This window comes from Asterias amurensis, chromosome 4 (assembly GCF_032118995.1).
Source record: "Asterias amurensis chromosome 4, ASM3211899v1".
Lineage (NCBI taxonomy): Eukaryota > Metazoa > Echinodermata > Asteroidea > Forcipulatida > Asteriidae > Asterias > Asterias amurensis.
This window is the reverse complement of record NC_092651.1, coordinates 11,259,915-11,836,630: the sequence shown is the minus strand read 5'-3', so window position 1 is coordinate 11,836,630 and position 576,716 is coordinate 11,259,915. Positions and strand designations below refer to the sequence as shown.

General features: G+C 36.5%; 5 protein-coding genes, 1 long non-coding RNA gene and 2 pseudogenes across 15 annotated transcripts; 1 reads left to right on the top strand and 7 right to left on the bottom strand.

Moving 5' to 3' along the window:
- Positions 1–84,561: 84,561 nt before the first annotated feature.
- On the bottom strand, positions 84,562–183,977 carry LOC139935892 (uncharacterized). Of its 2 annotated transcripts, none has more exons than XM_071930510.1 (21): positions 183,826–183,977; positions 177,053–179,075; positions 175,458–175,620; positions 173,469–173,589; positions 171,212–171,879; positions 169,866–170,036; positions 168,708–168,792; positions 167,679–167,864; positions 165,953–166,132; positions 156,491–156,763; positions 154,448–154,606; positions 150,675–150,838; positions 146,578–149,941; positions 145,189–145,510; positions 143,516–143,670; positions 139,200–139,287; positions 137,684–137,996; positions 136,545–136,629; positions 135,600–135,680; positions 86,104–86,193; positions 84,562–85,694 (listed from the first exon to the last, which is right to left on the bottom strand). In XM_071930510.1, exons 2-21 carry the CDS (start codon positions 178,014–178,016, stop codon positions 85,575–85,577), a joined length of 7,752 nt encoding a protein of 2,583 aa, XP_071786611.1. In that variant the 5' UTR covers positions 178,017–179,075; positions 183,826–183,977; the 3' UTR covers positions 84,562–85,574. The 2 variants fall into 2 exon arrangements, with proteins under 2 accessions (XP_071786611.1, XP_071786610.1); XM_071930509.1 differs by lacking the exons at positions 84,562–85,694; positions 86,104–86,193 and adding exons at positions 131,936–134,127; positions 134,767–134,856.
- Positions 160,290–161,261, top strand: LOC139935831 (adenosine receptor A2b-like). The gene has a single exon (XM_071930427.1). The coding sequence runs from the start codon at positions 160,290–160,292 to the stop codon at positions 161,259–161,261; it is 972 nt and encodes a 323-aa protein (XP_071786528.1).
- Positions 183,978–189,584: 5,607 nt separating the features above from the next.
- Positions 189,585–199,589, bottom strand: LOC139936623 (uncharacterized). Its single transcript, XM_071931470.1, has 2 exons — positions 199,153–199,589; positions 189,585–193,054 (listed from the first exon to the last, which is right to left on the bottom strand). The coding sequence occupies exon 2, from the start codon at positions 193,039–193,041 to the stop codon at positions 190,393–190,395; it is 2,649 nt and encodes an 882-aa protein (XP_071787571.1). The 5' UTR covers positions 193,042–193,054; positions 199,153–199,589; the 3' UTR covers positions 189,585–190,392.
- Positions 199,590–201,525: 1,936 nt separating this feature from the next.
- On the bottom strand, positions 201,526–444,111 carry LOC139936624 (E3 ubiquitin-protein ligase MYCBP2-like). Of its 7 annotated transcripts, XM_071931476.1 has the most exons (13): positions 443,978–444,111; positions 432,106–432,260; positions 429,661–429,783; positions 429,117–429,224; positions 308,682–308,834; positions 306,236–306,358; positions 305,692–305,799; positions 304,939–305,106; positions 293,487–293,584; positions 292,910–293,055; positions 290,895–291,155; positions 290,307–290,465; positions 201,526–202,619 (listed from the first exon to the last, which is right to left on the bottom strand). In XM_071931476.1, the coding sequence occupies exons 6-10, from the start codon at positions 306,290–306,292 to the stop codon at positions 293,004–293,006; spliced, it is 483 nt and encodes a 160-aa protein (XP_071787577.1). In that variant the 5' UTR covers positions 306,293–306,358; positions 308,682–308,834; positions 429,117–429,224; positions 429,661–429,783; positions 432,106–432,260; positions 443,978–444,111; the 3' UTR covers positions 201,526–202,619; positions 290,307–290,465; positions 290,895–291,155; positions 292,910–293,003. The 7 variants fall into 7 exon arrangements, with proteins under 7 accessions (XP_071787577.1, XP_071787573.1, XP_071787574.1 ...); XM_071931472.1 differs by lacking the exons at positions 429,117–429,224; positions 429,661–429,783; positions 432,106–432,260; positions 443,978–444,111 and adding exons at positions 313,224–313,340; positions 320,432–320,511 and having other exon boundaries at positions 292,910–293,075; XM_071931473.1 differs by lacking the exons at positions 429,117–429,224; positions 429,661–429,783; positions 432,106–432,260; positions 443,978–444,111 and adding exons at positions 313,224–313,340; positions 316,057–316,074 and having other exon boundaries at positions 292,910–293,075.
- On the bottom strand, positions 363,862–488,442 carry LOC139936626 (uncharacterized). 3 transcript variants are annotated; one of them, XM_071931478.1, is made up of 6 exons: positions 488,260–488,442; positions 487,689–487,861; positions 486,487–486,631; positions 366,863–367,059; positions 366,291–366,463; positions 363,862–365,240 (listed from the first exon to the last, which is right to left on the bottom strand). In XM_071931478.1, exons 2-5 carry the CDS (start codon positions 487,810–487,812, stop codon positions 366,432–366,434), a joined length of 498 nt encoding a protein of 165 aa, XP_071787579.1. In that variant the 5' UTR covers positions 487,813–487,861; positions 488,260–488,442; the 3' UTR covers positions 363,862–365,240; positions 366,291–366,431. The 3 variants fall into 3 exon arrangements, with proteins under 3 accessions (XP_071787579.1, XP_071787582.1, XP_071787581.1); XM_071931481.1 differs by having other exon boundaries at positions 366,936–367,059; XM_071931480.1 differs by having other exon boundaries at positions 488,333–488,430.
- Positions 365,765–365,927, bottom strand: LOC139936776 (small nucleolar RNA SNORA53; annotated as a pseudogene).
- LOC139936778 (small nucleolar RNA SNORA53) lies at positions 487,156–487,324 on the bottom strand (annotated as a pseudogene).
- An 84,075-nt stretch (positions 488,443–572,517) lies between the features above and the next one.
- Positions 572,518–574,861, bottom strand: LOC139936557 (uncharacterized). The gene is made up of 3 exons (XR_011785974.1): positions 574,743–574,861; positions 574,136–574,283; positions 572,518–573,869 (listed from the first exon to the last, which is right to left on the bottom strand). It is a non-coding gene; the product is annotated as an uncharacterized lncRNA (long non-coding RNA).
- Positions 574,862–576,716: the final 1,855 nt, after the last annotated feature.

Here is a 576,716-nt window from a genome sequence, read left to right as displayed (position 1 = left end):
AAATTTTCAGTGATTTTATGGTTTCAAATGATACAGGAAGGACTACTGAACACAATTCATCAGTGTGGGATGGGTAAACAAACAAAAGTTTGAGATTTATTGAGAATTTTGTGAGTTTGGGTTTTTGGTCAAAAATGTAAAAAATCTGTGATGCCGGCATCACAAAATTTTCAGATTTTGGGTCAACAAATTTTCGGTGATTTTATGGTTTCAAATGATACAGGAAGGACTACTGAACACATTTCATCAGTGTAGGATGGGTGAACGAGCAAAAGTTTGAGATTTATTTAGAATTTTGTGAGTTGGGGTTTTTGGTCAAAAATTAAAAAAATCTGTGATGCCGGCATCACAAAATTTTCAGATTTCAGGTCAACAAATTTTCGGTGATTTTATGGTTTGAAATGATACAGGAAGGACTACTGAACACAATTCATCAGTGTGGGATGGGTAAACGAGCAAAAGTTTGAGATTTATTGAGAATTTTGTGAGTTTGGGTTTTTGGTCAAAAATGTAAAAAATCTGTGATGCCGGCATCACAAAATTTTCAGATTTTGGGTCAACAAATTGTTGGTGATTTTATGGTTTCAAATGATACAGGAAGGACTACTGAACACATTTCATCACTGTGGGATGGGTAAACGAGCAAAAGTTTGAGATTTATTTAGAATTTTGTGAGTTTGGGTTTTTGGTCAAAAATGTAAAAAATCTGTGATGCCGGCATCACAAAATTTTCAGATTTCGGGTCAACAAATTTTCAGTGATTTTATGGTTTCAAATGATACAGGAAGGACTACTGAACACATTTCATCAGTGTGGGATGGGTGAACGAGCAAAAGTTTGAGATTTATTTAGAATTTTGTGAGTTTGGGTTTTTTGGTCAAAAATGTAAAAAATCTGTGATGCCGGCATCACAAAATTTTCAGATTTCGGGTCAACAAATTTTGGGTGATTTTATGGTTTCAAATGATATAGGAAGGACTACTGAACACATTTCATCAGTGTAGGATGGGTGAACGAGCAAAAGTTTGAGATTTATTGAGAATTTTGTGAGTTGGGGTTTTTGGTCAAAAATTAAAAAAATCTGTGATGCCGGCATCACAAAATTTTCAGATTTCGGGTCAACAAATTTTCGGTGATTTTATGGTTTCAAATGATACAGGAAGGACTACTGAACACAATTTATCAGTGTGGGATGGGTAAACGAGCAAAAGTTTGAGATTTATTGAGAATTTTGTGAGTTTGGGTTTTTGGCCAAAAATGTAAAAAATCTGTGATGCCAGCATCACAAAATTTTCAGATTTTGGGTCAACAAATTTTCGGTGATTTTATGGTTTCAAATGATACAGGAAGGACTACTGAACACAATTCATCAGTGTGGGATGGGTAAACAAACAAAAGTTTGAGATTTATTGAGAATTTTGTGAGTTTGGGTTTTTGGTCAAAAATTTAAAAAATGTGTGATGCCGGCATCACAAAATTTTCAGATTTCGGGTCAACAAATTTTCAGTGATTTTATGGTTTCAAATGATACAGGAAGGACTACTGAACACATTTCATCAGTGTGGGATGGGTCAACGAGTAAAAGTTTGAGATTTATTTAGAATTTTGTGAGTTTGGGTTTTTTGGTCAAAAATGTAAAAAATCTGTGATGCCGGCATCACAAAATTTTCAGATTTCGGGTCAACAAATTTTCGGTGATTTTATGGTTTCAAATGATACAGGAAGGACTACTGAACACATTTCATCAGTGTAGGATGGGTGAACGAGCAAAAGTTTGAGATTTATTTAGAATTTTGTGAGTTGGGGTTTTTGGTCAAAAATTAAAAAAATCTGTGATGCCGGCATCACAAAATTTTCAGATTTCAGGTCAACAAATTTTGGGTGATTTTATGGTTTGAAATGATACAGGAAGGACTACTGAACACAATTTATCAGTGTGGGATGGGTAAACGAGCAAAAGTTTGAGATTTATTGAGAATTTTGTGAGTTTGGGTTTTTGGTCAAAAATTTAAAAAATCTGTGATGCCGGCATCACAAAATTTTCAGATTTTGGGTCAACAAATTTTCAGTGATTTTATGGTTTCAAATGATACAAGAAGGACTACTGAACACAATTCATCAGTGTGAGATGGGTAAACAAACAAAAGTTTGAGATTTATTGAGAATTTTGTGAGTTTGGGTTTTTGGCCAAAAATGTAAAAAATCTGTGATGCCGGCATCACAAAATTTTCAGATTTCGGGTCAACAAATTTTCAGTGATTTTATGGTTTCAAATGATACAGGAAGGACTACTGAACACAATTCATCAGTGTGGGATGGGTAAACAAACAAAAGTTTGAGATTTATTGAGAATTTTGTGAGTTTGGGTTTTTGGTCAAAAATGTAAAAAATCTGTGATGCCGGCATCACAAAATTTTCAGATTTCGGGTCAACAAATTTTCAGTGATTTTATGGTTTCAAATGATACAGGAAGGACTACTGAACACATTTCATCAGTGTGGGATGGGTGAACGAGCAAAAGTTTGAGATTTATTTAGAATTTTGTGAGTTTGGGTTTTTTGGTCAAAAATGTAAAATATCTGTGATGCCGGCATCACAAAATTTTCAGATTTCGGGTCAACAAATTTTCGGTGATTTTATGGTTTCAAATGATACAGGAAGGACTACTGAACACATTTCATCAGTGTAGGATGGGTGAACGAGCAAAAGTTTGAGATTTATTTAGAATTTTGTGAGTTTGGGTTTTTGGTCTAAAATTTAAAAAATCTGTGATGCCGGCATCACAAAATTTTCAGATTTCGGGTCAACAAATTTTCGGTGATTTTATGGTTTCAAATGATACAGGAAGGACTACTGAACACATTTCATCAGTGTGGGATGGGTAAACGAGCAAAAGTTTGAGATTTATTTAGAATTTTGTGAGTTGGGGTTTTTGGCCAAAAATATAAAAAATCTGTGATGTCGGCATCACAAAATTTTCAGATTTCGGGTCAACAAATTTTCGGTGATTTTATGGTTTCAAATGATACAGGAAGGACTACTGAACACAATTTATCAGTGTGGGATGGGTAAACGAGCAAAAGTTTGAGATTTATTTAGAATTTTGTGAGTTTGGGTTTTTGGTCAAAAATGTAAATAATCTGTGATGCCGGCATCACAAAATTTTCAGATTTTGGGTCAACAAATTTTGGGTGATTTAATGGTTTCAAATAATACAGGAAGGACTACTGAACACATTTTATCAGTGTGGGATGGGTAAACGAGCTAAGTTTGAGATTTATTTAGAATTTTGTGAGTTTGGGTTTTTGGTCAAAAATTAAAAAAATCTGTGATGGCGGCATCACAAAATTTTCAGATTTCAGGTCAATAAATTTTGGGTGATTTTATGGTTTGAAATGATACAGGAAGGACTACTGAACACAATTTATCAGTGTGGGATGGGTAAACGGGCAAAAGTTTGAGATTTATTGAGAATTTTGTGAGATGGGTTTTTGGCCAAAAATGTAAAAAATCTGTGATGCCGGCATCACAATATTTTCAGATTTTGGGTCAACAAATTTTGGGTGATTTTATGGTTTCAAATTATACAGGAAGGACTACTGAACACAATTCATCAGTGTGGGATGGGTAAACAAGCAAAAGTTTGAGATTTATTTAGAATTTTGTGAGTTTGGGTTTTTGGTCAAAAATGTAAAAAATCTGTGATGCCGGCATCACAAAATTTTCAGATTTAGGGTCAACAAATTTTCGGTGATTTTATGGTTTCAAATGATACAGGAAGGACTACCGAACACATTTCATCAGTGTGGGGTGGGTGAACGAGCAAAAGTTTGAGATTTATTTAGAATTTTGTGAGTTGGGGTTTTTGGTCAAAAATTAAAAAAAAAAAAATCTGTGATGCAGGCATCACAAAATTTTCAGATTTCAGGTCAACAAATTTTGGGTGATTTTATGGTTTCAAATGATACAGGAAGGACTACCGAACACATTTCATCAGTGTGGGGTGGGTGAACGAGCAAAAGTTTGAGATTTATTGAGAATTTTGTGAGTTTGGGTTTTTGGCCAAAAATATAAAAAATCTGTGATGCCGGCATCACAAAATTTTCAGATTTCAGGTCAACAAATTTTGGGTGATTTTATGGTTTGAAATGATACAGGAAGGACTACTGAACACAATTTATTAGTGTGTGATATGTAAACGAGCAACAGTTTCAGATTTATTGAGAATTTTGTGAGTTTAGGTTTTGGGCCAAAAATGTAAAAAACTTTCAGATTTCGGGTCAACAAATTTTCGGTGATTTTATGGTTTCAAATGATACAGGAAGGACTACTGAACAAATTTCATCAGTGTAGGATGGGTGAACGAGCAAAAGTTTGAGATTTATTTAGAATTTTGTGAGTTGGGGTTTTTGGTCAAAAATAAAAAAAATCTGTGATGCCGGCATCACAAAATTTTCAGATTTCAGGTCAACAAATTTTGGGTGATTTTATGGTTTGAAATGATACAGGAAGGACTACTGAACACAATTTATCAGTGTGGGATGGGTAAACGAGCAAAAGTTTGAGATTTTATGAGAATTTTGTGAGTTTGGGTTTTTGGTCAAAAATTTAAAAAAATCTGTGATGCCGGCATCACAAAATTTTCAGATTTTGGGTCAACAAATTTTCAGTGATTTTATGGTTTCAAATGATACGGGAAGGACTACTGAACACAATTCATCAGTGTGGGATGGGTAAAAGAGCAAAAGTTTGAGATTTATTTAGAATTTTGTGAGTTTGGGTTTGGGGTCAAAAATTAAAAAAATCTGTGATGCCAGCATCACAAAATTTTCAGATTTTGGGTCAACAAATTTTTGGTGATTTTATGGTTTCAAATGATACAGGAAGGACTACTGAACACATTTCATCAGTGTAGGATGGGTGAACGAGCAAAAGTTTGAGATTTATTTAGAATTTTGTGAGTTGGGGTTTTTGGTCAAAAATTTAAAAAATCTGTGATGCCGGCATCACAAAATTTTCAGATTTCAGGTCAACAAATTTTGGGTGATTTTATGGTTTGAAATGATACAGGAAGGACTACTGAACACAATTCATCAGTGTGGGATGGGTAAACGAGCAAAAGTTTGAGATTTATTGAGAACTTGTGAGTTTGGGTTTTTGGTCAAAAATTTAAAAAATTTGTGATGCCGGCATCACAAAATTTTCAGATTTTGGGTCAACAAATTTTTGGTGATTTTATGGTTTCAAATGATACAGGAAGGACTACTGAACACATTTCATCAGTGTGGGATGGGTAAACGAGCAAAAGTTTGAGATTTATTTAGAATTTTGTGAGTTTGGGTTTTTGGTCAAAAATTAAAAAAAACTGTGATGCCGGCATCACAAAATTTTCAGATTTCGGGTTAACAAATTTTCGGTGATTTTATGGTTTCAAATGATACAGCAAGGACTACTGAACACAATTTATCAGTGTGGGATGGGTAAACGAGCAAAAGTTTGAGATTTATTGAGAATTTTGTGAGTTTGGGTTTTTGGCCAAAAATGTAAAAAATCTGTGATGCCGGCATCACAAAATTTTCAGATTTCAGGTCAACAAATTTTCGGTGATTTTATGGTTTCAAATGATACAGGAAGGACTACTGAACACATTTCATCAGTGTAGGATGGGTGAACGAGCAAAAGTTTGAGATTTATTTAGAATTTTGTGAGTTGGGGTTTTGGTCAAAAATTTAAAAAATCTGTGATGCCGGCATCACAAAATTTTCAGATTTCGGGTGCACAAATTTTCGGTGATTTTATGGTTTCAAATGATACAGGAAGGACTACTGAACACAATTCATCAGTGTGGGATGGGTAAATGAGCAAAAGTTTGAGATTTATTGAGAATTTTGTGAGTTTGGGTTTTTGGTCAAAAATGTAAAAAATCTGTGATGCCGGCATCACAAAACTTTCAGATTTCGGGTCAACAAATTTTCGGTGATTTTATGGTTTCAAATGATACAGGAAGGACTACTGAACACATTTCATCAGTGTAGGATGGGTGAACGAGCAAAAGTTTGAGATTTATTTAGAATTTTGTGAGTTGGGGTTTTTGGTCAAAAATTAAAAAAATCTGTGATGCCGGCATCACAAAATTTTCAGATTTCGGGTGTACAAATTTTCGGTGATTTTATGGTTTCAAATGATACAGCAAGGACTACTGAACACAATTTATCAGTGTGGGATGGGTAAACGAGCAAAAGTTTGAGATTTATTGAGAATTTTGTGAGTTTGGGTTTTTGGCCAAAAATGTAAAAAATCTTTGATGCCGGCATCACAAAATTTTCAGATTTCGGGTCAACAAATTTTTCGGTGATTTTACGGTTTTAAATGATACAGGAAGGACTACTAAACACAATTCATCAGTGTTGGATGGGTAAACGAACAAAAGTTTGAGATTTATTGAGAATTTTGTGAGTTTGGGTTTTTGGTCAAAAATGTAAAAAATCTGTGATGCCGGCATCACAAAACTTTCAGATTTCGGGTCAACAAACTTTCGGTGATTTTATGGTTTCAAATGATACAGGAAGGACTACTGAACACATTTTATCAGTGTAGGATGGGTGAACGAGCAAAAGTTTGAGATTTATTTAGAATTTTGTGAGTTTGGGTTTTTGGTCAAAAATGTAAAAAATCTGTGATGCCGGCATCACAAAATTTTCAGATTTTGGGTCAACAAATTTTTGGTGATTTTATGGTTTCAAATGATACAGGAAGGACTTCTGAACACAATTCATCAGGGTGGGATGGGTAAACGAGCAAAAGTTTGAGATTTATTGAGAATTTTGTGAGTTTGGGTTTTTGGTCAAAAATTTAAAAATCTGTGATGCCGGCATCACAAAACTTTCAGATTTCGGGTCAACAAATTTTCGGTGATTTTATGGTTTCAAATGATACAGGAAGGACTACTGAACACATTTCATCAGTGTAGGATGGGTGAACGAGCAAAAGTTTGAGATTTATTTAGAATTTTGTGAGTTGGGGTTTTTGGTCAAAAATTAAAAAAATCTGTGATGCCGGCATCACAAAATTTTCAGATTTCGGGTTAACAAATTTTCGGTGATTTTATGGTTTCAAATGATACAGCAAGGACTACTGAACACAATTCATCAGTGTGGGATGGGTAAACGAGCAAAAGTTTGAGATTTATTTAGAATTTTGTGAGTTTGGGTTTTTGGTCAAAAATGTAAAAAATCTGTGATGCCGGCATCACAAAATTTTCAGATTTTGGGTCAACAAATTTTCGGTGATTTTATGGTTTCAAATGATACAGGAAGGACTACTGAACACAATTCATCAGTGTGGGATGGGTAAACGAGCAAAAGTTTGAGATTTATTTAGAATTTTGTGAGTTTGGGTTTTTGGTCAAAAATTAAAAAAATCTGTGATGCCGGCATCACAAAATTTTCAGATTTTGGGTCAACAAATTTTCGGTGATTTTATGGTTTCAAATGATACAGGAAGGACTACTGAACACAATTCATCAGTGTGGGATGGGTAAACGAGCAAAAGTTTGAGATTTATTGAGAATTTTGTGAGTTTGGGTTTTTGGTCAAAAATGTAAAAAATCTGTGATGCCGGCATCACAAAACTTTCAGATTTCGGGTCAACAAATTTTGGGTGATTTTATGGTTTCAAATGATACAGGAAGGACTACTGAACACATTTCATCAGTGTAGGATGGGTGAACGAGCAAAAGTTTGAGATTGATTTAGAATTTTGTGAGTTGGGGTTTTTGGTCAAAAATTAAAAAAATCTGTGATGCCGGCATCACAAAATTTTCAGATTTCGGGTGTACAAATTTTCGGTGATTTTATGGTTTCAAATGATACAGGAAGGACTACTGAACACAATTCATCAGTGTGGGATGGGTAAACGAGCAAAAGTTTAAGATTTATTTAGAATTTTGTGAGTTTGGGTTTTTGGTCAAAAAATGTAAAAAATCTGTGATGCCAGCATCACAAAATTTTCAGATTTCGGGTCAACAAATTTTTCGGTGATTTTATGGTTTTAAATGATACAGGAAGGACTACTAAACACAATTGTTCAGTGTTGGATGGGTAAACGAGCAAAATTTTGAGATTTATTTAGAATTTTGTGAGTTTGGGTTTTTGGTCAAAAATGTAAAAAATCTGTGATGCCGGCATCACAAAATTTTCAGATTTTGGGTCAACAAATTTTCGGTGAATTTATGATTTCAAATGATACAGGAAGGACTACTGAACACAATTCATCAGTGTGGGATGGGTAAACGAGCAAAAGTTTGAGATTTATTTAGAATTTTGTGAGTTTGGGTTTTTGGTCAAAAATGTAAAAAATCTGTGATGCCGGCATCACAAAATTTTCAGATTTTGGGTCAACAAATTTTCGGTGATTTTATGGTTTCAAATGATACAGGAAGGACTACTGAACACAATTCATCAGTGTGGGATGGGTAAACGAGCAAAAGTTTGAGATTTATTTAGAATTTTGTGAATTTGGGTTTTTGGTCAAAAATGTAAAAAATCTGTGATGCCGGCATCACAAAATTTTCAGATTTTGGGTCAACAAATTTTTGGTGATTTTATGGTTTCAAATGATACAGGAAGGACTACTGAACACAATTTATCAGTGTGGGATGGGTAAACGAGCAAAAGTTTGAGATTTTATGAGAATTTTGTGAGTTTGGGTTTTTGGTCAAAAATTTAAAAAAATCTGTGATGCCGGCATCACAAAATTTTCAGATTTTGGGTCAACAAATTTTCAGTGATTTTATGGTTTCAAATGATACGGGAAGGACTACTGAACACAATTCATCAGTGTGGGATGGGTAAAAGAGCAAAAGTTTGAGATTTATTTAGAATTTTGTGAGTTTGGGTTTGGGGTCAAAAATTAAAAAAATCTGTGATGCCAGCATCACAAAATTTTCAGATTTTGGGTCAACAAATTTTTGGTGATTTTATGGTTTCAAATGATACAGGAAGGACTACTGAACACATTTCATCAGTGTAGGATGGGTGAACGAGCAAAAGTTTGAGATTTATTTAGAATTTTGTGAGTTGGGGTTTTTGGTCAAAAATTTAAAAAATCTGTGATGCCGGCATCACAAAATTTTCAGATTTCAGGTCAACAAATTTTGGGTGATTTTATGGTTTGAAATGATACAGGAAGGACTACTGAACACAATTCATCAGTGTGGGATGGGTAAACGAGCAAAAGTTTGAGATTTATTGAGAACTTGTGAGTTTGGGTTTTTGGTCAAAAATTTAAAAAATTTGTGATGCCGGCATCACAAAATTTTCAGATTTTGGGTCAACAAATTTTTGGTGATTTTATGGTTTCAAATGATACAGGAAGGACTACTGAACACATTTCATCAGTGTGGGATGGGTAAACGAGCAAAAGTTTGAGATTTATTTAGAATTTTGTGAGTTTGGGTTTTTGGTCAAAAATTAAAAAAAACTGTGATGCCGGCATCACAAAATTTTCAGATTTCGGGTTAACAAATTTTCGGTGATTTTATGGTTTCAAATGATACAGCAAGGACTACTGAACACAATTTATCAGTGTGGGATGGGTAAACGAGCAAAAGTTTGAGATTTATTGAGAATTTTGTGAGTTTGGGTTTTTGGCCAAAAATGTAAAAAATCTGTGATGCCGGCATCACAAAATTTTCAGATTTCAGGTCAACAAATTTTCGGTGATTTTATGGTTTCAAATGATACAGGAAGGACTACTGAACACATTTCATCAGTGTAGGATGGGTGAACGAGCAAAAGTTTGAGATTTATTTAGAATTTTGTGAGTTGGGGTTTTGGTCAAAAATTTAAAAAATCTGTGATGCCGGCATCACAAAATTTTCAGATTTCGGGTGCACAAATTTTCGGTGATTTTATGGTTTCAAATGATACAGGAAGGACTACTGAACACAATTCATCAGTGTGGGATGGGTAAATGAGCAAAAGTTTGAGATTTATTGAGAATTTTGTGAGTTTGGGTTTTTGGTCAAAAATGTAAAAAATCTGTGATGCCGGCATCACAAAACTTTCAGATTTCGGGTCAACAAATTTTCGGTGATTTTATGGTTTCAAATGATACAGGAAGGACTACTGAACACATTTCATCAGTGTAGGATGGGTGAACGAGCAAAAGTTTGAGATTTATTTAGAATTTTGTGAGTTGGGGTTTTTGGTCAAAAATTAAAAAAATCTGTGATGCCGGCATCACAAAATTTTCAGATTTCGGGTGTACAAATTTTCGGTGATTTTATGGTTTCAAATGATACAGCAAGGACTACTGAACACAATTTATCAGTGTGGGATGGGTAAACGAGCAAAAGTTTGAGATTTATTGAGAATTTTGTGAGTTTGGGTTTTTGGCCAAAAATGTAAAAAATCTTTGATGCCGGCATCACAAAATTTTCAGATTTCGGGTCAACAAATTTTTCGGTGATTTTACGGTTTTAAATGATACAGGAAGGACTACTAAACACAATTCATCAGTGTTGGATGGGTAAACGAACAAAAGTTTGAGATTTATTGAGAATTTTGTGAGTTTGGGTTTTTGGTCAAAAATGTAAAAAATCTGTGATGCCGGCATCACAAAACTTTCAGATTTCGGGTCAACAAACTTTCGGTGATTTTATGGTTTCAAATGATACAGGAAGGACTACTGAACACATTTTATCAGTGTAGGATGGGTGAACGAGCAAAAGTTTGAGATTTATTTAGAATTTTGTGAGTTTGGGTTTTTGGTCAAAAATGTAAAAAATCTGTGATGCCGGCATCACAAAATTTTCAGATTTTGGGTCAACAAATTTTTGGTGATTTTATGGTTTCAAATGATACAGGAAGGACTTCTGAACACAATTCATCAGGGTGGGATGGGTAAACGAGCAAAAGTTTGAGATTTATTGAGAATTTTGTGAGTTTGGGTTTTTGGTCAAAAATTTAAAAATCTGTGATGCCGGCATCACAAAACTTTCAGATTTCGGGTCAACAAATTTTCGGTGATTTTATGGTTTCAAATGATACAGGAAGGACTACTGAACACATTTCATCAGTGTAGGATGGGTGAACGAGCAAAAGTTTGAGATTTATTTAGAATTTTGTGAGTTGGGGTTTTTGGTCAAAAATTAAAAAAATCTGTGATGCCGGCATCACAAAATTTTCAGATTTCGGGTTAACAAATTTTCGGTGATTTTATGGTTTCAAATGATACAGCAAGGACTACTGAACACAATTCATCAGTGTGGGATGGGTAAACGAGCAAAAGTTTGAGATTTATTTAGAATTTTGTGAGTTTGGGTTTTTGGTCAAAAATGTAAAAAATCTGTGATGCCGGCATCACAAAATTTTCAGATTTTGGGTCAACAAATTTTCGGTGATTTTATGGTTTCAAATGATACAGGAAGGACTACTGAACACAATTCATCAGTGTGGGATGGGTAAACGAGCAAAAGTTTGAGATTTATTTAGAATTTTGTGAGTTTGGGTTTTTGGTCAAAAATTAAAAAAATCTGTGATGCCGGCATCACAAAATTTTCAGATTTTGGGTCAACAAATTTTCGGTGATTTTATGGTTTCAAATGATACAGGAAGGACTACTGAACACAATTCATCAGTGTGGGATGGGTAAACGAGCAAAAGTTTGAGATTTATTGAGAATTTTGTGAGTTTGGGTTTTTGGTCAAAAATGTAAAAAATCTGTGATGCCGGCATCACAAAACTTTCAGATTTCGGGTCAACAAATTTTGGGTGATTTTATGGTTTCAAATGATACAGGAAGGACTACTGAACACATTTCATCAGTGTAGGATGGGTGAACGAGCAAAAGTTTGAGATTGATTTAGAATTTTGTGAGTTGGGGTTTTTGGTCAAAAATTAAAAAAATCTGTGATGCCGGCATCACAAAATTTTCAGATTTCGGGTGTACAAATTTTCGGTGATTTTATGGTTTCAAATGATACAGGAAGGACTACTGAACACAATTCATCAGTGTGGGATGGGTAAACGAGCAAAAGTTTAAGATTTATTTAGAATTTTGTGAGTTTGGGTTTTTGGTCAAAAAATGTAAAAAATCTGTGATGCCAGCATCACAAAATTTTCAGATTTCGGGTCAACAAATTTTTCGGTGATTTTATGGTTTTAAATGATACAGGAAGGACTACTAAACACAATTGTTCAGTGTTGGATGGGTAAACGAGCAAAATTTTGAGATTTATTTAGAATTTTGTGAGTTTGGGTTTTTGGTCAAAAATGTAAAAAATCTGTGATGCCGGCATCACAAAATTTTCAGATTTTGGGTCAACAAATTTTCGGTGAATTTATGATTTCAAATGATACAGGAAGGACTACTGAACACAATTCATCAGTGTGGGATGGGTAAACGAGCAAAAGTTTGAGATTTATTTAGAATTTTGTGAGTTTGGGTTTTTGGTCAAAAATGTAAAAAATCTGTGATGCCGGCATCACAAAATTTTCAGATTTTGGGTCAACAAATTTTCGGTGATTTTATGGTTTCAAATGATACAGGAAGGACTACTGAACACAATTCATCAGTGTGGGATGGGTAAACGAGCAAAAGTTTGAGATTTATTTAGAATTTTGTGAATTTGGGTTTTTGGTCAAAAATGTAAAAAATCTGTGATGCCGGCATCACAAAATTTTCAGATTTTGGGTCAACAAATTTTTGGTGATTTTATGGTTTCAAATGATACAGGAAGGACTACTGAACTCATTTCATCAGTGTGGGATGGGTAAACGAGCAAAAGTTTGAGATTTATTTAGAATTTTGTGAGTTTGGGTTTTTGGTCAAAAATTAAAAAATCTGTGATGCCGGCATCACAAAATTTTCAGATTTTGGGTCAACAAATTTTCGGTGATTTTATGGTTTCAAATGATACAGGAAGGACTACTGAACACATTTCATCAGTGTAGGATGGGTGAACGAGCAAAAGTTTGAGATTTATTTAGAATTTTGTGAGTTGGGTTTTTGGTCAAAAATTTAAAAAATCTGTGATGGCGGCATCACAAAATTTTCAGATTTCAGGTCAACAAATTTTGGGTGATTTTATGGTTTGAAATGATACAGGAAGGACTACTGAACACAATTTATCAGTGTGGGATGGGTAAACCAGCAAAAGTTTGAGATTTATTGAGAATTTTGAGAGTTTGGGTTTTTGGTCAAAAATGTAAAAAATCTGTGATGCCGGCATCACAAAATTTTCAGATTTTGGGTCAACAAATTTTGGGTGATTTTATGGTTTCAAATGATACAAGAAGGACTACTGAACACAATTCATCAGTGTGGGATGGGTAAACGAGCAAAAGTTTGAGATTTATTGAGAATTTTGTGAGTTTGGGTTTTTGGCCAAAAATTAAAAAAATCTGTGATGCCGGCATCACAAAATTTTCAGATTTTGGGTCAACAAATTTTTGGTGATTTTATGGTTTCAAATGATACAGGGAGGACTACTGAACACATTTCATCAGTGTGGGATGGGTAAACGAGCAAAAGTTTGAGATTTATTTAGAATTTTGTGAGTTTGGGTTTTTGGTCAAAAATTAAAAAAAACTGTGATGCCGGCATCACAAAATTTTCAGATTTCGGGTTAACAAATTTTCGGTGATTTTATGGTTTCAAATGATACAGCAAGGACTACTGAACACAATTTATCAGTGTGGGATGGGTAAACGAGCAAAAGTTTGAGATTTATTGAGAACTTTGTGAGTTTGGGTTTTTGGCCAAAATGTAAAAAATCTGTGATGCCGGCATCACAAAATTTTCAGATTTCAGGTCAACAAATTTTCGGTGATTTTATGGTTTCAAATGATACAGGAAGGACTACTGAACACAATTCATCAGTGTAGGATGGGTGAACGAGCAAAAGTTTGAGATTTATTTAGAATTTTGTGAGTTGGGGTTTTGGTCAAAAATTTAAAAAATCTGTGATGCCGGCATCACAAAATTTTCAGATTTCGGGTGCACAAATTTTCGGTGATTTTATGGTTTCAAATGATACAGGAAGGACTACTGAACACATTTCATCAGTGTAGGATGGGTGAACGAGCAAAAGTTTGAGATTTATTTAGAATTTTGTGAGTTGGGGTTTTTGGTCAAAAATTAAAAAAATCTGTGATGCCGGCATCACAAAATTTTCAGATTTCGGGTGTACAAATTTTGGGTGATTTTATGGTTTCAAATGATACAGGAAGGACTACTGAACACAATTTATCAGTGTGGGATGGGTAAACGAGCAAAAGTTTGAGATTTATTGAGAATTTTGTGAGTTTGGGTTTTTGGCCAAAAATTTAAAAAATCTGTGATGCCGGCATCACAAAATTTTCAGATTTTGGGTCAACAAATTTTGGGTGATTTTATGGTTTCAAATGATACAAGAAGGACTACTGAACACAATTCATCAGTGTGGGATGGGTAAACGAGCAAAAGTTTGAGATTTATTGAGAATTTTGTGAGTTTGGGTTTTTGGCCAAAAATTAAAAAAATCTGTGATGCCGGCATCACAAAATTTTCAGATTTTGGGTCAACAAATTTTTGGTGATTTTATGGTTTCAAATGATACAGGGAGGACTACTGAACACATTTCATCAGTGTGGGATGGGTAAACGAGCAAAAGTTTGAGATTTATTTAGAATTTTGTGAGTTTGGGTTTTTGGTCAAAAATTAAAAAAAACTGTGATGCCGGCATCACAAAATTTTCAGATTTCGGGTTAACAAATTTTCGGTGATTTTATGGTTTCAAATGATACAGCAAGGACTACTGAACACAATTTATCAGTGTGGGATGGGTAAACGAGCAAAAGTTTGAGATTTATTGAGAACTTTGTGAGTTTGGGTTTTTGGCCAAAATGTAAAAAATCTGTGATGCCGGCATCACAAAATTTTCAGATTTCAGGTCAACAAATTTTCGGTGATTTTATGGTTTCAAATGATACAGGAAGGACTACTGAACACAATTCATCAGTGTAGGATGGGTGAACGAGCAAAAGTTTGAGATTTATTTAGAATTTTGTGAGTTGGGGTTTTGGTCAAAAATTTAAAAAATCTGTGATGCCGGCATCACAAAATTTTCAGATTTCGGGTGCACAAATTTTCGGTGATTTTATGGTTTCAAATGATACAGGAAGGACTACTGAACACATTTCATCAGTGTAGGATGGGTGAACGAGCAAAAGTTTGAGATTTATTTAGAATTTTGTGAGTTGGGGTTTTTGGTCAAAAATTAAAAAAATCTGTGATGCCGGCATCACAAAATTTTCAGATTTCGGGTGTACAAATTTTGGGTGATTTTATGGTTTCAAATGATACAGGAAGGACTACTGAACACATTTCATCAGTGTAGGATGGGTGAACGAGCAAAAGTTTGAGATTTATTTAGAATTTTGTGAGTTGGGGTTTTTGGTCAAAAATTAAAAAAATCTGTGATGCCGGCATCACAAAATTTTCAGATTTTGGGTCAACAATTTTTTGGTGATTTTATGGTTTCAAATGATACAGGAAGGACTACTGAACACATTTCATCAGTGTAGGATGGGTGAACGAGCAAAAGTTTGAGATTTATTTAGAATTTTGTGAGTTGGGGTTTTTGGTCAAAAATTAAAAAAATCTGTGATGCCGGCATCACAAAATTTTCAGATTTCAGGTCAACAAATTTTCGGTGATTTTATGGTTTGAAATGATGCAGGAAGGACTACTGAACACAATTCATCAGTGTGGGATGGGTAAACGAGCAAAAGTTTGAGATTTATTGAGAATTTTGTGAGTTTGGGTTTTTGGTCAAAAATTTAAAAAATCTGTGATGCCGGCATCACAAAATTTTCAGATTTTGGGTCAACAAATTTTTGGTGATTTTATGGTTTCAAATGATACAGGAAGGACTACTGAACACATTTCATCAGTGTGGGATGGGTAAACGAGCTAAGTTTGAGATTTATTTAGAATTTTGTGAGTTTGGGTTTTTGGTCAAAAATTAAAAAAATCTGTGATGCCGGCATCACAAAATTTTCAGATTTCAGGTGTACAAATTTTCGGTGATTTTATGGTTTCAAATGATACAGGAAGGACTACTGAACACAATTTATCAGTGTGGGATGGGTAAACGAGCAAAAGTTTGAGATTTATTGAGAATATTGTGAGTTGTGGTTTTTGGCTAAAACGTTAAAAAATCTGTGATGCCGGCATCACAAAATTTTCAGATTTTGGGTCAACAAATTTTTGGTGATTTTATGGTTTCAAATGATACAGGAAGGACTACTGAACACATTTCATCAGTGTAGGATGGGTGAACGAGCAAAAGTTTGAGATTTATTTAGAATTTTGTGAGTTGGGGTTTTTGGTCAAAAATTTAAAAAATCTGTGATGCCGGCATCACAAAATTTTCAGATTTCAGGTCAACAAATTTTGGGTGATTTTATGGTTTGAAATGATACAGGAAGGACTACTGAACACAATTCATCAGTGTGGGATGGGTAAACGAGCAAAAGTTTGAGATTTATTGAGAATTTTGTGAGTTTGGGTTTTTGGTCAAAAATTAAAAAAATCTGTGATGCCGGCATCACAAAATTTTCAGATTTTGGGTCAACAAATTTTTGGTGATTTTATGGTTTCAAATGATACAGGAAGGACTACTGAACACATTTCATCAGTGTGGGATGAGTAAACGAGCTAAGTTTGAGATTTATTTAGAATTTTGTGAGTTTGGGTTTTTGGTCAAAAATTAAAAAAATCTGTGATGCCGGCATCACAAAATTTTCAGATTTCAGGTCAACAAATTTTGGGTGATTTTATGGTTTGAAATGATACAAGAAGGACTACTGAACACAATTTATCAGTGTGGGATGGGTAAACGGGCAAAAGTTTGAGATTTATTGAGAATTTTCTGAGTTTGGGTTTTTGGCCAAAAATGTAAAAAATCTGTGATGCCGGCATCACAAAATTTTCAGATTTTGGGTCAACAAATTTTTGGTGATTTTATGGTTTCAAATGATACAGGAAGGACTACTGAACACATTTCATCAGTGTGGGATGGGTAAACGAGCTAAGTTTGAGATTTATTTAGAATTTTGTGAGTTGGGGTTTTTGGTCAAAAATTAAAAAAATCTGTGATGCCGGCATCACAAAATTTTCAGATTTCGGGTGTACAAATTTTCGGTGATTTTATGGTTTCAAATGATACAGGAAGGACTACTGAACACAATTTATCAGTGTGGGATGGGTAAACGAGCAAAAGTTTGAGATTTATTGAGAATTTTGTGAGTTTGGGTTTTTGGCCAAAAATGTAAAAAATCTGTGATGCCGGCATCACAAAATTTTCAGATTTCAGGTCAACAAATTTTCGGTGATTTTATGGTTTCAAATGATACAGGAAGGACTACTGAACACATTTCATCGGTGTAGGATGGGTGAACGAGCAAAAGTTTGAGATTTATTTAGAATTTTGTGAGTTGGGGTTTTGGTCAAAAATTTAAAAAATCTGTGATGCCGGCATCACAAAATTTTCAGATTTCGGGTGCACAAATTTTCGGTGATTTTATGGTTTCAAATGATACAGGAAGGACTACTGAACACAATTCATCAGTGTGGGATGGGTAAATGAGCAAAAGTTTGAGATTTATTGAGAATTTTGTGAGTTTGGGTTTTTGGTCAAAAATGTAAAAAATCTGTGATGCCGGCATCACAAAACTTTCAGATTTCGGGTCAACAAATTTTCGGTGATTTTATGGTTTCAAATGATACAGGAAGGACTACTGAACACATTTCATCAGTGTAGGATGGGTGAACGAGCAAAAGTTTGAGATTTATTTAGAATTTTGTGAGTTGGGGTTTTTGGTCAAAAATTAAAAAAATCTGTGATGCCGGCATCACAAAATTTTCAGATTTCGGGTGTACAAATTTTCGGTGATTTTATGGTTTCAAATGATACAGGAAGGACTACTGAACACAATTTATCAGTGTGGGATGGGTAAACGAGCAAAAGTTTGAGATTTATTGAGAATTTTGTGAGTTTGGGTTTTTGGCCAAAAATTTAAAAAATCTGTGATGCCGGCATCACAAAATTTTCAGATTTTGGGTCAACAATTTTTTGGTGATTTTATGGTTTCAAATGATACAGGAAGGACTACTGAACACATTTCATCAGTGTAGGATGGGTGAACGAGCAAAAGTTTGAGATTTATTTAGAATTTTGTGAGTTTGGGTTTTTGGTCAAAAATTAAAATAATCTGTGATGCCGGCATCACAAAATTTTCAGATTTCAGGTCAACAAATTTTGGGTGATTTTATGGTTTGAAATGATACAGGAAGGACTACTGAACACAATTTATCAGTGTGGGATGGGTAAACGGGCAAAAGTTTGAGATTTATTGAGAATTTTCTGAGTTTGGGTTTTTGGCCAAAAATGTAAAAAATCTGTGATGCCGGCATCACAAAATTTTCAGATTTTGGGTCAACAAATTTTTGGTGATTTTATGGTTTCAAATGATACAGGAAGGACTACTGAACACATTTCATCAGTGTGGGATGGGTAAACGAGCTAAGTTTGAGATTTATTTAGAATTTTGTGAGTTGGGGTTTTTGGTCAAAAATTAAAAAAATCTGTGATGCCGGCATCACAAAATTTTCAGATTTCGGGTGTACAAATTTTCGGTGATTTTATGGTTTCAAATGATACAGGAAGGACTACTGAACACAATTTATCAGTGTGGGATGGGTAAACGAGCAAAAGTTTGAGATTTATTGAGAATTTTGTGAGTTTGGCTTTTTGGCCAAAAATTTAAAAAATCTGTGATGCCGGCATCACAAAATTTTCAGATTTTGGGTCAACAAATTTTTGGTGATTTTATGGTTTCAAATGATACAGGAAGGACTACTGAACACATTTCATCAGTGTAGGATGGGTGAACGAGCAAAAGTTTGAGATTTATTTAGAATTTTGTGAGTTGGGGTTTTTGGTCAAAAATTTAAAAAATCTGTGATGCCGGCATCACAAAATTTTCAGATTTCAGGTCAACAAATTTTGGGTGATTTTATGGTTTGAAATGATACAGGAAGGACTACTGAACACAATTCATCAGTGTGGGATGGGTAAACGAGCAAAAGTTTGAGATTTATTGAGAACTTGTGAGTTTGGGTTTTTGGTCAAAAATTTAAAAAATCTGTGATGCCGGCATCACAAAATTTTCAGATTTTGGGTCAACAAATTTTTGGTGATTTTATGGTTTCAAATGATACAGGAAGGACTACTGAACACATTTCATCAGTGTGGGATGGGTAAACGAGCAAAAGTTTGAGATTTATTTAGAATTTTGTGAGTTTGGGTTTTTGGTCAAAAATTAAAAAAAACTGTGATGCCGGCATCACAAAATTTTCAGATTTCGGGTCAACAAATTTTTCGGTGATTTTACGGTTTTAAATGATACAGGAAGGACTACCTAACACAATTCATCAGTGTTGGATGGGTAAACGAACAAAAGTTTGAGATTTATTGAGAATTTTGTGAGTTTGGGTTTTTGGTCAAAAATGTAAAAAATCTGTGATGCCGGCATCACAAAATTTTCAGATTTCGGGTTAACAAATTTTCGGTGATTTTATGGTTTCAAATGATACAGCAAGGACTACTGAACACAATTTATCAGTGTGGGATGGGTAAACGAGCAAAAGTTTGAGATTTATTGAGAATTTTGTGAGTTTGGGTTTTTGGCCAAAAATGTAAAAAATCTGTGATGCCGGCATCACAAAATTTTCAGATTTCGGGTCAACAAATTTTTCGGTGATTTTACGGTTTTAAATGATACAGGAAGGACTACCTAACACAATTCATCAGTGTTGGATGGGTAAACGAACAAAAGTTTGAGATTTATTGAGAATTTTGTGAGTTGGGGTTTTTGGTCAAAAATGTAAAAAATCTGTGATGCCGGCATCACAAAACTTTCAGATTTCGGGTCAACAAACTTTCGGTGATTTTATGGTTTCAAATGATACAGGAAGGACTACTGAACACATTTTATCAGTGTAGGATGGGTGAACGAGCAAAAGTTTGAGATTTATTTAGAATTTTGTGAGTTTGGGTTTTTGGTCAAAAATGTAAAAAATCTGTGATGCCGGCATCACAAAATTTTCAGATTTTGGGTCAACAAATTTTCGGTGATTTTATGGTTTCAAATGATACAGGAAGGACTACTGAACACAATTCATCAGTGTGGGATGGGTAAACGAGCAAAAGTTTGAGATTTATTGAGAATTTTGTGAGTTTGGGTTTTTGGTCAAAAATTTAAAAAATCTGTGATGCCGGCATCACAAAATTTTCAGATTTCGGGTCAACAAATTTTCAGTGATTTTATGGTTTCAAATGATACAGGAAGGACTACTGAACACAATGTATCAGTGTGGGATGGGTAAACGAGCAAAAGTTTGAGATTTATTTAGAATTTTGTGAGTTTGGGTTTTTGGTCAAAAATGTAAAAAATCTGTGATGCCGGCATCACAAAATTTTCAGATTTTGGGTCAACAAATTTTTGGTGATTTTATGGTTTCAAATGATACAGGAAGGACTACTGAACACATTTCATCAGTGTGGGATGGGTAATTGAGCAAAAGTTTGAGATTTATTGAGAATTTTGTGAGTTTGGGTTTTTGGTCAAAAATTAAAAAAAACTGTGATGCCGGCATCACAAAATTTTCAGATTTCGGGTTAACAAATTTTCGGTGATTTTATGGTTTCAAATATTACAGGAAGGACTACTGAACACAATTTATCAGTGTGGGATGGGTAAACGAGTAAAAGTTTGAGATTTATTGAGAATTTTGTGAGTTTGGGTTTTTGGCCAAAAATGTAAAAAATCTGTGATGCCGGCATCACAAAATTTTCAGATTTCGGGTGTACAAATTTTCGGTGATTTTATGGTTTCAAATGATACAGGAAGGACTACTGAACACAATTTATCAGTGTGGGATGGGTAAACGAGCAAAAGTTTGAGATTTATTGAGAATTTTGTGAGTTTGGGTTTTTGGCCAAAAATGTAAAAAATCTGTGATGCCGGCATCACAAAATTTTCAGATTTCGGGTGTACAAATTTTCGGTGATTTTATGGTTTCAAATGATACAGGAAGGACTACTGAACACAATTTATCAGTGTGGGATGGGTAAACGAGCAAAAGTTTGAGATTTATTGAGAATTTTGTGAGTTTGGCTTTTTGGCCAAAAATTTAAAAAATCTGTGATGCCGGCATCACAAAATTTTCAGATTTTGGGTCAACAAATTTTTGGTGATTTTATGGTTTCAAATGATACAGGAAGGACTACTGAACACATTTCATCAGTGTAGGATGGGTGAACGAGCAAAAGTTTGAGATTTATTTAGAATTTTGTGAGTTGGGGTTTTTGGTCAAAAATTTAAAAAATCTGTGATGCCGGCATCACAAAATTTTCAGATTTCAGGTCAACAAATTTTGGGTGATTTTATGGTTTGAAATGATACAGGAAGGACTACTGAACACAATTCATCAGTGTGGGATGGGTAAACGAGCAAAAGTTTGAGATTTATTGAGAACTTGTGAGTTTGGGTTTTTGGTCAAAAATTTAAAAAATCTGTGATGCCGGCATCACAAAATTTTCAGATTTTGGGTCAACAAATTTTTGGTGATTTTATGGTTTCAAATGATACAGGAAGGACTACTGAACACATTTCATCAGTGTGGGATGGGTAAACGAGCAAAAGTTTGAGATTTATTTAGAATTTTGTGAGTTTGGGTTTTTGGTCAAAAATTAAAAAAAACTGTGATGCCGGCATCACAAAATTTTCAGATTTCGGGTCAACAAATTTTTCGGTGATTTTACGGTTTTAAATGATACAGGAAGGACTACCTAACACAATTCATCAGTGTTGGATGGGTAAACGAACAAAAGTTTGAGATTTATTGAGAATTTTGTGAGTTTGGGTTTTTGGTCAAAAATGTAAAAAATCTGTGATGCCGGCATCACAAAATTTTCAGATTTCGGGTTAACAAATTTTCGGTGATTTTATGGTTTCAAATGATACAGCAAGGACTACTGAACACAATTTATCAGTGTGGGATGGGTAAACGAGCAAAAGTTTGAGATTTATTGAGAATTTTGTGAGTTTGGGTTTTTGGCCAAAAATGTAAAAAATCTGTGAAGCCGGCATCACAAAATTTTCAGATTTCGGGTCAACAAATTTTTCGGTGATTTTACGGTTTTAAATGATACAGGAAGGACTACCTAACACAATTCATCAGTGTTGGATGGGTAAACGAACAAAAGTTTGAGATTTATTGAGAATTTTGTGAGTTTGGGTTTTTGGTCAAAAATGTAAAAAATCTGTGATGCCGGCATCACAAAACTTTCAGATTTCGGGTCAACAAACTTTCGGTGATTTTATGGTTTCAAATGATACAGGAAGGACTACTGAACACATTTTATCAGTGTAGGATGGGTGAACGAGCAAAAGTTTGAGATTTATTTAGAATTTTGTGAGTTTGGGTTTTTGGTCAAAAATGTAAAAAATCTGTGATGCCGGCATCACAAAATTTTCAGATTTTGGGTCAACAAATTTTCGGTGATTTTATGGTTTCAAATGATACAGGAAGGACTACTGAACACAATTCATCAGTGTGGGATGGGTAAACGAGCAAAAGTTTGAGATTTATTGAGAATTTTGTGAGTTTGGGTTTTTGGTCAAAAATTTAAAAAATCTGTGATGCCGGCATCACAAAACTTTCAGATTTCGGGTCAACAAATTTTTGGTGATTTTATGGTTTCAAATGATACAGGAAGGACTACTGAACACAATGTATCAGTGTGGGATGGGTAAACGAGCAAAAGTTTGAGATTTATTTAGAATTTTGTGAGTTTGGGTTTTTGGTCAAAAATGTAAACAATCTGTGATGCCGGCATCACAAAATTTTCAGATTTTGGGTCAACAAATTTTTGGTGATTTTAAGGTTTCAAATGATACAGGAAGGACTACTGAACACATTTCATCAGTGTGGGATGGGTAATTGAGCAAAAGTTTGAGATTTATTGAGAATTTTGTGAGTTTGGGTTTTTGGTCAAAAATTAAAAAAAACTGTGATGCCGGCATCACAAAATTTTCAGATTTCGGGTTAACAAATTTTCGGTGATTTTATGGTTTCAAATATTACAGGAAGGACTACTGAACACAATTTATCAGTGTGGGATGGGTAAACGAGTAAAAGTTTGAGATTTATTGAGAATTTTGTGAGTTTGGGTTTTTGGCCAAAAATGTAAAAAATCTGTGATGCCGGCATCACAAAATTTTCAGATTTCGGGTGTACAAATTTTCGGTGATTTTATGGTTTCAAATGATACAGCAAGGACTACTGAACACAATTTATCAGTGTGGGATGGGTAAACGAGCAAAAGTTTGAGATTTATTGAGAATTTTGTGAGTTTGGGTTTTTGGCCAAAAATGTAAAAAATCTGTGATGCCGGCATCACAAAATTTTCAGATTTCAGGTCAACAAATTTTCGGTGATTTTATGGTTTCAAATGATACAGGAAGGACTACTGAACACATTTCATCAGTGTAGGATGGGTGAACGAGCAAAAGTTTGAGATTTATTTAGAATTTTGTGAGTTGGGGTTTTGGTCAAAAATTTAAAAAATCTGTGATGCCGGCATCACAAAATTTTCAGATTTCGGGTGCACAAATTTTCGGTGATTTTATGGTTTCAAATGATACAGGAAGGACTACTGAACACAATTCATCAGTGTGGGATGGGTAAATGAGCAAAAGTTTGAGATTTATTGAGAATTTTGTGAGTTTGGGTTTTTGGTCAAAAATGTAAAAAATCTGTGATGCCGGCATCACAAAACTTTCAGATTTCGGGTCAACAAATTTTCGGTGATTTTATGGTTTCAAATGATACAGGAAGGACTACTGAACACATTTCATCAGTGTAGGATGGGTGAACGAGCAAAAGTTTGAGATTTATTTAGAATTTTGTGAGTTGGGGTTTTTGGTCAAAAATTAAAAAAATCTGTGATGCCGGCATCACAAAATTTTCAGATTTCGGGTGTACAAATTTTCGGTGATTTTATGGTTTCAAATGATACAGGAAGGACTACTGAACACAATTTATCAGTGTGGGATGGGTAAACGAGCAAAAGTTTGAGATTTATTGAGAATTTTGTGAGTTTGGGTTTTTGGCCAAAAATTTAAAAAATCTGTGATGCCGACATCACAAAATTTTCAGATTTTGGGTCAACAATTTTTTGGTGATTTTATGGTTTCAAATGATACAGGAAGGACTACTGAACACATTTCATCAGTGTAGGATGGGTGAACGAGCAAAAGTTTGAGATTTATTTAGAATTTTGTGAGTTGGGGTTTTTGGTCAATAATTAAACATATCTGTGATGCCGGCATCACAAAATTTTCAGATTTCAGGTCAACAAATTTTGGGTGATTTTATGGTTTGAAATGATACAGGAAGGACTACTGAACACAATTCATCAGTGTGGGATGGGTAAACGAGCAAAAGTTTGAGATTTATTGAGAATTTTGTGAGTTTGGGTTTTTGGTCAAAAATTTAAAAAATCTGTGATGCCGGCATCACAAAATTTTCAGATTTTGGGTCAACAAATTTTTGGTGATTTTATGGTTTCAAATGATACAGGAAGGACTACTGAACACATTTCATCAGTGTGGGATGAGTAAACGAGCTAAGTTTGAGATTTATTTAGAATTTTGTGAGTTTGGGTTTTTGGTCAAAAATTAAAAAAATCTGTGATGCCGGCATCACAAAATTTTCAGATTTCAGGTCAACAAATTTTGGGTGATTTTATGGTTTGAAATGATACAGGAAGGACTACTGAACACAATTTATCAGTGTGGGATGGGTAAACGGGCAAAAGTTTGAGATTTATTGAGAATTTTCTGAGTTTGGCTTTTTGGCCAAAAATTTAAAAAATCTGTGATGCCGGCATCACAAAATTTTCAGATTTTGGGTCAACAAATTTTTGGTGATTTTATGGTTTCAAATGATACAGGAAGGACTACTGAACACATTTCATCAGTGTAGGATGGGTGAACGAGCAAAAGTTTGAGATTTATTTAGAATTTTGTGAGTTGGGGTTTTTGGTCAAAAATTTAAAAAATCTGTGATGCCGGCATCACAAAATTTTCAGATTTCAGGTCAACAAATTTTGGGTGATTTTATGGTTTGAAATGATACAGGAAGGACTACTGAACACAATTCATCAGTGTGGGATGGGTAAACGAGCAAAAGTTTGAGATTTATTGAGAACTTGTGAGTTTGGGTTTTTGGTCAAAAATTTAAAAAATCTGTGATGCCGGCATCACAAAATTTTCAGATTTTGGGTCAACAAATTTTTGGTGATTTTATGGTTTCAAATGATACAGGAAGGACTACTGAACACATTTCATCAGTGTGGGATGGGTAATTGAGCAAAAGTTTGAGATTTATTGAGAATTTTGTGAGTTTGGGTTTTTGGTCAAAAATTAAAAAAAACTGTGATGCCGGCATCACAAAATTTTCAGATTTCGGGTTAACAAATTTTCGGTGATTTTATGGTTTCAAATATTACAGGAAGGACTACTGAACACAATTTATCAGTGTGGGATGGGTAAACGAGTAAAAGTTTGAGATTTATTGAGAATTTTGTGAGTTTGGGTTTTTGGCCAAAAATGTAAAAAATCTGTGATGCCGGCATCACAAAATTTTCAGATTTCGGGTGTACAAATTTTCGGTGATTTTATGGTTTCAAATGATACAGGAAGGACTACTGAACACAATTTATCAGTGTGGGATGGGTAAACGAGCAAAAGTTTGAGATTTATTGAGAATTTTGTGAGTTTGGGTTTTTGGCCAAAAATGTAAAAAATCTGTGATGCCGGCATCACAAAATTTTCAGATTTCGGGTGTACAAATTTTCGGTGATTTTATGGTTTCAAATGATACAGGAAGGACTACTGAACACAATTTATCAGTGTGGGATGGGTAAACGAGCAAAAGTTTGAGATTTATTGAGAATTTTGTGAGTTTGGCTTTTTGGCCAAAAATTTAAAAAATCTGTGATGCCGGCATCACAAAATTTTCAGATTTTGGGTCAACAAATTTTTGGTGATTTTATGGTTTCAAATGATACAGGAAGGACTACTGAACACATTTCATCAGTGTAGGATGGGTGAACGAGCAAAAGTTTGAGATTTATTTAGAATTTTGTGAGTTGGGGTTTTTGGTCAAAAATTTAAAAAATCTGTGATGCCGGCATCACAAAATTTTCAGATTTCAGGTCAACAAATTTTGGGTGATTTTATGGTTTGAAATGATACAGGAAGGACTACTGAACACAATTCATCAGTGTGGGATGGGTAAACGAGCAAAAGTTTGAGATTTATTGAGAACTTGTGAGTTTGGGTTTTTGGTCAAAAATTTAAAAAATCTGTGATGCCGGCATCACAAAATTTTCAGATTTTGGGTCAACAAATTTTTGGTGATTTTATGGTTTCAAATGATACAGGAAGGACTACTGAACACATTTCATCAGTGTGGGATGGGTAAACGAGCAAAAGTTTGAGATTTATTTAGAATTTTGTGAGTTTGGGTTTATGGTCAAAAATTAAAAAAAACTGTGATGCCGGCATCACAAAATTTTCAGATTTCGGGTCAACAAATTTTTCGGTGATTTTACGGTTTTAAATGATACAGGAAGGACTACCTAACACAATTCATCAGTGTTGGATGGGTAAACGAACAAAAGTTTGAGATTTATTGAGAATTTTGTGAGTTTGGGTTTTTGGTCAAAAATGTAAAAAATCTGTGATGCCGGCATCACAAAATTTTCAGATTTCGGGTTAACAAATTTTCGGTGATTTTATGGTTTCAAATGATACAGCAAGGACTACTGAACACAATTTATCAGTGTGGGATGGGTAAACGAGCAAAAGTTTGAGATTTATTGAGAATTTTGTGAGTTTGGGTTTTTGGCCAAAAATGTAAAAAATCTGTGATGCCGGCATCACAAAATTTTCAGATTTCGGGTCAACAAATTTTTCGGTGATTTTACGGTTTTAAATGATACAGGAAGGACTACCTAACACAATTCATCAGTGTTGGATGGGTAAACGAACAAAAGTTTGAGATTTATTGAGAATTTTGTGAGTTTGGGTTTTTGGTCAAAAATGTAAAAAATCTGTGATGCCGGCATCACAAAACTTTCAGATTTCGGGTCAACAAACTTTCGGTGATTTTATGGTTTCAAATGATACAGGAAGGACTACTGAACACATTTTATCAGTGTAGGATGGGTGAACGAGCAAAAGTTTGAGATTTATTTAGAATTTTGTGAGTTTGGGTTTTTGGTCAAAAATGTAAAAAATCTGTGATGCCGGCATCACAAAATTTTCAGATTTTGGGTCAACAAATTTTTGGTGATTTTATGGTTTCAAATATTACAGGAAGGACTACTGAACACATTTCATCAGTGTGGGATGGGTAATTGAGCAAAAGTTTGAGATTTATTGAGAATTTTGTGAGTTTGGGTTTTTGGTCAAAAATTAAAAAAAACTGTGATGCCGGCATCACAAAATTTTCAGATTTCGGGTTACGAATTTTCGGTGATTTTATGGTTTCAAATATTACAGGAAGGACTACTGAACACAATTTATCAGTGTGGGATGGGTAAACGAGTAAAAGTTTGAGATTTATTGAGAATTTTGTGAGTTTGGGTTTTTGGCCAAAAATGTAAAAAATCTGTGATGCCGGCATCACAAAATTTTCAGATTTCGGGTGTACAAATTTTCGGTGATTTTATGGTTTCAAATGATACAGGAAGGACTACTGAACACAATTTATCAGTGTGGGATGGGTAAACGAGCAAAAGTTTGAGATTTATTGAGAATTTTGTGAGTTTGGGTTTTTGGCCAAAAATGTAAAAAATCTGTGATGCCGGCATCACAAAATTTTCAGATTTCAGGTCAACAAATTTTCGGTGATTTTATGGTTTCAAATGATACAGGAAGGACTACTGAACACATTTCATCAGTGTAGGATGGGTGAACGAGCAAAAGTTTGAGATTTATTTAGAATTTTGTGAGTTGGGGTTTTGGTCAAAAATTTAAAAAATCTGTGATGCCGGCATCACAAAATTTTCAGATTTCGGGTGCACAAATTTTCGGTGATTTTATGGTTTCAAATGATACAGGAAGGACTACTGAACACAATTCATCAGTGTGGGATGGGTAAATGAGCAAAAGTTTGAGATTTATTGAGAATTTTGTGAGTTTGGGTTTTTGGTCAAAAATGTAAAAAATCTGTGATGCCGGCATCACAAAACTTTCAGATTTCGGGTCAACAAATTTTCGGTGATTTTATGGTTTCAAATGATACAGGAAGGACTACTGAACACATTTCATCAGTGTAGGATGGGTGAACGAGCAAAAGTTTGAGATTTATTTAGAATTTTGTGAGTTGGGGTTTTTGGTCAAAAATTAAAAAAATCTGTGATGCCGGCATCACAAAATTTTCAGATTTCGGGTGTACAAATTTTCGGTGATTTTATGGTTTCAAATGATACAGGAAGGACTACTGAACACAATTTATCAGTGTGGGATGGGTAAACGAGCAAAAGTTTGAGATTTATTGAGAATTTTGTGAGTTTGGGTTTTTGGCCAAAAATTTAAAAAATCTGTGATGCCGGCATCACAAAATTTTCAGATTTTGGGTCAACAATTTTTTGGTGATTTTATGGTTTCAAATGATACAGGAAGGACTACTGAACACATTTCATCAGTGTAGGATGGGTGAACGAGCAAAAGTTTGAGATTTATTTAGAATTTTGTGAGTTGGGGTTTTTGGTCAATAATTAAACATATCTGTGATGCCGGCATCACAAAATTTTCAGATTTCAGGTCAACAAATTTTGGGTGATTTTATGGTTTGAAATGATACAGGAAGGACTACTGAACACAATTCATCAGTGTGGGATGGGTAAACGAGCAAAAGTTTGAGATTTATTGAGAATTTTGTGAGTTTGGGTTTTTGGTCAAAAATTTAAAAAATCTGTGATGCCGGCATCACAAAATTTTCAGATTTTGGGTCAACAAATTTTTGGTGATTTTATGGTTTCAAATGATACAGGAAGGACTACTGAACACATTTCATCAGTGTGGGATGAGTAAACGAGCTAAGTTTGAGATTTATTTAGAATTTTGTGAGTTTGGGTTTTTGGTCAAAAATTAAAAAAATCTGTGATGCCGGCATCACAAAATTTTCAGATTTCAGGTCAACAAATTTTGGGTGATTTTATGGTTTGAAATGATACAGGAAGGACTACTGAACACAATTTATCAGTGTGGGATGGGTAAACGGGCAAAAGTTTGAGATTTATTGAGAATTTTCTGAGTTTGGCTTTTTGGCCAAAAATTTAAAAAATCTGTGATGCCGGCATCACAAAATTTTCAGATTTTGGGTCAACAAATTTTTGGTGATTTTATGGTTTCAAATGATACAGGAAGGACTACTGAACACATTTCATCAGTGTAGGATGGGTGAACGAGCAAAAGTTTGAGATTTATTTAGAATTTTGTGAGTTGGGGTTTTTGGTCAAAAATTTAAAAAATCTGTGATGCCGGCATCACAAAATTTTCAGATTTCAGGTCAACAAATTTTGGGTGATTTTATGGTTTGAAATGATACAGGAAGGACTACTGAACACAATTCATCAGTGTGGGATGGGTAAACGAGCAAAAGTTTGAGATTTATTGAGAACTTGTGAGTTTGGGTTTTTGGTCAAAAATTTAAAAAATCTGTGATGCCGGCATCACAAAATTTTCAGATTTTGGGTCAACAAATTTTTGGTGATTTTATGGTTTCAAATGATACAGGAAGGACTACTGAACACATTTCATCAGTGTGGGATGGGTAAACGAGCAAAAGTTTGAGATTTATTTAGAATTTTGTGAGTTTGGGTTTTAGGTCAAAAATTAAAAAAAACTGTGATGCCGGCATCACAAAATTTTCAGATTTCGGGTCAACAAATTTTTCGGTGATTTTACGGTTTTAAATGATACAGGAAGGACTACCTAACACAATTCATCAGTGTTGGATGGGTAAACGAACAAAAGTTTGAGATTTATTGAGAATTTTGTGAGTTTGGGTTTTTGGTCAAAAATGTAAAAAATCTGTGATGCCGGCATCACAAAATTTTCAGATTTCGGGTTAACAAATTTTCGGTGATTTTATGGTTTCAAATGATACAGCAAGGACTACTGAACACAATTTATCAGTGTGGGATGGGTAAACGAGCAAAAGTTTGAGATTTATTGAGAATTTTGTGAGTTTGGGTTTTTGGCCAAAAATGTAAAAAATCTGTGATGCCGGCATCACAAAATTTTCAGATTTCGGGTCAACAAATTTTTCGGTGATTTTACGGTTTTAAATGATACAGGAAGGACTACCTAACACAATTCATCAGTGTTGGATGGGTAAACGAACAAAAGTTTGAGATTTATTGAGAATTTTGTGAGTTTGGGTTTTTGGTCAAAAATGTAAAAAATCTGTGATGCCGGCATCACAAAACTTTCAGATTTCGGGTCAACAAACTTTCGGTGATTTTATGGTTTCAAATGATACAGGAAGGACTACTGAACACATTTTATCAGTGTAGGATGGGTGAACGAGCAAAAGTTTGAGATTTATTTAGAATTTTGTGAGTTTGGGTTTTTGGTCAAAAATGTAAAAAATCTGTGATGCCGGCATCACAAAATTTTCAGATTTTGGGTCAACAAATTTTCGGTGATTTTATGGTTTCAAATGATACAGGAAGGACTACTGAACACAATTCATCAGTGTGGGATGGGTAAACGAGCAAAAGTTTGAGATTTATTGAGAATTTTGTGAGTTTGGGTTTTTGGTCAAAAATTTAAAAAATCTGTGATGCCGGCATCACAAAACTTTCAGATTTCGGGTCAACAAATTTTTGGTGATTTTATGGTTTCAAATGATACAGGAAGGACTACTGAACACAATGTATCAGTGTGGGATGGGTAAACGAGCAAAAGTTTGAGATTTATTTAGAATTTTGTGAGTTTGGGTTTTTGGTCAAAAATGTAAACAATCTGTGATGCCGGCATCACAAAATTTTCAGATTTTGGGTCAACAAATTTTTGGTGATTTTATGGTTTCAAATGATACAGGAAGGACTACTGAACACATTTCATCAGTGTGGGATGGGTAATTGAGCAAAAGTTTGAGATTTATTGAGAATTTTGTGAGTTTGGGTTTTTGGTCAAAAATTAAAAAAAACTGTGATGCCGGCATCACAAAATTTTCAGATTTCGGGTTAACAAATTTTCGGTGATTTTATGGTTTCAAATATTACAGGAAGGACTACTGAACACAATTCATCAGTGTGGGATGGGTAAACGAGTAAAAGTTTGAGATTTATTGAGAATTTTGTGAGTTTGGGTTTTTGGCCAAAAATGTAAAAAATCTGTGATGCCGGCATCACAAAATTTTCAGATTTCGGGTGTACAAATTTTCGGTGATTTTATGGTTTCAAATGATACAGCAAGGACTACTGAACACAATTTATCAGTGTGGGATGGGTAAACGAGCAAAAGTTTGAGATTTATTGAGAATTTTGTGAGTTTGGGTTTTTGGCCAAAAATGTAAAAAATCTGTGATGCCGGCATCACAAAATTTTCAGATTTCAGGTCAACAAATTTTCGGTGATTTTATGGTTTCAAATGATACAGGAAGGACTACTGAACACATTTCATCAGTGTAGGATGGGTGAACGAGCAAAAGTTTGAGATTTATTTAGAATTTTGTGAGTTGGGGTTTTGGTCAAAAATTTAAAAAATCTGTGATGCCGGCATCACAAAATTTTCAGATTTCGGGTGCACAAATTTTCGGTGATTTTATGGTTTCAAATGATACAGGAAGGACTACTGAACACAATTCATCAGTGTGGGATGGGTAAATGAGCAAAAGTTTGAGATTTATTGAGAATTTTGTGAGTTTGGGTTTTTGGTCAAAAATGTAAAAAATCTGTGATGCCGGCATCACAAAACTTTCAGATTTCGGGTCAACAAATTTTCGGTGATTTTATGGTTTCAAATGATACAGGAAGGACTACTGAACACATTTCATCAGTGTAGGATGGGTGAACGAGCAAAAGTTTGAGATTTATTTAGAATTTTGTGAGTTGGGGTTTTTGGTCAAAAATTAAAAAAATCTGTGATGCCGGCATCACAAAATTTTCAGATTTCGGGTGTACAAATTTTCGGTGATTTTATGGTTTCAAATGATACAGGAAGGACTACTGAACACAATTTATCAGTGTGGGATGGGTAAACGAGCAAAAGTTTGAGATTTATTGAGAATTTTGTGAGTTTGGGTTTTTGGCCAAAAATTTAAAAAATCTGTGATGCCGGCATCACAAAATTTTCAGATTTTGGGTCAACAATTTTTTGGTGATTTTATGGTTTCAAATGATACAGGAAGGACTACTGAACACATTTCATCAGTGTAGGATGGGTGAACGAGCAAAAGTTTGAGATTTATTTAGAATTTTGTGAGTTGGGGTTTTTGGTCAATAATTAAACATATCTGTGATGCCGGCATCACAAAATTTTCAGATTTCAGGTCAACAAATTTTGGGTGATTTTATGGTTTGAAATGATACAGGAAGGACTACTGAACACAATTCATCAGTGTGGGATGGGTAAACGAGCAAAAGTTTGAGATTTATTGAGAATTTTGTGAGTTTGGGTTTTTGGTCAAAAATTTAAAAAATCTGTGATGCCGGCATCACAAAATTTTCAGATTTTGGGTCAACAAATTTTTGGTGATTTTATGGTTTCAAATGATACAGGAAGGACTACTGAACACATTTCATCAGTGTGGGATGAGTAAACGAGCTAAGTTTGAGATTTATTTAGAATTTTGTGAGTTTGGGTTTTTGGTCAAAAATTAAAAAAATCTGTGATGCCGGCATCACAAAATTTTCAGATTTCAGGTCAACAAATTTTGGGTGATTTTATGGTTTGAAATGATACAGGAAGGACTACTGAACACAATTTATCAGTGTGGGATGGGTAAACGGGCAAAAGTTTGAGATTTATTGAGAATTTTCTGAGTTTGGCTTTTTGGCCAAAAATTTAAAAAATCTGTGATGCCGGCATCACAAAATTTTCAGATTTTGGGTCAACAAATTTTTGGTGATTTTATGGTTTCAAATGATACAGGAAGGACTACTGAACACATTTCATCAGTGTAGGATGGGTGAACGAGCAAAAGTTTGAGATTTATTTAGAATTTTGTGAGTTGGGGTTTTTGGTCAAAAATTTAAAAAATCTGTGATGCCGGCATCACAAAATTTTCAGATTTCAGGTCAACAAATTTTGGGTGATTTTATGGTTTGAAATGATACAGGAAGGACTACTGAACACAATTCATCAGTGTGGGATGGGTAAACGAGCAAAAGTTTGAGATTTATTGAGAACTTGTGAGTTTGGGTTTTTGGTCAAAAATTTAAAAAATCTGTGATGCCGGCATCACAAAATTTTCAGATTTTGGGTCAACAAATTTTTGGTGATTTTATGGTTTCAAATGATACAGGAAGGACTACTGAACACATTTCATCAGTGTGGGATGGGTAATTGAGCAAAAGTTTGAGATTTATTGAGAATTTTGTGAGTTTGGGTTTTTGGTCAAAAATTAAAAAAAACTGTGATGCCGGCATCACAAAATTTTCAGATTTCGGGTTAACAAATTTTCGGTGATTTTATGGTTTCAAATATTACAGGAAGGACTACTGAACACAATTTATCAGTGTGGGATGGGTAAACGAGTAAAAGTTTGAGATTTATTGAGAATTTTGTGAGTTTGGGTTTTTGGCCAAAAATGTAAAAAATCTGTGATGCCGGCATCACAAAATTTTCAGATTTCGGGTGTACAAATTTTCGGTGATTTTATGGTTTCAAATGATACAGGAAGGACTACTGAACACAATTTATCAGTGTGGGATGGGTAAACGAGCAAAAGTTTGAGATTTATTGAGAATTTTGTGAGTTTGGGTTTTTGGCCAAAAATGTAAAAAATCTGTGATGCCGGCATCACAAAATTTTCAGATTTCGGGTGTACAAATTTTCGGTGATTTTATGGTTTCAAATGATACAGGAAGGACTACTGAACACAATTTATCAGTGTGGGATGGGTAAACGAGCAAAAGTTTGAGATTTATTGAGAATTTTGTGAGTTTGGCTTTTTGGCCAAAAATTTAAAAAATCTGTGATGCCGGCATCACAAAATTTTCAGATTTTGGGTCAACAAATTTTTGGTGATTTTATGGTTTCAAATGATACAGGAAGGACTACTGAACACATTTCATCAGTGTAGGATGGGTGAACGAGCAAAAGTTTGAGATTTATTTAGAATTTTGTGAGTTGGGGTTTTTGGTCAAAAATTTAAAAAATCTGTGATGCCGGCATCACAAAATTTTCAGATTTCAGGTCAACAAATTTTGGGTGATTTTATGGTTTGAAATGATACAGGAAGGACTACTGAACACAATTCATCAGTGTGGGATGGGTAAACGAGCAAAAGTTTGAGATTTATTGAGAACTTGTGAGTTTGGGTTTTTGGTCAAAAATTTAAAAAATCTGTGATGCCGGCATCACAAAATTTTCAGATTTTGGGTCAACAAATTTTTGGTGATTTTATGGTTTCAAATGATACAGGAAGGACTACTGAACACATTTCATCAGTGTGGGATGGGTAAACGAGCAAAAGTTTGAGATTTATTTAGAATTTTGTGAGTTTGGGTTTTTGGTCAAAAATTAAAAAAAACTGTGATGCCGGCATCACAAAATTTTCAGATTTCGGGTCAACAAATTTTTCGGTGATTTTACGGTTTTAAATGATACAGGAAGGACTACCTAACACAATTCATCAGTGTTGGATGGGTAAACGAACAAAAGTTTGAGATTTATTGAGAATTTTGTGAGTTTGGGTTTTTGGTCAAAAATGTAAAAAATCTGTGATGCCGGCATCACAAAATTTTCAGATTTCGGGTTAACAAATTTTCGGTGATTTTATGGTTTCAAATGATACAGCAAGGACTACTGAACACAATTTATCAGTGTGGGATGGGTAAACGAGCAAAAGTTTGAGATTTATTGAGAATTTTGTGAGTTTGGGTTTTTGGCCAAAAATGTAAAAAATCTGTGATGCCGGCATCACAAAATTTTCAGATTTCGGGTCAACAAATTTTTCGGTGATTTTACGGTTTTAAATGATACAGGAAGGACTACCTAACACAATTCATCAGTGTTGGATGGGTAAACGAACAAAAGTTTGAGATTTATTGAGAATTTTGTGAGTTTGGGTTTTTGGTCAAAAATGTAAAAAATCTGTGATGCCGGCATCACAAAACTTTCAGATTTCGGGTCAACAAACTTTCGGTGATTTTATGGTTTCAAATGATACAGGAAGGACTACTGAACACATTTTATCAGTGTAGGATGGGTGAACGAGCAAAAGTTTGAGATTTATTTAGAATTTTGTGAGTTTGGGTTTTTGGTCAAAAATGTAAAAAATCTGTGATGCCGGCATCACAAAATTTTCAGATTTTGGGTCAACAAATTTTCGGTGATTTTATGGTTTCAAATGATACAGGAAGGACTACTGAACACAATTCATCAGTGTGGGATGGGTAAACGAGCAAAAGTTTGAGATTTATTGAGAATTTTGTGAGTTTGGGTTTTTGGTCAAAAATTTAAAAAATCTGTGATGCCGGCATCACAAAACTTTCAGATTTCGGGTCAACAAATTTTTGGTGATTTTATGGTTTCAAATGATACAGGAAGGACTACTGAACACAATGTATCAGTGTGGGATGGGTAAACGAGCAAAAGTTTGAGATTTATTTAGAATTTTGTGAGTTTGGGTTTTTGGTCAAAAATGTAAAAAATCTGTGATGCCGGCATCACAAAATTTTCAGATTTTGGGTCAACAAATTTTTGGTGATTTTATGGTTTCAAATGATACAGGAAGGACTACTGAACACATTTCATCAGTGTGGGATGGGTAATTGAGCAAAAGTTTGAGATTTATTGAGAATTTTGTGAGTTTGGGTTTTTGGTCAAAAATTAAAAAAAACTGTGATGCCGGCATCACAAAATTTTCAGATTTCGGGTTAACAAATTTTCGGTGATTTTATGGTTTCAAATATTACAGGAAGGACTACTGAACACAATTTATCAGTGTGGGATGGGTAAACGAGTAAAAGTTTGAGATTTATTGAGAATTTTGTGAGTTTGGGTTTTTGGCCAAAAATGTAAAAAATCTGTGATGCCGGCATCACAAAATTTTCAGATTTCGGGTGTACAAATTTTCGGTGATTTTATGGTTTCAAATGATACAGGAAGGACTACTGAACACAATTTATCAGTGTGGGATGGGTAAACGAGCAAAAGTTTGAGATTTATTGAGAATTTTGTGAGTTTGGGTTTTTGGCCAAAAATGTAAAAAATCTGTGATGCCGGCATCACAAAATTTTCAGATTTCAGGTCAACAAATTTTCGGTGATTTTATGGTTTCAAATGATACAGGAAGGACTACTGAACACATTTCATCAGTGTAGGATGGGTGAACGAGCAAAAGTTTGAGATTTATTTAGAATTTTGTGAGTTGGGGTTTTGGTCAACAATTTAAAAAATCTGTGATGCCGGCATCACAAAATTTTCAGATTTCGGGTGCACAAATTTTCGGTGATTTTATGGTTTCAAATGATACAGGAAGGACTACTGAACACAATTCATCAGTGTGGGATGGGTAAATGAGCAAAAGTTTGAGATTTATTGAGAATTTTGTGAGTTTGGGTTTTTGGTCAAAAATGTAAAAAATCTGTGATGCCGGCATCACAAAACTTTCAGATTTCGGGTCAACAAATTTTCGGTGATTTTATGGTTTCAAATGATACAGGAAGGACTACTGAACACATTTCATCAGTGTAGGATGGGTGAACGAGCAAAAGTTTGAGATTTATTTAGAATTTTGTGAGTTGGGGTTTTTGGTCAAAAATTAAAAAAATCTGTGATGCCGGCATCACAAAATTTTCAGATTTCGGGTGTACAAATTTTCGGTGATTTTATGGTTTCAAATGATACAGGAAGGACTACTGAACACAATTTATCAGTGTGGGATGGGTAAACGAGCAAAAGTTTGAGATTTATTGAGAATTTTGTGAGTTTGGGTTTTTGGCCAAAAATTTAAAAAATCTGTGATGCCGGCATCACAAAATTTTCAGATTTTGGGTCAACAATTTTTTGGTGATTTTATGGTTTCAAATGATACAGGAAGGACTACTGAACACATTTCATCAGTGTAGGATGGGTGAACGAGCAAAAGTTTGAGATTTATTTAGAATTTTGTGAGTTGGGGTTTTTGGTCAATAATTAAACATATCTGTGATGCCGGCATCACAAAATTTTCAGATTTCAGGTCAACAAATTTTGGGTGATTTTATGGTTTGAAATGATACAGGAAGGACTACTGAACACAATTCATCAGTGTGGGATGGGTAAACGAGCAAAAGTTTGAGATTTATTGAGAATTTTGTGAGTTTGGGTTTTTGGTCAAAAATTTAAAAAATCTGTGATGCCGGCATCACAAAATTTTCAGATTTTGGGTCAACAAATTTTTGGTGATTTTATGGTTTCAAATGATACAGGAAGGACTACTGAACACATTTCATCAGTGTGGGATGAGTAAACGAGCTAAGTTTGAGATTTATTTAGAATTTTGTGAGTTTGGGTTTTTGGTCAAAAATTAAAAAAATCTGTGATGCCGGCATCACAAAATTTTCAGATTTCAGGTCAACAAATTTTGGGTGATTTTATGGTTTGAAATGATACAGGAAGGACTACTGAACACAATTTATCAGTGTGGGATGGGTAAACGGGCAAAAGTTTGAGATTTATTGAGAATTTTCTGAGTTTGGCTTTTTGGCCAAAAATTTAAAAAATCTGTGATGCCGGCATCACAAAATTTTCAGATTTTGGGTCAACAAATTTTTGGTGATTTTATGGTTTCAAATGATACAGGAAGGACTACTGAACACATTTCATCAGTGTAGGATGGGTGAACGAGCAAAAGTTTGAGATTTATTTAGAATTTTGTGAGTTGGGGTTTTTGGTCAAAAATTTAAAAAATCTGTGATGCCGGCATCACAAAATTTTCAGATTTCAGGTCAACAAATTTTGGGTGATTTTATGGTTTGAAATGATACAGGAAGGACTACTGAACACAATTCATCAGTGTGGGATGGGTAAACGAGCAAAAGTTTGAGATTTATTGAGAACTTGTGAGTTTGGGTTTTTGGTCAAAAATTTAAAAAATCTGTGATGCCGGCATCACAAAATTTTCAGATTTTGGGTCAACAAATTTTTGGTGATTTTATGGTTTCAAATGATACAGGAAGGACTACTGAACACATTTCATCAGTGTGGGATGGGTAAACGAGCAAAAGTTTGAGATTTATTTAGAATTTTGTGAGTTTGGGTTTTAGGTCAAAAATTAAAAAAAACTGTGATGCCGGCATCACAAAATTTTCAGATTTCGGGTCAACAAATTTTTCGGTGATTTTACGGTTTTAAATGATACAGGAAGGACTACCTAACACAATTCATCAGTGTTGGATGGGTAAACGAACAAAAGTTTGAGATTTATTGAGAATTTTGTGAGTTTGGGTTTTTGGTCAAAAATGTAAAAAATCTGTGATGCCGGCATCACAAAATTTTCAGATTTCGGGTTAACAAATTTTCGGTGATTTTATGGTTTCAAATGATACAGCAAGGACTACTGAACACAATTTATCAGTGTGGGATGGGTAAACGAGCAAAAGTTTGAGATTTATTGAGAATTTTGTGAGTTTGGGTTTTTGGCCAAAAATGTAAAAAATCTGTGATGCCGGCATCACAAAATTTTCAGATTTCGGGTCAACAAATTTTTCGGTGATTTTACGGTTTTAAATGATACAGGAAGGACTACCTAACACAATTCATCAGTGTTGGATGGGTAAACGAACAAAAGTTTGAGATTTATTGAGAATTTTGTGAGTTTGGGTTTTTGGTCAAAAATGTAAAAAATCTGTGATGCCGGCATCACAAAACTTTCAGATTTCGGGTCAACAAACTTTCGGTGATTTTATGGTTTCAAATGATACAGGAAGGACTACTGAACACATTTTATCAGTGTAGGATGGGTGAACGAGCAAAAGTTTGAGATTTATTTAGAATTTTGTGAGTTTGGGTTTTTGGTCAAAAATGTAAAAAATCTGTGATGCCGGCATCACAAAATTTTCAGATTTTGGGTCAACAAATTTTCGGTGATTTTATGGTTTCAAATGATACAGGAAGGACTACTGAACACAATTCATCAGTGTGGGATGGGTAAACGAGCAAAAGTTTGAGATTTATTGAGAATTTTGTGAGTTTGGGTTTTTGGTCAAAAATTTAAAAAATCTGTGATGCCGGCATCACAAAACTTTCAGATTTCGGGTCAACAAATTTTGGGTGATTTTATGGTTTCAAATGATACAGGAAGGACTACTGAACACAATGTATCAGTGTGGGATGGGTAAACGAGCAAAAGTTTGAGATTTATTTAGAATTTTGTGAGTTTGGGTTTTTGGTCAAAAATGTAAAAAATCTGTGATGCCGGCATCACAAAATTTTCAGATTTTGGGTCAACAAATTTTTGGTGATTTTATGGTTTCAAATGATACAGGAAGGACTACTGAACACATTTCATCAGTGTAGGATGGGTGAACGAGCAAAAGTTTGAGATTTATTTAGAATTTTGTGAGTTGGGGTTTTTGGTCAAAAATTTAAAAAATCTGTGATGCCGGCATCACAAAATTTTCAGATTTCAGGTCAACAAATTTTGGGTGATTTTATGGTTTGAAATGATACAGGAAGGACTACTGAACACAATTCATCAGTGTGGGATGGGTAAACGAGCAAAAGTTTGAGATTTATTGAGAACTTGTGAGTTTGGGTTTTTGGTCAAAAATTTAAAAAATCTGTGATGCCGGCATCACAAAATTTTCAGATTTTGGGTCAACAAATTTTTGGTGATTTTATGGTTTCAAATGATACAGGAAGGACTACTGAACACATTTCATCAGTGTGGGATGGGTAAACGAGCAAAAGTTTGAGATTTATTTAGAATTTTGTGAGTTTGGGTTTTAGGTCAAAAATTAAAAAAAACTGTGATGCCGGCATCACAAAATTTTCAGATTTCGGGTCAACAAATTTTTCGGTGATTTTACGGTTTTAAATGATACAGGAAGGACTACCTAACACAATTCATCAGTGTTGGATGGGTAAACGAACAAAAGTTTGAGATTTATTGAGAATTTTGTGAGTTTGGGTTTTTGGTCAAAAATGTAAAAAATCTGTGATGCCGGCATCACAAAATTTTCAGATTTCGGGTTAACAAATTTTCGGTGATTTTATGGTTTCAAATGATACAGCAAGGACTACTGAACACAATTTATCAGTGTGGGATGGGTAAACGAGCAAAAGTTTGAGATTTATTGAGAATTTTGTGAGTTTGGGTTTTTGGCCAAAAATGTAAAAAATCTGTGATGCCGGCATCACAAAATTTTCAGATTTCGGGTCAACAAATTTTTCGGTGATTTTACGGTTTTAAATGATACAGGAAGGACTACCTAACACAATTCATCAGTGTTGGATGGGTAAACGAACAAAAGTTTGAGATTTATTGAGAATTTTGTGAGTTTGGGTTTTTGGTCAAAAATGTAAAAAATCTGTGATGCCGGCATCACAAAACTTTCAGATTTCGGGTCAACAAACTTTCGGTGATTTTATGGTTTCAAATGATACAGGAAGGACTACTGAACACATTTTATCAGTGTAGGATGGGTGAACGAGCAAAAGTTTGAGATTTATTTAGAATTTTGTGAGTTTGGGTTTTTGGTCAAAAATGTAAAAAATCTGTGATGCCGGCATCACAAAATTTTCAGATTTTGGGTCAACAAATTTTCGGTGATTTTATGGTTTCAAATGATACAGGAAGGACTACTGAACACAATTCATCAGTGTGGGATGGGTAAACGAGCAAAAGTTTGAGATTTATTGAGAATTTTGTGAGTTTGGGTTTTTGGTCAAAAATTTAAAAAATCTGTGATGCCGGCATCACAAAACTTTCAGATTTCGGGTCAACAAATTTTGGGTGATTTTATGGTTTCAAATGATACAGGAAGGACTACTGAACACAATGTATCAGTGTGGGATGGGTAAACGAGCAAAAGTTTGAGATTTATTTAGAATTTTGTGAGTTTGGGTTTTTGGTCAAAAATGTAAAAAATCTGTGATGCCGGCATCACAAAATTTTCAGATTTTGGGTCAACAAATTTTTGGTGATTTTATGGTTTCAAATGATACAGGAAGGACTACTGAACACATTTCATCAGTGTGGGATGGGTAATTGAGCAAAAGTTTGAGATTTATTGAGAATTTTGTGAGTTTGGGTTTTTGGTCAAAAATTAAAAAAAACTGTGATGCCGGCATCACAAAATTTTCAGATTTCGGGTTAACAAATTTTCGGTGATTTTATGGTTTCAAATGATACAGGAAGGACTACTGAACACAATTTATCAGTGTGGGATGGGTAAACGAGTAAAAGTTTGAGATTTATTGAGAATTTTGTGAGTTTGGGTTTTTGGCCAAAAATGTAAAAAATCTGTGATGCCAGCATCACAAAATTTTCAGATTTCGGGTCAACAAATTTTTGGTGATTTTATGGTTTTAAATGATACAGGAAGGACTACTGAACACAATTCATCAGTGTTGGATGGGTAAACGAGCAAAAGTTTGAGATTTATTTAGAATTTTGTGAGTTGGGGTTTTTGGTCAAAAATTAAAAAAATCTGTGATGCCGGCATCACAAAATTTTCAGATTTCGGGTTAACAAATTTTCGGTGATTTTATGGTTTCAAATGATACAGCAAGGACTACTGAACACAATTCATCAGTGTGGGATGGGTAAAAGAGCAAAAGTTTGAGATTTATTTAGAATTTTGTGAGTTTGGGTTTTTGGTCAAAAATGTAAAAAATCTGTGATGCCGGCATCACAAAATTTTCAGATTTTGGGTCAACAAATTTTCGGTGATTTTATGGTTTCAAATGATACAGGAAGGACTACTGAACACAATTCATCAGTGTGGGATGGGTAAACGAGCAAAAGTTTGAGATTTATTTAGAATTTTGTGAGTTTGGGTTTTTGGTCAAAAATTTAAAAAATCTGTGATGCCGGCATCACAAAATTTTCAGATTTTGGGTCAACAAATTTTCGGTGATTTTATGGTTTCAAATGATACAGGAAGGACTACTGAACACAATTCATCAGTGTGAGATGGGTAAACGAGCAAAAGTTTAAGATTTATTGAGAATTTTGTGAGTTTGGGTTTTTGGTCAAAAATGTAAAAAATCTGTGATGCCGGCATCACAAAACTTTCAGATTTCGGGTCAACAAATTTTTGGTGATTTTATGGTTTCAAATGATACAGGAAGGACTACTGAACACATTTCATCAGTGTGGGATGGGTAAACGAGCAAAAGTTTGAGATTTATTTAGAATTTTGTGAGTTTGGGGTTTTTGGTCAAAAATTAAAAAATCTGTGATGCCGGCATCACAAAATTTTCAGATTTTGGGTCAACAATCTTTGGTGATTTTATGGTTTCAAATGATACAGGAAGGACTACTGAACACATTTCATCAGTGTAGGATGGGTGAACGAGCAAAAGTTTGAGATTTATTTAGAATTTTGTGAGTTGGGGTTTTTGGTCAAAAATTTAAAAAATCTGTGTTGGCGGCATCACAAAATTTTCAGATTTCAGGTCAACAAATTTTGAGTGATTTTATGGTTTGAAATGATACAGGAAGGACTACTGAACACAATTTATCAGTGTGGGATGGGTAAACCAGCAAAAGTTTGAGATTTATTGAGAATTTTGTGAGTTTGGGTTTTTGGTCAAAAATGTAAAAAATCTGTGATGCCAGCATCACAAAATTTTCAGATTTTGGGTCAACAAATTTTCGGTGATTTTATGGTTTCAAATGATACAGGAAGGACTACTGAACACAATTCATCAGTGTGGGATGGGTAAACGAGCAAAAGTTTGAGATTTATTGAGAATTTTGTGAGTTTGGGTTTTTGGTCAAAAATGTAAAAAATCTGTGATGCCGGCATCACAAAATTTTCAGATTTTGGGTCAACAAATTTTCGGTGATTTTATGGTTTCAAATGATACAGGAAGGACTACTGAACACAATTCATCAGTGTGGGATGGGTAAACGAGCAAAAGTTTGAGATTTATTGAGAATTTTGTGAGTTTGGGTTTTTGGTCAAAAATGTAAAAAATCTGTGATGCCGGCATCACAAAACTTTCAGATTTCGGGTCAACAAATTTTGGGTGATTTTATGGTTTCAAATGATACAGGAAGGACTACTGAACACATTTCATCAGTGTAGGATGGGTGAACGAGCAAAAGTTTGAGATTTATTTAGAATTTTGTGAGTTGGGGTTTTTGGTCAAAAATTAAAAAAATCTGTGATGCCGGCATCACAAAATTTTCAGATTTCGGGTGTACAAATTTTCGGTGATTTTATGGTTTCAAATGATACAGGAAGGACTACTGAACACAATTCATCAGTGTGGGATGGGTAAACGAGCAAAAGTTTGAGATTTATTTAGAATTTTGTGAGTTTGGGTTTTTGGTCAAAAATGTAAAAAATCTGTGATGCCAGCATCACAAAATTTTCAGATTTCGGGTCAACAAATTTTTCGGTGATTTTATGGTTTTAAATGATACAGGAAGGACTACTGAACACAATTCATCAGTGTGAGATGGGTAAACGAGCAAAAGTTTGAGATTTATTTAGAATTTTGTGAGTTTGGGTTTTTGGTCAAAAATTAAAAAAAAACTGTGATGCCGGCATCACAAAATTTTCAGATTTTGGGTCAACAAATTTATCGGTGATTTTATGGTTTCAAATGATACAGGAAGGACTACTGAACACAATTGATCAGTGTGGGATGGGTAAACGAGCAAAAGTTTGAGATTTATTGAGAATTTTGTGAGTTTGGGTTTTTGGTCAAAAATTAAAAAAATCTGTGATGCCGGCATCACAAAATTTTCAGATTTCAGGTCAACAAATTTTGGGTGATTTTATGGTTTTAAATGACACAGGAAGGACTACTGAACACAATTTATCAGTGTGAGATGGGTAAACGAGCAAAAGTTTGAGATTTATTTAGAATTTTGTGAGTTTGGGTTTTTGGTCAAAAATTTAAAAAATCTGTGATGCCGGCATCACAAAATTTTCAGATTTCAGGTCAACAAATTATGGGTGATTTTATGGTTTCAAATGATACAGGAAGGACTACTGAACACAATTTATCAGTGTGGGATGGGTAAATGAGCAAAAGTTTAAGATTTATTGAGAATTTTGTGAGTTTGGGTTTTTGGCCGAAAATTTAAAAAATCTGTCATGCCGGCATCACAACATTTTCAGATTTTGGGTCAACAAATTTTCGGTGATTTTATGGTTTCAAATGATACAGGAAAGACTACTGAACACAATTGATCAGTGTGGGATGGGTAAACGAGCAAAAGTTTGAGATTTTCTGAGAATTTTATGAGTTTGGGTTTTTGGTCAAAAATGTAAAAAATCTGTGATGCCGGCATCACAAAATTTTCAGATTTCAGGTCAACAAATTTTGGGTGATTTTATGGTTTCAAATGATACAGGAAGGATTACTGAACACAATTTATCAGTGTGGGATGGGTAAATGAGCAAAGGTTTAAGATTTATTGAGAATTTTGTGAGTTTGGGTTTTTGGCCGAAAATTTAAAAAATCTGTCATGCCGGCATCATAAAATTTTCAGATTTCAGGTCAACAAATTTTGGTCGATTTTATGCTTTCAAATGATACAGGAAGGATTACTGAACACAATTCATCAGTGTGGGATCGGTAAACGAGCAAAAGTTTGAGATTTATTTAGAATTTTGTGAGTTTGAATTTTTGGTCCAAAATTTTAAAAATCTGTGATGCCGGCATCACAAAATTTTCAGATTTTGGGTCAACAAACTTTGGGTGATTTTATGGTTTCAAATGATACAGGAAGGACTACTGAACACAATTCATCAGTGTGGGATGGGTGAACGAGCAAAGGTTTGAGATTTATTTACAATTTTGTGAGTTGGGGTTTTTGGCAAAAAATTAAAAAAATCTGTGATGCCGGCATCACAAAATTTTCAGATTTTGGGTCAACAAATTTTTGGTGATTTTATGGTTTCAAATGATACAGGAAGGACTACTGAACACAATTTATCAGTGTGGGATGGGTAAACGAGCAAAAGTTTGAGATTTATTGAGAATTTTGTGAGTTTGGGTTTTTGGCCGAAAATGTAAAAAAATCTGTGATGCCCGCATCACAAAATTTTCAGATTATGGGTCAACAAATTTTGGGTGATTTTTATGGTTTCAAATGATACAGGAAGGACTACTGAACACAATTTATCAGTGTGGGATGGGTAAACGAGCAAAAGTTTCAGATTTATTTAGAATTTTGTGAGTTTGAATTTTTGGCCAAAAATGTAAAAAATCTGTGATGCCGGCATCACAAAATTTTCAAATTTCAGGTCAACAAATTTTGGGTGATTTTATGCTTTCAAATGATACAGGAAGGACTACTGAACACAATTTATCAGTGTGGGATGGGTAATCGAGCAAAAGTTTGAGATTTATTGAGAATTTTGTGAGTTTGGGTTTTGGGCCAAAAATGTAAAAAATCTCTGATGCCGGCATCACAAAATTTTCAGATTTTGGGTCAACAAATTTTCGGTGATTTTATGCTTTCAAATGATACAGGAAGGACTACTGAACACAATTTATCAGTGTGGGATGGGTAAACGAGCAAAAGTATGAGATTTATTAAGAATTTTGTGAGTTTGGGTTTTTGGTCAAAAATTTAAAAAATCTGTGATGCCGGCATCACAAAATTTTCAGATTTCAGGTCAACAAATTTTGGGTGATTTTATGCTTTCAAATGATACAGGAAGGACTACTGAACACAATTTATCAGTGTGGGATGGGTAATCGAGCAAAAGTTTGAGATTTATTGAGAATTTTGTGAGTTTGGGTTTTTGGCCAAAAATGTAAAAAGTCTGTGATGCCGGCATCACAAAATTTTCAGATTTTGGGTCAACAAATTTTCGGTGATTTTATGGTTTCAAATGATACAGGAAGGACTACTGAACACAATTTATCAGTGTGAGATGGGTAAACGAGCAAAAGTTTGAGATTTATTTAGAATTTTGTGAGTTTGGGTTTTTGGTCAAAAATGTAAAAAATCTGTGATGCCGGCATCACAAAATTTTCAGATTTCGGGTCAACAAATTTTGGGTGATTTTATGGTTTCAAATGATACAAGAAGGACTACTGAAAACAATTCATCAGTGTGGGATGGGTAAATGAGCAAAAGTTTGAGATTTATTTAGAATTTTGTGAGTTTGGGTTTTTGGTCAAAAATTAAAAAAATCTGTGATGCCGGCATCACAAAATTTTCAGAATTCGGGTCAACAAATTTTGGGTGATTTTATGGTTTCAAATGATACAAGAAGGACGACTGAAAACAATTCATCAGTGTGGGATGGGTAAACGAGCAAAAGTTTGAGATTTATTGAGAATTTTGTGAGTTTGGGTTTTTGGCCAAAAATGTAAAACATCTGTGATGCCGGCATCACAAAATTTTCAGATTTTGGGTCAACAAATTTTCGATGATTTTATGGTTTCAAATGATACAAGAAGGACTACTGAACACAATTCATCAGTGTGGGATGGGTAAACGAGAAAAAGTTTGAGATTTATTGAGAATTTTGTGAGTTTGGGTTTTTGGTCAAAAATTTAAAAAATCTGTGATGCCGGCATCACAAAATTTTCAGATTTCAGGTCAACAAATTTTGGGTGATTTTATGGTTTGAAATGATACAGGAAGGACTACTGAACACAATTTATCAGTGTGGGATGGGTAATCGAGCAAAAGTTTGAGATTTATTGAGAATTTTGTGAGTTTGGGTTTTTGGCCAAAAATGTAAAAAGTCTGTGATGCCGGCATCACAAAATTTTCAGATTTTGGGTCAACAAATTTTCGGTGATTTTATGGTTTCAAATGATACAGGAAGGACTACTGAACACAATTTATCAGTGTGAGATGGGTAAACGAGCAAAAGTTTGAGATTTATTTAGAATTTTGTGAGTTTGGGTTTTTGGTCAAAAATGTAAAAAATCTGTGATGCCGGCATCACAAAATTTTCAGATTTCGGGTCAACAAATTTTGGGTGATTTTATGGTTTCAAATGATACAAGAAGGACTACTGAAAACAATTCATCAGTGTGGGATGGGTAAATGAGCAAAAGTTTGAGATTTATTTAGAATTTTGTGAGTTTGGGTTTTTGGTCAAAAATTAAAAAAATCTGTGATGCCGGCATCACAAAATTTTCAGAATTCGGGTCAACAAATTTTGGGTGATTTTATGGTTTCAAATGATACAAGAAGGACGACTGAAAACAATTCATCAGTGTGGGATGGGTAAACGAGCAAAAGTTTGAGATTTATTGAGAATTTTGTGAGTTTGGGTTTTTGGCCAAAAATGTAAAACATCTGTGATGCCGGCATCACAAAATTTTCAGATTTTGGGTCAACAAATTTTCGATGATTTTATGGTTTCAAATGATACAAGAAGGACTACTGAACACAATTCATCAGTGTGGGATGGGTAAACGAGAAAAAGTTTGAGATTTATTGAGAATTTTGTGAGTTTGGGTTTTTGGTCAAAAATTTAAAAAATCTGTGATGCCGGCATCACAAAATTTTCAGATTTCAGGTCAACAAATTTTGGGTGATTTTATGGTTTGAAATGATACAGGAAGGACTACAGAACACATTTTATCAGTGTGGGATGGGTAAACGAGCAGAAGTTTCAGATTTATTGAGAATTTTGTGAGTTTGGGTTTTTGGCCAAAAATGTAAAAAATCTGTGATGCCGGCATCACAAAATTTTCAGATTTTGGGTCAACAAATTTTCGATGATTTTATGGTTTCAAATGATACAAGAAGGACTACTGAACACAATTCATCAGTGTGGGATGGGTAAACGAGCAAAAGTTTGAGATTTATTGAGAATTTTGTGAGTTTGGGTTTTTGGCCAAAAATGTAAAAAATCTGTGATGCCGGCATCACAAAATTTTCAGATTTCAGGTCAACAAATTTTGGGTGATTTTATGGTTTGAAATGATACAGGAAGGACTACTGAACACAATTCATCAGTGTGGGATGGGTAAACGAGCAAAAGTTTGAGATTTATTTAGAATTTTGTGAGTTTGGGTTTTTGGCCAAAAATGAAAAAAATCTGTGATGCCGGCATCACAAAATTTTCAGATTTTGGGTCAACAAATTTTGGGTGATTTTATGGTTTCAAATGATACAGGAAGGACTACTGAACACAATTTATCAGTGTGGGATGGGTAAACGAGCAAAAGTTTAAGATTTATTGAGAATTTTGTGAGTGTGGGTTTTTGGCCAAAAATGTAAAAAATCTGTGATGCCGGCATCACAACATTTTCAAATTTCAGGTCAACAAATTTTGGGTGATTTTATGCTTTCAAATGATACAGGAAGGACTACTGAACACAATTTATCAGTGTGGGATGGGTAAACGAGCAAAAGTATGAGATTTATTAAGAATTTTGTGAGTTTGGGTTTTTGGTCAAAAATTTAAAAAATCTGTGATGCCGGCATCACAAAATTTTCAGATTTCAGGTCAACAAATTTTGGGTGATTTTATGCTTTCAAATGATACAGGAAGGACTACTGAACACAATTTATCAGTGTGGGATGGGTAATCGAGCAAAAGTTTGAGATTTATTGAGAATTTTGTGAGTTTGGGTTTTTGGCCAAAAATGTAAAAAGTCTGTGATGCCGGCATCACAAAATTTTCAGATTTTGGGTCAACAAATTTTCGGTGATTTTATGGTTTCAAATGATACAGGAAGGACTACTGAACACAATTTATCAGTGTGAGATGGGTAAACGAGCAAAAGTTTGAGATTTATTTAGAATTTTGTGAGTTTGGGTTTTTGGTCAAAAATGTAAAAAATCTGTGATGCCGGCATCACAAAATTTTCAGATTTCGGGTCAACAAATTTTGGGTGATTTTATGGTTTCAAATGATACAAGAAGGACTACTGAAAACAATTCATCAGTGTGGGATGGGTAAATGAGCAAAAGTTTGAGATTTATTTAGAATTTTGTGAGTTTCGGTTTTTGGTCAAAAATTAAAAAAATCTGTGATGCCGGCATCACAAAATTTTCAGAATTCGGGTCAACAAATTTTGGGTGATTTTATGGTTTCAAATGATACAAGAAGGACTACTGAAAACAATTCATCAGTGTGGGATGGGTAAACGAGCAAAAGTTTGAGATTTATTGAGAATTTTGTGAGTTTGGGTTTTTGGCCAAAAATGTAAAACATCTGTGATGCCGGCATCACAAAATTTTCAGATTTTGGGTCAACAAATTTTCGATGATTTTATGGTTTCAAATGATACAAGAAGGACTACTGAACACAATTGATCAGTGTGGGATGGGTAAACGAGAAAAAGTTTGAGATTTATTGAGAATTTTGTGAGTTTGGGTTTTTGGTCAAAAATTTTAAAAATCTGTGATGCCGGCATCACAAAATTTTCAGATTTCAGGTCAACAAATTTTGGGTGATTTTATGGTTTGAAATGATACAGGAAGGACTACAGAACACATTTTATCAGTGTGGGATGGGTAAACGAGCAGAAGTTTCAGATTTATTGAGAATTTTGTGAGTTTGGGTTTTTGGCCAAAAATGTAAAAAATCTGTGATGCCGGCATCACAAAATTTTCAGATTTTGGGTCAACAAATTTTCGATGATTTTATGGTTTCAAATGATACAAGAAGGACTACTGAACACAATTCATCAGTGTGGGATGGGTAAACGAGCAAAAGTTTGAGATTTATTGAGAATTTTGTGAGTTTGGGTTTTTGGCCAAAAATGTAAAAAATCTGTGATGCCGGCATCACAAAATTTTCAGATTTCGGGTCAACAAATTTTGGGTGATTTTATGGTTTCAAATGATACAGGAAGGACTACTGAACACAATTCATCAGTGTGGGATGGGTAAACGAGCAAAAGTTTGAGATTTATTGAGAATTTTGTGAGTTTGGGTTTTTGGTCAAAAATGTAAAAAAATCTGTGATGCCAGCATCACAAAATTTTCAGATTTCAGGTCAACAAATTTTGGGTGATTTTATGGTTTGAAATGATACAGGAAGGACTACTGAACACAATTCATCAGTGTGGGATGGGTAAACGAGCAAAAGTTTGAGATTTATTTAGAATTTTGTGAGTTTGGGTTTTTGGCCAAAAATGAAAAAAATCTGTGATGCCGGCATCACAAAATTTTCAGATTTTGGGTCAACAAATTTTGGGTGATTTTATGGTTTCAAATGATACAGGAAGGACTACTGAACACAATTTATCAGTGTGGGATGGGTAAACGAGCAAAAGTTTAAGATTTATTGAGAATTTTGTGAGTGTGGGTTTTTGGCCAAAAATGTAAAAAATCTGTGATGCCGGCATCACAAAATTTTCAAATTTCAGGTCAACAAATTTTGGGTGATTTTATGCTTTCAAATGATACAGGAAGGACTACTGAACACAATTTATCAGTGTGGGATGGGTAATCGAGCAAAAGTTTTAGATTTATTGAGAATTTTGTGAGTTTGGGTTTTGGGCCAAAAATGTAAAAAATCTGTGATGCCCGCATCACAAAATTTTCAGATTTTGGGTCAACAAATTTTCGGTGATTTTATGGTTTCAAATGATACAGGAAGGACTACTGAACACAATTCATCAGTGTGGGATGGGTAAACGAGCAAAAGTTTGAGATTTATTGAGAATTTTGTGAGTTTGGGTTTTTGGCCAAAAATGTAAAAAATCTGTGATGCCGGCATCACAAAATTTTCAAATTTCAGGTCAACAAATTTTGGGTGATTTTATGCTTTCAAATGATACAGGAAGGACTACTGAACACAATTTATCAGTGTGGGATGGGTAATCGAGCAAAAGTTTTAGATTTATTGAGAATTTTGTGAGTTTGGGTTTTGGGCCAAAAATGTAAAAAATCTGTGATGCCGGCATCACAAAATTTTCAGATTTCAGGTCAACAAATTTTGGGTGATTTTATGCTTTCAAATGATACAGGAAGGACTACTGAACACAATTTATCAGTGTGGGATGGGTAATCGAGCAAAAGTTTGAGAATTATTGAGAATTTTGTGAGTTTGGGTTTTTGGCCAAAAATGTAAAAAGTCTGTGATGCCGGCATCACAAAATTTTCAGATTTTGGGTCAACAAATTTTCGGTGATTTTATGGTTTCAAATGATACAGGAAGGACTACTGAACACAATTTATCAGTGTGAGATGGGTAAACGAGCAAAAGTTTGAGATTTATTTAGAATTTTGTGAGTTTGGGTTTTTGGTCAAAAATGTAAAAAATCTGTGATGCCGGCATCACAAAATTTTCAGATTTCGGGTCAACAAATTTTGGGTGATTTTATGGTTTCAAATGATACAAGAAGGACTACTGAAAACAATTCATCAGTGTGGGATGGGTAAATGAGCAAAAGTTTGAGATTTATTTAGAATTTTGTGAGTTTGGGTTTTTGGTCAAAAATTAAAAAAATCTGTGATGCCGGCATCACAAAATTTTCAGAATTCGGGTCAACAAATTTTGGGTGATTTTATGGTTTCAAATGATACAAGAAGGACTACTGAAAACAATTCATCAGTGTGGGATGGGTAAACGAGCAAAAGTTTGAGATTTATTGAGAATTTTGTGAGTTTGGGTTTTTGGCCAAAAATGTAAAACATCTGTGATGCCGGCATCACAAAATTTTCAGATTTTGGGTCAACAAATTTTCGATGATTTTATGGTTTCAAATGATACAAGAAGGACTACTGAACACAATTCATCAGTGTGGGATGGGTAAACGAGCAAAAGTTTGAGATTTATTGAGAATTTTGTGAGTTTGGGTTTTTGGCCAAAAATGTAAAAAATCTGTGATGCCGGCATCACAAAATTTTCAGATTTCGGGTCAACAAATTTTGGGTGATTTTATGGTTTCAAATGATACAGGAAGGACTACTGAACACAATTCATCAGTGTGGGATGGGTAAACGAGCAAAAGTTTGAGATTTATAGAGTATTTTGTGAGTTTGGGTTTTTGGCTAAAAATGTAAAAAATCTGTGATGCCGGCATCACAAAATTTTCAGATTTCGGGTCAACAAATTTTGGGTGATTTTATGGTTTCAAATGATACAGGAAGGACTACTGAACACAATTCATCAGTGTGGGATGGGTAAACGAGCAAAAGTTTGAGATTTATTGAGAATTTTGTGAGTTTGGGTTTTTGGTCAAAAATGTAAAAAAATCTGTGATGCCAGCATCACAAAATTTTCAGATTTCAGGTCAACAAATTTTGGGTGATTTTATGGTTTGAAATGATACAGGAAGGACTACTGAACACAATTCATCAGTGTGGGATGGGTAAACGAGCAAAAGTTTGAGATTTATTTAGAATTTTGTGAGTTTGGGTTTTTGGCCAAAAATGAAAAAAATCTGTGATGCCGGCATCACAAAATTTTCAGATTTTGGGTCAACAAATTTTGGGTGATTTTATGGTTTCAAATGATACAGGAAGGACTACTGAACACAATTTATCAGTGTGGGATGGGTAAACGAGCAAAAGTTTAAGATTTATTGAGAATTTTGTGAGTGTGGGTTTTTGGCCAAAAATGTAAAAAATCTGTGATGCCGGCATCACAAAATTTTCAAATTTCAGGTCAACAAATTTTGGGTGATTTTATGCTTTCAAATGATACAGGAAGGACTACTGAACACAATTTATCAGTGTGGGATGGGTAATCGAGCAAAAGTTTTAGATTTATTGAGAATTTTGTGAGTTTGGGTTTTGGGCCAAAAATGTAAAAAATCTCTGATGCCGGCATCACAAAATTTTCAGATTTCAGGTCAACAAATTTTGGGTGATTTTATGCTTTCAAATGATACAGGAAGGACTACTGAACACAATTTATCAGTGTGGGATGGGTAATCGAGCAAAAGTTTGAGATTTATTGAGAATTTTGTGAGTTTGGGTTTTTGGCCAAAAATGTAAAAAGTCTGTGATGCCGGCATCACAAAATTTTCAGATTTTGGGTCAACAAATTTTGGGTGATTTTATGGTTTCAAATGATACAGGAAGGACTACTGAACACAATTTATCAGTGTGGGATGGGTAAACGAGCAAAAGTTTAAGATTTATTGAGAATTTTGTGAGTGTGGGTTTTTGGCCAAAAATGTAAAAAATCTGTGATGCCGGCATCACAAAATTTTCAAATTTCAGGTCAACAAATTTTGGGTGATTTTATGCTTTCAAATGATACAGGAAGGACTACTGAAAACAATTTATCAGTGTGGGATGGGTAATCGAGCAAAAGTTTTAGATTTATTGAGAATTTTGTGAGTTTGGGTTTTGGGCCAAAAATGTAAAAAATCTGTGATGCCCGCATCACAAAATTTTCAGATTTTGGGTCAACAAATTTTCGGTGATTTTATGGTTTCAAATGATACAGGAAGGACTACTGAACACAATTCATCAGTGTGGGATGGGTAAACGAGCAAAAGTTTGAGATTTATTGAGAATTTTGTGAGTTTGGGTTTTTGGCCAAAAATGTAAAAAATCTGTGATGCCGGCATCACAAAATTTTCAAATTTCAGGTCAACAAATTTTGGGTGATTTTATGCTTTCAAATGATACAGGAAGGACTACTGAACACAATTTATCAGTGTGGGATGGGTAATCGAGCAAAAGTTTTAGATTTATTGAGAATTTTGTGAGTTTGGGTTTTGGGCCAAAAATGTAAAAAATCTGTGATGCCGGCATCACAAAATTTTCAGATTTCAGGTCAACAAATTTTGGGTGATTTTATGCTTTCAAATGATACAGGAAGGACTACTGAACACAATTTATCAGTGTGGGATGGGTAATCGAGCAAAAGTTTGAGAATTATTGAGAATTTTGTGAGTTTGGGTTTTTGGCCAAAAATGTAAAAAGTCTGTGATGCCGGCATCACAAAATTTTCAGATTTTGGGTCAACAAATTTTCGGTGATTTTATGGTTTCAAATGATACAGGAAGGACTACTGAACACAATTTATCAGTGTGAGATGGGTAAACGAGCAAAAGTTTGAGATTTATTTAGAATTTTGTGAGTTTGGGTTTTTGGTCAAAAATGTAAAAAATCTGTGATGCCGGCATCACAAAATTTTCAGATTTCGGGTCAACAAATTTTGGGTGATTTTATGGTTTCAAATGATACAAGAAGGACTACTGAAAACAATTCATCAGTGTGGGATGGGTAAATGAGCAAAAGTTTGAGATTTATTTAGAATTTTGTGAGTTTGGGTTTTTGGTCAAAAATTAAAAAAATCTGTGATGCCGGCATCACAAAATTTTCAGAATTCGGGTCAACAAATTTTGGGTGATTTTATGGTTTCAAATGATACAAGAAGGACTACTGAAAACAATTCATCAGTGTGGGATGGGTAAACGAGCAAAAGTTTGAGATTTATTGAGAATTTTGTGAGTTTGGGTTTTTGGCCAAAAATGTAAAACATCTGTGATGCCGGCATCACAAAATTTTCAGATTTTGGGTCAACAAATTTTCGATGATTTTATGGTTTCAAATGATACAAGAAGGACTACTGAACACAATTCATCAGTGTGGGATGGGTAAACGAGCAAAAGTTTGAGATTTATTGAGAATTTTGTGAGTTTGGGTTTTTGGCCAAAAATGTAAAAAATCTGTGATGCCGGCATCACAAAATTTTCAGATTTCGGGTCAACAAATTTTGGGTGATTTTATGGTTTCAAATGATACAGGAAGGACTACTGAACACAATTCATCAGTGTGGGATGGGTAAACGAGCAAAAGTTTGAGATTTATAGAGTATTTTGTGAGTTTGGGTTTTTGGCTAAAAATGTAAAAAATCTGTGATGCCGGCATCACAAAATTTTCAGATTTCGGGTCAACAAATTTTGGGTGATTTTATGGTTTCAAATGATACAGGAAGGACTACTGAACACAATTCATCAGTGTGGGATGGGTAAACGAGCAAAAGTTTGAGATTTATTGAGAATTTTGTGAGTTTGGGTTTTTGGTCAAAAATGTAAAAAAATCTGTGATGCCAGCATCACAAAATTTTCAGATTTCAGGTCAACAAATTTTGGGTGATTTTATGGTTTGAAATGATACAGGAAGGACTACTGAACACAATTCATCAGTGTGGGATGGGTAAACGAGCAAAAGTTTGAGATTTATTTAGAATTTTGTGAGTTTGGGTTTTTGGCCAAAAATGAAAAAAATCTGTAATGCCGGCATCACAAAATTTTCAGATTTTGGGTCAACAAATTTTGGGTGATTTTATGGTTTCAAATGATACAGGAAGGACTACTGAACACAATTTATCAGTGTGGGATGGGTAAACGAGCAAAAGTTTAAGATTTATTGAGAATTTTGTGAGTGTGGGTTTTTGGCCAAAAATGTAAAAAATCTGTGATGCCGGCATCACAAAATTTTCAAATTTCAGGTCAACAAATTTTGGGTGATTTTATGCTTTCAAATGATACAGGAAGGACTACTGAACACAATTTATCAGTGTGGGATGGGTAATCGAGCAAAAGTTTTAGATTTATTGAGAATTTTGTGAGTTTGGGTTTTGGGCCAAAAATGTAAAAAATCTCTGATGCCGGCATCACAAAATTTTCAGATTTCAGGTCAACAAATTTTGGGTGATTTTATGCTTTCAAATGATACAGGAAGGACTACTGAACACAATTTATCAGTGTGGGATGGGTAATCGAGCAAAAGTTTGAGATTTATTGAGAATTTTGTGAGTTTGGGTTTTTGGCCAAAAATGTAAAAAGTCTGTGATGCCGGCATCACAAAATTTTCAGATTTTGGGTCAACAAATTTTCGGTGATTTTATGGTTTCAAATGATACAGGAAGGACTACTGAACACAATTTATCAGTGTGAGATGGGTAAACGAGCAAAAGTTTGAGATTTATTTAGAATTTTGTGAGTTTGGGTTTTTGGTCAAAAATGTAAAAAATCTGTGATGCCGGCATCACAAAATTTTCAGATTTCGGGTCAACAAATTTTGGGTGATTTTATGGTTTCAAATGATACAAGAAGGACTACTGAAAACAATTCATCAGTGTGGGATGGGTAAATGAGCAAAAGTTTGAGATTTATTTAGAATTTTGTGAGTTTGGGTTTTTGGTCAAAAATTAAAAAAATCTGTGATGCCGGCATCACAAAATTTTCAGAATTCGGGTCAACAAATTTTGGGTGATTTTATGGTTTCAAATGATACAAGAAGGACTACTGAAAACAATTCATCAGTGTGGGATGGGTAAACGAGCAAAAGTTTGAGATTTATTGAGAATTTTGTGAGTTTGGGTTTTTGGCCAAAAATGTAAAACATCTGTGATGCCGGCATCACAAAATTTTCAGATTTTGGGTCAACAAATTTTCGATGATTTTATGGTTTCAAATGATACAAGAAGGACTACTGAACACAATTCATCAGTGTGGGATGGGTAAACGAGCAAAAGTTTGAGATTTATTGAGAATTTTGTGAGTTTGGGTTTTTGGCCAAAAATGTAAAAAATCTGTGATGCCGGCATCACAAAATTTTCAGATTTCGGGTCAACAAATTTTGGGTGATTTTATGGTTTCAAATGATACAGGAAGGACTACTGAACACAATTCATCAGTGTGGGATGGGTAAACGAGCAAAAGTTTGAGATTTATAGAGTATTTTGTGAGTTTGGGTTTTTGGCTAAAAATGTAAAAAATCTGTGATGCCGGCATCACAAAATTTTCAGATTTTGGGTCAACAAATTTTGGGTGATTTTATGGTTTCAAATGATACAGGAAGGACTACTGAACACTATTCATCAGTGTGGGATGGGTAAACGAGCAAAAGTTTGAGATTTATTGAGAATTTTGTGAGATTGGGTTTTTGGTCAAAAACTAAACAAATCTGTGATGCCGGAATCACAAAATTTTCAGATTTTGGGTCAACAAATTTTCGGTGATTTTATGGTTTCAAATGATACAGGAAGGACTACTGAACACAATTCATCAGTGTGAGATGGGTAAACGAGCAAAAGTTTGAGATTTATTTAGAATTTTGTGAGTTTGGGTTTTTGGTCAAAAATTTAACAAATCTGTGATGCCGGCATCACAAAATTTTCAGATTTTGGGTCAACAAATTTTGGGTGATTTTATGGTTTCAAATGATACAGGAAGGACTACTGAACACAATTCATCAGTGTGGGATGGGTAAACGAGCAAAAGTTTGAGATTTATTTAGAATTTTGTGAGTTGGGGTTTTTGGTCAAAAATTAAAAAAATCTGTGATGCCGGCATCACAAAATTTTCAGATTTCAGGTCAACAAATTTTGGGTGATTTTATGCTTTCAAATGATACAGGAAGGACTACTGAACACAATTCATCAGTGTGGGATGGGTAAACGAGCAAAAGTTTGAGATTTATTTAGAATTTTGTGAGTTTGGGTTTTTGGTCAAAAATGTAAAAAATCTGTGATGCCAGCATCACAAAATTTTCAGATTTCGGGTCAACAAACTTTGGGTGATTTTATGGTTTCAAATGATACAGGAAAAACTACTGAACACAATTTATCAGTGTGGGATGGGTAAACGAGCAAAAGTTTGAGATTTATTTAGAATTTTGTGAGTTTGGGTTTTTGGTCAAAAATTAAAAAAATCTGTGATGCCGGCATCACAAAATTTTCAGATTTTGGGTCAACAAATTTTTGGTGATTTTATGGTTTCAAATGATATAGGAAGGACTACTGAACACAATTTATCAGTGTGAGATGGGTAAACGAGCAAAAGTTTGAGATTTATTGAGAATTTTGTGAGTTTGGGTTTTTGGCCAAAAATTTAAAAAATCTGTGATGCCGGCATCACAAAATTTTCAGATTTTGGGTCAACAAATTTTCGGTGATTTTATGGTTTCAAATGATACAAGAAGGACTACTGAAAACAATTGATCAGTGTGGGATGGGTAAACGAGCAAAAGTTTGAGATTTATTTAGAATTTTGTGAGTTTGGGTTTTTGGTCAAAAATGTAAAAAATCTGTGATGCCGGCATCACAAAATTTTCAGATTTCGGGTCAACAAACTTTGGGTGATTTTATGGTTTCAAATGATACAGGAAAAACTACTGAACACAATTTATCAGTGTGGGATGGGTAAACGAGCAAAAGTTTGAGATTTATTTAGAATTTTGTGAGTTTGGGTTTTTGGTCAAAAATTTAAAAAATCTGTGATGCCAGCATCACAAAATTTTCAGATTTTGGGTCAACAAATTTTTGGTGATTTTATGGTTTCAAATGATACAGCAAGGACTACTGAACACAATTTATCAGTGTGGGATGGGTAAACGAGCAAAAGTTTGAGATTTATTGAGAATTTTGTGAGTTTGGGTTTTTGGCCAAAAATTTAAAAAATCTGTGATGCCGGCATCACAAAATTTTCAGATTTTGGGTCAACAAATTTTCGGTGATTTTATGGTTTCAAATGATACAAGAAGGACTACTGAAAACAATTCATCAGTGTGGGATGGGTAAATGAGCAAAAGTTTGAGATTTATTTAGAATTTTGCGAGTTTGGGTTTTTGGTCAAAAATTAAAAAAATCTGTGATGCCGGCATCACAAAATTTTCAGATTTCGAGTCAACAAATTTTCTGTGATTTTATGGTTTCAAATGATACAGGAAGTACTACTGAACACAATTCATCAGTGTGGGATGGGTAAACGAGCAAAAGTTTGAGATTTATTTAGAATTTTGTGAGTTTGGGTTTTTGGTCAAAAATTTAACAAATCTGTGATGCTGGCATCACAAAATTTTCAGATTTCGGGTCAACAAATTTTGGGTGATTTTATGGTTTCAAATGATACAGGAAGGACTACTGAACACAATTTATCAGTGTGGGATGGGTAAACGAGCAAAAGTTTGAGATTTATTGAGAATTTTGTGAGTTTGGGTTTTTGGTCAAAAATGTAAAAAATCTGTGATGCCAGCATCACAAAATTTTCAGATTTCGGGTCAACAAACTTTGGGTGATTTTATGGTTTCAAATGATACAGGAAAAACTACTGAACACAATTTATCAGTGTGGGATGGGTAAACGAGCAAAAGTTTGAGATTTATTGAGAATTTTGTGAGTTTGGGTTTTTGGTCAAAAATTAAAAAAATCTGTGATGCCGGCATCACAAAATTTTCAGATTTCGGGTCAACAAATTTTGGGTGATTTTATGGTTTCAAATGATACAAGAAGGACTACTGAAAACAATTCATCAGTGTGGGATGGGTAAATGAGCAAAAGTTTGAGATTTATTTAGAATTTTGTGAGTTTGGGTTTTTGGTCAAAAATTAAAAAAATCTGTGATGCCGGCATCACAAAATTTTCAGAATTCGGGTCAACAAATTTTGGGTGATTTTATGGTTTCAAATGATACAAGAAGGACTACTGAAAACAATTCATCAGTGTGGGATGGGTAAACGAGCAAAAGTTTGAGATTTATTGAGAATTTTGTGAGTTTGGGTTTTTGGCCAAAAATGTAAAACATCTGTGATGCCGGCATCACAAAATTTTCAGATTTTGGGTCAACAAATTTTCGATGATTTTATGGTTTCAAATGATACAAGAAGGACTACTGAACACAATTTATCAGTGTGGGATGGGTAAACGAGCAAAAGTTTGAGATTTATTGAGAATTTTGTGAGTTTGGGTTTTTGGCCAAAAATGTAAAAAATCTGTGATGCCGGCATCACAAAATTTTCAGATTTCGGGTCAACAAATTTTGGGTGATTTTATGGTTTCAAATGATACAGGAAGGACTACTGAACACAATTCATCAGTGTGGGATGGGTAAACGAGCAAAAGTTTGAGATTTATAGAGTATTTTGTGAGTTTGGGTTTTTGGCTAAAAATGTAAAAAATCTGTGATGCCGGCATCACAAAATTTTCAGATTTTGGGTCAACAAATTTTGGGTGATTTTATGGTTTCAAATGATACAGGAAGGACTACTGAACACTATTCATCAGTGTGGGATGGGTAAACGAGCAAAAGTTTGAGATTTATTGAGAATTTTGTGAGATTGGGTTTTTGGTCAAAAACTAAACAAATCTGTGATGCCGGAATCACAAAATTTTCAGATTTTGGGTCAACAAATTTTCGGTGATTTTATGGTTTCAAATGATACAGGAAGGACTACTGAACACAATTCATCAGTGTGAGATGGGTAAACGAGCAAAAGTTTGAGATTTATTTAGAATTTTGTGAGTTTGGGTTTTTGGTCAAAAATTTAACAAATCTGTGATGCCGGCATCACAAAATTTTCAGATTTTGGGTCAACAAATTTTGGGTGATTTTATGGTTTCAAATGATACAGGAAGGACTACTGAACACAATTCATCAGTGTGGGATGGGTAAACGAGCAAAAGTTTGAGATTTATTTAGAATTTTGTGAGTTGGGGTTTTTGGTCAAAAATTAAAAAAATCTGTGATGCCGGCATCACAAAATTTTCAGATTTCAGGTCAACAAATTTTGGGTGATTTTATGCTTTCAAATGATACAGGAAGGACTACTGAACACAATTCATCAGTGTGGGATGGGTAAACGAGCAAAAGTTTGAGATTTATTTAGAATTTTGTGAGTTTGGGTTTTTGGTCAAAAATGTAAAAAATCTGTGATGCCAGCATCACAAAATTTTCAGATTTCGGGTCAACAAACTTTGGGTGATTTTATGGTTTCAAATGATACAGGAAAAACAACTGAACACAATTTATCAGTGTGGGATGGGTAAACGAGCAAAAGTTTGAGATTTATTTAGAATTTTGTGAGTTTGGGTTTTTGGTCAAAAATTAAAAAAATCTGTGATGCCGGCATCACAAAATTTTCAGATTTTGGGTCAACAAATTTTTGGTGATTTTATGGTTTCAAATGATATAGGAAGGACTACTGAACACAATTTATCAGTGTGAGATGGGTAAACGAGCAAAAGTTTGAGATTTATTGAGAATTTTGTGAGTTTGGGTTTTTGGCCAAAAATTTAAAAAATCTGTGATGCCGGCATCACAAAATTTTCAGATTTTGGGTCAACAAATTTTCGGTGATTTTATGGTTTCAAATGATACAAGAAGGACTACTGAAAACAATTGATCAGTGTGGGATGGGTAAACGAGCAAAAGTTTGAGATTTATTTAGAATTTTGTGAGTTTGGGTTTTTGGTCAAAAATGTAAAAAATCTGTGATGCCAGCATCACAAAATTTTCAGATTTCGGGTCAACAAACTTTGGGTGATTTTATGGTTTCAAATGATACAGGAAAAACTACTGAACACAATTTATCAGTGTGGGATGGGTAAACGAGCAAAAGTTTGAGATTTATTTAGAATTTTGTGAGTTTGGGTTTTTGGTCAAAAATTTAAAAAATCTGTGATGCCAGCATCACAAAATTTTCAGATTTTGGGTCAACAAATTTTTGGTGATTTTATGGTTTCAAATGATACAGGAAGGACTACTGAACACAATTTATCAGTGTGGGATGGGTAAACGAGCAAAAGTTTGAGATTTATTGAGAATTTTGTGAGTTTGGGTTTTTGGCCAAAAATTTAAAAAATCTGTGATGCCGGCATCACAAAATTTTCAGATTTTGGGTCAACAAATTTTCGGTGATTTTATGGTTTCAAATGATACAAGAAGGACTACTGAAAACAATTCATCAGTGTGGGATGGGTAAATGAGCAAAAGTTTGAGATTTATTTAGAATTTTGCGAGTTTGGGTTTTTGGTCAAAAATTAAAAAAATCTGTGATGCCGGCATCACAAAATTTTCAGATTTCGAGTCAACAAATTTTCTGTGATTTTATGGTTTCAAATGATACAGGAAGTACTACTGAACACAATTCATCAGTGTGGGATGGGTAAACGAGCAAAAGTTTGAGATTTATTTAGAATTTTGTGAGTTTGGGTTTTTGGTCAAAAATTTAACAAATCTGTGATGCTGGCATCACAAAATTTTCAGATTTCGGGTCAACAAATTTTGGGTGATTTTATGGTTTCAAATGATACAGGAAGGACTACTGAACACAATTTATCAGTGTGGGATGGGTAAACGAGCAAAAGTTTGAGATTTATTGAGAATTTTGTGAGTTTGGGTTTTTGGCCAAAAATTTAAAAAATCTGTGATGCCGGCATCACAAAATTTTCAGATTTCAGGTCAACAAATTTTGGGTGATTTTATGGTTTGAAATGATACAGGAAGGACAACTGAACAAAATTTATCAGTGTGGGATGGGTAAACGAGCAAAAGTTTGAGATTTATTGAGAATTTTGTGAGTTTGGGTTTTTGGTCAAAAATTAAAAAAATCTGTGATGCCGGCATCACAAAATTTTCAGATTTTGGGTCAACAAATTTTTGGTGATTTTATGGTTTCAAATGATATAGGAAGGACTACTGAACACAATTTATCAGTGTGAGATGGGTAAACGAGCAAAAGTTTGAGATTTATTGAGAATTTTGTGAGTTTGGGTTTTTGGCCAAAAATTTAAAAAATTTGTGATGCCAGCATCACAAAATTTTCAGATTTTGGGTCAACAAATTTTCGGTGATTTTATGGTTTCAAATGATACAAGAAGGACTACTGAAAACAATTGATCAGTGTGGGATGGGTAAACGAGCAAAAGTTTGAGATTTATTTAGAATTTTGTGAGTTTGGGTTTTTGGTCAAAAATGTAAAAAATCTGTGATGCCGGCATCACAAAATTTTCAGATTTTGGGTCAACAAATTTTTGGTGATTTTATGGTTTCAAATGATACAGGAAGGACTACTGAACACAATTTATCAGTGTGGGATGGGTAAACGAGCAAAAGTTTGAGATTTATTGAGAATTTTGTGAGTTTGGGTTTTTGGCCAAAAATTTAAAAAATCTGTGATGCCGGCATCACAAAATTTTCAGATTTTGGGTCAACAAATTTTCGGTGATTTTATGGTTTCAAATGATACAAGAAGGACTACTGAAAACAATTCATCAGTGTGGGATGGGTAAATGAGCAAAAGTTTGAGATTTATTTAGAATTTTGCGAGTTTGGGTTTTTGGTCAAAAATTAAAAAAATCTGTGATGCCGGCATCACAAAATTTTCAGATTTCGAGTCAACAAATTTTCTGTGATTTTATGGTTTCAAATGATACAGGAAGTACTACTGAACACAATTCATCAGTGTGGGATGGGTAAACGAGCAAAAGTTTGAGATTTATTTAGAATTTTGTGAGTTTGGGTTTTTGGTCAAAAATTTAACAAATCTGTGATGCTGGCATCACAAAATTTTCAGATTTCGGGTCAACAAATTTTGGGTGATTTTATGGTTTCAAATGATACAGGAAGGACTACTGAACACAATTTATCAGTGTGGGATGGGTAAACGAGCAAAAGTTTGAGATTTATTGAGAATTTTGTGAGTTTGGGTTTTTGGCCAAAAATTTAAAAAATCTGTGATGCCGGCATCACAAAATTTTCAGATTTCAGGTCAACAAATTTTGGGTGATTTTATGGTTTCAAATGATACAGCAAGGACTACTGAATACATTTCATCAGTGTTGGGATGTATACGAGCAAAAGATTGAGATTTATTTAGAATTTTGTGAGTTTGGGTTTTTGGTCAAAAATGTAAAAAATCTGTGATGCCGGCATCACAAAATTTTCAGATTTCGGGTCAACAAATTTTCGGTGATTTTATGGTTTCAAATGATACAGGAAGGACTACTGAACACAATTTATCAGTGTGGGATGGGTAAAAGAGCAAAAGTTTGAGATTCATTTAGAATTTTGTGAGTTTGGGTTTTTGGTCAAAAATTTAAAAAATCTGTGATGCCGGCATCACAAAATTTTCAGATTTCAGGTCAACAAATTTTGGGTGATTTAATGGTTTGAAATGATACAGGATGGACTACTGGACACAATTAATCAGTGTGGGATGGGTAAACGAGCAAAAGTTTGAGATTTATTGAGAATTTTGTGAGTTTGGGTTTTTGGCCAAAAACTTTAAAAATCTGTGATGCCGGCATCACAAAATTTTCAGATTTCAGGTCAACAAATTTTGGGTGATTTTATGGTTTCAAATGATACAGGAAGGACTACTGAACACATTTTATCAGTGTGGGATGGGTAAACGAGCAAAAGTTTCAGATTTATTGAGAATTTTGTGAGTTTGGGTTTTTGGCCAAAAATGTAAAAAATCTGTGATGCCGGCATCACAAAATTTTCAGATTTTGGGTCAACAAATTTTCGGTGATTTTATGGTTTCAATCGATACAGGAAGGACTACTGAACACAATTCATCAGTGTGGGATGGGTAAACGAGCAAAAGTTTGAGATTTATTGAGAATTTTGTGAGTTTGGGTTTTTGGTCAAAAATGTAAAAAATCTGTGATGCCGGCATCACAAAATTTTCAGATTTCGGGTCAACAAATTTTCGGTGATTTTATGGTTTCAAATGATACAGGAAGGACTACTGAACACATTTCATCAGTGTGGGATGGGTGAACGAGCAAAAGTTTGAGATTTATTTAGAATTTTGTGAGTTGGGGTTTTTGGTCAAAAATGTAAAAAATCTGTGATGCCGGCATCACAAAATGTTCAGATTTCAGGTCAACAAATTTTGGGTGATTTTATGGTTTCAAATGATACAGCAAGGACTACTGAATACATTTCATCAGTGTGGGGATGTATACGAGCAAAAGTTTGAGATTTATTTAGAATTTTGTGAGTTGGGGTTTTTGGTCAAAAATATAAAAAATCTGTGATGCCGGCATCACAAAATTTTCAGATTTCGGGTCAACAAATTTTCGGTGATTTTATGGTTTCAAATGATACAGGAAGGACTACTGAACACAATTTATCAGTGTGGGATGGGTAAAAGAGCAAAAGTTTGAGATTCATTTAGAATTTTGTGAGTTTGGGTTTTCGGTCAAAAATTTAAAAAATCTGTGATGCCGGCATCACAAAATTTTCAGATTTCAGGTCAACAAATTTTGGGTGATTTAATGGTTTGAAATGATACAGGATGGACTACTGGACACAATTTATCAGTGTGGGATGGGTAAACGAGCAAAAGTTTGAGATTTATTGAGAATTTTGTGAGTTTGGGTTTTTGGCCAAAAACTTTAAAAATCTGTGATGCCGGCATCACAAAATTTTCGGATTTCGGGTCAACAAATTTTGGGTGATTTTATGGTTTCAAATGATACAAGAAGGACTACTGAAAACAATTCATCAGTGTGGGATGGGTAAATGAGCAAAAGTTTGAGATTTATTTAGAATTTTGTGAGTTTGGGTTTTTGGTCAAAAACTAAAAAAATCTGTGATGCCGGCATCACAAAATTTTCAGAATTCGGGTCAACAAATTTTGGGTGATTTTATGGTTTCAAATGATACAAGAAGGACTACTGAAAACAATTCATCAGTGTGGGATGGGTAAACGAGCAAAAGTTTGAGATTTATTGAGAATTTTGTGAGTTTGGGTTTTTGGCCAAAAATGTAAAACATCTGTGATGCCGGCATCACAAAATTTTCAGATTTTGGGTCAACAAATTTTCGATGATTTTATGGTTTCAAATTATACAAGCTGGACTACTAAACACAAGTTATCAGTGTGGGATGGGTAAACCAGCAAAAGTTTGAGATTTATTGAGAATTTTGTGAGTTTGGGTTTTTGTTTAAAAATTAAAAAAATCTGTGATGCCGGCATCACAAAATTTTCAGATTTTGGGTCAACAAATTTTTGATGATTTTATTGTTTCAAATGATACAGGAAGGACTACTGAACACATTTCATCAGTGAGGGATGGGTAAACGAGCAAAAGTTTGCGATTTATTGAGAGTTTTGTGAGTTTGGGTTTTTGGTCCAAAATTAAAAAATCTGTGAAGCCGGCATCACAAAATGTTCAGATTTTGGGTCAACAAATTTTCGGTAATTTTATGGTTTCAAATGATACAGGAAGGACTACCGAGTAAATCTCTCAGAGTTAGAGATTTATTGAGAATTTTTGAAAATGAGAATTATTGAAAATGAATTTTTAGTCAAAAATCTGAAAAATGTGACATGCCGGCATGGCCAAAATTTCAGATTTCGGGTCAAACAACTCTCGATGATTTTAAGGTTTCAAATGATACATAATACACTACTGAACACATTTCATCAGTACAGACCGAGTAAATCACCCAGAGTTAGAGATTTAATGAGACTTTTGTGAACTTTAATTTTCAGTCAAAAATCTGGAAAATGCACCATGCCGGCAAGGCCAAATTTTCAGGTTTGGGGACATGCAATTTTTGGGTTATTTTATGGTTTCAAATGATACAGAGTACACTACATTTCATCAGTGCAGACTAAGTAACTCAACCAGAGTTTGAGGTGTAATTAGAAATTTGTTAAGTTGAGTTTTTAGTCAAAAATCTAAATTTAAAAAAGCTGTTTCAAATGACACAGAATGAACTACTAGTTCAAGATATATTAGAATTTTTTTGAAGTTCTTAATTAAACTCTAGAAGGTCCAGTTACATATTGAAAGACAAAATCAACCAGTTGTTGTTCCAATGGTTGCCATTGTTTACTGTATTTGTGAAGATTTCTGCTTTTTATTGGGAGAGAGAGTTATTACATGTGCATAAAAAAAATTATGATACTAGCAGAGCAAGCAAACAGTAAACATGGATTACCTTTTGCATCATCTGAGGCGCAGTGACTCTTGGACTATGGCGAGCAGCAAGTAGTACAAGTAGAATGGTGCAGGTAAGATTGCAAGGCGAGAAGAAGAGGCGTAGGGTGTCTCAGCTTTCACCTGCAGTTTGGAGGGAAAATGACCTAACACAGTGTTATTAAACAGTTCCGGATAAATTCTTACTCTGATTTCCAGCCTTTCTAATTCCGAACCAAGCTTTGTTTAAAAACCAATGATTTTTTTAAGAAAGATCAAAGTTTTTTTTAAGGATGAATTATCTCCTGTACAATTCAATAATGCAATCAGAAAGAAGGTACAACAATCTCAAAAGTGAGTTCACTGTGTGCAAATTTTGAGAATACAGATTGTCTTATAAATGTTGGTAAAATTAAATTGCAAGTGTAATAGTTTAAAGTTTATTGGGCTAGTATTTCAACCCTGTATCTAGTTTACAATACTTCTTGTACCAATTTAAATTTCTTATTTCAGTTCGTACAGTTTCACGAGTCATCTAAATGTTTTTGTTGTGAATCATTTTAATGGGTGAGAGGGTGGGCTAACACTTTTTAACAAAATCTCTAACAACAAAATGCTGAAATTTGCCAACTTTTACCGAAATCTCCAACAACAAATCTTTCACAAATCTCTGACTTTACCACACAACAAAATGCTGAAAATTGCCTGCTATTGAGTTGGCTGACCAAATTATCCACTGCTGAAAATGTTTCATATGAAACAGAGAGTGCTTGTCTCTTAAAAGTCGACTCGCTGATGAGATTAGGGGAAGTCGTAAGGCATAAAGACCGAAGAACTTATGAGCAGCACCTGATGAAATTCAGTCACCCATCAGTGGTGCGGGGGTGGTTTTCAAATGTTACAGAACGGACGTCTGATGACATTTTTGCTGTATGGAATGGGTATTGGAGAAAAAGTTTAAGATGTATTGAGAATTTTGTGAAGTTAAATTTTTAATAAATCTAATAAATCTGTGATGCCGACATCACAAAATGTTCAGATTTCAGGTCAAAAGGGTTTCATTAATTTGATTGTTCCAAATGATACAGAACAGACTACTGAAGACATTTTTTTATCAATCAGGTTGACCCAGGACCTCCTCCTTATAACTGACATCATTCTAGCTGCAGGTCATCAAAGCATCTTGTGATGAAATGCTACTAAATTAGAAAATATCAAAAGTATTTTCCGGGTGAAACAAAACAAAAATTAACACAAACAAACATGTAAACAAGAAGAGTAGTGTTTGGAAAACACAAACTATCAAATGGCCAGCAAGTCAGTCCGTTTTTAGACAATTAACCTAGTTGGGCAACAGATAATAGGCTTTTGGAGAAATCCCAAGGTTTGGAAATAAATGCCAAACCTTTTGAGTTATATTTTGTTTTATTTTTAGGCTTAATGGCGTTGACTTGAGACCTAAGGGGCCCAAAAACAACTGTCTTCAGGAGAATCAAGTTTGTTGATAATTATGCAAAGTCTTTCATAATCCAGATAATGTCTGGACAATTTTCTTTTGTTTTAACCATAAATGACCCTTAACCTTGTGTTAAGTCCACATAGTGTTTCAAACTCCTTTGTTCTCGAATTTGCAAAAGAATAAAAAAACACCCCTTGTTGCATAACTTTGTGTGTTTTCAGACTCATAATAAAAGGCTTCCCGGCCTGAAGTCTTTTATTACGAGAGTGAGAAATTAAGTTATCTCTTTTGATCCCAAACTACACTACTTCAGAGGGAGACATTTCCGACAATATTTTATATTATAATAATAATACACGATTTTTATATAGTGCTTTTTCACGGGGTGTCTCAAAGCGCTTCTGACACTATTACCCCTGGTCACTGGGACTTAAATCATTCCTTAAACCATCTCAGCTCCCTGGGGAGTATACAGACCTCTTGCTTTTTTCTGTATTCTGGTTGGCTGAAACACGGTCACGTGGGATGAACGAATATAGTCTAGTGATTGCACGCGCGTGTTTAGCAGGAACTAGTTCCCGAGTGGGCATCAGTCTTTGAAAATAGTCCCCGGTTACAGCGCCCTCTCTTGACTTGAACCCTGAACACTACTACAAAACTTCCTTCCTTTTCCAGATTTCTGTTCTCATTTCCAATTTAAGACCGAGCTATGTTATAAAACACATATTGACTGGCATAATTCGGTAACTAGTGTACATCTATTCTCCCTCGGGCCTGTGAGTGACCAGAAGAGGGACCTAATTCCCTCAGCCTTCGGCCTCGGGAAATAGGTCCCTCTTCTGGTCATTCAAACTCCCTCGGGGGAATAGACGTACACTAGTTACCAAACTATGCCAATCAATGTGTATACTAAACTGCGCCAATAAAGTATCTAAACACTTACAAATAGTCAGATTTATCGGAACCTGAATTAGTATGCCAAAGAATAATTATTCATTTCTATTCACCGTTAATTTCTGCACATTTTGACACATCTTGTGTTGCGCTACGATGTTGTTTGGTGGATTTATGGACACTTGAGTGGCTTAAGGTCGAATTTCAAAAGTTGCAAAAGCCCCTATTATTCACCCCAATTCCAGAAGGGAACTCACACAAGCATCACACACAGACAAAATCAAGACAAAAGACACAAACTCGTTTCGTTTACCTGACCATTAAATTTATGGCCGTATCTTTAACTCTAAAACTGCTGATATCCTGTCCTCAATACTTGGTGTGTCCTCCATCACTGTCCTGAACGGCAAGGAGTCGTCTTCTCATACTCCCAACGAGACATCTGATCTGTCCCTGGTCAATCCCCTGCCATTTCCTGATCAGGATGCGTCGCAATCCCTCGAGAGTGGTGTCAGGCTTGATGGACTTGTTCACTTTCTTCTGCTGCAGAAGTCACACTCGGGAGGCCACTCCTTGGCAGGTCGTCCACATTAATTTTCCCTGAGCTTGGTAGCCATTCCACCATTTTACTGACCGTCGCTGGTGACGTTCCAACTTGATGAGCTGCAGCTCGAATCGACATACCGGCTTCTATCAAACCAACGATCCGTCCTCTTTCCTGTTTGGTCAGTTGAGCCATCTTTCCTGTTATCTTGAAACACCTTTCCCTGTCTTACCATAATCAGGGATTCTGGCTCTTAACCCATGTTGTTGTATGCCTCCCATCTTTGACCCCTTTGCTTGGTTACTGACAATTATTGCTGATGTTCATCGCAACCGATTTATCCAAAACGCGACAAACAAATCATTTATAAAGGGCGGGCAAAAGAAACGCTGATCTTACTCGTCACAATACAACGATTTAGCTTGAATAGGGGCTTTTGCAACTTTTGAAATTCGACCTTAAGCCACTCAAGTGCCCATAAATCCACCAAACAACATCGTAGCGCAACATAAGATGTGTCAAAATGTGCAGAAATTAACGGTGAATAGAAATGAATAATTATTTTTTGGCATACTATTTCAGGTTCCGATATATCTGACCATTTGTAAGTGTTTAGATACTTTATTGGCGCAGTTTATTTTATACTATAGTATGCATAGTGTTTCAACACACACACCTGCAATCGAGAAGGTCCGCTTGTCCCTGTTTTCGCTTGTACTCTAATCCAAGCTACAGGTTCCCAGAGCGTATTGTGCTAAAGCAGCCCTATCAAAGTAATTGATGGTCCTTGTCGTCCAATGAAAGAGAGACAGTCACCTTCAACGTGTCAAGCTTTGAAAGAGAAACAATAGTTAACCTGATTAATTTAGAGATCAAAATATCAGGATTGCGCATTACAGTCTTCGGCTATTTACTCTCAGCAAAGGAAAAACACTGACAGGGGATTGATGGCTTTTCATCTGGAACAATTAAAAGCTTTCCAATTTAGCACTAATCTATAAAGCTTTTGATGAAAAAGTTAGTATAGCTTTGCTACATCATTACCATTTAAAACACTAAAACACCAAAATGGTCAAAAACATTCTTCCAACGAGGCACAATAGGAGTACAAGAACTGACATATAGTTAATAAGTGAATCAATGTGTGGTGAAGAGGTTTTCAACAAGTGGTTTAATCCCAATGAGGCCTGGCTCTTGAAAATTTTACTGCGACGAAGTCGAGGTAAATTATCAAGAACCAGGCCTCAGCGGGTTGAAACCACTAGTTGAAAACCGATTCAACACACTTTGATTCCCACTCATAAATACCTTTTCGGTCAAAAATATCATCACTTTTTGGTCAACAAGTAAAAAAAAAAAAAAAAATTATATTGTTAAATGATTTCTTTCAACACAACACCCCTCCAGCTATGAAATGGTAAAGCCCTCCACGGCCCTCAGGTTAACAACTCCTTATAAAGGGAATGCTGTGCGCATCGCGCGTATCGTGTGATGTGACACAACTGTTTCAGTTGTTGCTCTCAACCAATAGGAATGAAGAAACTGTCTTATAAGAACAGGTGCAAGGTCACGTGTCACGCCCATGAATTAACACTTTTTACCGGTCATAAACAAAGGTTTATAAACCCTACACCAATAGGAATAGCAAAACTGTCTGAGGTATTTATGAATGACTGTTTATCCACCTGTACAGTCACACTATGTTCTTATTTGTATTTTCACATTTGGCTTACAATTTTACAAAACACAGGATGTGTGTTGGCTCTTTCAAATCAATGCATGTGCAGGGCAATTTTTTTTCTCCTGATGGTGGAGAATTATTTTTTTACTTGCCTAAGCTGAACTCAAGGAGTTCTACAGGCTTATAGTCCATCTCGCTTGGCCTTGCCATTCTTAACACCATCTTTGTTTGGAGAACTGGTCGTTCATGCCCTAATAGAAATACAAATATAGATAACAAAGAGAAACAACACAAACACAATATAACAACAAATCTCTCAATGCATTTCGGGAAACCTCAAGCCTTGGACCAATTTGGCCGGCAGGCTGGAAATACGATATGGATGTAAAGTTTAAAATAGCCCCTCTTTCAGACTAAAGTAAAACCAGACGAGCAAAATGTCATTGATAGGGACCCCTCTACGGAAGGCCAATAATGTGGTCATGACTCTAGCTTTATGAGCACATATTGAAATTCCTGGTTAGGATGGCCAGTCTTCCCTGGATGATGCCCAAATTACTTCCACGAGTCAGCGTGTATCTTTTAATAATAATAATAATAATAATAATAATAATAACCCGTTTTTATAAAGCGCTTTTCACACCCGGAAGACGTCCCAAAGCGCTTCACATTATTAACCCTGGTCACTGGGCCTTAAATCACTCCTTAAACCATCTCAGCTCCCTGGTGGGGAGTATACAGCCTTGTGCAACATTAATATGCGCTACTCGGCTAAATCAATCACAAGAACCATCTTTTAAAGCTTGTCGATGTGTGGAGGGGGGGGGGAGGTGACGAACAACTGCTTACAGTCCCCCTTTCAGGGGCTTTGTATTGCTAAATATCATTACATGCATGCCAGAGTCTGCCCTCAGAAATCGATAAAATTGACTTTAGTTCCAGCACAAATATTCCTGGTGGTTTGAAAGATGGGATTGGTTCTTAATAAGGAAACCCCATTAAAGGGACCCACCTTACTCCACTCTGTTCCCACCGTAAGTGACTGGGCTCAATTGACGGTAGATGGAACTCACTCCGACATCTTGTGGTAGTTGCCACCTTGGTCCATATACATTCTTTGCCACAGCTTGAAGAGAAGCTTACGATCCTAGGCAGCACAGGTCCGAGTCAATCCTCTGCAAATAGAAGAAAAATAGATTGATCCTTACCAACTGGTATCCTTTACAATCAAGCTAATAATGGTTGTACTTGAATCTCATTTGGTTCAAAACATCTTTGCCTGAGGCTAGACACACCAGAGTCTGACAATATCGGACAGTTCATGGCGAACACAATGTGTTTGTGACAAAGATCAGAGCATTTAGCATAGTCGGTTTTGTATAGCGCTTTACCACAGCCCAAAAGGGCGTCTTAAAGTGCTCCAAACATTATTACCCCTGGTCACTGGGCCTTAAATCATTCCTTAAACCATCTCAGCTCCCTAGGGAGTATACAGCTGATGCAGCAAGCTACTGCACTCAAAGCGAATAATTTACGTACCCATTTTACCCCTGGGTAGAGAGAGGCATAGGTTATATAAGTGCCTTGCTCAAGAACACAAGTGTCACGACTGGGATTCAAACCCACATCCCGATAAACCACTAGAACTTGAATATGATGGTCCTATCCGCTCGGCCAAGACACAAAAATACAGGGTTTTTTTTTGTTTTTTTTAGTCTTAGCAGGGAATTTATCAAGAATGAAACGCTGGCTGAGCTATTGTGTGTTGGTGTCTAACAGGTGACGATGCAGGTGTTAGAGTGAAAGTTGTGCTCTCATGTGGTGATACAGGGGAGTCTACCCAGATTCAGTTATAGATGGTCTGTCTATGGGTCTTGTCACACGAGGCAACTTTTGCAGGCAACTTGCAGGCAACCAACTGCAGTGCATAAAACAGGACCACTTTGGTCGAGCATGGGGCCATTATTGCTGAAGTGCAAGCTTCATGTAGGCATAATGCTAGGTTTCCAAACTGTTCATGTTCAAGGGCCATGTGATGTAAAGTTGAGTGGCATTCTGACCTTGTTCTTTCTCTGATATTTGAAACTCCTTATCATTTAGCTGTGTCTCAGATCAATGCACAGTGAACAATATCTTGAATTAATAACACTGGGGAAATCTGTGCTGGGCGGCACAATGTATTTTGCTCAGAGTGCTGGGCAAAAAGTGTGAGTTCCTAGCAAGAATGCCAAGCATCGCCCACCGTGGCTACAACACTGCTGGTGATACTTTACCAAATAGCTCGTGTTTATGTGCCCCCGAGATACATTGGCTGCACAATGTGGCATCAGCGAAACTGAAGAAAATCTAGTAGCTGTAACAAAGAAAACAAAACTGACCAAACAAGGGTAAATTCTTAACATCTTATGGAGATTATTTCGAACCTAATTATAACAATATATTATTAAACTTTACTCCAGTTCCAGACCTAAACTGTGTAAGATGAGGATGTAAACTGCAAACAATGAAAAAAGACAATGGCTGATAAATCCAAGGTTAACATTTGCAATGTTTTTTAAAGTAATTTCTCACACAAATAATAAAAGACTTCACGCCTGAAACCTTTTATTATGCATTTAAAAATCACACAAATTTGTGCAACAAGGGTATTTTTCCTTTCATTATTCTCTCGAATTTTTGATGACCAAATGAAAAAAATTCACAGATTAGTGGGGTTTTTTGCATGTTGGGATACACCAAGTGAGAATACTGGTCAATTTACAAAAGTGTCCAGTGCTCGGTTAACATTGACACTGGTTTTGTTTATACCTCATACATGTCATACTTAACCTAACTCAATATCCAGAGTGACCAACCATGCTGTATCGAGCTCAAGAATACATCACCTGCAAGAAAAAGAAAAGAAAAAGCTTTAGGTTATGGGAGAACATAATGAATAAATCCAGGTTAGCAGCCACAAATATTTGTCCACCAAAAACTTCACCAATCTCCATGTCCAGACTAACATTGATGAGGTTACGATGACACTTCCACTGTATCTGAAAACAAAAAATAGGTTATGGCTGTGGATGAAACAAATAAGTCAAAATTAAGGCTGCAAAGAAAAAGAATGGTTAACCTGTGGAGGAAGGGGTTAAGACATGAAGAAACACTTCTATATATAACCTGATACTTAACCATTTCAGCTACACTAGGGTGGCTCATTCCAAACCCTGCCAATCTCAGGTCATGCATCTTTCCATGTCTTGGTGACAGTGTAGTTGTACTTTGTCTTGGTTCAAATTTTACTGATTTTGAATTGGTTTACTTTGTGAAACCCTTTGGTCAGATAAGGACAGTATTAGAATCGAGCCTAAGTAGAACCAAAGACTTCCCTGGATTTGAACCTGGGGGAAGCAGACTTATTTTTAATCCTAAGACTTACTACTAGGCCTTTCAAGTAATTGTTGCTATTGTTACAAACCCATTACCACGGCATCACTGTCTGGTTCCTCCATGGCTGATTATTGTGTCCAGGCTTCAACAGCTGGGTACCAGACTTGGCTTATGCCTGGTACCCTCTGGAGTAAGAGCTGCTTCTCAGGATTCTTCATGCACCTTCTCGTCCTTCTGTTCTGGAAATCTTTTTTTTATGCGGCGCCGCGATCGCACATTTAAAATGTTGCAGCACTTAATATTTGTTTTGTTCGAGAACTAATTGAAAGTTATTCACTAAGGAATAGATTAAGTGAAGATTCAAATATCTTACTGTCATTTATGTGGGATAAACTGCAAATACTGCAGGTTTCTATCACTTTTATACTTTCTTTTAGCCTTTACATAAACACAGATGCCGAAGCATACGACGTATGCCCTAATAGAAGCACAATTTTAAAGTTCATGGCAGAGGGCATGACTAAAAATTCAACTTCACAAAATTCTCAATAAACTTCTAACTCTGGTTGATTTACTCAGTCCACACTGATGACATGTCTTCAGTAGTGTACTCTGTATCATTTGAAACCATAAAATCATCGAAAATTGTTTGACACGAAATCTGGAAATTTGGCCATGCCGGCATGGCACTTTTTTCAGATTTTTGACTAAAAATTCAACTTCACAAGATTTGGCATGCTCATGCCCATTTCCACGTCTCATTACAAAATATGGTGGTGTCTATTTGACTAAACTAGACTAAATTAATTGGATAATAATACTCTTGTTTAATAGTAGTTTGAGAGATACAAGCTACATGTAGTTTTTGCACACATTGACTCACAAGAGTACACAAAATACGCCTTAGAAGTAAATTTCATAATTTAATTTTAATGGCCTTACATTATTTGTTTGTCTTTCTGACAATAGAGGGCGTGGTCATCTATATGATACATCCCACTACTGTTTACGAACCTAATGGTGTCTGTTAGTCTAATTTTAGAGTAATAATAATCTTGATGAAATTGTTATCAAAGATAAAATAATGTTAGTCTTTACATAAACACAGGTGGACAAGCACACATGACACAGGCCCAAGAAGTAAACTTTAAAAAATAATTTTATGGCAGAACTTTTCTATTAATTTGTCATTCTCACAAAAGAGGGGGCGCTTAAGTTTGATGTTAACTTTTTACCAAACTACGGTGGAGTCTATATTAGACTAAGCAAGACTAAACAACCAAAGACGCACACGCATACATGATTATGCCCTGAAGTAAATTTTATCAGGTTTATGTTTATGTTTATGGCAGAACTTACTTATTAATCATTTATTTGCCTGTCTGACAATACTTCTCGCTACTCATTACAAACTTTTAGCTGGTGTCTAATTTCGACAAATTTTTATAGTAAATTAATCAGATAGTTTATGTCAGAGCATTCTCAACTGGTTGTTCTACTTGATGTGGTATGTCAGCTATCAGTTTTCCAAAGGTGCACAAATATAGATTTTTCATATATTTGTCTGAAGATAAAACCAATTAGCTTTACAAACAAAGACCTAATTTAAGAGAATGTTTATTGATGTCATTCAACTAAAGTTTCATTTACCAAAGGTGGTAAAAGAAATACAGTAGTTACAAAGATGATGTGGGGAGTTCGTGTTCAACAATTACAAAAGCAAATACAAAATTCAATTCTCTTTATGCCAGTAGGCCTATTGAAGTTATATTACATTGTAGAAGCTTAACATGTCAAACACTGGTCCTTCACAGCCCAAGAAAACTTCTTCCCAGAAATAATGCTAAGATGTTTGCATCACTGGCTACGACCATATGCAATACAAGACAGACCCATGGAACCTAGCTAAGGTGGTGTCATCATCACCAAGGAAGGAAAACATAACGGTGACAACATTAACAAGTACCTACAATCCCAGCCAACATGCTTCGGCCACTGCGTTCCTTACAATACAAAAACCATTCCCTGTCCACTTCCCTGACAACACATCCCCCACCCCGCCCAATGTTGACTGGAATGCAGAAGATCCTGCAACAATGAGAACCAACATTGGAAAGGGGGCAGGGGGCCCAAGGAGATTGTGGCAGGGCTTGTCTGAAATTTGTCACCACAAATTTTTCTTTCAAACATTACAAAATAAGGCTTTTAAAATACAATAAAATTTGGCCAGAAAGTCAACAAATTCCTCAGTAGAAGGCCTAAGTCCAGCATTTTTATCCAATCTGAACCCATAATTGAAAAAGACACAAGTCAGAGGTAAAAGTCCAGCATAACATCAAATATGGGCCAAATTTTAGATAAAGACAAGGTAGCTAGTAGTCCAACAATTTTATCCATGTTGGGCAAAATTTTTACTAAATCAGAAAGGGGCTAGCCTTAGTCCAGCATTTTTATCAAATTTGGACCAACAATTAAGAAAAACACAAGGGGTAACATCTACCATTTATATCAAATTTAGGTTGAATACTAAGAAAAACACAATAAGTCCAACATTTTTATCCAATTTGAACCCAACATTGGAAGAAAAAATCACTAGTGATAAGTCAAGCATTTGATACAGTTTGAGCCGAAATTAAAAAATCACAAGGGAAGGGAGAAGACCCTGCAGAAATGAAAGCCAAAATTTAAGGGGCACAGGGGGGGGGGGGGCCATAACGAGATATGGTTGGGATGTAGATGTAAACAAATCACCTGAAATCGAAATGAGGTGAAAATTATGAAGAAAATGTTAGTTCTTAGCTTACCTCCATCCATTGAATCTTGAAATAAAATGAGCTAACCCACTAATGATGTTTTTATCTCTTCCATAGATTGGTAGATGCTGGCGAAGCACACACCACATATCCATAGACAAAACACACACACACACAGTCAATCCATAGACAATACCAGACACACAGCATGCAAGTAGATGTTGGGATTTGTTCATTAAAGAAAGTCTCTTGGTGATAATAGTCAGCACATGTTTCGGATTAGAGTTTGTATATTCATAATATATGTTGTGCATTGAATGCATTTGTTCAGGCACAAGTTCAGACACCAAGGTTTTAAGAGTTTGGTAACAAAAAAAAATGAAGTTCAGTTTACATTTCCTTGGTTAGGCACAGAGTTCATAATTATAGGCCTACCAAGGTTTTTAAGAGTTTATGGTAAAAAAAAGTTTAGTCCACAGTTCCTTGGTTTCTACCTCCATGCTTAGAGTTCATAAAACAAGTTGCCAGAGTTTGGTGATTTTTTTTTTTTTTTTTAAATGGTTGACATTATTAGGGTTAAGCACTAGAGTTCATATACCAAGATTTGAAGAGTTCGGTAAAAAAAAAAACGAATTTGAAAACGTTCACATACCAATGCTCTAAAAGATTAAAAATCCATTCCATGGTTGGGCACTAGAGCTCGTATAACAACAAGGTTTTAAGAGTTTAACCCAGGAATTGAGTTTATATTTCCTTGGTCGGGCAAATTACTGCCGCGTTAACAGCCTAATATAGGTATACCATAGGCCTAGTGCAATTCAGTCCACATCATAGTCAGGCACTAAAGTTCATAATTATTATACCAAGGTTTGAAGAGTTCAGTTAAAAAAAAATTGTTTAAAGTGCAGTTCAGTCCACACTCTAGAGATCTTAAGTGTTCAGTAAAAAGAAAATTGAAGTTCAGTTCATAATACTGGTTTATAGGCACAAAAATTCATAAATCAAGGCTTCAATTTAAGCAATGATTAAAAAAAAAAAAAAAAAAAAAAAATTATAAATAAAATGAAGTTCAGTTCAGTTCAAATATCCTTGGTTCATATACCAAGATTTGAAGGCTTTAGTTTAGAGTTCAGAAATAAGTTCAATTCACATTACTAGAGTACATAGGTTTTAATAGTTCAGCTGGTCAGGCACTACAGTTCATAACAGGCTTAAATTATACCAAAATGTCCTCCCCCCCCCCCTTCGCTTTGGGTAGGACAACAAAATAAAAAGGGAAAATAAAACAAATAGAACAATGAAGATTTCTTGTTGAAACACTTGTGAATCTTGACAAATCGCTCTTTGGAAAAAATACCTTGTACTTGAAGATTCTTTGCTTGTTGAACACTTCTTTCCAAATCGCTCATAGGACAAAAACAGCAACACATTGATGACTTTCTTGCTTAGACACTTGTATCTTGACAAATCGCTCATTGGACTTGAAGATTTCTTGCTTGAAGTTTTGACATATCGCTCATAAGACAAAATATCACACACTAAACAATTCTTCCAAGTCTTTGCAATTAATGTTCATTTCTAATGTTCATGGTCCATGATCTTTGGAAGAAAATCTGCTTGATTTGAAGGACCACTACTTGGCCTTGCTGAAACACTCGCATACGACTGAAGTCTTGTTGAAAACGCACGCGGTCTCGGCCTCCAGAGGCCCTGTGTGTGGCTGAATGCATGCCGTGTGTTTGGCTTCTCTCTCCCCGTCATGCTCGTGACTCCAACCCGGTCATGTCGTCCGTCTCCGTGCTCCCCTGGCCAGTGTTCGAATGGCTCAAGCTATCAGGCTAAACTCCGTGGAATTCGCACAGCCAAGAGTTCCACAACGACGTTGTAGTACTCTCAACGCCGGTTGCAAACTCAACACAGGAATTTTCGCCCAAATTTGAGCAATAAATTTATTCCAAAGAGTTTAAATAGATGGCTCCATCCTGCGGTTCTCGTCCTATTATGGACCAGTAAAGTTAGTCCAACTATTGGCTACAGTCTTCAGGCTAAACTCAGTGGAATTCGCACAGCCAAGAGTTCCACAATGAAGTTGGTCGACAGTTAGTTTTGTAAAGTTCAAGTTGCAGACGTATAGTTGTTCTCGTTGAAGGTCACTGGCCAACCTCGTGTAGAACTCTCAAAGCCGGTTGCAAACTCAGCACAGAATTTTGCCCAAATATGAACCACAGTTTAGTTCCAAAGAGTATGAATATGTCCTTCGGCCGGTGGAAGGGTAGTACAAGAGTCCAAGTCACATTAAATTCAGTTTTCTCCAAAACAAACCCACGACATTCCACGTGCGTTTAAAGAACTAGCTGCAGCACACACTCTCTTCGTGCTGACACTTATATAGAAATGGCATCTCTTCTCCAAAAAGTGAGCAATTCGACAAACCGCATTATTTGCATAACAAAGTAAATCTGTTTCATTACACGCTGGTATGCCACTCTTTAGCCAATCGAATGCTTAGAATGGCACGTGGAAAATAAGCCCCGCCCAGCCTCTCACTTTTGCTATCACATCTTATACATTTTTGTGGGTGAACTTTGGCTTGGTTTCAAGTTTTTCTAATTTGCATACTAGACAAACAATTATGTAATGGAATGTCCAGGTGTGCAAAATGTCGTCGTTAGCTTTTTGGATGTTGAATAGGGATTGAGTATTGAATGCATGTTGAGCAATATGGTGGACAACTTGGTAAATTTGCTGAATATATTCAAGCCAGTATCCACCCACCCTAGGCCCTATATCAAAAAGGACAAGTGTTGGGTTTAGCAAAGCAAGTGTATACCTACTTTTCTTTACCTACAAATATTTTTTTCGTTATGAGGTAACAAGTTTCATTTGCCAGTTTCGAGTAATTTTGAAATCTACTAATAAACCTCAGAGAGGTGGGTTTACAATCGTACCCATTACATGCTTGGTGTTTTAATTAAACTAACCAATGGTAACAACAAATAGTATTATGCCCACAAAAACAATAATTGGAGCATAATAAATTTATCTGATTTATAAAATCAGGTGGGTTTACAATCGTACCCATTACATGCTTGGTGTTTTAATTAAACTAACCAATGGTAACAACAAATAGTATTATGCCCACAAAAACAGTAATTGGAGTATAATAAATTTATCTGATTTATAAAATAAACAATGTTGTATGAACGCCCTTAAAAGCGTACGGCATTTCTTAAAGACAGTGGACACTACTGGTAATTGTCAAAGACCAGTCTTCTCACTTGGTGTATCTCCACATATGCACAAAATAACAAACCTGTGAAAATTTGAACTCAATTGGTCGTCGAAGTTGCGAGATAATAATGAAAGAAAAAACACCCTTGTCACACGAAGTTGTGTGCTTTCAGATGCTTGATTTCGAGACCTCAAATTCTAAATCTGAGGTCTCGAAATCAAATTCGTGGAAAATTACTTCTTTCTCGAAAACTATGTTACTTCAGAGGGAGCCGTTTCTCACAATGTTTTATACTATCAACCTCTCCCCATTACTCGTTTCCAAGTAAGGTTTGATGCTAATAATTATTTTGAGTAATTACCAATAGTGTCCACTGCCTTTAACAGAAAAATCTGGGTACGTAACGAAATATATGTACTCTAGTAGTAATACTTGTATACAATTAATTCTAAGACGCCAACGAATGTCTGGTAATGAAACTTTTGTGGTTCATAATGCATCTCACTAAATTCTGCCTTCTTTAATTTATGGGGTACTAATTGCTGTTAAGCATACAGTACGTAACAACTAAACATACTGGTAAAATAGGCTTATGGTTTTGCTAATTATTGGGTTTTTTCTTCCACTAATGCTCGTGTATTTTCGACTAGCCCGAAATTAAAAAAAATGCCAAGACTCCAACGTCTATTTATAACAATCCATCAACAGAGGGCGCTATTTACAATTAACGGTCTCCAAATTCTTGGCAATTATCACCCGCAAAATGTACACCTACTATTTTTGGTCACAAATCTAACCTTCTATACATTTGGTCGTTCAGATAAAACATGTTTTTATGGGAAAAGACTGGAATGTATAGGGCCTAATTTCATCTTGCCTGTATAAGCACAAAGAAACACCTTGCTAAGCACAGAAAAGTATAGCTTAGCAGAAACTGGTCACCAGACAGAAGACCACAACTATTTCCACAACCCTTAAAGGCAGTGGACACTATTGGTATTACTCAAAATAATAATCATCACAAAAACTTTCTTTATTACCAGTAATGGGAAGAGGTTGATAGTATAAAACATTGTGAGAAACAGCTCCCTCTGAAGTGAAGTAGTTTTTGAGAAAGATTAATTTTCCACGAATTTGATTTCGAGAGCTCAAGTTTAGAACTTGAGGTCTCGAAATCAAGCATCAGAAAACACACAACTACGTGTGACAAGGGTGTTTTTTTCTTTCATTATTATCTCGCAACTTCTACAACCGATTGAGCTCAAATTTTCACAGGTTTGTTATTTCATGCATATGTTGAGATACACCAAGTGAGAAGACTGGTCTTTGACAATTACCAATAGTGTCCAGTGTCTTTAAAGAAATTACCCTTAAATTCATGAATAAGTTACAAAACTTTTCAGGGACTAGAGACTTGCATGTTATTTTTCATGTAAACGTGTGCCCCCCCCCCCTTTTTCTAGGGGGGGAGGGGGCACTGATTGATTTCTTCAATCGGTGACAAACAAAATGAGCTTCTTTCCCATCAATTACATCAACCTTTCCTTTCTATACCGACTCCCCCCCCCACCCCAACCCCTTGCGGATGACAAGGCCAGCAGCCAGTGTGGTGGAATGTTGGTGTGTGTGTGTGTGTGTGGTGGTGGTGGGGGGCGGGGGGCTTCTTTCCACCCTTACACTGCCTTCTTCCTCCCCCCCCCCACAATTCACCAGCTGTGTGTAAATATTGTAAGTTAGCCAACTACACAACAAAAAATAAACAAGGTGAAACTCTTCTAAAACTTGATTTCAAATTAGTATACTTTAATATCACTTCAATACCAATTTCTTTGATAAATAAAAATCAATCACAAATTATGATGGTGCTTTTACAAGGCCTTTTTAACCCAAGATTTTTTTTTACAAATAAAATACAAATTATTCTGTATAAATTACTTCACAATTTTTTGGGGGTAATTCTTAGATATACATATTTTTGAAAGAACAGAACAGAAGAAAACTGCATTAAAGGTAACTTTTTTACATGTGTATTCATACAAATAACACGAGTCAATTCAAGTAAATATTTGACATAACTATGTGCTCTCAATCAAAAATGATTTTTTTTTATACTCTGCGGGTAGAAAGGCTTTTGGGTGCAAGTTAACAAAACAAAAATGCATGATCATTAAAAAAAAAAAAAAAAACATGTTGCCATGGTTACAGCCCTTTTTTGGGGGGGGGGAGGGGGTGGGGGAACCAAGAACCAGGCCTCGGCGGATTTAAACCACTAGATTCACCACACATTGATTCCCTTATTAAACATCACAATATCATGACAAATTAGAAATTACATTATGTGCTGCTATCTTTTAAGAGTTGTTAAATAAGAAAAGTATTATCGACCCCTCCCACCAACATTGCACATTACTACTGTGTGTCTTGCTCAACATTTTAAGAGTCAAATTATGGTAGGCCTAGAGACACCACATCGCGTAAACTGTGCCCTACAATAGTCCAATTTGCAGGGCTCGCCTGGCGTACATTGTCTAGTTAAAACTGCTATGGGCTAGTAAACACCACCTCTCAACTTGCCCTGTGGGCTACTAAAAACTGGGCAACCTACTTGTTTAAAAAGCTCACATTTCTTCCATTCCGATGTAAACAAAACATGTTTTAAGTGTGTTAATTTATTTTTCAATGTTTTGAGTACAACTTTTTTTGCCTACTATACTGGTTGTTATAGGGTGCGTTTGATGAGCTTCCCCGGGTCCAACCCAGTCGGCTCCGGTACGTTCGAATAGCTTTGGCGTCATTCCAGGGGCTCACCCGGGTCAGCCCCAAGTGCCCTGTTTGTGGAACCGGTCACTTGGGATTGGCCCCAGGTGCATATTGGCCGCTGGTGCATGACGTCACTACAAGAGGGCAAGTGATTGTTCGATTAGCTCTTGTCAGGGGCTCAGCTCGATCGAATGAGCACCGCAGAGTCGACACAGGGAAGCTAATCGAACGCACCCATTTCAACCCTATTAACAAAAAGCCTGTAAATTTGAGATATGGTGGACACAAGACAATGACATTCAAGGCACTGGACATTATTGGTAATTGTCAAAGATCAGTCTTCTAACTTGGTGTACATATATCTCAACATATGCATAAAATAACAAGCCTGTGAAAATTTGAACTCAGTTGGCTGTCGAAGTTGGGAGCTGTTTCTCACAATGTTTTATACCACCAACCTCTCCCCATTACTCAATACCAAGAGAGGTTTTGTGCTAATAATTATTTTGAGTAATTACCAATAGTGTCCACTGCCTTTAATGTATAAACATAATATCGACTCCCAAAGAGGTGCAACCAAGATTAATGTGATGATGATGCCAGGGCCCAATTTCATAGAGCTGCTTAAGCACAAAATGTTGCTTAAGCAAAAAAAATCATTGCTTAGTAAAATCAGATTACCGGCCAAGACTCCACTCAGTTGGTATGCTAAGTAAACAACAGCTAAATACCAGTCACAAGCAAAGTATGTTGCATGAAATTTTGGCCAGTAACATGTGTAAAATAAGCGAGCTATTTTCGTGCTTAAGCAATTTGTTTGCTTAAGCAGCTCTATGAAATTGGCCCCAGGATACCAGTCACAAAATGTACACTTGGCTTAGTATTTTGGCTAGTAACCATAATCTGGTAAGCATAAGGTTACTTTGCTTACCTACTTTTTGTGCTTAAGCGGGTCTATGAAATCGGAGTCTGGTTAATTGCGTCAATAAAACAATCAGAGAGGATCTATTTTCATAGTAGAACTCCGCACTAATGCTAAAAACAGAAGCTCAGTACCTTGGACTCAATTTCATAGAGCTGCTTAAGCAAAATGTAGATATCCATGTAACCAGAACAAAATAATGCTTACCAGACTAGGGTGACTGGACACAATACCATTCCACATGTCTCATCTGTGACTGGTACACTGCTAAGAAAATGTGTATGGGTTAATTGCTGCTTATTGACCAGTTCTATTAAACTTGGGGCAGGGCCAAAGTTCATTAAGTACAAAAACTTGCTGAGTAGAGAAAAGTAGTGCTTAACAGGAACAGGTTATCAGCCAAAATAACATTTAGGTGCCCCACTCAATTTTAGCTTAGCAAAGAAAGTTGTCAAGCAGTATTTTCTGCACACTGGGCCCAGATCTGGAACCAACGGTTACCACCTAACTGGTGGACTGTTTGTATGACAGTTGGTATTTTGTGCAAAAAACCTTAGTCTTCCAAGTAAAAAAAGAAAATCATCATTATAATATGAGATAAATGCAACCTTTAAATCAAAGTGCAATTCCAATCTTTGAAGCATTTAAGAGTCATTTAACAAGAGCAGTCGCAGTTAAGCTTTTTCGTTTTTAAAGAAGCAAAGAAATATTCGATATTCAGGCAACCACAAATTGCAAGATAAGGCCAATGTACATGAAGTAAAAAGGATTTGTGCACTTCAATACTGCATGGCTTTAAGGAGTAAACTTTATAATAGAAGTCTGAGAACCATACGATGAAGACACGCTGTTGAAACTTCAGCTGGTTGGATGGACAGCTTGTTGGGAGCTTCTGCCTTTGAAGTTGACCCTCTTTGGTTTTCTTGGTTTTCTGACGTGTCTGTTGGTCGTTTTCTTGAAACTTCGGTACGTTATACTCTGTAATGAGAAAGACAATTCCAGGTTTTATGACAGAAAGAAACAAACGCGATATTGAGAGATATATAGTGAGTATTCATAAAAGGGGATTTTTTAATAGCAATATAGTGTGAGGGATCATCTTTAATGCATGGTAATGACCTTGCTTGGACGCTGTTAAAGGACCTTGCCTTCGAGGAGTTAGATTAGATGCAAAATACGCAGGGTGTGATATGGGTCATGGTATCTAAGTTTACATCACACTCCTGGTTGTTTATGAATTGCACAATCACAATCGGATGTTTTAAGGCCATCTGAAGATAGTATTAAGAAGTTCCCTTGCATTGATATTGTGTTAGGTTTTCTTATCCACAAATTCATTTTTTTTATCAGAGTCAAGGACCTCGTATGGAGACATTAAATTACTCACTTGATTATCCAGAAACTCTTTGAGATTATTCATGGAGTAGCGTACACCGGAGCTTTTAAGGGCTGCTTGGAAAGCATCTATGTCCAAAGGCTGCAAGACAACAAAACATTATTAATACTGTAAATACATTGGTGTTTGAAGCTTTGCATGGTGTGAAGAATAAGATTAACTATAATATAAATATAAATAATAGACTTGCGGGTACAACCATGTGTAATATCTCTTCTGAGGGAGTGTTGGCTCTGACAAGAGCTGGTGAAGTCTCGATGTTTCGAATAGTATACTCTGCTCGTCTCCATTCCCTGAAGACGAGCAGAGTATACTATTTGAAACGTCAAGACCACAATGGCTCTTTTCAGAGCAAACACTCCCACAAAAGAGATATTACACATGGTTGTACCCGCAAGTCTACTATTTATATTTATAGTTCATCTTATTAATATTGTAGCCAAGCGGATAAGAGCATTGTACTCAAGCTTTGGTGTTTCTGTTCAGCAGAGTGGTTACGAGAGTCCTGACATTTGTATTCCATTAAAACACTTAAAGATGCTATGTCAGATTTTTGGCCGACTTGACCCCAAAATTTTGATTTAAAATTCAATAGGTATTTTGATGGGGGTCGAGAAAGCAACAAGCTTTCATTTGAGCCATTGCTCGAAATAGTCCGCCAATTATTAGTAGCAGTGAAATAAAGTGCTCAAATCTATTTTTTATGTTTGGGGCCAAAAATCTGACATAGCATCTTTAACTATGATGACTCATCCTTCGGATGGGAAGGTTCCGGGAAGTCATCCTCATCTTCATCAGTGTCATCTTCACCATCCCAATCGTTATCATTCTGACTTGATCCACTGCAGAAATATAAACAACATTTAAACAATCAAATTGAGGTGGTGCTTTCTGCTCTACTGGCCAGGCCTTCTAATTTATGCTACCCAAGCCTAATGTACATCCGTATGGACTGTAAACTGGTAAAGGGTGGTAGGTGGCAACGGCCTCTGGTAAAAAATAATTATAGCCCACACCTTGAAGTGGCCTTCAGGCCTTGTGTGTCTGGTGACTTGCATGAAGAAGAAAAAATTCCAAACAGTGGGCCAGGGCAACTAGTGTCAAAGTCCTGACTATTGATTGCTTAGTCAAGTCGCCCCTCATCCTTTTTTAGTCATTTGTGTCATCAAACTGAGTAAGTCCAACCAAATATTACTACACCGGAATCACAAACTTTTCAGATTTCGAATCAACAAATTTTGGGTGATTTTATGGTTTCAAATGATACAAGAAGGACTACTGAACACAATTCATCAGTGTGGGATGGGTAAAGGAGCAAAAGTTTGAGATTTATTAAGAATTTTTTGAGTTTAGGTTTTTGGCCAAAAATGTAAAAAATCTGTGATGCCGGCATCACAAAATTTTCAGATTTCGGGTCAACAAATTTTGGGTGATTTTATGGTTTGAAATGACACAGGAAGGACTACTGAACACAATTTATCAGTGTGGGATGGGTAAACAAGCAAAAGTTTGAGATTTATTGAGAATTTTGTGAGTTTGGGTTTTTGGCCAAAAATGTAAAAAATCTGCGTTGCCGGCATCACAAAATTTTCAGATTTTGGTTCAACAAATTTTGGGTGATTTTATGGTTTCAAATGATACAAGAAGGACTACTGAACACAATTCATCAGTGTGGGATGGGTAAACGAGCAAAAGTTTGAGATTTATTGAGAATTTTGTGAGTTTGGGTTTTTGGTCAAAAATTTAACAAATCTGTGATGCCGGCATCACAAAATTTTCAGATTTGGGTCAACAAATTTTCGGTGATTTTATGGTTTCAAATGATACAAGAAGGACTACTGAACACAATTCATCAGTGTGGGATGGGTAAACGAGCAAAAGTTTGAGATTTATTGAGAATTTTGTGAGTTTGGGTTTTTGGCCAAAAATGTAAAAAATCTGTGATGCCGGCATCACAAAATTTTCAGATTTTGGGTCAACAAATTTTCGGTGATTTTATGGTTTCAAATGCTACAAGAAGGACTACTGCACCCAATTCATCAGTGTGGGATGGGTAAACGAGCAAAAGTTTGAGATGTATTGAGAATTTTGTGAGTTTGGGTTTTTGGCCAAAAATTTTAAAAATCTGTGATGCCGGCATCACAAAATTTTCAGATTTTGGGTCAACAAATTTTTGGTGATTTTATGGTTTCAAATGATACAGGAAGGACTACTGAACACATTTCATCAGTGTGGGATGGGTAAACGAGCAAAAGTTTGAGATTTATTGAGAATTTTGTGAGTTTGGGTTTTTGGTCAAAAATTAGAAAAATTCTGTGATGCCGGCATCACAAAATTTTCAGATTTCGGGTTAACAAATTTTCGGTGATTTTATGGTTTCAAATGATACAGGAAGGACTACTGAACACAATTTATCAGTGTGGGATGGGTAAACGAGCAAAAGTTTGAGATTTATTGAGAATTTTGTGAGTTTGGGTTTTTGGTCAAAAATGTAAAAAATCTGTGATGCCGGCATCACAAAATTTTCAGATTTCGGGTCAACAAATTTTCGGTGATTTTATGGTTTCAAATGATACAGGAAGGACTACTGAACACATTTCATCAGTGTGGGATGGGTAAACGAGCAAAAGTTTGAGATTTATTTAGAATTTTGTGAGTTTGGGTTTTTGGTCAAAAATTAAAAAAATCTGTGATGCCGGCATCACAAAATTTTCAGATTTTGGGTCAACAAATTTTTGGTGATTTTATGGTTTCAAATGATACAGGAAGGACTACTGAACACAATTCATTAGTGTGGGATGGGTAATTGAGCAAAAGTTTGAGATTTATTGAGAATTTTGTGAGTTTGGGTTTTTGGTCAAAAATGTAAAAAATCTGTGATGCCGGCATCACAAAATTTTCAGATTTCGGGTCAACAAATTTTCGGTGATTTTATGGTTTCAAATGATACAGGAAGGACTACTGAACACATTTCATCAGTGTAGGATGGGTGAACGAGCAAAAGTTTGAGATTTATTTAGAATTTTTTGAGTTGGGGTTTTTGGTCAAAAATTTAAAAAATCTGTGATGCCGGCATCACAAAATTTTCAGATTTCGGGTCAACAAATTTTCAGTGATTTTATGGTTTGAAATGATACAGGAAAGACTACTGAACACAATTTATCAGTGTGGGATGGGTAAACAAGCAAAAGTTTGAGATTTATTGAGAATTTTGTGAGTTTGGGTTTTTGGCCAAAAATGTAAAAAATCTGTGTTGCCGGCATCACAAAATTTTCAGATTTTGGTTCAACAAATTTTGGGTGATTTTATGGTTTCAAATGATACAAGAAGGACTACTGAACACAATTCATCAGTGTGGGATGGGTAAACGAGCAAAAGTTTGAGATTTATTGAGAATTTTGTGAGTTTGGGTTTTTGGTCAAAAATTTAACAAATCTGTGATGCCGGCATCACAAAATTTTCAGATTTGGGTCAACAAATTTTCGGTGATTTTATGGTTTCAAATGATACAAGAAGGACTACTGAACACAATTCATCAGTGTGGGATGGGTAAACGAGCAAAAGTTTGAGATTTATTGAGAATTTTGTGAGTTTGGGTTTTTGGCCAAAAATGTAAAAAATCTGTGATGCCGGCATCACAAAATTTTCAGATTTTGGGTCAACAAATTTTCGGTGATTTTATGGTTTCAAATGCTACAAGAAGGACTACTGCACCCAATTCATCAGTGTGGGATGGGTAAACGAGCAAAAGTTTGAGATGTATTGAGAATTTTGTGAGTTTGGGTTTTTGGCCAAAAATTTTAAAAATCTGTGATGCCGGCATCACAAAATTTTCAGATTTTGGGTCAACAAATTTTTGGTGATTTTATGGTTTCAAATGATACAGGAAGGACTACTGAACACATTTCATCAGTGTGGGATGGGTAAACGAGCAAAAGTTTGAGATTTATTGAGAATTTTGTGAGTTTGGGTTTTTGGTCAAAAATTAGAAAAATTCTGTGATGCCGGCATCACAAAATTTTCAGATTTCGGGTTAACAAATTTTCGGTGATTTTATGGTTTCAAATGATACAGGAAGGACTACTGAACACAATTTATCAGTGTGGGATGGGTAAACGAGCAAAAGTTTGAGATTTATTGAGAATTTTGTGAGTTTGGGTTTTTGGTCAAAAATGTAAAAAATCTGTGATGCCGGCATCACAAAATTTTCAGATTTCGGGTCAACAAATTTTCGGTGATTTTATGGTTTCAAATGATACAGGAAGGACTACTGAACACATTTCATCAGTGTGGGATGGGTAAACGAGCAAAAGTTTGAGATTTATTTAGAATTTTGTGAGTTTGGGTTTTTGGTCAAAAATTAAAAAAATCTGTGATGCCGGCATCACAAAATTTTCAGATTTTGGGTCAACAAATTTTTGGTGATTTTATGGTTTCAAATGATACAGGAAGGACTACTGAACACAATTCATTAGTGTGGGATGGGTAATTGAGCAAAAGTTTGAGATTTATTGAGAATTTTGTGAGTTTGGGTTTTTGGTCAAAAATGTAAAAAATCTGTGATGCCGGCATCACAAAATTTTCAGATTTCGGGTCAACAAATTTTCGGTGATTTTATGGTTTCAAATGATACAGGAAGGACTACTGAACACATTTCATCAGTGTAGGATGGGTGAACGAGCAAAAGTTTGAGATTTATTTAGAATTTTTTGAGTTGGGGTTTTTGGTCAAAAATTTAAAAAATCTGTGATGCCGGCATCACAAAATTTTCAGATTTCGGGTCAACAAATTTTCAGTGATTTTATGGTTTGAAATGATACAGGAAAGACTACTGAACACAATTTATCAGTGTGGGATGGGTAAACAAGCAAAAGTTTGAGATTTATTGAGAATTTTGTGAGTTTGGGTTTTTGGCCAAAAATGTAAAAAATCTGTGTTGCCGGCATCACAAAATTTTCAGATTTTGGTTCAACAAATTTTGGGTGATTTTATGGTTTCAAATGATACAAGAAGGACTACTGAACACAATTCATCAGTGTGGGATGGGTAAACGAGCAAAAGTTTGAGATTTATTGAGAATTTTGTGAGTTTGGGTTTTTGGTCAAAAATTTAACAAATCTGTGATGCCGGCATCACAAAATTTTCAGATTTGGGTCAACAAATTTTCGGTGATTTTATGGTTTCAAATGATACAAGAAGGACTACTGAACACAATTCATCAGTGTGGGATGGGTAAACGAGCAAAAGTTTGAGATTTATTGAGAATTTTTTGAGTTTGGGTTTTTGGCCAAAAATGTAAAAAATCTGTGATGCCGGCATCACAAAATTTTCAGATTTTGGGTCAACAAATTTTCGGTGATTTTATGGTTTGAAATGATACAAGAAGGACTACTGCACACAATTCATCAGTGTGGGATGGGTAAACGAGCAAAAGTTTGAGATTTATTGAGAATTTTGTGAGTTTGGGTTTTTGGCCAAAGATTTTAAAAATCTGTGATGTCGGCATCACAAAATTTTCAGATTTTGGGTCAACAAATTTTTGGTGATTTTATGGTTTCAAATGATACAGGAAGGACTACTGAACACATTTCATCAGTGTGGGATGGGTAAACGAGCAAAAGTTTGAGATTTATTGAGAATTTTGTGAGTTTGGGTTTTTGGTCAAAAATTAAAAAAATTCTGTGATGCCGGCATCACAAAATTTTCAGATTTCGGGTCAACAAATTTTGGGTGATTTTATGGTTTCAAATGATACAGGAAGGACTACTGAACACAATTTATCAGTGTGGGATGGGTAAACGAGCAAAAGTTTGAGATTTATTTAGAATTTTGTGAGTTTGGGTTTTTGGTCAAAAATTTAACAAATCTGTGATGCCGGCATCACAAAATTTTCAGATTTCGGGTAAACAAATTTTGGGTGATTTTATGGTTTCAAATGATACAGGAAGGACTACTGAACACAAATCATCATTGTGGGATGGGTAAACGAGCAAAAGATTGAGATTTATTTAGAATTTTGTGAGTTTGGGTTTTTGGTCAAAAATGTAAAAAAACTGTGATGCCGGCATCACAAAATTTTCAGATTTTGGGTCAACAAATTTTCGGTGATTTTATGGTTTCAAATGATACAAGAAGGACTACTGAACACAATTCATCAGTGTGGGATGGGTAAACGAGCAAAAGTTTGAGATTTATTGAGAATTTTGTGAGTTTGGGTTTTTGGTCAAAAATGTAAAAAATCTGTGATGCCGGCATCACAAAATTTTCAGATTTCGGGTCAACAAATTTTGGGTGATTTTATGGTTTCAAATGATACAGGAAGGACTACTGAACACATTTCATCAGTGTGGGATGGGTAAACGAGCAAAAGTGTGAGATTTATTTAGAATTTTGTGAGTTTGGGTTTTTGGTCAAAAATTTAAAATATCTGTGATGCCGGCATCAGAAAATTTTCAGATTTTGGGTCAACAAATTTTCGGTGATTTTATGGTTTCAAATGATACAGGAAGGACTACTGAACACAATTCATTAGTGTGGGATGGGTAAACGAGCAAAAGTTTGAGATTTATTGAGAATTTTGTGAGTTTGGGTTTTTGGTCAAAAATGTAAAAAATCTGTGATGCCGGCATCACAAAATTTTCAGATTTCGGGTCAACAAATTTTCGGTGATTTTATGGTTTCAAATGATACAAGAAGGACTACTGAACACATTTCATCAGTGTAGGATGGGTGAACGAGCAAAAGTTTGAGATTTATTGAGAATTTTGTGAGTTTGGGTTTTTGGCCAAAAATGTAAAAAATCTGTGATGCCGGCATCACAAAATTTTCAGATTTTGGTTCAACAAATTTTCGGTGATTTTATGGTTTCAAATGATACAGGAAGGACTACTGAACACAATTCATTAGTGTGGGATGGGTAAACAAGCAAAAGTTTGAGATTTATTGAGAATTTTGTGAGTTTGGGTTTTTGGCCAAAAATGAAAAAAATCTGTGATGCCGGCATCACAAAATTTTCAGATTTTTGTTCAACAAATTTTCGGTGATTTTATGGTTTCAAATGATACAAGAAGGACTACTGAACACAATTCATCAGTGTGGGATGGGTAAACGAGCAAAAGTTTGAGATTTATTGAGAATTTTGTGAGTTTGGGTTTTTGGTCAAAAATTTAACAAATCTGTGATGCCGGCATCACAAAATTTTCAGATTTTGGGTCAACAAATTTTCGGTGATTTTATGGTTTCAAATGATACAAGAAGGACTACTGAACACAATTCATCAGTGTGGGATGGGTAAACAAGCAAAAGTTTGAGATTTATTGAGAATTTTTTGAGTTTGGGTTTTTGGCCAAAAATGTAAAAAATCTGTGTAGCCGGCATCACAAAATTTTCAGATTTCAGGTCAACAAATTTTGGGTGATTTTATGGTTTCAAATGATACAGGAAGGACTACTGAATACAATTCATCAGTGTGGGATGGGTAAACGAGCAAAAGTTTGAGATTTATTGAGAATTTTGTGAGTTTGGGTTTTTGGCCAAAAATGTAAAAAATCTGTGATGCCGGCATCACAAAATTTTCAGATTTTGGTTCAACAAATTTTCGGTGATTTTATGGTTTGAAATGATACAAGAAGGACTACTGAACACAATTCATCAGTGTGGGATGGGTAAACGAGCAAAAGTTTGAGATTTATTGAGAATTTTGTGAGTTTGGGTTTTTGGTCATAAATTTTTAAAAATCTGTGATGCCGGCATCACAAAATTTTAAGATTTTGGGTCAACAAATTTTCGGTAATTTTATGGTTTCAAATGATACAAGAAGGACTACTGAACACAATTCATCAGTGTGGGATGGGTAAACGAGCAAAAGTTTGATATTTATTTAGAATTTTGTGAGTTTGTTTTTTTGGTCAAAAATGTAAAAAATCTGTGATGCCGGCATCACAAAATTTTCAGATTTTGGGTCAACAAATTGTCGGTGATTTTATGGTTTCAAATGATACAGGAAGGACTACTGAACACAATTTATCAGTGTGAGATGGGTAAACGAGCAAAAGATTGAGATTTATTTAGAATTTTGTGTGTTTGGGTTTTTGGTCAAAATGTAAAAAATCTGTGATGCCGGCATCACAAAATTTTCAGATTTTGGGTCAACAAATTTTCGGTGATTTTATGGTTTCAAATGATACAAGAAGGACTACTGAACACAATTCATCAGTGTGGGATGGGTAAACGAGCAAAAGTTTGAGATTTATTGAGAATTTTGTGAGTTTGGGTTTTTGGTCAAAAATGTAAAAAATCTGTGATGCCGGCATCACAAAATTTTCAGATTTTGGGTCAACAAATTTTCGGTGATTTTATGGTTTGAAATGATACAAAAAGGACTACTGAACACAATTCATCAGTGTGGGATGGGTAAACGAGCAAAAGTTTGAGATTTATTGAGAATTTTGTGAGTTTGGGTTTTTGGCCAAAAATTTTAAAAATCTGTGATGCCGGCATCACAAAATTTTCAGATTTTTGGTCAACAAATTTTTGGTGATTTTATGGTTTCAAATGATACAGGAAGGACTACTGAACACATTTCATCAGTGTGGGATGGGTAAACGAGCAAAAGTTTGAGATTTATTTAGAATTTTGTGAGTTTGGGTTTTTGGTCAAAAATTAGAAAAATTCTGTGATGCCGGCATCACAAAATTTTCAGATTTCGGGTTAACAAATTTTCGGTGATTTTATGGTTTCAAATGATACAGGAAAGACTACTGAACACAATTTATCAGTGTGGGATGGGTAAACGAGCAAAAGTTTGAGATTTATTGAGAATTTTGTGAGTTTGGGTTTTTGGTCAAAAATGTAAAAAATCTGTGATGCCGGCATCACAAAATTTTAAGATTTCGGGTCAACAAATTTTGGGTGATTTTATGGTTTCAAATGATACAGGAAGGACTACTGAACACATTTCATCAGTGTGGGATGGGTAAACGAGCAAAAGTTTGAGATTTATTTAGAATTTTGTGAGTTTGGGTTTTTGGTCAAAAATTTAAAATATCTGTGATGCCGGCATCACAAAATTTTCAGATTTTGGGTCAACAAATTTTCGGTGATTTTATGGTTTCAAATGATACAGGAAGGACTACTGAACACAATTCATTAGTGTGGGATGGGTAAACGAGCAAAAGTTTGAGATTTATTGAGAATTTTGTGAGTTTGGGTTTTTGGTCAAAAATGTAAAAAATCTGTGATGCCGGCATCACAAAATTTTCAGATTTCGGGTCAACAAATTTTCGGTGATTTTATGGTTTCAAATGATACAGGAAGGACTACTGAACACATTTCATCAGTGTAGGATGGGTGAACGAGCAAAAGTTTGAGATTTATTGAGAATTTTGTGAGTTTGGGTTTTTGGCCAAAAATGTAAAAAATCTGTGTTGCCGGCATCACAAAATTTTCAGATTTTGGTTCAACAAATTTTCGGTGATTTTATGGTTTCAAATGATACAAGAAGGACTACTGAACACAATTCATCAGTGTGGGATGGGTAAACAAGCAAAAGTTTGAGATTTATTGAGAATTTTGTGAGTTTGGGTTTTTGGTCAAAAATTTAACAAATCTGTGATGCCGGCATCACAAAATTTTCAGATTTGGGTCAACAAATTTTCGGTGATTTTATGGTTTCAAATGATACAAGAAGGACTACTGAACACAATTCATCAGTGTGGGATGGGTAAACGAGCAAAAGTTTGAGATTTATTGAGAATTTTTTGAGTTTGGGTTTTTGGCCAAAGATTTTAAAAATCTGTGATGTCGGCATCACAAAATTTTCAGATTTTGGGTCAACAAATTTTCGGTGATTTTATGGTTTCAAATGATACAAGAAGGACTACTGAACACAATTCATCAGTGTGGGATGGGTAAACGAGCAAAAGTTTGAGATTTATTGAGAATTTTGTGAGTTTGGGTTTTTGGTCAAAAATTTAAAAAATCTGTGATGCCGGCATCACAAAATTTTCAGATTTTGGGTCAACAAATTTTCGGTGATTTTATGGTTTCAAATGATACAGGAAGGACTACTGAACACAATTTATCAGTGTGGGATGGGTAAACGAGCAAAAGTTTGAGATTTATTGAGAATTTTGTGAGTTTGGGTTTTTGGTCAAAAATGTAAAAAATCTGTGATGCCGGCATCACAAAATTTTCAGATTTCGGGTCAACAAATTTTGGGTGATTTTATGGTTTCAAATGATACAGGAAGGACTACTGAACACATTTCATCAGTGTGGGATGGGTAAACGAGCAAAAGTGTGAGATTTATTTAGAATTTTGTGAGTTTGGGTTTTTGGTCAAAAATTTAAAATATCTGTGATGCCGGCATCAGAAAATTTTCAGATTTTGGGTCAACAAATTTTCGGTGATTTTATGGTTTCAAATGATACAGGAAGGACTACTGAACACAATTCATTAGTGTGGGATGGGTAAACGAGCAAAAGTTTGAGATTTATTGAGAATTTTGTGAGTTTGGGTTTTTGGTCAAAAATGTAAAAAATCTGTGATGCCGGCATCACAAAATTTTCAGATTTCGGGTCAACAAATTTTCGGTGATTTTATGGTTTCAAATGATACAGGAAGGACTACTGAACACATTTCATCAGTGTAGGATGGGTGAACGAGCAAAAGTTTGAGATTTATTGAGAATTTTGTGAGTTTGGGTTTTTGGCCAAAAATGTAAAAAATCTGTGTTGCCGGCATCACAAAATTTTCAGATTTTGGTTCAACAAATTTTCGGTGATTTTATGGTTTCAAATGATACAAGAAGGACTACTGAACACAATTCATCAGTGTGGGATGGGTAAACGAGCAAAAGTTTGAGATTTATTGAGAATTTTGTGAGTTTGGGTTTTTGGTCAAAAATTTAACAAATCTGTGATGCCGGCATCACAAAATTTTCAGATTTGGGTCAACAAATTGTCGGTGATTTTATGGTTTCAAATGATACAGGAAGGACTACTGAACACAATTTATCAGTGTGAGATGGGTAAACGAGCAAAAGATTGAGATTTATTTAGAATTTTGTGAGTTTGGGTTTTTGGTCAAAAATGTAAAAAATCTGTGATGCCGGCATCACAAAATTTTCAGATTTTGGGTCAACAAATTTTCGGTGATTTTATGGTTTCAAATGATACAGGAAGGACTACTGAACACAATTCATTAGTGTGGGATGGGTAAACAAGCAAAAGTTTGAGATTTATTGAGAATTTTGTGAGTTTGGGTTTTTGGCCAAAAATGTAAAAAATCTGTGATGCCGGCATCACAAAATTTTCAGATTTTTGTTCAACAAATTTTCGGTGATTTTATGGTTTCAAATGATACAAGAAGGACTACTGAACACAATTCATCAGTGTGGGATGGGTAAACGAGCAAAAGTTTGAGATTTATTGAGAATTTTGTGAGTTTGGGTTTTTGGTCAAAAATTTAACAAATCTGTGATGCCGGCATCAAAAAATTTTCAGATTTTGGGTCAACAAATTTTCGGTGATTTTATGGTTTCAAATGATACAAGAAGGACTACTGAACACAATTCATCAGTGTGGGATGGGTAAACAAGCAAAAGTTTGAGATTTATTGAGAATTTTTTGAGTTTGGGTTTTTGGCCAAAAATGTAAAAAATCTGTGATGCCGGCATCACAAAATTTTCAGATTTCAGGTCAACAAATTTTGGGTGATTTTATGGTTTGAAATGATACAGGAAGGACTACTGAATACAATTCATCAGTGTGGGATGGGTAAACGAGCAAAAGTTTGAGATTTATTGAGAATTTTGTGAGTTTGGGTTTTTGGCCAAAAATGTAAAAAATCTGTGATGCCGGCATCACAAAATTTTCAGATTTTGGTTCAACAAATTTTCGGTGATTTTATGGTTTGAAATGATACAAGAAGGACTACTGAACACAATTCATCAGTGTGGGATGGGTAAACGAGCAAAAGTTTGAGATTTATTGAGAATTTTGTGAGTTTGGGTTTTTGGTCATAAATTTTTAAAAATCTGTGATGCCGGCATCACAAAATTTTCAGATTTTGGGTCAACAAATTTTCGGTAATTTTATGGTTTCAAATGATACAAGAAGGACTACTGAACACAATTCATCAGTGTGGGATGGGTAAACGAGCAAAAGTTTGATATTTATTTAGAATTTTGTGAGTTTGTTTTTTTGGTCAAAAATGTAAAAAATCTGTGATGCCGGCATCACAAAATTTTCAGATTTTGGGTCAACAAATTGTCGGTGATTTTATGGTTTCAAATGATACAGGAAGGACTACTGAACACAATTTATCAGTGTGAGATGGGTAAACGAGCAAAAGATTGAGATTTATTTAGAATTTTGTGAGTTTGGGTTTTTGGTCAAAATGTAAAAAATCTGTGATGCCGGCATCACAAAATTTTCAGATTTTGGGTCAACAAATTTTCGGTGATTTTATGGTTTCAAATGATACAAGAAGGACTACTGAACACATTTCATCAGTGTGGGATGGGTAAACGAGCAAAAGTTTGAGATTTATTGAGAATTTTGTGAGTTTGGGTTTTTGGTCAAAAATGTAAAAAATCTGTGATGCCGGCATCACAAAATTTTCAGATTTTGGGTCAACAAATTTTCGGTGATTTTATGGTTTGAAATGATACAAAAAGGACTACTGAACACAATTCATCAGTGTGGGATGGGTAAACGAGCAAAAGTTTGAGATTTATTGAGAATTTTGTGAGTTTGGGTTTTTGGCCAAAAATTTTAAAAATCTGTGATGCCGGCATCACAAAATTTTCAGATTTTTGGTCAACAAATTTTTGGTGATTTTATGGTTTCAAATGATACAGGAAGGACTACTGAACACATTTCATCAGTGTGGGATGGGTAAACGAGCAAAAGTTTGAGATTTATTTAGAATTTTGTGAGTTTGGGTTTTTGGTCAAAAATTAGAAAAATTCTGTGATGCCAGCATCACAAAATTTTCAGATTTCGGGTTAACAAATTTTCGGTGATTTTATGGTTTCAAATGATACAGGAAGGACTACTGAACACAATTTATCAGTGTGGGATGGGTAAACGAGCAAAAGTTTGAGATTTATTGAGAATTTTGTGAGTTTGGGTTTTTGGTCAAAAATGTAAAAAATCTGTGATGCCGGCATCACAAAATTTTCAGATTTCGGGTCAACAAATTTTGGGTGATTTTATGGTTTCAAATGATACAGGAAGGACTACTGAACACATTTCATCAGTGTGGGATGGGTAAACGAGCAAAAGTTTGAGATTTATTTAGAATTTTGTGAGTTTGGGTTTTTGGTCAAAAATTTAAAATATCTGTGATGCCGGCATCAGAAAATTTTCAGATTTTGGGTCAACAAATTTTCGGTGATTTTATGGTTTCAAATGATACAGGAAGGACTACTGAACACAATTCATTAGTGTGGGATGGGTAAACGAGCAAAAGTTTGAGATTTATTGAGAATTTTGTGAGTTTGGGTTTTTGGTCAAAAATGTAAAAAATCTGTGATGCCGGCATCACAAAATTTTCAGATTTCGGGTCAACAAATTTTCGGTGATTTTATGGTTTCAAATGATACAGGAAGGACTACTGAACACATTTCATCAGTGTAGGATGGGTGAACGAGCAAAAGTTTGAGATTTATTGAGAATTTTGTGAGTTTGGGTTTTTGGCCAAAAATGTAAAAAATCTGTGTTGCCGGCATCACAAAATTTTCAGATTTTGGTTCAACAAATTTTCGGTGATTTTATGGTTTCAAATGATACAAGAAGGACTACTGAACACAATTCATCAGTGTGGGATGGGTAAACGAGCAAAAGTTTGAGATTTATTGAGAATTTTGTGAGTTTGGGTTTTTGGTCAAAAATTTAACAAATCTGTGATGCCGGCATCACAAAATTTTCAGATTTGGGTCAACAAATTTTCGGTGATTTTATGGTTTCAAATGATACAAGAAGGACTACTGAACACAATTCATCAGTGTGGGATGGGTAAACGAGCAAAAGTTTGAGATTTATTGAGAATTTTTTGAGTTTGGGTTTTTGGCCAAAGATTTTAAAAATCTGTGATGTCGGCATCACAAAATTTTCAGATTTTGGGTCAACAAATTTTTGGTGATTTTATGGTTTCAAATGATACAGGAAGGACTACTGAACACATTTTATCAGTGTGGGATGGGTAAACGAGCAAAAGTTTGAGATTTATTGAGAATTTTGTGAGTTTGGGTTTTTGGTCAAAAATTAAAAAAATTCTGTGATGCCGGCATCACAAAATTTTCAGATTTTGGGTTAACAAATTTTCGGTGATTTTATGGTTTCAAATGATACAGGAAGGACTACTGAACACAATTTATCAGTGTTGGATGGGTAAACGAGCAAAAGTTTGAGATTTATTTAGAATTTTGTGAGTTTGGGTTTTTGGTCAAAAATTTAACAAATCTGTGATGCCGGCATCACAAAATTTTCAGATTTCGGGTAAACAAATTTTGGGTGATTTTATGGTTTCAAATGATACAGGAAGGACTACTGAACACAATTCATCATTGTGGGATGGGTAAACGAGCAAAAGTTTGAGATTTATTGAGAATTTTGTGAGTTTGGGTTTTTGGTCATAAATTTTAAAAATCTGTGATGCCGGCATCACAAAATTTTAAGATTTTGGGTCAAAAAATTTTCGGTAATTTTATGGTTTCAAATGATACAAGAAGGACTACTGAACACAATTCATCAGTGTGGGATGGGTAAACGAGCAAAAGTTTGATATTTATTTAGAATTTTGTGAGTTTGTTTTTTTGGTCAAAAATGTAAAAAATCTGTGATGCCGGCATCACAAAATTTTCAGATTTTGGGTCAACAAATTTTCGGTGATTTTATGGTTTCAAATGATACAAGAAGGACTACTGAACACAATTCATCAGTGTGGGATGGGTAAACGAGCAAAAGTTTGAGATTTATTGAGAATTTTGTGAGTTTGGGTTTTTGGCCAAAAATGTAAAAAATCTGTGATGCCGGCATCACAAAATTTTCAGATTTTGGGTCAACAAATTTTCGGTGATTTTATGGTTTCAAATGCTACAAGAAGGACTACTGCACCCAATTCATCAGTGTGGGATGGGTAAACGAGCAAAAGTTTGAGATGTATTGAGAATTTTGTGAGTTTGGGTTTTTGGCCAAAAATTTTAAAAATCTGTGATGCCGGCATCACAAAATTTTCAGATTTTGGGTCAACAAATTTTTGGTGATTTTATGGTTTCAAATGATACAGGAAGGACTACTGAACACATTTCATCAGTGTGGGATGGGTAAACGAGCAAAAGTTTGAGATTTATTGAGAATTTTGTGAGTTTGGGTTTTTGGTCAAAAATTAGAAAAATTCTGTGATGCCGGCATCACAAAATTTTCAGATTTCGGGTTAACAAATTTTCGGTGATTTTATGGTTTCAAATGATACAGGAAGGACTACTGAACACAATTTATCAGTGTGGGATGGGTAAACGAGCAAAAGTTTGAGATTTATTGAGAATTTTGTGAGTTTGGGTTTTTGGTCAAAAATGTAAAAAATCTGTGATGCCGGCATCACAAAATTTTCAGATTTCGGGTCAACAAATTTTCGGTGATTTTATGGTTTCAAATGATACAGGAAGGACTACTGAACACATTTCATCAGTGTGGGATGGGTAAACGAGCAAAAGTTTGAGATTTATTTAGAATTTTGTGAGTTTGGGTTTTTGGTCAAAAATTAAAAAAATCTGTGATGCCGGCTTTACAAAATTTTCAGATTTTGGGTCAACAAATTTTTGGTGATTTTATGGTTTCAAATGATACAGGAAGGACTACTGAACACAATTCATTAGTGTGGGATGGGTAATTGAGCAAAAGTTTGAGATTTATTGAGAATTTTGTGAGTTTGGGTTTTTGGTCAAAAATGTAAAAACTCTGTGATGCCGGCATCACAAAATTTTCAGATTTCGGGTCAACAAATTTTCGGTGATTTTATGGTTTCAAATGATACAGGAAGGACTACTGAACACATTTCATCAGTGTAGGATGGGTGAACGAGCAAAAGTTTGAGATTTATTTAGAATTTTTTGAGTTGGGGTTTTTGGTCAAAAATTTAAAAAATCTGTGATGCCGGCATCATAAAATTTTCAGATTTCGGGTCAACAAATTTTCAGTGATTTTATGGTTTGAAATGATACAGGAAAGACTACTGAACACAATTTATCAGTGTGGGATGGGTAAACAAGCAAAAGTTTGAGATTTATTGAGAATTTTGTGAGTTTGGGTTTTTGGCCAAAAATGTAAAAAATCTGTGTTGCCGGCATCACAAAATTTTCAGATTTTGGTTCAACAAATTTTGGGTGATTTTATGGTTTCAAATGATACAAGAAGGACTACTGAACACAATTCATCAGTGTGGGATGGGTAAACGAGCAAAAGTTTGAGATTTATTGAGAATTTTGTGAGTTTGGGTTTTTGGCCAAAAATTTTAAAAATCTGTGATGCCGGCATCACAAAATTTTCAGATTTTTGGTCAACAAATTTTTGGTGATTTTATGGTTTCAAATGATACAGGAAGGACTACTGAACACATTTCATCAGGGTGGGATGGGTAAACGAGCAAAAGTTTGAGATTTATTTAGAATTTTGTGAGTTTGGGTTTTTGGTCAAAAATTAGAAAAATTCTGTGATGCCGGCATCACAAAATTTTCAGATTTCGGGTTAACAAATTTTCGGTGATTTTATGGTTTCAAATGATACAGGAAGGACTACTGAACACAATTTATCAGTGTGGGATGGGTAAACGAGCAAAAGTTTGAGATTTATTGAGAATTTTGTGAGTTTGGGTTTTTGGTCAAAAATGTAAAAAATCTGTGATGCCGGCATCACAAAATTTTCAGATTTCGGGTCAACAAATTTTGGGTGATTTTATGGTTTCAAATGATACAGGAAGGACTACTGAACACATTTCATCAGTGTGGGATGGGTAAACGAGCAAAAGTTTGAGATTTATTTAGAATTTTGTGAGTTTGGGTTTTTGGTCAAAAATTTAAAATATCTGTGATGCCGGCATCAGAAAATTTTCAGATTTTGGGTCAACAAATTTTCGGTGATTTTATGGTTTCAAATGATACAGGAAGGACTACTGAACACAATTCATTAGTGTGGGATGGGTAAACGAGCAAAAGTTTGAGATTTATTGAGAATTTTGTGAGTTTGGGTTTTTGGTCAAAAATGTAAAAAATCTGTGATGCCGGCATCACAAAATTTTCAGATTTCGGGTCAACAAATTTTCGGTGATTTTATGGTTTCAAATGATACAGGAAGGACTACTGAACACATTTCATCAGTGTAGGATGGGTGAACGAGCAAAAGTTTGAGATTTATTGAGAATTTTGTGAGTTTGGGTTTTTGGCCAAAAATGTAAAAAATCTGTGTTGCCGGCATCACAAAATTTTCAGATTTTGGTTCAACAAATTTTCGGTGATTTTATGGTTTCAAATGATACAAGAAGGACTACTGAACACAATTCATCAGTGTGGGATGGGTAAACGAGCAAAAGTTTGAGATTTATTGAGAATTTTGTGAGTTTGGGTTTTTGGTCAAAAATTTAACAAATCTGTGATGCCGGCATCACAAAATTTTCAGATTTGGGTCAACAAATTTTCGGTGATTTTATGGTTTCAAATGATACAAGAAGGACTACTGAACACAATTCATCAGTGTGGGATGGGTAAACGAGCAAAAGTTTGAGATTTATTGAGAATTTTTTGAGTTTGAGTTTTGGCCAAAGATTTTAAAAATCTGTGATGTCGGCATCACAAAATTTTCAGATTTTGGGTCAACAAATTTTTGGTGATTTTATGGTTTCAAATGATACAGGAAGGACTACTGAACACATTTTATCAGTGTGGGATGGGTAAACGAGCAAAAGTTTGAGATTTATTGAGAATTTTGTGAGTTTGGGTTTTTGGTCAAAAATTAAAAAAATTCTGTGATGCCGGCATCACAAAATTTTCAGATTTCGGGTTAACAAATTTTCGGTGATTTTATGGTTTCAAATGATACAGGAAGGACTACTGAACACAATTGATCAGTGTTGGATGGGTAAACGAGCAAAAGTTTGAGATTTATTTAGAATTTTGTGAGTTTGGGTTTTTGGTCAAAAATTTAACAAATCTGTGATGCCGGCATCACAAAATTTTCAGATTTCGGGTAAACAAATTTTGGGTGATTTTATGGTTTCAAATGATACAGGAAGGACTACTGAACACAATTCATCATTGTGGGATGGGTAAACGAGCAAAAGTTTGAGATTTATTGAGAATTTTGTGAGTTTGGGTTTTTGGTCATAAATTTTAAAAATCTGTGATGCCGGCATCACAAAATTTGAAGATTTTGGGTCAAAAAATTTTCGGTAATTTTATGGTTTCAAATGATACAAGAAGGACTACTGAACACAATTCATCAGTGTGGGATGGGTAAACGAGCAAAAGTTTGATATTTATTTAGAATTTTGTGAGTTTGTTTTTTTGGTCAAAAATGTAAAAAATCTGTGATGCCGGCATCACAAAATTTTCAGATTTTGGGTCAACAAATTTTCGGTGATTTTATGGTTTCAAATGATACAAGAAGGACTACTGAACACAATTCATCAGTGTGGGATGGGTAAACGAGCAAAAGTTTGAGATTTATTGAGAATTTTGTGAGTTTGGGTTTTTGGCCAAAAATGTAAAAAATCTGTGATGCCGGCATCACAAAATTTTCAGATTTTGGGTCAACAAATTTTCGGTGATTTTATGGTTTCAAATGCTACAAGAAGGACTACTGCACCCAATTCATCAGTGTGGGATGGGTAAACGAGCAAAAGTTTGAGATGTATTGAGAATTTTGTGAGTTTGGGTTTTTGGCCAAAAATTTTAAAAATCTGTGATGCCGGCATCACAAAATTTTCAGATTTTGGGTCAACAAATTTTTGGTGATTTTATGGTTTCAAATGATACAGGAAGGACTACTGAACACATTTCATCAGTGTGGGATGGGTAAACGAGCAAAAGTTTGAGATTTATTGAGAATTTTGTGAGTTTGGGTTTTTGGTCAAAAATTAGAAAAATTCTGTGATGCCGGCATCACAAAATTTTCAGATTTCGGGTTAACAAATTTTCGGTGATTTTATGGTTTCAAATGATACAGGAAGGACTACTGAACACAATTTATCAGTGTGGGATGGGTAAACAAGCAAAAGTTTGAGATTTATTGAGAATTTTGTGAGTTTGGGTTTTTGGTCAAAAATGTAAAAAATCTGTGATGCCGGCATCACAAAATTTTCAGATTTCGGGTCAACAAATTTTCGGTGATTTTATGGTTTCAAATGATACAGGAAGGACTACTGAACACATTTCATCAGTGTGGGATGGGTAAACGAGCAAAAGTTTGAGATTTATTTAGAATTTTGTGAGTTTGGGTTTTTGGTCAAAAATTAAAAAAATCTGTGATGCCGGCTTTACAAAATTTTCAGATTTCGGGTCAACAAATTTTCAGTGATTTTATGGTTTGAAATGATACAGGAAAGACTACTGAACACAATTTATCAGTGTGGGATGGGTAAACAAGCAAAAGTTTGAGATTTATTGAGAATTTTGTGAGTTTGGGTTTTTGGCCAAAAATGTAAAAAATCTGTGTTGCCGGCATCACAAAATTTTCAGATTTTGGTTCAACAAATTTTGGGTGATTTTATGGTTTCAAATGATACAAGAAGGACTACTGAACACAATTCATCAGTGTGGGATGGGTAAACGAGCAAAAGTTTGAGATTTATTGAGAATTTTGTGAGTTTGGGTTTTTGGTCAAAAATTTAACAAATCTGTGATGCCGGCTTCACAAAATTTTCAGATTTGGGTCAACAAATTTTCGGTGATTTTATGGTTTCAAATGATACAAGAAGGACTACTGAACACAATTCATCAGTGTGGGATGGGTAAACAAGCAAAAGTTTGAGATTTATTGAGAATTTTGTGAGTTTGGGTTTTTGGCCAAAAATGTAAAAAATCTGTGATGCCGGCATCACAAAATTTTCAGATTTTGGGTCAACAAATTTTCGGTGATTTTATGGTTTGAAATGATACAAGAAGGACTACTGCACACAATTCATCAGTGTGGGATGGGTAAACGAGCAAAAGTTTGAGATTTATTGAGAATTTTGTGAGTTTGGGTTTTTGGCCAAAGATTTTAAAAATCTGTGATGTCGGCATCACAAAATTTTCAGATTTTGGGTCAACAAATTTTTGGTGATTTTATGGTTTCAAATGATACAGGAAGGACTACTGAACACATTTTATCAGTGTGGGATGGGTAAACGAGCAAAAGTTTGAGATTTATTGAGAATTTTGTGAGTTTGGGTTTTTGGTCAAAAATTAAAAAAATTCTGTGATGCCGGCATCACAAAATTTTCAGATTTCGGGTCAACAAATTTTGGGTGATTTTATGGTTTCAAATGATACAGGAAGGACTACTGAACACAATTTATCAGTGTGGGATGGGTAAACGAGCAAAAGTTTGAGATTTATTTAGAATTTTGTGAGTTTGGGTTTTTGGTCAAAAATTTAACAAATCTGTGATGCCGGCATCACAAAATTTTCAGATTTCGGGTAAACAAATTTTGGGTGATTTTATGGTTTCAAATGATACAGGAAGGACTACTGAACACAATTCATCATTGTGGGATGGGTAAACGAGCAAAAGATTGAGATTTATTTAGAATTTTGTGAGTTTGGGTTTTTGGTCAAAAATGTAAAAAAACTGTGATGCCGGCATCACAAAATTTTCAGATTTTGGGTCAACAAATTTTCGGTGATTTTATGGTTTCAAATGATACAAGAAGGACTACTGAACACAATTCATCAGTGTGGGATGGGTAAACGAGCAAAAGTTTGAGATTTATTGAGAATTTTGTGAGTTTGGGTTTTTGGTCAAAAATTAAAAAAATCTGTGATGCCGGCATCACAAAATTTTCAGATTTTGGGTCAACAAATTTTCGGTGATTTTATGGTTTCAAATGATACAGGAAGGACTACTGAACACAATTTATCAGTGTGGGATGGGTAAACGAGCAAAAGTTTGAGATTTATTGAGAATTTTGTGAGTTTGGGTTTTTGGTCAAAAATGTAAAAAATCTGTGATGCCGGCATCACAAAATTTTCAGATTTCGGGTCAACAAATTTTGGGTGATTTTATGGTTTCAAATGATACAGGAAGGACTACTGAACACATTTCATCAGTGTGGGATGGGTAAACGAGCAAAAGTGTGAGATTTATTTAGAATTTTGTGAGTTTGGGTTTTTGGTCAAAAATTTAAAATATCTGTGATGCCGGCATCAGAAAATTTTCAGATTTTGGGTCAACAAATTTTCGGTGATTTTATGGTTTCAAATGATACAGGAAGGACTACTGAACACAATTCATTAGTGTGGGATGGGTAAACGAGCAAAAGTTTGAGATTTATTGAGAATTTTGTGAGTTTGGGTTTTTGGTCAAAAATGTAAAAAATCTGTGATGCCGGCATCACAAAATTTTCAGATTTCGGGTCAACAAATTTTCGGTGATTTTATGGTTTCAAATGATACAGGAAGGACTACTGAACACATTTCATCAGTGTAGGATGGGTGAACGAGCAAAAGTTTGAGATTTATTGAGAATTTTGTGAGTTTGGGTTTTTGGCCAAAAATGTAAAAAATCTGTGTTGCCGGCATCACAAAATTTTCAGATTTTGGTTCAACAAATTTTCGGTGATTTTATGGTTTCAAATGATACAAGAAGGACTACTGAACACAATTCATCAGTGTGGGATGGGTAAACGAGCAAAAGTTTGAGATTTATTGAGAATTTTGTGAGTTTGGGTTTTTGGTCAAAAATTTAACAAATCTGTGATGCCGGCATCACAAAATTTTCAGATTTTGGGTCAACAAATTTTCGGTGATTTTATGGTTTCAAATGATACAGGAAGGACTACTGAACACAATTCATTAGTGTGGGATGGGTAAACAAGCAAAAGTTTGAGATTTATTGAGAATTTTGTGAGTTTGGGTTTTTGGCCAAAAATGTAAAAAATCTGTGATGCCGGCATCACAAAATTTTCAGATTTTTGTTCAACAAATTTTCGGTGATTTTATGGTTTCAAATGATACAAGAAGGACTACTGAACACAATTCATCAGTGTGGGATGGGTAAACGAGCAAAAGTTTGAGATTTATTGAGAATTTTGTGAGTTTGGGTTTTTGGTCAAAAATTAAAAAAATTCTGTGATGCCGGCATCACAAAATTTTCAGATTTTGGGTTAACAAATTTTCGGTGATTTTATGGTTTCAAATGATACAGGAAGGACTACTGAACACAATTCATCATTGTGGGATGGGTAAACGAGCAAAAGTTTGAGATTTATTGAGAATTTTGTGAGTTTGGGTTTTTGGTCATAAATTTTAAAAATCTGTGATGCCGGCATCACAAAATTTTAAGATTTTGGGTCAAAAAATTTTCGGTAATTTTATGGTTTCAAATGATACAAGAAGGACTACTGAACACAATTCATCAGTGTGGGATGGGTAAACGAGCAAAAGTTTGATATTTATTTAGAATTTTGTGAGTTTGTTTTTTTGGTCAAAAATGTAAAAAATCTGTGATGCCGGCATCACAAAATTTTCAGATTTTGGGTCAACAAATTGTCGGTGATTTTATGGTTTCAAATGATACAGGAAGGACTACTGAACACAATTTATCAGTGTGAGATGGGTAAACGAGCAAAAGATTGAGATTTATTTAGAATTTTGTGAGTTTGGGTTTTTGGTCAAAAATGTAAAAAATCTGTGATGCCGGCATCACAAAATTTTCAGATTTTGGGTCAACAAATTTTTGGTGATTTTATGGTTTCAAATGATACAAGAAGGACTACTGAACACAATTCATCAGTGTGGGATGGGTAAACGAGCAAAAGTTTGAGATTTATTGAGAATTTTGTGAGTTTGGGTTTTTGGTCAAAAATGTAAAAAATCTGTGATGCCGGCATCACAAAATTTTCAGATTTTGGGTCAACAAATTTTCGGTGATTTTATGGTTTGAAATGATACAAAAAGGACTACTGAACACAATTCATCAGTGTGGGATGGGTAAACGAGCAAAAGTTTGAGATTTATTGAGAATTTTGTGAGTTTGGGTTTTTGGCAAAAAATTTTTAAAATCTGTGATGCCGGCATCACAAAATTTTCAGATTTTGGGTCAACAAATTTTTGGTGATTTTATGGTTTCAAATGATACAGGAAGGACTACTGAACACATTTCATCAGTGTGGGATGGGTAAACGAGCAAAAGTTTGAGATTTATTTAGAATTTTGTGAGTTTGGGTTTTTGGTCAAAAATTAGAAAAATTCTGTGATGCCGGCATCACAAAATTTTCAGATTTCGGGTTAACAAATTTTCGGTGATTTTATGGTTTCAAATGATACAGGAAGGACTACTGAACACAATTTATCAGTGTGGGATGGGTAAACGAGCAAAAGTTTGAGATTTATTGAGAATTTTGTGAGTTTGGGTTTTTGGTCAAAAATGTAAAAAATCTGTGATGCCGGCATCACAAAATTTTCAGATTTCGGGTCAACAAATTTTGGGTGATTTTATGGTTTCAAATGATACAGGAAGGACTACTGAACACATTTCATCAGTGTGGGATGGGTAAACGAGCAAAAGTTTGAGATTTATTGAGAATTTTGTGAGTTTGGGTTTTTGGTCAAAAATGTAAAAAATCTGTGATGCCGGCATCACAAAATTTTCAGATTTCGGGTCAACAAATTTTCGGTGATTTTATGGTTTCAAATGATACAAGAAGGACTACTGAACACAATTCATCAGTGTGGGATGGGTAAACGAGCAAAAGTTTGAGATTTATTGAGAATTTTGTGAGTTTGGGTTTTTGGTCAAAAATTTAACAAATCTGTGATGCCGGCATCACAAAATTTTCAGATTTGGGTCAACAAATTTTCGGTGATTTTATGGTTTCAAATGATACAGGAAGGACTACTGAACACAATTCATCATTGTGGGATGGGTAAACGAGCAAAAGTTTGAGATTTATTGAGAATTTTGTGAGTTTGGGTTTTTGGTCAAAAATTTAAAAAAAATGTGATGCCGGCATCACAAAATTTTCAGATTTCGGGTCAACAAATTTTCGGTGATTTTATGGTTTCAAATGATACAGGAAGGACTACTGAACACAATTCATCCGTGTGGGATGGGTAAACGAGCAAAAGTTTGAGATTTATTTAGAATTTTGTGAGTTTGGGTTTTTGGTCAAAAATTTAACAAATCTGTGATGCCGGCATCACAAAATTTTCAGATTTCGGGTCAACAAATTTTCGGTGATTTTATGGTTTCAAATGATACAAGAAGGACTACTGAACACAATTCATCAGTGTGGGATGGGTAAACGAGCAAAAGTTTGAGATTTATTGAGAATTTTGTGAGTTTGGGTTTTTGGTCAAAAATGTAAAAAATCTGTGATGTCGGCATCACAAAATTTTCAGATTTTGAGTCAACAAATTTTCGGTGATTTTATGGTTTGAAATGATACAAGAAGGACTACTGAACACAATTCATCAGTGTGGGATGGGTAAACGAGCAAAAGTTTGAGATTTATTGAGAATTTTGTGAGTTTGGGTTTTTGGCCAAAAATGTAAAAAATCTGTGATGCCGGCATCACAAAATTTTCAGATTTTGGGTCAACACATTTTCGGTGATTTTATGGTTTCAAATGATACAGGAAGGACTACTGAACACATTTCATCAGTGTGGGATGGGTAAACGAGCAAAAGTTTGAGATTTATTGAGAATTTTGTGAGTTTGGGTTTTTGGTCAAAAATTAGAAAAATTCTGTGATGCCGGCATCACAAAATTTTCAGATTTCGGGTTAACAAATTTTCGGTGATTTTATGGTTTCAAATGATACAGGAAGGACTACTGAACACAATTTATCAGTGTGGGATGGGTAAACGAGCAAAAGTTTGAGATTTATTGAGAATTTTGTGAGTTTGGGTTTTTGGTCAAAAATTTAACAAATCTGTGATGCCGGCATCACAAAATTTTCAGATTTCGGGTAAACAAATTTTGGGTGATTTTATGGTTTCAAATGATACAGGAAGGACTACTGAACACAATTCATCATTGTGGGATGGGTAAACGAGCAAAAGATTGAGATTTATTTAGAATTTTGTGAGTTTGGGTTTTTGGTCAAAAATGTAAAAAATCTGTGATGCCGGCATCACAAAATTTTCAGATTTTGGGTCAATAAATTTTCGGTGATTTTATGGTTTCAAATGATACAAGAAGGACTACTGAACACAATTCATCAGTGTGGGATGGGTAAACGAGCAAAAGTTTGAGATTTATTGAGAATTTTGTGAGTTTGGGTTTTTGGTCAAAAATTAAAAAAATCTGTGATGCCGGCATCACAAAATTTTCAGATTTTGGGTCAACAAATTTTTGGTGATTTTATGGTTTCAAATGATACAGGAAGGACTACTGAACACATTTCATTAGTGTGGGATGGGTAAACAAGCAAAAGTTTGAGATTTATTGAGAATTTTGTGAGTTTGGGTTTTTGGCCAAAAATGTAAAAAATCTGTGATGCCGGCATCACAAAATTTTCAGATTTTGGTTCAACAAATTTTCGGTGATTTTATGGTTTCAAATGATACAGGAAGGACTACTGAATACAATTCATTAGTGTGGGATGGGTAAACGAGCAAAAGTTTGAGATTTATTGAGAATTTTGTGAGTTTGGGTTTTTGGTCAAAAATGTAAAAAATCTGTGATGCCGGCATCACAAAATTTTCAGATTTCGGGTTAACAAATTTACGGTGATTTTATGGTTTCAAATGATACAGGAAGGACTACTGAACACATTTCATCAGTGTAGGATGGGTGAACGAGCAAAAGTTTGAGATTTATTTAGAATTTTTTGAGTTGGGGTTTTTGGTCAAAAATTTAACAAATCTGTGATGCCGGCATCACAAAATTTTCAGATTTGGGTCAACAAATTTTTTGGTGATTTTATGGTTTCAAATGATACAAGAAGGACTACTGAACACAATTCATCAGTGTGGGATGGGTAAACGAGCAAAAGTTTGAGATTTATTGAGAATTTTGTGAGTTTGGGTTTTTGGCCAAAAATTTTAAAAATCTGTGATGCCGGCATCACAAAATTTTCAGATTTTGGGTCAACAAATTTTTGGTGATTTTATGGTTTCAAACGATACAGGAAGGACTACTGAACACATTTCATCAGTGTGGGATGGGTAAACGAGCAAAAGTTTAGATTTATTGAGAATTTTGTGAGTTTGGGTTTTTGGTCAAAAATTAGAAAAATTCTGTGATGCCGGCATCACAAAATTTTCAGATTTCGGGTTAACAAATTTTCGGTGATTTTATGGTTTCAAATGATACAGGAAGGACTACTGAACACAATTTATCAGTGTGGGATGGGTAAACGAGCAAAAGTTTGAGATTTATTGAGAATTTTGTGAGTTTGGGTTTTTGGTCAAAAATGTAAAAAATCTGTGATGCCGGCATCACAAAATTTTCAGATTTCGGGTCAACAAATTTTCGGTGATTTTATGGTTTCAAATGATACAGGAAGGACTACTGAACACATTTCATCAGTGTGGGATGGGTAAACGAGCAAAAGTTTGAGATTTATTTAGAATTTTGTGAGTTTGGGTTTTTGGTCAAAAATGTAAAAAATCTGTGTTGCCGGCATCAAAAAATTTTCAGATTTTGGTTCAACAAATTTTCGGTGATTTTATGGTTTCAAATGATACAAGAAGGACTACTGAACACAATTCATCAGTGTGGGATGGATAAACGAGCAAAAGTTTGAGATTTATTGAGAATTTTGTGAGTTTGGGTTTTTGGTCAAAAATTTAACAAATCTGTGATGCCGGCATCACAAAATTTTCAGATTTGGGTCAACAAATTTTCAGTGATTTTATGGTTTCAAATGATACAAGACGGACTACTGAACACATATCATCAGTGTGGGATGGGTAAACGAGCAAAAGTTTGAGATTTATTGAGAATTTTTTGAGTTTGGGTTTTTGGCCAAAAATGTAAAAAATCTGTGATGCCGGCATCACAAAATTTTCAGATTTTGGGTCAACAAATTTTCGGTGATTTTATGGTTTGAAATGATACAAGAAGGACTACTGCACACAATTCATCAGTGTGGGATGGGTAAACGAGCAAAAGTTTGAGATTTATTGAGAATTTTGTGAGTTTGGGTTTTTGGCCAAAGATTTTAAAAATCTGTGATGTCGGCATCACAAAATTTTCAGATTTTGGGTCAACAAATTTTTGGTGATTTTATGGTTTCAAATTTTACAGGAAGGACTACTGAACACATTTTATCAGTGTGGGATGGGTAAACGAGCAAAAGTTTGAGATTTATTGAGAATTTTGTGAGTTTGGGTTTTTGGTCAAAAATTAAAAAAATTCTGTGATGCCGGCATCACAAAATTTTCAGATTTCGGGTCAACAAATTTTGGGTGATTTTATGGTTTCAAATGATACAGGAAGGACTACTGAACACAATTTATCAGTGTGGGATGGGTAAACGAGCAAAAGTTTGAGATTTATTTAGAATTTTGTGAGTTTGGGTTTTTGGTCAAAAATTTAACAAATCTGTGATGCCGGCATCACAAAATTTTCAGATTTCGAATAAACAAATTTTGGGTGATTTTATGGTTTCAAATGATACAGGAAGGACTACTGAACACAATTCATCATTGTGGGATGGGTAAACGAGCAAAAGTTTGAGATTTATTGAGAATTTTGTGAGTTTGGGTTTTTGGTCAAAAATGTAAAAAATCTGTGATGCCGGCATCACAAAATTTTCAGATTTTGGGTCAACAAATTTTCGGTGATTTTATGGTTTCAAATGATACAAGAAGGACTACTGAACACAATTCATCAGTGTGGGATGGGTAAACGAGCAAAAGTTTGAGATTTATTGAGAATTTTGTGAGTTTGGGTTTTTGGTCAAAAATTAAAAAAATCTGTGATGCCGGCATCACAAAATTTTCAGATTTCAGGTCAACAAATTTTGGGTGATTTTATGCTTTCAAATGATACAAGAAGGACTACTGAACACAATTTATAAGTGTGGGATGGGTAATCGAGCAAAAGTTTGAGATTTATTGAAAATTTTGTGAGTTTGGCTTTTTGGCCAAAAATGTAAAGAATCTGTGATGCCGGCATCACAAAATTTTCAGATTTCGGGTCAACAAATTTTCGGTGATTTTATGGTTTCAAATGATACAGGAAGGACTACTGAACACAATTCATCAGTGTGGGATGGGTAAACGAGCAAAAGTTTGAGATTTATTGAGAATTTTGTGAGTTTGGGTTTTTGGCCAAAAATGTAAAAAATCTGTGATGCCAGCATCACAAAATTTTCAGATTTTGGGTCAACAAATTTTCGGTGATTTTATGGTTTCAAATGATACAAGAAGGACTACTGAACACATTTCATCAGTGTGGGATGGGTAAACGAGCAAAAGTTTGAGATTTTTTTTTAGAATTTTGTGAGTTTGGGTTTTTGGTCAAAAATTAAAAAAATCTGTGATGCCGGCATCACAGATTTTTTTAATTTTTGCCGGCATCACAAAATTTTCAGATTTCAGGTCAACAAATTTTGGGTGATTTTATGCTTTCAAATGATACAGGAAGGACTACTGAACACAATTTATAAGTGTGGGATGGGTAATCGAGCAAAAGTTTGAGATTTATTGAGAATTTTGTGAGTTTGGGTTTTTGGCCAAAAACTTAAAAAATCTGTGATGCCGGCATCACAAAATTTTCAGATTTTGGGTTAACAAATGTTGGGTGATTTTATGGTTTCAAATGATATAGGAAAGACTACTGAACACAATTCATCAGTGTGGAATGGGTAAATGAGCAATAGTTTGAGATTTATTGAGAATTTTGTGAGTTTGGGTTTTTGGCCAAAAACTTAAAAAATCTGTGATGCCGGCATCACAAAATTTTCAGATTTTGGGTTAACAAATGTTGGGTGATTTTATGGTTTCAAATGATACAGGAAGGACTACTGAACACAATTCATCAGTGTGGAATGGGTAAATGAGCAATAGTTTGAGATTTATTGAGAATTTTGTGAGTTTGGGTTTTTGGCCAAAAACTTAAAAAATCTGTGATGCCGGCATCACAAAATTTTCAGATTTTGGGTTAACAAATTTTGGGTGATTTTATGGTTTCAAATGATACAGGAAAGACTACCGAGTAAATCTCTCAGAGTTAGAGATTTATTGAAAATTTTTGAAAATGAGAATTATTGAAAATGAATTTTTAGTCAAAAATCTGAAAAATGTGACATGCCGGCATGGCCAAAATTTCAGATTTCGGGTCAAACAACTCTCGATGATTTTAAGGTTTCAAATGATACATAATACACTACTGAACACATTTCATCAGTACAGACCGAGTAAATCACCCAGAGTTAGAGATTTAATGAGACTTTTGTGAACTTTAATTTTCAGTCAAAAATCTGGAAAATGCACCATGCCGGCAAGGCCAAATTTTCAGGTTTGGGGACATGCAATTTTTCGGTTATTTTATGGTTTCAAATGATACAGAGTACACTAAATTTCATCAGTGCAGACTAAGTAACTCAACCAGAGTTTGAGGTGTAATTAGAAATTTGTTAAGTTGAGTCTTTAGTCAAAAATCTGAAAAAGGTGCCATGCCGGCATGGCCCAATTTTCAGGTTTGGGGACAAACAATTTTTCGGTTATTTTATGGTTTCAAATGATACAGAGTACACTACATTTCATCAGTGCAGACTAAGTAACTCAACCAGAGTTTGAGGTGTAATTAGAAATTTGTTAAATTGAGTTTTTAGTCAAAAATCTAAATTTAAAAAAGTTGTTTCAAATGACACAGAATGAACTACTGCAGTAATTTTACTAGTGGTGATTGGGGGTAAGCGTAAAAGTTCAAGATATATTAGAATTTTTTTGAAGTTCTTAATTAAACTCTAGAAGGTCCAGTTACATATTGAAAGACAAAATCAACCAGTTGTTGTTCCAATGGTTGCCATTGTTTAACGTATTTGTGAAGATTTATGCTTTTTATTGGGAGAGAGAGTTATTACATGTGCATAAAAAAAACTTATGATACTAGCAGAGCAAGCAAACAGTAAACATGGATTACCTTTTGCATCATCTGAGGCGCATCGACTCTTGGACTATGGAGAGCAGCAAGTAGTACAAGTAGAATGGTGCAGGTAAGATTGCAAGGCGAGAAGAAGAGGCGTAGGGTGTCTCAGCTTTCACCTGCAGTTTGGAGGGAAAATGACCTAACACAGTGTTATTAAACAGTTCCGGATAAATTCTTACTCTGATTTCCAGCCTTTCTAATTGCGAACCAAGCTTTGTTTAAAAACCAATGATTTTTTTAAGAAAGATCAAAGTTTTTTTAAGGATGAATTTATCTCCTATACATTTCAATAATGCAATCAGAAAGAAGGTACAACAATCTCAAAAGTGAGTTCACTGTGTGCAAATTTTGAGAATGTCTTATAAATGTTGGTAAAATTAAATTGCAAGTGTAATAGTTTAAAGTTTATGGGGCTAGTATTTCAACCCTGTATCTAGTTTACAATACTTCTTGTACCAAATTTAAATTTCTTATTTCAGTTTGTACAGTTTCACGAGTCATCTAAATGTTTTTGTTGTGAATCATTTTAATGGGTGAGAGGGTGGGCTAACACTTTTTAACAAAATCTCTAACAACAAAATGCTGAAACTTGCCAACTTTTACCGAAATCTCCAACAACAAATCTTTAACAAATCTCTGACTTTACCACACAACAAAATGCTGAAAATTGCCTGCTATTGAGTTGGCTGACCAAATTATCCACTGCTGAAAATGTTTCCAATGAAACAGAGAGTGCTTGTCTCTTAAAGGTCGACTCGCTGATGAGATTAGGGGAAGTCGTAAGGCATAAAGACCGAAGAACTTATGAGCAGCACCTGATGAAATTCAGTCACCCATCAGTGGTGCGGGGGTGGTTTTCAAATGTTACAGAACGGACGTCTGATGACATTTTTGCTGTATGGAATGGGTATTTGAGAGAAAGTTTAAGATGTATTGAGAATTTTGTGAAGTTGAATTTTTAATAAATCTAATAAATCTGTGATGCCGGCATCACAAAATGTTCAGATTTCAGGTCAAAAGGGTTTCATTAATTTGATTGTTCCAAATGATACAGAAAAGACTACTGAAGACATTTTTTTATCAATCAGGTTGACCCAGGACCTCCTCCTTATAACTGACATCATTCTAGCTGCAGGTCATCAAAGCATCTTGTGATGAAATGCTACTAAATTAGAAAATATCAAAAGTATTTTCCGGGTGAAACAAAACAAAAATTAACACAAACAAACATGTAAACAAGAAGAGTAGTGTTTGGAAAACACAAACTATCAAATGCCCAGCAAGTCAGTCCGTTTTTAGACACTTAACCTAGTTGGGCAACAGATAATAGGCTTTTGGAGAAATCTCAAGGTTTGGAAATAAATGCCAAACCTTTTGAGTTATATTTTGTTTTACTTTTAGGCTTAATGGCGTTGACTTGAGACCTAAGGGGCCCAAAAACAACTGTCTTCAGGAGAATCAAGTTTGTTGATAATTATGCAAAGTCTTTCATAATCCAGATAATGTCTGGACAATTTTCTTTTGTTTTAACCATAAATGACCCTTAACCTTGTGTTAAGTCCACATAGTGTTTCAAACTCCTTTGTTCTCGAATTTGCAAAAGAATAAAAAAACACCCCTTGTTGCATAACTTTGTGTGTTTTCAGACTCATAATAAAAGGCTTCCCGGCCTGAAGTCTTTTATTACGAGAGTGAGAAATTAAGTTATCTCTTTTGATCTCAAACTACACTACTTCAGAGGGAGACATTTCCGACAATATTTTATATTATAATAATAATACACGGTTTTTATATAGTGCTTTTTCACGGGGTGTCTCAAAGCGCTTCCGACACTATTACCCCTGGTCACTGGGACTTAAATCATTCCTTAAACCATCTCAGCTCCCTGGGGAGTATACAGACCTCTTGCTTTTTTCTGTATTCTGGTTGGCTGAAACACGGTCACGTGGGATGAACGAATATAGTCTAGTGATTGCACGCGCATGTTTAGCGGGAACAAGTTCCCGAGTGGGCATCAGTCTTTGAAAATAGTCCCCGGTTACAGCGCCCTCTCTTGACTTGAACCCTGAACACTACTACAAAACTTCCTTCCTTTTCCAGATTTCTGTTCTCATTTCCAATTTAAGACCGAGCTATGTTATAAAACACATATTGACTGGCATAATTCGGTAACTAGTGTACATCTATTCTCCCTCGGGCCTGTGAGTGACCAGAAGAGGGACCTAATTCCCTCAGCCTTCGGCCTCGGGAAATAGGTCCCTCTTCTGGTCATTCAAACTCCCTCGGGGGAATAGACGTACACTAGTTACCAAACTATGCCAATCAATGTGTGTATACTATTTTATACTATAGTATGCATAGTGTTTCAACACACACACCTGCAATCGAGAAGGTCCGCTTGTCCCTGTTTTTGCTTGTACTCTAATCCAAGCTACAGGTTCCCAGAGCGTATTGTGCTAAAGCAGCCCTATCAAAGTAATTGATGGTCCTTGTCGTCCAATGAAAGAGAGACAGTCACCTTCAACGTGTCAAGCTTTGAAAGAGAAACAATAGTTAACCTGATTAATTTAGAGATCAAAATATCAGGATTGCGCATTACAGTCTTCGGCTATTTACTCTCAGCAAAGGAAAAACACTAACAGGGGATTGATGGCTTTTCATCTGGAACAATTAAAAGCTTTCCAATTTAGCACTAATCTATAAAGCTTTTGATGAAAAAGTTAGTATAGCTTTGCTACATCATTACCATTTAAAAACTAAAACACCAAAATGGTCAAAACATTCTTCCAACGAGGCACAATAGGAGTACAAGAACTGACATATAGTTAATAAGTGAATCAATGTGTGGTGAAGAGGTTTTCAACAAGTGGTTTAATCCCAATGAGGCCTGGCTCTTGAAAATTTTACCGCGACGAAGTCAAGGTAAATTATCAAGAACCAGGCCTCGGCGGGTTGAAACCACTAGTTGAAAACCGATTCAACACATTTTGATTCCCACTCATAAATACCTTTTCGGTCAAAAATATCATCACTTTTTGGTCAACAAGTAAAAAAAAAAAATTATATTGTTAAATGATTTCTTTCAACACAACACCCCTCCAGCTATGAAATGGTAAAGCCCTCCACGGCCCTCAGGTTAACAACTCCTTATAAAGGGAATGCTGTGCGCATCGCGCGTATCGCGTGATGTGGCACAACTGTTTCAGTTGTTGCTCTCAACCAATAGGAATGAAGAAACTGTCTTATAAGAACAGGTGCAAGGTCACGTGTCACGCCCATGAATTAACACTTTTTACCGGTCATAAACAAAGGTTTATAAACCCTCTACCAATAGGAATAGCAAAACTGTCTGAGGTATTTATGAATGACTGTTTATCCACCTGTACAGTCACACTATGTTCTTATTTGTGTTTTCACATTTGGCTTACAATTTTACAAAACACAGAATGTGTGATGGCTCTTTCAAATCAATGCATGTGCAGGGCAGTTCTTTTTCTCCTGATGATGGAGAATTATTTTTTTACTTACCTCAGCTGAACACAAGGAGTTCTACAGGCTTATAGTCCATCTCGCTTGGCCTTGCCATTCTTAACACCATCTTTGTTTGGAGAACTGGTCGTTCATGCGCTAATAGAAATACAAATATAGATAACAAAGAGAAACAACACAAACACAATATAACAACAAATCTCTCAATGCATTTCGGGAAACCTCAAGCCTTGGACCAATTTGGCCGGCAGGCTGGAAATGCGATATGGATGTACAGTTTAAAATAGCCCCTCTTTCAGACTAAAGTAAAACCAGACGAGCAAGATGTCATTGATAGGGACCCCTCTACGGAAGGCCAATAATGTGGTCATGACTCTAGCTTTATGAGCACATATTGAAATTCCTGGTTAGGATGGCCAGTCTTCCCTGGATGATGCCCAAATTACTTCCACGAGTCAGCGTGTATCTTTTAATAATAATAATAATAATAATAATAATAATAATAACCCGTTTTTATAAAGCGCTTTTCACACCCGGAGGACGTCCCAAAGCGCTTCACATTATTAACCCTGGTCACTGGGCCTTAAATCACTCCTTAAACCATCTCAGCTCCCTGGTGGGGAGTATACAGCCTTGTGCAACATTAATATGCGCTACTCGGCTAAATCAATCACAAGAACCATCTTTTAAAGCTTGTCGATGTGTGGAGGGGGGGGGGGGAGGTGACGAACAACTGCTTACAGTCCCCCTTTCAGGGGCTTTGTATTGCTAAATATCATTACATGCATGCCAGAGTCTGCCCTCAGAAATCGATAAAATTGACTTTAGTTCCAGCACAAATATTCCTGGTGGTTTGAAAGATGGGATTGGTTCTTAATAAGGAAACCCCATTAAAGGGACCCACCTTACTCCACTCTGTTCCCACCGTAAGTGACTGGGCTCAATTGACGGTAGATGGAACTCACTCCGACATCTTGTGGTAGTTGCCACCTTGGTCCATATACATTCTTTGCCACAGCTTGAAGAGAAGCTTACGATCCTAGGCAGCACAGGTCCGAGTCAATCCTCTGCAAATAGAAGAAAAATAGATTGATCCTTACCAACTGGTATCCTTTACAATCAAGCTAATAATGGTTGTACTTGAATCTCATTTGGTTCAAAACATCTTTGCCTGAGGCTAGACACACCAGAGTCTGACAATATCGGACAGTTCATGGCGAACACAATGTGTTTGTGACAAAGATCAGAGCATTTAGCATAGTCGGTTTTGTATAGCGCTTTACCACAGCCCAAAAGGGCGTCTTAAAGTGCTCCAAACATTATTACCCCTGGTCACTGGGCCTTAAATCATTCCTTAAACCATCTCAGCTCCCTAGGGAGTATACAGCTGATGCAGCAAGCTACTGCACTCAAAGCGAATAATTTACGTACCCATTTTACCCCTGGGTAGAGAGAGGCATAGGTTATATAAGTGCCTTGCTCAAGAACACAAGTGTCACGACTGGGATTCAAACCCACATCCCGATAAACCACTAGAACTTGAACATGATGGTCCTATCCGCTCGGCCAAGACACAAAAATACAGTTTTTTTTTTGTTTTTTTTAGTCTTAGCAGGGAATTTATCAGGAATGAAACGCTGGCTGAGCTATTGTGTGTTGGTGTCTAACAGGTGACGATGCAGGTGTTAGAGTGAAAGTTGTGCTCTCATGTGGTGATACAGGGGAGTCTACCCAGATGCAGTTATAGATGGTCTGTCTATGGGTCTTGTCACACAAGGCAACTTTTGCAGGCAACTTGCAGGCAACCAACTGCAGTGCATAAAACAGGACCACTTTGGTCGAGCATGGGGGCCATTATTGCTGAAGTGCAAGCTTCATGTAGGCATAATGCTAGGTTTCCAAACTGTTCATGTTCAAGGGCCATGTGATGTAAAGTTGAGTGGCATTCTGACCTTGTTCTTTCTCTGATATTTGAAACTCCTTATCATTTAGCTGTGTCTCAGATCAATGCACAGTGAACAATATCTTGAATTAATAACACTGGGGAAATCTGTGCTGGGCGGCACAATGTATTTTGCTCAGAGTGCTGGGCAAAAAGTGTGAGTTCCTAGCAAGAATGCCAAGCATCGCCCACCGTGGCTACAACACTGCTGGTGATACTTTACCAAATAGCTCGTGTTTATGTGCCCCCGAGATACAATGGCTGCACAATGTGGCATCAGCGAAACTTAAGAAAATCTAGTAGCTGTAACAAAGAAAACAAAACTGACCAAACAAGGGTAAATTCTTAACATCTTATGGAGATTATTTCGAACCTAATTATAACAATATATTATTAAACTTTACTCCAGTTCCAGACCTAAACTGTGTAAGATGAGGATGTAAACTGCAAACAATGAAAAAAGACAGTGGCTGATAAATCCAAGGTTAACATTTGCAATGTTTTTTAAAGTAATTTCTCACACAAATAATAAAAGACTTCACGCCTGAAACCTTTTATTATGCATTTAAAAATCACACAAATTTGTGCAACAAGGGTATTTTTCCTTTCATTATTCTCTCGAATTTTTGATGACCAAATGAAAAAGATTCACAGATTAGTGGGGTTTTTTGCATGTTGGGATACACCAAGTGAGAATACTGGTCAATTTACAAAAGTGTCCAGTGCTCGGTTAACATTGACACTGGTTTTGTTTATACATGTCATACTTAACCTAACTCAATATCCAGAGTGACCAACCATGCTGTATCGAGCTCAAGAATACATCACCTGCAAGAAAAAGAAAAGAAAAAGCTTTAGGTTATGGGAGAATACAATGAATAAATCCAGGTTAGCGTCCACAAATATTTGTCCACCAAATACTTCACCTATCTCCATGTCCAGACTAACATTGATGAGGTTACGATTACACTTCCACTGTATCTGAAAACAAAAAATAGGTTATGGCTGTGGATGAAACAAATAAGTCAAAATTAAGGCTGCAAAGAAAAAGAATGGTTAACCTGTGGAGGAAGGGGTTAAGACATGAAGAAACACTTCTATATATAACCTGATACTTAACCATTTCAGCTACACTAGGGTGGCTCATTCCAAACCCTGCCAATCTCAGGTCATGCATCTTTCCATGTCTTGGTGACAGTGTAGTTGTACTTTGTCTTGGTTCAAATTTTACTGATTTTGAATTGGTTTACTTTGTGAAACCCTTTGGTCAGATAAGGACAGTATTAGAATCGAGCCTAAGTAGAACCAAAGACTTCCCTGGATTTGAACCTGGGGGAAGCAGACTTATTTTTAATCCTAAGACTTACTACTAGGCCTTTCAAGTAATTGTTGCTATTGTTACAAACCCATTACCACGGCATCACTGTCTGGTTCCTCCATGGCTGATTATTGTGTCCAGGCTTCAACAGCTGGGTACCAGACTTGGCTTATGCCTGGTACCCTCTGGAGTAAGAGCTGCTTCTCAGGATTCTTCATGCACCTTCTCGTCCTTCTGTTTTGGAAATATTTTTTTTTTGCGGCGCCGCGATCGCACATTTAAAATGTTGCAGCGCTTGATATTTGTTTTGTCCGAGAACTAATTGAAAATTATTCACTTAGGAATAGACTAAGTGAAGATTCAAATATCTTACTGTCACGTATGTGGGATAAACTGCAAATACTGAAGCATACGTTTTATATGCCCTAATAGAAGCACAATTTTAAAGTTCATGGCAGAGGGCATGACTAAAAATTCAACTTCACACATAATTCTCAATAAATTTCTAACTCTGGTTGATTTACTCAGTCCGCACTGATGAGATGTCTTCAGTAGTGTACCCTGTATCATTTGAAACCATAAAATCACTGAAAATTGTTTGACACGAAATCTGGAAATTTTGCCATGCCGGCATGGCACATTTTTCAGATTTTTGACTAAAAATTCAACTTCACAAGATTTGGCATGCTCATGCCCATTCCCACGTCTCATTACAAAATATGGTGGTGTCTATTAGACTAAACTAGACTAAATTAATTGGATAATAATATTCTTGTTTAATAGTAGTTTGAGAGATACAAGCTACATGTAGTTTTTGCACACAAACATTGACTCACAAGGGTACACAAAGTACGCCTTAGAAATAAATTTCATAATTTAATTTTAATGGCCTTACATTATTTGTTTGTCTTTCTGACAAAAGAAGGAGTGATAATCTATATGATACATCCCACTACTGTTTACGAAGCTATTGGTGTTTGTTAGTCTAATTTTACAGTAATAATAATCTTGATGAAGTTTTTATCAAAGATAAATGTTAGTCTTTACATAAACACAGGTGGACAAGCATACATGATATAGGCCCTGGAAGTAATCTTTATACAAAATTTCTTTCTTATGGCAGAACTTTCATCATTCTGACAATAGAGGGGGTGCTCATTGGATAATCCCAGTACTCATTACAAACTTTTTGAGGTACTTATCAAAGAAAAATACATAAACACAGACGCAAAAGCATAATAAAGCAATTTTTATGAGCTCATGGCAGAACATTACTATTTCTTTATCATTCTGACAATAGAGGGGGTGCTATGTTTGATGCTAATGTTAATTCCCACGACTCATGGTTAGTTGTGGGAGTTTATATGTTTTAAAACAGCCCTTCGATGTTGCACCACCGTCTCAATTAGGGAAGTCATCGACATCGGACACGTTATCAACACGGCGATAATTCGATAACAAAAAATCAAGACGATATCGTAATCATTCAATAAGCGGTATCATAATTGTTGACACGTCATACCGCCCAAGCTTACTCATTACAAACTGATGGTGGTGCCTATTTAACTTATTTAGATGAAATTAACCCGGGTTTGAGGGTAATAACAGTCTTGTTGCGGTATTTATAAAAGAGAAATTCTAGCCTTTACAAAAACACAGGCGCATAAGCAATGATGATATAGGCCCTAGGAGCAAAAACAAATTAAAAATAATTTTATTTTTGTTTTCATGGCATAACTTTAATAATAACTACTTGTTATTCTGACAATAGGGGGCTTGCTTTGTTGTTTAAGCCAACGACCACAACTCATAACAGACATAATAATTTGAGCTACACTTCAATTAAATAATTGGGTAAACATTATTTTTAATAAATATGTCTGAAAGATACAAACTGGTCTTTACACAAACATTGAAGCCCAAGAGTACACAATAGGCCCTTGTGAGTAAATAAAATATTTTATGGCAGAATTTTGTTACTTGTTTGACTAATATTTTGTAAATTATATTTGAAAGATAAAGCTATAGTCTTTACACAAACCTCGCCATGCAGGAGTACATGAAAGGCTCTTTAAGAGTACATTTTATAAAGTTCATTTCTATGGCAGAACTTTTTATTTATTTGTCATTCTGACAATAGAGGGGGTGCTTATAGTTGATGATCATGCCAACAACTCATTACTCCTTAATTCATGTAATAATATTCTTCTTGAAGTATTTAGCAGCGATCAAAGCTAGCCTTTACATAGATACGCACAAGCATACATGATATAAGAGGGGGTGCTTAAGTTTGATGTTAATTCCCATTCCCACAACTTTTTTTACAACTACGGTGGTGTCTATATTATTAGACTAGGCTAGACTTAACAACCACAGACGGGCAGACATACATGATATTATGCCCTGAAGTAAATTTTATCAAGTTTATTTTTAAGGCAGAACTTACTTATTAATCATTTATCTGCCTGTCTGACATTAGATGGCACGCTAACTTCTTATGCAACTTTTCGCTACTCATTACAAACTTAACCTGGTGTCTACTTTTGACTAATTGTTTTTAGTAAATTTATCAGATAGTTTATGTCAGAGCATTCTGAGTTGGTTGTTCTACTAGATGTGGTATGTCAGCTATCAGTTTTCCCAAGGTCCACGAGTATAGATTTTTCATATATTTGTCTGAAGATAATTTAACCAATTAGCTTTAACAAACAAAGACCTAATTAAGAGAATGTTTATTGATGTCATTCAACTAAAGTTTCATTTACCAAAGGTGGTAAAAGAAATACAGTAGTTACAAAGATGATGTGGGGAGTTCGTGTTTCAACAATTACAAAAGCAAGTATAAAATTCAATTCTCTTTATGCCAGTAGACCTATATTACATTGTAGAAGCTAAAACATGTCAAACACTGGTCCTTTACAGCCTAAGAAAACCTCTTCCCAGAAATAAAGCTAAGATGTTTGCATCACTGGCTACGACCATATGCAATACAAGACAGACCCATGGAACTAGCTGCCGTAGTGGCATCATCACCAAGGAAGGTAAATATAACGGTGACAACATTCTACAATCCCAGCCAAAATGCGGCCACCTGTTAATTACAACACAAAAACCATTCCCTGTCCACTTCCCCCTGACAATAAACATCTCCTCCTCAATGTTGACTGGAATGCAGAAGATCAAGCAACAATGAGAACCAACATTGAAAGGAAACAGTGGGCCCAAGAGGATATGGCGTGGATAGTCTGAAATTTTTAGGCAAAAATTTTTCTTTTAAATACTACAGTATGTTAAGGCTTTCAAAAGACTATAAAATTGGGCCAAAAAGTCAACAAATTCCTCTATAGAAGGCCCAAGTGCAGCAATTTTATCCAATCTGAACCCATGATTGAAAAAGCACAAGTCGGTGGTAAAAGTCCAGCAGAATATCAAATATGGGCCGAATTTTAGATAAACACAAGGTAGCTAGTAGTCCATCAATTTTATCCATGTTGGGCAAAAATTTTACTAAATCAGAAAGGGGTAGCCTAAGTCCAGCATTTTTATCAAATTTGGACCAACAATTAAGTAAAACACAAGGGGTACATGTCCGTCTACTGTTTATATCTAATTTAGGTCAAAACTAAGTCCAAAATTTTTATCCAATTTGAACCCAAAATGGGAAGAAAAAAAAATCACTAGGGATAAGTCAAGCACTTTATACAGTTTGGGCCGAAATTAAAAAATCACAAGGGAAGGGAGAAGACCCTGCAGAAATGAGAACCAACATTTTAAGGCGCCCGGGGGGGGGGGGGGGGGGGGCATAACGAGATGTGGTTGGGGAATGTAGATGTAAACAATTCACCTGAATATCGAAATGAGGAAAAAATTATGAGGACAAGTTTTAGTTCTTCGCTTACCTCCATCCATTGAATCTTGAAATAAAATGTGCTTACCCACTGATGATGTTTTTATCTCTTCCATAGATTGGCAGACACTGGCTGAAGCACACACCACATATCCATAGACAAAACACACACACAGAGTCAATCCATAGACAACACAGCTGACAGACAGCATGCAAGTAGATGTTGGCCTTTTTTCATTGAAGAAAGTCTCTAGGTGATAATAGTCAGCACATGTTTCGGATTAGAGTTTGTATATTCATAATATATGTTGTGCATTGAAGAAAGCATTTGTTCAGGAACGAGTTCAGACACCAATATTTTAAGAGTTTTGTAAAAAAATAACCAGTTTGGTTTACATTTCCTTGGTTAGGCACAGAGTTCATAATTATAGGCCTACCAAGGTTTTAAGAGTTATGGTACAAAAAAAGTTTAGTCCACAGGTCCTTGGTTTCTACCTCCATGGTTAGTGTTCACAAAACAAGTTGGAAGAGTTCAGTGAACAAAAAACAAAAAAATTCAGTTGACAGGTTAAGCACTAGAGTTCATAATACCAAGATTTGAAGAGTTCGGTTAAAAAAACGAAGGCGAAAACGTTCATATACCAAGGTTTAAAAAAAATACTAAAAACCAAGTCCAGGCACTATAAACACAGTTCATACACCAATGCTCTAAAAGTTTAAAAATCCATTCCGTGGTTGGGCACTAGAGTTCGTATAACAACAAGGTTTTAAGAGTTTAACCCAGGAATTGAGTTCATATTTCCTTGGTCAGGCAAATTACTGGCCCCGTTTATAGCATAGGCATACCATAGACCTAGTGCAATTCAGTCCACATCATGGTCAGGCACTAAAGTTCATATTATTATACCAAGGTTTGAAGAGTTCAGTTAAAAAAAAATTAATTCAGTCCGCATCTCCTTGCTCATGTACTAGAGTTCACTGTATAGAGTTCAGTTTAAAAAAAATTTTAAAGTGCAGTTCAGTCCACACTATAGAGATCTTAAGTGTTCAGTTAAAAAAAATTGAAGTTCAGTTCATAATACTGGTTTATAGGCACAAAAATTCATAAATCAAGGCTTCAATTTAAGCAATGATTAAAAAAAAAAAAAAATTATAAATAAAATGAAGTTCAGTTCAGTTCAAATATCCTTGGTTCATATACCAAGATTTGAAGGCTTTAGTTTAGAGTTCAGAAATAAGTTCAATTCACATTACTAGAGTACATAGGTTTTAATAGTTTAGCTGGTCAGGCACTACAGTTCATAACAGGCTTAAATTATACCAAAATGTCCCCCCCCCCCCCCCCCCTTTCGCTTTGGGTAGGACAACAAAATAAAAAGGGAAAATAAAACAAATAGAACAATGAAGATTTCTTGTTGAAACACTTGTGAATCTTGACAAATCGCTCTTTGGAAAAAATACCTTGTACTTGAAGATTCTTTGCTTGTTGAACACTTCTTTCCAAATCGCTCATAGGACAAAAACAGCAACACATTGATGACTTTCTTGCTTAGACACTTGTATCTTGACAAATCGCTCATTGGACTTGAAGATTTCTTGCTTGAAGTTTTGACATATCGCTCATAAGACAAAATATCACACACTAAACAATTCTTCCAAGTCTTTGCAATTAATGTTCATTTCTAATGTTCATGGTCCATGATCTTTGGAAGAAAATCTGCTTGATTTGAAGGACCACTGCTTGCCCTTGCTGAAACACTCGCATACGACTGAAGTCTTGTTGAAAACGCACGCGGTCTCGGCCTCCAGAGGCCCTGTGTGTGGCTGAATGCATGCCGTGTGTTTGGCTTCTCTCTCCCCGTCATGCTCGTGACTCCAACCCGGTCATGTCGTCCGTCTCCGTGCTCCCCTGGCCAGTGTTCGAATGGCTCAAGCTATCAGGCTAAACTCCGTGGAATTCGCACAGCCAAGAGTTCCACAACGACGTTGTAGTACTCTCAAAGCCGGTTGCAAACTCAACACAGGAATTTTCGCCCAAATTTGAGCAATAAATTTATTCCAAAGAGTTGAAATAGATGGCTCCATCCTGCGGTTCTCGTCCTATTATGGACCAGTGAAGTTAGTCCAACTATTGGCTACAGTCTTCAGGCTAAACTCCGTGGAATTCGCACAGCCAAGAGTTCCACAATGAAGTTGGTCGACAGTTAGTTTTGTAAAGTTCAAGTTGCAGACGTATAGTTGTGCTCGTTGAAGGTCACTGGCCAACCTCGTGTAGAACTCTCAAAGCCGGTTGCAAACTCAGCACAGAATTTTGCCCAAATATGAACCACAGTTTAGTTCCAAAGAGTATGAATAATTATGTCCTTCGGCCGGTGGAAGGGTAGTACAAGAGTCCAAGTCACATTAAATTCAGTTTTCTCCAAAACAAACCCACGACATTCCACTTGCGTTTAAAGAACTAGCTGCAGCACACACTCTCTTCCTGCTGACACTTATATATAGAAATGGCATCTCTTCTCCAAAAAGTGAGCAATTCGACAAACCGCATTATTTGCATAACAAAGTAAATCTGTTTCATTACACGCTGGTATGCCACTCTTTAGCCAATCGAATGCTTAGAATGGCAAGTGGAAAATAAGCCCCGCCCAGCCTCTCACTTTTGCTATCACATCTTATACATTTTTGTGGGTGAACTTTGGCTTGGTTTCAAGTTTTTCTAATTTGCATACTAGACAAACAATTATGTAATGGAATGTCCAGGTGTGCAAAATGTCGTCGTTAGCTTTTTGGATGTTGAATAGGGATTGGGTATTGAATGTTGAGCAATATGGTGAACAACTTGGTAAATTTGCTGTACATATTCAAGCCAAATGAGTGAACTCCTATCAGTATCCAGCCACCCTAGGCCCTATATCAAAAAGGACAAGTGTTGGGTTTAGCAAAGCAAGTGTATACCTACTTTTCTTTACCTACAAATATTTATTTCGTTATGAGGTAACAAGTTTCATTTGCCAGTTTTGAGTAATTTTGAAATCGACTAATAAACCTCAGAAAGGTGGGTTTACAATCGTACCCATTACATGCTTGGTGTTTTAATTAAACTAACCAATGGTAACAACAAATAGTATTATGCCCACAAAACAATAATTGGAGCATAATAAATTTATCTGATTTACAAAATAACAAACCTGTGAAAATTTGAACTCAATTGGTCGTCGAAGTTGCGAGATAATAATGAAAGAAAAAAACACCCTTGTCACACGAAGTTGTGTGTGCTTTCAGATGCTTGATTTCGAGACCTCAAATTCTAAATCTGAGGTCTCGAAATCAAATTCGTGGAAAATAACTTCTTTCTCGAAAACTATGTTACTTCAGAGGGAGCCGTTTCTCACAATGTTTTATACCATCAACCTCTCCCCATTACTCGTTTCCAAGTAAGGTTTCATGCTAATAATCATTTTGAGTAATTACCAATAGTGTCCACTGCCTTTAACAGAAATATCTGGGTACGTAACGAAATATATATATTCTAGTAGTAATGCTTGTATACAATTAATTCCCAGACGCCAACGAATGCTGGTAATGAAACTTTTGTGGTTCATAATGCATCTCACTAAATTCTGCCTTCTTTAATTTCTGGGGAACTAATTGCTGTTAAGCATACAGTACGTAACAACTAAACATACTGGTAAAATAGTCTTATGGTTTTGCGAATTATTTTGTTTTTCTCTTTTACTAATGCTCGTGTATTTTCGGCTGGCCCGAAAGTAACAAAAACTGCCAAGACTCCAACGTCTGTTTATAACAATCCATCAACAGAGGGCGCTATTTACAATTAACGGTCTCCAAGTTCTTGGCAATTATCACCCACAAAATGTATACACCTACTGTTTTTGTTCACAGTATCTAACCTTCTATCCATTTGGTCGTTCTGATGCAACATGTTTTTATGGGAAAAGACTGGAATGTGTAGGGCCTAATTTCATCTTGCCTGTATAAGCACAAAGAAACATCTTGCTAAGCACAGAAAAGTATAGCTGAGCAGAAACTGGTCACCAGACAGAAGACCACAATTGTTTCCACAACCCTTAGGCAGTGGACACTATTGGTATTGCTCAAAATAATAATCATCACAAAAACTTTCTTTATTACCAGTAATGGGGAGAGGTTGATAGTATAAAACATTGTGAGAAACAGCTCCCTCTGAAGTGAAGTAGTTTTTGAGAAAGATTAATTTTCCACAAATTTGATTTCGAGACCTCAAGTTTAGAACTTGAGGTCTCGAAATCAAGCATCAGAAAGCACACAACTTCGTGTGACAAGGGTATTTTTTTCTTCTTTCATTATTATCTCGCAACTTCTACAACCGATTGAGCTTAAATTTTCACAGGTTTGTTATTTTATGCATATGCTGAGATACACCAAGTGAGAAGACTGGTCTTTGACAATTAGCAATAGTGTCCAGTGTCTTTAAAGAAATTACCCTTAAATTCATGAATAAGTTACAAAACTTTTCACTGATTGATTTCTTCAATCGGTGACAAACAAAATGAGCTTCTTTCCCATCAATTACATCAACCTTTCCTTTCTATACCGACTCCCCCCCCCCAACCCCTTGCGGATGACAAGGCCAGCAGCCAGTGTGGTGGAATGTTGGTGTGTGTGTGTCCCCCACAATTCACCAGCTGTGTGTAAATATTGTAAGTTAGCCAACCACACAACAAAAATAAACAAGGTGAACTCTTCTAAAACTTGATTTCAAATTAGTATACTTTAATATCACTTTAATACCAATTTCTTTGATAAGTAAAAATCAATCACAAATTATGATGGTGCTCTACCAAGGCCTTTTTTCACCCAAGATTTTTTTTTTACAAATAAAATACAAATTCTTCTGTATAAATTACTTCACAATATTTTGAGGTAATTCTTAGATATAAATATTTTTCAAAGAACAGAACAAAAGAAAACTGCATTAAAAGGTAACCTTTTTACATGTGTATTCAAACAAATAACACTTACGAGTCAATTCAGGTAAATATTTGACATAATTATGTGCTCTCAATCAAAAATGATTTTTTTAAAATAATCTGCGAGTGGAAAGGCTTTTGGGTGCAAGTTAACAAAACAAAAATGCATGATCATTTAAAATAAAAAAAACCTGTTGCCATGCTATGGGCTATTAAACACCACCTCTCAACTTGCCCTGTGGGCTACTAAATACTGGGCAACCTACATGTTTAAAATGCTCACATTTCTTCCATTCAGATGTAAACAAAACATGTTTTAAGTGTGTTAATTTATTTTTCAATGTTTTGTGCCTACTATACTGGTTGTTATAGGGTGCGTTTGATGAGCTTCCCCGGGTCGACCCTGGTCTGCCCTGGTATGTTCGAATAGCTTTGATGTCATTCCAGGGGCCCACCCGGGTCAGCCCCAATTGCCCTGTTTGTGGAACCGGTCACTTGGGATTGGCCCCAGGTGCATATTTGCCGCTGGTGCATGACGTCACTACGAGAGGGCAAGTGATCGTTCGATTAGCTCTTGTCAGGGGCTCAGCTCAATCGAATGAGCACCGCAGAGTCGACACAGGGAAGCTTATCGAACGCACCCATTTCAACCCTATTAACAAAAAGCCTGTAAATTTGAGATATGGTGGACACAATACAATGACATTCAAGGCACTGGACATTATTGTTAATTGTCAAAGATCAGTCTTCTAACTTGGTGTAAACATGGAGGTAGAACATATATCTCAACATATGCATAAAATAACAAGCCTGTGAACATTTGAACTCAATTGGTTGTCCAAGTTGGGAGTTGTTTCTCACAATGTTTTATACTATCAACCTCTCCCCATTACTCAATACCAAGAGTGGTTTTGTACTGATAATTATTTTGAGTCATTACCAATTAATAGTGTCCACTGCCTTTAATGTATAAACACATCGACTCCCAAAGAGGTGCAACCAAGATTAATGTGATGATGAAGCCAGGACCCAATTTCATAGAGCTGCTTAACAGTTTGCTTAACAATATCAAGGATACCAGTCACGAATTGTACAAGTGACTAGGTATTTTGGCTGGTAACCATAATCTGGTAAGCATAAGGTTACTTTGCTTACCTACTTTTTGCACTTAAGCGGGTCTATGAAATCGAAGTCTGGTTAATTGCGTCAATAAAACAATCAGAAAGGATCTATTTTCATAGAAGAACTCCGCACTAATGCTAAAAACAGAAGCTTAGTACATAGGACTCAATTTCATAGACCTGCTTAAGCAAAATGTAGATATACGTGTAACCAGAACAAAATAATGCTTACCAGAACAGGGTGACTGGACACAATACCATTCCACATGTCTCATCTGTGACTGGTACACTGCTAAGAAAATGTGTAAGGGTTATGTGCTGCTTATTGAGCAGTTTTATGAAACTTGGGGCAGGGCCAAAGTTCATTAAGCCTGTAAGCTCAAAAACTTGCTGAGTAGAGAAAAGTAGTGCTTAACAGGAACAGGTTATCAGCCAAAATAACATTTAGGTGCCCCGCTCAATTTTAGCTTAGCAAAGAAAGTTGTCAAGCAGTATTTTCTGCACAACAGCTTTCTGAAACTGGGCCCAGATCTCAAACCAACGGTTACCACCTAAGTGGTGGACTGTTTGTATGACAGTCGGTGTTTTGCGCAAAAAAGCTATGTCCTCCAAGTAAAAAAGAGAAAACCATCATCATAATTTGAGAGAAAGGCAACCTAAAAATCAAAGTACAATTCCAATCTTTGAAGCATTTAAGAGTCATTTAACAAGAGCAGTCGCAGTTAAGCTTTTTCGTTTTTAAAGAAGCAAAGAAATATTTGATATTCAGGCAACCACAAATCGCAAGATAAGGCCAATGTACATGAAGTAAAATGGATAAGTGCACTTCAATACTGCATGGCTTTAAGGAGTAAACTTTATAATAGAAGTCTGGGAACCATTTGATGAAGACACGCTGTTGAAACTTCAGCTGGTTGGATGGACAGCTTGTTGGGAGCTTCTGCCTTTGAAGTTGACCCTCTTTGGTTTTCTTGGTTTTCTGACGTGTCTGTTGGTCGTTTTCTTGAAACTTCGGTACGTTATACTCTGTAATGAGAAAGACAACTCCAGGTTTTATGACAGGAAAAAACCCTGAGATATTGAGAGATACATAAATAGTATTAAAAATAGCAATATGGTGTTGACGGGTGGTCTTTACTCCACGAGTATGACCCTGGATAATGGACCTTGCCATCGACTAGATCCAATAACAGTTTCCAGCCACCAACCCAATCATTAACACGCAGTGAAGACTGACTTCTTACACTGTATTTACTCGACTATTGCTTTAAATTATCACACAAGTGTGAGTGGAATATGGAAACATACATACATGTACTTCTGCGTCCTGCATGTATATCCAATAGGGCACATTAATTTCGTTTGCATTCCACGAGCCGGTGTGATAACAAGAACTTGATGCACAGTAATGCATGTAGCTTATCAAAGTGCAATACACAGAGTTAGATACGATACAAAATACGCAGGGCGTGATATGGTTCATGGTAAGTTTACATCACACTCCTTGTTACTATGAATTGACCAATCAGAATAAAATGTTTTAAGCTCATTTGAAGATAGTATTGAAAAGTTGCTTTGCATTGACATTGTGTTGGGTTTTCTAATCCCCCAATTTAATTTTTTACCAGAGTCAAGGACCTGGAATGGAGACATTAAATGACTCACTTGATTATCCAGAAATTCTTTGAGATTATTCATGGAGTAGCGTATACTGGAGCTTTTAAGGGCTACTTGGAAAGCATCTATGTCCAAGGGCTGCAAGACAACAAAACATTATTAATATTGTTCATGAAAGAATCATCACTACACAAATAATAATTACTGGGTTCTTATTAAGCGTGGGCTAGTGTGACTAGTGTCGTAGTCACGATTATTGAACCTGCTTGGTGAACCAATGTGTCGCTCACGACTGTTCACACGAAATAATTCACTTAGGAAACACCATCTTACATTAGTGACTAAATCTTTCAATACTTTCAGCGTGATATCTACTATATTATGCCTGCAGCAAACAATACATCTCTGGATTTTAAAACTAAACGCAACTAGTGTCAAAGTCGCTGCAATTTGAGACGCGACTAGTAGTAAATTTCACTAGTTGCTCAGGCTTAGATCTTAGACTTTCTTTTTTACTAGAAACATAGAAAGTATTCAGTATACAGTGCTTTACACACATCAAAGTATAGTTCAAACCAAATAATACTATTTTACCATTGATGCAAATTTAAATCTAGTAAATAATCAAAAGCTTCAAAATTGTGACACTTCTCCGATGAAAATGAGACAATCCCTTCCTGGTTCTGAAAAGAACTGGTGGTTAACACCTCAAAGTTTCAACCAGTATGCTCTGATCGTCTTCGGGAGAATGCAACCGGTTCTTTTCAGAACCAATAAACTACTCATAAAGAGATTATAAATCATATGGTGTTACCGCAAACCTCTCTTAGTTAATATACTTCCAACGTGCAAAGTTTAAAATCCTGCTTAATTCCACCTACCTCATACAGCAAGATCTTTCCATACCAGCTTGGGTTGGTTCTGATAAATACTCTGATAGTTTCTTGAATGTTAGCCGAAGTCTGCAGAAAAAAGGGAAAACGAAAGTCCAGAAAGTGTGAAGAAACAGTTTGACTAACTTCTGCTTCTTAGCATTGACTAGACAGAGTTCCGGCAAACTTAGTCAAACTACGGTCAATCAATCAATCAATCAATCAATCAATCAATCAATAAAACATTTATTTCCACATTCACATCACATGGAGGCATCATCCTAAAAGCCGAGGCTTGTGGCGGATGCGCCAGTTACAAGATTACAGATCAAAACAGTAATACAGCACTAAATAGACGAATAAATAAATACATACCACTACGGTAGATAACTACATAAAGGTTTAACCATGGTTAAACAATGTAAATATAACTATGAAGCAGAACATGTAAGTGTAGTAACCAAAGGGACAACAATTAAACAAACATTACAAATTAGAAAACATAGATGAGTAAAGTAGGTAGTAAGTAACGGCTGAGCCAACTACCAGTATAAAAAGCAAATCGATCAATTATGTTGGGAATTTAGTAAAAACGTTTTTAGTCGGTGTTTTAACGAGCTAATTGAGGGGCAATTAGTAATTGGTGGTAGAAGATTATTCCAGGTTTCTGGTCCAGTGAAAGAAATTGTGTGTTGGGAAAGAGTTGATCTAAATAGGGGAACATGAAATTTAGCTGACGACCTAGTATTGTAATCATGTACGGTGCTGTTAAAAACAAAAAGATTGAGTAATGATTTAGGAAGTTGGTTGTTTACAAACTTATACATAAAAACGTCTTGCTGAAATACATATATATTCATAAGAGACAATAGCTTATAGCTTATTGGTCAACGACAGTCCTTGCACGAGCTTGGCCGAACTTGGCCAAGCTTGATTGATGTTGGATTGTCTTACCGTCTGGGAAGGTTCCGGGAAGTCATCCTCATCTTCATCAGTGTCATCTTCACCATCCCAATCGTTATCATTCTGACTTGATCCACTGCAGAAATATAAACAACATTTAAACAATCAAATTGGGGAGGTAGTGCTTTCTGCTCTACCGGCCAGGCCTTCTAGTTTATGATACCCAAGCCTAATGTACATTCGTTTGGACTGTAATGGGGGGTTACCCTGCTTCAGCCCTAGAGTAGGTGGCAATGGCCTCTGGAAAAAAATAATTGTAGCCCACACCTTGAAGTGGCCTTCAGGCGTTGTGTGTCTGGCGACTTGCATAAAAAAAAAAAAATCCACACAGTGGGCCAGGGCAACTAGTGTCAAAGTCCTGACTATTGATTGCTTAGCCGAGTAGTGACTTCCCATTTTCAACTACTCGATTAATCATGCTGCCATGACTAATACAAAAGCAGTCGTGACTTCTTCAAAAATAGACGCAACTACCTGTTTAGTGAATTAACATAGTTTACTTCAGACATCAGTTACGCAATCCTTCAATCTTATCAGTTTGAATTTTACTATTGCGCTGCGACAAACATTGCTACAATGCACCTTAAGAACTAAAAATTAGTCGAGACTGGTGTCAAAGTCATGACTATTTGAGGTGTGACTAGTTGTGTAGCAAATTTCACTAGTCCCCAGGCCTACTACACAGTGCATAACAATGAATATCCTCATCATAATTTAGCGGTCGCAATCGAGATTCCTTTCACAGCATCATGTGTTGATCCCTCATCATGTCTGGGTCCTCAATTTCAGACTCTGTATCTCTACCGATCACATCAATGAAGTGGAGAGGTCTGCGTCTCCAATAAAACACACCAGAGCCCAATTTCATGGCTCTGCTAACTGAAGAATGCTGGGCTCACAATCACCATTCTCCACTTAAACGATAAGCGCCGAATGTCTGCGCTAGCTGTGTAAGCACAGAATGCCTAGTAACGTGGAGTACACATGGGCACAAGCCAAAACTCCCTGCTAACCTGAGAAATACTCTTGACATAAGCACAGAGCTCCCTGCTTCTGTACATGTGGGTGGCAATTGTGGCAAATCTTCGCTAGGGAAACAATACCAGATGTTGCAAAATACAAAGACTCACCTATATTCGTTTTCCTCTGTAAATGGATCATCTTCCTCCGTCTCAGACTCAGGATTCCTCACAGAGTCCTTCACATCTTGACCTTTCCTCTTGGCCGGTGCTTTCTTGCCTCTCTGCTGAGCAGCCTTGGTGGGAGAAGCAGCCTTGGTGGGAGGAGCAGTCTTGGTGGGAGGGGCAGCCTTGGTGGTGGGAGGAGCAGCCTTCTTTGATGCAGGCTTCTGAGATGTTGTTGAGGTCAGTATGGTGGAAGCGGATGGTAACTTAAAGGTGATGGGACCCGACTTATCCGAGTCTGAATCATCATCTTCTAAAACTGGTAGGAAAGTGAAATGTTCAAAGAATAAGTGCCACTTTTTTTGATGGCCCAAAAAATATATACCAAGAACATGATTTGAAAATTTGACTAGGCCTGGGCGAATTATTCGAATATCCGGTTAATGGCGAATAGGTTTTCCTATCCGTAACCGCGAATGCCTTTTTTTTCTTAACCGGATATCCGCATAGGGCGCGAATAGCTATTTATAAACCAGATAATTCTGTAATTACGACCAAGCAATATCCGAATATCCGAATATCCGCGGACGTCGGGCGACAACTGACATGAATGTTTTGTCTGAATTCCTTATGAAACTTCTATTAAGACAGCATAAAATAGCATTAATTAATTATTTAACTATGCTCACCTCCGTGAAGAGTTAAAACAATGACATTTCTGACGTATTTTGGTCAAAGATTACATAAGTTTTCCTTCATGTTGAGTCAATCACGATCAGAAGAAAAAGCAAATTACCATCTTTAAGTTAGATCCGGTCAGTTTTATGAATGAACCGAGTGACACTGTCTGAAACTAATATCAATCCGCCCATAAGATCTCATTCACAAACAAACAGCACCCTCTAGCGGCAATTTTTTAAAAAATTTTTAATAGTTATTTTTAAATAGCGCCCTCTACCGGCAAATTTTTTCTTTTTTTTAATAATTATTTTTTAAATAGCGCCCTCTAGCGGCAAAAAAACTATTCGAATATCCGGTTAATTTCGGATAGTTGGCCAGCGGTATCCGAATAACAAAATTTCACTATTCGCCAGCACTAAATGTGACCATGAGTGCTCTACCAACTGATCTATCTAAAAATCAATTCACTATTTTCTCGTGACCCAGAGGGCCGATCTCAAATTTCTACAGGTTTATCAGTTTGTGAATATGGTGGATTACATAAAGTGCTCACACTGCCAGCAACTGTTTTGTTAGCAAAACCAATTCTAATAGATGTTGCATCTGGATAAAGAATACTAATTTTGGTTTGTTTACCCATACACTGATGTATGTAAGCACTGAGTACTTTTCCCAAGTCCTGTGAAAAAATATCACAGGCATATTACTCGGGTGGGATTCAAACCCACGACCCTTGCAATTCTAGAGCAGTGTCTTACCAACTAGACTACCAAGGTTGCACGGTAGCTAGAGGCAGTTTGAAAAAAACAATTCTGTTATGTTCCTATATAAGAGAACCTACCTTGATGTGTGTGGTTGTACATCTCCTTCAGTTTCAGACGAGCTTTCTTCTTCGGTAGAGGCTTCACCCCGAACCTCTTGAGTTCATTCTGGAGCATCATGCAAAAATAATCGACACGAGAATGATTAAACTTTATCCGGCTTCTGGGGAATTGGTTCTCTCAATATCTTGTATGCCTGGTGAGCGGGTAAGAGCTAAGCTTAGGCGATATCGATTTATTTTATTCACGATATATCGCCGACAATATATCGCGATATTCGATATAATTGCGATTAATTAAATTTGACATCATCAGTCTTCAAACTCCCAGTGAAAGTTGTAGAAGAGACAGTCATAGCATAAGAGAGGTGTTCTAATGACCTATTCTTCTGGTTTTACTCCAAACACCAAGCTGGCAACAACCAATCTCTCTGATACAAACATAGGTTTAACATCTATGATTATGAATTGCACAAATCAAGAAATTGTGATTCAGTAACTAGACGACAATATTTATGTCCCTGAGCAAGACACTTAACCATAAATGCTCCTCACCACACAGGGATAAATGGATACATGTGGGGGCGGAGATGGTTCTAGCGATTGATTTAGCTTAGTAGTACTATTTGTTGCAGAGGCTGTATACTCCCCAGGGAGCTGAGATGGTTTAAGGAATGAATTAAGGCCAAGTGACCAGGAGTAATAAAGTTGGAAAGCGCTTTGAGACGCCATTTAGGTTTGAAAAGCGCCAAAAAAAACCTGGTTATTATTGTTGTTATTATTTGCATCACACAAATCAGGTGCATCCCAAAGTTTGTGTTACTCCAAAACTAGCGTATGTTTGTGATTAATTAAAAAATGTTCATTGTTCAAAGGCATTTCCTTTAACAAAAACTTAGAGTTTTGAGAAGGTCCCAACTTTTTGAAGAATGAACGTAAAAGCAGAGTAAACTTTTCTGGCATTCTTATCATCAAAGAAAATATCTACCTCAGTGCAATTTTATTTGTTTGTCTTTTTTTCCCAGTTTTATTAAAGTTTTATTATGACACACAGTTAAAGCGATATGACAATTTCAGTTAACAGTATTGTTCAAGGCCCACACTTCGTGTATCACAACTTCTATATAAAATAACAAACCTGTGAAAATTTAGGCTCAATCGGTCATCGGAGTCGGGAGAAAATAACAGGAAAACCCACCCTTGTTTCCGCACGTTTCGCCGTGGCGAATCGTAATTCTCGCTATCGAGAATTGATATTGTTTTAATGTCTCTCAAAAAGTAAAGCATTTCATGGAATAATATTTCAAGAGAAGTCTTTCACCATTACCTTTTTCTTTTTTTCTGACTGAAAGTGTATAATGGCTTTAAATAAAGGTTTGGGTACTTTTTGAAAGTCACAAAATATTAACGTCCAAAGGTGTACTTTAAACCTTCACTATTTAAAGATAATATTCCAATATAACTTGCTCAGGTAAACTAGAATTTTGAAAATTTGAAAGTATTTTTATAGTGTGGTTGATGCATGTCCTTTACTGTCCTGGTAACAAAAACAAACATACATAGCAACTGTGTTTTCCTCATTTGGTTGAGGCATTTCCTTCAATATCCTAGGAATAAAAAATACATGTTAACTACTGCTTTTCTTCCTATGATGGTTGAGGCATTTCCTTAACTATCCTAGGAATAAAAAATACATGCTAGGAATAAACAACATGCTAAGTGTGATTTTTCTCCTAGGATGGTTCAGGCGTTTCCTTAACCATCCTGGGAATAAAACATACATAGTAACTGTGTGTTTTTTCTCCTAAGATGGTTGAGGCATTTCCTTGAATATTAACAAGTATGGCGACTGTGTTTCTCCTGCCAGGATATTTTAGGCATTTCCTCAACTTTCCTAAGTCTGTTTATTGTTTTCCCCCCTTGAAGGATAGGTTAGGATACAGTAAGTGTTGTAGAACTGACATTTATTTAAATCCTGGGGGGAAAGAAATAAATTTTTAGAGAAATGTCTGGATACTATACCAGTTTTTGTTGAGTCAAGAATAATTGTAATACATATGTGCCTTTTTAAATTTGCCAATTTGAGATAGAGCGTGTAAGTCTTGGGATGAAAATGTCCCCCTAGAGCTTTCGGGCAGATGTGGGCCATCAGCCGTGGGAAATTATATTGGTGCCATTTTGTAGGATTTTTAATTATTGTTACATAATGTTTTGCAACACATCGTAAGTGCTGCAGTTTTTGAGACAAAAAGACCCCACAATTTCACCTAAATAATTGTTGTGGCAGCGAGACAAAAATTATTTAAAGACACTGGACACTATTGGTAATTGTCAAAGACCAGTCTTTTCGCTTGGTGTATCTCAACATAAGCATTAACATAACAAACCTGTGAAAATTTGAGCTCAATTGGTCGAAGTTGCGAGATAATAATGAAAGAAAAAACACCCATGTCACACAAAGTTGTGTGCTTTCAGATGCTTGATTTCGATACCTCAAATTCTACATCTGAGGTCTCGAAATCAAATTCATGGAAAATCACTTCTTTCTCGAGAACTATTTCACTTCAGAGGGAGCCGTTTCTCACATTGTTTTATACCATCAACAGCTCCCCATTACTTGTTACCAAGTAAGGTTTTATGCCAATAATTACTTTGAGTAATTACCAATAGTGTCCACTGTCTTTAAGCATGTAACAACACATTTACGCAACTCTCCTGAAAACATTGCTCTGTGATTTTCACGTTATTGACAACTGCTGAAGCAGAGACTTTCTGGTGTAAATTTTAATTTATCACACACATCTTCATTTCATTCACAGTAAGTAGGGATTCATATCATGACCACTATTGGTAATTACTCAAAATAATTAATAGAATAAAAACTTACTTGGAAACAAGCAATGGAGAGCTGTAAGAAACGGCTCCCTCTGAAGTAACATAGTTTTTGAGAAAGAAGTAATTTTCCACTAAAATATTTGAATCTGATTTCGAGACCTCAAAATTACATTTTGAGGTTCCGAAACCAAGCATCTGAAAGCACACAACTTCATGTGAAAGGGTGTTTTTTTCTTGCATTATTATCTCGCAACTTCGACAACCAAATGAGCTCACATTTTCACACGATTGTTATTTTGTGCATATGTTGAGATACGCCAAGTGAGAACACCGGTCTTTGACAATTACCAATAGTGTCCAGTGTCTTTAATACACGTGCAAGTGTCGTGGCCGAGCGGTTAAGAGCACAGAATTCAAACTCTGGTGTTTCTGATCAGCAGAGTGTGGGTTTGAATCCCCAGCTGTGACACTTGTGTCCTTAAGCAACACACTTAACCATTGCTTCGTCCTTTGAATGGGACGTAAAGCCGTTGGTCCCATGTGTTGTGTAGTGCTTGTAATATAACCCAGTGCACTTATCGAAAAGAGAAGGGGTTTGTCCCGGTGTTCCTGGCTGTGGCTGCTGAATGCCCAGCAGCACCTTGTAAACCCTTATAAGGTGCTACATAAATCGGTCTCAGAATTCAAAACTTCAATAACCTATCTTTAGGTATAAATATATATATATACAAACACTTGCGCTACATGTATATAAGACTTTGATATTAATTATATAGGATTTGAGGCATTGCATGGTGAGGTATCAATGTATATTTGGTTTTCGGTAACACCATGTGTGTATCTACTTGCCAGGTAGAGCTTGTTCTCCTGACAATGACTAGAGCAAGCTAGTTGAAACGCTGAGACCAATTTAAGAACTGACTCCGCAGTAGTACAGTTAATTACAATCCTATAGGCTAAAGTAGTAGTCCCAGCCTTTTTTCTATACCATCTGCCCTGGTAATAGTTAAAAAGCAGGACAGTTCTTTTCAGAGCTGAGAAGTCTCCCGAACACCCAAACAATTTATTTCGCGCTTGTAGAATAAAGAAAGACAGAAAGACAGTTCTCTATGAACAAACTCTACCTGGCAAGTAGATACATACATGGTGTCACCGCATACCAAATGGTCCAGTAACCCATCCTTTCATACCAAACATCCTTTGTCCTCGCCACTTCACTCCTACTGGTTCATAGCCACCAATATTGTTTCTGAAATAGAAACTTTGATTGGCTGGTATTTTCCCGCTTCTTTCTTAATCCTTTCCTTAATCCCTTTCCCCTCTCTTTTTCTATAAATGGATATGTATTTGTCTGTACTTGTTTTACATGTATGCCTCTGAAGAAGGTCCGGATTGGATCGAAAGCTAAGGCCATCTACCCTATTTATGATATTAATTATGTCACATATACAAACAGGATTGGGACTAGGTCCCATTGGATAATACACATGTTTAAGAATCACCTTGAGGAGTGGTGTGTTCATGTCATCAAAGGGTGGCATAGGAGTGATTGGTGCTGGTGGGTAGTACAGCTCATCTATGGTCTCTTTACCCAGCGGTTGCTTCCTACAGACCACTGGCGTCTGAAGGACTGGTTTGCCGACATCGGAAACAGTTTCTGTAAGTGGGAATGAGAAATGTAAAACTTTTTTTTTTGTTTAGCTTGAACCTCTCAGATGTAACAAAGACAGGAGTTTTACACAGGTGTATGACCAGGGCCAAATTTCATGAAGTCTGTAAGCATAAAAACTTGCTAGCACAAAAATATGTTGCTAAACAGAAACTGGTTACAAGCCAAAATTTCAGAGCGGGGAATGAGAAATGTAAACACAATATTTTTTAGACCTGGAACCTCTCAGATGTAACAAAGACAGGAGTTTTACACAGGTGTATGACCAGGGCCAAATTTCATGAAGTATGTAAGCATAAAAAATTGCTAAGCACAAAAATTTGTTGCTTAACAGAAACTGGTTACAAGCCAAAATTTCAGAGCGGGGAATGAGAAATTTAAACAATTAGACCTGGAACCTCCCCGATGTTACAAAGACAGAAGGTTTACACAAACTCTGTGACCAGGGCCCAATTTCATAAAGCCTGTAAGCACAAAAATTTGCTTAGCATGAAGTTACCAACCAAATTTTAATTTGTTGCATATTTTTTGTCACTGGCATTCAGCTGTTGTTTGCTTATCCTGAAAATCATGTGGAAATTTGGTTTTTAATCCTGTTTTATTAAAGAAGAAATTTCATGTTAAGCAAATTTTTGTGCTAACATGCTTTGAGAAACTGGGCCCAGTTTCTCAAAGCATGTAAGCACACAACTTTGCTAAGCACAAAAATATGTTGCTAAACAGAAACTGGCAACACGACAAAATTCAATAAAGTTTACATTGTATATTTGTTTTGTGGTAACACCATGTGTGTATCTACTTGCATTGATATACATTGATACCTCACCATGCAATGCCTCGACTCCTATATTAATTAACAAATAATAATATAATAATAATGGAGTCTTATATAGCGCCGGTATCCGCCAGTGGCATTGTTGCAGCTGGTGCCCCACTCATTGTTTTCTTAGCAAAGAAATTTGCTAATAAACTTTAAGGCTTGGACCCTGATAATGGTCTAATTTCATGGGGTTACGACTGGGATTCAAACCAACACTCTGCTGATCAAAAACACCAGAGCTTGAGTCTGGTGCTCTTAACCACTAGTAGTGCGATACACGTCACTAGCTGACTTTGAATGAATAGTGGAGAACAGTGGAAAGCACAGAGAATTTACTGAAAATACATTGATCCATTATGAAGTTACACATGGTCAAAGAAAATTTCATTTTAAATAGAAACAAATGTTTGTTTTTCCTTCTCCCTTCAGCTTCACTAGTGTTAGCCCTATAACCCTTTGGTGCACAAGGCGCTCCATAAACCGTCAAATTGGACTTAGAAACTACAACCCTAAAATATACCCCCCTCATGCCATTGTTTAGAGCGAGTATTGAGCTTACGTTTCGTGTGATGTTCAAGAGGAGGTGCTATCGACAACTTTCTTCTTTTGCTTTTTAAAAACTTGTCTGTACACCAAAGGGTTACAGTAATTAGCTTAGAAGGACGTCAATACGTTCAGTGTCTTACCTTTTGGATGTTGTTCACTGGGACCACGCCCTGTCACTCTGACCCCGCCCCACGCAGCTTCCTCGTCGATGTGCCCCGCCTTCAGCTCCTGCAAAAAACTCTCGCTGCACCCAAACTCTTGGGCCTCATCCCTCAGTAATACAGACTCTGACAAGACGTCTTGAGATGCTGCGCCTCGATGATGGGATGCACTCCTCGAGGGTCGTAGCGGGGACCTCTCCTCGTCCGAACTCGGGAAGCTTCGGATACTCATGTTGCCGTGGTTACCCCCTGATGAGGAATGCCTGGAGGTTCTTTCATTGTTTGTTATACATTGTTGTTTCTATAAACAAAACAAAAAAATCACATCAGAAGCAAAGAATAAAGACGGTTCATACTTCCTGCAAATGTTTACATCAAAGCCCTGCTTTCGCTGTTTTGAAGCAGTTGAGCACAGTTGAGTGAATTATTTGCTGCAAATTTGTGACGTCAAAACTCGCTTCAAATTCACATTCGCAGGATGCCTATGCAGGAAGTATGAACTGGGCTTAACTGTAGCAGTAAAGTTGTGGCTACAGTCATGTATAAAACTCTTTTTGGAGGAGTGTTGGTCCTGAGAAGACCAGTGTGGTTTAGACGTTTCAAATAGAATACTCCGCTCATCTTCAGAAGAGGGCATGTAACCAACAGTTCGCCAACACAAAAAGTTTTATACATTGTTTTACTTGCAAGTTTTAAGGGTTTGGGTACTTTTTGTACGACACAAAACACAAACGTCCACAGATTTACATTAAACTTACACAGTTTAAAGATAATGATGGACAAAAACTTTCCTTAAAACATTTCTATAGTTTTTGAGAAATGAATAAAACAATCCACAAAAAATAACTGTGTCTCAGTGAATCTTGTTACACACATCTTCATTTAGAAATTCATGTCATGGGACGGCCAAAAACTTGATCTACAAAAGGTATCAAAACGATTTAAACACCTATTAAAGTCACTGGACACTATTGGTAATTACTAAAAAATAATTGCTAGCATAAACCTAATACTTAACAAGCAATGGAGAGCTGTTGATAGTATAAAACATTGTGAGCAATGGCTCGCTCTAAAGTAACCTAGTTTTTGAGGAGGTAATTTCTCACTCTAATAATAAAAAGACTTCAGCTGAAGCCTTTTTATTATGCATCTGAAAGCAAAACAAATAATGCAACAAGGTTGTTTTTCTTTGATTATTCTCCTGCAAATTCAATGTCCACTTGAGTCAAAGTTTTAACAGATTTTCTATTTTATGCATATAGTGGGACACACCAAGTGAGAAGACTGGTCTTTCACAATACTACCGAACAGGGCAAGTGCCCTCAACAATCTGGTTTGTTTCTGATACTGTGTGTTTCATGCACTCACATTTTTAAGTGGACTAAAACCCCCACCGCATTGTGGCCTCCTGATCTCCTGCTCCGAACTCTCATCTCTTAGCGTCTCTTCTCTTTCTCCGTAGAAGCTGAAATTATCCATATATCCGCCTCCATCATCGCCCAAATATGCAAACTGATAATCGTAATCGTTCTCCGGCGGGGGAGAGTTTGCGTTCAATTGAGATTTGGGGGAAGATTCAATATCTAGCATCTCCTTTTTAGAGGGTGATGATTCTGAGGAAGAGGAAATCTTGTCCGGTCCTATCGGGGAAACTCGTAGATATCCTGGTCCGAAGGAGATGGTGTGCTCTGGTGAAAGTGTCTCCTTGATTTGAGTTCTAGGCGTTGACGAGTCTCGGGATGACTCATCTGATGATAGGATTAAGACCTCATCAGCTTCCATAACAGTAACCGAATCGGGAGACTCTCTTGTAGGAGATTGACCAACACAGAGCTGGCTTGACCAGGGAGGAGCGTCGCCCTCTAGCGAAGAGGCTGTCACGCCGTCTTTAGAGTTCAAGATGTTCTTGTTACTTTCATCTTCAGTTGAGATGAGAACATCTTCGTCCTCATCAGAAATGCAAAGGGGACTGACGCAATTTGTTCCAATGAAGGAGGTTGACTGAGAGGTGTGGCTTTTCGGTCGCTTTGGCGGTACCTCAAGATCGTCAGAGTCTTGTAGTTTCCTTTTACATCTCAAGCTGAGGCTTTCATGGTCTGTATTCCCCTCATCTGTAATGGTTTCATACAAGCTGTCCTGCGACCCGCGCAGGCTCGTTGTACTGTGGACTTTTACAAAGGTTGGGGATGGGGGAGGTGAGGGTGAAACAGCCGGTGCAGGAATGGAACAAATGAGTAAAGGAGTATCAGCATCAAAGCAGTCTGGTGTCGATCTTATAGGTGTGACGGAAACATCAGACAAGACTTGCCTCCTTTCATCCAGTCCATGATCTTTGCCGAATGTCACAGAAGTATTTGATACTTGGGATAAGGGTTTTGGCTCTAAACCTTCTAAATCCTTGAGGTCATTGTTTGAATCTTCTTTCATGCCTCTTGTGAGAGTTCTTAGATCTGGGCTGGCATCGTTCAGACCTCCTAGCGGTCTGACGTGCCATCTTGGTGAAATCGCCACCCTAAATGGAGACTTCACACAACCCAGCAGCTTCTCATCTTGCTTCTGATCAGAGTCTGTGTCTATCTCCACAGGAGATAATCTTGGCGAGACATGACCCTGCTTGTGAGAAACCCTTTCTGGTTTGAGATCATAAATGGGTGTTGATGAATCCCTGATCTTGCTTGTATCTGCCTTGAAGGCAGCTGGTGTTTCCGTGACAGACGTGTAACCATCCCTTGAAAGCGGCTTCACAGTAATTTGATCAGGACGTTGTTTAGATTCTGTCCTTCCAGAAGTCAATTCATCATCACTTGTTGTTTTTTCACGCCTTTTAAAGTTGAATTTCCTTGCTCTTGCAGGTTTGACTGCATCTTGTTGTTTGAGTGGGGGCTTGTGGTACACCGACACTGCCCCACTTTTGGATGTCAGTGATGGAGGAGTTTGTGGTAAAATCCAGGAATCATCTTTATCTAATTCCTGTGGTGGGTTTCCGCTGCTATCTTCTCTCCTGTCAGTTGCTTCTTCATCTTCATCATCATTTCGTGACAGATCAATCACATCGCTGTTGCATGTCTCATAAGATCCCATGACTCCATCATCAGAACTGCAGAAGTCACTAACCAGCCCCTTCTCTTGGCAGAGAGGTTTCTGGCAGAGAGGTTTCCCCGCAGAAACACACTCTGAGGTCTGGGGTTTGTCTGGATTCGGCTGACTCCTGACAACAACAAAGGGGAGGACTGATTCGTCGTCCATACTGGATTGACTAGAAGCTGACGGTGCCATCCCACATGTTCTTTGTTTGGACTTTGAGGGACTTGGGATTCTCTCTACTGGTCTGGTCTCAGGCTTCCATGAACAACTCTCTGAGGTCAGGGGTCTGCCAGGACTTGGCTGGCTCCTGACATCAACAAAGGGGAGGACTGATTCATCGTCCATGCTGGATTGACTAGAAGCTGAAAACACACATGTTCTTGGTTTGGATTTTGAGGGACTACTGGTTTTAACTGCTGGCATGGCGTCAAGCTTCCATGGGCTGAGAGTTGAACTCATCATATCGGAAGCTCCAGTCTTGAACTTTGTTTCCTTAGCTAGTTGGTTTTCCCTTATGAAAGGTTGATTCCTCAAAAATGAATCCTCATCGCTAGGTTGGTTTTTGATCTGTTTCCCATCATTCCTTGGACTCGGACTCCTGCTTCTTTGTCGACTACAATCCGGTGAGGACTGGCTGGTGTCCATTGCTTCTACTTCTTTGTCATCATCCGAATAAAAGATGCTATCCCTAACATCAGCAAGTGTGGCATCTGTATCTTTCCTGAAGCTGCAGTCGTCGCCTGTTTGTTCTCTCTTGCAAACCACCTCTTCTCCCCGATTCACAAACTTCTCGCCATGTTCCCCGATCCTACTCTCCCCTCTGCCACATTTTAAGTTCTTCTGACTCTCCAGACAGGAGCTGACTGTCAGAGCGACTTGATTCTCTTTCATTGGGGATACAGACATATCACTGGAAAGCTTTTCCATGCGCACAAAACAAGGCAATGGCTCTAAGGTGTCTTGACTCTTTCTACGCTTTGGGGCGATGCAGCTGTCGTTTGGTGATGCAGTAAGATCAATTGAGACTTGATCTAACGAGGTGTTGGACTTCTGATTTTGTGGAGAGCAGCTACTTTGAAGCTGATCAATAATACTTAGGGATAGTCTCCTGCAGTCTGTGCTGACATTATGAGAGTTCTCCTCAACAGCACTGACGTCCTCGTTCTCATCACTACTTGCATCACTCGCGGACAGCTCCGTCACGCCTGAAAGGCTTTCAGTTCTCTGGGTGTTCTTCTGCCTCTGGGTGCTGAAGAACTCGTAGATCTCCTCCAGGTCCTGCTCATCTGGGGCTTCTTCTTTATCCTCTGTGTCGTTCTCGGTGTCGGTGGCCTGATGAGAAATCCTCCGCCTTGGCTGCGAGGATGCCTTCAACTCCTCAACCTCCTGGTCGCTGACATCTTCATTGTCAAAGCTGTGACTTCTGTCACTGTCATTTTCACTATCACTATCCCATAAGCTCTGTATGAGCTCATCCAGGCCTTTCTCAACGAAGGTGTCGCTGTCCTGTCCTGACGTCTTCTCCTGTTGTTCCCCGGGGAACATTTCTTCTGCTTGTGTTGGTTCAACGGACTTTGAAGCCAGGGAGGGGTGGACTATATCACTGGATAGAGTAGCGCAATAATCTTGCAATGCCAGTAAGGAAAATCTGAAAAAGAGAAAAGGATAACAATCAATAATGTAAGCAACAAATTAAAGATGACTAGAATTTGAAACTTTGCATGGAGGAAATACAATAATATAGTAAGGTTTGCGGTAACACCATGTAATGATAATCTCTATATTGAGTTGGGGGTAGTTCTTAAAAAAGAACTGTAGGTTTCAACTTTAAGTTTTGAACAGTATGCTCTGATTGACTTCGGGGAGAAAGCTGATTAAATTAAGGATGCGTTTTGGGGTTGAACAAAGAATTGACTAGAGTGGGACTCGAACCAACAACCTCTGGATTAACGTGCCGGCGCTCTACCAACTCAGCTATCTAGCCCTATATTGGTGGTGTCCCTATTATAAAGCTCAGTTGGTAGAGCGCGGGCACGTTAACCCGGAGCTCGTTTGTACGAATCCCACTCAAGTCAATTCTTTGTTCAACCCCAAAACTCATTTCAAAATTTACCCAGTCAGTTTCCCTTGTGGTTTATATTGATAAATTAAAGGTGGTTCAACTTTCAAGTTTACCTTTACAAATTATTTGGGAAGTATTCAGGAATGACACTTGTAATACACACCACACTCCTTGTTGTTTGATTGATGGTACACGCATTATGTGTTATCTTTTATTTTGTCATGGAGACATTTGAAGATGTGGAGTGCGACCTTAAAGCTAAATCTTTGCTGAACGGCCAAGCGAGAGTATATGGCTAAATAACAATCAAAAGGTGTACCTCTTAGCGAATAGTTCAACCTGCTTGGCGTCTGTGCTGTTTACAGTCAGTTTGCCAGCGTAGATGAAATCCAGTATGGAGAGAATGGCAGTGCATCTATAATCCTGCAAGTCAACTGTCTTTACTTGATTGCTGTCACTGCATGACAGAGTTTCTTCAATTAGCTGAACAAATACGAAACAACAGAAAAAGGATGAGAAATTATAAAGTGAGCAACTTTACCCTGAAAATGCCCTGAAAATCTGTTTTGCCGTGAAATAATTAAATTCAAAACAATTTCAGGGCAACCCAACTCAATGAAAATACCCTGAAATAGTCTTCAGATTTCTGCACTAATGAAAACACCATGAAAATGCTGTGAACTAACCGTGGCAATAAATCACAAGAAACACACAAAGAAACACCCTAAAAGGGCCCTGAACTTTATCTTTGCAATAAACCACATGGCTAATTGGCTTGGGGCTAGACAACCCTATAATTGCAATGTGTCAGTTCCCTTTCAATTGACCACCAGTTGCCTAATTGGGTATGTTCAGACAGCGTACTAACTTAGACCCGAACCGGTCTAACTTTTACGAGCAGCGGGGGGTGGTCGTAAAAATAAAAACCCATTGCGTTCAGACAGCACAGAGTTAAACCCGATCCGGTTTATCTTCGGTTTTAAGAGGTCAAAGTAGACGCGACCCCGTTGCTCTAACATCCGGTTTTATTCATCAGATTCACGCACCGAGTATGCCGATATACTGAGTGCCCCATACCCTGGATGATACAAATGGCTCAATCGAACGCGGTAACAGTTTTACCGTTAGGAGGATATGGGCACTTAAAACAAACATGAACACGACTCGAAATTATTTTTTTAAACAAACAAAATATTGATACAAACCGCCGAAAAAACTCACCAAAATATTGTCCATATTCCATGAAACAGAACACGTTTCATTTTTGTGTTTTGTTTTATACCACTGTTTCCGATTTAATAAATACTTTTAGTTTGTACTTCAATCGATTGGAAGTTGCGATCTCTCAAAAGCTGGTGCCGCGATTTTTATTCCGATTCGTTCATAAACACAACTACACACGTGCAAGTTACGACATGTACTTTGCAGTATTTTCCCAACTTCCCAACAACGTGGTGATATTGCTGGCGTAGGGAATTTCCCCTACACACAGCCTCGCGCCCACTGCAGTTCATTCTCCTAGATTGAAAGTACAGCACGCTAGTAACGGTGACGGCAATAGAAAGGCACATCCACGGGATCGGTGATGGATAACTATGGGATATCAGAGAGTGATCACTATGGGATGGCAGCACTGTACATGTGAGAAGCAATACATATGCTTCTTCGCTGCGCTTGTAGTATACGCATGAAAAACAGTTTCAATTTATTGTAGGACACTCAACAAAAAAAGCTTGGAAAATATAATTTTGTTTCAGAATTTAATAAATCATGGGCGTGGGCCTGTGTTAAACTGCATACACCGATGCGATCGAGAGGGTTTCGCCAACTCGGTAAGCGGCAAGAAAGTAATATAAATACTCGGTGCTTTTCAGCATCAGAGGCAACAGAAACCGTATACAAGCACTCCGGGTCCTGGGCGTGTGCATTGAACCACACAATGGGTCGTCCGTTGTGAGTTAAAACCGGATGTCATTCTGTCCACACGCAGTGTTAAAAGATAAACCCGAACCGGTTTAGACTTAGACCGCCTCGCTGGACGGTTTAAGTTTTGGGGTTTAAACCCGATCCGGTCTAACTTTATTTGCGTTCACACGCACAAAAGTTGAACCCGAACCGGTCTAAGTGGACTTAGACCAACTTTAGTACGGCGTGTGAACGACCCCATAGATAGGATGTTCAAGGCTATTGTCCTGTTGGTGGTATGGGCATCTATGGCCATCCATGTATGTACATGCATGTACACAAGAGCATAGTTTGGCTTGCTCGTGACACAGTTTAATCACAGAAACTGGCCACTGAACGTAAGCGGGAGAAGTTGATGGTATAACACTTTGTGAGAAACAGCTCGCACTGAAGTTATGTAGTTTTTGAGAACGAACTTTGTTTCCACAAATATGATTTTGAGACCCAAGATTTAGAATTAATTGTTGAGGTCTCGAAATCAAACATCTGAAAGCACACAACTTGGGTGGTAAGGGTGGTTTTTCTTTCACTATTATTTCGCAACTTCAACGACCAGTGAGCTAAAATTTTCACAGGTTTGTTATTTTATGCATGTATTGAGATACACAAACTAAGAAGATAGATAGTCTTTGACAATTACGAACAGTGTCCAGTGTCTTTAAACAACTTCAGCCGTCCCACATACTTGGGCTGATTAAGCTTGCACAAGTACCAGATGCTAATGGACAAGAATGCATACATTCAAACCAGGGACATAAGTTGCACTGTGTGTGCACGGGAAGCTCCATGGTGTGTGCATAGAGTGGGTTAGTGGGTGTCCCTAAAGCTAGGTCATGGTCTGAAGGTCACTGGATTGCCTGGGGTGTTGGGTCATTAAATCCACTTAGTTCAGTAACTAGTTGTTTACAGTCTGACAAGAAGTGTGGTGTTTTTTTTTGACAGATTGAGCTTGCCTGAAATTGCCTGTGAAACTGCCCTGAATGGCATCACCAAAAACTGAGCAACAAGAGACGCTGTGAAATTGCCTTGAATTCACCTTGATCTCCAATTTCACGGATGTTCATGACAATTTAAGGGTAAAGTTGTTCATAGTACTGATGATGGGCACTGCACAATCAGAGCTTCCTCTTTTGGGACCCTTATCGTACAGAACAATCTTTACAGAAAACTTGAGAGGCAACTAAATCTGCTACATGCAAAAGGAATTTCGGTACACACAAGACACTTTTCTACCATAGCTTATATCTGTTTGGTTTGTACTGAAGTGACTGCCATCTCCTAGCACTCCTTACTCGATGTTACTTTTGACTGCCTCTGCTACAGATAGAACCCTTTTTTGCAAGCTTCATCCAAGTATGTGTCTATCCCTGCGATATTTGATGCTTAATTCACAACCTGTTTCATTTTAAAGACCCTGGACACTATTGGCAATTGTCAAAGACCAGTGTTCTCACTTGGTGTATCTCAACATATGCACAAAATAACAAACCTGTGAAAATTTGAGCTCAATCGGTCGTCGAAGTTGCGAGATAATAATGAAAGAAAAAACACCCTTGTTACACGAAGTTGTGCGCATTAAGATGGTTGAGTTGGAGACCTCAAATTCTAAATCTGAGGTCTCGAAATCAAATTCGTGGAAAATTACTTCTTTCTTAAAACTACGTTACTTCAGAGGGAGCCGTTTCTCACAATGTTTTATACCATCAACCTCTCCCCATTACTCGTTACCAAGTAAAGTTTTATGCTTATAATTATTTTGAGTAATTACCAATAGTGACCACTGCCTTTATCTGTATCTTGTTTTCTTGCTACAGTGTATACATGTACGTACATTGTACCAAACCACACAGTCATGAGTAATAGCACCTCATGCCTAATACATGTACTTCACAGAGCCAACGAAGGCGAAATCTTGTCTCCATGCCCCCTTGGCATTGCCTTGATGCCCTTGAAATGCTCCAGCATAAAGTAACAACTTCCTCATTGTGTGCCCTTTACCAAGGAGAATATACCCTGGTGCCCTAAACTTTCAAAAACAGAGCACACTTTGTACGTGCATGTACTTTCAACAATAACAGATAGGTAAATGGACACTATTGATAATTTCTATAGAGGATTATATTTTACCTGCGCCAAGAGGGGACATCTCAGCTTGATCAGGAACTGATGTGCATTGATTGTGGAACCATCCGATGTTAACAATTGTAAATCGCTTAAACTCCTGTTGTTGACCATCTCCGAGAGGTTGCAAAGAACACTGTGTTCATGTTTGGTCACAGTATGCCCCTGAATAAATAAAGGAATAAAACATTATTGTTGATATTCTCTAACCCCGATACAAATTGAACATCTATTAAATGTATGCGATACCCGCTGCTAAACCATAGGATTCCAACTGCCTCTAGCTACTGGGCAATCACTGCTCTATAACTACAAAGGTCAGGAGTGTGAATTACATTCGAGTACTGACAATGTAGGAACAGTGTAAAGGTAAAACTAAAATTTATAAAACACTAATATGTAAGTAAACCATACCTCTGTTCAAAGCATTTGTGTACTTTATGTAACACAAAACACAATGTCAGAGATGCCAACATTGAATCTAAAAAAAGAGTAGCATCTTCCAAAAGTTAAGGGCGAGCGCAGCTTGGGCTGCCTGAACCGATCTTTCTATTACTCTCTACACTGCTACATGTAATTAGCTCATTTTCAGGCATTGTCAAGAAATAACAGTTACCTGTATGCACCAACAGAACAGCTACAAATGGACACTGTCTAGCTTAGCTCTCACAGGCCACTCAGTTGAAGGTATTTTTGTTTAGAAGGTCTCCTTTTTTTGTCGCCATTATTTTTTACTTTTTTTGCCAAGCTTCGATGAAGTACATGTACAGACAGCGTGGGCACAATACATGTAATAGTGGATACGTGAGGAATGAGGCACAACCTCATTCCCCACGCACGTGTGCACTATTCCCCGTCGTGTAATCAATGCGTACGATCTTGCAGCAATGCACTAGCGTAAAAAATGCACCCTCATCCGGCCAGCCACCGGGGGAGCGCACGCAACAATCATGACGTCGAGACACACACATTGTTTGAGTGAATTGGCCGCTATTATTCAACACTGCATTCTAAAATTAATAGTGTTTTTTCTTTTCTGTTACAATTCTTTGGATATTTTTCTTAATTTTTATTTTCACTTAATAGTTCATTCGTTGTTTGCATGTATTGTACGATTTAATAAAATTATATTGGGCGGCTTGTTTAGCGTGTTTTATTGAGTATTATCGTAGCGTCGTAGTCACGGCTCGAAATCGTATTTGCTACGCCCAAATCGTGTATGTTGGTATCTCTGCAATGTCCACAGATTTACATTAAACTTACAATGCTTGGAGATAATGATAGTAGAAATCTTCCCTGAAAGTATTAGTTGCTGAGGTGTTGTAGTTTTTGAGAAGTGAGTAAACCAATGTCATGAAAATACATTTTTACATGCTAAAATAATTTTTGTCTCATGATCACTGACACGAAAATTATTTTCATGACATTGTTTTACTAATTTCTCAAAAACTACAGCACCACAGCAAGTAATATTTTCAAGTAAGCTTTCTAGTATCATTATCTTCATACAGTGTAAGTTTAATGTAAATCTGTGGACATTGTGTTGTTTGTCCTACAAAAATTACATAGACCCTTTAACCAGTAAACTATGCCAGCCTGCAGTAGCATATTGTGTGGTGAATGTATAGGAACCTGGTATTATAAATGCATCATCACAGTACACAGTCAACCCTCCTACTATCTGACCCTTCAATCTAATTCACTGTGGTTTTGACTGATATATAAACTAAGCCAGGTGTCAACTAATCTAATGACAAGGATTTGCGCGTGCCATATACAATCATAATTTTTTTCAGATAACTTCACATAAATGTAACACGTTCTTTTTGGACTGCCTGACCACCAGTGTTGAATCAAGTTTTTTAATGTGCTTTTGGGTTGTTCTTGCAATTAATTAATTTTAAACTAATTACATATTTATTATATATATACTTATTTTTTTAACGAACTATTTTTAGTTGTAAATGTACTTTTTCGGCCTGCTTGGCCGCCAGTGCAGTTAATAAATAAACCATAATATAAATAAACAATAAACCACAAAAGACTTACATCTGTCCTCTGTTCATCCACCTCATCTTCATCTTCCTTCTTGTCTCGTTCTCCATCTTGTCTCTCCTCCTCATCTTCACCGTCGGTTGGAATGAACCCACTTGCCGTGATGAGACTGGTCTGACTGTACTGTGTGTAAGGACAGTCTGCACTCTCTGCAGCCAGCTCAGCCAACAACCTACAGGTGCTTCCACCAAAGGACTGCGTGGCTGAAGCGCCCTGACTGAGAGGAGAACTCAATGGTGGTGATGTGGCCTCACAAATGACAGATTTCTGAACGAATAGAGAATAATAAAGAACAATGTTATGATAAACTTTAGTAGTAAACTTACAGTATACAAATATTGACTGTTTGGAGTGCTATGGTTAAAACTATGACTCCCGAGGTGATCCCCGGAGCAGTCTATTTTCCCCGAGGCAAAGGGAAAATAGAATGCTCCGGGGATCACCTCGGGAGTCATAGTTTTAACCATTGCACGATTAAAAAGCAGTCAATATTTGTTTTATAACACCCCAAACATTTCTCTAAATACTGTACTATTATTATTAAGTTACAGACCTGAATGCTACAATCCACGGACGCCGCGAATACAGATTGCAAACACTTTTACTGTGTAGCATGTAGTGTCGTGCAATCCGAAATGGTTACAGACTATTAATTTATCATCCTCCTACACGCAACGGACGTCTGGGTTCTGCATGCCGTGTGCTAGTCTTCGGCAAACCGACGCACTATCACACAGCCGTCGTCTAGCAAAACTAAGACATGTCATGTGACGCGCTCTAAACCAATGAGCAGGCAGAATACTTGTAAGGGGTGTTATAATAGATGTTACATTTGCAACGGGGATAAAGAATATTCATTTTGGATTTACCCATATACACAGATTAGTGGTAGAAAGTTCCAGATGCGTGGCGCAGCTAAAGAAAGAGACCTGCAGCCGATTTCACGAAACGCTAGGATTAATCCTTCTCGTATCTCGAGTTAGGAAGAGTAACTTGTCCTAACTTTGGATGGGTTCAATGCGTCCTAATATCTTTGGATACGGAACTAAACTCGTCCTAAAATCCTTAGATTAATCCTAAGTTAGGAAGAGTTTGGTGAAATCGACGGCTGTCACCCCAGGAGTGTCGAGACTTGGGCTCATTGAGGAGAAGCATGGAACTTGATCAAAGAATCCTTGACGGAGTATAGACTTGAAGTTGATCTGAGATATAGTGGGGAGGCTTGCCATAAGTGCTTTATGGACAATGAGCACCAGCTTGAGGATGTTTGTACACGGCTGATGGTGGGAGATAATGTCGGGATCAAAATAAGTCATATTGAGACTTTGACCCTTGTGCAGCCAACTGTCTCGCCATCCAAAACCATTTACATGCTTCACTGATCATGCATGGTTGTCTGCATGGAGTATTAACAGTATTTAGGCAAAGTGTGAGGAATGGATTTGTGCATGGTTTTTAACCTACATGTACTACTGATCATTTAATATTGTATAACTTTCTTGTTATACGTACAGATACGTTGTACATAACAAAATATCTTGTCACAGGTTACATTCAATAGGGAGGAATAAGGGAATCAATGTGTGGTGAAGAGGTTTTCAACTAGTGGTTTAATCCCAACGAGGCCTGGTTCTTGATAATTTTACCAAGACCTTTTCGGTCAAAAACATCAACACTTTTTGGTCAAAAAGTAAAATAAATGCAAAAATTATAAATGTTCAATGATTTCTTTCAACACAACACCCCTCCAGCTATGAAGTGGTAAAGCCCTCTGCCTCCCTCGGGTAAACAACTCCTTATAAGGGAATGCTGTGCGCGTATCGCGTGATGTGGCACAACTGTTTCAGCCATTGCTCTCGACCAATAGGAATGAAAAAACTCTTATAAGAACAGGTGCAAGCTTGCGTGTCACCCATGTTTCAACACTTTTTACTTGTCATAAACAAAGGTTTATACACACCCAAGTGACGCGCTCTCCACCAATAGGAATAGTGAAACTGTCTGAGGTATTTATGAATACAAGTTTATTGACATAGTCATTTATTCCTGATGAGCCAATGTACACGTACATGTACATGTTCATAGGACATCATGTCCCATCAGCCCATCTTCACATCAAGAGCCTGGGGCCAATTTCATAGAGCTGCTTAAGCACAAAATTTTGCTAAAGCAAAAACATTCTTGCTTAGTAAAATCAGATTACCAGCCAAGACTCCACTCAATTGTTATGCTACATAAACAACACCTAAACACCAGTCACAAGCAATGTATATGGCATGAAATTTTGGCCAGTATCATGTGTAAAATAAGCGAGCTTTTTTCATGCTTAAGCAATTTTTTTGCTTTGAGAAGCAGCTCTATGAAATTGGCCCCTGGTGATAAACGCCATTGAATGGGGCTCCAATATTGTCCCAGACTATCCCCCCCCCCCCAATATGACTGTGATAACCAGTTCCTGTACGTCAAGTGTGCAGTTTTCTCATTTTCTCCGGTCCAGAGTCTAATCATTAAGAGTGTCTTTTTCACATTTGTCATTTGTTATATTTGTCTTCTAAACCACCACCCTAACCAATCCCGTCTGGGGGATTTCAATGTATAGAACAAATGCATAATGGTTTAGCTCATTTTACCAGAGCGATACTTCAGGCACAGACGACGGGGAACACTCATAAACTGAAGACTTGTTCATTTTCGGCCGGCAGCAATTTTGCTTATAGTTTGAATGGTGCCTGAATCACTGGTATCCATGCTTCTCTGGTCAGGTGGCTGTGTACATGTACAATGTAGCAGACAGGACTCTAATGTTGATTGTGGACACCAATTCCTACCCTACATGGAATGATTTCCTCCAGCAATTTTGAGTATCGAAGACTGAATGGCAAAATTGAGCAGTAATAATCGTGATTTTTTAGTAGCAACTGATGCATTTTATGCAGCATTTTGCTCTGCCATACAAAGGAAATCGTACACTGCCCTATATTCACTGAGCACAATATGGGATTCATATTGTTATCGACTTGATTGTTTTCTGGAGAAGAATCGCTGACATCAAAGACCGGATTTGTTTCCCCCTACTCAAGTGAACAAGAAGCTAGTAGTAAAGGTTAACTACAGCTAAACTTCATGAATTTTGAGCAGGGGGGCATGTTAATTAGTTATTAATGTTCACTGGATCTGAAAGACTGGCCTGATTGGGCTACAATGACAGAAGCAGTCAGCGAGCTCCAGAGCCTTGCACAGGATGGTATGACGGATCTTTTGTACGTGCTTTGGGATTAGTAATTCGATCGTTTCATTAAATGAGCTTACTGCATGCATACTGGGGCCTGCCAGCAAAGTGAGGTAGCTGGTATGCCGTAAAAACCTCCAATTGTATGGTATGGTACCAACCAAAAGGTCAAAGGTAGAATGTCAAGGATCTCAACGCTGAAGGGTCTGCAACTGATGTACATCAAAAGCCTGCTAGGGATAGGACACTTCCAGGCTTCTAGACACAATAATAGTAGCTGCTGCGATCCAAACATCGACACAGGACTTGAATCAGCAGATTTGAAGTCAGCAATGGGGGACCGAAAGACTTGAGGATTCATTGTGATTCAAGGACTTCACTCGATTTAAGCAAGCAAGCGATCCAAACAACAGTATGGTCTGTACAGAGGCTACATAACATTACATAACATTAACCATTGATAAATAAGGCGCTATTCCATCAAGATCTATGAATCAAACGGTCTAAGAAGTCGAATTCTGAGAGGACACCAATAAAACCAAATCAGGAGCAATTACGGACAGCATGGAAGTAACTTTGATGCAAACTGCTACCAGTCAAACTCCTCCTTACAGTGACTTCCATACTAGCACTGAACGGTACATCTACATCGCTCTTCTGGGAATAAACATCATTCTAAACCTTACGCTCAATACAATGGGTCTGCTTGTACTGCATCGGGTACAGACCATCCAAGCAACGGGTAAAGTCTTTCTCCGCTCTCTGACCATCTCGGACATCGGCATGGCTCTGTTTTACACCCTACCCAGCCTGGTAAGAGCATTACGACCGCAGATCACAACCGGGAGAGCCTCATGTAGCTTCCAAGTTGCTAGCGGAATGCTGCTGTTTCATGTGAATATTCTCTCTGTCCTCCTACTGACTGTGGATCGCTATGTGAGCATCGTGCACTGTCTACGCTATCCTAGCATCATGACGGTGCCCAGAGCAAGGACTCTGGTGTGCGTCCTATGGGCTCTTTCTATCGTTTACTCACTCACCTACATCATTGTCTCACCACCGGAGTATTCAGAAGAAGCCCACATATGCTACCAGCTCAAAGATTCTCTAAACATCAGCATAACTATTATAATCATTCTGACCTCCGTGATAACAATACTTGCTCTGTACACACGGCTGGTTATGATTGCGCATCGACATAAGAAACGCATTGCACAGCAGGAGTTCCCGTCGGCCAACCCGGCTCTCAGGATCAGGTTCAAGGCGAAGTCACTGCTGACCTTCTGCATCATCGTGCTGTCGCTCGCCGTCTGCTGGCTGCCGGAGGTCATCGCGCTCATGGTGGCAAAGACAACGCGCAGGAAGAGCGATATCCTGCGGTGGACATTTGTGCTGCAGAACGCAAGCTGCTGGCTCAACATGGTCATATATTACCTCAGGAATAAAGACTTCAGGCAGACAGCTCATGGGATTTTCACTGCGTGGCTTGGATCGTGTAAATATTGTAAGAGTACTGACGTTAGATTGGAGCACTGAGGACTTGGAACTATTTTACATGCAGACATGTTAGATACCCAAAAGTTTCCTATAGACAACACATTTTCAAATGTAAAAGCCCTTTGAAAAATAAAATGGCATTTCCATCTCAAAGATGAAGTTTGAGGCCCGCACTTCACACAAACAGGCACCAACGATTCCAGAAATCCCTGTTGGAAATACATTGAGTTTGTAATTTCTTTGTAAAAAATCATTCTTTGGGCTTGCCTTTCAAACAATATGGTTTGCGAAAAAATACCAGTCCTGTCAAAATTGTCAGTTTCTGTCATGTGCAATGCTTTGGAATGATTGTATGAGTGAATGTTGATGAACTTGCACTTGAATGTTTGCTACCTTTGAAGCCACAATGTAGAAGCAGTGAAAACCTTGTGCGCACAGCTGATTTTCATGCAAATTTATGAAATATCAACAGGGAAGTAAACCTTTAGCATAAAATCAGTGACTTTTTCTTAAAGCTTAAAGGAAAAACATACCTTTGAGTATTGGAGCTGTTTGCTTGTCTTTATACTATTTAAAACCAAACCGTGAAAATTTCTTTTTAAAAGTTGAGTAATGTTTTTGAGATATCGCCATAAGTTCTGAGCAACTACGTAGGAAGAATGATTCGTAATTGGCAGTGACGGTAATTCTTCTCAGCTTAAAATTTTGGGGGATCAAAACTGAAACATGTTTCCACAACCACATTACTTCAAAATGAAATTGTTCTCAAAATGCTTGATGGTATCGAAAGCTGCTGTAATTCAAACCAAGTAAGTTTTTATTTCCATTACTTTTAAAGGCAGTGGACACTATTGGTAATTGTCAAAGACCAGTCTTCTCACTTGGTGGATCTCAACATGTGCACAAAAAAACAAACCTGTGAATGTTTGAGCTCAATCGGTCGTTGCAATTGCGTGATAATAATGAAAGAAAAAAACACCCTTGTTACATGAAGTCGTGTGCTTTCAGATGCTTGATTTCGAGACCTCAAATTGTAAATTTGAGGTCTCGAAATCAAATTCGTGGTTACTTCAGAGGGAGGCGTTTCTCACATTGTTTTATACTATCAACAGCTCTCCATTACTTGTGACTAAGTAAGTTTTTGTGCTAACAACTACTTTGAGTAATTACCAATAGTGTCCACTGCCTTTAAGAGTGATAACTAAATCTAAACCTTGCCTTTAATAGGCTCAATAGGTCATGGTTGAGCGATCTGCGCCGCTGCTTGGCGGTCTAGCGCGCATCAAACACCTGTTTTACTGGCCAAGTCACTAAAGTGTGGGTCCAAATCTGTATATGAAAGGAACATTACAGAATTGGTTTTTGCTCACAAAACAGTTGCTGGCAGTGTAAGCACTTTATGTAGTTCACCATATACATAAACCGACACACCTGTAGAAGTTTGAGATCGATCGGCCATCTGGGTCAGGAGAGAATAGTCAAAAACCGATTTCGTTATTTTGCATTGCATCGATGCCATAACAAAAATGAATAAAACGCTCACTGAGCGATAAACTCCAAACGCGAAATTAGATTGTTTATTTCTCATCAAATATGACATTTCAGGCAGAAATATTTCAAGGGATGTTTTCTACTTTCATCATCATTAGACCGTGTAAGTTTTATGTAAATCTGTGATCTTCACTATTTTTGTTTCTTACCAATTCTGTAACGTTCCTTTAAACACATTTCAAGGCATTAAGGCATCAATGACCAGGTCCCAATTTCATAGAGCTGCTTAAGCAAAAAATTCTGCTTAAGCAAAATAATCCATGCTTAGTAAAATCAGAATACCGGCCAAGACTCCACTGAATTGTTATGCTATGTAAACAATAACTCAATACCAGTCAAAAGCAATGTATATGGCATGACATTTTGGCCAGTAACATGTGTAAAATAAGCAAGCTATTTTCGTGCTTAACCAAATTTTTTGCTTAAGCAGCTCTATGAAATTGGCTCCAGTGGCAATGGAGGCATTTACCTCCCATGCCCCCATGAAGTAATCCCTGCAGGTTAATAATTACACTATGGCATTTCTCTGTCAAAACCCACGCATCAGTTTAATAAAAAAAACTTTTGACATTTCTTAATTGATTTAGCGTAAAGGTCAAGAAGGTTCCAATCAGCACACAGTCCACATTATGAGGAGCTTTTGTTGATAACAATTTGGCTGCAATTAGAAGACATTTATCAACCTGAGTGAGAACCATTTATATTGTAAATACATTTGTTCTTATCATGTTAAATGATTTGACTATCAAAAAATACGCTATGCCGTCAATGGCTTTTTGTTATAGGACTGTATATCTTCGGAAAACAGTAATTTTTTATATTGTATAGCTTCTGCTTGAACTGTTCTGCCCTTTTCCCCGCTATTATGAATTTGTTGTATTATCTCTGATCTATATGTATCTTGTTTCAGAGTAGTTGTCATGTCTTATGTTCGTTTGTTGTTTTGCTTGTGTTTTTTACAAGCTTCTGCTTATCAAAACAACCCCGTACCCTACATGTGTGTAATGCATTTATCCTGCTTACTGCTACTTAAAGGCAGTGGACACTATGGGAGACTTTTTGAAAGCTCTGCCACTAGAGGGCAGCAGACCTACCAGGTAAGGGTGCACAACTCCTATAGCAAACAATGGTAAATACTAAAAATTCAAAAATACTCAAAACATGTTTAGAAGTCTCTCAGCCCCTTGAAAATTAAATCAGATACATTGTCATACAACTAAACTTCAGATTTCTTCTCAATTTTTGGTGGGTCAGCATTTTGGAATTTTTGCTAATTACCCTAGAAGAAACACTCCCAAAAACTCATGCACACTGCTTGTTATCCTTGGGGAAGTCGTGTCCAGTCTGTCCTGTTCAAGAACAGTTTGGTTTATGCTGGCATTGTGTTATGAAAAACAGTTTGGCTAAATCTAGATACAAAATCAAAAACACGCAAAACACATGGTATTTGCTGTCAGTGACCATCACTCATGCTTCTCCTATTCCTAAGTTGTTGACATTACCCGGTGAAGAGCGCCCTCTCTTGGTAATTGGCAGATAGTCAAAAGTTTCCCACTCAAAATAATTTTAAGCATAAAAACTTACTTGGTAACAAGTAATGGGGAGAGGTTGATGTATAAAACATTGTGAGAAATGGCTCCCTCTGAAGTACATGTACGTAGTTTTCGAGAAAGAAGTAATTTTCCATGAATTTGATTTTGAGACCTCAGATTTAGAATTTGAGGTCTTGAAATCAAGCATCTGAAAGCACACAACTTTGTGTACCAAGGGTGTTTTTTCTTTCATTATTATCTCGCAACTTCGACGACCAATTGAGCTCAAATTTTCACAGGTTTGTTATTTTACGCATATGTTGAGATACACCAAGTGAGAAGACAATCAACAATTACCAATAGTGTCCAGTGTCTTTAATGTTATTTTTGCTTTACATAGTTTCACATGTACAGTACTTGTCAATATTTTTCATAGAAGTATGGAAGTAAATGTGTATCTAAATTAAATTAAATTGTAATTTATTTTACTTCTGCAACACCTCAGTCGCGTTTACTGTTGTGAAAATATTGTGAAAAATTTGTATACTCCTTTTCTAATAACGAAATTGACCCTTATGAAACCATTAATTTCTGTATAATCATTACAAAACACCCAGGCATTGCTAATACTGTTTATTTTTTCAATCAACTTGTGTCAGTAGAAAGGTCAACAGAAATAAACATGAAACAAAAAATTAGGTTTTGGGTTTAGAAATTGGGATACTATGATGATACAACATTGGTAAATTTTTATATCTGGATGAGCTTTACTTTGACCTCTTTAAGTAAATGGAAGTAGGTCAAACCAACCCGAAGACTTGGCCACAAGAGCTTGATTTCGGTACACCAGACCATGACCAACCCTTCCAAGTTTTTGTTTTCTATCATGTCGCAATTTTGTTTGCTTTAGTCTATATACAGTTGAATCTTTGTTGTAGACATATTACCTAATAAAACTTTGCATACTTGTTTCTGACTATTTACTGCACATTTTGTACTGTACTGTTTGGTCAAATGAAACAGTTGTAATCATCAAATCAATATACAAAGTGCCCCAAAAGCATCTTTAAACCAACATTTCAGTTTATTCTTTAACCCAGCCATCCAAGATCTCAAATCAAGCTGTGGTTGACTGAAGCAGGACCAAAGTAAACACAAATCAAGCAATGGTAGGATCTAGTCATCACTTAAAGGCAGTGGACACTATTGGTAATTACTCAAAATAATTATTAGCAAAAAACCTTACTTGGTAACGAGTAATGGGGAGCTGTTGATAGTATAAAACATTGTGAGAAAAGGCTCCCTCTAAAGTGCCATAGTTATCGCGAAAGAAGTAATTTTCCACCAGTTTGATTTCAAGACCTCAGATTTAGAACTTGAGGTCTCGAAATCAACCATCTAAACGCACACAACTTCGTGTGACAAGGGTGTTTTTTTTCCCCATTATTATCTCGCAAATTCGATGACGGACTGAGCTCAAATTTTCACAGGCTTGTTACTTAATGCATATGTTGAGATACAACAACTGTGAAGGCTTGTTTTTGACAATTACCAATAGTGTCCACTGCCTTTAAGGTGTAGTTTTGCACCTGTCTGATGAGAGCAAAACTTGCATTTGGAATAAGTTTGATTAAAATCTGAACTTACCTGTTGACTGGACTGTACAGGACTTGGCATCCTAGGCAGTGAGCCTCTTCTATTCATGTCTTTCCCTCGTTGTGATGTCCGTCTCTTTTGAGGGGTGACCACCGGCAATAAATGAGGAACGTAGAAAGGAGTCTGGCTACAGGGATCAGAGGCTGATGCTAGACTCCACAGGAGCAAAGGCTGTAAACAACAACAAGAATAGTTTGCTGATATTAAATAAATGACAGAAACAAACTTTCAAGAGAATGCTGAGAATAGATCAGTGCAAAAAATTGTCAGTTATTACGCTTATCATTAAAGGCAGTGGACACTATTGGTAATTACTCAAAATAATTATCATCATAAAACCTTTCTTGATTAGGAGTTATGAGGAGAGGTTGGTAGTATAAAACATTGTGAGAAACGGCTCCCTCTGAAGTGACGTGTAGTTTTCGAGAGTAATTTTCCACGAATTTGATTTTGAGACCTCAAGTTTAGAATTTGAGGTCTCGAAATCAAGCATCAGAAAGGACACAACTTCGTGTGACAAGGGTGTTTTTTCTTGCATTATTATCTCGCAACTTCGACGATCGATTGAGCTCAAATTTTCATAGTCTGTTATGCATATGTTGAGATACACAAACTGTGAAGACTAGTCTTTGACAATTACCAATAGTGTCCACTGTCTTTAAAACGTTCTTGGTAATGAGCATTGGAAAGCTGTTGATAGTATAAAACACTGTGAGATGACTCTCTCTGAAGTAGTGTAGTTTTTTTGAGAAAGAGGTAATTTTTCATTCAAATGTTTAAAAGACTCCAGGCCTGAAGCTTTTTTAAGCATCTTGAAAGCACACAATTGTGCAACATAGTCATTAGTTTTGTATATATTATTCTCTAGCACATTCGATGACCAATTGAGTCAAATTTTCACAGATGTGTTATTTTATTCATACACTGTATGTTGGGATACACCAAGTGGGACTATGGTCTTTGACAATTACTGAGCCTGTCCAGTGCCTTAAACCAGGGAACGCTGGAGGACATGCATTAAAATGCAAACGTAAAAGTCAAATTAGTACGTGGGATGCCGTCCACAGCAGGTTAAAAACAAGCTGTTTTTACGGGGTCTGACAAAAAATGAAGGGGTGATATTTTTTTATTCTGAGCAGGGTTAAAGGCCCTGGACATGTTTAGTAATTATCAAAGACCAGTCTTCTCACTTGGTGTATCCCAACATATGCATCAAATAACAAACCAGTGAAAATTTGAGCTCAATCGGTCTCAAAGTTGCAAGAGAATAATGACAGAATAAAAACACCTTTGTTGCACAAACTTGTGTGCTTTCAGAGGGAGCCGTTTTCTCACAATGTTTTAAACTTTCAAAAACTCTCCATTGCTCGTTTCCAAGTTAAGTTCTTATGAAAAAACTACCAATAGTGTCCAGGGCCCGATTTCATAAAGCCTGTAAGCACAAAAATTTGCTCAGCATGAAATTTCTTCCTCGCATAAACAATGATAACCAACCAAATTTCCACTGGTTGCATATTGCTTGCTACTGGTATTCAGATGTTGTTTGCTTATCCTGAAAATCACCCGGAAATTTGGTTTGTAATCCTGTTTCTATCCAGGCAAAAATTTCATGCTAAACAAGTATTTGTGCTTACATGTTTGGCCCTGTTCCTATAAAGCAGTTCTACGAAACTAGGCTCACAGCATATATCTTAACACACAATCTTAGATTCCTTACCCCATGTCTCTGCTCATCAATCAACGTCGACTCCTGCGTCAAATTAGCGCACTTAGTGCCGCTCGTTTGATGGGCTCGCCTGGCAACTGCTCGCTTCCTTGTGTTCCGTAACCATGGCGACAGTTTGTGTTTCCCGGCGACCTTGCTCTGTTTCATTATCGGTGTTTTCTGTAAACTACGATTACCCTGTATTCAAAGGGAAATACAAAAGTCAATAAATTATACAAATACTTAAATAAAACAATAAATTGTCAGGGCAGAGACGGTTCTTGTGATTGATTTTTAAACTAGGTGCGCTACATATTTGGCAAAACAGGCTGTACATGTATATTCCCGAGGGAATTGAGATAATCTCAAGATTGAGTTTTTATGTTATAATTTTAATAATAGTACACAGCTTTTACATAGCGCTTGAAACTAAGAGTCTCAAAGCATCTAACAAGAAAAATCAATACAAAACAACAAGATTACAAATTTAAAAAGAGGAAGTATACACGTTTAAGACTCTGGACACTATTGGTAATTGTCAAAGACCAGTCTTCTCAACATATGCACAATATAACAAACCTGTGAAAATTTGAGCTCAATTGGTCGTCTAAGTTGCGAGATGAAAGTGGGAAAAAAAAACCCACATCATTGTCATGCGAAGTTGTGTGCTTTCAGATGCTTGATTTCGACACCTCAAAATCTAATTTTGGGGTTGAAATCAAATTCAAATATTTGAGTGGAAAATTACTTTTTTCTCAAAAACTACGTGTACATATTACTTCAGAGGGAGCTGTTTCTCACAATGTTTTATTATCAACAGCTCTCCATTGATTGCTAACAAGTAAGTTTTTATGGTAACAATTATTTTGAGCAACTACATGTACCAATAGCATCTAGCGCCTGTAAAACGAAAACAGCAGAAATAATTACGGACTGCTGGATCAAATGGGTTTTCAGCAGGGATTTAAACTGATTTTCAGTGAGCTTATAAGAACCCCCGAGTGATGGGTTTGAGTGCTGAATTTATGAAGCCACTTTTACCTTCGGTAGTATTATTTCTGCCATTCTTTCTCCTAAAACTCGTTTACGTTCGTCCTCTGTTCTCTGAATAAGTATGGGGACTTCCCTGGAAAAAGGAAGATCACAATATAACGCTTTAATAATAATCAGAGCTGTACCCACGGTGGGCGACACTGGGCGGTACTGGGCAAGAACTCAAAATTTTTGCCCGGCACACTGAGCAAAGTACATTGTAAGTATTGTTTGAAGCTTTGTATGGTGTGGAGAAATAGGAAGAAACTATAAATAAATAGAAAACTTGCGGGTACAACTATGTGTAAATGACTAAATGACTAATTTACAGTGTGTCGCCCAGCACAAATTTCCGCCAGATTGAATAAAAATGTCCACTGTGCATTGATCTGAGACACACCTAAAATGTCACAGAGAGAGAACACAGTCAAAAGACCATTAAAGGCAGTGGACACTATTGGTATTAATTACTCAAAATAATTATTAGCATAAAACCTTTCTTAGTGACGAGTAATGGGGAGAGGTTGATGGTATAAAACATTGTGAAAAACGGCTCCCTCTGAAGTTGCATAGTTTTCGAGAAAGAAGTAATTTTCGAGAAAGTAGTAATTTTCCACGAATTTGATTTCGAGACCTCAGATTTAGAACTTGAGGTCTCGAAATCAACCATCTAAATGCACACAACTTCGTGTGACAAGGGTGTTTTCTTCTTTCATTATTATCTCGCAACTTTGATGACTGATTGAGCTCAAATTTTCACAGGTTAGTTATTTTATGCATATGTTGAGATACACCAACTGTGAAGACTAGTCTTTGACAATTACCAATAGTGCCTACTGCCTTTAAACTAATGGCCCCATAACATGAACAGTTTGGAAACTTGGCATCATGCTTGGAGCTTGCATTTCAGCATATTAATGGCTATTAAATAAGAATGAGGAATTTTGTTGATCAGTTCAACGTTGGTGGACTTAAAATGAAATGAAAGATTTATAGCGAACACCACTAAAACTGGTCTAGCTACATGTACATACGACCCTGATAATAATAATAATAGGCCCCTAATATAGTACCACACATTTCACAAACTCTACTTTGTAGACAAAATCACTACACTAACAATAAGCGAATCAGATTATATTTTATTAATAAAAATTAAAACCATACTTGACTGTTTCTTTCTTTGTGGTCCTCTTCTTGCGTCCACGCTTCCCAAGAGGTTTAGCCGGCTCTGATGTTATCTGTCCATCAGCGCCCTCTATTGGCCCAAGAGAGTCAGGTTGCTGAATGAGCGAGGCGGATAATGCTAAGGCTACCCGGGTTTCTTCATCCAGGGGCCTGATGTAAAACATATAATTCACTGAATCAGTAAATGAGTTATGAGAGTTTTACCTTTTGGTTATTCAGGGATGTGATAGGCTGTTGGAAAAAAAAACCCTGAACTGTAAGTACAAAGCGTGAAAGCTTGCGAGTGCCAAAGCTTGCGAGCGTGAAGCCTGGATACATTTATCTGCAGCCCAACTCTGAAATCTAGGGCATTCATACAGTTTTTATCTTCATGTTTTTACAAACTTTATATTACATATAAAACATCATTGACATACCGATTGTTTCTAAACTATTTTTTTGGTATAAATTGAAATTTTTACTGTAATTTGGCTGTTGGCCACATGTCTAAAAAGAAATAAACCAAACTACATGTATCTATCTAATTGATAACATTCAAATAATTGTTACATCAGGGGTTTCCAAACTGTACTGCTGTTCACAAAATGGAAACAAAACATTGTGACCAACGAGTGTGGCTCTGCATATTTGCAAACTGCACAATGTTCAATCTCACACAAAGTCATGGATGAACACAATGGTAGAATGTTATTTGCACTGATTCAGTTTAACAACTGAATTGCAATAGAATGCAGCTTTTTATGCGCCCTTTGACTGTGCCAGCAATATTTTTTATCCAGGTTTTGGTTTTTTTCCAACAGCTTTTAGAACAATTTGTTTTATACATTGTAAATATTTGTCTCTCCTTAATCAAATGATTCTTAAATAATGTGAAATAGTGTGTTTTTTTCTTATTTTTAATCTCTGTAATAATATTTTCCTGTAATTCGACCTCCGGTCGCCATGGGAATTTGTTTTTAAAATAATAAACCAATAATGAATGAATGAATGAATACAGCATTATACGATCAATATATTTATTTGCTTGTGTTCCCCACCCCCTCTCAGGAGGTGACGAAATCTTAAAAGACATTGTGGTCATAAACATACATACAAATTTGAAAGTTTGTTTGTTCGTTTGTAAACAACAAGTCATAAAATATTGGCTTTGAAGAAAAATAACACACATTGAGCACAGGGCCATCTAGAAACCCAGAGAGCTTGCATCGCTGACCCCAAGAAGTTGCCAAAGGAAAAGAGGGTGTATTCATGCAAACCTAGGAGTGAAAGGATTTTATTTATTCATTTTATTAAAAATCTGATCTATGCACTCATTTACTACTTACACTGCCTCTGTTACAGTCTGATGTTTCCTCTTGCCCTTCCCTCTCGTGGCATTCCTCCCTCTGGCAGCAGGCCTACCCCTTCTGGATCCAGAGGGCCTAGTAGACAAAAGCCAATCCCCTGCGGCAGCTTCCAACACACCAGTACTCTGCTTGCCACCAGGAACAGCATCCAACGTGGTCCCAGCTAAGCCGTCTGTCCTTGTGTTAGCCATCGATGTAAAATTGCTCTCACCAAGCATTGTAGTAGAAGCAACAGGCACTCCCACAACACCGACACGCCCAGTGCTTGTGGTTGCCACGCCTGTTGCGACACCCCTGCTTGAAAAGCCTAGTGTTATGCCCTCTGTTCCAACCGCTGTACCCAGTGGCACCCATGTTTTAGGCACTCCCAAAATGCCAACACACCCAGTGTTTGTTGTGGCCACGCCTGTTGCGACACCCCTGCCCGAAGAGCCCAGGGTTCCAACCATTGTACCCAGTGGCACCCCTGTTCCAACCGTTGTACCCAGTGACACCCCAGTCCCAGCGGAAACCGAGAGTGCTATTGCACCTGTACCCTGGGCTGGGTGTAGTTCAGATGCCCCTTCCTGTATCCTCACTAAGGTAATCAGCTGCTTGGGCTTTACGTTGTTCTCTCTGGCACACTTCTTGAGATGAGATTCCCTCGTCTACAGACAATAGAAGAAACAAGTTAACCCAAACTAAATTCAAACTGAAACTTTACTGAACCCAAACTGAACCCAAACTGAACCCAAACTGAACCCAAACTGAACCCAAACTAAACCCAAATTCTCCAAAATCTTGGTTTTGCCAATTCTGATGGAGTCATTGAGACAAAGAAAAACTGCCTCAAGAATCGCTAACATGTACGTACATGAGCAACAAATACAATATGGCTGATCTTACTGTACCAATGTAAATCCAACACAAGCAGACAGGTGCAAAATATTAATTATAACTATCATACATGTACATGTAGCTCATAACTTTAATAGTACGAGTCAATTTAGTAATGGCCCACATTTATATATTGTTGGTACACCCACATGTGTTTGTCTGTCCTTGTTGTCCCTCGTCTTTGTCTTTTTTTTCCTACGTCCATGTTACAATACCTTGGTTGTGCTACATGTACATGTATACTAAATGTTTGTCCGTCCATAGGTAAGGGTACAAAAGCATTCTCTTTTAACCTTATACCTAAATGTTGCCTTGAAATTGCTGCTTAATATTGAAACATCGTGTATAATAATAATAATAATTTGGGGGGGCTAATCATCCTTACTCGCAGCTAAGAGCTGAATTGCGAAGGACGCGGCTACAACGTGTTCGAGAAGCAGGCATGCAAGGGCGCATTCAGCTGCCAGCCGTATCAACCCATTATGACCACGGAGCACAGCCAAGATCAAAAGTGTTTGATTTTTCCTGAGGGAGGAAAACCGGATAGTCAGGAAAACCCTCGTGGCACAGCAGAGAACCAACGCACAACTCAACTCACATATGGCCCCGACCGGGAATCAAACCGGGGTCACCTTGGTGAGAGGCGAGTGCTTTACGCACAAGCCAACCGTGCCCCCCTCATATTGTACCTAATATCATATCCATATATACTGTACTGCTTTTGTAATTTCGACATAAATGTGCATTAGTGTATTGTATGACAGCATTGAAATAAATGTTACTGAATTGAAATATTTAAATGTACAATGTATAGACGATGTGACCTATAATTACATTCAAACCGCCCTCTTTTGACAAAACACTATATACGTCATGTTTGGCCGGGCACTGAGTTGCGTAGTCATAGTAAGATTGCATACACTTTCTAGCTGGCTGCCAAAACACAAAGGTTTTGCCCGGCGGTATGCGCGCGAATCATGTTATGGTTTTCGTGTGACGTCAGAGGTCACATCGTCTATAAAACTTCAGACTGGTATTCTTCATTTTTTAAAGGGCAAGGGCACTAAGGCATTTTCTCCTTGGTAAAGGCCAGCTACATATGAAAACATCTACTGAAGCATTTTAACGACACCAAGGCAATGACCAGGGGTCATCGAGGCAATCGCCTCCATTGCCTCCGTGAAGTACTATGTATAAGGGTTGCATTTTCGATGGTGAAAGAGATGTAAACAAAAATTGGTTGGCAAAGTCAGGCAAATTAACTTTTAATGGATTGTCATGAACAGTGAAATTATACAATTCAGCTTTTACATCCAAGCATTGCAAATATATTCAAGGACAGTTTTTGTTGGTACTGTACCTTCTTAGTTTTGAAATGTTTTCCACAGATGGGACAGTCTGGGATATTCATTGAGGCTGGTTGCGGTCTACTGTTGTCTATCACATCTGGAGGCTCAATTTTCTCTAGATTATCGATGCACCTGTCATATCATTCGACAAATCAAAGAACAACAAATTTAGCTATTAAAGGCAGTGGACACTATTATACACATACATTGTATTGACTGGCAATGAGGTAACTAGTGTACATCTAGTCCCCCGAGGGACTTTGAGGACCAGAAGAGGGACCTATATCCCGAGGCCGAAGGAAATAGGCCCCTCTTCTGGTCACTCAGGCCCGAGGGGGAAAGACGTACACTAGTTACTGAATTATGCCAGTCAATATGTGTTTTATAACACAGCTCGGTCTTAAATGTCAAATAAGAACAGAAATCTGGAAAAGAAAGGAAGTTTTGTAGTTGTAGTTCACGGTTCAGGTCAAGAGAGGGCACTGTAACTGGGCACTATTTTCAAAGACTAGTGCCCGCTTGGGTACTAGTTCCTGCAAAACACGCGCGCGTGATCACTAGACTATTAGTTCATCCCACGTGACCGTGTTTCAGCCACCCAGAATACAGAACAAGCAAGATGTGTGTTATAATGGTAATTAGTCAAAATAATTATTTAGCATTTAAACATTACTTGGTAACGAGTAATAGGGAGAGGTTGATAGTACGTATAAAACATTGTGAGAAGTACGGCTCCCTCTGAAGGAAAGTAGTTTTTGAGAAAGAAGTAATTTTCCATGAAGTTGATTTCAAGACCTCAGAATTATTATCTCGCAACTTCGACGACCAATTGAGCTAAAAATTTTCACAGGTTTGTTATTCATGCATATTGTCATGATTGTTGAGATTCACCAAGAGAGAAGACTGGTCTTAGACAATTACCAATAGTGTCCAGTGTATTTAACATTTCACTTCATGTACGTATGTAAATATTTCTTACAGCCTTCCAAAAGGAAATCATATATTTGTTTTTTGGAACCATTTGATGGTTTTAAAAACAGACATGTAGGCCTACAATCAACCTAACTTGTGAAAATGTCATTTCAAAAGGTGGTCGCGTTTTTGAGATAATATTACCAACAAATCCAAGCTACTAATGTATGTACATACATCATGTACATGTACATGTGTATGTCTTTGCAATACTTTGGTGGGAAAAAAACAAACTACTTTGTTTTTGTCCATAACCAATCATTTTGTAATGATTCTCAAAATGTACTGTTGGAAGCTGGCGTAATGTACTTCTAACCAAGCAAGTTTTCCAAACATTGCCATTAATATTCAGAGTGCATTCATGTACGTTAGCTCGTTCAGAGGTACTTGGACCGAGCGAACATAAATTGGACCAATGTACCCTGTACACCATCGTCCCACTAACACTAATGGCTTTTTGTTTATTATTTTTCTGTTTTGATATTAATTTGTTAAAAATTCTAGGCATAGTACAAACACTGTGCAACTAGTCAAGTAGAAAATTACACTACTCACAAGGATTTTAAAAACTTGTAGTCATAAGTCTTTTTTATTGCATACATAGTCAGATAGTTGAGGCATATCCTTTACTGTCCTATGAATAAATATACAAATAGGCCTAGTAGGTGTATTTCTTTCCAATGATGGTTGAGGCATTTCTTTAACCATCCTAGGATTAAATAATACATAGTAACTCTGTTTTTTTTCATATGATGGTTGAGTCATTTCCCTAATTATCCTAGGAATAAAAAATACATAGCAACTGTGTTTTTCCTCCTAGGATGGTTGGGGCGTTTCCCTAATCATCCTAGGAATAAAAAAGACACAGTACCCGTGTTGTTTTTCTCCTGGGATGGTTGAGGCATTTCCTCAACCATCCTAGGAATGAAAACTACATGTAAACTGTGTTTTTCCTCTCATGATGTCTGGGGCATTTTCTGATCAACATGTAGATTGAGTTTCGTGTACCCCGGCCGTAAAGTACATACCTGTTAATATGCTGCCCCCTTCTTGTTGAGTTCATGTGTGTGAGTTCTCGTTGGCAGATATGACAGAAGTACGTCTCAGTCTCAGTCAGCAACTCCTCTCGTCTCTTCTCATCTTCACGTTTCTGAAGACGTCGAGCGAGCTCCTCATCGCCGCTGGTATCGTCTGCAATAAATAAATAATATATAAAAACAACAACCGTTGATTCTTATCTAGAGCTCATATCCGTCATTAAGTAACGCTCAAGGCCCTTCGATTTTCAGTATTTCCTGCAAGGTCTGTGGGACTATCATTTGAATTATGAGACCTACATGTACATGTGTTTTACTCCTTTTACATATTACCATATGGTTAACAAGGTGCTGTGGCATAATATGCTGCCAACCACACCACAAACAGGAGAGGCGAAATATTTGATTCAAGTGCACCGGGTTTTTATGTGCGTTACATCCGAAGGACGAACCATCATGGTTAAGTGTTTTGCTTTAAAGGCAGTGGACACTATTGGTAATTGTCAAAGACTAGCCTTCACAGTTGGTGTATCTCAACATCTGCATAAAATAACAAACCTGTGAAAATTTGAGCTCAATCAGTCATCAAAGTTGCGAGATAACAATGAAAGAAAAATAACCCCTTTCACACGAAGTTGCGTTTAGATGGTTGATTTCGAGACCTCAAGTTCTAAATCTGAGGTCTCAAAATCAAATTCGTGGAAAATTACTTCTTTCTCGAAAACCATGGCACTTCAGAGGGAGCCGTTTCTCACAATGTTTTATACTATCAACCTCTCCCCATTACTCGTCACCAAGAAAGGTTTTATACCAATAACTATTTTGAGTAATTACCAATAGTGTCCACTGCCTTTAAGGACACAGGTGTCATGACTGGGACTCAAACCCACACTCTGCTGATCAGAAACACCAGAGCTGGAGTCCATTGTTCTCACCACTAGGCCATGTTACGCCACTAATAAAGCATTAAAGGGAAGGTACACGTTTGGTAATTACTCAAAACAAATATTAACTAAAAACTAACTTGGTAACGATCATTGGAGAGCTGTTGACAGTATAAGGCATTGTGAGAAACGACTCCCTCTGTTTGAGAAAGAGGTAATTTCTCATTAAAATAATAAAAGACTTTTAGCTAGAAGTCTTTTATTCCTACCTGAAACTTTGAAAGCACACAAATTCGTCCAACAAAGGGTTTTTTTTCTTTCATCATTTTCTTGCAACTTTGATGACCATTTTGAGCCCAAATTTTCACAGGCTTGTTATTTTATGCTTATAATGATTGGATACCCCAAGTGGGAACACATGTCTTTAACAATTACCAAACGTGTACAGTGCCTTTAATTCCCAAAATTAGGGTAAATGTTTAATAAGGCACAAAGAGGTGCACTGTTTTTTTCCGGGGGGGGGGGGGGGGTAATCTTGGCTAGTTATGAACTCTTTCAGTTTTAGTGCCTGCTTTTTTTCTTTGCGTTTTGAACACAAAGTGCCCAGCTTTTTTATGTTTTTAAAATTTTGATTAAAAACATTATACTGGTTTAAAACCAGTTTTAAAAACAAGCGATCAAAGATCAAACACCAAGACATACCTGAGTAACCCATGCTTTCACGTGTCTTTGCTGCAAATCGTTGGTGTAGACACTTCTGAGTGTGTTTCTTTAGACTTTCTGCAGTGAAAGTTTCTCCACAAAGTGGACAGTGCCTCTGTGTGGTCCCTTCATCTGGGCACGAGGGTCTGATTTTAGAATCAGGACTCGTTCGTTCAGGGGATGACCCAAGATGGCACGGGTCGTCATTGTTGAGGACTTGTGCTGAATGCGTCGAGATCAAGGATGGCTGCGTGGTGGTGGACTGGACCTCTAGTAAAGTCGCCTCGTTCTTCAAGTCAAGATTCTTTGACTCTCGGGGAAAAGACTCTGTACTCAACTTTGACACATAAACTGAGCATCCTTTGATGGTTGAATCTTTTGGTGTTGAGACATTGGTCGCAGTGTGTCCAGCTTTTCTAGTTTCTGGTTCGCCAGTCTTTTTCGGTCTCTCAACACTTTTTTTGACGCCCTGACAAGCGTCAGTACTACTGCTCAACTCGGACAGAGCTGTGGCTTTTGAGGGTCTGTTTTGTTTAGGTCTGCTAAGGGCACTCCCAATCCTTCGTTTGCCTTTCGATGCGATGATCAACCCTCGTACAACGGGTTCCTTGAAGTCGCTGCTCTGGTTCAAAGTGGTCTCACCTAAAATAGCTTTGATCACCTCCCTTGGTGCCTTTGATTTGGCCTGGCGACTCGCTGCGCGGCGTAGAGAAAGCTTGCCTCTTCGTGTCGCCGCCGATGTCTTGGACCTCTTAGAAACATTTCCCACCTCTTCGGAGGTGCCTCCAGAGCTTGCCTCTCCAGATTCGCTGCACCTACTCTCAGCAGTCGCCTCATGCAGAGAGGGTACCCCATCTGTTAATAGAGACTCTGAGTGCTTTTGAGTTGATGGATTGTGCTGTGGATGTCCTCTGGATGTGATTCTGTTTCCCTGGGCACGTTCCCCTTGAGGCACCTCTGTCATGACGGTAACTTCAAAATCGCAACGGAGATCACTCCCTTCAGGTCAAAACAGACTGAGAATCGTACGCACACTGTACCTCCGCTTCAATGTAAAAAAGAGTCTGAGAAAGCGTCCTTTCGCTTCAATGTAAATTAAGCAATAAGGCAAATCAGGTTTTTATTCCTATAGCTTCTACATGTAGTTTGATGATGCTGAGTGTACTATTGGTCATGCAGTCTACAATCTGGACATAATCACATAAACAGAGTTTTCACTTCCAAACGAAGTTCACTCCCTTCAGGTCAAAACAGTCTGAGAAACCTTTGCTTCTATTAAGCTGTGAGGCAAATCAGGTTTATGCCTTTTGGACTTCTATATCTTCTAGTTTGATGAGGTTGTTACTTTGGGTCACGCAGTTAAAGTCTGGGCGTAATCACTATAATCTGGGCGTAATCACATGCAGAGCTCTACAATCTGGGCGTAATCACATGCAGCTACAATCTGGGCAAAATCACTATAATCTCGGTGTAGTCAGATGCAGCTACAATCTGGGCAAAATCACTATAATCTCGGTGTAGTCAGATGCAGCTACAATCTAAGCGTAATCACTCCAATCTGGGCGTAATCACATGCAGCTACAATCTGGGCGTAATCACATGCAGAGCCCTACAATCTTGGCGTAATCACATCAGCTACAATCTGGGCGTAATCACATCCATCTACAATCTGGGCGCAATCACATAATCAGAGTTTTCACTTCAAAAACATCCCTTCATTTGTAGATTGTCAAATGTTCAATACTATACAGCAATCATGCATGCTCAGCGTTCCAGCAAATATACATCTTTTAAAAGCAATTTACAGCTGATGAAGTCCAATCAATCAGAGACCCATCTTGAAGACTTCAGTCCGAGGTTTCACTACGGTTTGACGTCATCCTTGGATTTCCTCTTCTCTTCGATGATGTGAGCCCTCTGCTCGTTGACGCGGTTCTTGTGAGCCATCATCTCGCCAAAGTTCTCATTGTCTTCCTGTTGGTGTTTACGGTGAAGCTCCTCAGTATCTGGCATGAACTTCTGTCTGTCGAAGGAGAGGACGGAAATGATAAGCAAGTAGAAACTTTGAAAAGGCATCGAACAATATTGGTAATTACTCACTATAACTGTTAGCATAAAAACCTACGTACTTGGTAACAAGCAATGGAGAGCTGTTGATAGTATAAAACGTTGTGAGAAATGGCTCCCTCTGATGTAGTTTAGTTTTTGAGAAAGAGGTAATTTCTCACTCAAATATTAAAAGACTTCAAATCAAGTAAAGCCTGAAGCCTTTTATGAGGCATCTGTAACACAAACTTATGCAACAAGGGTGTTTTTTCTTTCATAATTCTCTTGCAACTTCGATGACCAATTGAGTCACGACTTTCACATTCAACTGTATGCTGAGATCTACATACACCAAGTGAGAAGACTGGTCTTTGACAATTACCGTCATGTTTTGATGTGTTAAAAACTGTCCAGTGCCTTTAAAGACATTGGACACTATTGGTAATTGTCAAAGACCAGTCTTCTCAATTGGTGTATCTCGACATAATATGTATATAATAACAAACCTGTGAAAATTTGAGCTCCATTGGTCGTCGAAGTTGCGAGATAATAATGGAAGAACTAGACAGCGAAGCTGCCATGGCGAGCTGCCGATCGCCAGATAGAACCAATGACTGACAGAAAAACCAATCATTTGATCAACTGATGGTCACAGGGGTGGAGACATTGACAAGTATGAAGTTAAGACCATTTAAGGTTTTCATCTTTTCATATTATCTACATGTAAGCAGCAAGTTGAAGTTTTAAATCTGTACATCATTGCAATAAAGAGTGATGACCATTTAAAGGGACACGTTGCCTTTTCCAGAAGAATAGTTTCAATTCAGTACATCGATGCAATAAGAAGTTATGACCATTTAAGGTTTTCATTGTTTCAGCTCATTCAACTGGAACCATTGATGCACTCTTTGAATTTTATCTTTTCATATATCTATACGACAGAAGCAATGTATTAAGTTTCAATTCAGTACATCGTTGCAATAAGAAGTTATGACCATTTAAGGTTTTCATTGTTTCAGCTCATTCAACTGGAACCATTGATGCACTCTTTGAATTTTATCTTTTCATATGTATCTATACGACAGAAGCAATGTATTAAGTTTCAAGTCAGTACATCGTTGCAATAAGAAGTTATGACTATTTAAGGTTTTCATTGTTTCAGCTCATTCAACTGGAACCATTGATGCACTCTTTGAATTTTATCTTTTCATATGTATCTATACGACAGAAGCAATGTATTAAGTTTCAAGTCAGTACATTGTTGCAATAAGAAGTTATGACTAAGGTTTTCATTGTTTCAGCTCATTCAACTGGAACCATTGATGCACTCTTTGAATTCTATCTTTTCATATGTATCTATACGACAGAAGCAATATTTGACTTAAGTTTCAAGTCAGTACATCATTGCAATCAGGAGTTATGATCATTTTGTTTTTTTTCATTGTTTCAGCTCATTCAACTGGAACCAGTGACAGAGAGATTGATTTTTGTTTAAACAAATTATTTCAAAACTTTAAGATTTAAGTTTGAGTTTGTTTCTTTAAAATCCAGATGTCAATGTTTGACTTTGAGCCTGAAAAAAAAACTTTAACATTTTTTGTATTCCAAAAACTTTACCATTTTTTTTATTCCAAAAACTTTAACATTTTCTTATTCTAAAAACTTCAACATTATTGGAAAACATAGCTAAAAACTACAACAAATGACTGGCAAGTATATATAACAATCTCACTTAGGCTTGTACATACCAAAAACAACTCAACTCAAAGACTGAAACTTAAACCAAAAACTTTAACATTTCCACTGAGTGCGGACGGCCGGACGGACAAAATCGGTATTACATAGGCTCGCATACTGCTAAAGCAGCTCGCCAAAAAACACCCTTGTCACACGAAGTTGCTTTCATTGCTTGATTTCGAAACCTCAAATTCTAAATCTGAGGTCTCTAAATCAAATTTGTGGAAAATTACTTCTTTCTCGAAAACTATGTTACTTTAGAAGGAGCCGTTTCTCACAGTGTTTTAACAACCTCTCCCCATTCCTTGATACCAAGTAATGTTTTATGTTAATAATTGTTTTGAGTAATTAACAATAGTGTCCACTGTCTTTAAAGACAATAACTATGTACACAGATGGAAAAGCAAATGCCCGATTAACGCAGACATGACTTTCTTGAACACCCTGTTCCTCTATTTGTGTACAGCGCATGAACTCTTGGTTATTGTATGCTCAACTTTCCCAGTAAACAATCCTGGCAAAGATCACTGAAACTCATGCTCAGTATGCTCCCATATTCCAGGAATTATTGTGGAATTTAAAATTAGAGCTTCCACGATGACGAAAGAACGTACATGTAAGGCTGACATGACACCAATGTTGTACATACATACTTGGCATGGGATGTACATATATGTATGTGTGTACATGTTTGGGACTCCTGCCTCCGGCATGCCTAGCCCTACAGTGTAGTTGGCCACAGTTTAAAAATAATTTTAAAATCTACAACATTTTTTACCAGATCGATAGACGATTCGTGGCTATCAGTTTACCATAATGAAAGTTGTCTATAGAGGACGTATTGACAACGAAAAAAAGTAACAATAATATTAATAATGGGGCTTGGCTTTCGATAATGTCAAAATTTTGAAAAAGGAATACAGCGCCCCAGTAACTGGGTCTTCATCCATGTGACATCACACCAGCTTTGTGCATTGTGTGGCTTTTATTTTATTTATCTTTTTAATTTTATTATGATTATTATCGGTCATACGTAACATACATTCCCATACGACCAATAACGACAAAACTTCAGCACCGCATACCATAGACACAGTAACTGGGTCTAGACTCTAGTCCAGTTATTTATCATGTTTAAATACGATGTTGGTCACTTCGTACCCAAGTCACTTTGTAATCAAGTCACTTCGTACCCATATTGTTGTACCCAAGTCACTTCCTACCCAAGTCATTTCGTACCAGAGTCACTTCGTACCCGAGTCACTTCGTACCCCAATTGTCTGACTCTGGCAGAAGTGGCCGGCCTTCATTATTTTCTTTCATGTGGACATCGACACTGATTATATTTCACGGTAATTAAATGTTCCTCACTAACCTTTGTAAAAAAAAGTGTCCAGTTATTATTATGATTGGTGAATTACTGTTCTTCACTTTGACGCAATTTTCTCATGGAGCCATGGGCTCCGTTTTTGACTTGTCCAACGGAGAATGGTACGCATTGAGGGCATATTTTACACTAATTTTCCTCTGTAAATTATTATGTTTTTTTGTTTTTTTTAACTCTCCTAAAAAGTGAATGTTTTAATTACTGATAACCAGTGCTGATAACAAAAACGAGTCCCCAACTTTGGTTTGAAACAACCCTGAAGGTTTGTTTCAAATCGTTTCCTTCGTCTCTACTCCATGGTCTCAACAACCGTATAAATCATTCACGCATGACGTGACTTGGGTACGAAGTGACTTGGGTAAGAAGTGACTTGGGTACGAAGTGACTTGGGTAAGAAGTGACTTGGGTACGAATAGCCCCACTTGTGTGGCCAAGGATAGCTGAATCCTTAGCCACACGTCCACATAATTTCCTCATGCAGCTAAGGATTTCTAGCGCGCTATCTACGAGCCACCCGGCATTATAAACCGGCTGAATGTGTTCACATAAACTCTAAGCTTGCTTTGTGTGTATTGAAAAGTTAAACAAATAACATTTTAAAAAGAAATTTTTAACGATAACTTTGCTACCTTTCGCCGACTCTAATTTCATTCAGCCGAGCTGTGGGCCTGTGAGGGCTTGATTACAAATCAACGGCTGTTTTATGTGAATTAAGCTTGTGTACTAAATACCCAAGCTTAATTCACATAAAACAGCCGTTGATTTGTATTCGCGCCCTCACGGACTGGCCCACAGCTTGGCAGGCCGATGACATCATGCTGATTCGCATATTCCAAGATGGTCGTGATTCGATGAAATTAGAGTCGGCGAAAGGTAGCAAAGTTATCGTTAAAAATTTCTTTTTAAAATGTTATTTGTTTAACTTTTCAATACACACAAAGCAAGCTAAGAGTTATGTGAACACATTCAGCCGGTTTATAATGCCGGGTGGCTCAAAGATAGCGCGTCAGAATTTTTTTTAGTCCTTAGCTGCATGAGGAAATGACGTGGACATGTGGCTAAGGAATCAGCTATCCTTGGCCCCACAAGTGGGGCTAGGCTAGGGTACGAAGTGACTTGAAGTGACCGACATTCTTTAAATAATTATTGGTGTTTTTAATAATAATCTCATAGTCATAGCCAAAGAACTAAAAATGGAGTGTAGGGACAATGATTGAGGGAGCAGCGCAGTCAAGACCACCATAGACCTAAAATTGTTTGCGTTTTTCCCCATTACTAGTCAGCTACTCTGTATATCTGTCAATTATGCACAAAAACAGTTACACTTACAGTTATGAGTTAGTAGTTACACATGTACTGTAGGCCTATGTACATGTAAATGGCTTGGCGTATCAACAATACTTACACGTACATGTAGGTCTTTCTGAAATTCGAGGCTTATAAATTTGAAAACCTACAACTGAGTTTTGTTTATGTAACTTTAATTTCAAAACATTTCAGTTTCGTGGTTTTGACTTCTCTTCTGTTCTGCTGCAAACAAAACATGACAAACGAAGTTGTTGTACAAATTAATAAGATTAAGAAACGAATGTTTGACACTCACCTGAACACGAAAGCCGTTGTAAATCCAGCAAGAACACTTCCAAAAACAATTGGAAACCTCCACTTTGTCAAACTAGAAAACCTAGACATTGTAGAGTCTCAGAATTCCCACGAAATTACACAGAAATAAATTGTACGTATCTCTTCTGCATGCCTTTTGCCGGTTTGAACACCGTTAATAAGAATAGTCAGGTAACCTGTTGTACTATTCGCAGTAAAGTGAGCTTTGTGGAAGTGGTAACAAGACACACACAAAAACGTGTTTATAGAGGGCGCTCGACCTAATTAATGGTCTGCATCCGTTGGGGTGCCTGGATTTGTTCTGAAGCCCCGTATAGCACACACTTTCTTTACAATTATTACGGAACCCAAGTCCTGTTTCGAAAACGGCCAAAGCATTGGGAATATTATAATAAACTCAAAGAGTTATTAATTTTGAGTCAACCTTTAGTTAGTCGAGCGCCCTCTTTATTAATTTGTATGAGGCACGTTTGTTTTTGTTTGTATGAAAGATACGACTTTAAAGGGAGCCATTATAGAAACTTTGATTGGCTATAACTTTCCCGCTTGTTTCTTGGTCCTTCCCTAATTACCTTTACCTTTTTTTGTATTACTATATCTGTGGATAATGTATTTGTTTGTACTTGTTTATGATTTTAAGGAAGGTCCGGTTTGGATCCACCCTACTCAGTAGGCCTATATAAATATACGGCATGACACCGTCAGATTTTGTGTGTTTTATTGATTTATATGCCCCTACTTGATTATAAAGATAATCAGACCGTATTGTCATGTCACGACCAAACAACATTTTTAGGAAAATAATATAGAAGAAAACCAACACACAACAAAGAAGAATTTTTCTATAGAGATAAAACTGTCATAGGATAAACAAAAATACAAAAATGTTTGTTTGTTTGTTTGTTTATTTGAATGATCGTCCCATCAAGAGAACTCGGCAAACTCCCACAAAGGGATATAAACACCAAGCTGGCAACAGCCAATCTCCTTCATACAAACATTTGCCGTCTATGATTATGAATTGCATAATCCAGAAATTGTGATCCAGTAACTAGAAAGAAAATAAATTCTAGTCATTGTGTAATCAGCGGTTAGCTGTGGGATTCGAACCCGGCAACCTTGTGATTTTAACAGTATACCAATAACAGGCCTGTTAATTTGTTTTTGTTGGGCCATTGCAGTCTTTCCTTTAAAGGTGAACTCCAATCTGAGCTGGAACACAGTTCAAGGCTGCGGGCACCAACGGTCAGGGCCCTATTACATAAAGCCCGTAAGCACAAAAATTTGCTTAGCATGAATTTTCTTCCTTGATAAAACCAAGATTACCAACCAATCTAGATTACCATCCAATCTAGTTTAGCTTGTTGCACTGCTTGCATTCAGCTGTTGTTTGCTTATCCTGAAAATCACGTAGAAATTTGGATGGTAATCCTGCTCTTATAGGAAGAAATTTCACGCTGCACAAACTGTTGTGTTTACAGACTTTATGAAATTGGGCCCAGGCAAGGAGAACTTTGCCTCTTGCTTCTGTAAACTTTGAGGCCTTGAAATTTCCATTTCGGGAAGCTGATCAACTTATGTGCCCAAATATAGAGTGCTGTATCATTCAAAGAGTAAAAACAAGCCAACAACCGGTATAGGGTGACAATTTCCGATGTTTTCCTGTTAAAATGTGAAGACAATAAGCCATACCTCAAAAAGGCTTATTGTATGTTTTTAGCTGTGATTTATCAAGGAGACTATTAATTAAAAAAAATAGCAAGTTAAAGGCAGTGGACACTATATTGGTAATCACTCAAAATATTTATTAGCATAAAACCCGACGTAACGAGTAATGTGGAGAGGTTGGTAGTATAAAACATTGTGAAAAACGGCTCCCTCTGAAGTGACGTAGTTTTCGAGAAAGAAGTAATATTGTCCACGAATTCGATTTCGAGAACTCAGACGTAGATTTTGAGGTCTCGAAATCAAGCATCCGAAAGCGCACAACTTCTCGTGACAATGTTTTCTTTCTTTCATTATTATCTCGCAACATCGACGACCAATGAGCTCAAATTTTCACAGGTGTGATATTTTGTGCATATGTTGAGTTACACCAAGTGTGAAGACTGGTTTTTTACAATTATCAATAGTGTCTAGTGTCTTTAAAGTGAGCGTATTTCGTTTGGTACTCACACTTAAAATTATTATTGGCATTAAAACACTTTTTGTAGAAGCATACAACAGCGGTTATATATAGTATAAAGCGATAGTATAAAGCATTTTTGTTAACAGTTATGTGGTTATATAAATGAAGAAGAAAAAAATCTGTTTTTTATGCCCCATAGGTTAAATTATGAGAAACGTCACTGCCGTCATGCGCGGACATGTTATTCGCTCCAGATTTTGTTACAAGCAATGCGTTCCTTTTTTGGCAAACCACATTACTTTTCTTACAAGCAACAAAGACCACTTCCCAGTTGAGGACAATAAAACAAAATAATACTCAAAACAATATTTAATTTCAACAACAAAATATAATCTGGAACATTAAAAGGAAGTTCTGACGCACGGACATTTTATCCAGCCTATAACCAAAAATATTCCAGGGACGTGGATATTTAGATGTAAATTGTGTTTACACAGAAACAAAATAAGGGTGCGGGTTCGAAAGAATCGGCACACAACCCACGAGTCGTAATCTCTGGTTTCACTTCAGGAAACTTAGTTATACTTAGGTTTGATGACGCACACAGCGACTAATATGAACAAAATGGGCCTAAATTGCAAATGCACACTGTGAATTGGGTCCATTGTGTTTTTAGGCGATCTGTTATCCTTTTCAAACGTTAAAGGAACACGTTGCCTTGGATCGGTCGAGTTGGTATTTGAAACGCGTTTGTAACCGTTTGTTATAAAAATGCATACGGGTAGAATTATGTTTTAAAAGTTGAATACAATGATCAACAAAAATATGCCTCGAAATTGCGTGGTTTCCCTTTTAAATTTGACTCTCATAAATGGCCAACCATGTTAGTCGACGAGGTAAGAGGAAAACCACGCAATTTCGAGTGATAATTATTATAGACTACAATAAAAAAAATTATGCACAATAGCGTATACGGGGTGTAATGTTCAATTCATCAGTCATACGTTTATTTAAAAATATTATTGAATAGGGTAGATGGCCTTAGGTTTCGATCCAAACCGGACCTTCTTCAGAGGCATAAAACAAGTGCAAACAAATACATATATATTTATAGAAAAACAGAGGGGAAAGGGATTAAGGGAAGGATCTAGAAGAAAAAAAAGCCGGGAGAATTAAAGCCAATAAAAGTTTCTATTCCAGAAACAATTGGTGGCTGTGGACCAAGGAATAAAGTGGTGAGGAAAAAGGAGGTTCAGTATGAAAGGAAGGGTTACTCGACCAAAAAAGTGGTAATTTTGCAAATATAATATTATACATTTCTCAACTTCAATATAGGGGTTTACATGGACAGTGCATTTTAATCTATTACGGCATTGCATGTAATAGTGAACGTGTGTAATTTGTTTTTCTAGGTTTCAACCCACCCCCCCCCCCACACTTGATTTATTTGACTCTCGTTTTAATTTTTAAATATTTAGATAGTATGATGGATACAAGTTGCACTTGGGCTGCCAAGGAATTACAAAGTATAAAACTACAATGATCAGTTTTATTATCCTACACAATTTTAATATTATTTATGATTAGCACGTATCTTTGTTATTTCTTGGTTTTATGATTGTCATTATTTGTGATATCATTTTACTGTGTATAAACGTCCATCATGTGGCATACAACAAAAAAAGTCTCAAGCCATCGTCACACATTCATACTAAAAGCACGCATTTTAAAATTAATATTATGATTGGAAACATTCTAAAGGTATGGTTCACTATAAATGCCTCATGAAATGTGTGTTTTTTATTCAAAGACATTGGACACTATTAGTTATTGCCAAAGATCAGTCTTCTCAATTAATGTATCTCAACATACGTATAAAATAACAACCCTGTGAAAATTTGAGCTCAATCGGTCGTCGAAGTTGCGAGATATTAATAAAAGAAAAAACACCCTTGTCACACGAAGTTGTGTGCTTTCAGATGCTTGATTTCGAGACCTCAAGTTCTAAATCTGAGGTCTCGAAATCAAATTCGTTCAAAATTACTTCTTTCTCGAAAACTACGACACTTCAGATGGAGTTGTTTCTCACAATGTTTTATACTATCAACCTCTCCCATTACTTGTTACCAAATAAGGTTTTATGCTAATAATTATTTTGAGTGATTACCAATAGTGTCCACTACCTTTAATTTCATGACAGAAACACAGTTCGCCACTTTGCTAAAGGAACGTGACATATTTTGACTCTAATAAATGGCGGACTGTAATTATGCTCTAACTTTTTAATCACAACTCATGACTTACAACGCACTTAATTGTGTATATGTTTAAAGTTGCAAGTGTGCAAGTAAGTTGCAAGTAAGTGTTCCCCAGGCCTAGCTTGATACTCCACGGGAGGCAACGATGGCGATGGCCTACATGCCCCCTGGTTATGGCCTTGGTGCCCTTGTGAAATGCTATAGTAAAAATATACAACTTCCTAATAGGGTGCCCTTTACAAAGGAGAAAATGCCTTGGTGCCCTTGCCCTGTCAAAAACGAAGCATACAGGCCGCGCCGTGCTGCTTTAAGTTTGGATTTCAACCCGCAAAATGACATTTTTTTTATCAAATTCTTCATGCATTACATGTATCAGTAATGAGAACTTGAACTGCCGTATCAGTTTCGATGGGCTGTCTACTGAAAACTATAAATTGACATAAATGTATTAGGGTTTTTCTCACCGCAGATAAAGTCCATAATTTTACATTATTTTGTTTTTCCTTTTGAGATATAGCTGACAGGCTTAAACGATCTATTCAAACTGGTTAATAAATTCACAATCCAAATCTTAGCAACATAGTCACACAATATCCATTTGTCAATAATTATTAGTTTACATCAAATATGAAGTTAAAAATGATAATCATAATAATATGATGTGTGAAATCTGACTAGCCCAAATGACAATGTGAATAAAATGTCCATTAAGGCCTATATGTTATAAGTGGGCGCTGTGTAAAAACTGATAATTGTTCTCATATACATTATGATTTGGGCGTAACCAAAACCATTAACATTTGTACAAATCGTCATCATAAACCAAATTTTGAGATCGCTATATATAATGACCCCATGCTAAACGCCAGATATCGCGATTTCAAAAACAAAGTAGGTACGTGTCATTAGACCACCCAACTCTCACAGGTGTAAAAACTTTTGACCACTCCCTTTTATATAACCTGGCCACAATGTCAATGCCTTTATGTTACGCTTGCAGGAAACAAACTCACACAGTTTAAAGGCACTGGACGCCTCTGTAATAGTCAAATATCAGTATTCTCATTTGGTGTATCCCAACATACATACATTCTAAAAACTAAAGAGTTGAATCCAACACTTGCATTAGTTCGGTGAGTGACTACACTTTGAAAGTGTTGGATCCAGCTTTTTGTATGTTAAATCTAGCATTTTAAATGTTTGATCCAACGCAAAAAGGGTTAATTTAACAATTTAAGTGTTACTTCAACCTTTTTCCTTTGAATTGTTGGATCAGGTTGACGTAACACTTAAATTATTGAATTAACCCTTTTTGCGTTGGATCAAACATTTAAAATGCTAGATTTAACATACAAAACGCTGGATCCAACACTTTCAAAGTGTAGTCACTCACCAAACTAATGCAAGTGTTGGATTCAACTCTTTAGTTTTTAGAGTGTATGCATAAAATAACAACTCTCTGAAAATTTTGGGGTGAATTGATCATCGAAGTTGCAACAGAATGATGAAAGAAGAAACACTTGTGTTGCATAGTGTTTGTCAGATGCAATAACAAAAGGTTTCAGATGAGGTCTTTTACAATTTGAGTAAGAGACTATACCTCTTTCTCACAAAATATGTTACTCTAGAGGTAGCCATTCCTCACATTTTTTTTCATTAAGTGTCCTGCACCTTTAAAGGCATTGGACACTATTGGTATTAACTCAAAATAATTGTTAGCACAAAAACTTGCTTATTAACGGAGAGCTCTTGATAGTATAAAACTTTGTGAGAATTGGCTCCCTCTGAGGAAATGTAGTTTTCGAGAAAGTAGTAATTTTCCATTTAACTATATGAATTTGATTTCAAGACCTCAAAATTAGATTTGAGGTTTCTCTGTGAAGCATCTAAAAGCACACAACTTCATGTGACAAGGGTATTTTTTCTTCCATTATTATCTCGCAACTTCGACTACCAAAAATTTTCACAGATTTATTAGTGCATGTATGTTGAAATACACCAAGTGCAAAGACTGGTCTTTGACAATTACCAATAGTGTCCAATGTTTTTAAGCAGATCAATGAATTTGGGCCCAGGAACAATGACCCCCCAAATGGCGTAACCGAGATAACTGCGATTCTGACATCAGGTGGTGAATTCGTGTCAATATTGTTAGTGTTTTTTATTTGCTTTCCGGATGCGGCAATGGCTTCATTGTCATATAACCACCAGTTTGGTTTGATGGCCCCGTGGTAGAGTAGCGCGGACTATCATTGGAGAGATCCACCACGTTGTTACCATCCCGACTGCAAGAAACCCCTCCCTTCGGTTGGTTTGTCTTGTTCTTCTCGCTGTTGGGGTCCAGGTATGTATGGACAACACCTCCGTCTGTGGCAGTTGAGTTTGATGGCCCTGTGGTAGAGTAGCGCTGACTATCATTGGAGAGATCCACCACGTTGTTACCATCCCATCTGCAAGAAACCCCTCCCTTCGGTTGGTTTGTCTTGTTCTTCTCGCTGTTGGGGTCCAGGTACGTGTGGACAACACCTCCGTCGGTGGCAGTTGGGTTTGATAGCACCGTGGTAGAGTAGCGCGGACTATCATTGGGTAGATCCACCACATATTTCTCGTTACCGTCCCATCTGCAAGAAACCCCTCCCTTCGGTTGGTTTGTCTTGTTCTTCTCGCTGTTGGGGTCCAGGTATGTGTGGACAACCCCACCTTCGTCGTCGGCAGTGGGGTTCGATTGCTCCACAGTAGTGTAGCGGCTGTTGCTCTCGTTCGAGAGATCCAGGACACACTTCTCTTTATCACTTCTTTTTAGGGGAACCTCCCCCTCTCGGTTGTTGTTCTTTTTGGGATCCAGGTACGTATGGGCAACATGTTGGTGGTCAGCAGGGGTTGTCTTTTCCTCAAGGTTGACCTCTGGGGATGAATTCTCATTACTGATATGAGTAGAGTAAAGTTCACAGGGGATTACATCGTATATTCGTGAGTTACAGTTATCCCTTGTAGTTCCGAATCCGGGTGTAAGTGGTAATGGGATGTTTTGTTTATCAGGCGGTCTGTTTTTCTTTCTATGCACGGCGATTGTTGCGATCAATACGAGTACGACAACTAAGGCTATGGCACCTCCTCCGATACCATACACCATCCCCCCTTGACCACCAGGTGATTGGGTAAGCATGGTGTCCTGGTGTGATGGTGTCCCTGCAGCAGGCATCAAGACTTCGAGAGTGATCGAGTTTGACATTTCTCCAGCAGAGTTCTTCATGACGCAAGTGTACGACCCGCGGTCCGTTAGGCTGATGGTGGTTACCATCAGTGTGCCGTTGCTCCTTGATAGAAAGTAGATCCCGGGCTTCGGCTGGTGTGGATAAACAAGGGAGTGGTTGCTGGTTATCCAGTAGATATCCACAATGGGATCAGCTTCGATTCCACACGGTAATGGTATATCAGTACCCTGCATGGCTGAAGCGGTGTGTATGGGGTCGGTGAGCAGCCGTGGTTTGCAAGCAAAATCCACTGGCTCTACATCCACTACTCTGGTTCCTTGTAGGCGCTCTGGTGCCGCGCATTCGATGGTTTTGGGGGATAAGGTGTTGTTCTTCAGCCAGCCTCCAAATGCACGCAAGTTGCAGTCGCACAGAAGTGGATTCCCAGCCAGAAACACTTCTAGGTCTTGGTTGAGGTTATCAAAGACCCCGTCTACTAGGGTCGTCAAACTGTTTTCGGCAAGCCCTAGATTTGTCAAGTTTTGGAGTCCTTGAAAGGCATCTTTGTCGATGGACGATATCCCAGCGGAGTACATGGACAGATCTTCTAGTCGAGTGTTGTGCACAAAAGCCCACGCTGGGACAGTAGAAAGTGAGTTATAGTCAAGTACCAAGTGAGCGAGACGGGGCAGCTTGGCCAGACCGCTTGTCGGTAACGCAACCAAAGAGTTATGATGAAGGTAAAGGCCCTGAAGAGGGGAAGGGTCGTAAAAATCCCCATCCTTCACATTCCTTATGAGGTTATTTTCAAGTCTGATTGTGAGTAAGTTGGGGAGTGACTTGACCGCCTGTGGTATCTCGGTCAGAAAGTTCTCCTGTAGCTCGATGGTTACCAGATTCACCAATCCATCAAAAGCAGAGTCCGGTACGGAAAACTGTCCCATAGCATTAGTGATATTATTCAGATAGAGTATTTCCAATGCCTGAAGTTGCTGTCCGAAAGATGCTGCCAAAGTGACTGGATTCTTGGACAATTTTAACTCCTTGAGGTTCACCAAGTCTTGGGTGACGTCAGCAGGAAACTCGTTCAGGTTATTAGCAGCCAGGTCCAAGGAGCTGAGCCGGGGAAGCTGACTGAAGGCACCCTGGGGTAACTCTGTCAGGCGGTTGTTTCGAAGGACTAATTCCTCCAACTTCGGTGCTCCAGCAAAAGTCATGTTAGTAATCTCACTGATTCTGTTGGTGGTCATATCCAGATAGACTAAACTTGACAGACCACGGAAAGCACCATCTTCGATGACGTTGATGTCATTGTTGTAGAGGTACAACTTCTCGAGCTGTGAGAGATTCAAGAACGTTGCGGCTGCGAGCTTTGTGAGACTGTTGTACTCCAGTCGGAGGTGCTTAGTGTCGGCGGGCAACTCCAGAGGGACGTTCGTAAGATCGCGCAGGTTACACCGAATGGTTTTGAGGGTGTTGTAACCGGAACAATCGCACAGCACTGCTGGACACGATGAGTAGGTCTTCTGCAACAGTAGAACCAGCACGGTGATCGCAAGGAACCAACCATTTCGACCAGATTGAAGCAAATGACGTGCACTGGATGACGAAGCCATGACGTCACTCACTCTGCAAATTAATAAAGAACATAGACTTAGCTGTTTCAAACAACTCACAAACCAAAATTACCTATGGTAAAATGTATTTACAAAATAGTTAAAGGCGGTGGACACTATTGGTAATTACTCAAAATAATTATTATCATAAAACCTTTCTTGATTACAAGTAATAGGGAGAGGTTGATAATATACAACATTGTGAGACACAGCTCCCTCTGAAGTGACGTAGTTTTCGAGAAAGAAGTAAAATTTGAGGTGTCGAAATCAAGCATCTGAAAGCACGAGAAGGGTGTTTTTTCTTTCATTAATATCACGCAACTTCGACGACCGATTGAGCTCAAATTTTCACAGGTTTGTTACTTTTTGTATGCATATGTTGACATACACCCACTGTAAAGACTAGACTTTGACAATTACCAATAGTGTCCAGTGTCTTTAATGGCCTGACGTTTCGACCCTAGCAGAGTCTTTCTTGAAGGCTAAAATAAATGGAAACACAACAAACATGAACAGGTAAATAAGTGTAACATGAGCAGTGAAGTGGAAATACATGAATTGAGAGCAAACTTTTGAATGTTAGTAATGACGTTGAAAAATCTGTATCTTTTGCCGCCCCTAAACTTTGGCATAGTCCCCCCCCCCCCCTCCCCATTCTGGTGATTCACTTCATATTTTCAAAAAGCATCTGAAATCACACCTGTTCACACAATGATTGTTCAGCTGTTTGATTTTAATTTGCATATTGTTTCATCTGCGCCTTGAACACCCAGCAGGGTGGATATGTCGCATTACAAGTCTTATTATTATTATTATTATTATTATTATTATTATTATTATTATTATTATTATTATTATTATTATTATTATTATTATTATTATTATTATTATTATTATTATTATTATTATTATTATTATTATTATTATTATTATTATTATTATTATTATTATTATTATTATTATTATTATTATTATTATTATTATTATTATTATTATTATTATTATTATTATTATTATTATTATTATTATTATTATTATTATTATTATTATTATTATTATTATTATTATTATTATTATTATTATCTTTTCCTTGATTCTCTGTTTCACCACAAACCGCTGTGGTCTCGATGAAATGGCGGTATATAAAATATTTGTGTGTGTATGTATGTATGTATGTATCTGTTAAAACATCTTTCCAACCATAGTATATTTCCTGAAACAGGATTTAAAGCCCAAAGCGCAAAATCTTAAGGCAACATGTCCCTTTAAGAGTTCCTATGTGCCGTGTCCCAATTGGACAAAGCTTAATATCATAATATCAGCTAATTGTTACATAACTGAAAGAAATACCAATGTTCTTAACAAAAAACAAAAGGCAAAAAGCAACAAATTAACAATAAAAACTTATAATAGGCAAACAAAAGGATCAAATTGAACAATAGGCAATAGAAAACAAATGGGATTGGAGCTGAGTTTTGAATTGTTCTATGCTCTGTGGAGAACCAATGTAGCTGGGTAGAGAGTTTTTGAAACCGTTATATTATTTCGGAATGAGGAAATGACTTTTTAATGTGATAGCGGTGCGTCAATGACACACATTATAAACCCATTGTATAAACCAACAGTGTGTTAAACTGGTTGAAACCCAGAATGCACTCTTTACATAAAATTTCAAAAATAGTACATTACCTTAAACATAAAAAATGCATGCCAACAATCTTTTCGAACAAACATAACAAGTCAATAAACAACTGTGAAGTATTTGCAATAGTCTCACGCTCTAGCGACTTCATTGAATTGAGCTCTCGTGACAAGGCAACTTCAGTGCGTGTTTCAGGAATTTTCTTTTAAAGAAAAACCAGGGTGAAACTCAATAGGTTATTTACGGCAGCAGGGAAAGACCACTCTGACACATTTTTTTTAATAGGTCCATGGTGACAAGCCTAAAGCTCATACATGAACTTACAGGCAGTGGAAATTATTTGTAATTACTCAAAATAATTGTTAGCATAGAAACTTACTTCGAGCAACAGAGAGCTGTTGATAGTATAGAACATTGTGAGAAACAGCCCCCACTGAAGTAATACAGTTTTTAAGAAAGAAGTAATTTCTCACTAAAATATTTGAATTGAATTAGAGACCTCATCAGCTGAGGTCTCGAATTCAAGCATCTTAGAGTACACAACCTGTGCGACAACGGGTGTTTTTTTGTCCATTATTCTCTCCTAACTTCGACGACCAATTGAGTTCAAATTTTCACAGGTTTGTTATTTTACGCATATTATTGAGATACACCAAGTGAGAAGACTGGTCTTTGACAACTACCAAAGGTGTCCAGAGCCTTTCAAAACTTCATAGACATTCAGTTGGTGGTGAGTGCCCCCTGGAATCTATAACTAATATTTTAAAATTCATGGAACAGGAAAACAATACATATTGGCCATAAACATATACACACACAGTGCACAACAAAATTTATTGATAACGGCTAGTTTCACTCAGCCTGTGAGCAGACACAGAGCGGCCATTTTCTTCCAATGCTTATTTCGTAGAACACTGCTTCCGTAGGCAAAGCCAAAACACTATTAAAGCTTGCCGGGTGGTTCTTGTAAGCTTGGTCCAATAATGAGAGATAGCAGGAAATATTCTACACAGTTTCTTGCGTAAAGGCAGTGGACACTATTGGTAATTACTCAAAATAATTCTTAGCATAAAACCTTTCTTGGTGACGAGTAATTGAGAGAGGTTGATGGTATAAAACATTGTGAGAAACGGCTCCCTCTGAAGTGCAATAGTTTTCGAGAAAGAAGTAATTTTCCACGAGTTTGATTTTGAGACCTCAGATTTAGAACTTGAGGTCTCGAAATCAACCATCTAAACACACACAACTTCGTTTGACAAGGGTGTTTTTTTTCTATCATTATTATCTCGCAACTTCGATGACCGATTGAGCTCAATTTTTCACAGGTTTGTTATTTTATGCATTTGTTGAGATACACCACCTGTGTAGGCTAGTCTTTGACAATTAATTACCAATAGTGTCCACTGCCTTTAAAAAGCAGAATTATGAGCAGGATACCACCAATCACAAAATGTCGATGTCACTGGTATTTAGCATAATTTTGTTATGCCTTATGAAGCCGTGTTTTGTGCTAAGCAGCTATAAATGAAATCAGGGCCTGAAGAGTTACCCAACTATGCAAATCCATTGTGTGAGAACTCATGCCTGCTGTCAAAATATGGCAATGGTTTATAAAAAAAAAAACACTTCTGCTTGTAACAATAGACGCATGTTTTTCTATACTATTTAAGCACAACAAATCTTCTTTGTCACATCTTCTTTGTCACATTATGCAGAACTACACCGTTTTTCACATACAGCAAATAACTTGCCGATTCACTGACAGGAAACACCTTTGTTGAAATTGTACCCAGGTGAATAACAGGGCAACTCTAAACCGAAAGCAGGGACAATTCAAGTCGTATTGTATTGTGCAATATATACGCCAACTGCAGATGCACGATGACATCATCATAGTGAACAATTGGAATATTATTAAACTAGGGTATTTCCTGAAAAAAAAACTTTATGGAGTTTGTTTGCAATGCTACGGAGCCCTGGAAGTCCATCCAGCTTATTGAGACTCTGAAATGATTCTCAGGATCTCAATGGGTCAGATAGCACTTCTAGACCTCCATAGACGGTAAACTTGGCCGTCATCTCTCTACACAAAACTCGTGCATTTAAAGGCACTGGACACTATCAGTAATTACTCAAAAAAATTGTTAGCATAAAAACTTAATTGGTAATGGTAGGTTTAACGAGAAGAGCTTTTTGTAAGTATGAGAAACGGCTCTCTGCTTCAGTCCAGTCTTCAGTGGGTTGCTCCTTCTTACAACCTTGAAGGCTAAACTAGGAAGTAACCTATTTGTTTTTTAGAAAGAGGTTATTTCTCATTCAAATAATAAAGGAATAAAGAAGCCCTTTATTATAGCATGGGGAGAGGTACATGTAGGAAAAGAAAGCACACAAATTTGTACAAAGCATTTTTGTGAAAATTCTCTTGGAACTTTGATGACCAGTAGAGTCAAAATTGTCAAAGATTTGCTATGTTATGCGATACACCTAGTGAAAATATTGTAAGGACGATTTCCCACTATTCTCTAGAATTCCCCAAATAGTTGTTTACAGCTCAACAGGTGGCCCATATGCTCTAGCGACATGTCCAATGGTACAATCAAGAGCCACCACTCACATTCCTAGGCTGTGACCTCAAAGTCCCCCAGCACTGACCATTACCATCCCCCCCCCCCATTGACCATTACCTCATCCACTCCTATTATAAGAAATGATGTCATGGATCTTATGTATTTTCTCTGTGACATCATGTCTAAATATAGACCAACCCCACCACCAAAACTTCTGTGTAACCTCTGCCCAACCATGTCAAGCATTCCCTCTGGGCCTCAACTACTCATACAATACATGTACGCCTCTCCAGTTACGAGCTAGGTCCAGCACCTCTGTTTCAATTGTACTGCTATAGACCATGTGAACTTTGTTTCCAATCCTTGTGCATTCTTTATGTACTCTGAAAGACAAGATACTGCACTGGTCCTGTGGGAAAGTTGACATTTTGTATCATAATTTCCACATAAATCCAAGAGTTATTAAAGACAATGTACACTATTGGTAATTGTCGATGACCAGTCTTCTCACTTGGTGTATCTCAACCTATGCATAAAATAACAAACCTGTGAAAATTTGAGCTCAATCGGTCGTCGAGTTTGCGAGATAATATTGAAAGAAAAATTTCTAAACCTGAGGTCTTGAAATCAAATTCGTGGAAAATAACTTCTTTCTCGAAAACTACGTCACTTCGGAGGGAGCCGTTTCTCACAATGTTTTATACTACCAACCTCTCCCCATTACTCGTCACCAAGAAAGGTTTTATGAAATTAATTATTTTGAGTAATTACCAATAGTGTCCACTGCCTTTAAAGTAAAAGCTGGACAAGTTTTAAGATGTGCCCCCTTTCATCATAATCAAAAGTTGATAGGAATTTGACAGTGCAATCTCCATAAGATATGCCTGCAGGAAGTCTAGGCTCTGTTGCTCTTTTGTAAACATAATAATAATAATAATAATTAATAATTGTGGCTTCTTATATGTTCGTCACTCAGTGACACTCCTGGCGCTGTAACATACAATATTTCCTGTCAGATGTGGGACTACGTTTTGAATTACAAGACCTAATTCTGATAGCACCATGTAATGTTTGACAAGGTGCTGTGGCGCAATTTGCTGCCGACATGTGATGTCATCAGTCACATCGTCTTATAAAACAAGACCAGACCCAGATAATTGTCTCAAGTGTATTTTCTTCAGTCGTTTCCACCACTCAACTACAATAACTTTGTGCCATTGGAACACATTCCCGTACTTGGCATGGCAGGGTATTTTCCTGGACGAAAACTGATGTTTTCTTTTTATAAAACACTTCATTGCCGAAAACTTGAGACTTGTATGATGTGTAATGCTGGGACCCGCTAGTGCGCAAGTTTGACTTGCACATTTGCACGTATACCAATGATTGGAGAATATTATTAATAAGTATGGATTAGAATTAACCAACAACACCAATAATAGAACAACGAAAAGCTAAACAACAACACCAACAGGCACTGAAAGGTTGAAACATGGCTTGTTCATGGTTGAAATAATTACAAAGTTCACACATTTGTATTCAAAGCACTGGAAGGCCATGTCTTAAAACAGATCAACGCAAGGTCATTTTGGCTTCAGCCATTTTCACTGCTGAATGCTGACCTCACATAAGCATATTTATAGAGACTGAAATAAAATGCAAGACGTCAAAAACCAAGACAAGTTTACTGGTACTTCTCAAGATTTACCATTTGTAACTGGTCTAAAACAACAACTGATTGAAGAGCTTTCTTGCTACCAAAATAAGACACTATGTTTTCAATTATCCTAGTTTGTCCATGTGTGATTTCAGCTGAAGTTCCTTAGTCAAAGAGAAACTCCGACAGCAGGGGGTCGTAATAACAAGTTGACACCAACGGAGACTCGGACCAAAAAACCTTACCTTCGGATGGATTGAGAACCGTGTAGTATGTTGTGTGCAGTGCAGTGCAGTGCAGTGGATGCCTAGTTTCAGTGTACTAGCGGACTGGAAGAGCTGTGCAAGAATGTTTAAGCCTCCACAATGGCTAACATAATCTGCAGTACTGGATGCATACTCTTGTGTGAAACTGCAAAGTTTGTCTTTTTTTGTGGCGCAATAAAAGTAGCAGGAACTTGTCTGTAGGGCTAGCTCACTCGTGGTGAAGTCTCACAACACGAATAAGTCCAAACACTGAGTACACACATTGGAGCACGATTTCACAACTGTGGCCTACACCAGGAAGTACAGTGGTAGCGGTCTACCCTGCCCGTAAAGAATGCACCCTGTCACGAATAAATTTAAGTTGTCTTTGAAAACCGAGTATGCACTAGGGGAAAGTCCCGCGCGTGTACCATTGTTGCTCGCAGGTAAACGATGTACCTATCCTTTACCTACTTCTAGAAACTATAAGGCTTCCACAGGGGAGCCTTATAGTTTCTAGAAATATCCTTTACCCATTGGATTATGTGTCACCAATGAGTACTATTATTAGCCTATTACAATAAAATAAAATTACATAAAATTTCAAAAATAGTACATTACCTTGAACATAAAAAATGCATGCCAACAATCTTTTCGAACAAACTTAACAAGTCAATAAACATCTGTGAAGTATTTGCAATAGTCTCACGCTCTAGCGACTTCATTGAATTGAGCTCTCGTGACAAGGCAACTTCAGTGCGTGTTTCAGGAATTTTCTTTTAAAGAAAAACCAGGGTGAAACTCAAAAGGTTATTTACGGCAGCAGGGAAAGACCGCTCTGACACATTTTTTTTTAATAGGTCCATGGTGACAAGCCTAAAGCTCATACATGAACTTACAGGCAGTGGAAATTATTTGTAATCACTCAAAATAATTGTTAGCATAGAAACTTACTTCGAGCAACAGAGAGCTGTTGATAGTATAAAACATTGTGAGAAACAGCCCCCACTGAAGTAATACAGTTTTTAAGAAAGAAGTAATTTCTCACTAAAATATTTGAATTGAATTAGAGACCTCATCAGCTGAGGTCTCGAATTCAAGCATCTTAGAGTACACAACCTGTGCGACAACGGGTGTTTTTTCATCCATTATTCTCTCCTAACTTCGACGACCAATTGAGTTCAAATTGGAGAAATATTAGCCTATTACAAATTTCGCCATCGCACCCCCCCCCCCAAAAAAAAAAACAATTAAAGTAAATACAAATAAATAAATAAATACTGCCGCATTATTTTATTAGATTTTGTTTGCGTTTAAGCTTTTTTTTGCGAGGTTTTGTTTTTGCGTCTCTTTGTTTGTTTCTTTGTTTGTGCTTAGCATTTGCACAGTACATACATGTATTCGGGACGATCGTCAAACTTCCCCTTCGTTACAATGCTTTCGTTTCGTTTCGTTTTAATTTTATGGGGATATAGTTTGGCTGCTCCTAATTATTTTGGCCTAATTTACACCAGGTTGTATAAAACTTCCCCCATTTCAGCATTTAAAGCCATTGGACTCTTTCGGTACAGAAAAAAAAAAAAGTTCACAGATTTACAAATAATTTACAGGGTTTACAGAAGGTAATGGTGAAAGACTTCTCTTGAAATATTAGTCCATGAAATACTTTACTTTTTGAGAAAACGGTAAAACAATATAAATTCTCGTTAGCGAGAATAACGGATTTGTTATAAACACATGTCATGACACGGCGAAACGCGCGAAAACAGGAGTTGGTTTTCCCGTTATTTTCTCCCGACTCCGATGTCCGATTGAGCCTAAATTTCCACAGGATTGTTATTTTATATATAAGTTGTGATACATGAAGTGTGGGACTTGGACAATACTGTTTACCGAAAGTGTATAATGGCTTTAAAGCCCCCAAAAGCTTGATTCAACATAACCAGTTTCGGTTTCTATCAATAAGGCCCTATACAACAGTAGTGTAAAAACTCGGAGTAACACATCATCAATCATGAAGTCTGAAACATATTCTTGACATTCCAATACAGTTTGGCGCTTTGAAGCTTATTCTCCTTTGAAACCATGGTGATGACCTCTAACACAGAACTGGAACGATCCAGTTTATGCAGTACAAGCGATTCGATTACCAAGGTTACCCTGATCAACTTTTTGTCGTATACGATTTGCCAGCGAAGGGTCAACGGGGCTATAATTATGTGTATACATAGTAACAAGTTGTCGTCGGAAAAACCACTATCCAAGTTTGGAAAACTGCCCAAACTCACGACACAAACAGTTTCTCGTTTCCATCAAACTTTATTAAACAAAACAATAACAATTTCATACAAAACAGACAAGTCAAAATAAACTATATAATTTAAATGCATTTAAAAAAAATTAAACATACAGTTAAAACCATTTAAATAAATATCGTTTTATTTATTACAGCGAAATATATAATAGTTTAATGGCTCTGCTATCGTTCAGTAACCACTTAGTTTTTTTTCAAAGCTCCACCCACACCCTCCAAAAACAAATTGAAATATAAAAATTTTCAAGAATTGTTTCAAAACTACAATCATGAAGGTATTTGCTTAATTTAGCTGTCAAAAGAGGAAATGTAATGGTAATCACAAATTTTGTCTTTAAATTTCAAAAGATTTTCACAAAATATTCGCATATAATGGTTTTTATTTTATTTAATTTAGTTCAAAAGATTTCATGTTGTTAAATTATAGGGACAGTAAATATAAGGGCTGTTGGCCCCCGAGAAATGGACAAACTTGTTTGAGATATTGTTAAACATTATTTTCGATGTTTGTGTTTTCTAACTTACAGTTGTGTAACCAAATTATTTATAAGTTGTAAGCGTACTATTTATTGTTGAATAGTAGCCCATACTAAGGGTACTTAGTTTAAATTCAATAGCTAATTAAGTTTGTTTTTAAGTCTTCCAGTTTCCTTGGAAAATAACTGTTAGACGACTGTTGAGAAAGACACACAGATCTCTCTAAAGGCAGTGGACATTACTGGTAATTACTCAAAATAATTGTTGGCATAAAAACTTGGTAACGAGTAACACAGTCTAATACATTGTAGAAACGGCTCCCTCTGAAGTAACTAGTTTTCGAGATATAAGTAATTTGATTTTGAGACCTCAGAATTAGATTTTGAGGTCTCGAAATCAAGCATCTGAAAGCACACAACTTCATGTACAAGGTTTTTGCTTTCATTATCTCACAACTTCGATGACAAATTGAGTGCAAATTTTCACAGGTTTGTTATTTTGTGCATATGTTGAGATACACCAAGTGAGAAGAGTGGTCTTTGACAATTACCAGTGTGCTGGGAAAATAACTGTCAGACGACTGTTGAGAATGACACACAGATCTCCTTTAACAGTACTTCTTCTCCATCTCCTTGAAGTCTCCAATCTCTCATTTCATCTAATAAGGGACGTTGTGCTGCATATTGGGTAATGCAGGGAAACAAAAACTTGTAGTTTAGTTGTTTAAAGGCAGTGGACACTATTGGTAATTACTCAAAATAATTATTGGCATAGCACCTTTCTTGCTGACGAGTATATAATGACAGGTTGATGGTAACATTGTGAGAAAAGGCTTCCTCTGAAGTGCCATAGTTTTCAAGAAAGAAGTAATTTTCAACGAACTTGATTTCGAGACCTCAGAGGGTCTCGAAATCAACCATCTAAACGCACACAACTTCGTGAGACAAGGGTGTTTTTTTCTTTCATTATTATCTCACAAGTTCGATGACCGATTGAGCTCAAATTATCACAGGTTTGTGATGACCGATTGAGCTCAAATTATCACAGGTTTGTTATATTATGCATATAATGTTGAGATGCACTAACTGTGAAGGCTAGTTTGTGACAATTACCAATAGTGTCCACTGCCCTTAAAGTCACTGTCCATTCTACCAAAAAAAGATGGGTCTACTTGTTGTACCAAACCATTTCAGTTGTTGATTTCCCCCTGATACATATCTTTAAAAAACAGTAAACAGAAACAAATAAATAGAGTACAGTATGGCAAGCCAAAGGGGAAAACAAAAATTTTAAAATATGTATATCAAGTTAACAATATATATAAAGTTTACAACATATTTAAGGTGTACAATATATAAAGTTTACAACATATTTAAGGTGTACAATTTATATAAAGTTTACAATTAATATATATAAAGCGAACAATACGATCACAACCGGTGGTAAAAAACACTCAGCAATTCTTTTCATTAGCAACCTTTAAAACCATAATCCATTTAACCTGCTAAAACTGCTGTTGTTGGTCTGAACAATGGTTGTGACAAAAGGAATTATCCTCCGTTAAAACTACGGCGAGCACTCCCGGTCATTTTAGCTGAGCTTAAATAAACGGAGTTAACTCTGTGAAATGAAACAACGGTAAAAGTGCAATTTTAACGGAGGAGGTTTTCATAGTGTAAACACCCTTTGTCCTCGCCACTATTGGTTCATAGCCACCTATTTTGTCTCTGAAATAGAAACTTTGATTGGCTGTTATTTTCCTGCTTCTTTCTGAATACTTTCCTTAATCGCTTTCCACCTCTCTTTTTCTATAAATGGATATGTATTTGTTTGTACTTGTTTTATGCCTCTGAAGAAGGTCCGGATTGGATCGAAAGCTAAGGCCATTTACCCTATTCTTTATGAAGCTAACAATATATATAAAGTTTACAATATACATCAAGTTAAAAATATCTATATCAAGTTTAAAATATAATGTAAACTGTATGAAAGTTGTTGTAAACTTTTGGGTGATTTTATGGTTTCAAATGATACAGGAAGGACTACTAAATACAACTTATCACTGTAGGATGGGTAAACGAGCAAAAGTTTGAGATTTATTGAGAATTTTGTGAGTTTGGGTTTTTGGTTGAAAATTTAAAAAATCTGTGATGCCGGCATCACAAAAATTTCAAACTTCGGGTCAACAATTTTTGGGTGATTTTATGGCTTCAAATGATACAGGAAGGACTACTGAACAACATTTATCTGTGTGGGATGGGTAAACAAGCAACAGTTTGAGATTTATTGAAATTTGTAAGTTTGGGTTTTTGGTCGAAAATTAAAAAAATCTGTGATGCCGGCATCACAAAATTTTCAGATTTTGGGTAAAAATTTTTTGGGGTGATTTTATGGCTTCAAATGATACAGGAAGGACTACTGAACGACATTTATCTGTGTGGGATGGATAAACGAGCAAAAGTTTGAGATTTATTGAGAATTTTGTAAGTTTGGGTTTTTGGTCCAAAAGTTAAAAAATCTGTGATGCCGGCATCACAAAATTTTAAGTATTCGGGTCAAAAATTTTTGGGTGATTTTATGGCTTCAAATGATACAGGAAGGACTACTGAACAACATTTATCCGTGTGGGATGGGTAAACGAGCAAAAGTTTGAGATTTATTGAGAATTTTGTAAGTTTGAGTTTTTGGTCCAAAAGTTTAAAAATCTGTGATGCCGGCATCACAAACTTTTAAGATTTCGGGTCAAAAAAGTTTTGGATGATTTTATGGCTTCAAATGATACAGGAAGGACTACTGAACAACATTTATCTGTGTGGGATGGGTAAACGAGCAAAAGTTTGAGATTTATTGAGAATTTTGTAAGTTTGGGTTTTTGGTCCAAAAGTTAAAAAATCTGTGATGCCAGCATCACAAAATTTTCAGATTTCGGGTCAAAACATTTTTGGATGATTTTATTGCTTCAAATGATACAGGAAGGACTACTGAACAACATTTATCTGTGTGGGATGGGTAAACGAGCAACTGTTTGAGATTTATTGAGAATTTTGTAAGTTTGGGTTTTTGGTCGAAAATTAAAAAAATCTGTGATGCCGGCATCACAAAATTTTCAGATTTCGGGTAAAAAATTTTTGGGTGATTTTATGGCTTCAAATGATACAGGAAGGACTACTGAACAACATTTATCCGTGTGGGATGGGTAAACGAGCAAAAGTTTGAGATTTATTGAGAATTTTGTAAGTTTTGGTTTTTGGTCCAAAAGTTAAAAAATCTGTGATGCCGGCATCACAAAATTTTAAGATTTCGGGTCAAAAAAGTTTTGAATGATTTTATGGCTTCAAATGATACAGGAAGGAGTACTGAACAACATTTATCTGTGTGGGATGGGTGAACAAGCAAAAGTTTGAGATTTATTGAGAATTTTGTAAGTTTGGGTTTGTGGTCGAAAATTTAAAAAATCTGTGATGCCTGCATCACAAAAATTTCAAATTTCGGGTCAAAATTTTTTGGGTGATTTTATGGCTTCAAATGATACAGGAAAGACTACTGAACAACATTTATCTGTGTGAGATGGGAAAACAAGCAAAAGTTTGAAATTTATTGAGAATTTTGTAAGTTTGGGTTTTTGGTTGAAAATTTAAAAAATCTGTGATGCCGGCATCATAAAATTTTAAGATTTCGGGTCAACAATTTTTTGGGTGATTTTATGGCTTCAAATGATACAGGAAGGACTACTGAACAACATTTATCTGTGTGGGATGGGTAAACAAGCAACAGTTTGAGATTTATTGAAATTTGTAAGTTTGGGTTTTTGGTCAAAAATTAAAATAATCTGTGATGCCGGCATCACAAAATTTTCAGATTTTGGGTAAAAATTTTTTGGGGTGATTTTATGGCTTCAAATGACACAGGAAGGACTACTGAACGACATTTATCTGTGTGGGATGGATAAACGAGCAAAAGTTTGAGATTTATTGAGAATTTTGTAAGTTTGGGTTTTTGGTCCAAAAGTTAAAAAATCTGTGATGCTGGCATCACAAAATTTTAAGTATTCGGGTCAAAAATTTTTGGGTGATTTTATGGCTTCAAATGATACAGGAAGGACTACTGAACAACATTTATCCGTGTGGGATGGGTAAACGAGCAAAAGTTTGAGATTTATTGAGAATTTTGTAAGTTTGAGTTTTTGGTCCAAAAGTTAAAAAATCTGTGATGCCGGCATCACAAAATTTTAAGATTTCGGGTCAAAAAAGTTTTGGATGAATTTATGGCTTCAAATGATACAGGAAGGACTACTGAACAACATTTATCTGTGTGGGATGGGTGAACGAGCAAAAGTTTGAGATTTATTGAGAATTTTGTAAGTTTGGGTTTTTGGTCGAAAATTTAAAAAATCTGTGATGCCGGCATCACAAAATTTTAAGATTTCGGGTCAACAACTTTTTGGGTGATTTTATGGCTTCAAATGATACAGGAAGGACTACTGAACAACATTTATCTGTGTGGGATGGGTAAACAAGCAACTGTTTGAGTTTTATTGAAATTTGTAAGTTTGGGTTTTTGGTCGAAAATTTAAAAAATCTGTGATGCCGGCATCACAAAATTTTCAGATTTTGGGTAAAAATTTTTTTGGGTGATTTTATGGCTTCAAATGATACAGGAAGGACTACTGAACGACATTTATCTGTGTGGGATGGGTAAACGAGCAAAAGTTTGAGATTTATTGAGAATTTTGTAAGTTTTGGTTTTTGGTCCAAAAGTTCAAAAATCTGTGATGCCGGCATCACAAAATTTAAAGTATTCGGGTCAACAAATTTTTGGGTGATTTTATGGCTTCAAATGATACAGGAAGGACTACTGAACGACATTGATCTGTGTGGGATGGGTAAACGAGCAAAAGTTTGAGATTTATTGAGAATTTTGTAAGTTTGGGTTTTTGGTCCAAAAGTTAAAAAATCTGTGATGCCGGCATCACAAAAATTTCAGATTTCGGGTCAAACATTTTTGGGTGATCTTATGGCTTCAAATGATACAGGAAGGACTACTGAACAACATTTATCCGTGTTGGATGGGTAAACAAGCAAAAGTTTGAGATTTATTGAGAATTTTGTAAGTTTGGGTTTTTGGTCGAAAATTTAAAAAATCTGTGATGCCGGCATCACAAAATTTTCAGATTTCGGGTCAACATATTTTGGGTGATTTTATGGTTTCAAATGATACAGAAAGGACTACTGAACACATTTTATTAGTGTGGGATGGGTAAACGAGCAAAAGTTTGAGATTTATTGAGCATTTTGTAAGTTTGGGGTTTTGGGCCAAAATTATAAAAAAAATCTGTGATGCCGGCATCACAAAATTTTCAAATTTCGGGTCAACAAATTTTGGGTGATTTTATGGTTTCAAATGATACAGAAAGGACTACTGAACACATTTTATCAGTGTGGGATGGGTAAACGAACAAAAGTTTGAGATTTATTGAGCATTTTGTAAGTTTGGGGTTTTGGGCCAAAATTATGAAAAAATCTGTGATGCCGGCATCACAAAATTTTCAGATTTCGGGTCAACAAATTTTCGGTGATTTTATGGTTTCAAATGATACAGAAAGGACTACTGAACACATTTTATTAGTGTGGGATGGGTAAACGAGCAAAAGTTTGAGATTTATTGAGCATTTTGTAAGTTTGGGTTTTTGGGCCAAAATTTAAAAAAATCTGTGATGCCGGCATCACAAAATTTTCAGATTTCGGGTCAACAAATTTTGGGTGATTTTATGGTTTCAAATGATACAGAAAGGACTACTGGACACATTTTATCAGTGTGGGATAGCTAATCGAGCAAAAGTTTGAGATTTATTGAGCATTTTGTAAGTTTGGGGTTTTGGGCCAAAATTATAAAAAAAATCTGTGATGCCGGCATCACAAAATTTTCAGATTTCGGGTCAACAAATTTTGGGTGATTTTATGGTTTCAAATGATACAGAAAGGACTACTGAACACGTTTTATCAGTGTGGGATGGGTAGTCGAGCAAAAGTTTGAGATTTATTGAGCATTTTGTAAGTTTGGGGTTTTGGGCCCAAATTAAAAAAATCTGTGATGCCGGCATCACAAAATTTTCAGATTTCGGGTCAACAAATTTTGGGTGATTTTATGGTTTCAAATGATACAGAAAGGACTACTGAACACATTTCATCAGTGTGGGATGGGTAATCGAGCAAAAGTTTGAGATTTATTGAGCATTTTGGAGGTTTGGGTTTTTGGGCCAAAATTTAAAAAATCTGTGATGCCGGCATCACAAAATTTTCAGATTTCGGGTCAACAAATTTTGGATGATTTTATGGTTTCAAATGATACAGAAAGGACTACTGAACACATTTTATCAGTGTGGGATAGCTAATCGAGCAAAAGTTTGAGATTTATTGAGCATTTTGTAAGTTTGGGTTTTAGGGCCAAAATTATAAAAAATCTGTGATGCCGGCATCACAAAACTTTCAGATTTCGGGTCAACAAATTTTGGGTGATTTTATGGTTTCAAATGATACAGAAAGGACTACTGAACACATTTTATCAGTGTGGGATGGGTAAACGAGCAAAAGTTTGAGATTTATTGAGCACTTTGTAAGTTTGGGTTTTTGGGCCAAAATTATAAAAAAATCTGTGATGCCGGCATCACAAAATTTTCAGATTTCGGGTCAACAAATTTTGGGTGATTTTATGGTTTCAAATGATACAGAAAGGACTACTGAACACATTTCATCAGTGTGGGATGGGTAATCGAGCAAAAGTTTGAGATTTATTGAGCATTTTGGAGGTTTGGGTTTTTGGGCCAAAATTTAAAAAATCTGTGATGCCGGCATCACAAAATTTTCAGATTTCGGGTCAACAAATTTTGGGTGATTTTATGGTTTCAAATGATACAGAAAGGACTACTGGACACATTTTATCAGTGTGGGATGGGTAAACGAGCAAAAGTTTGAGATTTATTGAGCATTTTGTAAGTTTGGGGTTTTGGGCCAAAATTATAAAAAAAATCTGTGATGCCGGCATCACAAAATTTTCAAATTTTGGGTGATTTTATGGTTTCAAATGATACAGAAAGGACTACTGAACACATTTTATCAATGTGGGATGGGTAAACGAACAAAAGTTTGAGATTTATTGAGCATTTTGTAAGTTTGGGGTTTTGGGCCAAAATTATAAAAAAATCTGTCATGCCGGCATCACAAAATTTTCAGATTTCGGGTCAACAAATTTTCGGTGATTTTATGGTTTCAAATGATACAGAAAGGACTACTAAACACATTTATCAGTGTGGGATAGCTAATCGAGCAAAAGTTTGAGATTTATTGAGCATTTTTTAAGTTTGGGTTTTAGGGACAAAATTATAAAAAATCTGTGATGCCGGCATCACAAAATTTTCAGATTTCGGGTCAACAAATTTTGGATGATTTTATGGTTTCAAATGATACAGAAAGGACTACTGAACACATTTTATCAGTGTGGGATGGGTAAACGAGCAAAAGTTTGAGATTTATTGAGCACTTTGTAAGTTTGGGTTTTTGGGCCAAAATTATGAAAAAATCTGTGATGCCGGCATCACAAAATTTTCAGATTTCGGGTCAACAAATTTTGGGTGATTTTATGGTTTCAAATGATACAGAAAGGACTACTGAACACATTTCATCAGTGTGGGATGGGTAATCGAGCAAAAGTTTGAGATTTATTGAGCATTTTGGAGGTTTGGGTTTTTGGGCCAAAATTTAAAAAATCTGTGATGCCGGCATCACAAAATTTTCAGATTTCGGGTCAACAAATTTTGGGTGATTTTATGGTTTCAAATGATACAGAAAGGACTACTGAACACATTTTATCAGTGTGGGATGGGTAGTCGAGCAAAAGTTTGAGATTTATTGAGCATTTTGTAAGTTTGGGGTTTTGGGCCAAAATTAAAAAAATCTGTGATGCCGGCATCACAAAATTTTCAGATTTCGGGTCAACAAATTTTGGGTGATTTTATGGTTTCAAATGATACAGAAAGGACTACTGAACACATTTCATCAGTGTGGGATGGGTAATCGAGCAAAAGTTTGAGATTTATTGAGCATTTTGGAGGTTTGGGTTTTTGGGCCAAAATTTAAAAAATCTGTGATGCCGGCATCACAAAATTTTCAGATTTCGGGTCAACAAATTTTGGATGATTTCATGGTTTCAAATGATACAGAAAGGACTACTGAACACATTTTATCGGTGTGGGATAGCTAATCGAGCAAAAGTTTGAGATTTATTGAGCATTTTGGAGGTTTGGGTTTTTGGGCCAAAATTTAAAAAATCTGTGATGCCGGCATCACAAAATTTTCAGATTTCGGGTCAACAAATTTTGGATGATTTTATGGTTTCAAATGATACAGAAAGGACTACTGAACACATTTTATCAGTGTGGGATAGCTAATCGAGCAAAAGTTTGAGATTTATTGAGCATTTTGTAAGTTTGGGTTTTAGGGCCAAAATTATAAAAAATCTGTGATGCCGGCATCACAAAACTTTCAGATTTCGGGTCAACAAATTTTGGGTGATTTTATGGTTTCAAATGATACAGAAAGGACTACTGAACACATTTTATCAGTGTGGGATGGGTAAACGAGCAAAAGTTTGAGATTTATTGAGCACTTTGTAAGTTTGGGTTTTTGGGCCAAAATTATAAAAAAATCTGTGATGCCGGCATCACAAAATTTTCAGATTTCGGGTCAACAAATTTTGGGTGATTTTATGGTTTCAAATGATACAGAAAGGACTACTGAACACATTTCATCAGTGTGGGATGGGTAATCGAGCAAAAGTTTGAGATTTATTGAGCATTTTGGAGGTTTGGGTTTTTGGGCCAAAATTTAAAAAATCTGTGATGCCGGCATCACAAAATTTTCAGATTTCGGGTCAACAAATTTTGGGTGATTTTATGGTTTCAAATGATACAGAAAGGACTACTGGACACATTTTATCAGTGTGGGATGGGTAAACGAGCAAAAGTTTGAGATTTATTGAGCATTTTGTAAGTTTGGGGTTTTGGGCCAAAATTATAAAAAAAATCTGTGATGCCGGCATCACAAAATTTTCAAATTTTGGGTGATTTTATGGTTTCAAATGATACAGAAAGGACTACTGAACACATTTTATCAATGTGGGATGGGTAAACGAACAAAAGTTTGAGATTTATTGAGCATTTTGTAAGTTTGGGGTTTTGGGCCAAAATTATAAAAAAATCTGTCATGCCGGCATCACAAAATTTTCAGATTTCGGGTCAACAAATTTTCGGTGATTTTATGGTTTCAAATGATACAGAAAGGACTACTAAACACATTTATCAGTGTGGGATAGCTAATCGAGCAAAAGTTTGAGATTTATTGAGCATTTTTTAAGTTTGGGTTTTAGGGACAAAATTATAAAAAATCTGTGATGCCGGCATCACAAAATTTTCAGATTTCGGGTCAACAAATTTTGGATGATTTTATGGTTTCAAATGATACAGAAAGGACTACTGAACACATTTTATCAGTGTGGGATGGGTAAACGAGCAAAAGTTTGAGATTTATTGAGCACTTTGTAAGTTTGGGTTTTTGGGCCAAAATTATGAAAAAATCTGTGATGCCGGCATCACAAAATTTTCAGATTTCGGGTCAACAAATTTTGGGTGATTTTATGGTTTCAAATGATACAGAAAGGACTACTGAACACATTTCATCAGTGTGGGATGGGTAATCGAGCAAAAGTTTGAGATTTATTGAGCATTTTGGAGGTTTGGGTTTTTGGGCCAAAATTTAAAAAATCTGTGATGCCGGCATCACAAAATTTTCAGATTTCGGGTCAACAAATTTTGGGTGATTTTATGGTTTCAAATGATACAGAAAGGACTACTGAACACATTTTATCAGTGTGGGATGGGTAGTCGAGCAAAAGTTTGAGATTTATTGAGCATTTTGTAAGTTTGGGGTTTTGGGCCAAAATTAAAAAAATCTGTGATGCCGGCATCACAAAATTTTCAGATTTCAGGTCAACAAATTTTGGGTGATTTTATGGTTTCAAATGATACAGAAAGGACTACTGAACACATTTCATCAGTGTGGGATGGGTAATCGAGCAAAAGTTTGAGATTTATTGAGCATTTTGGAGGTTTGGGTTTTTGGGCCAAAATTTAAAAAATCTGTGATGCCGGCATCACAAAATTTTCAGATTTCGGGTCAACAAATTTTGGATGATTTCATGGTTTCAAATGATACAGAAAGGACTACTGAACACATTTTATCGGTGTGGGATAGCTAATCGAGCAAAAGTTTGAGATTTATTGAGCATTTTGTAAGTTTGGGTTTTATGGCCAAAATTATAAAAAATCTGTGATGCCGGCATCACAAAATTTTCAGATTTCGGGTCAACAAATTTTGGGTGATTTTATGGTTTCAAATGATACAGAAAGGACTACTGAACACATTTTATCAGTGTGGGATAGCTAACAAGCAAAAATTTGAGATTTATTGAGCATTTTGTAAGTTTGGGGTTTTGGGCCAAAATTATAAAAAAATCTGTGATGCCGGCATCACAAAATTTTCAGATTTCGGGACAACAAATTTTCAGTGATTTTATGGTTTCAAATGATACAGAAAGGACTACTGAACACATTTTATCAGTGTGGGATAGCTAATCGAGCAAAAGTTTGAGATTTATTGAGCATTTTTTAAGTTTGGGTTTTAGGGTCAAAATTATAAAAAATCTGTGATGCCGGCATCACAAAATTTTCAGATTTCGGGTCAACAAATTTTGGGTGATTTTATGGTTTCAAATGATACAGAAAGGACTACTGAACACATTTTATCAGTGTGGGATGGGTAAACGAGCAAAAGTTTGAGATTTATTGAGCACTTTGTAAGTTTGGGTTTTTGGGCCAAAATTATAAAAAAATCTGTGATGCCGGCATCACAAAATTTTCAGATTTCGGGTCAACAAATTTTGGATGATTTTATGGTTTCAAATGATACAGAAAGAACTACTGAACACATTTTATCAGTGTGGGATGGGTAAACGAGCAAAAGTTTGAGATTTATTGAGCACTTTGTAAGTTTGGGTTTTTGGGCCAAAATTATAAAAAAATCTTTGATGCCAGCATCACAAAATTTTCAGATTTCGGGTCAACAAATTTTGGGTGATTTTATGGTTTCAAATGATACAGAAAGGACTACTGAACACATTTCATCAGTGTGGGATGGGTAATCGAGCAAAAGTTTCAGATTTATTGAGCATTTTGTAAGTTTGGGGTTTTGGGCCAAAATTAAAAAAATCTGTGATGCCGGCATCACAAAATTTTCAGATTTCGGGTCAACAAATTTTGGGTGATTTTATGGTTTCAAATGATACAGAAAGGACTACTGAACACATTTCATCAGTGTGGGATGGGTAATCGAGCAAAAGTTTGAGATTTATTGAGCATTTTGGAGGTTTGGGTTTTTGGGCCAAAATTTAAAAAATCTGTGATGCCGGCATCACAAAATTTTCAGATTTTGGGTCAACAAATTTTGGATGATTTTATGGTTTCAAATGATACAGAAAGGACTACTGAACACATTTTATCAGTGTGGGATAGCTAATCGAGCAAAAGTTTGAGATTTATTGAGCATTTTGTAAGTTTGGGTTTTAGGGCCAAAATTATAAAAAATCTGTGATGCCGGCATCACAAAATTTTCAGATTTCGGGTCAACAAATTTTCAGTGATTTTATGGTTTCAAATGATACAGAAAGGACTACTGAACACATTTTATCAGTGTGGGATAGCTAACAAGCAAAAATTTGAGATTTATCGAGCATTTTGTAAGTTTGGGGTTTTGGGCCAAAATTATAAAAAAATCTGTGATGCCGGCATCACAAAATTTTCAGATTTCGGGACAACAAATTTTCAGTGATTTTATGGTTTCAAATGATACAGAAAGGACTACTGAACACATTTTATCAGTGTGGGATGGGTAAACGAGCAAAAGTTTGAGATTTATTGAGCATTTTGTAAGTTTGGGGTTTTGGGCCAAAATTATAAAAAAAATCTGTGATGCCGGCATCACAAAATTTTCAGATTTCGGGTCAACAAATTTTCGGTGATTTTATGGTTTCAAATGATACAGAAAGGACTACTGAACACATTTTATCAGTGTGGGATAGCTAATCGAGCAAAAGTTTGAGATTTATTGAGCATTTTTTAAGTTTGGGTTTTAGGGTCAAAATTATAAAAAATCTGTGATGCCGGCATCACAAAATTTTCAGATTTCGGGTCAACAAATTTTGGGTGATTTTATGGTTTCAAATGATACAGAAAGGACTACTGAACACATTTTATCAGTGTGGGATGGGTAAAAAAGCAAAAGTTTGAGATTTATTGAGCACTTTGTAAGTTTGGGTTTTTGGGCCAAAATTATAAAAAAATCTGTGATGCCGGCATCACAAAATTTTCAGATTTCGGGTCAACAAATTTTGGATGATTTTATGGTTTCAAATGATACAGAAAGAACTACTGAACACATTTTATCAGTGTGGGATGGGTAAACGAGCAAAAGTTTGAGATTTATTGAGCACTTTGTAAGTTTGGGTTTTTGGGCCAAAATTATAAAAAAATCTTTGATGCCAGCATCACAAAATTTTCAGATTTCGGGTCAACAAATTTTGGGTGATTTTATGGTTTCAAATGATACAGAAAGGACTACTGAACACATTTCATCAGTGTGGGATGGGTAATCGAGCAAAAGTTTCAGATTTATTGAGCATTTTGTAAGTTTGGGGTTTTGGGCCAAAATTAAAAAAATCTGTGATGCCGGCATCACAAAATTTTCAGATTTCGGGTCAACAAATTTTGGGTGATTTTATGGTTTCAAATGATACAGAAAGGACTACTGAACACATTTCATCAGTGTGGGATGGGTAATCGAGCAAAAGTTTGAGATTTATTGAGCATTTTGGAGGTTTGGGTTTTTGGGCCAAAATTTAAAAAATCTGTGATGCCGGCATCACAAAATTTTCAGATTTTGGGTCAACAAATTTTGGATGATTTTATGGTTTCAAATGATACAGAAAGGACTACTGAACACATTTTATCAGTGTGGGATAGCTAATCGAGCAAAAGTTTGAGATTTATTGAGCATTTTGTAAGTTTGGGTTTTAGGGCCAAAATTATAAAAAATCTGTGATGCCGGCATCACAAAATTTTCAGATTTCGGGTCAACAAATTTTCAGTGATTTTATGGTTTCAAATGATACAGAAAGGACTACTGAACACATTTTATCAGTGTGGGATGGGTAAACGAGCAAAAGTTTGAGATTTATTGAGCACTTTGTAAGTTTGGGTTTTTGGGCCAAAATTATAAAAAAATCTTTGATGCCAGCATCACAAAATTTTCAGATTTCGGGTCAACAAATTTTGGGTGATTTTATGGTTTCAAATGATACAGAAAGGACTACTGAACACATTTCATCAGTGTGGGATGGGTAATCGAGCAAAAGTTTCAGATTTATTGAGCATTTTGTAAGTTTGGGGTTTTGGGCCAAAATTAAAAAAATCTGTGATGCCGGCATCACAAAATTTTCAGATTTCGGGTCAACAAATTTTGGGTGATTTTATGGTTTCAAATGATACAGAAAGGACTACTGAACACATTTCATCAGTGTGGGATGGGTAATCGAGCAAAAGTTTGAGATTTATTGAGCATTTTGGAGGTTTGGGTTTTTGGGCCAAAATTTAAAAAATCTGTGATGCCGGCATCACTAAATTTTCAGATTTTGGGTCAACAAATTTTGGATGATTTTATGGTTTCAAATGATACAGAAAGGACTACTGAACACATTTTATCAGTGTGGGATAGCTAATCGAGCAAAAGTTTGAGATTTATTGAGCATTTTGTAAGTTTGGGTTTTAGGGCCAAAATTATAAAAAATCTGTGATGCCGGCATCACAAAATTTTCAGATTTCGGGTCAACAAATTTTCAGTGATTTTATGGTTTCAAATGATACAGAAAGGACTACTGAACACATTTTATCAGTGTGGGATAGCTAACAAGCAAAAATTTGAGATTTATCGAGCATTTTGTAAGTTTGGGGTTTTGGGCCAAAATTATAAAAAAATCTGTGATGCCGGCATCACAAAATTTTCAGATTTCGGGACAACAAATTTTCAGTGATTTTATGGTTTCAAATGATACAGAAAGGACTACTGAACACATTTTATCAGTGTGGGATGGGTAAACGAGCAAAAGTTTGAGATTTATTGAGCATTTTGTAAGTTTGGGGTTTTGGGCCAAAATTATAAAAAAAATCTGTGATGCCGGCATCACAAAATTTTCAGATTTCGGGTCAACAAATTTTCGGTGATTTTATGGTTTCAAATGATACAGAAAGGACTACTGAACACATTTTATCAGTGTGGGATAGCTAATCGAGCAAAAGTTTGAGATTTATTGAGCATTTTTTAAGTTTGGGTTTTAGGGTCAAAATTATAAAAAATCTGTGATGCCGGCATCACAAAATTTTCAGATTTCGGGTCAACAAATTTTGGGTGATTTTATGGTTTCAAATGATACAGAAAGGACTACTGAACACATTTTATCAGTGTGGGATGGGTAAAAAAGCAAAAGTTTGAGATTTATTGAGCACTTTGTAAGTTTGGGTTTTTGGGCCAAAATTATAAAAAAATCTGTGATGCCGGCATCACAAAATTTTCAGATTTCGGGTCAACAAATTTTGGATGATTTTATGGTTTCAAATGATACAGAAAGAACTACTGAACACATTTTATCAGTGTGGGATGGGTAAACGAGCAAAAGTTTGAGATTTATTGAGCACTTTGTAAGTTTGGGTTTTTGGGCCAAAATTATAAAAAAATCTTTGATGCCAGCATCACAAAATTTTCAGATTTCGGGTCAACAAATTTTGGGTGATTTTATGGTTTCAAATGATACAGAAAGGACTACTGAACACATTTCATCAGTGTGGGATGGGTAATCGAGCAAAAGTTTCAGATTTATTGAGCATTTTGTAAGTTTGGGGTTTTGGGCCAAAATTAAAAAAATCTGTGATGCCGGCATCACAAAATTTTCAGATTTCGGGTCAACAAATTTTGGGTGATTTTATGGTTTCAAATGATACAGAAAGGACTACTGAACACATTTCATCAGTGTGGGATGGGTAATCGAGCAAAAGTTTGAGATTTATTGAGCATTTTGGAGGTTTGGGTTTTTGGGCCAAAATTTAAAAAATCTGTGATGCCGGCATCACAAAATTTTCAGATTTTGGGTCAACAAATTTTGGATGATTTTATGGTTTCAAATGATACAGAAAGGACTACTGAACACATTTTATCAGTGTGGGATAGCTAATCGAGCAAAAGTTTGAGATTTATTGAGCATTTTGTAAGTTTGGGTTTTAGGGCCAAAATTATAAAAAATCTGTGATGCCGGCATCACAAAATTTTCAGATTTCGGGTCAACAAATTTTCAGTGATTTTATGGTTTCAAATGATACAGAAAGGACTACTGAACACATTTTATCAGTGTGGGATAGCTAACAAGCAAAAATTTGAGATTTATCGAGCATTTTGTAAGTTTGGGGTTTTGGGCCAAAATTATAAAAAAATCTGTGATGCCGGCATCACAAAATTTTCAGATTTCGGGACAACAAATTTTCAGTGATTTTATGGTTTCAAATGATACAGAAAGGACTACTGAACACATTTTATCAGTGTGGGATGGGTAAACGAGCAAAAGTTTGAGATTTATTGAGCATTTTGTAAGTTTGGGGTTTTGGGCCAAAATTATAAAAAAAATCTGTGATGCCGGCATCACAAAATTTTCAGATTTCGGGTCAACAAATTTTCGGTGATTTTATGGTTTCAAATGATACAGAAAGGACTACTGAACACATTTTATCAGTGTGGGATAGCTAATCGAGCAAAAGTTTGAGATTTATTGAGCATTTTTTAAGTTTGGGTTTTAGGGTCAAAATTATAAAAAATCTGTGATGCCGGCATCACAAAATTTTCAGATTTCGGGTCAACAAATTTTGGGTGATTTTATGGTTTCAAATGATACAGAAAGGACTACTGAACACATTTTATCAGTGTGGGATGGGTAAACGAGCAAAAGTTTGAGATTTATTGAGCACTTTGTAAGTTTGGGTTTTTGGGCCAAAATTATAAAAAAATCTGTGATGCCGGCATCACAAAATTTTCAGATTTCGGGTCAACAAATTTTGGATGATTTTATGGTTTCAAATGATACAGAAAGAACTACTGAACACATTTTATCAGTGTGGGATGGGTAAACGAGCAAAAGTTTGAGATTTATTGAGCACTTTGTAAGTTTGGGTTTTTGGGCCAAAATTATAAAAAAATCTGTGATGCCGGCATCACAAAATTTTCAGATTTCGGGTCAACAAATTTTGGATGATTTTATGGTTTCAAATGATACAGAAAGGACTGCCGCACACATTTTATCAGTGTGGGATGGGTAAACGAGCAAAAGTTTGAGATTTATTGAGCACTTTGTAAGTTTGGGTTTTTGGGCCAAAATTATAAAAAAATCTGTGATGCCGGCATCACAAAATTTTCAGATTTCGGGTCAACAAATTTTGGATGATTTTATGGTTTCAAATGATACAGAAAGGACTACTGAACACATTTTATCAGTGTGGGATAGCTAATCGAGCAAAAGTTTGAGATTTATTGAGCATTTTGTAAGTTTGGGTTTTAGGGCCAAAATTATAAAAAATCTGTGATGCCGGCATCACAAAATTTTCAGATTTCGGGTCAACAAATTTTCAGTGATTTTATGGTTTCAAATGATACAGAAAGGACTACTGAACACATTTTATCAGTGTGGGATGGGTAAACGAGCAAAAGTTTGAGATTTATTGAGCATTTTGTAAGTTTGGGGTTTTGGGCCAAAATTATAAAAAAAATCTGTGATGCCGGCATCACAAAATTTTCAGATTTCGGGTCAACAAATTTTGGGTGATTTTATGGTTTCAAATGATACAGAAAGGACTACTGAACACATTTTATCAGAGTGGGATAGCTAATCGAGCAAAAGTTTGAGATTTATTGAGCATTTTTTAAGTTTGGGTTTTAGGGTCAAAATTATAAAAAATCTGTGATGCCGGCATCACAAAATTTTCAGATTTCGGGTCAACAAATTTTGGGTGATTTTATGGTTTCAAATGATACAGAAAGGACTACTGAACACATTTTATCAGTGTGGGATGGGTAAACGAGCAAAAGTTTGAGATTTATTGAGCACTTTGTAAGTTTGGGTTTTTGGGCCAAAATTATAAAAAAATCTGTGATGCCGGCATCACAAAATTTTCAGATTTCGGGTCAACAAATTTTGGATGATTTTATGGTTTCAAATGATACAGAAAGAACTACTGAACACATTTTATCAGTGTGGGATGGGTAAACGAGCAAAAGTTTGAGATTTATTGAGCACTTTGTAAGTTTGGGTTTTTGGGCCAAAATTATAAAAAAATCTGTGATGCCGGCATCACAAAATTTTCAGATTTCGGGTCAACAAATTTTGGGTGATTTTATGGTTTCAAATGATACAGAAAGGACTACTGAACACATTTCATCAGTGTGGGATGGGTAATCGAGCAAAAGTTTCAGATTTATTGAGCATTTTGTAAGTTTGGGGTTTCGGGCCAAAATTTAAAAAATCTGTGATGCCGGCATCACAAAATTTTCAGATTTCGGGTCAACAAATTTTCAGTGATTTTATGGTTTCAAATGATACAGAAAGGACTACTGAACACGTTTTATCAGTGTGGGATGGGTAGTCGAGCAAAAGTTTGAGATTTATTGAGCATTTTGTAAGTTTGGGGTTTTGGGCCAAAATTAAAAAAATCTGTGATGCCGGCATCACAAAATTTTCAGATTTCGGGTCAACAAATTTTCGGTGATTTTATGGTTTCAAATGATACAGAAAGAACTACTGAACACATTTTATCAGTGTGGGATAGCTAATCGAGCAAAAGTTTGAGATTTATTGAGCATTTTTTAAGTTTGGGTTTTAGGGTCAAAATTATAAAAAATCTGTGATGCCGGCATCACAAAATTTTCAGATTTCGGGTCAACAAATTTTGGGTGATTTTATGGTTTCAAATGATACAGAAAGGACTACTGAACACATTTCATCAGTGTGGGATGGGTAATCGAGCAAAAGTTTGAGATTTTTTGAGCATTTTGGAGGTTTGGGTTTTTGGGCCAAAATTTAAAAAATCTGTGATGCCGGCATCACAAAATTTTCAGATTTTGGGTCAACAAATTTTGGATGATTTTATGGTTTCAAATGATACAGAAAGGACTACTGACCACATTTTATCAGTGTGGGATAGCTAATCGAGCAAAAGTTTGAGATTTATTGAGCATTTTGTAAGTTTGGGTTTTAGGGCCAAAATTATAAAAAATCTGTGATGCCGGCATCACAAAATTTTCAGATTTCGGGTCAACAAATTTTCAGTGATTTTATGGTTTCAAATGATACAGAAAGGACTACTGAACACATTTTATCAGTGTGGGATAGCTAACAAGCAAAAATTTGAGATTTATTGAGCATTTTGTAAGTTTGGGGTTTTGGGCCAAAATTATAAAAAGATCTGTGATGCCGGCATCACAAAATTTTCAGATTTCGGGTCAACAAATTTTGGATGATTTTATGGTTTCAAATGATACAGAAAGGACTGCCGCACACATTTTATCAGTGTGGGATGGGTAAACGAGCAAAAGTTTGAGATTTATTGAGCACTTTGTAAGTTTGGGTTTTGGGGCCAAAATTATAAAAAAATCTGTGATGCCGGCATCACAAAATTTTCAGATTTCGGGTCAACAAATTTTGGATGATTTTATGGTTTCAAATGATACAGAAAGAACTACTGAACACATTTTATCAGTGTGGGATGGGTAAACGAGCAAAAGTTTGAGATTTATTGAGCACTTTGTAAGTTTGGGTTTTTGGGCCAAAATTATAAAAAAATCTGTGATGCCGGCATCACAAAATTTTCAGATTTCGGGTCAACAAATTTTGGGTGATTTTATGGTTTCAAATGATACAGAAAGGACTACTGAACACATTTCATCAGTGTGGGATGGGTAATCGAGCAAAAGTTTGAGATTTATTGAGCATTTTGTAAGTTTGGGGTTTTGGGCCAAAATTTAAAAAATCTGTGATGCCGGCATCACAAAATTTTCAGATTTCGGGTCAACAAATTTTGGGTGATTTTATGGTTTCAAACGATACAGAAAGGACTACTGAACACATTTCATCAGTGTGGGATGGGTAATCGAGCAAAAGTTTGAGATTTATTGAGCATTTTGGAGGTTTGGGTTTTTGGGCCAAAATTTAAAAAATCTGTGATGCCGGCATCACAAAATTTTCACATTTCGGGTCAACAAATTTTGGATGATTTTATGGTTTCAAATGATACAGAAAGGACTACTGAACACATTTTATCAGAGTGGGATAGCTAATCGAGCAAAAGTTTGAGATTTATTGAGCATTTTGGAGGTTTGGGTTTTAGGGCCAAAATTATAAAAAATCTGTGATGCCGGCATCACAAAATTTTCAGATTTCGGGTCAACAAATTTTCAGTGATTTTATGGTTTCAAATGATACAGAAAGGACTACTGAACACATTTTATCAGTGTGGGATAGCTAACAAGCAAAAATTTGAGATTTATTGAGCATTTTGTAAGTTTGGGGTTTTGGGCCAAAATTATAAAAAAATCTGTGATGCCGGCATCACAAAATTTTCAGATTTCGAGACAACAAATTTTCAGTGATTTTATGGTTTCAAATGATACAGAAAGGACTACTGAACACATTTTATCAGTGTGGGATGGGTAAACGAGCAAAAGTTTGAGATTTATTGAGCATTTTGTAAGTTTGGGGTTTTGGGCCAAAATTATAAAAAAAATCTGTGATGCCGGCATCACAAAATTTTCAGATTTCGGGTCAACAAATTTTGGGTGATTTTATGGTTTCAAATGATACAGAAAGGACTACTGAACACATTTTATCAGAGTGGGATAGCTAATCGAGCAAAAGTTTGAGATTTATTGAGCATTTTGTAAGTTTGGGTTTTAGGGCCAAAATTATAAAAAATCTGTGATGCCGGCATCACAAAATTTTCAGATTTCGGGTCAACAAATTTTCAGTGATTTTATGGTTTCAAATGATACAGAAAGGACTACTGAACACATTTTATCAGTGTGGGATAGCTAACAAGCAAAAATTTGAGATTTATTGAGCATTTTGTAAGTTTGGGGTTTTGGGCCAAAATTATAAAAAAATCTGTGATGCCGGCATCACAAAATTTTCAGATTTCGGGTCAACAAATTTTGGATGATTTTATGGTTTCAAATGATACAGAAAGGACTGCCGCACACATTTTATCAGTGTGGGATGGGTAAACGAGCAAAAGTTTGAGATTTATTGAGCACTTTGTAAGTTTGGGTTTTTGGGCCAAAATTATAAAAAAATCTGTGATGCCGGCATCACAAAATTTTCAGATTTCGGGTCAACAAATTTTGGATGATTTTATGGTTTCAAATGATACAGAAAGAACTACTGAACACATTTTATCAGTGTGGGATGGGTAAACGAGCAAAAGTTTGAGATTTATTGAGCATTTTGGAGGTTTGGGTTTTTGGGCCAAAATTTAAAAAATCTGTGATGCCGGCATCACAAAATTTTCAGATTTTGGGTCAACAAATTTTGGATGATTTTATGGTTTCAAATGATACAGAAAGGACTACTGAACACATTTTATCAGTGTGGGATAGCTAATCGAGCAAAAGTTTGAGATTTATTGAGCATTTTGTAAGTTTGGGTTTTAGGGCCAAAATTATAAAAAATCTGTGATGCCGGCATCACAAAATTTTCAGATTTCGGGTCAACAAATTTTCAGTGATTTTATGGTTTCAAATGATACAGAAAGGACTACTGAACACATTTTATCAGTGTGGGATAGCTAACAAGCAAAAATTTGAGATTTATTGAGCATTTTGTAAGTTTGGGGGTTTGGGCCAAAATTATAAAAAAATCTGTGATGCCGGCATCACAAAATTTTCAGATTTCGGGACAACAAATTTTCAGTGATTTTATGGTTTCAAATGATACAGAAAGGACTACTGAACACATTTTATCAGAGTGGGATAGCTAATCGAGCAAAAGTTTGAGATTTATTGAGCATTTTTTAAGTTTGGGTTTTTGGGCCAAAATTATAAAAAAATCTGTGATGCCGGCATCACAAAATTTTCAGATTTCGGGTCAACAAATTTTGGGTGATTTTATGGTTTCAAATGATACAGAAAGGACTACTGAACACATTTCATCAGTGTGGGATGGGTAATCGAGCAAAAGTTTGAGATTTATTGAGCATTTTGTAAGTTTGGGGTTTTGGGCCAAAATTTAAAAAATCTGTGATGCCGGCATCACAAAATTTTCAGATTTCGGGTCAACAAATTTTGGGTGATTTTATGGTTTCAAATGATACAGAAAGGACTACTGAACACATTTCATCAGTGTGGGATGGGTAATCGAGCAAAAGTTTGAGATTTATTGAGCATTTTGGAGGTTTGGGTTTTTGGGCCAAAATTTAAAAAATCTGTGATGCCGGCATCACAAAATTTTCACATTTCGGGTCAACAAATTTTGGATGATTTTATGGTTTCAAATGATACAGAAAGGACTACTGAACACATTTTATCAGTGTGGGATAGCTAATCGAGCAAAAGTTTGAGATTTATTGAGCATTTTGTAAGTTTGGGTTTTAGGGCCAAAATTATAAAAAATCTGTGATGCCGGCATCACAAAATTTTCAGATTTCGGGTCAACAAATTTTCAGTGATTTTATGGTTTCAAATGATACAGAAAGGACTACTGAACACATTTTATCAGTGTGGGATAGCTAACAAGCAAAAATTTGAGATTTATTGAGCATTTTGTAAGTTTGGGGTTTTGGGCCAAAATTATAAAAAAATCTGTGATGCCGGCATCACAAAATTTTCAGATTTCGAGACAACAAATTTTCAGTGATTTTATGGTTTCAAATGATACAGAAAGGACTACTGAACACATTTTATCAGTGTGGGATGGGTAAACGAGCAAAAGTTTGAGATTTATTGAGCATTTTGTAAGTTTGGGGTTTTGGGCCAAAATTATAAAAAAAATCTGTGATGCCGGCATCACAAAATTTTCAGATTTCGGGTCAACAAATTTTGGGTGATTTTATGGTTTCAAATGATACAGAAAGGACTACTGAACACATTTTATCAGAGTGGGATAGCTAATCGAGCAAAAGTTTGAGATTTATTGAGCATTTTTTAAGTTTGGGTTTTAGGGTCAAAATTATAAAAAATCTGTGATGCCGGCATCACAAAATTTTCAGATTTCGGGTCAATAAATTTTGGGTGATTTTATGGTTTCAAATGATACAGAAAGGACTACTGAACACATTTTATCAGTGTGGGATGGGTAAACGAGCAAAAGTTTGAGATTTATTGAGCACTTTGTAAGTTTGGGTTTTTGGGCCAAAATTATAAAAAAATCTGTGATGCCGGCATCACAAAATTTTCAGATTTCGGGTCAACAAATTTTGGATGATTTTATGGTTTCAAATGATACAGAAAGAACTACTGAACACATTTTATCAGTGTGGGATGGGTAAACGAGCAAAAGTTTGAGATTTATTGAGCACTTTGTAAGTTTGGGTTTTTGGGCCAAAATTATAAAAAAATCTGTGATGCCGGCATCACAAAATTTTCAGATTTCGGGTCAACAAATTTTGGATGATTTTATGGTTTCAAATGATACAGAAAGAACTACTGAACACATTTTATCAGTGTGGGATGGGTAAACGAGCAAAAGTTTGAGATTTATTGAGCACTTTGTAAGTTTGGGTTTTTGGGCCAAAATTATAAAAAAATCTGTGATGCCGGCATCACAAAATTTTCAGATTTCGGGTCAACAAATTTTGGGTGATTTTATGGTTTCAAATGATACAGAAAGGACTACTGAACACATTTCATCAGTGTGGGATGGGTAATCGAGCAAAAGTTTCAGATTTATTGAGCATTTTGTAAGTTTGGGGTTTCGGGCCAAAATTTAAAAAATCTGTGATGCCGGCATCACAAAATTTTCAGATTTCGGGTCAACAAATTTTCAGTGATTTTATGGTTTCAAATGATACAGAAAGGACTACTGAACACGTTTTATCAGTGTGGGATGGGTAGTCGAGCAAAAGTTTGAGATTTATTGAGCATTTTGTAAGTTTGGGGTTTTGGGCCAAAATTAAAAAAATCTGTGATGCCGGCATCACAAAATTTTCAGATTTCGGGTCAACAAATTTTCGGTGATTTTATGGTTTCAAATGATACAGAAAGAACTACTGAACACATTTTATCAGTGTGGGATAGCTAATCGAGCAAAAGTTTGAGATTTATTGAGCATTTTGTAAGTTTGGGTTTTAGGGCCAAAATTATAAAAAATCTGTGATGCCGGCATCACAAAATTTTCAGATTTCGGGTCAACAAATTTTCAGTGATTTTATGGTTTCAAATGATACAGAAAGGACTACTGAACACATTTTATCAGTGTGGGATAGCTAACAAGCAAAAATTTGAGATTTATTGAGCATTTTGTAAGTTTGGGGTTTTGGGCCAAAATTATAAAAAAATCTGTGATGCCGGCATCACAAAATTTTCAGATTTCGGGACAACAAATTTTCAGTGATTTTATGGTTTCAAATGATACAGAAAGGACTACTGAACACATTTTATCAGTGTGGGATGGGTAAACGAGCAAAAGTTTGAGATTTATTGAGCATTTTGTAAGTTTGGGGTTTTGGGCCAAAATTATAAAAAAAATCTGTGATGCCGGCATCACAAAATTTTCAGATTTCGGGTCAACAAATTTTCGGTGATTTTATGGTTTCAAATGATACAGAAAGGACTACTGAACACATTTTATCAGTGTGGGATAGCTAATCGAGCAAAAGTTTGAGATTTATTGAGCATTTTTTAAGTTTGGGTTTTAGGGTCAAAATTATAAAAAATCTGTGATGCCGGCATCACAAAATTTTCAGATTTCGGGTCAACAAATTTTGGGTGATTTTATGGTTTCAAATGATACAGAAAGGACTACTGAACACATTTTATCAGTGTGGGATGGGTAAACGAGCAAAAGTTTGAGATTTATTGAGCACTTTGTAAGTTTGGGTTTTTGGGCCAAAATTATAAAAAAATCTGTGATGCCGGCATCACAAAATTTTCAGATTTCGGGTCAACAAATTTTGGATGATTTTATGGTTTCAAATGATACAGAAAGAACTACTGAACACATTTTATCAGTGTGGGATGGGTAAACGAGCAAAAGTTTGAGATTTATTGAGCACTTTGTAAGTTTGGGTTTTTGGGCCAAAATTATAAAAAAATCTGTGATGCCGGCATCACAAAATTTTCAGATTTCGGGTCAACAAATTTTGGATGATTTTATGGTTTCAAATGATACAGAAAGGACTGCCGCACACATTTTATCAGTGTGGGATGGGTAAACGAGCAAAAGTTTGAGATTTATTGAGCACTTTGTAAGTTTGGGTTTTTGGGCCAAAATTATAAAAAAATCTGTGATGCCGGCATCACAAAATTTTCAGATTTCGGGTCAACAAATTTTGGATGATTTTATGGTTTCAAATGATACAGAAAGAACTACTGAACACATTTTATCAGTGTGGGATGGGTAAACGAGCAAAAGTTTGAGATTTATTGAGCACTTTGTAAGTTTGGGTTTTTGGGCCAAAATTATAAAAAAATCTGTGATGCCGGCATCACAAAATTTTCAGATTTCGGGTCAACAAATTTTGGGTGATTTTATGGTTTCAAATGATACAGAAAGGACTACTGAACACATTTCATCAGTGTGGGATGGGTAATCGAGCAAAAGTTTGAGATTTATTGAGCATTTTGTAAGTTTGGGGTTTTGGGCCAAAATTTAAAAAATCTGTGATGCCGGCATCACAAAATTTTCAGATTTCGGGTCAACAAATTTTGGGTGATTTTATGGTTTCAAATGATACAGAAAGGACTACTGAACACATTTCATCAGTGTGGGATGGGTAATCGAGCAAAAGTTTGAGATTTATTGAGCATTTTGGAGGTTTGGGTTTTTGGGCCAAAATTTAAAAAATCTGTGATGCCGGCATCACAAAATTTTCAGATTTCGGGTCAACAAATTTTGGATTATTTTATGGTTTCAAATGATACAGAAAGGACTACTGAACACATTTTATCAGTGTGGGATAGCTAATCGAGCAAAAGTTTGAGATTTATTGAGCATTTTGTAAGTTTGGGTTTTAGGGCCAAAATTATAAAAAATCTGTGATGCCGGCATCACAAAATTTTCAGATTTCGGGTCAACAAATTTTCAGTGATTTTATGGTTTCAAATGATACAGAAAGGACTACTGAACACATTTTATCAGTGTGGGATAGCTAACAAGCAAAAATTTGAGATTTATTGAGCATTTTGTAAGTTTGGGGTTTTGGGCCAAAATTATAAAAAAATCTGTGATGCCGGCATCACAAAATTTTCAGATTTCGAGACAACAAATTTTCAGTGATTTTATGGTTTCAAATGATACAGAAAGGACTACTGAACACATTTTATCAGTGTGGGATGGGTAAACGAGCAAAAGTTTGAGATTTATTGAGCATTTTGTAAGTTTGGGGTTTTGGGCCAAAATTATAAAAAAAATCTGTGATGCCGGCATCACAAAATTTTCAGATTTCGGGTCAACAAATTTTGGGTGATTTTATGGTTTCAAATGATACAGAAAGGACTACTGAACACATTTTATCAGAGTGGGATAGCTAATCGAGCAAAAGTTTGAGATTTATTGAGCATTTTGTAAGTTTGGGTTTTAGGGCCAAAATTATAAAAAATCTGTGATGCCGGCATCACAAAATTTTCAGATTTCGGGTCAACAAATTTTCAGTGATTTTATGGTTTCAAATGATACAGAAAGGACTACTGAACACATTTTATCAGTGTGGGATAGCTAACAAGCAAAAATTTGAGATTTATTGAGCATTTTGTAAGTTTGGGGTTTTGGGCCAAAATTATAAAAAAATCTGTGATGCCGGCATCACAAAATTTTCAGATTTCGGGTCAACAAATTTTGGATGATTTTATGGTTTCAAATGATACAGAAAGGACTGCCGCACACATTTTATCAGTGTGGGATGGGTAAACGAGCAAAAGTTTGAGATTTATTGAGCACTTTGTAAGTTTGGGTTTTTGGGCCAAAATTATAAAAAAATCTGTGATGCCGGCATCACAAAATTTTCAGATTTCGGGTCAACAAATTTTGGATGATTTTATGGTTTCAAATGATACAGAAAGAACTACTGAACACATTTTATCAGTGTGGGATGGGTAAACGAGCAAAAGTTTGAGATTTATTGAGCATTTTGGAGGTTTGGGTTTTTGGGCCAAAATTTAAAAAATCTGTGATGCCGGCATCACAAAATTTTCAGATTTTGGGTCAACAAATTTTGGATGATTTTATGGTTTCAAATGATACAGAAAGGACTACTGAACACATTTTATCAGTGTGGGATAGCTAATCGAGCAAAAGTTTGAGATTTATTGAGCATTTTGTAAGTTTGGGTTTTAGGGCCAAAATTATAAAAAATCTGTGATGCCGGCATCACAAAATTTTCAGATTTCGGGTCAACAAATTTTCAGTGATTTTATGGTTTCAAATGATACAGAAAGGACTACTGAACACATTTTATCAGTGTGGGATAGCTAACAAGCAAAAATTTGAGATTTATTGAGCATTTTGTAAGTTTGGGGTTTTGGGCCAAAATTATAAAAAAATCTGTGATGCCGGCATCACAAAATTTTCAGATTTCGGGACAACAAATTTTCAGTGATTTTATGGTTTCAAATGATACAGAAAGGACTACTGAACACATTTTATCAGAGTGGGATAGCTAATCGAGCAAAAGTTTGAGATTTATTGAGCATTTTTTAAGTTTGGGTTTTTGGGCCAAAATTATAAAAAAATCTGTGATGCCGGCATCACAAAATTTTCAGATTTCGGGTCAACAAATTTTGGGTGATTTTATGGTTTCAAATGATACAGAAAGGACTACTGAACACATTTCATCAGTGTGGGATGGGTAATCGAGCAAAAGTTTGAGATTTATTGAGCATTTTGTAAGTTTGGGGTTTTGGGCCAAAATTTAAAAAATCTGTGATGCCGGCATCACAAAATTTTCAGATTTCGGGTCAACAAATTTTGGGTGATTTTATGGTTTCAAATGATACAGAAAGGACTACTGAACACATTTCATCAGTGTGGGATGGGTAATCGAGCAAAAGTTTGAGATTTATTGAGCATTTTGGAGGTTTGGGTTTTTGGGCCAAAATTTAAAAAATCTGTGATGCCGGCATCACAAAATTTTCACATTTCGGGTCAACAAATTTTGGATGATTTTATGGTTTCAAATGATACAGAAAGGACTACTGAACACATTTTATCAGTGTGGGATAGCTAATCGAGCAAAAGTTTGAGATTTATTGAGCATTTTGTAAGTTTGGGTTTTAGGGCCAAAATTATAAAAAATCTGTGATGCCGGCATCACAAAATTTTCAGATTTCGGGTCAACAAATTTTCAGTGATTTTATGGTTTCAAATGATACAGAAAGGACTACTGAACACATTTTATCAGTGTGGGATAGCTAACAAGCAAAAATTTGAGATTTATTGAGCATTTTGTAAGTTTGGGGTTTTGGGCCAAAATTATAAAAAAATCTGTGATGCCGGCATCACAAAATTTTCAGATTTCGAGACAACAAATTTTCAGTGATTTTATGGTTTCAAATGATACAGAAAGGACTACTGAACACATTTTATCAGTGTGGGATGGGTAAACGAGCAAAAGTTTGAGATTTATTGAGCATTTTGTAAGTTTGGGGTTTTGGGCCAAAATTATAAAAAAAATCTGTGATGCCGGCATCACAAAATTTTCAGATTTCGGGTCAACAAATTTTGGGTGATTTTATGGTTTCAAATGATACAGAAAGGACTACTGAACACATTTTATCAGAGTGGGATAGCTAATCGAGCAAAAGTTTGAGATTTATTGAGCATTTTTTAAGTTTGGGTTTTAGGGTCAAAATTATAAAAAATCTGTGATGCCGGCATCACAAAATTTTCAGATTTCGGGTCAACAAATTTTGGGTGATTTTATGGTTTCAAATGATACAGAAAGGACTACTGAACACATTTTATCAGTGTGGGATGGGTAAACGAGCAAAAGTTTGAGATTTATTGAGCACTTTGTAAGTTTGGGTTTTTGGGCCAAAATTATAAAAAAATCTGTGATGCCGGCATCACAAAATTTTCAGATTTCGGGTCAACAAATTTTGGATGATTTTATGGTTTCAAATGATACAGAAAGAACTACTGAACACATTTTATCAGTGTGGGATGGGTAAACGAGCAAAAGTTTGAGATTTATTGAGCACTTTGTAAGTTTGGGTTTTTGGGCCAAAATTATAAAAAAATCTGTGATGCCGGCATCACAAAATTTTCAGATTTCGGGTCAACAAATTTTGGGTGATTTTATGGTTTCAAATGATACAGAAAGGACTACTGAACACATTTCATCAGTGTGGGATGGGTAATCGAGCAAAAGTTTCAGATTTATTGAGCATTTTGTAAGTTTGGGGTTTCGGGCCAAAATTTAAAAAATCTGTGATGCCGGCATCCCAAAATTTCAGACTTCGGGTCAACAAATTTTCAGTGATTTTATGGTTTCAAATGATACAGAAAGGACTACTGAACACGTTTTATCAGTGTGGGATGGGTAGTCGAGCAAAAGTTTGAGATTTATTGAGCATTTTGTAAGTTTGGGGTTTTGGGCCAAAATTAAAAAAATCTGTGATGCCGGCATCACAAAATTTTCAGATTTCGGGTCAACAAATTTTCGGTGATTTTATGGTTTCAAATGATACAGAAAGAACTACTGAACACATTTTATCAGTGTGGGATAGCTAATCGAGCAAAAGTTTGAGATTTATTGAGCATTTTTTAAGTTTGGGTTTTAGGGTCAAAATTATAAAAAATCTGTGATGCCGGCATCACAAAATTTTCAGATTTCGGGTCAACAAATTTTGGGTGATTTTATGGTTTCAAATGATACAGAAAGGACTACTGAACACATTTCATCAGTGTGGGATGGGTAATCGAGCAAAAGTTTCAGATTTATTGAGCATTTTGTAAGTTTGGGGTTTTGGGCCAAAATTTAAAAAATCTGTGATGCCGGCATCACAAAATTTTTTAGATTTCGGGTCAACAAATTTTGGGTGATTTTATGGTTTCAAATGATACAGAAAGGACTACTGAACACATTTCATCAGTGTGGGATGGGTAATCGAGCAAAAGTTTGAGATTTATTGAGCATTTTGGAGGTTTGGGTTTTTGGGCCAAAATTTAAAAAATCTGTGATGCCGGCATCACAAAATTTTCAGATTTTGGGTCAACAAATTTTGGATGATTTTATGGTTTCAAATGATACAGAAAGGACTACTGAACACATTTTATCAGTGTGGGATAGCTAATCGAGCAAAAGTTTGAGATTTATTGAGCATTTTGTAAGTTTGGGTTTTAGGGCCAAAATTATAAAAAATCTGTGATGCCGGCATCACAAAATTTTCAGATTTCGGGTCAACAAATTTTCAGTGATTTTATGGTTTCAAATGATACAGAAAGGACTACTGAACACATTTTATCAGTGTGGGATAGCTAACAAGCAAAAATTTGAGATTTATTGAGCATTTTGTAAGTTTGGGGTTTTGGGCCAAAATTATAAAAAAATCTGTGATGCCGGCATCACAAAATTTTCAGATTTCGGGACAACAAATTTTCAGTGATTTTATGGTTTCAAATGATACAGAAAGGACTACTGAACACATTTTATCAGTGTGGGATGGGTAAACGAGCAAAAGTTTGAGATTTATTGAGCATTTTGTAAGTTTGGGGTTTTGGGCCAAAATTATTAAAAAAATCTGTGATGCCGGCATCACAAAATTTTCAGATTTCGGGTCAACAAATTTTCGGTGATTTTATGGTTTCAAATGATACAGAAAGGACTACTGAACACATTTTATCAGTGTGGGATAGCTAATCGAGCAAAAGTTTGAGATTTATTGAGCATTTTTTAAGTTTGGGTTTTAGGGTCAAAATTATAAAAAATCTGTGATGCCGGCATCACAAAAATTTCAGATTTCGGGTCAACAAATTTTGGGTGATTTTATGGTTTCAAATGATACAGAAAGGACTACTGAACACATTTTATCAGTGTGGGATGGGTAAACGAGCAAAAGTTTGAGATTTATTGAGCACTTTGTAAGTTTGGGTTTTTGGGCCAAAATTATAAAAAAATCTGTGATGCCGGCATCACAAAATTTTCAGATTTCGGGTCAACAAATTTTGGATGATTTTATGGTTTCAAATGATACAGAAAGAACTACTGAACACATTTTATCAGTGTGGGATGGGTAAACGAGCAAAAGTTTGAGATTTATTGAGCACTTTGTAAGTTTGGGTTTTTGGGCCAAAATTATAAAAAAATCTGTGATGCCGGCATCACAAAATTTTCAGATTTCGGGTCAACAAATTTTGGATGATTTTATGGTTTCAAATGATACAGAAAGGACTGCCGCACACATTTTATCAGTGTGGGATGGGTAAACGAGCAAAAGTTTGAGATTTATTGAGCACTTTGTAAGTTTGGGTTTTTGGGCCAAAATTATAAAAAAATCTGTGATGCCGGCATCACAAAATTTTCAGATTTCGGGTCAACAAATTTTGGATGATTTTATGGTTTCAAATGATACAGAAAGAACTACTGAACACATTTTATCAGTGTGGGATGGGTAAACGAGCAAAAGTTTGAGATTTATTGAGCACTTTGTAAGTTTGGGTTTTTGGGCCAAAATTATAAAAAAATCTGTGATGCCGGCATCACAAAATTTTCAGATTTCGGGTCAACAAATTTTGGGTGATTTTATGGTTTCAAATGATACAGAAAGGACTACTGAACACATTTCATCAGTGTGGGATGGGTAGTCGAGCAAAAGTTTGAGATTTATTGAGCATTTTGTAAGTTTGGGGTTTTGGGCCAAAATTTAAAAAATCTGTGATGCCGGCATCACAAAATTTTCAGATTTCGGGTCAACAAATTTTGGGTGATTTTATGGTTTCAAATGATACAGAAAGGACTACTGAACACATTTCATCAGTGTGGGATGGGTAATCGAGCAAAAGTTTGAGATTTATTGAGCATTTTGGAGGTTTGGGTTTTTGGGCCAAAATTTAAAAAATCTGTGATGCCGGCATCACAAAATTTTCAGATTTCGGGTCAACAAATTTTGGATGATTTTATGGTTTCAAATGATACAGAAAGGACTACTGAACACATTTTATCAGTGTGGGATAGCTAATCGAGCAAAAGTTTGAGATTTATTGAGCATTTTGTAAGTTTGGGTTTTAGGGCCAAAATTATAAAAAATCTGTGATGCCGGCATCACAAAATTTTCAGATTTCGGGTCAACAAATTTTCAGTGATTTTATGGTTTCAAATGATACAGAAAGGACTACTGAACACATTTTATCAGTGTGGGATAGCTAACAAGCAAAAATTTGAGATTTATTGAGCATTTTGTAAGTTTGGGGTTTTGGGCCAAAATTATAAAAAAATCTGTGATGCCGGCATCACAAAATTTTCAGATTTCGGGACAACAAATTTTCAGTGATTTTATGGTTTCAAATGATACAGAAAGGACTACTGAACACATTTTATCAGTGTGGGATGGGTAAACGAGCAAAAGTTTGAGATTTATTGAGCATTTTGTAAGTTTGGGGTTTTGGGCCAAAATTATAAAAAAAATCTGTGATGCCCGCATCACAAAATTTTCAGATTTCGGGTCAACAAATTTTGGGTGATTTTATGGTTTCAAATGATACAGAAAGGACTACTGAACACATTTTATCAGAGTGGGATAGCTAATCGAGCAAAAGTTTGAGATTTATTGAGCATTTTTTAAGTTTGGGTTTTAGGGTCAAAATTATAAAAAATCTGTGATGCCGGCATCACAAAATTTTCAGATTTCGGGTCAACAAATTTTGGGTGATTTTATGGTTTCAAATGATACAGAAAGGACTACTGAACACATTTTATCAGTGTGGGATGGGTAAACGAGCAAAAGTTTGAGATTTATTGAGCACTTTGTAAGTTTGGGTTTTTGGGCCAAAATTATAAAAAAATCTGTGATGCCGGCATCACAAAATTTTCAGATTTCGGGTCAACAAATTTTGGATGATTTTATGGTTTCAAATGATACAGAAAGAACTACTGAACACATTTTATCAGTGTGGGATGGGTAAACGAGCAAAAGTTTGAGATTTATTGAGCACTTTGTAAGTTTGGGTTTTTGGGCCAAAATTATAAAAAAATCTGTGATGCCGGCATCACAAAATTTTCAGATTTCGGGTCAACAAATTTTGGGTGATTTTATGGTTTCAAATGATACAGAAAGGACTACTGAACACATTTCATCAGTGTGGGATGGGTAATCGAGCAAAAGTTTCAGATTTATTGAGCATTTTGTAAGTTTGGGGTTTTGGGCCAAAATTTAAAAAATCTGTGATGCCGGCATCACAAAATTTTCAGATTTCGGGTCAACAAATTTTCAGTGATTTTATGGTTTCAAATGATACAGAAAGGACTACTGAACACGTTTTATCAGTGTGGGATGGGTAGTCGAGCAAAAGTTTGAGATTTGTTGAGCATTTTGTAAGTTTGGGGTTTTGGGCCAAAATTAAAAAAATCTGTGATGCCGGCATCACAAAATTTTCAGATTTCGGGTCAACAAATTTTGGATGATTTTATGGTTTCAAATGATACAGAAAGGACTACTGAACACATTTTATCAGTGTGAGATGGGTAAACGAGCAAAAGTTTGAGATTTATTGAGCATTTTGTAAGTTTGGGGTTTTGGGCCAAAATTATAAAAAAAATCTGTGATGCCGGCATCACAAAATTTTCAGATTTCGGGTCAACAAATTTTGGATGATTTTATGGTTTCAAATGATACAGAAAGGACTACTGAACACATTTTATCAGTGTGGGATAGCTAATCGAGTAAAAGTTTGAGATTTATTGAGCATTTTGTAAGTTTGGGTTTTAGGGCCAAAATTATAAAAAATCTGTGATGCCGGCATCACAAAATTTTCAGATTTCGGGTCAACAAATTTTGGGTGATTTTATGGTTTCAAATGATACAGAAAGGACTACTGAACACATTTCATCAGTGTGGGATGGGTAATCGAGCAAAAGTTAGAGATTTATTGAGCATTTTGTAAGTTTGGGGTTTTGGGCCAAAATTAAAAAAGTCTGTGATGCCGGCATCACAAAATTTTCAGATTTCGGGTCAACAAATTTTGGGTGATTTTATGGTTTCAAATGATACAGAAAGGACTACTGAACACGTTTTATCAGTGTGGGATGGGTAGTCGAGCAAAAGTTTGAGATTTATTGAGCATTTTGTAAGTTTGGGGTTTTGGGCCAAAATTAAAAAAATCTGTGATGCCGGCATCACAAAATTTTCAGATTTCGGGTCAACAAATTTTGGGTGATTTTATGGTTTCAAATGATACAGGAAGGACTACTGAACACATTTCATCAGTGTGGGATGGGTAATCGAGCAAAAGTTTGAGATTTATTGAGCATTTTGGAGGTTTGGGTTTTTGGGCCAAAATTTAAAAAATCTGTGATGCCGGCATCACAAAATTTTCAGATTTTGGGTCAACAAATTTTGGATGATTTTATGGTTTCAAATGATACAGAAAGGACTACTGAACACATTTTATCAGTGTGGGATAGCTAATCGAGCAAAAGTTTGAGATTTATTGAGCATTTTGTAAGTTTGGGTTTTAGGGCCAAAATTATAAAAAATCTGTGATGCCGGCATCACAAAATTTTCAGATTTCGGGTCAACAAATTTTGGGTGATTTTATGGTTTCAAATGATACAGAAAGGACTACTGAACACATTTTATCAGTGTGGGATAGCTAACAAGCAAAAATTTGAGATTTATTGAGCATTTTGTAAGTTTGGGGTTTTGGGCCAAAATTATAAAAAAATCTGTGATGCCGGCATCACAAAATTTTCAGATTTCGGGACAACAAATTTTCAGTGATTTTATGGTTTCAAATGATACAGAAAGGACTACTGAACACATTTTATCAGTGTGGGATGGGTAAACGAGCAAAAGTTTGAGATTTATTGAGCATTTTGTAAGTTTGGGGTTTTGGGCCAAAATTATAAAAAAAATCTGTGATGCCGGCATCACAAAATTTTCAGATTTCGGGTCAACAAATTTTCGGTGATTTTATGGTTTCAAATGATACAGAAAGGACTACTGAACACATTTTATCAGTGTGGGATAGCTAATCGAGCAAAAGTTTGAGATTTATTGAGCATTTTTTAAGTTTGGGTTTTAGGGTCAAAATTATAAAAAATCTGTGATGCCGGCATCACAAAATTTTCAGATTTCGGGTCAACAAATTTTGGGTGATTTTATGGTTTCAAATGATACAGAAAGGACTACTGAACACATTTTATCAGTGTGGGATGGGTAAACGAGCAAAAGTTTGAGATTTATTGAGCACTTTGTAAGTTTGGGTTTTTGGGCCAAAATTATAAAAAAATCTGTGATGCCGGCATCACAAAATTTTCAGATTTCGGGTCAACAAATTTTGGATGATTTTATGGTTTCAAATGATACAGAAAGAACTACTGAACACATTTTATCAGTGTGGGATGGGTAAACGAGCAAAGGTTTGAGATTTATTGAGCACTTTGTAAGTTTGGGTTTTTGGGCCAAAATTATAAAAAAATCTGTGATGCAGGCATCACAAAATTTTCAGATTTCGGGTCAACAAATTTTGGATGATTTTATGGTTTCAAATGATACAGAAAGGACTGCCGCACACATTTTATCAGTGTGGGATGGGTAAACGAGCAAAAGTTTGAGATTTATTGAGCACTTTGTAAGTTTGGGTTTTTGGGCCAAAATTATAAAAAAATCTGTGATGCCGGCATCACAAAATTTTCAGATTTCGGGTCAACAAATTTTGGATGATTTTATGGTTTCAAATGATACAGAAAGAACTACTGAACACATTTTATCAGTGTGGGATGGGTAAACGAGCAAAAGTTTGAGATTTATTGAGCACTTTGTAAGTTTGGGTTTTTGGGCCAAAATTATAAAAAAATCTGTGATGCCGGCATCACAAAATTTTCAGATTTCGGGTCAACAAATTTTGGGTGATTTTATGGTTTCAAATGATACAGAAAGGACTACTGAACACATTTCATCAGTGTGGGATGGGTAATCGAGCAAAAGTTTCAGATTTATTGAGCATTTTGTAAGTTTGGGGTTTTGGGCCAAAATTTAAAAAATCTGTGATGCCGGCATCACAAAATTTTCAGATTTCGGGTCAACAAATTTTGGGTGATTTTATGGTTTCAAATGATACAGAAAGGACTACTGAACACATTTCATCAGTGTGGGATGGGTAATCGAGCAAAAGTTTGAGATTTATTGAGCATTTTGGAGGTTTGGGTTTTTGGGCCAAAATTTAAAAAATCTGTGATGCCGGCATCACAAAATTTTCACATTTCGGGTCAACAAATTTTGGATGATTTTATGGTTTCAAATGATACAGAAAGGACTACTGAACACATTTTATCAGTGTGGGATAGCTAATCGAGCAAAAGTTTGAGATTTATTGAGCATTTTGTAAGTTTGGGTTTTAGGGCCAAAATTATAAAAAATCTGTGATGCCGGCATCACAAAATTTTCAGATTTCGGGTCAACAAATTTTCAGTGATTTTATGGTTTCAAATGATACAGAAAGGACTACTGAACACATTTTATCAGTGTGGGATAGCTAACAAGCAAAAATTTGAGATTTATTGAGCATTTTGTAAGTTTGGGGTTTTGGGCCAAAATTATAAAAAAATCTGTGATGCCGGCATCACAAAATTTTCAGATTTCGAGACAACAAATTTTCAGTGATTTTATGGTTTCAAATGATACAGAAAGGACTACTGAACACATTTTATCAGTGTGGGATGGGTAAACGAGCAAAAGTTTGAGATTTATTGAGCATTTTGTAAGTTTGGGGTTTTGGGCCAAAATTATAAAAAAAATCTGTGATGCCGGCATCACAAAATTTTCAGATTTCGGGTCAACAAATTTTGGGTGATTTTATGGTTTCAAATGATACAGAAAGGACTACTGAACACATTTTATCAGAGTGGGATAGCTAATCGAGCAAAAGTTTGAGATTTATTGAGCATTTTTTAAGTTTGGGTTTTAGGGTCAAAATTATAAAAAATCTGTGATGCCGGCATCACAAAATTTTCAGATTTCGGGTCAACAAATTTTGGGTGATTTTATGGTTTCAAATGATACAGAAAGGACTACTGAACACATTTTATCAGTGTGGGATGGGTAAACGAGCAAAAGTTTGAGATTTATTGAGCACTTTGTAAGTTTGGGTTTTTGGGCCAAAATTATAAAAAAATCTGTGATGCCGGCATCACAAAATTTTCAGATTTCGGGTCAACAAATTTTGGATGATTTTATGGTTTCAAATGATACAGAAAGAACTACTGAACACATTTTATCAGTGTGGGATGGGTAAACGAGCAAAAGTTTGAGATTTATTGAGCACTTTGTAAGTTTGGGTTTTTGGGCCAAAATTATAAAAAAATCTGTGATGCCGGCATCACAAAATTTTCAGATTTCGGGTCAACAAATTTTGGGTGATTTTATGGTTTCAAATGATACAGAAAGGACTACTGAACACATTTCATCAGTGTGGGATGGGTAATCGAGCAAAAGTTTCAGATTTATTGAGCATTTTGTAAGTTTGGGGTTTCGGGCCAAAATTTAAAAAATCTGTGATGCCGGCATCCCAAAATTTCAGACTTCGGGTCAACAAATTTTCAGTGATTTTATGGTTTCAAATGATACAGAAAGGACTACTGAACACGTTTTATCAGTGTGGGATGGGTAGTCGAGCAAAAGTTTGAGATTTATTGAGCATTTTGTAAGTTTGGGGTTTTGGGCCAAAATTAAAAAAATCTGTGATGCCGGCATCACAAAATTTTCAGATTTCGGGTCAACAAATTTTCGGTGATTTTATGGTTTCAAATGATACAGAAAGAACTACTGAACACATTTTATCAGTGTGGGATAGCTAATCGAGCAAAAGTTTGAGATTTATTGAGCATTTTTTAAGTTTGGGTTTTAGGGTCAAAATTATAAAAAATCTGTGATGCCGGCATCACAAAATTTTCAGATTTCGGGTCAACAAATTTTGGGTGATTTTATGGTTTCAAATGATACAGAAAGGACTACTGAACACATTTCATCAGTGTGGGATGGGTAATCGAGCAAAAGTTTCAGATTTATTGAGCATTTTGTAAGTTTGGGGTTTTGGGCCAAAATTTAAAAAATCTGTGATGCCGGCATCACAAAATTTTTTAGATTTCGGGTCAACAAATTTTGGGTGATTTTATGGTTTCAAATGATACAGAAAGGACTACTGAACACATTTCATCAGTGTGGGATGGGTAATCGAGCAAAAGTTTGAGATTTATTGAGCATTTTGGAGGTTTGGGTTTTTGGGCCAAAATTTAAAAAATCTGTGATGCCGGCATCACAAAATTTTCAGATTTTGGGTCAACAAATTTTGGATGATTTTATGGTTTCAAATGATACAGAAAGGACTACTGAACACATTTTATCAGTGTGGGATAGCTAATCGAGCAAAAGTTTGAGATTTATTGAGCATTTTGTAAGTTTGGGTTTTAGGGCCAAAATTATAAAAAATCTGTGATGCCGGCATCACAAAATTTTCAGATTTCGGGTCAACAAATTTTCAGTGATTTTATGGTTTCAAATGATACAGAAAGGACTACTGAACACATTTTATCAGTGTGGGATAGCTAACAAGCAAAAATTTGAGATTTATTGAGCATTTTGTAAGTTTGGGGTTTTGGGCCAAAATTATAAAAAAATCTGTGATGCCGGCATCACAAAATTTTCAGATTTCGGGACAACAAATTTTCAGTGATTTTATGGTTTCAAATGATACAGAAAGGACTACTGAACACATTTTATCAGTGTGGGATGGGTAAACGAGCAAAAGTTTGAGATTTATTGAGCATTTTGTAAGTTTGGGGTTTTGGGCCAAAATTATTAAAAAAATCTGTGATGCCGGCATCACAAAATTTTCAGATTTCGGGTCAACAAATTTTCGGTGATTTTATGGTTTCAAATGATACAGAAAGGACTACTGAACACATTTTATCAGTGTGGGATAGCTAATCGAGCAAAAGTTTGAGATTTATTGAGCATTTTTTAAGTTTGGGTTTTAGGGTCAAAATTATAAAAAATCTGTGATGCCGGCATCACAAAAATTTCAGATTTCGGGTCAACAAATTTTGGGTGATTTTATGGTTTCAAATGATACAGAAAGGACTACTGAACACATTTTATCAGTGTGGGATGGGTAAACGAGCAAAAGTTTGAGATTTATTGAGCACTTTGTAAGTTTGGGTTTTTGGGCCAAAATTATAAAAAAATCTGTGATGCCGGCATCACAAAATTTTCAGATTTCGGGTCAACAAATTTTGGATGATTTTATGGTTTCAAATGATACAGAAAGAACTACTGAACACATTTTATCAGTGTGGGATGGGTAAACGAGCAAAAGTTTGAGATTTATTGAGCACTTTGTAAGTTTGGGTTTTTGGGCCAAAATTATAAAAAAATCTGTGATGCCGGCATCACAAAATTTTCAGATTTCGGGTCAACAAATTTTGGATGATTTTATGGTTTCAAATGATACAGAAAGGACTGCCGCACACATTTTATCAGTGTGGGATGGGTAAACGAGCAAAAGTTTGAGATTTATTGAGCACTTTGTAAGTTTGGGTTTTTGGGCCAAAATTATAAAAAAATCTGTGATGCCGGCATCACAAAATTTTCAGATTTCGGGTCAACAAATTTTGGATGATTTTATGGTTTCAAATGATACAGAAAGAACTACTGAACACATTTTATCAGTGTGGGATGGGTAAACGAGCAAAAGTTTGAGATTTATTGAGCACTTTGTAAGTTTGGGTTTTTGGGCCAAAATTATAAAAAAATCTGTGATGCCGGCATCACAAAATTTTCAGATTTCGGGTCAACAAATTTTGGGTGATTTTATGGTTTCAAATGATACAGAAAGGACTACTGAACACATTTCATCAGTGTGGGATGGGTAGTCGAGCAAAAGTTTGAGATTTATTGAGCATTTTGTAAGTTTGGGGTTTTGGGCCAAAATTTAAAAAATCTGTGATGCCGGCATCACAAAATTTTCAGATTTCGGGTCAACAAATTTTGGGTGATTTTATGGTTTCAAATGATACAGAAAGGACTACTGAACACATTTCATCAGTGTGGGATGGGTAATCGAGCAAAAGTTTGAGATTTATTGAGCATTTTGGAGGTTTGGGTTTTTGGGCCAAAATTTAAAAAATCTGTGATGCCGGCATCACAAAATTTTCAGATTTCGGGTCAACAAATTTTGGATGATTTTATGGTTTCAAATGATACAGAAAGGACTACTGAACACATTTTATCAGTGTGGGATAGCTAATCGAGCAAAAGTTTGAGATTTATTGAGCATTTTGTAAGTTTGGGTTTTAGGGCCAAAATTATAAAAAATCTGTGATGCCGGCATCACAAAATTTTCAGATTTCGGGTCAACAAATTTTCAGTGATTTTATGGTTTCAAATGATACAGAAAGGACTACTGAACACATTTTATCAGTGTGGGATAGCTAACAAGCAAAAATTTGAGATTTATTGAGCATTTTGTAAGTTTGGGGTTTTGGGCCAAAATTATAAAAAAATCTGTGATGCCGGCATCACAAAATTTTCAGATTTCGGGACAACAAATTTTCAGTGATTTTATGGTTTCAAATGATACAGAAAGGACTACTGAACACATTTTATCAGTGTGGGATGGGTAAACGAGCAAAAGTTTGAGATTTATTGAGCATTTTGTAAGTTTGGGGTTTTGGGCCAAAATTATAAAAAAAATCTGTGATGCCCGCATCACAAAATTTTCAGATTTCGGGTCAACAAATTTTGGGTGATTTTATGGTTTCAAATGATACAGAAAGGACTACTGAACACATTTTATCAGAGTGGGATAGCTAATCGAGCAAAAGTTTGAGATTTATTGAGCATTTTTTAAGTTTGGGTTTTAGGGTCAAAATTATAAAAAATCTGTGATGCCGGCATCACAAAATTTTCAGATTTCGGGTCAACAAATTTTGGGTGATTTTATGGTTTCAAATGATACAGAAAGGACTACTGAACACATTTTATCAGTGTGGGATGGGTAAACGAGCAAAAGTTTGAGATTTATTGAGCACTTTGTAAGTTTGGGTTTTTGGGCCAAAATTATAAAAAAATCTGTGATGCCGGCATCACAAAATTTTCAGATTTCGGGTCAACAAATTTTGGATGATTTTATGGTTTCAAATGATACAGAAAGAACTACTGAACACATTTTATCAGTGTGGGATGGGTAAACGAGCAAAAGTTTGAGATTTATTGAGCACTTTGTAAGTTTGGGTTTTTGGGCCAAAATTATAAAAAAATCTGTGATGCCGGCATCACAAAATTTTCAGATTTCGGGTCAACAAATTTTGGGTGATTTTATGGTTTCAAATGATACAGAAAGGACTACTGAACACATTTCATCAGTGTGGGATGGGTAATCGAGCAAAAGTTTCAGATTTATTGAGCATTTTGTAAGTTTGGGGTTTTGGGCCAAAATTTAAAAAATCTGTGATGCCGGCATCACAAAATTTTCAGATTTCGGGTCAACAAATTTTCAGTGATTTTATGGTTTCAAATGATACAGAAAGGACTACTGAACACGTTTTATCAGTGTGGGATGGGTAGTCGAGCAAAAGTTTGAGATTTGTTGAGCATTTTGTAAGTTTGGGGTTTTGGGCCAAAATTAAAAAAATCTGTGATGCCGGCATCACAAAATTTTCAGATTTCGGGTCAACAAATTTTGGATGATTTTATGGTTTCAAATGATACAGAAAGGACTACTGAACACATTTTATCAGTGTGAGATGGGTAAACGAGCAAAAGTTTGAGATTTATTGAGCATTTTGTAAGTTTGGGGTTTTGGGCCAAAATTATAAAAAAAATCTGTGATGCCGGCATCACAAAATTTTCAGATTTCGGGTCAACAAATTTTGGATGATTTTATGGTTTCAAATGATACAGAAAGGACTACTGAACACATTTTATCAGTGTGGGATAGCTAATCGAGTAAAAGTTTGAGATTTATTGAGCATTTTGTAAGTTTGGGTTTTAGGGCCAAAATTATAAAAAATCTGTGATGCCGGCATCACAAAATTTTCAGATTTCGGGTCAACAAATTTTGGGTGATTTTATGGTTTCAAATGATACAGAAAGGACTACTGAACACATTTCATCAGTGTGGGATGGGTAATCGAGCAAAAGTTAGAGATTTATTGAGCATTTTGTAAGTTTGGGGTTTTGGGCCAAAATTAAAAAAGTCTGTGATGCCGGCATCACAAAATTTTCAGATTTCGGGTCAACAAATTTTGGGTGATTTTATGGTTTCAAATGATACAGAAAGGACTACTGAACACGTTTTATCAGTGTGGGATGGGTAGTCGAGCAAAAGTTTGAGATTTATTGAGCATTTTGTAAGTTTGGGGTTTTGGGCCAAAATTAAAAAAATCTGTGATGCCGGCATCACAAAATTTTCAGATTTCGGGTCAACAAATTTTGGGTGATTTTATGGTTTCAAATGATACAGGAAGGACTACTGAACACATTTCATCAGTGTGGGATGGGTAATCGAGCAAAAGTTTGAGATTTATTGAGCATTTTGGAGGTTTGGGTTTTTGGGCCAAAATTTAAAAAATCTGTGATGCCGGCATCACAAAATTTTCAGATTTTGGGTCAACAAATTTTGGATGATTTTATGGTTTCAAATGATACAGAAAGGACTACTGAACACATTTTATCAGTGTGGGATAGCTAATCGAGCAAAAGTTTGAGATTTATTGAGCATTTTGTAAGTTTGGGTTTTAGGGCCAAAATTATAAAAAATCTGTGATGCCGGCATCACAAAATTTTCAGATTTCGGGTCAACAAATTTTGGGTGATTTTATGGTTTCAAATGATACAGAAAGGACTACTGAACACATTTTATCAGTGTGGGATAGCTAACAAGCAAAAATTTGAGATTTATTGAGCATTTTGTAAGTTTGGGGTTTTGGGCCAAAATTATAAAAAAATCTGTGATGCCGGCATCACAAAATTTTCAGATTTCGGGACAACAAATTTTCAGTGATTTTATGGTTTCAAATGATACAGAAAGGACTACTGAACACATTTTATCAGTGTGGGATGGGTAAACGAGCAAAAGTTTGAGATTTATTGAGCATTTTGTAAGTTTGGGGTTTTGGGCCAAAATTATAAAAAAAATCTGTGATGCCGGCATCACAAAATTTTCAGATTTCGGGTCAACAAATTTTCGGTGATTTTATGGTTTCAAATGATACAGAAAGGACTACTGAACACATTTTATCAGTGTGGGATAGCTAATCGAGCAAAAGTTTGAGATTTATTGAGCATTTTTTAAGTTTGGGTTTTAGGGTCAAAATTATAAAAAATCTGTGATGCCGGCATCACAAAATTTTCAGATTTCGGGTCAACAAATTTTGGGTGATTTTATGGTTTCAAATGATACAGAAAGGACTACTGAACACATTTTATCAGTGTGGGATGGGTAAACGAGCAAAAGTTTGAGATTTATTGAGCACTTTGTAAGTTTGGGTTTTTGGGCCAAAATTATAAAAAAATCTGTGATGCCGGCATCACAAAATTTTCAGATTTCGGGTCAACAAATTTTGGATGATTTTATGGTTTCAAATGATACAGAAAGAACTACTGAACACATTTTATCAGTGTGGGATGGGTAAACGAGCAAAAGTTTGAGATTTATTGAGCACTTTGTAAGTTTGGGTTTTTGGGCCAAAATTATAAAAAAATCTGTGATGCAGGCATCACAAAATTTTCAGATTTCGGGTCAACAAATTTTGGATGATTTTATGGTTTCAAATGATACAGAAAGGACTGCCGCACACATTTTATCAGTGTGGGATGGGTAAACGAGCAAAAGTTTGAGATTTATTGAGCACTTTGTAAGTTTGGGTTTTTGGGCCAAAATTATAAAAAAATCTGTGATGCCGGCATCACAAAATTTTCAGATTTCGGGTCAACAAATTTTGGATGATTTTATGGTTTCAAATGATACAGAAAGAACTACTGAACACATTTTATCAGTGTGGGATGGGTAAACGAGCAAAAGTTTGAGATTTATTGAGCACTTTGTAAGTTTGGGTTTTTGGGCCAAAATTATAAAAAAATCTGTGATGCCGGCATCACAAAATTTTCAGATTTCGGGTCAACAAATTTTGGGTGATTTTATGGTTTCAAATGATACAGAAAGGACTACTGAACACATTTCATCAGTGTGGGATGGGTAATCGAGCAAAAGTTTCAGATTTATTGAGCATTTTGTAAGTTTGGGGTTTTGGGCCAAAATTTAAAAAATCTGTGATGCCGGCATCACAAAATTTTCAGATTTCGGGTCAACAAATTTTGGGTGATTTTATGGTTTCAAATGATACAGAAAGGACTACTGAACACATTTCATCAGTGTGGGATGGGTAATCGAGCAAAAGTTTGAGATTTATTGAGCATTTTGGAGGTTTGGGTTTTTGGGCCAAAATTTAAAAAATCTGTGATGCCGGCATCACAAAATTTTCAGATTTCGGGTCAACAAATTTTCAGTGATTTTATGGTTTCAAATGATACAGAAAGGACTACTGAACACATTTTATCAGTGTGGGATAGCTAACAAGCAAAAATTTGAGATTTATTGAGCATTTTGTAAGTTTGGGGTTTTGGGCCAAAATTATAAAAAAATCTGTGATGCCGGCATCACAAAATTTTCAGATTTCGGGACAACAAATTTTCAGTGATTTTATGGTTTCAAATGATACAGAAAGGACTACTGAACACATTTTATCAGTGTGGGATGGGTAAACGAGCAAAAGTTTGAGATTTATTGAGCATTTTGTAAGTTTGGGGTTTTGGGCCAAAATTATAAAAAAAATCTGTGATGCCCGCATCACAAAATTTTCAGATTTCGGGTCAACAAATTTTGGGTGATTTTATGGTTTCAAATGATACAGAAAGGACTACTGAACACATTTTATCAGAGTGGGATAGCTAATCGAGCAAAAGTTTGAGATTTATTGAGCATTTTTTAAGTTTGGGTTTTAGGGTCAAAATTATAAAAAATCTGTGATGCCGGCATCACAAAATTTTCAGATTTCGGGTCAACAAATTTTGGGTGATTTTATGGTTTCAAATGATACAGAAAGGACTACTGAACACATTTGATCAGTGTGGGATGGGTAAACGAGCAAAAGTTTGAGATTTATTGAGCACTTTGTAAGTTTGGGTTTTTGGGCCAAAATTATAAAAAAATCTGTGATGCCGGCATCACAAAATTTTCAGATTTCGGGTCAACAAATTTTGGATGATTTTATGGTTTCAAATGATACAGAAAGAACTACTGAACACATTTTATCAGTGTGGGATGGGTAAACGAGCAAAAGTTTGAGATTTATTGAGCACTTTGTAAGTTTGGGTTTTTGGGCCAAAATTATAAAAAAATCTGTGATGCCGGCATCACAAAATTTTCAGATTTCGGGTCAACAAATTTTGGGTGATTTTATGGTTTCAAATGATACAGAAAGGACTACTGAACACATTTCATCAGTGTGGGATGGGTAATCGAGCAAAAGTTTCAGATTTATTGAGCATTTTGTAAGTTTGGGGTTTTGGGCCAAAATTTAAAAAATCTGTGATGCCGGCATCACAAAATTTTCAGATTTCGGGTCAACAAATTTTCAGTGATTTTATGGTTTCAAATGATACAGAAAGGACTACTGAACACATTTGATCAGTGTGGGATGGGTAAACGAGCAAAAGTTTGAGATTTATTGAGCACTTTGTAAGTTTGGGTTTTTGGGCCAAAATTATAAAAAAATCTGTGATGCCGGCATCACAAAATTTTCAGATTTCGGGTCAACAAATTTTGGATGATTTTATGGTTTCAAATGATACAGAAAGAACTACTGAACACATTTTATCAGTGTGGGATGGGTAAACGAGCAAAAGTTTGAGATTTATTGAGCACTTTGTAAGTTTGGGTTTTTGGGCCAAAATTATAAAAAAATCTGTGATGCCGGCATCACAAAATTTTCAGATTTCGGGTCAACAAATTTTGGGTGATTTTATGGTTTCAAATGATACAGAAAGGACTACTGAACACATTTCATCAGTGTGGGATGGGTAATCGAGCAAAAGTTTCAGATTTATTGAGCATTTTGTAAGTTTGGGGTTTTGGGCCAAAATTTAAAAAATCTGTGATGCCGGCATCACAAAATTTTCAGATTTCGGGTCAACAAATTTTCAGTGATTTTATGGTTTCAAATGATACAGAAAGGACTACTGAACACGTTTTATCAGTGTGGGATGGGTAGTCGAGCAAAAGTTTGAGATTTATTGAGCATTTTGTAAGTTTGGGGTTTTGGGCCAAAATTAAAAAAATCTGTGATGCCGGCATCACAAAATTTTCAGATTTCGGGTCAACAAATTTTGGATGATTTTATGGTTTCAAATGATACAGAAAGGACTACTGAACACATTTTATCAGTGTGGGATAGCTAATCGAGTAAAAGTTTGAGATTTATTGAGCATTTTGTAAGTTTGGGTTTTAGGGCCAAAATTATAAAAAATCTGTGATGCCGGCATCACAAAATTTTCAGATTTCGGGTCAACAAATTTTGGGTGATTTTATGGTTTCAAATGATACAGAAAGGACTACTGAACACATTTCATCAGTGTGGGATGGGTAATCGAGCAAAAGTTTGAGATTTATTGAGCATTTTGTAAGTTTGGGGTTTTGGGCCAAAATTAAAAAAGTCTGTGATGCCGGCATCACAAAATTTTCAGATTTCGGGTCAACAAATTTTGGGTGATTTTATGGTTTCAAATGATACAGAAAGGACTACTGAACACGTTTTATCAGTGTGGGATGGGTAGTCGAGCAAAAGTTTGAGATTTATTGAGCATTTTGTAAGTTTGGGGTTTTGGGCCAAAATTAAAAAAATCTGTGATGCCGGCATCACAAAATTTTCAGATTTCGGGTCAACAAATTTTGGGTGATTTTATGGTTTCAAATGATACAGAAAGGACTACTGAACACATTTCATCAGTGTGGGATGGGTAATCGAGCAAAAGTTTGAGATTTATTGAGCATTTTGGAGGTTTGGGTTTTTGGGCCAAAATTTAAAAAATCTGTGATGCCGGCATCACAAAATTTTCAGATTTTGGGTCAACAAATTTTGGATGATTTTATGGTTTCAAATGATACAGAAAGGACTACTGAACACATTTTATCAGTGTGGGATAGCTAATCGAGCAAAAGTTTGAGATTTATTGAGCATTTTGTAAGTTTGGGTTTTAGGGCCAAAATTATAAAAAATCTGTGATGCCGGCATCACAAAATTTTCAGATTTCGGGTCAACAAATTTTCAGTGATTTTATGGTTTCAAATGATACAGAAAGGACTACTGAACACATTTTATCAGTGTGGGATAGCTAACAAGCAAAAATTTGAGATTTATTGAGCATTTTGTAAGTTTGGGGTTTTGGGCCAAAATTATAAAAAAATCTGTGATGCCGGCATCACAAAATTTTCAGATTTCGGGACAACAAATTTTCAGTGATTTTATGGTTTCAAATGATACAGAAAGGACTACTGAACACATTTTATCAGTGTGGGATGGGTAAACGAGCAAAAGTTTGAGATTTATTGAGCATTTTGTAAGTTTGGGGTTTTGGGCCAAAATTATAAAAAAAATCTGTGATGCCGGCATCACAAAATTTTCAGATTTCGGGTCAACAAATTTTGGGTGATTTTATGGTTTCAAATGATACAGAAAGGACTACTGAACACATTTTATCAGTGTGGGATAGCTAATCGAGCAAAAGTTTGAGATTTATTGAGCATTTTTTAAGTTTGGGTTTTAGGGTCAAAATTATAAAAAAATCTGTGATGCCGGCATCACAAAATTTTCAGATTTCGGGTCAACAAATTTTGGGTGATTTTATGGTTTCAAATGATACAGAAAGGACTACTGAACACATTTTATCAGTGTGGGATGGGTAAACGAGCAAAAGTTTGAGATTTATTGAGCACTTTGTAAGTTTGGGTTTTTGGGCCAAAATTATAAAAAAATCTGTGATGCCGGCATCACAAAATTTTCAGATTTCGGGTCAACAAATTTTGGATGATTTTATGGTTTCAAATGATACAGAAAGAACTACTGAACACATTTTATCAGTGTGGGATGGGTAAACGAGCAAAAGTTTGAGATTTATTGAGCACTTTGTAAGTTTGGGTTTTTGGGCCAAAATTATAAAAAAATCTGTGATGCCGGCATCACAAAATTTTCAGATTTCGGGTCAACAAATTTTGGATGATTTTATGGTTTCAAATGATACAGAAAGGACTGCCGCACACATTTTATCAGTGTGGGATGGGTAAACGAGCAAAAGTTTGAGATTTATTGAGCACTTTGTAAGTTTGGGTTTTTGGGCCAAAATTATAAAAAAATCTGTGATGCCGGCATCACAAAATTTTCAGATTTCGGGTCAACAAATTTTGGATGATTTTATGGTTTCAAATGATACAGAAAGGACTGCCGCACACATTTTATCAGTGTGGGATGGGTAAACGAGCAAAAGTTTGAGATTTATTGAGCACTTTGTAAGTTTGGGTTTTTGGGCCAAAATTATAAAAAAATCTGTGATGCCGGCATCACAAAATTTTCAGATTTCAGGTCAACAAATTTTGGATGATTTTATGGTTTCAAATGATACAGAAAGAACTACTGAACACATTTTATCAGTGTGGGATGGGTAAACGAGCAAAAGTTTGAGATTTATTGAGCACTTTGTAAGTTTGGGTTTTTGGGCCAAAATTATAAAAAAATCTGTGATGCCGGCATCACAAAATTTTCAGATTTCGGGTCAACAAATTTTGGGTGATTTTATGGTTTCAAATGATACAGAAAGGACTACTGAACACATTTCATCAGTGTGGGATGGGTAATCGAGCAAAAGTTTCAGATTTATTGAGCATTTTGTAAGTTTGGGGTTTTGGGCCAAAATTTAAAAAATCTGTGATGCCGGCATCACAAAATTTTCAGATTTCGGGTCAACAAATTTTGGGTGATTTTATGGTTTCAAATGATACAGAAAGGACTACTGAACACATTTCATCAGTGTGGGATGGGTAATCGAGCAAAAGTTTGAGATTTATTGAGCATTTTGGAGGTTTGGGTTTTTGGGCCAAAATTTAAAAAATCTGTGATGCCGGCATCACAAAATTTTCAGATTTCGGGTCAACAAATTTTGGATGATTTTATGGTTTCAAATGATACAGAAAGGACTACTGAACACATTTTATCAGTGTGGGATAGCTAATCGAGCAAAAGTTTGAGATTTATTGAGCATTTTGTAAGTTTGGGTTTTAGGGCCAAAATTATAAAAAATCTGTCATGCCGGCATCACAAAATTTTCAGATTTCGGGTCAACAAATTTTCAGTGATTTTATGGTTTCAAATGATACAGAAAGGACTACTGAACACATTTTATCAGTGTGGGATAGCTAACAAGCAAAAATTTGAGATTTATTGAGCATTTTGTAAGTTTGGGGTTTTGGGCCAAAATTATAAAAAAATCTGTGATGCTGGCATCACAAAATTTTCAGATTTCGGGACAACAAATTTTCAGTGATTTTATGGTTTCAAATGATACAGAAAGGACTACTGAACACATTTTATCAGTGTGGGATGGGTAAACGAGCAAAAGTTTGAGATATATTGAGCATTTTGTAAGTTTGGGGTTTTGGGCCAAAATTATAAAAAAAATCTGTGATGCCCGCATCACAAAATTTTCAGATTTCGGGTCAACAAATTTTGGGTGATTTTATGGTTTCAAATGATACAGAAAGGACTACTGAACACATTTTATCAGAGTGGGATAGCTAATCGAGCAAAAGTTTGAGATTTATTGAGCATTTTTTAAGTTTGGGTTTTAGGGTCAAAATTATAAAAAATCTGTGATGCCGGCATCACAAAATTTTCAGATTTCGGGTCAACAAATTTTGGGTGATTTTATGGTTTCAAATGATACAGAAAGGACTACTGAACACATTTGATCAGTGTGGGATGGGTAAACGAGCAAAAGTTTGAGATTTATTGAGCACTTTGTAAGTTTGGGTTTTTGGGCCAAAATTATAAAAAAATCTGTGATGCCGGCATCACAAAATTTTCAGATTTCGGGTCAACAAATTTTGGATGATTTTATGGTTTCAAATGATACAGAAAGAACTACTGAACACATTTTATCACTGTGGGATGGGTAAACGAGCAAAAGTTTGAGATTTATTGAGCACTTTGTAAGTTTGGGTTTTTGGGCCAAAATTATAAAAAAATCTGTGATGCCGGCATCACAAAATTTTCAGATTTCGGGTCAACAAATTTTGGGTGATTTTATGGTTTCAAATGATACAGAAAGGACTACTGAACACATTTCATCAGTGTGGGATGGGTAATCGAGCAAAAGTTTCAGATTTATTGAGCATTTTGTAAGTTTGGGGTTTTGGGCCAAAATTTAAAAAATCTGTGATGCCGGCATCACAAAATTTTCAGATTTCGGGTCAACAAATTTTCAGTGATTTTATGGTTTCAAATGATACAGAAAGGACTACTGAACACGTTTTATCAGTGTGGGATGGGTAGTCGAGCAAAAGTTTGAGATTTATTGAGCATTTTGTAAGTTTGGGGTTTTGGGCCAAAATTAAAAAAATCTGTGATGCCGGCATCACAAAATTTTCAGATTTCGGGTCAACAAATTTTGGATGATTTTATGGTTTCAAATGATACAGAAAGGACTACTGAACACATTTTATCAGTGTGGGATGGGTAAACGAGCAAAAGTTTGAGATTTATTGAGCATTTTGTAAGTTTGGGGTTTTGGGCCAAAATTATAAAAAAAATCTGTGATGCCGGCATCACAAAATTTTCAGATTTCGGGTCAACAAATTTTGGATGATTTTATGGTTTCAAATGATACAGAAAGGACTACTGAACACATTTTATCAGTGTGGGATAGCTAATCGAGTAAAAGTTTGAGATTTATTGAGCATTTTGTAAGTTTGGGTTTTAGGGCCAAAATTATAAAAAATCTGTGATGCCGGCATCACAAAATTTTCAGATTTCGGGTCAACAAATTTTGGGTGATTTTATGGTTTCAAATGATACAGAAAGGACTACTGAACACATTTCATCAGTGTGGGATGGGTAATCGAGCAAAAGTTTGAGATTTATTGAGCATTTTGTAAGTTTGGGGTTTTGGGCCAAAATTAAAAAAGTCTGTGATGCCGGCATCACAAAATTTTCAGATTTCGGGTCAACAAATTTTGGATGATTTTATGGTTCCAAATGATACAGAAAGGACTACTGAACACATTTTATCAGTGTGGGATGGGTAAATGAGCAAAAGTTTGAGATTTATTGAGCATTTTGTAAGTTTGGGTTTTAGGGCTAAAATTACAAAAAATCTGTGATGCCGGCATCATAAAATTTTCAGATTTCGAGTCAACAAATTTTGGATGATTTTATGGTTTCAAATGATACAGAAAGGACTACTGAACACATTTTATCAGTGTGGGATAGCTAATCGAGCAAAAGTTTGAGATTTATTGAGCATTTTGTAAGTTTGGGTTTTAGGGCAGAAATTACAAAAAATCTGTGATGCCGGCATCATAAAATTTTCAGATTTCGGGTCAACAAATTTTGGATGATTTTATGGTTTCAAATGAAACAGAAAGGACTGCCGAACACATTTTATCAGTGTGGGATGGGTAAACGAGCAAAAGTTTGAGATTTATTGAGCATTTTGTAAGTTTGGGGTTTTGGGCCAAAATTATAAAAAAATCTGTGATGCCGGCATCACAAAATTTTCAGATTTCGGGTCAACAAATTTTGGGTGATTTTATGGTTTCAAATGATACAGAAAAGACTACTGAACACATTTTATCAGTGTGGGATGGGTAAACGAGCAAAAGTTTGAGATTCATTGAGCATTTTGTAAGTTTGGGGTTTTGGGCCAAAATTATTAAAAAAATCTGTGATGCCGGCATCACAAAATTTTCAGATTTCGGGTCAACAAATTTTGGGTGATTTTATGGTTTCAAATGATACAGAAAGGACTACTGAACACGTTTTATCAGTGTGGGATGGGTAATCGAGCAAAAGTTTGAGATTTATTGAGCATTTTGTAAGTTTGGGGTTTTGGGCCAAAATTTAAAAAATCTGTGATGCCGGCATCACAAAATTTTCAGATTTCGGGTCAACAAATTTTCAGTGATTTTATGGTTTCAAATGATACAGAAAGGACTACTGAACACGTTTTATCAGTGTGGGATGGGTAGTCGAGCAAAAGTTTGAGATTTATTGAGCATTTTGTAAGTTTGGGGTTTTGGGCCAAAATTAAAAAAATCTGTGATGCCGGCATCACAAAATTTTCAGATTTCGGGTCAACAAATTTTGGATGATTTTATGGTTTCAAATGATACAGAAAGGACTACTGAACACATTTTATCAGTGTGGGATGGGTAAACCAGCAAAAGTTTGAGATTTATTGAGCATTTTGTAAGTTTGGGGTTTTGGGCCAAAATTATAAAAAAAATCTGTGATGCTGGCATCACAAAATTTTCAGATTTCGGGTCAACAAATTTTGGATGATTTTATGGTTTCAAATGATACAGAAAGGACTACTGAACACATTTTATCAGTGTGGGATAGCTAATCGAGTAAAAGTTTGAGATTTATTGAGCATTTTGTAAGTTTGGGTTTTAGGGCCAAAATTATAAAAAATCTGTGATGCCGGCATCACAAAATTTTCAGATTTCGGGTCAACAAATTTTGGGTGATTTTATGGTTTCAAATGATACAGAAAGGACTACTGAACACATTTTATCAGTGTGGGATGGGTAATCGAGCAAAAGTTTGAGATTTATTGAGCATTTTGTAAGTTTGGGGTTTTGGGCCAAAATTATAAAAAAATCTGTGATGCCGGCATCACAAAATTTTCAGATTTCGGGACAACAAATTTTCAGTGATTTTATGGTTTCAAATGATACAGAAAGGACTACTGAACACATTTTATCAGTGTGGGATGGGTAAATGAGCAAAAGTTTGAGATTTATTGAGCATTTTGTAAGTTTGGGTTTTAGGGCTAAAATTACAAAAAATCTGTGATGCCGGCATCATAAAATTTTCAGATTTCGAGTCAACAAATTTTGGATGATTTTATGGTTTCAAATGATACAGAAAGGACTACTGAACACATTTTATCAGTGTGGGATAGCTAATCGAGCAAAAGTTTGAGATTTATTGAGCATTTTGTAAGTTTGGGTTTTAGGGCAGAAATTACAAAAAATCTGTGATGCCGGCATCATAAAATTTTCAGATTTCGGGTCAACAAATTTTGGATGATTTTATGGTTTCAAATGAAACAGAAAGGACTGCCGAACACATTTTATCAGTGTGGGATGGGTAAACGAGCAAAAGTTTGAGATTTATTGAGCATTTTGTAAGTTTGGGGTTTTGGGCCAAAATTATAAAAAAATCTGTGATGCCGGCATCACAAAATTTTCAGATTTCGGGTCAACAAATTTTGGGTGATTTTATGGTTTCAAATGATACAGAAAAGACTACTGAACACATTTTATCAGTGTGGGATGGGTAAACGAGCAAAAGTTTGAGATTCATTGAGCATTTTGTAAGTTTGGGGTTTTGGGCCAAAATTATTAAAAAAATCTGTGATGCCGGCATCACAAAATTTTCAAATTTCGGGTCAACAAATTTTGGGTGATTTTATGGTTTCAAATGATACAGAAAGGACTACTGAACACGTTTTATCAGTGTGGGATGGGTAATCGAGCAAAAGTTTGAGATTTATTGAGCATTTTGTAAGTTTGGGTTTTAGGGCCAAAATTACAAAAAATCTGTGATGCCGGCATCACAAAATATTCAGATTTCGGGTCAACAAATTTTGGATGATTTTATGGTTTCAAATGATACAGAAAGGACTACTGAACACATTTTATCAGTGTGGGATGGGTAAACGAGCAAAAGTTTGAGATTTATTGAGCATTTTGTAAGTTTGGGTTTTAGGGACAAAATTACAAAAAATCTGTGATGCCGGCATCACAAAATTTTCAGATTTCGGGTCAACAAATTTTCAGTGATTTTATGGTTTCAAATGATACAGAAAGGACTACTGAACACATTTTATCAGTGTGGGATAGCTTATCGAGCAAAAGTTTGAGATTTATTGAGCACTTTGTAAGTTTGGGTTTTTGGGCCAAAATTATAAAAAAAATCTGTGATGCCGGCATCACAAAACTTTCAGATTTCGGGTCAACAAATTTTGGGTGATTTTATGGTTTCAAATGATACAGAAAGGACTACTGAACACATTTCATCAGTGTGGGATGGGTAATCGAGCAAAAGTTTGAGATTTATTGAGCATTTTGGAGGTTTGGGTTTTTGGGCCAAAATTTAAAAAATCTGTGATGCCGGCATCACAAAATTTTCAGATTTCGGGTCAACAAATTTTGGGTGATTTTATGGTTTCAAATGATACAGAAAGGACTACTGGACACATTTTATCAGTGTGGGATAGCTAATCGAGCAAAAGTTTGAGATTTATTGAGCATTTTGGAGGTTTGGGTTTTTGGGCCAAAATTTTAAAAATCTGTGATGCCGGCATCACAAAATTTTCAGATTTCGGGTGAACAAATTTTGGGTGATTTTATGGTTTCAAATGATACAGAAAGGACTACTGGACACATTTTATCAGTGTGGGACGGGTAATCGAGCAAAAGTTTGAGATTTATTGAGCATTTTGTAAGTTTGGGTTTTTGGGACAAAATTTAAAAAAATCACAACATTTTCAGATTTCGGGTCAACAAATTTTCGGTGATTTTATGGTTTCAAATGATACAGAAAGGACAACTGAACACATTTTATCAGTGTGGGATGGGTAATCGAGCAAAAGTTTGAGATTTATTGAGCATTCTGTAAGTTTCGGTTTTTGGGCCAAAATTTAAAAAATCTGTGATGCCGGCATCACAAAATTTTCAGATTTCGGGTCAACAAATTTTCGGGGATTTTATGGTTTCAAATGATACAGGAAGGACTACTGAACACATTTTATTAGTGTGGGATGGGTAATCGAGCAAAAGTTTGAGATTTATTGAGCATTTTGTAAGTTTGAGTTTTTGGGCCAAAATTTAAAAAAATATGTGATGCCGGCATCACAAAATTTTCAGATTTCGGGTCAACAAATTTTCGGTGATTTTATGGTTTCAAATGATACAGAAAGGACTACTGAACACATTTTATCAGTGTGGGACGGGTAATCGAGCAAAAGTTTGAGATTTATTGAGCATTTTGTAAGTTTGGGTTTTTGGGACAAAATTAAAAAAAATCTGTGATGCCGGCATCACAAAATTTTCAGATTTCGGGTCAACAAATTTTCGGTGATTTTATGGTTTCAAATGATACAGAAAGGACAACTGAACACATTTTATCAGTGTGGGATGGGTAATCGAGCAAAAGTTTGAGATTTATTGAGCATTTTGTAAGTTTGGGTTTTTGGGACAAAATTTAAAAAAATCACAACATTTTCAGATTTCGGGTCAACAAATTTTCGGTGATTTTATGGTTTCAAATGATACAGAAAGGACAACTGAACACATTTTATCAGTGTGGGATGGGTAATCGAGCAAAAGTTTGAGATTTATTGAGCATTCTGTAAGTTTCGGTTTTTGGGCCAAAATTTAAAAAATCTGTGATGCCGGCATCACAAAATTTTCAGATTTCGGGTCAACAAATTTTCGGGGATTTTATGGTTTCAAATGATACAGGAAGGACTACTGAACACATTTTATTAGTGTGGGATGGGTAATCGAGCAAAAGTTTGAGATTTATTGAGCATTTTGTAAGTTTGAGTTTTTGGGCCAAAATTTAAAAAAATATGTGATGCCGGCATCACAAAATTTTCAGATTTCGGGTCAACAAATTTTCGGTGATTTTATGGTTTCAAATGATACAGAAAGGACTACTGAACACATTTTATCAGTGTGGGACGGGTAATCGAGCAAAAGTTTGAGATTTATTGAGCATTTTGTAAGTTTGGGTTTTTGGGACAAAATTAAAAAAAATCTGTGATGCCGGCATCACAAAATTTTCAGATTTCGGGTCAACAAATTTTCGGTGATTTTATGGTTTCAAATGATACAGAGAGGACTACTGAACACATTTTATCAGTGTGGGATAGCTAATCGAGCAAAAGTTTGAGATTTATTGAGCACTTTGTAAGTTTGAGTTTTTGGGCCAAAATTTAAAAAAATCACAAAATTTTCAGATTTCGGGTCAACAAATTTTCGGTGATTTTATGGTTTCAAATGATACAGAAAGGACAACTGAACACATGTTATCAGTGTGGGATGGGTAATCGAGCAAAAGTTTGAGATTTATTGAGCATTCTGTAAGTTTCGGTTTTTGGGCCAAAATTTAAAAAATCTGTGATGCCGGCATCACAAAATTTTCAGATTTCGGGTCAACAAATTTTGGGTGATTTTATGGTTTCAAATGATACAGAAAGGACTACTGAACACATTTCATCAGTGTGGGATGGGTAATCGAGCAAAAGTTTGAGATTTATTGAGCATTTTGTAAGTTTGAGTTTTTGGGCCAAAATTTTAAAAAATCTGTGATGCCGGCATCACAAAATTTTCAGATTTCGGGTCAACAAATTTTCAGTGATTTTATGGTTTCAAATGATACAGAAAGGACTACTGAACACATTTTATCAGTGTGGGATAGCTAATCGAGCAAAAGTTTGAGATTTATTGAGCATTTTTTAAGTTTCGGTTTTTGGGCCAAAATAAAAAAAATCTGTGATGCCGGCATCACAAAATTTTCAGATTTCGGGTCAACAAATTTTGGGTGATTTTATGGTTTCAAATGATACAGAAAGGACTACTGAACACATTTTATCAGTGTGGGACGGGTAATCGAGCAAAAGTTTGAGATTTATTGAGCATTTTGTAAGTTTGGGTTTTTGGGCCAAAATTTAAAAAAATCTGTGATGCCGGCATCACAAAATTTTCAGATTTCGGGTCAACAAATTTTCGGTGATTTTATAGTTTCAAATGATACAGAAAGGACTACTGAACACATTTTATCAGTGTGGGATAGCTAATCGAGCAAAAGTTTGAGATTTATTGAGCATTTTGTAAGTTTGAGTTTTTGGGCCAAAATTTAAAAAAATCACAAAATTTTCAGATTTCGGGTCAACAAATTTTCGGTGATTTTATGGTTTCAAATGATACAGAAAGGACAACTGAACACATTTTATCAGTGTGGGATGGGTAATCGAGCAAAAGTTTGAGATTTATTGAGCATTCTGTAAGTTTCGGTTTTTGGGCCAAAATTTAAAAAATCTGTGATGCCGGCATCACAAAATTTTCAGATTTCGGGTCAACAAATTTTCGGGGATTTTATGGTTTCAAATGATACAGGAAGGACTACTGAACACATTTTATTAGTGTGGGATGGGTAATCGAGCAAAAGTTTGAGATTTATTGAGCATTTTGTAAGTTTGAGTTTTTGGGCCAAAATTTAAAAAAATATGTGATGCCGGCATCACAAAATTTTCAGATTTCGGGTCAACAAATTTTCGGTGATTTTATGGTTTCAAATGATACAGAAAGGACTACTGAACACATTTTATCAGTGTGGGACGGGTAATCGAGCAAAAGTTTGAGATTTATTGAGCATTTTGTAAGTTTGGGTTTTTGGGACAAAATTTAAAAAAATCTGTGATGCCGGCATCACAAAATTTTCAGATTTCGGGTCAACAAATTTTCGGTGATTTTATAGTTTCAAATGATACAGAAAGGACTACTGAACACATTTTATCAGTGTGGGATAGCTAATCGAGCAAAAGTTTGAGATTTATTGAGCATTTTGTAAGTTTGAGTTTTTGGGCCAAAATTTAAAAAAATCACAAAATTTTCAGATTTCGGGTCAACAAATTTTCGGTGATTTTATGGTTTCAAATGATACAGAAAGGACAACTGAACACATGTTATCAGTGTGGGATGGGTAATCGAGCAAAAGTTTGAGATTTATTGAGCATTCTGTAAGTTTCGGTTTTTGGGCCAAAATTTAAAAAATCTGTGATGCCGGCATCACAAAATTTTCAGATTTCGGGTCAACAAATTTTCGGGGATTTTATGGTTTCAAATGATACAGGAAGGACTACTGAACACATTTTATTAGTGTGGGATGGGTAATCGAGCAAAAGTTTGAGATTTATTGAGCATTTTGGAGGTTTGGGTTTTTGGGCCAAAATTTAAAAAATCTGTGATGCCGGCATCACAAAATTTTCAGATTTCGGGTCAACAAATTTTGGGTGATTTTATGGTTTCAAATGATACAGAAAGGACTACTGGACACATTTTATCAGTGTGGGATAGCTAATCGAGCAAAAGTTTGAGATTTATTGAGCATTTTGTAAGTTTGAGTTTTTGGGCCAAAATTTAAAAAAATATGTGATGCCGGCATCACAAAATTTTCAGATTTCGGGTCAACAAATTTTCGGTGATTTTATGGTTTCAAATGATACAGAAAGGACTACTGAACACATTTCATCAGTGTGGGATGGGTAATTGAGCAAAAGTTTGAGATTTATTGAGCATTTTGTAAGTTTGGGTTTTTGGGACAAAATTAAAAAAAATCTGTGATGCCGGCATCACAAAATTTTCAGATTTCGGGTCAACAAATTTTCGGTGATTTTATGGTTTCAAATGATACAGAGAGGACTACTGAACACATTTTATCAGTGTGGGATAGCTAATCGAGCAAAAGTTTGAGATTTATTGAGCACTTTGTAAGTTTGATTTTTTGGGCCAAAATTTAAAAAAATCACAAAATTTTCAGATTTCGGGTCAACAAATTTTCGGTGATTTTATGGTTTCAAATGATACAGAAAGGACAACTGAACACATGTTATCAGTGTGGGATGGGTAATCGAGCAAAAGTTTGAGATTTATTGAGCATTCTGTAAGTTTCGGTTTTTGGGCCAAAATTTAAAAAATCTGTGATGCCGGCATCACAAAATTTTCAGATTTCGGGTCAACAAATTTTCGGTGATTTTATGGTTTCAAATGATACAGGAAGGACTACTGAACACACTTTATTAGTGTGGGATGGGTAATCGAGCAAAAGTTTGAGATTTATTGAGCATTTTGGAGGTTTGGGTTTTTGGGCCAAAATTTAAAAAATCTGTGATGCCGGCATCACAAAATTTTCAGATTTCGGGTCAACAAATTTTGGGTGATTTTATGGTTTCAAATGATACAGAAAGGACTACTGGACACATTTTATCAGTGTGGGATAGCTAATCGAGCAAAAGTTTGAGATTTATTGAGCATTTTGTAAGTTTGAGTTTTTGGGCCAAAATTTAAAAAGATCTGTGATGCCGGCATCACAAAATTTTCAGATTTCGGGTCAACAAATTTTCAGTGATTTTATGGTTTCAAATGATACAGAAAGGACTACTGAACACATTTCATCAGTGTGGGATGGGTAATTGAGCAAAAGTTTGAGATTTATTGAGCATTTTGGAGGTTTGGGTTTTTGGGCCAAAATTTAAAAAATCTGTGATGCCGGCGTCACAAAATTTTCAGATTTCGGGTCAACAAATTTTGGGTGATTTTATGGTTTCAAATGATACAGAAAGGACTACTGAACACATTTCATCAGTGTGGGATGGGTAATCGAGCAAAAGTTTGAGATTTATTGAGCATTTTGTAAGTTTGAGTTTTTGGGCCAAAATTTTAAAAAATCTGTGATGCCGGCATCACAAAATTTTCAGATTTCGGGTCAACAAATTTTCAGTGATTTTATGGTTTCAAATGATACAGAAAGGACTACTGAACACATTTCATCAGTGTGGGATGGGTAATCGAGCAAAAGTTTGAGATTTATTGAGCATTTTGTAAGTTTGAGTTTTTGGGCCAAAATTTTAAAAAATCTGTGATGCCGGCATCACAAAATTTTCAGATTTCGGGTCAACAAATTTTCAGTGATTTTATGGTTTCAAATGATACAGAAAGGACTACTGAACACATTTTATCAGTGTGGGATAGCTAATCGAGCAAAAGTTTGAGATTTATTGAGCATTTTTTAAGTTTCGGTTTTTGGGCCAAAATAAAAAAAATCTGTGATGCCGGCATCACAAAATTTTCAGATTTCGGGTCAACAAATTTTGGGTGATTTTATGGTTTCAAATGATACAGAAAGGACTACTGAACACATTTTATCAGTGTGGGACGGGTAATCGAGCAAAAGTTTGAGATTTATTGAGCATTTTGTAAGTTTGGGTTTTTGGGCCAAAATTTAAAAAAATCTGTGATGCCGGCATCACAAAATTTTCAGATTTCGGGTCAACAAATTTTCGGTGATTTTATAGTTTCAAATGATACAGAAAGGACTACTGAACACATTTTATCAGTGTGGGATAGCTAATCGAGCAAAAGTTTGAGATTTATTGAGCATTTTATAAGTTTGAGTTTTTGGGCCAAAATTTAAAAAAATCACAAAATTTTCAGATTTCGGGTCAACAAATTTTCGGTGATTTTATGGTTTCAAATGATACAGAAAGGACAACTGAACACATTTTATCAGTGTGGGATGGGTAATCGAGCAAAAGTTTGAGATTTATTGAGCATTCTGTAAGTTTCGGTTTTTGGGCCAAAATTTAAAAAATCTGTGATGCCGGCATCACAAAATTTTCAGATTTCGGGTCAACAAATTTTCGGGGATTTTATGGTTTCAAATGATACAGGAAGGACTACTGAACACATTTTATTAGAGTGGGATGGGTAATCGAGCAAAAGTTTGAGATTTATTGAGCATTTTGTAAGTTTGAGTTTTTGGGCCAAAATTTAAAAAAATATGTGATGCCGGCATCACAAAATTTTCAGATTTCGGGTCAACAACTTTTCGGTGATTTTATGGTTTCAAATGATACAGAAAGGACTACTGAACACATTTTATCAGTGTGGGACGGGTAATCGAGCAAAAGTTTGAGATTTATTGAGCATTTTGTAAGTTTGGGTTTTTGGGACAAAATTAAAAAAAATCTGTGATGCCGGCATCACAAAATTTTCAGATTTCGGGTCAACAAATTTTCGGTGATTTTATGGTTTCAAATGATACAGAGAGGACTACTGAACACATTTTATCAGTGTGGGATAGCTAATCGAGCAAAAGTTTAAGATTTATTGAGCACTTTGTAAGTTTGAGTTTTTGGGCCAAAATTTAAAAAAATCACAAAATTTTCAGATTTCGGGTCAACAAATTTTCGGTGATTTTATGGTTTCAAATGATACAGAAAGGACAACTGAACACATGTTATCAGTGTGGGATGGGTAATCGAGCAAAAGTTTGAGATTTATTGAGCATTCTGTAAGTTTCGGTTTTTGGGCCAAAATTTAAAAAATCTGTGATGCCGGCATCACAAAATTTTCAGATTTCGGGTCAACAAATTTTCGGGGATTTTATGGTTTCAAATGATACAGGAAGGACTACTGAACACATTTTATTAGTGTGGGATGCGTAATCGAGCAAAAGTTTGAGATTTATTGAGCATTTTGTAAGTTTGAGTTTTTGGGCCAAAATTTAAAAAAATATGTGATGCCGGCATCACAAAATTTTCAGATTTCGGGTCAACAAATTTTGGGTGATTTTATGGTTTCAAATGATACAGAAAGGACTACTGAACACATTTTATCAGTGTGGGATGGGTAAACGAGCAAAAGTTTGAGATTTATTGAGCATTTTGTAAGTTCGGGGTTTTGGGCCAAAATTATAAAAAAATCTGTGATGCCGGCATCACAAAATTTTCAAATTTCGGGTCAACAAATTTTGGGTGATTTTATGGTTTCAAATGATACAAAAAGGACTATGTCCACGTTTTATCAGTGTGGGATGGGTAATCGAGCAAAAGTTTGAGATTTATTGAGCATTTTGTAAGTTTGGGTTTTAGGGCCAAAATTACAAAAAATCTGTGATGCCGGCATCACAAAATTTTCAGATTTTGGGTCAACAAATTATGGATGATTTTATGGTTTCAAATGATACAGAAAGAACTACTGAACACATTTCATCAGTGTGGGATGGGTAATCGAGCAAAAGTTTGAGATTTATTGAGCATTTTGTAAGTTTGAGTTTTTGGGCCAAAATTTTAAAAAATCTGTGATGCCGGCATCACAAAATTTTCAGATTTCGGGTCAACAAATTTTCAGTGATTTTATGGTTTCAAATGATACAGAAAGGACTACTGAACACATTTTATCAGTGTGGGATAGCTAATCGAGCAAAAGTTTGAGATTTATTGAGCATTTTTTAAGTTTGGGTTTTAGGGCCAAAATTATAAAAAATCTGTGATGCCGGCATCACAAAATTTTCAAATTTCGGGTCAACAAATTTTGGGTGATTTTATGGTTTCAAATGATACAGAAAGGACTACTGAACACATTTTATCAGTGTGGGATGGGTAAACGAGTAAAAGTTTGAGATTTATTGAGCACTTTGTAAGTTTGGGTTTTTGGGCAAAAATTTAAAAAATCTGTGATGCCGGCATCACAAAATTTTCAGATTTCGGGTCAACAAATTTTGGGTGATTTTATGGTTTCAAATGATACAGAAAGGACTACTGAACACATTTTATCAGTGTGGGACGGGTAATCGAGCAAATGTTTGAGATTTATTGAGCATTTTGTAAGTTTGGGTTTTAGGGCCAAAATTACAAAAAATCTGTGATGCCGGCATCACAAAATTTTCAGATTTCGGGTCAACAAATTTTGGATGATTTTATGGTTTCAAATGATACAGAAAGGACTACTGAACACATTTTATCAGTGTGGGATGGGTAATCAAGCAAAAGTTTGAGATTTATTGAGCATTTTGTAAGTTTGGGGTTTTGGGCCAAAATTATAAAAAAATCTGTGATGCCGGCATCACAAAATTTTCAGATTTCGGGTCAACAAATTTTCAGTGATTTTATGGTTTCAAATGATACAGAAAGGACTACTGAACACATTTTATCAGTGTGGGATAGCTAATCGAGCAAAAGTTTGAGATTTATTGAGCATTTTTTAAGTTTGGGTTTTAGGGCCAAAATTATAAAAAATCTGTGATGCCGGCATCACAAAATTTTCAGATTTCGGGTCAACAAATTTTGGGTGATTTTATGGTTTCAAATGATACAGAAAGGACTACTGAACACATCTTATCAGTGTGGGATGGGTAAACCAGCAAAAGTTTGAGATTTATTGAGCACTTTGTAAGTTTGGGTTTTTGGGCCAAAATTATTAAAAAATCTGTGATGCCAGCATCACAAAATTTTCAGATTTCGGGTCAACAAATTTTGGGTGATTTTATGGTTTCAAATGATACAGAAAGGACTACTGAACACATTTTATCAGTGTGGGACGGGTAATCGAGCAAAAGTTTGAGATTTATTGAGCATTTTGTAAGTTTGGGTTTTTGGGCCAAAATTAAAAAAATCTGTGATGCCGACATCACAAAATTTTCAGATTTCGGGTCAACAAATTTTCGGTGATTTTATGGTTTCAAATGATACAGAAAGGACTACTGAACACATTTTATCAGTGTGGGATAGCTAATCGAGCAAAAGTTTGAGATTTATTGAGCATTTTGTAAGTTTGAGTTTTTGGGCCAAAATTTAAAAAAATCACAAAATTTTCAGATTTCGGGTCAACAAATTTTGGGTGATTTTATGGTTTCAAATGATACAGAAAGGACTACTGAACACATGTTATCAGTGTGGGATGGGTAATCGAGCAAAAGTTTGAGATTTATTGAGCATTCTGTAAGTTTCGGTTTTTGGGCCAAAATTTAAAAAATCTGTGATGCCGGCATCACAAAATTTTCAGATTTCGGGTCAACAAATTTTCAGGGATTTTATGGTTTCAAATGATACAGGAAGAACTACTGAACACATTTTATCAGTGTGGGATGGGTAATCGAGCAAAAGTTTGAGATTTATTGAGCATTTTGTAAGTTTGGGGTTTTGGGCCAAAATTAAAAAAAATCTGTGATGCCGGCATCACAAAATTTTCAGATTTCGGGTCAACAAATTTTCGGTGATTTTATGGTTTCAAATGATACAGAAAGGACTACTGAACACATTTTATCAGTGTGGGATGGGTAAACGAGCAAAAGTTTGAGATTTATTGAGCACTTTGTAAGTTTGGGTTTTTGGGCCAAAATTTTAAAAAAATCTGTGATGCCGGCATCACAACATTTTCAGATTTCGGGTCAACAAATTTTCGGTGATTTTATGGTTTCAAATGATACAGAAAGGACTACTGAACACATTTCATCAGTGTGGGATGGGTAATCGAGCAAAAGTTTGAGATTTATTGAGCATTTTGGAGGTTTGGGTTTTTGGGCCAAAATTTAAAAAATCTGTGATGCCGGCATCACAAAATTTTCAGATTTCGGGTCAACAAATTTTCGGTGATTTTATGGTTTCAAATGATACAGAAAGGACTACTGAACACATTTTATCAGTGTGGGATGGGTAATCGAGCAAAAGTTTGAGATTTATTGAGCATTTTGGAGGTTTGAGTTTTTGGGCCAAAATTTAAAAAATCTGTGACGCCGGCATCATAAAATTTTCAGATTTCGGGTCAACAAATTTTGGATGATTTTATGGTTTCAAATGATACAGAAAGGACTACTGAACACATTTTATCAGTGTGGGATAGCTAATCGAGCAAAAGTTTGAGATTTATTGAGCATTTTGTAAGTTTGGGTTTTAGGACCAAAATTACAAAAAATCTGTGATGCCGGCATCATAAAATTTTCAGATTTCGGGTCAACAAATTTTGGATGATTTTATGGTTTCAAATGATACAGAAAGGACTGCCGAACACATTTTATCAGTGTGGGATTGGTAAACGAGCAAAAGTTTGAGATTTATTGAGCATTTTGTAAGTTTGGGGTTTTGGGCCAAAATTATAAAAAAATCTGTGATGCCGGCATCACAAAATTTTCAGATTTCGGGTCAACAAATTTTCAGTGATTTCATGGTTTCAAATGATACAGAAAGGACTACTGAACACATTATATCAGTGTGGGATGGGTAAACGAGCAAAAGTTTGAGATTTATTGAGCATTTTGTAAGTTTGGGGTTTTGGGCCAAAATTATAAAAAAAATCTGTGATGCCGGCATCACAAAATTTTCAAATTTCGGGTCAACAAATTTTGGGTGATTTTATGGTTTCAAATGATACAGAAAGGACTACCTGAACACATTTCATTAGTGTGGGATGGGTAATCGAGCCAAAGTTTGAGATTTGTTGAGTATTTTGGAGGTTTGGGTTTTTGGGCCAAAATTTAAAAAATCTGTGATGCCGGCATCACAAAATTTTCAGATTTCGGGTCAACAAATTTTGGATGATTTTATGGTTTCAAATGATACAGAAAGGACTACTGAACACATTTTATCAGTGTGGGATAGCTAATCGAGCAAAAGTTTGAGATTTATTGAGCATTTTGTAAGTTTGGGTTTTAGGGCCAAAATTATAAAAAAATCTGTGATGCCGGCATCACAAAATTTTCAGATTTCGGGTCAACAAATTTTGGGTGATTTTATGGTTTCAAATGATACAGAAAGGACTACTGAACACATTTTATCAGTGTGGGACGGGTAATCGAGCAAAAGTTTGAGATTTATTGAGCATTTTGTAAGTTTGGGTTTTTGGGACAAAATTAAAAAAAATCTGTGATGCCGGCATCACAAAATTTTCAGATTTCGGGTCAACAAATTTTCGGTGATTTTATGGTTTCAAATGATACAGAGAGGACTACTGAACACATTTTATCAGTGTGGGATAGCTAATCGAGCAAAAGTTTGAGATTTATTGAGCATTTTGTAAGTTTGAGTTTTTGGGCCAAAATTTAAAAAAATCACAAAATTTTCAGATTTCGGGTCAACAAATTTTGGGTGATTTTATGGTTTCAAATGATACAGAAAGGACTACTGAACATATGTTATCAGTGTGGGATGGGTAATCGAGCAAAAGTTTGAGATTTATTGAGCATTCTGTAAGTTTGGGTTTTTGGGCCAAAATTTAAAAAATCTGTGATGCCGGCATCACAAAATTTTCAGATTTCGGGTCAACAAATTTTCGGTGATTTTATGGTTTCAAATGATACAGAAAGGACTACTGAACACATGTTATCAGTGTGGGATGGGTAATCGAGCAAAAGTATGAGATTTATTGAGCACTTTGTAAGTTTGGGTTTTTGGGCCAAAATTTTAAAAAAATCTGTGATGCCGGCATCACAACATTTTCAGATTTCGGGTCAACAAATTTTCGGTGATTTTATGGTTTCAAATGATACAGAAAGGACTACTGAACACATTTTATCAGTGTGGGATGGGTAAACGAGCAAAAGTTTGAGATTTATTGAGCACTTTGTAAGTTTGGGTTTTTGGGCCAAAATTTTAAAAAAATCTGTGATGCCGGCATCACAACATTTTCAGATTTCGGGTCAACAAATTTTCGGTGATTTTATGGTTTCAAATGATACAGAAAGGACTACTGAACACATTTCATCAGTGTGGGATGGGTAATCGAGCAAAAGTTTGAGATTTATTGAGCATTTTGGAGGTTTGGGTTTTTGGGCCAAAATTTAAAAAATCTGTGATGCCGGCATCACAAAATTTTCAGATTTCGGGTCAACAAATTTTCGGTGATTTTATGGTTTCAAATGATACAGAAAGGACTACTGAACACATTTTATCAGTGTGGGATGGGTAATCGAGCAAAAGTTTGAGATTTATTGAGCATTTTGGAGGTTTGAGTTTTTGGGCCAAAATTTAAAAAATCTGTGATGCCGGCATCATAAAATTTTCAGATTTCGGGTCAACAAATTTTGGATGATTTTATGGTTTCAAATGATACAGAAAGGACTACTGAACACATTTTATCAGTGTGGGATAGCTAATCGAGCAAAAGTTTGAGATTTATTGAGCATTTTGTAAGTTTGGGTTTTAGGACCAAAATTACAAAAAATCTGTGATGCCGGCATCATAAAATTTTCAGATTTCGGGTCAACAAATTTTGGATGATTTTATGGTTTCAAATGATACAGAAAGGACTGCCGAACACATTTTATCAGTGTGGGATTGGTAAACGAGCAAAAGTTTGAGATTTATTGAGCATTTTGTAAGTTTGGGGTTTTGGGCCAAAATTATAAAAAAATCTGTGATGCCGGCATCACAAAATTTTCAGATTTCGGGTCAACAAATTTTCAGTGATTTCATGGTTTCAAATGATACAGAAAGGACTACTGAACACATTTTATCAGTGTGGGATGGGTAAACGAGCAAAAGTTTGAGATTTATTGAGCATTTTGTAAGTTTGGGGTTTTGGGCCAAAATTATAAAAAAAATCTGTGATGCCGGCATCACAAAATTTTCAAATTTCGGGTCAACAAATTTTGGGTGATTTTATGGTTTCAAATGATACAGAAAGGACTACCTGAACACATTTCATTAGTGTGGGATGGGTAATCGAGCCAAAGTTTGAGATTTGTTGAGTATTTTGGAGGTTTGGGTTTTTGGGCCAAAATTTAAAAAATCTGTGATGCCGGCATCACAAAATTTTCAGATTTCGGGTCAACAAATTTTGGATGATTTTATGGTTTCAAATGATACAGAAAGGACTACTGAACACATTTTATCAGTGTGGGATAGCTAATCGAGCAAAAGTTTGAGATTTATTGAGCATTTTGTAAGTTTGGGTTTTAGGGCCAAAATTATAAAAAAATCTGTGATGCCGGCATCACAAAATTTTCAGATTTCGGGTCAACAAATTTTCGGTGATTTTATGGTTTCAAATGATACAGAGAGGACTACTGAACACATTTTATCAGTGTGGGATAGCTAATCGAGCAAAAGTTTGAGATTTATTGAGCATTTTGTAAGTTTGAGTTTTTGGGCCAAAATTTAAAAAAATCACAAAATTTTCAGATTTCGGGTCAACAAATTTTGGGTGATTTTATGGTTTCAAATGATACAGAAAGGACTACTGAACATATGTTATCAGTGTGGGATGGGTAATCGAGCAAAAGTTTGAGATTTATTGAGCATTCTGTAAGTTTGGGTTTTTGGGCCAAAATTTAAAAAATCTGTGATGCCGGCATCACAAAATTTTCAGATTTCGGGTCAACAAATTTTCGGTGATTTTATGGTTTCAAATGATACAGAAAGGACTACTGAACACATGTTATCAGTGTGGGATGGGTAATCGAGCAAAAGTATGAGATTTATTGAGCATTTTGTAAGTTTGGGTTTTTGGGCCAAAATTAAAAAAATCTGTGATGCCAGCATCACAAAATTTTCAGATTTCGGGTCAACAAATTTTGGATGATTTTATGGTTTCAAATGATACAGAAAGGACTACTGAACACATCTTATCAGTGTGGGATGGGTAAACCAGCAAAAGTTTGAGATTTATTGAGCACTTTGTAAGTTTGGGTTTTTGGGCCAAAATTATAAAAAAATCTGTGATGCCAGCATCACAAAATTTTCAGATTTCGGGTCAACAAATTTTGGGTGATTTTATGGTTTCAAATGATACAGAAAGGACTACTGAACACATTTTATCAGTGTGGGATAGCTAATCGAGCAAAAGTTTGAGATTTATTGAGCATTTTTTAAGTTTCGGTTTTTGGGCCAAAATAAAAAAAATCTGTGATGCCGGCATCACAAAATTTTCAGATTTCGGGTCAACAAATTTTGGGTGATTTTATGGTTTCAAATGATACAGAAAGGACTACTGAACACATTTTATCAGTGTGGGACGGGTAATCGAGCAAAAGTTTGAGATTTATTGAGCATTTTGTAAGTTTGGGTTTTTGGGCCAAAATTTAAAAAAATCTGTGATGCCGGCATCACAAAATTTTCAGATTTCGGGTCAACAAATTTTCGGTGATTTTATAGTTTCAAATGATACAGAAAGGACTACTGAACACATTTTATCAGTGTGGGATAGCTAATCGAGCAAAAGTTTGAGATTTATTGAGCATTTTGTAAGTTTGAGTTTTTGGGCCAAAATTTAAAAAAAATCACAAAATTTTCAGATTTCGGGTCAACAAATTTTCGGTGATTTTATGGTTTCAAATGATACAGAAAGGACAACTGAACACATTTTATCAGTGTGGGATGGGTAATCGAGCAAAAGTTTGAGATTTATTGAGCATTCTGTAAGTTTCGGTTTTTGGGCCAAAATTTAAAAAATCTGTGATGCCGGCATCACAAAATTTTCAGATTTCGGGTCAACAAATTTTCGGGGATTTTATGGTTTCAAATGATACAGGAAGGACTACTGAACACATTTTATTAGTGTGGGATGGGTAATCGAGCAAAAGTTTGAGATTTATTGAGCATTTTGTAATTTTGAGTTTTTGGGCCAAAATTTAAAAAAATATGTGATGCCGGCATCACAAAATTTTCAGATTTCGGGTCAACAAATTTTCGGTGATTTTATGGTTTCAAATGATACAGAAAGGACTACTGAACACATTTTATCAGTGTGGGACGGGTAATCGAGCAAAAGTTTGAGATTTATTGAGCATTTTGTAAGTTTGGGTTTTTGGGACAAAATTTAAAAAAATCTGTGATGCCGGCATCACAAAATTTTCAGATTTCGGGTCAACAAATTTTCGGTGATTTTATAGTTTCAAATGATACAGAAAGGACTACTGAACACATTTTATCAGTGTGGGATAGCTAATCGAGCAAAAGTTTGAGATTTATTGAGCATTTTGTAAGTTTGAGTTTTTGGGCCAAAATTTAAAAAAATCACAAAATTTTCAGATTTCGGGTCAACAAATTTTCGGTGATTTTATGGTTTCAAATGATACAGAAAGGACAACTGAACACATGTTATCAGTGTGGGATGGGTAATCGAGCAAAAGTTTGAGATTTATTGAGCATTCTGTAAGTTTCGGTTTTTGGGCCAAAATTTAAAAAATCTGTGATGCCGGCATCACAAAATTTTCAGATTTCGGGTCAACAAATTTTCGGGGATTTTATGGTTTCAAATGATACAGGAAGGACTACTGAACACATTTTATTAGTGTGGGATGGGTAATCGAGCAAAAGTTTGAGATTTATTGAGCATTTTGGAGGTTTGGGTTTTTGGGCCAAAATTTAAAAAATCTGTGATGCCGGCATCACAAAATTTTCAGATTTCGGGTCAACAAATTTTGGGTGATTTTATGGTTTCAAATGATACAGAAAGGACTACTGGACACATTTTATCAGTGTGGGATAGCTAATCGAGCAAAAGTTTGAGATTTATTGAGCATTTTGTAAGTTTGAGTTTTTGGGCCAAAATTTAAAAAAATATGTGATGCCGGCATCACAAAATTTTCAGATTTCGGGTCAACAAATTTTCGGTGATTTTATGGTTTCAAATGATACAGAAAGGACTACTGAACACATTTCATCAGTGTGGGATGGGTAATTGAGCAAAAGTTTGAGATTTATTGAGCATTTTGTAAGTTTGGGTTTTTGGGACAAAATTAAAAAAAATCTGTGATGCCGGCATCACAAAATTTTCAGATTTCGGGTCAACAAATTTTCGGTGATTTTATGGTTTCAAATGATACAGAGAGGACTACTGAACACATTTTATCAGTGTGGGATAGCTAATCGAGCAAAAGTTTGAGATTTATTGAGCACTTTGTAAGTTTGATTTTTTGGGCCAAAATTTAAAAAAATCACAAAATTTTCAGATTTCGGGTCAACAAATTTTCGGTGATTTTATGGTTTCAAATGATACAGAAAGGACAACTGAACACATGTTATCAGTGTGGGATGGGTAATCGAGCAAAAGTTTGAGATTTATTGAGCATTCTGTAAGTTTCGGTTTTTGGGCCAAAATTTAAAAAATCTGTGATGCCGGCATCACAAAATTTTCAGATTTCGGGTCAACAAATTTTCGGTGATTTTATAGTTTCAAATGATACAGAAAGGACTACTGAACACATTTTATCAGTGTGGGATAGCTAATCGAGCAAAAGTTTGAGATTTATTGAGCATTTTGTAAGTTTGAGTTTTTGGGCCAAAATTTAAAAAAATCACAAAATTTTCAGATTTCGGGTCAACAAATTTTCGGTGATTTTATGGTTTCAAATGATACAGAAAGGACAACTGAACACATGTTATCAGTGTGGGATGGGTAATCGAGCAAAAGTTTGAGATTTATTGAGCATTCTGTAAGTTTCGGTTTTTGGGCCAAAATTTAAAAAATCTGTGATGCCGGCATCACAAAATTTTCAGATTTCGGGTCAACAAATTTTCGGGGATTTTATGGTTTCAAATGATACAGGAAGGACTACTGAACACATTTTATTAGTGTGGGATGGGTAATCGAGCAAAAGTTTGAGATTTATTGAGCATTTTGGAGGTTTGGGTTTTTGGGCCAAAATTTAAAAAATCTGTGATGCCGGCATCACAAAATTTTCAGATTTCGGGTCAACAAATTTTGGGTGATTTTATGGTTTCAAATGATACAGAAAGGACTACTGGACACATTTTATCAGTGTGGGATAGCTAATCGAGCAAAAGTTTGAGATTTATTGAGCATTTTGTAAGTTTGAGTTTTTGGGCCAAAATTTAAAAAAATATGTGATGCCGGCATCACAAAATTTTCAGATTTCGGGTCAACAAATTTTCGGTGATTTTATGGTTTCAAATGATACAGAAAGGACTACTGAACACATTTCATCAGTGTGGGATGGGTAATTGAGCAAAAGTTTGAGATTTATTGAGCATTTTGTAAGTTTGGGTTTTTGGGACAAAATTAAAAAAAATCTGTGATGCCGGCATCACAAAATTTTCAGATTTCGGGTCAACAAATTTTGGGTGATTTTATGGTTTCAAATGATACAGAGAGGACTACTGAACACATTTTATCAGTGTGGGATAGCTAATCGAGCAAAAGTTTGAGATTTATTGAGCACTTTGTAAGTTTGATTTTTTGGGCCAAAATTTAAAAAAATCACAAAATTTTCAGATTTCGGGTCAACAAATTTTCGGTGATTTTATGGTTTCAAATGATACAGAAAGGACAACTGAACACATGTTATCAGTGTGGGATGGGTAATCGAGCAAAAGTTTGAGATTTATTGAGCATTCTGTAAGTTTCGGTTTTTGGGCCAAAATTTAAAAAATCTGTGATGCCGGCATCACAAAATTTTCAGATTTCGGGTCAACAAATTTTCGGGGATTTTATGGTTTCAAATGATACAGGAAGGACTACTGAACACATTTTATTAGTGTGGGATGGGTAATCGAGCAAAAGTTTGAGATTTATTGAGCATTTTGGAGGTTTGGGTTTTTGGGCCAAAATTTAAAAAATCTGTGATGCCGGCATCACAAAATTTTCAGATTTCGGGTCAACAAATTTTGGGTGATTTTATGGTTTCAAATGATACAGAAAGGACTACTGGACACATTTTATCAGTGTGGGATAGCTAATCGAGCAAAAGTTTGAGATTTATTGAGCATTTTGTAAGTTTGAGTTTTTGGGCCAAAATTTAAAAAGATCTGTGTTGCCGGCATCACAAAATTTTCAGATTTCGGGTCAACAAATTTTCAGTGATTTTATGGTTTCAAATGATACAGAAAGGACTACTGAACACATTTCATCAGTGTGGGATGGGTAATTGAGCAAAAGTTTGAGATTTATTGAGCATTTTGGAGGTTTGGGTTTTTGGGCCAAAATTTAAAAAATCTGTGATGCCGGCGTCACAAAATTTTCAGATTTCGGGTCAACAAATTTTGGGTGATTTTATGGTTTCAAATGATACAGAAAGGACTACTGAACACATTTCATCAGTGTGGGATGGGTAATCGAGCAAAAGTTTGAGATTTATTGAGCATTTTGTAAGTTTGAGTTTTTGGGCCAAAATTTTAAAAAATCTGTGATGCCGGCATCACAAAATTTTCAGATTTCGGGTCAACAAATTTTCAGTGATTTTATGGTTTCAAATGATACAGAAAGGACTACTGAACACATTTTATCAGTGTGGGATAGCTAATCGAGCAAAAGTTTGAGATTTATTGAGCATTTTTTAAGTTTCGGTTTTTGGGCCAAAATAAAAAAAATCTGTGATGCCGGCATCACAAAATTTTCAGATTTCGGGTCAACAAATTTTGGGTGATTTTATGGTTTCAAATGATACAGAAAGGACTACTGAACACATTTTATCAGTGTGGGACGGGTAATCGAGCAAAAGTTTGAGATTTATTGAGCATTTTGTAAGTTTGGGTTTTTGGGCCAAAATTTAAAAAAATCTGTGATGCCGGCATCACAAAATTTTCAGATTTCGGGTCAACAAATTTTCGGTGATTTTATAGTTTCAAATGATACAGAAAGGACTACTGAACACATTTTATCAGTGTGGGATAGCTAATCGAGCAAAAGTTTGAGATTTATTGAGCATTTTATAAGTTTGAGTTTTTGGGCCAAAATTTAAAAAAATCACAAAATTTTCAGATTTCGGGTCAACAAATTTTCGGTGATTTTATGGTTTCAAATGATACAGAAAGGACAACTGAACACATTTTATCAGTGTGGGATGGGTAATCGAGCAAAAGTTTGAGATTTATTGAGCATTCTGTAAGTTTCGGTTTTTGGGCCAAAATTTAAAAAATCTGTGATGCCGGCATCACAAAATTTTCAGATTTCGGGTCAACAAATTTTCGGGGATTTTATGGTTTCAAATGATACAGGAAGGACTACTGAACACATTTTATTAGTGTGGGATGGGTAATCGAGCAAAAGTTTGAGATTTATTGAGCATTTTGTAAGTTTGAGTTTTTGGGCCAAAATTTAAAAAAATATGTGATGCCGGCATCACAAAATTTTCAGATTTCGGGTCAACAAATTTTCGGTGATTTTATGGTTTCAAATGATACAGAAAGGACTACTGAACACATTTTATCAGTGTGGGACGGGTAATCGAGCAAAAGTTTGAGATTTATTGAGCATTTTGTAAGTTTGGGTTTTTGGGACAAAATTAAAAAAAATCTGTGATGCCGGCATCACAAAATTTTCAGATTTCGGGTCAACAAATTTTCGGTGATTTTATGGTTTCAAATGATACAGAGAGGACTACTGAACACATTTTATCAGTGTGGGATAGCTAATCGAGCAAAAGTTTAAGATTTATTGAGCACTTTGTAAGTTTGAGTTTTTGGGCCAAAATTTAAAAAAATCACAAAATTTTCAGATTTCGGGTCAACAAATTTTGGGTGATTTTATGGTTTCAAATGATACAGAAAGGACTACTGAACACATTTTATCAGTGTGGGACGGGTAATCGAGCAAAAGTTTGAGATTTATTGAGCATTTTGTAAGTTTGGGTTTTTGGGCCAAAATTTAAAAAAATCTGTGATGCCGGCATCACAAAATTTTCAGATTTCGGGTCAACAAATTTTCGGTGATTTTATAGTTTCAAATGATACAGAAAGGACTACTGAACACATTTTATCAGTGTGGGATAGCTAATCGAGCAAAAGTTTGAGATTTATTGAGCATTTTGTAAGTTTGAGTTTTTGGGCCAAAATTTAAAAAAAATCACAAAATTTTCAGATTTCGGGTCAACAAATTTTCGGTGATTTTATGGTTTCAAATGATACAGAAAGGACAACTGAACACATTTTATCAGTGTGGGATGGGTAATCGAGCAAAAGTTTGAGATTTATTGAGCATTCTGTAAGTTTCGGTTTTTGGGCCAAAATTTAAAAAATCTGTGATGCCGGCATCACAAAATTTTCAGATTTCGGGTCAACAAATTTTCGGGGATTTTATGGTTTCAAATGATACAGGAAGGACTACTGAACACATTTTATTAGTGTGGGATGGGTAATCGAGCAAAAGTTTGAGATTTATTGAGCATTTTGTAAGTTTGAGTTTTTGGGCCAAAATTAAAAAAAATATGTGATGCCGGCATCACAAAATTTTCAGATTTCGGGTCAACAAATTTTCGGTGATTTTATGGTTTCAAATGATACAGAAAGGACTACTGAACACATTTTATCAGTGTGGGACGGGTAATCGAGCAAAAGTTTGAGATTTATTGAGCATTTTGTAAGTTTGGGTTTTTGGGACAAAATTTAAAAAAATCTGTGATGCCGGCATCACAAAATTTTCAGATTTCGGGTCAACAAATTTTCGGTGATTTTATAGTTTCAAATGATACAGAAAGGACTACTGAACACATTTTATCAGTGTGGGATAGCTAATCGAGCAAAAGTTTGAGATTTATTGAGCATTTTGTAAGTTTGAGTTTTTGGGCCAAAATTTAAAAAAATCACAAAATTTTCAGATTTCGGGTCAACAAATTTTCGGTGATTTTATGGTTTCAAATGATACAGAAAGGACAACTGAACACATGTTATCAGTGTGGGATGGGTAATCGAGCAAAAGTTTGAGATTTATTGAGCATTCTGTAAGTTTCGGTTTTTGGGCCAAAATTTAAAAAATCTGTGATGCCGGCATCACAAAATTTTCAGATTTCGGGTCAACAAATTTTCGGGGATTTTATGGTTTCAAATGATACAGGAAGGACTACTGAACACATTTTATTAGTGTGGGATGGGTAATCGAGCAAAAGTTTGAGATTTATTGAGCATTTTGGAGGTTTGGGTTTTTGGGCCAAAATTTAAAAAATCTGTGATGCCGGCATCACAAAATTTTCAGATTTCGGGTCAACAAATTTTGGGTGATTTTATGGTTTCAAATGATACAGAAAGGACTACTGGACACATTTTATCAGTGTGGGATAGCTAATCGAGCAAAAGTTTGAGATTTATTGAGCATTTTGTAAGTTTGAGTTTTTGGGCCAAAATTTAAAAAAATATGTGATGCCGGCATCACAAAATTTTCAGATTTCGGGTCAACAAATTTTGGGTGATTTTATGGTTTCAAATGATACAGAAAGGACTACTGAACACATTTCATCAGTGTGGGATGGGTAATTGAGCAAAAGTTTGAGATTTATTGAGCATTTTGTAAGTTTGGGTTTTTGGGACAAAATTAAAAAAAATCTGTGATGCCGGCATCACAAAATTTTCAGATTTCGGGTCAACAAATTTTCGGTGATTTTATGGTTTCAAATGATACAGAGAGGACTACTGAACACATTTTATCAGTGTGGGATAGCTAATCGAGCAAAAGTTTGAGATTTATTGAGCACTTTGTAAGTTTGATTTTTTGGGCCAAAATTTAAAAAAATCACAAAATTTTCAGATTTCGGGTCAACAAATTTTCGGTGATTTTATGGTTTCAAATGATACAGAAAGGACAACTGAACACATGTTATCAGTGTGGGATGGGTAATCGAGCAAAAGTTTGAGATTTATTGAGCATTCTGTAAGTTTCGGTTTTTGGGCCAAAATTTAAAAAATCTGTGATGCCGGCATCACAAAATTTTCAGATTTCGGGTCAACAAATTTTCGGGGATTTTATGGTTTCAAATGATACAGGAAGGACTACTGAACACATTTTATTAGTGTGGGATGGGTAATCGAGCAAAAGTTTGAGATTTATTGAGCATTTTGGAGGTTTGGGTTTTTGGGCCAAAATTTAAAAAATCTGTGATGCCGGCATCACAAAATTTTCAGATTTCGGGTCAACAAATTTTGGGTGATTTTATGGTTTCAAATGATACAGAAAGGACTACTGGACACATTTTATCAGTGTGGGATAGCTAATCGAGCAAAAGTTTGAGATTTATTGAGCATTTTGTAAGTTTGAGTTTTTGGGCCAAAATTTAAAAAGATCTGTGTTGCCGGCATCACAAAATTTTCAGATTTCGGGTCAACAAATTTTCAGTGATTTTATGGTTTCAAATGATACAGAAAGGACTACTGAACACATTTCATCAGTGTGGGATGGGTAATTGAGCAAAAGTTTGAGATTTATTGAGCATTTTGGAGGTTTGGGTTTTTGGGCCAAAATTTAAAAAATCTGTGATGCCGGCGTCACAAAATTTTCAGATTTCGGGTCAACAAATTTTGGGTGATTTTATGGTTTCAAATGATACAGAAAGGACTACTGAACACATTTCATCAGTGTGGGATGGGTAATCGAGCAAAAGTTTGAGATTTATTGAGCATTTTGTAAGTTTGAGTTTTTGGGCCAAAATTTTAAAAAATCTGTGATGCCGGCATCACAAAATTTTCAGATTTCGGGTCAACAAAATTTCAGTGATTTTATGGTTTCAAATGATACAGAAAGGACTACTGAACACATTTTATCAGTGTGGGATAGCTAATCGAGCAAAAGTTTGAGATTTATTGAGCATTTTTTAAGTTTCGGTTTTTGGGCCAAAATAAAAAAAATCTGTGATGCCGGCATCACAAAATTTTCAGATTTCGGGTCAACAAATTTTGGGTGATTTTATGGTTTCAAATGATACAGAAAGGACTACTGAACACATTTTATCAGTGTGGGACGGGTAATCGAGCAAAAGTTTGAGATTTATTGAGCATTTTGTAAGTTTGGGTTTTTGGGCCAAAATTTAAAAAAATCTGTGATGCCGGCATCACAAAATTTTCAGATTTCGGGTCAACAAATTTTCGGTGATTTTATAGTTTCAAATGATACAGAAAGGACTACTGAACACATTTTATCAGTGTGGGATAGCTAATCGAGCAAAAGTTTGAGATTTATTGAGCATTTTATAAGTTTGAGTTTTTGGGCCAAAATTTAAAAAAATCACAAAATTTTCAGATTTCGGGTCAACAAATTTTCGGTGATTTTATGGTTTCAAATGATACAGAAAGGACAACTGAACACATTTTATCAGTGTGGGATGGGTAATCGAGCAAAAGTTTGAGATTTATTGAGCATTCTGTAAGTTTCGGTTTTTGGGCCAAAATTTAAAAAATCTGTGATGCCGGCATCACAAAATTTTCAGATTTCGGGTCAACAAATTTTCGGGGATTTTATGGTTTCAAATGATACAGGAAGGACTACTGAACACATTTTATTAGTGTGGGATGGGTAATCGAGCAAAAGTTTGAGATTTATTGAGCATTTTGTAAGTTTGAGTTTTTGGGCCAAAATTTAAAAAAATATGTGATGCCGGCATCACAAAATTTTCAGATTTCGGGTCAACAAATTTTCGGTGATTTTATGGTTTCAAATGATACAGAAAGGACTACTGAACACATTTTATCAGTGTGGGACGGGTAATCGAGCAAAAGTTTGAGATTTATTGAGCATTTTGTAAGTTTGGGTTTTTGGGACAAAATTAAAAAAAATCTGTGATGCCGGCATCACAAAATTTTCAGATTTCGGGTCAACAAATTTTCGGTGATTTTATGGTTTCAAATGATACAGAGAGGACTACTGAACACATTTTATCAGTGTGGGATAGCTAATCGAGCAAAAGTTTAAGATTTATTGAGCACTTTGTAAGTTTGAGTTTTTGGGCCAAAATTTAAAAAAATCACAAAATTTTCAGATTTCGGGTCAACAAATTTTCGGTGATTTTATGGTTTCAAATGATACAGAAAGGACAACTGAACACATGTTATCAGTGTGGGATGGGTAATCGAGCAAAAGTTTGAGATTTATTGAGCATTCTGTAAGTTTCGGTTTTTGGGCCAAAATTTAAAAAATCTGTGATGCCGGCATCACAAAATTTTCAGATTTCGGGTCAACAAATTTTCGGGGATTTTATGGTTTCAAATGATACAGGAAGGACTACTGAACACATTTTATTAGTGTGGGATGCGTAATCGAGCAAAAGTTTGAGATTTATTGAGCATTTTGTAAGTTTGAGTTTTTGGGCCAAAATTTAAAAAAATATGTGATGCCGGCATCACAAAATTTTCAGATTTCGGGTCAACAAATTTTGGGTGATTTTATGGTTTCAAATGATACAGAAAGGACTACTGAACACATTTTATCAGTGTGGGATGGGTAAACGAGCAAAAGTTTGAGATTTATTGAGCATTTTGTAAGTTCGGGGTTTTGGGCCAAAATTATAAAAAAATCTGTGATGCCGGCATCACAAAATTTTCAAATTTCGGGTCAACAAATTTTGGGTGATTTTATGGTTTCAAATGATACAAAAAGGACTATGTCCACATTTTATCAGTGTGGGATGGGTAATCGAGCAAAAGTTTGAGATTTATTGAGCATTTTGTAAGTTTGGGTTTTAGGGCCAAAATTACAAAAAATCTGTGATGCCGGCATCACAAAATTTTCAGATTTTGGGTCAACAAATTATGGATGATTTTATGGTTTCAAATGATACAGAAAGAACTACTGAACACATTTCATCAGTGTGGGATGGGTAATCGAGCAAAAGTTTGAGATTTATTGAGCATTTTGTAAGTTTGAGTTTTTGGGCCAAAATTTTAAAAAATCTGTGATGCCGGCATCACAAAATTTTCAGATTTCGGGTCAACAAATTTTCAGTGATTTTATGGTTTCAAATGATACAGAAAGGACTACTGAACACATTTTATCAGTGTGGGATAGCTAATCGAGCAAAAGTTTGAGATTTATTGAGCATTTTTTAAGTTTGGGTTTTAGGGCCAAAATTATAAAAAATCTGTGATGCCGGCATCACAAAATTTTCAAATTTCGGGTCAACAAATTTTGGGTGATTTTATGGTTTCAAATGATACAGAAAGGACTACTGAACACATTTTATCAGTGTGGGATGGGTAAACGAGTAAAAGTTTGAGATTTATTGAGCACTTTGTAAGTTTGGGTTTTTGGGCCAAAATTTAAAAAATCTGTGATGCCGGCATCACAAAATTTTCAGATTTCGGGTCAACAAATTTTTGGTGATTTTATGGTTTCAAATGATACAGAAAGGACTACTGAACACATTTTATCAGTGTGGGACGGGTAATCGAGCAAAAGTTTGAGATTTATTGAGCATTTTGTAAGTTTGGGTTTTAGGGCCAAAATTACAAAAAATCTGTGATGCCGGCATCACAAAATTTTCAGATTTCGGGTCAACAAATTTTGGATGATTTTATGGTTTCAAATGATACAGAAAGGACTACTGAACACATTTTATCAGTGTGGGATGGGTAATCAAGCAAAAGTTTGAGATTTATTGAGCATTTTGTAAGTTTGGGGTTTTGGGCCAAAATTATAAAAAAATCTGTGATGCCGGCATCACAAAATTTTCAGATTTCGGGTCAACAAATTTTCAGTGATTTTATGGTTTCAAATGATACAGAAAGGACTACTGAACACATTTTATCAGTGTGGGATAGCTAATCGAGCAAAAGTTTGAGATTTATTGAGCATTTTTTAAGTTTGGGTTTTAGGGCCAAAATTATAAAAAATCTGTGATGCCGGCATCACAAAATTTTCAGATTTCGGGTCAACAAATTTTGGGTGATTTTATGGTTTCAAATGATACAGAAAGGACTACTGAACACATCTTATCAGTGTGGGATGGGTAAACCAGCAAAAGTTTGAGATTTATTGAGCACTTTGTAAGTTTGGGTTTTTGGGCCAAAATTATAAAAAAATCTGTGATGCCAGCATCACAAAATTTTCAGATTTCGGGTCAACAAATTTTGGGTGATTTTATGGTTTCAAATGATACAGAAAGGACTACTGAACACATTTTATCAGTGTGGGACGGGTAATCGAGCAAAAGTTTGAGATTTATTGAGCATTTTGTAAGTTTGGGTTTTTGGGCCAAAATTAAAAAAATCTGTGATGCCGACATCACAAAATTTTCAGATTTCGGGTCAACAAATTTTCGGTGATTTTATGGTTTCAAATGATACAGAAAGGACTACTGAACACATTTTATCAGTGTGGGATAGCTAATCGAGCAAAAGTTTGAGATTTATTGAGCATTTTGTAAGTTTGAGTTTTTGGGCCAAAATTTAAAAAAATCACAAAATTTTCAGATTTCGGGTCAACAAATTTTGGGTGATTTTATGGTTTCAAATGATACAGAAAGGACTACTGAACACATGTTATCAGTGTGGGATGGGTAATCGAGCAAAAGTTTGAGATTTATTGAGCATTCTGTAAGTTTCGGTTTTTGGGCCAAAATTTAAAAAATCTGTGATGCCGGCATCACAAAATTTTCAGATTTCGGGTCAACAAATTTTCAGGGATTTTATGGTTTCAAATGATACAGGAAGAACTACTGAACACATTTTATCAGTGTGGGATGGGTAATCAAGCAAAAGTTTGAGATTTATTGAGCATTTTGTAAGTTTGGGGTTTTGGGCCAAAATTAAAAAAAATCTGTGATGCCGGCATCACAAAATTTTCAGATTTCGGGTCAACAAATTTTCGGTGATTTTATGGTTTCAAATGATACAGAAAGGACTACTGAACACATTTTATCAGTGTGGGATGGGTAAACGAGCAAAAGTTTGAGATTTATTGAGCACTTTGTAAGTTTGGGTTTTTGGGCCAAAATTTTAAAAAAATCTGTGATGCCGGCATCACAACATTTTCAGATTTCGGGTCAACAAATTTTCGGTGATTTTATGGTTTCAAATGATACAGAAAGGACTACTGAACACATTTCATCAGTGTGGGATGGGTAATCGAGCAAAAGTTTGAGATTTATTGAGCATTTTGGAGGTTTGGGTTTTTGGGCCAAAATTTAAAAAATCTGTGATGCCGGCATCACAAAATTTTCAGATTTCGGGTCAACAAATTTTCGGTGATTTTATGGTTTCAAATGATACAGAAAGGACTACTGAACACATTTCATCAGTGTGGGATGGGTAATCGAGCAAAAGTTTGAGATTTATTGAGCATTTTGGAGGTTTGGGTTTTTGGGCCAAAATTTAAAAAATCTGTGATGCCGGCATCATAAAATTTTCAGATTTCGGGTCAACAAATTTTGGATGATTTTATGGTTTCAAATGATACAGAAAGGACTACTGAACACATTTTATCAGTGTGGGATAGCTAATCGAGCAAAAGTTTGAGATTTATTGAGCATTTTGTAAGTTTGGGTTTTAGGACCAAAATTACAAAAAATCTGTGATGCCGGCATCATAAAATTTTCAGATTTCGGGTCAACAAATTTTGGATGATTTTATGGTTTCAAATGATACAGAAAGGACTGCCGAACACATTTTATCAGTGTGGGATTGGTAAACGAGCAAAAGTTTGAGATTTATTGAGCATTTTGTAAGTTTGGGGTTTTGGGCCAAAATTATAAAAAAATCTGTGATGCCGGCATCACAAAATTTTCAGATTTCGGGTCAACAAATTTTCAGTGATTTCATGGTTTCAAATGATACAGAAAGGACTACTGAACACATTTTATCAGTGTGGGATGGGTAAACGAGCAAAAGTTTGAGATTTATTGAGCATTTTGTAAGTTTGGGGTTTTGGGCCAAAATTATAAAAAAAATCTGTGATGCCGGCATCACAAAATTTTCAAATTTCGGGTCAACAAATTTTGGGTGATTTTATGGTTTCAAATGATACAGAAAGGACTACCTGAACACATTTCATTAGTGTGGGATGGGTAATCGAGCCAAAGTTTGAGATTTGTTGAGTATTTTGGAGGTTTGGGTTTTTGGGCCAAAATTTAAAAAATCTGTGATGCCGGCATCACAAAATTTTCAGATTTCGGGTCAACAAATTTTGGATGATTTTATGGTTTCAAATGATACAGAAAGGACTATTGAACACATTTTATCAGTGTGGGATAGCTAATCGAGCAAAAGTTTGAGATTTATTGAGCATTTTGTAAGTTTGGGTTTTAGGGCCAAAATTATAAAAAAATCTGTGATGCCGGCATCACAAAATTTTCAGATTTCGGGTCAACAAATTTTGGGTGATTTTATGGTTTCAAATGATACAGAAAGGACTACTGAACACATTTTATCAGTGTGGGACGGGTAATCGAGCAAAAGTTTGAGATTTATTGAGCATTTTGTAAGTTTGGGTTTTTGGGACAAAATTAAAAAAAATCTGTGATGCCGGCATCACAAAATTTTCAGATTTCGGGTCAACAAATTTTCGGTGATTTTATGGTTTCAAATGATACAGAGAGGACTACTGAACACATTTTATCAGTGTGGGATAGCTAATCGAGCAAAAGTTTGAGATTTATTGAGCATTTTGTAAGTTTGAGTTTTTGGGCCAAAATTTAAAAAAATCACAAAATTTTCAGATTTCGGGTCAACAAATTTTGGGTGATTTTATGGTTTCAAATGATACAGAAAGGACTACTGAACATATGTTATCAGTGTGGGATGGGTAATCGAGCAAAAGTTTGAGATTTATTGAGCATTCTGTAAGTTTGGGTTTTTGGGCCAAAATTTAAAAAATCTGTGATGCCGGCATCACAAAATTTTCAGATTTCGGGTCAACAAATTTTCGGTGATTTTATGGTTTCAAATGATACAGAAAGGACTACTGAACACATGTTATCAGTGTGGGATGGGTAATCGAGCAAAAGTATGAGATTTATTGAGCATTTTTTAAGTTTGAGTTTTTGGGCCAAAATTTAAAAAAATCACAAAATTTTCAGATTTCGGGTCAACAAATTTTCGGTGATTTTATGGTTTCAAATGATACAGAAAGGACTACTGAACACATTTTATCAGTGTGGGATAGCTAATCGAGCAAAAGTTTGAGATTTATTGAGCATTTTTTAAGTTTGGGTTTTAGGGCCAAAATTATAAAAAATCTGTGATGCCGGCATCACAAAATTTTCAGATTTCGGGTCAACAAATTTTGGGTGATTTTATGGTTTCAAATGATACAGAAAGGACTACTGAACACATTTTATCAGTGTGGGATGGGTAAACGAGCAAAAGTTTGAGATTTATTGAGCATTCTGTAAGTTTGGGTTTTTGGGCCAAAATTAAAAAAATCTGTGATGCCAGCATCACAAAATTTTCAGATTTTGGGTCAACAAATTTTGGATGATTTTATGGTTTCAAATGATACAGAAAGGACTACTGAACACATTTTATCAGTGTGGGATAGCTAATCGAGCAAAAGTTTGAGATTTATTGAGCATTTTGGAAGTTTGGGTTTTAGGGCCAAAATTACAAAAAATCTGTGATGCCGGCATCACAAAATTTTCAGATTTCGGGTCAACAAATTTTCAGTGATTTTATGGTTTCAAATGATACAGAAAGGACTACTGAACACATTTTATCAGTGTGGGATAGCTAATCCAGCAAAAGTTTGAGATTTATTGAGCATTTTGTAAGTTTGGGTTTTTGGGCCAAAATTAAAAAAATCTGTGATCCTGGCATCACAAAATTTTCAGATTTCGGGTCAACAAATTTTGGGTGATTTTATAGTTTCAAATGATACAGAAAGGACTACTGAACACATTTTATCAGTGTGGGATAGCTAATCGAGCAAAAGTTTGAGATTTATTGAGCATTTTGTAAGTTTGAGTTTTTGGGCCAAAATTTAAAAAAATCACAAAATTTTCAGATTTCGGGTCAACAAATTTTCGGTGATTTTATGGTTTCAAATGATACAGAAAGGACTACTGAACACATTTTATCAGTGTGGGATAGCTAATCGAGCAAAAGTTTGAGATTTATTGAGCATTTTTTAAGTTTGGGTTTTAGGGCCAAAATTATAAAAAATCTGTGATGCCGGCATCACAAAATTTTCAGATTTCGGGTCAACAAATTTTGGGTGATTTTATGGTTTCAAATGATACAGAAAGGACTACTGAACACATTTTATCAGTGTGGGATGGGTAAACGAGCAAAAGTTTGAGATTTATTGAGCATTTTGTAAGTTCGGGGTTTTGGGCCAAAATTATAAAAAAATCTGTGATGCCGGCATCACAAAATTTTCAAATTTCGGGTCAACAAATTTTGGGTGATTTTATGGTTTCAAATGATACAAAAAGGACTACTGTCCACGTTTTATCAGTGTGGGATGGGTAATCGAGCAAAAGTTTGAGATTTATTGAGCATTTTGTAAGTTTGGGTTTTAGGGCCAAAATTACAAAAAATCTGTGATGCCGGCATCACAAAATTTTCAGATTTCGGGTCAACAAATTTTCAGTGATTTTATGGTTTCAAATGATACAGAAAGGACTACTGAACACATTTTATCAGTGTGGGATAGCTAATCCAGCAAAAGTTTGAGATTTATTGAGCATTTTGTAAGTTTGGGTTTTTGGGCCAAAATTAAAAAAATCTGTGATCCTGGCATCACAAAATTTTCAGATTTCGGGTCAACAAATTTTGGGTGATTTTATAGTTTCAAATGATACAGAAAGGACTACTGAACACATTTTATCAGTGTGGGATAGCTAATCGAGCAAAAGTTTGAGATTTATTGAGCATTTTGTAAGTTTGAGTTTTTGGGCCAAAATTTAAAAAAATCACAAAATTTTCAGATTTCGGGTCAACAAATTTTCGGTGATTTTATGGTTTCAAATGATACAGAAAGGACTACTGAACATATTTTATCAGTGTGGGATAGCTAATCGAGCAAAAGTTTGAGATTTATTGAGCATTTTTTAAGTTTGGGTTTTAGGGCCAAAATTATAAAAAATCTGTGATGCCGGCATCACAAAATTTTCAGATTTCGGGTCAACAAATTTTGGGTGATTTTATGGTTTCAAATGATACAGAAAGGACTACTGAACACATTTTATCAGTGTGGGATGGGTAAACGAGCAAAAGTTTGAGATTTATTGAGCATTTTGTAAGTTCGGGGTTTTGGGCCAAAATTATAAAAAAATCTGTGATGCCGGCATCACAAAATTTTCAAATTTCGGGTCAACAAATTTTGGGTGATTTTATGGTTTCAAATGATACAAAAAGGACTACTGGACACATTTTATCAGTGTGGGATAGCTAATCGAGCAAAAGTTTGAGATTTATTGAGCATTTTGTAAGTTTGGGTTTTAGGGCCAAAATTACAAAAAATCTGTGATGCCGGCATCACAAAATTTTCAGATTTTGGGTCAACAAATTATGGATGATTTGATGGTTTCAAATGATACAGAAAGGACTACTGAACACATTTTATCAGTGTGGGATGGGTAAACGAGCAAAAGTTTGAGATTTATTGAGCATTTTGTAAGTTCGGGGTTTTGGGCCAAAATTATAAAAAAATCTGTGATGCCGGCATCACAAAATTTTCAGATTTCGGGTCAACAAATTTTCAGTGATTTTATGGTTTCAAATGATACAGAAAGGACTACTGAACACATTTTATCAGTGTGGGATAGCTAATCGAGCAAAAGTTTGAGATTTATTGAGCATTTTTTAAGTTTGGGTTTTAGGGCCAAAATTATAAAAAATCTGTGATGCCGGCATCACAAAATTTTCAGATTTCGGGTCAACAAATTTTGGGTGATTTTATGGTTTCAAATGATACAGAAAGGACTACTGAACACATTTTATCAGTGTGGGATGGGTAAACCAGCAAAAGTTTGAGATTTATTGAGCACTTTGTAAGTTTGGGTTTTTGGGCCAAAATTATAAAAAAATCTGTGATGCCAGCATCACAAAATTTTCAGATTTCGGGTCAACAAATTTTGGGTGATTTTATGGTTTCAAATGATACAGAAAGGACTACTGAACACATTTCATCAGTGTGGGATGGGTAATCGAGCAAAAGTTTGAGATTTATTGAGCATTTTGGAGGTTTGGGTTTTTGGGCCAAAATTTAAAAAATCTGTGATGCCGGCATCACAAAATTTTCAGATTTCGGGTCAACAAATTTTTGGTGATTTTATGGTTTCAAATGATACAGAAAGGACTACTGAACACATTTTATCAGTGTGGGACGGGTAATCGAGCAAAAGTTTGAGATTTATTGAGCATTTTGTAAGTTTGGGTTTTTGGGCCAAAATTAAAAAAATCTGTGATGCCGGCATCACAAAATTTTCAGATTTCGGGTCAACAAATTTTCGGTGATTTTATAGTTTCAAATGATACAGAAAGGACTACTGAACACATTTTATCAGTGTGGGATAGCTAATCGAGCAAAAGTTTGAGATTTATTGAGCATTTTGTAAGTTTGAGTTTTTGGGCCAAAACACAATTTATCTGTGTGGAATGGGTAAACGAGCAAAAACTTGAGATTTTTTGAGAATTTTTTAAGTTTGGGTTTTGGGTACGAAATGAAAAAAAATCGACCAAGCGGGTATGGTAAAAAATTTCCGATTTGGGGTCAACAAATTTCCTTTGGTTTGATGGTTCTCAATGATACAGAGTTTGGACTACTCAATACATTTCATCAGCCCAGACTGGGTAAACAACAACTTTTTTTAGATTCATCAGAAAAAACAGTGATGCCGGCTTTACAAAACATTTTGGGTGAGTTTATGGTTCGAAATGATACAGAAAGGACTACTGTCACAAGAGGGCTCTGTAGTTTATGGTATTATTTGATTAAGAGCAGGACATGTCTAGACAGCTAAAACGTAAGTTTGGGGCTTTGCGCTACCTCATTGACCATATATGGTATTAACAGGGTTCCATTTGTAAGTTATTTCTTACATAGTAATGTATTGGGAACTTTATGGGCAGTGGAATGTCTTAGGTTCAGATCCGTCCAGCATCTCGAGGAGTGCATTAGCACAGTTGGATGTTAGCCTAAGAAGCGATTGGCGCTAGCCTAAAGTAGTGGAGTCATGTTGGGCGATAGCTTAGTATTGTTTGGCGATAGCCTAAAGTATTAATGTAGTCGCGATAGCCGAAGCATTGCAGTCGTATTTGGCGATAGCCAAGGGGTATAGCGATAGCTGTTTAGCTGATAGATAAATAATTTGGTGGATGCAAGGGCAGTGCAGCAGAGGACAGACGGTCCAGACTCCGGAGAGACTCCCGGGCCTAATGATGAGAAGGATTGGTGATGTAAACTTGAAACAAACTTATATTGCAGGCAGTGGGCAGTGGAAGCCAGAAGAGTAATTTATGGCCCAATAGTCGTCGAGACTTTGAAGGATTATTGTTGAACTGATTTGTGACATCGTAATTTAATAATTTATTTGTACTTTATTTTCCTTTGTTAAATTGGTCCAAGTGTAAATACTCAATTGTAAATAAATAAGTTAGCATAAAACGCACTAATTCACAAGTCACCGTTTATTTGTAATTTTGTGGTGTGCTTGGAGGAACAGTTTTCTTTAGTTTTGATATTTGGTATTTGGGATAACACGGCTTTGTGACAACTACTGAGAACAATACTGGCATGGGCAAATTTTCAGAGTTGGGGGTCAAACAACTTTTGGTGTCTTTATGTTTTCAAATGAAATAGAACAGTTTACTGAAGACATTTCATAAGTGCAGACTGAGTCAATCAACCAAAGTTGGAGACACATTGAGAATTTGTTGATGTTGAGTTTTTAGTAAAAAATCTGAAAACATCTGCCATGCGGGCATGGGACAATGTTCAGATTTAGGGTCAGACAATTTTCGGTGATTTTGTGGTTTCAAACGACACAGAATAGACTACTGAAGACATGTTATCAGTGCTGACTATGTTAATGAGTAAAAGTTCAAGATATAATTGGATTTTTGTGAAGTTCTCTATTAAACTTCCTCTATGGTAGGTTCCAGTTAAATATTGGAAGACAAAATCAACCAAGTGTTGTCTCATTGGTTGCCATTGTTGAAAGTATTTGCAAAGACTTCTGCTTTTTATGGGGAAAAAGAGTTATTACATGTGCATATATAATCAAGATTACTAGCAGAGAAAGCAAAGAAAAGTAAGCATGGATTACCTTAAGGCTATACGACATATGCATCATCAGAGGCGCAGAGACTCTTGGACTAAATGGAGAGCAGCAAGTAGTACAAGTGGAATGGTGCAGGCAAGATTGCAGGGTGGGAAGAAGAGGAGTAGGGTGTAGAGGTGGCAACTGTCCTGTCTCAGCTTTCACCTGCAGTTTGTAGGGAAAATGACCTAACAGTGTTATAATAACAGTTCAGAATGAATTCTTACACTGATTTCTGACCAAGCTTTACTTAAAAACCAATGATTTTGTTTAGGAAAGATCAAATAATTTGTTTAAAGGATGAATTACATCCTGTATATTTCAATAATGCAATCAGGAAGTACCTACGATATCTCAAAGTGAGTTCAATGTGTTAAGATTTTGATAATACAGATTGTCTTAAATGTTGGTACAATTACATTTCAAGTGTAACACTCCAAAGTGTGCGATGCTAGTATTTCAAGCCTGTATCTAGTACACAATACTTCTTGTACCAATTTAATTTCACTTTTCAGTTCACACAGTTTTACAAGTCATCTAAATGTTATTGTTGTCAACCATTTCGATGGTTGAGAGGGTGGGCTAACACTTTACCAAAATCTCCAACAACAAAAATGCTGAACACTGCCTGCTATTGAGTGTTGGCTGACCAAACTCTCCAACGCTGAAAATGTTTCCAGTAAAACAGAGAGAGTGTTTGTCTCTTAAAGGTTGACTCGCTGATGAGATCAAGGGAAGTCGGTAGGCATGAAGACAGACAAACTTTTGAGAAGTACCCAGTGAAATTCAGTCACCCATCAGTGGCACAGGGATGAAGTTTTCAAATGATACAGAACGGAATACTGAACACAATCGCTGTGGAAAGGGTATGTAAGAAATAATTTGAGATTTATTGAGAACTTTGAGTAATTTTTAGTAAAAATTTTTTAAAATCTGTCATGCCGGCATCAAAACATTTTCAGATTTTGGGTCAAAAATGTTCATTAATTTTATCAAAATGATACAGAACGGACTACTGAAAACATTTTATCAAGGCAGATCATTTTCTGCATTACTTCACAGTGTAACGTTTCTCTGGATCATTTTTTCCACAAACACTGATAAAGGCTTCTAACCAAGGGTTTAATTGCAATTAACTTTAGAGTGATCACCAAATGTACACCTTCCCTTGAACAACCTCTGGCGTACAGGGGCGCTTTAACATTTGAACCCCAAACAAAATAATAATAATAAATAATAATAACTGATTATAACGCGCCTTTTGCCAAAGGATACAAAGCGCCAGGTATTATTACTGCAAGGAGTGGGGCGATTTTTGAGATATAAGACCTAATCCTTAAAGGAACACGTTGCCTTGGATCGGACGAGTTGGTCAAAACAAAAGCGTTTGTAACCGTTTTTTATAAAATGCATATGGTTGGAAAGATGTTTTAAAAGTAGAATACAATGATCCACACAAGTTTGCCTCGAAATTGCGTGGTTTTCCTTCTACTGTGCGAACTAACATGGTCGGCCATTTATGGGAGTCAAACTTTTGACCCCCATAAATGGCCGACGTGTTAGTCGACGAGGTAAAAGAAAAACCACGCAATTTCGAGGCATGTTTGTGTGGATCATTGTATTCTACTTTTACAACATCTTTCTACCCATATGCATTTTATAAAAAACGGTTACAAACGCTTTTCAAAGACCAACTCGACCGATCCAAGGCAACGTGTTCCTTTAAGCACCGTGTAATGGTTTACAAGGTGCTGTGTCGCGAAATGCTGCCAATCAAGCCAGGAACACCGGGGCAAACCTCTTCTCTTTTCAATAAGTGCACTGGGTTCTTTTACATGCGTTTACACAACACATGGAACGTCTTTACGTCCCATCCGAAGAACTAAGCAATGGTTATGTGTCTTGCTTAAGGACACAAGTGTCACGGCTGGGGAGTCGAACCCACACTCTGCTGTTGAGAAACACCAGAGTTTGAATTCGGTGCTATTAACCGCTCAGCCACGACACTCACCAGAACATTTGTCTCCTAAAAGGCTTTACTTGATGCAAGACAGGTAAGCTGTCAGGGAAAAACATGATTTTCCTCAGGGTGAGGTATGAAACCTCTGGGCCCACAAGAGCACTTTATTCCAAGGGGTGCTGGGTTTTGCCAGAGACACGGTATGCCAAGCCATGGCGTGGGGTCCGCAGCCCGTTTAAGGGCCCCAGATTTTGTTGGGCTCCTAGATGCTCTAGTCGTGCATTCTGAGCCATTATTTGGCACTTAAATGAACCTTTTGGAGGCGGGATAGTTTCAGCAATTTAAAAAAATAGTAACCCCATATTGCATTTCATTTAACAAAAACAAAAAGGAAATACAGCACTAAATATTCTACAAAAGTTTTTCTTTTTTAAACAGCATCGACAGCTATGTTCCAACAAACCAGGGGCGTCAATTCTTCTCTACTCTGGGGGGACATACCATTTATAGCATGGGGTCCGGGCCCGCTTTAAGTATGAAACCTCATGACTGCAGCCTTCAATGGATTCCAACTTCTGACTACGAACTTGGGGTAAGATCTCCGCCAGAAGATTTTAAGTAAAACATTTACATTAACATTATGACTCACTTATAGACTTGTTTCTGGACTCACTTGAGTTCATCAGATGTTAGAGCAAGATTTAGCTTCTTCCATGAGAAATAGTCTGGTACTTCATGATCTTCTACCTGTGTGTCTTCTCTTGATCTTGTGTCTTCTCTTGATCTCGGACAAAGCTAAAGAAAAAACAATAATTCTACACTTTTTGTGAAACGTACTCTACAGGATTAGAAAGAGAAAAAACATCACTGTTGAAATTTGGTCTGAAGTTAATACTAGAACCATGACATGTTTGCATTCACAGGTTTGTTATTTTATATGTTAATTTATGCATTATTGGGATATACCAAGTGAGAAGACTGGTGTTTGACAAGGGTGTTTTTTCTTCCATTAACAATTAACAACTTACATAACTCAAATCAAATAGGACACTTGACCGAAGGTATTGTTTAGGCCCATAATCTGAAACTCTGCCATGAATTGCTGGATGGCTGAACGGCACATGGATTATCCCTGTTTAAGGCGTTTGTTGGTGAAGCAAAAAGATCTACTTTTAAAGTATAATTTAACCAGTTTGGCATCAACCTATAAAGTAGCTTACATGTACCTGATCCATATTCCTGCTGCGGCACATGCTACGGCACATCTTGAAGTAGAGAGGTGATAAGCTTTAGATCCAACGCAGCACCCGTCCCAGTCAATCCTCTGCAAATAGGAGAAAAAAAAAGATTAACCTTACCAACTGGTATCCTTTACAATCTAGCTAATAATGGTTGCACTTGAATCTCATTTGATTTAACAACTATAATCTTTGCCTGAGGCTAGACACACCAGAGTCTGACAATTTCCGACAGTTCATGGCTAATGTAAGCTTGTACTTCGCAGGGCCTCTCATTTTCACACACAGCCCATCCCAATTACAATTGCCACCCAGAACACCATGTGTCCAGACTGGCTGTCTGGGATTTAACAATATTTATGTGTTTTTATTTTAATGACTTCTAGCCACCTTCATTGGTAGGTTTAGAGGAGGAGTTTAACCATGGAGATTTCTACCTCCATGGTTAAACTAACCCTTATTCAAAGCACCGCAGGTGTCCAAAAGATAAAAATGACTTAATCCAAAATGGGCTTGCATTCACAGTGAGTTTATTATCATCCAGCGGACTAAACTAGCCCATGAGGTAGAATATTGGGTCTTGCATCGGCGCCCCCCCCCCCCACCCCATGGCTAGTTCCAGCTCATTACATTGTGCATGCGTTTTCCACAGGGTTTCGATCCGCTATATGGACCTCACGGTCATCATGTAGCCCAACAAATACGGCCAAATCACTTCATATCCTTGGCCACAGCATGCAATTCCATTTCTGTGCCAGCTGAAGTTCTGATTCGTCTGTCCTCGATCAAGAAACAAATATTACACGCTTCAAATTATTTTCGAGAGTGAAATTTAAATTGGAAATATCTCACAACTATAGTTGAGAAGTCGTAGCCTTCACACATGCTCATGTTACTTTAACAAAAGTGTTTTTCAATCAAAAATTAGTCTGGTACCAATACATTTGGCTTGATCTTATCACTGTTCAATAAAGTTGTTGAGGGAAGGAACTAGTGCAACCTAGTTTTTCGAACCCAAACTTTGGTGTTAATTCTCGGTCCTGTGTGTGTAGCTAGCTGTGTTTATGTGCCACTTTCTTGGTTAAAAACAAAACATGTTCGTTGTCATAAACCTGCGTTAATTTCAAAAAGTGGTACTAAAAACTTGTTCTCTTCTGATGTCCACTTGGAACTTTTCGACGAAGGGAAACACCGGGGACCGGCACTATCAGGGACTAAATAAAGGTAAGGCCGCCAGCAGAGAGATGCGAGAGACAGATGTTTTGCTTGGTCATACAGACACGCTAGTACTCACTGTCGATCCATACACAAGGATGACGTAACCTTTGAGCTTTGAAAAATCTCACGCACAGCTGGCCTCTGGACTTGGCATCTCTGGAATTGTGTATGGTTGTGTATATTCCCATTGACTTGTGTACGGTTGTGAAGTGTCCCATTGACTTGTGTATGGTTGTGAAGTGTCCCATTGACTTGTGTATGGTTGTGAAGTTTCCCATTGACTTGTGTATGGTTGTGTATATTCCCATTGACTTGTGTATGGTTGTGTAGTTTCCCATTGACTTGTGTATGGTTGTATAGTTTCCCATTGACTGGTGTATGGTTGTGTCAATTCCCATTGACTTGTGTATGGTTGTGAAGTGTCCCATTGACTTGTGTATGGTTGTGAAGTGTCCCATTGACTGGTGTATGGTTGTGATGTGTCCCATTGACTTGTGTATGGTTGTGTAGTGTCCCATTGACGTGTGTATGGTTGTGTAGTGTCCCATTGACGTGTGTATGGTTGTGTAGTTACCCCTTAATTGTGTATGGTTGTGTAGTTACCCCTTAATTTTGTATGGTTGTGTAGTTTCCCATTTCGTCGGTCGCACCACGAACTGACCTAACTGACACAAAATCACACATTTTCGCAAATTTGTTTTAAAACAAATTATTGACAAAGTCAATGCTGTTAACATTATCAGCAAGTTTCAGTGCCTAATATGTAATAGTTTGGTAATTATACTAATTAGTATAAATGACGCATCGCTGGACTTGCCATTTTGTCATTTCACAAAGTGACCTATCTAGATACGTCGCTTTACCAATGGTTAAACTATGTGCTACAGCGCGCGCGATTATGGCGCGCGTGCAAATTTTCGCACCACGAAGTGACCTAACGGGGGAGCGTAGTAATTTCACAAAGTGACCTATCTCGATAGGTCTCTATTACGCATTGGTTTGTACACAGCGCGCTGCAGGCAAAAATGAAATTTTCAATTTCACAAAGTGACCTATCTGTTTAGGAATTAATTACTTATTAAAATAGTTTTAGGGATTAAAACACATTGATAGTTCTGTATGAATAAAGTATTCAGCTTTGTTTTCGTCATAAAATAATACATTACAATTGGTAAGCAGACTCCGAAACAGCAGTTTCAAAAGTAGTGCAACTTCAATCGTGATTTTCTCTGAACACGTTTTTAAAACAGTGAACGAGTTAGGTCAGTTAGTGGTGCGACCGACGATTTGTGTGTGTATGGTTGTGTAGTGTCTCATTTGAATTGCAGACCTACCAAGTCCCATGCATTAGGTGTGAGACTCACGCATTTGGGCTCTGTCTCACGCTCACATGCACAGCAACCATTTTCTCACGCATTGGGGCCAGACCGGGAAAAAAAATTAAAATTAACATCATGCATTGCTAAATCACGCTCGTGTGTACAAAAAACACAATCTACAATGTTTGCACAATCTTCAGATTGCACGCAGTTTATCAGAATCATTATTTTTTTGTACAAACTTTGTACAAACAGAGCACAAATTTGTAGATTGTGCACGCTTTTGCTCTTCCAGCAGGTTCAACTAAAATTCGGCAGAGCGCAAAACGCTTATTGCGCACAAGTTTTTCCCGATTCACTTAGCAAACTCGTTAAATGCGCTCCACTAGCGAAGACACAACAGGCAGAGCAAGTGAGCAGAGGATTTTGGACATCTTTTTTAGTCATTTTTTGGTTAGTTTTGACGGAAATAATCTGACACAATCGTACATCCACATTAACCATCAACATATTCTGTGTACCTCATGTTAGTTTTAATTATTATGAAGAGGTTTTTGATGCATTTTGGAACACTTTTTTGTCCACAATTAAATTTCTGATTTTTTTTTTTATAAAAAAAAAAAAAAATTTTTTGAATGAGCGTGGGCGTATTCTGCGTGGAGCAATTCAACCAATCGCGAGCGTGCATTTTTATCGTTATCGTTCTCGTTATCGTTATCGGGGCCTGTGTGACCGGGCTTTTTACACTATATGGTGTATCTTTATATTGTGTGTGAGTATGCATTTACTTGTAAAAGTTGTAGTCACTGACCAGGGTTCATGTTGGAGAGTCATGAATTTATGAGTGTATTGTTTAAACTTTTGGTCACTGTACTTTTTTGTTGTGTTACCCATTTTCTTTACACATTGTTTTAGCCAATAGGAGAGTTTTGTAAATGAAGCAGTGATCATGGGAGGGGCTTAGTAGAGCATATAAAAGAGCATGTTTTGCCCAAATCTAAGTGACAGACTTGGGATGCACTCCAAGGAACTACTGGATCTCATCAGGAGAAACAGTGGACGACTGGAGGAGGGAGGACTGGATTAGATCATTGGATCCTTGAGGATTGTTTAGAGAAAGCTCGCTCTGTTTGGGTTAAGGAACAACCCAACACACAGAGACTGTTATCCCAAGGGCTTGCTCCACTAGTAGGAATCCCCTAAACACTGCGCCAGCCACTGTCCTCGCTTTGACAGCTGTTTACTGTGAACCCTAGCCTAGTGGGTCATCACCACACTTAGTCCCACCTACATGTAGTATAATTTCACTAGACAAAACATAATATTGACGTATTGCCCCCTTGATAATGTATACCCTGTTGTAAGGTGAATAAATATAATATCTTTGTTTCACTATCTCTGGCAGTGGACACTATTAGTAATTGTCAAAGACTAGCCTTCACAGTTGGTGTATCTCAACATATGCATCAAATAACAAACCTGTGAAAATTTGAGCTCAAACGGTCATCGAAGTTGCAAAATAATAATAGAAGAAAAAGCCACCCTTGTCACACCAAGTTGTGTGCGTTTAGATGGTTGGTTTTGAGACCTCAAGTTATAAATTTGAGGTCTCTAAATCAAATTCGTGGAACATTACTTATTTCTCGAAAACTACTTCACTTCAGAGGGAGCCGTTTCTCACGATGTTTTATACCATCAACCTCTCCCTATTACTCGTCACCAAGAAAGGTTTTATGCAAACAATTATTTTGAGTAATTACCAATGGTGTCCACTGCCTTTAAGGAATTCCCCATTTACTCAAGTGTTCAATTTAAATCCTGGTGGTATATTTCCGTCAATTTATGTGGGATAAACTGCAAGTACTGCAGGTTAAATAACTTTTAAGTATTCTCTTTGATGTATTTATCAAATATAATCACTAGCCTTAACATAAGCACAGATGCACAAGCATACATGATCCTAGAACCAAATGTTTTTGGAGTTCATGGCAGAAAGGGAGTGGCTAATGCTTGATGCTCATGCAAACTCCAACAAAATATGGTGGTGTCTACTAGATTAAACTAGTCTTAATTAATTGGGTAATAGTACTCTTGTTAAGTGTGTTTTGAGAGATAAAAGCTAGTCTTTGCACCAACTTTGACACGCAAGTAAACACGATATACACCATTAATTTAATTTCAATGACCTAATTTGGAGTAATAATACTATTCTTTATCACTAAGATAAATGTTAGCCTTAACACAAAGCACAGGCGTGCAACCATACATGATATAGGCCCTAGAACTTTGTTCTTACGGCAGAACTTTTGTCATTCTGACAATAGAGGGGGTGCTCATGTTAAATATTCCAGGTATTCATTACAAACTCATTACAAACTTTTTCAACTTAACCCTAAACACGGACACAAAATGGCCTAATTTATTCATTTGTCACTCTGGCAATAGAGGGCGTGGTCATCCTAGCGCTACTTCCTGCTACTCTTTACAAACTGTGTCTACTAGACTAAAATGTATCAAAAGATAAATGTATATCCTTTACATTAAACAAGGCATGCAAGCATACATGATAGGCATACAGTGCCTATAACTTAAGTTCATTCTTATGGCAGAACTTTCATCATTTTGACAATAGAGGGAGTGCTCATATATATATATATATATTCTCAGTAAGCCTACTCATTACAAACTTTTTGAAGTATTTATCAATCATAAATACATAAAAACAGATGCAAAAGCATTGGTTACAAGATATAAAGCAAATTTTAAGAGCTCATGGCAGAACATTATTATTTCTTTCAGTTTTGACTTTAAAGGAGGTGTTTGATGCTAATTCCAATTCCCACGACTCATTACAAACTTAGGCATGTTGATACATGATATCTGATATATATGATTTTATATATATGAAGTTTATTTTTGTGGTAGAACTGACTTATTAATCATTTATTTACTTGTCTGACAATAGAGGGCACCCTTACTGCTTATAAATGTGACTTCTTGCTACTCCTTGCAAACTTAAGATGGTTTCTATTTTAGACTAATTTTAGACTAAATTAATCAGGTTGTTTATGTCAGAGCAGTCTGATTAGTCGTTCTACTTGATGTGGTACATGTATGTAGCTAAGTTTTCCAAAGGTCCACGAGTAAAGATTTTTAATATATGTGTTTGAAGAGAAAACCATTTAGCTTTAACAAACAAAGACCTAATTAAGAGAGTGTTTGTTGATGTCATTAAAATTAATTTTCATATACCAAAGGTGGTAAAAGAAATGATGTGGGGAGTTCGTGTTTCCACAATTAATAAAAAAAATGCAAAACTTCTTTGGCTTTTTATTATTATGCCAGTATTTAAGAAACTTAACATGTCAAACACTGGTCCTTCACAGCCCAAGAAAACTTCTGCCCAAAAATAAAACTTATTGTTTGCATCACTGGCTACGACCATATGCAATACAAGACAGACCATTAGAACTAGATGCCATAGTGGCATCATCACAAAGGAAGGTAAATTAACGTTGACCAACATCAACCAGCACCTATATTATGTTTGGGGTTTTTTTATGAAAAAAATGAGGAGAATATTGGGAGGAAATTGTTAGTTCTTCGCTTACCTCCATCCATTGAATCTTGAAATGAATGAGCTTACCCAACTGATGATGTGTTCATCTCTTCCATAGACTGGTAGACACTGGCGAAGCACACATCACATATCCATAGACAAAACACACACACAGAGTCAATCCATAGACAACACAGCAGACACACGGCATACAAGGGTTGAACTTTGTTCATTGAAGAAAGTCTCTTCACATGATAATAGTCAGTACATGTTACAGAGTAGAGTTTTTAGATTCATAATTTCAGGCACTTTGAGTTCATAAGAGTTTAGTATCAAAAAGTAAAAAAAAAGAGTTCAGTTTACATTTCCTTGGTTAGGCACAGAGTTCATTATAGGCCTACCAAGGTTTGAAAAGTTTGGTAAAATAGAAGAAGTTTAGTCCACATTTCCTTGATTAGAGTTCATATACCAAGTGTGAAGAGTTCGGTGAACAAAGGAAAAATCAGTTCAATTGAAGTACTAATCGCTCATTAGACAAACTGAATTATCACCGTCCTCTCTGAAATTCTTCCAAAAGATCATGTCTGAAGTATTTGAAGTTCATGTTTATTTCTAGTTTTGATCTTTGGGAAGAAAATTCGCATGAACGAACACTACTTGCCCTTGCTGAAACGCTCCCACTACGACTGAGGTCTTGTCGAAACTGCTGACTCGTGTCTCCGCCCGGTCATGTCGTCCGTCTCCGTGCTCCCCTGGCCAGTGGTCGTATGGCTACAGCTACAGTCTTCGGGCAAAACTCCGTGGAATTCGCACAGCCAAGAGTTCCACAACGACGTTGCAGAACTCTCAAAGCCGGTTTGCAAACTCAACACAGAATTGTCGCCCAAATTTGAGCAATAAATCTGTTCCAAAGAGTAGAAAATAGATGGCCCCCATCCTGCGGTTCTTGGCCTATATGAGGCCAGTGAAGTTAGTCTAACTGTTGGCTACAGTCTTCAGGCTAAGTTCCGTGGAATTCGCACAGCCAAGAGTTCCACAATGAAGTCGGTCGACAGTTTGTTTTGTAAGTTCAAGTTGCAGACGTTCGTTGTCTTGTTCTCAAGGGCACTGGCCGACTTCGTGTAGAACTCTCAAAGCCGGTTGCAAACTCAACACAGAATGTTCGCCCAAATGTGAGCCACAAATTCATTCCAAAGAGAATAAAAATGTCCCCAGGCCGGTGGTGGAAAGGTGGAACAACAGTCCGAACATGGAGGTAGACGGGTCCGAGTCACATAAACATTCAGCTTTCTCCAAAACAAACCCACGTGCGTTTAAAGCACTACAGCTGCAGCACACACACCCTGTTTGAGCTGACACTTTTCTAAAATGGCATCTCTTCCAAAAAGTGAGCAATTCGACAAACCGCATGTTTGCATAAAATAAAGGAAACCCGTTCCGTTATCGCTGGTATGCCGAATTTCGGCCTATCGAATGCCTAGAAAGGCAAGTGGAAAATAAGCCCCGCCCATTGCTCACTTATGCTGTCACATCTCATACACACACGTGGGTGACAACAACTTTGGCTTGATGTCAAGTTTTCCTGATTTGCATACTAGAACAACAATTATGTAAAGGAATGTGCAGGTGTGCAAAATGTCGTCCGTTAGCTTTTTTGGATGTTGAATAGGATTGGGCATGTTGAGATAGCCTATTACATGTAATCCACACACAAGCCTCTAAAACAGAAAGGTAGACCTACTTTTCTTTACCTACAAATCTTAATTTCGATTCAATTGCTAGTGTCAATCGTACAATATGCACGCGCTGGTGTTTTGATTATGCCAAATAAATAAGGTGACAACCATTATTATGATAGGCTGCCCACATCACAACACAATAATAAGGGCATAATAAAGCAAGTCAATTTATATAATTTCTAAAAATAAGTACAACAATGTTGTATCAGTTAAAGGAATGTATATTCAAGTAGTAATACTTTGTAACAAATAAAATCTTAGACGCCAACGGTTGTCTGGGAATGAAACTTTTGTGGTTTTTAATGCATCTCACTAAAAAATTCTGCCTTCTTTAATTTCTAGGGAACTAATTGCTGTTAAGCATACAGTCACAACAATATACCGGTACTATATTATATAATCCAATGGTTTTTGCCAAGTATTCGTATTTATCTAAGCTCATGTATTCTCTGCTGTGAGGCTCCGAAGGCTGGTTGTAATAGTCCATCAACAGAGGGCGCTATTTACAATTAACGGTCTCAAAATTCTTGGCAATTTTGGCGATGCATCACCCGCAAATGTACATGTATGCACCTACTATTTTTGTTCACAAATCTAGCCTTTCTTTGTTTTGCCTGTAAGCACGAAAACTTGCTAAGCACAGAAAGTATAGCTTAACAGAAACTGGTTACCAGACACAAGGCCACAATTATTTCCATAGCCCCTGAAGAAATTGATAAATTACACAAACTTTTTTCAGGGACAAGAGACTTCCATGTTATTTTTCATGTATCTTCCCCCCTCCCCCTTCCCCAGATTGATGATAAACAATGAGTAAAAGTTTACTCAAAATCATTGGGTTTCTTCAAAAGACACAGCTGTGATTAGGTGAGACACAGCTGTGATTAGTCGATAGACCACGTTACCAATTACTTCCCACACACAAACAGAAATTTAAACATAAAACCCCACATTTGATAAGAATTGCACCATAGTTTAATCACTGGTGGAATGAGCTAAAAGGCCAGTGTCCAAACCTGTCCAGCTAATTACAGGTCAACGTCTAGCCAGACTGCGATTGGCCAAATTTTACGAATAATTAGTCACTGAAATGATTGCACCACATTGTCCTTCATGCCAAGTATAAAGATTTGTATCAAATAAATTTGTTTAGCTAACGAGCTCTTCATGCAAATTCAAGAAGTGTATAAATATGGTTGTTCAAACCCCCAAATCATTTAGAAAGTTACAAAGTTACCCAATCAGTTTCTCCAGTGGTTTATTTTGTTCAGAACTGTTTATAGACGATGGAATGTGTGATGTAGTTCTTCATGTAGTGGTGCTTTATAATTGTATATCCAAGAACAATAGACCTTTACCATGCTGTCTCCATATTGGTCATGTTTCTTGTATCGAATAACAGTTATGAATGATAATAACAATTTTGCAAATAGGAACCAGACTGGTTTGTTCACCAAGCCTCGGTTTGGTTACATTGACGTCAAGGGGAAAACTTCAACATGGCTGCACCATGATAAAGGTCTATACCCTACTCTTTCTGAATAACAATACAACAAGTCACTGTCTGAAATGTCTTCATTTATATGTTCGTTTATTTGATATTTACACTTTCTCAATTCCTGCTTTTTGTTTCAACTTCCCACACCACTCGTCCACATTTTAAACCGTACAACTTACACACTGGCAATTGTTCTGACAGGTTGTATAAAGAAGGACATAGATATAGTCTCCCAAATAGATGAACAGAAAGGGGCATCAATGTACAAACACACACATCCACATGTTAACTGTGCTTAGCAGGAACAAATGTTGCTAAGCAACTGTAAGCAGGGAACCGATCACAAGCAATATACAATCACATGGCATTTTAGGGAGCTAGTAACCTGTCTATCTGCAAAGCAAAGATTTTCTATGCTTAGTAAATTTGGCTGCTTTTCTTTGGAATTGTGCAGATATGAAAATTTGTCGACCTCCCCAATGTGAATAGGTTTGGGAATGGTTCCCTGAAGGTTCGTCGACAAACTGTTTTGCGGCCTTCTGTATCTACACCTGTACCCGTCTTAAGTGACCAGGGGTGGATTTCACAAGTTAAGACTTCTTTTATCTCGAGAATAGGTTGAGTTACTCATCCTCACTTAGGACTAGCCTTAAGTTTTTAATATCTCCAAGGACTAGTCCTAACCTAACTCTTTCTGAATGCTGTAAATCAAGCACTTTGTGCAGACAGTATAAGTGCCTATTTTAACGCATTCCTGATTTATCATTCCAACGTTCTGATGACTGATATGCAGCAAACATAGTAGTCATCATGTAAACAAAAAAGCAATCGGTTTGGCGTAAAATTCTGGCAGGAATGTCTTTAATTCTAATGGAACTACTTGAGCAGTTTGTACACACTAATATCGAGTGACATCATGCAGATCCTAATTTGAAAGTCCAGCCTTAAGCTGTGTCCGAAACGGTGACTTCGGCTACTGCTGTGGCTAGATCAGTGTGGCTGACAGTGTTGAAGAATAGGCAAAGGTGCGCACTCTAGCCGTAGCTGTAGCAGAAGTCATTGTTTCGGACATGGCCATAGTCCATCTCAAAAGTCGATTTTACATGGCTCGATTGTATAACATCATTTTTATATGTTTTTTTTTTGTCAATGTTCTTTTGTGCGGACACTATACTAAATAGCTAAACTCTTTTTCTTGGTACCCGAAACAACTTTTTTTTAATTCCACTAAGCTCTTAACAAAAAGCACAGCGTATAGTTTACTAAAAGTGTTAAGCCTACCCTCTTCAGAGAAAGCATTTAAGAGAGTCTCTAACGAAATATACTCAACTACTGCAATACAATACTGAGAGATGCTAGCTGTATAAATGTCCATTAATATAAAAACTCCCCAAATTGCAAGTTTGCTTTGCAACGACTGCTGGTACACATCTGATAAAGAAATGATTTCAAAACATAGTTAATGGTCTGACGTTTTGACCCTAGCAGAGTCTGTCTCGAAGTGTCGGGTCAATAACTAACTTTTGCACTTATACCACAGATCCTTTGGGTTGGTAAGCAGTTTGCAACAGCTAATTCTATTTTCTCAGAAATGATTTGCAATAACTTTCTTCTAGCATTTGAGAGATTCCACCACTGTTAGGCTGGCAGGATGGCAGATGAGCTCTTAAGATGTGGGAACATGTTGGCAGCTGCAAACTTTTTTTTAACAGACAAAGTCTTTGAGCTGACATGTCAGTAAATCACAAGGCAATCAGATTTCAGATACATGCAGTGCATATAATTTTATGTACCATGAAATTTTCCCAACAATCTTCAGTCCAACTCAAACCCTATCAAACCATCCACCCCAACCCTTCAAGTATGAAGCCTGGTTCATATTTCCTGCAACAAATTAATCGCAACAGATGAATTGTGTTCAAATAGTGTGAAACATTGGGTGCAAAAACAGCCATGAGACATCAAAAACGCTTTACATTCACAGAAAGTATGAACCAGGCTTAATTCTCTATGGATCCATAGTTGAAGGGTTGGAGCGACCAACACTTCAACTATCACTCATGTTCCACCCCCTATCCTTCCCTATCCAACCCCAGTACACTCTTACCAGCAGTGCAGTGAGGAAGATCTGGCTTTGGAATGCTGGTGATCCTTTGGAAGTCATCGTGGCAAGCATTGCAGAAATGTGTGGTCGACCAAAGCAGAAGAACACAGCAACTGAACGGCAGTAGCGGCAATTGTACTCCAGGAAATCTGTCCCATGCTTTGGACACATCTGGGGTCAAACAAATTGGAAAAAAGATGGAGCATTAGTTAGGAGGAATTTGGTTTGATAAACAAAACATTGTTTGCAAAATGTTTTATTCAAAATTGTTCATATCTTGTTAGGTGAAATTCCCTAAATGTTGTATTAACTCTTCTATTTGTCGTAATTAAAACTAGTTGTAACACAAAAAATAGAGACCGTACGCCCACAGTTTTCTGATTTGGAAAGAGGACGCTTGAGGATGCTATTGTGACCTTGTTTTGGGGTGGTTGACATTCACAAATGAATGAACAATAAATGTGTCCATATGATCAAATTAATACTCAAATAAATAATCCATGAAACGGTTAACTATGTAATCAGTAATTCTACAATTATCTCAACAGTTATTTTGACCCTTTGTTCTTTATCATGCTTTTGGCTCAATACAGCTGTCTTTGTATTTGTATGTGGGGAGGGGGGGAATTTTCCCCTTATTCGGGTCTGTGCTTAATGCATTGTCTCACTGGGCACCATTAAAAAAGCAGTGTTGGTCTCCCCGGGCTAAACAATACATAAAAACAAGAAATAAAACTTTGGTGTAAAACCCCCTACCTGAGCCCTGGATACATCTGAGCATGCTCCACACACTAACTCAGTTGGGTCATAGTCACCCTGTATCCCAACCTCTTGATCGCAGCGAGCTTCACCTCCGTAATAAGCCTGAAGAAACCAGGGAGAAACAACCAACATTAACATTGAATGCATTGAATACATAATAACATCAATGCATTATTAAATGCATTTTTAAAATTATGAAACATATTTGCGATGATACCATCTAAATAAATCTCTTTTGATTGATGGCGGTTGTGAGAGGAATGGGAGGACTCAACAGTTGGACTCTATACTCGTCCCACCATCAGGGAAAGAATATACATGCGTCTTTATCAAATTTCGCTCTCAAATGTGCAAAAGGCGTTTTTATCAAAAGAGATTTATCTACATGTCACCGCAAAAATATATCTCATTATCATTCCACCATGCAAACCTTCATGTCTTATAAAACTACTTTTAATTGTTGTCTTTGGACCAGCACCATTTTCATAGAGCTGTTTAAACACAACAAAATAGCTAAGCCCAGCAAAATTATGCTTACCGGAATAAGGTTACCTGCACATCCAGCCAGCAACCAACTCACAAGCTCCATCACCATCGGTAGTCCTGCATTCTCTTGACGACGAGCAGAGTACAGCGGCTCTGTTCAGAGCCAACACTCCCACTAAAAAGATTTGCACATGGGTGTACCCTTAAGTTCATCATGTATTTATAGTTTCTTTAAATTTATCCACATCATGCAAAACTTCAAACAATAGTTAAATAAATGTTGTCCAATTGCACAGCATCAATTCAATTCCGAAGACAATGAAAGAAATAGAAAAACTGTAATACTGTTGTTTTGAACCATTAAAGCTTTAAACAAACGTTGCGACTTTTATAACAGCGAGCTAATACACCCAAATAAAAAGTACGGTTCGATAGTTTCAATGAAACTGGAAAAATTTCTTTGACTTCAACATTTTAGTTACAATTTTTTTTAAATAACCATTTCTAAAACAAAATGTCGACAGAGTATGTAGACTACTGTTTCTTTTCCTTGACATACTGTTCTCTTTAGATAGATAACATCAAAGTACCTAACAAGTTCACAATGACAAGTTGACAATTACCCTTTGTGGCAGTTTCTGGGACAAGTCAAAGGGTCATCTTAGCCCACATTTGAAAGTTGGCTGTTAAAGTGACATGTTGCACTAGATCAGGGCCTAATTTCATAGCATTGCTTAGTGGTCGATTTTGTGCTTACTGCGTGATTACCATTTCATAGCGCTGCTAGCCGTAAGCTACCGAAGAGGCATGCTAACCCTCTGGTGCGTACCGCACAAAATTATCGTTAAAGACAGTGGACACTATTGGTAATTACTCAAAATAATTATTGGCATAAAACCTTTCTTGGTGACAAGTAATGGGGAGAGGTTGATGGTATAAAAAAACATTGTGAGAAACGGCTCCCTCTGAAGTGGTGCCATAGTATTTGAGAAAGAAGTAATTTACCACAAATGTGATTTCGAGACCTCAGGTTTAAAACTTGGTCTCGAAAAGCACACAACTTTGTGTGACAAGGCTATTTTTCTTTCATTATTATCTCGCAACTTGAGCTAAAATTTTCACAAGTTTGTTATTTTATGCATATATGCTGAGATACACCAACTATGAAGACTAGTCTTTGACAATTACCAAAAGTGTCCACTGTCTTTAGGCAGCGTTATGAAGTTAGGCCCTGGTGAGTTGGTCTATGAAAAATGTTGTAACCATTTTTTGTTCAAAAAAAGTAAACCTAAAGTAACCTACAATAATCCACACAAGTATGCCTCAACATTGCCGGTTGTGATCTGTCTTTTACTTCCTGAACTAAAATGGTCCGCCATTTAGTGGAGTAAGAAATTAGACTGAACAAAATGGCATGCCATGTACCATAACCAAGCATGCCAAGTAAAAGGAAAACCATGCAATTTTGAGGCATGTTTGTGTGGGTCATATTCTATTTTTAAAGGTATCTTTCTCACAATATGCAAACGGTTTCAAAGGCTTTTTCATAGGCCGACTCGCCTGATCCAAGGAAACACGTTCCTTCAACAGAAAAACTTTTGAGGAATGAAAAGTTCATCAGGTAAGGTGTCAAATAGTCATGACCATGGCTATAGCCCTCTAATTCAGATACATGTACATGTACAGCTTCGTGTCATAAATATTACAAGTGAACAATTAGGAAACCACTTTGGATACGCAATTTTGCAATGCATACATGTACATATGTACACATGTCCATGTACATGTACATGTACATGTACATATGCATTTTGGCTGAACATGTAGTTTGTTTTGTAGTAACATCTCTAAAGGTTTATGTTCTTAAAATATACAATGTTGTTTTTATTCAACTAATGGAAATTAGTCTTTGTGATTTTATAATTATTATTAAGTTGTTATGATTCAGGGTATTCCATTTTTTTAAGAAATAATTTGAATAATTTGAATAATTTGAAAACGTTTTTAGAGTCGGCCATCTTGAAACTAAGCCTAACCGAGCCAACAAGTTGGTTACTATGTGGTGTTTGAAGCTTTGCATGGTGTGGAGAATAAGAGTTACTATAAATATGAATAGCCCTGAGTAAAATCTCTTTTGAAGGAGTGGTGGCTCTGAAAAGAGCTGGTTTGGTCTTGATAATTCAAACAGTATACTCTGCTCGTATTCAGGAGAAAGATGAGCAGGAGTATACTGTTCGAAACGCCAAGACCAAACCGGCTCTTTTCAGAGCCACCACTCATTCAAAAGAGACTTTACTCATGGTTGTACCCGCAAGTTTACTATTCATACTTATATTTATAGCTACTTTTAAGTCTGTTACTGTTTGGTCGGACCAGCCTTGTCACTGTTACCGTGGTTCAATCAAACGCATGAAAAAACACTCAACCAATGACCAAAGCTCAAACATGCTTCTGGTTTGGGTAATTAAAAAGCACCCTTAACAACATGATTCTCTTACCATCCCCGATCCTCTCTAAGGGAAACGTGACATTGGTATCAGCCATGTAGCCAGCTCCTGCACTCAATAACCTGCCAAGTGGTGGATGGATGTCAAAGAAGAACACTTGCTTGAGATACATTGATGAACTTGCCAAAGTGGAACTCATCAAATCTGCAGACCAAAGATAAGTTTATTTTGTTATAGGCAATCCACTACAACAGTAATACTAATAACCAGTTTTTATATAGTGCTTTTCACACCCGAAGGACGTCTCGAAGCGCTTCCAACATTATTACCCCTGGTCACTGGGCTTTAAATCATTTCTTGAACCATCTCAGCTTCCTGGGGAGCATACATCCTGTGCAAAATTAATATGCGTTTCTCGCCTAAATCAATCACAAGAACCATCTCTGCTCTCACAGTTACCCATTTACCCCTGGGTGGAGAGAAGCATCTATAGTTATGAGTCATTGCTCTTGCACAAGTGTTACAACCAGGAATCGAACCCACACTCTGCTGAACAAGCGCACCAGAGCTTGAGTTAAGTGCTCTTATCCACTCAGCCATGACACCCTACAATGTAGGGAGCCTACTATGTACCGAACAGGCCTAAAATAAAATAATATAAATCATAATGCATGCTTGTATGCTTCGTTTTTTTAAAGGGCAAGGGCACCAATGAATTGCTCTTTCATAAAGGGAGAACGTACATTGTAGGAGGCAATCACCTTCCTTGCCTCCAAGAAGTATCAGGCCTGCATAATGCAACAAACATTAGGCTGTGGCAAGATGTTTTCACAGCATCCTTGTCAAGGATGCGTGAACAAATCCTGGACAAAATACAATACAATGCAGATCAATGATAAAATAAATCAAGTACATGTATGTGTGTGCTAACATGCTGTAGGATACATCTTCTTGCTTTGAAAAGCAAGATCTCAATTGAATAGATTTGGCAGAATGTCAATAAGGAACTCCGATTACTTTGTGATACACTAACACTGGAATATTTTACAGTCACAAAGTTGCTCAAGCACAGAGAGACACTCACCATGCCAAATAACTATAAAGCACTGGAGGCCTTTCAAGTTTGTATTTATTATACTACAGTGTTGTCCTTGATGTGAGGGTTAGCCTTTAGTTAAGGCGCACGTGGCACACCGGATGGCACGCACAACCCCAAAAATGTAACGCACGAAAAAAGAATATCACCTCGATTTGGGGGCCTTACGTTTTTCAATACATTTGCCAACGACTTTGGTGGGAAAAATGCATAATGAATTGCGGCGTGGTGAGTTGCTGGCCAATAAGAAGCCACCATTACTTGCATGACCTCACAAGAACGTTGGATGCAAATTCGTTACATTTTCTCCCACCAAAATCGTTAAGTATTTGAAATTCAACAGGTCACCATTTCTTCAGTTTGAACCCACCACAAACTAATTTTTTATCCTATTTGTTGCATCAGGCCCTGCTGGTATAACACGGGGATTATTACACTAAAAAGATTCATGCAAAGGTACCGCTGACCAGCTTGTGATCGCACAAAACACAACGCACATAATCACACAGTATACAAACGCACCATCCAGCCACACACACAGACATCATTTAAATTTACAGGCCTGTACCCTGTTTATACTTTGCGTGCGACAAACAATGCAAGAAGGGCCTAACGCTATGTTTTTAAAATCAGAGTTGATAGATGACGTTTTACGACCGTCAGCCACCAATAACTACAATTTCATTTGTACTATCCCAGTGTATACAATCAAAACTTATCCCACACTCTCAATACATTCATGATGCTTTTATTTCCCTTTTGTTGAGTTAAATTAAAAAACATTTAAAAACTTGGTACTCACTATTGTTTTTCTGTCGCATCGCAAGTTTTTTTACTTCTCAATATGTTCAACGCTTTATTTTTTGGTCACCTGGAATGCTCATGACATGTTATTACATTCTGAGGGGAAAGTTTGTTCTTTCATGCATTGAAAACATAAAAGACTTTCCAGCTGTAAAAATAACTTTTCCTGAGAGTTAAATCCTTTGTGATCTGTTGTGGGCGATACCTTGACTCATGGAGAATGGACACATGTGTAGTCCAAAAGTTGCTCTCTACAACCAAATGGCCCCTCCTCAACCATAGAAAAAGTATGTATACTTTTTCTATGGTTGAGGAGGTTGGTTGTAGAGAGCAACTTTTTAAGAAAAGTTTACTTTCTCTTTCTTGACACTTAGTGTTTTGAATTGATATCAAAAATCTTTCTTTTTAACCTAAATAAAATTGTTTAATGGATTTATTTTATTCTGGGGGGTTTCCTGTCTGTAGATTTGTTTATTTACAAATTATTTTACACATGAAAATCTCTTTTCAAATTAAGCGAATTTCCCTTTGAAGTTCTCGCACACGGCGTAACAAAGTGTGCAAAAAGGCGTGACGTAAATACACTTTCGCCCATGGTTTGAGAAAGTACAAAATTACAGTTCGGCGCCCCCCTACTGTCCGTCTATATATTCTTTATGTCTGTGATTGCATCAAGAACGCAGAGCTTTTTTTAAAGATGTTTTTTAATCTAACTCAACAAAAAGTAATACAAGCACCATGAATGTATATTGAGTGTTTTGGATAAGTTTAGGGTAGTGTAGTTCAAAGGAATCCTCGGTTATTGGTGGCTAATGGTTGTAAAACTTTCATCAATCAACGCCAATTTCAACATGTGTAGCGTTAAGGAGGCCCAAAATATTAGACCTCTAAGGCTCACGGGGAGCCTTATAGTTTCTAGAAGTACTAAGAATATGGACTTTCAACTTCTCAAATCAGGTAAAAAATAATGTAAATTTTAGTCAACTTTGTGTTCCTATTGTAAGGGAGAATTAAACCCAAGGCAGAAGTGCACGGCACTGACTAACATCCTTACTGTTCACCAAAATCACCATGGTAACTTGAAAAAAAAATAATAACAATACTAATAAAAAGTGTGAATAATTACTGGCTTTCAAATCTGATTTTTTATTTATTTATTTTTTTTCTTGATGTTTAAAATAAAGCGTATAAATAAACTGTGATAATTGAATCAACAAGCTGATGTTTAAACTTTAATATTAATAACAATATTGATATGACTATGAGGGTTAAAAATTAAAATCTCCAAAAATATAAGAAAATCCTATTTATAAGGCACTAGCCCTATATAGGACTCTTTCTCTGTACACAGGAACAGAGCCCTAACTGTTTAGGCCTGTTTCTGGGGCGGAAAAATTTCACAGCTTCATAACTTAAATCTTACCTGCAACAAGCCCCTAATTTTCAACAGATTCACATTCCATGGCGGAATAAATTTTTTTGCGGTGGGTTTTGGTCCTCATATATTCCTCACAAATCCCGCCATTTTCGTGAAATAATGCAGCTTCCAACGTTAAAGAATTCCCCAAATTGTTACCCACGTGTGTGCTTGCGTGTGTGCGTTTGTGTTCATGTTTGTGAGTGCGAGCGCCCGTTGTGCACACCTCGCAAAATAAAAATAAAAATGAAGTGAACGTGACGCTTGAGCGTACGGTGTCCTCAAAGAGCAGTCAAAATGTACGCAAATGTACGCGTACGCATGGAAAACAACTGTGAGCATTGATCAAAACAGGAATTCTTTAACCTTGGAAGCTGCATTATTTCACAAAAATGACGGATTTGTGAGGAATAGAATGTGAATCTGTTGAAATTTGTGGCTTGTTGCAGGTAAGATTTGAGTTATGAAGCTGTGAACATTTTCCGCCCCAGAAATGTACCCTGATGTCCAGGACGTCACTGTAGTACAAAATGAAAGTGTAAGGCCGCCAGGGCTAATAAGGCGCATGGCTTCTTTCCTGTACTTTTTTTTCAGAATGTTCAGAAAAATATTCAGTCACATGATTTGATTATCATGAATTGTGAATTGAAATAGTGTTTTATGATACTTTTTCGGTGGGCAAACATTTTAACAAGGCCTCAACATATGACATATTTTTGTAACTTGTTTGTAGAAATGGCTAAAGGCTAAATTACCAAACTTTTTGCATTTACACAATACAACTTACAACTACAAGTGCAAGTATTAAGTAATAAGTAACCACAAAATAAACACAACATTACGACTGCAAGAGACTAATCACAACTTGCGCATGCGTATTTTAATCACAACCATTCGTGGTTTAGCTTCATACGTCGTGTTGGTTATATGCCTCGTTTTGTCACATACCTAAGTGTTTTTTCTAAGTTTTGGTCAATGGAGAGGAGACTCTTTGCTTGGCGCATAAAACCACACAATTTTTATCTAGGCACTGTTTACATCGCGCACAGAGAGGTAAAGGATTTGTCACGATTTTAGGGACACCACGGAAACAGGACCACCTATGATATTATAACTCCATCAACAAATTATCACGAAATAGGTGCTGCATAAAAACCCATTCACCTCGTTTCGGTAGAGAACCTTCAAAAACAAGTCATAAAAACACTTCTTTTGATCATCCAAACACCCAAATTATTACTGTAATTGGAAATATAATGAGTCAATATGTATCTACCTGTGTCCAAGGTCTGTAGGGTCGATTCATAGCAAACGTGTTCCGTAAATCTTTGTATGATTTGTATACACTTGTCACGGTGGAAAAAAAAACAGCAACTGGCTGCAACACAGTGCCCTCAAGAGGCGAGAATCCAAGAAAGAAAAAGAAATTAATAAAAGTTTTAAAATTTAATTATAGACTAGGCACCCCGTTAAATGATTAGATTCATTTATATAGTGCTGTTTACATAAGTGTAGTGTAAGTTATTTTAGATTAGTATATTGTAGTTTAACTTAGTTAAAAATATTGTTAAAAATAATTTTAAGGGAATTTTTAATTTGGTTTTTAATTTGGTTTTTAATTTGATTTTTAATTTGATTTTAATTAATTTAGTTTAATTCAACTAAATTTAGATAAAATGTCTAGTTTACTGTAATGTGTAGCGCAGTTTTGTGCCATGATGAACCTACCTAATAAGGCAGAACAACGCCCCCCCCACCCCCGCTATTAAGGAAATGTCACATGACATTGATGAAAAATCACATGACATACCGAATTACATGACATACATAATTAGGCAGAAGCCCATCAACAACCCCCCCCCCCCAGCTAGGAAAATTTCACATGACATATCCAATAAGCCTCAAGTGCCACCCTGCCCCCCTAATAACAAAATGTCACATGACATGCACCCCCAGCGCCCCCCAGAGGAATGTCACATATGACATACCTAATAAGGCAAAAGCCCCCCACCCCCCTATTAAGGAAATGCCACATGACATACCCTTAGACAGAAGCGCACCCCCAGTTTATACAGAAATGTCACATGACATACCTAATTAGCCAGAAGTGCAGTCCCCCTCCCTGCTATTAAGAAAATGTGACATGAGTGCACTCCCCCTGCCAAATACCTAATCAGGCAAAAGTGCACCCCCGGCCCCACCTCCTATTAAAGAAATGTCACATGACATAGGCAGAAGTGCATCCCCCACCCAGGCCCGCCCCCTATTAAAAAAACTGTCTTAAGACATACCTATTCTAATTAGGCAGAAGTCCAACACCCCAGAAGTGGCCAGAAGTGCCCCGCCCCCTCCCCAGCTGTTACGGAATTTTCACATGACACACCTAATCAGCCAGAAGTGAACCTCCCCCCCCCCCACCACCCCTATTATTATTATTATCTATATCAGTTTTTTGTAAATGAGATATAGGCCTACCGGTTCATAATAATTATTACGATTAATGCTTACTCGGTAGTGATATTCCTGGTAATTGTTATAACTTTGTATTCCTGCATTTTCCTGTCTTTTCAAAGCCCCTTCGTTATTAATTGTCATTGCTAACAAGTATTGGTATATTTTGAAATTGCTTGCGCCCGAACAATAAAACAAATTATTTAGATCTAAAAAAAACACAATTAGAAGGGCCAAATATAAATAAATGACTTTGTGTCTCAGTTTCTGTTCACAGTGTTTGGGCTTATTATTGTTGCTTTCTTCGGAAAAGAAAAAGGTTTTTAAAAGGGTGAATTTATACTATTGTTTATGTTTGTTCGTGTTCTGTTTTAGCTCAATTATCTTTGATGTAATATATTTTTACAATAGCCAAGAGGTAACGAGAGATGAATAAGCCCCATTTGTTGTCAGAGTGCCACTTTAGGCCAAAAGTCATGCGCAAAACTGGGTTATCATAATTATTTCCATGCCCTCAAATTCTTTTTAATAAATATTGTTTTGGGGTCATGCAATTAACTGTGTCGCTAGGGGCCTATAACAATTTATCACAACCTGGGTGCTATGTGCTTCAGCTTTTGAGGAGACATGATAAATATAGGCTTTGAGGTTGGTCCTATTTGGCTTGGGAAGTGAAAAAGTGATCATACTTGCACCGGTTTAGGAAAAAACACATTATTTGTCTGTGTTTTTTCCAGGGTATGGCCTAATAAGCAAAAATTTCAAAAAGCTGACCTGCCAAAAATTGAAAAGAAATCAGACGTTTTATTAGTTGTACGAAAGTATATTTGATTGGTTTTCAAGAGGTACAGATACCTAAAATAGTTTTTAAAATAATTTTTGAATATTAATTAGCACAAGCATTTGGTGCGGCTATGAATCTATGAGCACCTTTTAGAGCTTTTTGGCGCCCTCACCGTGTTAACAAACTGAGATGCAAAACACTGGGTTGAACTTCACCCTAAATGCATATTCATGAATATGCAAATCACACTGTTTATTTGGGAAATAGTGTGAACACCTAGTGAACACAGGGTAAGAAAACCTCCATTCATGATCCAACCATTAAAAGGTGTCAGTAGACAGTTTACCCAAAGCAGTAACGTTACAAAATATGATGGGGTTGAACTTTAGAAACATTTAATACAGAAAATAGTACTGGCTAAAAAATAAACACAACATTACGACTGCAAGAGATCACAACTTGCGTATGCGTATTTTAATGACAACCATTCGTGGTTTAGCTTCATACGTCGTGTTGGTTATATGCCTCGTTTTGTCACATACCTACTTGTGTTGTGTTTTTTCTAAGTTTTGGTCAATGGAGAGGAGACTCTTTGCTTGGCGCATAAAACCACACAATTTTTATCTAGGCACTGTTTACATCGCGCACAGAGAGGTAAAAGATTTGCCACGATTTTAGGGACACCACGGAAACAGGACCTCCTACGATTAACTCTATGAAAAAATTATCATGAAATAGATGCTGCATAAAAACCCATTCACTTCGTTTCGGTAGAGAACCTTCAAAACAAGTCATAAAAAAACACTTCTTTTGATCATCCAAACACCAAAATTATTACTGTAAATGGAAATATAATAAGTCAATATGTATTTACCTGTGTCTAAGGTCTGTATGGTCGAGGAAAAATCACCAATTCATAGCAAAGGTCTTCCGTAAATCTTTGTATGATTAGTGTACACTTGTCACGGTGGAAAAAAAAGCAGTAACTGGCTGCAACACAGCGCCCTCAAGAGGCACCCTTCGCGCGACACCCCGTTAAATGATTAGATTAGTTTATTTAGTGCTGTTTACATAAGTGTAGTGTAAGTTATTTTAGATTAGTGTATTGAAGTTTAACTTAGTTCAAAATATTGTGAAAATTAAAGGAATTTTTATTTTGATTTTTAATTTGATTTTTAATCTGATTTTATTTAATTTAATTCAATTCAACTAAATTTAGATTAAATGTCTAGTTTACTGTAATGTGTAGTGCAGTTTTGTGCCATGATGGATGTAGTGATGCAGTTTTACGACTAACCTAATAAGGCAGCCCAGGTCAAAATTCCAGTTGAACCTAGTTAACTGGGGTCAACTGGTTCAACTGGAAAGTGACCAAACTCGTCCATTTTCCATATTAACCAACTGGTTTTGACTAGGTTTAACTGTGTTCAACTAGGTTGAAATTATAAACCAGTTGGTCTCTGTCCATTTTCCATATTAAACCAACTGGTTTAAACTGTGTTTAACTAGTTTATTAACTGGTTTCAACTAGTTCCAGTTAAACCCAGTTTAACTAGGTTCAACTGGAATTTCAACCTGGGAGAAGAACAATGCCCCCCCCCCCACCCCTGCTATTAAGGAAATGTCACATGACATTGGTTAAAAATGACATGACATACCTAATTACATGACATGTACATAATTAGGCAGAAGCCCATCAACCCCCCCCACCCTCCGCTAGGAAAATGTCACATGACATACCCAAGTAGCCAGCTCAAGTGCCACCTGCCCCCCCCCCCCCCCTTAATAACAAAATGTCACATGACAAGTGGACCCCCAGCGACCCACAGAGAAATGTCACATATGACATACCTGAAGTCCCCCCCCCCACCCCCGCTATTAAGAAAATGTGACATGACATAATTAGCCGGAAGTGCACCCCCCCCCCCCCCCCCCCAATGCCATAGATATACCTAACTAGGCAAAAGTGCACCCCCAAGCCCGACCCCCTATTAAAGAAATGTCACACGAAATATCTAACTAGCCAGAAGTGCCCCCCCCCCATGTATGGAAATGTCACACGACATATACCTAATAAGGCAGAAGTGCACACCCAGCCCCTTATTAAACAAATGTCACATGACATACCTAATAAGGCAGAGAACAACGCCTCCAGCCCCGCTATTAAGGAAATGTCACATGACATTTATGAAAACATGTCACATGGAGACCTAATTATATGACAAACCTAATTAGCTTCAAGTGCAACCCCCCCCCCCAATAACAAAATGTCACATGACAAGTGCAGCGCCCCCCCCCCCCCCCCCTGCAGAGAAATTGTCACATGACATACCTAATGAGGCAGAAGTCCTTGCCCCCCAACACCCCACTCCCTACTAAGGAAATGTCACATGACATATACCTAATTAGCCAGAAGTGCCCCCCATGTATGGAAATGTCACATGACATATACCTAATAAGGCAGAAATGCACACCCAGCCCCCTATTAAACAAATGTCACATGACAACCTAATAAGGCAGAGAACAATGCCCCCACCCCCGCTATTAAGGAAATGTCACATGACATTTATGAAAACATGTCACATGCAGACCTAATTATATGACATACCTAATTAGCCTTAAGTGCAACCCCCCCCCCCACCCCCACAATAACAAAATGTCACATGACAAGTGCAGCGCCCCCCCCCCCTGCAGAGAAATTGAGAAAAGGTGCAAGTCACCAGTAGAGCCTTTAGCCCTGGTAGGACGTCAGTCAGTGCCACTGCACTGCACTGACGTATAAAGGTAAAAAGGTTCTTTACAATGTGAACACAAGTTTGACTACAATTTACTTTATTTTTCACCTGATTTGAGAAGCTGAAATTCTGTTCATATATTCATAGTGTCCCTCACTATATTCTCAACGAGTTCACTGCTATAATAGATGTTAAATTTTAATAAGATGTTAAATTTTAATAAGAGTTCACAGCTAACAAATATATCCATGGAAGAAATTATATCCGAAAATATGTCGAAGTTCTGCACTGGCGATGTTGATCATCGTGTACCACTTGATAGTGAAATGTGAGCCAAAGTGCGCATGGCTTTGAGTACAGTGCATTATCTCGCCGCTATTCGCCGTCAAAACAGGGTAGGTGCCGTTAAGTCGCCATCAACTACTCCAATAATACACAAATCCAGGAGGCATAAAAATATTTCAGCTCAAATAGAATTTTCATAAATTTCCGGTTAAATTTTGGTTACAAATATCAAGTTTTTATTCTTGTAAAAAAAAACACAAAAAATTCTAAGCGTGCAGCAAATTCTTGCCTCTTGCTTTTTCACAGTGCTTCTTGTATATGTGCGGACAACAGAGGGCGCTTTCCTTCGCTCATATATTTGTTTTCTTGGGACGGTTAGCATGCGCTAATTTATGGTAAAAAGTGGCCTCATTTGTCCTAGGAAAAAATGCTATCGGCTCATGAAGTCTTAGCACAAGATGCAATGCTCGTAGCCTTGGTAGGACGTCAGTCAGTGCCACTGCACTGACGTCCTGGGTATAAAGGTTCTTTACAATGCGAACACAAGTTTGACAACAATTTTCTTTATTTACCTGATTTGAGAAGCTGAAATTTCGTTCATATACTCATGATGTCCCTTTATATTCTCAACGTATACCATCGTATACCAATTGATAGTGTGAGCCCAAGTGCGCATGGCTTTAGAGTGCAGCGCATTGTCATGGTTGTCTTGCCGCTATTCGCCGTCAACTGGTTAGGTGCCAACAAATCGCCTTCAACTCCTCCAATACACATTTAAAATCCAGGAGGCATAGAACTTGGAGCACTACACCTCAAATAGAATTTTTTTGAGTTTCAGGTTGAATTTCAGTTACAAAGTGAGTTTTTTTAAAAAAAATATTTATAAGCAGCAAAGCCGTCTGCCGCCATCTTGCTTTTTTCACATGGCTTCTTCTTGTCATATAGACAGACAACAGAGGGCGCTTTCCTGCGCGCGTATGTTTTTTTCCTAGGACAGATGTGGCCACTTAGCATGTGCCAATTGAACGGCCTCATCTGTCCTGGGAAAAAGATACGCTGACTATTATCCATCTGCTTAGTGGGTGGTTGACGCAAGTTGATGGCGCCGCCAGTGATCAGTGCAAGAAAGTGTTTACACGGAAGTTAGTGAACGACGTGGGATTGGAACACGCTAATTTCAATTTTCTTTTCACAAAATATTAACACCAAAGGAGAAAATTCAACAATTTTAAATAATGCGATCTTTGAGTTCTAACTACAAGGAACATGTGAGTAAAAGTTCAGACTCCCGAGTTAGGTAGAAATATTTGTAACAGATTTTTGAAAATTTTATACCCTGGACTCCGTCGCGTTGCCTGCAACGGAGGAGTCCAACCTTGGCAACAATGCTCGGTATCGCATAGTTCTGCGCTTTGTGTAAATTGCTCACGGACTATTATCCATCTGCTTAGTTCTTGCACTGATCACTTGCGGCCTACTATTTGCAGCCAAATCGCTGTCAACCTGCGTTAACCAAACACTAACTAGTACTAACTAGTGTTTGGTTAACGCAGGTTGACAGCGATTTGGCTGCAAATAGTAGGCCGCAAGTGATCAGTGCAAGAAAGTGTTTACGCAGAAGTTAGTGCATGACGTGGGATCGGAACACGCTAATTTCAATTTTCTTTTCACAAAATATTAATACCAAAGGAGAAAATTCAACAATTTTAAATAATGCGATCTTTGAGTTGTAACTACAAGGAACATGCGAGTAAAAGTTCAGACTCCCGAGTTAGATAGAAATATTTTTCACAGATTTTTGAAAATTTTTCGCAATGGTACGGGACCTTTATACCCTGGACTCCGTTGCGTTGCCTGCAACGGAGGAGTCCAACCTGGCATGCCTGGGCTACGGAGCCTTATGTTTTTTCTAAGTTTTGGTCAATGGAGAGGAGACTCTTTGCTTGGCAAATGAAAATCCACACAATTTTTATCTAGGCACTGCTTACATCGCCCACAGAGAGGTAAAAGATTTGCCACGATTTTAGGGACACCACGGAAACAGGACCTCCTACGATATTATAATATAACTCCATGAACAAATTATCACGAAATATGTGCTGCATAAAAACCAATTCACTTCGTTAACGTTAGAGAACTTTCAAAACAAGTCATTAAAAACACTTCTTTTGATCATCCAACACCAAAATTATCACTGTAAATGGAGGTAATAAGTCAATATGTATTTACCTGTGTCCAAGGTCTGTAGGGTCAAGGAAAAATCGCCAATTCATAGCAAAGGTGTTCCGATGACTTGTGTTCACTTGTCAGGACTTGTCACGGTAACTGGCTGCAACACAGTAACTGGCTGCAACACAGCGCCCTCAAGAGGCGAGAATCCAAGAAAGAAAACCAAATTAATAAAAGTTTTAAAATTTAATTATAGACTAGCGGGATGCCGCGCTCCGTGCGGCACCCCGCTAAATGATTAGATTAGTTTATTTTTTTAGTGCTGTTTACTTAAGTGTAGTGTAAGTTATTTTAGATTAGTGTATTGTAGTTTAACTTAGTTAAAAATAATGTGAAAATAATTTAAAGTAATTTTTAATTCGATTTTTAATTTGATTTTAATTAATTTAATTCAATTCAACTATATTTAGATTAAATGTCTAGTTTACTGTAATGAGTAGCAAAATTTCACATGACAAGTGCACCCCCAGCGCCCCCATAGAAATGACATACCTAAGGCAGAAGTCCCCCACCCCCACCATTAAGGAAATGTCACATGACATACCCTTAGCCAGAAATGCACCCCCAGCTAATAAAGAAATGTCACATGACATACCTAATTAGCCATATACCTAATTAGGCAAAATTGCACCCCCTATTAAAGAAATGTCACATGACATATCTTATTAGGCAGTGCAACGCCCACCCCCCCCCCCACCTCCACTGTTAAGGATATGTCACATGACATACCTATTAGCCAGAGTGCAACCCCATCTCCTGCCCCCCCCCCCCCCTCCAAAGAAATGTCACAGACAAGCCTAACTAGGCAGAAGTGCACCCCCTAAAATAGCCAGAAGACTGCAACCTCCCCCTTGCTATTAAGGATGTCACATTAAATGTCACATGACATAGGCAGAAGTGCACCCCCCCCCAATAAGAAAATGTCACGACATACCTAATTAGCCATAGGTTCACCCTATCCCCATATTAAGGATATGTCACATGACATACCTATTAGCCAGAGGTGCACCCCAGCCCCCCCCCCCCCCCATTAAAGAAATGTCACAAACAAGTCCAATTAGGCAGAGGTGCACCCCCCCTAAAATAACCAGAAGAGAGCCTTGCCCCACCCCCACCCCATCACCCCCTACTAAGGAATCGTCACATGACATACCTAATTAGCCAGAAGTGCCCCCCCCCCATGTATGGAAATGTCACACGACATATACCTAATAAGGCAGAAGTGCACACCCAGCCCCCTATTAAACAAATGTCACATGACATACCTAATAAGGCAGAGAACATCGCCCCCAGCCCCCCTATTAAGGAAATGTCACATGGCATTTATGAAAACATGTCACATGCAGACCTAATTATATGACAAACCTAATTAGCCTCAAGTGCAACCCCCCCTAATAACAAAATGTCACATGACAAGTGCAGCGCCCCCTTGCAGAGAAATTGTCACATGACATACCTAATAAGGCAGAAGTCCTTGCCCCCCCAACCCCACCCCTATTAAGGAAATGTCACATGACATACCCTCAGGCAGAAATGCACCCTCCAGCTAATACGAAAATGTTAAGTGCACCCCAGCACCACCCACTATTAAAAAAAGCCCCCCCCCGCTATTAATGTCACATGACATACAAAATTAGCGAGGTTTACACCCCCCCCCCCAATTAAGGAAATAAGGAAATATGTCACATGACATAGGCAGAAGTGCATCCCAAAGCCCCATCCCCAGCCCACTATTAAAGAAATGTCACATGACATACCTAATTAGGCAGTAGTCCAACACCCCCCCCCCCCCCGCCCCGCTATTTAGCAAATGTCACATACACATATAGGCAGAAGTGCACCCCCGCCCCCATTAAAGAGATGTCACATGACACACCTAAATAGGCAGAAGTGCACCACCCAAGCCTGATTGTTCCCATCCATCCCAGACTCAGAGACAATAAAGCAAAAATTCACAAAGTAAACAGTTTGTATCTTTATTGCGTTTTATTTGTATACAAAATCAAGGCAAACTTTAAAACAATGTTTTTGAGTAAACAAACATAATAAGATAAAAACGACTCAAAATAGTAACAAATTAGGTAATGTTAAAAACAAACAGACAAACAGACAAACAGACAAACAGACAAACAGACAAACAGACAAACAGACAAACAGACAAACAGACAAACAGACAAACAGACAAACAGACAAACAGACAAACAGACAAGCAGACAAGCAGACAAGCAGACAAGCAGACAAGCAGACAAGCAGACAAGCAGACAAGCAGACAAGCAGACAAACAGACAAACAGACAAACAGACAAACAGACAAACAGACAAACAGACAAACAGACAAACAGACAAACAGACAAACAGACAGACAAACAAACAAACAAACAAACACACACAAACACACAAACAAACAAACAAATAAACAAACAAACAAACAAACAAACAAACAAACAAACAAATAAACAAACAAACAAACAAACAAATACGATAACCAGACAATAAATACTTAGAAAACAAAACTCTTACTAGACTGAAAACAGACACTAAAACAGACTCACATAAACTCAAACAAACAATCAAACCATCAAACAAACAAACAAATCCTCTTAGTAGACAATGAACACATAGAAAACAACACAAGCACAAAGATACATGAACAAACACACTGAGTAAGCAGAGCCATGAGTAAGCACAGCCATGAGCAAGCAGAGAGCCATGAGTAAGCACAGCCATAAGTAAGCAGAGAGCCACGAGTAAGCAGAGAGCCATGAGTAAGCAGAGAGCCATGAGTAAGTACAGCCATGAGTAAGCAGAGAGCTATGAGTAAGCAGAGCCATGAGCAAGCAGAGAGCCATGAGTAAGCAGAGAGCCATGAGTAAGCACAGCCATGAGCAAGCAGAGAGCCACGAGTAAGCACAGCCATAAGTAAGCAGAGAGCCACGAGTAAGCAGAGAGCCATGAGTAAGCAGAGAACCATGAGTAAGAACAGCCATGTGTAAGCAGAGAGCTATGAGTAAGCAGAGCGTCATGAGTATAAGCAGAGCCATGAGTAAGCAGAGCCATGAGTAAGCACAGCCATGAGCAAGCAGAGAGCCATGAGTATAAGCACAGCCATGAGTAAGCAGAGAGCCACGAGTAAGCAGAGAGCCATGAGTAAGCAGAGAGCCATGAGTAAACAGAGAGCCATGAGTAAGCAGAGAGTCGTGAGTATAAGCATAGCCATGAGTAAGCATGGCCATGAGTAAGCACAGCCATGAGCAAGCAGAGAGCCATGAGTAAGCAGAGAGCCGTGAATAAGCAGAGAGCCATGAGTAAGTACAGCCATGAGTAAGCAGAGAGCCATGAGTAAGCACAGCCATGAGTAAGCAGAGAGCCATAAGTAATTACAGCCATGAGTAAGCAAAGAGCCATGAGTAAGCAGAGAGCCATGAGTAAGCAGAGAGCCATGAGTAAGCAGAACCATGAAGTTGGCTCTGTAGCATTGCCTTTAATAATAAGTTATTGCATTAGGAATCAAACTAACATGCAGCCTTTAGTTGCAACGTGAATGTTTGTAGGTCTATATTCATCTATTAACATTCAATAATGGAAGCTTATTATTGTTAATTACTGCAGAACAAGGACCAGCTTTGGTGTTTTTCCCCATAAGTTTCCTAGAAACTGATCTGAAAAGATCCTGAAACATTTTATGCTGCTATTTCTCTCACCTGGTTAAGAGAGATTTTTAGAAAAACATGTTGTTGAAGATATGCTGTTATATACTATTACTACTACTACTTCTAATATTTAAATATTTACTGATAAATTATTTCTATCTACTGCTACTTATCTACTTCTACTTCTAATATTTACTGAAAAACTATCCTAGTACTATCTTAAACCACTTTAATGTTATATACTGGCATAATTAAATATTCTAATACCATTCTACTGCTACTTATTTACTTCTGCTTCTAATATTACTGAAAAACTATCCTAGAAAAACTATCCTAGTACAACATTAAACTACTCTAATGTTATATACTGGCATAGTCAAATATTGTACTACCATTATAAAGCCAATTTCACAAACGCTAGAATTAATCATACCTCGTAAAAGGACGAGTTAATCATTCTTACTTAGGATGGGTTCAATGCGTCCGAACGTCTTCGGATACGGAATTTAACTTGTCGTAAGTCTTAATCCTCAAAAAGGCAGAGTTTTGTGAAATTGACGACTATTGTAGGCCTAAACTTAACTATTTTTACTTTGCTGAGAAATAAAATAATCTGAAATGTCATCTTCAAGAACATCTTTTCAGATCTTCAGTCTTGCCAGGTGAGAGAAATCATAACTTTTGTGATACAGTTCTGCAATTTTGACACAGGTTGCGGTCTAATTTTTTGAGTCATGTCAAACAGTTTGAGGATCAGTGGTATGGATGATCTTAAAGCCATGCCTATTATGAAGTATACCTTGCATGTATTATAGGGTTCCCTCAACACTCTGTGCTTTTTCATAATGCCCTTTTATAGTTTGTCAAATTTATACTCGTATTTATTTTCATCTTTGTTAAAATGTACCTACATGTTTCCCCATACAGCGGTGGTGTTATTTTATGTCTTTTTCTCTGTAATTTTTAAACGCAATTTAACCCTGTATAATGCCACATAACTCAGCTACCAGTTGGTTTTTAATAAGAATGAATGAATATGAATGAATGAATAAATGCATAATAATTGTATGCATAGATGCGCCTTATACTAAATGAAAACTACACTTGTTACAAATATGCGAATTATCAAACACCAAGGGGGGGGGGGTTCTTAAAAGCAAAGCTCAAGCATGACTTCTTGCGACAGCAGATCTATCAAGTTCAGAAAATCACAGTTAATGAAGAAAACATATCAATGTGGCTTGTGTTCCTATACCCACACAAAGTTCAAGCAGGAATATTACGAGCAGTAAGCAGTGAGTAGTGTTCTTTACAGCCTCAGTTTGAGAATACATACCTAATGACAATGAAGATCAATTGGTTTTCTGTATTAAACTGGTTTAAAAACTAATTCCTTTGCCTTATTTTATAATAATTTGGGGGGAGGTAATTACTCGCAGCTTAGAACTAAATTGCATGCAAGGGCGCCTTTGGCTGCCAGCCACATCAACCCACGGAGCACAGCCAAGATTTAAAGTGTTTGATTTTTTGAAAAGCTTTACATCATTATGCAAAACTTTGTTTGGAAGTTTGTATATAGATGATGCAAAGCAGAAACAACAAACCTATCAAGTAAAAATGCCCAAAAAATGCATTGAAGCACAACAGTGAATAGATGACGAGGTTGAACGCAGCCCGGCCGGCTATTACGAATTGGCGCAGAACCAAGCATAACGACAAAGACGACGGCGACGATCTATTTTAACGACACTCAATATGGACATGGACTAGAGAACTAAGCATTTCACAACCGAAGAAAGGCATCTTCACAAAAAGATAATTTTAAAATTTTCTTTCAAAAAAAAAAAATATTCCCAAGAAATACATTGAACATTATGAATGGCATATCACATTACAATGTAGAAGACCTTTAGAGTTGCTGTATCAACTTGAATACTCTCAGCCTCAAATCTTCAAATTTCCATGTAGCTTTTAGTGGAGGATTTTTGAAAATTGAGGGCACTACAAAATTTAATGCAACTAAAACATTAAATGCACAAGAGTTAAATACTTTGAGGCAGGAAATGCATCATGCACTGTGTGCAATGTGTAGTGTACAATTTATAATAAAAACGAAATAGCATTCAAAGCAATGCACATAATTTTATGTATCTGTATACAAATTTTCCAATGTGGTGAACAAGCATTTCTTGCCTTACTCTCTTGTCCTAAAGTTACTGTATGTACCAATAATTATAAACCATGATGCCCTTCACAATTGACTACTCCCCAGTTCACCATTTAGAGGATATTGAAGGATTCAGGGCTTTAAAAACAACCTGCTTTTAAGTAAAAACTGTGTAAACTTATAAAACAATGTTTTGGCCATGTTTCATTATATTTAACTTTTCACCAATCAGCAAAAAAGGCTGTCACACCAAAACACTGCTTTTAACAGATTCAAAAGCACCACTGCACAAGCAACAGATCATGATGATGAAGAGAGAGTCAGCATCTTATCATCAGAGATAGTGTCATCTGAAGAAAGAGGTAGCATCTTATGAGCATCAATCCAGTCAACTACAGGGAGAAGCTTGGTAGAGACAGTGCTGTTTCCCCACAGAGTGAGTATTGATTCACAAGCACCATTGCCTCATTCAAGTCTCCTTAGATGAAGAAGCTCATACATGTACATCAATGTTGTCCTCTCTGAAGTTTTGAACAATGACTGAAGATAGAATTTTATAGAAGAAAGAAACCGCACAAACCATGTGGTCAACAACATCCTGGAATCAGTGCTTTGAATCTGACCTGTACGTCAACTTGTGGTCGGACAAGCGACTTGATTGATGTTCATGAACAAAAGAATGTTGATCGCTGAGATGTTGGCAGTCATCAGTGTTGGATAAATACCCTTGTCAACCAATAGACCAGTCTTTAACTACGACCAGGGGCTGTACACACATGAAGTCCAGGGTAGCAAGCAAATTTTATATAGAAGTTCCATACATGCACACTAGGCAGATGTACAACCATCGATACCTTGAAAGTACAAAGCATTGTCACTAAATGTTTATAAGTAAACTTTAAACATGTTGTCATTGTGTACAGTTGTGTATATAGATGCATCCAATAAAGCAGATAGGGTTCGTGGCGCCTGGGGGCAAGATGAGAGGATGATGCCATGTCACAAACTTAACCCATCGCCCCCCCCCCAATAAACCTCAGAACATAAAATAAACACAACACACTATATGGCACATGTCCTCACCCTTTGCCCCCACCCCCCTAGCTACATCAAGGTCTGCATCTAAACTAACATTTTGACAACTCCTACAATAAGTACATGAGTTCCAATGCTCAGATGACTTGGTTATGATACATTCTAAACTGCAGTTCACAACAACTATGATTATGGTTCTCAACCCACATTCTATGACCCGGCCATCAGAACTTGAGTCAAGTGCGAAGAAATCTTACACCTTACAATAAATGCTGCTAAAAATTCTTTCATCCAAGTTTGCCAACTAACTACCGGATCTGGATCCCACATATGACTCAGACATCAGGATTTGGAGTCCGTGAGTTCAGTGCCGAGATGAGTTAAGTGCCATGATAACATGACCACTTTCAATCAACTATTCTGAGTAATAAAGTTCACCACAGACTTAACTCTGACTACAGATCTTTACCCGTATTCTATGAATAATACGCCATTAGAACTTGTGAGCCAAGATCACTTGTCCATTTACACTCCTTGCTTCTGAGCACTAAAGTTCACCACAGGCTTAACATTCAATATGTGAATCTGCAATGGGAACTTGAGCCAAGATACCTAAGCCATTTACAATGAATATTATCTACAAATAAAACTTTTAAGACAAGAAGTTCCACTCCAACCTCCTCATGACCCATCCCAAAATCTTACAAATTACTGACCAAAAAAACCCCTCAGAAACACCAATTGCCCAATTTCATATACTACTGAAGCATTAAAATACTGCTTAACACATTTTGAGGAAAGGCAAAAATGACAATGTCTAGTCACATGGTTCAAGTGACACAAATTTTTGGCTAATAACCTTAGTGGTGAGCATAATTTCATTGTGCTTAAATACTTATGCATGCTCAAAGCACATCAAGGAAATTTGAACAATTTGAAAAGTTAAAAAGGTTAAAACGCCTCAAGAATTTACAACTACTTTTTGTTTCTCCAGTAGGATGCTGATTAAGCAAAACATCCGATGCTAAAACAAAATATCTAGCAAAAGTACTCAGACAGGTTAGAATTCCAAAGTGTGTTCAAGCTAATTTTGTTTGCTTGTTTCTATTTTCAACTGAAACTTTTTTTTTAAAAGAGGGTACTCTTTCCCACAGCAGAAATGGAAATAGTTGAAACTTATTTGTAAATGTTTGAGCTCCTTTACAATCCTTTTTCCGTTAATAGTAATCTCTTACGACATTGCGTCACACTCATGCATCTGAGGAAAACCATTGATTTAGCTACTTCCAGCTCCAAAGATGGAACAAAGCTAGTGACAATTTACAATCAAATCATCTAAAGCACTCAAGTTCACCACTTGCTTATAACATTGGATTTTGACCCACATTCTGTGACACAGCCACCAGAACTTGAGCCAGAGAATGTTGGCCAAGATCCATAGTCATAGTTGAGCATGTGGTGAATTTTAATGCTACGAAGAGTTAATTTGAAACGGTCAAGTTTTCTTGGTTCATATTCCAGTGGCTGAGTTGTAGACTGCTGGCCAAGATCCATAGTCATAGCTAAGCCTGTGGTGAACTTTAATCTTTATAGAAGCATCAATTGTAAATTGTGTGGATCTTGACCCACATCCTAAGATTCGGCCATCAGAACTTGAGCCAAGATGACCATTTACAATCAACACTTCTATTAACATTAAACTTTACCACAGGCTTAACTATGACTATCGATTGACCAACAATCTACGATTCAACCATCAGAACTTGAGCCAAGATAACTTGACCATACAATCAACCCTTCTAAGCATTAAAGTTCAGCACAGTCTAAACTATGACTATGGATCTTGACCCACATTCTATCAATCTGCCGTTAGAACATGTGAGCTAAGATAATTTGTCTATTCACAATCAACGCTTCTTAGCATTAAAGTTCACCACAGGCTTAACATTTCTGTATCTGAATCTGCCCAACATCAGAACTTGAGCCAAGATAACTTTGCCATTTACAATGAAGATTATTTACAATTAAAACTTTTAAGACAACTAGTTCCACTCCAACCTCCTCATGACCCATCCCAAAATCTTACAAATTACTGACAAAAAAACCACAGAAACACCAGTTGTCAAACTTCATAAAGCTGCTAAGCATTAAAATACTGATTTACCCATTTTAGCAAGGGCAAAATGGCAGCACACCAGTCACATGGTGCAAGTGACATGCCTATACAGCTGCTATCCTTAAGTCTGGTAAGCACCATTTCATTGTGCTTAGCTACTGTAGAACAAAATGCCGCTAAACATTAGTTATTTCATATTTTTCTATGAGCAATACACACCGGTCACATGTTCCATGTGATATGAATTTTTTGCTTGGTACCCTCAGTCTGGTAAGCATGAATTCATTTATTTACTTTTGCTGCTGAAAGCAGATCAACGAAATGTGAACATTTTAAAAAGTTAAAAAGGTTAAAAACATTAAAAAATTAAAATTTACTATTATTGTTCTCTACTCCAGTAGGATGCTGATTAACCAAAATATCTTAAATTAGAACAAAATACACATCGTGTGTTTGATCTAATGTGTGTTCAGGCAAAATTTTGTTTGATTGTTTTACTATTTTCAACTTCAATTATTATTTAAAGGGGGTACCCATCTCTTTTTGTTTGTTAATAGTACTCCCTTAAGACATTGCGTCACACACACGTGCATCTAAGGGACACCAACCATTTAGCTACTTCCAGCTTCAAAGCTGGAAGATAATTTGAAAATAACGCTTTCAGCATATCATATTTTTTTTGATGATTAGCTTTTAAAAATTGTCCATGAAGCATATCATGTATGGTGGTAAAATTTGTGCAACACCTAGAGAGAATGTGGGTCAAGATCCATAGTGAAAATTAAACCTGGGGTAAACTTTAATGCTTAGAAGTGTTGATAGTTAATGGTGAAGTTTTCTTGCCTCAAATTCTGATGGCTGAATCTTTGAATGTTGGTCAAGATCCATAGTAATAGTCATGCCTGTGATGAACTTTAAGTTAATATAGAAGGTTTCATTGTAAATTGTGTGGATCTTGACCCACATCCTAAGATTCGGCCATCAGAACTTGAGCCAAGATGACCATTTACAATCAACACTTCTATTAACATTAAAGTTCACCACAGGCTTAACTATGCTTCGTGGACAATTTTTAAAAGCTAATCATTTAAAAAAATTGTGATATGCTTAAAGCAGATTTGTAACATTGGGCCCAGATTGAACATTTTCAAAAGTTAAACAGTTAAAAATAGTTTAAAAAGTTAAAAAGTTTTTTTAAAAAGTTAAAAAGTAAAAAATTTAAAATTTAACACTTATTGGTGTCTTGGTCGCTCATTATTGCTCTTGAACTACATTAGATATGACAGTCCTCCATCAGTATCAAACATGACATAGAAACCACTCTGTGGCTGGACTTCATGAAATAAACAACCCATGTAGATGTCAACTATGCAGTTCTTGCATCTATACTTCAGTCTGGAGTCTCCACTTATACAGGTTTCTCTTGACTATTTCACCATTAACTCTTATTGGTATCCTGGTTAGTAATTATTGTTCCAGAACAACATTAGATAGGTCAGTCCTCATCAGTATCAAACATGACATACAATCCACTCTGTGACTGGACTTCATGAATGAAAAAACAACCGACGATGGTGGCAAATATTCGGTTCTTGCATCTATAATTTTCCTTGACTATGTCACCATCAATAATAATTGTTGCTCGGAAACTACATAATTTATTCCTCCATGATATGACAGTCCTCCATCAGTATCAAACATGACATACAGACCACTCTGTGACTGGACTTCATGAAATAAACAATGTCGTTGATGGCAAATATCCAGTTCTTGCATCTACATCTATAATTCTTTCCTATAAGTGTTTCCAATGTAAATGTTTCCCTTGACTATTTCACTATCAAGATTGGTATCCTTGTTACTCTGAAACTACATTAGATATGACAACCTCTATCAGCATAAAACATGGTTCATGACACACAATCCACTCTGTGACTGGACTTCATGAAATAAACAACTGATGTTGGTATCAATTATAATTTCTTGCGTATATACTTGAGTCTGTAGTCTCAAATTACGTTCGTTTCCAGTGGTTATTCATCATCAACACATTCTGGTATCCTGGTTGTTCATTGCTGTTCTTAGATATAGACAGATATTCGTAGATATGTTCGTAGATATGACAGTCCTCCATCAGTATCAAACATGACATACAATCCACTCTGTGACTGGACTTCATGAAATAAACAACCGGTTTGGGTGGCAATTTTGTGCAGTTCTTGCATCTACTTCCATCTGGAGTCTTCACTTATTAGATGCATTGTGATTAGCCTGTCATACCAAAGATACAACTTTTGAGAACAGGAAACTTCTGGAATGTCTTCACAAGGTATGAAGTAACTTCAAACAAATGCCCTCTCTGATGGCAGCATCTTCTGACTATCTATGGATAAGGAGTAGATACTGATGACTCAGTAGTTCAAGCAGGTTTGAATACAATGAAGATGAGACAGTTCCCAGGGTATGATGGACTGTGCTTGAAATCTGATTGCCTTCATCTGACTGAGATTCTTAATGTAACATACAATGAGGACAAAAGCTGTCATGCCATTTTGTTACATTTCCTTGAATGTTTCTCAGGTTATACACACTTTCATCAGTCTGTGTCTTGCAGAGATATCTTCCATTTACCTGAACATCCTGAAGAAGATGGAGAAGATGTCCAGATGCCTTGTCTGACATAAAACAGTCTTATTGATGGTTAAATGCAGCAGAAGATATTGCAGTATCAAGATATGCAGGTTTCTTATAGCAAGCTATTTTCATTGATGGATCAGTAGGGGTTAACTTAACATAACATAACAATTAAAATTTATAAGGTGCTATTCCATCAAGATCATAGCGCAATAGAACGAAAGAAATCTCCTTACTTAGCTAAAAAGACGTGAACATTCTGGGGTTAACTTTGCCAAGACCAAAAAATGTCATGCTTAACTAACACCATGGATCTGACCCATATTCTATGACTCTGCCATCAGAAATTGGGCCAAGATTATGATTCGCCATTTACAATCAAAATTATCTACAATTAAGACTTCTAAGACAGGAAGTACGTTTCATTACTCATGTAAAGATCTTTAAAATTTCTGTTAAAAACTACAAAAACACCAATTGCCCAACTTCATAAAGCTGCTGAAGCAGTAAAATACCGCTTAACACATTTTAAGGAGTGGCAAAAATTATAGTGTTGTAGTCACATGGTCCATGTGACATGATTGTTTTAGCTGGCACCCTTAGACTGGTAAGCATAATTTTATTGGCTTAATTACTTTTGTGTGCTGAAAGCAGATCAATGAAATTTGAACATTAATTGTTGAAAAAGTTATTTTACATTTAAAAATTTAAAAGTTAAAAAAGTTAAAAACGTTAAAAAATTTAAAATTTACTACTATTTTTCTTTTTATCCAGTGAGATGTCGATTAAGCAAAGTATCTGATGCAAGAACAAAATATCTAGAAAGAACCAGCACTTTTAAAAGTTGGAAACTCCAAGTTGTGTTCAGTCTAATTTTGTTTTGTGTGCTTTCAACTTTTTTTAAAAGAGGGTACCATTCCCTGCAGTTGAAATGGAAATAGTTTAAACTTGAGGCACACCAAACGATTTAGCTTTACTTCCGGCACGAAAGCTGGAAGATAATTTGAAAATTTACAACAAACACTTCTAAGCATTCAAGTTTACCACTTGCTTATAACATTTGATTTTGACCCACATTCTATGACTCAGCCTTTAGAACTTAAATGTAAATGGTCAAGTTTTCTTGCCTCAAATTCTGATGGCTGAATCGTAGAATGCGGGTCAAGATCCATACCCATAGTCATGCCTGTAATGAACTTTAAGTTAATATAGAAGCGTTCATTGTAAATGATGTGAATCTTGACCCACATTCTAAGATTCGGCCATCAGAACTTGAGCCAAGATGACCATTTACAATCCACACTTCTATTAACATTAAAGTTCACCACAGGCATAACTATGACTATGGGTCTTGACCCACATTCTACGACTCTGCCATCAGAAATTGTGCCAAGATAACTTGACTCTTTACAATCAACGCTTCTAAGCATAAAGGCTGAATAAAGGCTGGATAAAGGCTGGTCGCCTCATATTCTTACTTTAGGGTGTTTCCAGGCCATCACTAATTGTTGTTACGGATGGTTTGGCATTATTGGATAATGACGACCAGTTGTAATCAAAGATATAGTAATGTGTGTTTGTTCATATTTCATTACTATTCGCCGACTTATCTAAGAATGGCTTATTGCAACAGGCTTAATGACTGACAAAGCGAAGACCGTCTAAGACAGATAGCTGACTATAACTGACAGGTGAAAACACGTAACATTCTGAAGCTATTTTTGTTTAGCACGAAAACTGTGAAAGTACGATCTTGGTCTAGTTTCATAGAACTGCATAAGCAGATTCATTTATCTATTTAACAAAAATGAGTATTGCACATGTGTCATGGGGTCTTTACTGGTAGTCTATTCTGGTAAGCATAATGTTGCTGTGCTCAGCTGCTCTTTGTGCTTAAGCAGCTCCGTTTTGAAAGAGCTGCAGGATTTCAATTTTATGAAACTTCTTTAATCAGAAAAGTTAGCGGGAAACCAGTCAAAATCAGTACATGTGGATTGGTACTTTGCCTGGTTACTCTAGTAGGCTGGTAGTTTTTGCTAAGTTGCTTTTTGTTTAGGCTGCTCTTTGTTTAAGCAGCTCTATCAAATTGGGCCCTGAAATGAATCATCAGCTGCTGATCCATCTTGATCCACTTTGGGTCAGGTCTCATTGAAAGTTGTTAAGCAGCAATTGCTAATAAGAATATAAACCATTTTTTTCAAATTTGTTTGTGAAATTGAAAATCTTTGCAATGTGTAATAACGGATGACCCCCAAACATCAGGTTTGGTTTTACATACACGTACAAACAACTATTTGGATGAAAGAGGTTTTCAACTTATTTTCAAAATTAGATCCCAGATTATAGGACACTTCTGATTGGTAATTAAATTATCCTGCGTTTGTCTTAACGAAGGTTGGGTTGTATTTAGATGAAATTGCTCCCTGATATTAGTTTCACATTACATTTGGTAATACTATCAAAGATTCTCACTTGGTGATCCGCACATTTTGCATATAAAAAACAAATCTGTGAAGAATTGTTTCTGATGTTTAATACTATAAACAGTTATCCAGAGCTCGTTTAACTACCTAGAAATTTTGATACTAACAATTACTTGAAGTAACAACAAATAGTGTCCAATGATTTTAAGGAGTCAAATTTTAAAGTCTGATAATCAAAAAAAATTGAGAATATTGATACAGCACCCAGTATTTTATGTACAAAGTATTCAGTTCTCCAATTACCCAAAGTCAACATATTGCTAACATGCCATTCACACAGTCACATTGTTTCCCTCGTCCTTTGGTTTAGTCCAATAAATATTGAAAGTAATCACAATGGAAAAGGCATTGTGATTGTTAAAATGATGCCTGCTACACACATGGTAAAATGCTGTTATTTGCCAGACCCGTTGGTCCAGCACGCGATGTCCATATTGAGGGAAATTCTCAAACAAATCTGGTTTTGTTCGGAGACATGGTCTGACCAATGGCAGTGAAAGAGGGTCCTTATAATAATATCATATCCTGACCTCGGGAGTCATTACATACTTGAATCATGCCGACCTATATGAAAAGGGTCACACGGGAAACTTGTCCGGCAGTGCAATATGTAACCGTTTCGATTCACTAGCGCATTCATTACACAAAGCTGCTACTCCTGCCCGATGCAATAGTGGTTTAAGGACAACAAAGATTTGTGGGTACAGGGAATACAGCCAAATCAAGATATACTGTCAACTTTTGTTTAGCAAAGTCAAAAGTTAAAAACAACTACAATTGTTTACTCAGAAAAGAAGCTTAATTTCCCTAGAGTAATGCCTCATTGAGTAAAGTCTCAATGAGTTATGCGAGTAATGCCTCGATGCCTAATTGAGTAATTACTTAATAATTGAGATTGATATGATAGTACTGTCACAAGAAGTCATATTCGATTATACAAGTTACACACTTCAATGGGGAACAAAAATGGGTTTAACTCAAATGTTTATAAACAAATTGTTCTGTACCTTCACAGAAGAAACTGTGCTGTACTCTTCCTGCTCAGTCTTGTTCCTGAAAAAGTCCACCAGTGGCAGGATCCAGGTCCTAGGGGAGCTGTGGCCACTAAGCCCCCACCAGCATCCAACATCCATCCAAAGTGACACTTTTGAAACTCCTTCTGATTTCCTTCGTTCATCAACATCAGTCAATGAAGGCTATTGCCTGGTGATGTAGTAACAACCGTCTACTTCTCCAGGGTTGTGTGGTTGTGTCGCTACCGTTAGTTCAGAGATCCAGCTGACTTGTGGTCTTCCAACCCCGTGTCCATGTGTGGTTCCATTAAGCACTGCTGCTGCAAGACCATCCTAGCGTACTGCATGGCAATTCAGTAGCAACTCTATAGAAATAAAAATAAGATACACAATAGTGAATTGTTTTCAGAACAGATTTAATAGCAAAAGCAAGTACCATGAAGCCAATGAAAGCACAGTTGGTGTCTGTTACTCCAGAATCGTTAACAGTAAACAGGTTTTCTTACAGTTCAGTTGTAAAAGGTCACGTCACTGAAATTTAGAAAAGTGACTGTTAAAAACTGAGTTAGATGTTTCGACTGGGATTTTAAATGATGTGAAAATAGATTTCGCTGTTGGAAAATTTGTCACAGCAAAAAGAATTGGTATAGTGACTGCTTCTGTTGTTTATGTGTGTTGCGTTGTGTTGTCATTTGTCAGCCTTTGTCAAGCCGTTTACAAACAATAACTTGCATTTTTGTTGGGGTGATTTGTCTTTGTTTGTTTGCTTTTTTGGCGGCGGGGGGGGGGGGGGAAGGATTATTAGTATTATTAGTTTATCAGATGGAAATATTTCTTTGGAGAATTGGAACTGGATATGAGTTTTATAACAGAGAGTGAGCCTTTGGATTTATACTAGTAAAAGTTGTTTAGGTATACTTAATTGGGTATACTTAATTGTGAAAATGGTCTTTTTGTCAAAAGAATGATGAACTTGCACAAGGATTTCTTTTAGCTGATACAGCTATTGCTGGCAAAAGAAAATAATTAAAAGTGTTGGGCCACTGTAGGTTTCTAATCAATTGAGCAACACTGGAGGAATTTCATGCTTCATGTCCAAATCTAATAGTTAATAGGTTGGTAAGCTGGCAATGCTCAAAAGGTGCAGCCACAAGGCTTGTTAGCATGCAATTGTTAACATTGTCAATCAATGTTAACATTTATTTCTAGCAAATTCTACCCCTGCACATGCAAACACAAAGTTGCTATTTGTTCCTCACCAACTAAATAATGAAAACCTGAGCATATTTTCTCTAAATCATTTGCATAAGTTTTGGTGAAAAAAAGTCTGAAAAGGAAGTCTTTTGGGTACAAATTATGCCTTTGAATTTTTGTTTTACTTGGATTCAATCAATTCAATTTTGTGGAAAGTTTTGTACTTCAGGAACCTAGCTATGCTTATATAATACCTTAGAGCATTTATAGACAAATTGGGTGGGACTCGAACCCACAACAATCTGCATAGTTGTGCAGATGTCACACCTTGTCACGCCTATCAATGCTGAAAGGTATTGCAGGAGCTTAACATAGGGAAGTCGCTGAAGCACAAAATATAAAAACTGAAAAACATATAAAGATTTTTTACCAAGTAAAACTAGGAAACTTCAGCATAAGTTGAACCCAGAACCATCCAAGTGAGATCAATGCAAGTACATAATGCATACAAGTCGATGGTGTACAAAAAAGGCTTTTGTGAAAATACTTTGGCATGACATTTCAATCCTTGTAATGTGTTTAAGAATTTTTTTTCTATGGGATTTGAGACATTGCATGGTGAGGTATCAATATTTATTTGGTTTGTGGTAACACCATGTGTTTTGTCTACTTGCAAGGTAGATTTTGTTCTTGCTATTTATTCTACTATCACAGAGTAGATTTTCAGGAGACTTCTCTGTTCTGAAGCGTACTGTCCTGCCTTTTAACTACTACCTGGGCGGAAGGTAGAAAATCTGCCAGTAATACTACTTACGATAATAGATCGCTATTAACTTCACTAAAACAAAGTGAATTCTTAATTAGTCTCAACCTTTCGACTATAGCTTGCACTAGTCATCGTCAGGAGACTGAAGAGATATGAGAGAAGTGGGAGTAAGTTCAGAGGTTTCAGTGTACAGTCAGTCACTGCTTTGATTGGTTCTATGAGGAACAAAAGTTGCACCCAGAATCATCTATAATGCATTCAATGGAAGTACATAATGTGTATAAGTTGCTGGTGTACAATAAGGCTTTTGTGAAAACACTTGGCGTCGCATTTCAATTTTTTCTGATGCTGTATATAATATTTTTTTAACTTAAGCATTCTAGCTCTATATGTATACTCAATGCCTTCAATCACCTATAGGCAAATTGGGTGGGACTCGAACCCACAACAATCTGCTAAGCAGTGCAGATGTCATACCTTACACCAACAAGATTGTGAATAAATGCTCAAAAGTATATGCATCTACTTTGCTGAAGCAAAAATAAAAACCTGATATTCAAGTAGATAAGCAGGGTTTTTCCTTCAAGTAAACATGGGAAACTAAGACAGAAATTGAACCCAGAACCGTCTCATAAGTTGAACCAGGAATGGAAGCACACGTACAAAGCTGGTTTACAAATATATAAAGTTTTTTAACCAAACAAAAGTAGGAAACTTCAGCATAAGTTGCAACCAAGAACAACCAAGTGAGATCAATGGAAGTAGGAAACTTCAGCATAAGTTTCAATCAAGAAACATCCAAGTGAGATCAATGGAAGTAGGAAACTTTAGCAAAAGTTTCAACCAAGAAACATCCAAGTGAGATCAATGGAAGTAGGAAACTTCAGCATAAGTTGCAACCAAGAACAACCAAGTGAGATCAATGGAAGTAGGAAACTTCAGCATAAGTTGCCAACAAGAACAACCAAGTGAGATCAATGGAAATAGGAAACTTCAGCATAAGTTTCAACCAAGAAACATCCAATTGAGATCAGTGGAAGTAGGAAACTTCAGCATAAGTTGCAACCAAGAACAACCACGTGAGATCAATGGAAGTAGGAAACTTCAGCATAAGTTGCAACCAAGAACAACCAAGTGAGATCAATGGAAGTAGGAAACTTCAGCATAAGTTTCAATCAAGAAACATCCAAGTGAGATCAATGGAAGTAGGAAACTTTAGCAAAAGTTTCAACCAAGAAACATCCAAGTGAGATCAATGGAAGTAGGAAACTTCAGCATAAGTTGCAACCAAGAACAACCAAGTGAGATCAATGGAAGTAGGAAACTTCAGCATAAGTTGCCAACAAGAACAACCAAGTGAGATCAATGGAAATAGGAAACTTCAGCATAAGTTTCAACCAAGAAACATCCAATTGAGATCAATGGAAGTAAGAAACTTCAGCATAAGTTGCAACCAAGAACAACCACGTGAGATCAATGGAAGTAGGAAACTTCAGCATAAGTTGCAACCAAGAAACATCCAATTGAGATCAGTGGAAGTAGGAAACTTCAGCATAAGTTGCAACCAAGAACAACCACGTGAGATCAATGGAAATAGGAAACTTCAGCATAAGTTTCAACCAAGAAACATCCAATTGAGATCAGTGGAAGTAGGAAACTTCAGCATAAGTTGCAACCAAGAACAACCACGTGAGATCAATGGAAGTAGGAAACTTCAGCATAAGTTGCAACCAAGAACAACCAAGTGAGATCAATGGAAGTAGGAAACTTCAGCATAAGTTTCAATCAAGAAACATCCAAGTGAGATCAATGGAAGTAGGAAACTTTAGCAAAAGTTTCAACCAAGAAACATCCAAGTGAGATCAATGGAAGTAGGAAACTTCAGCATAAGTTGCAACCAAGAACAACCAAGTGAGATCAATGGAAGTAGGAAACTTCAGCATAAGTTGCCAACAAGAACAACCAAGTGAGATCAATGGAAATAGGAAACTTCAGCATAAGTTTCAACCAAGAAACATCCAATTGAGATCAATGGAAGTAAGAAACTTCAGCATAAGTTGCAACCAAGAACAACCACGTGAGATCAATGGAAGTAGGAAACTTCAGCATAAGTTGCAACCAAGAACAACCAAGTGAGATCAATGGAAGTAGGAAACTTCAGCATAAGTTTCAATCAAGAAACATCCAAGTGAGATCAATGGAAGTAGGAAACTTTAGCAAAAGTTTCAACCAAGAAACATCCAAGTGAGATCAATGGAAGTAGGAAACTTCAGCATAAGTTGCAACCAAGAAACATCCAAGTGAGATCAATGGAAGTAGGAAACTTCAGCATAAGTTGCAACCAAGAAACATCCAAGTGAGATCAATGGAAGTAGGAAACTTTAGCAAAAGTTTCAACCAAGAAACATCCAAGTGAGATCAATGGAAGTAGGAAACTTCAGCATAAGTTGCAACCAAGAACAACCAAGTGAGATCAATGGAAGTAGGAAACTTCAGCATAAGTTGCCAACAAGAACAACCAAGTGAGATCAATGGAAATAGGAAACTTCAGCATAAGTTTCAACCAAGAAACATCCAATTGAGATCAATGGAAGTAGGAAACTTCAGCATAAGTTGCAACCAAGAACAACCACGTGAGCTCAATGGAAATAGGAAACTTCAGCATAAGTTTCAACCAAGAAACATCCAATTGAGATCAATGGAAGAACATGCAAACAAGTTGCTAGTGTACAAAAAGGATTTTGTAAAAATACTTTGGCGAGACATGTCAGTCATTTTAATGTGTTTAAGAAATTGTTTCTATGGGATTTGAGGGATTGCATGGTGAGGTATTGATATATATTTAGTTTGTGTGTGTAGATACTTGCCAGGTTGAGTTTGTTCTTGCTATAATCTATATTCTACTACACCACGGAGAAGATTTTCAGGGGACTTCTCTCAAGTCCTCTGTTCTGAAAAGAACTGCCCAGCTTTTTAATTACTACCTGGGCAGAAGGTAGAAAATCGGCCGGGAATACTACTTAAGTTAATAGGATAGTTATTAACTTCACTACCATGAAGTAAGTTCTTAATTGGTCTTAACCTTTCGACTAAAGCTAATCGTCAGGAGACTAAAGAAACATGAGAGAAGTGGGAGTGTACAAGTTCAGAGGTTTCACTGTAGAATCAGTTACTGCTTTGATTGGTTCTATGGGGAGCATGAGTTGAACCCAGAATCATCCAGAGTGCATTCAATGGAAGTACATAATGTGACTGTAAAAGTTGCTGGTGTAAAAAAAGGCTTTAGTGAAAATGGTTGGCATGGCATCTCAATTATATTTGTTAATGTTGTAACATTTTGATCTTCAGCAATCTAGCTCTATGCATATTTAATGCCCTTCAAGCACCTATACGCAAATTGGGTGGGACTCGAACCCACAACAATCTGCATGGTAGTGCAGATGTCATACCTTACACCAACAAGATTGCATATAAATGCTCAAAAGTATATGCATCTACTTTGCTAAAACATCAAAACCATTATGATATAACAAATATATACAGAATTGTTCCTTCAAGTAAGCATGGGAAACTAAGTCAGAAATTGAACCCAGAACCATGTTATAAGTTGACCCCAGAATGGAAGCACATGTACAAAGCTTTTACAAATAGAGCTGTTGCGAAAATACTTGGTGTGGCATTCAAATATTTTTAAATGCTTTGATGATTTCACTCATCCTACGGCTATAATGCCTTAGGGCCATTACATGACACATTTTAATGACCATTTCCAAGGGTTATGCTGAAAGAGTGCAGCTAGATTGATCAGACCTGGGAACGAGATTTGGGTTGGAATTGAACCCACTACAATCTGAATGGTAGTGCAGATGTCTTACATCAGCTTACCAAGATTGTCTGTCAATGATTAATTGAAACAAGGCTTTATATGTAGGTTGCTGAAGCACAAAAAAAAAACACAGTTATTATTTGAAAAGATGTTGAGAGTTTTCCCCTTCAATACAATGTAGGAAACTATGAGAGGAGTTAAACCCAGAACTATCTCAATACACTCAATACACTCAATTACCCACTCAGTAAGACGGGGCGGTCAAGGTTAAAACAAAAGTATCCAAAATGTTTAACAAGATGTGTTAAACCAGACCCCTGCCAACGATATAATCCATATATATATACAATATAAAACAATCACATATTATGTACAATGTAAAAAATATATTTCTGTACAATATAAAAATATATATATATACAATATAAAAAGGAGATTAAAAATCAAACAAACGAAAGCTTTAAAACACAAACAAATCCAGCTGGAAGCCCTCGATAAATTGGATAGCATTAATAGCCGAACTTGTCTTTTGCTTTACAAATTCTTTGCCTTCATTCAAATGAAATACCATACATTTTGCCAAATTCATTCAAGACTTGTTGGATTTTACTGTACAATTCTCTGTTCTTTTCCCCTGAAGATTAATTTTATTTCAAATAAATCAGATTAGAGTGAACCATTAGCTACATGTATTGTAGACCATGAGTTTCACCACACCATAAATAATTGAACTAATGTGGATAAAAAGGTACAAAATCACAGAGGGATCTCGACCCAAACAGATAAGGTTATACAAGATGCATAGATGAATATCTGCATCATGTCATCCTGCTGGACTGAACAGTGAGCCAAGGACTAGAAAAGTTGGTAGAGGAGCATTGTGTTATGGCCGGGTGTACTTTGGTAGATACTCCAAGGTAAGGACTATACAAATTTATGACATCAGGTAAATAGCACTGAAGAGCTGTAAAATATAAACACTGCTAGAAATTACCCACTTTAAAGAATGCAGTTTTAGAAAAAGAGGTAATTTTTGCACAAACAGTTTTGAATCTGTGAAAGGCTTTACACATGAAGCCTCTTTGAGGCATGTGAAAGCATTTAGTTCTATGCAATTTTTCTTTCATTATTTTCTTGCAACTTTGATGGCTAATGATTAAGCCCAAATTTGTACAGATTTGTTATTTTATGCTTATGTTTTGATACACAAGTGAGGATACTGGTCTTGGACAGTATTACCAAAAGTATACCCTGCCGCTTTGAAATGTGATGTAAAAAGACTTCTGTAAAATACCCTCAGAAACTTGTCAGAAACAGGGTGGCACTAGCATAATTCTGATTCCGTTCAACTATAGTCTAAACGTACATCAACATATTGTTTGACATTCAACATGTGTACAAATATTTGGGATTTATTTTCCATAAAATGTCCACGCTCTCTCACACTTGACATTCACCGATTCAATTTATCACATTTTTACAAAATTGTAAACTCAAAACCTGCAGCTTTATACTTTAGGGTGAAGTTTGTTAAAACACTTTCTTCTGAGCACAAAAGAAGTTTGTTTTATCCCGTAAAATTAAATTGTCTGTGAACCTCTTTTCAGTGAAACACTAAACTAAAGTTTTGACATCCAAATAGCTTGTTTGGGAAAATTTTTTGAACAAAAAATTCCAAATGTGCTAACTTTAGATTTTTCTGAATAAGAGTGTTCTTTTTGTCTCACTTTAGTACTGTATACTACTTGAATATGACAAAAACGTAGCTGGTAGATGGAACATGCAGGTGAAGTGGAAGATGGGAGGGGTTGTTACTACAGGCCCGTAGCTTGGGGGACACTATTATTGTTAGAGCTGACTAATGGCTACTACGGTTCAAAATCCCTGCTGGGCCTAAAAATGGTGACACTGGTGACAGCCTGCTCAATTAACTGTGCTGCAAAGTGATTGGTGTCTAACTTGAGCAAGCTAGGCAAGCCCCGCCCCCTTCTCTGTGACAGGTTGTAACGGGCTACAGAATACCGTTAGCGATGCAAGCTGATATAAGCACCTGACCTGACAATGTGTGATGAGAAAATTTGCCATAAGAGACTGATTTGTTTTTGATGACGAGAATTGAGAAGAACAAATGTTTTGCAAAACATTTGTTCTTCCCTTTTTACATTATTTATTAAGAAGTTTCCTGAAGAGAGTATATAGGAGACAGGGGGTGGCCCCCGGGCCCAAGGGCCACCACCTGGATCCACTGCTAAAGATAGTATGTACCTCATCCCCAGGAAAGTACTTAAGTAAGTGAGTCAATTATAAGATATAAAGTGAAATGAAATGAAGTGAACCAAGATTTTCTTGAGATGTAATTTGAGGAGTAGTGTCACTACGGGCCTGTTGGACCCAATTTCAAGCTGAAGCTCTAGACTGATCAACTATTGAAATTAACTGTAGAAATGATTGCGTTGTAAGTACAAAGTATGTACAAGACATGTAAAAGTAGACCCAAGTGTCATATGCATCTAACACTTGGGTCTTTTATCTACAAATAAAGCACTGCCACAACCAATGAAATGCATTCATGGGTTCTGTTAACTGTTTTGATAATACAAATTTTGGCTTCCAGGGTGGATTTTTATATTAGTTCTAATTTGCAAAGCATAAGCAGGAACCATTTTAGTCAAGCGGGTGGACTGTTTATAAATAGTTCCACAGTATTTTCTTGCTCGTCAAATTATTTTGAAAGAAATTAAAACCAATCTGCTTCACAGCTTTATGAAATTGGGCCCAGCTGTTAACTTTTGAAGAAACCAGTCCTCACCACCAGGATGTTTGGATGGTGGCATCATGCTATACAATGCAGTGGTGTTTTGTAGCAGGGTGAGGAGGGCCCTCTCTGTGGCAGGTTGTAACGGGCTACAGGTTTACCGCTAGCAGATGCAAGCTAATATAAGCACCTGACCTGACCAATGTGATGTAATGGTGTGCCTTATGCAATAGGAAGTAGCTGTATGCCCTATAAATGTAGCCTTAGTATTTCTGGCTAACCATAACGACACCTAAATGCCACCACAATCCCACCACCCCCTCCATAAACTCATACTTGTACTCATTACGTTGTACATTTTGTCCTTCGTTTCTGTAAAACTTTTGTTCCTGAGTAGAAAATGTTTGTTCCCAAGTAGACATACAAATGTCCTTAACAAGTATATAAAAAAACATGACATAATGATCAAAAGTCATTCGAAAAGTATGTGTCAATTTAAAAAACATATATATCCAAAATAAATGTTTCCTTTTTTACCAAACAAAAGCCTTGAAGATCACTTTTCAGCAGTAAACTCCAAAATATGCAACAGTAATTTAATGAAACCCATCAGTTGCACTAATGATCGTATAGTCCTGAGCAGATGAAATAGTATTTCCAAACAATTAGACTCTGATGAGTATTCAATGAAATGTGCATTCTTGTTCTATTCCATTCCATAATGAGTAAAGCATTTATTGCAAATGGAGGGGTGGTTGAGATTGTTTACCAATAAACACACAAATTGACAAAACTGACTGGAGTGTGTTTCTTAACCCTGCCTGTTTCCTCATTGCAGGGACCCTAGCTCACACTCCAGTCACTGGGCAACCATCATCATAGCTACTTCCTTTTAGAGTACCCACATCACCAGCAATCCTTAACACAGTCCAGGAGCATAAATGGCTGCACTACACGCTGATGCTGCACCACTTGCTGTAAATGTCTCTTTTTAACTTTTGAATGACAAACCCATATTGCTAGGTTGTCATTAAAAATTTGGTTTATAAACAATTCAGTGTACAAATTTTGATGTGATTTTTTTTCAGCAGCTCATCTACATTGGTTTCTGCAACTGGTACTGCAATTTTTATCAAAATAAGAAGAAACAAAAATGCTTTCAAGGAGAATTGCAGCATGGAGGATTGTTCTTTTTAAAAACACTCTTTTTAGCACACACAATAAGAACATAATGTGAATAATTTGTTTATTTAAAAAAACAAATTCTTCCCAAAGCCAACTTGAGTTTGTTTTTCTCTTTTGATTTTACAGCAGACCCCAGGGATTTGCAACAAAAGCAATGGGGTCAAGTATTCATACAGATGAACAGGCTGAATCAAGTTTCTTAAACACGTGACATTTTTCCTATTTGTATTTGTTGATGCAAGAAGAGAATGTACAAAAAATGAAAATGTTTTAGTGGTTATTTAAAATCACTCATTAGCTAATAAGTGATTTTAAGTGGTCAGCTGCAAGTGTATCGATGCGAAGGGTTTTAAGTGTGCAGCACGCATGCAAGATGATTATGCACTACTGTGTTATAAGGATTGGTGGTGAATGCATTATATATGAGGACAGGTGGTTTGACATCACTAGTCATTTCCCTAAAGGGGGAGAGAGAAGTGGTAATGTCAAGGACTTACCCCCCAATTGATGAAATCTCAATGCCTGGGCTCCTGATCAAGACACCAAGGCCCTAGTCAGAGACTTGACCTTCTTGGTGCCTACCTGTGCAAGCTGTGAGATGTGATCATTAGGCATTCCTTTGGCACCTGTGAATAATGAACAAAGCAAAAGCCACTGGAATGGCCGAAATTCCAAGCCCCGTCTGCATGCCATGCCAACCTTGCAGCATCAAGTTAGGCAACTGATGGATAAGAGCTATGTTGATCGTCTGTGCAGCAGCCGGCTCTCTGGCCTCCAGAAAATGTGTTCCTCTGAATGTGTGCTTATCGATGGTTCAGTGGGAAGAATGTATGTAACTAATAATGCCTGTAAGACTGCAATGAACTTCATTACCGGGGCTCCAACGAGCAAGATGTGAGCCTACAGAGTTGAGCTTGGCATCTCCCGAGATCCACACAAGTTTTGCCCAGCTCCCTCGTACTAATTTAACCCACCTAGGTACCATTGATGGATTAAATTAGTAGTTATCATCACCGGACTAACTTGTGCTGGCGCCATGGACCCCGTTCAATGCCAGCCTCAAGTCTGGACTACATGTGCACCTTACAAGTCTACACCCTGTAATGAAGCGCCTTACATTCACGATTAGCCACATACATCCTCCTCATAGAACTATCGACAACCACCCACCCAGATTAACACAGATTCAAGAAGCACTTACGAAGACCCGTCTGACAACACAGGCAACCACAATAACCCCTATTCCATCAGCTGCTATCCTTAATGGTGCAACATTCGCATACCATACAGCCAGGACCTGATACCCCAGCAAACATCCCAGCGAACTCCCACCCCGCCATTACCCACAGGAACCGCCGAAATGCCTAACAACCACAGGTCACAGCTTGAGGAGGACATCAGGAAGTGCAAGTGTCTGCCCAGGGTCTCAGATCTTGATCAAAAGTCCAAGCATCAAGAAACCACCAACCAGAAAGCTCCTCCTTGCCAAAACCACTATATTCTCTCTCGGAAACTCCCTGAAATAACTAGGTGTCTTTGTCCTCATATACAACTGGGGTACCCTGCTGATGGTGCACACCAAGGACCCCTGGTTTCTTCAAAAGTCTTCCACCTTCACCTGCACCATCTCATGTTTTATGGTAGGCTTGGGCAATTTCTATTGGCAATGGTAACCCATGAATTACCAACATTTATTTGTAATTGCACCCAAGCCTACCTTCCAAGCTACAGTACTTTTTGTGAGACAAAAAAAGGCCACAGGTTTTGTTTTAATGCACACACACACATCTCATCACACGTCAGTCTCTCATCATGTAATACCACACTCTGTTTCTGACATTAGGTTCTTTCAATTACCCACCAGTGATCATGATTGTGGTAGTAGTGTTTACACACACCCTCATCAGGTTCATAGTTATAAATTGTTCCAGTTAAAAAGTGTTCCAGTGTTTTTTTTTAATGCTATCTTTTAAACACAATGCTCCTTTTCATTATCAAAGGTAGGTAACAAATGTAAAGATAGAATTTAACTTTGAAGTAAATTTCATTCGAACAATGGTAGCACCTACATTCATGCATGGTTTAATTTTAAGTATCTGCAGAGGATGGCCTCTAGAAAACCACCCCTTGCCTCCACCATGCACTAATATAGGAAACTGCCTCTGTTTATAAGAAGTTTGACAGATATGAGGCTAATTGGAATCTAACAAATCTCACTGGTCCAGTCAGCAGGTGAAATTGAGACCTAAATGTTTGGGCCAACTTTAGTGACTTCATGCCCCCAATGAAAAAGGGTGTGACATGAACATTAAATTGTAACCATGAGTTGTAAAGTACCAAGGGTGGTGTCACAATTTTGTATACATTTTTTTTTTGTTCGGCCAAAGATAATTTTTCACACTGTTATGTTTTCGCTTTTAAAAAACTAAACTAATGACAATTCTAATTGAACACATCCTGCAGTATGTACTCAATCAAAATACTGTGTGTTTCTACAAGTGGTAAAACTTTACAAATTTCAATCCCTATGGTGTGGTGATAGCCAGTACATGTATGGAGCTGTATTGCCCCCCCTCCCAAGTTATTATTTCAATATAATCAAAGTTTCAGAATTGTTATTATTTGCCCAATGTACTGTATTCACATGTAGGCTATACTTCAAAGTTGAAGACACAAAAACACAACCTTATTATTGGTATGCATTGGTGTCAAGAAACTAATCCTTCAATGTGAAATGAGTGCCAAGTTTTCAAGAATTTGTTCATGCAGATACCAAAACATGGTATTGCTTGAGTGGGAAATCAAACCCTCACTGCCATTATGTTTTATAGTTCTATAGTAACCCTCCTCTCGACGGCCGAAGGGAGGTGGGTTAGGTTATCGCAACTAAATGTACCAGGGCTGTACTCCTGCCAAGACCACCAAGCAAGGTGGAAGCATAAGAAGTGTTCTGGGTTCTTTTATGTGCACTACCTATCTTATTTTTTTATGAAGCCCCCCCCCACGAACCCTTCCCCCTACTCTGTGACAGGTTGTAACGTGCTACAGGTTAACGTTAGCAGGATGCACCTGACCTGACAGGTTGTGATGTGATGATATGAGGTCCTAAGAAAAAGTGTAACATTGGTGTACAGAAGTGGGATTTGGATTTACTATAATTTAGAATAATTTCTAACCATAGCCGAATTGAATGGAAGGAGGCAACGCCAAAATAAAGAGGGTAGTGGAAAAATGGAAACCCTATCACATGTGCCTGATTGGTCGGACCAATGCCGAAAAGAAGAGTATTTCGCTAGAGGAGGATCCTAGGATCCAACCATAGCCGAATGGAAGGGAAGGAGGCAATGCCAAAATAAAGAAGGTAGTGGAGAAATGGAAACCCCACAAACAATGTGCTGGGTCGGTCGGACCAACGCCGATCAGAAGAGTATTTCGCTAGAGGAGGATCCCAGGATCCAACCATAGCCGAATGGAAGGGAAGGAGGCAATGCCAAAATAAAGAAGGTAGTGGAGAAATGGAAACCCCACAAACACATGTGCTGGGTCGGTCGGACCAACGCCGATCAGAAGAGTAACTCGCTAGAGGAGGATCCCAGGATCCAACCATAGCCGAATGGAAGGGAAGGAGGCAACGCCAAAATAAAGAAGGAAGTGGAGAAATGGAAACCCCACAAACACATGTGCTGGGTCGGTCGGACCAACGCCGATCAGAAGAGTATCTCGCTAGAGGAGGATCCCAGGATCCAACCATAGCTGAATGGAAGGGAAGGAGGCAATGCCAAAATAAAGACAGTAGTGGATCAATGGAAACCCCACTAATACCAGTGCCGGGTTGGTCGGACCAATGCCGAAAAAAGTATTTTGCTAGAGGAGGATCCCTGGATCCAACCATAGCCGAATAGAAGGGAAGGAGGCAATGCCAAAATAAAGAGGGTAGTGGACCAATGGAAACCCCACTATTACCTGTGCCGGGTCAGTCAGACCAACGCCTGACATAAGAGTATTTCGCTAGAGGTGAATCCCCGGATCCAACCATAGCCGAATGGAATGGAAGGAGGGAACGCCATCATAAAGAGGGTATAGTGGATCAATGGAAACCCTACTATCACATGTGAAAATGAGTGCCAAGTTTTCAAGAATTTGTTTGTGCAGATAACAAAACATGGTATTGCTTGAGTGGAAAATCAAACCCTTATTGCCATTATGTTTTATAGTTGCGATAGCGTAACCCTCCTCTCGACGGCCGAAGGGAGGTGGGTTAGGTTATCACAACTAAATGTACCAGGGCTGTACTCCTGCCAAGACCACCAAGCAAGGTGGAAGCATAAGAAGTGTTCTGGGTTCTTTTATGTGCACTACCTATCTTATTTTTTTATGAAGCCCCCCCACGAACCCCTCCCCCTACTCTGTGACAGGTTGTAACGTGCTACAGATTAACGTTAGCAGGATGCACCTGACCTGACAGGTTGTGATGTGATGATATGAGGTCCTAAGAAAAAGTGTAACATTGGTGTACAGAAGTGGGATTTGGATTTACTATAATTTAGAATAATTTCTAACCATAGCCAAATGGAATGGAAAGAGGCAACGCCAAAATAAAGAGGGTAGTAGAGAAATGGAAACCCTATCACATGTGCCGGGTTGGTCGGACCAACGCCAAAAGAAGAGTGTTTCGCTAGAGGAGGATCCCAGGATCCAACCATAGTCGAATGGAAGGGAAGGAGGCAACGCCAAACAGGGAGGGTAGTGGATCAATGGAAACCCTATCACATGTGCCGGGTTGGTCGGACCAACGCCAAAAGAAGAGTATTTCGCTAGAGGAGGATCCCAGGATCCAACCATAGCCGAATGGAAGGGAAGGAGGCAATGCCAAAATTAAGAGGGTAGTGGATCAATGGAAACCCCACTAATACCTGTGCCGGGTTGGTCGGACCAATGCCGAAAAAAGAGTATTTTGCTAGAGGAGGATCCCAGTATCCAACCATAGCCGAATAGAAGGGAAGGAGGCAATGCCAAAATAAAGACAGTAGTGGATGAATGGAAACCCTACTATCACATGTGCCGGGTTGGTCGGACCAACGCTGAAAAGAAGAGTATTTTGCTAGAGGAGGATCCCTGGATCCAACCATAGCTGAATGGAAGGGAAGGAGGCAACGCCAAACTAAAGAGGGTAGTGGATCAATGGACCCCACTAATACCTGTGCCGGGTTGGTCGGACCAATGCCGAAAAGAAGAGTATTTCGCTAGAGGAGGATCCCCGGATCCAACCATAGCCGAATGGAAAGGAAGGAGGCAATGGCAAACTAAAGAGGGTAGTGGATCAATGGAAACCCCACTAATACCTGTGCCAGGTTGGTCGGAGGATCCCAGTAGGATCCCAGTTTCCAACCATAGCCAGATGGAAGGGAAGGAGGGAACGTCAAAATAAAGAGGGTAATGGATCAATGGAAACCCCTCTGTCACCTGTGCCGGGTTGGTCGGACCAACGCCGAAAAGAAGAGTATTTTGCTAGAGGAGGATCCCAGGATCCAACCATAGCCGAATGGTAGGAAAGGAGGCAATGCCAAAATAAAGAGGGTAGTGGATCAATGGAAACCCCACTAATACCTGTGCCAGGTTGGTCGGACCAACGCCGAAAAGAAGAGTATTTTGCTAGAGGAGGATCCCAGGATCCAACCACAGCCGAATGGAAGGGAAGGAGGCAATGCCAAAATAAAGACAGTAGTGGATCAATGGAAACCCTACTATCAAATGTGCCGGGTTGGTCGGACCAACGCCAAAAAGAAGAGCATTTTGCTAGAGGAGGATCCCCGGATCCAACCATAGCTGAATGGAAGGGAAGGAGGCAATGCCAAACTACAGAGGGTAGTGGATCAATGGAAACCCATCTATCACCTGTGCCAGGTTGATTGGACCAACGCCGAAAAGAAGAGTATTTCGCTAGGTCCGTCGGACTAACAACGGACAGAAGAGTATTTCACTAGAGGAGGATCCAACCATAGTCGAATGGAAGGGAAGGAGGCAATGCCAAAATAAAGAGGGTAATTGGGCAATGAAAACCCCACTGTCATCACATGCACTGGGTCCAACTGACTAACGTGGGGCAATGGAAACCTTTTGAGTTCATACCTATTCCTCCATAATTGGTGTTCCCAGTTCTTTTATGTGCAGTGACAGAATCCACTTGGTATTGTTTGGGTGAGAGATTACTTCCACAACATTTCCCTTTATGTTCTATAGTTGCGATAGCGTAACCCTCCTCCCGACGGCCGAAGGGAGGAGGGTTAGGTTATCGCAACTACTTTTCCAGGGCTGTACTTCTGCCTAGACCACCAAACAAGGTGAAAGCATAAGAAGTGTTCTGCGTTCTTTAACGTGCACTACCTATCTTATTTTTTTATAAAGCCCCCCACGAACCCCTTACCCCTACTCTGTGACAGGTTGTAACGTGCTACTTGGTTATCATTAGCAGATGCACCTGACCTGACAGGTAGTGATGTGATGATGTGCCTTAACTAATGCATTATGAAATAGCTGTATGCAAACTTAAGTTATTCCTGTTAAAGGGGATGCACTTAGCTTACATGGTACAAAGAATTGGTAACAGTCAACAACATCCCATGAAATAATATTGCTTAAAATTGGTATGTTTTTGAAAATGAGCAAAACAAATAGTTTTGATCTCGTGAGTTGCTTGATCAAAAGTAGTATGTGATTAAATTCAAGAACTCTAATCAAGATATTTGCATTTTAAAACAACTAGTTCTTAGAACTTCAACAAACATTATACATTTTCACATGACGGTACAAAGATGGTATTGGTCAACAACTTCCCATGAAATAGTAGTATTGATTGAAATCCTATGTTTTGGAAAATGAGCAAAACAATAGGTTTTGATCCTGTGAGTTTATTGAAAATAAAAATAAATAAGCCAAAGTTAATTTCAACACTTCAGAGGGAGCCGTTTCTGACAATGTTTTATACCATCAACCTCTCCCCATTACTCATCACCAAGAAAGATTTTATGCTAACAACTATTTTGAGTAATTACCAATAGTGTCCACTGCCTTTAAACATATATCCTTTATGTGTATGTCTTTGCTCGTTTGCCTTTTACAGTTGTTCAGTGATTTGTATTATCTTCTGTGCTTTTTTATATGTCCTCTCTTGCCTTAATGTATTTTGGGGATTTAGAAGACATACGCCTTTAGACGATAGTTATTTTTCAAGACTTGTATGCTCTCCTGGGCACCCCACCGTTGTTTTACTTTGTTCTCTTAAATGTAGTTTTTATTGTTTGAATGACAGGAGTACCCGTCGTATGCGTCACATGAATTAAACGCGGGTTACGCAAAATGAATGAACTGTGTCGTGATTCATTCATTTGAGTGCATTGATGCATGTCAGTATAAAAGCAGCGTCCTTAGCAACAGCATCCAATTCAGACCGCTGCTTACTCTGCTGTAGTGTTAGTGTCACATTTCCACAGCAGCGTATTTTATATATGATATTAGGTTCCAATGTCAACTGATAAAGATCAACCCGCGATCAAGAGAAACGATTTAATAAATTCAAAGAATATTTCAACCACAAATTGGAAAGCATTCAAATTTCCAGAAAAGACAGCTGATCAAGTTTACATTATAAAGGAACTCACAAATAAATTGGAGGCAAAAGTAGTGACAAGACCCGTGATGTGAACTCGGCACAATTCGAAATCTGCGGAAAAGTCGGAATCGCCCACGATAAAATCAAGGCTGTCCTCGAGAAGATCAACATTCCAGCAGCCATTGAGGCACTTAAAGGAGCCGAAGGCATCATTGCAGAAAGAAAGAGAACAATCAAAATTGCAGACTGTAGCAATTGGCTAGCTGGGCCGCTGTACAAGAGCTAGACAAGACGGGAAATGATAGAACGCCAGAAGAGGCCAAAAGAATCATAATAGATGAGGAAGCCGCATTAAAAGCATCGAAAGAAGAAAGAAGTTTAACCCATCTCCAGATAACCCCGAGTTAGGGTCGCATTTCGACAACAGTGTATTTTATATACGATATAAGTTACACATAATTATGGAACATATATATGTTTTCTTTTTCTTCTGTTGGTTTTTTCAATTCTTTGTTGACAGGCATGTTGAAGGCTGACGTCTGCTACAACTGCAGAATGCAAGGACACTGGTCCAGAGAGTGCCCGTTCCATATCGATAAGACCAAGACCTAGAGCCAGAGCTGCCCACTCACTCGGCTACACCACAGCAGCCCTAAGTCAGCATTAAAGAAGAAAACATGTTTGACAAGTTTGTATATCTATTTAGAGGTACGGTGCGATTATTAATCATGTAAAACAACGGTCTTGAAATCTGATAAATTTATAGTCAAAGAAGACACGCACAATTTCCGTACTAATTTTGGTCATCTCAATTGATCATGTTTGTGTTATGAATGGTTACAATATCTCGTTTTAGAAATGCCACCCCTTGGTCCTTCCGAATAAATCAGCGCTAAATGAGAAAGTTTTCGAAATAGTTTTCATCATGGAATTGATTTCATCTCAAATAATCGTAGAGAAAACAGAGCCCTCTTTCATAGCGGATCCCTTATCAGTAGCTTATCAAGCAACTGGTAAGAAACGATTGATTCTAGATTTAAGCAGATTTAACAAATTCATTCAAAAAACTTTAAACTAGAAGATTGGAAGGTTGCAAATTTTTCACAAGATTCTCTAGTGTTCTATTTCAACTATGTATGGTTACCATCACATCGGAATTTCACCACCAGTAAGTCTCAATACCTGCTGTTCTTGATCATTATGATCCATAATAAAGTGTAAAAGCTGATGTTTATTTGCTTGGCAACCATCCTCTGTTTTTGGCCGATTTTGTGGTCTAATACTTAACTTGGATGAAGGAATGTATTATATGAAAGGCCCGAATGCATTTTAGAGACAAATTTGTTTGACAAGTTTGTAGATGTATTTAGAGGTACGATGTGACCTTTAATCATGTAACATAACGATCTCGACATCTGATAAATTTATGGTCAAAGACACGAAAAATGTGGCCTAATTTTGTTCATCTCACTTGATCATGTCTGTGATTATGAATGGTTTTTGAAATTCCACCCCTTGGTTCTTCCAAATTAACAATTCAGCGTTAAATGAGATTGTTTAATCTCAAACAATCGTAGAGAAAACAGAACACTCTTTCATTGCAGGTCCCTTATCAAGCAACTGATAAGAAACAATTGATTCTAGAATTAAGCAGACTGAACAAATTCGTTCAGAAACTTCAAAATTGGAAAATAAGGTTGCAATTTCTTTCGCAAGTTTCTCTATAGTTCTATTTCAACTAAGTCTGGGTACCCTGTCGAAATTTCACCAACAGAAATCTTGATACCTGCATGCTGTTCTTGATCATATGATCCATGTTAATGTGAAAAAGCTGGCATTTTTATTTCCTTGGTGGCCATCCTCAGTTTTTGGCCGATCTTGTGATCTAGTTACTTAACTTGGATTTAGGAATGTAGTATATGAAAGGCCCGAATGCATTTAAGAAGCAAACTTGTGTTACAAGTTTGTAGTTACAAGTTTGTAGATTTATTCGAGGTACGATGTGATTATTAATCATGTAAGATAATGATCTTGAAATCTAATACGATTGATTAAGCAGACTGAACAAATTCGTTCTGAAACTTCAAACTAGACGATTGTAAAATAAGGTTGCAATTTCTTTCACAAGATTCTCTATAATTTGACTAAGTCTGGTTACCACCATATCAAAATTTTACCTAATGATGCAAAGTAATTTTTCACGGTTGTACCACCAGTAGTCTTATGCTGTTTTCGCTCATATATGATACATAAGAATGCGTAAAAGCTGACATTTTATTTCCTTGGTGGCTATCCTCTGTTTTTTTGCTGATTTTGTGGTCTAGTTACTTAACTTGGATTAACGAAGGTATTATATGAGTCACCCAAATGCTTTAGAACAACAAAGAAATAAGTATTCCTTACTAAAGGGTCGTCCACTTTCATAGATTTAGTTTTGTGCTTTACAAATAGATTATACTCAACATGTTTTTCTTACTGTAAAACCTTTAAGATAAGTTACTCTCAACCCTTTTGGTCAAACTTCCCAATATGGCTTACTAAAGTGAAGCCCTGCAGGTTAAAGGGCAGACTCAACTGTATTAAGAGTTTCCGTGAGATAGAAAGTCCACGGCGAAATATTGTGATTTTGGAAATTCTTCAGTAACTGATTTCCACCAGAGCCCACAGCCTGGAACCGTGCCCTACTACATCGAGAACATCATGACCACCCAACCCCAGTTTTAATTAGACGCATGCCCAACCATTGATCGTGACGAAGAGTTTGAGTCAACCACTGACCAACTTTATGGGGCTAGGCCTAAGTCCATACTTGAAGGACCGATTGGCGAAGTCGACAAGCAGGCAAGAGACATGAGTCAGGGCGTCCAGAGCAACTGAAAACAGGCAAAGATGTGCTCTGAATTATTGATTTAGTAGTGGATGAACCCTTGAGATCAATCTAAGGATGGTGTAAACAACTTGTACTTGAGGTCGAAAGCAGAATCTTTGAGTTAAACGTTGACAAGAAAAAGGTGTGACTTGTATATAGTTTCAACCAAGGCTTGAAAGAAGCACATTTGTTAGCTTAGAAGAAAGTTGTATATTTAAATTGAATTAATAGATTATTGGTTTATTTAGCCAAACCAGGGCATAAGAAAATACCCCATGAGGTAAGAAAATATCCCATGAGGTTACAAAATAACAAACTGTACTACATTTTCTGTAAATTTCTGTAAATATTAAATCCCCTTATATAATTAAAGAGTGTTGTTTATTTCAAGCTAAAGAATTGTGTTCATCACAAAATATGCAGCATGCAGCTTTTTGTTACTTTTAGATTTGCTGCTTTTATTTATAGATTTCAATGTATGGTTTGTCAGCAAATTTGCTTTTGGGAGTTGTCATGCTTGAGAAAGAATTCACTTTGTAAAATAAAGGGAAGTCTAAAATTCACAACAGTTGCCAGGGTCTGGCATTGACAACAGTGTCATCAACGCTGAGTGCCCGGCTGAAAAGATCACTATTTGTCGCAACAGTGGAGTCAGTGCTACTATACGGAGCTGAGACCTGGACCCTCACCACCAGTATGGAGAAGTCTCTGGATGGTTGCTACACCAGGATGCTGCGTATGGCCCTAAACATCCCCTAGCAGGACCACATGAGAAACTCCAACCTGTATGCTGGTTGGCCAAAGGCCACAGAGAAGATCCGTGAACGCCGACTCAAGCTCGCTGGGCACTGTGTCCGCCACTCAGAGCTTGCCGCTTGCCCAACCATCCTCTGGGAGCCCACCCAAGGCAAGGCCTCGCGTGGGAGAAGATGCCTCTCCTTTGTAGACACACTAAAACGAGACACCGGCTTGACCAGCGCTGAGGAACTTCGCTCCTGCATGCTGGACCAGAACATCTGGAGAAAAATCACTGGGCAGGCTCGAGCTTCTAGATGACGCTCGACATGATGATGGATCAAGTTGGAGTATAGTCAGAGTTAGAGCTGGAAAGTGGGCAGATGATTTTCAAATCAAGATTGAGAAGACGTGAGTTTGATAGTACCTCTAGAATATAGTCATCGGGCGTAGCTACAGCTACAGCAGACATATTTTGGGCAGCGACTTTTTGAAGACGTTACTTTTGTAGTGGGCTATTTATTGAAGGCAGTGCCGAGTGCAATCATCTATTTGTGAGAATCGTCAGGGCCAGTGTTGCCGCTGTGTAGATAAGATACACCATGATGTAGAAATCATGGTTCTGAGGTCTGAGCTAAGAGTTTCCAAGTTTCGAGTTCCGACCTAAGAGTTCCGAGCCAAGAGTATTACTGAGTGTTGTTCTGGAAATTCATCCTGAGTAAGGCTTGAAAGAGAGAGAGAGACGAGAAGGCCAAACCGATCGAAGAAGCCAAGGGCGTGGCAAGTGAGCGGCCTTGACTAGCCTCACCCACACTTAAAGGCAGTGTTAGGAGCCAGCACCCAACTTGGTGAATCAAGATTGCTGTTATTAACTTTGATGGCTTACATGTACATATGTGTGGTTACTGTAGCCACTGAACTGGTTGGAAGTACTCAACTAATAATTATATTGTGATTGTATATAAATTTGTGAGGACTTGAAAGTATTAATCAACTGAATCGAATGAAAGTCTTCACTGGAAAGTAGTCTTGAAATTGTCTATATTCTTGTGTGAAGACTCCACTGAATCTGATACTAAGAATGTTTGTAAATATAAATGATTGTAAATAATGATGTGTACAGAATTGTAAAGAAGAATACAGTGAAACTGAATTGAATTGTCTATTTAGTTTTGTCTGTTTGAATACCAAAATTATTGTATGTGTAGCACCCCAGGTCACGTGCGTAGGGCGTTGGCAATCGATGTCACCATACTGAGATCGATCATGCCATTACATTCCAAACTCATTGAAGCATAATGTCAAACTGCTGAAGCGTATACATAGTATATAAGCAAAAGGAATCTATGAGTCTCCAGTTCAGGTCTTTTTCAGTCGCTGGTTTGTTACGACAAATTTCTACCGATGTCTATGCCCTAGCAACCTGGAAACTTGGACACTAAAGCCTTATTTGAGAAGTTCCAGCTCTACTTTAACTCAAAATTCGAGGCATTATCAAATAATAACAAACCTCAGGACGACACTGAGCTGAAAGTAATAAAGGACAAACTAGAAGCCCGGGAGCTCTCGAAGCCCGGTAACTCGGCACAGTAGGCTTTCTGCTGCGAGCTAGAGATTCTTCTCGCACGGATGAAGAACTCACTTCTACAAAAAAGCGACTTACAAGAAGTTTTTGATACCATCGTCAAAGCAGAAGATCTAATTACCAATCGCAAACAGAAGATCAAGATCGCAGACTCAAGTAAAGCCGGTTGGGTAACTGTCCAGCACCTGGAAAGCGGCGGCAAGAAAGATTAGTCGGTAGAGGTGCAAAAGAAAGTCCTAATCGCTGAAGAAGCAGCCCTGAAAGATTTGGAAGGAAGGAAGCTACAAAAAAGGTCTTCAAGCTTTCGTCAAGCCCAAGATGGGGCTTCGTACAGGCATTATTCTGCTGCTTCTGGTGAAAATAATATTTTTCGAGGTAAAACCCACTTACTGCATTTTTCTTTGTCAAATTTCAGAGTCGGCCGAATCCTGGCCTTATTCCCATGTTTTTCAATAAATACGTAGAATATACTTGACTGCGTATCTGTGTGCTTATTTTGGTTGTTCATAAGGTTAAAACTGTTTTTCATGCATATGAGCGTAGCGAAGGAGCACAACAATTTTATTTTCTTTCGTTGTTGTAAGAAGAATAGTGTAATATTCTAAGACACACATTTCCGGGTATTAGGCAACGCTATAATCAGTAAAACTGAGAAATATCTTGACAGTGACGAACCAGGAGCTAAGAAAGAAATCAAGGGTGCAGGATATTATCAAGACGATCAAATCAAAAAAGTGGAGATGGGCAGGCCACCTAGCAAGGAGGCATGACAAGAGGTGGGCATGTAAAACAACCAACTGGACTCCAAGAATGTGGACAAGAAATAGAGGGCGACAAAACAGAAGATGAAGAGATGAACTAAGTTCACACAGGGGCATTGCTTGGCAACAACAGCGCTGAATAGAGTGAGATGGAGATTTGGTGAAGAGGATTTCCTCCTGCAGTGGAGTGAAACACTCTAGACAACGACGATACCACTGATTATACATGTATTCTTCAAAGTTTCATGACTCTGCTTAAAAATTGCAACCAGCAAGCTATGTACTTCCACTAACAGGATTTCTGAAGTTCAATTCTGCTTTAATCCAGGGTGCACAGCAAACTATGTTCATGTATAACATCTCCAAGCTTTAAATGAAAACCATGCAGTAGGAATGATTCTGGTGTCTAATTCTGCTTACAAATTCAAACCAGGGTGAGCAAACTATTGTACTTTCATTATTTTTAAGACACTAGTTAGCCACTAGGCAGGGTTTTCAAATTGAAATCGGATCCCATGAAGAGCCAGACACCTCCAGAATGATTTACCATGGTGTGGTATTTTCAGCATTATGATAACCTACCCAACAATTTTGTTTCTTCATGTTACAGTGTACTTCCACAAGTATTTATAGATTTGCACAAGACTTATATGGTGTAAATATGGTAATGGTCAACAACTTTCCTTTGACTAGTATTGCCTGAACAAAATAGTTTTGATCTTATGAGTTGTTTAATAATAACTTTAATCAAGTTATTTGCCTCATTATACAACTACAAGAGTTTTTAAGAATTAGTATAACAACTAGTTTTGATCTTGTGAGTTGCTTGATCGACATTAACATTAAAATTAATAACTTTAATCAAGTTATTTGCCTTATAAAAAAAACAAGTTGTTCTAGTCATTGAAATTATAAATTACCATTATCATCATTGTGCTCTAAGTCTCAAATTGTTCTAGTCATGGAAATTACCAATTACCAATATCGTCCTTGTGCTCTAAGTTTGTATATTGAAGTTGACAAATTTTCATAAAAAAATGAATTCCTCCAAGTTCCTGTTTTGTTCATGGCTTATTTTTCTTCTATTAGTTTTTGTGAACAGTATTTCATTTAATTGTATTGTGCACTACTGTTGCATAAGGAAATTTATTCCATTGTTCCAATTCTCCAAACAACTGTAGCTATTTATAATTTTGGTTGTAGCTTAGTTTGGGACATTTTATTTGATGATTTGTTAATGATAAACTGAATTTAAATAATGTTTTTACAGGGAAGAAATAGAGTAACTGGGTGGTGTCTTTTCTGCTCTACATGGCAACATGCATTCCTTGTTATGAAAAAGGTTCAAGTAGAGGGCCTTTAAAGCATCAACACTGTACTAGTTCATGTTTCTTGGTTGTATGTGTGTTTTAAATAATTTATATCGTAGAGACCATAACAGATAATACATCAACAAACAAATGAAATGGTTACATTCCGCGGCTAAAAGCATATCACAATAATCAACATCACGGTGATAAAACCCACATGATATTACTTGGGTAGGAATGAAATCCAAAACTTTTGGTACATAATTGTTTTAGATTACAAAAAGAACAGTTTAATTATACATCTTCAAAAACTTCATCAATAGTAAGCAGGTATGTTAAAATTAGTTTTCATAAAGGATACATTATGATGTGAGACAATGGAGAATGGTGTCATCATATCCTCATTCTGCTGTAAACTGCAGTCTTGATAAAACGGCAACGGCAACCATGGCAACTGTCTTTAATCATAATGTGTGTCACTGTCAATCAGACTGTCAACGGGCCCAGGTCCTAACCATTTCTGACTGCCACCCCTTAAGAAGTAAAACGACATCCTTGAATGTTCAGAAAGATCAAAAGAATGTATGAAAAAGACTCTTTGAACTCTTAAAAGTGTCGAAGTCGCAAAAAGTAAACATTTTGTCCGGGCTGACTCCATTGTTTACCTCAACGCCGTGGTTACTGCATGCAACTTGCACGGCAAATCCGGAGCTCCCGTGCGAGAGTTCCGGACTTGCCTTGAATGTCTACATGAAGTTTCTCGATCTGCTGTATTTTACAACATTCAGTAAAAAGTGTTTCCAGCTACTAATTCCCTGACATGGGTATTTAAAAAATCTAAAGCCAAACCCTTAAAAAGTGGCAGTCAAATGGAGACGGTCATCGCAGGGCAGCGTTGACGTTCAATCTTGAAGGACTCCGGCCATTTTGTCACTGATTTCTAATCTGTACACAGCGCCCGGTTGCTGATTGGTTTCCAAGACCGAATCTGCATATCAATAGTAAATGGCTTTTGTGTTTTTGGGTGGACCCCGGATTGAAATTGTATGCCCATGTCCGAATTAGTTGAAGTATTATAGGATTGCCTTACCGTGCCAAAGTTAATATCAGTGGTTTACGGCAACTTCAAAATGAAACTCAATGGTTTTTACTTTTTATTTTCCAGGGAGCTGAGACTAGAAGTTGAATAGTCCCTGAAAAAAGGCGAACATCCCCTAAATTGCACAGTCCATGTTTTTTATTACGCTTTTATTCATTTGGTTATTTAAAGGGAGTGGCACTTATGGTAATTACTCAAAATATAATTACTATCAATAAACCTTTCTTGATTACGAGTAACGGGGAGAGGTTGGTGTGATAAAACATTGTGAGAAACAGCTCCCAAGTGACGTCGTTTTCGAGAAAGAAGTAATTTTCCACGAATTTGATTTTGAGACCCCAGATTTAGAATTTGAGGTCTCGAAATCAAGCATCTGATAGCACACAACTTCGTGTGACCATGGTGCGACAAGGGTGTTTTTCTTTCATTAATATCTTGCAACTTCGACGGCAGATTGAGCTCAAATTTTCACAGGTTTGCTATTTTATGCATTTGTTGAGATACACCAACTGTCAAGACTAGTCTTTGAAAATTACCAATAGTGTCTGATGTCTTTAATTGTATAGATATGTACGCAAACAACTCTACAAATTACTGAGGGATGTTTGTTTTCTGTACATCAAAATTACCGCTGTCGTAGTGCGTTTCAATGGGGAACTAATCTTTGGGGCGAGTTATTCAAAAAAGTTAACCGAAATTTGAAAAAAAATTGTTAAATTTATGGTTTTGTATTTCAACAGTAAATTTAATGACCTAATGCAAAACGTGTAACTCGCACTTAGCCTCGGTATTTGCGGCTCATTTTCAAACAATTTCGTAATTCATTATCCTTTGTTTGTTTGCTTTCCAATCATTTATAGCTATAAAATGTTAATATTACCTAATAAAAATGTTTAGGTTACGGCTTAAATTCCAGTATTCGTTCGAATAAAATAACAGATTCACTTTGAGAAATTAGCAAACTTTAATTGACTTTATTTTCACCACGCGAGCGCCCTCACTTGCCAGGTGTGTGCCAATCAAGTTATCGGTCGGGGAGGGGCTTAACTTTTTTTGGGAGGGGGTGAAATCTAGTCTTTTGTGACCAAGCCTTCAGCAGCACTTTCTGCTACACGGCTTTATGAAATTGATTCCAAATATATTAAGGGTCCTGTCTATTGTTCACCTATTGTTCCCTTAAAGCCATTGAACCCTTTCGGTACAGGAAAAAAAAAGTTCACAGATTTACAAATAACTGACAGGGTTTACAGAAGGTAGTGGTGAAATACTTCTCTTGAAATATTATTCTATGAAATGCTTTACTTTTCGAGAAAACAGTAAAACAACATCAATTCTCGTTACGGATTTATTTTAAACACATGTCATGACATGGCGAAAGGCGCGGATACAAGGGTGGGTTTTCCTGTTATTTTCTCCCGACTCCGATGACCGATTAAGCCCAAATTTTCACAGGTTTGTTATTTGATATAGAATTTGTGAAACACAAAGTGTGGGCCTTGGACAAAACTGTTTACCGAAAGGGTCCAATGGCTTTAAAACTTCCTTGAGATCATTTATTGTTCCTATTGAGATTGCCTTTTGTGGGATCCATTGTAATTAGGACCTACATGCTCAATTTAAGGACAGACACACACATACAGCTTAGTTGCATTCACTACATTTACATCTTTTGCACTTAAACTTTTACACATTCTTTAATACTGTAAAAAGCACTGCGCGGACTTTGTGTAGGCCTAAGTCCCCATATAAAGTGGAAACTTCGTATTAACACACCCTCACATATGGAAGGCACTTAATACTAAACTCCACAGCGGTTCGGCCCATCGGAGAATACCCGAGCGTTACAACCAGGTCCTAGTGGTTAGTCCACTCTTATGTAACAACTCCCCAAACCTGCTGCTACAAATGTACCTGATAAAGAGGTCTGAAGCAGTGATTGCATCTTTTAAACATGAAAATATAAACAACCAGGTCCCAGTGGTTAGTCCACTCTTATGTAACAACTCCCCAAACCTGGTGCTACAAATGTATCTGATAAAGAGGTCTGAAGCAGTGCTTGCATCTTTTAAACATGAAAATATAAACAACCAGGTCCCAGTGGTTAGTCCACTCTTATGTCACAACTCCCCAAACCTGCTGCTGAGGTCTGAAGCAGTGCTTGCATCTTTTAAACATGAAAATATAAACAACCAGGTCCTAGTGGTTAGTCCACTCTTATGTAACAACTCCCCAAACCTGCTGCGTGGGGGATCATCGCGAACTGTGCTGGAATGTTCCGAGAGCACACGAAAAGTTCCGAACCGCTGTTAAGATTAGTTTTTATTGCCTTCCCTCACATATGGCAGTTATGGGGAAACTTTTGTTGCTTAATTATTCCTCTTTAAGTATACAAGTGAGAAATTGCCGCTCTCAAAAACCTTGTTACTTTAGAAAGAGCCGTCTCTCACAATGATTTATACTATCAACAGCCAAGTAAGTTTTATATTGACAATTAATTTTTAATTTAGTAATTACAAGCGTCCAGTGCCTCTAGGCACTGAATTACAACAGGCCAGGACAGGGTCATTGGGAGTAAATCCATGTTAATACAAACTCAAATCCGACAAGAAACACCTTATTTTGATAACCGATGTCATAAGTTTCGTTTATTATTTTGCTCTGCTGCAAAACACATGATAATGTCAGTTCATTGATTCACACTTCTTATGAAATATATGTTGAATGAATGGCTAGAACCTTCACACAGTCATATTGTGCAATTTAATGTCTATCATAAATATTACATTAAAATCTCAATCAATGACAACACTGCTATTTTACATTCTTAAAAAATACTATTTTGTACATCCATTCATTTCAAAGACAATTTCCAATTGTCATCACTGCTATACTAAATTCATGTTCATGTTATTTATATTGTGATTAATTGATCACCCTCTGATTGCAAATTGATAATGAAAATCTGTTTATTGTTCAACTCCAAGTTTTGATTTCTACATAAGAGCTAATAATTAAAGTTAGTTGGACACCTTTGGTTATTGTCAAAGATTAGTATTCTCACTTAGTGTATCCCAAGAGAGATATGCATAAAATAAAAAAACCTGTGAACATTTAAAAGCGAATAATGAAAGAAAGAAAAACACTCATACAGAAATTTGTTTGCTTTCATCATTGACATTAATCGACCTTTCTGGTAACTTCATTGTCTACTTCTCCTAACCCTTAAGCACATATGATGTTTCTGGTTTAGTGGAGCAAAAGGTTTCTGAGTGCCCAACCTGTGTTTCCAATGTTTCAAAATCATACCTTTAAAATGTTGTTAGAATGAATTCAACACAAAAGGTATGTTGAGCTGTTATAACACCAATAAATAAGTTCAAAGGTTCAGAAGAACACACCTTCCCTCTTGACAGTATGTCATAAAGACAGCACGGCAACTTAGTTGACAAAAATAAAGGAAGGATTTGGGTTTTGTTTTCTCACTCAAAGGATCGCTATGAAAAAAATATTCCTGTGGGACGTAGGGTCCAGTCTATACGGTCAATGTCAAATCATTTTTCAAATGTGTGTCTGAATTAACAACAGAGAATGGAAAAGATGTCTTTATTGATCACAATTGTTAATTTGTTTTCATCATGGGTGGGATAAACTGAAAACCAAAATATTGTTTTTAAATAACCAGTCTTCAAGTCTTAAATTTTTATTTTAAATGATGTGTTCATGAGAAGTTCAGTTTTAAAAACCCACAAACCAAAACAAAATATCAACAACGATGGTAATTGTTGTCTTTGTGTTTTTTTCCTAGTTAAATATTTCTGTAATAAATTTGATTTGTTTTTATCTAACTGGGTTTATGTGGATTTCTAAACTGACCTATTTGGCAGCCAACTTCTGCTTGAGGCTCTCTGGCATCTCTGGTGGTGGTGGGCGGGGCAGACGGAAGTACACCTTATTATAACCGAGTCATAGATGAACCATTGTACAGCAGTAAGGGTACCAACCAAACCCTTCCACAAACCTATAAGGACAAGAAAAGAGATCAAACAGAGACTGGATGAATTGAATTATGAACATCTGGATTATTAATACAAGTCTGGATACTAACCGAGACAATACATGTCAGGATTTTCAAATGAATGAAAAGTAAAAGGCCCAGTGCCGCAATAAACCTTTTTGAGATATGGTGGCCACTATAGGAGTGCACTGTGTGGTTTGGGTGTATACAGACAGATTTACACAAACCATACAGTGCTTATAGTAGTGTGTCCACCATATCTCAAAATGGCTTATGAAACCCCTTGCTACATTTTATTTATTAAACCATGAAACAAACTGACAGAATAAATACTCCCTCCCACTTAATGTCAATGTAAAAACACAAATTGAAAAAAACTAATGTCCCCATCACAAGCATGACACCATGTGTACAAAGTTGACCAAATGCCTTGACACCTTCACTTGAATCTAACATCAACAAAGAACATGTTGATGCAGATGGGTGGTGAACGTCGAGCCATAAAGAGGTAATCACAATATGTACTATTTTGCTCATAGCAGAGGTATTCTACTCTTACACACCAATGACTCAAGCACTCCCATGGAACACAACATTAATAGTGTTGCTGAATGGCTCTACAGAAAGTCACCCATTACATGATAACTAAACTGTAATACCATCCCAAGAGCGGATCTAAGGAAGTGTGTGAGGTACATTCATGCAATAAAAACCAAGGTCTACAACCCTGTCATACTTTGTAGAAAGTACCTAATACTGAGAGTAAAATCCATCTTGAACCACCCTTCCCTCCCCTCCTTAGACTCTGACACGATACATGTTCACGAGGCGAGTAAGAACAGGATGCAGGATTGCGGACTCTGTGCAATACACAGCAAATAGCTAGTGAAAATAAAAGCATGCAGGCGACTCAAACTTGTGGTTGATTTGTCCAACCCTGTGTGCATTAGGACTGTTCTCTGCACAATTTTATATAAGTTAAGAGTTGACAGCTAGTACAACATGTGTTAATGAAAATTTCAGGATATCGAAAAAAGAAAAAAAATCACTTACCAATGTAACCGACTAAGAAGGTGACCACGAGCTGTTCTGATTTGGTGCAGTCGGAGCATGGCTTTGGGACTACATTTTTGTACAAGAACTCTACAGGTCTCTCAAAGCAAGCAAACTTCATCATTGTGTATGGGATTTGCCTCAACCAGAGTGGAGGCAGACCTTAATAGAATCTATGGGAGAAAGGTTTAGAAATATTCTTTAAACTCGCATATAAGTTTTGAAATAAATCATATACACCAAATAGTCAAAACAACCGAGGTAGTAAACAATGTACAGAACTAAACAAAACAAATAAAGTTTTCTTGCCTATGGGTCTGGAATGGTATGGCCATTGCCAATTTTATGAAGCACAGAAACCTGCTAAGCACAAGAAAAGAAGGCTAAGCAAATACAGGTTACCAGCCAACATTCCATGATGTTCCGGTGGTGCCACTGGTTCAACCCATAACTATTGCTTAGCAAAGAAACTGGTTCAACAATTTTCTGCTAAAAAGCTTGATGAGATTTGGCCCTTGTCCAATATAAAAAAAAAACTATTATAAAATTCTAAATGACCTATCCTCTAATACCTTCCATGGCCCAAAGCTTTGGTTCAACCTCCCTTAATGTATTTGCGAATCCTGGCATTGTTTGAATGCGCACCTTGACTGCTTCCATCGGTGACAGTGCAATGTCAGCAAAGAACTCTGCACTTGCGGAGGCTGTTAGGTACAACGATGTTCCATACACAAGTATGTTCCTCACCCAATAAGTTGCTGTAAAGCGTCTGTCATGAGAAGTAACAAAAAGTTAAATCTAGTTTACCTTCAATCATTTTGATAACACAAAAATGATCCATAGTGTACTAGAAGTTCAAAAGTATTATTTTTATTATTAAAACATAGTTAGAATATAGGCCTACACTAAAAATAGCCTACATAAAAGTTATATTTGTAATTAAGTAACAGTATTTTTATAACATAATTAGACATTAGGCCTTTTCACACTATTGACCTTTGATCCGTGTCAAACCTTATCCGGATAGGGTTGGTGGTAAAATTTCAACACGGATATACACTAACTTTTACACTAGCTCTATAGGAAATCAGCTTTTTGGTTAATACTTGTGTGACTTCCAATCCGGATATTGTGCGACCGTTTCACACTGCAAACAGGGATCAAAGCAGGACAGGGCTACTTTTTAGGAACGCAGCACTTCTTGAAAAAAAGAGGCGTTTTTAAAATATGTGAATATTCATGCTGCATGTAGGTAGGTTCAGTGCATGCACGCTCGCTTACAGGCGCACATACATGTAGTACAGTCATGTACATAACCGCCGAAAGTTTTTTGCATAGCCCCGGAAAAGATTGCATGTGCAAAAGTATCCAGAGCGGACAGTATTGCATGGCGAACACAAATGCATCTGTCACCGGTATGGTCAAAATTTCAGATTTGGGGTCAACAAATTTTATATGATTTTAAGGTTCCAATTGATGCAGAACGGACTACTGAAGACATGTTAACAGTCGAGACTGGGCATAAAACCAAAATATTCAAATTTCTCACTAAATTAAGTTTTGATTTTTAGTCCAAAATGAAATAATTCGACCATGCCGGTATAGTCAAACATTCAGAATTGGGGTCAACAAATTTCCGATTATTTAATGATTCCCAATGATACAGAACAGACTACTGAAGACATTTTATCAGTCGGTACTGGGTATACAACCAAAATATTCAGATAATATATTGAGAAACTGGTGAGTTTGGATTGTTATTGCATATGCACAAATGTCTGCTGAACGGCTTTGCATATAAGCAATAGTGTCCGCCCAAACGCTGTTGCATAATGAAATTGTGTCCTCCCGGACACTTTTGCATAGGCAGTTGTGTAATTCAGAGCAAAACCGTCCCTGCAGTAAATTAAACGCCCTTGGTCGACGGTACACATTCGCCATTTTTTTCTACAAGCTGTATGTAAGAGCATGTCATGAATGACATGAGAAATACTCCTGCTGCAAAAACGGAGGTTCAGTGCAAGCAAGCTCGCTTAGGCGCGCACATACATGTAGTACAGTCATGTACATGTCTTTAGAAGGTTTTTGCATAGCCCCGTACACGATTGCATGAGCAATTGTATCAGAAGCGGACAGTATTGCATGGCGAACACAATTGCATTTGGCAACGGTGTGGTCAAATTTCATATTTGAGGTCAACAAATTTCTGATGATTTCATGGTTCCCAAAGATACAGAACAGTCTACTGAAAACTATGATGCCGGTGTCAAAAAATATCTGTGTCGAGCAAAAGTTTGAGATTTATTGGGAACTTTGTAAGTTTGGGTTTTTGGGCCAAAATTTATAAAAATATGTGATGCCGACATCACAACATTTTCATATCTCAGGTCAACAAATTTTGGGTGATTTTTTGGTTTCAAATGATACAGAAAGGACTGCTGAACACAATTTATCTGTGTGGGATGGGTAAACGAGCAACAGTTTGAGATTTATTAAGAATTTTGTAAGTTTAGATTTGTGGTCCAAAATCAAAAAAATCTGTGATGCCAGCATCACAAAATTTTCAGATTTCGGGTCAACAAATTTTGGGTGATTTTATGGTTTCAAATGATACAGAAAGTACTACTGAACACAATTTATCTGAGTTGGATGGGTAATCGAGAAAAAGTAAGAGATTTATTAGGAATTTTGTAAATTTTGGGTTTTTGTTCCAAAATTAAAAAAATCTGTGATGCCGGCATCACAAAGTTTTTTAGATTTTGGTTAAATTAATTTGGGTGATTTCATAGTTTCAAATGATACAGCAAGGACTACTGAACACAGGTTATCTTTTTGGGATGGGTAAACGACCAAAAGTTTGAGATTTAATGATAATTTTGTAAGGTTGGATTTTTGGTCAAAAATAAAAAAATCTGTGTTGCCGGCGTCACAAAATTTTCAGATTTCGGGTCAACAAATTTTGGGTTATTTTATGTTTCAAATGACACAGAAAGGACTACTGAACACATTTTATTAGTGTGGGATGGATAATCAAGCAAAAGTTTGAGATTTATTGAGCATTTTGTAAGTTTGGGTTTTTGGTAAAAAAAATTTAAAATCTGTGATGCCGGCATCACAAAATTTTCAGATTTCGGGTCAACAAATTTTGGGTGATTTTAAGGTTTCAAATGATACAGAAAGGACTACTAACCACATTTTGTCGGTGTGGGATGGGTAAACGAGCAAAAGTTTGAGATTTATTGACAATTTTGTAAGTTTGGAGTTTTGGTCCAAAATCCCAAAAATCTGTGATGCCGTCATCACAAAATTTTCAGATTTCGGGGCTACAAATTTTGGGTGATTTTATGGATTCAAATGATACAGAAAGGACTACTGAGCACATTTTGTCAGTGTGGGATGGGTAAACGAGCAAAAGTTTGGGATTTATTGAGCATTTTGTAAGTTTGGGTGTTTTGGCCAAAATTATAAAAAAATCTGTGATGCCGGCATCACAAAATTTTCAGATTTCGGGTGAACAAACTTTCGGTGATTTTATGGTTTCAAATGATACAGAAAGGACTACTGAACACATTTTATCACTGTGGGATAGCTAATCGAGCAAAAGTTTGAGATTTATTGAGCATTTTGTAAGTTTGAGTTTTTGGGCCAAAATTAAAAAAAATCACAAAATTTTCAGATTTCGGGTCAACAAATTTTCGGTGATTTTATGGTTTCAAATGATACAGAAAGGACTACTGAACACATGTTATCAGTGTGGGATGGGTAATCGAGCAAAAGTTTGAGATTTATTGAGCATTCTGTAAGTTTCGGTTTTTGGGCCAAAATTTTAAAAATCTGTGATGCCGGCATCACAAAATTTTCAGATTTCGGGTCAACAAATTTTCGGGGATTTTATGGTTTCAAATGATACAGGAAGGACTACTGAACACATTTTATCAGTGTGGGATGGGTAATCGAGCAAAACTATGAGATTTATTGAGCATTTTGTAAGTTTGGGTTTTTGGGCCAAAATTTAAAAAATCTGTGATGCCGGCATCACAAAATTTTCAGATTTCGGGTCAACAAATTTTCGGTGATTTTATGGTTTCAAATGATACAGAAAGGACTACTGAACACATTTTATCAGTGTGGGATAGCTAATCGAGCAAAAGTTTGAGATTTATTAAGCATTTTGTAAGTTTGAGTTTTTGGGCCAAAATTTAAAAAAATCACAAAATTTTCAGATTTCGGGTCAACAAATTTTCTGTGATTTTATGGTTTCAAATGATACAGAAAGGACTACTGAACACATTTTATCAGTGTGGGATGGGTAATCGAGCAAAAGTATGAGATTTATTGAGCATTTTGTAAGTTTGGGTTTTTGGGCCAAAATTAAAAAAATCTGTGATGCCGGCATGACAAAATTTTCAGATTTCGGGTCAACAAATTTTGGATGATTTTATGGTTTCAAATGATACAGAAAGGACTACTGAACACATTTTATCAGTGTGGGATAGCTAATCGAGCAAAAGTTTGAGATTTATTGAGCATTTTTTAAGTTTGGGTTTTAGGGCCAAAATTATAAAAAATCTGTGATGCCGGCATCACAAAATTGTCAGATTTCGGGTCAACAAATTTTGGGTGATTTTATGGTTTGAAATGATACAAAAAGGACTACTGAACACATTTTATCAGTGTGGGATGGGTAATCGAGCAAAAGTTTGAGATTTATTGAGCATTTTGTAAGTTTGGGGTTTTGGGCCAAAATTAAAAAAATCTGTGATGCCGGCATCACAAAACTTTCAGATTTCGGGTCAACAAATTTTGGGTGATTTTATGGTTTCAAATGATACAAAAAGGACTACTGAACACATTTCATCAGTGTGGGATGGGTAATCGAGCAAAAGTTTGAGATTTATTGAGCATTTTGGAGGTTTGGGTTTTTGGGCCAAAATTTAAAAAATCTGTGATGCCGGCATCACAAAATTTTCAGATTTCGGGTCAACAAATTTTGGGTGATTTTATGGTTTCAAATGATACAGAAAGGACTACTGAACACATGTTGTCAGTGTGCGATGGGTAATCGAGCAAAAGTTTGAGATTTATTGAGCATTCTGTAAGTTTGGGTTTTTGGGCCAAAATTTAAAAAATCTGTGATGCCGGCATCACAAAATTTTCAGATTTCGGGTCAACAAATTTGGGTGATTTAATGGTTTCAAATGATACAGAAAGGAGTACTGAACACATTTTATCAGTGTGGGATGGGTAATCGAGCAAAAGTTTGAGATTTTTTGAGCATTTTTTAAGTTTGGGTTTTAGGGCCAAAATTATAAAAAATCTGTGATGCCGGCATCACAAAATTTTCAGATTTCGGGTCAACAAATTTTGGGTGATTTTATGGTTTCAAATGATACAGAAAGGAATACTGAACACATTTTATCAGTGTGGGACGGGTAATCGAGCAAAAGTTTGAGATTTATTGAGCATTTTGTAAGTTTGGGTTTTTGGGCCAAAATTAAAAAAATCTGTGATGCCGGCATCACAAAATTTTCAGATTTCGGGTCAACAAATTTTGGGTGATTTTATGGTTTCAAATGATACAGAAAGGACTACTGAACACATTTTATCAGTGTGGGACGGGTAATCGAGCAAAAGTTTGAGATTTATTTAGCATTTTTTAAGTTTGGGTTTTAGGGCTAAAATTATAAAAAATCTGTGATGCCGGCATCACAAAATTTTCAGATTTCGGGTCAACAAATTTTGGGTGATTTTATGGTTTCAAATGATACAGAAAGGACTACTGAACGCATTTTATCAGAGTGGGATGGGTAAACGAGCAAAAGTTTGAGATTTATTGAGCATTTTGTAAGTTTGGGGTTTTGGGCCAAAATTATAAAAAAAATCTGTGATGCCGGCATCACAAAATTTTCAAATTTTGGGTCAACAAATTTTCGGTGATTTTATGGTTTCAAATGATACAAAAAGGACTACTGAACACGTTTTATCAGTGTGGGATGGGTAATCGAGCAAAAGTTTGAGATTTATTGAGCATTTTGTAAGTTTGGGGTTTTGGGCCAAAATTAAAAAAATCTGTGATGCCGGCATCACAAAACTTTCAGATTTCGGGTCAACAAATTTTCGGTGATTTTATAGTTTCAAATGATACAGAAAGGACTACTGAACACATTTTATCAGTGTGGGATAGCTAATCGAGCAAAAGTTTGAGATTTATTGAGCATTTTGTAAGTTTGAGTTTTTGGGCCAAAATTTAAAAAAATCACAAAATTTTCAGATTTCGGGTCAACACATTTTCGGTGATTTTATGGTTTCAAATGATACAGAAAAGACTACTGAACACATGTTATCAGTGTGGGACGGGTAATCGAGCAAAAGTTTGAGATTTATTGAGCATTTTGTAAGTTTGGGTTTTTGGGCCAAAATTAAAAAAATCTGTGATGCCGGCATCACAAATTTTTCAGATTTCAGGTCAACAAATTTTCGGTGATTTTATGGTTTCAAATGATAGAGAAAGGGCTACTGAACACATTTCATCAGTGTGGGATAGCTAATCGAGCAAAATTTTGAGATTTATTGAGCATTTTGGAAGTTTGAACTTTTGGGCCAAAATTTAAAAAAAAACACAAAATTTTCAGATTTCGGGTCAACAAATTTTCGGTGATTTTATGGTTTGAAATGATACAGAAAGGACTACTGAACACATTTTATCAGTGTGGGACGGGTAATCAAGCAAAAGTTTGAGATTTATTAAGCATTTTGTAAGTTTGGGTTTTTGGGCCAAAATTTAAAAAATCTGTGATGCCGGCATCACAAAATTTTCAGATTTCGGGAAAACAAATTTTGGGTTATTTTATGGTTTCAAATGACACAGAAAGGACTACTGAACACATTTTATCAGTGTGGGATGGATAATCAAGCAAAAGTTTGAGATTTATTGAGCATTTTGTAAGTTTGGGTTTTTGGGAAAAAATTTTTAAAATCTGTGATGCCCCGGCATCACAAAATTTTCAGATTTCGGGTCAACAAATTTTGGGTGATTTTAAGGTTTCAAATGATACAGAAAGGACTACTAACCACATTTTGTCGGTGTGGGATGGGTAAACGAGCAAAAGTTTGAGATTTATTGACAATTTTGTAAGTTTGGAGTTTTGGTCCAAAATCCCCAAAATCTGTGATGCCGGCATCACAAAATTTTCAGATTTAGGGGCTACAAATTTTGGGTGATTTTATGGTTTCAAATGATACAGAAAGGACTACTGAGCACATTTTGTCAGTCTGGGATGGGTAAACGAGCAAAAGTTTGGGATTTATTGAGCATTTTGTAAGTTTGGGTGTTTTGGCCAAAATTATAAAAAAATCTGTGATGCCGGCATCACAACATTTTCAGATTTCGGGTGAACAAATTTTCGGTGATTTTATGGTTTCAAATGATACAGAAAGGACTACTGAACACATTTTATCAGTGTGGGATAGCTAATCGAGCAAAAGTTTGAGATTTATTGAGCATTTTGTAAGTTTGAGTTTTTGGGCCAAAATTAAAAAAAATCACAAAATTTTCAGATTTCGGGTCAACAAATTTTGGGTGATTTTATGGTTTCAAATGATACAGAAAGGACTACTGAACACATTTGATCAGTATGGGATGGGTAATCGAGCAAAAGTTTGAGATTTATTGAGCATTTTGTAAGTTTGGGTTTTTGGGCCAAAATTACAAAAAATCTGTGATGCCGGCATCACAAAATTTTCAGATTTCGGGTCAACAAATTTTGGGTGATTTTATGGTTTCAAATGATACAGAAAGGACTACTGAACACATTTAATCAGTGTGGGACGGGTAATCGAGCAAAATTTTGAGATTTATTGAGCATTTTGTAAGTTTGGGTTTTTGGGCCAAAATTAAAAAAATCTGTGATGCCGGCATCACAAAATTTTCAGATTTCGGGTCAACAAATTTTCGGTGATTTTATGGTTTCAAATGATACAGAAAGGACTACTGAACACATTTTATCAGTGTGGGATAGCTAATAGAGCAAAAGTTTGAGATTTATTGAGCATTTTGTAAGTTTGAGTTTTTGGGCCAAAATTTAAAAAAAATCACAAAATTTTCAGATTTCGGGACAACAAATTTTCGGTGATTTTATGGTTTCAAATGATACAGAAAGGACTACTGAACACATGTTATCAGTGTGGGATGGGTAATCAAGCAAAAGTTTGAGATTTATTGAGCATTCTGTAAGTTTCGGTTTTTGGGCCAAAATTTAAAAAATCTGTGATGCCGGCATCACAAAATTTTCAGATTTCGGGTCAACAAATTTTCGGTGATTTTATGGTTTCAAATGATACAGGAAGGAGTACTGAACACATTTTATCAGTGTGGGATGGGTAATCGAGCAAAAGTATGAGATTTATTGAGCATTTTGTAAGTTTGGGTTTTTGGGCCAAAATTAAAAAAATCTGTGATGCCGGCATCACAAAATTTTCAGATTTTGGGTCAACAAGTTTTGGGTGATTTTATGGTTTCAAATGATACAGAAAGGACTACTGAACACATGTTGTCAGTGTGGGACGGGTAATCGAGCAAAAGTTTGAGATTTATTGAGCATTCTGTAAGTTTGGGTTTTTGGGCCAAAATTTAAAAAATCTGTGATGCCGGCATCACAAAATTTTCAGATCTCGGGTCAACAAATTTTCAGTGATTTTATGGTTTCAAATGATACAGAAAGGAATACTGAACACATTTTATCAGTGTGGGACGGGTAATCGAGCAAAAGTTTGAGATTTATTGAGCATTTTGTAAGTTTGAGTTTTTGGGCCAAAATTATAAAAAATCTGTGATGCCGGCATCACAAAATTTTCAGATTTCGGGTCAACAAAATTTGGTTTATTTTATGGTTTCAAATGACACAGAAAGGACTACTGAACACATTTTATCAGTGTGGGATGGATAATCAAGCAAAAGTTTGAGATTTATTGAGCATTTTGTAAGTTTGGGTTTTTGGGAAAAAATTTTTAAAATCTGTGATGCCGGCATCACAAAATTTTCAGATTTCGGGTCAACAAATTTTGGGTGATTTTAAGGTTTCAAATGATACAGAAAGGACTACTAACCACATTTTGTCGGTGTGGGATGGGTAAACGAGCAAAAGTTTGAGATTTATTGAGCATTTTGGAAGTTTGAACTTTTGGGCCAAAATTTAAAAGAAATCACAAAATTTTCAGATTTCGGGTCAACAAATTTTGGGTGATTTTATGGTTTCAAATGATACAGAAAGGACTACTGAACACATGTTGTCAGTGTGCGATGGGTAATCGAGCAAAAGTTTGAGATTTATTGAGCATTCTGTAAGTTTGGGTTTTTGGGCCAAAATTTAAAAAATCTGTGATGCCGGCATCACAAAATTTTCAGATTTCGGGTCAACAAATTTTCGGGGATTTTATGGTTTCAAATGAGACAGGAAGGACTACTGAACACATTTTATCAGTGTGGGACGGGTAATCGAGCAAAAGTTTGAGATTTATTGAGCATTTTGTAAGTTTGGGTTTTTGGGCCAAAATTAAAAAAATCTGTGATGCCGGCATCACAAAATTTTCAGATTTCGGGTCAACAAATTTTGGGTGATTTTATGGTTTCAAATGATACAGAAAGGACTACTGAACACATGTTATCAGTGTGGGATGGGTAATCAAGCAAAAGTTTGAGATTTATTGAGCATTCTGTAAGTTTCGGTTTTTGGGCCAAAATTTAAAAAATCTGTGATGCCGGCATCACAAAATTTTCAGATTTCGGGTCAACAAATTTTCGGTGATTTTATGGTTTCAAATGATACAGGAAGGAGTACTGAACACATTTTATCAGTGTGGGATGGGTAATCGAGCAAAAGTATGAGATTTATTGAGCATTTTGTAAGTTTGGGTTTTTGGGCCAAAATTAAAAAAATCTGTGATGCCGGCATCACAAAATTTTCAGATTTTGGGTCAACAAGTTTTGGGTGATTTTATGGTTTCAAATGATACAGAAAGGACTACTGAACACATGTTGTCAGTATGGGACGGGTAATCGAGCAAAAGTTTGAGATTTATTGAGCATTCTGTAAGTTTGGGTTTTTGGGCCAAAATTTAAAAAATCTGTGATGCCGGCATCACAAAATTTTCAGATCTCGGGTCAACAAATTTTCAGTGATTTTATGGTTTCAAATGATACAGAAAGGAATACTGAACACATTTTATCAGTGTGGGACGGGTAATCAAGCAAAAGTTTGAGATTTATTGAGCATTTTGTAAGTTTGAGTTTTTGGGCCAAAATTATAAAAAATCTGTGATGCCGGCATCACAAAATTTTCAGATTTCGGGTCAACAAATTTTGGTTTATTTTATGGTTTCAAATGACACAGAAAGGACTACTGAACACATTTTATCAGTGTGGGATGGATAATCAAGCAAAAGTTTGAGATTTATTGAGCATTTTGTAAGTTTGGGTTTTTGGGAAAAAATTTTTAAAATCTGTGATGCCGGCATCACAAAATTTTCAGATTTCGGGTCAACAAATTTTGGGTGATTTTATGGTTTCAAATGATACAGAAAGGACTACTGAACACATTTAATCAGTGTGGGACGGGTAATCGAGCAAAATTTTGAGATTTATTGAGCATTTTGTAAGTTTGGGTTTTTGGGCCAAAATTAAAAAAATCTGTGATGCCGGCATCACAAAATTTTCAGATTTCGGGTCAACAAATTTTCGGTGATTTTATGGTTTCAAATGATACAGAAAGGACTACTGAACACATTTTATCAGTGTGGGATAGCTAATAGAGCAAAAGTTTGAGATTTATTGAGCATTTTGTAAGTTTGAGTTTTTGGGCCAAAATTTAAAAAAAATCACAAAATTTTCAGATTTCGGGTCAACAAATTTTCGGTGATTTTATGGTTTCAAATGATACAGAAAGGACTACTGAACACATGTTATCAGTGTGGGATGGGTAATCAAGCAAAAGTTTGAGATTTATTGAGCATTCTGTAAGTTTCGGTTTTTGGGCCAAAATTTAAAAAATCTGTGATGCCGGCATCACAAAATTTTCAGATTTCGGGTCAACAAATTTTCGGTGATTTTATGGTTTCAAATGATACAGGAAGGAGTACTGAACACATTTTATCAGTGTGGGATGGGTAATCGAGCAAAAGTATGAGATTTATTGAGCATTTTGTAAGTTTGGGTTTTTGGGCCAAAATTAAAAAAATCTGTGATGCCGGCATCACAAAATTTTCAGATTTTGGGTCAACAAGTTTTGGGTGATTTTATGGTTTCAAATGATACAGAAAGGACTACTGAACACATGTTGTCAGTGTGGGACGGGTAATCGAGCAAAAGTTTGAGATTTATTGAGCATTCTGTAAGTTTGGGTTTTTGGGCCAAAATTTAAAAAATCTGTGATGCCGGCATCACAAAATTTTCAGATCTCGGGTCAACAAATTTTCAGTGATTTTATGGTTTCAAATGATACAGAAAGGAATACTGAACACATTTTATCAGTGTGGGACGGGTAATCGAGCAAAAGTTTGAGATTTATTGAGCATTTTGTAAGTTTGAGTTTTTGGGCCAAAATTATAAAAAATCTGTGATGCCGGCATCACAAAATTTTCAGATTTCGGGTCAACAAATTTTGGTTTATTTTATGGTTTCAAATGACACAGAAAGGACTACTGAACACATTTTATCAGTGTGGGATGGATAATCAAGCAAAAGTTTGAGATTTATTGAGCATTTTGTAAGTTTGGGTTTTTGGGAAAAAATTTTTAAAATCTGTGATGCCGGCATCACAAAATTTTCAGATTTCGGGTCAACAAATTTTGGGTGATTTTAAGGTTTCAAATGATACAGAAAGGACTACTAACCACATTTTGTCGGTGTGGGATGGGTAAACGAGCAAAAGTTTGAGATTTATTGAGCATTTTGGAAGTTTGAACTTTTGGGCCAAAATTTAAAAGAAATCACAAAATTTTCAGATTTCGGGTCAACAAATTTTGGGTGATTTTATGGTTTCAAATGATACAGAAAGGACTACTGAACACATGTTGTCAGTGTGCGATGGGTAATCGAGCAAAAGTTTGAGATTTATTGAGCATTCTGTAAGTTTGGGTTTTTGGGCCAAAATTTAAAAAATCTGTGATGCCGGCATCACAAAATTTTCAGATTTCGGGTCAACAAATTTTCGGGGATTTTATGGTTTCAAATGAGACAGGAAGGACTACTGAACACATTTTATCAGTGTGGGACGGGTAATCGAGCAAAAGTTTGAGATTTATTGAGCATTTTGTAAGTTTGGGTTTTTGGGCCAAAATTAAAAAAATCTGTGATGCCGGCATCACAAAATTTTCAGATTTCGGGTCAACAAATTTTGGGTGATTTTATGGTTTCAAATGATACAGAAAGGACTACTGAACACATGTTATCAGTGTGGGATGGGTAATCAAGCAAAAGTTTGAGATTTATTGAGCATTCTGTAAGTTTCGGTTTTTGGGCCAAAATTTAAAAAATCTGTGATGCCGGCATCACAAAATTTTCAGATTTCGGGTCAACAAATTTTCGGTGATTTTATGGTTTCAAATGATACAGGAAGGAGTACTGAACACATTTTATCAGTGTGGGATGGGTAATCGAGCAAAAGTATGAGATTTATTGAGCATTTTGTAAGTTTGGGTTTTTGGGCCAAAATTAAAAAAATCTGTGATGCCGGCATCACAAAATTTTCAGATTTTGGGTCAACAAGTTTTGGGTGATTTTATGGTTTCAAATGATACAGAAAGGACTACTGAACACATGTTGTCAGTGTGGGACGGGTAATCGAGCAAAAGTTTGAGATTTATTGAGCATTCTGTAAGTTTGGGTTTTTGGGCCAAAATTTAAAAAATCTGTGATGCCGGCATCACAAAATTTTCAGATCTCGGGTCAACAAATTTTCAGTGATTTTATGGTTTCAAATGATACAGAAAGGAATACTGAACACATTTTATCAGTGTGGGACGGGTAATCGAGCAAAAGTTTGAGATTTATTGAGCATTTTGTAAGTTTGAGTTTTTGGGCCAAAATTATAAAAAATCTGTGATGCCGGCATCACAAAATTTTCAGATTTCGGGTCAACAAATTTTGGTTTATTTTATGGTTTCAAATGACACAGAAAGGACTACTGAACACATTTTATCAGTGTGGGATGGATAATCAAGCAAAAGTTTGAGATTTATTGAGCATTTTGTAAGTTTGGGTTTTTGGGAAAAAATTTTTAAAATCTGTGATGCCGGCATCACAAAATTTTCAGATTTCGGGTCAACAAATTTTGGGTGATTTTAAGGTTTCAAATGATACAGAAAGGACTACTAACCACATTTTGTCGGTGTGGGATGGGTAAACGAGCAAAAGTTTGAGATTTATTGAGCATTTTGGAAGTTTGAACTTTTGGGCCAAAATTTAAAAGAAATCACAAAATTTTCAGATTTCGGGTCAACAAATTTTGGGTGATTTTATGGTTTCAAATGATACAGAAAGGACTACTGAACACATGTTGTCAGTGTGCGATGGGTAATCGAGCAAAAGTTTGAGATTTATTGAGCATTCTGTAAGTTTGGGTTTTTGGGCCAAAATTTAAAAAATCTGTGATGCCGGCATCACAAAATTTTCAGATTTCGGGTCAACAAATTTTCGGGGATTTTATGGTTTCAAATGAGACAGGAAGGACTACTGAACACATTTTATCAGTGTGGGATGGGTAATCGAGCAAAAGTTTGAGATTTATTGAGCATTTTGTAAGTTTGGGTTTTTGGGCCAAAATTATAAAAAAATCTGTGATGCCGGCATCACAAAATTTTCAGATTTCTGGTCAACAAATTTTGGGTTATTTTATGGTTTCAAATGACACAGAAAGGACTACTGAACACATTTGATCAGTATGGGATGGGTAATCGAGCAAAAGTTTGAGATTTATTGAGCATTTTGTAAGTTTGGGTTTTTGGGCCAAAATTAAAAAAATCTGTGATGCCGGCATGACAAAATTTTCAGATTTCGGGTCAACAAATTTTCGGTGATTTTATGGTTTCAAATGATACAGAAAGGACTACTGAACACATTTTATCAGTGTGGGATAGCTAATAGAGCAAAAGTTTGAGATTTATTGAGCATTTTGTAAGTTTGAGTTTTTGGGCCAAAATTTAAAAAAAATCACAAAATTTTCAGATTTCGGGTCAACAAATTTTCGGTGATTTTATGGTTTCAAATGATACAGAAAGGACTACTGAACACATGTTATCAGTGTGGGATGGGTAATCGAGCAAAAGTTTGAGATTTAATGAGCATTCTGTAAGTTTCGGTTTTTGGGCCAAAATTTTAAAAATCTGTGATGCCGGCATCACAAAATTTTCAGATTTCGGGTCAACAAATTTTCGGTGATTTTATGGTTTCAAATGATACAGGAAGGAGTACTGAACACATTTTATCAGTGTGGGATGGGTCATCGAGCAAAAGTATGAGATTTATTGAGCATTTTGTGAGTTTGGGTTTTTGGGCCAAAATTAAAAAAATCTGTGATGCCGGCATCACAAAATTTTCAGATTTCGGGTCAACAAATTTTGGATGATTTTATGGTTTCAAATGATACAGAAAGGACTACTGAACACATTTTATCAGTGTGGGATAGCTAATTGAGCAAAAGTTTGAGATTTATTGAGCATTTTTTAAGTTTGGGTTTTAGGGCCAAAATTTAAAAAATCTGTGATGCCGGCATCACAAAATTTTCAGATTTCGGGTCAACAAATTTTCGGGGATTTTATGGTTTCAAATGAGACAGGAAGGACTACTGAACACATTTTATCAGTGTGGGATGGGTAATCGAGCAAAAGTTTGAGATTTATTGAGCATTTTGTAAGTTTGGGTTTTTGGGCCAAAATTATAAAAAAATCTGTGATGCCGGCATCACAAAATTTTCAGATTTCGGGTCAACAAATTTTGGGTTATTTTATGGTTTCAAATGACACAGAAAGGACTACTGAACACATTTGATCAGTATGGGATGGGTAATCGAGCAAAAGTTTGAGATTTATTGAGCATTTTGTAAGTTTGGGTTTTTGGGCCAAAATTAAAAAAATCTGTGATGCCGGCATGACAAAATTTTCAGATTTCGGGTCAACAAATTTTCGGTGATTTTATGGTTTCAAATGATACAGAAAGGACTACTGAACACATTTTATCAGTGTGGGATAGCTAATAGAGCAAAAGTTTGAGATTTATTGAGCATTTTGTAAGTTTGAGTTTTTGGGCCAAAATTTAAAAAAAATCACAAAATTTTCAGATTTCGGGTCATTAAATTTTCGGTGATTTTATGGTTTCAAATGATACAGAAAGGACTACTGAACACATGTTATCAGTGTGGGATGGGTAATCGAGCAAAAGTTTGAGATTTAATGAGCATTCTGTAAGTTTCGGTTTTTGGGCCAAAATTTTAAAAATCTGTGATGCCGGCATCACAAAATTTTCAGATTTCGGGTCAACAAATTTTCGGTGATTTTATGGTTTCAAATGATACAGGAAGGAGTACTGAACACATTTTATCAGTGTGGGATGGGTCATCGAGCAAAAGTATGAGATTTATTGAGCATTTTGTAAGTTTGGGTTTTTGGGCCAAAATTAAAAAAATCTGTGATGCCGGCATCACAAAATTTTCAGATTTCGGGTCAACAAATTTTGGATGATTTTATGGTTTCAAATGATACAGAAAGGACTACTGAACACATTTTATCAGTGTGGGATAGCTAATTGAGCAAAAGTTTGAGATTTATTGAGCATTTTTTAAGTTTGGGTTTTAGGGCCAAAATTTAAAAAATCTGTGATGCCGGCATCACAAAATTTTCAGATTTCGGGTCAACAAATTTTGGGTGATTTTATGGTTTCAAATGATACAGAAAGGACTACTGAACACATTTTATCAGAGTGGGATGGGTAAACGAGCAAAAGTTTGAGATTTATTGAGCATTTTGTAAGTTTGGGGTTTTGAGCCAAAATTATAAAAAAAATCTGTGATGCCGGCATCACAAAATTTTCAGATTTCGGGTCAACAAATTTTGGGTGATTTTATGGTTTCAAATGATACAGAAAGGACTACTGAACACATTTTATCAGTGTGGGACGGGTAATCGAGCAAAAGTTTGAGATTTATTGAGCATTTTGTAAGTTTGGGTTTTTGGGCCAAAATTAAAAAAATCTGTGATGCCGGCATCACAAATTTTTCAGATTTCGGGTCAACAAATTTTCGGTGATTTTATGGTTTCAAATGATACAGAAAGGACTACTGAACACATTTCATCAATGTGGGATAGCTAATCGAGCAAAATTTTGAGATTTATTGAGCATTTTGGAAGTTTGAACTTTTGGGCCAAAATTTAAAAAAAATCACAAAATTTTCAGATTTCGGGTCAACAAATTTTGGGTGATTTTATGGTTTCAAATGATACAGAAAGGACTACTGAACACATGTTGTCAGTGTGCGATGGGTAATCGAGCAAAAGTTTGAGATTTATTGAGCATTCTGTAAGTTTGGGTTTTTGGGCCAAAATTTAAAAAATCTGTGATGCCGGCATCACAAAATTTTCAGATTTCGGGTCAACAAATTTTCGGGGATTTTATGGTTTCAAATGAGACAGAAAGGACTACTGAACACATTTTATCAGTGTGGGATGGGTAATCGAGCAAAAGTTTGAGATTTATTGAGCATTTTGTAAGTTTGGGTTTTTAGGCCAAAATTATAAAAAAAATCTGTGATGCCGGCATCACAAAATTTTCAGATTTCGGGTCAACAAATTTTGGGTGATTTTATGGTTTCAAATGATACAAAAAGGACTACTGAACACATTTTATCAGTGTGGGATGGGTAATCGAGCAAAAGTTTGAGATTTATTGAGCATTTTGTAAGTTTGGGGTTTTCGGCCAAAATTAAAAAAATCTGTGATGCCGGCATCACAAAATTTTCAGATTTCGGGTCAACAAATTTTGGGTGATTTTATGGTTTCAAATGATACAAAAAGGACTACTGAACACATTTCATCAGTGTGGGATGGGTAATCGAGCAAAAGTTTGAGATTTATTGAGCATTTTGGAGGTTTGGGTTTTTGGGCCAAAATTTAAAAAATCTGTGATGCCGGCATCACAAAATTTTCAGATTTCGGGTCAACAAATTTTGGGTGATTTTATGGTTTCAAATGATACAGAAAGGACTACTGAACACATGTTGTCAGTGTGCGATGGGTAATCGAGCAAAAGTTTGAGATTTATTGAGCATTCTGTAAGTTTGGGTTTTTGGGCCAAAATTTAAAAAATCTGTGATGCCGGCATCACAAAATTTTCAGATTTCGGGTCAACAAATTTTGGGTGATTTAATGGTTTCAAATGATACAGAAAGGAGTACTGAACACATTTTATCAGTGTGGGATGGGTAATCGAGCAAAAGTTTGAGATTTTTTGAGCATTTTTTAAGTTTGGGTTTTAGGGCCAAAATTATAAAAAATCTGTGATGCCGGCATCACAAAATTTTCAGATTTCGGGTCAACAAATTTTCGGTGATTTTATGGTTTCAAATGATACAGAAAGGACTACTGAACACATTTCATCAGTGTGGGATAGCTAATCAAGCAAAATTTTGAGATTTATTGAGCATTTTGGAAGTTTGAACTTTTGGGCCAAAATTTAAAAAAAATCACAAAATTTTCAGATTTCGGGTCAACAAATTTTCGGTGATTTTATGGTTTCAAATGATACAGAAAGGACTACTGAACACATGTTGTCAGTGTGCGATGGGTAATCGAGCAAAAGTTTGAGATTTATTGAGCATTCTGTAAGTTTGGGTTTTTGGGCCAAAATTTAAAAAATCTGTGATGCCGGCATCACAAAATTTTCAGATTTCGGGTCAACAAATTTTCGGGGATTTTATGGTTTCAAATGAGACAGGAAGGACTACTGAACACATTTTATCAGTGTGGGATGGGTAATCGAGCAAAAGTTTGAGATTTATTGAGCATTTTGTAAGTTTGGGTTTTTGGGCCAAAATTATAAAAAAATCTGTGATGCCGGCATCACAAAATTTTCAGATTTCGGGTCAACAAATTTTGGGTGATTTTATGGTTTCAAATGATACAGAAAGGACTACTGAACACATTTTATCAGAGTGGGATGGGTAAACGAGCAAAAGTTTGAGATTTATTGAGCATTTTGTAAGTTTGGGGTTTTGAGCCAAAATTAAAAAAATCTGTGATGCCGGCATCACAAAATTTTCAGATTTCGGGTCAACAAATTTTGGGTGATTTTATGGTTTCAAATGATACAAAAAGGACTACTGAACACATTTCATCAGTGTGGGATGGGTAATCGAGCAAAAGTTTGAGATTTATTGAGCATTTTGGAGGTTTGGGTTTTTGGGCCAAAATTTAACAAATCTGTGATGCCGGCATCACAAAATTTTCAGATTTCGGGTCAACAAATTTTGGGTGATTTAATGGTTTCAAATGATACAGAAAGGAGTACTGAACACATTTCATCAGTGTGGGATGGGTAATCGAGCAAAAGTTTGAGATTTTTTGAGCATTTTTTAAGTTTGGGTTTTAGGGCCAAAAATATAAAAAATCTGTGATGCCGGCATCACAAAATTTTCAGATTTCGGGTCAACAAATTTTGGGTGATTTTATGGTTTCAAATGATACAGAAAGGAATACTGAACACATTTTATCAGAGTGGGACGGGTAATCGAGCAAAAGTTTGAGATTTATTGAGCATTTTGTAAGTTTGGGTTTTTGGGCCAAAATTAAAAAAATCTGTGATGCCGGCATCACAAAATTTTCAGATTTCGGGTCAACAAATTTTGGGTGATTTTATGGTTTCAAATGATACAGAAAGGACTACTGAACACATTTTATCAGTGTGGGACGGGTAATCGAGCAAAAGTTTGAGATTTATTTAGCATTTTTTAAGTTGGGGTTTTAGGGCTAAAATTATAAAAAATCTGTGATGCCGGCATCACAAAATTTTCAGATTTCGGGTCAACAAATTTTGGGTGATTTTATGGTTTCAAATGATACAGGAAGGACTACTGAACGCATTTTATCAGAGTGGGATGGGTAAACGAGGAAAAGTTTGAGATTTATTGAGCATTTTGTAAGTTTGGGGTTTTGGGCCAAAATTATAAAAAAAATCTGTGATGCCGGCATCACAAAATTTTCAAATTTTGGGTCAACAAATTTTCGGTGATTTTATGGTTTCAAATGATACAAAAAGGACTACTGAACACGTTTTATCAGTGTGGGATGGGTAATCGAGCAAAAGTTTGAGATTTATTGAGCATTTTGTAAGTTTGGGGTTTTGGGCCAAAATTAAAAAAATCTGTGATGCCGGCATCACAAAACTTTCAGATTTCGGGTCAACAAATTTTCGGTGATTTTATAGTTTCAAATGATACAGAAAGGACTACTGAACACATTTTATCAGTGTGGGATATCTAATCGAGCAAAAGTTTGAGATTTATTGAGCATTTTGTAAGTTTGAGTTTTTGGGCCAAAATTTAAAAAAATCAAAAAATTTTCAGATTTCGGGTCAACAAATTTTCGGTGATTTTATGGTTTCAAATGATACAGAAAAGACTACTGAACACATGTTATCAGTGTGGGACGGGTAATCGAGCAAAAGTTTGAGATTTATTGAGCATTTTGTAAGTTTGGGTTTTTGGGCCAAAATTAAAAAAATCTGTGATGCCGGCATCACAAATTTTTCAGATTTCAGGTCAACAAATTTTCGGTGATTTTATGGTTTCAAATGATACAGAAAGGGCTACTGAACACATTTGATCAGTGTGGGATAGCTAATCGAGCAAAATTTTGAGATTTATTGAGCATTTTGGAAGTTTGAACTTTTGGGCCAAAATTTAAAAAAAAAAAAAAAAATTTCACATTTCGGGTCAACAAATTTTCGGTGATTTTATGGTTTCAAATGATACAGAAAGGACTACTGAACACATTTTATCAGTGTGGGATAGCTAATAGAGCAAAAGTTTGAGATTTATTGAGCATTTTGTAAGTTTGAGTTTTTGGGCCAAAATTTAAAAAAAATCACAAAATTTTCAGATTTCGGGTCAACAAATTTTCGGTGATTTTATGGTTTCAAATGATACAGAAAGGACTACTGAACACATGTTGTCAGTGTGGGATGGGTAATCGAGAAAAAGTTTGAGAATTATTGAGCATTCTGTAAGTTTGGGTTTTTGGGCCAAAATTTAAAAAATCTGTGATGCCGGCATCACAAAATTTTCAGATCTCGGGTCAACAAATTTTCGGTGATTTTATGGTTTGAAATGATACAAAAAGGACTACTGAACACATTTTATCAGTGTGGGACGGGTAATCAAGCAAAAGTTTGAGATTTATTGAGCATTTTGTAAGTTTGGGTTTTTGGGCCAAAATTAAAAAAATCTGTGATGCCGGCATCACAAAATTTTCAGATTTCGGGAAAACAAATTTTGGGTTATTTTATGGTTTCAAATGACACAGAAAGGACTACTGAACACATTTTATCAGTGTGGGATGGATAATCAAGCAAAAGTTTGAGATTTATTGAGCATTTTGTAAGTTTGGGTTTTTGGGAAAAAATTTTTAAAATCTGTGATGCCGGCATCACAAAATTTTCAGATTTCGGGTCAACAAATTTTGGGTGATTTTAAGGTTTCAAATGATACAGAAAGGACTACTAACCACATTTTGTCGGTGTGGGATGGGTAAACGAGCAAAAGTTTGAGATTTATTGACAATTTTGTAAGTTTGGAGTTTTGGTCCAAAATCCAAAAAATCTGTGATGCCGGCATCACAAAATTTTCAGATTTCGGGTCAACAAATTTTGGGTTATTTTATGGTTTCAAATGATACAGAAAGGACTACTGAACACATGTTGTCAGTGTGGGATGGGTAATCGAGAAAAAGTTTGAGAATTATTGAGCATTCTGTAAGTTTGGGTTTTTGGGCCAAAATTTAAAAAATCTGTGATGCCGGCATCACAAAATTTTCAGATCTCGGGTCAACAAATTTTCGGTGATTTTATGGTTTGAAATGATACAAAAAGGACTACTGAACACATTTTATCAGTGTGGGACGGGTAATCAAGCAAAAGTTTGAGATTTATTGAGCATTTTGTAAGTTTGGGTTTTTGGGCCAAAATTAAAAAAATCTGTGATGCCGGCATCACAAAATTTTCAGATTTCGGAGCTACAAATTTTGGGTGATTTTATGGTTTCAAATGATACAGAAAGGACTACTGAGCACATTTTGTCAGTGTGGGATGGGTAAACGAGCAAAAGTTTGAGATTTATTGAGCATTTTGTAAGTTTGAGTTTTTGGGCCAAAATTTAAAAAAAATCACAAAATTTTCAGATTTCGGGTCAACAAATTTTCGGTGATTTTATGGTTTCAAATGATACAGAAAGGACTACTGAACACATGTTGTCAGTGTGGGATGGGTAATCGAGAAAAAGTTTGAGAATTATTGAGCATTCTGTAAGTTTTGGTTTTTGGGCCAAAATTTAAAAAATCTGTGATGCTGGCATCACAAAATTTTCAGATCTCGGGTCAACAAATTTTCGGTGATTTTATGGTTTGAAATGATACAAAAAGGACTACTGAACACATTTTATCAGTGTGGGACGGGTAATCAAGCAAAAGTTTGAGATTTATTGAGCATTTTGTAAGTTTGGGTTTTTGGGCCAAAATTAAAAAAATCTGTGATGCCGGCATCACAAAATTTTCAGATTTCGGGAAAACAAATTTTGGGTTATTTTATGGTTTCAAATGACACAGAAAGGACTACTGAACACATTTTATCAGTGTGGGATGGATAATCAAGCAAAAGTTTGAGATTTATTGAGCATTTTGTAAGTTTGGGTTTTTGGGAAAAAATTTTTAAAATCTGTGATGCCGGCATCACAAAATTTTCAGATTTCGGGTCAACAAATTTTGGGTGATTTTAAGGTTTCAAATGATACAGAAAGGACTACTAACCACATTTTGTCGGTGTGGGATGGGTAAACGAGCAAAAGTTTGAGATTTATTGACAATTTTGTAAGTTTGGAGTTTTGGTCCAAAATCCAAAAAATCTGTGATGCCGGCATCACAAAATTTTCAGATTTCGGGTCAACAAATTTTGGGTTATTTTATGGTTTCAAATGATACAGAAAGGACTACTGAACACATGTTGTCAGTGTGGGATGGGTAATCGAGAAAAAGTTTGAGAATTATTGAGCATTCTGTAAGTTTGGGTTTTTGGGCCAAAATTTAAAAAATCTGTGATGCCGGCATCACAAAATTTTCAGATCTCGGGTCAACAAATTTTCGGTGATTTTATGGTTTGAAATGATACAAAAAGGACTACTGAACACATTTTATCAGTGTGGGACGGGTAATCAAGCAAAAGTTTGAGATTTATTGAGCATTTTGTAAGTTTGGGTTTTTGGGCCAAAATTAAAAAAATCTGTGATGCCGGCATCACAAAATTTTCAGATTTCGGGAAAACAAATTTTGGGTTATTTTATGGTTTCAAATGACACAGAAAGGACTACTGAACACATTTTATCAGTGTGGGATGGATAATCAAGCAAAAGTTTGAGATTTATTGAGCATTTTGTAAGTTTGGGTTTTTGGGAAAAAATTTTTAAAATCTGTGATGCCGGCATCACAAAATTTTCAGATTTCGGGTCAACAAATTTTGGGTGATTTTAAGGTTTCAAATGATACAGAAAGGACTACTAACCACATTTTGTCGGTGTGGGATGGGTAAACGAGCAAAAGTTTGAGATTTATTGACAATTTTGTAAGTTTGGAGTTTTGGTCCAAAATCCCAAAAATCTGTGATGCCGGCATCACAAAATTTTCAGATTTCGGGAAAACAAATTTTGGGTTATTTTATGGTTTCAAATGATACAGAAAGGACTACTGAGCACATTTTGTCAGTGTGGGATGGGTAAACGAGCATTTTGGAAGTTTGAACTTTTGGGCCAAAATTTAAAAAAAACCACAAAATTTTCAGATTTCGGGTCAACAAATTTTCGGTGATTTTATGGTTTCAAATGATACAGAAAGGACTACTGAACACATTTTATCAGTGTGGGATAGCTAATAGAGCAAAAGTTTGAGATTTATTGAGCATTTTGTAAGTTTGAGTTTTTGGGCCAAAATTTAAAAAAAATCACAAAATTTTCAGATTTCGGGTCAACAAATTTTCGGTGATTTTATGGTTTCAAATGATACAGAAAGGACTACTGAACACATGTTGTCAGTGTGGGATGGGTAATCGAGAAAAAGTTTGAGAATTATTGAGCATTCTGTAAGTTTGGGTTTTTGGGCCAAAATTTAAAAAATCTGTGATGCCGGCATCACAAAATTTTCAGATCTCGGGTCAACAAATTTTCGGTGATTTTATGGTTTGAAATGATACAAAAAGGACTACTGAACACATTTTATCAGTGTGGGACGGGTAATCAAGCAAAAGTTTGAGATTTATTGAGCATTTTGTAAGTTTGGGTTTTTGGGCCAAAATTAAAAAAATCTGTGATGCCGGCATCACAAAATTTTCAGATTTCGGGAAAACAAATTTTGGGTTATTTTATGGTTTCAAATGACACAGAAAGGACTACTGAACACATTTTATCAGTGTGGGATGGATAATCAAGCAAAAGTTTGAGATTTATTGAGCATTTTGTAAGTTTGGGTTTTTGGGAAAAAAATTTTAAAATCTGTGATGCCGGCATCACAAAATTTTCAGATTTCGGGTCAACAAATTTTGGGTGATTTTAAGGTTTCAAATGATACAGAAAGGACTACTAACCACATTTTGTCGGTGTGGGATGGGTAAACGAGCAAAAGTTTGAGATTTATTGACAATTTTGTAAGTTTGGAGTTTTGGTCCAAAATCCCAAAAATCTGTGATGCCGGCATCACAAAATTTTCAGATTTAGGGGCTACAAATTTTGGGTGATTTTATGGTTTCAAATGATACAGAAAGGACTACTGAGCACATTTTGTCAGTGTGGGATGGGTAAACGAGCAAAAGTTTGAGATTTATTGAGCATTTTGTAAGTTTGGGTTTTTGGGCCAAAATTACAAAAAATCTGTGATGCCGGCATCACAAAATTTTCAGATTTCGGGTCAACAAATTTTGGGTGATTTTATGGTTTCAAATGATACAGAAAGGACTACTGAACACATTTAATCAGTGTGGGACGGGTAATCGAGCAAAATTTTGAGATTTATTGAGCATTTTGTAAGTTTGGGTTTTTGGGCCAAAATTAAAAAAATCTGTGATGCCGGCATCACAAAATTTTCAGATTTCGGGTCAACAAATTTTCGGTGATTTTATGGTTTCAAATGATACAGAAAGGACTACTGAACACATTTTATCAGTGTGGGATAGCTAATAGAGCAAAAGTTTGAGATTTATTGAGCATTTTGTAAGTTTGAGTTTTTGGGCCAAAATTTAAAAAAAATCACAAAATTTTCAGATTTCGGGTCAACAAATTTTGGGTGATTTTATGGTTTCAAATGATACAGAAAGGACTACTGAACACATTTTATCAGTGTGGGATGGGTAAACGAGCAAAAGTTTGAGATTTATTGAGCATTTTGTAAGTTTGGGTTTTTGGGCCAAAATTACAAAAATCTGTGATGCCGGCATCACAAAATTTTCAGATTTCGGGGCTACAAATTTGGGGTGATTTTATGGTTTCAAATGATACAGAAAGGACTACTGAACACATTTTATCAGTGTGGGACGGGTAATCGAGCAAAAGTTTGAGATTTATTGACAATTTTGTAAGTTTGGAGTTTTGGTCCAAATTCCCAAAAATCTGTGATGCCGGCATCACAAAATTTTCAGATTTCGGGGCTACAAATTTTGGGTGATTTTATGGTTTCAAATGATACAGAAAGGACTACTGAGCACATTTTGTCAGTGTGGGATGGGTAAACGAGCAAAAGTTTGGGATTTATTGAGCATTTTGTAAGTTTGGGTTTTTGGGCCAAAATTAAAAAAATCTGTGATGCCGGCATCACAAAAATTTCAGATTTCGGGTCAACAAATTTTGGATGATTTTATGGTTTCAAATGATACAGAAAGGACTACTGAACACATTTTATCAGTGTGGGATAGCTAATCGAGCAAAAGTTTGAGATTTATTGAGCATTTTTTAAGTTTGGGTTTTAGGGCCAAAATTATAAAAAATCTGTGATGCCGGCATCACAAAATTTTCAGATTTCGGGTCAACAAATTTTGGGTGATTTTATGGTTTCAAATGATACAGAAAGGACTACTGAACACATTTCATCAGTGTGGGATGGGTAAACGAGCAAAAGTTTGAGATTTATTGAGCATTTTGGAGGTTTGGGTTTTTGGGCCAAAATTTAAAAAATCTGTGATGCCGGCATCACAAAATTTTCAGATTTCGGGTCAACAAATTTTGGGTGATTTTATGGTTTCAAATGATACAGAAAGGACTACTGAAGACATTTTATCAGAGTGGGATGGGTAAACGAGCAAAAGTTTGAGATTTATTGAGCATTTTGTAAGTTTGGGGTTTTGGGCCAAAATTATTAAAAAAATCTGTGATGCCGGCATCACAAAATTTTCAGATTTCGGGTCAACAAATTTTGGGTGATTTTATGGTTTCAAAAGATACAGAAAGGACTACTGAACACATTTTATCAGTGTGGAACGGGTAATCGAGCAAAAGTTTGAGATTTATTGAAAATTTTGTAAGTTTGGAGTTTTGGTCCAAAATCCCAAAAATCTGTGATGCCGGCATCACAAAATTTTCAGATTTCGGGGCTACAAATTTTGGGTGATTTTATGGTTTCAAATGATACAGAAAGGACTACTGAACACATTTTATCAGTGTGGGACGGGTAATCGAGCAAAAGTTTGAGATTTATTGACAATTTTGTAAGTTTGGAGTTTTGGTCCAAATTCCCAAAAATCTGTGATGCCGGCATCACAAAATTTTCAGATTTCGGGGCTACAAATTTTGGGTGATTTTATGGTTTCAAATGATACAGAAAGGACTACTGAGCACATTTTGTCAGTGTGGGATGGGTAAACGAGCAAAAGTTTGGGATTTATTGAGCATTTTGTAAGTTTGGGTTTTTGGGCCAAAATTATAAAAATCTGTGATGCCGGCATCACAAAATTTTCAGATTTCGGGTCAACAAATTTTGGATGATTTTATGGTTTCAAATGATACAGAAAGGACTACTGAACACATTTTATCAGTGTGGGATGGGTAAACGAGCAAAAGTTTGAGATTTATTGAGCATTTTGTAAGTTTGGGTTTTTGGGCCAAAATTACAAAAAATCTGTGATGCCGGCATCACAAAATTTTCAGATTTCGGGTCAACAAATTTTGGGTGATTTTATGGTTTCAAATGATACAGAAAGGACTACTGAACACATTTAATCAGTGTGGGACGGGTAATCGAGCAAAATTTTGAGATTTATTGAGCATTTTTAAGTTTGGGTTTTTGGGCCAAAATTAAATAAATCTGTGATGCCGGCATCACAAAATTTTCAGATTTCGGGTCAACAAATTTTCGGTGATTTTATGGTTTCAAATGATACAGAAAGGACTACTGAACACATTTTATCAGTGTGGGATAGCTAATAGAGCAAAAGTTTGAGATTTATTGAGCATTTTGTAAGTTTGAGTTTTTGGGCCAAAATTTAAAAAAAATCACAAAATTTTCAGATTTCGGGTCAACAAATTTTCGGTGATTTTATGGTTTCAAATGATACAGAAAGGACTACTGAACACATGTTATCAGTGTGGGATGGGTAATCGAGCAAAAGTTTGATATTTATTGAGCATTCTGTAAGTTTCGGTTTTTGGGCCAAAATTTAAAAAATCTGTGATGCCGGCATCACAAAATTTTCAGATTTCGGGTCAACAAATTTTGGGTGATTTTATGGTTTCAAATGATACAGGAAGGAGTACTGAACACATTTTATCAGTGTGGGATGGGTAATCGAGCAAAAGTATGAGATTTATTGAGCATTTTGTAAGTTTGGGTTTTTGGGCCAAAATTAAAAAAATCTGTGATGCCGGCATCACAAAATTTTCAGATTTTGGGTCAACAAGTTTTGGATGATTTTATGGTTTCAAATGATACAGAAAGGACTACTGAACACATGTTGTCAGTGTGGGATGGGTAATCGAGCAAAAGTTTGAGATTTATTGAGCATTCTGTAAGTTTGGGTTTTTGGGCCAAAATTTAAAAAATCTGTGATGCCGGCATCACAAAATTTTCAGATCTCGGGTCAACAAATTTTCAGTGATTTTATGGTTTCAAATGATACAGAAAGGAATACTGAACACATTTTATCAGTGTGGGACGGGTAATCGAGCAAAAGTTTGAGATTTATTGAGCATTTTGTAAGTTTGAGTTTTTGGGCCAAAATTATAAAAAATCTGTGATGCCGGCATCACAAAATTTTCAGATTTCGGGTCAACAAATTTTGGTTTATTTTATGGTTTCAAATGACACAGAAAAGACTACTGAACACATTTTATCAGTGTGGGATGGATAATCAAGCAAAAGTTTGAGATTTATTGAGCATTTTGTAAGTTTGGGTTTTTGGGAAAAAAATTTTAAAATCTGTGATGCCGGCATCACAAAATTTTCAGATTTCGGGTCAACAAATTTTGGGTGATTTTAAGGTTTCAAATGATACAGAAAGGACTACTAACCACATTTTGTCGGTGTGGGATGGGTAAACGAGCAAAAGTTTGAGATTTATTGACAATTTTGTAAGTTTGGAGTTTTGGTCCAAAATCCCAAAAATCTGTGATGCCGGCATCACAAAATTTTCAGATTTCGGGGCTACAAATTTTGGGTGATTTTATGGTTTCAAATGATACAGAAAGGACTACTGAGCACATTTTGTCAGTGTGGGATGGGTAAACGAGCAAAAGTTTGGGATTTATTGAGCATTTTGTAAGTTTGGGTTTTTGGGCCAAAATTAAAAAAATCTGTGATGCCGGCATCACAAAATTTTCAGATTTCGGGTCAACAAATTTTGGATGATTTTATGGTTTCAAATGATACAGAAAGGACTACTGAACACATTTTATCAGTGTGGGATAGCTAATCGAGCAAAAGTTTGAGATTTATTGAGCATTTTTTAAGTTTGGGTTTTAGGGCCAAAATTATAAAAAATCTGTGATGCCGGCATCACAAAATTTTCAGATTTCGGGTCAACAAATTTTGGGTGATTTTATGGTTTCAAATGATACAGAAAGGACTACTGAACACATTTCATCAGTGAGGGATGGGTAAACGAGCAAAAGTTTGAGATTTATTGAGCATTTTGGAGGTTTGGGTTTTTGGGCCAAAATTTAAAAAATCTGTGATGCCGGCATCACAAAATTTTCAGATTTCGGGTCAACAAATTTTGGGTGATTTTATGGTTTCAAATGATACAGAAAGGACTACTGAAGACATTTTATCAGAGTGGGATGGGTAAACGAGCAAAAGTTTGAGATTTATTGAGCATTTTGTAAGTTTGGGTTTTAGGGCCAAAATTATAAAAAATCTGTGATGCCGGCATCACAAAATTTTCAGATTTCGGGTCAACAAATTTTGGGTGATTTTATGGTTTCAAATGATACAGAAAGGACTACTGAACACATTTCATCAGTGTGGGATGGGTAAACGAGCAAAAGTTTGAGATTTATTGAGCATTTTGGAGGTTTGGGTTTTTGGGCCAAAATTTAAAAAATCTGTGATGCCGGCATCACAAAATTTTCAGATTTCGGGTCAACAAATTTTGGGTGATTTTATGGTTTCAAATGATACAGAAAGGACTACTGAACACATTTTATCAGAGTGGGATGGGTAAACGAGCAAAAGTTTGAGATTTATTGAGCATTTTGTAAGTTTGGGGTTTTGGGCCAAAATTATAAAAAAAATCTGTGATGCCGGCATCACAAAATTTTCAGATTTCGGGTCAACAAATTTTGGGTGATTTTATGGTTTCAAATGATACAGAAAGGACTACTGAACACATTTTATCAGTGTGGGACGGGTAATCGAGCAAAAGTTTGAGATTTATTGAAAATTTTGTAAGTATGGAGTTTTGGTCCAAAATCCCAAAAATCTGTGATGCCGGCATCACAAAATTTTCAGATTTCGGGGCTACAAATTTTGGGTGATTTTATGGTTTCAAATGATACAGAAAGGACTACTGAACACATTTTATCAGTGTGGGACGGGTAATCGAGCAAAAGTTTGAGATTTATTGACAATTTTGTAAGTTTGGAGTTTTGGTCCAAATTCCCAAAAATCTGTGATGCCAGCATCACAAAATTTTCAGATTTCGGGTCAACAAATTTTGGGTGATTTTATGGTTTCAAATGATACAGAAAGGACTACTGAACACATTTCATCAGTGTGGGATGGGTAAACGAGCAAAAGTTTGAGATTTATTGAGCATTTTGGAGGTTTGGGTTTTTGGGGCAAAATTTAAAAAATCTGTGATGCCGGCATCACAAAATTTTCAGATTTCGGGTCAACAAATTTTGGCTGATTTTATGGTTTCAAATGATACAGAAAGGACTACTGAACACATTTTATCAGAGTGGGATAGCTAATCGAGCAAAAGTTTGAGATTTATTGAGCATTTTTTAAGTTTGGGTTTTAGGGCCAAAATTATAAAAAATCTGTGATGCCGGCATCACAAAATTTTCAGATTTCGGGTCAACAAATTTTGGGTGATTTTATGGTTTCAAATGATACAGAAAGGACTACTGAACACATTTCATCAGTGAGGGATGGGTAAACGAGCAAAAGTTTGAGATTTATTGAGCATTTTGGAGGTTTGGGTTTTTGGGCCAAAATTTAAAAAATCTGTGATGCCGGCATCACAAAATTTTCAGATTTCGGGTCAACAAATTTTGGGTGATTTTATGGTTTCAAATGATACAGAAAGGACTACTGAAGACATTTTATCAGAGTGGGATGGGTAAACGAGCAAAAGTTTGAGATTTATTGAGCATTTTGTAAGTTTGGGTTTTAGGGCCAAAATTATAAAAAATCTGTGATGCCGGCATCACAAAATTTTCAGATTTCGGGTCAACAAATTTTGGGTGATTTTATGGTTTCAAATGATACAGAAAGGACTACTGAACACATTTCATCAGTGTGGGATGGGTAAACGAGCAAAAGTTTGAGATTTATTGAGCATTTTGGAGGTTTGGGTTTTTGGGCCAAAATTTAAAAAATCTGTGATGCCGGCATCACAAAATTTTCAGATTTCGGGTCAACAAATTTTGGGTGATTTTATGGTTTCAAATGATACAGAAAGGACTACTGAGCACATTTTGTCAGTGTGGGATGGGTAAACGAGCAAAAGTTTGGGATTTATTGAGCATTTTGTAAGTTTGGGTTTTTGGGCCAAAATTAAAAAAATCTGTGATGCCGGCATCACAAAATTTTCAGATTTCGGGTCAACAAATTTTGGATGATTTTATGGTTTCAAATGATACAGAAAGGACTACTGAGCACATTTTGTCAGTGTGGGATGGGTAAACGAGCAAAAGTTTGGGATTTATTGAGCATTTTGTAAGTTTGGGTTTTTGGGCCAAAATTAAAAAAAATCTGTGATGCCGGCATCACAAAATTTTCAGATTTCGGGTCAACAAATTTTGGATGATTTTATGGTTTCTAATGATACAGAAAGGACTACTGAACACATTTTATCAGTGTGGGACGGGTAATCGAGCAAAAGTTTGAGATTTATTGACAATTTTGTAAGTTTGGAGTTTTGGTCCAAAATCCCAAAAATCTGTGATGCCGGCATCACAAAATTTTCAGATTTCGGGGCTACAAATTTTGGGTGATTTTATGGTTTCAAATGATACAGAAAGGACTACTGAGCACATTTTGTCAGTGTGGGATGGGTAAACGAGCAAAAGTTTGGGATTTATTGAGCATTTTGTAAGTTTGGGTTTTTGGGCTAAAATTAAAAAAATCTGTGATGCCGGCATCACAAAATTTTCAGATTTCGGGTCAACAAATTTTGGATGATTTTATGGTTTCAAATGATACAGAAAGGACTACTGAACACATTTTATCAGTGTGGGATAGCTAATCGAGCAAAAGTTTGAGATTTATTGAGCATTTTTTAAGTTTGGGTTTTAGGGCCAAAATTATAAAAAATCTGTGATGCCGGCATCACAAAATTTTCAGATTTCAGGTCAACAAATTTTGGGTGATTTTATGGTTTCAAATGATACAGAAAGGACTACTGAACACATTTCATCAGTGTGGGATGGGTAAACGAGCAAAAGTTTGAGATTTATTGAGCATTTTGGAGGTTTGGGTTTTGGGGCCAAAATTTAAAAAATCTGTGATGCCGGCATCACAAAATTTTCAGATTTCGGGTCAACAAATTTTGGGTGATTTTATGGTTTCAAATGATACAGAAAGGACTACTGAAGACATTTTATCAGAGTGGGATGGGTAAACGAGCAAAAGTTTGAGATTTATTGAGCATTTTGTAAGTTTGGGGTTTTGGGCCAAAATTATAAAAAAAATCTGTGATGCCGGCATCACAAAATTTTCAGATTTCGGGTCAACAAATTTTGGGTGATTTTATGGTTTCAAAAGATACAGAAAGGACTACTGAACACATTTTATCAGTGTGGAACGGGTAATCGAGCAAAAGTTTGAGATTTATTGAAAATTTTGTAAGTTTGGAGTTTTGGTCCAAAATCCCAAAAATCTGTGATGCCGGCATCACAAACTTTTCAGATTTCGGGGCCACAAATTTTGGGTGATTTTATGGTTTCAAATGATACAGAAAGGACTACTGAACACATTTTATCAGTGTGGGACGGGTAATCGAGCAAAAGTTTGAGATTTATTGACAATTTTGTAAGTTTGGAGTTTTGGTCCAAATTCCCAAAAATCTGTGATGCCGGCATCACAAAATTTTCAGATTTCGGGGCTACAAATTTTGGGTGATTTTATGGTTTCAAATGATACAGAAAGGACTACTGAGCACATTTTGTCAGTGTGGGATGGGTAAACGAGCAAAAGTTTTGGATTTATTGAGCATTTTGTAAGTTTGGGTTTTTGGGCCAAAATTAAAAAAATCTGTGATGCCGGCATCACAAAATTTTCAGATTTCGGGTCAACAAATTTTGGATGATTTTATGGTTTCAAATGATACAGAAAGGACTACTGAACACATTTTATCAGTGTGGGACGGGTAATCGAGCAAAAGTTTGAGATTTATTGAGCATTTTTTAAGTTTGGGTTTTAGGGCCAAAATTATAAAAAATCTGTGATGCCGGCATCACAAAATTTTCAGATTTCGGGTCAACAAATTTTGGGTGATTTTATGGTTTCAAATGATACAGAAAGGACTACTGAGCACATTTTGTCAGTGTGGGATGGGTAAACGAGCAAAAGTTTGGGATTTATTGAGCATTTTGTAAGTTTGGGTGTTTTGGCCAAAATTATAAAAAAATCTGTGATGCCGGCATCACAAAATTTTCAGATTTCGGGTGAACAAATTTTCGGTGATTTTATGGTTTCAAATGATACAGAAAGACATTTTATCAGAGTGGGATGGGTAAACGAGCAAAAGTTTGAGATTTATTGAGCATATTGTAAGTTTGGGGTTTTGGGCCAAAATTATAAAAAAAATCTGTGATGCCGGCATCACAAAATTTTCAGATTTCGGGTCAACAAATTTTGGGTGATTTTATGGTTTCAAATGATACAGAAAGGACTACTGAACACATTTTATCAGTGTGGGACGGGTAATCGAGCAAAAGTTTGAGATTTATTGAAAATTTTGTAAGTTTGGAGTTTTGGTCCAAAATCCCAAAAATCTGTGATGCCGGCATCACAAAATTTTCAGATTTCGGGGCTACAAATTTTGGGTGATTTTATGGTTTCAAATGATACAGAAAGGACTACTGAGCACAGTTTGTCAGTGTGGGATGGGTAAACGAGCAAAAGTTTGGGATTTATTGAGCATTTTGTAAGTTTGGGTGTTTTGGCCAAAATTATAAAAAAATCTGTGATGCCGGCATCACAAAATTTTCAGATTTCGGGTGAACAAATTTTCGGTGATTTTATGGTTTCAAATGATACAGAAAGGACTACTGAACACATTTTATCAGTGTGGGATAGCTAATCGAGCAAAAGTTTGAGATTTATTGAGCATTTTGTAAGTTTGAGTTTTTGGGCCAAAATTAAAATAAATCACAAAATTTTCAGATTTCGGGTCAACAAATTTTCGGTGATTTTATGGTTTCAAATGATACAGAAAGGACTACTGAACACATTTTATCAGTGTGGGATAGTTAATAGAGCAAAAGTTTGAGATTTATTGAGCATTTTGTAAGTTTGAGTTTTTGGGCCAAAATTTAAAAAAAATCACAAAATTTTCAGATTTCGGGTCAACAAATTTTCGGTGATTTTATGGTTTCAAATGATACAGAAAGGACTACTGAACACATGTTATCAGTGTGGGATGGGTAATCGAGCAAAAGTTTGAGATTTATTGAGCAATCTGTAAGTTTCCGTTTTTGGGCCAAAATTTAAAAAATCTGTGATGCCGGCATCACAAAATTTTCAGATTTCGGGTCAACAAATTTTCGGTGATTTTATGGTTTCAAATGATACAGGAAGGAGTACTGAACACATTTTATCAGTGTGGGATGGGTAATCGAGCAAAAGTATGAGATTTATTGAGCATTTTGTAAGTTTGGGTTTTTGGGCCAAAATTAAAAAAATCTGTGATGCCGGCATCACAAAATTTTCAGATTTCGGGTCAACAAATTTTGGATGATTTTATGGTTTCAAATGATACAGAAAGGACTACTGAACACATTTTATCAGTGTGGGATAGCTAATCGAGCAAAAGTTTGAGATTTATTGAGCATTGTTTAAGTTTGGGTTTTAGGCCCAAAATTATAAAAAAATCTGTGATGCCGGCATCACAAAATTTTCAGATTTCGGGTCAACAAATTTTGGGTGATTTTATGGTTTCAAATGATACAGAAAGGACTACTGAACACATTTCATCAGTGTGGGATGGGTAAACGAGCAAAAGTTTGAGATTTATTGAGCTTTTGGAGGTTTGGGTTTTTGGGCCAAAATTTAAAAAATCTGTGATGCCGGCATCACAAAATTTTCAGATTTCGGGTCAACAAATTTTGGGTGATTTTATGGTTTCAAATGATACAGAAAGGACTACTGAACACATTTTATCAGAGTGGGATGGGTAAACGAGCAAAAGTTTGAGATTTATTGAGCATTTTGTAAGTTTGGGGTTTTGGGCCAAAATTATAAAAAAAATCTGTGATGCCGGCATCACAAAATTTTCAGATTTCGGGTCAACAAATTTTGGGTGATTTTATGGTTTCAAATGATACAGAAAGGACTACTGAACACATTTTATCAGTGTGGGATGGGTAATCGAGCAAAAGTTTGAGATTTATTGACAATTTTGTAAGTTTGGAGTTTTGGTCCAAAATCCCAAAAATCTGTGATGCCGGCATCACAAAATTTTCAGATATCGGGGCTACAAATTTTGGGTGATTTTATGGTTTCAAATGATACAGAAAGGACTACTGAGCACATTTTGTCAGTGTGGGATGGGTAAACGAGCAAAAGTTTGGGATTTATTGAGCATTTTGTAAGTTTGGGTTTTTGGGCCAAAATTAAAAAAATCTGTGATGCCGGCATCACAAAATTTTCAGATTTCGGGTCAACAAATTTTGGATGATTGTATGGTTTCAAATGATACAGAAAGGACTACTGAACACATTTTATCAGTGTGGGATAGCTAATCGAGCAAAAGTTTGAGATTTATTGAGCATTTTTTAAGTTTGGGTTTTAGGGCCAAAATTATAAATAATCTGTGATGCCGGCATCACAAAATTTTCAGATTTCGGGTCAACAAATTTTGGGTGATTTTATGGTTTCAAATGATACAGAAAGGACTACTGAACACATTTCATCAGTATGGGATGGGTAAACGAGCAAAAGTTTGGGATTTATTGAGCATTTTGTAAGTTTGGGTGTTTTGGCCAAAATTATAAAAAAATCTGTGATGCCGGCATCACAAAATTTTCAGATTTCGGGTGAACAAATTTTGGGTGATTTTATGGTTTCAAATGATACAGAAAGGACTACTGAACACATTTTATCAGTGTGGGATAGCTAATCGAGCAAAAGTTTGAGATTTATTGAGCATTTTGTAAGTTTGAGTTTTTGGGCCAAAATTAAAATAAATCACAAAATTTTCAGATTTCGGGTCAACAAATTTTCGGTGATTTTATGGTTTCAAATGATACAGAAAGGACTACTGAACACATGTTATCAGTGTGGGATGGGTAATCGAGCAAAAGTTTGAGATTTATTGAGCATTCTGTAAGTTTCGGTTTTTGGGCCAAAATTACAAAAAATCTGTGATGCCGGCATCACAAAATTTTCAGATTTCGGGTCAACAAATTTTGGGTGATTTTATGGTTTCAAATGATACAGAAAGGACTACTGAACACATTTCATCAGTGTGGGATGGGTAAACGAGCAAAAGTTTGAGATTTATTGAGCATTTTGTAAGTTTGGGTGTTTTGGCCAAAATTATAAAAAAATCTGTGATGCCGGCATCACAAAATTTTCAGATTTCGGGTGAACAAATTTTCGGTGATTTTATGGTTTCAAATGATACAGAAAGGACTACTGAAGACATTTTATCAGAGTGGGATGGGTAAACGAGCAAAAGTTTGAGATTTATTGAGCATATTGTAAGTTTGGGGTTTTGGGCCAAAATTATAAAAAAAATCTGTGATGCCGGCATCACAAAATTTTCAGATTTCGGGTCAACAAATTTTGGGTGATTTTATGGTTTCAAATGATACAGAAAGGACTACTGAACACATTTTATCAGTGTGGGACGGGTAATCGAGCAAAAGTTTGAGATTTATTGAAAATTTTGTAAGTTTGGAGTTTTGGTCCAAAATCCCAAAAATCTGTGATGCCGGCATCACAAAATTTTCAGATTTCGGGGCTACAAATTTTGGGTGATTTTATGGTTTCAAATGATACAGAAAGGACTACTGAGCACAGTTTGTCAGTGTGGGATGGGTAAACGAGCAAAAGTTTGGGATTTATTGAGCATTTTGTAAGTTTGGGTGTTTTGGCCAAAATTATAAAAAAATCTGTGATGCCGGCATCACAAAATTTTCAGATTTCGGGTGAACAAATTTTCGGTGATTTTATGGTTTCAAATGATACAGAAAGGACTACTGAGCACATTTTGTCAGTGTGGGATAGCTAATCGAGCAAAAGTTTGAGATTTATTGAGCATTTTGTAAGTTTGAGTTTTTGGGCCAAAATTAAAATAAATCACAAAATTTTCAGATTTCGGGTCAACAAATTTTCGGTGATTTTATGGTTTCAAATGATACAGAAAGGACTACTGAACACATTTTATCAGTGTGGGATAGTTAATAGAGCAAAAGTTTGAGATTTATTGAGCATTTTGTAAGTTTGAGTTTTTGGGCCAAAATTTAAAAAAAATCACAAAATTTTCAGATTTCGGGTCAACAAATTTTCGGTGATTTTATGGTTTCAAATGATACAGAAAGGACTACTGAACACATGTTATCAGTGTGGGATGGGTAATCGAGCAAAAGTTTGAGATTTATTGAGCAATCTGTAAGTTTCCGTTTTTGGGCCAAAATTTAAAAAATCTGTGATGCCGGCATCACAAAATTTTCAGATTTCGGGTCAACAAATTTTCGGTGATTTTATGGTTTCAAATGATACAGGAAGGAGTACTGAACACATTTTATCAGTGTGGGATGGGTAATCGAGCAAAAGTATGAGATTTATTGAGCATTTTGTAAGTTTGGGTTTTTGGGCCAAAATTAAAAAAATCTGTGATGCCAGCATCACAAAATTTTCAGATTTCGGGTCAACAAATTTTGGATGATTTTATGGTTTCAAATGATACAGAAAGGACTACTGAACACATTTTATCAGTGTGGGATAGCTAATCGAGCAAAAGTTTGAGATTTATTGAGCATTGTTTAAGTTTGGGTTTTAGGCCCAAAATTATAAAAAAATCTGTGATGCCGGCATCACAAAATTTTCAGATTTCGGGTCAACAAATTTTGGGTGATTTTATGGTTTCAAATGATACAGAAAGGACTACTGAACACATTTCATCAGTGTGGGATGGGTAAACGAGCAAAAGTTTGAGATTTATTGAGCATTTTGGAGGTTTGGGTTTTTGGGCCAAAATTTAAAAAATCTGTGATGCCGGCATCACAAAATTTTCAGATTTCGGGTCAACAAATTTTGGGTGATTTTATGGTTTCAAATGATACAGAAAGGACTACTGAACACATTTTATCAGAGTGGGATGGGTAAACGAGCAAAAGTTTGAGATTTATTGAGCATTTTGTAAGTTTGGGGTTTTGGGCCAAAATTATAAAAAAAATCTGTGATGCCGGCATCACAAAATTTTCAGATTTCGGGTCAACAAATTTTGGGTGATTTTATGGTTTCAAATGATACAGAAAGGACTACCGAACACATTTTATCAGTGTGGGATGGGTAATCGAGCAAAAGTTTGAGATTTATTGACAATTTTGTAAGTTTGGAGTTTTGGTCCAAAATCCCAAAAATCTGTGATGCCGGCATCACAAAATTTTCAGATATCGGGGCTACAAATTTTGGGTGATTTTATGGTTTCAAATGATACAGAAAGGACTACTGAGCACATTTTGTCAGTGTGGGATGGGTAAACGAGCAAAAGTTTGGGATTTATTGAGCATTTTGTAAGTTTGGGTTTTTGGGCCAAAATTAAAAAAATCTGTGATGCCGGCATCACAAAATTTTCAGATTTCGGGTCAACAAATTTTGGATGATTGTATGGTTTCAAATGATACAGAAAGGACTACTGAACACATTTTATCAGTGTGGGATAGCTAATCGAGCAAAAGTTTGAGATTTATTGAGCATTTTTTAAGTTTGGGTTTTAGGGCCAAAATTATAAAAAATCTGTGATGCCGGCATCACAAAATTTTCAGATTTCGGGTCAACAAATTTTGGGTGATTTTATGGTTTCAAATGATACAGAAAGGACTACTGAACACATTTCATCAGTATGGGATGGGTAAACGAGCAAAAGTTTGGGATTTATTGAGCATTTTGTAAGTTTGGGTGTTTTGGCCAAAATTATAAAAAAATCTGTGATGCCGGCATCACAAAATTTTCAGATTTCGGGTGAACAAATTTTGGGTGATTTTATGGTTTCAAATGATACAGAAAGGACTACTGAACACATTTTATCAGTGTGGGATAGCTAATCGAGCAAAAGTTTGAGATTTATTGAGCATTTTGTAAGTTTGAGTTTTTGGGCCAAAATTAAAATAAATCACAAAATTTTCAGATTTCGGGTCAACAAATTTTCGGTGATTTTATGGTTTCAAATGATACAGAAAGGACTACTGAACACATGTTATCAGTGTGGGATGGGTAATCGAGCAAAAGTTTGAGATTTATTGAGCATTCTGTAAGTTTCGGTTTTTGGGCCAAAATTACAAAAAATCTGTGATGCCGGCATCACAAAATTTTCAGATTTCGGGTCAACAAATTTTGGGTGATTTTATGGTTTCAAATGATACAGAAAGGACTACTGAACACATTTCATCAGTGTGGGATGGGTAAACGAGCAAAAGTTTGAGATTTATTGAGCATTTTGTAAGTTTGGGTTCTGGGGCCAAAATTTTTTATAGTCCAAAATATCTGTGATGCTGGCATCACAAAATTAAATATTTTGGGTGATTTTATAGACCGGCAGCCCAGAGCACTTTGGTTAAACGAATGAGGTACCAATATTTGAGTACATGAACATTTAGTGGATAACCTGACATAGTCAAATATGGATGTCTGCCGGGGACCCCCCGCTGCGTGTAGCGCATGGACCCCCAACAAAGAGGCAAAATAATGGGCTGGATCAAACATTCTAGGTACCACATGAAACCAAGTGGAAATGGTCATCACCATGATACTAAGTAAAAAATTTCAACTGCCAGACAAGGTTTCTGCTGCATTAGGCCTGCCAGACACCCCCACCCCAGGGGTTAAACATCTGAGGAACTACCTAAAACCAAGTTGAAATTACCAATAGGCCTAATGCACTATTCGTAACACAAGACAATATCAGCCGCCAAACAAAAAATGTTTTGCTTTATTGGGCGCGGCCTGACAGACACCATCCCTCTCTGGGTTAAACATCAAAGGAACCACCTGAAACCAAGTTGAAATTACCAATAACAATGTTCTTAATACCAGTATCAATTGCCAGACAAAAGTTTTGCTGCATTGGGCCTGACAGACACCTTCCCAACACCGGGGTTACACTTCGTATGAAAGACCTAAAACCAAGTTGAAATGGCCAATATGCCGATAATACACTATTCTTTATACCAGATCAGCCGCTAGAGGTAGACACAAGTTTTGCTGCATTGGGCCCGGCAGATACCAGGTCCCCCCCCTCCCCTCATGGTCCCAGGGTTAAACACAGAGGAACCACCTGGAACCAAGTTGAAATGACCATCAACAACACTGTTCTTCAACTGCCTGACGAAAGTTATGCTGTATGAGGCCTGGCAGACACCTCCCCTCTCCCCGGTCTTTAAACAACAGAGAACCCCCTGAAATCAAGTTGAAATGCACAATTAACACTATTCTTAATACAAGTATCACATGCCAGACAAAAAATTGCTGCATTGGGCACGCCAGACACCCCACCCCCTGGGTTTAAGAATATTGTCATTGGTCATTTCAACTTGGTTTCAGGTGGTTCTCCTCTTCAACCCCGGGGGAGGGGAAGTGTCTGCCGGGCCCAATGTAGCAAAACCTTTTTCTGGCGGTTGATACTTGTATTAAAAACATTGTCATTGGTCATTTCAACTTGGTTTAAGGTGGTTCCTCCGATGTTTAACCCCTGGGGTGGGGGTGTCTGGCAGGCCCAGTGCAGCCAATTAATTATGAATCAAGGGCCACATCTTAAATAGCATACACCTTTCAGCCAAACAGCTGGGGTCGTTATTAAATTACGGGCTCTTAACGTTTGAAAGATTACCACCACGACGCGCGGTGTCGGCCGGGGCGGAGTTCCAAAAGGGAGAGATTATAGCATATTTTAAGAGGCTGTATCTCGGAAACGGTACGGAGTATGGATTTAATTTTTGGTTTGTGTTCATTTTAGCCATAGTGGAACAGTTAGACAAAGTTTCATGTTAATCTGAGCTAATTTGACAACTGGTTAATTTCAGTCCATAGGTTTGTACACAAAATATTGAGGGGAGGGGGTGTCTGGCAGGCCTAATGCAGCAGATAATTTGTCTGGCGGTTGAAATTTTTTACTTAGTATCATGGTGATGACCATTTCCACTTGGTTTCATGTGTTACCTAGAATGTTTGATCCAGCCCATTATTTTGCCTCTTTGTTGGGGGTCCATTCGCTACACGCAGCGGGGGGTCCCCGGCAGACATCCATATTTGACTATGTCAGGTTATCCACTAAATGTTCATGCACTCAAATATTGGTACCTCGTTCGTTTAACCAAAGTGCTCTGGGCTGCCGGTCTTTTATGATTTCAAATGATACAGAAAGGACTACTGAACACAATTTATCTGTGTGGAATGGGTAAACGAGCAAAAACTTGAGATTTTTTGAGAATTTTTTAAGTTTGGGTTTTGGGTACGAAATGAAAAAAAATCGACCAAGCGGGTATGGTAAAAAATTTCCGATTTGGGGTCAACAAATTTCCTTTGGTTTTATGGTTCTCAATGATACAGAGTTTGGACTACTCAATACATTTCATCAGCCCAGACTGGGTAAACAACAACTTTTTTTAGATTCATCAGAAAAAACAGTGATGCCGGCTTTACAAAACATTTTGGGTGAGTTTATGGTTCGAAATGATACAGAAAGGACTACTGTCACAAGAGGGCTCTGTAGTTTATGGTATTATTTGATTAAGAGCAGGACATGTCTAGACAGCTAAAACGTAAGTTTGGGGCTTTGCGCTACCTCATTGACCATATATGGTATTAACAGGGTTCCATTTGTAAGTTATTTCTTACATAGTAATGTATTGGGAACTTTATGGGCAGTGGAATGTCTTAGGTTCAGATCCGTCCAGCATCTCGAGGAGTGCATTAGCACAGTTGGATGTTAGCCTAAGAAGCGATTGGCGCTAGCCTAAAGTAGTGGAGTCATGTTGGGCGATAGCTTAGTATTGTTTGGCGATAGCCTAAAGTATTAATGTAGTCACGATAGCCGAAGCAGTCGTATTTGGCGATAGCCAAGGGGTATAGCGATAGCTGTTTAGCTGATAGATAAATAATTTGGTGGATGCAAGGGCAGTGCAGCAGAGGACAGACGGTCCAGACTCCGGAGAGACTCCCGACCTAATGATGAGAAGGATTGGTGATGTAAACTTGAAACAAACTTATATTGCAGGCAGTGGGCGGTGGAAGCCAGAAGAGTAATTTATGGCCCAATAGTCGTCGAGACTTTGAAGGATTATTGTTGAACTGATTTGTGACATCGTAATTTAATAATTTATTTGTACTTTATTTTCCTTTGTTAAATTGGTCCAAGTGTAAATACTCAATTGTAAATAAATAAGTTAGCATAAAACGCGTTAATTCACAAGTCACTGTTTATTTGTAATTTTGTGGTGTGCTTGGAGGAACAGTTTTCTTTAGTTTTGATTTTTGGTATTTGGGATAACACGGCTTTGTGACAACTACTGAGAACAATACTGGCATGGGCAAATTTTCAGAGTTGGGGGTCAAACAACTTTTGGTGTCTTTTTGTTTTCAAATGAAACAGAACAGTTTACTGAAGACATTTCATCAGTGCAGACTGAGTCAATCAACCAAAGTTTGAGACACATTGAGAATTTGTTGATGTTGAGTTTTTAGTAAAAAATCTGAAAAAATCTGCCATTCGGGCATGGGACAATGTTCAGATTTAGGGTCAGACAATTTTCGGTGATTTTGTGGTTTCAAACGACACAGAATAGACTACTGAAGACATGTTATCAGTGCCGACTACGTTAATGAGTAAAAGTTCAAGATATAATTGGATTTTTGTGAAGTTCTCTATTAAACTTCCTCTATAGTAGGTTCCAGTTAAATATTGGAAGACAAAATCAACCAAGTGTTGTCTCATTGGTTGCCATTGTTGAAAGTATTTGCAAAGACTTCTGCTGTTTATGGGGAAAAAGAGTTATTACATGTGCATATATAATCAAGATTACTAGCAGAGAAAGCAAAGAAAAGTAAGCATGGATTACCTTAAGGCTATAGGACGTATGCATCATCAGAGGCGCAGAGACTCTTGGACTAAATGGAGAGCAGCAAGTAGTACAAGTGGAATGGTGCAGGTAAGATTGCAGGGCGGGAGGAAGAGGCGTAGGGTGTAGAGGTGGCAACTGTCCTGTCTCAGCTTTCACCTGCAGTTTGTAGGGAAAATGACCTAACAGTGTTATAATAACAGTTCAGAATAAATTCTTACACTGATTTCTGACCAAGCTTTACTTAAAAACCAATGATTTTGTTTAGGAAAGATCAAATAATTTGTTTAAAGGATGAATTATATCCTGTATATTTCAATAATGCAATCAGGAAGTAGCTACGATATCTCAAAGTGAGTTCAATGTGTGAAGATTTTGATAATACAGATTGTCTTAAATGTTGGTACAATTACATTTCAAGTGTAACACTCCAAAGTGTGCGATGCTAGTATTTCAAGCCTGTATCTAGTACACAATACTTCTTGTACCAATTTAATTTCACTTTTCAGTTCACACAGTTTTACAAGTCATCTAAATGTTATTGTTGTCAACCATTTCGATGGTTGAGAGGGTGGGCTAACACTTTACCAAAATCTCCAACAACAAAAATGCTGAATACTGCCTGCTATTGAGAGTTGGCTGACCAAATTCTCCAACGCTGAAAATGTTTCCAGTAAAACAGGGAGAGTGTTTGTCTCTTAAAGGTTGACTCGCTGATGAGATCAAGGGAAGTCGGTAGGCATGAAGACAGACAAACTTTTGAGAAGTACCCAGTGAAATTCAGTCACCCATCAGTGGCACAGGGATGAAGTTTTCAAATGATACAGAACGGAATACTGAACACAATCTCTGTGGAAAGGGTATGTTAGAAATAATTTGAGATTTATTGAGAACTTTGAGTAATTTTTAGTAAAAATTTTTAAAATCTGTCATGCCGGCATCAAAACATTTTCAGATTTTGGATCAAAAATGTTCATTAATTTTATCAAAATGATACAGAACGGACTACTGAAAACATTTTATCAAGGCAGATCATTTTCTGCATTACTTCACAGTGTAACGTTTCTCTGGATCATTTTTTTCCACAAACACTGATAAAGGCTTCTAACCAAGGGTTTAATTGCAATTAACTTTAGAGTGATCACCAAATGTACACCTTCCCTTGAACAACCTCTGGCGTACAGGGGCGCTTTAACATTTGAACCCCAAACAAAATAATAATAATAAATAATAATAACTGATTATAACGCGCCTTTTGCCAAAGGATACAAAGCGCCAGGTATTATTACTGAAAGGAGTGGGGCGATTTTTGAGATATAAGACCTAATCCTTAAGCACCGTGTAATGGTTTACAAGGTGCTGTGTCGCGAAATGCTGCCAATCCAGCCAGGAACACCGGGGCAAACCCCTTCTCTTTTCAATAAGTGCACTGGGTTCTTTTACATGCGTTTACACAACACATGGAACGTCTTTACGTCCCATCCGAAGGACTAAGCAATGGTTATGTGTCTTGCTTAAGGACACAAGTGTCACGGCTGGGGAGTCGAACCCACATTCTGCTGTTGAGAAACACCAGAGTTTGAATTCGGTGCTATTAACCGCTCAGCCACGACACTCACCAGAACATTTGTCTCCTAAAAGGCTTTACTTGATGCAAGACAGGTAAGCTGTCAGGGAAAAACATGATTTTCCTCAGGGTGAGGTATGAAACCTCCGGGCCCACAAGAGCACTTTATTCCAAGGGGTGCTGGGTTTTGCCAGAGACACGGTATGCCAAGCCATGGCGTGGGGTCCGCAGCCCGTTTAAGGGCCCCAGATTTTGTTGGGCTCCTAGATGCTCTAGTCGTGCATTCTGAGCCATTATTTGGCACTTAAATGAACCTTTTGGAGGCGGGATAGTTTCAGCAATTTAAAAAAATAGTAACCCCATATTGCATTTCATTTAACAAAAACAAAAAGGAAATACAGCACTAAATATTCTACAAAAGTTTTTCTTTTTTAAACAGCATCGACAGCTATGTTCCAACAAACCAGGGGCGTCAATTCTTCTTTACTCTGGGGGGACATACCATTTATAGCATGGGGTCCGGGCCCGCTTTAAGTATGAAACCTCATGACTGCAGCCTTCAATGGATTCCAACTTCTGACTACGAACTTGGGGTAAGATCTCCGCCAGAAGATTTTAAGTAAAACATTTACATTAACATTATGACTCACTTGTAGACTTGTTTCTGGACTCACTTGAGTTCATCAGATGTTAGAGCAAGATTTAGCTTCTTCCATGAGAAATAGTCTGGTACTTCATGATCTTCTACCTGTGTGTCTTCTCTTGATCTTGTGTCTTCTCTTGATCTCGGACAAAGCTAAAGAAAAAACAATAATTCTACACTTTTTGTGAAACGTACTCTACAGGATTAGAAAGAGAAAAAACATCACTGTTGAAATTTGGTCTGAAGTTCATACTAGAACCATGACATGTTTGCATTCACAGGTTTGTTATTTTATATGTTAATTTATGCATTATTGGGATATACCAAGTGAGAAGACTGGTGTTTGACAAGGGTGTTTTTTCTTCCATTAACAATTAACAACTTACATAACTCAAATCAAATAGGACACTTGACCGAAGGTATTGTTTAGGCCCATAATCTGAAACTCTGCCATGAATTGCTGGATGGCTGAACGGCACATGGATTATCCCTGTTTAAGGCGTTTGTTGGTGAAGCAAAAAGATCTACTTTTAAAGTATAATTTAACCAGTTTGGCATCAACCTATAAAGTAGCTTACATGTACCTGATCCATATTCCTGCTGCGGCACAAACTACGGCACATCTTGAAGTAGAGAGGTGATAAGCTTTAGATCCAACGCAGCACCCGTCCCAGTCAATCCTCTGCAAATAGGAGAAAAAAAAAGATTAACCTTACCAACTGGTATCCTTAACAATCTAGCTAATAATGGTTGCACTTGAATCTCATTTGATTTAACATCTATAATCTTTGCCTGGGGCTAGAAACACCAGAGTCTGACAATTTCAGACAGTTCATGGCTAATGTAAGCTTGTACTTTGCAGGGCCTCTCATTTTCACACACAGCCCATCCCAATTACAATTGCCACCCAGAACACCATGTGTCCAGACTGGCTGTCTGGGATCTGACAATATTTATGTGTTTTTATTTTAATGACTTCTAGCCACCTTCATTGGTAGGTTTAGAGGAGGAGTTTAACCATGGAGGCATTCACTGTGAGTTTATTATCATCCAGCGGACTAAACTAGCCCATGAGGTAGAATATTGGGTCTTGCATCGGCGCCCCCCCCCCCCCACCCCATGGCTAGTTCCAGTTCATTACATTGTGCATGCGTTTTCCACAGGGTTTCGATCCGCTATATGGACCTCACGGTCATCATGTAGCCCAACAAATACGGCCAAATCACTTCATATCCTTGGCCACAGCATGCAATTCCATTTCTGTGCCAGCTGAAGTTCTGATTCGTCTGTCCTCGATCAAGAAACAAATATTACACGCTTCAAATTATTTTCGAGAGTGAAATTTAAATTGGAAATATCTCACAACTATAGTTGAGAAGTCGTAGCCTTCACACATGCTCATGTTACTTTAACAAAAGTGTTTTTCAATCAAAAATTAGTCTGGTACCAATACATTTGGCTTGATCTTATCACTGTTCAATAAAGTTGTTGAGGGAAGGAACTAGTGCAACCTAGTTTTTCGAACCCAAACTTTGGTGTTAATTCTCGGTCCTGTGTGTGTAGCTAGCTGTGTTTATGTGCCACTTTCTTGGTTAAAAACAAAACATGTTCGTTGTCATAAACCTGCGTTAATTTCAAAAAGTGGTACTAAAAACTTGTTCTCTTCTGATGTCCACTTGGAACTTTTCGACGAAGGGAAACACCGGGGACCGGCACTATCAGGGACTAAATAAAGGTAAGGCCGCCAGCAAAGAGACGCGAGAGACAGATGTTTTGCTTGGTCATACAGACACGCTAGTACTCACTGTCGATCCATACACAAGGATGACGTAACCTTTGAGCTTTGAAAAATCTCACGCACAGCTGGCCTCTGGACTTGGCATCTCTGGAATTGTGTATGGTTGTGTATATTCCCATTGACTTGTGTACGGTTGTGAAGTGTCCCATTGACTTGTGAAGTGTCCCATTGACTTGTGTATGGTTGTGAAGTTTCCCATTGACTTGTGTATGGTTGTGTATATTCCCATTGACTTGTGTATGGTTGTGTAGTTTCCCATTGACTTGTGTATGGTTGTATAGTTTCCCATTGACTGGTGTATGGTTGTGTCAATTCCCATTGACTTGTGTATGGTTGTGAAGTGTCCCATTGACTTGTGTATGGTTGTGAAGTGTCCCATTGACTGGTGTATGGTTGTGATGTGTCCCATTGACTTGTGTATGGTTGTGTAGTGTCCCATTGACGTGTGTATGGTTGTGTAGTGTCCCATTGACGTGTGTATGGTTGTGTAGTTACCCCTTAATTGTGTATGGTTGTGTAGTTACCCCTTAATTTTGTATGGTTGTGTAGTTTCCCATTTCGTCGGTCGCACCACGAACTGACCTAACTGACACAAAATCACACATTTTCGCAAATTTGTTTTAAAACAAATTATTGACAAAGTCAATGCTGTTAACATTATCAGCAAGTTTCAGTGCCTAATATGTAATAGTTTGGTAATTATACTAATTAGTATAAATGACGCATCGCTGGACTTGCCATTTTGTCATTTCACAAAGTGACCTATCTAGATACGTCGCTTTACCAATGGTTAAACTATGTGCTACAGCGCGCGCGATTATGGCGCGCGTGCAAATTTTCGCACCACGAAGTGACCTAACTGGGGAGCGTAGTAATTTCACAAAGTGACCTATCTCGATAGGTCTCTATTACGCATTGGTTTGTACACAGCGCGCTGCAGGCAAAAATGAAATTTTCAATTTCACAAAGTGACCTATCTGTTTAGGAATTAATTACTTATTAAAATAGTTTTAGGGATTAAAACACATTGATAGTTCTGTATGAATAAAGTATTCAGCTTTGTTTTCGTCATAAAATAATACAATACAATTGGTAAGCAGACTCCGAAACAGCAGTTTCAAAAGTAGTGCAACTTCAATCGTGATTTTCTCTGAACACGTTTTTAAAACAGTGAACGAGTTAGGTCAGTTCGTGGTGCGACCGACGATTTGTGTGTGTATGGTTGTGTAGTGTCTCATTTGAATTGCAGACCTACCAAGTCCCACGCATTAGGTGTGAGACTCACGCATTTGGGCTCTGTCTCACGCTCACATGCACAGCAACCATTTTCTCACGCATTGGGGCCAGACCGGGAAAAAAAATTAAAATTAACATCATGCATTGCTAAATCACGCTTGTGTGTACAAAAAACGCAATCTACAATGTTTGCACAATCTTCAGATTGCACGCAGTTTATCAGAATCATTATTTTTTTGTACAAACTTTGTACAAACAGAGCACAAATTTGTAGATTGTGCACGCTTTTGCTCTTCCAGCAGGTTCAACTAAAATTCGGCAGAGCGCAAAACGCTTATTGCGCACAAGTTTTCCCGACTCATTTTAGCAAACTCGTTAAATGCGCTCCACTAGCAAAGACACAACAGGCAGAGCAAGTGAGCAGAGGATTTTGGACATCTTTTTTAGTCATTTTTTTTATAGTTTTGACGGAAATAATCTGACACAATCGTACATCCACATTAACCATCAACATATTCTGTGTACCTCATGTTAGTTTTAATTATTATGAAGAGGTTTTTGATGCATTTTGGAACACTTTTTTGTCAACAATTAAATTTCTGATTTTTTTTTTTATAAAAAAAAATCTCACGCATAGCTGGGCTCTGGACTTGGCATCTCTGAAGTAGGGTTAGTTTACCAATTTTGGATTAATGGGTTTATCCCCACGTCTGAACGTACCCTATGACCATGTCACACTGTTCTTCCTCCATGCACTGACCAATGTATAAATGTCCTATTTTCCCTTTCGGTCATTAGTTCTTCTCTAGTCTGCTCTCCTTGACAGACCTTCTGGCTAGCCCAGTGCAAAATAAATGCACTGTGAGCCCAATCCAGTCTTCTTGTTTATTCTTGCCTTATCTTCTCATCTTGACACTTCTCTGGATATGTATCGCTGTATCGCTTCATAAATAAACAGTAGTAGTACTGTTCTAAGCCCAAAGAGCACAGCGTAACTGAGTGTACAGTGTACTTAGTATTGTAGTTAAAAATACAATAGTACTGTTTACAATAACACTATGCCTTCGATACCTTCCCTGGGTCGATCCCCGCTCTGCCCCTGGTACGTTCAAAAAGCTTTAACGTCACCACTGTTTCTAGGGGCTCACCCATGTCAGCCCAAAGTGCCCTGTTTGTGGAATGGCCGGGTCACTTGGGGATGGCCAGAGGTGCATGATGTCACCACAAGAGGGTGATCATTCGATAATAGCTCTTGTCAGGGAGGACATTGCATAGGACATTTCATTTCCAGAACATGTTGAATTTAGAACAAAGTGAGAAAAAAAAAGAATATCAACAATCAACTCAAGATTTAACACGTTTGTTAAAATGCGCAGTACATAGTCACCACTAAAATGATGTAAAACAAACCATGCCAACTGTTTATATCTCTATTTAGTAAATTAATAGAAATTTAAATATGAGGTCCAAATTGCTTTAATGTACACCAGTTTAATTAAAGAAAATCAAATCCTTAAGCAGTTTTTTTAAAGAGTTTTAGCAGAGACTTTATCATGAATGAAAGGCTGGCTGAGCTGATTGTGTGTTTTTGGTGTCTTACAGATGATGATGCAGGTGTTAGAGCTGAAGTTTTGCTCTCATGTTATGCTCTCTACCCAATGCAGTTATAGATGGGTACAATTTGTAGCAGAGGCCACCCTAAGCTGCACTTGATAGATATTCAGGAAAACTGTTGTATTCATTTAGAGTACTCCAGCATGGTGAGTGATCAAATAGTGACATCATCTGAGAGTGGTCTATAGGTGGATTGCACATAGCGTCATCAACCGCAATACTTGATTATAAACACTGGATAAGTGCACACGTGTCCGAGATGCACACAACTCTTGGTCAATACCTTTATACGCGTGCACGATTTTTGGTGGTCAATGATGTCATGTGCAATCCATTATCTATTGATGAGTGGTGTACTTTACCTTCCATTTTTATCGTTATCGTTCTCGTTATCGTTATCGGGGCCTGTGTGACCGGGCTTTTTACACTATATGGTGTATCTTTATATTGTGTGTGAGTATGCATTTACTTGTAAAAGTTGTAGTCACTGACCAGGGTTCATGTTGGAGAGTCATGAATTTATGAGTGTATTGTTTAAGCTTTTAGTCACTGTACTTTTTTGTTGTGTTACCCATTTTCTTTACACATTGTTTTAGCCAATAGGAGAGTTTTGTAAATGAAGCAGTGATCATGGGAGGGGCTTAGTAGAGCATATAAAAGAGCATGTTTTGCCCAAATCTAAGTGACAGACTTGGGATGCACTCCAAGGAACTACTGGATCTCATCAGGAGAAACAGTGGACGACTGGAGGAGGGAGGACTGGATTAGATCATTGGATCCTTGAGGATTGTTTAGGGAAAGCTCGCTCTGTTTGGGTTAAGGAACAACCCAACACACAGAGACTGTTATCCCAAGGGCTTGCTCCACTAGTAGGAATCCCCTAAACACTGCGCCAGCCACTGTCCTCGCTTTGACAGCCGTTTACTGTGAACCCTAGCCTAGTGGGTCATCCCCACACTTAGTCCCACCTACATGTAGTATAATTTCACTAGACAAAACATAATATTGACTAATTGCCCCCTTGATAATGTATACCCTGTTGTAAGGTGAATAAATATAATATCTTTGTTTCACTATCTCTGGCGGTGGACACTATTAGTAATTGTCAAAGACTAGCCTTCACAGTTGGTGTATCTCAACATATGCATCAAATAACAAACCTGTGAAAATTTGAGCTCAAACGGTCATCGAAGTTGCAAAATAATAATAGAAGAAAAAGCCACCCTTGTCACACCAAGTTGTGTGCGTTTAGATGGTTGGTTTTGAGACCTCAAGTTAGAAAATTTGAGGTCTCGAAATCAAATTCGTGGAACATTACTTATTTCTCGAAAACTACTTCACTTCAGAGGGAGCCGTTTCTCACGATGTTTTATACCATCAACCTCTCCCCACTACTCGTCACCAAGAAAGGTTTTATGCAAACAATTATTTTGAGTAATTACCAATAGTATCCACTGCCTTTAAGGAATTCCCCTTTTACTCAAGTGTTCAATTTAAATCCTGGTGGTATATTTCCGTCAATTTATGTGGGATAAACTGCAAGTACTGCAGGTTATATAACTTTTAAGAGTCAGTTCAGGTAAATAGTTGACATACTTGCTCACGGTCAAAAAATGAATTTTTTTTATACTTTGTGGGTGGAAGGGCCTTGGGGTGCAAGTAAACAAAATTGCATTTTCAATTCTATTTATAGCCCGTTGCCATGGTTACAGCTCATTTTGTTTTTTGGCCATTTTAGGCTGATTTTAGGGTCTGAAAAACTGTTTTTTAGCTCATATTTACAACTCCACCCAACCAAAATGCAACATTATTTCAAAAAACCTTTTATATCACTACAAAGTATCATCCTTGGCCTTCCTTGAGATAAAAAATTATTGCTTTAAATAACACCCTTGTGCTATTTTTGCATTATGCATTACAGTATGTTTTTAGAACTTGCAAAATCAACATTTTTACCCTATTTTTGGACCCCAAAATGTCAACTTGCCAGGGGTCTCAGAAAATTTCCCTTTCGGCTGTGATTAGGGCCAACAGTGGTCTTTCCATATCTGGTGTCAAAAACTTGGGCAATTGTATCCTGTTGTGACAGTACTGCCTCAAAACTAGACTTTTTTCCCAACAACATGAAAAATGCCTTTTTAAGGGTCTTTTCACATAATATCGAAATACGTGTCCATGGTAAAAAGAAAAAGAGTATTTTTCATTTTTTTGTGGATGGTAGGATGGTAGGGACTTGGGGTCCAAATAAACAACATTTACATTTCAAATCATAATATAACACGTTGCCATGGTAACAGTTCATGTGTGTTTAGGCCACTTTAGGCTGATCTTGGGGAATGAAAAACTGTTTTTTTAGTTAATATTTACAACTCCACCCCACCAAAAAACAAAATTATTTCATAAAACCTTTTACATCACTACAAATTATTACCTTGGCTTTACTTGAGACAAAAAAATATTGCTATAAATTTCCCCCTTGTGCTATTTTTAGAACGTGCATTAGAGTATGTTTTTAGAATTTGCAAAATCAACATTTTTACCATATTTTTTGCCCTCAAAATTTCATTTTTTTCAGGGGTCTCAGAATATTTTCCTTTCGGTTTTGATCAGGGCCAAAATTTGTCTTTTTTATTTCTGGTAAGAAAAACTTGGCAAGTGTATCCTGATGTTAACAGTACTGTCTCAAAAATAGACTTTTTTCCTCAAACAGAAAAATGCATTTTGAATTGTTTCTTCTTCATATTGAATTTCTAACATTAAAAAGTAATAATTCTATCAATCTTGCAGCTTTTCTTTAGCACTAGTGGATTACCCAACATTGATCAGGAACTGTTGATGACCTTAATTTTACAATTTGCCCGGCCCAGCCCCAATCATATTTCTTGACATTGCATAAAACAATGTTTTGTGAATAGCGCCTCTTTTTGTGAAAGTGTTCGGTTGTTATTGGTGTTTTCATGTCTTCTGGGTAGAAACACTGTGTTTATTGTATCCTGTTGTGACTGATCATGCCTTAAGTATAGTAATTTTTCCAAAAACAATGCATGCTCGTTAAAAATCTGGCACTGTTTCCATGCCCTTTGAGTAATGAATACAAAGTTTTTATTTAAACATAATGGTATCCAACCAAACCATAACCAATGCTTTGCCACTGAGAGTTCTTGATTTGGCTACCTTACCTATTGTACAGGTATGATTCCCATTGCAAGTAGAGTGTGATGAGCATTCTTTACAAGTTGTCTTTAATACAGGGCCTACTCTCCTTGGTCCCTGCCTGCTACCAAATGTAGATAGAGATCATAAACAATGTAGTTTCTGTGCTTGCGGCAGATGGTTTGGAGCATCCAATCATATCCAACACAAACGTGGGAAATTAAAAAGCCCGCTTAAAAGTGTTGGAACAGTTTGCCAAGATCTTATTAAAAACAATGATACTAACGATTTGCAAGATGAGCGTAAGAGATTATTTAAAAGGAACACGTTGCCTGGGATCGGTTAAGTTGGTCTTTGAAATGCGTTTGTAACGGTTTGTTTTAAAATGCATGGTTAGAAAGATGTTTTTGAGTGATACTTGTATGGATCATTATATTCTACTTTTAAAATATCTTTCTAATCATATGCATTTTTTAATAAACGTTTACAAACGCTTTTCAAATACCAACTCGACCAATCAAAGGCAACGTGTTCCTTTAATGAAACAACATTGAAAGAAGTTGTAAAAACTTGCACCTGCTGAACATAAGTAAGTAAGATGCATTTGCAGTGACAAAAGTCTATTCAGGCTAGTTTGATATTTTTTCCATTCACTATCTTACTAATTCATAATTATTATATATGTCTCTGAGAACGACCAACAAAAAACATTGAATTGTTTATCACGTTAAATAAACCAACTCTTTTATTGTTTGCAACAGTACAATTGAAAGGAACCCCACCATAGATGGGGGAACTGCTTACAGAAGGCCAAAGCAGGTGAATGGCCATTTAGCCCTTTAGTCCCTGCACCGCCCGAGTTTGCTGAAATCCAATTTCTCAAGAGTCTTGCAGTAAATTACTGGAATCATAGTTCAAATTTTTAAAGATAGCCATGGCTTAATATGTATGCACAATTTTTTACCCTTTCGGTAATATTTGTATAAAAGTTCTCATGGGAACAATAAATGCCTCTCGTTAAACGGCTACAGTAATTTTTATGGCGAATATTTTTGTGCACGGATAAAATGAACACAATAGCTTTTCAAGGCTTTTTTCTGGCTCAATGCTTATACTGATTAAATGCGAAGGCGTTATTTTTTGACAACATCATAAATAATGAACAGTTTCCTGTTTACAAATGAGCGTTTTATTTTTCGTAAGAGCTAAATTATTTCATATTCATCATTAGCTTCGACAAGTCAACTGTGAAGGGAGAATTAATAACGATCTATAACAACTAGATATATTAACAAATGCGTAGACCTACTAATGACTATCGAGTTTTCTTTTGATGTTCTTTTTTTCTACAAACACAAGCTAGCGAGGTTTCCTCGTACCGCATTACAGTGTATCGCTTTAATGCGGCTGGGCGGTACGGCGGCTAAATGGTTAGATACTTTGGATACAGTACTTGCTCACTTTTAGAGCCTCTTTGTTCTGATTAGGATGATAATGTTTAGTTTGGTAGCGGGCAGGGGACCAAGAAGACTGTTATAAGGCCATGTAAAGACAAGAACAGTAAAGATTGCTCATCGCACTACTTCTCTTCTTGCAATGTGAATCATACCTGTACAACTAGGTAAAGTAGTTATGACAAAACAAGAACTCAGTGGCTTAAAGAGCATGGAAACAGTGCCATATTCTTTTAACAAGCATGCTCGTTTTTGTTTTTTATCAATTCAAACTAAGGGATAACTTCAAAATGCATTTTTACTGTTTTTGGAAAAATTACCATTTTTGAGGCAGAAGTGTCACAACAGGATACAATAAACCAAAGTGTTTCTCCCCAGTAGACGTGCAAACCATAATGATAGCCCATCAAAACAAAAAGGGAAATATTCCGAGAACCAATAAAACATTAAAGACAGTACAAACTTTCTTGATGTGCAAGGGGAATTAAAAAATGTGACTTTCAAAAAAGAGGCGCTGTTCACAAAACTGTTATTTTATTTTATGCAATGTCAAGAAATATGATTGGGCCAGGGCCGGGGTGGGGCAAATTATAAGATCCTGATCAATGTTTGGTAATGCACTAAACCTACAAAAAAATGAAAAATATTCTTTTTCTTTTTACCGTGGACACGTATTTCGACATTATGTGAAAAGACCCTTAAAAAGGCATTTTTCATGTTGTTGGGAAAAAAGTCTAGTTTTGAGGCAGTACTGTCACAACAGGATACAATTGCCCAAGTTTTTGACACCAGATATGGAAAGACCACTGTTGGCCCTAATCACAGCCGAAAGGGAAATTTTCTGAGACCCCTGGCAAGTTGACATTTTGGGGTCCAAAAATAGGGTAAAAATGTTGATTTTGCAAGTTCTAAAAACATACTGTAATGCATAATGCAAAAATAGCACAAGGGTGTTATTTAAAGCAATAATTTTTTATCTCAAGGAAGGCCAAGGATGATACTTTGTAGTGATATAAAAGGTTTTTTGAAATAATGTTGCATTTTGGTTGGGTGGAGTTGTAAATATGAGCTAAAAACCAGTTTTTCAGACCCCAAAATCGGCCTAAAATGGCCAAAAAACAAAATGAGCTGTAACCATGGCAACGGGCTATATATAGAATTGAAAATGCAATTTTGTTTACTTGCACCCCAAGGCCCTTCCACCCACAAAGTATAAAAAAAATTCATTTTTTGACCGTGAGCAACTATGTCAACTATTTACCTGAACTGATTCTTAAGTATTCTCTTTGATGTATTTATCAAATATAATCACTAGCCTTAACATAAGCACAGATGCACAAGCATACATGACCCTAGAACCAATTACAAAATATGGTGGTGTCTACTAGATTAAACTAGTCTTAATTAATTGGGTAATAGTACTCTTGTTAAGTGTGTTTTGAGAGATAAAAGCTAGTCTTTGCACCAACTTTGACACGCAAGTAAACACGATATACACCATTAATTTAATTTCAATGACCTAATTTGGAGTAATAATACTATTCTTTATCACTAAGATAAATGTTAGCCTTAACACAAAGCACAGGCGTGCAACCATGCATGATATAGGCCCTAGAACTTTGTTCTTACGGCAGAACTTTTGTCATTCTGACAATAGAGGGGGTGCTCAAGATATTCCAGGTACTCATTACAAACTCATTACAAACTTTTTCAAGTTAACCCTAAACACGGACACAAAATGGCCTAATTTATTCATTTGTCACTCTGGCAATAGAGGGCGTGGTCATCCTAGCGCTACTTCCTGCTACTCTTTACAAACTGTGTCTACTAGACTAAAATGTATCAAAAGATAAATGTATATCCTTTACATTAAACAAGGCATGCAAGCATACATGATAGGCATACAGTGCCTATAACTTAACTTAAATTCATTCTTATGGCAGAACTTTCATCATTTTGACAATAGAGGGAGTGCTCATATATATATATATATATATATATTCTCAGTAAGCCTACTCATTACAAACTTTTTGAAGTATTTATCAATGATAAATACATAAAAACAGATGCAAAAGCATTGGTTACAAGATATAAAGCAAATTTTTAAGAGCTCATGGCAGAACATTATTATTTCTTTCAGTTTTGACTTTAAAGGAGGTGTTTGATGCTAATTCCAATTCCCACGACTCATTACAAACTTAGGCATATTGATACATGATATCTGATATATATGATTTTATATATATGAAGTTTATTTTTGTGGTAGAACTGACTTATTAATCATTTATTTACTTGTCTGACGATAGAGGGCACCCTTACTGCTTATAAATGTGACTTCTTGCTACTCCTTGCAAACTTAAGATGGTTTCTATTTTAGACTAATTTTAGACTAAATTAATCAGGTTGTTTATGTCAGAGCAGTCTGATTAGTCGTTCTACTTGATGTGGTACATGTATGTAGCTAAGTTTTCCAAAGGTCCACGAGTAAAGATTTTTAATATATATGTTTGAAGAGAAAACCATTTAGCTTTAACAAACAAAGACCTAATTAAGAGAGTGTTTGTTGATGTCATTAAAATTAATTTTCATATACCAAAGGTGGTAAAAGAAATGATGTGGGGAGTTCGTGTTTCCACAATTAATAAAAAAAATGCAAAACTTCTTTGGCTTTTTACTATTATGCCAGTATTTAAGAAACTTAACATGTCAAACACTGGTCCTTCACAGCCCAAGAAAACTTCTGCCCAAAAATAAAACTTATTGTTTGCATCACTGGCTACGACCATATGCAATACAAGACAGACCATTAGAACTAGATGCCATAGTGGCATCATCACAAAGGAAGGTAAGTTAACGTTGACCAACATCAACCAGCACCTATATTATGTTTGGGTTTTTTTTATGAAAAAAATGAGGAGAATATTGGGAGGAAATTGTTAGTTCTTCGCTTACCTCCATCCATTGAATCTTGAAATGAATGAGCTTACCCAACTGATGATGTGTTCATCTCTTCCATAGACTGGTAGACACTGGCGAAGCACACATCACATATCCATAGACAAAACACACACACAGAGTCAATCCATAGACAACACAGCAGACACACGGCATACAAGGGTTGAACTTTGTTCATTGAAGAAAGTCTCTTCACATGATAATAGTCAGTACATGTTACAGAGTAGAGTTTTTAGATTCATAATTTCAGGCACTTTGAGTTCATAAGAGTTTAGTATCAAAAAGTAAACAAAAAAAGTTCAGTTTACATTTCCTTGGTTAGGCACAAAGTTCATTATAGGCCTACCAAGGTTTGAAAAGTTTGGTAAAATAGAAGAAGTTTAGTCCACATTTCCTTGATTAGAGTTCATATACCAAGTGTGAAGAGTTCGGTGAACAAAGGAAAAATCAGTTCAATTGAAGTACTAATCGCTCATTAGACAAACTGAATTATCACCGTCCTCTCTGAAATTCTTCCAAAAGATCATGTCTGAAGTATTTGAAGTTCATGTTTATTTCTAGTTTTGATCTTTGGGAAGAAAATTCGCATGAATGAACACTACTTGCCCTTGCTGAAACGCTCCCACTACGACTGAGGTCTTGTCGAAACTGCTGACTCGTGTCTCCGCCCGGTCATGTCGTCCGTCTCCGTGCTCCCCTGGCCAGTGGTCGTATTGCTACAGCTACAGTCTTCGGGCAAAACTCCGTGGAATTCGCACAGCCAAGAGTTCCACAACGACGTTGCAGAACTCTCAAAGCCGGTTTGCAAACTCAACACAGAATTGTCGCCCAAATTTGAGCAATAAATCTGTTCCAAAGAGTAGAAAATAGATGGCCCCCATCCTGCGGTTCTTGGCCTATATGAGGCCAGTGAAGTTAGTCTAACTGTTGACTACAGTCTTCAGGCTAAGTTCCGTGGAATTCGCACAGCCAAGAGTTCCACAATGAAGTCGGTCGACAGTTTGTTTTGTAAGTTCAAGTTGCAGACGTTCGTTGTCTTGTTCTCAAGGGCACTGGCCGACCTCGTGTAGAACTCTCAAAGCCGGTTGCAAACTCAACACAGAATGTTCGCCCAAATGTGAGCCACAAATTCATTCCAAAGAGAATAAAAATGTCCCCAGGCCGGTGGTGGAAAGGTGGAACAACAGTCCGAACATGGAGGCAGACGGGTCCGAGTCACATAAACATTCAGCTTTCTCCAAAACAAACCCACGTGCGTTTAAAGCACTACAGCTGCAGCACACACACCCTCTTTGAGCTGACACTTTTCTAGAAATGGCATCTCTTCCAAAAAGTGAGCAATTCGACAAACCGCATGTTTGCATAAAATAAAGGAAACCCGTTCCGTTATCACTGGTATGCCGAATTTCGGCCTATCGAATGCCTAGAAAGGCAAGTGGAAAATAAGCCCCGCCCATTGCTCACTTATGCTGTCACATCTCATACACACACGTGGGTGACAACAACTTTGGCTTGATGTCAAGTTTTCCTGATTTGCATACTAGAACAACAATTATGTAAAGGAATGTGCAGGTGTGCAAAATGTCGTCCGTTAGCTTTTTTGGATGTTGAATAGGATTGGGCATGTTGAGATAGCCTATTACATGTAATACACACACAAGCCTCTAAAACAGAAAGGTAGACCTACTTTTCTTTACCTACAAATCTTAATTTCGATTCAATTGCCAGTGTCAATCGTACAATATGCACGCGCTGGTGTTTTGATTATGCCAAATAAATAAGGTGACAACCAATATTATGATAGGCTGCCCACATCACAACACAATAATAAGGGCATAATAAAGCAAGTCAATTTATATAATTTCTAAAAAAAAGTACAACAATGTTGTATCAGTTAAAGGAATGTATATTCAAGTAGTAATACTTTGTAACAAATAAAATCTTAGACGCCAACGGTTGTCTGGGAATGAAACTTTTGTGGTTTTTAATGCATCTCACTAAAAAATTCTGCCTTCTTTAATTTCTAGGGAACTAATTGCTGTTAAGCATACAGTCACAACTAAATATACCGGTACTATATTATATAATCCAATGGTTTTTGCTAAGTATTCGTATTTATCTAAGCACATGTATTCTCTGCTGTGAGGCTCCGAAGGCTGGTTGTAATAGTCCATCAACAGAGGGCGCTATTTACAATTAACGGTCTCAAAATTCTTGGCAATTTTGGCGATGCATCACCCGCAAATGTACATGTATGCACCTACTATTTTTGTTCACAAATCTAGCCTTTCTTTGTTTTGCCTGTAAGCACGAAAACTTGCTAAGCACAGAAAGTATAGCTTAACAGAAACTGGTAACCAGACACAAGGCCACAATTATTTCCATAGCCCCTGAAGAAATTGATAAATTACACAAACTTTTTTCAGGGACAAGAGACTTCCATGTTATTTTTCATGTATCTTCCCCCTCCCCCTTCCCCAGATTGATGATAAACAATGAGTAAAAGTTTACTCAAAATCATTGGGTTTCTTCAAAAGACACAGCTGTGATTAGGTGGGACACAGCTGTGATTAGTCGATAGACCACGTTACCAATTACTTCCCACACACAAACAGAAATTTAAAAGGCCAGTGTCTAAACCTGTCCAGCTAATTACAGGTCAACGTCTAGCCAGACTGCGATTGGCCAAATTTTACGAATAATTAGTCACTGAAATGATTGCACCACATTGTCCTTCATGCCAAGTATAAAGATTTGTATCAAATAAATTTGTTTAGCTAACGAGCTCATCATGCAAATTCAAGAAGTGTATAAATATGATTGTTCAAACCCCCAAATCATTTAGAAAGTTACAAAGTTACCCAATCAGTTTCTCCAGTGGTTTATTTTGTTCAGAACTGTTTATAGACGATGGAATGTGTGATGTAGTTCTTCATGTAGTGGTGCTTTATAATTGTATATCCAAGAACAATAGACCTTTACCATGCTGTCTCCATATTGGTCATGTTTCTTGTATCGAATAACAGTTATGAATGATAATAACAATTTTGCAAATAGGAACCAGACTGGTTTGTTCACCAAGCCTCGGTTTGGTTACATTGACGTCAAGGGGAAAACTTCAACATGGCTGCACCATGATAAAGGTCTATACCCTACTCTTTCTGAATAACAATACAACAAGTCACTGTTTGAAATGTCTTCATTTATATGTTCGTTTATTTGATATTTACACTTTCTCAATTCCTGCTTTTTGTTTCAACTTCCCACACCACTCGTCCACATTTTAAACCGTACAACTTACACACTGGCCATTGTTCTGACAGGTTGTATAAAGAAGGACATAGATATAGTCTCCCAAATAGATGAACAGAAAGGGGCATCAATGTACAAACACACACATCCACATGTTAACTGTGCTTAGCAGGAACAAATGTTGCTAAGCAACTGTAAGCAGGGAACCGATCACAAGCAATATACAATCACATGGCATTTTAGGGAGCTAGTAACCTGTCTATCTGCGAAGCAAAGATTTTCTATGCTTAGTAAATTTGGCTGCTTTTCTTTGGAATTGTGCAGATATGAAAATTTGTCGACCTCCCCAATGTGAATAGGTTTGGGAATGGTTCCCTGAAGGTTCGTCGACAAACTGTTTTGCGGCCTTCTGTATCTACACCTGTACCCGTCTTAAGTGACCAGGGGTGGATTTCACAAGTTAAGACTTCTTTTATCTCCAGAATAGGTTGAGTTACTCGTCCTCACTTAGGACTAGCCTTAAGTTTTTAATATCTCCAAGGACTAGTCCTAACCTAACTCTTTCTGAATGCTGTAAATCAAGCACTTTGTGCAGACAGTATAAGTGCCTATTTTAACGCATTCCTGATTTATCATTCCAACGTTCTGATGACTGATATGCAGCAAACATAGTAGTCATCATGTAAACAAAAAAGCAATCGGTTTGGCGTAAAATTCTGGCAGGAATGTCTTTAATTCTAATGGAACTACTTGAGCAGTTTGTACACACTAATATCGAGTGACATCATGCAGATCCTAATTTGAAAGTCCAGCCTTAAGCTGTGTCCGAAACGGTGACTTTGGCTACTGCTGTGGCTAGATCAGTGTGGCTGACAGTGTTGAAGAATAGGCAAAGGTGCGCATTCTAGCCGTAGCTGTAGCAGAAGTCATTGTTTCGGACATGGCCATAGTCCATCTCAAAAGTCGATTTTACATGGCTCGATTGTATAACATCATTTTTATATGTTTTTTTTTTATAAATGTTCTTTTGTGCGGACACTATACTAAATAGCTAAACTCTTTTTCTTGGTACCCGAAACAACTTTTTTTTAATTCCACTAAGCTCTTAACAAAAAGCACAGCGTATAACTTACTAAAAGTATTAAGCCTACCCTCTTCAGAGAAAGCATTTAAGAGAGTCTTTCACGAAATATACTCAACTACTGCAATACAATACTGAGGGATGCTAGCTGTATAAATGTCCATTAATATAAAAACTCCCTAAATTGCAAGTTTGCTATGCAACAACTGCTGGTACACATCTGATAAAGAAATGATTTCAAAACATAGTTAATGGTCTGACGTTCTGACCCTAGCAGAGTCTTTCTCAAAGTGTCAGGTCAATAACTAACTTTTGCACTTATACCATAGGTCCTTTTAGTTGGTAAGCAGTTTGCAACAGCTAATTCTATTTTCTCAGAAATGATTTGCAATAACTTTCTTCTAGCATTTGAGAGATTCCACCACTGTTAGGCTGGCAGGATGGCAGATGAGCTCTTAAGATGTGGGAACATGTTGGCAGCTGCAAACTTTTTTTGAGTTGACATGTCAGTAAATCACAAGGCAATCAGATTTCAGATACATGCAGTGCATAAAATTATATGTACCATGAAATTTTCCCAACAATCTTCAGTCCAACTCAAACCCTATCAAACCATCCACCCCAACCCTTCAAGTATGAAGCCTGGTTCATATTTCCTGCAACAAATAAATCGCAACAGATGAATTGTGTTCAACTAGTGTGAAACATTGGGTGCAAAAACAGCCATGAGACCTCAAAAACGCTTTACATTCACAGAAAGTATGAACCAGGCTTAATTCTCTATGGATCCTCAGTTGAAGGGTTGGAGTGACCAAAACTTCAACTATCACTCATGTTCCACCCCTTATCCTTCCCTATCCAACCCCAGTACACTCTTACCAGCCGGGCAGTGAGGAAGATCTGGCTTTGGAATGCTGGTGATCCTTTGGAAGTCATCGTGGCAAGCATTGCAGAAATGTGTTCGACCAAAGCAGAACACAGCAACTGAACGGCAGTAGCGGCACTTGTACTCCAGGAAATCTGTCCCATGCTTTGGACACATCTGGGGTCAAACAAATTGGAAAAAAGATGGAGCATTAGTTAGGAGGAATTTGGTTTGATAAACAAAACATTGTTTGCAAAATGTTTTATTCAAAATTGTTCATATCTTGTTAGGTGAAATTCCCTAAATGTTGTATTAACTCTTCTATTTGTCGTACGTAAAACTAGTTGTAACACAAAAAATAGAGACCGTACGCCCACAGTTTTCTGATTTGGAAAGAGGACGCTTGAGGATGCTATTGTGACCTTGTTTTGGGGTGGTTGACATTCACAAATGAATGAACAATAAATGTGTCCATATGATCAAATTAATACTCAAATAAATAATGCATGAAACGGTTAACTATGTAATCAGTAATTCTACAATTATCTCAACAGTTATTTTGACCCTTTGTTCTTTATCATGCTTTTGGCTCAATACAGCTGTCTTTGTATTTGTATGTGGGGAGGGGGGGAATTTTCCCCTTATTCGGGTCTGTGCTTAATGCATTGTCTCACTGGGCACCATTAAAAAAGCAGTGCTGGTCTCCCCGGGTTAAACAATACATAAAAACAAGAAATAAAACTTTGGTGTAAAACCCCCTACCTGAGCCCTGGATACATCTGAGCATGCTCCACACACTAACTCAGTTGGGTCATAGTCACCCTGTATCCCAACCTCTTGATCGCAGCGAGCTTCACCTTCGTAATAAGCCTGAAGAAACCAGGGAGAAACAACCAACATTAACATTGAATGCATTGAATACATAATAACATCAATGCATTATTAAATGCATTTTTAAAATTATGAAACATATTTGCGATGATACCATCTAAATAAATCTCTTTTGATTGATGGTGGTTGTGAGAGGAATGGGAGGACTCAACAGTTGGACTCTATACTCGTCCCACCATCAGGGAAAGAATATACATGCGTCGTTATCAAATTTCACTCTCAAATGTGCAAAAGGCACATTTGTCAAAAGAGATTTATCTACATGTCACCGTAAAAATATTTCTCATTATCATTCCACCATGCAAACCTTCATGTCTTATAAAACTACTTTTAATTGTTGTCTTTGGACCAGCACCATTTTCATAGAGCTGTTTAAACACAACAAAATAGCTAAGCCCAGCAAAATTATGCTTACCGGAATAAGGTTACCTGCACATCCAGCCAGCAACCAACTCACAAGCTCCATCACCATCGGTAGTCCTGCATTCTCTTGACGACGAGCAGAGTACAGCGGCTCTGTTCAGAGCCAACACTCCCACTAAAAAGATTTGCACATGGGTGTACCCTTAAGTTCATCATGTATTTATAGTTTCTTTAAATTTATCCACATCATGCAAAACTTCAAACAATAGTTAAATAAATGTTGTCCAATTGCACAGCATCAATTCAATTCCGAAGACAATGAAAGAAATAGAAAAACTGTAATACTGTTGTTTTGAACCATTAAAGCTTTAAACAAACGTTGCGACTTTTATAACAGCGAGCTAATACACCCAAATAAAAAGTACGGTTCGACAGTTTCAATGAAACTGGAAAAATTTCTTTGACTTCAACATTTTAGTTACAATTTTTTTTAAATAACCATTTCTAAAACAAAATGTCCACAGAGTATGTAGACTACTGTTTCTTTTCCTTGACATACTGTTCTCTTTAGATAGATAACATCAAAGTACCTAACAAGTTCACAATGACAAGTTGACAATTACCCTTTGTGGCAGTTTCTGGGACAAGTCAAAGGGTCATCTTAGCCCACATTTGAAAGTTGGCTGTTAAAGTGACATGTTGCACTAGATCAGGGCCTAATTTCATAGCATTGCTTAGTGGCTGATTTTGTGCTTACTGCGTGATTACCATTTCATAGCGCTGCTAGCCGTAAGCTACCGAAGAGGCATGCTAACCCTCTGGTGCGTACCGCACAAAATTATCGTTAAAGACAGTGGACACTATTGGTAATTACTCAAAATAATTATTGGCATAAAACCTTTCTTGGTGACAAGTAATGGGGAGAGGTTGATGGTATAAAAAAACATTGTGAGAAACGGCTCCCTCTGAAGTGGTGCCATAGTATTTGAGAAAGAAGTAATTTACCACAAATGTGATTTGGAGACCTCAGATTTAAAACTTGGTCTCGAAAAGCACACAACTTTGTGTGACAAGGCTATTTTTCTTTCATTATTATCTCGCAACTTGAGCTAAAATTTTCACAAGTTTGTTATTTTATGCATATATGCTGAGATACACCAACTATGAAGACTAGTCTTTGACAATTACCAAAAGTGTCCACTGTCTTTAGGCAGTGTTATGAAGTTAGGCCCTGGTGAGTTGGTCTATGAAAAATGTTGTAACCATTTTTTGTTCAAAAAAAGTAAACCTAAAGTAACCTACAATAATCCACACAAGTATGCCTCAACATTGCCGGTTGTGATCTGTCTTTTACTTCCTGAACTAAAATGGTCCGCCATTTAGTGGAGTAAGAAATTAGACTGAACAAAATGGCATGCCATGTACCATAACCAAGCATGCCAAGTAAAAGGAAAACCATGCAATTTTGAGGCATGTTTGTGTGGGTCATATTCTATTTTTAAAGGTATCTTTCTCACAATATGCAAATGGTTTCAAAGGCTTTTTCATAGGCCGACTCGCCTGATCCAAGGAAACACGTTCCTTCAACAGAAAAACTTTTGAGGAATGAAAAGTTCATCAGGTAAGGTGTCAAATAGTCATGACCATGGCTATAGCCCTCTAATTCAGATACATGTACATGTACAGCCTCGTGTCATAAATATTACAAGTGAACAATTAGGAAACCACTTTGGATACGCAATTTTGCAGTGCATACATGTACATATGTACACATGTCCATGTACATATACATGTACATGTACATACGCATTTTGGCTGAACATGTAGTTTGTTTTGTAGTAACATCTCTAAAGGTTTATGTTCTTAAAATATACAACGTTGTTTTTATTCAACTAATGGAAATTAGTCTTTGTGATTTTATAATTATTATTAAGTTGTTATGATTCAGGGTATTCCATTTTTTTAAGAAATAATTTGAATAATTTGAATAATTTGAAAACGTTTTTAGAGTCGGCCATCTTGAAACTAAGCCTAACCGAGCCAACAAGTTGGTTACTATGTGGTGTTTGAAGCTTTGCATGGTGTGGAGAATAAGAGTTACTATAAATATGAATAGCCCTGAGTAAAATCTCTTTTGAAGGAGTGGTGGCTCTGAAAAGAGCTGGTTTGGTCTTGATAATTCAAACAGTATACTCTGCTCGTATTCAGGAGAAAGATGAGCAGGAGTATACTGTTTGAAACGCCAAGACCAAACCGGCTCTTTTCAGAGCCACCACTCATTGAAAAGAGACTTTACTCATGGTTGTACCTGCAAGTTTACTATTCATATTTATATTTATAGCTATTTTACGTCGGTTACTGTTTGGTCGGACCAGCCTTGTCACTGTTACCGTGGTTCAATCAAACGCACGAAAAAACACTCAACCAATGACCAAAGCTCAAACATGCTTCTGGTTTGGGTAATTAAAAAGCACCCTTAACAACATGATTCTCTTACCATCCCCGATCCTCTCTAAGGGAAACGTGACATTGGTATCAGCCATGTAGCCAGCTCCTGCACTCAATAACCTGCCAAGTGGTGGATGGATGTCAAAGAAGAACACTTGCTTGAGATACATATTGATGAACTTGCCAAAATGGAACTCATCAAATCTGCAGACCAAAGATAAATTTATTTTGTTATAGGCAATCCACTACAATAGTAATACTAATAACCAGTTTTTATATAGTGCTTTTCACACCCGAAGGGCGATTCGAAGCGCTTCCAACATTATTACCCCTGGTCACTGGGCTTTAAATCATTTCTTAAACCATCTCAGCTCCCTGGGGAGTATACATCCTGTGCAAAATTAATATGTGTTTCTCGCCTAAATCAATCACAAGAACCATCTCTGCTCTCACAGTTACCCATTTACCCCTGGGTGGAGAGAAGCATCTATAGTTATGAGTCATTGCTCTTGCACAAGTGTTACAACCAGGAATCGAACCCACACTCTGCTGAACAAGCGCACCAGAGCTTGAGTTAAGTGCTCTTATCCACTCAGCCATGACACCCTACAATGTAGGGAGCCTACTATGTACCGAACAGGCCTAAAATAAAATAATATAAATCATAATGCATGCTTGTAGGCTTCGTTTTTTTGAAAGGGCAAGGGCACCAATGAATTGCTCTTTCATAAAGGGAGAACGTACAATGTAGGAGGCAATCACCTTCCTTGCCTCCAAGAAGTATCAGGCCTGCATAATGCCACAAACATAAGGCTGTGGCAAGATGTTTTCACAGCATCCTTGTCAAGGATGCGTGAACAAATCCTGGACAAAATACAATACAATGCAGATCAATGATAAAATAAATCAAGTACATGTATGTGTGTGCTAACATGCTGTAGGATACATCTTCTTGCTTTGAAAAGCAAGATCTCAATTGAATAGATTTGGCAGAATGTCAATAAGGAACTCCGATTACTTTGTGATACACTAACACTGGAATATTTTACAGTCACAAAGTTGCTCAAGCACAGAGAGACACTCACCATGCCAAATAACTATAAAGCACTGGAGGCCTTTCAAGTTTGTATTTATTATACTACAGTGTTGTCCTTGATGTGAGGGTTAGCCTTTAGTCAAGGCGCACGTGGCACACCGGATGGCACGCACAACCCCAAAAATGTAACGCACGAAAAAAGAATATCACCACGAGCGGCGAAGCTGCGAAGGCAAGCGCCTTTACCAACTCGTTTTGGGGGCCTTATGTTTTTCAATACATTTGCCAACGACTTTGGTGGGAAAAATGCATAATGCATTGCGGCGTGGTGAGTTGCTGGCCAATAAGAAGCCACCATTACTCGCATGACCTCACAAGAACGTTGGATGCAAACTCGTTACATTTTCTCCCACCAAAATCTTTAAGTATTTCAAATTCAACAGGTCACCAATTCTTCAGTTTGAACCCACCACAAACTAATTTTTTATCCTATTTGTTGCATCAGGCCCTGCTGGTATAACACGGGGATTATTATACTAAAAAGATTCATGCAAAGGTACCGCTGACCAGCTTGTGATCGCACAAAACACAACGCACATAATCACACAGAATACAAACGCGTCATCCAGCGACACACACAGACATCATTTAAATTTACAGGCCTGTACCCTTCTTATACTTTGCGTGCGACAAACAATGCAAGAAGGGCCTAATGCTATGTTTTTAAAATCAGAGTTGATAGATGACGTTTTACGACCGTCAGCCACCAATAACTACAATTTCATTTGTACTATCCCAGTGTACACAATCAAAACTTATCCCACACTCTCAATACATTCATGATGCTTTTATTTCCCTTTTGTTGAGTTAAATTAAAAAACATTTAAAAGCTTGGTACTCACTATTGTTTTTCTGTCGCATCGCAGGTTTTTTGACTTCTCAATATGCTCAACGCTTTATTTTTTGGTCACCTGGAATGCTCATGACATGTTATTACATTCTGAGGTGAAAGTTTGTTCTTTCATGCATTGAAAACATAAAAGACTTTCCAGCTGTAAAAATAACTTTTCCTGAGAGTTAAATCCTTTGTGATCTGTTGTGGGCGATACCTTGACTCATGGAGAATGGACACATGTGTAGTCCAAAAGTTGCTCTCTACAACCAAATGGCCCCTCCTCAACCATAGAAAAAGTATGTATACTTTTTCTATGGTTGAGGAGGTTGGTTGTAGAGAGCAACTTTTTAAGAAAAGTTTACTTTCTCTTTCTTGACACTTAGTGTTTTGAATTGATATCAAAAATCTTTCTTTTTAACCTAAATAAAATTGTTTAATGGATTTATTTTATTCTGGGGGGTTTCCTGTCTGTAGATTTGTTTATTTACAAATTATTTTACACATGAAAATCTCTTTTCAAATTAAGCGAATTTCCCTTTGAAGTTCTCGCACACAGCGTAACAAAGTGTGCAAAAAGGCGTGACGTAAATACACTTTCGCCCATGGTTTGAGAAAGTACAAAATTACAGTTCGGCACCCCCCTACTGTCCGTCTATATATTCTTTATGTCTGTGATTGCATCAAGAACGCAGAGCTTTTTTTAAAGATGTTTTTTAATCTAACTCAACAAAAAGTAATACAAGCACCATGAATGTATATTGAGTGTTTTGGATAAGTTTAGGGTAGTGTAGTTCAAAGGAATCCTCGGTTATTGGTGGCTAATGGTTGTAAAACTTTCATCAATCAACGCCAATTTCAACATGTGTAGCGTTAAGGAGGCCCAAAATATTAGACCTCTAAGGCTCACGGGGAGCCTTATAGTTTCTAGAAGTACTAAGAATATGGACTTTCAACTTCTCAAATCAGGTAAAAAATAATGTAAATTTTCGTCAACTTTGTGTTCCTATTGTAAGGGAGAATTAAACCCAGGCAGAAGTGCACGGCACTGACTAACATCCTTACTGTTCACCAAAATCACCATGGTAACTTGAAAAAAAAATAATAACAATACTAATAAAAATTTAAGAAAATCCTATTTATAAGGCACTAGCCCTATATAGGACTCTTTCTCTGTACACAGGAACAGAGCCCTAACTGTTTAGGCCTGTTTCTGGGGCGGAAAAATTTCACAGCTTCATAACTTAAATCTTACCTGCAACAAGCCCCTAATTTTCAACAGATTCACATTCCATGGCGGAATATATTTTTTTGCGGTGGGTTTTGGTCCTCATATATTCCTCACAAATCCCGCCATTTTCGTGAAATAATGCAGCTTCCAACGTTAAAGAATTCCCAAATTGTTACCCACGTGTGTGCTTGCGTGTGTGCGTTTGTGTTCATGTTTGTGAGTGCGAGCGCCCAGTGTGCACACCTCGCAAAATAAAAATAAAAATAAAGTGAACGTGACGCTTGAGCGTACGGTGTCCTCAAAGAGCAGTCAAAATGTACGCAAATGTACGCGTACGCATGGAAAACAACTGTGAGCATTGATCAAAACAGGAATTCTTTAACCTTGGAAGCTGCATTATTTCACAAAAATGACGGATTTGTGAGGAATAGAATGTGAATCTGTTGAAATTTGTGGCTTGTTGCAGGTAAGATTTGAGTTATGAAGCTGTGAACATTTTCCGCCCCAGAAATGTACCCTGATGTCCAGGACGTCACTGTAGTACAAAATGAAAGTGTAAGGCCGCCAGGGCTAATAAGGCGCATGGCTTCTTTCCTGTACTTTTTTTTCAGAATGTTCAGAAAAATATTCAGTCACATGATTTGATTATCATGAATTGTGAATTGAAATAGTGTTTTATGATACTTTTTCGATGGGCAAACATTTTAACAAGGCCTCAACATATGACATATTTTTGTAACTTGTTTGTAGAAATGCCTAAAGGCTAAATTACCAAACTTTTTGCATTTACACAATACAACTTACAACTACAAGTGCAAGTATTAAGTAATAAGTAACCACAAAATAAACACAACATTACGACTGCAAGAGACTAATCACAACTTGCGCATGCGTATTTTAATCACAACCATTCGTGGTTTAGCTTCATACGTCGTGTTGGTTATATGCCTCGTTTTGTCACATACCTAAGTGTTTTTTCTAAGTTTTGGTCAATAGAGAGGAGACTCTTTGCTTGGCGCATAAAACCACACAATTTTTATCTAGGCACTGTTTACATCGCGCACAGAGAGGTAAAGGATTTGTCACGATTTTAGGGACACCACAGAAACAGGACCACCTACGATATTATAATATAACTCCATGAACAAATTATCACGAAATAGGTGCTGCATAAAAACCCATTCACTTCGTTTCGGTAGAGAACCTTCAAAAACAAGTCATAAAAACACTTCTTTTGATCTTCCAAACACCCAAATTATTACTGTAATTGGAAATATAATGAGTCAATATGTATCTACCTGTGTCCAAGGTCTGTAGGGTCGATTCATAGCAAACGTGTTCCGTAAATCTTTGTATGATTTGTATACACTTGTCACGGTGGAAAAAAAACAGCAACTGGCTGCAACACAGTGCCCTCAAGAGGCGAGAATCCAAGAAAGAAAACCAAATTAATAAAAGTTTTAAAATTTAATTATAGACTAGCGGGATGCCGCGCTCCGTGCGGCACCCCGCTAAATGATTAGATTAGTTTATTTTTTTAGTGCTGTTTACATAAGTGTAGTGTAAGTTATTTTAGATTAGTATATTGTAGTTTAACTTAGTTAAAAATATTGTTAAAAATAATTTAAGGGAATTTTTAATTTGGTTTTTAATAATTAATTTAGTTTAATTCAACTAAATTTAGATAAAATGTCTAGTTTACTGTAATGTGTAGCGCAGTTTTGTGCCATGATGAACCTACCTAATAAGGCAGAACAACGCCCCCCCCCACCCCCGCTATTAAGGAAATGTCACATGACATTGATGAAAAATCACATGACATACCCAATTACATGACATAAATAATTAGGCAGAAGCCCATCAACAACCCCCCCCCCCCGGCTAGGAAAACTTCACATGACATACCCAATAAGCCTCAAGTGCCACCCCGCCCCCCTAATAACAAAATGTCACATGACATGCACCCCCAGAGAAATGTCACATATGACATACCTAATAAGGCAAAAGCCCCCCCCCACCCCCCTACTAAGGAAATGCCACATGACATACCCTTAGACAGAAGCGCACCCCCAGTTTATACAGAAATGTCACATGACATACCTAATTAGCCAGAAGTGCGGCCCCCCCTCCCTGCTATTAAGAAAATGTGACATGAATGCACTCCCCCTGCCAAATACCTAATCAGGCAAAAGTGCACCCCCAGCCCCACCTCCTATTAAAGAAATGTCACATGACATATCTAATAAGGCAGTGCAACCCCCCCACCCCCACCGCTGTTAAGGATGTCACATGACATACATGTACCTATTAGCCAGCCCGTCCCCATCTCCCGCCCCCCCCCCTCATTAAAGAAATTTCACAGACAACCCTATAGGCAGAAGTACCCCCCCCCCCCCCTAAAATGGCCAGAAGACTGCACCCCCCTTGCTATTAAGGATGTCACATTAAATACCTAATTAGCCAGAAGTGCACACCCCCCCCCCCCAATATTAACATATTAAGGAAATGTCACATGACATAGGCAGAAGTGCATCCCCCACCCAGGCCCGCCCCCTATTAAAAAAAATGTCTTAAGACATACCTATTCTAATTAGGCAGAAGTCCAACACCCCAGAAGTGGCCAGAAGTGCCCCGCCCCCTCCCCAGCTGTTACGGAATTTTCACATGACACACCTAATCAGCCAGAAGTGAACCTCCCCCCCCCCCCACCACCCCTATTATTATTATTATCTATATCAGTTTTTTTGTAAATGAGATATAGGCCTACCGGTTCATAATAATTATTACGATTAATGCTTACTCGGTAGTGATATTCCTGGTAATTGTTATAACTTTGTATTCCTGCATTTTCCTGTCTTTTCAAAGCCCCTTCGTTATTAATTGTCATTGCTAACAAGTATTGGTATATTTTGAAATTGCTTGCGCCCGAACACTAAAACAAATTATTTAGATAAAAAAAAAAACACAATTAGAAGGGCCAAATATAAATAAATGACTTTGTGTCTCGGTTTCTGTTCACAGTTTGGGCTTATTATTGGTTGCTTTCTTCGGAAAAGAAAAAGGTTTTTAAAAGGGAGAATTTATACTATTGTTTATGTTTGTTCGTGTTCTGTTTTAGCTCAATTATCTTTGATGTAATATATTTTTACAATAGCCAGAGGTAACGAGAGATGAATAAGCCCCATTTGTTGTCAGAGTGCCACTTTAGGCCAAAAGTCATGCGCAAAACTGGGTTATCATAATTATTTCCATGCCCTCAAATTCTTTTTAATAAATATTGTTTTGGGGTCATGCAATTAACTGTGTCGCTAGGGGCCTATAACAATTTATCACAACCTGGGTGCTATGTGCTTCAGCTTTTGAGGAGACGTGATAAATATAGGCTTTGAGGTTGGTCCTATTTGGCTTGGGAAGTGAAAAAGTGATCATACTTGCACCGGTTTAGGAAAAAACACATTACTTGTCTGTGTTTTTTCCAGGGTATGGCCTAATAAGCAAAAATTTCAAAAAGCTGACCTGCAAAAATTGAAAAGAAATCAGATGTTTTATTAGTTGTACGAAAGTATATTTGATTGGTTTTCAAGAGGTACAGATACCTAAAATAGTTTTTAAAATAATTTTTGAATATTAATTAGCACAAGCATTTGGTGCGGCTATGAATCTATGAGCACCTTTTAGAGCTTTTTGGCGCCCTCCCGTGTTTACAAACTGAGATGCAAAACACTGGGTTGAACTTCACCCTAAATGCATATTCATGAATATGCAAATCACACTGTTTATTTGGGAAATAGTGTGAACACAGGGTAAGAAAACCTCCATTCATGATCCAACCATTAAAAGGTGTCAGTAGACAGTTTACCCAAAGCAGTAACGTTACAAAATATGATGGGGTTGAACTTTAGAAACATTTAATACAGAAAATAGTATTGGCTAAAAAATAAACACAACATTACGACTGCAAGAGATCACAACTTGCGTATGCGTATTTTAATGACAACCATTCGTGGTTTAGCTTCATACGTCGTGTTGGTTATATGCCTCGTTTTGTCACATACCTTCTTGTGTTGTGTTTTTTCTAAGTTTTGGTCAATGGAGAGGAGACTCTTTGCTTGGCGCATAAAACCACACAATTTTTATCTAGGCACTGTTTACATTGCGCACAGAGAGGTAAAAGATTTGCCACGATTTTAGGGACACCACGGAAACAGGACCTCCTACGATTAACTCTATGAAAAAATTATCACGAAATAGATGTTGCATAAAAACCCATTCACTTCGTTTCGGTAGAGAACCTTCAAAACAAGTCATAAAAAAACACTTCTTTTGATCATCCAAACACCAAAATTATTACTGTAAATGGAAATATAATAAGTCAATATGTATTTACCTGTGTCTAAGGTCTGTATGGTCGAGGAAAAATCACCAATTCATAGCAAAGGTCTTCCGTAAATCTTTGTATGATTAGTGTACACTTGTCACGGTGGAAAAAAAAAACAGTAACTGGCTGCAACACAGCGCCCTCAAGAGGCGCCCTTCGCGCGACACCCCCATTAAATGATTAGATTAGTTTATTTAGTGCTGTTTACATAAGTGTAGTGTAAGTTATTTTAGATTAGTGTATTGAAGTTTAACTTAGTTCAAAATATTGTGAAAATTAAAGGAATTTTTATTTTGATTTTTAATTTGATTTTTAATCTGATTTTATTTAATTTAATTCAATTCAACTAAATTTAGATTAAATGTCTAGTTTACTGTAATGTGTAGTGCAGTTTTGTGCCATGATGGATGTAGTGATGCAGTTTTACGACTAACCTAATAAGGCAGCCCAGGTCAAAATTCCAGTTGAACCTAGTTAACTGGGGTCAACTGGTTCAACTGGAAAGTGACCAAACTCGTCCATTTTCCATATTAACCAACTGGTTTTGACTAGGTTTAACTGTGTTCAACTAGGTTGAAATTATAAACCAGTTGGTCTCTGTCCATTTTCCATATTAAACCAAATGGTTTTAACTGTGTTTAACTAGTTTATTAACTGGTTTCAACTAGTTCCAGTTAAACCCAGTTTAACTAGGTTCAACTGGAATTTCAACCTGGGAGAAGAACAATGCCCCCCCCACCCCTGCTATTAAGGAAATGTCACATGACATTGGTTAAAAATGACATGACATACCTAATTACATGACATGTACATAATTAGGCAGAAGCCCATCAACCCCCCCTCCGCTAGGAAAATGTCACATGACATACCCAAGTAGCCAGCTCAAGTGCCACCTGCCCCCCCCCCTTAATAACAAAATGTCACATGACAAGTGGACCCCCAGCGACCCACAGAGAAATGTCACATATGACATACCTGAAGCCCCCCCCCCCCCCCACCCCCGCTATTAAGAAAATGTGACATGACATAATTAGCCGGAAGTGCACCCCCCCCCCCCCCAATGCCATAGATATACCTAACTAGGCAAAAGTGCACCCCCAAGCCCGACCCCCTATTAAAGAAATGTCACACGAAATATCTAATTAGCCAGAAGTGCCCCCCCCCCCATGTATGGAAATGTCACACGACATATACCTAATAAGGCAGAAGTGCACACCCAGCCCCCTATTAAACAAATGTCACATGACATACCTAATAAGGCAGAGAACAACGCCCCCACCCCCGCTATTAAGGAAATGTCACATGACATTTATGAAAACATGTCACATGGAGACCTAATTATATGACATACCTAATTAGCCTCAAGTGCAACCCCCCCAATAACAAAATGTCACATGACAAGTGCAGCGCCCCCCCCTGCAGAGAAATTGTCACATGACATACCTAATGAGGCAGAAGTCCTTGCCCCCCAACACCCCACTCCCTACTAAGGAAATGTCACATGACATATACCTAATTAGCCAGAAGTGCCGCCCATGTATGGAAATGTCACATGACATATACCTAATAAGGCAGAAATGCACACCCAGCCCCCTATTAAACAAATGTCACATGACAACCTAATAAGGCAGAGAACAACGCCCCCACCCCCGCTATTAAGGAAATGTCACATGACATTTATGAAAACATGTCACATGGAGACCTAATTATATGACATACCTAATTAGCCTTAAGTGCAACCCCCCCCCCCCCCACAATAACAAAATGTCACATGACAAGTGCAGCGCCCCCCCCCCCCCCTGCAGAGAAATTGAGAAAAGGTGCAAGTCACCAGTAGAGCCTTTAGCCCTGGTAGGACGTCAGTCAGTGCCACTGCACTGACGTATAAAGGTAAAAAGGTTCTTTACAATGTGAACACAAGTTTGACTACAATTTACTTTATTTTTCACCTGATTTGAGAAGCTGAAATTCTTTTCATATATTCATAGTGTCCCTCACTATATTCTCAACGAGTTCACTGCTATAATAGATGTTAAATTTTAATAAGATGTTAAATTTTAATAAGAGTTCACAGCTAACAAATATATCCATGGAAGAAATTATATCCGAAAATATGTCGAAGTTCTGCACTGGCGATGTTGATCATCGTGTACCACTTGATAGTGAAATGTGAGCCAAAGTGCGCATGGCTTTGAGTACAGTGCATTATCTCGTCGCTATTCGCCGTCAAAACAGGGTAGGTGCCGTTAAGTCGCCATCAACTACTCCAATAATATACAAATCCAGGAGGCATAAAAATATTTCAGCTCAAATAGAATTTTCATAAATTTCCGGTTAAATTTCGGTTACAAATATCAAGTTTTTTTTCTTGTAAAAAAAAAAAACACAAAAAATTCTAAGCGTGCAGCAAATTCTTGCCTCTTGCTTTTTCACAGTGCTTCTTGTATATGTGTGGACAACAGAGGGCGCTTTCCTTCGCTCATATATTTTTTTTCTTGGGACGGTTAGCATGCTAATTTATGGTAAAAAGTGGCCTCATTTGTCCTAGGAAAAAATGCTACCGGCTCATGAAGTCTTAGCACAAGATGCAATGCTCGTAGCCTTGGTAGGACGTCAGTCAGTGCCACTGCACTGACGTCCTGGGTATAAAGGTTCTTTACAATGCGAACACAAGTTTGACAACAATTTTCTTTATTTACCTGATTTGAGAAGCTGAAATTTCGTTCATATACTCATGATGTCCCTTTATATTCTCAACGAGTTCACAGCTAACAAGGTGTTGATCATCGTATACCAATTGATAGTGTGAGCCCAAGTGCGCATGGCTTTAGAGTGCAGCGCATTGTCATGGTTGTCTTGCCGCTATTCGCCGTCAACTGGTTAGGTGCCAACAAATCGCCTTCAACTCCTCCAATACACATTTAAAATCCAGGAGGCATAGAACTTGGAGCACTACACCTCAAATAGAATTTTTTTGAGTTTCAGGTTGAATTTCGGTTACAAAGTGAGTTTTTTCTTTAAAAATATTTATAAGCAGCAAAGCCGTCTGCCGCCATCTTGCTTTTTTCACATGGCTTCTTCTTGTCATATAGACAGACAACAGAGGGCGCTTTCCTGCGCGCGTATGTTTTTTTCCTAGGACAGATGTGGCCACTTAGCATGTGCCAATTGAACGGCCTCATCTGTCCTGGGAAAAAGATACGCTGACTATTATCCATCTGCTTAGTGGGTGGTTGACGCAAGTTGATGGTGCCGCCAGTGATCAGTGCAAGAAAGTGTTTACACGGAAGTTAGTGAACGACGTGGGATTGGAACACGCTAATTTCAATTTTCTTTTCACAAAATATTAACACCAAAGGAGAAAATTCAGTTTTAAATAATGCGATCTTTGAGTTCTAACTACAAGGAACATGTGAGTAAAAGTTCAGACTCCCGAGTTAGGTAGAAATATTTGTAACAGATTTTTGAAAATTTTATACCCTGGACTCCGTCGCGTTGCCTGCAATGGAGGAGTCCAACCTTGGCAACAATGCTCGGTATCGCATAGTTCTGCGCTTTGTGTAAATTGCTCACGGACTATTATCCATCTGCTTAGTTCTTGCACTGATCACTTGCGGCCTACTATTTGCAGCCAAATCGCTGTCAACCTGCGTTAACCAAACACTAACTAGTACTAACTAGTACTAACTAGTGTTTGGTTAACGCAGGTTGACAGCGATTTGGCTGCAAATAGTAGGCCGCAAGTGATCAGTGCAAGAAAGTGTTTACGCAGAAGTTAGTGCATGACGTGGGATCGGAACACGCTAATTTCAATTTTCTTTTCACAAAATATTAATACCAAAGGAGAAAATTCAACAATTTTAAATAATGCGATCTTTGAGTCGTAACTACAAGGAACATGCGAGTAAAAGTTCAGACTCCCGAGTTAGATAGAAATATTTTTCACAGATTTTTGAAAATTTTTCGCAATGGTACGGGACCTTTATACCCTGGACTCCGTTGCGTTGCCTGCAACGGAGGAGTCCAACCTGGCATGCCTGGGCTACGGAGCCTTATGTTTTTTCTAAGTTTTGGTCAATGGAGAGGAGACTCTTTGCTTGGCAAATGAAAAACCACACAATTTTTATCTAGGCACTGCTTACATCACGCGCAGAGAGGTAAAAGATTTGCCACGATTTTAGGGACACCACGGAAACAGGACCTCCTACGATATTATAATATAACTCCATGAACAAATTATCACGAAATAAGTGCTGCATAAAAACCTATTCACTTCGTTAACGTTAGAGAACTTTCAAAACAAGTCATTAAAAACACTTCTTTTGATCATCCAAACACCAAAATTATCACTGTAAATGGAGGTAATAAGTCAATATGTATTTACCTGTGTCCAAGGTCTGTAGGGTCGAGGAAAAATCACCAATTCATAGCAAAGGTGTTCCGATGACTTGTGTTCACTTGTCACGGTAACTGGCTGCAACACAGTAACTGGCTGCAACACAGCGCCCTCAAGAGGCGAGAATCCAAGAAAGAAAACCAAAGTTTTAAAATTTAATTATAGACTAGCGGGATGCCGCGCTCCGTGCGGCACCCCGCTAAATGATTAGATTAGTTTATTTTTTTAGTGCTGTTTACATAAGTGTAGTGTAAGTTATTTTAGATTAGTGTATTGTAGTTTAACTTAGTTAAAAATAATGTGAAAATAGTTTAAAGTAATTTTTAATTCGATTTTTAATTTGATTTTAATTAATTTAATTCAATTCAACTATATTTAGATTAAATGTCTAGTTTACTGTAATGTGTAGCAAAATTTCACATGACAAGTGCACCCCCAGCGCCCCCATAGAAATGACATACCTAAGGCAGAAGTCCCCCCACCCCCACCATTAAGGAAATGTCACATGACATACCCTTAGCCAGAAATGCACCCCCCAGCTAATAAAGAAATGTCACATGACATACCTAATTAGCCATATACCTAATTAGGCAAAAGTGCACCCCTATTAAAGAAATGTCACATGACATATCTTATTAGGCAGTGCAACGCCCCCCCCCCCCCACCTCCGCTGTTAAGGATATGTCACATGACTTACCCATTAGCCAGAGTGCAACCCCATCTCCTGCCCCCCCCCTCCATTAAAGAAATGTCACAGACAAGCCTAACTAGGCAGAAGTGCATGCACCCCCTAAAATAGCCAGAAGACTGCAACCTCCCCCCCTTGCTATTAAGGATGTCACATTAAATGTCACATGACATAGGCAGAAGTGCACCCCCCCCCCAATAAGAAAATGTCACGACATACCTAATTAGCCATAGGTTCACCCTATCCCCATATTAAGGATATGTCACATGACATACCTATTAGCCAGAGGTGCACCCCAGCCCCCCCCCCCCATTAAAGAAATGTCACAAACGAGTCTAATTAGGCAGAGGTGCACCCCCCCTAAAATAACCAGAAGAGAGCCAAACTTTAAAACAATGTTTTGGAGTAAACAAACATAATAAGATAAAAACGACTCAAAATAGTAACAAATTAGGTAATGTTAAAAACAAACAGACAAACAGACAAACAGACAAACAGACAAACAGAGAAACAGACAAACAGACAAACAAACAGACAAACAGACAAACAAACAGACAAACAGACAAACAGACAAACAGACAAACAGACAAACAGACAAACAGACAAACAAACAAACACACACACACAAACACACAAACAAACAAACAAACAAACAAACAAACAAACAAACAAACAAAACAAACAAATAAACAAACAAACAAACAAACAAATACGATAACCAGACAATAAATACTTAGAAAACAAAACTCTTACTAGACTGAAAACAGACACTAAAAAAAACTCACATAAACTCAAACAAACAATCAAACCATCAAACAAACAAACAAATCCTCTTAGTAGACAATGAACACATAGAAAACAACCCAAGCACAAAGATACATGAACAAACACACTGAGTAAGCAGAGAGCCATGAGTAAGCACAGCCATGAGCAAGCAGAGAGCCATGAGTAAGCAGAGAGCCATGAGTAAGCAGAGAGCCATGAGCAAGCAGAGAGCCACGAGTAAGCACAGCCATGAGCAAGCAGAGAGCCATGAGTAAGCACAGCCATAAGTAAGCAGAGAGCCACGAGTAAGCAGAGAGCCATGAGTAAGCAGAGAACCATGAGTAAGTACAGCCATGAGTAAGCAGAGAGCCATGAATAAGCACAGCCATGTGTAAGCAGAGAGCCATGAGTAAGCAGAGCGTCATGAGTATAAGCAGAGCCATGAGTAAGCATCGCCATGAGTAAGCACAGCCATGAGCAAGCAGAGAGCCATGAGTAAGCACAGCCATGAGTAAGCAGAGAGCCACGAGTAAGCAGAGAGCCATGAGTAAGCAGAGAGCCATGAGTAAGCAGAGAGTCGTGAGTATAAGCATAGCCATGAGTAAGCATGGCCATGAGTAAGCACAGCCATGAGCAAGCAGAGAGCCATGAGTAAGCAGAGGGCCATGAATAAGCAGAGAGCCATGAGTAAGTACAGCCATGAGTAAGCAGAGAGCCATGAGTAAGCACAGCCATGAGTAAGCAGAGAGCCATAAGTAATTACAGCCATGAGTAAGCAAAGAGCCATGAGTAAGCAGAGAGCCATGAGTAAGCAGAGAGCCATGAGTAAGCATAACCATGAAGTTGGCTCTGTAGCATTGCCTTTAATAATAAGTTATTGCATTAGGAGTCAAACTAACATGCAGCTTTTAGTTGCAACGTGAATGTTTGTAGGTTTATATTCATCTATTGACATTCAATAATGGAAGCTTATTATTGTTAATTACTGCAGAACAAGGACCAGCTTTGGTGTTTTTCCCCATAAGTTTCCTAGAAACTGATCTGAAAAGATCCTGAAACATTTTATGCTGCTATTTCTCTCACCTGGTTAAGAGAGATTTTTAGAAAAACATGTTGTTGAAGATATGCTGTTATATACTATTACTACTACTACTTCTAATATTTAAATATTTACTGATAAATTATTTCTATCTACTGCTACTTATCTACTTCTACTTCTAATATTTACTGAAAAACTATCCTAGTACTATCTTAAACTACTTTAATGTTATATACTGGCATAATTAAATATTCTAATACCATTCTACTGCTACTTATTTACTTCTGCTTCTAATATTACTGAAAAACTATCCTAGAAAAACTATCCTAGTACAACATTAAACTACTCTAATGTAATATACTGGTATAGTCAAATATTGTACTACCATTATAAAGCCAATTTCACAAACGCTAGAATTAATCATACCTCGTAAAAGGACGAGTTAATCATTCTTACTTAGGATGGGTTCAATGCGTCCGAACGTCTTCGGATACGGAATTTAACTTGTCGTAAGTCTTAATCCTCAAAAAGGCAGAGTTTTGTGAAATTGACGACTATTGTAGGCCTAAACTTAACTATTTTTACTTTGCTGAGAAATAAAATAATCTGAAATGTCATCTTCAAGAACATCTTTTCAGATCTTCAGTCTTGCCAGGTGAGAGAAATCATAACTTTTGTGATACAGTTCTGCAATTTTGTCACAGGTTGTGGTCTAATTTTTTGGGTCATGTCAAACAGTTTGAGGATCAGTGGTATGGATGATCTTAAAGCCATGCCTATTATGAAGTATACCTTGCATGTATTATAGGGTTCCCTCAACACTCTGTGCTTTTTCATAATGCCCTTTTATAGTTTGTCAAATTTATACTCGTATTTATTTTCATCTTTGTTAAAATGTACCTACATGTATCCCCATACAGCGGTGGTGTTATTTTATGTCTTTTTCTCTGTAATTTTTAAACGCAATTTAACCCTGTATAATGCCACATAACTCAGCTACCAGTTGGTTTTTAATAAGAATGAATGAATATGAATGAATGAATAAATGCATAATAATTGTATGCATAGATGCGCCTTATACTAAATGAAAACTACACTTGTTACAAATATGCGAATTATCAAACACCAAGGGGGGGGGTTCTTAAAAGCAAAGCTCAAACATGACTTCTTGCGACAGCAGATCTATCAAGTTCAGAAAATCACAGTTAATGAAGAAAACATATCAATGTGGCTTGTGTTCCTATACCCACACAAAGTTCAAGCAGGAATATTACGAGCAGTAAGCAGTGAGTAGTGTTCTTTACAGCCTCAGTTTGAGAATACATGCCTAATGACAATGAAGATCAATTGGTTTTCTGTATTAAACTGGTTTAAAAACTAATTCCTTTGCCTTATTTTATAATAATTTGGGGGGAGGTAATTACTCGCAGCTTAGAACTAAATTGCATGCAAGGGCGCCTTTGGCTGCCAGCCACATCAACCCACGGAGCACAGCCAAGATTTAAAGTGTTTGATTTTTTGAAAAGCTTTACATCATTATGCAAAACTTTGTTTGGAAGTTTGTATATAGATGATGCAAAGCAGAAACAACAAACCTATCAAGTAAAAGTGCCCAAAAAATGCATTGAAGCACAACAGTGAATAGATGACGAGGTTGAACGCAGCCCGGCCGGCTATTACGAATTGGCGACGAACCAAGCATAACGACAAAGACGACGGCGACGATCTATTTTAACGACACTCAATATGGACATGGACTAGAGAACTAAGCATTTCACAACCGAAGAAAGGCATCTTCACAAAAAGATAATTTTAAAATTTTCTTTCAAAAAAAAAAGATATTCCTAAGAAATACATTGAACATTATGAATGGCATATCACATTACAATGTAGAAGACCTTTAGAGTTGCTGTATCAATTTGAATACTCTCAGCCTCAAATCTTCAAATTTCCATGTAGCTTTTAGTGGAGGATTTTTGAAAATTGAGGGCACTCCAAAATTTAATGCAACTAAAACATTATAAGCACAAGAGTTGTCTAAATACTTTGAGGCAGGAAATGCATCATGCACTGTGTGCAATGTGTAGTGTACAATTTATAATAAAAACGAAATAGCATTCAAAGCAATGCACATAATTTTATGTATCTGTATACAAATTTTCCAATGTGGTGAACAAGCATTTCTTGCCTTACTCTCTTGTCCTAAAGTTACTGTATGTACCAATAATTATAAACCATGATGCCCTTCACAATTGACTACTCCCCAGTTCACCATTTAGAGGATATTGAAGGAGTCAGGGCTTTAAAAACAACCTGCTTTTAAGTAAAAACTGTGTAAACTTATAAAACAATGTTTTGGCCATGTTTCATTATATTTAACTTTTCACCAATCAGCAAAAAAGGCTGTCACACCAAAACACTGCTTTTAACAGATTCAAAAGCACCACTGCACAAGCAACAGATCATGATGATGAAGAGAGAGTCAGCATCTTATCATCAGAGATAGTGTCATCTGAAGAAAGAGGTAGCATCTTATGAGCATCAATCCAGTCAACTACAGGGAGAATGCTTGGTAGAGACAGTGCTGTTTCCCCACACAGTGAGTATTGATTCACAAGCACCATTGCCTCATTCAAGTCTCCTTAGATGAAGAAGCTCATACATGTACATCAATGTTGTCCTCTCTGAAGTTTTGAACAATGACTGAAGATAGAATTTTATAGAAGAAAGAAACCGCACAAACCATGTGGTCAACAACATCCTGGAATCAGTGCTTTGAATCTGACCTGTACGTCAACTTGTGGTCGGACAAGCGACTTGATTGATGTTCATGAACAAAAGAATGTTGATCGCTGAGATGTTGGCAATCATCAGTGTTGAATAAATACCCTTGTCGACCAATAGACCAGTCTTTAACTACGACCAGGGGCTGTACACACATGAAGTCCAGGGTAGCAAGCAAATTTTATATAGAAGTTCCATACATGCACACTAGGCAGATGTACAACCATTGATACCTTGAAAGTACAAAGCATTGTCACTAAATGTTTATAAGTAAACTTTAAACATGTTGTCATTGTGTACAGTTGTGTATATAGATGCATCCAATAAAGCAGATAGGGTTCGTGGCGCCTGGGGGCAAGATGAGAGGATGATGCCATGTCACAAACTTAACCCATCGCCCCCCCCCCCCAATAAACCTCAGAACATAAAATAAACACAACACACTATATGGCACATGTCCTCACCCTTTGCCCCCACCCCCCTAGCTACATCAAGGTCTGCATCTAAACTAACATTTTGACAACTCCTACAATAAGTACATGAGTTCCAATGCTCAGATGACTTGGCTATTATACATTCTAAACTGCAGTTCACAACAACTATGATTATGGTTCTCAACCCACATTCTATGACCCGGCCATCAGAACTTGAGTCAAGTGCGAAGAAATCTTACACCTTACAATAAATGCTGCTAAAAATTCTTTCATCCAAGTTTGCCAACTAACTACGACAACGGATCTGGATCCCACATATGACTCAGACATCAGGATTTGGAGTCCGTGAGTTCAGTGCCGAGATGAGTTAAGTGCCATGATAACATGACCACTTTCAATCAACTATTCTGAGTAATAAAGTTCACCACAGACTTAACTCTGACTACAGATCTTTACCCGTATTCTATGAATAATAAGCCATTAGAACTTGTGAGCCAAGATCACTTGTCCATTTACACTCCTTGCTTCCGAGCACTAAAGTTCACCACAGGCTTAACATTCAATATGTGAATCTGCAATGGGAACTTGAGCCAAGATACCTAAGCCATTTACAATGAATATTATCTACAAATAAAACTTTTAAGACAAGAAGTTCCACTCCAACCTCCTCATGACCCATCCCAAAATCTTACAAATTACTGACCAAAAAAAACCCCTCAGAAACACCAATTGCCCAATTTCATATACTACTGAAGCATTAAAATACTGCTTAACACATTTTAAGGAAAGGCAAAAATGACAATGTCTAGTCACATGGTTCAAGTGACACAAATTTTTTGCTAATAACCTTAGTGGTGAGCATAATTTCATTGTGCTTAAATACTTATGCATGCTCAAAGTACATCAAGGAAATTTGAACAATTTGAAAAGTTAAAAAGGTTAAAACGCCTCAAGAATTTACAACTACTTTTTGTTTCTCCAGTAGGATGCTGATTAAGCAAAACATCCGATGCTAAAACAAAATATCTAGCAAAAGTACTCAGACAGGTTAGAATTCCAAAGTGTGTTCAAGCTAATTTTGTTTGCTTGTTTCTATTTTCAACTGAAACTTTTTTTTTTAAAAGAGGGTACTCTTTCCCACAGCAGAAATGGAAATAGTTCAAACTTATTTGTAAATGTTTGAGCTCCTTTACAATCCTTTTTCCGTTAATAGTAATCTCTTACGACATTGCGTCACACTCATGCATCTGAGGAAAACCATTGATTTAGCTACTTCCAGCTCCAAAGATGGAACAAAGCTAGTGACAATTTACAATCAAATCATCTAAAGCACTCAAGTTCACCACTTGCTTATAACATTGGATTTTGACCCACATTCTGTGACACAGCCATCAGAACTTGAGCCAGAGAATGTTGGCCAAGATCCATAGTCATAGTTGAGCATGCGGTGAATTTTAATGCTACGAAGAGTTAATTTGAAACGGTCAAGTTTTCTTGGTTCATATTCCAGTGGCTGAGTTGTAGACTGCTGGCCAAGATCCATAGTCATAGCTAAGCCTGTGGTGAACTTTAATCTTTATAGAAGCATCAATTGTAAATTGTGTGGATCTTGACCCACATCCTAAGATTCGGCCATCAGAACTTGAGCCAAGATGACCATTTACAATCAACACTTCTATTAACATTAAACTTTACCACAGGCTTAACTATGACTATCGATTGACCAACAATCTACGATTCAACCATCAGAACTTGAGCCAAGATAACTTGACCATACAATCAACCCTTCTAAGCATTAAAGTTCAGCACAGTCTAAACTATGACTATGGATCTTGACCCACATTCTATCAATCTGCCGTTAGAACATGTGAGCTAAGATAATTTGTCTATTCACAATCAACGCTTCTTAGCATTAAAGTTCACCACAGGCTTAACATTTCTGTATCTGAATCTGCCCAACATCAGAACTTGAGCCAAGATAACTTTGCCATTTACAATGAAGATTATTTACAATTAAAACTTTTAAGACAACTAGTTCCACTCCAACCTCCTCATGACCCATCCCAAAATCTTACAAATTACTGACAAAAAAACCACAGAAACACCAGTTGCCAAACTTCATAAAGCTGCTAAGCATTAAAATACTGATTTACCCATTTTAGCAAGGGCAAAATGACAGCACACCAGTCACATGGTGCAAGTGACATGCCTATACAGCTGCTATCCTTAAGTCTGGTAAGCACCATTTCATTGTGCTTAGCTACTGTAAAACAAAATGCCGCTAAACATTAGTTATTTCATATTTTTCTATGAGCAATACACACCGGTCACATGTTCCATGTGATATGAATTTTTTGCTTGGTACCCTCAGTCTGGTAAGCATGAATTCATTTATTTACTTTTGCTGCTGAAAGCAGATCAACGAAATGTGAACATTTTAAAAAGTTAAAAAGGTTAAAAACATTAAAAAATTTAAATTTACTATTATTGTTCTCTACTCCAGTAGGATGCTGATTAACCAAAATATCTTATATTAGAACAAAATGCACATTGTGTGTTTGATCTAATGTGTGTTCAGGCAAAATTTTGTTTGATTGTTTTACTATTTTCAACTTCAATTATTGTTTAAAGGGGGTACCCATCTCTTTTTGTTTGTTAATAGTACTCCCTTAAGACATTGCGTCACACACACGTGCATCTAAGGGACACCAACCATTTAGCTACTTCCAGCTTCAAAGCTGGAAGATAATTTGAAAACAACGCTTTCAGCATATCATATTTTTTTTGATGATTAGCTTTTAAAAATTGTCCATGAAGCATATCATGTATGGTGGTAAAATTTGTGCAACACCTAGAGAGAATGTGGGTCAAGATCCATAGTGAAAATTAAACCTGGGGTAAACTTTAATGCTGAGAAGTGTTGACAGTTAATGGTGAAGTTTTCTTGCCTCAAATTCTGATGGCTGAATCTTTGAATGTTGGTCAAGATCCATAGTAATAGTCATGCCTGTGATGAACTTTAAGTTAATATAGAAGCGTTCATTGTAAATTGTGTGGATCTTGACCCACATCCTAAGATTCGGCCATCAGAACTTGAGCCAAGATGACCATTTACAATCAACACTTCTATTAACATTAAAGTTCACCACAGGCTTAACTATGACTATGGATCTTGACCAACATTCAAAGATTCAGCCATCAGAATTTGAGGCAAGAAAACTTCACCATTAACAATCAACGCTTCTCAGCATTAAAGTTTACCCCAAGTTTAATTTTCACTATGGATCTTGACCCACATTCTCTCTAGGTGTTGCACAAATTTTACCACCACACATGATATGCTTCGTGGACAATTTTTAAAAGCTAATCATTTAAAAAAATTGTGATATGCTTAAAGCAGATTTGTAACATTGGGCCCAGATTGAACATTTTAAAAAGTTAAAAAGTTAAAAATAGTTTAAAAAGTTAAAAAGTTTTTTTAAAAAGTTAAAAAGTTAAAAATTTAAAATTTAACACTAATTGGTGTCTTGGTCGCTCATTATTGCTCTTGAACTACATTAGATATGACAGTCCTCCATCAGTATCAAACATGACATAGAAACCACTCTGTGGCTGGACTTCATGAAATAAACAACCCATGTAGATGTCAACTATGCAGTTCTTGCATCTATACTTCAGTCTGGAGTCTCCACTTATACATGTTTCCCTTGACTAGTTCACCATTCACTCTTATTGGTATCCTGGTTGGTAATTATTGCTCCAGAACAACATTAGATAGGTCAGTCCTCATCAGTATCAAACATGACATACAATCCACTCTGTGACTGGACTTCATGAAATAAACAACCCATGTAGATGTCAACTATGCAGTTCTTGCATCTATACTTCAGTCTGGAGTCTCCACTTATACATGTTTCCCTTGACTATTTCACCAATAACTCTTATTGGTATCCGGGTTAGTAATTATTGCTCCAGAACAACATTAGATAGGTCAGTCCTCCATCAGTATCAAACATGACATACAATCCACTCTGTGACTGGACTTCATGAATGAAAAAACAACCGACGATGGTGGCAAATATTCGGTTCTTGCATCTATAATTTTCCTTGACTATGTCACCATCAATAATAATTGTTGCTCGGAAACTACATAATTTATTCCTCCATGATATGACAGTCCTCCATCAGTATCAAACATGACATACAGACCACTCTGTGACTGGACTTCATGAAATAAACAATGTCGTTGATGGCAAATATCCAGTTCTTGCATCTACATCTATAATTCTTTCCTATAAGTGTTTCCAATGTAAATGTTTCCCTTGACTATTTCACTATCAACATTGGTATCCTTGTTACTCTGAAACTACATTAGATATGACAACCTCTATCAGCATAAAACATGGTTCATGACACACAATCCACTCTGTGACTGGACTTCATGAAATAAACAACTGATGCTGGTATCAATTATAATTTCTTGCGTATATACTTGAGTCTGTAGTCTCAAACTACGTTCGTTTCCAGTGGTTATTCATCATCAACACATTCTGGTATCCTGGTTGTTCATTGCTGTTCTTATTAGATATGACAGTCCTCCATCAGTATCAAACATGACATACAATCCACTCTGTGACTGGACTTCATGAAATAAACAACCGATTTGGGTGGCAATTTTGTGCAGTTCTTGCATCTACTTCCATCTGGAGTCTTCACTTATTAGATGCATTGTGATTAGCCTGTCATACCAAAGATACAACTTTTGAGAACAGGAAACTTCTGGAATGTCTTCACAAGGTATGAAGTAACTTCAAACAAATGCCCTCTCTGATGGCAGCATCTTCTGACTATCTATGGATAAGGAGTAGATACTGATGACTCAGTAGTTCAAGCAGGTTTGAATACAATGAAGATGAGACAGTTCCCAGGGTATGATGGACTGTGCTTGAAATCTGATTGCCTTCATCTGACTGAGATTCTTAATGTAACATACAATGAGGACAAAAGCTGGCATGCCATTTTCTTACATTTCCTTGAATGTTTCTCAGGTTATACACACTTTCATCAGTCTGTGTCTTGCAGAGATATCTTCCATTTACCTGAACATCCTGAAGAAGATGGAGAAGATGTCCAGATGCCTTGTCTGACATAAAACAGTCTTATTGATGGTTAAATGCAGCAGAAGATATTGCAGTATCAAGATATGCAGGTTTCTTATAGCAAGCTATTTTCATTGATGGATCAGTAGGGGTTAACTTAACATAACATAACAATTAAAACTTATAAGGTGCTATTCCATCAAGATCATAGCGCAATAGAATGAAAGAAATCTCCTTACTTGGCTAAAACATTCTGGGGTTACCTTTGCCAAGACCAAAAAATGTCATGCTTAACTAACACCATGGATCTGACCCATATTCTATGACTCTGCCATCAGAAATTGGACCAAGATTATGATTCGCCATTTACAATCAAAATTATCTACAATTAAGACTTCTAAGACAGGAAGTACGTTTCATTACTCATGTAAAGATCTTTAAAATTTCTGTTAAAAACTACAAAAACACCAATTGCCCAACTTCATAAAGCTGCTGAAGCAGTAAAATACCGCTTAACACATTTTAAGGAGGCAAAAATGATAGTGTTGTAGTCACATGGTCCATGTGACATGATTGTTTTAGCTGGCACCCTTAGACTGGTAAGCATAATTTTATTGCTTAATTACTTTTGTGTGCTGAAAGCAGATCAATGAAATTTGAACATTAATTGTTGAAAAAGTTATTTTACATTTAAAAATTTAAAAGTTAAAAAAGTTAAAAACATTAAAAAATTTAAAATTTACTACTATTTTTCTTTTTATCCAGTGAGATGTCGATTAAGCAAAGTATCTGATGCAAGAACAAAATATCTAGAAAGAACCAGTACTTTTAAAAGTTGGAAACTCCAAGTTGTGTTCAGTCTAATTTTTTTTTGAGTGCTTTCAACTTTTTTTAAAAGAGGGTACCATTCCCTGCAGTTGAAATGGAAATAGTTTAAACTTGAGGCACACCAAACGATTTAGCTTTACTTCCGGCACGAAAGCTGGAAGATAATTTGAAAATTTACAACAAACACTTCTAAGCATTCAAGTTTACCACTTGCTTATAACATTTGATTTTGACCCACATTCTATGACTCAGCCTTTAGAACTTAAATGTAAATGGTCAAGTTTTCTTGCCTCAAATTCTGATGGCTGAATCGTAGAATGCGGGTCAAGATCCATACCCATAGTCATGCCTGTAATGAACTTTAAGTTAATATAGAAGCGTTCATTATAAATGATGTGAATCTTGACCCACATTCTAAGATTCGGCCATCAGAACTTGAGCCAAGATGACCATTTACAATCCACACTTCTATTAACATTAAAGTTCACCACAGGCATAACTATGACTATGGGTCTTGACCCACATTCTACGACTCTGCCATCAGAAATTGTGCCAAGATAACTTGACTCTTTACAATCAATGCTTCTAAGCATAAAGGCTGAATAAAGGCTGGATAAAGGCTGGTCGCCTCATATTCTTACTTTAGGGTGTTTCCAGGCCATCACTAATTGTTGTTACGGATGGTTTGGCATTATTGGATAATGACGACCAGTTGTAATCAAAGATATAGTAATGTGTGTTTGTTCATATTTCATTACTATTCGCCGACTTATCTAAGAATGGCTTATTGCAACAGGCTTAATGACTGACAAAGCGAAGACCGTCTAAGACAGATAGCTGACTATAACTGACAGGTGAAAACACGTAACATTCTGGGGCTATTTTTGTTTAGCACGAAAACTGTGAAAGTACGATCTTGGTCTAGTTTCATAGAACTGCATAAGCAGATTCATTTATCTATTTAACAAAAATGAGTATTGCACATGTGTCATGGGGTCTTTACTGGTAGTCTATTCTGGTAAGCATAATGTTGTTGTGCTCAGCTGCTCTTTGTGCTTAAGCAGCTCCGTTTTGAAAGAGCTGCAGGATTTCAATTTTATGAAACTTCTTTAATCAGAAAAGTTAGCGGGAAACCAGTCAAAATCAGTACATGTGGATTGGTACTTTGCCTGGTTACTCTAGTAGGCTGGTAGTTTTTGCTAAGTTGCTTTTTGTTTAGGCTGCTCTTTGTTTAAGCAGCTCTATCAAATTGGGCCCTGAAATGAATCATCAGCTGCTGATCCATCTTGATCCACTTTGGGTCAGGTCTCATTGAAAGTTGTTAAGCAGCAATTGCTAATAAGAATATAAACCATTTTTTTCAAATGTGTTTGTGAAATTGAAATCTTTGCAATGTGTAATAACGGATGACCCCCAAACATCAGGTTTGGTTTTACATACACGTACAAACAACTATTTGGATGAAAGAGGTTTTCAACTTATTTTCAAAATTAGATCCCAGATTATAGGACACTTCTGATTGGTAATTAAATTATCCTGCGTTTGTCTTAACGAAGGTTGGGTTGTATTTAGATGAAATTGCTCCCTGATATTAGTTTCACATTACATTTGGTAATACTATCAAAGATTCTCACTTGGTGATCCGCACATTTTGCATATAAAAAACAAATCTGTGAAGAATTGTTTCTGATGTTTAATACTATAAACAGTTATCCAGAGCTCGTTTAACTACCAAGAAATTTTGATACTAACAATTACTTGAAGTAACAACAAATAGTGTCCAATGATTTTAAGGAGTCAAATTTTAAAGTCTGATAATAAAAAAAAATTGAGAATATTGATACAGCATCCAGTATTTTATGTACAAAGTATTCAGTTCTCCAATTACCCAAAGTCAACATATTGCTAACATGCCATTCACACAGTCACATTGTTTCCCTCGTCCTTTGGTTTAGTCCAATAAATATTGAAAGTAATCACAATGGAAAAGGCATTGTGATTGTTAAAATGATGCCTGCTACACACATGGTAAAATGCTGTTATTTGCCAGACCCGTTGGTCCACACGCGATGTCCATATTGAGGGAAATTCTCAAACAAATCTGGTTTTGTTCGGAGACATGGTCTGACTAATGGCAGTGAAAGAGGGTCCTTATAATAATATCATATCCTGACCTCGGGAGTCATTACATACTTGAATCATGCCGACCTATATGAAAAGGGTCACACGGGAAACTTGTCCGGCAGCGCAATATGTAACCGTTTCGATTCACTAGCGCATCCATTACACAAAGCTGCTACTCCTGCCCGATGCAATAGTGGTTTAAAGACAACAAAGATTTGTGGGTACAGGGAATACAGCCAAATCAAGACATACTGTCAACTTTTGTTTAGCAAAGTCAAAAGTTAAAAACCACTACAATTGTTTACTCAGAAAAGAAGCTTAATTTCCCTAGAGTAATGCCTCATTGAGTAAAGTCTCAATGAGTTACGCGAGTAATGCCTCGATGCCTAATTGAGTAATTACTCAATAATTGAGATTGATATGATAGTACTGTCACGAGAAGTCATATTCGATTATACAAGTTACACACTTCAATGGGGAACAAAAATGGGTTTAACTCACATGTTTATATAAACAAATTGTTCTGTACCTTCACAGAAGAAACTGTGCTTTACTCTTCCTGCTCAGTCTTGTTCCTGAAAAAGTCCACCAGTGGCAGGATCCAGGTCCTAGGGGAGCTGTGGCCACTAAGCCCCCACCAGCATCCAACATCCATCCAAAGTGACACTTTTGAAACTCCTTCTGATTTCCTTCGTTCATCAACATCAGTCAATGAAGGCTACTGCCTGGTGATGTAGTAACAACCGTCTACTTCTCCAGGGTTGTGTGGTTGTGTCGCTACCGTTAGTTCAGAGATCCAGCTGACTTGTGGTCTTCCAACCCCGTGTCCATGTGTGGTTCCATTAAGCACTGCTGCTGCAAGACCATCCTAGCGTACTGCATGGCAATTCAGTAGCAACTCTATAGAAATAAAAATAAGATACACAATAGTGAATTGTTTTCAGAACAGGTTTAATAGCAAAAGCAAGTACCATGAAGCCAATGAAAGCACAGTTGGTGTCTGTTACTCCAGAATCGTTAACAGTAAACAGGTTTTCTTACAGTTCAGTTGTAAAAGGTCACGTCACTGAAATTTAGAAAAGTGACTGTTAAAAACTGAGTTAGATGTTTCGACTGGGATTTTAAATGATGTGAAAATAGATTTCGCTGTTTGAAAATTTGTCACAGCAAAAAGAATTGGTATAGTGACTGCTTCTGTTGTTTATGTGTGTTGCGTTGTGTTGTCATTTGTCAGCCTTTGTCAAGCCGTTTACAAACAATAACTTGCATTTTTTTTTGTTTTTTTTTGTTTTTGTTTGTTTGCTTTTTTGGCGGCGGGGGGGGGGGGGGGGGGAAGGATTATTAGTATTATTAGTTTATCAGATGGAAATATTTCTTTGGAGAATTGGAACTGGATATGAGTTTTATAACAGAGAGTGAGCCTTTGGATTTATACTAGTAAAAGTTGTTTAGGTATACTTAATTGGGTGTACTTAATTGTGAAAATGGCCTTTTTGTCAAAAGAATGATGAACTTGCACATGGATTTTTTTTAGCTGATACAGCTATTGCTGGCAAAAGAAAATAATTAAAAGTGTTGGGCCACTGTAGGTTTCTAATCAATTGAGCAACACTGGAGGAATTTCATGCTTATGAATATTAACTTCCAAAAGGATTTTAATTGTCAAAATCTAATAGTTACCTCAAAAGTCACTCATATTTTGAATGACATAACTAAAGTTATTTACTAGGTTGGTAAGCTGGCAATGTTCAAAAGGTGCAGCCACAAGGCTTGTTAGCATGCAATTGTTAACATTGTCAATCAATGTTAACATTTATTTCTAGCAAATTCTACCCCTGCACATGCAAACACAAAGTTGCTATTTGTTCCTCACCAACTAAATAATGAAAACCTGAGCATATTTTCTCTAAATCATTTGCATAAGTTTTGGTGAAAAAAAGTCTGAAAAGGAAGTCTTTTGGGTACAAATTATGCTTTTGAATTTTTATTTTACTTGGATTCAATCAATTCAATTTTGTGGAAAGTTTTGTACTTCAGGAACCTAGCTATGCTTATATAATACCTTAGAGCATTTATAGACAAATTGGGTGGGACTCGAACCCACAACAATCTGCATAGTTGTGCAGATGTCACACCTTGTCACGCCTATCAATGCTGAAAGGTAATGCAGGAGCTTAACATAGGGAAGTCGCTGAAGCACAAAATATAAAAACTGAAAAATATATAAAGATTTTTTACCAAGTAAAACTAGGAAACTTCAGCATAAGTTGAACCCAGAACCATCCAAGTGAGATCAATGCAAGTACATAATGCATACAAGTTGCTCGTGAGAAGAACATCCAAGTGAGATCAATGGAAGTAGGAAACTTTAGCATAAGTTTCAACCAAGAAACATCCAAGTGAGATCAATGGAAGTAGGAAACTTTAGCATAAGTTTCAACCAAGAAACATCCAATTGAGATCAATGGAAGTAGGAAACTTTAGCATAAGTTTCAACCAAGAAACATCCAAGTGAGATCAATGGAAGTAGGAAACTTCAGCATAAGTTTCAACCAAGAAACATCCAAGTGAGATCAATGGAAGTAGGAAACTTTAGCATAAGTTTCAACCAAGAAACATCCAATTGAGATCAATGGAAGTAGGAAACTTTAGCATAAGTTTCAACCAAGAAACATCCAAGTGAGATCAATGGAAGTAGGAAACTTCAGCATAAGTTTCAACCAAGAAACATCCAAGTGAGATCAATGGAAGTAGGAAACTTCAGCACAAGTTTCAACCAAGAAACATCCAAGTGAGATCAATGGAAGTAGGAAACTTTAGCATAAGTTTCAACCAAGAAACATCCAAGTGAGATCAATGGAAGTAGGAAACTTCAGCATAAGTTTCAACCAAGAACAACCAAGTGAGATCAATGGAAGTAGGAAACTTCAGCATAAGTTGCCAACAAGAACAACCAAGTGAGCTCAATGGAAATAGAAAACTTCAGCATAAGTTTCAACCAAGAAACATCCAATTGAGATCAATGGAAGAACATGCAAACAAGTTGCTAGTGTACAAAAAGGATTTTGTAAAACTACTTTGGCGAGACATGTCAGTCATTTTAATGTGTTTAAGAAATTGTTTCTATGGGATTTGAGGGATTGCATGGTGAGGTATTGATATATATTTAGTTTGTGGCAACACCATGTGTGTAGATACTTGCCAGGTTGAGTTTGTTCTTGCTATAATCTATATTCTACTACACCACGGAGAAGATTTTCAGGGGACTTCTCTCAAGTCCTCTGTTCTGAAAAGAACTGCCCAGCTTTTTAATTACTACCTGGGCAGAAGGTAGAAAATCGGCCGGGAATACTACTTAAGTTAATAGGATAGTTATTAACTTCACTACCACGAAGTAAGTTCTTAATTGGTCTTAACCTTTCGACTAAAGCTAATCGTCAGGAGACTGAAGAAATATGAGAGAAGTGGGAGTGTACGAGTTCAGAGGTTTCACTGTAGAATCAGTTACTGCTTTGATTGGTTCTATGGGGAGCACGAGTTGAACCCAGAATCATCCAGAGTGCATTCAATGGAAGTACATAATGTGACTGTAAAAGTTGCTGGTGTGAAAAAAAGGCTTTAGTGAAAATGGTTGGCATGGCATCTCAATTATATTTGTTGATGTTGTAACATTTTGATCTTCAGCAATCTAGCTCTATGCATATTTAATGCCCTTCAAGCACCTATAGACAAATTGGGTGGGACTCGAACCCACAACAATCTGCATGGTAGTGCAGATGTCATACCTTACACCAACAAGATTGCAAATAAATGCTCAAAAGTATATGCGTCTACTTTGCTAAAACATCAAAACCATTATGATATAACAAATATATACAGAGTTGTTCCTTCAAGTAAACATGGGAAACTAAGTCAGAAATTGAACCCAGAACCATGTTATAAGTTGACCCCAGAATGGAAGCACATGTACAAAGCTTTTACAAATAGAGCTGTTGCGAAAATACTTGGTGTGGCATTCAAATATTTTTAATGCTTTGATGATTTCACTCATCCTACGGCTATAATGCCTTAGGGCCATTACATGACACATTTTAATGACCATTTCCAAGGGTTATGCTGAAAGAGTGCAGCTAGATTGATCAGACCTGGGAACGAGATTTGGGTTGGAATTGAACCCACTACAATCTGAATGGTAGTGCAGATGTCTTACATCAGCTTACCAAGATTGTCTGTCAATGATTAATTGAAACAAGGCTTTATATGTAGGTTGCTGAAGCACAAACAAAAAAATAAACCGTTATTATTTGAAAAGATGTTGAGAGTTTTCCCCTTCAATACAATGTAGGAAACTATGAGAGGAGTTGAACCCAGAACTATCTCAATACACTCAATACACTCAATTACCCACTCAGTAAGACAGGGGCGGTCAAGGTTAAAACAAAAGTATCCAAAATGTTTAACAAGATGTGTTAAACCAGACCCCTGCCAACGATATAATCCATATATATATACAATATAAACAATTACATATTATGTACAATGTAAAAAATATATTTCTGTACAATATAAAAATATATATATATACAATATAAAAAGGAGATTAAAAATCAAACAAACGAAAGCTTTAAAACACAAACAAATCCAGCTGGAAGCCCTGGATAAATTGGATAGCATTAATAGCCGAACTTGTCTTTTGCTTTACAAATTCTTTGCCTTCATTCAAATGAAATACCATACATTTTGCCAAATTCATTCAAGACTTGTTGGATTTTACTGTACAATTCTCTGTTCTTTTCCCCTGAAGATTAATTTTATTTCAAATAAATCAGATTAGAGTGAACCATTAGCTACATGTATTGTAGACCATGAGTTTCACCACACCATAAATAATTGAACTAATGTGGATAAAAAGGTACAAAATCACAGAGGGATCTGGACCCAAACAGATAAGGTTATACAAGATGAATATCTGCATCATGTCATCCTGCTGGACTGAACAGTGAGCCAAGGACTAGAAAAGTTGGTAGAGGAGCATTGTGTTATGGCCGGGTGTACTTTGGTAGATACTCCAAGGTAAGGACTATACAAATTTATGACATCAGGTAAATAGCACTGAAGAGCTGTAAAATATAAACACTGCTAGAAATTACCCACTTTAAAGAATGCAGTTTTAGAAAAAGAGGTAATTTTTGCACAAACAGTTTTGAATCTGTGAAAGGCTTTATACATGAAGCCTCTTTGAGGCATGTGAAAGCATTTAGTTCTATGCAATTATTTCTTTCATTATATTCTTGCAACTTTGTTGGCTGATGATTGAGCCCAAATTTGTACAGATTTTGTATTTTATGCTGATGTTGTGATACACAAGTGAGGATATTGGTCTTGGACAGTATTACCAAAAGTATACCAAGCCGCTTTAAGATGCGATATAGAAGACTTCTGTCAAATACCCTTGGAAACTTGTCAGAAACAGGGTGGCACTAGCATAATTCTGATTCCGTTCAACTATAGTCCAAACGTACATCAACATATTGTTTGACATTCAACATGTGTACAAATATTTGGGATTTATTTTCCATAAAATGTCCACGCTCTCTCACACTTGACATTCACCGATTCAATTTATCACATTTTTACAAAATTGTAAACTCAAAACCTGCAGCTTTATACTTTAGGGTGAAGTTTGTTAAAACACTTTCTTCTGAGCACAAAAGAAGTTTGTTTTATCCCGTAAAATTAATATGTCTGTGAACCTCTTTTCAGTGAAACACTAAACTAAAGTTTTGACATCCAAATAGCTTGTTTGGGACAAATTTTTGAACAAAAAATTCCAAATGTGCTAACTTTAGATTTTTCTGAATAAGAGTGTTCTTTTTGTCTCACTTTAGTACTGTATACTACTTGAATATGACAAAAACGTAGCTGGTAGATGGAACATGCAGGTGAAGTGGAAGATGGGAGGGGTTGTTACTACAGGCCCGTAGCTTGGGGGACACTATTATTGTGAGAGCTGACTAATGGCTAGTACGGTTCAAAATCCCTGCTGGGCCTAAAAATGGTGCCACTGGTGACAGCCTGCTCAATTAACTGTGCTGCAAAGTGATTGGTGTCTAACTTGAGCAAGCTAGGCAAGCCCCGCCCCCTTCTCTGTGACAGGTTGTAACGGGCTACAGAATACCGTTAGCGATGCAAGCTGATATAAGCACCTGACCTGACAATGTGTGATGAGAAAATTTGCCATAAGAGACTGATTAGTTTTTGATGACGAGAATTGAGAAGAACAAATGTTTTGCAAAACATTTGTTCTTCCCTTTTTACATTATTTATTAAGAAGTTTCCTGAAGAGAGTATATAGGAGACAGGGGGTGGCCCCCGGGCCCAAGGGCCACCACCTGGATCCACTGCTAAAGATAGTATGTACCTCATCCCCAGGAAAGTACTTAAGTAAGTGAGTCAATTATAAGATATAAAGTGAAATGAAATGAAGTGAACCAAGATTTTCTTGAGATGTAATTTGAGGAGTAGTGTCACTACGGGCCTGTTGGACCCAATTTCAAGCTGAAGCTCTAGACTGATCAACTATTGAAATTAACTGTAGAAATGATTGCGTTGTAAGTACAAAGTATGTACAAGACATGTAAAAGTAGACCCAAGTGTCATATGCATCTAACACTTGGGTCTTTTATCTACAAATAAAGCACTGCCACAACCAATGAAATGCATTCATGGGTTCTGTTAACTGTTTTGATAATACAAATTTTGGCTTCCAGGGTGGATTTTTATATTAGTTCTAATTTGCAAAGCATAAGCAGGAACCATTTTAGTCAAGCGGACGGACTGTTTATAAATAGTTCCACAGTATTTTCTTGCTCGTCAAATTATTTTGAAAGAAATTAAAACCAATCTGCTTCACAGCTTTATGAAATTGGGCCCAGCTGTTAACTTTTGAAGAAACCAGTCCTCACCATCAGGATGTTTGGATGGTGGCATCATGCTATACAATGCAGTGGTGTTTTGTAGCAGGGTGAGGAGGGCCCTCTCTGTGGCAGGTTGTAACGGGCTACAGGTTTACCGCTAGCAGATGCAAGCTAATATAAGCACCTGACCTGACCAATGTGATGTAATGGTGTGCCTTATGCAATAGGAAGTAGCTGTATGCCCTATAAATGTAGCCTTAGTATTTCTGGCTAACCATAACGACACCTAAATGCCACCACAATCCCACCACCCCCTCCATAAACTCATACTTGTACTAATTATGTTGTACATTTTGTCCTTCGTTTCTGTAAAACTTTTGTTCCCGAGTAGAAAATGTTTGTTCCCGAGTAGACATACCAATGTCCTTAACAAGTATATAAAAAAAACATGACATAATGATCAAAAGTCATTCGAAAAGTATGTGTCAATTTAAAAAACATATATATCCAAAATAAATGTTTCCTTTATTTTACCAAACAAAAGCCTTGAAGATCACTTTTCAGCAGTAAACTCCAAAATATGCAACAGTAATTTAATGAAACCCATCAGTTGCACTAATGATCGTATAGTCCTGAGCAGATGAAATAGTATTTCCAAACAATTAGACTCTGATGAGTATTCAATGAAATGTGCATTCTTGTTCTATTCCATTCCATAATGAGTAAAGCATTTATTGCAAATGGAGGGGTGGTTGAGATTGTTTACCAATAAACACACAAATTGACAAAACTGACTGGAGTGTGTTTCTTAACCCTGCCTGTTTCCTCTCTGCAGGGACCTTATAGCTCACACTCCCGTCACTGGGCAACCATCATCATAGCTACTTCCTTTTAGAGTACCCACATCACCAGCAATCCTTAACACAGTCCAGGAGCATAAATGGCTGCACTAAACACGCTGATGCTGCACCACTTGCTGTAAATGTCTCTTTTTAACTTTTTAATGACAAACCCATATTGCTAGGTTGTCATTAAAATTTCGGTTTATAAACAATTCAGTGTACAAATTTTGATGTGATTTTTTTTCAGCAGCTCATCTACATTGGTTTCTGCAACTGGTACTGCAATTTTATCAAAATAAGAAGAAACAAAAAGTTTTCAAGGGGAATTGCAGCCACTAAGATAAAATATGCAGCATGGAGGATTGTTCTTTTTAAAAATACTCTTTTTAGCACAAAAACAAGAAGATGTGAGAATAATTTGATAATTGTTTTTATTTATTCCTCCACACAGCCAACTTGTGTTCGTTTTTCTCTTTTGATTTTACAGTAGACCCCAGGGACTTGGAACAAAAACAATGGGATCAAGTATGAACACAGCTGAACAGGCTGAATCAAGTTTCTTAAACACATGCCATTTGTCCTGTTTGTATTTGTTGATGCAAGAATAGACTGTACACAAAATGGAAATGTTTTAGTGGTTATTTAAAATCACTCATTAGCTAATAAGTGATTTTAAGTGGTCAGCTGCAAGTGTATCGATGCGAAGGGTTTTAAGTGTGCAGCACGCATGCAAGATGATTATGCACTACTGTGTTATAAGGATTGGTGGTGAATGCATTATATATAAGGACAGGTGGTTTGACATCACTAGTTATTTCCCTAAAGGGGGAGAGAGAAGTGGTAATGTCAAGGACTTACCCCCCAATTGATGAAATCTCAATGCCTGGGCTCCTGATCAAGACACCAAGGCCCTAGTCAGAGACTTGACCTTCTTGGTGCCCACCTGTACAAGCTGTGAGGTGTGATCATTAGGCATTCCTTTGGCACCTGTGAATAATGAACAGAGCAGATGCCACTGGAATGGCCAAAGTTCCAAGCCCTGTCTGCATGCCATGCCAACCTTGCAGCATCAAGTTAGGCAACTGATGGATAAGAGCTATGGTGATCGTCTGTGCAGCAGCCGGCTCTCTGGCCTCCAGAAAATGTGTTCCTCTGAATGTGTGCTTATCGATGGTTCAGTGGGAAGAATGTATGTAACTAATAATGCCTGTAAGACTGCAATGAACTTCATTACCGGGGCTCCAACGAGCAAGATGTGAGCCTACAGAGTTGAGCTTGGCATCTCCCGAGATCCACACAAGTTTCGCCCAGCTCCCTCGTACTAATTTAACCCATCTAGGTACCATTGATGGATTAAATCAGTAGTTATCATCACCGGACTAACTTGTGCTGGCGCCATGGACCCCGTTCAATGCCAGCCTCAAGTCTGGACTACATGTGCACCTTACAAGTCTACACCCTGTAATGAAGCGCCTTACATTCACGATTAGCCACATACATCCTCCTCATAGAACTATCGACAACCACCCACCCAGATTAACACAGATTCAAGAAGCACTTACGAAGACCCGTCTGACAACACAGGCAACCACAATAACCCCTATTCCATCAGCTGCTATTCTTAATGGTGCAACATTCGCAAACCATACAGCCAGGACCTGATACACCAGCAAACATCCCAGCGAACTCCCACCCTGCCATTACCCACAGGAACCGCCGAAATGCCCAACAACCACAGGTCACAGCTTGAGGAGGACATCAGGAAGTGCAAGTGTCTGCCAAGGGTCTCAGATCTTGATCAAAAGTCCAAACATCAAGAAACCACCAACCAGAAAGCTCCTCCTTGCCAAAACCACTATATTCTCTCTCGGAAACTCCCTGAAATAACTAGGTGTCTTTGTCCTCATATACAACTGGGGTACCCTGCTGATGGTGCACACCAAGGACCCCTGGTTTCTTCAAAAGTCTTCCACCTTCACCTGCACCATCTCATGTTTTATGGTAGGCTTGGGCAATTTCAATTGGCAATGGTAACCCATGAATTACCAACATTTATTTGTAATTGCACCCAAGCCTACCTTCCAAGCTACAGTACTTTTTGTGAGACAAAAAAAGGCCACAGGTTTTGTTTTAATGCACACACACACATCTCATCACACGTCAGTCTCTCATCATGTAATACCACACTCTGTTTCTGACATTAGGTTCTTTCAATTACCCACCAATGATCATGATTGTGGTAGTAGTGTTTACACACATCCTCATCAGGTTCATAGTTATAAATTGTTCCAGTTAAAAAGTGTTCCAGTGTTTTTTTTTAATGCTATCTTTTAAACACAATGCTCCTTTTCATTATCAAAGGTAGGTAACAAATGTAAAGTTAGAATTTAACTTTGAAGTAAATTTCGTTCAAACAATGGTAGCACCTACATTCATGCATGGTTTAATTTTAAGTTTCTGCAGAGGATGGCCTCTAGAAAACCACCCCTTGCCTCCACCATGCACTTATATAGGAAACTGCTTCTGTTTATAAGAAGTTTGACAGATATGAAGCTAATTGGAATCTAATTAATCTCACTGGTCCAGTCAGCAGGTGAAATTGAGACCTAAATGTTTGGGCCAACTTTAGTGACTTCATGCCCCCAATGAAAAAGGGTGTGACATGAACATTAAATTGTAACGTACCAAGGGTGGTGTCACAATTTTGTATACATTTTTTTTTTGTTCGGCCAAAGATAATTTTTCACACTGTTATGTTTTCGCTTTTATAAAACTAAACTAATGACAATTCTAATTGAACACATCCTGCAGTATGTACTCAATCAGAATACTGTGTGTTTCTACAAGTGGTAAAACTTTACAAATTTCAATCCCTATGGTGTGGTGATAGCCAGTACATGTATGGAGCTGTATTGCCCCCCCCTCCCAAGTTATTATTTCAATGTAATAAAAGTTTCAGAATTGTTATTATTTGCCCAATGTACTGTATTCACATGTAGGCTTTACTTCAAAGTTGAAGACACAAAAACACGACCTTATTATTGGTATGCATTGGTGTCAAGAAACTAATCCTTCAATGTGAAATGAGTGCCAAGTTTTCAAGAATTTGATCATGCAGATACCAAAACATGGTATTGCTTGAGTGGGAAATCAAACCCTCACTGCCATTATGTTCTATAGTTCTATAGTAACCCTCCTCTCGACGGCCGAAGGGAGGTGGGTTAGGTTATCGCAACTAAATGTACCAGGGCTGTATTCCTGCCAAGACCACCAAGCAAGGTGGAAGCATAAGAAGTGTTCTGGGTTCTTTTATGTGCACTACCTATCTTATATTTTGATGAAGCCCCCCACAAACCCCTTCCCCCTACTCTGTGACAGGTTGTAACGTGCTACAGGTTAACGTTAGCAGGATGCACCTGACCTGACAGGTTGTGATGTGATGATATGAGGTCCTAAGAAAAAGTGTAACATTGGTGTACAGAAGTGGGATTTGGATTTATTATAATTTAGAATAATTTCTAACCATAGCCGAATTGAATGGAAGGAGGCAACGCCAAAATAAAGAGGGTAGTGGAAAAATGGAAACCCTATCACATGTGCCTGATTGGTCGGACCAATGCCGAAAAGAAGAGTATTTCGCTAGAGGAGGATCCTAGGATCCAACCATAGCCGAATGGAAGGGAAGGAGGCAATGCCAAAATAAAGAAGGTAGTGGAGAAATGGAAACCTCACAAACAATGTGCTGGGTCGGTCGGACCAACGCTGATCAGAAGAGTATCTCGCTAGAGGAGGATCCCAGGATCCAACCATAGCCGAATGGAAGGGAAGGAGGCAATGCCAAAATAAAGACAGTAGTGGATCAATGGAAACCCCACTAATACCTGTGCCGGGTTGGTCGGACCAACACTGAAAAAAGTATTTCGCTAGAGGAGGATCCCTGGATCCAACCATAGCCGAATGGAAGGGAAGGAGGCAATGCCAAAATAAAGAGGGTAGTGGACCAATGGAAACCCCACTATTACCTGTGCCGGGTCAGTCAGACCAACGCCTGACATAAGAGTATTTCGCTAGAGGTGGATCCCCGAATCCAACCATAGCCGAATGGAATGGAAGGAGGGAACGCCAAAATAAAGAGGGTAAAGTGGATCAATGGAAACCCTACTATCACATGTGAAAATGAGTGCCAAGTTTTCAAGAATTTGTTCATGCAGATACCAAAACATGGTATTGCTTGAGTGGAAAATCAAACCCTCATTGCCATTATGTTTTATAGTTGCGATAGCGTAACCCTCCTCTCGACGGCCGAAGGGAGGTGGGTTAGGTTATCGCAACTAAATGTACCAGGGCTGTACTCCTGCCAAGACCACCAAGCAAGGTGGAAGCATAAGAAGTGTTCTGGGTTCTTTTATGTGCACTACTTATCTTATTTTTTTATGAAGCCCCCCCATGAACCCTTCCCCCCTACTCTGTGACAGGTTGTAACGTGCTACAGGTTAACGTTAGCAGGATGCACCTGACCTGACAGGTTGTGATGTGATGATATGAGGTCCTAAGAAAAAGTGTAACATTGGTGTACAGAAGTGGGATTTGGATTTACTATAATTTAGAATAATTTCTAACCATAGCCGAATTGAATGGAAGGAGGCAACGCCAAAATAAAGAGGGTAGTGGAGAAATGGAAACCCTATCACATGTGCCTGATTGGTCGGACCAATGCCGAAAAGAAGAGTATTTCGCTAGAGGAGGATCCCAGGATCCAACCATAGCCGAATGGAAGGGAAGGAGGCAACGCCAAAATAAAGAGGGTAGTGGAGAAATGGAAACCCTATCACATGTGCCGGGTTGGTCGGACCAACGCCAAAAGAAGAGTGTTTCGCTAGAGGAGGATCCCAGGATCCAACCATAGCCGAATGGAAGGGAAGGAGGCAACGCCAAAATAAAGAGGGTAGTGGAGAAATGGAAACCCTATCACATGTGATGGGTTGGTCAGACCAACGCCAAAAGAAGAGTATTTCGCTAGAGGAGGATCCCAGGATCCAACCATAGCTGAATGGAAGAGAAGGAGGCAATGCCAAAATAAAGACAGTAGTGGATCAATGGAAACCCCACTAATACCTGTGCCGGGTTGGTCGGACCAATGCCGAAAAAAGAGTATTTTGCTAGAGGAGGATCCCAGTATCCAACCATAGCCGAATGGAAGGGAAGGAGGCAACGGCAAAATAAAGACAGTAGTGGATCAATGGAAACCCTACTATCACATGTGCCGGGTTGGTCGGAACAACGCCGAAAAGAAGAGTATTTCGCTAGAGGGGGATCCCCGGATCCAACCATAGCCGAATGGAAGGGAAGGAGGCAATGCCAAACTACAGAGGGTAGTGGATCAATGGAAACCCATCTATCTCCTGTGCCAGGTTGGTCGGACCAACGCCGAAAAGAAGAGTATTTTGCTAGAGGAGGATCCCCGGATCCAACCATAGCTGAATGGAAGGGAAGGAGGCAATGCCAAACTAAAGAGGGTAGTGGATCAATGGAAACCCCACTAATAATACCTGTGCCGGGTTGGTCGGACCAATGCCGAAAAGAAGAGTATTTCACTAGAGGAGGATCCCCGGATCCAACCATAGCCGAATGGAAGGGAAGGAGGCAATGCCAAACTAAAGAGGGCAGTGGATCAATGGAAACCCCACTAATACCTGTGCCGGGTTGGTCGGAGGATCCCAGTAGGATCCCAGTTTCCAACCATAGCCAGATGGAAGGGAAGGAGGGAACGTCAAAATAAAGAGGGTAATGGATCAATGGAAACCCCTGTGTCACCTGTGCCGGGTTGGTCGGACCAACGCCGAAAAGAAGAGTATTTTGCTAGAGGAGGATCCCCGGATCCAACAATAGCCGAATGGAAGGGAAGGAGGCAATGCCAAACTAAAGAGGGTAGTGGATCAATGGAAACCCTACTATCACATGTGCCGGGTTGGTCGGACCAACGCCGAAAAGAAGAGTATTTTGCTAGAGGAGGATCCCAGGATCCAACCATAGCCGAATGGGAGGAAAGGAGGCAATGCCAAAATAAAGAGGGTAGTGGATCAATGGAAACTTCACTAATACCTGTGCCAGGTTGGTCGGACCAATGCCGAAAAGAAGAGTATTTCACTAGAGGAGGATCCCCGGATCCAACCATAGCCGAATGGAAGGGAAGGAGGCAATGCCAAAATAAAGACAGTAGTGGATCAATGTAAACCCCACTAATACCTGTGCCGGGTTGGTCGGACCAACGCCGAAAAGAAGAGTATTTCGCTAGAGGAGGATCCCAGGATCCAACCATAGCCGAATGGGAGGGAAGGAGGCAATGCCAAAATAAAGACAGTAGTGGATCAATGGAAACCCTACTATCACATGTGCCGGGTTGGTCGGAACAACGCCGAAAAGAAGAGCATTTTGCTAGAGGAGGATCCCCGGATCCAACCACAGCTGAATGGAAGGGAAGGAGGCAATGCCAAACTACAGAGGGTAGTGGATCAATGGAAACCCATCTATCACCTGTGCCGGGTTGGTCGGACCAACGCCGAAAAGAAGAGTATTTCGCTAGGTCCGTCGGACAAACAACGGACAGAAGAGTATTTCACTAGAGGAGGATCCAACCATAGTCGAATGGAAGGGAAGGAGGCAATGCCAAAATAAAGAGGGTAATTGGTCAATGAAAACCAACGCCAAAAAGAAGAGTATTTTGCTAGAGGAGGATCCCCGGATCCAACCATAGCCGAATGGAAGGGAAGGAGGCAATGCCAAACTAAAGAGGGTAGTGGATCAATGGAAACCCATCTATCACCTGTGCCGGGTTGGTCGGACCAATGCCGAAAAGAAGAGTATTTCCCTAGGTCCGTCGGACTAACAACGGACAGAAGAGTATTTCACTAGAGGAGGATCCAACCATAGTCGAATGGAAGGGAAGGAGGCAATGCCAAAATAAAGAGGGTAATTGGGCAATGAAAACCCAACGGTCATCACATGCACTGGGTCCAACTGACTAACGTGGGGCAATGGAAACCCTTTGAGTTCATACCTATTCCTCCATGATTGGTGTTCCCAGTTCTTTTATGTGCAGTGACAGGATCCACTTGGTATTGTTTGGGTGAGAGATTACTTCCACAACATTTGCCTTTATGTTCTATAGTTGCGATAGCGTAACCCTCCTCCCGACGGCCGAAGGGAGGAGGGTTAGGTTATCGCAACTACTTTACCAGGGCTGTATTTCTGCCTAGACCACCAAACAAGGTGAAAGCATAAGAAGTGTTCTGCGTTCTTTAACGTGCACTACCTATCTTATTTTTTTATAAAGCCCCCCACAAACCCCTTACCCCTACTCTGTGACAGGTTGTAACGTGCTACAGGTTATCATTAGCAGATGCACCTGACCTGACAGGTAGTGATGTGATGATGTGCCTTAACTGATGCATTATGAAATAGCTGTATGCAAACTTAAGTTATTCCTGTTAAAGGGGATGCACTTAGCTTACATGGTACAAAGAATTGGTAACAGTCAACAACATCCCATGAAATAATATTGCTTAAAATTGGTATGTTTTTGAAAATGAGCAAAACAAATAGTTTTGATCTCGTGAGTTGCTTGATCAAAAGTAGTATGTGATTAAATTCAAGAACTTTAATCGAGATATTTGCATTTTAAAACAACTAGTTCTTAGAACTTCAACAAATATTATACATTTTCACATGACGGTACAAAGATGGTATTGGTCAACAACTTCCCATGAAATAGTAGTATTGATTGAAATCCTATGTTTTGGAAAATGAGCAAAACAATAGGTTTTGATCCTGTGAGTTTATTGAAAATAAAAATAAATAAGCCAAAGTTAATTTCAACACTTCAGAGGGAGCCGTTTCTGACAATGTTTTATACCATCAACCTCTCTCATTACTCATCACCAAGAAAGATTTTATGCTAACAACTATTTTGAGTAATTACCAATAGTGTCCACTGCCTTTAAACAGATATCCTTTATGTGTATGTGTATGTCTTTGCTCGTTTGCCTTTTACAGTTGTTCAGTGATTTGTATTATCTTCTGTGCTTTTTTATATGTCCTCTCTTGCCTTAATGTATTTTGGGGATTTAGGAGACATACGCCTTTAGGCGATAGTTATTTTTCAAAACTTGTATGCTCTCCTCGGCACCCCACTGTTGTTTTACTTTGTTCTCTTAAATGTAGTTTTTATTGTTTGAATGACAGGAGTACCCGTCGTATGCGTCACATGAATTAAACGCGGGTTACGCAAAATGAATGAACTGTGTCGTGATTCATTCATTTGAGTGCATTGATGCATGTCAGTATAAAAGCAGCGTCCTTAGCAACAGCATCCAATTCAGACCGCTGCTTACTCTGCTGTAGTGTTAGTGTCGCATTTCCACAACAGCGTATTTTATATATGATATTAGGTTCCAATGTCAACTGATAAAGATCAACCCGCGATCAAGAGAAACGATTTAATAAATTCAAAGAATATTTCAACCACAAATTGGAAAGCATTCAAATTTCCAGAAAAGACAGCTGATCAAGTTTACATTATAAAGGAACTCACAAATAAATTGGAGGCAAAAGTAGTGACAAGACCCGTGATGTGAACTCGGCACAATTCGAAATCTGCAGAAAAGTCGGAATCGCCCACGATAAAATCAAGGCTGCCCTCGAGAAGATCAACATTCCAGCAGCCATTGAGGCACTTAAAGGAGCCGAAGGCATCATTGCAGAAAGAAAGAGAACAATCAAAATTGCAGACTGTAGCAATTGGCTAGCTGGGCCGCTGTACAAGAGCTAGACAAGACAGGAAATGATAGAACGCCAGAAGAGGCCAAAAGAATCATAATAGATGAGGAAGCCGCATTAAAAGAATCGAAAGAAGAAAGAAGTTTAACCCATCTCCAGATAACCCCGAGTTAGGGTCGCATTTCGACAACAGCGTATTTTATATACGATATAAGTTCCACATAATTATGGAACATATAATGTTTTCTTTTTCTTCTGTTGGTTTTTTCAATTCTTTGTTGACAGGCATGTTGAAGGCTGACGTCTGCTACAACTGCAGAATGCAAGGACACTGGTCCAGAGAGTGCCCGTTCCATATCGATAAGACCAAGACCTAGAGCCAGAGCTGCCCACTCACTCGGCTACACCACAGCAGCCCTAAGTCAGCATTAAAGAAGCAAACATGTTTGACAAGTTTGTATATCTATTTAGAGGTACGGTGTGATTATTAATCATGTAAAACAACGGTCTTGAAATCTGATAAATTTATAGTCAAAGAAGACACGCACAATTTCCGTACTAATTTTGGTCATCTCAATTGATCATGTTTGTGTTATGAATGGTTACAATATCTCGTTTTAGAAATGCCACCCCTTGGTCCTTCCGAATAAATCAGCGCTAAATGAGAAAGTTTTCGAAATAGTTTTCATCATGGAATTGATTTCATCTCAAATAATCGTAGAGAAAACAGAGCCCTCTTTCATAGCGGATCCCTTATCAGTAGCTTATCAAGCAACTGGTAAGAAACGATTGATTCTAGATTTAAGCAGATTTAACAAATTCATTCAAAAAACTCTAAACTAGAAGATTGGAAGGTTGCAAATTCTTTCACAAGATTCTCTAGTGTTCTATTTTAACTATGTATGGTTACCATCACATCAGAATTTCACCACCAGTAAGTCTCAATACCTGCTGTTCTTGATCATTATTATCCATAATAAAGTGTAAAAGCTGATGTTTATTTGCTTGGCAACCATCCTCTGTTTTTGGCCGATTTTGTGGTCTAATACTTAACTTGGATGAAGGAATGTATTATATGAAAGGCCCGAATGCATTTTAGAGACAAATTTGTTTAACAAGTTTGTAGATGTATTTAGAGGTACGATATGACTTTTAATCATGTTAGATAACGATCTCGACATCTGATAAATTTATGGTCAAAGACACGAAAAATGTGGCCTAATTTTGTTCATCTCACTTGATCATGTCTGTGATTATGAATGGTTTTTGAAATTCCACCCCTTGGTTCTTCCAAATTAACAATTCAGCGTTAAATGAGATTGTCTAATCTCAAACAATCGTAGAGAAAACAGAACACTCTTTCATTGCGGGTCCCTTATCAAGCAACTGATAAGAAACAATTGATTCTAGAATTAAGCAGACTGAACAAATTCGTTCAGAAACTTCAAAATTGGAAAATAAGGTTGCAATTTCTTTCGCAAGTTTCTCTATAGTTCTATTTCGACTAAGTCTGGGTACCCTGTCGAAATTTCACCAACAGAAATCTTGATACCTGCATGCTGTTCTTGACATATGATCCATGTTAATGTGAAAAAGCTGGCATTTTTATTTCCTTGGTGGCCATCCTCAGTTTTTGGCCGATCTTGTGATCTAGTTACTTAACTTGGATTTAGGAATGTAGTATATGAAAGGCCCGAATGCATTTAAGAAGCAAACTTGTTTTACAAGTTTGTAAATTTATTCGAGGTACGATGTGGTTATTAATCATGTGAGATAACGATCTAGAAATCTAATACGATTGATTAAGCGGACTGAACAAATTCGTTCTGAAACTTCAAACTAGACGATTGTAAAATAAGGTTGCAATTTCTTTCACAAGATTCTCTATAATTCGACTAAGTCTGGTTACCACCATATCGAAATTTTACCTAATGATGCAAAGTAATTTTTCACGGTTGTACCACCAGTAGTCTTATGTTGTTTTCGCTCATATATGATACATAAGAATGCGTAAAAACTGACATTTTATTTCCTTGGTGGCTATCCTCTGTTTTTTGCTGATTTTGTGGTCTAGTTACTTAACTTGGATTAACGAAGGTATTATATGAGTCACCCGAATGCTTTAGAACAACAAAGAAATAAGTATTCCTTACTAAAGGGTCGTCCGTTTTCAATGATTTAGTTTTGTGCTTTACAAATAGATTGTACTCAACATGTTTTTCTTACTGTAAAACCTTTAAGATAAGTTACTGAGAACCCTTTTGGTCAAACTTCCCAATATGGCTTACTAAAGTGAAGCCCTGCAGGTTAAAGGGCAGACTCAACTGTATTAAGAGTTTCCGTGAGATAGAAAGTCCACGGCGAAATATTGTGATTTTGGAAATTCTTCAGTAACTGATTTCCACCAGAGCCCACAGCCTGGAACCGAGCCCTACTACATCGAGAATATCATGACCACCCAACCCCGGTTTTAATTAGACGCATGCCCAACCATTGATCGTGGCGAAGAGTTTGAGTCAACCACTGACCAACTTTATGGGGCTAGGCCTAAGGCCATACTTGAAGGACCGATTGGCGAAGTCGACAAGCAGGCAAGAGACATGAGTCAGGGCGTCCAGAGCAACTGAAAACAGGCAAAGATGTGCTCTGAATTATTGATTTAGTAGTGGATGAACCCTTGAGATCAATCTAAGGATGGTGTAAACAACTTGTACTTGAGGTCGAAAGCAGAATCTTTGAGTTAAACGTTGACAAGAAAAAGTTGTGACTTGTATATAGTTTCAACCAAGGCTTGAAAGAAGCACATTTGTTAGCTTAGAAGAAAGTTGTATATTTAAATTGAATTAATAGATTATTGGTTTATTTAGCCAAACCAGGGCATAAGAAAATACCCCATGAGGTAAGAAAATATCCCATGAGGTTACAAAATAACAAACTGTACTACATTTTCTGTAAATTTCTGTAAATATTAAATCCCCTTATATAATTAAAGAGTGTTGTTTATTTCAAGCTAAAGAATTGTGTTCATCACAAAATATGCAGCATGCAGCTTTTTGTTACTTTTAGATTTGCTGCTTTTATTTATAGATTTCAATGTATGGTTTGTCAGCAAATTTGCTTTTGGGAGTTGTCATGCTTGAGAAAGAATTCACTTTGTAAAATAAAGGGAAGTCTAAAATTCACAATAGTTGCCAGGGTCTGGCATTGACAACAGTCGTGAACTAGTGGATCAACTAGTGTCATCAACGCTGAGTGCCCGGCTGAAAAGATCACTATTTGTCGCAACAGTGGAGTCAGTGCTACTATACGGAGCTGAGACCTGGACCCTCACCACCAGTATGGAGAAGTCTCTGGATGGTTGCTACACCAGGATGCTGCGTATGGCCCTAAACATCCCCTGGCAGGACCACATGAGAAACTCCAACCTGTATGCTGGTTGGCCAAAGGCCACACAGAAGATCCGTGAACGCCGACTCAAGCTCGCTGGGCACTGTGTCCGTCACTCGGAGCTTGCCGCTTGCCCAACCATCCTCTGGGAGCCCACCCAAGGCAAGGCCTCGCGTGGGAGAAGATGCCTCTCCTTTGTAGACACACTAAAACGAGACACCGGCTTGACAAGCGCTGAGGAACTTCGCTCCTGCATGCTGGACCGGAACATCTGGAGAAAAATCACTGGGCAGGCTCGAGCTTCTAGATGGCGCTCGACATGATGATGGATCAAGTTGGAGTATAGTCAGAGTTAGAGCTGGAAAGTGGGCAGATGATTTTCAAATCAAGATTGAGAAGACGTGAGTTTGATAGTACCTCTAGAATATAGTCATCGGGCGTAGCTACAGCTACAGCAGACATATTTTGGGCAGCGACTTTTTGAAGACATTACTTTTGTAGTGGGCTATTTATTGAAGGCAGTGCCGAGTGCAATCATCTATTTGTGAGAATCGTCAGGGTCAGTGTTGCCGCTGTACAGATAAGATACACCATGATGTAGAAATCGTGGTTCTGAGGTCTGAGCTAAGAGTTTCCAAGTTTCGAGTTCCGACCTAAGAGTTCCGAGCCAAGAGTATTACTGAGTGTTGTTCTGGAAATTCATCCTGAGAAAGGCTTGAAAGAGAGAGAGAGAGACGAGAAGGCCAAACCGATTGAAGAAGCCAAGGGCGTGGCAAGTGAGCGGCCTTGACTAGCCTTACCCACACTTAAAGGCAGTGTTAGGAGCCAGCACCCAACTTGGTGAATCAAGATTGCTGTTATTAACTTTGATGGCTTACATGTACATATGTATGGTTACTGTAGCCACTGAACTGGTTGGAAGTACTCAACTAATAATTATATTGTGATTGTATATAAATTTGTGAGGACTTGAAAGTATTAATCAACTGAATCGAATGAAAGTCTTCACTGGAAAGTAGTCTTGAAATTGTCTATATTCTTGTGTGAAGACTCCCCTGAATCTGATAACTAAGAATGTTTGTAAATATAAATGATTGTAAATAATGATGTCTACAGAATTGTAAAGAAGAATACAGTGAAACTGAATTGAATTGTCTATTTAGTTTTGTCTGTTTGAATACCAAAATTATTGTGTGTGTAGCACCCCGGGTCACGTGCTTAGGGCGCTGGCAATCGATGTCACCATACTGAGATCGATCATGCCATTACATTCCAAACTCATTGAAGCATAATGTCAAACTGCTGAAGCGTATACATAGTATATAAGCAAAAGGAATCTATGAGTCTCCAGTTCAGGTCTTTTTCAGTCGCTGAGTATACTTTAAAACATTTTATCAGAGTTAAACTAGTTTGTTACGACAAATTTCTACCGATGTCTATGCCCCAGCAACCTGGAAACTTGGACACTAAAGCCTTATTTGAGAAGTTCCAGCTCTACTTTAACTCAAAATTCGAGGCATTATCAAATAATAACAAACCTCAGGACGACACTGAGCTGAAAGTAATAAAGAACAAACTAGAAGCCCGGGAGCTCTCGAAGCCCGGTAACTCGGCACAGTAGGCTTTCTGCGGCGAGCTAGAGATTCTTCTCGCACGGATGAAGAACTCACTTCTACAAAAAAGCGACTTACAAGAAGTTTTTGATACCATCGTCAAAGCAGAAGATCTAATTACCAATCGCAAACAGAAGATCAAGATCGCAGACTCAAGTAAAGCCGGTTGGGTAACTGTCCAGCACCTGGAAAGCGCACCAAGAAAGATTAGTCAGTAGAGGTGCAAAAGAAAGTCCTAATCGCTGAAGAAGCAGCCCTGAAAGATTTGGAAGGAAGGAAGCTACAAAAAAGGTCTTCAAGCTTTCGTCAAGCCCAAGATGGGGCTTCGTACAGGCATTATTCTGCTGCTTCTGGTGAAAATAATATTTTTCGAGGTAAAACCCACTTACTGCATTTTTCTTTGTCAAATTTCAGAGTCGGCCGAATCCTGGCCTTATTCCCATGTTTTTCAATAAATTCGTAGAATATACTTGACTGCGTATCTGTGTGCTTATTTTGGTTGTTCATAAGGTTAAAACTGTTTTTCATGCATATGAGCGTAGCGAAGGAGCACAAACATTTTATTTTCTTTCGTTGTTGTAAGAAGAATAGTGTAATATTAATAAGACACACATTTCCGGGTATTAGGCAATGCTATAATCAGTAAAACTGAGAAATATCTTGACAGTGACGAACCAGGAGCTAAGAAAGAAATCAAGGGTGCAGGATATTATCAAGACGATCAAATAAAAAAAGTGGAGATGGGCAGGCCACCTAGCAAGGAGGCATGACAAGAGGTGGGCATGTAAAACAACCAACTGGACTCCAAGAATGTGGACAAGAAATAGAGGGCGACAAAACAGAAGATGAAGAGATGAACTAAGTTCACACAGGGGCATTGCTTGGCAACAACAGCGCTGAATAGAGTGAGATGAAGATTTGGTGAAGAGGATTTCCTCCTGCAGTGGAGTGAAACACTCTAGACAACGACGATACCACTGATTATACATGTATTCTTCAAAGTTTCATGACTCTGCTTAAAAATTGCAACCAGCAAGCTATGTACTTCCACTAACAGGATTTCTGAAGTTCAATTCTGCTTTAATCCAGGGTGCACAGCAAACTATGTTCATGTATAACATCTCCAAGCTTTAAATGAAAACCATGCAGTAGGAATGATTCTGGTGTCTAATTCTGCTTACAAATTCAAACCAGGGTGAGCAAACTATTGTACTTTCATTATTTTTAAGACACTAGTTAGCCACTAGGCAGGGTTTTCAAATTGAAATCGGATCCCATGAAGAGCCAGACACCTCCAGAATGATTTACCATGGTGTGATATTTTCAGCATTATGATAACCTACCCAACAATTTTGTTTCTTCATGTTACAGTGTACTTCCACAAGTATTTATAGATTTGCACAAGACTTATATGGTGTAAATATGGTAATGGTCAACAACTTTCCTTTGACTAGTATTGCCTGAACAAAATAGTTTTGATCTTATGAGTTGTTTGATAATAACTTTAATCAAGTTATTTGCCTCATTATACAACTACAAGAGTTTTTAAGAATTAGTATAACAACTAGTTTTGATCTTGTGAGTTGCTTGATCGACACTAACATTAAAATTAATAACTTTAATCAAGTTATTTGCCTTATAAAAAAACAAGTTGTTCTAGTCATTGAAATCATAAATTACCATTATCATCATTGTGCTCTAAGTCTCAAATTGTTCTAGTCATGGAAATTACCAATTACCAATATCGTCCTTGTGCTCTAAGTTTGTATATTGAAGTTGACAAATTTTCATAAAAAAATGAATTCCTCCAAGTTCCTGTTTTGTTCATGGCTTATTTTTCTTCTATTAGTTTTTGTGAACAGTATTTCATTTAATTGTATTGTGCACTACTGTTGCATAAGGAAATTTATTCCATTGTTCCAATTCTCCAAACAACTGTAGCTATTTATAATTTTGGTTGCAGCTTAGTTTGGGACATTTTATTTGATGATTTGTTAATGATAAACTGAATTTAAATAATGTTTTTACAGGGAAGAAATAGAGTAACTGGGTGGTGTCTTTTCTGCTCTAAATGGCAACATGCATTCCTTGTTATGAAAAAGGTTCAAGTAGAGGGCCTTTAAAGCATCAACACTGTACTAGTTCATGTTTCTTGGTTGTATGTGTGTTTTAAATAATTTATATCGTAGAGACCATAACAGATAATACATCAACAAACAAATGAAATGGTTACATTCCGCGGCTAAAAGAATATCACAATAATCAACATCACGGTGATAAAACCCACATGATATTACTTGGGTAGGAATGAAATCCAAAACTTTTGGTACATAATTGTTTTAGATTACAAAAAGAACAGTTTAATTATACATCTTCAAAAACTTCATCAATAGTAAGCAGGTATGTTAAAATTAGTTTTCATAAAGGATACATTATGATGTGAGACAATGGAGAATGGTGTCATCATATCCTCATTCTGCTGTAAACTGCAGTCTTGATAAAACGGCAACGGCAACCATGGCAACTGTCTTTAATCATAATGTGTGTCACTGTCAATCAGACTGTCAACGGGCCCAGGTCCTAACCATTTCTGACTGCCACCCCTTAAGAAGTAAAATGACATCCTTGAATGTTCAGAAAGATCAAAAGAATGTATGAAAAAGACTCTTAGAACTCTTAAAAGTGTCGAAGTCGCAAAAAGTAAACATTTTGTCCGGGCTGACTCCATTGTTTACCTTAACGCCGTGGTTACTGCATGCAACTTGCACGGCAAGTCCGGAGCTCCCGTGCGAGAGTTCCGGACTTGCCTTGAATGTCCTCATGAAGTTTCTCGATCTGCTGTATTTTACAACATTCAGTAAAAAGTGTTTTCAGCTACTAATTCCCTGACATGGGTATTTAAAAAATCTAAAGCCAAACCCTTAAAAAGTGGCAGTCAAATGGAGACGGTCATCGCAGGGCAGTGTTGACGTTCAATCTTGAAGGACTCCGGCCATTTTGTCACTTATTTCTAATCTGTACACAGCGCCCGGTTGCTGATTGGTTTCCAAGACCGAATCTGCATATCAATAGTAAATGGCTTTTGTGTTTTTGGGTGGACCCCGGATTGAAATTGTATGCCCATGTCCGAATTAGTTGAAGTATTATAGGATGGCCTTACCGTGCCAAAGTTAATATCAGTGGTTTACGGCAACTTCAAAATGAAACTCAATGGTTTTTACTTTTTATTTTCCAGGGAGCTGAGACTAGAAGTTGAATGGTCCCTGAAAAAAGGCGAACATCCCCTAAATTGCACAGTCCATGTTTTTTATTACGCTTTTATTCATTTGGTTATTTAAAGGGAGTGGCACTTATGGTAATTACTCAAAATATAATTACTATCAATAAACCTTTCTTGATTACGAGTAACGGGGAGAGGTTGGTGTGATAAAACATTGTGAGAAACAGCTCCCAAGTGACGTCGTTTTCGAGAAAGAAGTAATTTTCCACGAATTTGATTTTGAGACCCCAGATTTAGAATTTGAGGTCTCGAAATCAAGCATCTGATAGCACACAACTTCGTGTGACCATGGTGCGACAAGGGTGTTTTTCTTTCATTAATATCTTGCAACTTCGACGGCAGATTGAGCTCAAATTTTCACAGGTTTGCTATTTTATGCATTTGTTGAGATACACCAACTGTCAAGACTAGTCTTTGAAAATTACCAATAGTGTCTGATGTCTTTAATTGTATAGATATGTACGCAAACAACTCTACAAATTACTGAGGGATGTTTGTTTTCTGTACATCAAAATTACCGCTGTCGTAGTGCGTTTCAATGGGGAACTAATCTTTGGGGCGAGTTATTCAAAAAAGTTAACCGAAATTTGAAAAAAAATTGTTAAATTTATGGTTTTGTATTTCAACAGTAAATTTAATGACCTAATGCAAAACGTGTAACTCGCACTTAGCCTCGGTATTTGCGGCTCATTTTCAAACAATTTCGTAATTCATTATCCTTTGTTTGTTTGCTTTCCAATCATTTATAGCTATAAAATGTTAATATTACCTAATAAAAATGTTTAGGTTACGGCTTAAATTCCAGTATTCGTTCGAATAAAATAACAGATTCACTTTGAGAAATTAGCAAACTTTAATTGACTTTATTTTCACCACGCGAGCGCCCTCACTTGCCAGGTGTGTGCCAATCAAGTTATCGGTCGGGGAGGGGCTTAACTTTTTTTGGGAGGGGGTAAAATCTAGTCTTTTGTGACCAAGCCTTCAGCAGCACTTTCTGCTACACGGCTTTATGAAATTGATTCCAAATATATTAAGGGTCCTGTCTATTGTTCACCTATTGTTCCCTTAAAGCCATTGAACCCTTTCGGTACAGGAAAAAAAAAGTTCACAGATTTACAAATAACTGACAGGGTTTACAGAAGGTAGTGGTGAAATACTTCTCTTGAAATATTATTCTATGAAATGCTTTACTTTTCGAGAAAACAGTAAAACAACATCAATTCTCGTTACGGATTTATTTTAAACACATGTCATGACACGGCGAAAGGCGCGGATACAAGGGTGGGTTTTCCTGTTATTTTCTCCCGACTCCGATGACTGATTAAGCCCAAATTTTCACAGATTTGTTATTTGATATAGAATTTGTGAAACACAAAGTGTGGGCCTTGGACAAAACTGTTTACCGAAAGGGTCCAATGGCTTTAAAACTTCCTTGAGATCATTTATTGTTCCTATTGAGATTGCCTTTTGTGGGATCCATTGTAATTAGGACCTACATGCTCAACTTAAGGACAGACACACACATACAGCTTAGTTGCATTCACTACATTTACATCTTTTGCACTTAAACTTTTACACATTCTTTAATACTGTAAAAAGCACTGCGCGGACTTTGTGTAGGCCTAAGTCCCCATATAAAGTGGAAACTTCGTATTAACACACCCTCACATATGGAAGGCACTTAATACTAAACTCCACAGCGGTTCGGCCCATCGGAGAATACCCGAGCGTTACAACCAGGTCCTAGTGGTTAGTCCACTCTTATGTAACAACTCCCCAAACCTGCTGCTACAAATGTACCTGATAAAGAGGTCTGAAGCAGTGATTGCATCTTTTAAACATGAAAATATAAACAACCAGGTCCCAGTGGTTAGTCCACTCTTATGTAACAACTCCCCAAACCTGGTGCTACAAATTTATCTGATAAAGAGGTCTGAAGCAGTGCTTGCATCTTTTAAACATGAAAATATAAACAACCAGGTCCCAGTGGTTAGTCCACTCTTATGTCACAACTCCCCAAACCTGCTGCTGAGGTCTGAAGCAGTGCTTGCATCTTTTAAACATGAAAATATAAACAACCAGGTCCTAGTGGTTAGTCCACTCTTATGTAACAACTCCCCAAACCTGCTGCGTGGGGGATCATCGCGAACTGTGCTGGAATGTTCCGAGAGCACACGAAAAGTTCCGAACCGCTGTTAAGATTAGTTTTTATTGCCTTCCCTCACATATGGCAGTTATGGGGAAACTTTTGTTGCTTAATTATTCCTCTTTAAGTATACAAGTGAGAAATTGCCGTTCTCAAAAACCTTGTTACTTTAGAAAGAGCCGTCTCTCACAATGATTTATACTATCAACAGCCAAGTAAGTTTTATATTGACAATTAATTTTTAATTTAGTAGTGAATTACAACAGGCCAGGACAGGGGTCATTGGGAGTAAAACCATGTTAATACAAACTCAAATCCGACAAGAAACACCTTATTTTGATAACCGATGTCATAAGTTTCGTTTATTATTTTGCTCTGCTGCAAAACACATGATAATGTCAGTTCATTGATTCACACTTCTTATGAAATATATGTTGAATGAATTACAACAGGCCAGGACAGGGGTCATTGGGAGTAAAACCATGTTAATACAAACTCAAATCCGACAAGAAACACCTTATTTTGATAACCGATGTCATAAGTTTCGTTTATTATTTTGCTCTGCTGCAAAACACATGATAATGTCAGTTCATTGATTCACACTTCTTATGAAATATATGTTGAATGAATGGCTAGAACCTTCACACAGTCATATTGTGCAATTTAATGTCTATCATAAATATTACATTAAAATCTCAATCAATGACAACACTGCTTTTTTACATTCTTAAAAAATACTATTTTGTACATCCATTCATTTCACAGACAATTTCCAATTGTCATCACTGCTATACTAAATTCATGTTCATGTTATTTATATTGTGATTAATGGATCACCCTCTGATTGCAAATTGATAATGAAAATCTGTTTATTGTTCAACTCCAAGTTTTTATTTCTACATAGGAGCTAATAATTAAAGTTAGTTGGACACCTTTGGTTATTGTCAAAGATTAGTATTCTCACTTAGTGTATCCCAAGAGAGATATGCATAAAATAAAAAAACCTGTGAACATTTAAAAGAGAATAATGAAAGAAAGAAAAACACTCATGCAGAAATTTGTTTGCTTTCATCATTGACATTAATCGACCTTTCTGGTAACTTCATTGTCTACTTCTCCTAACCCTTAAGCACATATGATGTTTCTGGTTTAGTGGAGCAAAAGGTTTCTGAGTGCCCAACCTGTGTTTCCAATGTTTCAAAATCATACCTTTAAAATGTTGTTAGAATGAATTCAACACAAAAGGTATGTTGAGCTGTTATAACATCAATAAATAAGTTCAAAGGTTCAGAAGAACACACCTTCCCTCTTGACAGTATCTCATAAAGACAGCACGGCAACTTAGTTGACAAAAATAAAGGAAGGATTTGGGTTTTGTTTTCTCACTCAAAGGATCGCTATGAAAAAAATACTCCTGTGGGACTTAGGGTCCAGTCTATACGGTCAATGTCAAATCATTTTTCAAATGTGTGTCTGAATTAACAACAGAGAATGGAAAAGGTGTCTTTATTGATCACAATTGTTAATTTGTTTTCATCATGGGTGGGATAAACTGAAAACCAAAGTATTGTTTTTAAATAACCAGTCTTCAAGTCTTAAATTTTTATTTTAAATGATGTGTTCGTGAGAAGTTCAGTTTTAAAAACCCACAAACCAAAACAAAATATCAACAACGATGGTAATTGTTGTCTTTGTGTTTTTTTCCTAGTTAAATATTTCTGTAATAAATTTGATTTGTTTTTATCTAACTGGGTTTATGTGGATTTCTAAACTGACCTATTTGGCAGCCAACTTCTGCTTGAGGCTCTCTGGCATCTCTGGTGGTGGTGGGCGGGGCAGACGGAAGTACACCTTATTATAACCGAGTCATAGATGAACCATTGTACAGCAGTAAGGGTACCAACCAAACCCTTCCACAAACCTATAAGGACAAGAAAAGAGATCAAGCAGAGACTGGATGAATTGAATTATGAACATCTGGATTATTAATACAAGTCTGGATACTAACCGAGACAATACATGTCAGGATTTTCAAATGAATGAAAAGTAAAAGGCCCAGTGCCGCAACAAACCTTTTTGAGATATGGTGGCCACTATAGGAGTGCACTGTGTGGTTTGGGTGTATACAGACAGATTTACACAAACCATACAGTGCTTATAGTAGTGTGTCCACCATATCTCAAAATGGCTTATGAAACCCCTTGCTACATTTTATTTATTAAACCATGAAACAAACTGACAGAATAAATACTCCCTCCCACTAAATGTCAATGTAAAAACACAAATTGAAAAAAACTAATGTCCCCATCACAAGCATGACACCATGTGTACAAAGTTGACCAAATGCCTTGACACCTTCACTTGAACCTAACATCAACAAAGAACATGTTGATGCAGATGGGTGCTGAACGTCGAGCCATAAAGAGGTCATCACAATATGTACTATTTTGCTCATAGCAGAGGTATTCTACTCTTACACACCAATGACTCAAGCACTCCCATGGAACACAACATTAATAGTGTTGCTGAAAGAAAGTGGCTCTACAGAAAGTCACCCATTACATGATAACTAAACTGTAATACCATCCCAAGAGCGGATCTAAGGAAGTGTGTGAGGTACATTCATGCAATAAAAACCAAGGTCTACAACCCTGTCATACTTTGTAGAAAGTACCTAATACTGAGAGTAAAATCCATCTTGAACCACCCTTCCCTCCCCTCCTTAGACTCTGACACGATACATGTTCACGAGGCGAGTAAGAACAGGATGCAGGATTGCGGACTCTGTGCAATACACAGCAAATAGCTAGTGAAAATAAAAGCATGCAGGCAACTCAAACTTGTGGTTGATTTGTCCAACCCTGTGTGCATTAGGACTGTTCTCTGCACAATTTTATATAAGTTAAGAGTTGACAGCTAGTACAACATGTGTTAGTGAAAATTTCAGGATATCGAAAAAAGAAAAAAAAATCACTTACCAATGTAACCGACTAAGAAGGTGACCACAAGCTGTTCTGATTTGGTGCAGTCGGAGCGTGGCTTTGAGACTACATTTTTGTACAAGAACTCTACAGGTCTCTCAAAGCAAGCACACTTCATCATTGTGTATGGGATTTGCCTCAACCAGAGTGGAGGCAGACCTTAATAGAATCTATGGGAGAAAGGTTTAGAAATATTCTTTAAACTCGCATATAAGTTTTGAAACAAATCATATACACCAAATAGTCAAAACAACCGAGGTAGTAAACAATGTACAGAACTAAACAAAACAAATCAAGTTTTCTTGCCTATGGGTCTGGAATGGTATGGCCATTGCCAATTTCATGAAGCACAGAAACCTGCTAAGCACAAGAAAAGAAGGCTAAGCAAATACAGGTTACCAGCCAACATTCCATGATGTTCCGGTGGTGCCACTGGTTCAACCCATAACTATTGCTTAGCAAAGAAACTGGTTCAACAATTTTCTGCTAAAAAGCTTGATGAGATTTGGCCCTTGTCCAATATAAAAAAAAACTATTATAAAATTCTAAATGACCTATCCTCTAATACCTTCCATGGCCCAAAGCTTTGGTTCAACCTCCCTTAATGTATTTGCGAATCCTGGCATTGTTTGAATGCGCACATTGACTGCTTCCATCGGTGACAGTGCAATGTCAGCAAAGAACTCTGCACTTGCGGAGGCTGTTAGGTACAACGATGTTCCATACACAAGTATGTTCCTCACCCAATAAGTTGCTGTAAAGCGTCTGTCATGAGAAGAAACAAAAAGTTAAATCTAGTTTACCTTTAATCATTTTGATAACACAAAAATGATCCATAGTGTACTAGAAGTTCAAAAGTATTATTTTTATTATTAAAACATAGTTAGAATATAGGCCTACACTAAAAATAGCCTACATAAAAGTTATATTTGTAATTAAGTAACAGTATTTTTATAACATAATTAGACATTAGGCCTTTTCACACTATTGACCTTTTTATCCGGATAGGGTTGGTGGTAAAATTTCAACACGGATATACACTAACTTTTACACTAGCTCTGTAGGAAATCAGCTTTTTGGTTAATACTTGTATGACTTCCAATCCGGATATTGTGCGACCGTTTCACACTGCAAACAGGGATTAAAGCAGGACAGGGCTACTTTTTAGGAACGCAGCACCTCTTGAAAAAAAGAGGCGTTTTTAAAATATGTGAATATTCATGCTGCATGTAGGTAGGTTCAGTGCATGCACGCTCGCTTACAGGCGCACATACATGTAGTACAGTCATGTACATAACCGCCAAAAGTTTTTTGCATAGCCCCGGAAAAGATTGCATATGCAAAAGTATCCAGAGCGGACAGTATTGCATGGCGAACACAAATGCATCTGTCACCGGAATGGTCAAAATTTCAGATTTGGGGTCAACAAATTTCATATGATTTTAAGGTTCCAATTGATGCAGAACGGACTACTGAAGACATGTTAACAGTCGAGACTGGGCATAAAACCAAAATATTCAAATTTCTCACTAAATTAAGTTTTGATTTTTAGTCCAAAATGAAATAATTCGACCATGCCGGTATAGTCAAACATTCAGATTTGGGGTCAACAAATTTCCGATTATTTAATGATTCCCAATGATACAGAACAGACTACTGAAGACATTTTATCAGTCGGTACTGGGTATACAACCAAAATATTCAGATAATATATTAGGAAACTGGTGAGTTTGGATTGTTATTGCATATGCACAAATGTCTGCTGAACGGTTTTGCATATAAGCAATAGTGTCCGCCCAGACGCTGCTGCATAATGAAATTGTGTCCTCCCGGACACTTTTGCATAGGCAGTTGTGTAATTCAGAGCAAAACCGTCCCTGCAGTAAATTAAACGCCCTTGGTCGACGGTACACGTTCGCCATTTTTTTATACAAGCTGTATGTAAGAGCATGTCATGAATGACATGAGAAATACTCCTGCTGCAAAAACGGAGGTTCAGTGCAAGCAAGCTCGCTTAGGCGCGAACATACATGTAGTACAGTCATGTACATGTCTTTAGAAGGTTTTTGCATAGCCCCGTACACGATTGCATGAGCAATTGTATCAGAAGCGGACAGTATTGCATGGCGAACACAATTGCATCTGGCAACGGTGTGGTCAAATTTCAGATTTGAGGTCAACAAATTTCCGATGATTTCATGGTTCCCAAAGAACAGAACAGTCTACTGAAAACTATGATGCCGGTGTCACAAAATATCTGTGTCGAGCAAAAGTTTGAGATTTATTGGGAACTTTGTAAGTTTGGGTTTTTGGGCCAAAATTTATAAAAATCTGTGATGCCGACATCACAACATTTTCATATCTCAGGTCAACAAATTTTGGGTGATTTTTTGGTTTCAAATGATACAGAAAGGACTACTGAACACAATTTATCTGTGTGGGATGGGTAAACGAGCAACAGTTTGAGATTTATTGAGCATTTTGTAATTTTGGGGTTTTGGGCCAAAATTAAAAAAATCTGTGATGCCGGCATCACAAAATTTTCAGATTTCGGGTCAACAAATTTTGGGTGATTTTATGGTTTCAAATGATACAGAAAGGACTACTGAACACATTTTATCAGTGTGGGATGGGTAATCGAGCAAAAGTTTGAGATTTATTGAGCATTTTGGAAGTTTGGGTTTTAGGGCTAAAATTTAAAAAATCTGTGATGCCGGCATCACAAAATTTTCAGATTTCGGGTCAACAAATTTTTGATGATTTTATGGTTTCAAATGATACAGAAAGGACCACTGAACACATTTTATCAGTGTGGGATGGCTAAACGAACAAAAGTTTGAGATTTATTGAGCATTTTGTAAGTTTGGGTTTTTGGGCCAAAATTATAAAAAATCTGTGATGCCGGCATCACAAAATTTTCAGATTTCGGGCCTACAAATTTGGGTGATTTTATGGTTTCAAATGATACAGATAGGACTACTGAGCTAATTTTGTCAGTGTGGGTAGGGTAATCGAGCAAAAGTTTGAGATTTATTGAGTATTTTGTAAGTTTGGGTTTTTTGGCCAAAATTTTAAAAATCTGTGATGCTGGCATCACAAAATTTTCAGATTTCGGGTCAACAAATTTTTCGGTAATTTTATGGTTTCAAATGATACAGAAAGGACTACTGAGCTAATTTTGTCGGTGTGGGATGGGTAAACGAGCAAAAGTTTGAGGTTTATTGACAATTTTGTAAGTTTGGAGTTTTGGTCCTAAATCCCAAAAATCTGTGATGCCGGCATCACAAAATTTTCAGATTTCGGGTCAACAAATTTTCGGTAATTTTATGAATTCAAATGATACAGAAAGGACTACTGAACACATTTGATCAGTGTGGGATGGGTAAACGAGCAAAAGTTTGAGATTTATTGAGCATTTTTTAAGTTTGGGTTTTTGGGCTAAAATGTTAAAAATCTGTGATGCCGGCATCACAACATTTTCAGATTTCGGGTCAACAAATTTTCGGTCATTTTATGGTTTTAAATGATACAGAAAGGACACCTGAACACATTTTATCAGTGTGGGATGGGTAATCGAGCAAAAGTTGAAGATTTATTGACAATTTTGTAAGTTTGGGTTAGGGCCAAAATTATAAAAAAATCTGTGATGCCGGCATCACAAAATTTTCAGATTTCAGGTCAACAAATTTTGGGTGATTTTATGGTTTCAAATGATACAGAAAGGACTACTGAACACATTTTATTAGTGTGGGATGGGTAATCGAGCAAAAGTTTGAGATTTATTGAGCATTTTGGAAGTTTTGGTTTTTGGGCTAAAATTTAAAAAATCTGTGATGTCGGCATCACAAAATTTTCAGATTTAGGGTCAATAAATTTTCGGTCATTTTATGGTTTCAAATGATACAGAAAGGACTACTGAACCATTTTATCAGTGTGGGATGGGTAATCGAGCAAAAGTTTGAGATTTATTGACAATTTTGTAAGTTTGGGTTTTTGGGCCAAAATTATAAGCAAAACTGTGATGCCGGCATCACAAAATTTTCAGATTTCGGGTCAACAAATTTTGGGTGATTTTAAGGTTTCAAATGATACAGAAAGGACTACTGAACACATTTTGTCAGTGTGGGATGGGTAAACGAGCAAAAGTTTGAGATTTATTGACAATTTTGTAATTTTGGAGTTTTGGTCCTAAATCCCAAAAATCTGTGATGCCGGCATCACAATATTTTCAGATTTTGCGTCAACAAATTTTCGGTAATTTTATGAATTCAAATGATACAGAAAGGACTACTGAACACATTTTATCAGTGTGGGATGGGTAATCGAGCAAAAGTTTGAGATTTATTGAGCATTTTGTAAGTTTGGGTTTTTGGGCCAAAATTATAAACAAATCTGTGATGCCGGCATCACATAATTTTCAGATTTCGGGCCTACAAATTTTGGGTGATTTTATGGTTTCAAATGATACAGAAAGGACTACTGAGCACATTTTGTCAGTGTGGGATGGGTAAACGAGCAAAAGTTTGAGATTTATTGAGCATTTTGGAACTTTGGATTTTGGGGTCAAAATTTAAAAAATCTGTGATGCCGTCATCACAAAATTTTCAGATTTCGGGTCAACAAATTTTGGGTGATTTTATGGTTTCAAATGATACAGGACGGACTACTGAACACATTTTATCAGTGTGGGATGGGTAATCGAGCAAAAGTTTGAGATTTATTGAGCATAATGTAAGTTTGGGTTTTTGGGCCAAAATTAAAAAAATCTGTGATGCCGGCATCACAAAATTTTCAGATTTCGGGTCAACAAATTTTGGATGATTTTATGGTTTCAAATGATACAGAAAGGACTACTGAACACATTTTATCAGTGTGGGATAGCTAATCGAGCAAAAGTTTGAGATTTATTGAGCATTTTTTAAGTTTGGGTTTTAGGGCCAAAATTATAAAAAATCTGTGATGCCGGCATCACAAAATTTTCAGATTGCGGGTCAACAAATTTTGGGTGACTTTATGGTTTCAAATGATACAGAAAGGACTACTGAACACATTTTATCAGTGGGGGATGGGTAAACGAGCAAAAGTTTGAGATTTATTGAGCACTTTGTAAGTTTGGGGTTTTGGGCCAAAATTATAAAAAAATCTGTGATACCGGCATCACAAAATTTTCAGATTTCGGGTCAACAAATTTTGGGTGATTTTATGGTTTCAAATGATACAGAAAGGACTACTGAACACATTTCATCAGTGTGGGATGGGTAATCGAGCAAAAGTTTGAGATTTATTGAGCATTTTGGAGGTTTGGGTTTTTGGGCCAAAATTTAAAAAATCTGTGATGCCGGCATCACAAAATTTTCAGATTTCGGGTCAACAAATTTTTGGTGATTTTATGGTTTCAAATGATACAGAAAGGACTACTGAACACATTTCATCAGTGTGGGATGGGTAATCGAGCAAAAGTTTGAGATTTATTGAGCATTTTGTAAGTTTGGGTTTTTGGGCCAAAATTTAAAAAATCTGTGATGCCGGCATCACAAAATTTTCAGATTTCGGGTCAACAAATTTTGGATGATTTTATGGTTTCAAATGATACAGAAAGGACTACTGAACACATTTTATCAGTGTGGGACGGGTAATCGAGCAAAAGTTTGAGATTTTTTTGAGCATTTTGTAAGTTTGGGTTTTTGGGCTAAAATTAAAAAAATCTGTGATGCCGGCATCACAAAATTTTCAGATTTCGGGTCAACAAATTTTGGATGATTTTATGGTTTCAAATGATACAGAAAGGACTACTGAACACATTTTATCAGTGTGGGATGGGTAAACGAGCAAAAGTTTGAGATTTATTGAGCATTCTGTAAGTTTCGGTTTTTGGGCCAAAATTATAAAAAAAATCTGTGATGCCGGCATCACAAAATTTTCAAATTTCGGGTCAACAAATTTTGGGTGATTTTATGGTTTCAAATGATAATAAAAGGACTACTGAACACGTTTTATCAGTGTGGGATGGGTAATCGAGCAAAAGTTTGAGATTTATTGAGCATTTTTTAAGTTTGGGTTTTAGGGCCAAAATTATAAAAAATCTGTGATGCCGGCATCACAAAATTTTCAGATTTCGGGTCAACAAATTTTGGATGATTTTATGGTTTCAAATGATACAGAAAGGACTACTGAACACATTTTATCAGTGTGGGATGGGTAAACGAGCAAAAGTTTGAGATTTATTGAGCATTTTGTAAGTTTGGGGTTTTTGGCCAAAATTATAAACAAATCTGTGATGCCGGCATCACAAAATTTTCAGATTTCGGGTCAACAAATTTTCGGGGATTTCATGGTTTCAAATGATACAGAAAGGATTACTGAACACATTTTATCAGTGTGGGATAGCTAATCGAGCAAAAGTTTGAGATTTATTGAGCATTTTTTAAGTTTGGGTTTTAGGGCCAAAATTATAAAAAATCTGTGATGCCGGCATCACAAAATTTTCAGATTTCGGGTCAACAAATTTTCGGGGATTTTATGGTTTCAAATGATACAGAAAGGACTACTGAACACATTTTATCAGTGTGGGATAGCTAATCAAGCAAAAGTTTGAGATTTATTGAGCATTTTGGAGGTTTGGGTTTTTGGGCCAAAATTTAAAAAATCTGTGATGCCGGCATCACAAAATTTTCAGATTTCGGGTCAACAAATTTTGGATGATTTTATGGTTTCAAATGATACAGGACGGACTACTGAACACATATTATCAGTGTGGGATGGGTAATCGAGCAAAAGTTTGAGATTTATTGAGCATTTTTTAAGTTTGGGTTTTTGGGCCAAAATTATAAAAAAATCTGTGATGCCGGCATCACAAAATTTTCAGATTTCGGGTCAACAAATTTTGGGTGATTTTATGGTTTCAAATGATACAGAAAGGACTACTGAACACATTTCATCAGTGTGTGATGGGTAATCGAGCAAAAGTTTGAGATTTTTCGAGCATTTTGGAGGTTTGGGTTTTTGGGCCAAAATTTAAAAAATCTGTGATGCCGGCATCACAAAATTTTCAGATTTCGGGTCAACAAATTTTGGGTGATTTTATGGTTTCAAATGATACAGAAAGGACTACTGAACACATTTTATCAGTGTGGGATGGGTAATGGAGCAAAAGTTTGAGATTTATGGAGCATTTTGTAAGTTTGGGGTTTTGGGCCAAAATTAAAAAAATCTGTGATGCCGGCATCACAAAATTTTCAGATTTCGGGTCAACAAATTTTCGGTGATTTTATGGTTTCAAATGATACAGAAAGGACTACTGAACACATTTTATCAGTGTGGGACGGGTAATCGAGCAAAAGTTTGAGATTTATTGAGCATTTTGTAAGTTTGGGTTTTTGGGCCAAAATTAAAAAAATCTGTGATGCCGGCATCACAAAATTTTCAGATTTCGGGTCAACAAATTTTCGGTGATTTTATGGTTTCAAATGATACAGAAAGGACTACTGAACACATTTAATCAGTGTGGGACGGGTAATCGAGCAAAAGTTTGAGATTTATTGAGCATTTTGTAAGTTTGGGTTTTTGGGCTAAAATTAAAAAAATCTGTGATGCCGGCATCACAAAATTTTCAGATTTCGGGTCAACAAATTTTGGGTGATTTTATGGTTTCAAATGATACAGAAAGGACTACTGAACACATTTTATCAGTGTGGGACGGGTAATCGAGCAAAAGTTTGAGATTTATTGAGCATTTTGGAGGTTTGGGTTTTTGGGCCAAAATTTAAAAAATCTGTGATGCCGGCATCACAAAATTTTCAGATTTCGGGTCAACAAATTTTCGGGGATTTTATGGTTTCAAATGATACAGGACGGACTACTGAACACATTTTATCAGTGTGGGATGGGTAATCGAGCAAAAGTTTGAGATTTATTGAGCATAATGTAAGTTTGGGTTTTTGGGCCAAAATTAAAAAAATCTGTGATGCCGGCATCACAAAATTTTCAGATTTCGGGTCAACAAATTTTGGATGATTTTATGGTTTCAAATGATACAGAAAGGACTACTGAACACATTTTATTAGTGTGGGATAGCTAATCGAGCAAAAGTTTGAGATTTATTGAGCATTTTTTAAGTTTGGGTTTTAGGGCCAAAATTATAAAAAATCTGTGATGCCGGCATCACAAAATTTTCAGATTGCGGGTCAACAAATTTTGGGTGACTTTATGGTTTCAAATGATACAGAAAGGACTTCTGAACACATTTTATCAGTGTGGGATAGCTAATCGAGCAAAAGTTTGAGATTTATTGAGCATTTTTTAAGTTTGGGTTTTAGGGCCAAAATTATAAAAAATCTGTGATGCCGGCATCACAAAATTTTCAGATTTCGGGTCAACAAATTTTCGGGGATTTTATGGTTTCAAATGATACAGAAAGGACTACTGAACACATTTTATCAGTGTGGGATAGCTAATCGAGCAAAAGTTTGAGATTCATTGAGCATTTGGGAGGTTTGGGTTTTTGGGCCAAAATTTAAAAAATCTGTGATGCCGGCATCACAAAATTTTCAGATTTTGGGTCAACAAATTTTCGGGGATTTTATGGATTCAAATGATACAGGACGGACTACTGAACACATTTTATCAGTGTGGGATGGGTAATCGAGCAAAAGTTTGAGATTTATTGAGCATTTTGTAAGTTTGGGTTTTTGGGCCAAAATTAAAAAAATCTGTGATGCCGGCATCACAAAATTTTCAGATTTCGGGTCAACAAATTTTGGATGATTGTATGGTTTCAAATGATACAGAAAGGACTACTGAACACATTTTATCAGTGTGGGATAGCTAATCGAGCAAAAGTTTGAGATTTATTGAGCATTTTGGAGGTTTGGGTTTTTGGGCCAAAATTTAAAAAATCTGTGATGCCGGCATCACAAAATTTTCAGATTTCGGGTCAACAAATTTTCGGGGATTTTATGGTTTCAAATGATACAGGACGGACTACTGAACACATTTTATCAGTGTGGGATGGGTAATCGAGCAAAAGTTTGAGATTTATTGAGCATTTTGTAAGTTTGGGTTTTTGGGCCAAAATTAAAAAAATCTGTGATGCCGGCATCACAAAATTTTCAGATTTCGGGTCAACAAATTTTGGATGATTTTATGGTTTCAATTGATACAGAAAGGACTACTGAACACATTTTATCAGTGTGGGATAGCTAATCGAGCAAAAGTTTGAGATTTATTGAGCATTTTTTAAGTTTGGGTTTTAGGGCCAAAATTATAAAAAATCTGTGATGCCGGCATCACAAAATTTTCAGATTTCGGGTCAACAAATTTTGGGTGACTTTATGGTTTCAAATGATACAGAAAGGACTACTGAACACATTTTATCAGTGGGGGATGGGTAAACGAGCATAAGTTTGAGATTTATTGAGCACTTTGTAAGTTTGGGGTTTTGGGCCAAAATTATAAAAAAATCTGTGATACCGGCATCACAAAATTTTCAGATTTCGGGTCAACAAATTTTGGGTGATTTTATGGTTTCAAATGATATTGAGCATTTTGTAAGTTTGGGTTTTTGGGCCAAAATTATAAAAAAATCTGTGATGCCGGCATCACAAAATTTTCAGATTTCGGGTCAACAAATTTTCGGGGATTTTATGGTTTCAAATGATACAGAAAGAACTACTGAACACATTTCATCAGTGTGGGATGGGTAATCGAGCAAAAGTTTGAGATTTTTCGAGCATTTTGGAGGTTTGGGTTTTTGGGCCAAAATTTAAAAAATCTGTGATGCCGGCATCACAAAATTTTCAGATTTCGGGTCAACAAATTTTGGGTGATTTTATGGTTTCAAATGATACAGAAAGGACTACTGAACACATTTTATCAGTGTGGGATGGGTAATGGAGCAAAAGTTTGAGATTTATGGAGCATTTTGTAAGTTTGGGGTTTTGGGCCAAAATTAAAAAAATCTGTGATGCCGGCATCACAAAATTTTCAGATTTCGGGTCAACAAATTTTCGGTGATTTTATGGTTTCAAATGATACAGAAAGGACTACTGAACACATTTTATCAGTGTGGGACAGGTAATCGAGCAAAAGTTTGAGATTTATTGAGCATTTTGTAAGTTTGGGTTTTTGGGCCAAAATTAAAAAAATCTGTGATGCCGGCATCACAAAATTTTCAGATTTCGGGTCAACAAATTTTCGGTGATTTTATGGTTTCAAATGATACAGAAAGGACTACTGAACACATTTAATCAGTGTGGGACGGGTAATCGAGCAAAAGTTTGAGATTTATTGAGCATTTTGTAAGTTTGGGTTTTTGGGCTAAAATTAAAAAAATCTGTGATGCCGGCATCACAAAATTTTCAGATTTCGGGTCAACAAATTTTGGGTGATTTTATGGTTTCAAATGATACAGAAAGGACTACTGAACACATTTTATCAGTGTGGGACGGGTAATCGAGCAAAAGTTTGAGATTTATTGAGCATTTTGGAGGTTTGGGTTTTTGGGCCAAAATTTAAAAAATCTGTGATGCCGGCATCACAAAATTTTCAGATTTCGGGTCAACAAATTTTCGGGGATTTTATGGTTTCAAATGATACAGGACGGACTACTGAACACATTTTATCAGTGTGGGATGGGTAATCGAGCAAAAGTTTGAGATTTATTGAGCATAATGTAAGTTTGGGTTTTTGGGCCAAAATTAAAAAAATCTGTGATGCCGGCATCACAAAATTTTCAGATTTCGGGTCAACAAATTTTGGATGATTTTATGGTTTCAAATGATACAGAAAGGACTACTAAACACATTTTATTAGTGTGGGATAGCTAATCGAGCAAAAGTTTGAGATTTATTGAGCATTTTTTAAGTTTGGGTTTTAGGGCCAAAATTATAAAAAATCTGTGATGCCGGCATCACAAAATTTTCAGATTGCGGGTCAACAAATTTTGGGTGACTTTATGGTTTCAAATGATACAGAAAGGACTTCTGAACACATTTTATCAGTGTGGGATAGCTAATCGAGCAAAAGTTTGAGATTTATTGAGCATTTTGTAAGTTTGGGTTTTTGGGCCAAAATTAAAAAAATCTGTGATGCCGGCATCACAAAATTTTCAGATTTCGGGTCAACAAATTTTGGATGATTTTATGGTTTCAATTGATACAGAAAGGACTACTGAACACATTTTATCAGTGTGGGATAGCTAATCGAGCAAAAGTTTGAGATTTATTGAGCATTTTTTAAGTTTGGGTTTTAGGGCCAAAATTATAAAAAATCTGTGATGCCGGCATCACAAAATTTTCAGATTTCGGGTCAACAAATTTTGGGTGACTTTATGGTTTCAAATGATACAGAAAGGACTACTGAACACATTTTATCAGTGGGGGATGGGTAAACGAGCATAAGTTTGAGATTTATTGAGCACTTTGTAAGTTTGGGGTTTTGGGCCAAAATTATAAAAAAATCTGTGATACCGGCATCACAAAATTTTCAGATTTCGGGTCAACAAATTTTGGGTGATTTTATGGTTTCAAATGATACAGAAAGGACTACTGAACACATTTCATCAATGTGGGATGGGTAATCGAGCAAAAGTTTGAGATTTATTGAGCATTTTGGAGGTTTGGGTTTTTGGGCCAAAATTTAAAAAATCTGTGATGCCGGCATCACAAAATTTTCAGATTTCGGGTCAACAAATTTTCGGGGATTTCATGGTTTCAAATGATACAGAAAGGATTACTGAACACATTTTATCAGTGTGGGATAGCTAATCGAGCAAAAGTTTGAGATTTATTGAGCATTTTTTAAGTTTGGGTTTTAGGGCCAAAATTATAAAAAATCTGTGATGCCGGCATCACAAAATTTTCAGATTTCGGGTCAACAAATTTTCGGGGATTTTATGGTTTCAAATGATACAGAAAGGACTACTGAACACATTTTATCAGTGTGGGATAGCTAATCGAGCAAAAGTTTGAGATTTATTGAGCATTTTGGAGGTTTGGGTTTTTGGGCCAAAATTTAAAAAATCTGTAATGCCGGCATCACAAAATTTTCAGATTTCGGGTCAACAAATTTTCGGGGATTTTATGGTTTCAAATGATACAGGACGGACTACTGAACACATTTTATCAGTGTGGGATGGGTAATCGAGCAAAAGTTTGAGATTTATTGAGCATTTTGTAAGTTTGGGTTTTTGGGCCAAAATTATAAAAAATCTGTGATGCCGGCATCACAAAATTTTCAGATTTCGGGTCAACAAATTTTCAGTGATTTTATGGTTTCAAATGATACAGAAAGGACTACTGAACACATTTTATCAGTGTGGGATAGCTAATCGAGCAAAAGTTTGAGATTTATTGAGCATTTTTTAAGTTTGGGTTTTAGGGCCAAAATTATAAAAAATCTGTGATGCCGGCATCACAAAATTTTCAGATTTCGGGTCAACAAATTTTGGATGATTTTATGGTTTCAAATGATACAGAAAGGACTTCTGAACACATTTTATCAGTGTGGGATAGCTAATCGAGCAAAAGTTTGAGATTTATTGAGCATTTTTTAAGTTTGGGTTTTAGGGCCAAAATTATAAAAAATCTGTGATGCCGGCATCACAAAATTTTCAGATTTCGGGTCAACAAATTTTCAGTGATTTTATGGTTTCAAATGATACAGAAAGGACTACTGAACACATTTTATCAGTGTGGGATAGCTAATCGAGCAAAAGTTTGAGATTTATTGAGCATTTTTTAAGTTTGGGTTTTAGGGCCAAAATTATAAAAAATCTGTGATGCCGGCATCACAAAATTTTCAGATTTCGGGTCAACAAATTTTGGGTGATTTTATGGTTTCAAATGATACAGAAAGGACTACTGAACACATTTTATCAGTGTGGGATGGGTAAACGAGCAAAAGTTTGAGATTTATTGAGCACTTTGTAAGTTTGGGGTTTTGGGCCAAAATTATAAAAAAATCTGTGATGCCGGCATCACAAAATTTTCAGATTTCGGGTCAACAAATTTTGGGTGATTTTATGGTTTCAAATGATACAGAAAGGACTACTGAACACATTTCATCAGTGTGGGATGGGTAATCGAGCAAAAGTTTGAGATTTATTGAGCATTTTGGAGGTTTGGGTTTTTGGGCCAAAATTTAAAAAATCTGTGATGCCGGCATCACAAAATTTTCAGATTTCGGGTCAACAAATTTTTGGTGATTTTATGGTTTCAAATGATACAGAAAGGACTACTGAACACATTTTATCAGTGTGGGATGGGTAAACGAGCAAAAGTTTGAGATTCATTGAGCATTTTGTAAGTTTGGGGTTTTTGGCCAAAATTATAAAAAAATCTGTGATGCCGGCATCACAAAATTTTCAGATTTCGGGTCAACAAATTTTCGGGGATTTCATGGTTTCAAATGATACAGAAAGGATTACTGAACACATTTTATCAGTGTGGGATAGCTAATCGAGCAAAAGTTTGAGATTTATTGAGCATTTTTTAAGTTTGGGTTTTAGGGCCAAAATTATAAAAAATCTGTGATGCCGGCATCACAAAATTTTCAGATTTCGGGTCAACAAATTTTCGGGGATTTTATGGTTTCAAATGATACAGAAAGGACTACTGAACACATTTTATCAGTGTGGGATAGCTAATCGAGCAAAAGTTTGAGATTTATTGAGCATTTTGGAGGTTTGGGTTTTTGGGCCAAAATTTAAAAAATCTGTAATGCCGGCATCACAAAATTTTCAGATTTCGGGTCAACAAATTTTCGGGGATTTTATGGTTTCAAATGATACAGGACGGACTACTGAACACATTTTATCAGTGTGGGATGGGTAATCGAGCAAAAGTTTGAGATTTATTGAGCATTTTGTAAGTTTGGGTTTTTGGGCCAAAATTTAAAAAATCTGTGATGCCGGCATCACAAAATTTTCAGATTTCGGGTCAACAAATTTTGGATGATTTTATGGTTTCAAATGATACAGAAAGGACTACTGAACACATTTTATCAGTGTGGGATAGCTAATCGAGCAAAAGTTTGAGATTTATTGAGCATTTTTTAAGTTTGGGTTTTTGGGCCAAAATTATAAAAAAATCTGTGATGCCGGCATCACAAAATTTTCAGATTTCGGGTCAACAAATTTTGGGTGATTTTATGGTTTCAAATGATACAGAAAGGACTACTGAACACATTTTATCAGTGTGGGATGGGTAAACGAGCAAAAGTTTGAGATTTATTGAGCATTCTGTAAGTTTCGGTTTTTGGGCCAAAATTATAAAAAAAATCTGTGATGCCGGCATCACAAAATTTTCAAATTTCGGGTCAACAAATTTTGGGTGATTTTATGGTTTCAAATGATAATAAAAGGACTACTGAACACGTTTTATCAGTGTGGGATGGGTAATCGAGCAAAAGTTTGAGATTTATGGAGCATTTTTTAAGTTTGGGTTTTAGGGCCAAAATTATAAAAAATCTGTGATGCCGGCATCACAAAATTTTCAGATTTCGGGTCAACAAATTTTGGATGATTTTATGGTTTCAAATGATACAGAAAGGACTACTGAACACATTTTATCAGTGTGGGATGGGTAAACGAGCAAAAGTTTGAGATTTATTGAGCATTTTGTAAGTTGTGGGTTTTTGGCCAAAATTATAAACAAATCTGTGATGCCGGCATCACAAAATTTTCAGATTTCGGGTCAACAAATTTTCGGGGATTTCATGGTTTCAAATGATACAAAAAGGACTACTGAACACATTTTATCAGTGTGGGATAGCTAATCGAGCAAAAGTTTGAGATTTATTGAGCATTTTTTAAGTTTGGGTTTTAGGGCCAAAATTATAAAAAATCTGTGATGCCGGCATCACAAAATTTTCAGATTTCGGGTCAACAAATTTTCGGGGATTTTATGGTTTCAAATGATACAGAAAGGACTACTGAACACATTTTATCAGTGTGGGATAGCTAATCCAGCAAAAGTTTGAGATTTATTGAGCATTTTGGAGGTTTGGGTTTTTGGGCCAAAATTTAAAAAATCTGTGATGCCGGCATCACAAAATTTTCAGATTTCGGGTCAACAAATTTTTGGTGATTTTATGGTTTCAAATGATACAGAAAGGACTACTGAACACATTTTATCAGTGTGGGATGGGTAAACGAGCAAAAGTTTGAGATTCATTGAGCATTTTGTAAGTTTGGGGTTTTTGGCCAAAATTATAAAAAAATCTGTGATGCCGGCATCACAAAATTTTCAGATTTCGGGTCAACAAATTTTCGGGGATTTCATGGTTTCAAATGATACAGAAAGGATTACTGAACACATTTTATCAGTGTGGGATAGCTAATCGAGCAAAAGTTTGAGATTTATTGAGCATTTTTTAAGTTTGGGTTTTAGGGCCAAAATTATAAAAAATCTGTGATGCCGGCATCACAAAATTTTCAGATTTCGGGTCAACAAATTTTCGGGGATTTTATGGTTTCAAATGATACAGAAAGGACTACTGAACACATTTTATCAGTGTGGGATAGCTAATCGAGCAAAAGTTTGAGATTTATTGAGCATTTTGGAGGTTTGGGTTTTTGGGCCAAAATTTAAAAAATCTGTAATGCCGGCATCACAAAATTTTCAGATTTCGGGTCAACAAATTTTCGGGGATTTTATGGTTTCAAATGATACAGGACGGACTACTGAACACATTTTATCAGTGTGGGATGGGTAATCGAGCAAAAGTTTGAGATTTATTGAGCATTTTGTAAGTTTGGGTTTTTGGGCCAAAATTTAAAAAATCTGTGATGCCGGCATCACAAAATTTTCAGATTTCGGGTCAACAAATTTTGGATGATTTTATGGTTTCAAATGATACAGAAAGGACTACTGAACACATTTTATCAGTGTGGGATGGGTAAACGAGCAAAAGTTTGAGATTTATTGAGCATTCTGTAAGTTTCGGTTTTTGGGCCAAAATTATAAAAAAAATCTGTGATGCCGGCATCACAAAATTTTCAAATTTCGGGTCAACAAATTTTGGATGATTTTATGGTTTCAAATGATACAGAAAGGACTACTGAACACATTTTATCAGTGTGGGATGGGTAAACGAGCAAAAGTTTGAGATTTATTGAGCATTTTGTAAGTTGTGGGTTTTTGGCCAAAATTATAAACAAATCTGTGATGCCGGCATCACAAAATTTTCAGATTTCGGGTCAACAAATTTTCGGGGATTTCATGGTTTCAAATGATACAAAAAGGACTACTGAACACATTTTATCAGTGTGGGATAGCTAATCGAGCAAAAGTTTGAGATTTATTGAGCATTTTTTAAGTTTGGGTTTTAGGGCCAAAATTATAAAAAATCTGTGATGCCGGCATCACAAAATTTTCAGATTTCGGGTCAACAAATTTTCGGGGATTTTATGGTTTCAAATGATACAGAAAGGACTACTGAACACATTTTATCAGTGTGGGATAGCTAATCGAGCAAAAGTTTGAGATTTATTGAGCATTTTTTAAGTTTGGGTTTTAGGGCCAAAATTATAAAAAATCTGTGATGCCGGCATCACAAAATTTTCAGATTGCGGGTCAACAAATTTTGGGTGACTGTATGGTTTCAAATGATACAGAAAGGACTACTGAACACATTTTATCAGTGGGGGATGGGTAAACGAGCATAAGTTTGAGATTTATTGAGCATTTTTTAAGTTTGGGTTTTAGGGCCAAAATTATAAAAAATCTGTGATGCCGGCATCACAAAATTTTCAGATTTCGGGTCAACAAATTTTCGGGGATTTTATGGTTTCAAATGATACAGAAAGGACTACTGAACACATTTTATCAGTGTGGGATAGCTAATCGAGCAAAAGTTTGAGATTTATTGAGCATTTTGGAGGTTTGGGTTTTTGAGCCACAAATTTAAAAAATCTGTGATGCCGGCATCACAAAATTTTCAGATTTCGGGTCAACAAATTTTGGATGATTTTATGGTTTCAAATGATACAGAAAGGACTACTGAACACATTTTATCAGTGTGGGATGGGTAAACGAGCAAAAGTTTGAGATTTATTGAGCATTCTGTAAGTTTCGGTTTTTGGGCCAAAATTATAAAAAAAATCTGTGATGCCGGCATCACAAAATTTTCAAATTTCGGGTCAACAAATTTTGGGTGATTTTATGGTTTCAAATGATAATAAAAGGACTACTGAACACGTTTTATCAGTGTGGGATGGGTAATCGAGCAAAAGTTTGAGATTTATTGAGCATTTTTTAAGTTTGGGTTTTAGGGCCAAAATTATAAAAAATCTGTGATGCCGGCATCACAAAATTTTCAGATTTCGGGTCAACAAATTTTGGATGATTTTATGGTTTCAAATGATACAGAAAGGACTACTGAACACATTTTATCAGTGTGGGATGGGTAAACGAGCAAAAGTTTGAGATTTATTGAGCATTTTGTAAGTTTGGGGTTTTTGGCCAAAATTATAAACAAATCTGTGATGCCGGCATCACAAAATTTTCAGATTTCGGGTCAACAAATTTTCGGGGATTTCATGGTTTCAAATGATACAGAAAGGATTACTGAACACATTTTATCAGTGTGGGATAGCTAATCGAGCAAAAGTTTGAGATTTATTGAGCATTTTTTAAGTTTGGGTTTTAGGGCCAAAATTATAAAAAATCTGTGATGCCGGCATCACAAAATTTTCAGATTTCGGGTCAACAAATTTTCGGGGATTTTATGGTTTCAAATGATACAGAAAGGACTACTGAACACATTTTATCAGTGTGGGATAGCTAATCGAGCAAAAGTTTGAGATTTATTGAGCATTTTGGAGGTTTGGGTTTTTGGGCCAAAATTTAAAAAATCTGTGATGCCGGCATCACAAAATTTTCAGATTTCGGGTCAACAAATTTTCAGTGATTTTATGGTTTCAAATGATACAGAAAGGACTACTGAACACATTTTATCAGAGTGGGATAGCTAATCGAGCAAAAGTTTGAGATTTATTGAGCATTTTTTAAGTTTGGGTTTTAGGGCCAAAATTATAAAAAATCTGTGATGCCGGCATCACAAAATTTTCAGATTGCGGGTCAACAAATTTTGGGTGACTTTATGGTTTCAAATGATACAGAAAGGACTACTGAACACATTTTATCAGTGGGTGATGGGTAAACGAGCAAAAGTTTGAGATTTATTGAGCACTTTGTAAGTTTGGGGTTTTGGGCAAAAATTATAAAAAAATCTGTGATACCGGCATCACAAAATTTTCAGATTTCGGGTCAACAAATTTTGGGTGATTTTATGGTTTCAAATGATACAGAAAGGACTACTGAACACATTTCATCAGTGTGGGATGGGTAATCGAGCAAAAGTTTGAGATTTATTGAGCATTTTGGAGGTTTGGGTTTTTGGGCCAAAATTTAAAAAATCTGTGATGCCGGCATCACAAAATTTTCAGATTTCGGGTCAACAAATTTTGGGTGATTTTATGGTTTCAAATGATACAGAAAGGACTACTGAACACATTTCATCAGTGTGGGATGGGTAATCGAGCAAAAGTTTGAGATTTATTGAGCATTTTGTAAGTTTGGGTTTTTGGGCCAAAATTAAAAAAATCTGTGATGCCGGCATCACAAAATTTTCAGATTTCGGGTCAACAAATTTTGGATGATTTTATGGTTTCAAATGATACAGAAAGGACTACTGAACACATTTTATCAGTGTGGGACGGGTAATCGAGCAAAAGTTTGAGATTTTTTTGAGCATTTTGTAAGTTTGGGTTTTTGGGCTAAAATTTAAAAAATCTGTGATGCCGGCATCACAAAATTTTCAGATTTCGGGTCAACAAATTTTGGATGATTTTATGGTTTCAAATGATACAGAAAGGACTACTGAACACATTTTATCAGTGTGGGATGGGTAAACGAGCAAAAGTTTGAGATTTATTGAGCATTCTGTAAGTTTCGGTTTTTGGGCCAAAATTATAAAAAAAATCTGTGATGCCGGCATCACAAAATTTTCAAATTTCGGGTCAACAAATTTTGGGTGATTTTATGGTTTCAAATGATAATAAAAGGACTACTGAACACGTTTTATCAGTGTGGGATGGGTAATCGAGCAAAAGTTTGAGATTTATTGAGCATTTTTTAAGTTTGGGTTTTAGGGCCAAAATTATAAAAAATCTGTGATGCCGGCATCACATAATTTTCAGATTTCGGGTCAACAAATTTTGGATGATTTTATGGTTTCAAATGATACAGAAAGGACTACTGAACACATTTTATCAGTGTGGGATGGGTAAACGAGCAAAAGTTTGAGATTTATTGAGCATTTTGTAAGTTGTGGGTTTTTGGCCAAAATTATAAACAAATCTGTGATGCCGGCATCACAAAATTTTCAGATTTCGGGTCAACAAATTTTCGGGGATTTCATGGTTTCAAATGATACAGAAAGGACTACTGAACACATTTTATCAGTGTGGGATAGCTAATCGAGCAAAAGTTTGAGATTTATTGAGCATTTTTTAAGTTTGGGTTTTAGGGCCAAAATTATAAAAAATCTGTGATGCCGGCATCACAAAATTTTCAGATTTCGGGTCAAAAAATTTTCGGGGATTTTATGGTTTCAAATGATACAGAAAGGACTACTGAACACATTTTATCAGTGTGGGATAGCTAATCCAGCAAAAGTTTGAGATTTATTGAGCATTTTGGAGGTTTGGGTTTTTGGGCCAAAATTTAAAAAATCTGTAATGCCGGCATCACAAAATTTTCAGATTTCGGGTCAACAAATTTTCGGGGATTTTATGGTTTCAAATGATACAGGACGGACTACTGAACACATTTTATCAGTGTGGGATGGGTAATCGAGCAAAAGTTTGAGATTTATTGAGCATTTTGTAAGTTTGGGTTTTTGGGCCAAAATTTAAAAAATCTGTGATGCCGGCATCACAAAATTTTCAGATTTCGGGTCAACAAATTTTGGATGATTTTATGGTTTCAAATGATACAGAAAGGACTACTGAACACATTTTATCAGTGTGGGATGGGTAAACGAGCAAAAGTTTGAGATTTATTGAGCATTCTGTAAGTTTCGGTTTTTGGGCCAAAATTATAAAAAAAATCTGTGATGCCGGCATCACAAAATTTTCAAATTTCGGGTCAACAAATTTTGGATGATTTTATGGTTTCAAATGATACAGAAAGGACTACTGAACACATTTTATCAGTGTGGGATGGGTAAACGAGCAAAAGTTTGAGATTTATTGAGCATTTTGTAAGTTGTGGGTTTTTGGCCAAAATTATAAACAAATCTGTGATGCCGGCATCACAAAATTTTCAGATTTCGGGTCAACAAATTTTCGGGGATTTCATGGTTTCAAATGATACAAAAAGGACTACTGAACACATTTTATCAGTGTGGGATAGCTAATCGAGCAAAAGTTTGAGATTTATTGAGCATTTTTTAAGTTTGGGTTTTAGGGCCAAAATTATAAAAAATCTGTGATGCCGGCATCACAAAATTTTCAGATTTCGGGTCAACAAATTTTCGGGGATTTTATGGTTTCAAATGATACAGAAAGGACTACTGAACACATTTTATCAGTGTGGGATAGCTAATCGAGCAAAAGTTTGAGATTTATTGAGCATTTTTTAAGTTTGGGTTTTAGGGCCAAAATTATAAAAAATCTGTGATGCCGGCATCACAAAATTTTCAGATTGCGGGTCAACAAATTTTGGGTGACTGTATGGTTTCAAATGATACAGAAAGGACTACTGAACACATTTTATCAGTGGGGGATGGGTAAACGAGCATAAGTTTGAGATTTATTGAGCATTTTTTAAGTTTGGGTTTTAGGGCCAAAATTATAAAAAATCTGTGATGCCGGCATCACAAAATTTTCAGATTTCGGGTCAACAAATTTTCGGGGATTTTATGGTTTCAAATGATACAGAAAGGACTACTGAACACATTTTATCAGTGTGGGATAGCTAATCGAGCAAAAGTTTGAGATTTATTGAGCATTTTGGAGGTTTGGGTTTTTGAGCCACAAATTTAAAAAATCTGTGATGCCGGCATCACAAAATTTTCAGATTTCGGGTCAACAAATTTTGGATGATTTTATGGTTTCAAATGATACAGAAAGGACTACTGAACACATTTTATCAGTGTGGGATGGGTAAACGAGCAAAAGTTTGAGATTTATTGAGCATTCTGTAAGTTTCGGTTTTTGGGCCAAAATTATAAAAAAAATCTGTGATGCCGGCATCACAAAATTTTCAAATTTCGGGTCAACAAATTTTGGGTGATTTTATGGTTTCAAATGATAATAAAAGGACTACTGAACACGTTTTATCAGTGTGGGATGGGTAATCGAGCAAAAGTTTGAGATTTATTGAGCATTTTTTAAGTTTGGGTTTTAGGGCCAAAATTATAAAAAATCTGTGATGCCGGCATCACAAAATTTTCAGATTTCGGGTCAACAAATTTTGGATGATTTTATGGTTTCAAATGATACAGAAAGGACTACTGAACACATTTTATCAGTGTGGGATGGGTAAACGAGCAAAAGTTTGAGATTTATTGAGCATTTTGTAAGTTTGGGGTTTTTGGCCAAAATTATAAACAAATCTGTGATGCCGGCATCACAAAATTTTCAGATTTCGGGTCAACAAATTTTCGGGGATTTCATGGTTTCAAATGATACAGAAAGGATTACTGAACACATTTTATCAGTGTGGGATAGCTAATCGAGCAAAAGTTTGAGATTTATTGAGCATTTTTTAAGTTTGGGTTTTAGGGCCAAAATTATAAAAAATCTGTGATGCCGGCATCACAAAATTTTCAGATTTCGGGTCAACAAATTTTCGGGGATTTTATGGTTTCAAATGATACAGAAAGGACTACTGAACACATTTTATCAGTGTGGGATAGCTAATCGAGCAAAAGTTTGAGATTTATTGAGCATTTTGGAGGTTTGGGTTTTTGGGCCAAAATTTAAAAAATCTGTGATGCCGGCATCACAAAATTTTCAGATTTCGGGTCAACAAATTTTCAGTGATTTTATGGTTTCAAATGATACAGAAAGGACTACTGAACACATTTTATCAGAGTGGGATAGCTAATCGAGCAAAAGTTTGAGATTTATTGAGCATTTTTTAAGTTTGGGTTTTAGGGCCAAAATTATAAAAAATCTGTGATGCCGGCATCACAAAATTTTCAGATTGCGGGTCAACAAATTTTGGGTGACTTTATGGTTTCAAATGATACAGAAAGGACTACTGAACACATTTTATCAGTGGGTGATGGGTAAACGAGCAAAAGTTTGAGATTTATTGAGCACTTTGTAAGTTTGGGGTTTTGGGCAAAAATTATAAAAAAATCTGTGATACCGGCATCACAAAATTTTCAGATTTCGGGTCAACAAATTTTGGGTGATTTTATGGTTTCAAATGATACAGAAAGGACTACTGAACACATTTCATCAGTGTGGGATGGGTAATCGAGCAAAAGTTTGAGATTTATTGAGCATTTTGGAGGTTTGGGTTTTTGGGCCAAAATTTAAAAAATCTGTGATGCCGGCATCACAAAATTTTCAGATTTCGGGTCAACAAATTTTGGGTGATTTTATGGTTTCAAATGATACAGAAAGGACTACTGAACACATTTCATCAGTGTGGGATGGGTAATCGAGCAAAAGTTTGAGATTTATTGAGCATTTTGTAAGTTTGGGTTTTTGGGCCAAAATTAAAAAAATCTGTGATGCCGGCATCACAAAATTTTCAGATTTCGGGTCAACAAATTTTGGATGATTTTATGGTTTCAAATGATACAGAAAGGACTACTGAACACATTTTATCAGTGTGGGACGGGTAATCGAGCAAAAGTTTGAGATTTTTTTGAGCATTTTGTAAGTTTGGGTTTTTGGGCTAAAATTTAAAAAATCTGTGATGCCGGCATCACAAAATTTTCAGATTTCGGGTCAACAAATTTTGGATGATTTTATGGTTTCAAATGATACAGAAAGGACTACTGAACACATTTTATCAGTGTGGGATGGGTAAACGAGCAAAAGTTTGAGATTTATTGAGCATTCTGTAAGTTTCGGTTTTTGGGCCAAAATTATAAAAAAAATCTGTGATGCCGGCATCACAAAATTTTCAAATTTCGGGTCAACAAATTTTGGGTGATTTTATGGTTTCAAATGATAATAAAAGGACTACTGAACACGTTTTATCAGTGTGGGATGGGTAATCGAGCAAAAGTTTGAGATTTATTGAGCATTTTTTAAGTTTGGGTTTTAGGGCCAAAATTATAAAAAATCTGTGATGCCGGCATCACATAATTTTCAGATTTCGGGTCAACAAATTTTGGATGATTTTATGGTTTCAAATGATACAGAAAGGACTACTGAACACATTTTATCAGTGTGGGATGGGTAAACGAGCAAAAGTTTGAGATTTATTGAGCATTTTGTAAGTTGTGGGTTTTTGGCCAAAATTATAAACAAATCTGTGATGCCGGCATCACAAAATTTTCAGATTTCGGGTCAACAAATTTTCGGGGATTTCATGGTTTCAAATGATACAGAAAGGACTACTGAACACATTTTATCAGTGTGGGATAGCTAATCGAGCAAAAGTTTGAGATTTATTGAGCATTTTTTAAGTTTGGGTTTTAGGGCCAAAATTATAAAAAATCTGTGATGCCGGCATCACAAAATTTTCAGATTTCGGGTCAAAAAATTTTCGGGGATTTTATGGTTTCAAATGATACAGAAAGGACTACTGAACACATTTTATCAGTGTGGGATAGCTAATCCAGCAAAAGTTTGAGATTTATTGAGCATTTTGGAGGTTTGGGTTTTTGGGCCAAAATTTAAAAAATCTGTGATGCCGGCATCACAAAATTTTCAGATTTCAGGTCAACAAATTTTCGGGGATTTTATGGTTTCAAATGATACAGGACGGACTACTGAACACATATTATCAGTGTGGGATGGGTAATCGAGCAAAAGTTTGAGATTTATTGAGCATTTTGTAAGTTTGGGTTTTTGGGCCAAAATTAAAAAAATCTGTGATGCCGGCATCACAAAATTTTCAGATTTCGGGTCAACAAATTTTGGATGATTTTATGGTTTCAAATGATACAGAAAGGACTACTGAACACATTTTATCAGTGTGGGATAGCTAATCGAGCAAAAGTTTGAGATTTATTGAGCATTTTTTAAGTTTGGGTTTTAGGGCCAAAATTATAAAAAATCTGTGATGCCGGCATCACAAAATTTTCAGATTTCGGGTCAACAAATTTTCAGTGATTTTATGGTTTCAAATGATACAGAAAGGACTACTGAACACATTTTATCAGTGTGGGATAGCTAATCGAGCAAAAGTTTGAGATTTATTGAGCATTTTTTAAGTTTGGGTTTTAGGGCCAAAATTATAAAAAATCTGTGATGCCGGCATCACAAAATTTTCAGATTTCGGGTCAACAAATTTTGGATGATTTTATGGTTTCAAATGATACAGAAAGGACTACTGAACACATTTTATCAGTGTGGAATGGGTAAACGAGCAAAAGTTTGAGATTTATTGAGCATTTTGTAAGTTTGGGGTTTTGGGCCAAAATTATAAAAAAATCTGTGATGCCGGCATCACAAAATTTTCAGATTTCGGGTCAACAAATTTTCGGGGATTTTATGGTTTCAAATGATACAGAAAGGACTACTGAACACATTTTATCGGTGTGGGATAGCTAATCGAGCAAAAGTTTGAGATTTATTGAGCATTTTTTAAGTTTGGGTTTTTGGGCCAAAATTATAAAAAAATCTGTGATGCCGGCATCACAAAATTTTCAGATTTCGGGTCAACAAATTTTGGGTGATTTTATGGTTTCAAATGATACAGAAAGGACTACTGAACACATTTCATCAGTGTGGGATGGGTAATCGAGCAAAAGTTTGAGATTTATTGAGCATTTTGGAGGTTTGGGTTTTTGGGCCAAAATTTAAAAAATCTGTGATGCCGGCATCACAAAATTTTCAGATTTCGGGTCAACAAATTTTTGGTGATTTTATGGTTTCAAATGATACAGAAAGGACTACTGAACACATTTCATCAGTGTGGGATGGGTAATCGAGCAAAAGTTTGAGATTTATTGAGCATTTTGTAAGTTTGGGTTTTTGGGCCAAAATTTAAAAAATCTGTGATGCCGGCATCACAAAATTTTCAGATTTCGGGTCAACAAATTTTGGATGATTTTATGGTTTCAAATGATACAGAAAGGACTACTGAACACATTTTATCAGTGTGGGACGGGTAATCGAGCAAAAGTTTGAGATTTTTTTGAGCATTTTGTAAGTTTGGGTTTTTGGGCTAAAATTAAAAAAATCTGTGATGCCGGCATCACAAAATTTTCAGATTTCGGGTCAACAAATTTTGGATGATTTTATGGTTTCAAATGATACAGAAAGGACTACTGAACACATTTTATCAGTGTGGGATGGGTAAACGAGCAAAAGTTTGAGATTTATTGAGCATTCTGTAAGTTTCGGTTTTTGGGCCAAAATTATAAAAAAAATCTGTGATGCCGGCATCACAAAATTTTCAAATTTCGGGTCAACAAATTTTGGGTGATTTTATGGTTTCAAATGATAATAAAAGGACTACTGAACACGTTTTATCAGTGTGGGATGGGTAATCGAGCAAAAGTTTGAGATTTATTGAGCATTTTTTAAGTTTGGGTTGTAGGGCCAAAATTATAAAAAATCTGTGATGCCGGCATCACAAAATTTTCAGATTTCGGGTCAACAAATTTTGGATGATTTTATGGTTTCAAATGATACAGAAAGGACTACTGAACACATTTTATCAGTGTGGGATGGGTAAACGAGCAAAAGTTTGAGATTTATTGAGCATTTTGTAAGTTTGGGGTTTTTGGCCAAAATTATAAACAAATCTGTGATGCCGGCATCACAAAATTTTCAGATTTCGGGTCAACAAATTTTCGGGGATTTCATGGTTTCAAATGATACAGAAAGGATTACTGAACACATTTTATCAGTGTGGGATAGCTAATCGAGCAAAAGTTTGAGATTTATTGAGCATTTTTTAAGTTTGGGTTTTAGGGCCAAAATTATAAAAAATCTGTGATGCCGGCATCACAAAATTTTCAGATTTCGGGTCAACAAATTTTCGGGGATTTTATGGTTTCAAATGATACAGAAAGGACTACTGAACACATTTTATCAGTGTGGGATAGCTAATCAAGCAAAAGTTTGAGATTTATTGAGCATTTTGGAGGTTTGGGTTTTTGGGCCAAAATTTAAAAAATCTGTGATGCCGGCATCACAAAATTTTCAGATTTCGGGTCAACAAATTTTGGATGATTTTATGGTTTCAAATGATACAGGACGGACTACTGAACACATATTATCAGTGTGGGATGGGTAATCGAGCAAAAGTTTGAGATTTATTGAGCATTTTGTAAGTTTGGGGTTTTGGGCCAAAATTATAAAAAAATCTGTGATGCCGGCATCACAAAATTTTCAGATTTCGGGTCAACAAATTTTCGGGGATTTTATGGTTTCAAATGATACAGAAAGGACTACTGAACACATTTTATCGGTGTGGGATAGCTAATCGAGCAAAAGTTTGAGATTTATTGAGCATTTTTTAAGTTTGGGTTTTTGGGCCAAAATTATAAAAAAATCTGTGATGCCGGCATCACAAAATTTTCAGATTTCGGGTCAACAAATTTTGGGTGATTTTATGGTTTCAAATGATACAGAAAGGACTACTGAACACATTTCATCAGTGTGGGATGGGTAATCGAGCAAAAGTTTGAGATTTTTCGAGCATTTTGGAGGTTTGGGTTTTTGGGCCAAAATTTAAAAAATCTGTGATGCCGGCATCACAAAATTTTCAGATTTCGGGTCAACAAATTTTGGGTGATTTTATGGTTTCAAATGATACAGAAAGGACTACTGAACACATTTTATCAGTGTGGGATGGGTAATGGAGCAAAAGTTTGAGATTTATGGAGCATTTTGTAAGTTTGGGGTTTTGGGCCAAAATTAAAAAAATCTGTGATGCCGGCATCACAAAATTTTCAGATTTCGGGTCAACAAATTTTCGGTGATTTTATGGTTTCAAATGATACAGAAAGGACTACTGAACACATTTTATCAGTGTGGGACGGGTAATCGAGCAAAAGTTTGAGATTTATTGAGCATTTTGTAAGTTTGGGTTTTTGGGCCAAAATTAAAAAAATCTGTGATGCCGGCATCACAAAATTTTCAGATTTCGGGTCAACAAATTTTCGGTGATTTTATGGTTTCAAATGATACAGAAAGGACTACTGAACACATTTAATCAGTGTGGGACGGGTAATCGAGCAAAAGTTTGAGATTTATTGAGCATTTTGTAAGTTTGGGTTTTTGGGCTAAAATTAAAAAAATCTGTGATGCCGGCATCACAAAATTTTCAGATTTCGGGTCAACAAATTTTGGGTGATTTTATGGTTTCAAATGATACAGGACGGACTACTGAACACATATTATCAGTGTGGGATGGGTAATCGAGCAAAAGTTTGAGATTTATTGAGCATTTTGTAAGTTTGGGGTTTTGGGCCAAAATTATAAAAAAATCTGTGATGCCGGCATCACAAAATTTTCAGATTTCGGGTCAACAAATTTTCGGGGATTTTATGGTTTCAAATGATACAGAAAGGACTACTGAACACATTTTATCGGTGTGGGATAGCTAATCGAGCAAAAGTTTGAGATTTATTGAGCATTTTTTAAGTTTGGGTTTTTGGGCCAAAATTATAAAAAAATCTGTGATGCCGGCATCACAAAATTTTCAGATTTCGGGTCAACAAATTTTGGGTGATTTTATGGTTTCAAATGATACAGAAAGGACTACTGAACACATTTCATCAGTGTGGGATGGGTAATCGAGCAAAAGTTTGAGATTTTTCGAGCATTTTGGAGGTTTGGGTTTTTGGGCCAAAATTTAAAAAATCTGTGATGCCGGCATCACAAAATTTTCAGATTTCGGGTCAACAAATTTTGGGTGATTTTATGGTTTCAAATGATACAGAAAGGACTACTGAACACATTTTATCAGTGTGGGATGGGTAATGGAGCAAAAGTTTGAGATTTATGGAGCATTTTGTAAGTTTGGGGTTTTGGGCCAAAATTAAAAAAATCTGTGATGCCGGCATCACAAAATTTTCAGATTTCGGGTCAACAAATTTTCGGTGATTTTATGGTTTCAAATGATACAGAAAGGACTACTGAACACATTTTATCAGTGTGGGACGGGTAATCGAGCAAAAGTTTGAGATTTATTGAGCATTTTGTAAGTTTGGGTTTTTGGGCCAAAATTAAAAAAATCTGTGATGCCGGCATCACAAAATTTTCAGATTTCGGGTCAACAAATTTTCGGTGATTTTATGGTTTCAAATGATACAGAAAGGACTACTGAACACATTTAATCAGTGTGGGACGGGTAATCGAGCAAAAGTTTGAGATTTATTGAGCATTTTGTAAGTTTGGGTTTTTGGGCTAAAATTAAAAAAATCTGTGATGCCGGCATCACAAAATTTTCAGATTTCGGGTCAACAAATTTTGGGTGATTTTATGGTTTCAAATGATACAGAAAGGACTACTGAACACATTTTATCAGTGTGGGACGGGTAATCGAGCAAAAGTTTGAGATTTATTGAGCATTTTGGAGGTTTGGGTTTTTGGGCCAAAATTTAAAAAATCTGTGATGCCGGCATCACAAAATTTTCAGATTTCGGGTCAACAAATTTTCGGGGATTTTATGGTTTCAAATGATACAGGACGGACTACTGAACACATTTTATCAGTGTGGGATGGGTAATCGAGCAAAAGTTTGAGATTTATTGAGCATAATGTAAGTTTGGGTTTTTGGGCCAAAATTAAAAAAATCTGTGATGCCGGCATCACAAAATTTTCAGATTTCGGGTCAACAAATTTTGGATGATTTTATGGTTTCAAATGATACAGAAAGGACTACTGAACACATTTTATTAGTGTGGGATAGCTAATCGAGCAAAAGTTTGAGATTTATTGAGCATTTTTTAAGTTTGGGTTTTAGGGCCAAAATTATAAAAAATCTGTGATGCCGGCATCACAAAATTTTCAGATTGCGGGTCAACAAATTTTGGGTGACTTTATGGTTTCAAATGATACAGAAAGGACTTCTGAACACATTTTATCAGTGTGGGATAGCTAATCGAGCAAAAGTTTGAGATTTATTGAGCATTTTTTAAGTTTGGGTTTTAGGGCCAAAATTATAAAAAATCTGTGATGCCGGCATCACAAAATTTTCAGATTTCGGGTCAACAAATTTTCAGTGATTTTATGGTTTCAAATGATACAGAAAGGACTACTGAACACATTTTATCAGTGTGGGATAGCTAATCGAGCAAAAGTTTGAGATTTATTGAGCATTTTTTAAGTTTGGGTTTTAGGGCCAAAATTATAAAAAATCTGTGATGCCGGAATCACAAAATTTTCAGATTTCGGTTCAACAAATTTTGGATGATTTTATGGTTTCAAATGATACAGAAAGGACTTCTGAACACATTTTATCAGTGTGGGATAGCTAATCGAGCAAAAGTTTGAGATTTATTGAGCATTTTTTAAGTTTGGGTTTTAGGGCCAAAATTATAAAAAATCTGTGATGCCGGCATCACAAAATTTTCAGATTTCGGGTCAACAAATTTTCAGTGATTTTATGGTTTCAAATGATACAGAAAGGACTACTGAACACATTTTATCAGTGTGGGATAGCTAATCGAGCAAAAGTTTGAGATTTATTGAGCATTTTTTAAGTTTGGGTTTTAGGGCCAAAATTATAAAAAATCTGTGATGCCGGCATCACAAAATTTTCAGATTTCGGGTCAACAAATTTTGGGTGACTTTATGGTTTCAAATGATACAGAAAGGACTACTGAACACATTTTATCAGTGGGGGATGGGTAAACGAGCAAAAGTTTGAGATTTATTGAGCACTTTGTAAGTTTGGGGTTTTGGGCCAAAATTATAAAAAAATCTGTGATACCGGCATCACAAAATTTTCAGATTTCGGGTCAACAAATTTTGGGTGATTTTATGGTTTCAAATGATACAGAAAGGACTACTGAACACATTTCATCAGTGTGGGATGGGTAATCGAGCAAAAGTTTGAGATTTATTGAGCATTTTGGAGGTTTGGGTTTTTGGGCCAAAATTTAAAAAATCTGTGATGCCGGCATCACAAAATTTTCAGATTTCGGGTCAACAAATTTTCGGGGATTTCATGGTTTCAAATGATACAGAAAGGATTACTGAACACATTTTATCAGTGTGGGATAGCTAATCGAGCAAAAGTTTGAGATTTATTGAGCATTTTTTAAGTTTGGGTTTTAGGGCCAAAATTATAAAAAATCTGTGATGCCAGCATCACAAAATTTTCAGATTTCGGGTCAACAAATTTTCGGGGATTTTATGGTTTCAAATGATACAGAAAGGACTACTGAACACATTTTATCAGTGTGGGATAGCTAATCGAGCAAAAGTTTGAGATTTATTGAGCATTTTGGAGGTTTGGGTTTTTGGGCCAAAATTTAAAAAATCTGTGATGCCGGCATCACAAAATTTTCAGATTTCGGGTCAACAAATTTTGGATGATTTTATGGTTTCAAATGATACAGGACGGACTACTGAACACATATTATCAGTGTGGGATGGGTAATCGAGCAAAAGTTTGAGATTTATTGAGCATTTTGTAAGTTTGGGTTTTTGGGCCAAAATTAAAAAAATCTGTGATGCCGGCATCACAAAATTTTCAGATTTCGGGTCAACAAATTTTGGATGATTTTATGGTTTTAAATGATACAGAAAGGACTACTGAACACATTTTATCAGTGTGGGATAGCTAATCGAGCAAAAGTTTGAGATTTATTGAGCATTTTTTAAGTTTGGGTTTTAGGGCCAAAATTATAAAAAATCTGTGATGCCGGCATCACAAAATTTTCAGATTTCGGGTCAACAAATTTTCAGTGATTTTATGGTTTCAAATGATACAGAAAGGACTACTGAACACATTTTATCAGTGTGGGATAGCTAATCGAGCAAAAGTTTGAGATTTATTGAGCATTTTTTAAGTTTGGGTTTTAGGGCCAAAATTATAAAAAATCTGTGATGCCGGCATCACAAAATTTTCAGATTTCGGGTCAACAAATTTTGGATGATTTTATGGTTTCAAATGATACAGAAAGGACTTCTGAACACATTTTGTCAGTGTGGGATAGCTAATCGAGCAAAAGTTTGAGATTTATTGAGCATTTTTTAAGTTTGGGTTTTAGGGCCAAAATTATAAAAAATCTGTGATGCCGGCATCACAAAATTTTCAGATTTCGGGTCAACAAATTTTCAGTGATTTTATGGTTTCAAATGATACAGAAAGGACTACTGAACACATTTTATCAGTGTGGGATAGCTAATCGAGCAAAAGTTTGAGATTTATTGAGCATTTTTTAAGTTTGGGTTTTAGGGCCAAAATTATAAAAAATCTGTGATGCCGGCATCACAAAATTTTCAGATTTCGGGTCAACAAATTTTGGGTGATTTTATGGTTTCAAATGATACAGAAAGGACTACTGAACACATTTTATCAGTGTGGGATGGGTAAACGAGCAAAAGTTTGAGATTTATTGAGCACTTTGTAAGTTTGGGGTTTTGGGCCAAAATTATAAAAAAATCTGTGATGCCGGCATCACAAAATTTTCAGATTTCGGGTCAACAAATTTTGGGTGATTTTATGGTTTCAAATGATACAGAAAGGACTACTGAACACATTTCATCAGTGTGGGATGGGTAATCAAGCAAAAGTTTGAGATTTATTGAGCATTTTGGAGGTTTGGGTTTTTGGGCCAAAATTTAAAAAATCTGTGATGCCGGCATCACAAAATTTTCAGATTTCGGGTCAACAAATTTTTGGTGATTTTATGGTTTCAAATGATACAGAAAGGACTACTGAACACATTTTATCAGTGTGGGATGGGTAAACGAGCAAAAGTTTGAGATTCATTGAGCATTTTGTAAGTTTGGGGTTTTTGGCCAAAATTATAAAAAAATCTGTGATGCCGGCATCACAAAATTTTCAGATTTCGGGTCAACAAATTTTCGGGGATTTCATGGTTTCAAATGATACAGAAAGGATTACTGAACACATTTTATCAGTGTGGGATAGCTAATCGAGCAAAAGTTTGAGATTTATTGAGCATTTTTTAAGTTTGGGTTTTAGGGCCAAAATTATAAAAAATCTGTGATGCCGGCATCACAAAATTTTCAGATTTCGGGTCAACAAATTTTCGGGGATTTTATGGTTTCAAATGATACAGAAAGGACTACTGAACACATTTTATCAGTGTGGGATAGCTAATCGAGCAAAAGTTTGAGATTTATTGAGCATTTTGGAGGTTTGGGTTTTTGGGCCAAAATTTAAAAAATCTGTAATGCCGGCATCACAAAATTTTCAGATTTCGGGTCAACAAATTTTCGGGGATTTTATGGTTTCAAATGATACAGGACGGACTACTGAACACATTTTATCAGTGTGGGATGGGTAATCGAGCAAAAGTTTGAGATTTATTGAGCATTTTGTAAGTTTGGGTTTTTGGGCCAAAATTTAAAAAATCTGTGATGCCGGCATCACAAAATTTTCAGATTTCGGGTCAACAAATTTTGGATGATTTTATGGTTTCAAATGATACAGAAAGGACTACTGAACACATTTTATCAGTGTGGGATAGCTAATCGAGCAAAAGTTTGAGATTTATTGAGCATTTTTTAAGTTTGGGTTTTTGGGCCAAAATTATAAAAAAATCTGTGATGCCGGCATCACAAAATTTTCAGATTTCGGGTCAACAAATTTTGGGTGATTTTATGGTTTCAAATGATACAGAAAGGACTACTGAACACATTTCATCAGTGTGGGATGGGTAATCGAGCAAAAGTTTGAGATTTATTGAGCATTTTGGAGGTTTGGGTTTTTGGGCCAAAACTTAAAAAATCTGTGATGCCGGCATCACAAAATTTTCAGATTTCGGGTCAACAAATTTTGGGTGATTTTATGGTTTCAAATGATACAGAAAGGACTACTGAACACATTTTATCAGTGTGGGATGGGTAATGGAGCAAAAGTTTGAGATTTATTGAGCATTTTGTAAGTTTGGGGTTTTGGGCCAAAATTAAAAAAATCTGTGATGCCGGCATCACAAAATTTTCAGATTTCGGGTCAACAAATTTTCGGTGATTTTATGGTTTCAAATGATACAGAAAGGACTACTGAACACATTTTATCAGTGTGGGACGGGTAATCGAGCAAAAGTTTGAGATTTATTGAGCATTTTGTAAGTTTGGGTTTTTGGGCTAAAATTAAAAAAATCTGTGATGCCGGCATCACAAAATTTTCAGATTTCGGGTCAACAAATTTTGGGTGATTTTATGGTTTCAAATGATACAGAAAGGACTACTGAACACATTTTATCAGTGTGGGACGGGTAATCGAGCAAAAGTTTGAGATTTATTGAGCATTTTGGAGGTTTGGGTTTTTGGGCCAAAATTTAAAAAATCTGTGATGCCGGCATCACAAAATTTTCAGATTTCGGGTCAACAAATTTTCGGGGATTTTATGGTTTCAAATGATACAGGACGGACTACTGAACACATTTTATCAGTGTGGGATGGGTAATCGAGCAAAAGTTTGAGATTTATTGAGCATAATGTAAGTTTGGGTTTTTGGGCCAAAATAAAAAAAATCTGTGATGCCGGCATCACAAAATTTTCAGATTTCGGGTCAACAAATTTTGGATGATTTTATGGTTTCAAATGATACAGAAAGGACTACTGAACACATTTTATCAGTGTGGGATAGCTAATCGAGCAAAAGTTTGAGATTTATTGAGCATTTTTTAAGTTTGGGTTTTAGGGCCAAAATTATAAAAAAATCTGTGATGCCGGCATCACAAAACTTTCAGATTGCGGGTCAACAAATTTTGGGTGACTTTATGGTTTCAAATGATACAGAAAGGACTACTGAACACATTTTATCAGTGTGGGATGGGTAATGGAGCAAAAGTTTGAGATTTATTGAGCACTTTGTAAGTTTGGGGTTTTGGGCCAAAATTATAAAAAAATCTGTGATGCCGGCATCACAAAATTTTCAGATTTCGGGTCAACAAATTTTGGGTGATTTTATGGTTTCAAATGATACAGAAAGGACTACTGAACACATTTCATCAGTGTGGGATGGGTAATCGAGCAAAAGTTTGAGATTTATTGAGCATTTTGGAGGTTTGGGTTTTTGGGCCAAAATTTAAAAAATCTGTGATGCCGGCATCACAAAATTTTCAGATTTCGGGTCAACAAATTTTTGGTGATTTTATGGTTTCAAATGATACAGAAAGGACTACTGAACACATTTTATCAGTGTGGGATGGGTAAACGAGCAAAAGTTTGAGATTCATTGAGCATTTTGTAAGTTTGGGGTTTTTGGCCAAAATTATAAAAAAATCTGTGATGCCGGCATCACAAAATTTTCAGATTTCGGGTCAACAAATTTTCGGGGATTTCATGGTTTCAAATGATACAGAAAGGATTACTGAACACATTTTATCAGTGTGGGATAGCTAATCGAGCAAAAGTTTGAGATTTATTGAGCATTTTTTAAGTTTGGGTTTTAGGGCCAAAATTATAAAAAATCTGTGATGCCGGCATCACAAAATTTTCAGATTTCGGGTCAACAAATTTTCAGGGATTTTATGGTTTCAAATGATACAGAAAGGACTACTGAACACATTTTATCAGTGTGGGATAGCTAATCGAGCAAAAGTTTGAGATTTATTGAGCATTTTGGAGGTTTGGGTTTTTGGGCCAAAATTTAAAAAATCTGTAATGCCGGCATCACAAAATTTTCAGATTTCGGGTCAACAAATTTTCGGGGATTTTATGGTTTCAAATGATACAGGACGGACTACTGAACACATTTTATCAGTGTGGGATGGGTAATCGAGCAAAAGTTTGAGATTTATTGAGCATTTTGTAAGTTTGGGTTTTTGGGCCAAAATTTTAAAAATCTGTGATGCCGGCATCACAAAATTTTCAGATTTCGGGTCAACAAATTTTGGATGATTTTATGGTTTCAAATGATACAGAAAGGACTACTGAACACATTTTATCAGTGTGGGATAGCTAATCGAGCAAAAGTTTGAGATTTATTGAGCATTTTTTAAGTTTGGGTTTTTGGGCCAAAATTATAAAAAAATCTGTGATGCCGGCATCACAAAATTTTCAGATTTCGGGTCAACAAATTTTGGGTGATTTTATGGTTTCAAATGATACAGAAAGGACTACTGAACACATTTCATCAGTGTGGGATGGGTAATCGAGCAAAAGTTTGAGATTTATTGAGCATTTTGGAGGTTTGGGTTTTTGGGCCAAAACTTAAAAAATCTGTGATGCCGGCATCACAAAATTTTCAGATTTCGGGTCAACAAATTTTGGGTGATTTTATGGTTTCAAATGATACAGAAAGGACTACTGAACACATTTTATCAGTGTGGGATGGGTAATGGAGCAAAAGTTTGAGATTTATTGAGCATTTTGTAAGTTTGGGGTTTTGGGCCAAAATTAAAAAAATCTGTGATGCCGGCATCACAAAATTTTCAGATTTCGGGTCAACAAATTTTCGGTGATTTTATGGTTTCAAATGATACAGAAAGGACTACTGAACACATTTTATCAGTGTGGGACGGGTAATCGAGCAAAAGTTTGAGATTTATTGAGCATTTTGTAAGTTTGGGTTTTTGGGCTAAAATTAAAAAAATCTGTGATGCCGGCATCACAAAATTTTCAGATTTCGGGTCAACAAATTTTGGGTGATTTTATGGTTTCAAATGATACAGAAAGGACTACTGAACACATTTTATCAGTGTGGGACGGGTAATCGAGCAAAAGTTTGAGATTTATTGAGCATTTTGGAGGTTTGGGTTTTTGGGCCAAAATTTAAAAAATCTGTGATGCCGGCATCACAAAATTTTCAGATTTCGGGTCAACAAATTTTCGGGGATTTTATGGTTTCAAATGATACAGGACGGACTACTGAACACATTTTATCAGTGTGGGATGGGTAATCGAGCAAAAGTTTGAGATTTATTGAGCATAATGTAAGTTTGGGTTTTTGGGCCAAAATTAAAAAAATCTGTGATGCCGGCATCACAAAATTTTCAGATTTCGGGTCAACAAATTTTGGATGATTTTATGGTTTCAAATGATACAGAAAGGACTACTGAACACATTTTATCAGTGTGGGATAGCTAATCGAGCAAAAGTTTGAGATTTATTGAGCATTCTGTAAGTTTCGGTTTTTGGGCCAAAATTATTAAAAAAATCTGTGATGCCGGCATCACAAAACTTTCAGATTGCGGGTCAACAAATTTTGGGTGACTTTATGGTTTCAAATGATACAGAAAGGACTACTGAACACATTTCATCAGTGTGGGATGGGTAATCGAGCAAAAGTTTGAGATTTATTGAGCATTTTGTAAGTTTGGGTTTTTGGGCCAAAATTAAAAAAATCTGTGATGCCGGCATCACAAAATTTTCAGATTTCGGGTCAACAAATTTTGGATGATTTTATGGTTTCAAATGATACAGAAAGGACTACTGAACACATTTTATCAGTGTGGGACGGGTAATCGAGCAAAAGTTTGAGATTTTTTTGAGCATTTTGTAAGTTTGGGTTTTTGGGCTAAAATTAAAAAAATCTGTGATGCCGGCATCACAAAATTTTCAGATTTCGGGTCAACAAATTTTGGATGATTTTATGGTTTCAAATGATACAGAAAGGACTACTGAACACATTTTATCAGTGTGGAATGGGTAAACGAGCAAAAGTTTGAGATTTATTGAGCATTTTGTAAGTTTGGGTTTTTGGGCCAAAATTATAAAAAAATCTGTGATGCCGGCATCACAAAATTTTCAGATTTCGGGTCAACAAATTTTGGGTGATTTTATGGTTTCAAATGATACAGAAAGGACTACTGAACACATTTTATCAGTGTGGGATGGGTAATGGAGCAAAAGTTTGAGATTTATTGAGCATTTTGTAAGTTTGGGGTTTTGGGCCAAAATTAAAAAAATCTGTGATGCCGGCATCACAAAATTTTCAGATTTCGGGTCAACAAATTTTTGGTGATTTTATGGTTTCAAATGATACAGAAAGGACTACTGAACACATTTTATCAGTGTGGGACGGGTAATCGAGCAAAAGTTTGAGATTTATTGAGCATTTTGTAAGTTTGGGTTTTTGGGCTAAAATTAAAAAAATCTGTGATGCCGGCATCACAAAATTTTCAGATTTCGGGTCAACAAATTTTGGGTGATTTTATGGTTTCAAATGATACAGAAAGGACTACTGAACACATTTTATCAGTGTGGGACGGGTAATCGAGCAAAAGTTTGAGATTTATTGAGCATTTTGGAGGTTTGGGTTTTTGGGCCAAAATTTAAAAAATCTGTGATGCCGGCATCACAAAATTTTCAGATTTCGGGTCAACAAATTTTCGGGGATTTTATGGTTTCAAATGATACAGGACGGACTACTGAACACATTTTATCAGTGTGGGATGGGTAATCGAGCAAAAGTTTGAGATTTATTGAGCATAATGTAAGTTTGGGTTTTTGGGCCAAAATTAAAAAAATCTGTGATGCCGGCATCACAAAATTTTCAGATTTCGGGTCAACAAATTTTGGATGATTTTATGGTTTCAAATGATACAGAAAGGACTACTGAACACATTTTATCAGTGTGGGATAGCTAATCGAGCAAAAGTTTGAGATTTATTGAGCATTTTTTAAGTTTGGGTTTTAGGGCCAAAATTATAAAAAAATCTGTGATGCCGGCATCACAAAACTTTCAGATTGCGGGTCAACAAATTTTGGGTGACTTTATGGTTTCAAATGATACAGAAAGGACTACTGAACACATTTTATCAGTGGGGGATGGGTAAACGAGCAAAAGTTTGAGATTTATTGAGCACTTTGTAAGTTTGGGGTCTTGGGCCAAAATTATAAAAAAATCTGTGATACCGGCATCACAAAATTTTCAGATTTCGGGTCAACAAATTTTGGGTGATTTTATGGTTTCAAATGATACAGAAAGGACTACTGAACACATTTCATCAGTGTGGGATGGGTAATCGAGCAAAAGTTTGAGATTTATTGAGCATTTTGGAGGTTTGGGTTTTTGGGCCAAAATTTAAAAAATCTGTGATGCCGGCATCACAAAATTTTCAGATTTCGGGTCAAGAAATTTTTGGTGATTTTATGGTTTCAAATGATACAGAAAGGACTACTGAACACATTTCATCAGTGTGGGATGGGTAATCGAGCAAAAGTTTGAGATTTATTGAGCATTTTGTAAGTTTGGGTTTTTGGGCCAAAATTAAAAAAATCTGTGATGCCGGCATCACAAAATTTTCAGATTTCGGGTCAACAAATTTTGGATGATTTTATGGTTTCAAATGATACAGAAAGGACTACTGAACACATTTTATCAGTGTGGGACGGGTAATCGAGCAAAAGTTTGAGATTTTTTTGAGCATTTTGTAAGTTTGGGTTTTTGGGCTAAAATTAAAAAAATCTGTGATGCCGGCATCACAAAATTTTCAGATTTCGGGTCAACAAATTTTGGATGATTTTATGGTTTCAAATGATACAGAAAGGACTACTGAACACATTTTATCAGTGTGGAATGGGTAAACGAGCAAAAGTTTGAGATTTATTGAGCATTTTGTAAGTTTGGGTTTTTGGGCCAAAATTATAAAAAAATCTGTGATGCCGGCATCACAAAATTTTCAGATTTCGGGTCAACAAATTTTGGGTGATTTTATGGTTTCAAATGATACAGAAAGGACTACTGAACACATTTCATCAGTGTGGGATGGGTAATCGAGCAAAAGTTTGAGATTTACTGAGCATTTTGGAGGTTTGGGTTTTTGGGCCAAAATTTAAAAAATCTGTGATGCCGGCATCACAAAATTTTCAGATTTCGGGTCAACAAATTTTGGGTGATTTTATGGTTTCAAATGATACAGAAAGGACTACTGAACACATTTTATCAGTGTGGGATGGGTAATGGAGCAAAAGTTTGAGATTTATTGAGCATTTTGTAAGTTTGGGGTTTTGGGCCAAAATTAAAAAAATCTGTGATGCCGGCATCACAAAATTTTCAGATTTCGGGTCAACAAATTTTCGGTGATTTTATGGTTTCAAATGATACAGAAAGGACTACTGAACACATTTTATCAGTGTGGGACGGGTAATCGAGCAAAAGTTTGAGATTTATTGAGCATTTTGTAAGTTTGGGTTTTTGGGCTAAAATTAAAAAAATCTGTGATGCCGGCATCACAAAATTTTCAGATTTCGGGTCAACAAATTTTGGGTGATTTTATGGTTTGAAATGATACAGAAAGGACTACTGAACACATTTTATCAGTGTGGGACGGGTAATCGAGCAAAAGTTTGAGATTTATTGAGCATTTTGGAGGTTTGGGTTTTTGGGCCAAAATTATAAAAAAAATCTGTGATGCCGGCATCACAAAATTTTCAAATTTCGGGTCAACAAATTTTGGGTGATTTTATGGTTTCAAATGATAATAAAAGGACTACTGAACACGTTTTATCAGTGTGGGATGGGTAATCGAGCAAAAGTTTGAGATTTATTGAGCATTTTTTAAGTTTGGGTTTTAGGGCCAAAATTATAAAAAATCTGTGATGCCGGCATCACAAAATTTTCAGATTTCGGGTCAACAAATTTTGGATGATTTTATGGTTTCAAATGATACAGAAAGGACTACTGAACACATTTTATCAGTGTGGGATGGGTAAACGAGCAAAAGTTTGAGATTTATTGAGCATTTTGTAAGTTTGGGGTTTTTGGCCAAAATTATAAACAAATCTGTGATGCCGGCATCACAAAATTTTCAGATTTCGGGTCAACAAATTTTCGGGGATTTCATGGTTTCAAATGATACAGAAAGGATTACTGAACACATTTTATCAGTGTGGGATAGCTAATCGAGCAAAAGTTTGAGATTTATTGAGCATTTTGTAAGTTTGGGTTTTAGGGCCAAAATTATAAAAAATCTGTGATGCCGGCATCACAAAATTTTCAGATTTCGGGTCAACAAATTTTCGGGGATTTTATGGTTTCAAATGATACAGAAAGGACTACTGAACACATTTTATCAGTGTGGGATAGCTAATCGAGCAAAAGTTTGAGATTTATTGAGCATTTTGGAGGTTTGGGTTTTTGGGCCAAAATTTAAAAAATCTGTGATGCCGGCATCACAAAATTTTCAGATTTCGGGTCAACAAATTTTGGATGATTTTATGGTTTCAAATGATACAGGACGGACTACTGAACACATATTATCAGTGTGGGATGGGTAATCGAGCAAAAGTTTGAGATTTATTGAGCATTTTGTAAGTTTGGGTTTTTGGGCCAAAATTAAAAAAATCTGTGATGCCGGCATCACAAAATTTTCAGATTTCGGGTCAACAAATTTTGGATGATTTTATGGTTTTAAATGATACAGAAAGGACTACTGAACACATTTTATCAGTGTGGGATAGCTAATCGAGCAAAAGTTTGAGATTTATTGAGCATTTTTTAAGTTTGGGTTTTAGGGCCAAAATTATAAAAAATCTGTGATGCCGGCATCACAAAATTTTCAGATTTCGGGTCAACAAATTTTCAGTGATTTTATGGTTTCAAATGATACAGAAAGGACTACTGAACACATTTTATCAGTGTGGGATAGCTAATCGAGCAAAAGTTTGAGATTTATTGAGCATTTTTTAAGTTTGGGTTTTAGGGCCAAAATTATAAAAAATCTGTGATGCCGGCATCACAAAATTTTCAGATTTCGGGTCAACAAATTTTGGATGATTTTATGGTTTCAAATGATACAGAAAGGACTTCTGAACACATTTTATCAGTGTGGGATAGCTAATCGAGCAAAAGTTTGAGATTTATTGAGCATTTTTTAAGTTTGGGTTTTAGGGCCAAAATTACAAAAAAATCTGTGATGCCGGCATCACAAAATTTTCAGATTTCGGGTCAACAAATTTTCAGTGATTTTATGGTTTCAAATGATACAGAAAGGACTACTGAACACATTTTATCAGTGTGGGATAGCTAATCGAGCAAAAGTTTGAGATTTATTGAGCATTTTTTAAGTTTGGGTTTTAGGGCCAAAATTATAAAAAATCTGTGATGCCGGCATCACAAAATTTTCAGATTTCGGGTCAACAAATTTTGGGTGATTTTATGGTTTCAAATGATACAGAAAGGACTACTGAACACATTTTATCAGTGTGGGATGGGTAAACGAGCAAAAGTTTGAGATTTATTGAGCACTTTGTAAGTTTGGGGTTTTGGGCCAAAATTATAAAAAAATCTGTGATGCCGGCATCACAAAATTTTCAGATTTCGGGTCAACAAATTTTGGGTGATTTTATGGTTTCAAATGATACAAAAAGGACTACTGAACACATTTCATCAGTGTGGGATGGGTAATCGAGCAAAAGTTTGAGATTTATTGAGCATTTTGGAGGTTTGGGTTTTTGGGCCAAAATTTAAAAAATCTGTGATGCCGGCATCACAAAATTTTCAGATTTCGGGTCAACAAATTTTTGGTGATTTTATGGTTTCAAATGATACAGAAAGGACTACTGAACACATTTTATCAGTGTGGGATGGGTAAACGAGCAAAAGTTTGAGATTCATTGAGCATTTTGTAAGTTTGGGGTTTTTGGCCAAAATTATAAAAAAATCTGTGATGCCGGCATCACAAAATTTTCAGATTTCGGGTCAACAAATTTTCGGGGATTTCATGGTTTCAAATGATACAGAAAGGATTACTGAACACATTTTATCAGTGTGGGATAGCTAATCGAGCAAAAGTTTGAGATTTATTGAGCATTTTTTAAGTTTGGGTTTTAGGGCCAAAATTATAAAAAATCTGTGATGCCGGCATCACAAAATTTTCAGATTTCGGGTCAACAAATTTTCGGGGATTTTATGGTTTCAAATGATACAGAAAGGACTACTGAACACATTTTATCAGTGTGGGATAGCTAATCGAGCAAAAGTTTGAGATTTATTGAGCATTTTGGAGGTTTGGGTTTTTGGGCCAAAATTTAAAAAATCTGTAATGCCGGCATCACAAAATTTTCAGATTTCGGGTCAACAAATTTTCGGGGATTTTATGGTTTCAAATGATACAGGACGGACTACTGAACACATTTTATCAGTGTGGGATGGGTAATCGAGCAAAAGTTTGAGATTTATTGAGCATTTTGTAAGTTTGGGTTTTTGGGCCAAAATTTAAAAAATCTGTGATGCCAGCATCACAAAATTTTCAGATTTCGGGTCAACAAATTTTGGATGATTTTATGGTTTCAAATGATACAGAAAGGACTACTGAACACATTTTATCAGTGTGGGATAGCTAATCGAGCAAAAGTTTGAGATTTATTGAGCATTTTTTAAGTTTGGGTTTTTGGGCCAAAATTATAAAAAAATCTGTGATGCCGGCATCACAAAATTTTCAGATTTCGGGTCAACAAATTTTGGGTGATTTTATGGTTTCAAATGATACAGAAAGGACTACTGAACACATTTCATCAGTGTGGGATGGGTAATCGAGCAAAAGTTTGAGATTTATTGAGCATTTTGGAGGTTTGGGTTTTTGGGCCAAAACTTAAAAAATCTGTGATGCCGGCATCACAAAATTTTCAGATTTCGGGTCAACAAATTTTGGGTGATTTTATGGTTTCAAATGATACAGAAAGGACTACTGAACACATTTTATCAGTGTGGGATGGGTAATGGAGCAAAAGTTTGAGATTTATTGAGCATTTTGTAAGTTTGGGGTTTTGGGCCAAAATTAAAAAAATCTGTGATGCCGGCATCACAAAATTTTCAGATTTCGGGTCAACAAATTTTCGGTGATTTTATGGTTTCAAATGATACAGAAAGGACTACTGAACACATTTTATCAGTGTGGGACGGGTAATCGAGCAAAAGTTTGAGATTTATTGAGCATTTTGTAAGTTTGGGGTTTTGGGCCAAAATTAAAAAAATCTGTGATGCCGGCATCACAAAATTTTCAGATTTCGGGTCAACAAATTTTGGGTGATTTTATGGTTTCAAATGATACAGAAAGGACTACTGAACACATTTTATCAGTGTGGGACGGGTAATCGAGCAAAAGTTTGAGATTTATTGAGCATTTTGGAGGTTTGGGTTTTTGGGCCAAAATTTAAAAAATCTGTGATGCCGGCATCACAAAATTTTCAGATTTCGGGTCAACAAATTTTTGGTGATTTTATGGTTTCAAATGATACAGAAAGGACTACTGAACACATTTCATCAGTGTGGGATAGCTAATCGAGCAAAAGTTTGAGATTTATTGAGCATTTTTTAAGTTTGGGTTTTAGGGCCAAAATTATAAAAAATCTGTGATGCCGGCATCACAAAATTTTCAGATTTCGGGTCAACAAATTTTGGATGATTTTATGGTTTCAAATGATACAGAAAGGACTACTGAACACAATTTATCAGTGTGGGACGGGTAATCGAGCAAAAGTTTGAGATTTATTGAGCATTTTGTAAGTTTGGGTTTTTGGGCTAAAATTAAAAAAATCTGTGATGCCGGCATCACAAAATTTTCAGATTTCGGGTCAACAAATTTTGGATGATTTTATGGTTTCAAATGATACAGAAAGGACTACTGAACACATTTTATCAGTGTGGGATGGGTAAACGAGCAAAAGTTTGAGATTTATTGAGCATTCTGTAAGTTTCGGTTTTTGGGCCAAAATTATAAAAAAAATCTGTGATGCCAGCATCACAAAATTTTCAAATTTCGGGTCAACAAATTTTGGGTGATTTTATGGTTTCAAATGATAATAAAAGGACTACTGAACACGTTTTATCAGTGTGGGATGGGTAATCGAGCAAAAGTTTGAGATTTATTGAGCATTTTTTAAGTTTGGGTTTTAGGGCCAAAATTATAAAAAATCTGTGATGCCGGCATCACAAAATTTTCAGATTTCGGGTCAACAAATTTTGGATGATTTTATGGTTTCAAATGATACAGAAAGGACTACTGAACACATTTTATCAGTGTGGGATGGGTAAACGAGCAAAAGTTTGAGATTTATTGAGCATTTTGTAAGTTTGGGGTTTTTGGCCAAAATTATAAACAAATCTGTGATGCCGGCATCACAAAATTTTCAGATTTCGGGTCAACAAATTTTCGGGGATTTCATGGTTTCAAATGATACAGAAAGGATTACTGAACACATTTTATCAGTGTGGGATAGCTAATCGAGCAAAAGTTTGAGATTTATTGAGCATTTTTTAAGTTTGGGTTTTAGGGCCAAAATTATAAAAAATCTGTGATGCCGGCATCACAAAATTTTCAGATTTCGGGTCAACAAATTTTCGGGGATTTTATGGTTTCAAATGATACAGAAAGGACTACTGAACACATTTTATCAGTGTGGGATAGCTAATCGAGCAAAAGTTTGAGATTTATTGAGCATTTTGGAGGTTTGGGTTTTTGGGCCAAAATTTAAAAAATCTGTGATGCCGGCATCACAAAATTTTCAGATTTCGGGTCAACAAATTTTGGATGATTTTATGGTTTCAAATGATACAGAAAGGACTACTGAACACATTTTATCAGTGTGGGACGGGTAATCGAGCAAAAGTTTGAGATTTTTTTGAGCATTTTGTAAGTTTGGGTTTTTGGGCTAAAATTAAAAAAATCTGTGATGCTGGCATCACAAAATTTTCAGATTTCGGGTCAACAAATTTTGGATGATTTTATGGTTTCAAATGATACAGAAAGGACTACTGAACACATTTTATCAGTGTGGGATGGGTAAACGAGCAAAAGTTTGAGATTTATTGAGCATTCTGTAAGTTTCGGTTTTTGGGCCAAAATTATAAAAAAAATCTGTGATGCCGGCATCACAAAATTTTCAAATTTCGGGTCAACAAATTTTGGGTGATTTTATGGTTTCAAATGATAATAAAAGGACTACTGAACACGTTTTATCAGTGTGGGATGGGTAATCGAGCAAAAGTTTGAGATTTATTGAGCATTTTTTAAGTTTGGGTTTTAGGGCCAAAATTATAAAAAATCTGTGATGCCGGCATCACAAAATTTTCAGATTTCGGGTCAACAAATTTTGGATGATTTTATGGTTTCAAATGATACAGAAAGGACTACTGAACACATTTTATCAGTGTGGGATGGGTAAACGAGCAAAAGTTTGAGATTTATTGAGCATTTTGTAAGTTTGGGGTTTTTGGCCAAAATTATAAACAAATCTGTGATGCCGGCATCACAAAATTTTCAGATTTCGGGTCAACAAATTTTCGGGGATTTCATGGTTTCAAATGATACAGAAAGGATTACTGAACACATTTTATCAGTGTGGGATAGCTAATCGAGCAAAAGTTTGAGATTTATTGAGCATTTTTTAAGTTTGGGTTTTAGGGCCAAAATTATAAAAAATCTGTGATGCCGGCATCACAAAATTTTCAGATTTCGGGTCAACAAATTTTCGGAGATTTTATGGTTTCAAATGATACAGAAAGGACTACTGAACACATTTTATCAGTGTGGGATAGCTAATCGAGCAAAAGTTTGAGATTTATTGAGCATTTTGGAGGTTTGGGTTTTTGGGCCAAAATTTAAAAAATCTGTGATGCCGGCATCACAAAATTTTCAGATTTCGGGTCAACAAATTTTGGATGATTTTATGGTTTCAAATGATACAGAAAGGACTACTGAACACATTTTATCAGTGTGGGACGGGTAATCGAGCAAAAGTTTGAGATTTTTTTGAGCATTTTGTAAGTTTGGGTTTTTGGGCTAAAATTAAAAAAATCTGTGATGCTGGCATCACAAAATTTTCAGATTTCGGGTCAACAAATTTTGGATGATTTTATGGTTTCAAATGATACAGAAAGGACTACTGAACACATTTTATCAGTGTGGGATGGGTAAACGAGCAAAAGTTTGAGATTTATTGAGCATAATGTAAGTTTCGGTTTTTGGGCCAAAATTATAAAAAAAATCTGTGATGCCGGCATCACAAAATTTTCAAATTTCGGGTCAACAAATTTTGGGTGATTTTATGGTTTCAAATGATAATAAAAGGACTACTGAACACGTTTTATCAGTGTGGGATGGGTAATCGAGCAAAAGTTTGAGATTTATTGAGCATTTTTTAAGTTTGGGTTTTAGGGCCAAAATTATAAAAAATCTGTGATGCCGGCATCACAAAATTTTCAGATTTCGGGTCAACAAATTTTGGATGATTTTATGGTTTCAAATGATACAGAAAGGACTACTGAACACATTTTATCAGTGTGGGATGGGTAAACGAGCAAAAGTTTGAGATTTATTGAGCATTTTGTAAGTTTGGGGTTTTGGGCCAAAATTATAAACAAATCTGTGATGACGGCATCACAAAATTTTCAGATTTCGGGTCAACAAATTTTGGGTGATTTTATGGTTTCAAATGATACAGAAAGGACTACTGAACACATTTCATCAGTGTGGGATGGGTAATCGAGCAAAAGTTTGAGATTTATTGAGCATTTTGGAGGTTTGGGTTTTTGGGCCAAAATTTAAAAAATCTGTGATGCCGGCATCACAAAATTTTCAGATTTCGGGTCAAGAAATTTTTGGTGATTTTATGGTTTCAAATGATACAGAAAGGACTACTGAACACATTTCATCAGTGTGGGATGGGTAATCGAGCAAAAGTTTGAGATTTATTGAGCATTTTGTAAGTTTGGGTTTTTGGGCCAAAATTAAAAAAATCTGTGATGCCGGCATCACAAAATTTTCAGATTTCGGGTCAACAAATTTTGGATGATTTTATGGTTTCAAATGATACAGAAAGGACTACTGAACACATTTTATCAGTGTGGGACGGGTAATCGAGCAAAAGTTTGAGATTTTTTTGAGCATTTTGTAAGTTTGGGTTTTTGGGCTAAAATTAAAAAAATCTGTGATGCCGGCATCACAAAATTTTCAGATTTCGGGTCAACAAATTTTGGATGATTTTATGGTTTCAAATGATACAGAAAGGACTACTGAACACATTTTATCAGTGTGGAATGGGTAAACGAGCAAAAGTTTGAGATTTATTGAGCATTTTGTAAGTTTGGGTTTTTGGGCCAAAATTATAAAAAAATCTGCGATGCCGGCATCACAAAATTTTCAGATTTCGGGTCAACAAATTTTGGGTGATTTTATGGTTTCAAATGATACAGAAAGGACTACTGAACACATTTCATCAGTGTGGGATGGGTAATCGAGCAAAAGTTTGAGATTTATTGAGCATTTTGGAGGTTTGGGTTTTTGGGCCAAAATTTAAAAAATCTGTGATGCCGGCATCACAAAATTTTCAGATTTCGGGTCAACAAATTTTGGGTGATTTTATGGTTTCAAATGATACAGAAAGGACTACTGAACACATTTTATCAGTGTGGGATGGGTAATGGAGCAAAAGTTTGAGATTTATTGAGCATTTTGTAAGTTTGGGGTTTTGGGCCAAAATTAAAAAAATCTGTGATGCCGGCATCACAAAATTTTCAGATTTCGGGTCAACAAATTTTCGGTGATTTTATGGTTTCAAATGATACAGAAAGGACTACTGAACACATTTTATCAGTGTGGGACGGGTAATCGAGCAAAAGTTTGAGATTTATTGAGCATTTTGTAAGTTTGGGTTTTTGGGCTAAAATTAAAAAAATCTGTGATGCCGGCATCACAAAATTTTCAGATTTCGGGTCAACAAATTTTGGGTGATTTTATGGTTTGAAATGATACAGAAAGGACTACTGAACACATTTTATCAGTGTGGGACGGGTAATCGAGCAAAAGTTTGAGATTTATTGAGCATTTTGGAGGTTTGGGTTTTTGGGCCAAAATTATAAAAAAAATCTGTGATGCCGGCATCACAAAATTTTCAAATTTCGGGTCAACAAATTTTGGGTGATTTTATGGTTTCAAATGATAATAAAAGGACTACTGAACACGTTTTATCAGTGTGGGATGGGTAATCGAGCAAAAGTTTGAGATTTATTGAGCATTTTTTAAGTTTGGGTTTTAGGGCCAAAATTATAAAAAATCTGTGATGCCGGCATCACAAAATTTTCAGATTTCGGGTCAACAAATTTTGGATGATTTTATGGTTTCAAATGATACAGAAAGGACTACTGAACACATTTTATCAGTGTGGTATGGGTAAACGAGCAAAAGTTTGAGATTTATTGAGCATTTTGTAAGTTTGGGGTTTTTGGCCAAAATTATAAACAAATCTGTGATGCCGGCATCACAAAATTTTCAGATTTCGGGTCAACAAATTTTCGGGGATTTCATGGTTTCAAATGATACAGAAAGGATTACTGAACACATTTTATCAGTGTGGGATAGCTAATCGAGCAAAAGTTTGAGATTTATTGAGCATTTTGTAAGTTTGGGTTTTAGGGCCAAAATTATAAAAAATCTGTGATGCCGGCATCACAAAATTTTCAGATTTCGGGTCAACAAATTTTCGGGGATTTTATGGTTTCAAATGATACAGAAAGGACTACTGAACACATTTTATCAGTGTGGGATAGCTAATCGAGCAAAAGTTTGAGATTTATTGAGCATTTTGGAGGTTTGGGTTTTAGGGCCAAAATTATAAAAAATCTGTGATGCCGGCATCACAAAATTTTCAGATTTCGGGTCAACAAATTTTGGATGATTTTATGGTTTCAAATGATACAGGACGGACTACTGAACACATATTATCAGTGTGGGATGGGTAATCGAGCAAAAGTTTGAGATTTATTGAGCATTTTGTAAGTTTGGGTTTTTGGGCCAAAATTAAAAAAATCTGTGATGCCGGCATCACAAAATTTTCAGATTTCGGGTCAACAAATTTTGGATGATTTTATGGTTTCAAATGATACAGAAAGGACTACTGAACACATTTTATCAGTGTGGGATAGCTAATCGAGCAAAAGTTTGAGATTTATTGAGCATTTTTTAAGTTTGGGTTTTAGGGCCAAAATTATAAAAAATCTGTGATGCCGGCATCACAAAATTTTCAGATTTCGGGTCAACAAATTTTCAGTGATTTTATGGTTTCAAATGATACAGAAAGGACTACTGAACACATTTTATCAGTGTGGGATAGCTAATCGAGCAAAAGTTTGAGATTTATTGAGCATTTTTTAAGTTTGGGTTTTAGGGCCAAAATTATAAAAAATCTGTGATGCCGGCATCACAAAATTTTCAGATTTCGGGTCAACAAATTTTGGATGATTTTATGGTTTCAAATGATACAGAAAGGACTTCTGAACACATTTTATCAGTGTGGGATAGCTAATCGAGCAAAAGTTTGAGATTTATTGAGCATTTTTTAAGTTTGGGTTTTAGGGCCAAAATTATAAAAAATCTGTGATGCCGGCATCACAAAATTTTCAGATTTCGGGTCAACAAATTTTCAGTGATTTTATGGTTTCAAATGATACAGAAAGGACTACTGAACACATTTTATCAGTGTGGGATAGCTAATCGAGCAAAAGTTTGAGATTTATTGAGCATTTTTTAAGTTTGGGTTTTAGGGCCAAAATTATAAAAAATCTGTGATGCCGGCATCACAAAATTTTCAGATTTCGGGTCAACAAATTTTGGGTGATTTTATGGTTTCAAATGATACAGAAAGGACTACTGAACACATTTTATCAGTGTGGGATGGGTAAACGAGCAAAAGTTTGAGATTTATTGAGCACTTTGTAAGTTTGGGGTTTTGGGCCAAAATTATAAAAAAATCTGTGATGCCGGCATCACAAAATTTTCAGATTTCGGGTCAACAAATTTTGGGTGATTTTATGGTTTCAAATGATACAGAAAGGACTACTGAACACATTTCATCAGTGTGGGATGGGTAATCGAGCAAAAGTTTGAGATTTATTGAGCATTTTGGAGGTTTGGGTTTTTGGGCCAAAATTTAAAAAATCTGTGATGCCGGCATCACAAAATTTTCAGATTTCGGGTCAACAAATTTTTGGTGATTTTATGGTTTCAAATGATACAGAAAGGACTACTGAACACATTTTATCAGTGTGGGATGGGTAAACGAGCAAAAGTTTGAGATTCATTGAGCATTTTGTAAGTTTGGGGTTTTTGGCCAAAATTATAAAAAAATCTGTGATGCCGGCATCACAAAATTTTCAGATTTCGGGTCAACAAATTTTCGGGGATTTCATGCTTTCAAATGATACAGAAAGGATTACTGAACACATTTTATCAGTGTGGGATAGCTAATCGAGCAAAAGTTTGAGATTTATTGAGCATTTTTTAAGTTTGGGTTTTAGGGCCAAAATTATAAAAAATCTGTGATGCCGGCATCACAAAATTTTCAGATTTCGGGTCAACAAATTTTCGGGGATTTTATGGTTTCAAATGATACAGAAAGGACTACTGAACACATTTTATCAGTGTGGGATAGCTAATCGAGCAAAAGTTTGAGATTTATTGAGCATTTTGGAGGTTTGGGTTTTTGGGCCAAAATTTAAAAAATCTGTAATGCCGGCATCACAAAATTTTCAGATTTCGGGTCAACAAATTTTCGGGGATTTTATGGTTTCAAATGATACAGGACGGACTACTGAACACATTTTATCAGTGTGGGATGGGTAATCGAGCAAAAGTTTGAGATTTATTGAGCATTTTTTAAGTTTGGGTTTTAGGGCCAAAATTATAAAAAATCTGTGATGCCGGCATCACAAAATTTTCAGATTTCGGGTCAACAAATTTTGGGTGATTTTATGGTTTCAAATGATACAGAAAGGACTACTGAACACATTTTATCAGTGTGGGATGGGTAAAAGAGCAAAAGTTTGAGATTTATTGAGCACTTTGTAAGTTTGGGGTTTTGGGCCAAAATTATAAAAAAATCTGTGATGCCGGCATCACAAAATTTTCAGATTTCGGGTCAACAAATTTTGGGTGATTTTATGGTTTCAAATGATACAGAAAGGACTACTGAACACATTTCATCAGTGTGGGATGGGTAATCGAGAAAAAGTTTGAGATTTATTGAGCATTTTGGAGGTTTGGGTTTTTGGGCCAAAATTTAAAAAATCTGTGATGCCGGCATCACAAAATTTTCAGATTTCGGGTCAACAAATTTTTGGTGATTTTATGGTTTCAAATGATACAGAAAGGACTACTGAACACATTTTATCAGTGTGGGATGGGTAAACGAGCAAAAGTTTGAGATTCATTGAGCATTTTGTAAGTTTGGGGTTTTTGGCCAAAATTATAAAAAAATCTGTGATGCCGGCATCACAAAATTTTCAGATTTCGGGTCAACAGATTTTCGGGGATTTCATGGTTTCAAATGATACAGAAAGGATTACTGAACACATTTTATCAGTGTGGGATAGCTAATCGAGCAAAAGTTTGAGATTTATTGAGCATTTTTTAAGTTTGGGTTTTAGGGCCAAAATTATAAAAAATCTGTGATGCCGGCATCACAAAATTTTCAGATTTCGGGTCAACAAATTTTCGGGGATTTTATGGTTTCAAATGATACAGAAAGGACTACTGAACACATTTTATCAGTGTGGGATAGCTAATCGAGCAAAAGTTTGAGATTTATTGAGCATTTTGGAGGTTTGGGTTTTTGGGCCAAAATTTAAAAAATCTGTAATGCCGGCATCACAAAATTTTCAGATTTCGGGTCAACAAATTTTCGGGGATTTTATGGTTTCAAATGATACAGGACGGACTACTGAACACATTTTATCAGTGTGGGATGGGTAATCGAGCAAAAGTTTGAGATTTATTGAGCATTTTGTAAGTTTGGGTTTTTGGGCCAAAATTTAAAAAATCTGTGATGCCAGCATCACAAAATTTTCAGATTTCGGGTCAACAAATTTTGGATGATTTTATGGTTTCAAATGATACAGAAAGGACTACTGAACACATTTTATCAGTGTGGGATAGCTAATCGAGCAAAAGTTTGAGATTTATTGAGCATTTTTTAAGTTTGGGTTTTTGGGCCAAAATTATAAAAAAATCTGTGATGCCGGCATCAAAAAATTTTCAGATTTCGGGTCAACAAATTTTGGGTGATTTTATGGTTTCAAATGATACAGAAAGGACTACTGAACACATTTCATCAGTGTGGGATGGGTAATCGAGCAAAAGTTTGAGATTTATTGAGCATTTTGGAGGTTTGGGTTTTGGGCCAAAACTTAAAAAATCTGTGATGCCGGCATCACAAAATTTTCAGATTTCGGGTCAACAAATTTTCGGTGATTTTATGGTTTCAAATGATACAGAAAGGACTACTGAACACATTTTATCAGTGTGGGATGGGTAATGGAGCAAAAGTTTGAGATTTATTGAGCATTTTGTAAGTTTGGGGTTTTGGGCCAAAATTAAAAAAATCTGTGATGCCGGCATCACAAAATTTTCAGATTTCGGGTCAACAAATTTTCGGTGATTTTATGGTTTCAAATGATACAGAAAGGACTACTGAACACATTTTATCAGTGTGGGACGGGTAATCGAGCAAAAGTTTGAGATTTATTGAGCATTTTGTAAGTTTGGGTTTTTGGGCTAAAATTAAAAAAATCTGTGATGCCGGCATCACAAAATTTTCAGATTTCGGGTCAACAAATTTTGGGTGATTTTATGGTTTCAAATGATACAGAAAGGACTACTGAACACATTTTATCAGTGTGGGACGGGTAATCGAGCAAAAGTTTGAGATTTATTGAGCATTTTGGAGGTTTGGGTTTTTGGGCCAAAATTTAAAAAATCTGTGATGCCGGCATCACAAAATTTTCAGATTTCGGGTCAACAAATTTTCGGGGATTTTATGGTTTCAAATGATACAGGACGGACTACTGAACACATTTTATCAGTGTGGGATGGGTAATCGAGCAAAAGTTTGAGATTTATTGAGCATAATGTAAGTTTGGGTTTTTGGGCCAAAATTAAAAAAATCTGTGATGCCGGCATCACAAAATTTTCAGATTTTGGGTCAACAAATTTTGGATGATTTTATGGTTTCAAATGATACAGAAAGGACTACTGAACACATTTTATCAGTGTGGGATAGCTAATCGAGCAAAAGTTTGAGATTTATTGAGCATTTTTTAAGTTTGGGTTTTAGGGCCAAAATTATAAACAAATCTGTGATGCCGGCATCACAAAACTTTCAGATTGCGGGTCAACAAATTTTGGGTGACTTTATGGTTTCAAATGATACAGAAAGGACTACTGAACACATTTTATCAGTGGGGGATGGGTAAACGAGCAAAAGTTTGAGATTTATTGAGCACTTTGTAAGTTTGGGGTTTTGGGCCAAAATTATAAAAAAATCTGTGATACCGGCATCACAAAATTTTCAGATTTCGGGTCAACAAATTTTGGGTGATTTTATGGTTTCAAATGATACAGAAAGGACTACTGAACACATTTCATCAGTGTGGGATGGGTAATCGAGCAAAAGTTTGAGATTTATTGAGCATTTTGGAGGTTTGGGTTTTTGGGCCAAAATTTAAAAAATCTGTGATGCCGGCATCACAAAATTTTCAGATTTCGGGTCAAGAAATTTTTGGTGATTTTATGGTTTCAAATGATACAGAAAGGACTACTGAACACATTTCATCAGTGTGGGATGGGTAATCGAGCAAAAGTTTGAGATTTATTGAGCATTTTGTAAGTTTGGGTTTTTGGGCCAAAATTAAAAAAATCTGTGATGCCGGCATCACAAAATTTTCAGATTTCGGGTCAACAAATTTTGGATGATTTTATGGTTTCAAATGATACAGAAAGGACTACTGAACACATTTTATCAGTGTGGGACGGGTAATCGAGCAAAAGTTTGAGATTTTTTTGAGCATTTTGTAAGTTTGGGTTTTTGGGCTAAAATTAAAAAAATCTGTGATGCCGGCATCACAAAATTTTCAGATTTCGGGTCAACAAATTTTGGATGATTTTATGGTTTCAAATGATACAGAAAGGACTACTGAACACATTTTATCAGTGTGGAATGGGTAAACGAGCAAAAGTTTGAGATTTATTGAGCATTTTGTAAGTTTGGGTTTTTGGGCCAAAATTATAAAAAAATCTGTGATGCCGGCATCACAAAATTTTCAGATTTCGGGTCAACAAATTTTGGGTGATTTTATGGTTTCAAATGATACAGAAAGGACTACTGAACACATTTCATCAGTGTGGGATGGGTAATCGAGCAAAAGTTTGAGATTTATTGAGCATTTTGGAGGTTTGGGTTTTTGGGCCAAAATTTAAAAAATCTGTGATGCCGGCATCACAAAATTTTCAGATTTCAGGTCAACAAATTTTGGGTGATTTTATGGTTTCAAATGATACAGAAAGGACTACTGAACACATTTTATCAGTGTGGGATGGGTAATGGAGCAAAAGTTTGAGATTTATTGAGCATTTTGTAAGTTTGGGGTTTTGGGCCAAAATTAAAAAAATCTGTGATGCCGGCATCACAAAATTTTCAGATTTCGGGTCAACAAATTTTCGGTGATTTTATGGTTTCAAATGATACAGAAAGGACTACTGAACACATTTTATCAGTGTGGGACGGGTAATCGAGCAAAAGTTTGAGATTTATTGAGCATTTTGTAAGTTTGGGTTTTTGGGCTAAAATTAAAAAAATCTGTGATGCCGGCATCACAAAAATTTCAGATTTCGGGTCAACAAATTTTCGGTGATTTTATGGTTTCAAATGATACAGAAAGGACTACTGAACACATTTTATCAGTGTGGGACGGGTAATCGAGCAAAAGTTTGAGATTTATTGAGCATTTTGGAGGTTTGGGTTTTTGGGCCAAAATTTAAAAAATCTGTGATGCCGGCATCACAAAATTTTCAGATTTCGGGTCAACAAATTTTTGGTGATTTTATGGTTTCAAATGATACAGAAAGGACTACTGAACACATTTCATCAGTGTGGGATAGCTAATCGAGCAAAAGTTTGAGATTTATTGAGCATTTTTTAAGTTTGGGTTTTAGGGCCAAAATTATAAAAAATCTGTGATGCCGGCATCACAAAATTTTCAGATTTCGGGTCAACAAATTTTGGATGATTTTATGGTTTCAAATGATACAGAAAGGACTACTGAACACATTTTATCAGTGTGGGACGGGTAATCGAGCAAAAGTTTGAGATTTATTGAGCATTTTGTAAGTTTGGGTTTTTGGGCTAAAATTAAAAAAATCTGTGATGCCGGCATCACAAAATTTTCAGATTTCGGGTCAACAAATTTTGGATGATTTTATGGTTTCAAATGATACAGAAAGGACTACTGAACACATTTTATCAGTGTGGGATGGGTAAACGAGCAAAAGTTTGAGATTTATTGAGCATTCTGTAAGTTTCGGTTTTTGGGCCAAAATTATAAAAAAAATCTGTGATGCCAGCATCACAAAATTTTCAAATTTCGGGTCAACAAATTTTGGGTGATTTTATGGTTTCAAATGATAATAAAAGGACTACTGAACACGTTTTATCAGTGTGGGATGGGTAATCGAGCAAAAGTTTGAGATTTATTGAGCATTTTTTAAGTTTGGGTTTTAGGGCCAAAATTATAAAAAATCTGTGATGCCGGCATCACAAAATTTTCAGATTTCGGGTCAACAAATTTTGGATGATTTTATGGTTTCAAATGATACAGAAAGGACTACTGAACACATTTTATCAGTGTGGGATGGGTAAACGAGCAAAAGTTTGAGATTTATTGAGCATTTTGTAAGTTTGGGGTTTTTGGCCAAAATTATAAACAAATCTGTGATGCCGGCATCACAAAATTTTCAGATTTCGGGTCAACAAATTTTCGGGGATTTCATGGTTTCAAATGATACAGAAAGGATTACTGAACACATTTTATCAGTGTGGGATAGCTAATCGAGCAAAAGTTTGAGATTTATTGAGCATTTTTTAAGTTTGGGTTTTAGGGCCAAAATTATAAAAAATCTGTGATGCCGGCATCACAAAATTTTCAGATTTCGGGTCAACAAATTTTCGGGGATTTTATGGTTTCAAATGATACAGAAAGGACTACTGAACACATTTTATCAGTGTGGGATAGCTAATCGAGCAAAAGTTTGAGATTTATTGAGCATTTTGGAGGTTTGGGTTTTTGGGCCAAAATTTAAAAAATCTGTGATGCCGGCATCACAAAATTTTCAGATTTCGGGTCAACAAATTTTGGATGATTTTATGGTTTCAAATGATACAGAAAGGACTACTGAACACATTTTATCAGTGTGGGACGGGTAATCGAGCAAAAGTTTGAGATTTTTTTGAGCATTTTGTAAGTTTGGGTTTTTGGGCTAAAATTAAAAAAATCTGTGATGCTGGCATCACAAAATTTTCAGATTTCGGGTCAACAAATTTTGGATGATTTTATGGTTTCAAATGATACAGAAAGGACTACTGAACACATTTTATCAGTGTGGGATGGGTAAACGAGCAAAAGTTTGAGATTTATTGAGCATTCTGTAAGTTTCGGTTTTTGGGCCAAAATTATAAAAAAAATCTGTGATGCCGGCATCACAAAATTTTCAAATTTCGGGTCAACAAATTTTGGGTGATTTTATGGTTTCAAATGATAATAAAAGGACTACTGAACACGTTTTATCAGTGTGGGATGGGTAATCGAGCAAAAGTTTGAGATTTATTGAGCATTTTTTAAGTTTGGGTTTTAGGGCCAAAATTATAAAAAATCTGTGATGCCGGCATCACAAAATTTTCAGATTTCGGGTCAACAAATTTTGGATGATTTTATGGTTTCAAATGATACAGAAAGGACTACTGAACACATTTTATCAGTGTGGGATGGGTAAACGAGCAAAAGTTTGAGATTTATTGAGCATTTTGTAAGTTTGGGGTTTTTGGCCAAAATTATAAACAAATCTGTGATGCCGGCATCACAAAATTTTCAGATTTCGGGTCAACAAATTTTCGGGGATTTCATGGTTTCAAATGATACAGAAAGGATTACTGAACACATTTTATCAGTGTGGGATAGCTAATCGAGCAAAAGTTTGAGATTTATTGAGCATTTTTTAAGTTTGGGTTTTAGGGCCAAAATTATAAAAAATCTGTGATGCCGGCATCACAAAATTTTCAGATTTCGGGTCAACAAATTTTCGGGGATTTTATGGTTTCAAATGATACAGAAAGGACTACTGAACACATTTTATCAGTGTGGGATAGCTAATCGAGCAAAAGTTTGAGATTTATTGAGCATTTTGGAGGTTTGGGTTTTTGGGCCAAAATTTAAAAAATCTGTGATGCCGGCATCACAAAATTTTCAGATTTCGGGTCAACAAATTTTGGATGATTTTATGGTTTCAAATGATACAGGACGGACTACTGAACACATATTATCAGTGTGGGATGGGTAATCGAGCAAAAGTTTGAGATTTATTGAGCATTTTGTAAGTTTGGGTTTTTGGGCCAAAATTAAAAAAATCTGTGATGCCGGCATCACAAAATTTTCAGATTTCGGGTCAACAAATTTTGGATGATTTTATGGTTTTAAATGATACAGAAAGGACTACTGAACACATTTTATCAGTGTGGGATAGCTAATCGAGCAAAAGTTTGAGATTTATTGAGCATTTTTTAAGTTTGGGTTTTAGGGCCAAAATTATAAAAAATCTGTGATGCCGGCATCACAAAATTTTCAGATTTCGGGTCAACAAATTTTCAGTGATTTTATGGTTTCAAATGATACAGAAAGGACTACTGAACACATTTTATCAGTGTGGGATAGCTAATCGAGCAAAAGTTTGAGATTTATTGAGCATTTTTTAAGTTTGGGTTTTAGGGCCAAAATTATAAAAAATCTGTGATGCCGGCATCACAAAATTTTCAGATTTCGGGTCAACAAATTTTGGATGATTTTATGGTTTCAAATGATACAGAAAGGACTTCTGAACACATTTTATCAGTGTGGGATAGCTAATCGAGCAAAAGTTTGAGATTTATTGAGCATTTTTTAAGTTTGGGTTTTAGGGCCAAAATTATAAAAAATCTGTGATGCCGGCATCACAAAATTTTCAGATTTCGGGTCAACAAATTTTGGGTGATTTTATGGTTTCAAATGATACAGAAAGGACTACTGAACACATTTTATCAGTGTGGGATGGGTAAACGAGCAAAAGTTTGAGATTTATTGAGCACTTTGTAAGTTTGGGGTTTTGGGTCAAAATTATAAAAAAATCTGTGATGCCGGCATCACAAAATTTTCAGATTTCGGGTCAACAAATTTTCGGGGATTTTATGGTTTCAAATGATACAGAAAGGACTACTGAACACATTTTATCAGTGTGGGATAGCTAATCGAGCAAAAGTTTGAGATTTATTGAGCATTTTGGAGGTTTGGGTTTTTGGGCCAAAATTTAAAAAATCTGTAATGCCGGCATCACAAAATTTTCAGATTTCGGGTCAACAAATTTTCGGGGATTTTATGGTTTCAAATGATACAGGACGGACTACTGAACACATTTTATCAGTGTGGGATGGGTAATCGAGCAAAAGTTTGAGATTTATTGAGCATTTTGTAAGTTTGGGTTTTTGGGCCAAAATTTAAAAAATCTGTGATGCCGGCATCACAAAATTTTCAGATTTCGGGTCAACAAATTTTGGATGATTTTATGGTTTCAAATGATACAGAAAGGACTACTGAACACATTTTATCAGTGTGGGATAGCTAATCGAGCAAAAGTTTGAGATTTATTGAGCATTTTTTAAGTTTGGGTTTTTGGGCCAAAATTATAAAAAAATCTGTGATGCCGGCATCACAAAATTTTCAGATTTCGGGTCAACAAATTTTGGGTGATTTTATGGTTTCAAATGATACAGAAAGGACTACTGAACACATTTCATCAGTGTGGGATGGGTAATCGAGCAAAAGTTTGAGATTTATTGAGCATTTTGGAGGTTTGGGTTTTTGGGCCAAAACTTAAAAAATCTGTGATGCCGGCATCACAAAATTTTCAGATTTCGGGTCAACAAATTTTGGGTGATTTTATGGTTTCAAATGATACAGAAAGGACTACTGAACACATTTTATCAGTGTGGGATGGGTAATGGAGCAAAAGTTTGAGATTTATTGAGCATTTTGTAAGTTTGGGGTTTTGGGCCAAAATTAAAAAAATCTGTGATGCCGGCATCACAAAATTTTCAGATTTCGGGTCAACAAATTTTCGGTGATTTTATGGTTTCAAATGATACAGAAAGGACTACTGAACACATTTTATCAGTGTGGGACGGGTAATCGAGCAAAAGTTTGAGATTTATTGAGCATTTTGGAGGTTTGGGTTTTTGGGCCAAAATTTAAAAAATCTGTGATGCCGGCATCACAAAATTTTCAGATTTCGGGTCAACAAATTTTCGGGGATTTTATGGTTTCAAATGATACAGGACGGACTACTGAACACATTTTATCAGTGTGGGATGGGTAATCGAGCAAAAGTTTGAGATTTATTGAGCATAATGTAAGTTTGGGTTTTTGGGCCAAAATTTAAAAAATCTGTGATGCCGGCATCACAAAATTTTCAGATTTCGGGTCAACAAATTTTGGATGATTTTATGGTTTCAAATGATACAGAAAGGACTACTGAACACATTTTATCAGTGTGGGATAGCTAATCGAGCAAAAGTTTGAGATTTATTGAGCATTTTTTAAGTTTGGGTTTTAGGGCCAAAATTATAAAAAAATCTGTGATGCCGGCATCACAAAACTTTCAGATTGCGGGTCAACAAATTTTGGGTGACTTTATGGTTTCAAATGATACAGAAAGGACTACTGAACACATTTTATCAGTGGGGGATGGGTAAACGAGCAAAAGTTTGAGATTTATTGAGCACTTTGTAAGTTTGGGGTTTTGGGCCAAAATTATAAAAAAATCTGTGATACCGGCATCACAAAATTTTCAGATTTCGGGTCAACAAATTTTGGGTGATTTTATGGTTTCAAATGATACAGAAAGGACTACTGAACACATTTCATCAGTGTGGGATGGGTAATCGAGCAAAAGTTTGAGATTTATTGAGCATTTTGGAGGTTTGGGTTTTTGGGCCAAAATTTAAAAAATCTGTGATGCCGGCATCACAAAATTTTCAGATTTCGGGTCAAGAAATTTTTGGTGATTTTATGGTTTCAAATGATACAGAAAGGACTACTGAACACATTTCATCAGTGTGGGATGGGTAATCGAGCAAAAGTTTGAGATTTATTGAGCATTTTGTAAGTTTGGGTTTTTGGGCCAAAATTAAAAAAATCTGTGATGCCGGCATCACAAAATTTTCAGATTTCGGGTCAACAAATTTTGGATGATTTTATGGTTTCAAATGATACAGAAAGGACTACTGAACACATTTTATCAGTGTGGGACGGGTAATCGAGCAAAAGTTTGAGATTTTTTTGAGCATTTTGTAAGTTTGGGTTTTTGGGCTAAAATTAAAAAAATCTGTGATGCCGGCATCACAAAATTTTCAGATTTCGGGTCAACAAATTTTGGATGATTTTATGGTTTCAAATGATACAGAAAGGACTACTGAACACATTTTATCAGTGTGGAATGGGTAAACGAGCAAAAGTTTGAGATTTATTGAGCATTTTGTAAGTTTGGGTTTTTTGGCCAAAATTATAAACAAATCTGTGATGCCGGCATCACAAAATTTTCAGATTTCGGGTCAACAAATTTTCGGGGATTTCATGGTTTCAAATGATACAGAAAGGATTACTGAACACATTTTATCAGTGTGGGATAGCTAATCGAGCAAAAGTTTGAGATTTATTGAGCATTTTTTAAGTTTGGGTTTTAGGGCCAAAATTATAAAAAATCTGTGATGCCGGCATCACAAAATTTTCAGATTTCGGGTCAACAAATTTTCGGGGATTTTATGGTTTCAAATGATACAGAAAGGACTACTGAACACATTTTATCAGTGTGGGATAGCTAATCGAGCAAAAGTTTGAGATTTATTGAGCATTTTGGAGGTTTGGGTTTTTGGGCCAAAATTTAAAAAATCTGTGATGCCGGCATCACAAAATTTTCAGATTTCGGGTCAACAAATTTTGGATGATTTTATGGTTTCAAATGATACAGAAAGGACTACTGAACACATTTTATCAGTGTGGGACGGGTAATCGAGCAAAAGTTTGAGATTTTTATGAGCATTTTGTAAGTTTGGGTTTTTGGGCTAAAATTAAAAAAATCTGTGATGCTGGCATCACAAAATTTTCAGATTTCGGGTCAACAAATTTTGGATGATTTTATGGTTTCAAATGATACAGAAAGGACTACTGAACACATTTTATCAGTGTGGGATGGGTAAACGAGCAAAAGTTTGAGATTTATTGAGCATTCTGTAAGTTTCGGTTTTTGGGCCAAAATTATAAAAAAAATCTGTGATGCCGGCATCACAAAATTTTCAAATTTCGGGTCAACAAATTTTGGGTGATTTTATGGTTTCAAATGATAATAAAAGGACTACTGAACACGTTTTATCAGTGTGGGATGGGTAATCGAGCAAAAGTTTGAGATTTATTGAGCATTTTTTAAGTTTGGGTTTTAGGGCCAAAATTATAAAAAATCTGTGATGCCGGCATCACAAAATTTTCAGATTTCGGGTCAACAAATTTTGGATGATTTTATGGTTTCAAATGATACAGAAAGGACTACTGAACACATTTTATCAGTGTGGGATGGGTAAACGAGCAAAAGTTTGAGATTTATTGAGCATTTTGTAAGTTTGGGGTTTTTGGCCAAAATTATAAACAAATCTGTGATGCCGGCATCACAAAATTTTCAGATTTCGGGTCAACAAATTTTCGGGGATTTCATGGTTTCAAATGATACAGAAAGGATTACTGAACACATTTTATCAGTGTGGGATAGCTAATCGAGCAAAAGTTTGAGATTTATTGAGCATTTTTTAAGTTTGGGTTTTAGGGCCAAAATTATAAAAAATCTGTGATGCCGGCATCACAAAATTTTCAGATTTCGGGTCAACAAATTTTCGGGGATTTTATGGTTTCAAATGATACAGAAAGGACTACTGAACACATTTTATCAGTGTGGGATAGCTAATCGAGCAAAATTTTGAGATTTATTGAGCATTTTGGAGGTTTGGGTTTTTGGGCCAAAATTTAAAAAATCTGTGATGCCGGCATCACAAAATTTTCAGATTTCGGGTCAACAAATTTTGGATGATTTTATGGTTTCAAATGATACAGGACGGACTACTGAACACATATTATCAGTGTGGGATGGGTAATCGAGCAAAAGTTTGAGATTTATTGAGCATTTTGTAAGTTTGGGTTTTTGGGCCAAAATTAAAAAAATCTGTGATGCCGGCATCACAAAATTTTCAGATTTCGGGTCAACAAATTTTGGATGATTTTATGGTTTTAAATGATACAGAAAGGACTACTGAACACATTTTATCAGTGTGGGATAGCTAATCGAGCAAAAGTTTGAGATTTATTGAGCATTTTTTAAGTTTGGGTTTTAGGGCCAAAATTATAAAAAATCTGTGATGCCGGCATCACAAAATTTTCAGATTTCGGGTCAACAAATTTTCAGTGATTTTATGGTTTCAAATGATACAGAAAGGACTACTGAACACATTTTATCAGTGTGGGATAGCTAATCGAGCAAAAGTTTGAGATTTATTGAGCATTTTTTAAGTTTGGGTTTTAGGGCCAAAATTATAAAAAATCTGTGATGCCGGCATCACAAAATTTTCAGATTTCGGGTCAACAAATTTTGGATGATTTTATGGTTTCAAATGATACAGAAAGGACTTCTGAACACATTTTATCAGTGTGGGATAGCTAATCGAGCAAAAGTTTGAGATTTATTGAGCATTTTTTAAGTTTGGGTTTTAGGGCCAAAATTATAAAAAATCTGTGATGCCGGCATCACAAAATTTTCAGATTTCGGGTCAACAAATTTTGGGTGATTTTATGGTTTCAAATGATACAGAAAGGACTACTGAACACATTTTATCAGTGTGGGATGGGTAAACGAGCAAAAGTTTGAGATTTATTGAGCACTTTGTAAGTTTGGGGTTTTGGGTCAAAATTATAAAAAAATCTGTGATGCCGGCATCACAAAATTTTCAGATTTCGGGTCAACAAATTTTGGGTGATTTTATGGTTTCAAATGATACAGAAAGGACTACTGAACACATTTCATCAGTGTGGGATGGGTAATCGAGCAAAGGTTTGAGATTTATTGAGCATTTTGGAGGTTTGGGTTTTTGGGCCAAAATTTTAAAAATCTGTGATGCCGGCATCACAAAATTTTCAGATTTCGGGTCAACAAATTTTTGGTGATTTTATGGTTTCAAATGATACAGAAAGGACTACTGAACACATTTTATCAGTGTGGGATGGGTAAACGAGCAAAAGTTTGAGATTCATTGAGCATTTTGTAAGTTTGGGGTTTTTGGCCAAAATTATAAAAAAATCTGTGATGCCGGCATCACAAAATTTTCAGATTTCGGGTCAACAAATTTTCGGGGATTTCATGGTTTCAAATGATACAGAAAGGATTACTGAACACATTTTATCAGTGTGGGATAGCTAATCGAGCAAAAGTTTGAGATTTATTGAGCATTTTTTAAGTTTGGGTTTTAGGGCCAAAATTATAAAAAATCTGTGATGCCGGCATCACAAAATTTTCAGATTTCGGGTCAACAAATTTTCGGGGATTTTATGGTTTCAAATGATACAGAAAGGACTACTGAACACATTTTATCAGTGTGGGATAGCTAATCGAGCAAAAGTTTGAGATTTATTGAGCATTTTGGAGGTTTGGGTTTTTGGGCCAAAATTTAAAAAATCTGTAATGCCGGCATCACAAAATTTTCAGATTTCGGGTCAACAAATTTTCGGGGATTTTATGGTTTCAAATGATACAGGACGGACTACTGAACACATTTTATCAGTGTGGGATGGGTAATCGAGCAAAAGTTTGAGATTTATTGAGCATTTTGTAAGTTTGGGTTTTTGGGCCAAAATTTAAAAAATCTGTGATGCCGGCATCACAAAATTTTCAGATTTCGGGTCAACAAATTTTGGATGATTTTATGGTTTCAAATGATACAGAAAGGACTACTGAACACATTTTATCAGTGTGGGATAGCTAATCGAGCAAAAGTTTGAGATTTATTGAGCATTTTTTAAGTTTGGGTTTTTGGGCAAAAATTATAAAAAAATCTGTGATGCCGGCATCACAAAATTTTCAGATTTCGGGTCAACAAATTTTGGGTGATTTTATGGTTTCAAATGATACAGAAAGGACTACTGAACACATTTCATCAGTGTGGGATGGGTAATCGAGCAAAAGTTTGAGATTTATTGAGCATTTTGGAGGTTTGGGTTTTTGGGCCAAAACTTAAAAAATCTGTGATGCCGGCATCACAAAATTTTCAGATTTCGGGTCAACAAATTTTGGGTGATTTTATGGTTTCAAATGATACAGAAAGGACTACTGAACACATTTTATCAGTGTGGGATGGGTAATGGAGCAAAAGTTTGAGATTTATTGAGCATTTTGTAAGTTTGGGGTTTTGGGCCAAAATTAAAAAAATCTGTGATGCCGGCATCACAAAATTTTCAGATTTCGGGTCAACAAATTTTCGGTGATTTTATGGTTTCAAATGATACAGAAAGGACTACTGAACACATTTTATCAGTGTGGGACGGGTAATCGAGCAAAAGTTTGAGATTTATTGAGCATTTTGTAAGTTTGGGTTTTTGGGCTAAAATTAAAAAAATCTGTGATGCCGGCATCACAAAATTTTCAGATTTCGGGTCAACAAATTTTGGGTGATTTTATGGTTTCAAATGATACAGAAAGGACTACTGAACACATTTTATCAGTGTGGGACGGGTAATCGAGCAAAAGTTTGAGATTTATTGAGCATTTTGGAGGTTTGGGTTTTTGGGCCAAAATTTAAAAAATCTGTGATGCCGGCATCACAAAATTTTCAGATTTCGGGTCAACAAATTTTCGGGGATTTTATGGTTTCAAATGATACAGGACGGACTACTGAACACATTTTATCAGTGTGGGATGGGTAATCGAGCAAAAGTTTGAGATTTATTGAGCATAATGTAAGTTTGGGTTTTTGGGCCAAAATTTAAAAAATCTGTGATGCCGGCATCACAAAATTTTCAGATTTCGGGTCAACAAATTTTGGATGATTTTATGGTTTCAAATGATACAGAAAGGACTACTGAACACATTTTATCAGTGTGGGATAGCTAATCGAGCAAAAGTTTGAGATTTATTGAGCATTTTTTAAGTTTGGGTTTTAGGGCCAAAATTATAAAAAAATCTGTGATGCCGGCATCACAAAACTTTCAGATTGCGGGTCAACAAATTTTGGGTGACTTTATGGTTTCAAATGATACAGAAAGGACTACTGAACACATTTTATCAGTGGGGGATGGGTAAACGAGCAAAAGTTTGAGATTTATTGAGCACTTTGTAAGTTTGGGGTTTTGGGCCAAAATTATAAAAAAATCTGTGATACCGGCATCACAAAATTTTCAGATTTCGGGTCAACAAATTTTGGGTGATTTTATGGTTTCAAATGATACAGAAAGGACTACTGAACACATTTCATCAGTGTGGGATGGGTAATCGAGCAAAAGTTTGAGATTTATTGAGCATTTTGGAGGTTTGGGTTTTTGGGCCAAAATTTAAAAAATCTGTGATGCCGGCATCACAAAATTTTCAGATTTCGGGTCAAGAAATTTTTGGTGATTTTATGGTTTCAAATGATACAGAAAGGACTACTGAACACATTTCATCAGTGTGGGATGGGTAATCGAGCAAAAGTTTGAGATTTATTGAGCATTTTGTAAGTTTGGGTTTTTGGGCCAAAATTAAAAAAATCTGTGATGCCGGCATCACAAAATTTTCAGATTTCGGGTCAACAAATTTTGGATGATTTTATGGTTTCAAATGATACAGAAAGGACTACTGAACACATTTTATCAGTGTGGGACGGGTAATCGAGCAAAAGTTTGAGATTTTTTTGAGCATTTTGTAAGTTTGGGTTTTTGGGCTAAAATTAAAAAAATCTGTGATGCCGGCATCACAAAATTTTCAGATTTCGGGTCAACAAATTTTGGATGATTTTATGGTTTCAAATGATACAGAAAGGACTACTGAACACATTTTATCAGTGTGGAATGGGTAAACGAGCAAAAGTTTGAGATTTATTGAGCATTTTGTAAGTTTGGGTTTTTGGGCCAAAATTATAAAAAAATCTGTGATGCCGGCATCACAAAATTTTCAGATTTCGGGTCAACAAATTTTGGATGATTTTATGGTTTCAAATGATACAGAAAGGACTACTGAACACATTTTATTAGTGTGGGATAGCTAATCGAGCAAAAGTTTGAGATTTATTGAGCATTTTTTAAGTTTGGGTTTTAGGGCCAAAATTATAAAAAATCTGTGATGCCGGCATCACAAAATTTTCAGATTTCGGGTCAACAAATTTTGGGTGATTTTATGGTTTCAAATGATACAGAAAGGACTACTGAACACATTTTATCAGTGGGGGATGGGTAAACGAGCAAAAGTTTGAGATTTATTGAGCACTTTGTAAGTTTGGGGTTTTGGGCCAAAATTATAAAAAAATCTGTGATGCCGGCATCACAAAATTTTCAGATTTCGGGTCAACAAATTTTGGGTGATTTTATGGTTTCAAATGATACAGAAAGGACTACTGAACACATTTCATCAGTGTGGGATGGGTAATCGAGCAAAAGTTTGAGATTTATTGAGCATTTTGGAGGTTTGGGTTTTTGGGCCAAAATTTAAAAAATCTGTGATGCCGGCATCACAAAATTTTCAGATTTCGGGTCAACAAATTTTTGGTGATTTTATGGTTTCAAATGATACAGAAAGGACTACTGAACACATTTCATCAGTGTGGGATGGGTAATCGAGCAAAAGTTTGAGATTTATTGAGCATAATGTAAGTTTGGGTTTTTGGGCCAAAATTTAAAAAATCTGTGATGCCGGCATCACAAAATTTTCAGATTTCGGGTCAACAAATTTTGGATGATTTTATGGTTTCAAATGATACAGAAAGGACTACTGAACACATTTTATCAGTGTGGGATAGCTAATCGAGCAAAAGTTTGAGATTTATTGAGCATTTTTTAAGTTTGGGTTTTAGGGCCAAAATTATAAAAAAATCTGTGATGCCGGCATCACAAAACTTTCAGATTGCGGGTCAACAAATTTTGGGTGACTTTATGGTTTCAAATGATACAGAAAGGACTACTGAACACATTTTATCAGTGGGGGATGGGTAAACGAGCAAAAGTTTGAGATTTATTGAGCACTTTGTAAGTTTGGGGTTTTGGGCCAAAATTATAAAAAAATCTGTGATACCGGCATCACAAAATTTTCAGATTTCGGGTCAACAAATTTTGGGTGATTTTATGGTTTCAAATGATACAGAAAGGACTACTGAACACATTTCATCAGTGTGGGATGGGTAATCGAGCAAAAGTTTGAGATTTATTGAGCATTTTGGAGGTTTGGGTTTTTGGGCCAAAATTTAAAAAATCTGTGATGCCGGCATCACAAAATTTTCAGATTTCGGGTCAAGAAATTTTTGGTGATTTTATGGTTTCAAATGATACAGAAAGGACTACTGAACACATTTCATCAGTGTGGGATGGGTAATCGAGCAAAAGTTTGAGATTTATTGAGCATTTTGTAAGTTTGGGTTTTTGGGCCAAAATTAAAAAAATCTGTGATGCCGGCATCACAAAATTTTCAGATTTCGGGTCAACAAATTTTGGATGATTTTATGGTTTCAAATGATACAGAAAGGACTACTGAACACATTTTATCAGTGTGGGACGGGTAATCGAGCAAAAGTTTGAGATTTTTTTGAGCATTTTGTAAGTTTGGGTTTTTGGGCTAAAATTAAAAAAATCTGTGATGCCGGCATCACAAAATTTTCAGATTTCGGGTCAACAAATTTTGGATGATTTTATGGTTTCAAATGATACAGAAAGGACTACTGAACACATTTTATCAGTGTGGAATGGGTAAACGAGCAAAAGTTTGAGATTTATTGAGCATTTTGTAAGTTTGGGTTTTTGGGCCAAAATTATAAAAAAATCTGTGATGCCGGCATCACAAAATTTTCAGATTTCGGGTCAACAAATTTTGGATGATTTTATGGTTTCAAATGATACAGAAAGGACTACTGAACACATTTTATTAGTGTGGGATAGCTAATCGAGCAAAAGTTTGAGATTTATTGAGCATTTTTTAAGTTTGGGTTTTAGGGCCAAAATTATAAAAAATCTGTGATGCCGGCATCACAAAATTTTCAGATTTCGGGTCAACAAATTTTGGGTGATTTTATGGTTTCAAATGATACAGAAAGGACTACTGAACACATTTTATCAGTGGGGGATGGGTAAACGAGCAAAAGTTTGAGATTTATTGAGCACTTTGTAAGTTTGGGGTTTTGGGCCAAAATTATAAAAAAATCTGTGATGCCGGCATCACAAAATTTTCAGATTTCGGGTCAACAAATTTTGGGTGATTTTATGGTTTCAAATGATACAGAAAGGACTACTGAACACATTTCATCAGTGTGGGATGGGTAATCGAGCAAAAGTTTGAGATTTATTGAGCATTTTGGAGGTTTGGGTTTTTTGGGCCAAAATTTAAAAAATCTGTGATGCCGGCATCACAAAATTTTCAGATTTCGGGTCAACAAATTTTTGGTGATTTTATGGTTTCAAATGATACAGAAAGGACTACTGAACACATTTCATCAGTGTGGGATGGGTAATCGAGCAAAAGTTTGAGATTTATTGAGCATTTTGTAAGTTTGGGGTTTTGGGCCAAAATTAAAAAAATCTGTGATGCCGGCATCACAAAATTTTCAGATTTCGGGTCAACAAATTTTCGGTGATTTTATGGTTTCAAATGATACAGAAAGGACTACTGAACACATTTTATCAGTGTGGAAAAGCTAATTGAGCAAAAGTTTGAGATTTATTGAGCATTTTGTAAGTTTGAGTTTTTGGGCCAAAATTTAAAAAAATCACAAAATTTTCAGATTTCGGGTCAACAAATTTTCGGTGATTTTATGGTTTCAAATGATACAGAAAGGACTACTGAACACATGTTATCAGTGTGGGATGGGTAATCGAGCAAAAGTTTGAGATTTATTGAGCATTCTGTAAGTTTCGGTTTTTGGGCCAAAATTTAAAAAATCTGTGAAGCCGGCATCACAAAATTTTCAGATTTCGGGTCAACAAATTTTGGGTGATTTTATGGTTTCAAATGATACAGAAAGGACTACTGAACACATTTCATCAGTGTGGGATGGGTAATCGAGCAAAAGTTTGAGATTAATTGAGCATTTTGTAAGTTTGGGGTTTTGGGTCAAAATTAAAAAAATCTGTGATGCCAGCATCACAAAATTTTCAGATTTCGGGTCAACAAATTTTCGGTGATTTTATGGTTTCAAATGATACAGAAAGGACTACTGAACACATTTTATCAGTGTGGGACGGGTAATCGAGCAAAAGTTTGAGATTTATTGAGCATTTTGTAAGTTTGGGTTTTTGGGCCAAAATTTAAAAAATCTGTGATGCCAGCATCACAAAATTTTCAGATTTCGGGTCAACAAATTTTCAGTGATTTTATAGTTTCAAATGATACAGAAAGGACTACTGAACACATTTTATCAGTGTGGGATAGCTAATTGAGCAAAAGTTTGAGATTTATTGAGCATTTTGTAAGTTTGAGTTTTTGGGCCAAAATTTAAAAAAATCACAAAATTTTCAGATTTCGGGTCAACAAATTTTCGGGGATTTTATGGTTTCAAACGATACAGGACGGACTACTGAACACATTTTATCAGTGTGGGATGGGTAATCGAGCAAAAGTTTGAGATTTATTGAGCATTCTGTAAGTTTCGGTTTTTGGGCCAAAATTTAAAAAATCTGTGATGCCGGCATCACAAAATTTTCAGATTTCGGGTCAACAAATTTTCGGGGATTTTATGGTTTCAAATGATACAGAAAGGACTATTGAACACATTTTATCAGTGTGGGATGGGTAATCGAGCAAAAGTTTGAGATTTATTGAGCATTTTGTAAGTTTGGGTTTTTGGGCCAAAATTAAAAAAATCTGTGATGCCGGCATCACAAAATTTTCAGATTTCGGGTCAACAAATTTTGGATGATTTCATGGTTTCAAATGATACAGAAAGGACTACTGAACACATTTTATCAGTGTGGGATGGGTAAACGAGCAAAAGTTTGAGATTTATTGAGCATTTTGTAAGTTTGGGGTTTTGGGCCAAAAGTGTAAAAAAATCTGTGATGCCGGCATCACAAAATTTTCAGATTTCGGGTCAACAAATTTTCGGTGATTTTATGGTTTCAAATGATACAGAAAGGACTACTGAACACATTTTATCAGTGTGGGACGGGTAATCGAGCAAAAGTTTGAGATTTATTGAGCATTTTGTAAGTTTGGGTTTTTGGGCCAAAATTAAAAAAATCTGTGATGCCGGCATCACAAAATTTTCAGATTTCGGGTCAACAAATTTTGGATGATTTTATGGTTTCAAATGATACAGAAAGGACTACTGAACACATTTTATCAGTGTGGGACGGGTAATCGAGCAAAAGTTTGAGATTTATTGAGCATTTTGTAAGTTTGGGTTTTTTGGCTAAAATTAAAAAAATCTGTGATGCCGGCATCACAAAATTTTCAGATTTCGGGTCAACAAATTTTGGATGATTTTATGGTTTCAAATGATACAGAAAGGACTACTGAACACATTTTATCAGTGTGGAATGGGTAAACGAGCAAAAGTTTGAGATTAATTGAGCATTTTGTAAGTTTGGGGTTTTGGGTCAAAATTAAAAAAATCTGTGATGCCAGCATCACAAAATTTTCAGATTTCGGGTCAACAAGTTTTTGGTGATTTTATGGTTTCAAATGATACAGAAAGGACTACTGAACACATTTTATCAGTGTGGGATGGGTAATCGAGCAAAAGTTTGAGATTAATTGAGCATTTTGTAAGTTTGGGGTTTTGGGTCAAAATTAAAAAAATCTGTGATGCCAGCATCACAAAAATTTCAGATTTCGGGTCAACAAATTTTCGGTGATTTTATGGTTTCAAATGATACAGAAAGGACTACTGAACACATTTTATCAGTGTGGGACGGGTAATCGAGCAAAAGTTTGAGATTTATTGAGAATTTTGTAAGTTTGGGGTTTTGGGTCGAAAATTTAAAAAATCTGTGATGCCGGCATCACAAAATTTTCAGATTTCGGGTCAAAAATTTTTGGGTGATTTTATGGCTTCAAATGATACAGGAAGGACTACTGAACGACAATTATCCGTGTGGGATGGGTAAACGAGCAAAAGTTTGAGATTTATTGAGAATTTTGTAATTTGGGTTTTTGGTCCAAAAGTTAAAAAACCTTTGATGCCGGCATCACAAAATTTTAAGATTTCGGGTCAACAAATTTTTGGGTGATTTTATTGCTTCAAATGATACAGGAAAGACTACTGCACAATATTTATCTGTGTGGGATGGGTAAACGAGCAACAGTTTGAGATTTATTGAGAATTTTGTAAGTTTGGGTTTTTGGTCGAAAATTAAAAAAATCTGTGATGCCGGCATCACAAAATTTTAAAATTTCGGGTCATCAAATTTTTGGGTGATTTTATTGCTTCAAATGATACAGGAAAGACTACTGCACAATATTTATCTGTGTGGGATGGGTAAACAAGCAAAAGTTTGAGATTTATTGAGAATTTTGTAAGCTTTGGTTTTTGGTCGAAAATTAAAAAACACTGTGATGCCGACATCACAAAAATTTCAGATTTCGGGTCAAAAAATTTTTGGGTGATTTTATTGCTTCAAATGATACAGGAAGGACTACTGAACAACATTTATCCGTGTGGGATGGGTAAACGAGCAAAAGTTTGAGATTTATTGAGAATTTTGTAAGTTTGGGTTTTTGGTCCAAAATGTTAAAAATCTGTGATGCCGGCATCACAAAATTTTAAGATTTCGGGTCAAAAAAGTTTTGGGTGATTTTATGGCTTCAAATGATACAGGAAGGACTACTGAACACATTTTATCTGTGTGGGAGATTTATTGAGAATTTTGTAAGCTTGGGTTTTTGGTCGAAAATTTAAAAAATCTGTGATGCCGGCATCACAAAATTTTCAGATTTCGGGTCAAACATTTTTGGGTGATTTTATGGCTTCAAATGATACATGAATGACTACTGAACAACATTTATCTGTGTGGGATGGGTAAACGAGCAAAAGTTTGAGATTTATTAAGAATTTTGTAAGTTTGGGAGACTACTGAACACAATGTATCCGTGAGGGATTGGTAAACAAGCAAAAGTTTGAGATTTATTGAGAATTTTGTAAGTTTGGGTTACTACTGAACACAATGTATCCGTGAGGGATTGGTAAACAAGCAAAAGTTTGAGATTTATTGAGAATTTTGTTAGTTTGGATTTTTGGTCCAAAGTAAAAAACAAAAAGCTGTGATGCCGGCATCATAAAACTTTCAGATTTTGGGTCAACAAATTTTGGGTGATTTTATGGATTCAAATAATACAGAAACGACTACTGAACACATTTTAGTTGAGTTTTTAGTCAAAAATCAGCAAACAGTGTCCAGATTTCAGATTTTGGGTCAAACAATTGTTGGTGATTTTATGGCTTCAAATGAAACGAAGAATTCTGCTTTTTATGGGGAGAAAGAGTTATTACATGTGCATATATAAGGATACTAGCAGAGCAAGCAAACAGTAAACATGGATTACCTTTTGCATCATCTGAGGCGCAGTGACTCTTGGACTATGGAGAGCAGCAAGTAGTACAAGTAGAATGGTGCAGGCAAGATTGCAAGGCGAGAAGAAGAGGCGTAGGGTGTCTCAGCTTTCACCTGCAGTTTACCTTAGGCCTGTACAACGTATGCATCATCTGAGGTGCAGTGACTCTTGGACTATGGAGAGCAGCAAGTAGTACAAGTAGAATGGTGCAGGTAAGATTGCAAGGCGAGAAGAAGAGGCGTAGGGTGTAGAGGCCTCAACTGTCCTGTACAACGTATGCATCATCTGAGGTGCAGTGACTCCTGGACTATGGAGAGCAGCAAGTAGTACAAGTGGAATGGTGCAGGTAAGATTGCAGGGCGGGAGGAAGAGGCGTAGGGTGTAGAGGTGGCAACTGTCCTGTCTCGGCTTTCACCTGCAGTTTGGAGGAAAAATTACCTAACACAGTGTTATTAAACAGCTCAGAATAAACTGCATGTGTAGTAGTCTTAAGTAATAGTCTCAATTGTTGCACGTTGTGAAGGGGTCCATGGCGTTTTGTACACCCGAGGGGGGAAATACATCCGAGGCGAAGCCGAGGGTGCCATTTTCCCTGGAGGGTATACAAAACCCATGGACCCCAATTACATTGTGCAACAATTGTTTTGTTATACCATGGTCACATGATTTGTCCTCTTCTCAAAGTTCTGTCGTCATCTTCAAACATGATTTATGACGAGTATATAAGAGTATAGCAATGATCAAGGTAATGTACATTGGTTAACGAAATTCATGTTACCCGCCGTGTCGTGGTACATGCATTTTTGTTGCCTGTCACGAGGGCCAATCAAACTTCACAATTTGTGTCCGAGGTTTAACAATACTTCTTGTACCAATTTAATTTCACATTACAGTCTACACACTGTACGAGTCATCTAAATGTTTCCAGTGAAACAGAGATACTGCTTGTCTCTTAAAAGGTCAACTAGCTGATGAGATCAGGGGAAATCGTAATGCATGCAGACCCAAGAACTTTTGAGCTGCGGCCGGTGAAATTCAGTCACCCATCAGTGGTGTGGGGCTGGTTTTCAAATGAAACAGAACGGACTACTGAGGACATTTTATCTGTGCGGACTGGGTATATGAGAACAAGTTTAATATTTATTGAGAATTTTGTGAATTGAATTTTGGGGGAAAATTTTCAGATTTTGGGTCAAACCATTTTCAGTGATTTTATGGATACAGAACGGACTACTAAAGCGTTTTACCTGTGTGGATTGGGTAAATTAACCAAAGTTTAAGATACATTGAGATTTTGTGAAGTTTAGTATTTAGTCAGAATTCAGAAAAATCTGGCAATGTCAGTAGGCCCTATAGGGATTTCCCCCGATTTTGGGTCAAAAAAATGTTTGGTGACTTTATTGTTTCAAATGATACAGAACTATTGAAGACTTTTCATCAGCACAGATTGGGTGTACAATGAATGAGTCAAAGTTTGAGATATTTTGAGCATTTTGTGAAGTTGTGTTTTGGGTAAAAAATGAGAGCAAGGAGAGCCAACATTAAAAGGGAGCATGGGGCCCAACGAGATATGGCAGGGATTGCAGCTGAATGATGAAATTAATGTCATTATTGTGAGTTGACAAATTCACCTACAACTTCACAAAACAAAGGATTTTGGTGGTTCTTTCATAACCGATGCATGTGAAGCAGGGGCGTTTTTTTTTTTCATCTGACGGTAATAATTAATTCTGACTTTACCCAAGCTGAAATCGAGGAGTTCTTCTGACTTTGGTTGTATGGTCTTACTGCTTGGCCTTGCCATTCTTAGAACCATTGTTTGATTGGAGAACTGGTTGGCTACCCTGGCTACCGTTCACGCTTTCTGGAAACTAGAAATACAAATAATAGTAATATAATGTGACAACCTGAGATAAAATATAAAAGTAAACTCTATCAATGCATTTCGAGAAACCTCAAACCTTGGATCAATTTGGCCGGCAGGCGAAATGTGAGATGGATGTAAAAGTTTTAGCCCCTCTTTCAGACTAAAAGTAAAATTCATAGAGCAAGATGTCATTGATAGGGACCCCTCTACGGAAGGCCAATAATGTGGTCATGACTCTAGCTTTATGAGCACATATTGAAATTCCTGGTTAGGATGGCCAGTCTTCCCCGGATGATGCCCAAATTACTTCCATGAACCAACAAGTGATTAAGGGAATCAATGTGTGCATGGTGAAGAGGTTTTCAACTAGTGGTTTAATCCCAACGAGGCCTGGTTCTTGATAATTTTACCGAGACGAAGTCGAGGTAAATTATAAAGAACCAGGCCTTGGTGGGTTTAAACCACTAGTTGAAAACCGATTCAACACACTTTTATTCCCATTCATAAATACCTTTTCGGTCAAAAACATCATCCCTTTTTGGTCAAAAAATAAAATAAATTATAATTGTTCAATGATTTCTTTAAACACAACACCCCTCCAGCTATGAAATGGTAAAGCCCTCCGCCGCCCTCGGGTAAACAACTCCTTATAAGGGAATGCTGTGTGTGTCGCGCATATCGCGTGATGTGGCACAACTGTTTCAGCCGTTGCTCTCGACCAATAGAAATGAAGAAACTGTCTTAAAAGAACAGGTGCAAGGTCATGTGTCACGCCCATGAATTAACACTTTTTATCGGTCATAAACAAAGGTTTATACACACCCACGTGACGCGCTCTCCACCAATAGGAATAGCGAAACTGTCTGAGGTATTTATTAATGTATCTTGCTCTTCGATGGGGGGGGGGGGAGGGGGTGACGAACAACTGCTTACAGTCTGCTTACAGAGTCTGTCCTCCGGAATAGATAAAATTGACTTCAGTTCCTCTGGATGGAAATTGGTTCTTGGTAAGAAAACCCAAAGCCCAATCTTACTCCAATCTATTTCCATCGTATGTGACGTAGGGGTCGATTTCACAAAGAGTTAGGAGGACTAGTCCTAGGAGATGTACAAATTGCATGGATAGTCCTAAGTTTGGCGAGTAACTGGTCCTAACTCGAGATAAGACTAGTTCTGACTCTTTGTGAAATCCACCCCAGACTTAATTGACAGTAAAAGGAACTCACTCCGAAGTGTTAGTTGCAGAAGATACTGCTTCGCTAAAGATAAATTGAGTAGGGCACCAATCACACCAATGCATACCTAAAGTAGTTTTGGCTGGTACTGTGTTCCTGCAAAGCATTCTGTGCTTCGCAAGTTTTTGCGGTTACAGACTTTATGAAATTTGTCCATTGTGGTAGTTGCCACCTTGGTTGAAGCCTTGGAGAGTGAAACTTGGCCTGGAGAATCAAAGGAAGGGAGACTTTGATAGGACTGCGAGAATCTATAAAAGGTCCAGGAAGGCATTAATACTTCTGGAATGATGGCTGCTCAACAAACATACCTCAGATCAAATAGGCCAATTGACCTAAGGTATTGTTAAGGCCCATCTGAAACTCTGACACAAAATGCTGGATGGCTGAACAGAACTTATGGATTATCCCTGTTGTTAGGCGTTTGTTAAAAGAGGTGAAGCAAAAAGTCACCTAGATCTCCTTAATTCTTAATAAAGTATATATAGCAAGTTTGTCATCGTGACATAAAAAGTACCTTTATCTTCAGTATGATGCTTTCAAGATCATATATCTCAAAGTCAAAGTGGATGCCCAGCAGATGGTCCATATTCAGGCTTCAACACAGCTTGAGGAGGTAACCTTCTGTTTCTGATATCCATGGCAACACAGGTCCAAGTCAATCCTCTGCAAGTAGAAGAAACTATGATTTAATCTCACCAACCTAAATCCTTTTCATTTAAGCTACTAGTGGTTGTCCTTTAATTTCATTTAGTTCAAAAACTGTTATCTTTGTTTGAGGATACAAATACCAGTGTCTCAAAATCTTGGAAAGTTCATGGCTAGAACACAATGTGTTTGGGACAAAGTGGACTGGGCCCCGATAAAGCTGTTCAATACTGCTTGGCAATTGTTGTTTCTACAAGCAAAAGTTGAGTCGGGCACCAGCCACAGCAATGAAAACTTCAACTAACTTTTGCTGGCAACTCGTTTTCTGCTATGCAATACTATTCTGTTCTTTGCGAAAATGTGTTTCCACAGGCCAGCTGAGAATAGGTAATGGCAGCTACCTAAGGAATGAGCCCCGAACTACAATTTAAGGAAGGCTGCCACAGATGCCACTCTATGCAGAATAATGATCAGGGACTTTAAGTAAAGACATAGGATTCGAACTGCCTTACTATTTACAGGCAATCTTGGCGGTCTACATGTAGTTGGTAAGACACTGCTCTAGAATTGCAAGGGTCGTGGATTCAAATCACACCCAAGTAAGATGCCTGCAATTTTTTAACAAGACTCAGGAAAGTACTCTTGCCTGGCAGGGTCCTCATCACACAGAGAGAGTCATCTATTAAGTAGTTTTCAAAGCCGTTTTTGAAACTAAATTTATTTAAAGGGACAATGAGGGACTTTTGAGATGCTGCCTGCCAACAAACGAACAAACAAACAAACAAACAAACAAACAAACTTAACAGTCCTATTTTCAGCTCTGAGTATGCACACACATGCTCGGTATTGCACGTATAGGTCTGAGCACGCGCACTATCTGTGAAAAAAGGACCATCCAAAAGTCTCCCATATACTGTTGATTCCTGGAAGACTAAATTCATTTCTATCCTCATGTTTCCTGATCCAGTGGTTTTACTTTTAATATAAGTACCAATTCCTGTGACTAGTGTCTCTAAAATGATTCCCCTTTCTTCACTATAGGTCAATTACACAAACATGATAATTGTAGTATTTTTTCCACTCTCCTGATAAATAGATTTTATAAACTGTAAAGGCAGTGGCCACTGTTGGTAATTACTCAAAGTAATTCTTAGCTAAAAAGCGTACTTTGTAATGAGTATGGGGAGAGGTTGATAGTATAAAACATTGTGAGAAACGGCTCCCTCTGAAGTAACATAGTTTTCAAGAAAGAGGAAATTTTCCTCGAATTCAATCTCGAGATTAGATTTAAAATTTGAGGTCTCGAAATCAAGAATCTGAAAGCACACAACTTCGTGTGACAAGGTGTTTTTTCTTTAATTATTATCTCGCAACTTCGACGACCAACTGAGCTCAAATTTTCACAGGTAAGTAATTTTATGCATATGTTGAGATACACCAAGTGAGAACACTGGTCTTTGACAGTTACCAATATTGTCCAGGGTCTTTAAGAGTAGAATTCAAACTAGTTTCTAGCTGGAACTTCTGTGGAATTTTAGTTGAGAAATCTCTTTGACCCAAATTCTCATAATGTTCATCAAACCCTGGCCTTGTCTGCTTTTGATTGGTCTCAAACAACCATAATGGTCATCATGCTCCAAAGATTCAAGGGTAATGATTTTTGAGATGTTTTGGTGGTTCCTTCAAATCAATGCATGTGATTCATGGCAGTTTTTGTCACCTGATGGTAAGAATTATGTTTGACTTACCCTAGCTGAACTCACCGAGTTCTTCTGACTTTGGTTGTATGGTCTTTCTTGCTTGGCCTTGCCATTCTTAATGCCGCCATTTGGATGGAGAACAGGTTGGCTGCCCTGACTCCTGTTCAAGCCCTGTGGAATTAGACAAAATAATGAAGACAACATGAATTTATATCAAAGTGCAAAATCTCAAGCCTTGAATCAATTTGTCAGGCAGGTTGATGCCAGATTGATGATAAGTTGAGCGCTAGACTGGGTCCCTGTATCCGCAAGGATAAAAAGAGGTACCTGCTATTCATATCCAGTGACCATTGGATACAGTGATATCATTGGATAAATGCAGAGACTATCTGTGTTTGTTTTGATTGGTCTGAAGTCACCTCGGACGACCAATCAAAACACATGGAAAGCTTGCATGCTGTGTCCACATAAGTGTGTATTGTATACATTGCTTGCATGTGTGCATAATGTACTAATTGCATGCAATGTTGGTACAGAATTTGACTGCGTATAACTATGGATGCGTTTGATTAGCTTCCCCAGGTCGACCCAGGGGGGCGCATTCTTTTCTAAGGGCAAATGTAGGCAGATAATTACCCCATGTTCGTCCTGGAATTTTTATTTTCTTTTCCCAGGGCGAAAGGTGTGTAGATAATTACCCAAGTTCTTCCTGGAAAAAAAAAATCATTTACCATTCTCGTGGTGACATCATTGCACCTCCGGCCAGCCCCAAGTGCCCTGCTGGTGGATCAGGTCGCTGGGGCTGGCCCGAGTTGCACTGATGTCACCACGAGAAGGATGAGTGATTTTTTTGCACACGTTTGGCCTGAAAAAAATGGAATAGGCAACTTTTCCAGGACGAATGTGGGGTTATCTGCCTACATTCGTCCTAAAAAAAAAAAAAAAAATAAGCACCACCCGGATGAGCACACCGGGGTCGACACAGGGCAGCTAATTGAACGCACCCATTATGAAATGAATGTAGGTCAAAGGTGAAGATACACGACGGCTGCGCGGTCGGTCTCTGGTGTTATGTATACACCGAGTCTCACCAATGAACGCACGTGGTCACAAACTTTGATCACAGTACGGATGTATAATGACAATTGAAATCCATGAATGTATTTTTATAATTTCATTATTTATAGTAAAATGACGGTAGTCGCAATGGTTATTCTTGGTCTGATCAGTAATAGTGACATCATCCGAGAGTGGTCGAAAGATGGATTGCACACAGCGTTAACGACTGCCATACTTGATAATAAACAATGGAAAAGTAAACACACATGTGTCTGAGCTGCACACAACTCTCAGCCAATGATAGCCTTTTTACGCGTGCACGTTTCATCAAGGTTGGAGGTCAATGATGTCATGTGCAATCCATCTATTGGTGAATGGTGTACTTTACCTTCCAAGCAGATCCAGGGCTTTGGTAACTAGAGGTGATCAACTTTGGTTGTCTCTATGACACTCCATCTTCTGCATCATTATGAGAGAGTCCAACTTGTGGAGATTTATCAGGGTCTTGAGTTATTCATATCTTTAGCTCTTGGGAGGACTGGCAGTATCATCATCACACACAGTGGGGAGAGTCATCTATAAACATGATGATAAATAGGTAGTCATATTGAAAGCCGTTTTGTAAACTAAACTTACTTAAAAGGACAGTACACTGTTGAAGAGTTCAGTTTAAAAAAAATAAGCCTAGTGCAATTCAGTCCACTTCATGGTCGGGCACTAAAGTTCATAATATACCAAGGTTTGAAGAATTCAGTAAAAAAAAATAAGGAAATTCAGTCAACATCTTTCACAGTATACCCAGGCTTTAGAAGAGTTCAGTTAAAAACAACAAGTGCATTTCAGACCCCTTACACCTTTCCTTGATTGAGGCAATAAAGTTTATTCACTGAGATTTTAGCTGTTCAGTTTAAACACAAATGAACATATCCTAGTCGTGCACAAACGTTCAAGTTCAATTTAAGCACTCATAAAAAAAAAAGTAAAATAAATAAATAAATAAATAAAAACGAAGTTCAGTTCGGTTCGCATACCCTTGGTTCATATAGCAATATTTGAAGGGTTTAATAATTTAGAGTTCAAAAATAAGTTCAATTCACATTTACTTGTTAGGTATTAGAGAGTTCTATTGTTAAAAAAAAGGTGAAAGGTTTCAGTATCACGCCACCACTTTGTTAATTTTCATTGAAGATTTCTTGCTTGTTGAAGTTGAACACTTCCTTCTTGACATAGGCCTATCGCTCATAAGACAAAATATTACACACTCTAATATTTATCTTCAAAAGTATTTGAAATTCATGTTTATTTATAGCTTTCATTAATATGATATTTGGGAAAAAGTCTGCTTGAAGGTACATACTTGCCCTTGCTTTTAACACCGTCGCATGCGACTGTGTCTAGTTGCAACTGATTTCCCCGTCTCCGGAGGCCCTGTGTGCGTGGCTGAATGCATGCCGTGTGTTTGGCTTCTCTCTCCCCGTCATGCTCTTCTCCTGCCCGGTCATGTCGTCAGTCTCTGTGCTTCCGTGCTCCCCTGGCCAGTGTTACGGTCTTCAGGGTGAAACTCAGTGGAACTCGTCAAAGCCGGTTGCAAACTCCGCATCGAATTGTCACCCAAATGTTTTCCAAAGAGTAGAAAATAGATGGTTCCACTGTGGTTACTCTGCCAATGAAGTTAGTCAACTGTTGGCTACAGTCGTCAGGCTAAACTCAGTGGAATTCGCACAGCCAAAGGTTCCACAACAATGAAGTTGACAATTCATTTTGCAAGTTTAAGTTGCAGACGTGATGTTGTTCTCAGGTAAAGGTCGCTGCCGACTTCGTGTAGAACTCTCAAAAGCCGGTTGCAAACTCTGAAAATTTCTCCCAAATTCGAGCCACAGATTAATTCCAAATAGTATGAAAATGTCCCCTGGCCGGTGGAAGGGTGGTACAGCTGCAGTCCAAGTCACATTAAATTGAATTTTCTCTGAAGAGCAAACCCAGCACTTTGTCCACGTGCGTTTAAAGCACAGCCGGCCACCACACGCCCTCTAGTTGTTGTGCTGAGATTTGTCTGGAAATGGCATCGCCCTTCTCCAAAAAGTGATTGACGCGCTGGAAGGTCAAATTTCGGCCAATCGAATGCTTAGACTGGCAAGTGGAAAATAAGCCCCGCCCAGCCTATCACTTTTGCTATCACATCTTATACACACACGTGGGTGACCGCAAAACTTTGGCTTGATGTCAAGTTCTCCTAATTTGCATACCAGAAAAACAAAAATGTAAAGGAATGTAATTAAAGGAATGTCAAGGTGTGCAAAATGTCGTCGTTAGCTTTTTGGATGTTGAATAGGTATTGGGTATTGAATGCATGTTGAACAATAATGGTGGACAACTTGGTAAATCTGCCTGTATTAAACGCCCAATCCAAATGAGTACACTGCTTTCAGCCACCCTATCTCAAAAGGACAAATTGTTGTGTTTAAAAAGGCAAGAGAAGACCTTAAAAATCATTATTTCTTTATGGGGTAATAACATTCATTTGACATTTTAAATGATTAATTGATCTTGTTTAAATGAATACTATTCATGAGAGCTATCTAGTTGTTCCACTTGACAGATGTCTCTGCCGTTTTCTTAAAATAAATAAATAAACACGTATGTTTATAGCCTCATTGTCGAGTAATTTTGAACTCGACTAATAAACCACAAAAAGTATACTTTTTGTTTTTCACTATACTTAAAGTGAGATTTACAATTCGTACCCATTCTACGTACGATCTTTTGTATTAATATAACTATGCCAAATACGTATAATGATCAAACAAATAATTTATGATCACATAAGGGCGAAACTAAAACAAGTCAGTTTATCCGACTTCTAAAAAGAAATAATATTGTCGTATGAAAGCCCCTCCTATCACAAGGCATGTATCCACAGTAAACTCAAAGATTGCAGGTTACGTAAAAAAAAATTGTACACAATTAAATCTAAGACGCCAACGATTGTCTGGGAGTGACACAATTGTTGCTCACGATTGAATAACACTAATTTATGCATTCTTTGGTCTGTTGGGAAATAATTGCTTTAAAGCCTACAGTAAAAACTAACATAATTATAGACTGGGTTTATTTAAAAGCCCAACAATTCGTCAACAGATTGCGCTATTTACAATTAACGGTCTCCAAAAATAATTCTTGCGGCATTTTCGACGATGCCGTGGACTCGTACCGCTTGTTGGGTGTCATCACCCGCAAAATGTGTATACCCGACTATTTTTGTTCCGAAATATAGTCTTCTATTATTTGGTCGTTATTCTTTTTTCGTTTGAGCAACATAAGAAATAAAGCAGCTTTTGATAGTACAATGCAATTTGAGAAAAAATTTCACTTCTTACATACAGGAACAAAGGGTAACACTCTTAACCCCCCCCCTCCAGACAAACATAAGAAGCGTTATCGAGGTATAACGCTGATCAGATCGATTCCTATAGGGAATATTCTTCCTAATTAGACATAATATTCAACTCTGAAATATATTGGCAATACAAACTCATGCGGTAAGAAGTGAAGCAGCTTTGAGAAGTAAAATGCATATTGAAAAACATTTCACTTCTTGGTACGGGTATAAATATTCCTATGGGGAATATTCTTCCTAATTGGACATAATATTCAACTCTGAAATATATTGGCAATACAAACTCATGCGGTAAGAAGTGAAGCAGCTTTGAGAAGTACAATGCATATTGAGAAACATTTCACTTCTTGGTACGGGTATAAAAAGGGTAATACCTTAACCCCCCCCCCCCCCCCCCCACCGCAGAACAAAGTTTCAGAACAGATTGACTGTGTTACAGTACCGCAATACATCTTTAATATTATACCTCCAACGGGCAAAGGTTCAAATCCATCAAGGGAAACGGACTGGGAAAATTGTAAACGATTCATGGGTTGAACAAAGCAAAATCGACTGAAGCGGGATATATTAAGCCAAAGACCTCAGGATTTTGCGCAAGTTTTTTTAGGTGAACACAATTCACCCAGGCACATTTTCCTTTGACCAAACAATGCACAGTTGTTTTACATGGCGGGGGTAATTCTATTAAGTTACAATGATAATTCTACATCACACAGTTGTTTCTTGTTGCACATGATCAATGTATTTATTTCATACTAAAGTCATACATGTAAAATGTATAATGTAAAACCTGGCCAAAGAAATGTTCCTTTTCTAAACTCACTATACAGCACCTAGGGCAAAAGAAAACTAGTAAAAGTAAAGTGATTAAAATTATGTTAATGAGCACTTCTAGCAATGAAATACAGATACTGGAAATAATTAAGTTGGAAGAATAATTATACCAATTTGAAAAAAGGGAGTTGATACAGAGTTGAGGTATGAATAAAACTGCAAAGAAAGCTTAGATGGACTTCCATGAGTATACATGAACTTTATCAAAGTCCATAAAATATTCATGAATTGAATGGATGAAACAGTGTGTTATGAACTGTTAATGAATGGTCATAGACTGATCATTAACATTCTTAAACATTTAAATTGGTTTAATGTAGAGCTTTATAAACATATATATAGCTCTAATGATGACAATTAGTTTACAACAGGGTGGACCACGTGAAGGTTGTCATCTCCCACCCCACAATTAACAGTAAAAGAGATCTTAATACATCGTTAATGGGTACTAAACACCATAAATAAACAACAAACCTTGTACTCATAAATATTATAGCTATATTGTTTGATGACAATTAGTTTACAACAGGGTGGACCACGTGAAGGATCTCCCACCCCACAATTAACAGGAACAAAGATCTAAATACATTGTTAATGAGTACTCAACACCATAAATAAACAATAAACCTTGTAATTAAATAACCTTATTAATGAGTACTCATAAACTCATATAGCTATATTGTTTGATGACAATTAGTTAACAACAGGGTGGACCACGTGAAGGTTGTCATCTCCCACCCCACAATTAACAGTTAAACAGATCTTAATACATCCTTAATGAGTACTCAACACCATAAATAAACAAAAAACCTTGTAATTAAATAACTTTATGAATGAGTACTCAAAAACCTCATAAAACACAATGACAATGTCATTACCTTTGTAATTAAATAACCTAGTTAATGAGTTCTCAAACCCTATGAATAAACACAATGACAATGTCATTACCTTAGTAATTAAATAACCTCTTTAGTGAGTACTCAAGCCCTATTAATAAACACAATGACAATGTCATTACCATTGTAATTAAATATCCTATTTAATGAGTACTCAAGCCCTATTAATAAACACAATGACAATGTCATTACCATTGTAATTAAATAACCTAGTTAATGAGTACTCAAGCCCTATTAATAAACACAATGACAATGTCATTACCTTAGTAATTAAATATCCTCTTTAATGAGTACTCAAGCCCTATTAATAAACACAATGACAATGTCATTACCTTGGTAATTAAACAACCTCGTTAATGAGTACACAAACCCTATTAATAGCCAGTGACAATGTCATTACCTTTGTAATTAAATAACCTCTTTAATGAGTACTCAAACCCTATTAATTATCACAATAGACAAAGTCATGACCTTTGTAAATAAATAACCTTGTTAATGAGTAATAAATACAACGCAATTGACACTGTCTTGACCTTTGACATAACTTTAACAAGAGTTAGGTATCCTCATATAGTAACTATTATTAAAAAAAAACATGGTGGCCACCATGTGAGGGTACCCAAACCGATACCATGTAAACAATAATTAGACTAATAAATAATTGGAAGACAGTGACACATAATAAAAGTTTATTCATATTTAATTCATTATTCAAATTAAGTAGTAACAATACAAAACTTAATTACATAAATAACTACTTAATGTTTACAATCCCTTTGATTAGTAATGAGTTACTTTTACAATTAACCTTGTGTTGTTTCGTACTTTGTAATTTGTAAACTGCATTACAAATTAACGTATCTTGGTTCATGTTTGTAATGGCGGTACTTCATTACGCGCACGAAACTTTTACATACTTGCAAGGATGTTTTAACTGCATGAGTGTAATAAAGTACCTCATTACAAACATGCAATTTTTGTGTTTGAATACATGATTTTGTATAAGTAACAAGTTAACATGTATTCTGCCCCACATACTTGTAATGGTACCTTGTTACAAATATGTTGACAATAATTGTGAATGAAGTAAACTTCATTTGAAACGAAATAAGAATATTTATTTTCACAAAAACTTATGTGTGTTATTTTAAATGGCAAAATATCTATCTATCTTGCCTATGTCGCTCCATACTGCAGAAGGAAGGCCCCTTCACCATTCCACCTTTATCGTTCTTGCGCTTGTCGCATCCAAGTGACGCTTCCAAATTCTCCGATGTCATCCATCCAACGCAACTTGGTAACTCTTCGTCTTGTTCGTGTTCTTGGGGTTCATTCTGTTGCACAATGGGTCCATCTGTTGTCATGACGCCTAAGATGAGGTGGTGAAGCAAGAGTGTTATTGGTACTGCAGTAGGTGGCTCAGCATCTGTGATATAATCAAACAAGAAAAAAACCCAGTTAGATTGAGATTTGGATTTAAAGGTTGAATATGTGCGTATAATTATAACAATAATGGCCTTTTATAAAGCATGCATATTCCTAACTCAGTGACGCTCCTGGCGCTTTAACATACAGTATTCGTGCAAGGTATATAGGACTATGTTTGAATTATGAGACCAAAAAAAAGTCTATTTTCTGCACTTTAATGGATTTCTAAACTCTAAACTCAAGCTTAGCTTAAAGAGATCTTACCTTCAAGTTAAATTTGGGACCCTGGTATGCAGCTGAGAAATACTTGAAGTCTATCTCCTCAAGCCATGATGTATCTCTCTTTGTACTGTGATGTCACATCTTCATGGTCCATATTGACGGAGGGCAGAAAAGCAGTCGTCACAATCATCTGAAAGAAAATTACAATGTACTGACATCAGTACAAACCATATAAAGACAAATATATATCATGGGGGCTTAATTTCAAAATCTGCTTAAGCACAAAAAGGAGCCAAGCACAAAAGGGTTATGCCAAAAATATGTCACATGTACAATGACTAGTATCCTGCTGTTTTTTGCTTAGCAGAAAACTGTGTAGCAATATTTTCTGCTGAACTTGGTCAAGAGATAAAATAACAAATTTTTTCCTCATGACATCACCTGTTTACAGATGATATTTGAAAAGTTTCAGTTTACAGATTTTAAAGATTGGGGATTTTGCATTAAAAAACGATGAAAAAAAGATGAACACAATAAATACCTTGAACAGTCCGTTAAATTCATGCGTAAAAACTGTTTGGGTTTCTCATGCAAACAAGACTTAATTCACAAGAAAATAATTAGAATTAGTCTTAACATTACCAGCTACCTCATTCAACAAAAACGCATCATGGGATGTCGTCCTCAGGCACCCTCTGGGATGGCGTCCTCAGGCACCCTCTGGGATGGCGTCCTCAGGCACCCTCTGGGATGTCGTCCTCAGGCACCCTCTGGGATGTCTTCCTCAGGCACCCTCTGGGATGTCGTCCTCAGGCACCCTCTGGGATGTCGTCCTCAGGCACAATCTGGGATGTCGTCCTCAGGCACCCTCTGGAATGTCGTCCTCAGGCACCCTCTGGGATGTCGTCCTCAGGCACCCTCTGGGATGTCGTCCTCAGGCACCCTCTAGGATGTCGTCCTCAGGCACCCTCTGGGATGTCGTTCTCAGGCACCCTCTGGGATGTCGTCCTCAGGCACCCTCTGGGATGTCGTCCTCAGGCACCCTCTGGGATGTCGTCCTCAGGCACCCTCTGGGATGTTGTTCAGAGGCACCCTCTGGGATGTCGTCCTCAGGCACCCTCTGGGATGTCGTCCTCAGGCACCCTCTGTGACGTCGTCCTCAGGCACCCTCTGTGACGTCGTCCTCAGGCACCCTCTGGGATGTCCTCCTAGTGGCCCTTCGTCAGGTAGTATACCACATCACACGCAGAACTGCAGACTCCTGAAATATATGTAAATCAAGTCATTAATATTATTCTCATCAAATTCTTTTCAATGTAGAATAATATTCATGTTGCAAGGTTTATATTTGGCATATTTAAGTACCAGAGTGTTTTTGTTTTTCAAATCACTAAATCCAGAAGAGCAAAACAGTTATGTTTCACCCAAAATAAAACAAATTTGCTCCAAAATGAGTTCAATCGCTACTTTTCACCATTATGTTTGAAAATAATTAGAATTAAACTCCACTTTACCAGCTACATCTGTTGTTTCATCCATTAGACAAAAACGCAACTTCTCGTCCACAGTGGAGGCAGGCACCCTCTGGGATGTCGTCCTCAGGGACCCTCTGGGATGTCGTCCTCAGGCACCCTCTGTGATGTCTTCCTCATCAGGCACCCTCTGGGATGTCGTCCTCAGGCACCCTCTGGGATGTCGTCCTCATGGCCCTTGGTCAGGTAGTACACCACATCCCACGCAGAACTGCAGACTCCTGAAATATATATCAATCAAGTCATTAATAACATTATTCTCGTCAAATACTTTTCAATGTAGAATAATATTCATGTTGCAAGTCTTATATTTGGCACATTTATGTACCAGGGTGTTTTTTTCTTCTTCAAATCACTAAATTCAGACGAGCAAAACAGTTATGTTCCATTCAAAATAAAATAAATTTGCTCCAAAATTGAGTTCAATCGCTTCTTTTCACCAACATGTTTGAAAATATATAGACTTAATCTCCAATTTACCAGCTACATCTGTTGTTTCATCCATTAGACAGAAATCCATCTTCTCATCCACAATGGAGGCAGGCACCCTCTGGGATGTGGTCCTCAGGCACCCTCTGGGATGTCGTCCTCAGGCACCCTCTGGGATGTCGTCCTCAGGCACCCTCTTGGAGGTCGACGTCAGGTACCCTCTGGGATGTCGTCCTCAGGCACCCTCTGGGATGTCGTCCTCAGGGACCCTCTGGGATGTGGTCCTCAGGCACCCTCTGGGATGTCGTCCTCAGGCACCCTCTGGGATGTCATCCTCAGGCACCCTCTGGGATGTCGTCCTAAGGCACCCTCTGGGATGTCATCCTCGTGGCCCTTGGTCAGGTAGTATACCACATCCCACGCAGAACTGCAGACTCCTGAAATATATATGTCAATCAAGTCATTGATATTATTAATCTCGTCAAATACTTTTCAATGTAAAATAATATTCATGTTGCAAGGTTTATATTTGGCACATTTATGTACCAGTTTTTTTTCTTTCAAATACTAAATTCATTAGAGCAAAATTGAGTTCAATCGCTACTTTTCACCAACATGTTTGAACATATATAGAATTAATCTCCAGTATACCAGCTACATCT

Excerpts from the sequence above, each read along its gene's own strand:
- LOC139935831 (XM_071930427.1), top strand. The coding sequence starts at position 160,290 with ATGGAAGTAACTTTGATGCAAACTGCTACCAGTCAAACTCCTCCTTAC.
- LOC139935892 (XM_071930510.1), bottom strand. The coding sequence starts at position 178,016 with ATGACAGAGGTGCCTCAAGGGGAACGTGCCCAGGGAAACAGAATCACA. Across the intron at positions 170,037-171,211 it reads CAGACTGTAACAGAGGCAGT|GCCCCTGGATGAAGAAACCC; the intron begins GTAAGTAGTAAA and ends GTTTTACATCAG. Across the intron at positions 85,695-86,103 it reads AAGAGTTTCTGGATAATCAA|AGTATAACGTACCGAAGTTT; the intron begins GTGAGTAATTTA and ends TTCTCATTACAG.
- LOC139936623 (XM_071931470.1), bottom strand. The coding sequence starts at position 193,041 with ATGGCTTCGTCATCCAGTGCACGTCATTTGCTTCAATCTGGTCGAAAT.
- LOC139936624 (XM_071931474.1), bottom strand. The coding sequence starts at position 306,292 with ATGGTGATGGAGCTTGTGAGTTGGTTGCTGGCTGGATGTGCAGGTAAC. Across the intron at positions 293,585-304,938 it reads TCTTCCTCACTGCACTGCTG|AGGATTGACTGGGACGGGTG; the intron begins GTAAGAGTGTAC and ends TCCTATTTGCAG. Across the intron at positions 293,076-293,486 it reads GCAGCAGGAATATGGATCAG|AATTATTGTTTTTTCTTTAG; the intron begins GTACATGTAAGC and ends CAAAAAGTGTAG.
- LOC139936626 (XM_071931478.1), bottom strand. The coding sequence starts at position 487,812 with ATGATGAAGTGTGCTTGCTTTGAGAGACCTGTAGAGTTCTTGTACAAA. Across the intron at positions 486,632-487,688 it reads CTTCTTAGTCGGTTACATTG|GTTTGTGGAAGGGTTTGGTT; the intron begins GTAAGTGATTTT and ends TTGTCCTTATAG. Across the intron at positions 367,060-486,486 it reads AGAAGTTGGCTGCCAAATAG|ACGCTTTACAGCAACTTATT; the intron begins GTCAGTTTAGAA and ends TTCTCATGACAG.